The sequence below is a fragment of the Pristis pectinata genome, chromosome 3, assembly GCF_009764475.1.
Source record: "Pristis pectinata isolate sPriPec2 chromosome 3, sPriPec2.1.pri, whole genome shotgun sequence".
NCBI lineage: Eukaryota > Metazoa > Chordata > Chondrichthyes > Rhinopristiformes > Pristidae > Pristis > Pristis pectinata.
The window spans coordinates 94,710,054-95,142,122 of record NC_067407.1 but is presented as its reverse complement, the minus strand read 5'-3'; the positions used below and the strand labels follow the sequence as shown (position 1 = coordinate 95,142,122).

Sequence of the window (432,069 nt, the reverse complement as noted above, 5' to 3'; positions counted from 1 at the left end):
TCCAAATATCCGTTGTGCCTGATTTCAGCAATAAAAAGGAGCGTTGTATTTATCCTGGACGTGTACTGGATCATATAACCTAACAGTTTATTTGCCAGATTGCTATTTTAGGTTATTAGATCTAATGGTGTATAATTTATTGCTTTGCTTGAGATGTTAAACATATCACACATCCAAGATTTAGGGAGCAAGCCCTAGCTTGTTGGGAGCAAGCTTCTTTCTAAGTTCGAAGATGCAAGGTTCAAGCTGTGTTTGAAGATGATCCTAATCACGTTGTTTGTTCTTAATTCTGGATTCCCATACAAAAATGTTCTTGTGTCCTGTTGGCCCTCATCGTATCCACTGTGACAGCCAAATAGGCTGGTGGAAAAATTATTTGTAAAGAAGCTTCTTTTCATTTGTAACACGGCTTATCAGGATTAACTTCTAAAAATATTTCCTCAAATCAAATTGAATGGTGGTGTTTTGCTGAAAGATCCTCTTGTGCTAGCATACCCAAACATTTGTGCTTTAAAGGCCATATTCAGTGCAGTGCACATCAAAATTTTTTTGCAGCAGTTCCATGGATGTGACATACAGGTGTATCGAAGTTGCTGGGCATGCCCGACAATATCAAATGACACACAGAGTAGACTTCGGACACAAGCAGCAGTGGACTAATGAGCCACAGGGCTGATTTTTTTTACCTCAGTGCCATTTTCCTGCACTCATTCCATTTCCTTAAAGATCTATCGATATACTCAACAACTGAGCCTCCAAAACTCTCTCAGGCATTGAGTTCTAAAGATTCTACACTAACTGGAGCCAGACGTTTCTACTCCTGTACTCAAATCTTCTTACAGTAAAGAAATACCTCACTATTTACTGTTTAACTTTCATTGCTTCATGTACGGGGATGTTCCTCCCAATATCAATATCTTTCAAACTCTCACCATTAAAAATCACTCTGCCTCTCTTTTATTTGTCTACAATTGGCTCACTTGTCACAAGAGGAGGAGAGCTGGTTTCAAATTTTCCACATCCTTGCCCCTTTTTTAGCCTGTCTATAACCTCTGAAGCCTCTCTTTATCCTCTTCACCGCCACCCAGCTTTGTATCGTCAGCAAACTTAGGTCTTTTATACTTGATCCCCTCAATAAAAATGATTGTGAACAGATGGGGTGCCAGCATTGATCCCTGCAGCACCACACTAGTTGCAGCCCCACAATCCAAAATTAACCCATTTTTTCCAACTCTTCTTTACGTTAATCAAGCCTCAAACTATAACAGTATATTCTGTCCGTGAACATGCTCCAGTTCTGTTTAATAATCCCATTGGTGGCATCTTAACAAAGGCTTTCTAAAAGTCTAAATTCAGGTGCAGAGTAATTTTTAATGGTGAGCGTTTGAAGGATGTTGATATTGAGGGGAACACCCTTGTACATGAAACAATGAAAGTTAAATTTGGGTGCACAGTGCTGCCTCATAGCTCCAGCGACTCACGTTCAATCTGACCTCCGGTGCTGTTTGTGTGGAGTTTGCACAGTCTCCCTGTTATCCTGCAAGTTTCTTCCAGATTCCTCCCATATCCCAAAGACATAACAGGTTGGTAGGTTAATTGGCCACTGTAAATTCCCCTCATTGTGTTGATGAGTGGTAGAATCTGGGGAGAGATAATGGGAATATGGAAAGAACAAAATGGGTGAGGATTAGTGCAAAAATGGGTTCTTGATGGCCAGCCTGGCCCACAATGGGCTGAAGGGCTGTTGGTTTGCTGTACTTTCTGTGACTCAATGATTCCACATCTGCAAGTTCACCCTTATCTATTCTGCTAATTACAACCTCCAAAAATTCCAACAAATTTTGTCAAATATGATCTCCTTTTAATGAATCCATGTTGAATCTGTCAAGGCCTGGTATTTTTTTTAAATCTCCTGTTATTCCATCTTTAAAAATGGATTACATCATTTCTCAACCACTGATATCATGTGCAAAATCATACAACACAAGGCAGCTGAGAACACAGAAGAGCATTTAACCAAAAGCCCATGGTGTTGTTATTTGAAAAAATATCAGCTCCTCTTGGGCTGTTACTGGAGAATCCAAGGTATCCATCCCTCTCCGGGTAGGTACCCTTTAGTTTAAAAACATCCATCATAGCAATCTTCTTCACAAACCACTCCTCCCTCGCAGTCTATGGTCTATGTCTTCAACCACCACTTGCTCATCTGGCTGACCAACACTTGCCCAAATCCCACAATCAGCAGCCTGAGACCTCTCTGATCAGCAAGTACATCCTTACCCATGATCACTCGCCTGACCCCCACCCCCCGAGAATCACCCTTCCAAACATCCTGGTAATCAGCTGCTCAATCCTCCCAGTGATCTTACACCCAACCATTATGCCTAACACATTTGCTCTGTAATCTCAGTTCTCTAATGGTGGAAGGCCCTATTCCACCACACACTAGATGCTGGGCTTTATGCATAGTAGAATATTAGAACTTGCCTTCAGGATTATTCCCATTCAGGTGGGCCCAGCCAAGACTTGCCACAAGCCAAATGTGGTCTGCAGGCCATAGTGTGGACATACATTCCGTCTGCAACTCTCTGGTAACACACTTCTATCTCCACCAACCATTTCCATCCTCATAGCACTTTCCCAGGCAACTGCAGGAGATGCAGAACCTGATCATTTCCCTCATCATCCAGGGGCACAAACAGTCCTCTCAGGAGCTGAAGCAACTCACTTGTATTTCTTACAGTCTAGAGAATCACATTTGGTGCTCTCTCTAAAATATGGTTTTCTCTACAATGGAAGAACAAATGCTTTGTGGGGCATATTGGTTCCATCTGCAGGGCTAACCCCAAGCTTCCCGTTGCTGGAAGCAGAAGTTTGTCATCCCATTTCTACTTTGACCGATCTGTTTGTAGCTTCCTGCACTGATCCAATGAGGCCCAATGTAAGCTTCAGGACAGCACCTCGTTTTCCATCTAGCTACTTTGCAACTGTTGAGACTCAATATCAAATTCAACATTAATTCACTTTCTCTGTTTGTATCAGAACTGGCCAATTCTGCTGTAGGTTATCCATCTGTAGTATCAATTCAGTTTTTCTCTCTTCACTCACACTGACTGATCTGCTGGGCATTTTCAGTCACTCTGACTTGCATTTCACAGCTTTATTAACTTTCTATCTATATCACTCTCTGTCTAACTGCCCTCATTTTTGTTTCCCTTCACATCGGAGGCCAATAGTGAGCCAATCAAGTCAAAATGGCAGGGCAAAGCCCTCAATCACATTACTCCACCTATTCCCGAGCAACCTGTTCTCTCTGCCATGGTAACTGTGTTCAATTTCTTGGCAGGAAGCATGAATCTTTCATCCTGCAGCAGTTCTTTCTGCTGCGTTTATTCCAACCAGGCCATTGGATCTTAAGCTGGCCACTGGGTGACCAGAAATGATCCCTCCCAACAGCACTCACAACTTCAAAACAGAACAGGAGAAACATCTCAGAAAGTCAGGCAGTATTCTGTGAAGAAAGAAAGAACTAATATTCTCTCCACTGTCTTGCTGAGTATTTCCAGCATTCTTTGTTTTTTCAGATTTTCAGTATCTGCAGTTTTTTTTAAATTTTCAATGGTACAAAACTTGTCAGGAACCCAGCCACAACTGTATAGGTGGCCCACAAAAACATTGCTGAACAGACAATGCCTCTGCTACCTCAGTGATTTGGTTGGAACATTTAAATGCACCAAGTAATTTTTTTCCAGTTTGCTGTACTTCACAAAATGGGATTCCGTATCAAAATTACATGATATCCCCCTCAAAAGTAGAGGTGAGGGTTCCAAATTATATCTTTAGGTATCCAGGTACTTTGTTACTGCCTTTTTCCAGGAATCTAAAAAAAAATGCAAGTGAGACATGTCTGTAAGAATTGAAGGAAGTAAATGGTTAACTCATGATGGGGTGGAATGCTGGTCCAAAATAAACTAGGACCATGCAAATGGGTCAAGTATGAATAAGGTAATGCTAATCTAGGTGTCAGCCTTGGCTCAGTTGGACTCCTCTGACTTTCAAGGCAAAAGACTACGGAGCTTAACTCCACTATACCAACTTGAACACATAATTCGGCTCTTCCAATACTACACTGTAGAAGTTGCTTACTCTCTGTTGAACATAAAAAAATCAATGGCACTATTTGAAAAAAGTCAGCAATATCAGAAGGAGTATCTCTCCCTCTTGCAACATAATTAATATATCATTTCAACTTGTGAGACCCTGTCACCATCAAAACAAGCTGCTACCTTTCTTGCTTTTGGACAAAAATATTTTATGAAGCATTTTGAAACATTGTTTTGAAAGGTGTTAAATAATTCCAAATTTCACCTTTTGTGATCACTGGTTCCACAACAGTAATGTCATGATTAGAGATTGGAGAAATGCATTTAAAAGTAGTTATACTGACAGAGTTCAAAGATTTTTTTCTGATTCTTCTGAAAAGATTCCATCAAAATTTCCACGGCTTTTATAAGTTCTCTTTTCATCCATGTGCCCTTGCAATAGTTGCTAGTATCACTCAGAAGAGATGCTTAATTCAGTCAAGATCATCTGGTGGAAAATATTGACTATCACAGACATAGCCTCTTCGATAATTGCATCAAGTGCTGTTTGCGTTGAATGGAAACAATTTGTATTTGATCTTAGCCAGGGGTGCCAATTAGCCCTTGCTTGGGCTGTTGTCTATTTTTGACCTGAGGTGGTGCTGCCATCTGGTGTGCAAATTCTGATGAAGCAAGAACATCTCACCAGAACAGAAGGCATTTGTAATTGATTCCTGTGGCTTTGTTCTGGGGAAGTAAGTAAAATAGACAAGTCAGCCCCATTACTCATTCTTAACAATAACATTAAAAGAAGCCATTTTAGTTTGTCTCAAAGCAACTATTTTCACTTGAAAAGCCACTATGTGTCAACTGCACTGTTTAGGACCAGGGTGTAGGTCGGATTGACTTTAACAACCGGTGCATTTCATATATCAACCACTCTCAGTGAAAAAAAAACTTAACCTTCAGATCCCCTTTAAAACTCCTTCCTCTTGTTTTTGATACCCCTATCATAGGAAAAAGATTCTATCTACCCTCTTTATACCTCTCATAATCTTGAATACCTCTATCAGGTCACAACTCAGCCTCCTTCACTCCAGGGAAAACAAACCTAGCTTATACAATCTCTCCCCATAACTAAAATTCTCCAATCCAGGCAACGTCCTGGTGAATCTCATCTGCATTTTCTCCAATGCAATCACATCCTTCCTATTGTGTGGCAATCAGAACTGCACACAATACTCTAAATGCGGCCCAAGCAGTGCTTTGTAACGTCGCAACATAACATCTCAACTATGTTCCGACCTGTGAAGGGCAAGCAATGCCATATGCCTTTCTCCACCCCACCACCTACCTGGGTTGCTACTTTCAGGGAACTATGGGCTTGAACCCAAAGATTGCTCTGTTCATCAACATTCCTACCACTTACTGTACAAGTCCTAGCCCTATTCAACTTCTTGAAATGCATCACCTTGCATTTATCAGGATTAAGTTCCATCTGCCAACACTCTGCACAAGTTTCTATCTGATGTACAGTCTGCCCAGCCTGACACAACACCACCACCAAATTTTTGAATCATCCTCAAACTTAAAAACCATGCCTCCTACATGCTTTCTGAAGTTTAGACGACTGGCAGTTGATCTCATTGAAACGTACAAAATTCTCCGATAACTTGACAGGATAGATGTGCATTGCCCATGTCTTTTTGCCCAGTGGAAGATGTTGGTGAATTGCCAAGTTGAACTGCTGCAAGTTTGAATGGTTTTCTCAAAGTATTGTGGAATGAAGAGTTGCACGTTGGGTTCCAACCAGGGGTCAATGAAGAAAAAATAACATACATTCAAGTCATCATGGCGTGTTACTTGGTTGGGATCTTAGTGGCAATAGATTCCCATATGTCTGCTGCCTTGTCCTTCTAAGCAGTGGAAGTCACAGATATAGCAGAGGCTGCAGAAGCACCCCAGCAATTTTTTCTGCAGCGGATCTTTGGACAGTACACACAGCAGCCACTGTATGTTAGAGTGAAGGGGCTTCTCTGTTTAAATTGGCAATGAAATGCCGATCATGACCTGTCTTGGCTTCGACAGTCAAACTTCCTTACCAACTTGGATGGATGTTGCAAAAACATCCATCCAGGTTGGTAAAGAAATTCCACTGAACCCAGAGGCTTTTGCTTTGTAATTAGAGGAGACACATTAGGGAGTAAGGAGGTAAGGCATTTACCACAAAATAACCAACATCTGAGCTTTGAAAATAGACATGACATTTAAGCAGGTGGTCCAGATGATCAAATCTGACCATCCTTTAACCAGATATTTAAGGTAAATTCAGCGGTGGAATGAAGAGTGCACTACCAGTCGTGGAGAAAAATGAACACTCACTTACAACTCAGAGAAGGAGTAACACATCACATTTTTCATGCTGAAGAACAGATCGCACATTCATTCACATTGATTCATTCACATGTCAGATTCCATCTGTAACTCATTCACACCCCATTGTACAACCATTTGCAATTTTATTTTTTGGCATCAACTTGCATTATTTCACATTGATCCATGCCATCCACCAGGAAATTGTCCAATTTCAATGTCTTTCCAAATGCCTTTATGCACCATCTGTCTTTAAAACAACTCAAGACTTTACTAAGAAACATAGATCTTTTCACAATCCTTTACTTCTTGATCTTTCAAGAAGTTAAATCAATTTCTATTTGGAACTATGCAGAAAGAATAACTTTGCAAGATTTTCTCTACAATGCAATATCAAATGTCCTGTTAAGAGTTCAAATACTGATCTCAATTACACTGTTGATACCTAGGCAATGTAACTAAATCCTAATTACTTGAAACAAAAGAAAAAAAGCTTCATGGAATTTATTTCCAAAGCAAACTTTTTTTTAAATGCTCTGCTATTAGTCGAAACGTTTCCAATTACTTTTTTCTACCAGTATAATTTTAATGATACATTTTGGATTTAAACTGCCATTAGACAATTCACAGAAGCAAGTGATAGTACATTTTTTTGTTCACAGAGGCTAAAAGGCCATTTAAGGAAGCAAACTACAACACACTTCCTTGTTGAATTTGTTGAAAATAGCAATGCAGGTTGCGCTTTCAACTTCTGAAAGCTGTCATTTAGCTTTGGAAGCTTGGCGGTTTTGGCGATGGACTAACATCCCTGGACAGAATCACAGAGGCTCTAAAGTCTTATCAAGTCAAATAAATCTTGTAACTTGTGTTTCATCACAATGAGAAGTGGTTTTACTTCACACTAACACCGCAAGATCAACCAAAATTCAATATCCCTGTTCTCACTATGAATTTCAGTCACCACCACACACCTTTCTCGTTCAATTGGATTCAAGTCTGAGATTGATTTCCTTTGGCAAGACTCCATTCTACAGGAACTGAAAGATCTCCAGTCTCCCTTGCAAATAATTATTTCCTCTCCTCTCATTTTCATAATTAAAGTTGAAGGCTTGATCATTAACACCTTTTCTATATCATGAAGCATTTTAAACATGGATATATATTATTTCATTATATAAATCAAATCCTATTAACCCAGCCATACAGAGTATTCGTCTCTGAAGCCTTTCCAAAGTAGGAGTAGTCTCAGAAGATGCACACAATCAAGCATAATATTTTAAATGCACATCCATGAATTAGAGGTTGAAACCAATCACTTTTGTCTAAAATGAATGTGCATCTCAATATAATGGAAACATTTGCTGCTGACAAGATTGAACTACTGCACACATGCAAAATGACTCCTTAAAGCAATTGCCAGGACAAGTAAAGAACAAAGTCATCTGGAGCAAAAGAATAATGAAAAGCAAAATATTACACTTAACAATAAGAACATGCTGAAAATACTTGGTATAACAGACAGCATCTAAAATATGATGAATGCGAGTCCTAGGAAGACTGGTAGCATTTAAGGTAAATAAGTTAACAGATTTAAATAAGATGTATCGTGGTTTTCCTAAGGAAGGGTCAAAATTGTGGAGGTACTGGCCAAAATTTTCCAATTTGTGGATGGAGAAGTGCAAATACCATGTCATTTTTCAAAAAAGTATATAAAATTAATCTTATAAAGGTAACTGTAAGCCAACAAGTGCAACAGGTAGTTTAATGATATTAGCAAATCTTGAAAGATGAACAAATAATTCACCTGCAAGTGTTCTGCATGTTACTCTGTCCTCTTAACTCTATTCCTGATCAGCACTCCACAAACCTCTTTCTCTGCCTCAAATCCCCATTTGTCCAGACACCACGGACATTCAAATCTCACCTTCATAGAGTTGCCCTCCAGCCATCTCACAACTTTATCAGCACAAATGGCAACCCCGGGGATAACTGGCATCTTCTTCTGAGGAGCACTCTCAATGAAGAGGATGAATTCTGTTGGATCAGAAGTGACTGATGAGGCCAAGGTGGGAACCACAGACACGACCTTGGATGGGGCAAGAAGTGCCTGATGGGTGGTGTGCGGGGTGGTGCCCCTCTTTCTGCCTTCCATTTACAGTGCATTTCATTGTGTTCCTGATGCATGGAATCAAGGTTCCCAGTACCATCCTGAATGCTTTTTTCCCCCACTTTGGACTATCACAGACAGGGATTCTCAGGAGTCCGTGAGAATGTTGTCCAGTGTACTCTCAGATATTGGGCATCCTTGGGGAAAGAGGGTGTTGATTGCATTAGAATTGCTCAGAAAGCATTGTTGTCATGGGTGATTTCAACTTTCCTAATATTGATTGACACCTCCTTAGTGTAAAGGGGATAGATGGGGCAGAGTTTGTTAGGTATGTCCAGGAAGGATCCCTGACACAGTATGCGGACAGGCTGACGAGAGGAGAGGCCATACTGCACCTGGTACTATAGGCAACAAGCTTGATCAGGTTTCAGATCTCTTGGTGGGAGAGCGTTTTGGAAATAGTGACCATAACTCCTTGACCCTTACCATAGCCTTGGAGAGGTATAGGAGCAGACAAAATGGGAAAGTATTTAATTGGGGGAGGGGGAATTATGATGCTATTAGGCAGGAACTTGGGAGTGTAAATTGGGAACAGATGTTGAGTGAGCTAGGGCTTTTCTCTTTGGAGAGGAGGAGGAGGATGACAGGTGACTTAACGGAGGTGTACAAGATGATAAGAGGCATAGATCGAGTGGACAGTCAGAGACTTTTTCCCAGGGCAACAATGGCTAACATGAGGGGGCATAATTTTAAGGTGATTGGAGGAAGATACAAGGGGGATGTCAGGGGTAAGTTTTTATACATAGAGAGTGGTGGGTGCGTGGTGCGCACTGCCGGCAGAGGTTGTGGTGGCATATATATTAGGGACATTTAAGAGACTCATGAATGATAGAGAAATGGGGAGCTATGTGGAAGGGAAAGGTTGGATATTAGAGCAGGATAAAATGTTGGGACAACATTGTGGGCCGAAGGGCCTGTACTGTGCTGTAGTGTTCTATGTTCTATGTTTTTGGGGAAGTGCACAACAGAAATGTGGAGGTTGTTTAGGGAGTACTTACATGGGGTTCTGGATAGGTTTGTCCCTTTGAGGCAGGGTAGGGAATGTAGAGTGAAGGAACCATGATTGACAAGAGACGTAGAACATCTTGTCAAGAGGAAGAAAGAAGCTTACCTAAGGTTTAGAAAGCATGGATCAGACAGGGCTCTGGAGAGTTACAAGGTAGCCAGGAGGAAGCTTAAGAATGGACTTAGGAGAACTAGAAGGGGGCATGAGAAGGCCTTGACAAGTAGGATTAAGGAAAACCCCAAGGCGTTCTACACGTATGTGAAGAATAGGAGGACGACTAGAGTGAAAGTAGGACCGATCAGGGATAAAAGAAGAAACATGTGCCTGGAGTCAGAAGAGGTAGGGGAGGTCCTTAATGAACACTTTGCTTCAGTATTCACCAGTGAGAGAGACCTCGATGTTTGTGAGGATGGCGTACAACAGGCTGATATGTTAGGACACGTTGATGTGAGGAAAGAGGATGTGCTGGAACTTTTGAAAAACATTAGGATAGATAAGTCACTGGGGTCGGACAGGATACATCCAAGGTTATTACGGGAAGTGAAGGAAGAGGTTGCTGTGCCTTTGGCAATGATCTTTGCATCCTCACTGGCCACAGGAGTAGTGCCAGCTGATTGGAGGGTGGCAAATGTTGTTCCTTTGTTTAAGAAAGGGAGTAGGGATAACCCTGGGAATTACAGACCAGTGAGTCTTACTTCAGTGGTGGGCAAATTACTGGAGAAGATTCCTAGAGACAGGATTTATGGGCATTTGGAGAAGCATTGGCTAATTAGGGACAGTCAGCATGGATTTGAGAGGGACAGGTGGTGCCTCACAAGCCTGATTGAATTCTTTGAGGATGTGACAAAGCACATTGATGAAGGTCGAGCAGTGGACGTGGGGTACGTGGGTTTCAGTAAGGCATTTGATAAGGTTCCTCATGGAAGGCTCATTCAGAAAGTCATGAGGCATGGATCCAAGGAAACTTGGTTGTGTGGATTAGAAATGGCTCGTCCTAGAAGACAGAGGGTGGTTGTAGATGGAGCGTATTCTGCCTGGAGGTCGGTGACCAGTGGTGTTCCGCAGGGATCTGTTCAGGGACCCCTGCTCTTTGTGATTTTTATAAATGACTTGGATGAGGATGTGGAAGGGTGGGTTAGTAAGTCTGCAGATGACGTGACGGTTGGTGGTGTTGTGGATTGTGTAGAAGGTTGCTGTAGGTTACAACAGGATATTGATAGGATGCAGAGCTGGGCTGACAAGTAGCAGATGAAGTTCAACCTGGAAAAGTGTGAAGTGATACACTACGGAAGATCTAATTTGAAGGCAGAATACAAGGTTAATGGCAGGACTCTTAGCAGTGTGGAGGAACAGAGGGATCTTGGGGTCCACGTCTATAGATCCCTCAAGGATGCCACACAGGTTGACAGGGTTGTTAAGAAGGCGTATGGTGTTTTGGCCTTCATTAGTTGGGGTATTGAGTTCAAGAGCCATGAGGTAATGTTGCAGCTCAACAAAACTCTGGTTAGACCACACTTGAAGTATTGTGTTCAGTTTTGGTCACCTCATTATAGGAAGGATGTGGAAGCTTTAGAGAAGGTCCAGAAGAGATTTACCAGGATGCTGCCTGGATTGGAGAGCATGCCTTATGAGGATAGGTTGAGTGAGCTAGAGCTTTTCTCTTTGGAGAGAAGGAGGATGAGAGGTGACCTGATAGAGGTGTACAAGATGATAAGAGGCATAGATCGAGTGGACAGTCAAAGACTTTTCCCCAGGGCGAAAATGGCTAACATGAGGGAACACTATTTTAAGGTGATTGGAGGAAGATATTGGGGGGGGGGGGGGGTGGGAATGTCAGAGGCAATCTTTTTTTTTAACACACGGAGAGTGGTGGGTGCATGGAACGTACTGTTGGCAGAGGTGGTGGAGGCACATACATTAGGGATATTTAAGAGACTCTTAGATAGCCATATAAATGATAGAAAGATGGAGGGCTATGTGGGAGGGAAGGGTTAGATAGATCTTAGAGCAGGATAAAATGTTGGCAGAACATCATGGGCTGAAGGGTCTGTACTGTGCTGTAATGTTCTATGTACTGTACATCACATACCAGTATTCCATGCATAAATCTTAATAAATTGGCGAACTTTGTCCTCCCCTTACTCTTTTAAGTAACAATGTTTTACACTGCAATTCTATATTTTAAGGCTAAACAGTATTGATGTAAAATACAGCAAAAGTAAATCAAATAACTGTACTCACCATCACACAAAATGCCAAATGTTCAAAGAGAATGTTGCTGCTAATTAGCCTACAACTGCACTGCCCTTACGTATAAACATAAATAAACAAAGCTGTCTTTTCACACTTATTTTGGGAATAAAATTCTTATCCAACATAATAGATAGATGAGGAGAAATGCAGTATTTTCTGGAACACAATTGGAACGAGGCATCACTTGTAAACACACATGAACTGAGTGCAGGCTGATCTGTGTTAAGCTGATGGGAGACAGCGGGTGAACAAAATCTTCACATAACCTGGCGTGCCAAATTCAAATCTCTCTCTTTGAAAAGAGTGTGGAATTTCTTAATCTTCTGACAAATTTTTGCCTGTTGTGCAAGAACTCTGGATGCACAAATAATGGATAAACAAGAGTTTACTGTACTTTTCAAGGCGGCTTTGAGAATATCTTTGAACTATATCCTCTGTTCACCTGGTAATATCTTCCCATGACACAGTTCAGAATAGAGTGTCTGTTTCGAGAATCTGGCGACAGGTATGTGAACAACGAGGCCTGCTAATGGAGGGCATCACTAAATGTAATCATCTGACTCTGCCTGCCTTGACCTCTGACTCCGCCTGCCTCGACCTCTGAATCTGTCAAGCAGTTCAACACCCTCCTCCCCACACCAGGCCAAAAAGTGGTCGGAGCCAAGATCCAACTCTTTCTCTTTAGAGGTACCAGTCTGAACCAGGAGTTGCTGTCCTGGTCCAGTGCTTCATGCCTGAAGAGAACTGCTGGACCAGCTGCAATACCAGGGAGTCTGGGAGAGAACACCACAGTTGGTTTGCTTATCCTTCTGATGGAATTAAAGAATTTTGAAGAGAATGCATTGGTGATGTCTTTCTAATGCCTTATGGTGTCTGCTGCAAGTAATCTAGGTCTCAGAAACAAATGGGAGGGCAGAGATCATTGATGCCCAGTAGAACACAAGTTCTGTGACAGGTTTGAGATCTTAATCTTCATACATCCTTTTCCTCAGTTGGCCGAAGGCTGTGCTGATGCACTAAAGGCAGTGTCATCATTCATCATTAGCATGACCTGAGAATTGGTTAATGTATATTTTTCAGTTGGCAATTTCTAACTGTCGGGGTGCCACAATGGTCTGTGCTTCAGCTTAAGCTATTTTACAGTCTCCATTTATGATAGAGACAGTCAATAGATAAGTGATAGATAAGGAACTAAGTACATTGTGCGTAGGTTTTCCAAGAAGGATGGAGAAGTAAATCCTGAGGAACATGCAAAGAGTTTGGAAAAGGCTAGGGACGGGTTAAGTGAGTGGTCAAGAATGTGGCAAATGGAATACAATGTGGGGAACCATGGATTGATTGATCTTGGAGTAAAATATATAAGCAATGTAATTTTGAAGGCTTTGAGATTGGGAAATGGCTCTGTCAATAAAAATTATCATGCAGGCACAGCTAATAATTAGGAAAGCAAATGCCACACAAGCCTTCACTGCAAAGCAACTAAAGTACAAGAGAAATCTTCAATTACTTTCGAGTTGTGGTGAAACCACACTTGGAGTACTTGAAGCAGGCTTGATCTCCTTACCCAAGGAAGGATATATCTGTCTTGGATGGAATACAAAATGGTTCTGTCAATTGATTCTTAGCAGAGGCATTGTCCTACGAGGAACGATTGATTAGACTGGTACTAAACTTCTTAAGAGCTTTTTTTCCAAACTCAACTTCTCAGAGCTGAGAAAAATAATCTAATTGAAACATACAAGATTCTTCAGGGCTTGACAGGGCGGATGTTGGGAGGATGTTTCAGCTGCCCGAGGAGTTGAGAAGCATGGGTCAATATTTCAGAATAAAGGACTGATTTCATCATTCATATCAGCTGTGATCTATTGGAATTTCTGGCAACACATAAGATGCTGGAGGGACTCAGCAGGTCAGGCAGCATCTATGGAGGGAAATGGATGGTCGATGTTTCGGGTCGAGACCCTTCATCTGGACTGAAAGAAAGGAGATAGCCAGTCTATAAAGGCGGAGGGAAGGGATGCGGCAAGAGTTGGTGGGTGATAGGTGATTCCAGGTGAGGAGGGGTGATAGGCACATGGAGGAGGGGAGAACGAAAGTCATGGAATTTCTATCCCACACATTGTGGAGGGTCAGTCTTTTAAGATATTCATCTAAGAGAAAGATAGATATTGAAATACCCAGGGAGCTGAGTATACCACAGAAAGATGGAATTGAAATACCAGATCAATCTTGAATTTTTTTCAATGGTGGACAAGGCTCAAAAGTGTTTCATACTGACATTTTGTTGTTGCTCTTATGCTTTGGATATTCATCAGGCAAGTAATCTGTCATTTCACAATATTACATTTCACCTTCGGTCTTGCAATCAGACCATTTTCCTTTCAATTTTACCACATCAACTGTAAATGGGTTCTGACCAGGATTTCTTTTTAAACACAAAGAAACTACATTTGTCTTTAAACTGAATATCTAAAATAGCTTATTCGTGTTTAAAAATGACTTAGTGATGGCTACTTAACTTGTTTGAAACTTCTAATTCAAGTAAGAATTGACAACTGCACTACAACTTAACTCTGTCATTAAGGACCCTCACCGCCTGGAAAATGTCCTCTTCATGTTACTACCATCAGGGATGAGGTACAGGAGCCTGAAGACCCACATTCAACATTTCAGGAACAGCTTCTTCCCCTCCGCTATCAGATTTTTGCACAGTCCATGAACACTATCTCGTTATTCCTCTTTAGCACTATTTATTTTTGTAACTTATGGTAATTTTTATGTCTTTATGTTTTGCACTGTACTGCTGCCACAAAACGACACATTTCACGACATACAGTATGTCAGTGATAATAAACCTGATTCTGCACCAATGTCCTCCCAGCTTTAAGCATTTTAATGACAGGCTAAAGTTGGTGATGCTAGCTCAGTGCACATTTTCAAAGTACAAAACGGAAGCTCTGTTGTGACAGTAATGCTGGGCTTACTGACAAAAGACATGTTCCCGATGTTAGATGTCTTATATTGGCTAAATACCATAGAACCATACCATAGAACCATACAGCACAAAACAGGCCCTTCGGCCCACCATGTTGTGCCGTCCATCAAACCACCCTCACACTATCTAACCCTTTCCTCCCGCATATCCCTCTATCCCACATTCCTCCATGTGCCTATCCAACAAACTCTTGAACCTGTCCAATGTATCTGCCTCCACCACCACCCCAGGCAGTGCATTCCATGCACCAACCACTCTCTGGGTGAAAAACCTCCCCCTGACATTTCCCCTGAACCTCCCACCCATAACCTTAAAGCCATGCCCTCTCGTCTTGAGCATTGGTGCCCTGGGAAGGAGGCGCTCGCTGTCTACTCTATTTCTCTCAATATTTTATATACCTCTATCATGTCTCCTCTCATCTTCCTCCTTTCCAGTGAATAAAGCCCTAGCACCTTAAGCCTGTGCTCATATTCCATACGCTCTAATCCAGGCAGCATCCTGGTAAATCTCCTCTGAACCCTCTCCAACGCCTCCACATCCTTCCTATAATGCGGCGACCAAAACTGAACACAGTACTCTAAGTGTGGTCTAACTAGAGTTTTGTAAAGCTGCATCATCACTTCGCGGCTCTTAAACTCAATCCCACGACTTATGAAAGCTAACATCCCATAGGCCTTCTTAACTGCTCTTTCCACCTGTGAGGCAACTTTCAGTGAACCCCTCACTGAACTTGTGCAGTTCGTTGAACTATCAGTGGTCCAGAAGTGAATTAATTTTGAATTTTGCATTTGAATTTTGAGTTGATTGGGTATATTTTAGGGGGCAATATCCATCACTTCAAAGAATGCCTTCAATTAGCAACACGTTAGATTTGTGAATCATATCTTTTCGATAATTTCTGCTCAAGGTCGAAACAAAGTAAAAAGCCAAAGTTGCAGCATTGATTGAACTTAAAGGCAAAGTGGTTAATGGGTTTTCAAATAAAAACCCAAACACCTTGCAGTTCAATAAAAAAATTGAAGCACATCCTAGATCATAGGCACAGTGCAAAATGCACATTGAATTTTTCATTGTTCAATAGAGAACACTTACTCTGCCCCGCAAAGCTGCGTACCTCATGCATTCCCTTGTGGTATAAACTGTAATGGAAGCATTCAGCATGCAGAAATTAGCATGCAAATCAATCCGCCAGTGGAAAGGAACTCAAAATTCAGTTGCAATATTATCTGAATTTCTCCCAACTCTGAAGTGACAAGTGGCAGCTCACTACAAGTTTATAGTGGCTTTTGAATGGATTTGCAAAACAAAATACTGAATTAGCGTGGTTCACTGTGAAAGAAATTGATTTTTAGATCTACTTTACAAAATTCCAGAGAGTTGGCACTTACTTAACACCATTTTGTATAGTTGAACTTGCAGTTTGTCTTGTAAATAACCAATTTAACAGTAGGTTCATTGACAAGTCTATCAAATTTTTTCTGATCTACCATCGTACTTTTCACAGTTCATTGGACAAATTCAATTCCGGCTGCTGTCTGTCAGAAGTTTGTACGTTCTCCCACGTATGGGTTAGAAAGTTGTGGGCATGCTATGTTGGCGCCAGAAGCGTGGCAACACTTGCAGGTTGCCCCCAGAACACTCTACACAAAGATGCATTTCACTGTATGTTGCGATGTAAAGGTGACTAATAAAGATATCTTATCTTATCATAAAATGCAAATATATGTTATTGTTGAAACTCAACTTTGTTCACAGACATGTCTTGCAATTGTGTTTCTGCTATTTCCTTACTCATTATTTTGATTGATTTCCTTTATGGTAAAGCACTTTGTGACACCTCAAGGCTCACCCTCCCCACCATCAAGGACATCTTCAAGAGGCAGTGTCTCAAGAAGGCAGCATCCATCATTAAGGGCCCCCACTATCTGGGACATGCCCTCTTCTTGTTACTACCATCAGGGAGGAGGAACAGGAGCCTGAAGACCCACACTCAACGATTGAGGAACAGCTTCTTGCCTTCCGCCATCAGATTTCTGAATGGTCCCTGAACCCATGACCACTCCCTTCTTATTCCTTATTTTTGCACTATTTATTTTTGCAACTTATAAATTTTTAAGTCTTTGCACTGTACTGCTGCGGCAAAACAACACATTTCATGTCATATGTCAGTGGTAATAAATGTGATTCTGTGTCTCATTTTTGTCAAATCTCTAAGATTAGAACAGAGGACATCATGTACTGAAGTAGAGAGAGTGCTGGGCATAGGCTGTCCACGCTCTGACATGGGAGGAGATCACCAGATGGAGGAAAAGATTCAAGCTGTTCAAAGACTCCTTCACAGAGCCAATTAACTGATCAGCAGTTTTGGGATGCGAGCAGAAAACGGATCACCCAAAGGAAATGCAGGCAGTGACAGGGTGAGTGTGCAAACTTCATGCAGACAGCACCTGATGTCAGGATGGTACACAGATTTCCAGCAGCTCTGCAGCAGCAGGACTAATGCTGTGACACAGTGCCATGATCTTTTTTGAAAGAACAGAAGAACATAAGAAATAGGATGGGTAAGGTGTTTACTTTCATGCCTACTTTTCAATTCAGCAAGATGATGACTGATCTCATCTTTGGCCTCAACTCCATTTTTGTATCTTTCTCCATCACCCTTCATTCGCTGCAGTCCAAAGATCTGTTTCGGCACTTAGTTTACTCACTTCATCGGATCATGCCCCCACAAGTAGTATGCTCGACGTACCACCCCCAGATCATCCACACCCACTGAATGTGTCAGAGGTGCAAGGAGCTTGGTTTCAGCTCCCTGGAGCCTCGCAACATGACCTGAATGGTGGCTGGGTCTTGGGTGACACAGCAGACAGGTAATGAAATGGCAGGAGAAGGCCACTCGGCCTCTCCCACCTGCTCAGGTGTTCAGTATGATCATGGCTGATCTTACACCTCAGTTACTGTGCTGCTCTCATCCCACATTCATCTTTTCACCTTTTATTCAAAAGTCTGTCAATGCCTACCTTGAATATACTCAGTGACTGAACATCCATATCCCTCTTGGTTCGAGAATTCCAAAGATTTGCTACTTCCAGCTGTGAATAATGCTTCTCATCTCACCCCTGAATGGTTAATTCTATTTTGAAAATGCCCATTGGTGCGACACACCCTGTCCAGGGAAAACATCATCACTGCATGTCACCTGTCAATCCCAGGAAGAATATTATGTATTTTGACGAGATCACCTCTCACCTTTTCAAACTTAAAAGACCATGAACCCATTGTACTTCCTCTCTCCATAGGGGACAGTCCCTCCATCCCAGGAATTAATCAAGTGAATCATTGTTGCAACCACCTTTGACAAGTACACATTTCTTTCAATACCAGAACTATACCGGTACATATATTCTTGGTGCAATCTCATCAAGACAACATATAATTGCACTAACATTTCTGTATTGTTGCAAACAAGGCCAGGACACTGTACATTATACCTGCATCTTATCTTTTGTGATACATACAAAAGGACATCCAGGTTCCTTTGAATACCAGCATCTTTCAATCTCTCACCATTTAAAGAATACTCTGTTTCTCTATTTCTTTTAATCAAGTGGATGACTTCACAATTTTCCATGTTACATTCCACGTCCCTAACCATTCACTTAGTCTAACTGCATTCTCTTGAAGCTTCTCTGCATCTTCTTCTTGACTCACACTGACCCACAAATTTTTTTAATCATTAGCAAAGCTGCATATGTAACATTTGATCCTGTCGTTCAAGTCAATGATACTGATTGTTAACAGCTGGGCCCTAGCACCAATCCATACAGCACACCGCCAGTTATGGCCTCTCAACCTGAAGATGACCCAGTCGTTCCTACTCTGCTTTGTCAGTTAACTAATCTTCACTCCACAAATGAGTACTCCAAACCTGTGTGCTCTAATTCAGTGTAACAACCTCTTGTGCAGAACCTGATCAAAGACCTTCTGTCGTCAAATTCACCACATCTGTTGGTTTCATCTGCTAATTGGTACCTCAAAAACTCCAAACAGATTTGCCAAACATGATGTCCTTTTCCTATGTTCATGTTGACTCTGCCCATTCCCAATACTTCCTAAATGCTGTTACCACTTCTTTAATAATAATTTCCTGCAGTGTCATGACTGCTAACGTTATGCTAACTCACCTATCTTTCCCAGTTTTCTCTCCTTCTGCTTTATTAAATTGTGCAGTTAGTTCTGTTACTTCCCAATTTGCTTGAATCATTTTAAGATCTATGGAATTGTGGAAGATGAGAACAGAGCATCCATTATCTTCATGTCACCTCTTTCAAAACTTTAGGATGCAGGTCATCACATCCTGGGAATTGATCAAGAGCAAAAGACTGCTGGAAGAATTCAGTGGGTCACGTCATATCTGTGAAGGCAAAGAGATGGTTGATGTTTCAGGCTGAGACCCTACATCAGATGCTGCTTGACCCACTGAGTTCTTCCAGCGGTTTGTTTTTTTGCTCCAGTTTCCAGCATTTGCAGTATCTTATGTTTCCTGGGAACTTATCAGTTTCACATTGATTTATGTGGGCAGGCACAGTAGTGTAGCAGTTAGTTCAATTCCGGCCGCTGTCTGAGAGGAGTTGGTACGTTCTCCCCGTGTCTGCGTGGGTTTCCTCCGGGTGCTCCTGTTTCCTCCCACATTCCAAAGACGTACGGATTAGGAAGTTGTGGGCGTGCTATGTTGGCACTGGAACACTCTACGCAAAAGATGCATTTCACTGTGTTTCGGTGAACATGTGACTAATAAAGATGTCTTATCTTAATCCTTTAAGGTGCAATTTTTTTTTCCAGCTCACTCTCTCTGGACTTTTTTTTCTACTATTTCTGGGAGATTTTTGTGACTTCCATTAAAACAGGTGAAATAATTATATGATTTCCATTTCTTTTGTCTAAATTTTGCTAAGTTTTTTCATTTTCCTCCTGCATGGAAACTTCTACACAGTTTTTGTTCTTCTCCACATTATTCTCATGTTCCATTTTTCCTTTCCTTACCGGTGTCTTGTTTCTCCTTTGCTAACTCTGCAATTTTCCCAATTCTCAGGTATATTGCTCCTTTAGGCAACATTACAAACCTTTTCCTTTAATTCAATATTATTTAAAACTTACCTTGTTATCACAGTTGCTGGGTTTTAGTGCCAGATAGAGATTTCTGTTTGTCATGTAATACGCACAAATGCATTGAATGTCAGCGTTGCTCGTCTACTGGCAAACTCTATATTATGGATTCCTAATCCATCATAGCCAATACGTGCCTTATAACTTTGCAGTTTGCTTTGTTTGAATTAAAATTTTTAGTCTTAATATAAAACTCCATGTTATGATTACAATTCACAAAGGGTCTTATTGTAACTACAGGATAATTAATTAAACTTTTCTCATTGCCTAATACTAGATATAAAATAGCATAGTTCCTTGTTTTTCCCTCAACATAATGATCTAGAAAACCATCTCATATATAACTCAGTACATTTGTTCTCCCACTATTACTACTAATTTGGTTTGCTCAGTCTCTATGTATATTAAAGACCCACATGAATACAGTACAACTTCCATTACATGCACCACTAATTTCCTAATTTATACTGAGCCCTACATTACCAATGTTTTCTGGAAGCCCATGGTCAACTTCACTAATGTTTTCTGTGTCAATGCAGCTGACAGTTCTTGCAGCTAAATGGCACAAAGCAAAACTGTACATGGGAATATAAATATGTCATTTTGGAAGGTCATGCAGACGTATTAACAACATTATGGGGTGAACTTGTATTAACATATTTAACCTTCTACATGAGATGATTTGGGTGTAGAGGGCATGCTACTGCCCTGACCCCACCCCATATCTAACTTGGATGCATGACAAGTACATCGCCAGTACTCATCATCATCAGTACTCGTACTCCACATTTGCTTCACTGACGTTCAGGGTGAGAACATGCCTTGCAATAGCTCAGAGTCAGTACCAATGCAATTTCTACTTCAAGAATAAGGGCTAGTCAGGTGTATCAGAAATTGCCCTGCAACCGTGGCCCTGATATAAGAACTACAAGCAACAATGAATGGAACTGAGTAAACCTCAGGACTTTCTGCCCTTCTTTTCATTAAACCTGTCAACTCATTTGCTCCCCAAAGGTACATGTAGTTTCTCTTGTACCCATTTATGTTATTGCCACCCATTATTGACTGAGCACGTACTCAGTTGTCTCAGAAGTTCCCAGATTTAAGTCCCACTTCAGCCCAAAAACCCAGGTTGACCCTCCAGTACTGAAGTGACACTGCATGTTTTAAAGCCCCATCTTCCAGATGTTATATACCTTCTCTTCTATAGAAACAGAAATGCTGGAAATGGTCATCAGGTCAGGCAGCATCAGTGGAGAGAGAAACAATATGAACATTTCAGATCAATGACCTTTCATCAAATTGCATTCTCAAGTGGACACAAAAGATCCCATGGCATGATTCTGAAGAGAAGTCAAGTTATCTCTGGTGTCCTGATCAATACTTAATCACAACTTAACATCACAAAAATAGATCTGGTAATCAACATATTGAGTGCCTGTTTGAAGAAAGTTGGCTACAACATGCATCAAAACAGTGACAACACTTCAACACTGCTCTACAATGTCCTCAGGAGCTCTGTATGAATGCAAGGCTTTTTATACATCACTGGATATCATCTTATTCCACGACTCCAGAATATATATTTCCATACTTCTATTGCTTTCTTTCAGAATAGTGTGGTTTAAACGTGTCGCAGATCCAGTCAAACACAAACCACCATTGTTGATGAAGAGGCAGCAGATACTCACACGTCACGTCGTGAGAAGATGACTGGATCAACAGATCATTCAATATACTTGTTATCAATGTGTCGATAAGGCGGATTTGTAAGGAATGCCATTGTGTTCATGGTGTTAACATTATGCAGGCAACGGAAGGGTGCTTCAACATTAAAAGAATGAATTGTTCACATATACAAAATGGAATGATTTCACAGCCCCACAGCTGTTGGCCATGTTTCACACTGCCAGATGTCACAGCAAATTCTGTGCACTAGGAGTGCCTTTGGCAATCCAACAAAATAAATGTAATCCCAGATCTTCATCCAATATTGGCACTCAGAGATTGCAGGTGTAGAGCCCATACTGCCACCAACTCAATTTTGTCATGGCTTTTATAAGTTGTACTGTGTATTCATATTTTTAATTTTTTTCATTTTTAATCTGTTTCCCAGTCCCTGAACTTTCAGCAGTCATTGAACTCGTTAAACTGATGAACTTAAACTTCGATACCTCAAACTTTCCTCTTTACCAAAACAAATTTGAACTTCCTTGCAGTTTAAATCCCAAACAATCAAATATCTGTTTGTAAATCTGCTAATTCAATATCATTAACATTCTCAAAAAGGAAAAACAACCCATAGGTCCTGGAAATTTGAAATAAAAACAGAGAACACTAGAAATGCTCAACAGGCCACACAGCATCCATGGAGAGTGGAACAGAGTCAGTGTTTCAAGTGAATGATCTGCCATTTGAAACATGTTCAAATTTGTTAAAAGTAGAAAGCAAAGAAATGCATAGGCTCTGATCAACATCCTCCATGGTGATAGGATTGTTTCCAGAGAACTGGAAAACTGCTAGCTTTGGAGGATTTCTAGCAATAGATTGCTGTTTAAAATGTAAACGTAAATCAAGTAATTACAGGTAAGTTAGTTTAACTCAATGCCTGGCAAATTATCGGCATTGATAAACCTTCATTTAGTAAAGCACAAATTAACCAAGAACAGCCAGAATGGCTTTATTGAGGGAAGGTTGTGCCTGACCAACAAACCAATTTTTTTATCGTGGTAATCGGGGTGGTTGATGAGGGCAATGCAGTTGATACCTCTGTGGATTTTAGCAATATTTTTGAAAAGGTTCCTTGTCACAGGTTGGTCCAATAAAAAGGCCAGTGGGACCAAAGGGAGAGGAGTAAATTGGATCCAAAACTGGCTCAGTGACAGGAAACAATGGCTAATGGTTGACAGATGTTTATCTGACCTCAAGACCATGACCACAGGGGTCCCACAGGGTTCAGTCCTCGGTCCCTTGCTGCTTGTAGTATATATTAATGATTTGCAATTTACATTAATGAATACTATTTTGAAAGGGGCATCATAATACAAATTATAAGGAAAGCTTTAGCCTGCTCAATTAGCAGACAAATGGCAAAGGGAATTCATTCAGGAAAAGTGCAAGAAAACAAATGAAATACACAATAAAATGGAAGGATACAAAGAGGTGTTTGGTTCAGAAGGGGCTTGCAAAGCAAGTCTGCAAATTCTTATAGGCAGCAGAACATGTCAACATAACAATAGAAAAGGTATTTAGGATGCTTTCTTTGTCATGACATACAAGAGTAAAGAAGTTATGCTTGATCTGTATACCACATCAGTTAGGCCACAGTACGAGTTCTGTACACAGTTTTGATCACCATATTATTGGTAAAATGTGATGAGTGGATACAATGACATATGAAGTTGGCATCATAAATCTCTGGCATTGGACAAGAAATTTGAAACCAAGAGGGAAAATTGGATAGGCTGGGTTGTTCTCCTTGGAAAAGAAGTGATGGGGTAAAGCTGGCAGGTGGGGGTGTTGACGCACTCAGATTTATAAAATTATGAGAGGTTGAAATGGAGTAACCAAAAAGTTAAGTTCACTTTGCGGGGGGCGGGGGGGGGGGTTTGTGGGGGGACAGATGGATGGCGAGGATGCCTGAAAGGATGTCTGAGACAGGAACCCTCATTACATTTGGGGGAAAAGTACCTGAATGAACAATTGAAGAATCACCACCTGCAGGGCAATGGACCTCTTGCTGGAAGGAAGGAATGGGCTGGGGGTTTTTTTCTCAGTAGAATGGACATGGACTGGACGGCATCCTTCTGTATTGCAAACTTCTTCATGATTTTTGGAGCTGTGTGGATTCATTCCTTCATGGAAGATGTTAGAATGAGGGGGCATGTTGGAGTACTCTGCCCTGTGGAAGAACTCTGGATGCCGAGTCATTAATTATTCTGAAGCTTGCGACAGATGTTTTTGGATTTTGGGTGAATCAAGGGTAATGGTGATCAGTCAGATAAAAGGCCAAAGATCACATCAGTCACAATCTTTCTGAGTGATGGAAAAGGCTCGGGGGCTGGAAGCCTACCCCAATTCTACTTGTTAAGTTCAATAAAATTAGCCCTCCTGCAGGTCTAGTAAGTATTATTATTCTATGTCACTCTTTGTACTTTTGCATAACTAATGTAAAACTGATGATACTTTAATCACTATTCCAAAGTTGTCCTTCTCCAAAGGACATTAATGAACCAGCTTGGTTTTCTACAAGAATTATGGTCATTCACTTGTGTCAGCCCAGCAATTATCATGATGCGTTTTAATCTTACAGACTCTGAAAATGAATCTGGCTTTTGGACCGAATAATGTGGTGCTAGTACTCAATGAGTGGTACCAAAGACTAATAATCAAAACCAGTATATTTTCAAAAAATATTTTAGTTCTTCTGTGACAAAAGAAAATTCTAACATTCACAATGCATCTTCTTTGCACTTCTCCACAAAATACTTTCAAGAAAGCACAGAAAGATAGTTAAGCATGACTTACTCTTCCTGAATATATTCAGGTTCTCTATTCTGCCTTTCAAAGTATTCGTCATGAAATTTTGTAAAGCTTAGCCAAAGAATTTCTTCAAAACCATTGTTCAATTTTGCATTAAATCTATCTCAGAGCCTTTTTCTCCCCCAAATGAAGGGCAATTCTGTTGAACTATTCCTCACCTAGTTATTTCCTTACATACAGTAGGTGTCAGTTCTTTTAATTCATTTTGTGGGAAGTGGCCATTTATCCATCCCCAATTGCACCAGAGAAGGTGGCAGTCAGCTGACTTCTTAAACTGCTGCAGTGAAAGTGCTCCCACAGTTGTGTAGCGTGAGTGTTTCCAGGCTTTAGACCCAGTGGCAAAGGACCGCCAACATATTTCCAGGTAAGGATGGTGCATGACCTGGAGAAGAACCCGCTGAAGGTTGTGTTTCCATGCACCATTGACCTTTTTCTTCCTGAGCAGAAGTTGTGGGTTTAGGAAGTCCAGTCCGAGTAGCCTGGTGATAGTGTGCACAGCAGCCTTAATGCATTGATGATGAGGGAATCAATGTTTCAGGATGGTTGATGGAGTACCAGTCGGGCTGCCTGCCTCATGTTGCACAGTAATAAACATGACCTTTGTGGTTAGTGCTACACTTATCCAGATAAGTCGAGAATATTCCATCACACTCCTGACTTGCATCTTGTAGACGGCAAAAAGGCTTTGGGAAGCTGAGAGATGAGTCATCCACAGCAGGATATCAGCTTCTGTAGCCACAGTATCTGTGGCTGCTCCATTTTAATCAACAGTGGCTCCTCAGATGTTGATAGTTGCCAACTTGTCTGTGGTAATGACATTGAATGTCAAAGATATGTGGTTATACTTTCTCTTGTTGGAGATGGTAATTCCTTGTTTGGCACAAATGTTATTTGCTACCATCCTATACCTGAAAATTCTCTAAGTTTTGTTGCACAAAATCATAAACTGCTTCATTTTTGTAAGAAGTTGCAAATGGAATTGAATATGATGCAATCATCAGTGAATATCTGTGAACTTAAGAAGGAAGGAAGAAATTCAGATATCCTGCATCTGACATTTTTTTTTGTTTTGTTTCTTGAACTATTTCTTTATGGAAGCATTCCTCAATCTCATCCTTCTTTCCCTCATATTATTTACCAGTGAGAATTGAGTTTCTCTGTTGGCATTGCAAATACAATTATGCATGACATTTTCTGTAATACATTACAGCTAGTGACTGCAATATTTTATTCAGTGAGTTTTCAATTCATTGCCAATATTTTTGACTTGCATTTCATCTGCTTCTGTTGGTCAGATGAGCCAGTTAACACAGCTGTTTCAACTTAATTTATCATGATAATAATTTATCATGAAAATTCTTAATAATCTACCAGTATTGCCAAGTTGTTGTGCATCCTCTCTGAGGAAAAACCATTGAGAAATTTAAAATGTCCAGAAAACTTAACAGCTGCAGTCAAATATGTTTTGTGTAGGTTTCCATGACCACTGCCAATGAGTTCAGTCAACACTCACAGCTTAGCTGTAACTACCAGTGGGAGAGATATTAATGCATACACAACCAGGTCCAAATATTTGTGAATTGTTCGGTAATGACTAAATTACCATCAATGGAGTTGATGCTTTTACATAGCTAAGGAAAGGTCTAACCAGAGTTCAATACCCACCTTAGGTGACTAGTTGATAAAGTACAAGAAAGATATTTTGATCATAACGTCAGTGGCAACAAATTCAAATGAATAGGCTGTGGTTGGCACTATAGCTGATAAACCAAACCATTATTATCTCCAAGTGAGAAAGTAAATGGGAAATTTACTTGTATTTGGCAAGACTCAGAAGGTGACATTATTGGTGTTTCATAGCATCATACAGCATGGGAACAGGCCCTTCAGCCCAACTTGTCTGTGCCAGTAAAGATGCTTATCTAAGTGAATCCCATTTGCCTACACTTGGCCCACATCCCTCTAAACCTTTACGATCCATATACCTGTCCAAATGTCTTTTAAATGTCATAATTGTACCTGCTGCTACAACCTCCTCTGGCAGCTTGTTCCACTTACCCACTGTCCTCTGTGTGAAAATCTTGCCCCTCAGATCCCCTTTAAATCATATCCATCTCACCTTGAACCTATGCCCCCCAGTTTTAAACTCCCTTACCCTGGGAGGAAAAAGCTTATGACTGTCTACCCTACCTATGCCCCTCATAATTTTATATTTGCTTCAGACTCCTTCCCACCTATCCAATCTCTTCTCAAGCCCTTCAGTCCAAGCCTTTTAATTGTTTCAGCTTAATCACATCCTTCCTAAAGTGCGGTGACCCAAACTGCACACAATACTCCGTGCAATCTCACCAGTGTCTTGTACAGTGGCAACATGATGTCCCAACTCCTATATTCAGTGCCTCAGCTGATGAAGGCAAACATTTCTGCACCCTCTCTTGCTTAATCATGTTCTTGCCATAGTGAGATGATCAGAACCGCACACAATACACTGTACAGCCTAACCACCATCTTGTACAACTAACATGAAGTACCTTGTCCAGATGAAGGGGCTCGACCCAAACTGTCAATTGTTTATTTTCGTCCGTAGATGCTGCCTGACCTGCTGAGCTCCTCCAGCAGTTCATGTGTGTTGCTAGAAATGTCAAATACTGGAGGACATGCATTTAAAGTGAAAGGGGGAAAGTTTAAAGGAGATGTGCAGGGCGGGTGTTTTGTTTTTACACAGAGTGGTAAGTGCCTAGGACAGGCTGTGAGGGGCAATGGCAGAACCAGATATGATGGTGGCATTTGAGAGGCTTTTAGATAGGCACATGGATATGTAGGGAATGGAGGGATATGGACAATTTGCAGACAGAAGTGATTTAGTTTAATTTGCCATCATGTTCAGCAAGGACATCATGGGCTGAGGGGTCTGTTCCTGTGCTCTACTGTTCTATGTTATATCTATCTATATATCTATCTATCTATATATATCTAGTGAATAAATAAAGGACCCAGCACTGATCCTTGTGACACACCACTAGTCACAGGTCTCCAATCCAAAGAGCAACCCTCCTCTGCCTCCTACCACCGCGTTAATTTGGCATCCAATTTGCTATCTCATCCTGGAGCCCATATATTCTAACTTTCTGGAATAGCCTACCATGCAGGACCTTGTCAGAGGCCTTGCTAAAGTCCATGCAAAACTCAATCAAATTTGTGAGGCATGATCTCCCATGAACAAAGCCATGCTGATTATCCCTAATCAGTCCTTGCCCTTCCAAATGCAAATAAACCCTGTCCCTCAGAATCCCCTCCAGTAATTTTCCCACCACTGATGTAAGGCTCACCGGTCTGTAGTTCCCTGGTTTATCCTTGCAGTCTGTCTTTAATAAAGGCACAGCATTAGCTATCCTCCAGCCATCCAGTACCTGATACATGACTAATGTAGACCCAAAAATCTCTGCCAGGACCCCAACAATCACCTTCCTTGCTTCTGACATCTTAGGATACAACTGACTCATTCAGACATTTCAAGCCCCAGGGATTTATCTACCTTGATGTGCTTCAACACTCATGAGGTTTGTCTGCGTCAGCAAAGCTTTGGGTATTTACAGTCAGTGGCCTTGCCTGAAGACGATGAGGGGGAGTTTTCATTTGGAGCATCACATGGGATGAGATATGATTGGGTATTTCAGTTTGTGGGGAAAAGTGATGGTGTCCAGAAGCTGACTCCAACCAGCCAACTACTCTGTTTAGCAGTTCGTACCTAATTCCCTTCAAAGAGAGGGTTTAGAAATTGCAATATGAATATCATTGGATTGTTGCAATATTTCAAAGTACTTTCAGATTTAATGATGTCCAAGTGTTTCCCTAGCTTCCTGAAACTTGTAACTTCAAAACAAGTTGAGAACTTAAACAATCTCACGAAGCTTGTTACAATTATGGCATTTAATACACAGTGCTCACAACTACCTTGGTATCTAGTGCTAGGAAAAGGTAATGAGGCATTAGTTTTTTTTTTGCAGTTTGGACACTGAGACTCGTTCAAAGTGGATGGTGCCTTGGCTGGTTCAGATTAGACCTTAGATGAGGATTAAAGTGAGTAGCAGCAGACGGTGAGTACAGAAGGCAGCAGAGGAGCCAAGCTCACAGGAGATGCAGCCCATCTAACAGTTTGCAGATTGTGGTTCATCTTGCCTAACTCATAGATTGTCAAATCTGATGGCAGCAAGTATCTCCAGCCTCTGAGAAGACCAACCATTTTCTGCTAGGAACCACATATTAACAACAGGCTAGAGAAACAAAGGACTACAGATACCGGAAGAAGGGTACTGACCCGAAACGCTGACCGCCTGCTTTTCTCCACAGATGCTGTCTGGCCTGCTAAGTTCCTCCAGCATTAAGTAATGTTTAATTCCTTAAACATTATTTAAGTAATCAATATATTCAATAATGTTGAATACATTGATTACTTAAACAGCCTGTTGTTAATGAAAAACATTAACAACAGGCTGTTTAAGTAATCAATATGTTCAACATTATTGCGTCATATTCTTTCAGAGCTCTGTTGGAAACCTATCAAAGGTCTTTGCTTTTGAGTTGTGTCAATTTCATCCACGATATCAGACTGAACGTGTCAGATACTCAAAGGTGCAGGGTGATATTTTATGCACACACTTAGCAACCTGCATACCACATCAGCTGGAGTATTTGTCAGCTGCAAGGCCTTCCACTCCATCAGTGTGCATCTGGTGTGCAACGATTCCTGAGGAACTGCTGTGATGCTTTCATCCTGTGGTTATTCCTCAGCTCTTTGGACCTAGCAGATTTAAGATTTCAAAGTGACAAAAAAATGCCTTCTATGAAGCTGATGTGAAGCCCAGGTGTGCACTCATTTTCAGCTGTGCCATGGGGCAAACATGTTCAAGGTGTATATCAGTTCCCTGGGAGTTGTGGAGATGCACTTCATTACCAGACAGCCTGTGATCACAGTGAGCAGCACTCCACGTACCTCTGAGGAGCAGCGTGGATTGGAGCTGCAGAAGGATAAAGTCACTGATCTCACATGATCTGTGGAGAAAAGGGAAAAAGGAAAATTAGATAATCATTATGCAGTACCAGCTTCTCCTATTGCTGCCCAGCATTTCCCTGTAGTTAGTCTCTATCACAGGATCAACACAACAAATTATGCCCAACATCCAGTCTTCACATCCCCACAGCCCCTAACAATTCGCACTCTTGCAAAATAATCTCATAACCAACCAAATGTGGCTGAACATCTCCGACCTGACTCCCAACATTTCATGCAAGAATGATCCTTATATTCATCAACACACAATTCAAAATGCGAGTTGCCACTATCTAAAGACTGGGAAGGAGTAGAAAGTGGTGAAAGTAAAAACTGTGTGTAATTACACTAAATAATGAATACTTATAAACAATATGTTCTTTTCTATATCCATGTACATACACATGGCAAACAATAATATTTTAATTTTACATTGTGGACTACCATGTTTTACACATTACTGGAAGCAACCATCAAAGCAGGGCAGAGTGAAATGTGAGGCAATTATATTTAATTCTAATGGCGGGTAGCTGTGAGGTTCCTATCTTCAACTACCCGAGATACTGAAACACCAGTTACCTTCATTGTCTCCCCCTCTTTAACTGTGAGCTGCATGACCTGTTAAGAAGCATTCTCAGTTCTCTAATCTCCCTTATGCTTATCCTGTCTTCCTCTGGAATAAAAGAAAAGAATATTCGAGCTTGTAACGGTGAATGACTACCAAATGAATGCAGAATTTTCGGTGAGGTGATCTTTCAGAAATAGTTAGGAAGTTGCATAGGAGGGAGGGTAAGTGACAATAGTGGATTGTCAGATGGGAAGTGCAAACAAAAAGAACAATATGTATTTGTGCAAAGTAACTGGGTGTGAATCACAATCTGTAAACTTGAAAAACATGATTATGACCATGGGAGCAGTGTGCACAGCAGGATGGAGTTAACATCCGATTGTCCTCCTTTCCTGACCTATGGGTTCATTAAAATATTTTCTGCAGTAAACCCAGGAACAAGGCACGATGCTCCTATTGCTGACCTCCAAGATCACCTTTGACCTTGCTTCTTTTTAGCAGCAGTACGAGGTTTATTTCATGCAATTGCTGGTGAAGATTATCCAAAGAGAAAAACTAGGGGTCACTGACTCCCCACTGGTGACACTGAAGTAGGACACAGTCTGAGAGCATTTTTGAATTGATGACCCTGTTTAAAAGCTTCCATCTTCAGACTGGCTAGTTAAGTACCTGGATTAAGTTTGTATCCTCCAGGTTCACATCATGCCTGCAACTATACATTCAATACCACACCCAAATTACCAAATAATCGTGAGTTAGGTGGACAAAAACATCACTGACAGAAGCATTGAACAATTGCAAGTTAACCACACAACATTTATTCTGCATCTCCTGCACCCCTCAAAACTGTTGTAGCTAACATCACAGGGTCATGACCCAAAACGCTGACTATCCCTTTGCCTCCACAGATGCTGCCTGGCCTGGTAAGTTCCTCCAGCAGTTTGTTTTCTGCTCCAGAGCCCAGCATCTGCAGTCTCCTACGTTTTCAATATTAGGAAAGCAGCTTTCATGTTATACAAGAGACATGGACGTGGGCATGGGGAGTAATATTTCAGTATTTGTGGTTGATTAAGAAACAATGGCAAAGGGAAAGACTTCAAGAGTGTCCATCCAGACATACAGATGAAATACAGATGAACAGTTAAGGAAGAACCCAAAAAGAAGTAGCATAATTAAATTGAATTATTTCAATGCGGACTGTGAGAGAGGGGCTTGGGGTTGCACAGTAACAAATGCTTGAAATTTATAAATTGTGGCTTTATAAATAGGGCAATGAATTGAAAACAAAATCATGCTAAACCTTGACATATTTTTGTTTCAACCTCAGCTGGAGTACTATGGGACAGTTCTGGGCAGGACAATTTAGAAAATATGTCATGGTATTGGAAAACATACAAGAGGTCAACTGGGATGATCATAAGGATAATGTACTACAGGTTATAGGAAGGGAATAGAGAAATAAGGATTGTTCTCCTAAAAGCACATGTGGTTAACAGAAGTCATAATTCAAAATAATCAGACATTGATAAAGCAGTGACAGGGGTGTTTGGGGAATGCATCAGATTTACAATCCAAACCACTCTTCCTGATGGAGGTGGTCCATGGATTGTGTTTTACACACCATGGTGACAGAGCAAACAGAGAGAAACTATTTCTTTTGGCAGATGGGTTGGTAAGGAGATGTCATAAACTTAGGAATAAATAGCAGAAGCTCAAGAGGGCCAAGGAAAGAGCTTTCTCACAAAGGATTGTTAAGAATCAGATCACTGAGAGGGATGGAAGTGGATTCCAAACAAATATACATAACACTATTGGGAATCTACAAGAAGAGGATAAATTTCAAGGTCATGGAGAAAAAGATGTGTTGGACTAAACTGGGGAGATTTTACAGGCAGCCCCTCCTCTGCTGCTGGAATCTGTGACACGTTTCTCCATTCTCAGTTTCTCAAATTTATGAGCACATAGGACCTCAGTAGGTAATTCAGTCCTTTGTGTCTGTGCCAAATCTAAAATAATTATCAATTCATTTCACACCCTTGCCTTTGCCTGTTTAACTGTTTCAAGAAATTTCACCTTGTTAATTAGGTATCCAATTCCCTTTGAAAGTACCCCATAAATCTTGTTTTTTTTGTTCCACATACCCACCACCCTCTGTGTGAAAAACTTACCTTGCAGGTCCCTTTTAAATTTCTCCCCTCCCACCTTAAGGCTATGCCTTCTAGTGTTAGACTCCCCTAACCTGGGAAAGAGACTGTGACCATTCACCTTATCTGTGCCCCTTATGATTTATATATCTCGACAACATCACCCCTCAGCCTCCTAAACTCCAGGGAAAAAAAGCCCCAGTCTATTCAGTCTCTCTTTATAGCTCACATCCACCAGTCCCTGTAACATCTTTGTGAATCTTTTCTGCACCCTTTCACACTTAATGATATCCTTCTGAAAGCTTGGTAACCAGAACTCCATACAATACTCCAAGTGCGGTCTCACCAATGACTTGTAGAATTGCAATATGACATCCTAACTCTTGTACTCAGTGCCCTGACCAATGAAGACAAGCATGCCAATTGCCCTCGTTACCACTCTGTCTACATTGTTGCAACTTTCAGAGAGCTATGTACATGCACTCCAGTGTCTCTCTGTTCTACAAAACTCTCAAGGGCCCTGCTATTTACTGTCTATCTCCTGCTGTTTAACATAGCAAAATGCAACACTTCACATTTGTCTGAGTTAAATTCTATCTGCCATTCCTTGACCCATTTTCCCAGTTGATCTGGATCCTGCTGCAATCTTAGATAACAGCTTAGTTTGGCCTGATGCACTGTTTTGGGAGATATTTACCAATGATACTTAGGTTGGATGTTGACAGCTTTGTGGCTTCTGTTATGGGCAATGCATGAAGCAATGCACGAAGCAATGCACGTTAGGTTTCCTGCACTTGTGATATTTCCATCATGTAACTTCAGATAATGACTGCTTCTTTCATTTACACAATCTCTGGATTGATGTTTCATTTCCCACTGTGTTCTTTAACCTTGGACTACATTTACTTCTGTCAATTAATCTCTCCTGCCTTCCATCCTTTTTACTTCTTGTTCTCTCCTCCATGATCTTAAAACTCGTTCATCTCGAATTTTCACCAGATATTCAAGGACAAATTACTTAGCAGTCACCAGGCATTGTAAAATTACTGTGGTACCGTAAAGTATTACATGAGTAGTTAATGTTCCTCCATAAAACAAAGTATGTTATTTTGTGCCTCTTCAAGACTTTGCTCAAATTTTACTTCAAATACAAAGTCTACTTTTGGTCCCAATCATGTGGTGGGTGACACTAGGGTTTTGGAACTTATATAGAGGAGAGCCGTTAATTAATTCCGGGGATAATTCACCTTAGTTAACAAACTAGGCTAGAAGAGTTTGGAATGCACACTTTATGGAATCTGGATTTGAGGGATCTAACTCAGATAAATAAGGTGTTGAAGGGAATACATCGAGTTCCAGTTGGCCATGGATCTAAATGTTTGGGCAGCAACACCCCCAACCCACATTTGCCACTGTCCTTTGTACAGTCTCCATATTCAGTCAGAAGGGACCTCCAGAGGACAACTCATTGGCAAAAGTTGTTCTATTGTTAGAGGTCGGTCATGGGCCTTGACCGGGCCATCCATGCAAAAATTGGCACTCTCTGAATTGGGCAAACGGGAATTCTTCCTGCTCACAAGGAAGCTGAACATATTTTGAAAATTGAAGTGGTTAAAATTTAAGCCATTAAAATATGTTAATTTTTCTTCAAAACAAAGCAGTTAAATGCAATTAATCCTCTTAAAAATCTCAAAAAATCCTAAATAAACTAAAACAAATACAAGTGAATTCACTGAAACCTATTTTAGTCCCTTTGCAACTGTTCCTCTGTGTTCCATCGCCAACTCTTATCAAGAGAGACTAACATTTGACTATATTCTTTACCCGATTCAACACCACTCTACCTTCCTTGACTAACAAGGCTACATTGCCTCTTTTCCCTTTCTGCCTGTTCATTTGGAAGATCACGTGACTGGGAATACTGAGCATCCAGTCCTGGTCACCCTGCAACCATGCTAACTCTGCATGTTTTTTTGTTATATACTTTCATTTATATTTTCTGCCCCAGCCTGTCAGACATTGCTGGACAATTTCCCCCTCATTAAACTGTGCCACTACTCTCTCATTTCCACATGATACATTGACTATCCCGTTCTTGTAGCTCTCCCCTTCCTATTTAACTCAAAGCCCTGTCTACAGCCCTATTTATGTGACCCTCCAGGACACAGGAGCCAGCGTGATTCAGATGGAACCTATACCAATGGAACAGCTCTCTCCCAGTCCTGGTACCAGTGTCCCGTGAGTTGGAACTACATTCATTTACTCCTCTAGTCCCATTTACCCTTTGCCAATTTGCATGTGGTGCAGGTAATAATTCAGAGATCATCACCCTTGTGGTTCTGCTTTTCAATTTTGCCCTGAGCTCTCCATAATCCTTCAGCAGAACCTCTTTCCTAGCCCTACCTTAGTTGTTAGTGTCTCCATGGACTGCAAAAACTGGATCCTCCCCTTCCCACTTCAGATTCTTCTCCAGCCCAGAAGAGATGTCCTTAATCCCAGCATCAGGCAGCCAACACTGCCCCTGGACTCTATCTTTGTAGCAGAGAACAGTATCCATTTCCCTAACTATGCTGTTCCCCTGTGACTACTGTGTTTCACTTTCCTTGCCCCCACTTGAATGGCTTCCTGTGCCATGGTGCTATGGACAGTTTGCACATCCTCCCTGCAGTCCCCACCCTCTGCACACAGGGAGCAAAATCTTCATACCTGTTAGACAAGAGTAAGGGTGAGGCTCCTCTGGGACTATCTTCTGGATCCCTCTATCTGCTTCTTCTGCAGTCACACCATTCGCCAATTTAGAGACAGTAAATCTCAGGGCTGTGACTCCTCTGAAATATTGTGCAAGGGTAATTCACCCCCTCCCTGATGTATCGAAGTGTTCGGACTCGTATTACACTTTATCAACCCTGAGTTGAAGTTCCTTGAACAAGCAACACTTGCTGCGGATATGGTCACTGTTAACCACAATGAGGTCCCCACACATTGCAACTTCAACTTGTCGCCTGCCCAGCCATTTGTTCTAATTAATTAGCTGAACTGGTTATTTTATATCAGATTTCACTACTTTAAACGTGCAGAACTTGCTCACACTGATATACCCTGATTTGAAACACTTGACCAGTCGGAACAGATAGAGAGAAAGTAAAAGAAAAATACCTCCCAATACCTGCTATTCCATCACCACACAAAGGCACTGACTCTTAGTCACCAATTTTCACCTTCAGGCTGAAACTTTCTGAGCAGGTTAGTGTGTTGGGTTGCAAAGTGCACAAGGTGGATGTGGGAGGCAAAAATCACTAAGTTCACAGATGACGTAAAGATTGGTGGACTTATTTAGTGTGAAGGGTAGTCTTAGACAACAAGGTGATATCGACATGTTGGTGAAATGGGCTCAGAAATGGCAGATGGAGTTTAATCCAGATAAATGTGAGGTGGTGCATTTTGGGAGTAGTAATGAGGCTAGGTCATACACTATGAATGGTAGGGTCTTGGGAAGTATTGAGGCACAAAGGGACCTTGGTTTACCAGTCCAAAATCCTGGACAGCACAGGTAGATAACCTGGTGAAAAAGGCATATAGGATGCTGGCCTTCAGTAGTCGGGGCATTGAATACGAGGGCAAGGAGGTTCATTTCCAGCTTTGTAAACATTGGTCAGACCTCAGCTGGAGGACTGTGCAGTTCTGGCCACCGCACCATAAGAAAGGCATGATAGCGCTGGAGAAAGTGCAGAGGAGATTCACCGGGATGCTGTTTGGGATGGTGCATTTCAGTTATAAAGGAGAGACTGGAGAGGGTAGGTGTTTTTTTCCCTGGAGAGGAGAAGGATAAGAGGGACACATTTGAGGTATATAAAATTATGAAGGGCATAGATAGGGTAGACTGCAGGAAACTTTTCCCATTATCTGAGGTGCATAAATCTAGAGGACATAGATTTAGGGTAAGAGACAAGAGATTTAGTGGGGATCTGAGGAGGGCATTTTTCACCCAGCGAGTGGCAATTATCTGGAATGCACTGGCAAAGAAAGTGGTGGAAGCAGAGTCACTGACATCATTTAAGTGTCTAGACAAGCACTTAAGTTGGCTAGGCGGTGAAGGCTACAGCCAAGTGCTGGATATTAATACGGATGAGTCCACTGGTTTGCATGGATGTGGTGGACCAAAAGGCCTGTTCCTATGCTGTATGACTCTAAAGGCACCACCATGATTTAGAATAGGCTGGTGATTAGAAATTCATTTTCTGTCCATCAGTGCTCACAAATTCATATATGTGATCTCTGGTCAAAAGCTACAGCAAAACAGCAGTGAGAGGTGATAGATAATGAAAGAAGGAAAAAATATAATACATTAAGTAGGGTAAGGTTTGTTGATTTTACATGCAAGTTCATTGGCACTATACGGGGGACAATGAATCGTATCCATAATACCAAACTTTTCCCACCCAACCAGTTGCCATTACAAACTGGAACTGCACATCAAAGCCAATGGACCAGATAATCACCTGCATTGAGTGGATAATCCACCCAAAATATGGCACACACCTCATTTGACAAGTCACAGTCACAATGACACTTAATGTCTCAAATGAATCTGTGCGGGGATAAAAAAGGAAATAGTTCATGGCGTACAATACTGAACCAGCAGAGTGTGCTACAGTGCAAGAAAGGGACATTGCTTTTTTAAAAAAAATTGAAAGTAACTAGACTAAATACCATTAATAATTGCATCCTCCGAGAAATCCAGCCTGATAAGAGAGGTCAAAATCCACCAGTGATGTTAAGTAAAATGGAAGAGGCCTTCATGTCTTGAGAATAATGAAGATAACATGTGACAGCCCTGGAGACACAGGAAAAGAAACGCAACAGTGTCTTTGAACAGTGTCCCAGGCTCAGATGTGTACAATAGGTCATAAGAGATTCTTAGGAAATTTGAACACTTGCACAAACAGAATTAGAAGATCATTTTTCTACATATGCTTCATTGTCCTTCCATTAAACAGAGACAAAATGCAGAGGGAAAATGGGACCCTCCTTGAAACTGCAGTGTTTTAATCAGGACATGAAAATAATATTTGCAAGCTATGAACAAAGGCCTATTTTAGACACACAAACAATAAATCTTTTGGGGTCTTGTGAAGTCGAAGCTAATGCAATTCCCACTCATACACGACATGAAGATTTATAATGGCAACCACAGTTCTTTTCACTGCATGAAGACGTATAAATTTATATTGCGGAAGGTAGTCATTTGGCTCATTATTCTTGTTTTTTTTTTACTAAAACAAATCACACTACTGCACTCTCTTCTCCCAGTTCTCCATCATGCTACACTTCCAGTATATATTCAGATTTACCTCAAGATATAATGGTATCAGTTGCAACCATTTCCTGTGACCAAGAATTTCATGTACCCAACCTCCTTTGAATGAAAACATGTCTTCTCAATTTATCAGCCAAAATTTTCACTTGACAGCTCTTCATTTCTGATCCCTCAGCCAGAAAGTTCCTCGTCACCAAAAGTTGGAACCTTTCAGAATTTTTAAATCCTCTCAAGTATCAACTTGGCCTTCCCCTTTCTAGTAAGAATACTCTGTCACCCATTATTTCCACATGAAAAGTTGCCCACTCCTGAATATGCACTGATTAGCAGGAACTCTGGGTGGTATTTTTCCCTCACCCTGCTCTCCAACAAGATCAGAGCTTAGTTTTAACCTTCATCTCAGGTGAGCAACTTGGCACAGGCAAGGATCTGCAATGCAATGTCTTCCTGGGGAAATTAGGTGGATCAATGGCTCCAGACACAGGCCTTCTTCATGTGTTATATCCTTGGTCTCAAGTCCTCTTCTGGCCTCAGGTGGAGCTTTGTATCTCATTTATTGATAAAACCACGTCCAAGCAACCCGGTTTCCTGTAATTTCCCTTACAAAATGCTTACCAGTCCGTAAGTCCACGATAACAAAATTTCTTTAAAGTTCAAATCCAATCAATAGTTGAATGCTGCTCCTACATCTAGGTCGTATTTTCCAATCATTTGGACAAGATACAAGAAACACCTCACTATCCAATGGGAAATCCTTAACTCCCATCTAGTTTCCAGCCTTTTCCACACTGGAAGTTTTCATATCTCTCTCGTTTATCCTTACTACTGTGAACAGGGATGAATAATGAGGTCAAATAGCTTCAATTACCATGAGTTTACAAGAGTGTGAAATTATCCATTTAAGGCATTTTACACTATAAAGAGATTAGGTAGATATAGAGGAGGACGAGTTGACTATGGTGGGAAAATGGACAATAATGGTTACAAATGCATAATTAGACACAAGACATTTTAGATAGAAGTACTTCTTCTGCAAAAAATGTACTCAAAATCTGGAACTTGTGGATGCTGGGAGTCCGTGTGAAATTTCGAAGATAAAGATCGAAAAAGTTATTGTTAAGTGAGGGTTCAATAGATATGGAGAAAAGTCTACAAGATGTTAAGTTACTGATCAGATATAATCTTACTGAATAATGAAAAAAGTTTGAAGCACTGAATGGCTTCCTGTTTACATAGTGATTTTTGTTACGTGTGCTCACCTGAAATCCACAGTTCTGTTTAAGGTTGTGCACCAATTTGTCTTGGATTTAACTATAATGCCAAAGATGGCTTTAAAACATCAGATTTTGTGTTACAGCAACCATGTTGCAGAAAGCAGTCTCTTGTTTTCCTTATACTCTAACACTTCCACATTTTGTACATCAGAAGTTAATTGCTTTTGGGGTAAACTTAGTAGCTGACAGGTTTTCCAAAGTTTCTAACGGCAGGTGGATTTTACAGAGAATATTATCTACCTTGACTTCAGTCTATTAAAAAAAAGAAGACAAAGAGGCATCAGTAAATGTGAACATACCTTCCAATCAGAAACATACATCATGATAAATTTTAAAAAATCATTTATTGCACTTCTCTTCTAATACAATGCTATTCCTGTAGAGGTTCATGAACTTGCAACTTATTTTCTTTTCCTTTAACAAAAGCATCTCCATCTGACTGCTGCAAACATATTCCAGATTACATGTTTGATTTTAAAATATTATTTTTTGCCAGTCATATGGATAGGTCATCAAGGCTGCTACGGTCTACACAGTCAGTACCTGACTCCTACACTTTGTAAACAATGATGCACTGTGTTTCTCTCCATGGGCACCAGATTTGAAAGCCTTTTTTACGAGTAGGGAAAATGGTCAAATTCCTCCTTTCTTTCTTGCATTCTTTGCTTGCATCTATTTATGGGTTTTTTTTTTGTTATTGAAGGGAGTCCTTACCTCTGCCATTTACAAGGCCAATTAAATTAAGTGTTCATAAGTCATGATCAGATAAAATCTCTTCTGCATTGCAAGCTTATTATCCCTTTGAATAGCTTAATCTCATTTTTAGTTTTACATGTTACTACATTATGCACATGCTGTAATTTTCAAAATTACATTCAAGCTCATCAGTTCACTCAGGATCAGAACATAATAAATCTTTTACTTCAAGATGTAAAAATAAAGTCAAACTGATTAATGAGGAATTATCTAAAAATGAAATCATATTGTTTCATACATATCGATTGGTTAAATATTAACAATTTGGTCACAAAAAAAATGAGTATGGAAAATCTTTTGCATCTAAGAGAAATATTGATTGAAACGAGCAATCAGAGACCATCACCAGGCTTTAGTGCTTTAGGTTAATTGATATTCTTTTTAAATTGGTAATGAAGTGGATCTATGCACAGCGACAGGTTGATGAAAAATGTTTAACGGGCAATTTATCTAACTGCATTAAGATTGGGTTTCTTGCAGGATGAGGAAGATAGTTTGATTTTTCTTGCAAATACTGTACAAATATGCTGATATAATGTTATGGTGAGACTGTATTATCACAGAATCACCAAATACAAACCTATGAAATTAAAATTAAAATTTCAGATTAATGCAGGTGTGCAGGCAACATTCATCATCAATTTATTTTATTATTATTTTCTGTATAAATGCCCATCTTACGCCGTATGACATTTTAAGTTAATCAGTTTCTCAGCTCAAAGATTAACCAATCATTTTGCAATGTCTTGATCAACCCCCAAGAGCTGCCCCCAACACCTTCCTCCCTCCCAACCCACAGGGAAGGTGTCTGAGAAAATACGAGTTGACGATAAGATCAGGATTACCTTGCAAAAAAAAAGAATATCTTATTGTGAGAATGCCTCTATTTAACATAGAAAAGCACCGTGAGTGCTTTACTGATGGAAAAAATGTAGATGGATCAAAAGAGAAAGTAGTGGGGCAGATGTACACAAGGTTCAAAGGAATGAGTTTTAACAAGGGTCTTAGAAGAAGAAAAAGATGTGGAGTGGCGGTAACAATTCAAAGAAATTAGGGGGATGAAGATCAGGATTTGAAGCCCAATGCTTGGATTGAAGTGTGCACACATCAAAGATCACTGTCAGAGGAAGTGAGATTGGTAGAGGGTTAGAGTAAAGAGGGAGATGTGGATTGGATTTGGATGTTACCAAGAAAGGAGGGGGTGTGACTACAAATGGGCATAAACAAGATGAGAATTTCAAACTTAACACATTAGGGGATAGGCAAGTGCTGAATGGGACATTTTAAAATAGAATATAGGCAAGGATCATGGATGAGCTGAAGTTGACTGAGATTGTAAAGCGGGAGGCCACCAAGGAGAACATGATAATGATATGACAAGTGTGAGAATGAGAGTTACAGCAGCAGATATCTGAATGGTAGGGAGTTGGCGATCAGTCAAGGTCCATCAAAACACAGGGTATGAACAACCTGAAGCATCTTGAGAGTGACAGGAGAGGGTGACAGGATCACAACAAAGATATCACATGTGTTACAGTTGCCAAAGTTGGTGATTCCTTCTTCACAGCATTTAACAGGAAGAACATATGGCTTGAACAATGCTGGATGCTGGTCGAACTGCCTGATAATAGAGGCAGGAAAGAAGTCATGAAAGATAGTGGATGGACAGAACTGGGTGTGGAACGGAACTGACAATTTAAACAAAGGACAGTATTGTAGATCAGGAAGAGGAGGGGATAAGGTCAATTCCTAAGGAGGGACTCTGGGGGTAACATTGCAGTAATTGATAGTCTAGCCAGTGCTCAATGGTTGTAATGGTACAAGGGAAATCTCATTTAGCTGAGTAAAGACAGTATAGTATTGCGTGATGGATCAAATCAAAGTTTGCGAGGAGGTCAAGGTTACTCTATTACAGTCATGGGAATGAAATTAGTCTGCTTTCTCGTGCTTGGATCAGCAGTTGTTGAAAAATATGGACACACATTTGGGAAGTGATTGCAAGCTGAGTTAACTTTGAATCAAATGCGAGGTTGAAGAGGGAACTTTGTAAAGAGAGGAGAAAAGTTTGAGTGCTTCAAGGGTATGAAGGCGAGTGTTTTGAAAGGGAGGAAAACAATGTCCAAGGAGGGAAATCATTTACACTGTCAGCTAATGTGGAGGCCAAGAAAGGCAACTACGTGCTCCACTGTTTCCTGAGATCAGGGTCAAGGAAGCAGAAAGTTAGTCTAACGAACAACTAAGCTGATAGAGAAACTTTGGGGAGGTAGGAGAGAAATTAAATTGGTGCAGTTGTACAAGACATTAGTAAGATTGGACTTGGAGTATTGTGTGTAATTCTGGTCACCCAGCTGTAGAAAGGATGTCATTAGGCTGAAAAAAGTGCAGGTAAGATTCACAAGGATATTAACTGGACTGGAGGGCTTACGTTATGAGTAGAGACTGGATAAGCGGGGGCTTTTTTTGCCTGTAGTAAAGGAGGCTCAGGGGTGACTTTACAGAGACACAAAATCTTGAGAAGCAGAAATAAGGAGAATGGTTACAGTCCTTTTCCCCCGGGTCGGACAGTCTAAAACAAGAGGGCATAGGTTTAAGGTGAGAGGGGAAAGATCTAAAAGGGATTTGAGGGGTATCTTTTTCACCCAGAGGATGGTGGGTATATGGTACAAGCTGCAAGAGGAAGTGGTCGAGACGAGTATGATTGAAATGTTTGAAGGACATTTATATGGGTACATGGATAGGAAAGGTTTAGCGGGATATGGGTAAATGCAGGGAAATGGGACTAGCTCAGGTCGGCACCTTGGTCAGCATGGATGAGTTGGGCTGAAGAGCCCATTTCTGTGTTGTATAACTTTATGACTCTAAAGATGGACACAGAGCACAGCAAAGAAACTGAAGGAAGATGATAAATAGAAATAGAAATAGCAGTTCCAAAATGCAAGCATCTTTCAGTGATGGGACAAATGTAACTATCCCTCTGAGATATATGCAATCCTCTAATTTTGGATTAATGCATACCCGATATTAATTGTTCCATCAGCAGTAAATACCCTTTCAGTTGCCAGAGCTCTAAAATCTGTAATTTCTTCATCACTTCATCTCCCTTTCCTCCTTGAAGACTCTGTGCAAGAACTTATTTCTTTGATGAAGTTTTGATCCCTTCAACATCTTGGTATCAAACTTTGCTTGACAACACTACTGTGGAGATACTTTGGGATATTTCATTACATGAAAGACGCTATGGAAATACAAACCATTGTGCTGCACAGAGTGAACAATGGACAGAGCCAATGTTCAATTACACATCATTGGAAACAGCTTAAAAAAGATGACCATATTAGTTACTTTCATGGTCAAATAAATTATACATTCATAGTTCATATTTCATGCTACATGTATCCACCTTTACTGCAACATTTCAAGTGCACTTATCTCCTTTTTTTAAAGAATAAAATGAGGTAGTCACTCAGGGAAAATGTACTCACCAAACCAAAGTTTTAACATGCATGGAACTTACTACAAGATGTATGCAAGCATGGATGCTAGCTATGCATGAATCACATTTAAAACGTAAATGCTATTCTGGGCCAAATTCTCCCAAACCAAATAAACTCAGCTAAAACAGTTACATAAATAAGATTACAGATGTAAAAGATGCAGACACTGGAAATCTGAAATAAAAAAAGAATGTGGCAGAAATACTTTGCCAGTCAAGCTGTATTCTTCTGAAAGAATTTAAATTTCAAGTCAGAGTTCTGATAAAATATCATCAACCTGAAAAATTAACTCTGCTCAATCTCCCTGCTGAATATTTTAAATTTTAATTTTGTTAATTTAGGGCAGTTTGCAGATACTGTATGCTTTCAATGTTTAGTTCTTCACAGAGAAAAATTGAGTTCATCTTACAGGTGGATGACCTTAAATCAGAATTGTCCAGCTCTGACACAAACTGAAAAAGCCAGTTATATGAAATTATTCAATTCCATATAGAATCCTGATGGCTGTAAAGTTTTCAGCGAGATGAGATGCTGTTCCCTGACTTTGCACTGAGCTCTGTTGAACAATGAAGGTAAAGGACAGAGGCAGATCCAGAGTGGGATGCAGACTTCAGGCAAATGGAATCTCAAGATCACCCTTGCAGATTAAACACAGGTATTTGGCAGAACCAGCACCCATCCAGTGTTTGATGTCTCCACTGTAAAGGAGACCACACCATGTGCATCAATTGCAATACATTAAACTGGAATAAATCCAAGCGAATTGCTGCTTCACCCAGAATAAATATCTAGAACCCTGGATGATGGGAAGGGGAGTTGCGTTGCTTCTCCTGCAGTTCCACGAAAAGGTAAGTGGCAAATCAGGGAACCATGGAAGAAATGGTCCTTCAGAATCCTGAATGGGAAGTGGTAGATCCATCTGGTGGCAACGTCTTATTAATCGTGACATAAATTATGGATACAAATCCATTTAATATGGAGGCTGGTGGGATAGAAGATGGGGACGATGGGAACCTTATTCTTATAGATAGAGGAGAGGGGAGAACATGAGTGCGAGAAGTATACAAGAGCCAACTGAAAGCTCCATTAACTATTGTGAAAGGGACTGTGATCAACTGCTAGGAGGAACTGGTGTGGACAATCTCAGTGTCAAAACAGATGTTTGTACCAATCCCATTTTCCAGCACTTGGCCCTTAGCTTTCTGTGAGCTAATTAAGTGCTCGTATAGATCAGTCTTCAAAGTTGTGAGAGTATCTGCCACCACCATCACCTCAGATTCCAAGTACACTCTGGGTGAAAAAGATTTTCCTCACATCCTTCTAAAGCCTCTTACCCTTCAGCCTAAACAAATGTCATTTGGTTTTATACACCTCTGCTATGGGGAAAGGTCTCTCACCACCTACCCTCTCTTTGCCTCTTACAATTTTGTATACCCCACTCAGCCTTAATGAACCCCACACAGACTACATCAACTGTCCTTGTCAGCACATCAGTTGGTATCTTCATCAACACAGCAACACACTTAAAATTGGTCAGAAAGGATATCCCCCTAGCAAAGCTATGCTGACTAACTTTGATTAATCCCTATTTTTCCAAGTGCAGTTAATCAATCCAGAGGAGCAACCCTGAGCTTTTAGTTGCTTGTCACTTTAATTCTCCATCCCACTCCTATTCTGACACTTTTCTGGCTTCTGGCGCTGTTTTAAGTAGGGCCAATGTAAGCTGAAAGAACAGCACCTTGCTTTCTACCTGGGCACACAGTTGCTTTTGGCATATCATCAAATTCAACAATTATTAACCATCCTTGTATCTGCCCTTGTGTTTGTGTGTGCACTTCTTTGCTCCCCTAACATCCCTGTTATGTTTCTTTCCAATACCTGTAGCTTGGGAGCTGAAAGACTGTTGATTCCATCAAAGACACCAAATGGTCATGGTGGGTGACTTCAAGCAGCTTTGGGTGTTGACGACCCTCATGTTTCTTTCAGTCCAGATGAAGGATCTCAACCTGAAAGGTCGACTGTCAATTTTCCTCCACAGATGCTCAGTTCCTCCAGCGGTTCCTCTTTTGCCCCAGATTCCAGCATATGCAGTCTCTTGCACCTCTCTGACCCCAATGCTGGCGGATTCCTTTCAACCTGGAAATTGGTATTTGCATTCCTGGAGTCCTATGCGACAATAAAGAGGAGCAGGGGCACAAATTTCAATTTGCAGGACCTCCCAAAGCTCAGATGGCAACCTACTGAGCTTCCAAGGCAGCTATGAAAGCTCAGGAGAGGCTCCATAATAATTACATGCATGGATTTATCAATAGAGCTCTGCTCAGATCACAGTGGACAGAATATTGTGGCTAAGACTTGAAGGCTAGACATATCATGCTCTATTCCCACCTCCCATCTTTTGTGGTCAGCAATGAGAAATTTGTAGCACAGTTACCAATTGACCAGATCCTTCACCAGCCTAGTACTATCTACCACCTGTGATACATCACATGAAAACCCCTCCTTGAGCTTAACTGTTTATGTCTGTATGTCTCATGTCTGGGGGAGTGGATGGGGGGGGGGGGGGTGGTTTGGTGAATTTGAGTGATTGTTCACATTTAGGGAGGCTTTCTCCTCTTCCATTAAGCTGAGCACTGGACACTTTCACACTTGGTCAAGAATTACCTTTGGTGCCCAGAGATCACTGGTTGGTGAAGGCACCTGCATTTTGTCATGGAGAGAGTGTTGTGTGAGAGACAGTTTAATGTACAAAGAATAAATCCTGTATCACATCTCCCAGGTTACAACTTACCAAGACCAACAGAAGGCAATGAGTAGATTTGGGCTTCACTGTCAGAGATTTGTTCCCCAATTGTGGGCAATCTTCTCCTACAAGAAAGAAGGGAATATATCAGCCTTTTGAAAATATGTGCATCATGGTTGAGTAGCTAGTCTGAAATAAATAGGATGAGCAGGGAATATGATAACAGTATTCTTACCTTGACAACTCTGGTGGTGGTGGCGTTAAATTTTTCCAGGATTACCCCAAGAGCTAAGCTCCTGGCATTGATCTTCTCAGAATGGCTTTCTACTCAGAGGGAATGAGCAAGATCAGGAAGATATTTAATTGGGGAAGGGCAAATTATGAGGCTATAAGGCTAGAACTTGAGAGTGTAAATTGGGATGACATTTTTGAAGGGAAATGTACTATGGAGATGTGGTCGATGTTCAGGGATCTCTTGCAGGATGTTAGGGATAAATTTGTCCCAGTGAGGCAGAGAAAGAATGGCAGGGTGAAGGAACCATGGGTGACAAGAGAGGTGGAACAACTAGTTAGGAGGAAGAAGACAGCTTACATAAGGTTTAGGAAGCAGGTCTCTTGAGGAATATAGGGTAGCAAGGAAGGAACTTAAGAAGGGGCTGAGGAGAGCAAGAAAGGGACATGAAAAGGCCTTGGTGACTAGGGTTAAGGAAAATCCCAAGGCTTTTTTCACTTATGTGAAGAGTAGAAGGATGACAAGAGTAAAGATAGGACCGATTAGAGAGAAAGGTGGGAAGATGTACCGGTAAGCTGTGGAAATGGGTGAGGTCCTTAATGAATACTTCTCTTCAGTATTCACCAAGGAGGAGAGGGAACTTGATGACACTGAGGACAGTGTTGGTAAGGTTAATCTTCTCGAGCATGTAGATATCAAGAGGGAGGATGTGTTGGAGCTGTTAGAAAATATTAGGACAGATAAATCCCCGGGGCCTGATGGATATTCCCCGGGCTGCTCCACGAGGCAAGGAAGAGATTGCTGAACCATTGGCTAGGATCTTTGAGTCCTCATTGTTCCACAGGAATGGTACTGGAGGATTGGAAGGTGGCAAATGTTGTCCCCTTACTCAAAAAGGAAGTAGGGATTGTCCAGGGAATTATAGACCAGTAAGTTTTACATCTGTGGTGGGCAAGCTGTTGGAAAGGATTCTTAAAGATAGGATCTATGGCATTTAGAGAATCATGGACTGATCAGGGACAGCCAACATGGCTTTGTGAAGGGCAGATCATGTCTCACAAGCCTGATAGGATTCTTTGAGGAGGTGACCAGGACGATTGATGAGGGTAGTGCAGTAGATGTGGTCTACATGGATTTTAGGAAGGCATTTGACAAGGTTCCACATGGTAGGCTTCTTCAGAAGGTCAGAGGGCATGGGATCCAGGGAGGCGTGGCCGTGTGGATTCAGAATTGGCTTGCCTGTAGAAAGCAGAGAGTTGTGGTGGAGGGAGTGCATTCAGATTGGAGGGCTGTGACAAGCAGTATCCCACAAGGATCGGTTCTGGGACCTCTACTTTTTGTGATTTTTATTAATGACTTGGATGAGGGGGTGGAAGGGTGGGTAGGCAAGTTTGCAGATGACACAAAGGTTGGTGGCGTTGTGGATAGTGTGGAGGACTGTCAAAGCTTGCAGAGGGACATTGATAGGATGCAGAGCTGGGCTGAGAAGTGGCAGATGGAGTTCAATCCGGAGAACTGTGAGGTGGTACAATTTGGAAGGGTTAACTCCAAGGCGGAGTACAAAGTTAATGGCAGGATTCTGGGGAGTGTGGAGGAGCAGAGGGATCTGGGAGTTCATATCCACAGATCACTGAAAGTTGCCTCACAGGTGGATAGGGTAGTTAAGAAATCTTATGGGATGTTAGCTTTCATAAGCTGTGGGATCGAGTTTAAGAGTTGCAAGATAATGATGCAGCTCTACAAAACTCTGGTTAGACCACACAGAGTACTGTGTCCAGTTCTGGTTGCCTCATTATATGATGTGGAAGTGTTGGAAAGGGTGCAGAGGAGATTTACCAGGATGCTGCCTGGTTTAGAGAGTATGCATTATGAGGAGAGGCTAAGGGAGCTAGGGTTTTTACTCTTTGGAGAGGAGGAGGATGAGAGGAGACATGACAGAGGTATACAAAATATTAAGAGGAACAGATGGAGTAGAAAGCCAGCGCCTCTTTCCCAGGGCACCAGTGCTCAATACAAGAGGGCATGGCTTTAAGGTAATGGGTGGGAAGTTCAAGGGAGATATCAGAGGGAGGTTTTTTTACCCAGAGTGTGGTTGGGGCATGGAATGCACTGCCTGGGATGATGGTGGTGGCAGGTACATTGGTCAAATTCAAGAGATTAAGAGATAAGCATATGGAGGAATTTAAAATAGAGGGATATGTAGGAGGAAGGGGTTAGATAGTCTTAGGTGAGGTTTAAAGGTCGGCAAAACATGGTGGGCCAAAGGGCCTGTATTGTGCTGTACTGTTCTATGATTCTATGAATGGGGATCTTTGGCCTCTTGTCTACTGATTGCAATGGAGCCTTAATACAACATTACTGAACCTCACTGCCCCCTTAGCTCGTCCTCAATTCACAGGCTTTACCCTGTTCTTGCAGCCAGAATGCATCTACCTTTTAAGAGGTGCTGACAGCCTTCAAGTGGTATCAGTGATATCAGAGGCACCCAGACCCTGCCCATTGATGCAAAGCTACGGGACAGCTTGTGTACCACAGTCTGTATGCTTGAGCATGGAACTTAGGCACTGTCTTGGACAACACTAACAATGCACTTTCTGAAAGCCACAGGAGAAAATCGACAATCGAAGATTTATTGAAGTGTAAACAGATTGCAGGGAGCAATGTTAGTTAGTGTCAGTCACGTTTTATTAGTATTTTGTTTTCACAATTTAATGAATGGAGCAACCACCTAGGAAGGTAATGAATGGCATTTTTAGCATTTGAAACTATTGATTAATTAAATGCTTCCTTGTTTTTATGCAATCACATTTATGGTACATTCTAGCTTTTAAGGATTGCCTCACTGATTTTCCTGATTATGAGTGCCAGCACCTATAACCCTAGTAAATCACAGGAACATTGATGTACAATGTCAAACCATCTGGTATAATTAGCAGGAGATATTCATATCAGTTCCATTGACAAAATGGATGCAATGTAAGAAAATTCACATGTTAGGATACAAGACTGTTTTTGGAACAAATGAAAGATGCTGTTTTGTAAACATCCCATAAATTACACTGAAAAACATTTGATATTTGGTGCAGATTACCACCAATCTGCTACAGATCCTGAAGGTAATATCATTGACATTAACAGAAAGGTCGGCAATGCTTTTTGCAGACAAAAGTCAAAATAAATCAACGATTAGGTTAAGTACGAGTCTTCTATGTGAGCAGTCTTCAGGATCAAAGATAACTTGCTTCCATTCCTACTTTATGGATTTTGATATGACTAACAAGGTCTACATGGGAACTTCAGAATCAAGAGTCCAAATCAGGTCTACAACCCTCTGGTGCCTCTTTTGATCCTGTGCATTGGAGCCTTCAAACCAAGCGATGATGCAACCAGTCAGAATGCTCTCCACCATACACCTATAGAAATTTACCAGAGTCTTTGGTGACATACCAAATCTTCTCAAACTCTCAATGAAGTAGAGCCTCTGACTCTTCCAGATGTGGGCAGGAGATGCCAGATGTGGCAGCTCAGAATCAGAATTATTATCACTGAGTTATATGATGTGAGATTTGTTGTTTTGCAGCAGAAGTACAGTGCAAAGACATAAAATTGCTATAAATTACAAAATAAATAGTGCAAAAAAAAGGAATAACAAGATAGTGTTTATGGGTTCATGGACCATTCAGTCGACTCAGCTCAGTAGATTGTTAGCTGGTAGGCTTCTTCTGCTGCTAATGCAAGTCTTCTGTGGGCTTCTAATTCAAAGGGTTGAGGTTCTCAATGCCAGCCTCAATTGTAATACAAGTCAACAACTGGAGAATTCAAAGGCAACAAAGATGTGACAAATTGATTGCCTTTTCCTTTGGGATATTCCAGCAACACAAAAATAACAGCATCAGAGAAATAGTCAGCTGAATTTGCCCACAGTACCAGATGATAAATGGCTGAAGCAACATGGTAGCACAGCAATTAGTATTGTTGCTTCATTGCTCAGCACTGGTTTCTACCAGTTCCTCCCACATCCCAAATACATGATGGTACTTCAAATGGCTCCTGTAAATTGGACTTCATTGTAAATATATGGCAAAAAGAATCAAAAAGGGAGCTGATGTGAGAGAATTAGTGGAGAAAAGCAGGCAGTCAGCCTTTCGGGTCAGGACCCCCAAAATGTTGACCACCAGCTTTTCTCCATGGATGCTGCCTGGCCTGCTGAGTTCCTCCAGCATCATCATGTTTTTCGTCTAGATTCCTTCGTTTCTCAAGTAAACAAGGTTGCTCTTTTGGGAGGTAGCATGGTACTAATTGATGCATTCTCCATTGGAAACACTGATTTAGCCAATTTGGAAGTTCTGTGATACTATTGGCTCTAACTTCTCAGGGCTAGGTTGTTCAATCAAATAAATGTTACCAAATGGTTCAGCACCATGAGATACACAAAATAAATAAAACAATCAAAAGGTAAGTTGGTCATAGAGAAGAACAAGAGAGGAAGGAGGAAACAAAAAAAATTGAAGCATGCAAATGACAAAATAGAGGTAGTGACAGTCAGAAAATGGAGATAATGTCTAAGACAAGTAATGTAAGGAATCTAGCAGGAACAGACACCTGAATGCAAATAAAACAAGTAGTACGAACATGGGCTTAAGGGAGAAAGAAAAGGAGGAATATGACAGAATGCTCAAAAGCAGACAAAGTTGGTAAAATCGAAAGGATGCAGCCAAGAGGGACGTAGGAGGCAAGGGAGAAGATTGCTGGGGTCCGAGCAGAGATTTCTGCATCTTTGCTAGCCATAGGTGAGTTGCCAGACGACAGGAGGATAGCAGATGTGGTTCCTTCATTCAAGAAGAGCAGCAGGGATAAGCCAGATAATTACAGACTTACAGGATAAATCCAGTGAGTCTTACATCAGTGGTAGGGAATTTACAGGAAAATGTTCTCGGGGACAGAATTGATATCACTTGGGAGGGCAGGGATTGATTGGGGATAGTCAGCATATCGTTGTTCAGAGGAAATTCTGTCTCACTAATTTGAATGAAGATTTTGAAGAGGTAACTTGGTGCATTGATGAGGGTGGATTTGTTCACATGGACTCTGATAAGGCCTTTTACAAAGTCCCACATGGTAGGCTGGTGCAAAAGGTTAGAGCTCATGGGGTCCAGGGAAAGCTGGCATACTGGATCAAAATTTGTTTGGTAGTATACGTTAGAGGGTAATGGTGGAGGGTTGCTTTTTTGATTGGAAGTACGTGACCAGTGGTGCACCACAAGGATCTGTGTTGGGACCCTTGCCATTTATGATATACATTAATGACTGAGATGTGCATGTAGGAGTTATGATAAGTTTACAGATAACACAAAAATTTGTGGCGTTGTAGATAGTGAGGAGGATTGTCTTGGGCTACAGCATAATGTAGATCATCTGGAAGGTTGGGCAGAGAAATGGTAGATGGAATTTAGATAGATAGATATTTATTTATTATTCACACGTACAATCGAAACCCACAGTGAAATGCACCTTTTTGTGTCACTGAGAATGTGCTGGGGGCAGCCCGCAAGTGTCACCACTCTTCCTCCGCCGACATAGTGTGCTCACAGCTCCTAACCTGTACGTCTTTGGAATGTGGGAGGAAACCGGAGCACCCGGAGGAAACCCACTCAGACATGGGTAGAATGTACAAACTCCTTACAGTGGCGGGAATTGAACCTGGGTTGCTGACACTGTAATAGCGTTACGACATGCCGCCAATCCTGACAAGTATGAAGTAACACATTGTTGAAAGTCAAATAAGGGTAGGATAGACACTGAAAACAGTAAGGCCCGAGGGACTGTTGATGAATACAGGATCCTTGGAGGACGTCCATAGATTCCTGAAAGTGGCAGCACCAGTAGAAAGAGTGGTGAAGGCGGCATATGGAATGGTTGCCGACATCAATTATGACATAGAATCTCAGTGCAGGAACATCATGTTACAACTTGATATAACACCAATTAGACCACAGATGAGTACTGTGTGCAGTTCTGGTTACCACACCAAAGAAAAAATGTGACTGCAGAGGAGATTTGCCAGGATGTTGCCCAAATTGGAGCATCTCTATTAAAAGGAGAGATTGATAGACTGGGTTTGTTTTCCCTAAAGCAGAGGAGGCTGAGGGTGGCTGGAGAGAAACATAAAACTGAGGGATAGAGGTTAGGTAGCTCATAAGAATCTTTTTCTCATGGTGGGAGTGCCTAAAACAAAAGGGCATAGATATAAGATGAGAGATAAGAGGTTTAGATAGGATCTGAGGGGAAATGGTTGGAAGCTGGAAAGTGCTGCCCAAGGAGATGGTGGAGGCAGGTACTCTCACAACATTTAAGCAGCACTGAGGCAAGCACTTTAAGGGTGCTGTTAAAAGTTGTAAACTGCTTCTGTGGACCACACCACCGTTCGAAAGAAGAGTTCAAAGAAACATTGACAAAGCCTGATTTGTCAACAATATAATGTACCCACACAGAGTTTACCTTCCATGAAGTAGAACATGCCTGTCTCAGGGAACATGGTAATACAGATGGTATATCCAAAATTGTGATTTGACAAGCATGATACATTGAAATTGCACTGGACACTTTCCACAAAATCACACCGACTCTTCTTAATCACTTTCCAAGCATTAAATTTTCACAAACTTAATAAAGCATTCCAATATCTTCTCTTTAATTGATGTCAGGCTAATTCCCTATAATCCAATTTCTTTGAACAATGGTGCTCCATTTATCTCCTTCCAATGGACTGAGATTGTTCCAGACCCTTGAGGATTTTGAAGGACAGCTACAAATGCATTCATCACCTCTGTAGCTGTCTTGGATGCAAAACTTGATTTTTTTCTGAAACGCACATTGGGCAGGATCTTGCTGAACCACATCAGCTGTACATAATCACTAATACTCATGCACACTTGCATTTATCCTCTGCTCCTAAGAGTCCAGTGGTGAGCTCTGGTGGCTGACTGGGCCGTGGGAATAGAGTGGGGTGCCACCACAAAACATCCTCAGGCAAGCAAAGCTGGGGGCGGAGCTGTGCCAGTTGCGAAACCTGCAAATTATTTTAATAATTCTCAGCGTGTCTGACAATTAAACAAATTAAATGTAAAATTATTGAAAACTTATATTATAAAATAAACACAATTCAAAACCTAAAAGCAAAATGATTTGAAGAAAGTAACTTTACATCTTAAATCTTTAGCTTGTGAATTCCATTTAAATTAATGGGGTTTCACGTGCTTCATCAGATTGAACTGGTGCAGGATCCAAGTGGCAGTATCCTGTGGCAGAGCAAACTGACAGATCCCACTCAGGTGACTTTATTTATCCCTGATTTCTACTTTTCACAGCATAGGAGTCCAATTTAAATGGTTAAAAGCACATGGTCCCAAGTGGACTGCAGGATTTGGCCCACTAATTTCACAAGTGCTTCTTCCCTCCTCATTTAAAATTCCTTAGCTTCAGTACATTTTTAGTTTCTGCTGTTTATCGTTCTATAGAGAAAAGAGATTCACTGCCAGCAAAAACCCTTACAACTTTAAAATTTTTCTAAATTGTCTTGTGGAATTTAAAGAAATCTAACCATCATATTTCAGAAGACATTGGAACTTTGGACACTCAAATGCTTTGGCAAATTAATGAGCTAGACTGCGGTGACGACTGTCTGGCAGTTGCGTTTTAACTGTTGACCAGCTGCAGCCTGTTTGGCAGCATGTTCTGGAATCCATCCCTGCACACAACTGTGCAAAGTGTGGAATGTGATGGAGGTCAGAAACAAGCCTGAGGTGATCTATAACATACTGAGCCGAGGACCTGGATACACTTCCACCCTCAGCAGGCCAGGAGCTAAAACATGTGAAAATAAGTTTTGTTTAACTTCATTTTAGTTAATACTAATAATTAAAGATGGGCCGAATGGCATCCTTCTGTGTTGTCATAAGGTAAATTGATTCATGAAAGTTGAATGTTTTGTGAAATGACTAAACATTTATTGATATCTTTTAATTGATTTTTAATTATCTTTTGCAACTGTTTAGACATGTCAAAGATGTTTAAAAGGTGTAAAAACCTTTAGAAGGCCATCTGGGTATCTAAATTTCCACCATCTGCAGTGCAGCTGCTGCTCAGTCTATTCTGCCTGATGGAATGGACACAGCAGTGAGGGCAGGAGAACACTGGGAGCTGCACAGAATCATGCAGCATGGATAAAAACCATTCAGCCCACCATATCCATGCCAACCAGTGGGCTCTCTTCCATATTAGTCCCATCTGCCAGCACTTGGTCCATAGTGTTCTATCCCAAAGCAATTCCAGTGTTCATCTCGACACTTAAGTGCTGTCAGCGACCCAGCTTCAACCAGGCAGTGCATTCCAGGTACTCGCCACTCTCTGGATGAATATCTCCCTCATGCCCCCTCTGAATCTCTTCCCCCTTATCCTATATCTTTGTCCTCTAGTTTTATCTACTTCCTGCAGTCTACCTTTTCTTATATCCCTCATAATTTTATATACCTCTATCATGTCCCCTCTTAATCTCCTCTGCTCCAGGGAGAAAAGACCTCTTCATAACTGAGCTGCTCCATCCCATGCAACATCTTGGTGAACCTCCTCTGCACCCTCTCCAGTACAATCTCATCCTTCTTCTAGTGTGGTGACCAGGACTGCATGCAGTACTCTGGCTGAAGTCTGAAAGATGTTGGAGCATAACTTTCCCACTTTCCGCACTCAATGCCCAACAATGAAGGCCAGTATCCCATATGCCTTCCTAACCATTATTTCCCTGCATTTCACCTTTAACGATCTACGTTCTCGTACACTGAGGTCCCTCTATTCCTTAATACTCCCCAAAACCCAGTCATTCATGGTATATGTCCCAGCCTCATTAGTACTCCAAAATGCATCACCTCATATTTGTTTGGATTAAACTGCATCATTTCCAGCCCATTTCACCAACATCTCTCTGCAGCCCAAGACCAGCTCCCACATTATTAACAACTCTGCCAATCTTTGTGTCTGTCGTGACCTTACTGATCATGCCTCCCACATCTACATCCAACTCATTCACATATATTACAAACAGCAAGGGCTCCAGCACCAGTCCTTTTGGGACACCAGGCATTCAATCGCAAAAACATCCTCTACCATCACCCTCCATCTCCTATTGACAAGCCAATTTTATAATGGCCACAGGAGGTCAGCACAGGTCATCCTCTATGTAGCAGAATCCATGTCCCCAGCTGGTTCCTGTACCAACAGGCTCAATGTACTTGAATGAACATCAGTTAATACACAAGAGCTGCTAAACACAAAATTCATGTTAAGTACACTTTTAAAGAGCTGTCAAGATAAAAAACTATAAAGGTGCAGTAAATGTTCGATTTTTTCTCAGTGGTGTTGCACCACATTTAAAACTTACATTCAAAATTATTCAAGGAATGCTGATTGATAAGGCATTGAAAAAACTCAACAGGTTCATGCCAGGTCTTTCGTTCTCCAAATAATCCAGCTCAGCTGTTATTTCACAATAACCATGCTGATTTTGTCCTTCAAGTATTTACTCAATTCCCTTTTGAATTTTACAACTGACTTGACTTCCATTACTCTTTCTGGTGGTGTATTGTAGATCATAACTTACTGTTTGCTTTATACTTGTCATTGAGAACTCTAATGTGTAACGTGATAGAAAACCAATCTCTTCTCACTCTTCAGCCCCAATTTCTCACTTCTGGTTTCTGTATTTTGTTTTCAATTTAATTCTTGGAATGTGTTTCTTACCAACTCATGGCACTGAAGGAGGCCAATCAGACCACTGTGTCCTTGGACAAAAAGTGATTTCAGGTTAATTCAACATTCCTGCAGGTTATGGCTTCTCAAGTGTTGATCCAGAAACTTTTTCAAATGAAATGGGTGTTTTACATTCACAACCCTTTCGCCTCAATCATTTGTTGAAAGAGATCATGTTTTCAATCAACTCCCCATTAAATCATCTATCAATTAATTTAAACCTCAGTTAAGACAAAAAGGTCCTTTATATGGACTCTCTTTCGGCCTGTCATAAATTTTGTACATTTCAATTAGATCTCCTCTCAGTTTTCTTGCTCTTAAGAAAAAAATCTCAGCTCAGCCAGTTGCTGCTCCAAACTGTAATTGTCCAGCCTGGAACCTTGTAAATCACCTCTGCATCATTGGGTGGCATGGTAGTGTAGTGGTTAGTGCGACGCTATTACAGAGCCAGCGATCGGGGTTCGATTCCCGTCGCTGTCTGTAAGGAGTTTGTACGTTCTCCCGTGTCTGCATGGGTTTCCTCCAGGTGCTCCGGTTTCCTCCCACATTGCAAAGACGTACAGGTAGGTTAATTGTGTTTAAAATGGGCAGCGTGGACTCGTTGGGCCGGAAGGGCCTGTTACCACGCTGTAAATAAAATTTAATTAAAAAAAAAATTTAAGCCTCTAATGCTATCACAATTTTCCAGACAGCATGTAACTCCAGCTATGCCTTCAGTAATATTTTTACACAGTTCCAGTACGACTTCCTTGCTTAACTGCAGTCTCTGACTTCAGGGATTTATAAATACCCTCTATGCTTCTGACCATAGAGGGCAGGCACAGTGGTGTAGCGGTTAGCATAACAATATTACAGTGCCAGCGACCCAGGTTCAATTCCTGCCGTTGTCTGTAAGGAGTTTGTACGCTCTCTCGATGTCTGCGTGTGTTTCCTCCGGGTGCTCCAGTTTCCTCCCACATTGCAAAGACGTATGGGTTAGGAAGTTGTGGGCATACGATGTTGGTGCCGGAAGCGTGGCGACACTTGTGGGATGCCCCCAGAATATTCTACACAAAAGATGTATTTCACTGTGTGTTTCGATGTACATGTGACTAATAAATAAATACTATCTTATCCTACCATTCATTGTATATTCCTTTGTCTTGTATGACCTTCCCGAAGACATTACATCTCATTACTCTGGACTGAATTCCATTTGCACTTTTGTTCCCATTTAACCTGTCCATTGATATCTTTGTGCAGACTAGAACTTTCTATATCACTTTCAGTCACACTGTCAATTTTGATATCAATCAGCAAACATCTCAATTGCCGTCCCAGCACTTCAGTACAAACCATTAACATGTACCTTAAAAAAAAAGGCCAAGTAGTGATCCATGTAGAACCACATGCAGCTCTCCAGTTACTGAAATTCCCCAATACCATTACCCCTTGTTTTCTGCTCTGATTCAATTTTTAATCCAACTTGCCATTTCCCCTCCCGTGAGCTAATGTTCATGCCTTCCACATCAAATGCTTCATCCCCAGTGACACCCCATGTAACCACCACCCCCCCCCCCAAATATGGTTCAATCAAGTTAGTCAGATATGACTTTCTCTTGATAAATCTATATTGACAGTACACGATTAACCTGCAATGTTCAAAATGCTCATTTTTTTCTGACACTCAGTAATTTCTCCAACAATCTACCCACAAATGATGCTAAGCCAACGATTACTCAGTCTATCCCTTTCTTAATTTTGAAGCAACAGGGCCACATGAGCAACCTTCCAGTTCTCTGCACCATCCTATCACCAAACAGCATTGGAAAATTAAAGACAGAGTCAATGCTATTTTCTCCTGCTCCATGTTGGAGCCTGTGAAACATCCGGCAATTTATTCACTTTTAAAAATGCTTGCCCCCTTGATAAGTCTTCTCTTGTACTTTATGATTTCCAAAATTTCCTCAACGGCAAGCAAAGATAATTCCCTTCTTCCATATAAAGTTGCATTTGGAAAATCACAGGCCTTCTACTGCTTTGTTCAGGCTGCCATTTTGGTCTTGAAAGGGACCTCTTTCCTTTCAAATCTTCTTTCCCTTCACGTTTACAGACTGCCAAATGGTTTTCCTTGATTTTACCTGGTAATGTTTATTCATGCAGTCTTTTTGCCTTCTTAATTTCATTTTAATTTCACCACTGCATCTTTTAGACTCTCCCAAGCTTTCTAAACATAGAAAATTTCATTATTATGATCATGGCTGATCATCCACTTTGGTATTCTGTTCCAACCTTCTCTCTAAATACCTTGATCCTATTAGCATTAGGAACTATATCTACCTCCCACCTGAATACCTTCTATGACTTGGCTTCCAATGACTTCTGTGATAAATTCCTTCGGTTCACCACCTTCTGGCTGAAGAAACTTCTCTTGATCTCAGTTCCAAATGTGACATCTCACATCCCAAGTATAAATCTCCAGCCATCTGCATCTAGTCTTTCCAGTCCTATTAGACTTTTTTTTAAGCATTCCAAGGCCAGTGAATGCAGACCTAATCCAATTTCTCCTCATACGCAAGTTCTGTCATACCAGGAATCAGTTTAGTAAATCTACATGGCAGTCCCTCTGTAACAAGAACATACTTCCTCAGATAAGCAGACCAAAACTGCATTCAAAATTCCAGATGGCATCTCACCAAGCCTATTTAAGTGCACAAGAAATCCTTGCTCCAGTACTCAAAACCTCAGAATGAAGACTTACATTCCATTTGCTTTCCTGGCTGCTTGCTGTATCTGAATACTTGTACACCAGTCGCTAAAAACAAGGACACTAAGTTCTCCTTGCGCCTCCTTTTTCCGATCTATCACAGTTCAGATAATACCTCTTTTTTTTTTTAACCATAGTGGATAACCTTATGAACACATTAGGTGTTATAGTACATCTAGGAAGGAACTAGGAAGGAACTTAAGGGGAGGCTGAGGAGAACAAGAAGGGGACATGAAAAGGCCTTGGCAAGTAGGGTTAAGGAAAATCCCATGGCTTTTTTCACTTATGTGAAGAGCTGAAGGATGACGAGAGTAAAGGTAAGACCGATTAAAGACAAAGGTGGGAGGATGTGCCTGGAAGCTGTGGAAGTGGGTGAGGTTCTCAATGAATACTTCTCTTCAGTATTCACCAAAGAGAGGGGCCTTGATGACGCTGAGGACAGTGTTGGTAAGGGTAATGTTCTAGAGCATGTAGATATCAAGAGAGAGGATGTGTTGGAGCTATTAGAAAGTATTAGGACAGATAAATCCCCGGGGCCTGATGGTATATTCCCCAGGCTGCTCCGCGAGGCGAGGGAGGAGATTGCTGAGTCGTTGGCTAGGATCTTTGAGCCCTCGTTGTCCACGGGAATGGTACCGGAGGATTGGAGGGTGGCAAATGTTGTCCCCTTATTCAAAAAAGGTAGTAGGGATAGTCCAGGGAATTACAGACCCGTGAGCCTTATGTCCGTGGTGGGCAAGCTGTTGGAAAGGATTCTCAGAGATAGGAACTATGAGCATTTAGAGAATCATGGACTGATTAGGGACAGCCAGCATGGCTTTGTGAAGGGAAGATCATGTCTCACAAGCCTGATAGGATTCTTTGAGGAGGTGACCAGGCAGATTGATGATGGTAGTGCAGTAGATGTGGTCTACATGGATTTTAGTAAGGCGTTTGACAAGGTTCCACATTGTAGGCTTCTTCAGAAGGCATGGGATTCAGGGACACTTGGGCAAGTGGATTCAGAATTGGCTTGCCTGTAGAAAGCAGAGGGTTGTGGTGGAGGGGGGTGCATTCAGATTGGAGGGCTGTGACTAACGGTGTCCCACTACTCTACTTTTCATCTGCATCTGGTCTTTCCAGTCCTATTAGACTTTTTTTTAGCATTCCAAGGTCAGTGAATGCAGACCTAATCCAATTTCTCCTCATACGCAAGTTCTGTCATACCAGGAATCAGTCTAGTAAATCTACATGGCAGTCCCTCTGTAACAAGAACGTACTTCCTCAGATAAGCAGACCAAAACTGCATTCAAAATTCCAGATGGCATCTGGGACCTCTACTTTTCGTGATATTTATTAATGACTTGGATGAGGGGGTAGAAGGGTGGATTAGCAAGTTTGCAAACGACACAAAGGTTGGAGGTGTTGTGGATAGAGTGGAGGACTGGAGGAGATTGCAGAGGGATATTGATAGGATGCAGAGCTGGGTTGACAAGTGGCAGATGGAGTTCAATCCGGAGAACTGTGAGGTGGTACACTTCGGAAGGACAACCTCCAAGGCGGAGTACAAAGTTAATGGCAGGATTCTGGGTAGTTTGGACGAGCAGAGGGATCTAGGGGTTCATATCCACAGATCCCTGAAAGTTGCCTCGCAGGTGGATAGGGTAGTTAAGAAAGCTTATGGGATGTTAGCTTTCATAAGTCGTGGGATCGAGTTTAAGAGCTGTGAGGTAATGATGCAACTCTACAAGACTCTGGTTAGACCACACTTGAGTACTGTGTCCAGTTCTGGTCACCTCATTACAGGAAAGATGTGGAAGTGTTGGAAAGGATGCAGAGGAGATTTATCGGGATGCTGCCTGGTTTGGAGAGTATGGATTATGAGGAGAGACTAAGGGAGCTAGGGCTTTACTCTTGGGAGAGGAGGAGGATGAGGGGAGACATGATAGAGGTGTACAAAATATTAAGAGGAATAGATAGAGTAGGCAGCCAGCGCTTCTTTCCCAAGGCACCAATGCTCAATACAAGAGGGCATGGCTTTAAAGTAATGGGTGGGAAGTTCAAGACAGATATCAGAGGGAGGTTCCTCCACTCAGAGACAGGTTGGGGAATGGAATGCGCTGCCTGGGGTAGTGGTGGAGGCAGGTACACTGGTCAAGTTCAAGAAATTATTAGATAAGCATATGGAGGAATTTAGAATAGGGGGATATGTGGGAGGAAGGGGTTAGATAGTCTTAAGCGAGGTTTAAAGGTCGGCACAACATGGTGGTCCGAAGGGCCTGTATTGTGCTGTATTGTTCTATGGTTCTATCTACATGCATTTTCCCACTCACCCAACTTGCTGAAGTCAAAAAGGAGCTCTTTGGATCCTCCTCACAGCTCACAATCCCCATAGCTTCATGTTATCTGCAAACTTGGGTACACTACATTTAATTCCCTCTTCCAGATCATTGATATATATCCTGAATAGCCGAGGCCCAAGCATTGATCCCCAAGGTACCCCACTCGTCACTACCCGCCACCCAGAGACCCATCTTTTCCAACCTGGTTTCCTGTCTGTCAAGCAGTTCTTAATCCATGCCAGTAAATTACTCACAAACCCATGTGCTTTACTTTCTCTTGTGGTACATCAAAAGCTCATTAAAATCCAAATATAAAACATCCACTGGTTTCCCTTTGTCAATTCCAGTACAATGTTAAACACGACTTCCCTTTCATTAGCCCATGTTGATTTTGTCTAATCCTATTACTGCTTTCCAGTGTTCATGTTATTATATCTTTCACAATGATTTTCACCACAACTGATATTGGACTCACTGGACTGTCATCCTGAGACACTAAGAGGCAATACCGACTCAAAATAGAGTCCCTGACCAGCCGTCAGTTATGGCAGGGCTTACATGCCATAACAGGCTACAAGACGAAGTCAGGCTGCTTGGCTAACAACAGCGCATCCCTTCCGGATGAACTTAACGCATTCTATGCGCGTTTTGAACAGAAGGGAAGTGGATTGTCACCATCCACCCTGACAGCCGCCAATGAAGCTGAACCTTTGATCACAGTGGAAGACGTAAGATCAGTCTTCTGGAGAGTGAACATGAGGAAAGCATCTGACCCAGATGGTGTCCCTGGCCGTGTGCTCAGATCTTGTGCTGATCAGCTGGCAGAAGTATTTGCGGACATACTTAACCTCTCCCTGCTTCAAGCTCAGGTTCCCACCTGCTTTAAGAAGACCACCATCATCCCGGTACCGAAGAAAAGCGAGGTAACATGCCTCAATGACTACCGACCAGTGGCTCTGACATCCACCACCATGAAGTGCTTAGAGAGGTTGGTCATGGCACGCATCAACTCCAACCTCCCAGACAACCTGGACCCATTGCAATTCGCCTATCGCCGAAACAGGTCTACAGCAGATGCCATCTCCCTGGTCCTACACTCGGCTCTGGAGCTTCTGGACAGTAAAGACACCTACGTTAGACTATTGTTTATTGACTACAGCTCTGCCTTCAATACTATAATCCCAAGTAAGCTTGTCACCAAACTCTGAGACCTAGGACTCAACACCTCCCTCTGTAACTGGATCCTTGACTTTCTAACAGACCACAATCAGTGAGGATAGGCAGCAATACCTCCGGCACGATTATTCTCAACACTGGTGCCCCACAAGGCTGCGTCCTCAGCCCTCTACTCTACTCCCTATACACTCATGATTGTGTGGCCAGATTCTGCTCTAACTCCATCTACAAGTTTGCAGATGATACCACTGTTGTAGGCCGTATCTCAAACAGCAATGAGTCGGAGTACAGGAAGGAGATAGAGAGCTTAGTGGAATGGTGTCATGACAACAACCTTGCCCTCAATGTCAACAAAAGAGCTGGTCATTCCCTTCAGGAAAGGGGGCGGTGTACTTGCACCTGTCTACGTCGATGGTGCTGAGGTCGAGAGGGTTGAGAGCTTCAAGTTCCTGGGAGTGAACATCACCGACAGCCTGTCCTGGTCAAATCACGTAGAAGCCATGGCCAAGAAAGGTCACCAGCGCCTCTACTTCCTCAGGAGGCTAAAGAAATTTGGTTTGTCCCCTTTGACTTACATCAACTTTTACAGATGCACCATAGAAAGCATCCTATCTGGATGTATCACGGCTTGGTACTGCCACTGCTCTGCCCAGGACCACAAGAAACTGCAGAGAGATGTGGACACAGCCCAGCGCATTACAGACACCAGCCTCCCCTCCTTGGACTCCTTGTCTTTACCTCTCGCTGTCTTGGAGAAGCAGCCAGTATAATCAAAGACCCCACCCACCCAGGTCATTCTCTCTTCTCTCCTCTTCCATCAGGTAGAAGATACAGGAGCCTGAAGGCACATACCACCAGACTTAAGGACAGCTTCTACCCAACTGTGATAAGACTATTGAACAGTTCCCTTATACAGTGAGATGGACTCTGACCTCACGACCTACCTTGTTGTGACCTCGCACCTTATTGCACTGCACTTTCTCTGTAGCTGTGACACTTTACTCTGTACTGTTACTGTTTTTACCTGTACTACATCAATGCACTTTGTACTAACTCAATGTAACTGCACTGTGTAATGAATTGACCTGTACGATCGGTTTGTTAGACAAGCTTTTCACTGTACCTCAGTACAAGTGACAATAATAAACCAACACCAATACCCCATTTCTTTTGTTCTCTCCCTCCTTTTAGGTAATAGGATGAGATTTGTCATGCTCCAGAGTCTAAGGAATTTTGGATGATGATCGGCAATGCATTCACTATTTCCAGGGCCACTTTGTTTTGTTCTCTGGGATGTAGATTATCAGATCCTGGGAAACAGTCAGTCCTTTGCCTCCCTAATTTCTCTCAAATTATTTTTTTTCACTAATACTGAGTTGCTTCAGTTTCCCCCTCTCTTTAAATCTTTGACTCCCTTACCTATCTGGTAGGTTATTGAGATTTCCTTTGTGAAGGCAAAACAAAGTGTGCTGAATTGTTCTGCCATTTCTTTGTTCTCAATTATAACTTACCCCTTTTCTGACAGAAGGGGACCTACACTTGTCTACTTATCTTTTTCTCTTCACATATTTAGAGAAGCTTTTACAATTGGTTGTAATGTGCAGTGGAACCCTATACTCCGACTCCATCTTCCCCACTAAATCAATCTTTTTGTCCTCGTTTGAAGAATTCTAAATGGCTCCCAATGCTCAGGTCTGCTGCTTTTTCTGGCAATTTGATATGCCTCTTCTTTAGATCTAACATGCTCTCCAATTTTTTTTTCCTTAGTCAATATTGAACCTTCTTTCCTAACTTATATTTGTGTCTGATAATTGTGGTAGTTCATGTCTACACTCTAAGTCTTCTCCATTGCCTTTCCACCAATTTATTTAGTGCACTTCCCAATCTATCATAGCCAACTTGCACCTCATACCTTCATAGTTTTCTTTGTTCAGGTTCAGCACTCTAGTTTCAGCTTCATTCTCTATCTCCATGAAGAATGCCATCAAGTTATGATCGCTCTTCTCTAATGACTGTGCATAACAAGATTGTCAATATTCCTTTCTCATTGAACAATATCCAGCCTATGTTGGATTAGGGTCTAAATTGCTATTTAAATTGTTATTTTTCATGTAGTTTAACTTTCTTTATGCTTGCTTATATGTTTGTACAATCATCTGTTTATCTGTAACTTTTCAGTAGATTTTCAGTAATTTGTAGTATAGTTGGTTCTGTACTTCCATAGTTTCTTTGTCTGTAAGGCTGAGATGTCATGGCTGCATAAGTCAAGGCTATCCTTGTTGTTCCTATCAGAGAAGACTCCCTTGTCAAAACAGCTTGAACTCGTTTGCAGGGAGAGCACGAGGACAGGTTCTTTGTCACTTGCTTGCTGTTCTTTGCTGCTACTTACCGTTTCAAGCTGACACTGCTTGACCTGTACCTTGATGAACATTTAATAAAACAGCCGTAACCATAAAATTTGCACCTCATTCTTGATTTTCGAAGAACCTTCTGGACAATATCATCTCCAGATCCAACACCTGTGATAACATTTTCTCTAACAGGTTCCTTTTGGTGTAAAACAAAAATCATGCACACACTGGAGACAACTCACACATTTTGGCTGTTTGGGTAAAAGAAATTTGCCCTTCCAAAATTCACAAATCACTACCCAAAATACTTGATAGATTGGAAAATTCACTATCACAGAATTTATATGGAAATAAATAAACAAATAAACATACCTTTTTTCAACTCAAGCTTCTTGATGCATCCGCAGATGACATGGCTTTGCATAACAGAAAATTGTGATATGGACCATTTTCTGGAAATGCACCCCCCCCCCCCCACCACCCCCAACAACAATGTGGGTGCCATCTGTATAGGATTTTTTGACCAATACAGGTACATTGAAGCCACTGATGATGCAGTTGTACCTCACTGCACATCTCTAATTTCCTGTTTCATTTTATTTCCTACATTACTGATTTGGGGTGGGGTTCAACAAATAACTCCCACCAACAATTTCTACCCCTTGGAGTTTCTTAGTTTCCCACAACTGAACCTAACCATTATCATAACTATTACCTCCTGTTTCTGTTTCTCTCATCATCATTTAGGGCAAGAAGGGTTTTACTTAAAAGGAACAGATTTTCACTTTTAAATGTAATTTCTTTACACTTTTTAACAAAACAATTCCCTTAACATTCTACTGAAATATCCTCAAAGATACTGTTTAAGCATGTGCACTTCCAGACATCTTCATATATAATTCAGTTGGCACAATCTGGACTTATTGAGGAGCAAATTAGCTTCCTACCTGTTCTGGAGGGAAAAACTCACTCTTTTAAAATTCCCGTTGAACAATGTTCTTCACTTGGTCAAGTGCTCAACTCCACTGATACGAAATATAATCATCCCTCACTGAATCCAGCTGCCAAAAGGTACCTATCATCAAATCAAACTCCACACTTCAAAGAAATCTTAGTTTTGAAAGAAAATTAATTTAATTGGAGTTGGTATTGCAATAGAAAATGACAAAGTGAAATCAGGGTACAAATTCAAACCTTGAGTAAATACAATCTTATTTGGCTGAAGTGGTTAAGCAAAAATAGACTGCAAACAACTACTTGAAGGTGAAGCAGATTCAGAGCAGGTGGTGTTCAAGAGAAAGATTCATGGAGTTCAAGGTAAATATGTTCCCACAAAAAAAATCTGCTCCTTCCAAATCTAGAGTCCCATGAATGAAAAGGCGCAAAGAGGTAAGACAGTCAAAACAAACAATGGAACGTTTGTGAGACATTGACAGCTAAGTGCAGCTGAAATCCAAGAAGAGGATAGGAAGTGCAAAAATGAAGTTTAATAGGGAAATTAGGAAAGAAAAAGATAGTATGGGAAAAGGTCAGCACATCTAAGGAAATCTAATATATTGTAAAATTACATCAAGAGCAAGAGGATAAATAAGAAAATGACCTATTTCGAACCTAAAATGCAACTTGCTTGTGGAGGTGGGTAAGATTCTGAATGACTGCTTTACAGCTGTCACAGAAGAGAACAAATATTGATGCTGTTGCAAAGGAGGACGAGTGTGAAACAATGGATGGAACAAATGAGATAAAGAGGAAGTATTGAGGGGTTTAGCATCTTGAGAAGTGAATAAATTATCAGGCCTAGTTGAAATATACCCCAGGCTGTTGGAATATGCAAGGGAAGAAATTGCCAAGCTCTGACCATTACTTTCCACTGCTCCCTCCCTACAGGGGTGGTGCCAGAGGATAGGAGGATCTCTACCAATGTACTATTGTTTAAAAAGGGGAATAAAACAATGAACTACAGGGCGATTAGTTCAATTTCTGTGGTGGGCGAATTATTGGAATCAAAGGGACAGAATAAGCCTTCATTTCTAAAGGCAGAGATGAACCCAGAACAGACTGCATGGATTTGCTCAGGGATGGTCCTATCTGATTAATGACTGGATTTTTTGAGAAGGTGGGGGGATGAAGGAAGCGCTTTTGATACACACAGGCTTTAGCATTGCTCCACACAACATGCTGGTCCTGAAAGTAGAAGCCCATGGGATCCAAGGAGGAGTGGTAAATTGGATCCAAAATTTTCCTCTTTGGAAGAGAGGTGGTTGGGGGGAGACTAAGTTGAGGTGTCTAAGGGTTCTCCACAGAGTAACTGTGGAGAACCCATTTCACTTCGCAGAGGAGCATTAAAAAATACAGAGGGCATAGATTTCAACGGTCCCTGGTTCGAGACATCCCAACCAAGGAAAATATCATGCCGACATCTCTCCTGTCAAGCTCTCTAAGAATGTGGTACATCTCAATGAGAATTCCTGTCATTCCTCCAAATTCTTGAAAGTACAGGCCCAAACTGCTTAAGCTCTCCCCATGCAACAAACTCACCATCAGAAGAATCAATCTCGCGAACCTGTGCTTCATTCCCTCTATTGCAAGTGTAACCATCTTGATGAGCTTGGTCTCGTCTTCTTTTTCCCCAAAGCCTGTGCACTAGCTGGTGTGCAACAATTGCCCCACACTAAAAGAAACTGCACACAAGCAACCTTCACTGCGCAATACAAAGTCCAGAACAAGATCCAACAGTGAGAGACTCGAATGCCATCCACTACACAGATACACTGACACTGGATTAAATGTGGTGGATACACCTTCTTTGGTGGGGGAGGGGAACCACAAACTGCAGAAGAACATCATCTTCACAGCTAGCATGGGCTAGTTTTATATCAAGAATGAGCTACCTTGAATAACTCCCTCTGTGATACTAACCACACTATGGTCATCAGCAGCCAGTCCTAGAAAATTCAGATCAGATCAAAGAGGCTTAAAGTGAGACAAACTCCTGGTCAACTTCAACACCAGGATGGGAAACTCCATAATCCTCTGGCAAGGTATTATCAGGAAGGAAGGAGTAGCAAAGGCCACTGCCAGAAGTGTCCTTCCCTTGACAAAGTGCTTGGTACACAGCTTTGTTATGACAAACACCATTTCATCAGAAGGACAAGCACAAGATAAGATGGGAGCGCACCTGATCCAACATAAACTTACACAGGCTACTTCTTGATTTCTGGATATCCCCAAGTGCTTTATGGCTAATATAAAAAAAACTTTTAATACAGGAAACATAACAGCTAATTTGCCCACAGTGAGTTCCCAGAAATGGCAATAAGTTAATGACCTGAGAAATAACTTTCAGCAATGCTGAGTTGGAATGAAATATTAACCAGGACACCATACAACCACGTATGTCTTGGGTCAAGCTCATGATTAGCCCTGATTTTAAAGCGATATTTGAGGAGTTATGCTAACCCTAGAGATGTATGGAAACATTCCACTTAGCTAATTAAACTAAGTAAAATGAGAACAAATCACTATGTTACTTCTTGGCAGAACTCTTTGCCAGGACTGGCCATTTCACAGACATCTATCACCCTCCAACATATCAATATTACTTAAGACAGCCTTGGCTGGCAGATAAATTCATAGTGTCACAGCCTGGCCCAGTTTCATCCTTTTCCAATGACCTGCATCAAAAACTTGATAATGTATATTGCTTAAACATTGTAAAATGTCCCAAGGAAACATTACCAATAAAAACTGACTATGAACCACTTCAGTTCTGAGGACATCCAGCCAAAAGCTTGGTCAAAGAGGCAAATGATAAGCATTTTGAAAATGGAGTGCAGAAGTTAAGGGAATGAATTCCAGAACGATGTCAGGGTTACTACCAGAGGCATGGCTCTGTAGCCAGAGGTTATGACAACAATATAGGAAAAGAAGATCATCTTGAAGTTTGGTTCTGTTGACAAGTTTGGAATATTTCAGAGGAACAGCTCCCCATTTTAAATGGATTTCTCAAAATATCTATTCTACAGCCTGATTTTAAGGCCAATGATTTTCTTTAGTCTACATTAAATGTGGTGTATGTACACATATTTTTCCCATTCCCTTTATTATATTTAAAGAGAGCAACTAATTAATTTTTAAGCACTGTTAGCTTTTGGCATACACTTAAATCATTCAAGTACAACACCTACCGTATTCTCATTTTTGATGATACTTTCTCTCAGATTTATCCATACCTCACATTCAAGTACACTTTCTTACCTTCCTAAGACTGTATCATAATTAAGATGAGATTTTTCTTTTCTTTAAATTATTCACAGAATGTGGCTGTCCCTGCATCTTTATGTGCATATCTTCTCTTAAAAAAGTGGGGGTGAACCACCTCCTTGAACTGCTGCAATCCATGCAGTGAAGGATCCTTCTTGTTTCCTGAAAGGGCTTAAGTAGGTTCAAGAGCAATTTTACAAATACAATTGTACATAAGTGGAGTAGTAGTCTGTTTCAGAATAAATAATTTTTGGCCTGTCAAATAATTTTCAAGTTCAGTTCAACAAAATAAGTTATGAACAAAACTGCTGAGCAAGCAACCATAAAGCACATTTCAAATATGTATGCACATCAACACAACAGGTTTGCATCTTGGTATTGTTAAAAATTCTCACTTGCAAGTTGATTATCTATTCTCAAGTGCATGGGAAAAAATTCTGCTATTTCAGTGTTCAGACATCTTGCTCTGCTACTGGATCAGAGTTTATTGATGTGTCTCCTAGTTTGTGGTATAGAACAACTTTGGAGTGAAATGAAAGCTTCTTGCCCTCTGGCAAATGAAATAGATTAAAGCATGTTGGTTAAACAAGAGACAATATTGTAATTCCTTGGTATCCAGTATGGCTGGTGTGAAATCTGAGATGTAACATTGTTAAGAACAATATTAAATGATATATTTTGTTTCTGTTAACACCAGATCAGATGTTTTTATTCAATCACTGGATATGTAAACAGCCAAAAAGCTCTGCCCTTCCTTCAAGAGAATACAGCAAACATCATGAACCAACCCACATTAACAGTGAAAGCCACGGTGATAAAAATGAAAAGGCATTTTCTGTTTATTTTTTTGTTAAATGAATGAACTTTATTTTGAATGAACTATGTAGTGGTGTCAGAGGTGATCAGGACTTAAGATATAGATTATATACCTAAAAGACCACATGGTGCCTTCACATGTTAAAATATAATGCCAATTACTGAACAAAGAAGATGAGAAAGTTTGCAGTGTAGTGGTAGAACCTACCTTATGGTCAGTGATTCTATCATTCAGATGGCGGGGGTAGATGCTTTTTGTAGAATGTAGGGCAGATCCTCATCAATTTTTTTTAGCTATATAATCAAATAGAAGTGAAGATACCAACAAGTCACAACTGACCAAATAGTTGGACCCTTCTGCCATTTGGTATGATGCAAAATGAAAGCTTAATATGCAGTGGAATGCACTGTGTGAGAATGATTACAAAGGAAGGAGGGTCTGAGGTAGAAAGGTGGTCATGGCTTTACATTGCTACAATACATTAAAATATCTTTCCTATTCATAAAATTTGCTTGGGCACAGATCATTAAAATTCACACTGAAGAGGAGAAAATTTCTCCTCCCATATTTGCAAGACTTTGGCAGAACTTCAAAAATAAGCTACTTTCTTTAGCGAACATTCAGAGACACATTTGTAAGGCTATTTTCTAAGAGGCTGGTGTTAGAGAGAGTGTAATTTTCTTTAAAACAGTGTAAAATGCACATACGATTTGTGAATGTCTCATCAATATTCTCTCACACCACAAGTAAAAAGTGGTAAAAAGTTCTCCTCCCGAAATGTTGCATGTTTGTACAAATAATGGTACTTTTTTTTGCAGACTCCAACATTTTACATTTCATTATTTTACAATTGCATAGCAAAAGCAAAGAAGAACAGACAATAGTTAAAACTACTTGGGCTAGGTCTCCAGAGTTAAGCTCCTTCAGCAAGGCAGACTTGTGGAATGAATGATTCTCTTCAGGTCTGATTCAGTTTTCCTTTTCTTCACAACTGCTGTTAGTCATTACAAGAAATGGTAATCTCAATGTTTCTGGTGAGTGGGACAAATTGCTGCATCATTATCTGCAGAACGTAGAAAAGTGTGATCAATTTCGGCTCTAAACATGACAACCAAACATGCAGATGCATACAGCACCAAAGCTACCTCTGGCATGTGTGTCTTGTAATATATAACATTTGCTTAAAATGAATGTTCTTAAACGTATAATCATTTGGAATCCACAAATTTTTCAGTACAGAGACGGCATTTAGACCAGGCAACAGCAATCTTTTAAAATGGTTGTGTGGCATAGTAGTTTGTGATTGGGAACTTTTCAAGTACAATCACTCAGATATTTTTAAGGATTGAATTCTAATTTACCACTGTGTAAGCCCCAACATCAAATACACACACATAAAATGGAGCCTTTTCATAAATTATCAGAGACTGAGTCAAACCTGGAGTGTTCCATGGAGCAGCATCCCAGAAATCAAGAATTCAAATCCCACGAGGGCGAGTTATGAAATGCTGTCAATTTGTAAAACAAAAACCCATGTATGTGTAGAACTCATTATCTGATTTGCAAGCCACAGTTCCACGTAATCATGACATTTGCCAAGGCCCCATCTTGAATTCTTTTCCAAACACATCTATCTGTATACGTTTATGTGTTGAGGAACCAATCATTGCCTGTATAAACATCATGGTCAGTTTCCAAACACTGGTGTTAAGTGACTCCCTGCTGTGCAATGCTCTAATAAAGGTGAGTCATCGCTTACACAGTTGCACCTTGTGTTTTCAAAACCAATCACTTTCAATGGAAGTCGTCTGCTAGCTAATATCATTTCTTTTAAGGTATATAAACTTTATAATGTGTGATTATTGTTCTAATGCTGTTGTAATGTGTGAATACTTCCAAAACATTATGGGCCATTATGTTTGTTGTGAGCTATATTGGGTACAAAGAAGATGGACTTAATGGCATCTACCTTTTGTTGTCCATGGGAAGTTCATGCCCGATCTCTCATAGATAATGAGGACTTAATGAAGTTCAAAGTGCGACAATTTTGCACGATCAGGCCTATCAATGACTCTGGTCCCAAACCATATGACTGATACTTCATGCCATTAAACAGATAAAGAGTACACAATAACCAATTATTTAAAATATCTAAAACAATAGTCACCAAGCAATTATTTAAAATATCTAAAACAATATTCCCGTATGCCTACCACCCTTCCAAGTGGTTGAGGATTGCATGTTTGGGAGATGTTGTCAAGGAGACCAAAGCTAGTTGGTGCAATGTGTTTTCCAACTACAGCATGGAGGGAGAGAATGCTCAATGTGGCGAATAGGTGCCGAGTGGAATATCCTAAACATTGGAAGCTTCTCAAGTACTGTTGGAATTGCATGATACTCCTGAGATACCTCATAGGTGGGTGTGGGGGGGTGGTTAAGGAGTGAATGACTTGCCAGAGTCAGTTAAGGTGATCCCCAGAATGTTGATGAGGGATTTTATTTGATGGTCATGTCATTGAGTGGCAGGAGGGCAAGGTGAGACTCTTTCTTATTTGCAGTGGTTATTACCTGGCACTTGTCCAGCTTGAAAGTTCCTTACCACTTAACATTCCATGCCTGAATATAGTCTAGGTCTTGCAACATACATGCATGATTGCTTCACTAAAATAAAACACTATTCAATCAGCGTAAAACTCCTATTCTGACAATTTGATGAAGAGAAGGTAATTGATGAACAGCTGAAGATATTTGGGAGCAGGACACTGCCTTGATGTCCTGGGATTGAGATAATTGGAGTTCAACAACCACAGTTACCTTCCTTGGGCTTGGTAGGCCTGTAGCCAATTACCCTCTTTTAAGGCTACTTATCGTAAATTCAGCCAATGCTACATTGGTGTTTAGGTAGTGACACTCACTTCACCTCTAGAATTTAACTTCTTTGTTCATAGTTAGGTCAGATCTGACAGGTAGAGAGGCTTTGAGGAAGGAGAAGCAGAGTACAGGCTATAAAAGTAGTAAGGTGGATGGGTTAAAGTGCATTTACTTAAATGCGAGAAGCATCAGGAATAAGGGAGATGAACTGAGAGCTTGGATTAGTACATGGGACTATGATACTGTGGCTATTACAGAGACATGGCTGACATCAGGGCAGGAATGGATATTGAATATTCCTGGTTTTCAGTGTTTTAAAAGGGATAGGGAGGGGGGGAGAAGAGGAGAAGGGATGGCGATACTGGTCAGGGACACTGTTACAGCTGCAGAAAGGGTAGATAACGTAGAAGGATCCTCTCTAGAGTCAATATGGGTGGAAGTTAGGAACAAGAAAGGGGCAGTTACCCTCCTGGGAGTATTCTATAGGCCCCCCCGGTAGCAGTAGGGATACTGAGGTGCAGATTGGGAGGCAGTTTTTGGAAAGATGTGAAAATAACAGAGTTATTATAATGGAAGACTTCAACTTTCCAAATATTGATTGGCACCTACTTAGTGCCAAGGGTTTAGAAGGGGCGCAGTTTGTTAGGTGTGTCCAGGACGAATTCCTGACACAGTATGTTGACAGGCCGACTAGAGGGAATGCCATATTAGATCTAGTTTTAGGTAATGAACCGGGACAGGCGACAGATCTATTGGTGGGTGAGCATTTGGGGGACAGTGACCATTACTCCATAACCTTTAGAATTGTCATGGACAGGGATAGGAGCAAAGAGGACAGGAAGATATTTAATTGGGGAAAGGCGAATTATGAGGCTATAAGGCGAGAACTTGGGAGTGTAAATTGGGGTGACATTTTTGAAGGGAAATGTACTATGGAGATGTGGTCGATGTTCAGGGATCTTTTGCAGGATGTTACCGATAAATTTGTCCCGGTGAGGCAGACAAGGAATGGTAGGGTGAAGGAACTGTGGGTGACGAGAGAGGTCGAACAACTAGTTAGGAAGAAGGCAGCAGCATACATAAGGTGCAAGCAGCAAGGATCGGACAGGGCTCGTGAGGAATATAGAGTAGCAAGGAAGGAACTTAAGAAAGGGCTGAGGAAGGCGAGAAGGGGACATGAAAAGGCTTTGGCGAGTAGGGTTAAGGAGAATCCCAAGGCTTTTTTCTCATACGTGAAGAGCAGAAGGATGGCTAGGGTAAAGGTAGGTCCCATTAAAGACAAAGGTGGGAGGATGTGCCTGGAAGCTGTAGAAGTGGGTGAGGTTCTCAATGAATACTTCTCTTCAGTATTCACCAAGAAGAGGGGTCTTGATGATGCTGAGGACAGTGTTGGTGAGGGTAATGTTCTAGAGTATGTAGATATTAAGAGGGAGGATGTGTTGAAGTTGTTAGAAAATATTAGGACAGGTAAGTCACCGGGGCCTGACGGAATATTCCCCAGGCTGCTTCGTGAGGTGAGGGAGGAGATTGCTCAACCGTTGGCTAGGATCTTTGAGTCCTCGTTGTCTACGGGGATGGTACCAGAGGATTGGAGGGTGGCGGATGTTGTCCCCTTATTCAAGAAAAGTAGTAGGGATAGTCCAGGGGATTACAGGCCGGTGAGCCTTACGTCTGTGGTGGGTAAGCTGTTAGAAAGGATTCTAAGAGATAGGATGTATGAGCATTTAGAGAATCATGGACTGATGAGGGACAGCCAGCATGGCTTTGTGAAGGGAAGATTTTGCCTCACAAGCCTGATAGGGTTCTTTGAGGAGGTGACCAGGAAGATTGATGAGGGTAGTGCAGTGGATGTGGTCTACCTGGATTTTAGTAAGGCGCTTGACAAGGTTCCGCATGGTAGGCTTCTTCAGAAGGTCAGAGGCCAAGGGATCCAGGGAGGCTCGGCCGTGTGGATTCAGAATTGGCTTGCCTGTAGAAAGCAGAGGGTTGTGGTGGAGGGAATGCATTCTGATTGGAGGGCTGTGACTAGTGGTGTCCCACAGGGATCGGTTCTGGGACCTCTACTTTTTGTGATATTTATTAACGACTTAGATGAGGGGGTGGAAGGCTGGGTTAGCAAGTTTGCAGATGACACAAAGGTTGGTGGTGTTGTCGATAGTGTGGAGGGCTGTCAAAGCTTGCAGAGGGATACTGATAGGATGCAGAGCTGGGCTGAGAAGTGGCAGATGGAGTTCAATCCGGAGAAGTGTGAGGTCGTACACTTTGGAAGGACAAACTCCAAGGCGAAGTACAAGGTAAATGGCAGGATTCTGGGCAGTGTGGAGGAGCAGAGGGATCTGGGGGTTAATATCCACAGATCACTGAAAGTCGCCTCACAGGTAGATAGGGTAGTTAAGAAAGCTTATGGGATGTTAGCTTTCGTAAGTCGGGGGATCGAGTTTAAGAGCCGCAGAGTGATGATGCAGCTTTACAAAACTCTGGTTAGGCCACACTTGGAGTACTGTGTCCAGTTCTGGTCGCCTCATTATAGGAAGGATGTGGAGGCGTTGGAAAGGGTGCAGAGGAGATTTACCAGGATGCTGCCTGGATTAGAGAGTATGGATTATGAGGAGAGACTAAAGGAGCTAGGGCTGTTCTCATTGGAGCGAAGGAGGATGAGGGGAGACATGATGGAGGTATACAAGATATTGAGAGGAATAGATAGAGTGGACAGCCAGCACCTCTTTCCCAGGGTGCCAATGCTCAGAACAAGAGGACATGGCTTTAAGGTAATGGGTGGGAAGTTCAAGGGAGATGTCAGAGAGAGGTTTTTCACCCAGAGAGTGGTTGGGGCATGGAATGCGCTGCCTGGGGTGGTGGTGGAGTCTGATACATTGGTCAAGTTCAAGAGATTGTTAGATAAGCATATGGAGGAATTTAAGATAGAGGGATATGTGGGAGGAAGGGGTTAGGTAGTCTTAGGTGTGGTTTGAAGGGCGGCACAACATGGTGGGCCGAAGGGCCTGTATTGTGCTGTATTGTTCTATGGTTCAACACTGTTATACAGTCTGAAGCCAAGTGGTCTAAAAGTAACCCACATTGAGCATCAGTGAGCGAATTACACGTCACTTGACAGCACTGGTGACCACAATACTGATGACTGAGTGGAGACTGAAGGCCAGTAATTGACTGGATTAAATTTGGTCACAATCACAAAAAAAGAACCACCTGGGAATGTTTCCACATTGTAGGGGAGATAGGAGTATCATAGCTTCATTGAAATAATTTTGTTGGAGAGGGTCACCTAACTATAGGAAGGATATCAGTAAGATTGAAAGAGTGCAGAGATTTACTAGTATGTTGCCAGGTCTTCAGGAGTTGAGTTACAATGAAAGATTGAACAAGTTAGGACTTTATTCCTTGGAGCGTAGAAGAATGAGGGGAGATTTGATAGAGGTTTACAAAATTATGAGGGGTATAGACAGAGTAAATGCGAGTAGGCTCTTTCCACTTAGATTAGGAGAGATAAGTACGAGAGGACATGGCTTTAGGGTGAAAAGGGGGAACTTCTTCACTCAGACAGTGGTGGGAGTGTGGAACGAGCTGCCATCTGATGTGGTAAATGCAGGCTCACTCAAGTTGAGATACATGGATGGGAGAGGTCTGGAGGGTTATGGATTGGGTGCAGGTCAATGGGACTGGTGGAATAAAGTTTCGGCACAGACTAGAAGGGCCAAATGGCCTGTTTTCTGTGCTGTAGTGTTCTATGGTTCTCTGCAACTTGCTGTGAAGCACAAGTCTTCAGTAATACAAATTGATATGTTGATGGGGTGCAACTCTTTCGGCCTTTGTGCACCCAATGAAGCAAAGTGAAACACTGCAATATAAAGAATGTGGTAGAGGAATAGAGGACAGACCAAAGTGCAAATATGGTGACAAGAGCCATGTTCTGACTGTGATGGTCTAGTCAAAACAAGAGGTAGAATGGTGACTGGGAAGACACTATTTTGATAAGGAATTGAGACCCATCATACTGCAATAGGTAGCCATAGCAAGTATAGTGGGTCCACTCACTTTGATGTAGTTTTGATAGTAGGTTGAGAGGTGGGAGACAGTATTAATATGGGGAAGATTCTTCAATTGGTCAGATAGTTCTCCAGAGAACTAGGAGTAGCTATACATTACTTTATCCATGACCTAGATGAGGGAACAGAGTTGCATAACTACATTGGCAGATAGTATAAAGATAGGAAGCACATCACTGATAAATGAGAGCAGAAGGAAAGCATTAAAGAATCATGTGTCCTATTCCCATATATAAAATATACAGGACCTCCTGTTAACCAGGTTTCAATGAGATCAACTGGAAACAGACAGAATGTAATTACCTCACAAAGATGAAAATAAGTCACAATTGTGATATCCAATTTAAAAACATTTTTCAAAACAATTTATTGTAAGTGGGAACTATGTTATGGAGAAGCTCCACTAGAATTTGTGAAAATTGATATCTTAGGAACAAAACTACACTTGCGTGCAGACTGACCTAACTGGAGAACTGGTGGACTAAAGGTGAAAATGCATTAAAGCAGCTTGAACTTCTAAAGCAGCTTCAAAGAAGCACAACAATGCTGTCTGGCTTGGAAAGGCATTGGTTAATTTTGTAAAGAAACAACATTTTATGTCAGCTGGTGGTAAAGGGAGGAAAGGAGGTAGAGGTGTTGAGGGAGGAAGTTCTTAAGAGTAGGACTTAGGCTGATAATGGCCTTTGACTGATAGTGGCTGAAGATATTCCTATTTAGATTTGAAGTATTTTTCTATGCTTTATTAAGGTAGCCTGTCTACATCTCATTGGTTAAAATCAAAACTTCCTCATAATGTTTCTTGATTTTTGTTCAAATTTTACATCTGACAAAATCTTATTCTCAAGGTCACAGGGAGAAATATTTCAAAATAGAATTTTTAGATTGCTAATTGACAAACCGAGGAACAGTAAACTAAGAGATTAAATGGGAAAAGACATTTCAAATGCCAATGCCATTCTTGATTCATCAGACATCTCTAGTTCCCAGTGCATTATCTTCAAACAGAATGTGGATTACTTCTAAATCACTTTCAAGCTATCAATGTATTTCATAAAACGATTAAACCGGAATTGCAGCAGCTAACACAGAGCACTTTTACACAGAGCTCTGCATAGAATTAAGCAACAGTGAAACTTCAACTTTCAAGAACAAAACCTGCAGAAGCAAAACGGATAACTGGGAATTTGATCAAATTAAATATTAGGGGAAGAAACTGAAAGCAAGACAAACTCAAGTCTGGTTGGCAACTTCCTGCTCAGTAAACAATTCAGCACAATGGGTGAAATTTTGCAGCCTTTAACATTCTGCCTTCTATCTGACAAGGTGTTATGCCACAAATCTTTTCCTCTTAATTATGCTTAGGTATAATACACCTGAAAAAAACAAGTTGAGAAATCTTAAAACTTTGGAAGACTGTGATAAACCCTGGCTTAATAATGGCAGCAACGATGCCTGCATGTTACTTGTGGAATGACAAGTTTCTGCAGCTGCTAAGGACAGATGAATCAATAATCATGATGGAACTTGTGACAGTCGTAAGGTCTTTAGCACAAATTCTATAGTGATTATTGATTCATTTAACATGTACAAGGAAATAAAGTATAAAAATAATATATCTTTTGGGAAATCCATCAGTGTACTTACGGCTGCAACCGGGGAAAGAACTATTGATTTGCTCCATGACATCTGTGAGGTCTGTATTTGTGTCCTGGGGCGGGATCAATAATTCATCTGAAATCGGGAGAATCAGAGATCAGAAAATTCAGAAGACCCACACACAAATTAAAGTACCTACTTCTAATATGAAAGTGAAGAGCATACACCAATTGTACAGACAACTTGTATGATTCCATGAGACATAGGAGCAGAATTAGGCCATTCGTCCCATTGAGTCTGCTCTGCCATTTGATCGTGGCTGATTTATTTTTCCCTCTCAACCCCATTCTCCTACCTTCTCTCCGTAACCTTTGATGCCCTAACTAATCAAGAATCTATCAACCTCTGCTTTAAGTATACCCAATGACTTGGCCTCCACAGCCATCTGTGGCAATGAATTCCACAGAGTCACCACCCTCTGGCTAAAGAAATTCCTCCTCATCTCTATTTTAAAGGGATGTCCTTCTATTCTGAGGCTGTGCCCTCTGGTCCAAGACTCTCCCACTACTGGAAACATCCTCTCCATGTCCACTCCATCCAGGCCTTTCACTATTTGGTAGGTTTCAATAAGATTCCCCCTCATCCTTCTGAACTCGAGTACAGGCCCAGAGCCATCAAACACTCCTATGTTAACCCTTTTATTCCCAGGATCATTCTCGTAAACCTCCTCTGGACCCTCTCCAATGCCAGAACATCCTTCCTTAGATATGGGGCCCAAAACTGCTCACAATACTGCGAATTCCAATTACAAGTAACAATATTTAAAGCCAATAAAATTTGATTGATGAAAGAACATACATATACAGTGCCTTCCATGCCTCATGATGACCCAGATTGTGATTTTCATTTTGTTTTAATTTAGCACAATTGACACCATAGAACAGCTCATCAGAACTAAAGGTCATTTGGTTCACTGAGTGTGTGTGATCTTCTTTGAAGAACAAGCCAGTTAGATCTATATCCCCAGTCATTCTTGCAAACTTTTGCTGCCGAACAGCAGACAATTTTCTCAGAACAAGTTCCCACACAAACAATGAGATAAATGACGGGATGATCTGCTTTGGTGGTGTTGGCTGAAGGATAAATATTGCACTTGAAAAATATTATTTCCTTTCCTGTTGGGCCTTTGATCTTGCCCAATTGTCTCAGCAGACAAATATAACACTTCATCCAGAAGATGTCCACAACTGTGCTGTGTTCTCCTAATCATGTAAAGTCAGAGGCAGTTAGATTATGTGCTTAAATCTTGGTCTGGAGTTTAAATCTACAACCTGCTAACTCAGAACCAAGAATGAAATCATTAAGCCAAGCTAATGTTCTGTGATTTAAACAGAGTAGATATTTAACTCTGTTAAAGATACTTGTTATACATTGCTGTAAATGGAACATTTCATTTTTAAATAGCCTGGGAGTAACGTTTCTGAGCTCAATTATAGAGGTGGGAAAAATTTGTCATGCCAGTACAACCTTCCGGAATTAGTTAGCTGAAAAATCCACATTTCTAAAATAAATTAACTCCTTCCCCCTAAGATTTCTCCATCAATAAGGCCAAATAACATATGCCTTATTTGTCAATCGTGTGCAAATTACGTGTCCCACTTACTAAATCTGGGCAAGGTCACATCCAGCATGTTCAGGCAAGCAAGATGGACTATTACAAGGCAAGATACATATAGTGAGAAGGAATGTGTTTAGGTTTTCAAACTTGTCCTCACTTTTCAAGCTGTTTACTTGAAACTTTTTGTCCCACTCTTCCATCCTTTCCATCCTGCACCTTCTCTGCAATTTAACATTAATTTGCTTTCTCTTTCCCAGTTCTGACAAAAGATCTTCAACCTGAAAAATTAACTCTGTTTCACTTTGCACAAATGCTGCCTGACCTGCTGAGTGTTTCAGGCATTTCCTCAATGTCATCTCAGAAATATGACTCAGATGGGCAGTGTCAAACAATGTATTTTTTTCTATGTAACAAAAATCCCCCACTGATGTTATGGCACAATGGGGTTACAAGTAGATGCAGAAAGGTTGTGGAATATATCAAAGCCTGTAACCTCTTAAATCTCGCATTAAACCATACTGTAGTCTAATTTACCAATATTTTGTTCTTATTTCACTCAGGCAGCATTGTTGAGATTCTCTTGTTTCAATATCTGGTCTAAATAACCTTGATAAACTCATTTCGAAGTGGAAGAACCTACTAATGTGAATGACAGCTAGGATTTAAACCTGGATCTAATGATCTGTGGCAGAGCATGTTAATGAGGTGCACTTAGGAACTGCTCAGCAAGAATCATATAGCTTAGAAGGAGACTGTTTAGGTCATCATGCTTGTGCTAAGTCTTTAAGCAATTTAAATGAGTCACATACATCAGCTATTTCCCCACAACCTTGCAAATTAGTCCTCTTGAAGTACATGTCCAAATGTCTTTAAAAGTCCCTATGGAGGCTGTTTCCATTATCATTTCCAGATCATTTCAATCCTCTGAAAATATTTCCACCTATTCTTCATTTTGATTTTGCTTATTATTTTAAATCAAGAGCCTCTTGTTACTAATCCACTTGGAAGAATCATAAATCCCCATGTGCACTCTCAAAATCCCCTCTAATTTTGGACACCTCTATTAAATCCCACTTAACCATTCCTAATCAAAGGGGAAATATATTAGCTTTTCTTGCCATTCCATGGGACCAGAGGCCCTCATCCCTTGTATTATTCTTGTTAGCCTCCTTTATAACCTCTGCAAGGTTTTGACAATCTTCCAAAAATGTGATGCCCACGAGTGTACATAATGCTCCTCCAAAAGCCAAATCATAAATTCTTGAAGTTCAATAGTGACTTGATTTTCTTTTAAAATTTGTCTACAAAGTCAGGTATACCATGTCCTCTCTTAACACATGATCAAGTTGCCAATCATCTTCAATCCTGATAAACATGGACCTCCAGATACCTCTGCAATTGTAAACACCCCATTCCCTCCCAGCAACCAGATCGCCCAACTCCAAGTAATACCATTTATGCAAGACAGAATCTCTTCCTTTCACATTTATGCCAAGTGGGATTCAGTCACAGTTAATGCCATTCTCTAATTCCCATTAAGATGATGACGGTGATCTACCTTGCAGGGAAGGAACTCTCGTGGAGTAGGAAGCTGAGGATTTCCGACATTTTGACCCAGCATGGGAGAATAGTGATGTATTTCCAAATCAGGACGGAGTGCAATTTGGATGGAAACCTGAAAATGGTTAGCCCCCATGCATCTGCTTCTCCGTTAGTTCCAAGTGCTATTTTTGACAACTGTTATGGGTGAGTGGTTGGGGGAAGGGAATGTTAAGCTTGGTCAATGAGCTGTCAATGAAGTGCACTGCCATTCCAAGATGGTGCTGTGCTTCTTGAGAATTGTTGGAATTGCACTCAGTCAGTTAACTATAGTGTATGTCACACACCTGATTAAGAACATAAGAAAGAGAAACTGGAGTAGGCCATTTAGACCTTGACGCCTGCTGTGCCATTCAGGATGATTGTGGCTGATCTTTTATCTCAGTGCCACTTTCCTGCCCTTGCCCCTTATCCTTTGATTGTTCTAATATCCAAAAGCCTGGCTAGATTATACAAAGCAACTGAGCCTCCAATACCATTTTGCAGAGTGAATTCCAAAGATTTATCACCCTTTGGGTAAAGAAATTTTGAGTCACAGAGAGATACAGCACGGAAATAGACCCTTTGGCACTGACCATCAACCACTCATTTACATTAATCTTACATTGATCCTACTGTTTTCCTTCGCCTCAATTCCTACCAGTTGTATACACACTAGCCAACTAACCTATCAACCCGCATGTCTTTGGGGTGCAGGAGGAAACCAGACCACCCGATGAAATGCCACCTGATCAGAGAGAGAATGTGAAAACTGCACAAAGATAGCACCCAAGGTCAGGATAGAAACCAGGTCTCTGACACTGAGGCAGCAGCTTGACGAGCTGCGTCATTGTGCTGTCCTTTCTTCTCATTGCTGCCCTGAATGGCCAACCCTTAGTTTTGATACCGTGACCCCCCTGCCAACTTGTCAAGTCCCATGCCTTGTAGACTGTGGAGAGGCTCTGAGCTGTCAGGAGGTGAGCCAAGTTAACAACTTCCAAGATTAACCCATCCCACCTGTTTATCACTGTACTGCTACCTTATGTGGCCTGTCATTATGGTGGAATCTATCAGGGACTGTGATAGTGGGGTCAAGCTGTTGCATGACTAGTTTGAGAGACAACTCTCCCAGTTTAGATACCAGTTCCTAAATGCTTGCGAGGAGCATTTCCCAAGGTGAAATGAGCTTGGAGTAACTTTGTTGAACCCCGATTTGATGTCAAAGTTGACACCAGGTATTCTGTCAGGCTTTACTCTTTATTTGTTTATGAGTGTCTTGCGAGAACATTTGAGGTTAGTGAAATATCAATCACACTGTTGCATCTGAATCTGATGCTCAAGTTTATTCTAAATGTTCCATCTGGTTTTATTGCAATTGTAGCAGTTGGTTTCTTTTGAGTCACTTGGTAATTGGTGTAAAATATATTTTAGAGTCAACCATATTGCTGTAAAAAATTGCTGATGCTGGAAATCTGAAATAAAAACAGAAAAAGCTGGAAAAAAACTCAGCTAGTCAGGCAGCACCTGTGGAAAGAGAAACGTTAATATTTTAGGTCAAAAAGCCTTCATCAGAACTGGTGAACAGTCATCAGCCTGAAACTTTAATTATATTATTTATATATTTGAACATTGATATTATGTTGATCCTTCCACTAAAAGAATACATGCTTGCTATCTTTTTTCAACTGCAAATTAACAAGCCAGGCCACAAACAGTTCAGATACAGACAGTGTGACGGGCTCTTACAAAGAATGGTCTTAAATTTATGGATGGTGCAAGATGAAGGCTTGTCACAAGGTGATAAGAATAGTGCCTGCAAATGATGAAGATGCGAATAACACAGTTGAGCTGAAGTTGGGGCGGTAGCAGGTATTAGAGGGGTGAGAGATAAGTATGCAGAATTTCTGAAGGAAGGGACTAAGTGATTATAGCTCTGAGGACCACCACATTAATTTCAAACTCTATACAGTTGCCCCCCCTCCCCCCCCCCCGCCGTTGCAGAGGGGTCGTGTTCCGAGAAAACTGACAAGGCAATCTCTTAAGTGGCCAGCAGCTGCGGTTGAAGATACAAGTGAATGCAGATGCTTATCACCTTCCAGCCTTTTGTTTGAATGGAGACATAAACTTTTAAATTTACCATCAAGTACAGGTAAGATAGTCTCAACAAATCACAGTGGTTGTTTAGGTTTACAACTTGCTGGTCCTATTTCAAACATCTTGAGGGAAAATAAAGTGGAAAACCTTTGGGGGAAAAAAAACTGCTTGACAGCACTACTGTGCTTAAAAAAAAACCTACCACATTATGTAATCATGCGAGTTGAAAAAAAAACAGCCAATATTTGTTGTTTCTTTCACATTTTATTAATTTAATTTTCCCCATATAAATTCTGTAAGAACAAATTTTATTCCATTGCTCAGATTTTTGGAGTAGTGATTTGTGAACTCTGTAAGGGTGAATTTCTGTAACCCAAACAGCTGTAATGCGGGGTTGCCTGTATTTTCTCTGTTATATCAGATTTGTTTTATAATCCCTATAAATGGAACACCAGTATTATATTTTTTATTACTTATATTGGAGTGGAGAATTCTCAAGTTCATTGTTTATGTAGCTGTCAGGTGATTTGCAACTATTAATTGCACCCATATAAACATTAGTAACTTGGCAGTAATGAACCTTTTATGTCTCATTACAAGTGTGAGCAAACTAACACAAGGGCAGCAATTGTGTTGAATAACCCAAGCCTCAACCATCCCTTTGCCTCCACTGATGCTGCTCGAGTTCTTCCAGCAGTTTGTTTTCTGCTACAGACAGAATCTCAGAGCAGACTGGTATTAGAAGGCAGCTGCATCATCATGCTAACACGTCTCCCAGTCTTTCTTGCTTTCAAAATTAATGACTTGAATTCAAGAATATATTGAATAATTTTCAGATATACATATGACATGCAACCTCCAAATACAGAAAACATTTAAAGTACTAGATTTTGAAAGGACAACATCAAACTGGAGAAATGGGCAGACGAAATTGAGTGCAAGAAAGAAGTTTCAGGTGGTGCATTTTGGTCAAAAGAATGAGACAAAGGCACAATATTTAAGGGGCATACTTTTAAAAGGTGAGTGTAAAAAAAATAGATCTGCAGGATTTTATGCTCAAATCTTGATAGATGACAGGAAACATTAAAATGTGATGAAGTACAAATGCTTCATAAGAATGCATAGAGTATAAAAGGAAGTTATGTTCAACTTATCAATAAAAACACCAGTGCAGTCTCAGTTGAAGCATGGTTCCAAGTCTAATTCTGAGCACCACACAATGAAAAGGATGTGAAAGGCTTTGGAAAGGATCAACTAAGAGATTTACTTGAATGGCTCCATGGACAAGGAATTGCAGTCACATGAATAGACTGAATGGCCACCTCCTTCCATTCCATATGTAAATCTGCAGAATTTTTTAAGCATCAGATTTTAGCCAATCAAAAGAAATAATATTGAATGGTCCCACTAATTAATTTGTGGATTTTCTGTCAATACAGAGTCAGTGCTCCAAGTTGCACTCCAGACTGAAATTTTTGATTGGTTTTCAATTTAATCCAATTAACCTTCTTTTCATCAGAACCAAATCCAGGAAAGCACCAAGGAAACAAAATAACTGAGTGCAATACTACAGAACACCTGGAAAGAAAACGCTAAAACAAAGAAAAACTATTTTATTTCAAAAGAGATTAACATTAAGTTGGTTTTTAAGAGCAGTGTAACAGCAGTGTTGGTTAGCTGACCTACAATGATCATTCCCTATGATGGTACAGCTGAGATTAAAAAATTCCACTGTCAGAAATTGTGAGTGTGAGCTCCATTCGACACTCTGCCGCAGTGCAGGTCGGCTACAGCAGAGCATCATTCGTAAACAGAAATACATTTCAACAAAAATTAAATCAGCTTCATAATCCAGGTACCTTGCAATTAGTGGCAAAATGTTTTCAAGGCATGATACATTCAGTTTTGAATATATGCTTAAGAATAGGGCAGATGGCTATAAAAATAAGTGCAACTAGTTAAATACTCTTCAAGAAAATTATGTCGCATGGCTCCTGAAGTACCATATCACAAAGAAATAACAGAGTCAAACATCACAGAAAGAGGCCATTCAGCCTACAACGAGCATGCTGACCATCAAGTACACATCTTTACCAATCCCATTTTCCAGCACTTGGCCGTAGTTTTTCTATACCATGGCAACACAAATGCTCATCTGGATACTATTTTAAATGTGGGGTAGTCTCTGCCTCCACTACCTCCTCAGATATTGTATTCCAGATTCCAACCACCCTCTGGAGGCAGAAAAGCTTCTTCATGAGATCCCCTTTTAGCTTCCCTACCCTTGACCTTAAACCAATTCCCTCTGTTTTCTTCCCCCTTTGCTATGGGGGGGAGTGGTGCTGTGGGGGAGATTCTTCCTACCTACCCAATCTATTCCACTCATAATTCTGTACACCTCATTCAGGCCCCCCTTCAGCCTCCTCTACTCAAAACTAAAGAAACCCAGCTGTCCAGTGTCTCCTCACACTGAAATGCTCCATTACAGGCAACATCCTGGCTAATCTCCCCTGCACCCTCTTAGTGTAATAACATTCTGCCTATTAAGTGGCAATAGTGCTGCAGCAGTGACTCAAGTAATTCAGTCCCAGGATCATTCTTGTGAACCTCCTCTGGACCCTTTCCAGGGCCAGCACATCTTTCCTTAGATACATGGTCCAAAATTACTCTCAATATTTCAAATGCAGTCTGACTAACACCTTATAAAGCCTCAGCAGTACATCCTTGCTTTTATATTCCAGTCGTCTCGAAACAAATGCTAACATTGCATTTGCCTTCCTTACTACCAACCTATACCTCCTACGTTCATGTCAAATATGTATACAGCAAACAGTAAGGTCCTAGCACAGATCCCTGCAATACAACACAAGTCACAGGATTCCAATGGCAAAAATTCCCTCCACCATCTCCCTGCCTCCTTTTACCAAGCCAATTTTGGATCCAATTTGCCAGCTTGCCCTAGATCCCTTGGCATTCTAACCTTTTGGACTAGATTGCTATGCAGGACTTTGTTGAAGGCCTTAATGAAGATCATGAAGAGTATTTCAACCACACTGCCTCCATCAACACACTTTGTTACCCTTCTTTAAAATATTCAATTGAATTGGTCAGAAAGGATGACTCCCCCCCCCCACCACCCCTACATGCTGACTATCTTTGATTAATCCCTGCCTTCTCAAGTGTAGATTAACCTTATCCCTCACAATTATTTCTAATCATTGACAATGGACTCACTGCTTATAATTACTTGATTTATCCCTGCTGCCTTCTTGAACAAAGGTATCACATTTGTTGTCATTAGTAATCAGACACCCATTCTGTGACCAGCAAAGATTTAAAAATCTGTCAGAGTCCTTGACTCCCATTGTAGCCTCATGCATCTCATCATCCCGATACATCTCATCAGGACCAAGTGATGTAACCACCTTTTAGCCTGCAAAGACATGTAATACTTCCTTCTTTTTAGTAGCAACTTCTTCTAGAATTTTACTTTCCCTCTCTCTGAATTCCCCAACTACAATATCCTTCACCTAAGTGAATGCAGTGCTTAAGGGTTGTATAATATGGGATCCAAGTTTAATGGAACAAACGCGGAGCTTTCGTCCATCAGGAAACTGTTGGACAGAAGTGCTAAAGTAGACTAAGGGGCTAAGTGACTCTGTGCAATGCGTTGACAATGGGTTAACTTGTCTGAGTGGTAAGGGGCACTTCTTCGGCATTTCAGCATGTGAATTTATAAAATAATCATCACTAACCTGTCTGTGAGCTGAAGCCCTCGTTAAATGTTTGACTGTTTTCAGCAAGCTGAAAGGATGCAGGTGGAGTAACAGCATTGACTCCATTCAACTTTGATTCTGTTAACGGCTGAAAAAAAAATTAGTCTAAGTTACACAGTAATAACATTACATTGTCTTAAATCTTGGTGAAATATTCAGAGAGGAGAAAATTTTAAGCAAAATTAAAGACTATGGGTTATTTGTTTGTCATAATTCTGATACCATAGCCCTTGTTTGGTACACAGCAGTTTGTGATTATCATGCAACAGAGTGAAGTACTTATACAGAAAGGCCAGCTTCCTTTAGGCCATGGGACAAGTACACTGATATCACTTAAGGTATTGACACCTGTCAGTAATGTTTTCATTATTTGATATATTTTCTGAAGTCCAGTGTCCTACATGGTCCCAACTCCACAAACTTCACTGAGGTGGTTGAGTGGATGAAGTTTTTCAATTCGCTGGAAGAATTGGAAGAGTATTCCCAATTAGCTAAAAGAACTGAAGTAGCATTCACATTTAGCTGCCAAGGTCAGAGCAGTATTTGTGATTGACTAACATATTATGGCAGGCACTTCAAATTAGTTGGTTAGCAATGAGCATCATTCCCAATTAGCTGGTACTGTGGAAATATGTGGACAGGTATTTCCAATTAGATCATAAATTGAGAACACCTTTCCCTATAAGTAAATTCAGTGAAGACTCCCAGTAAGTTGATAGCATTTTTGCATCTTGGTCTAATGGGTTTCAGATTCAAATCCTACTCCAGATGCTGGAACCTAAATATCTATGGAGGTACCTCACCACTACAGCAGGGGACTATCGTACTGTAAGAGATGCCGTCTTTCGTCGAGATGTCACACTGAGCGTCCACCTATTCATTCAGGTGGATGTAAAAGATTTTGTAAGAATATTCTGAAGATGACCTATACAGGTAACATTACAAAAAAAAGACATCACACTCACATTTGTGGGAGCTTACCATGGATTGAGTGACTGTTGTATTTTGCATTTTTGAAAAAAAACTAGATATCAAGAATACTTGATTGGTTGCAATGTTCTGCGGGATAATTTGAGGCCTTGGCAAGTGCTATATAAACCTACAATTAGTTTGCTAATGGAAGCAGAACCAAATATTTTTCAAATGAGTAGGTGGACCCTCAGTTTGACATCTCATAATTATCATTAGAGAAGGTGTCATGTGGGCAGATGGAAGTACAATTTAGCACAGCAACACCACAGCCACGTTCTCCGATCCTGTCATCTCTAACATTTGACTCAAAACTACAGCATGACTGCAAGTGGGAATTTAGATGTATCAATTCATTAGCAAATACTTTTGCCTGAGTCCTGATGGACTGTCTTCCAATTGATTGGGGCGATTATGATAATTTGTCAGATTTTTATTGACATTCAGCTTCAAACTTTCTCAAACATTAGCTTGTGAAAAGAATTCCAAATACAGTGAATGCATACTTTTAATTTAAAATGCTATTATAAAATGTTGAGTGAAGCACATTGAGATAGCTTCAGATGTGGCATGTCAATTTGTGCTGGTTCTTTAAAAACCTTATTTTGTGTTTCAATTATACTTTTGTGTAGAGTCTGTTTCATCGTAGACATCCTACTTCTGATGATCTCAGAACATGCGAAGATATCAAAGAATTTTCTGGATAGTCCAGAGGTAACCAGCTGTTCAAGTATTTTTCCTCAAATTTGCAATTTCACCAATTGTGCCAGCAAATTTCCAACTCCACACTCACTTTCTGTGATAGGAGAATCACCCCCTTGTGTCCAGGCCAAAATCCAGGCCAGGCCAGGCCAGTATTACTAAAAATACAAATTACCTAAGTCACTTTTACATTGCTGTTTGAGGGACCTGCAGTTACACTTTCCACTTGACAACAGAAACAATGTTTCCCAATGATCTTGGTGGTTGTATGGTTCTTTTGAGACGGATGAGAAATGCACTAAATAAATTGCAAGTCTCTCCCTTGGCAACTAGCGACCTTTACCTTTGCATAAAGTCAATTTCAATTGGCTAAAAATCTAAGCACTACCATGGCAAAAATGAGTATGGTTACAACACGAGCATTAGGAAGGAAGTCAGCAAATACAGCACAATTCCGAAGTCCTGCACACTTGGCAATATGTAATCCATTTAATTATGATAAGCATCATTTTTGCAGTAAATTTTAAAATAAATTTTAATGGAATGAATTAAGTTCTGTCACAGACATAATCACTTAATGAATTGTATGATATTTTAGGAAGTAGGTTCAACAACACTTACATTAACAAAAGATCCCCCTGGGTTTCACAAACAAAAAATGGATATCAAACAGCAATGACAATGAATTTCAGGAAAAACTGAGTGTCATAATCACTTTTTTGGGGAAACAAGACTAATTTGACAGATAGATTGAGAATGAGAGGTCAATATGGCTGAAGGCCATGCAGCCAGTAAGGATAGATGATGACTAGAGTGGTAAAGCAGGTCAGAATTAGGGATGTTAAGTGTTGTTAAATGTCCTAAGAAGAGTGTTGCCCAGAGTGAAAGGGTTCACGGGGGTATGTAACTGAGGACAATAGTTTTAAATTTACACTGAATGCATTGACCTGTTATTAGTGTTGGTGAAGTTTGTTTTTGTGAGTCAATGATGAATATGGGCAACCACTTGTTTGCTGCATTTAACTTGGATGCCTTTTATTTTGATTTGTCAATGCTCCCTAAGTCTTAAGCAATTCCACAGCAATTTTTTCTTTGTATTTGTAATACCAGCACTTTGGGATGCTCAAAGCGATCATCGTGAAGAAGATGACCTAGTTATGTGTTATATGTACTTACAAAACTAGTCCCTGTCTATCAGAACCAAAATAAACCTGATTTCTCTCTCTTATGGACTCTTGGTGACTCTTCAAATGTAGTTTGCCTCAGGTCATTGTCAATAGAAAATTCCATGTTTTCACATATGGGAAGAAGGTGCACACAACAATTAAACCACACATGCCACAAAAATAAAATTGACAAATCCCTTAAGGATCACATCACAATAACCAACCCAAATGAGCCTCAAGTGATGCAGAATTGACATTTATATTAAACATTTAAAAAATTAGACACACAATTGTTGAAAATAACATCCCCATCCCAAATTACACTGCCTCAATTTTGTAGATTTATAGTGAAAGTGAGATGGCAGGATTGCACAAGCACACCAAAGTTAATGGTGAGCAAGTCAGGTGATATTCACTGTACTCACTCAGGAATGATAGTTCAGTGAATAAAGGCAGCTAACATCTGCACAACTTACCCAGTCATGGAAACCAATCAACTCATTTAGCAAAGGAAAGAAAAGTAGGAAAAATATCCTCCAGAACCTCAGATGTATTATTGACCAAATAAACACATTGTCAGCTTCAACCAGTTTTGGGTAATGGCTTTGAGACTTCTACAAATAATGAAACATTTTGTTCCGCCACCTCAAATTATTTAAAATCAGCCTTTGCTCCCAGGCTGCTGTTTCCTTTTACAGATTTCTCCTATTTTCAGCTCAGTTTCATGCACCCAAAGTCAACAGCTGGAGATTGAACCTCAATTAATTCAACACCGAGAAAGCACACAGAGCACAGCTTCACCCACTTATTTTCATCAGACCACATGCCTGATTAAACCATACCTCTTCCAATAGATTTCTCAGTCGGCACAACTGTGATTCAGTTGTTTGTTGTGGTCCTCCAAAATCTGCATTCTGGCCTCCAGTCTCCCCTTGTGTTGTCGTAGGAGTTTAGCTTCAGCCAGTAGCTCAGCATCTTGATAGCTATGTTGAGTTGGTGAGAAAGGTGGTGATGGCAGGGGTTTTACACCTCTTAGAACCTGCTGTTGCTTTAACCGTTCATACTCGGATTGTAGATTCCTGTGGTAGCATAAACAATGAGAACTAGTCACATCACAGAGTCATACAGCACAAAAACAGGCCCTTTGGCCCAAGTTTGCAATGACCATCAAGCGTGTATTTACAACAATTCCACTCTTTTCTCCACATTCCCATCAACTCCTCCCCTTCCCCCTGATTCTCCCACTCACCCTGCATACTTGGGACAATTTACTGCAGCCATTTAATCTACCAACATGCCTCTTCCATCATCCAGAATCTTGGACAATTTTTATAGTGCCAGATAAACACATTTTGAATACTTAATCAAAAAAAAAAAGCCTCTGTAACAAAAATGTTTCTCCTCTCCCCAATACTTCAGCAAATCCCAAGACTAAAAAGTTGATTGTTTATCCAGAGACCATGGCCTGTTGTTTTTGACTGTAGTCAGAGTAAACATCTTCAGCATTCACCTTATCAATCCCTTTCGAGATCTTACACTCCACAGTAAGGCTGCCCCTCATTCTCCTAAATGCTGGAGATGAAAGGACACTCCAGTCCCTGTTAAAAACTGCAAGTTTTTAAGTACTGCCAGATGAGAGAGAGCTAATTTTGCTCTATATATAAACTTTCCCATGCCACTTCTGCTTCCATGTACAGTAACTGTGTCAATTAATGACAGCATCTTTTCCCTTGCACTGTATGTAATGCATCAATCTGATCTGAATATCGTATAAACCTGTGTGAGGTACATTAGACTTGACACACGGCTCAAATTCAGCCCAAATTCAAGTGACGAAAAACTTGATTTTTTTTTGTCTGAATCAGAAGTTCAATGACTGTACTAACTGGCAGTCACTCAGACAGCTGCATGGGTGTCTTGGAAAAAAGTACACTAAAGTATGAACAGATGCTGCTGCAAGTTTTGTGTTGAAATGAAAGTCACAAAGCAACAAAACAGGCCCTTTGGCCCACCAAGTCCCTGCCGGGACATCAAGCACCCATCCTACACTAATCCCACTTTATTTTCTATTCCTTCCAGATTCTCTTCAACTCCGCCTGGATTCTACCAATCATCGACAGAGCAGGTGCAATTTAGTGGCCAATTGACATGACAACCTGCATGCTTTGGGATGAAACCAGAGCACGTGAGGAAACCCACCTGGTCATAAAGAGAATAGGCAAACTGCACACATACAGTACTGGAAGTGAGGACTGAACACGGCTGCTGGAGTCCTGAGACAGCATCTTTACTGGCCGCATCACTGTACTGCCACAAACGGTGGCACAGTGTTGAAGCTGTACTCCATCTGCCTTTGCTAGATTTGAAACAGGTTAATTTATGTGCTCATTTAGTTTAGGAATGCATATGGGTACTTGATACCTGAAAATCAGAGTGATGAGCACAGGAATATATCAGGTCAGAATCTGTTCAGATCATCTGCCTTCCTGCTTTGTGAATCCCAAAGGTGATCCAGATTTTGTTTGGCTAGCAATTCCACATGTAACTCAAGGTATTTACTGTCTTGAACTACTGGTGAGTCAGTGACTACCATGTGATTGTGAGAGCCCAAGCAACTCTGTTGGCTCTCACCCAGCTGCACTCAACAATGAATCTAGTATGGAGTCAAAAGTGGAGTGGGAGTTCCCAAAATATGCAGGGGAAAAACTGCTTGTAGATATCTGACAGGTTAAACCTGTCAAAAAATCCTTGAGCCCAGTCATTTCAATGTTGACTTTATGGCTACAAGAAAGGGAAGACAATACGTTTTTGTTAAAATAATTGATCTTGATTATTTAAGTCCTATACAAGATGTTTAAAAAAAATAATTAATAGTACTGCAAACAAATTTAATTTAAAAAAAAAACTTTCAAATATCACATTAGGTTAATTATGTCATTGCTAATAGTTTTTAAAGTGTTTTTAAAATTCATGTACAATTAGAAGCAGCTAAAACATTGACTCATTTGACAGTCAGTAAAGCTGGGGATGTTGCTTTGTCTTCAAAGATTTTCAGAGGCATTCCATGGGAGGGCATGATTTTGGATCATCTGTCTCCCATTTATGGTGTGCAAGGTCTGGCCCCAGGTTAGGCCTTGCTGCTCAGCTGCAGGATGGTCTCATCAAATGGCAGAGCAGGGGTGAAAGGCCAAATGTCCAACTCCCCAACTCCTGTTTCTGGTTATTATGTTCTTAAGTTGCCTGTTTACATGACTAGAGATCTCTGTCACTCTTGTCACATGTTTTGTTTTGTCTTGGTTGGCAAGATTAACTTTCCAGATGTGGACAAGATAAATAGGAAATTTTAAAGCAGTTCACAGCTCCACTCAGTGATTCCAGACCACTATTTCTTTTTACAAGATCGCCATCCATTCTAATAAAACTCCACAGAAGAAAATAAAATGGTTTTAATGAAATTTGGATGTAATGAATACCTGTCACTTTTGAAGTATAGGTTTCTGCAAGCCTAGAGACTTATGAACGTTATCAGGCTGTTTAAACAATTCCTTGGACATTGATTGAAATAGTAATGGTTATTAGTTGGTTTGAACAAACACAACTTTAATCATCTGTACAAATATTGTTGTGGTACTCTTCATCGGTCTCTTGGCAAGGTTCCAAGTGATTGCATAAACACACACACACCATCTTGGGCCCAAGGGTTGAAAACCAATATTGCAATCTTTTCTCAAAGAAAGGGGTGGGACATTATAGAAGGATCGTCTTTTGAGTCAGTGTGGGTGGAAGTCAGAAACAGGAAGGGAGCGATCACTCTATTGGGAGTATTCTGTAGGCCCCCAAGTAGCCATCGGGACACTGAGTAGTTAAGTAGGCAGATTTTGGAAAGGAGCAAAAATAACAGGGGTTGTTGTCATGGGTGTCTTCAACTTCCCTAATATTGCTTGGCACCTCCTTAGTGCAAAAGGTTCAGATGGGGCAGAATTTGTTAGGTGTGTACAGGAAGGATTCCTGACACAGTATGTAGACAGACCGACCTGAGGAGAGGCCATGCTGGATCTGGTATTTGGCAATGAACCTGGTCAGGTGAAAGACAGGCGAGCATTTCAAGTATGGTGACAACTCCCTGACCTTTAGCATAGCCATGGACAAAGATAGGAGCAGATACTATGGGAAAGTATTTAATTGCGGGAGGGCAAATTACGATGGTATTAGGCAAGAACTTGGGAGCGTAAACTGGGTACAGATGTTCTCTGGTAAATGCACTGCAGAAATATGGAGGTTGTTTAGGGACCACTTACATGGGGTTCTAGATAGGTTTGTCCTGCTGAGACAAGGAAAGGATGGTAGGGTGAAGGAACCATGGTTAATAAGACAGGTGGATGGTTTAGTCAAGAGGAAGCATATTTAAAGTTTAGGAAGCAAAAATCAGACAGGGCTCTTGAGAGTTATAAGGTAGCCAGGAAGGAGCTTAATAAGGACTTAGGAGAACTAGAAGAGGACATGAGAAGGCCTTGGCAAGTAGGGTTAAGGAAAACCCTAAGGCATTCAATGCTTATGTTAGGAACAAGAGGATGACTAGGGTGAGGGTAGGAGTGCTCAGGGATAAGGGAGGAAAAATGTGTCTGGAGGTGAAAGAGGTAGGGGAGGTCCTAAATGAATATTTTGCTTCAGTGTTCACCAGGGAGGGACTTAGAAGAATGTGAGGTTAGCGTAGAACAGGCAAATGTGTTGGAGCATGTCGAGGTTAAGAGAGCTACTTCTTTCTTAAAAACAAATTTGTTGGAGCTACTAAAAAGCATTATGATAGATAAGTCCCTGGGGTTGGACAGGATATACCCCAGGTTACTATGGGAAGTGAGGGAAGAGATTGCTGGAGCATTAACAATGATCTTTGAGTCCTCCCTGGCCACAGGAGTGATACAGGAGGATTGGAGGATGGCAAACGTTCCATTATTCAAGAAAGGTGAAGGGGATAATCCTGGGAATTATAGACCAGTGAGTCTTACATCAGTGGTGGCAAACTACAGGAGAGGATTCTTAGGGACAGGATTTATGAGCATTTGGAGAAGTATAGTCTTATTAGGCATCTCTTCAGTCATTCATTAAAGTAGTATTTTTTTTTATTCATTCATAGAATATGAATGTTGCTGGCAAGGCCACCCCATATTCTCCATCCCAATTTGTCACCAGTTCTGAATGGATCACCAAGCCAGTTCAGAGTCAGAGGCATTGGTGGTCTGGAGTCAAGTACAAGTCTGACCAGATAGATTTGACTGACTTGGTAGATTTACTTCACCAAAGGGAAGAAAATGAGATTAAAGAACAAGATGGGCTTTTACAGCAATCTGGTAGCTCCATGGTTACCAATGTTCTTACTACCTATTGATTCCAGTATTCCAGCCAATGCTCATTTATCACAACATCACAAAAGCAGACGTCAGGATCTGAATTGCTCTTGGGCTACTTGTGGAATGCAGTTAGCTGCCACATTACAACAGTGACAACATTTCAATGGAAATTCATCATGGCCATTCAGCCCATAATATCCGTGCCAGATACATACCAAATATTGGTGAGCAAATTCTGAGATTTTGTTTGACAAATGGTTTTGTGATAAATGCAAAATCTGTCTCAGTAATATCATTGCTGACGCTCAGCAAGCATGAAGATTTTACTAAACAAGCTTTACATAATGATGGATTTGATCACATCTGAACATTCATTTTGAATTAAGTTTTGTCACATTGATTGCGCTGCATAAAAAATAATTGGACATGGAGGTATTCAACAAAGATGAATGGAGTAATATTTGAACTTGAGATTGAAAACAAGAGTGCCAAACACTGGAAAATAATGTTATTTGTTTAAAATCTGTTTTGACATAGGCTAATTTTTTCACCCACCATTGCTGGTGGATGTCAAGTCCACTGACTGAGAGTGTTGGATGATTAAACAGGCACTAATAACAACTACTTTCTTCAAGGGCATGAGGGGAGGATGTTTGTGATGTGTCTAGTTCTGGGAAACCGGAATTCCATCAGTTCTTTGCATCACACTGGACAAGTCAGGTCCAGATCTAAATTGGTGCAAATTACCTCAAGAGCCCTGGTGATTACTGAACAATAAGCATAGGTTTCAGCTGACAACGTACACTGGAGGTAAACCGCTTACCAGAATGCTGAAACTTCCTGATTGCAAGTCAGTTGCATTCTCTGTACATTATAGTTAACAATCAGAACTTGGGCTTGCATCAATGAGAAAGTGTTTGTTGCCACTGCTCTGTGTTTAGGCTCAAACTGACATTCACAGGAACCTTTCACTGCTGATAGGATGTGAATATGACAATAAAGCCAGAAAATGTCTTTGTCCCCTCCCAATCACTTTCTTTGAAAATCCCACTTGATTTTTTTTAAAGCAGGATGTTACTCTGATTCTATTTCATTTTATACTGATCTGACCAACTTCACATTGTTTGCAGTATGTATTAATTCCCACAAGATATTTTCAAATAAGCCAAAAGAACACTGCTTTCACCTCTAAGCCTTCCCTGCATTCAGATAAGCAGCCACCAGGCTCCAGTTTTAGATTCCTTATGACACTGGTTGGAAAGGCAAGATAATCACTGGCTACATCATTTGCTGTCAAGTCTGTCCAATTGCAATCATGCAGACCCAGTAGCAGGTTTCATGTTCACAAATAGCTTCCTTTGGCCAAATGCCTTGGTAGAATCATTCATAAAGTCACAACTGAAAGACAGCAACTGCCTCAAGGAAAAGGTTAATGTGTCTGTAGTCTGAAACGCTCACAGCAACAATGAACTACAGACCGAAGTTGCTGATATCAGTGGAGTGCACTTGAGAAAGGAACTATCACAGAGGTTTGAGTGGAGTAGTGTTCTTAATTGGAGGGGAGATAGAAAAGTTGGGTAGAGAGGCATATAGGCTCAGAACAAACAATTTATTTTGGCTGGGGAGAAAGAAATATGGAAACATTTGGTGAGACTGTAAAACCCACACGTAAAGCAATGCAAAATATATTATCATGAACATGCCATATTTAAGTGAAGAAGAAGTGGAAGTACTTTGCTCAAGAAAACACCACCAACATGTATTATGTAGATGCAAAGCTGAAGACAACATCTGTTGTAAAGATATAAAGCCCATTAAAAGTGAAATGAGAACTTTTTTTTTGTAAGTTATTGGAAAAGACAGTACTCTGAATACAATCAAAATGACGCTAAGTATGACCAGCAGAAGTCAAAACATCTGTTGACATATCCTGTTTCACTTCAAAAACATTATGTGGGTACTTTTATTTGCCCAATGTAGCACAATATTTAGTTTAATTCATTTAGGTTCATTACAAATTTCAGTTAATTACTGCAAGAATTAAAATGTGCTGTTTCAAATTTTCAAACAATGCTGCAATTACACTGCCAAATACTTAAATCAGCAATTACGACAGCAACTTAAGAATTTGCACACTTTAAAAACTTTTGCTTTTTCATTGCTGAACTGAACATCTTGCAAACTCTTTGCAGCTTAATATGTCCATTATTTGAAGATAGTTGAACCAAACAACATCATGTAAATGACTCAAAGGTAGAAGATGTGGTGCCAATCAAACAACCAGTTGTGTTCTGTTTGGTGTAAGGCGCTGAGTTTCATTCAGGCAAGTAGCTAGTATTCAATCAGACTGATGACTTTCTGCAGATAGATGGTGGAAAGACTGAGTCGCCAGGAGGCAGTCACTCACGATGGACCTAGCTTATGTGGCCACAATATGTACATAGCTGGTCCAGCTGGGTTTCTGATCATTGGGAAACTCAGTATATTAGTGGTGGCGGCGGGTGGGGGACCCTTGAGTGTCAAGGGGACATCATCAGGAGATTGCATTGTGCAAATAATACCTGGCACTTTTCATACAAAACCTCAATGTCATCCATGTATATGTGCATGAAAGCATAGACTGCTTCATTATCAGAAGACCTGAAAATAAAACAAAACATTTTGCACCCACTGGCAAACACTCCCACTTTGAACCTCATGATAAATACAAGGTCATTGATAAAGCAACTGCAGATGGCTGGACCAAGGCACAGGTTAAGAAACTATTGCAGTGATTTCCTGGATCCAAGATGATAAACCTCAAACAATCATAGGTTTACTTTGCAATAGACACAACTTCAGCTACTGGATAGTTATCCCTTCAAAACGCAAAACACTGGAAATCTGAAATAAAACGAAAAATGCTGGAACTACTCAGCAGGTCAGACAATACTTAATGTTTCAGGCGAATGACCCTGGTAACCACCTGTTTCTCTCTCCACAGTTCACCCTCCAATTCCAATTCATTTCAATTACAAGGGCTTCTTGATACTGAACTTTGTAAAATACTGCTCTTACGTCATGGCAGAAACACTCACCTTACCTCTGCAATTCAGCTCTTTTATTCATATATGAATCAAAGTCTAATGTTGAGTGGTCAAATCCAAAATGAGCATCAACGAGATGGCGATAGGTGACTATGTACCTATTGAGAGCACTCTCAGAGATCCCCTCTAGTAATTTGCTGATGATTGAAAGGAGGCTTGTATGGCAGTTATTTCTGCACTGCACATGTCTGTGCAATATTTGCTGCCTCCAAGCAAGCCCAGTCTTGCATATTCAACTGATTAGTTCTGTGGAACTGCTACCAATATGCTCTTCCTCTCCTTATTAAACTAGGACTAGAATTGATCAACCAGATCAATAGTAGCAGGAGAGAAAATGGATTTAACAAGCCATCACACAGCATAATCAGATCTCCCCACACCACAAATGTCCTGGAGGTCACCATTGATCAGATGTTCTGCTGCGGTTGCAGGTGGTTCACAATGCCTCATGCATGGTAGTTTTGAGATGCAAAAACATTTGAATCTTTTCCCTTCAGCACAGTGACTGTGCCACATAACAGTATTAGCATGATTACAGACTTTATTGATAGAAGGTAGTGGTCACTCCTATCTATACTGTCATGGACAGATGCATCTTCCACATATAGAATGGTAAGGGTGACGACAAGTCATTCTTCCCTCTCATGTTGGTTCTCAGCTGGTGTTGGATTCAGACAGTTCCACTGTGCCAAATCTCACTTGATTGGCATTAGTGTCATTCTGTAACAGTTCATTTCAGTGCAATTTCATTCCCTGAAAGCAAAGCCAATTGATCCTCAGCACAACAGAGTGTATATCCAATGTGAAGACCCAAACAGGTTACAAATTGAAACCTTCATCCACTGATCATTTTGTTTGATCTCAACTTCCAATTCAATCTGCTTTTACCACACAACTTCAGCATTTTTGTAAGAATAAAATCATTCATACCTTGAAAGTTCTTACAGCTGGAAGTGTACTTTTGAAGAAAATTTACATTGCCCTACCCTTATTCGTCATGACTAAATATTGCATGGAAAATGAAATCAGAATTTCAGCCTACCTACCTGCAAAATAGTGAACAATGCCATGGAACTACCTCTGATTGAAATGTACACCACAAAAGGGTAGGGACATGTTCGGCACAGCTTTGTGGGCCGAAGGGCCTGAATTGTGCTGTAATTGTTCTATGTTCTAAATGATGATTCAATTGGCAGTGAAGGTTCTATTCAAGTATTGTCTTATTTTTCCTCCAATTATTTTGATGATAAGCTCTTTATTAAGACAGGACTAATCTTGTGATGAGGAAATTTCTGCAATGGTTTTGCAATTTAAAGGCTGTTCAATAACAGAAAAATGCCACAGCTAACAGTTTATCTGGGATCAATCTCCAATTTGTTCTCCAGTCATTGTTCTTAGCCTAAGAAATTAGCTGGTGTTCTTTTTTTGATTGCTATCCTGCTGTTGGTGGTAAAGGAAATACCTGAATGTCTCCATCTCAGCCAAATGTGTTCAAAACTATTGGATTCATGGGCTACACTGTTGTGTATTGAGAACCTACAGGAACCCCAAATAAAGGATAAAATCCACATTAATTTGCTTATGTTCTAAACTGCTGATTCTAGTTTATCCATTGGGAGAGAAAACCAAGATCAGACCTTTTCAATCTTCCAGTGGCATGAAATTCAAGCAGCTTAAAACAGAATGAAATATATAGTACTAGCTTTTAGATAATGCCCACAACAGAGAACAAACACACTATGGTGCTTCTCAGAGATGAAATTGAAATTTAATTTGGAGCTAAAGTATTAAAGAGGATCAGCCAAGGAGAGGGAGGAATTTCCTGATTCTTCAGAGAGCAGAATGAACAAAGTTTGGGTGAAGGGAAGTGAATGGACAAGATTCAGAATCTTAAGAACAAGGAGTTTGGTGGATGCTGTGGAGGTGGAGTTGCAGAGGTTGATGGGGCTCAGGATAATGGGGTATATCCTGAACACTGCTGACCCAATCTTGAATTTGAATAATAGTCACTTAGAGGATCGTGGAAAAAAAAAGAGTAAGTGAGTGCCTTCATCGGGTTAACATGATTACAAAAAAAATTGCAAGAATAAACAAACTCACCTTTGCTCCTCCTCAAGATCGGCAATGATGCGTTCCAATTCACTCCGTTCCTCTTTCTCTACTGACTTGAGGATCTGAACAGGACTCTGGGGCTGGCTTACAGGTGATTCACTTCCCAGTGTTTGACAGAATTGTTGAATTAGCGCGTGTTCATCATCACTGCACAAAGAACAAATTATGCAGTCTCATTTTACAGTTCTTGTCATGTAAAAATAATTTTAAAATAATCTTTATAATTTCATGCATCTGTCATTGTCCCCTCTCCAACAGGAAATAACAAATATCTTCAGCTTATTGATTCAATTACAATTTAAAAATATTAAATTTTTATTCAGTAACTTAATGGTGTGTTCCTTACCTATTACCAGAAATTAATTAAAATGCACTGCATTTCAAGCTGCTATGTATAAATCACACTTAATGCCACTTTTCCCAGCTCTAATTGTTCAGATTACTTACACACTTCCTGTGGCAGAACTACTGTCGGTGAGCAAGGATCCATTAGTTCTCTCCATCTGTGCCAGCCTGAATAAAAGGTGCCACATTATGTTATTAGATTCCAATAAAATCAGAAGTACACTTCGGTTCCATTATTGCTAATGTCTTAGAAAGCAGTCAAAAAGAGTCCAATGTTTATATATTTGAGAAAGGCTAGACATTGGGGAGTTTGTTATCCAATGAATGTGTTGGAAGCAGTTCCGAGAAGGTTTACTCGACTGATACTTAGAATGAGCAAGATGCCCTTGAGGAAAGATTGGACAGATTTTCCTTGAGACCACTGGAGTCTGGAAGAGGGGGGACGATTGAAAACAACCAGACCCTATGGAGTCTTGACAGCATGATTGTTGGAAGATATTTTCATATGAGAGCAAATCTAGAACTAGGGGATCACTGTTAACAAAAAAAAATATGATGATTTTTTTTTCCCCTCAGAGGGTTGAGAGTCTTTGGAACACACTTCCTTAAAGTGCAGTGGAAGCACAGTCTTTGCAAATTTTTAAGGGTGTGGCAAACAGATTCTTGGAGCAACGGGGTGGAATGTGACTAAGGGTGAACAAGAATGCAGAGTTGAGGTTATCATCAGATCACCCCTGACCTTATTAAATGGTGAAGCAGGCTTAGCAGCCTCCTGCTTGCAATTCATATGTTCATTTATCCACTCGAGTGCATAATGATTCGAAGTGATTCCAAGTTGCATATTACGTCCCAGAGGTCAAGAATTTAGATAAAGCACTTAAGCAACATTATTGTTTTGGCAGTGTCAGAAAGCAGAAATCAGTGGAAATTCTCATACATTATTTATTTACAGCAATGTATCAGCCAATAAGTTGGTCTGATGTTTGGCTCAACAAACCATCAGAAGTCAACTTAGAGGAAACAGGAACTACAACACCCAATAAAAGAGAATGGAGGATAGTTTTATATAGTGAGCATAAAAATCAATCTCTGTCGTTCACAAGAGTGTGATTACTCAGCTTGATAGACAGTGTATTTGTTGAATCATCCACACTTTGAATGACTGGAACATTGTCACTATCTGCAGCAACTGATTAAGTTTTCAGCAAAATTAATACATAAGATATTATGTATTAATGGTAAAATTGCTATCATCTGTTTTTTGTTTGTGTAACTGCAGAACTTAATTTGAAACCAAATCCCACTTGGTTAAAATGAGCACTATGAAACCCCAAAGACTGTACAGTAAGAACCAGTTTCATCCCATAACATCTTAGAAAAACATATTAGAACTGCAATGTAGCAATTGTGAACATTTTTGTTACCTGTTGGCATAGTGTTCTATTCTGGAATGTGTGTCATCTTGGGACAGCCGTGGAGATTGTGTGGGGCTGCAATAATAAAACTTCTGATAATTAATATTCCAGTTTAAGTATCAAAACAAAAATATTGCATCATTATCTTAGCATTGATAAAGCTTGTGGTTGTTACAATCTACTGCAATACAAATGAAATGTGCAGTAAAAATGCAGTGGGAATATTTCCTTTTCAATACTAGTGTAACACTATCTTTAATCAACCATTTTAAGCAGCTTTCTCTATCTTTTGTTTGTGATACAAGACTGAAGTGGAAGAATGTTGCAATTTCATGCTCTGCATGATATAAAGCAAAAAGTGTATGTACGATGCTGATCAGATCAGCTCAATACCTTGCTTCTTAATGATGTAATGCTCGGGTTGAAATATCCCTTTGTATTTAATAATTTATAGCAACAGTTTTATTTTTGACTAATGGAGTAGGGTTGGCAGGGGGCTTGAGAAAGAGCACAGTAAGTTCACATAATAGAAAATGGAATATCTAAGTGCTTTATGATTATTTTCCATTTAAAATGAGCAAATTCTTAAAATAATCATGTCAAACGCATTGACTGGTAGCACAAAAGGGAGATGATAAATTCTCCAGTACGCTCCAAAAGGAAGAAATTCAGTACTTAATGCAACAACAAACTGCTATTCGGTTGAGACGACGCATTTGGCATGCAGGACAGATACATATACTCACTCATATTGCTCGGGCCACATGCTGATGAGTGTGACAGGACTACAAAAGAGAGAAAAAATACAGAACATTGTTTATGTGGCTCAAAGAACGATGAAATATTTTACAACAACGCACAGTAATGAAACAGAAGCATGCTAAGGAAGTTACCGCAATTCAAATAATCATCAATAGCAACACATCTATCATTAATAAGCCTGGCCCTTGGTGCCTTAAGGAAAATATATTCAATCTTGTTGTTAACTAATGTTCTCCCTCTTCCTTAATAGGACACCTATATTTTCCAAATTTTCCATGCGTTTCCCTTGTACTACTCTTGCTATAACTTTCTATCTTCTTCAGAAGAGCATTCATGTCCCTTCCTTTTGTTCTTCAAGGAGGTGTGCTTAGCCCACTGCTCTACTCTCATGACTGTGTGGCTAGGCACAGCTCAAGCGCCATCTATAAATTTGCCGATGACACCACTGTTGTTGGCAGAATCTCAGACGGCAATGAGGTGGTGTACAGGAGTGAGATAGATCGGCTGGTTGAGTGGTGTTGCAATAACAACCTCATACTCAATGTCAGCAAGATCAAGGAACTGATTGTGGACTTCAGGAAGGGGAAATCAGGAGAACACACACCAGTCCTCATTGCATTGCAGGCATGGTAGTGATGCTTTACAGCGCCAGCGACCCAGGTTCAATTCCAGCCACTGTCTGTAAGGAATTTGTACGTTCTCCCCATGTCTGCGTGGGTTTCCTCCCACATTCCAAAGACATACAGGTTAGGAAGTTGTGGGCATGCTATGTTGGCGCCGGAAGCGTGGCGACATTTGCGGGCTGCCCCAGAACACTACACAAAAGATGCATTTCACTTTGTTTCTCGACGTACATGTGTCTAATAAAGAAATCTTATCTTATCTTGAGGGGTCAACGGTGAAAAGGGTGAGCAACTTCAAGTTCCTGGGCATCAACATCTCAGAGGATCTATCTTGGGCCCAACACACTGATGCAATCATGAAGAAGGCACACCAGCAGCTCTATTTCATTATCAGTTTCAGGAGATTTAGTACATCACCAAAGACTCTTGCAAATTTCTACAGATGTACGGTGGAGAGCATTCTGACTGGTTGCATCCCTGCCTGGTACAGAGGCGCCAATGCGCAGGATCAAAAGAGACTGCAGAGGGATGTAGACTCAGCCAGCTCCATCACGGGAACAACCCTCCCTGCCATCAAGGACATCTTCAAAGACAGTGCCTCAAGAAGACGGCCTCCATCATTAAGGACCCTCACCACCTGCGACATGCCCCCTTCGCATTACTACCATTAGGAAGGAGGTATAGGAGCCTGAAGACCCACACTCAACGTTTTAGGAACAGTTTCTTCCCCTCTGCCATCAGATTTCTGAACAGTCCATGGACCCATGAACTCTACCTCGTTATTCCACTTTTGCACTATTTATTTTTGAAACTTAGAGTAATTTTATGTCTTGCACTGTACTGCTTACAACAAATTTCACAACATACGTCAGTGACATTAAACCTGATCTCGATTCTCCTCTTCCGCACAGACCAACAAATGAACTTCAGATCAACCTAGTCCATAAAGCCAAATATGATGAGATGGACTCTGACCTCACGATCTACCTTGTTGTGACCTTGCACCTTATTGCACTGCACTCTCTCTGTAGCTGTGATACTTTACTCTGTACGGTTATTGTTTTTACCTGTACTACATCAATGCGCTCTGTACTACCTCAATGCGCTCTGTACTACCTCAATGCAGTCAGTACTAACCCAGTGTAACTGCACAGCATAATGAATCGATCTGTACGATTGGTATGCAAGACAAGCTTTTCACTGTACCTTGGTACAAGTGACAATAATAAACCAATACCAAACAGCCTCTATCTGCCATTCTCTTTTGAACTACATCAGCTAAATTTAGCTTTTGCGCCTTCCAGTTTGAACCCAGCAACACAGCAGACTGGTGTGTTCTGCATTATCAGCACAGCTTACTTTTCCAAATGTCACCTACCTACTCCTGAAAGTGTCAAACTTGTTGCTCAACATTACTTCCATAGGTGTTCTTCAGAAGCATTGACCACATTGGTGATGAACCAACAGTGCTTGAACCTGGACAACATACCATCCAGACGTTCATTCATGGGACAATCGCAAGTAAACATGGTTACCAAGTTTCCGTGTGCTTTTCTTGAGAGGCCACTGAATACCTTCCATATTGTGAGTTTTTCTCTGTAATCCAGTTACCCGTCAGTAGAACATAAGCTTCTCTGCAGGACTCAGCTTCATTCCATCACTCGCCAAATCAATTTATGATTAAGGGTAAAGTGCTATTAATTTGGAACGTATTTCAGTTTCTGACAATTGACAGTGAAAGTACTTGAACAAGCAGAATCAGCAAATGAACCAGTTGGCCTGTTCACCTCACTTTGCTGCTTCAAAACACTGCAAAAATCACAACAGTGGACCAGCCGAAACAGATAAGGTTATCAATGGCAGAATTCAGTCTCACGGAACCCGAGACTGTGGTACAAAAATAGCTGGCAAAGTTGCTTTTACTGTCTAAAACATTGATAACCTGTCCTTTGCAAATATAATGTCGAACTCAATGACTGTCATTTTAGAAACAAGCATGAAGCAGACCAATGTTTCCATCTCCTGGCTGCCTTACTTTTATATACTGCAATAGACCATATATACACACTCATACATATATAGTTTAAAATATTTCTTTTCCCTTCAAAGGGTGGACAATTGTGCAACATTAATCATTCATCAGCGAAAAGCTACACATATGCAAACCTCACATTGTCAAACTTACATCTCAAGATTCTCGCCTTCTAAGACTGTTTGTACTGGCAGGTAACCCAGTCGGGGATGTTTGGCAAAGTACTTCTTTGATCTGAACTTATTTTTCAGCACCTTAGTGAAATCACGTACGTCTTCGCCTGACGTTGTCTAAAAATGCAAAAGAAATAATGAATTGCCATAATGCAATCTGTTAATTTAGCCATTCATCTTATGCAGACTGTGTGAATGTTTACTGAACTAAGTGTTGTCAGGGAAGTGATAATGTTTGTACCAGAGGATCAGGCCTAACTTTTCTTCATAATACTTCTAAGGTTATGAAAAATGATCATAAGTGCCAGAACGATCACTGGTGGACTACTTAAACTAGTTTCAATAAGTTAATGCAAATGATAGGGAGCAACATATTGAAAATATCCTGACTGGTTGCAGGATCTGGTACGGCAATTTGAATGTGCAGGAACGCAAGAAGCTGAAGAGGGTAGTGGATTCAGCCCAATGCATCACTGGCATATCCTTCCCCACCATTAGTATCAACACAAGGCGCTGCTTCAAGCAACATCCATCACCAAAGATTCCCACCATCCAGGTCATGCCATCTTTTTGTAGCCACCATGGGCAGAAGATACAGAAGCCTGAAGTCCCACACCACCAGGTTCAAGAACAGCTGCTTCCTTTCAACCATTCGGTTCTTGAACCGACCTGCACAACCCTAATAACTACCTCAGTCGAGCAACACTATGACCACTTTGTACTACAATGTAATTTTTTCCTTACTCTGTTCTTTCTTGTACAATTTTGTATGACTTATGTTTATGTTTCTCTTGTGAATGTTGTCTATCTGATGCCATGTACCTGTGATGCTGCTGCGAGTAGGTTTTTCATTGCACTTGTGCATACATGTACTTGTATATATGACAATAAACTCAACTTTGATTACTGCTTTCACTCAAATTTGAGAATTGTTTTAAACTATAAACCATTTTTAAACCAATTGCCATATTCTCCCTTCACTGTTCATTCACCACTTCCCAATTTAGCACAGGATACACAATCTGATCCGAGAGCTCAGTTCAATGCCAGCCTGCACTGAGTTGTTTTGCTACTTCTTCGGCTTTGACAGTTCCTCCTAAGGCAACATCTTGTTTGTATTTAGTCGCACTTGAAGCTAAATGATAGAACAAGGAATTCCTCATAATACTAAGAATGAAGCATCAAACTGGGTCAATATGGGGACAAATGGTTAAAAAGTCAAAATTTAAAGCTCTTTGTCCGAATACACAAAGCATTCAATAAAATATGACTGAATTAATGATCCAAGTAAAGATAAATGGGTGCGATCCAATTGCTATTACAGAAAAATGGCCTTAGCTGGAAATATAACATTCCAGGTTACAATGTGCAACAAGGAGAGGCAGAATGGAAAAGGAGGTGGGGAGCTCTGGCAAGGAAGGTTAATATTACAACAGTGGAGTTAAATTGTCTTGGTGCATGATATCTGGAAGTAGGATGTCAATCAAAGCTCCTTCAGTATATACGCTGTTGGATGGAGCATTAATCAAGAAATATTGGATGCTGTGACAAACGTAATGCGATAATCATGGACAAATTTAATCTTCCTATAGATTGGACAAATCAAATTAGAAAAAGTAATCTAGAGGACGAGTTCATGCAATGCATTCAAGACAATTTTCCTGAAAAGTACTTCATGAACCCAACTGGGAAGCAGGTTATTTTATTATGTAAAGTGCAATGAGACAGGATTATTTCATGACCTCCTTATTGAGGGTCCTCCGGGAAGAATGATTACGAAATGATAAAAAAAAACACACATTTGGTTTGAGAGCAATAAACCTTGGAACTAAACTAACTTCTGAATATCATCAATTATATGGCTGTGAAGGGAGAGTTAGTCAGAGTGAATTGGGAAACTAGATTAAAATGTAGATGAGCAAAGGCAAACTTTTGAAGAAATATTTCATAACTGTCAACAAAGATGTGGAGCATGGAGAAATAAGGGCTCCACAAGACTAAGGATCTATACATGCCTAAATAAAAGGTCACAAATGGCATTAATTTCAAAAAGACTTATAATAATAAACCTGGGGATTAGGATAAGTTTAGAAAACAGGAAAGGTTTCCTAAAAAATTGACAATGAGGGAGAAAATAGGAGAGGAAACTAGCAAGAAATATAAAAAGAGATTCTAAAAATTCTACAAGTATATTAAAAGGAAGAAAGCATCCTCAGTAGTTAGTTGCTCATAATCTGAGAAGGTTGATTTGAAAAGGATGAATAACAAAACAACAGGGGCATGAAATATTTGTTTTGTATCTTCCTCCATAGCAGAGGATAAAAATTAAGAAATCATGAGGAAAAGGGAAGGAAGTAATAAAAAAAAAGTCACCAAAACAATGATAGTAGGCAACCTAATGGGACTGATAATCCAAAGCAAAGTGGCAGTGTGGATTGCAAAAATATGCAGAGATGCTTTGGGAGATTTTGACAGATTAAGTGAATAGGCGAGGAAATGGAAAACAAAATGGAAAAATTTGAAGACGTTTACTTCGATAGAATAATAAACTGAGAGACTGAGAGGTCTTGGTGTTCAGAGGGACCTGGGTATGCTTCTACACAAATCAATGCAAGAATGTGCAGGTACAGCAAGCAATTAGGAAGTCAAACTGTGTTGGCTTTTATTGCAAGAGGATTTGCGTCCAAGACATCTTGCTCCAATTACATAGAGCTGTGGTTAGAAACATCTGGAATTTGTGTAAAGGTCTGGCCTCCTTACCTTAAAGGAGGATATACTCTGAAAGAGAAGTGGAGGAAAGGCTCACCAGATGGGATTCCTGGAAGGGTGGCTTTGTTGTTGGAGGAGAAATTAAACAGACTAGCCCTGAATTCTTGAGCTTAGGAAAACAAGGTGAAACATACTGAATTCGATTTGAAAGGGCAGATTCGTTGATGCTTCTCCTGCTTGGGTGTCAGGAACCAGGAGTCACAACCTCAAAGTAAGGGGACAGGTGAGAAGAACGTTTGCACTCAAAAGGAAGTGAATCTTTGGAATTCTCTATGTAAGAGGGCCATGGAGGCTCCGTTGCTGAGTATACTCATACTCTGTTTTTCGCACAAAATTGAAGGTGGCTAATACATCCATCCCTGGGTGCTCAAAAAAATCCCATCAATCCTATTCCTCCACTTACTTCCCTGTAACCTTTACAGCGTCACGCGCCCATCACCTCCACCCCAATTCTCCTACAACCCACCTACACCAAAGATCATTTGCAATACCCAATTCATCTATCAACCAACCATCACATCTTTGAGATGTGGGAGGAAAGTGGCACAACTGAAGGAAGTCCCCTCAGTCACAGGGAGAACATACCAACTCCCTCCCGATGATACCTGAACTGAGGATTGAACTGGGGTCACTGCAGCTACAATGTATCAACATTATCTGTTTTAACAAGACTGCTTGATATTAGGGAAAATCAAGGGATATGAAAATGGTGCAGGAAAATGTATCAAGTTAAAAGATCGGCCAACATCCAACTCAATGGTGGAGCAGCCATGAGGAGTCAATTGGCTCACTCTTGCTTTTATTTATGATGTTCATATTCTTAAGTTTATAAAGGAAGTGCCTGCAAAGACAGTGAATACATTGACTGTTGATCTTCCAAAGTTGCCTCAAATCATGAAAGGTCCTGACACACTGGAAAACAGCAAGTGTAATGCCACTGTTCAAGGAAGAGAGAGAGAGAGAGAGAGAGAGAGAGAGAGAGAGAGAGAGAGAGAGAGAGAGAGAGAGAGAGAGAAAGCAATGAGCTTAACTAGTCAAGTTCAACATCTGTCATTGGGAAAGTCCTGCATTTTATTTGGAAATGTGGAACAGCAATCTTGGAAAATCATGAAATGATTAAGCAGGGTGAATGTGGTTTTATGGAAGGGAACTAGCTTTTGAAAATTTAGTTGAGGATCTGACTGGCAGGATGGACAATCGGGAACCTGTGAATGTAGTTTTTTTTGATCCCCAAAAGTCTTTTGGTAAGGTTCCAAATAGAAGCTTACTGGACAAGATAAAAGCTAGTGGTTTTGAGGGTAATATAACAGCAGAGATAGCAGATTCATTAAGTGACTGAAATCAGAAAGCAGGAATAAATAGCCTTAACCACTGGGGTGCCACAGGAATTAATGCTGGGGCCTCAGCTATTTACAGCTTATTTTAAATGTCTCAGATGAATGGACCAAGTGCACTGTATTCAGTAGTGCAGATGATAGGTGGGAAGCTGTGGTGAGGAGAACACCCAAGGAAATATACACAAGGCAAGTTAATAATGACAAAATGGTTGATGAAGTATGATATGAAGAAATACAAGGTTATCTATTTTAGTTGAAAGAACAGAAAAGTGGATTATTACTTAAATGGCATGAGACTTTTCAATACTGAAGTTCAGAGTATTGTTGCAGAAGAAACAAAATTAGGATGCAGGAAGACAAACTTGATGATGGCCTTTATTTCATGAAGTAATGGAGCACAAAAAAAAAGGTAAATTTTGCTGTAACTACTTTGGACTTCAGTATAACCACACTTGGAATACTGCACACAGTTTGGTCTCTTTACGCAAGTAAGGCTATGTTTACCTTGGTGGTAGTAGGTTCACTGTGTGGTTTTCAGTAATGAAGTGTTGCTTTTTTTAAGGACAAATTAAGCAAATTGGATCCCTGCTCTCTGGAATTTAGAAGAATGAGAGGTGATCTCATTGAAATATAAAAGTTCCTTCTGTGGAGGAATGCAGATTTGGGAGGCATCTCAGTTAAGCGTGAGATTAAGGAATAAATTCTGTACAACTTTGGTATCCTCCAGTCTCCAAAGATCTCTGGGCTGTTATTAAATAAGTTCATGGACGCGACACGTTTTTAAGACTTGAAGGGAATTGAGAATTGTGAGGCAAGGCGGGAAAGTGGATTTGAGGCCTCGATCAAATCAACGACCATCTTGTTGCATGGCCTCACTTCTGCTCCTATTTCTTAGGCTACAGTTAATTGGACATTAGCAGCATTCATCAAATTTTTATCTGGAATCACAGGGAAGTGTACATGGGGAAACAACAACATCCAGGCACAAACACAACAGCTCGTACATGTAGGATATATGAAGTCACATTAAACCCTTCATTTATACATTTCCAAAACAATGGCTGTTAACTCGAATTCTGCCTTCAGCATAACTCACAGTTCTGGTCATCCACTTTCAGTTATGATAAATGATTCATGGATAATGTATCCTGAAAGTCTATATCAAGTGAGCACGACTTCCACTCAAAGATTCTTTTGTTCACTGGACATGTCCTGCAAAGGTCTAATTATTGTCTGGAGTTCAGAATCTATTTCAAAGATTTTTGAATGTTTTCCTTTTGCTGGGTTGCAGGGTGATGCCAAAGGGCTGGAGTACTGCAAGCATTATCCCTTTGTTTCAAAAAAAATGAATAAAGATAAACCCAGCACGTGCAGGCCAGACAGTTTAACCTCAATGGTTGGAAATTTTAGATACAATAATCCAGGATTAAATTAACAGTCTATTCCACGATGCTTGGAATCTCAGATCAGAAAAAGCCAACCTCATTGTTTTTTTGATAAGAGAGGGCAATAGGATAGTGTAGTTGGTGCACTGTACATGGAATTCCATAAGATTTTTGATAGCTGGTCTGTTAGCACAGCTGAAGCTCATGGAATTAAGGGGAGAATGGCTGCATGGAGAAAGAACTATCTGAAGGATAGAATATAGAGTTGTGTTTTTTTTTAAAGACGGGTGTTCCCCAAGAGTTGGGGCTAGGACCACTGCTGTTCGTAATACACGTCAATGGCTTTGATTTGAATGGACCAGGAGGAATAATGAAACTCTGCAGATGACAAAATTTGGAGGTACAGTTAACAAGTTACTGATAGACTTCAAAAGGCATAGATACACCATGATCTCTCGATCCTTCTCCCAAGAGCCACACGGACAGGGAAAACAAAACAGCGCATTCCAAATAAACGAAGACCTGAACTTCTAGCATTCACTTCCAAGCTATATCAGTCCTTCAATCTCATTGAAACATACTGTACCATCCCCAACAAAATGTGCCAATTTATGATCAACCATGAGACTAACCACTTCAGTGATTTCATGAAGCTGGTAGTACCCACCAGTCAAATCAGTTGCATTCTTGTTCAAAGGTCTGATTATTTCCATCGTGAAATATTTTCAAGCAATTAGACCAAAAATGATTATCCATTTATCTCGAGTCTTGGAGCACTGATACCAGCACTTCAGCTGTAATATCCATGTTGATCAAGTACCCATTTATACTATTCCCATTTACCAGCACTAGGTTAGTGGCCTTCTGTGCCTTGGCGATTCGAGTGCTGATCTTAAACGTTACAAGAGTTCCACATTCCAACCACATACTGAATGAAACACCTGTTTCTCAGATCTTGTTTCAACCTCCTATCCCTTACCTTAAACCTATGCCCTCTAGTTTCAGACTATGGGGAATAGTTTCCTGCTATCTACCCAATCTATACCCCTCAGTTTTGTATGCCTTGATCAGCTCGCCTCCTCTGCTCCAATGTATAAAAAGTCGATCCTCTCTATCCTCAAAACTGAAATGCTCCATTCCAGGGAACATCCTGGTGAGTTTCCTCTGTTACGGACTCAGTGAAAGTCCCTTTAAGATAGAGAGTGTGTGTGTATGTGTGTGTGGGGCGTGCTTACGTCAATAGAAGATAAAGGACGTAATGACGTTGTTGAAGAAGCCAGAAGGAGAGAGAGAGAGAGAAGGGAGAGAGACACCAGCCTGCTTGTTTTCTCTATCGATGGATGAGAAACAATAACTGTGTTTGCCACTGAAATCCATGTATGGAAGTTGGAAGTAATCCGGTGGAGTTCACTTTGTTGCTGACCTGTAGAAGGAAACAGGTATTTGTGTCTGGACGACCACGGTTCGGATGCTTTTCGGGGTGAGGAAGTCACTACCGAGTAAACACTGAAGTGTCGTTTGGGTTCCATCGTGGAACATTTGGATTTCGTATTTACTCTCCCTATGTTCTCTACACCTACGTCTTATCTTCTGACAACGGTGGTTGTTGAAGAAGCCCTTGCTCATGTTTCACCTTATGGCTTGCGGAACTGAACTTTAAGAACCATTCCGGAACTTGGAGTTTGGGACTTTGTCACACACACACACACGACGAGTTTAGTTTTGGGGTTAACGTTCGAGGTTTAACATTTTTGAATTCTAACATACTAACATTTTTACTTTTATTTTACGTATTATCATAAGTAGTGATTAATAAAATAGTTTTTAACACTGAATCATGCTCAGTGTGTTTCTTTTGTTGCTGGTTCGTGACAAAATTGGGGGCTCGTCCGGGATAGTTCCCAAGGTTAACGAGATTCATCCAGGATCCAATCCAAACATTAACGAGTGTCGTCTGGGATCGTTCCCCAGATTGACGAGATTTGTTCGGGATTCAATCCAAAGATTTTTGAGGGAGGTCTGATAAATTCTTTTTAATTGGCTTGTGTGTGTGGAAACCAGCAGCAATGGATATTAAGGCATTTTTGGAGTGACCAACCCAAAAGGGACTGGAGGTGGCGAAAAAGGATGATTTGATAAAGATTGCTACAAGGCTAAACCTTACAGAAGTAAAGCAGTCTATGAGAAAGGCAGATATTCAGAGACTGATAGCTGGCCATTATGTGGAAAAGAAGGTGTTTGAGAAGGAAGTGTTAAAACAGTTTCCTGGCAGTGAAATAGCAATTTCTGAGGCACAGGTGCAGCTGGCAAAGATAGAGGCTGAACGAGAGCAAACCCAATTAAAGATAGAGGCTGAATGAGAACAAAGGAAATTAGCTGAACGAGAGCAAACCCAGTTAAAGATGGAGGCCGAACGAGATAAATTAGAGGCCGAACAAAAGATAACTCAGATGAAGATAGAGGCTGATCTAGCAATGAAGCAGATGGAATTGAAGAGGATGGAGCTGGATAGTGAGGAGAAGGAGAAACAGAGGCAGCATGAGTTACAAATGAAGCGAAAGAGTTTGGAATCTGATTCTGATGATGGTTTTTCAGCCAGCAGGGAGGTTCGATTAGTCCCTCCGTTTGAGGAAGATCAGGTTGATCAGTATTTCCAACATTTTGAAAAGGTTGCTGTGAGTTCAAACTGGCCAAGGAAAGGATGGGCTCTTATGGTACAGAGTGTGATTAAAGGTAAAGCTCAAAAAGCTTATTCTGCTTTGTCTGCTGAGGACGCAGCTGATTATACCAAGGTAAAACAAGCTATTTTGAAGGCCTATGAATTGGTCCCTGAGGCTTATAGACAAAAATTCAGAGATTTGAGGAAATCTGCAGATCAGACTTATATGGAATTTGCCAATGGAAAGAGAATATGTTTTGAACGATGGTACATGGCTAAAAATGTAGATGGGGATTTTGATAAATTGAAAGAATTGATATTAGTGGAGGACTTTAAAAGATGTGTTCCAGCTGAATTAACAACATATTTAAATGAAAAGGCAGTGGAAACTTTACAAGAAACTGCTAGGTTGGCAGATGATTATGCTTTAACCCATAAATCCAAATGGGGACAACCTAAAACCTTTCAAAAGAGTTACAAGGACAATCCAGGTAAACTGGAGATTAAATTGGGAGGTAATCATAAAGGAAAGGATGAAAAGAAGCCAGGGCTGGAGAAACCTGTTGAGCGTACTTGTTGTTACTGTAGGAAACCTGGCCATGTGATATCTAATTGTGCCCTTTTGAAGAAAAGGAAGGAAGCTGTGCCCAATGCTTGCTTTCAGGCAATTAAAAATCAAAAAGGTTTAGGAGATGCTGTTAAAGATCAGTCCTTGCAAGAGGGAAAAGCGGAAAAGTTGGAGGAGGTGAGAAAAGAATTCCGTTCGTATGTATCAGAGGGTTTTGTTTCACTGAATGATGAGTCACCCCAGGTGCCAGTGAAAATTCTTAGAGATACTGGGGCTAGTCAATCTCTCTTGCTGGACAGTGTTTTAAATTTTGGTGAAGAAAGTGACACTGGTGAGGTAAATCTAGTGCGAGGCGTTACAGATGACACCATATCTGTCCCTTTACACAGGGTGATTTTAAAGTCAAAGTTCGTAGAAGGACCAGTCGAGATAGGGATAAGACCTAGGTTGCCAGTGGAAGGAGTTTCTTTGTTATTGGGAAATGACCTTGCAGATGGAGAAATTGTTCCTGTGGTACGGTTAACGACCAAACCAAGGATTGATGAGTCTGAGAATGATCCAGATGTTTACCCATCATGTGCGGTGACTCGAGCTAGAGCTAAAGAATTAGCCAAGACAGACAGTCCGATGCAGTCTGATGTAGTTCCTTGTGACAGTCCTGAACAGGAAGAAAATTATGATGCCTTATCTGAGACTTTTCTGTCTTCACTGGAGGATCAACATCCTTATAGTGAATCTGAATTTAAAGATTTGTCTTTGTCGAGGAAGGATTTTATGGTGGAACAGACAAAGGACCCTGAGTTGACAGAATTGAAAGAAAAAGCACTCTCATGTGAGGAGATTGAAAAAGTGCCAATTGGATATTATGTCAAAAATAGAGTGTTAATGAGGAAATGGAGATCTCCTCATGTTCCTGTTACTGAGGAATGGGAAGTTATTCATCAGGTTGTTGTTCCAAAAGTTTATAGGGATGAGATTTTAAACCTGGCCCATAGTATGCCTTTGGGTGGTCATTTTGGGGTGAATAAAACCGTAGGGAAGATCTTGAAACAATTCTATTGGCCTGGTTTGAGAAAAGATGTGGTGATGTTTTGTCGAACCTGCCACACATGTCAGATGGTAGGTAAACCAAATCAAAAACCCCCTGTGGCTCCGTTGAAACCAATTCCTGCTTTTGGGGAGCCCTTTTCGAAGGTGATTGTGGACTGTGTTGGCCCATTACCAAAGTCTAAGACTGGAAATCAGTATTTGTTAACCATCATGTGTGCCACTTCTAGATTTCCAGAGGCAATACCCCTTAGAAATATTAAGGCCAAGACGGTGTCAAAGGCTCTTGTAAAATTTTTTACCTTGTTTGGTTTGCCAAAAGAAATCCAATCTGATCAAGGTAGTAATTTTATGTCAAAAATTTTTCAACAAATAGTCTATGAGCTGGGAGCAAAGCAGATTGTATCATCTGCATATCACCCAGAATCTCAAGGAGCTCTGGAGAGATTTCATTCTACTCTCAAAAATATGCTGAAGACTTATTGCTTTGAAAACACCAAGGATTGGGACGAAGGTATCCATTTACTTTTGTTTGCCGTTAGAGAATCAATCTAGGAGTCAATAGGATTTAGTCCGTTTGAGCTTGTATTTGGACATAGGGTGAGAGGACCTTTGGAATTGTTAAGAGAGCAATGGGTTAATGAGGAAGTGCACTTGAGTCTTTTGGACTATGTCCAAAAATTTAAAACTTGGTTGGAGAGAGTCTGCCAGCTAGCGAGAGAGAATTTGAAAACCAGCCAGATAAGAATGAAGACATATTTTGATAGACGTGCTCGGCCTAGGACATTCGCAGTGGGGCAAAAGGTGTTGGTATTTTTCCCTAGCCAAAATAATCCCTTGCAATCTCGTTTTTCTGGACCCTATGTTACTGAATCTCGAGTGACTGATTTAACATATATAATCAAAACACCAGATAGACGCAAGAAAACACAACTCTGTCATGTAAATATGCTAAAACCTTATTATGAGAGGGATTCAGTTGTGGCCTTGGTGGATGATGTAAAGGTTGTTTCTAGAATGCCTGATGTTGATGTTGAGGAAGGCCAATTTAGACCAAATATTGTTCCATCGAAACTAAAAAACCAAAATATCATGAAGAACCTTGAAACGAAATTGGACCATTTACAAGTTTCACAAAAACAACAGATGAGAGAATTAATTTTAAAATTTTAAAATCTGTTCCCAGATGTTCCAAACAGAACATCGATAATTACCCATGATGTTGATGTTGGGGATGCAAAACCAATCAAACAACACCCATATCGAATGAATGTGGAAAAAAGTAAACTTGTTGATCAGGAAATAAAGTACATGTTGGAAAATGATATTATTAGACATTCAACTTCAAATTGGAGTTCGCCCTGTGTTATTGTACCTAAACCTGATGGAACTGTCAGATTTTGCACAGATTACAGGAAAGTGAATGCTGTAACGAAGTCAGATGCTTACCCTATTCCTAGGGTGGATGATTGCATAGATAGAGTGGGAAAGGCAAAATTTCTTACAAAGATTGACCTATTAAAAGGGTACTGGTGTGTTCCATTAACAGATAGAGGAAGGGAGATTTCAGCCTTTGTAACCCCTTCTGGATTGTATGAATACAATGTTTTACCATTTGGAATGAAAAATGCTCCGGCAACATTTCAAAGAATGATTAATTCAGTGATTCATGGGTTAAAACATACAGATGCCTACATTGACGACTTAGTGACTGGGAATGATACATGGGAGGATCACATCTCTGCGTTAGAAAGGTTGTTTGAAAGACTGTCCAAGGCTAACCTTACAGTTAATTTGGCTAAAAGTGAATTTGGCCATGCCACTGTGACGTATCTTGGTTATGTTGTAGGTCAAGGCAAGCAAGCTCCTGTTCAGGCAAAAGTTCAAGCAATATCTGAGTTCCCTATTCCCACAGGTACGAGGACTGTTAGAAGATTTTTGGGAATGGTTGGATATTATCGAAAATTAATTAAAAATTTTGCTGATATTGCTCTTCCCCTAACTAATCTTCTGAAGAAGGGAGTAAAGTTTGTTTGGACAGATTCTTGTCAAGAAGCATTTGAGAAGCTGAAAGCCATTTTATGCTACCATCCTGTGCTCAAAACACCTGACTTTGAAAAGCCATTTTCATTAGCAGTAGATGCCAGTGATGAAGCTGCAGGAGCTGTGTTGTTGCAGAAGGGTGACCTTGATGATATTGACCATCCGGTAGCTTACTTTTCAAAGAAATTTAATGAGCATCAAAAGAATTATTCCACCATAGAGAAAGAATTACTGTCGCTTGTTTTAGCCTTGCAACATTTCAGTGTATATGTTTGCACTGCTCAGAAACCATTGACTGTATATACAGATCATAACCCATTGGTGTTTCTGAGCCGAGTCAAAAACAAGAACAGAAGGCTGTTAAACTGGAGTTTAATTTTGCAAGAGTTTGATCTCATGATAACTCACATTAAAGGCAAAGATAATGTGATTGCTGATTGTCTTTCTCGATGGCAAATGGGAAACATGTATCTGTACTAATCTGATAGTCTGTAGTTGTGTAGCATGATAATTATTAAAATTACTAACTGTATGCGCGGTTAAATTTTTCTTGGGAAAAATTTTTTTTAGGTGGGAGGTGTTACGGACTCAGTGAAAGTCCCTTTAAGATAGAGAGTGTGTGTGTATGTGTGTGTGGGGCGTGCTTACGTCAATAGAAGATAAAGGACGTAATGACGTTGTTGAAGAAGCCAGAAGGAGAGAGAGAGAGAAGGGAGAGAGACACCAGCCTGCTTGTTTTCTCTATCGATGGATGAGAAACAATAACTGTGTTTGCCACTGAAATCCATGTATGGAAGTTGGAAGTAATCCGGTGGAGTTCACTTTGTTGCTGACCTGTAGAAGGAAACAGGTATTTGTGTCTGGACGACCACGGTTCGGATGCTTTTCGGGGTGAGGAAGTCACTACCGAGTAAACACTGAAGTGTCGTTTGGGTTCCATCGTGGAACATTTGGATTTCGTATTTACTCTCCCTATGTTCTCTACACCTACGTCTTATCTTCTGACAACGGTGGTTGTTGAAGAAGCCCTTGCTCATGTTTCACCTTATGGCTTGCGGAACTGAACTTTAAGAACCATTCCGGAACTTGGAGTTTGGGACTTTGTCACACACACACACACGACGAGTTTAGTTTTGGGGTTAACGTTCGAGGTTTAACATTTTTGAATTCTAACATACTAACATTTTTACTTTTATTTTACGTATTATCATAAGTAGTGATTAATAAAATAGTTTTTAACACTGAATCATGCTCAGTGTGTTTCTTTTGTTGCTGGTTCGTGACACCTCTGCAACCTTTCCAGTGGAATCACATCCATCGAGAGTGCACGCAGTACTCCACTGTCAAACCAGTGTTATGAAGTTGCATGATAATCTCCCTATTTTCAATCCCCTGGCTAACAAAGGCAAGTGTCCCGTATGCCTTCTTCACGACTTATTTACCTATGGTGTCACCTTCAGAGATGCCTGCATTTGTACTCAGAGGTCCTTCTGTTGCTCAATACTCCCTACAACCTTGCCATTCATTGCATATTCATTATTCAGTGCTCAATTATTCCATAACCCTGGTCTAGAGGTTTGGCATTCTGGCTCAGTGAAGTGAAGTTTGAATATTCTTTCAGCATTCAAGCTTGGGGTGGGTGTCATTTAAATAACTGATCAGACCTCCTGCTGGGGGAGTGGGAGGAGGATAGAACGAATGTTCAATAATCCTGCTGGGAGTGGGGGCACAGAAGAACTCGTCCCTCTTCCTGGTGGGAGAAGGAGGAAGAAGCTTGGAAGAACCAATGAGCTGTTCTGCCTGGGGAGGAGGCACGGAGGAATTAATCGGTACGACTGTGGAAGGACAAGTCAGCGTTTCTGTTTGGGGTGGTTGCATGGACCCAAGGAGAATAGGACAAAATTATTGCTCGGGAGGCATGGGAAAGTCAGTCGGCAAATTTGCTTTCAGGAATGTGCTTGGAGGACAGAGGGTGGCAGAGTTAGAAACAGATCACAACATTTGGTCATTTTCTTTCATAGGTTATTTACTGGTGATGCCCACTTCCCTCTTTACCCTGCATTTCTCTCTGCTTTAGGTATTCATCCAATTTTCCTTTGCAAGAGGCAATAGTCTCTGCCTCCACCTCCCCTCCTTGACTCTGTCTGCACTTCCTGCTGCCTCAGCAAAGCCTCTACTATTATAAAGGTCCCTTCCCACCCCGATCATTCTCTGTTCTTCCCTCTCCCGTTGCGCAGAAGATACAAAAAAACCCACCAGACTCAATGACAGCTTCTATCCCACTGCTATCAGACTCTCGATCTCCCAATCTACCTTGTCGTGGACCTTACATTTTATTTGTCCCTGCACTGTACCTTCTCTGTAACTGCAGCACTATATTCTGCATTCCGTTTTCTTTTTACTACCTCGACGTAATTATGTATGGCATGATCTGTCTGGATGGCATACAGAACAAAATCTTTTCACTGTATCTCAGTGCATTTGACAATAATAAACCAATTCCAACCACCAACAATGGTGATGTATTCCTGCTCCAACCACTTTTTAATATACAAAATTCTCTTAACTCTTCTATTCACTTTCTTGCTGACTCTCTAATACTAATGACCCCAAGCATTATTTTTGGTTCAGGGAGCATGCTGTTCTGGTATCAAGAGTCGAAAACGGCTCTTTGGATAGTAGCTTGCTGGAGTACACGTAACTACTCTACAAGATCAGTGTTTTAGACTGGAATACTGTTCAAACAGAAACATTGTTACTTCCATTAATCTAAAAATTCAAAACAAAGAAAAAGAAAGAAACAAACAATCTCATCAGGTAAAAACTCTGAAGCATGTTCAAGTGCTGCTTAGGGATCAGAAGTCCATCAATAACTTCCCCACTAAGCACAGCAATATCCTCCTGTAAAATGAAAAAACACAAGGCTGATGAATCGGTTTTCAATTGCCAAACTGACCAGCCTCAGAGCAGGGTTCACTGGTATCATTCATTCTCAAGTGATCCAAGGCATATTATTTCTAAAAGGAAAATCAGCCCAATAAATTTAATTATAAAATTTTGGAAGAAGTTTTTCAGGTGGGGTGTGATGTTTGAACACCCTTCCCACCAATGCACTGCTCTTCAACCAGAGGAAGTATTTATTATCTATCCATTTTAATGTGCAAAAAAACACTATTAAATCACTCCTTGCTCATTTAAGCTGTAACCATATTTTGAAGAAATGCATTACTCACAATGCCTCACTTATATTAAAAAGTCAACAAACTGACCTATATTCTGGTGAATTGTCCATTTAATACCTAGAGCTCTTTTTTCATCTACACCACCTGACATCTATACACATTAAACCTTACATCAGTGGTGGGAAAGTTATTGGAAAGGATTCTGAAGGACAGGATTTATTTGCATTTGGAAAGGCAGGGACTGATTAGGGATAAGTCAGCATGACTTTGTGCAGGGGAAATCTTGTCTTATGAATCTGATTGAGTTTTTTGTTTAAAAGAGGTTACCAAGAGGATTGACAAAGGCAGGGCTGTAGATGTTACCTATGTGGACTTTTGTACTGCCTTTAACAAAGTCCCACATGGTAGGCAGGTCCAGAGGTTAGAACACATGGGATTCAGGGTGAGTTAGCAAATTGGATACTAAACTGGTTTGGTGGAAGGAGCTAAGAACTTGGGTGCATAACAGGCTGTTCTAGTGATGACATCAATTTAAAATAATTCTAGAACTCAACAATGTGCGAAACAGGCAATCATCAAACATCTCTTGTGGCAATGCACATATCCACCTATAGTGAAGGAAACACAAGTTTTTTTTTCGCAGTGATTTAGTTGCACATATTGCAGGTAATGACACAAAGTGAATATGCACTCATACCGGGGTACAGTATTCCACCATTGGATAATGCAATTTGTGTCCTTTTGCAGTACGTCCTGAAAAGAAACAACTTTGGCAGATGTCATAGTTGAAGTGCTTGAGGCTCCGATACCTGCAAAGGGAGAACAAATGTCAAACAAATTTTCTGTGAAGTGCAATTCTTCTTTGCAAACTGACTCTCATTAAACCTGCTCTTTCACTCACTTGCATGCTGCTTCAGAACTGCAACTCCTGTTATCTATGATCAGTGCCTTGAAATGAAATATCCAAAACCTGCAGGATTTAGCTCTTCTAACATTGTTAATATCTTTACATTTAATTTGTGCTAACTGCATCCACCTCCTCACCCTCCAAAGTCTCAAAGCTCCAATCTGAGATTCAAAAGCATCTGAAAATCATCTTTTTCCCATGAGACAGTTTAAATGTAAACAACTCCAATTATGTATCTCCATTTGCAGAGATTAGGTTGCTACTCAGCTGCATTGATTTTTGAAAGCTTAATTCTTTCTATGATAACTTTTTCTGGCTTTGGAACTTGCTGAACTAACATTCAAATGTGGATTCTTTCCTTGCAGCACACTACTCTCTACAAGGTTGTACATCTCACCTAAAGCCTACAATTGGGCATTCTTTGCAGATGTTACACTTCGCCTGATGTTTTGCAGTTTCAGCAGCTGCCACTCGGTGTAGAACAGGTAGCCAGACCATGGACTGAGGCTCTAGTCTCATCCACTCTACAAACAGTTTAGCATCAATCTCTGGTTTGTTCTGAGCCTAGAAAAGGAGAAATTCAAGCTGCATTAATAGTTAGTCAAAGTTTATTGTTTCCTCCAAACCAAAACATTAATGGATATTTACTCTTTTTTTGTGGGCAAAATTAATGTAATTCAAATGCCTTAAATACATTGTTTCAGGCAGCTGCGGGTTATGGATAATAGGAGCCTGTCTGCCTCTGAATCAGAAGCTTTTGGGGTCAAGTCCCATTCCAAGTCAAAATCACAAAACCTTGGGAGAGAGCTCTGAAGGAATCCTGTCCTTTTAGTAGACCAGTGTTGAGGGTGAACCAGGCTACCCAAGAGGCAGGAGTAGGGGTGAGCCTCAACATTGGAAGGACAGGAGCGAGGGAGAGCTGGATGATAAAAAAAAATTTGCTTCTAACTGTTACACCTTTGGAGGGGGTGTACTAAGGGAATGATGCACTGAATCAGTATTAACTAACAACGTTAACAAAATTTAACAAAAATTGTAACAAAGATTAAGGCAATGATATGAATGTTGGAAGGTTATACGGAGTGTTATAAATGGCATCAAGGAATGTTCTAGAAAGACTATCATTCATTTTCATAAATATTAAATGACAGTAGACTGAGTGCAATCTCGGAAATCTTGCAAATTTCATTTTTGTCATGTTCTCATTCGATAAAGAGTTTCATCCCAATTTTTTCTAAAATATCATTTACCCATGAACTATACTTTGATCTGATCTATCAGATTTCTTTTACGAATTAATGTCAGACCATGGACAATTTTGTTCTGTGAGCCCTCTTCAAATATGAACTGGAATTTAAAGCAAGCTTACGTATTGGAAACAACTGCGGACGCTTGGTTCTATGTTGCTACCTCCAAACGAAGCTACTTCCCCAAGCTGGCGAGGGATCTGGACTGCATCATGAAGCAAGAGACTCAGGTTTCGCTGGTCACAGAGATCAGTGGGTCCACTTACTTGTTTGAAAAGATCTGTAAAAAATTAACAGCAAGGAAATACAGCTATTGTTAATCTTCAGAGTGGCAGCTAAGAATTCAATAACTCCAATTTTTCTTGATTATCTGTTTTGAAGTATTTCATATTGTGACATACTTCCGTGTAAGTAATGAAGATTCATCTGATGTAAATTTATCTTTTGCTCTTTTATCATCTTCCCTTTCTACATCCTTAGTCCATTTTGAAACAACAACTTACTACTGCATATCATACGCTTCTGAACAGTCCCTTTGCCCTTCTTTGAATTAATGTCAACTTAAACTGCTCATCTTATCTGCATTTTTTTTTCCAAAAGAAAGGAATTTGTTTTAGTCACGTACATAATGTTGTGATGAGGAGCTTTTCATCCAAATGGAAGTTTACGCCATGAATATGGCTTGAAATTATAATACAATTGTTTTCAACCCAGCCTCTTCATCTGTTTCTTCAAGAGATAATTTATAGCAAGCTCAATCATTTACTCGTGCTGTTCAGTGGGATGGCAGCATGTCTCCAGCGATGGCCTTTGTTAGAATGAAGATGGTAACACAAGCAAAAGGAAAGACTTCCACCATATATCAATTATTCAATATACGGATATTGATTATTTCTGAACTACATTCATTCAAAATAAACACAATGCCGTTAATATGGATGGAACAGTGAGAAATAGATGAGGTGTGATTAAGGGCTTTGTCAATGATGGTAGAGGGGAACTAACTCAGGAAATAGGGGAATGGAATGGAGACTTACACGAGGCAGGGTGGAAGGAAGCACAGCTGAGACATTAGTGGGAATCTGTGGTCTTATAATGGATGTCTTTCACAAATCCTACCCAGGAACAAAATGAAAACTAAAATTTTGCACAAGTGTCTTAAAAACACAACTGCCCTAAATTATATATTTGAACCTACTGGTGCTTTCTAACTCAACTATAGAGCAGACAGCATGTACTTAAATTTAAGATTTTTAAATGAATTTGGAAAAATTTTATAAAGCTTTTAAAAGAAAATTGTAGGTAAAAGTGCAAACAACGCCCATTTTTCCATGTTTTTTCTTGTGACAATTATGAATGAAATATTTAATTCTCAGTACTTGACATGCATATAGATTCGCATCTCTTTTAGGAGGCATCACCAAAAACATACAAAAGCTCTTCTCAGGAAGACTACTTATCTTTGCTAACAACACAACTGTTAATTTGCTAAATTGCAAACATCTGATTTAGGGGCAGAATTAAGCCTCAGAGCCCCTTGAGATCACGGTTGATCTGACTGTAACTTCATTTCGACATTCCTGCCTGCAAGTACATATCTACCTCTCCACTGCCTGTTGAAGGAGAGTTCCAATAATGCACAATCCTCAGAGGGAAAAAAAATTACCTCAATTCCACCTGACATGGTTAACCTCTTATTTTTAAATACTAACTCTAAGTTCTTGATTCTCCCACAGGAGGAACCATCCTCTCCACATCTACCCTGTCAAGATATCTCAGAAAAGTGAGAGGCGACTTGAATGAATCATATACAATCTTAAACCCTAGTGGATGCAAGCTGAGCTTATCCAATCTTACTTCACAGGACAACTCATCCATTCCAGTCATCAGTCCAGTAAAACCTTTGCTGAACTGCCTCCAATGCATTTACATCCCCAATAAGGAAACTGGTATTACTGATGTGGTCTCACCATTGCTCCATATAACTGGAGCATAATCTCCCTTCTTTTGCATCCAATTCACCTAGCAACAAACAACATCATTTTTAGCTATCATAATTACTCGCTCTAGCCTTTTGCAACTCATCCACCAAGTCACACAGATCCCTTTACATCTCAGGGCTCCACAACTCTTACCATTTAGATAAGATACATTTTCCCATCAACTTGCACAGTTTCACATTTTTCCACATTACATGCCAGCTACCAGATCTTTGCCTACCCACATAACCAAGATTCACCAGTAAAATTCCTTCACAGTTTATTCCTACCTGTCTTTATGACACCAGCAAATTTAATATACCTTTCATCCCTTCATTAAAATCATTTATATAACTTGTCAGAAGTTGAGGCCCCAGGACTGATCTGCAGCATGCCACTCATTACATCTCGCCAACCAGTCTAAGACCCAATCATGCCTACTCTGTTTCATGTTAACAGCCAATCTTCCAGCCTTGCCAAATGTTACCTCTTACACGACAAACTTTTATTTTCCATAATTACCTCTGACGTAACATTTATTCATAAGCTTTCTGAAAATCTAAGTACACAGATGTATTCCCCTTGATTCACAGTATAAATTACTTCAAAGAACTCAAATAAATTCTCTTTCACAAAATGTTGATTTTGACTCATTACTTTAAATTTTTCTAAGTGCCTTCATTTAACATATTCAACCATAGCCTCTGCGTTTTCCCAATGTCAAATGTTCAGCTAAGTGGCCTGTAGTTTCCTTTTCTTCTTGCTCCCTTTTTGAATGAAGGAATTACATTCTCTTCTTTCCAATCTAATGGAATGATACCCAAATCAAAGGGATTTTGGAATTTAGGAATTATAACTAATGCATCAACTATTTCACTTGTCACTTCTTTAAGCCCCTCAAACACTTCAAAGAAATCACTGCATGGCTTAGATACAAATAAGTGGTAATGGCTTTCATTTAAAAAAAAGGCTTACAATGCAGAGAATTTTAAGTTTTCAAGTGTGAGCAATGGTAAAGCCACACTGATGAACCAGTGAGTAGTCTTCAAATCCATACTGTGTGAGGTAGCACACACGCTTGCATCTGCTTTAAGCAAAACAACACTCAACCCAGTACCTGCAGTGAGTGGTCCAATACTTACACTTATATTTTTCCTCCAGAAGACCCTTGGATAGGCACATCAATCCGATCCTTAAAGATAACACTCTGATTCTTCCACTCCTACCCCTGATAGAAGAGAACAGATTGATTTTTTTTTACTTAGATTTCAGTATAGCAATGGTCCACTCTGCATTGACTTGTTTAGAATTTAACTCTTCAAAAATCAAATACTATTTTACCCATGCAGATTAATTGGAACTACATGTTTGTTCCTCAATTTTCTTCTGTACCTTAACCAGGTGAAGAAAAATTGTATTTTACCTTTCCACCATTGCCAACCTGATTTTGAACCAAAAGCCATGTTTATAAGTTATCAGCTTACATGTGGATTTGTACCACTTTCACGTGTGCGTGATTATGTCTAATGAAAACACTCACACTGGATAGGACCCCTCAAGGATAGAGCTTAGTTTGAGGTCCACCTATTTCTGCTGTTCAAACCATACTCAACCTCCATCAGCAATAGCAATAAGTTGAGCAGGAGTGCCCAGAAGATTTCTTTCAACCAAAGGAACCCACAAGATTTAGCTAGCCATTTACTTTGTTATTAATCGCATGGTGAATGAGATTAAGTCTGAAGAACATCAGTGATAAAATTCAGTTAAAACTCTGAAAACCTAGAAATCTTGGAAATGAACAAATTATTTTGAAAAGCCACAATTTTATTGTGAAAATTATCATAGCGATTCCAAACACAAGACAGTGCTTAATAATTTCAGATTTAATTTCCAAAATAAACTATGTTAAAAACTTGCAAATCACTTTAATAAAGAATATGCAAGAAAACATTCAGCCCAACTAGTCATAACTACCAAAAGAAAGATGAAAACTTCTTTGTGTGAACTAGCCCACTGGTTTTATGACTCACTGCATGGCATCAGTGAAGTACGGCCAGCAACTGAGTACAAATCAGTCACAATTGCTAACTCAATATATCAACTTGTATTTACTGACATTAAGAATAAAATTTTAAAAACACAAATTATTGATACAACCTCAGTACAGTAGAAACTGACAAGATACATCAGTACTAGAATGGTGAAATCACCTTCACAGAAGAGCATTAAGTAATTATTTTATAACACATGTAAACTGACGTTTCCAATACCACAACTGAATCAAGTTATTCCTTCATTCTTCTGTGTCAGCTCATTAATTATTGTGAAAGGTTTATGAAATAACATTAAGCTACTCTGTTAGCTATGGAAACATTTTAATAAAATTGTTCCGTTTACTTGATTAGAACTTTTGAGTTATGTCCTAGTTTGTGAATATCTGGTATCAACATTGAGTCATAGCAAAATATATATTGCAAACAGAAGGTCAGAGGAGATCCAATTCATCCTAAACTGAAGAAAATAAGAAAACAAGTCTGTATTTGTCTCTTTGTCCTCCAAACAAGTACAATAATAAATAAAAAGTTACCTTTATGAACAAAAGCTACGCCAATTTAAAATGCTTCCAAGAAAAGGCAAACCAGAGACCAAGTCCAAGAGAAGATTTTAATTTACTTCAACAATCAAGCTTGTCTATGGTTTGATTTAATTAGATTTGAATTCTTGGATCTGGATAATTAAACTTCTTATTTGGCTACACTAACTCAAGAAACTGGATCAATTTTTGTCAGCAAATGTAATTAATATATATTTTATGAGACAAAGATATATTGCTTTCCAGCTTTCATGCGCATGAGAAACAACCTAAGCATCAATGCAAACATCATTTTAATTTTTCAAAATGCCAGCCATAATCCTAGATACAAAGTCACATAAATAAACATAATTCCTCCAACTTGATTGATTCTTGATCAAATCTAAATCACGCTAGGATATCTATTCATTAATTTTATATCCCTAATTTCATTCCTCATTCTTCTGTTGGTTATCCCAATGTACTTTTCTAATTGGGAAAAGGGGCACAAAGCTAGAATTATTTAACTTTCCTGAACAATCCCTAAGAAGAAGAATACATTGAGAGCAAAAAAAAGAGGTGACCAAAGCAGGAGAGACCTGGAGTGGCCCTAAGAGTCTTTCTGCTTGCACCATTCACAGAATAAACCAGTACCGTTGTGCCAGCTGATGCAAGGATCCGTGACTTTGGTGGATGCTCAGAAGCAGTAGCAGTCAATTAAAGAAGCCTAATCATCCTTAGCCACTTCACCAATGACCCTGTTTTTAATCGCAAGGGCAAAAGTGAATCCATTTGTTGATAATTGCAGAATTCACTTTTGTTTGCTACTCTTCAAATATTGAAGCTGTCCAAGTGCATAGGCAGCAGGAGGCTAAAAATAAATAGTGGGAGGTAATGCCGCAGCTATACAAATTCTTGATTAGATCACATGGAGAAGTGGGCAGCTCCAACTACCACGTCATAGAACAAATGTACGGGTCCAGCAGGGAGCATAGGCTAGATTTACCAGAGGGATATCAAGTCTCCAACAGTTAATTTACCAAAAATCAGGCTTGTATTTCCTGGAATTTTGAAGGTGATAGGGTAATTAAGCAGAGATGAACTGACAGAGTAAACACTGGGAAACTCTTTCCCTTGCTTAAACAATCTAGAACAATGAGGCATTCTTTAAAAATTAGAGCCTTTCAAAATTGGAGTTAAGAATCACTTCTGTGTGCAAAGAGTTAGACAAGTTTGGAATTACCTTCCACATAAGGTAAATTGATGTTGAAGGATGGACAATCCCCATTAATGGCATCGTGGTACAGAAGACCACTGAAGATGAATGAGATGCACCATTCCAGCAGTAAAGGGCAGTGATGCAGGGGAATTGATAATGCTTTCTGCAGTTGTTGGAAGGTAGCCCAGTGCCAGGGTTAAGAACATCCAGGGGGACCAATTATCCTATTTCCAATTCTGAGGTACAGAGGCTTCAAGGTGAAATAGACAAGCTGAATGAGTAGACAAGAATGTGGCAGATGGAACATAAAGTAGAAAACTGTAACGTCATTCACTTTGTTGCACAAAACAGAAAAGCAGAGAACTTTAAAATGGTGAGAACTGGCTAATGTTGATTTTAAGAAGGGACATATATGTGCTTTTACAGAAGTCATTGAAAACCAAATGCAGATGCGGCAGGTGATTAGGAAGAGAAACACTAGCCTTTATTGTCACAGGATTTGAATACAGGTACAAGCAAGTCTCACTGCAATTATATTGGTTCTTACTGAGAAGACAGGTGGAGTTTTGGTCTCCTTGCCTAGGAAGGATGCACTTGCCACAGGGGGAGTTCAACAAAGAATCACTACGCCAATCCTAAGGACGCAAGGTTTGATGTACGAAGAGAAATTGAGCAGACCCAACCTGTATTCTTTAGAGTTTATAAGAATGAGAAATCACCTCATTGAAACTTAAAAAATTCACAAGGCTGAACAGGACAGGTGCAGAGAGGAAATTTCCCTAAGCTGAAGGATCTACAACCAGCAGTCATAGTCTCAGAATAAGTAGTAAATTGTTTAGGACTCAGCCAATGGTGGTGAATCTTTGGAATTCTCTACCCAAAAGAGCTATCAAGGCTCAGTCATTAAGTTCATTCAAAACAGAGATGGATAAACTTCTGAATATGAAGGGAATCAAAGGATAAGGGAATAGTAAAGGAAAACAGTGTTCAGGTAGAAAACTAGCTTGGTCTTGATGAATGGCAGAACAGGGAAGCAAAAAACTAGGTGCCAACCAAAGAGGCTATTTTGCCATAAATGGTCCCTAAGAACATAAGGAATAGGAGAAGAGTAGGTCAGAGATGTACTCAGTCTGCTCCATCATTCAGTATCATGGCTTGTTTTGGCTTCAACTCTACTTTCCTGCCTTTTTGCCATCACCCTCGACTCTCCTGCAGTCCAAAAACATCTATCTGAGCCCTGAATATAATCCATTATTCAGCCTTCACAGCTCCGCAGGTTAGAGAACTCCAAAAATTAACAATCCCTCAGAAGGAATTCTTCCTCGTCTCCATCCAATTCTGAAATTTTGTCCCAAGATCTGAAGTCTTCCATGAAGGGAAACAACATCTCAGCATCTTTGCCATCAAACCCCCTCAGAATTCGTTTCCATAAGATGACTCCTCATTTTTCTAAACTCCCACACCCATCTGGTTCCACCTATCATCTGCTACTCTCTATCCCACACCCCTGCCCCTCAGCCCATACTGCAAAATACTGCAAATCATTACTCTTCCTTCTCAGTTCTGATGCAGGGTCTTGATCTGAAACATCAACTTACACTTATTGCCTCTACAGATGTTGCTTGACCCTCTAAATTCTTCAAGGGTTCTGTCTTTTTGTTCCAGATTCCAGCATCTGCAGTGTCTTTTGTCTTCTTATTTATGTAACTACTCCAGTTATGTTTCTGGTCAATGATAACCACTGTGATGTTGAATTGGAGCAATTTACTGATAGTGATGTGAATGCACGTGAAGGGAGGTGGCTTGGCTCTCTCAACCTGGCAATGTTCTTTGCTGAGAACTTTTATGCAAGTTTTGCTATGTGTAGGGGTTAATTCCTTCCCCTAAAAAAGCTGCTGATGGAATTAACCACTGCACAGTCATCAGCATTCATGCCCTCTCTTGAAGGTCAATAATGAAGCAGCTGAAGATAGTTGGGCCGAGGACAATGTTGAGGAATTCCTTCAGTGGCAGAAATGACTTATTTTTGAAAACCAGTATGCACATATTCTTAAGGTGATTCCAGTTAGAGGTAATTAACCCCCGATTCCCATTTACATCAATTTCACTAAGATTCCTTGATGCCACACTTCATCAAGGTTGCTTTTTATGTCAGTAGCATTCACTCTCATCTCACCTTTGGAATTCAGCTCTTTTGAGTACATTTGGACTAAAGCAGCAATGAAAACTGGAGTCAAGAGACCTTGGCAAAAGTCAGACTGAGCATTGTGAATTGATTATTGGTGTTTAAACACAGGTCAGTAACACAGAAGGCAACACTTGCCATCACTTTGTTGATGATTGAGAGTACACTGAAATGGCAGTAACTGGCTGACAAAGCTGGGCAATTTTCCACATTGCTGGGAAGATGCTTGCGTAGAAGTTGTATTGCAGCATTTTGGCTAGAGGTGTGTCTGGTTCCTGAGTACTTTAGGTCTTCAGCACTACACAACAACTGGAATGTTACTGGTCCCAGTTGCCTTTGCTTTATTAAATGTTCTTGGCTATTTCTTGGTGTAGCAGACCAAACTGAATTGGCTGAACCAGATTCTGTAATGGTGTATAACTTGGGATGATGCCACTTTCACTTTTGGTGAAGGTTTTTACAAATGCATCAAGCTTATTTCTGGTACTCATGAGCTAAGCTGCACCATTGATGAGAATGGGAATGTTCTTAGACTTCATTACTAGATATGGCAAGACTGCAGAGCTTCGATCCTTACAAGAACCTTCAAGGACAAACTGTGTGGAATATGCCTAGATGGTGATTTTTGTGTATTTTGATAGTTAATTTTAAATATGCCTCAACTACTTTGCATTTTATCCCGAATGATATCTTATATAAAATGAATTAGCACCAATTCTATTCAGCTGACAGCCGCCCAATTTACTTAACTGATAAAGCATGTATCAAAAGCCAACATACAGTTTAATTAACTTGAGGTCAACTGAAATTATAAAAGCAATACAGATTAAACAGTACTTACGTATCAAAGACATTAAGCAACCAGTTCAAGCACATGTCAACACAGAGTGGCACATTAACCAAATCCTTGTGATTTTGTTCCAAGCCGTCATAAATGGTTGTTAAACAATTGATCACCTCAGTCACGTTTAGAAGCTGCTCATTTTGTACTAGTTTATGTTGTTCAAAGATGCGATGTGCTGTATTCAGTTCCAAGAGATCCACTGCAAGGATAAAGAAAATTGAACTGAATTAAGGCTTCAGTTTACTTGAGCAATTTGAACAAAATTTACATTTGTATTGTTAATTCAAGAAATAAATACAGTGACTCAGAGAATAATTTGGAAATGACAAACACATCTTCCAAAAACAAGACCTTCAAATCTAACCAGCATGTTCTTAGAGTGGTCTATTTACTGACTTCCACTGAATGAAAGATGGGGAGGGATAGCATTCTGCATCTCGGGCCACTCAATGATGGCGGTGCAAGACTTGGAAACATTTAAGCTGTAATATCTTTACTTTTAACCAACGTGCATTCTTATTGTGTTCAAACCCAATACATCAAGTTATTTCTTCTAGGATTCTCTGTAGCTTTCTTCTCCTTCCTTTTGATCTATATGTTCATCTTAATCTTACATGGGATTTGGAATATTTAGCCTGTACTTAGGTTTCCCAATTAAAAAAAAATCATATTGCTGTTTAATCCTATTTAGAGAACATTCTACAGTGGCTAATAAATAAACTGCTCAGGAAATCTTGATTCAATGTTCGTTCAGCCTCCAGTCAAAGTAATCTTGTTACATTCAGTTGACACATGGAATATCAAGATAACTATCCCAGTGAAGCAGAACCTACATAAAAAATCTTGTGGCAATTTAAATGATGCCCCCCCCCCCCCCACCCAGAGGTGTCACTTTGAATGACACAGAGAAACTTCTATACTGATAAATCATGTATCATTTTGTAAAAGAACAATTTAGGGTAAAATGAATGCCACACAAGAGTCTGGGGTAATGTTAAACACCAGAGGCAGCTTACGCTTTGAAAAAAGCCCACATAATCTTTATAATTCCCACAGTTAGCCACAGATTAATACAATCAAAGGCAGAGGCTCATTTCACTGATGTAATTACAGTCAAGCTCATCATGATCCCTATCTTCCCTATTGCATGAGCAACAAAGCCACTGGCTAGAAAGAATGTATTCAAGCACACTGATCCAAAATACACTTATAATAGACCTCAGAGCAAATGGGAAAAAGCATAACAGGATACATGATCTCTAAATGAAATTCCCAAAATGTGGCTTTACAAATATCCTGGTAATAATTGTTCAAAAGCAAAAAAAAAAGAAAAAAATAATATTGCAGAACAGTAAATGCACTTGGCAAATTTCTTTGGGACATGCAGTGACCGCTGCTATTATAAATGCACTTTTCCGTGAAACAAAGTTAATCATCTAAATTCCATTTAATTTTGACTTTTGTTAAGCTTTGCCTTCTCTCACATACAAGTGATAAATCTTAGATTCTTGTCTCTTCCAGCAAAGCATTTTTTCGACATCATCCCCACTGACTAGTCTCAAGACAAGCTATTCTCTGGCAGCTTCCAAAAAATAATTTTATTATGTAACAGAATCAGAGAATGTCACAAATACCCAGTAGGTCAGACAGCATTTAAGGAAAGAGGAACAGAGACATCATTTCAGGTCAATGACCCTACATCAGAATCAGACAGGTGATAAAACCTGTACGTGTTTAATTTGTTGGGGTGGTGGGGTGGGGGGGGAGGGAAGGGGAAGAACAAGTGAAAGGTCTGTTCCACAGATGTAGCCTGACCTGCTGATTATTTATAGCACTTTGTTTTTATTTCAATTTTCCAGGAACAGCCATTTTTTTCTTCAACCCATATTGCGTATCTTTGAGATAAAAACATCAACTTCATAACATAGCTTTTACATCCATGTCATTTTCTCCCCACTGGTTGTTTACCTTCTTGGCCTATCTCCCCTAATTTCTCAGGAAGCTATTAGTGTATCACCATATCAGAACATTCTTAGAAATGTTGATACTTCAGCCAGATCTTGATAATTTGAGTTCAAGATCCAAATACAAGTTACAAAATAGTGCTTCAATTTTTGTGTCATTTAAATCTCTTGAAAAACTGCCCTGGGAAACTACTTTTAACCGTAAATGAGGCACATTCCTTAAAAAAAAGGGAATTAATCTGCTGGATTTTCAAAGAAATATTTTAATATTGCTGCTCTTTTTGTGTTCTGAACTATACAAATAAGGACTGTCGATAATATACCCCAGACCCTAATAATACTCTGGAATCTACTTACAGCTGGATGAGAGACATGGGCAACTTCCCCACATGTGGATGTACCTCTCTTGATAGTATGATTAGATGTGAGCAATCATTCACAGAAATACACACCACATCCTACTTTCTATATTGTGTTCTGTATCTCCAGAGCTTTGTCTCCAAATCAGTGCATTAGCAGTTCCATCTTGCACTGTCTACTTTATTCATTGTGTAACTCTCAATTGGCCCAACAGTTGCCAAGAGCGCAAATCTAAATTAACATGTATTATATTGGACTACCAGAGCTAATACAAATATCACACCATGATAGCTACCAGGGGAGAGCAAAGCAATAACTCATGTCTAAAATCATCCACATTTGTTCAATTATTTGTTTTGTCTAGAATAATTCACCCCACCATCTCAAAACTACCATGTTTGTTTGATATTTTTAGTAAGAGGTGAAAGATTTATATGATCCAAAGACAGGTTCAGCAGAAATTCAGGAGACTGCCTTAGAGTACAATCACAAACCCCATTACCACCCAACTCCCTGGCAATTGTTTAAAACAGAGAGAGCCTGCAACCTTGATATCGTAGCTGAAGGGATAAGCAAAACTCTGCTCCCCACGTCAACCAAAAAAGCACTATCCCCAATTTAATCCTCTGGTGGTTGTCTGCACTGAGTCCCAGCCAAGCAGCAACTCACGTTTCAAAATTCTGATCCTCATTTTCAAAACCTTCCATTACTATCCCCATCTCTGTCAAAATAACAGCAAGATTAATGGCATTTTCCAATATTACGCTCAAGTAACACAATGAAGTCATTCTTGACCACAAGGGACTGCTTAAGTACCTCAGACAAGGGGCAGGCATGTGGTTAAATGTGAATATTCTCAACTTGTTCATGGAATTGCTTCACCTTTTTCAAGAAAATTCTTCTATTTTAAGAATCTTTAAATTTGCCCAGTAAACTGTACCTCTAAGTTAGGTTGTCATTGCAAAACATAGCCTTATCATGACATGGTACGTGTTAATGGCTGCCAATCAACCTCTCTTCCTTTTGCCATTTTATTCACAATTTAACTTCCTTTACTTACCTTTATTTTACTCTATGTACCTGATTTAACACTCATCCTTTAATTCACATTTTCTCAGCCCTTTCTGTGGTTATCTTCCTATCCATTAATAAAAGATAATCTTTCAGTTTCCCTGTTCACTCAGGTCCCTCTGTAGTGTTTCCCTTATACCACTATCAACGCACATTTTGTTGGTCAAAATTTAATCAAGCTGAAGATGGAAAATCATATCCAGCTAATTGCCCTGTTGCTGCAAATTCTTCCCGATTGTAATGAGTTAAACCTGTAAATAGGCATTCAAAGAACCTGCAAATAAAGATGGACATTATTGGACAAACAAATATAAAGGCAACTCACAACAGAGTGCTTTTTGCAGTCGGCGGATCTTCATAGCAGTCCGGTAAGCAGAAAAACGCACATTATTTAAATCACCTGCATCAAAAAAAATGCTATTGTAAAAATGTTCAAGGATAAACAGAATTGCTTCAATGAGAACACACATCTGCCTTAAGAAATGAATGGCTAAAAGTGAGGAGGCGCTGAAGAATACAAAGCAAGTGAAAGAAAATGAAAATATGCAGCTCCATTTTTAATTATTAAACATGAAATTTGCAGCACATATTTTAGTGGTCCATTTTAAGAGCAGAAGGGATAATAAACTGTATCATTTCCTTTAAATGGTCTGTTGGTGAACATTGGTTTAAAAAAGTGTGGAGAAGGAAGAGAGAAGACCATGGAAAAGATTGCGGGCAGGAGCTGCCGCAGAGAATAGAAGGGAGGGAAACAAGAGATGGAGGCTTAGGGGCAGGGAAGAGGTGGTTTGGGGTCAGGGCAGTGGGCGGGGAGAAGGAGGCAAGTCAAGACATAGGATCACAGGCTTTTATCAGTGAGGAGCACAAATACATGTTGCTTTTTATTAAAAAAGTAACATGTATTTGTGCAGGACATTTAAAGTAGTAAATTATCACAATATGCAGTAAAATAAAAAAAACTTCAAAATGGGGCAAATAACTGGACAGATCAAAAATATAGGTTTAAAATGAACATCTTAGGAGGGAAAAAAACTGAGAAGGAAAGAAAGGAACTGTATGGTTTTGGGCCATGGCAGCTGCAGGATCTGATCATTTAACCAAAAAGCCTGAAATTTAAGAGGCTATTTTCAAGTTACTGAAACGACGTTGACATGTTTTATGCATTCCTTTCACCAGTTTTTGCAAGTTGGAAATTGAAGGGGCAGATCATTATTAACGTCCATTTCAATAAATCAGCAACATTGATTTTCACAGCTATATCACAGTATATATTTCACAGCTATAGAATCCACTAATAATTATGCCACTGTTGTAACCTGCTCATTTGTTGCTTCAAAATATTGCTCTGTGCAGAAGCCTACATTTTTAATAGATGTAAACTCAAATGTTTCAACCCTGCTTGTTTTCACTGCACTTTATTTCACAATAATAGGACATAGAACAGTACAGCACACAAACAGGCCCTTCAGCCCACCACGTCTGTGCCTATCTAAGTGCCTCTGAAATGTTGCTATTGTATCTGCTTCCACCACCTCCCGAGGGCGCATTTCAGGCACCTACCGTTCAGTGTTTAAAATAAAACTTGCTTCGTAAGCCTCCTTTAAACTTTTCCCCTCTCACCTTAAATCTGTGCCCTCCAGTATTTGATATTTTCATCCTGAGAAGAGATCTCTGACTAGCTACCCTATCTATGCCTCCCATAATTTTATACACTTCTATCAGGTTCTATCAGCCCTCAGCCTCTGATGCTCCAAAATAAACAAGTATTTCCAACTTCTCCTTATAGCTAACAATCTCTAATCCAGGCAACATCCTGGTGAAGTTCTTCTGCATCCTCTTCCAAGCCTCCATATCCATCCTGTAAAAGTGGCAACCTGAAATGCACGCAAATGTGGCCGAACTAAAGTTTTACACAGCTGCAACATGACTAGTGAACTTTTATACTCAGTGCCCCAACTGATGAAATACGCCATACACCTTCTTTACCACCCTATCTACTTGTGTTGCCACTTTCAGCGAGCTATGGATATACATCCCAAGATACTTCTGTACATGAATGATCCCAAGGGTCCTGCTATTTACTGCACACTTTCTTCTTACATTTGACCTTCCAAAAGGCAACATCTCACTCTTGTCTGGATTTCTCCATCCATATTTCCAACTTATCTATATCATGCTGTTTCCTTTGACAACCTTCCTCACTATCCAAAACTCTGCCAATAATCAAAGAATATTTACACTGAGTTCACTTACCCAATGAAAGGAAAAGTTCTGTCATTTTTGGGTGATCCCAACAGGTACTCTGAGTCTGGTGGCTAGAAACAGAATACAGAGATCAACTCCAAATCCAAAGCAAGCTCCACAAAATTTCTTGCAGATTTTTTTGTTATCCAAACACCACAATTAAGCCCGAACTGTTTAAGAATAAGATCTGTAAGATTTTTTGTTCATTATCTTCTTGGTGTTTAGTTGGAGGAAATTCTGCTCATCAATAAATAGACGTCTGAAGCTGTCTGACAACTCAGAGATAGTGGTGAATCTCGTCAGTGCACATGGAAGATATTGATGTTATTAATGATCATGTCAGTCTAAAACGTAGCCAAAGATTTGATGATGTGCTTAACAATGACCTGCCTTTTCTGAAAAATAGTCTTGAAGTGCTGCTAGCTGTATTTATCCTTTGCCAAAAGAAGTAATTTGTAATCCAAACCACACTTTCACTTAAGCAGGTAAACTTTGCAATTAACTGATCATTTGTGAAAAATTTCTAAATTAGACACCTCCTAACATTATGGTACCAGGTAGCATACATTTACACACAAACATGGCCATATCTTCCATTTCAGAAATAACAAATATTTTAAAAACTTTGAACTCATCCTGCACACTATTTAGAATTCTACCAAAAACATCAGCTGTATGATCTAAACACAGGGAACAAATAATGTACAATTTGGAGAGAAATATGCAAAAAAAACTGCAACCTACTCAGCAAGATACTGCACATGTCTGCTTAAGTAAAAGCAGAATTGGCAAAATGTCAGAAGAGTACCTAAAACAGGCTAACAAGATGGTCACTGCAACACTATTTCAAGCCAAACAAGGTTTTGTACAATTCCACACCACAACTTTTATTTTTGATATTTGTGGTAGCTTTTGATCCCACTATGCAATACTGGCTTCACATATGACATTCTTAGTTGTTACTTACTTATTTTATAACACAGCCCAACAAAATGAAAATGTGTTAAGACACATTCTTTAATGCTACTCCTGGCACCAAAATAAAACACAAGCCTAGTACCAAGAGGCAAGTCAAATCAGAAGTTCTAATCTCCAAGGGAAGGGACTTCCTCTAATATCAGCCCCTCTGTTCTCAGACATTCCTAACCCGACATGCACACATCAGCAATACAGGTTTTATGGTACCAGGTTTATAATCATTAGAGTTTTCTAATTTAGTACTGCACCAAAGATATATCATTATTATTTTGTAAATATTTTTCTGAACAAACAAGCAGTTTGGCATATTTACCAACTGGATATTCTTATGATCTTTTTTGAGCCCGTGTGATCTCTGCACTCTGATCCTCAGGTCACTGATCAATGCTTTCTTTTTCAGCCATTATGTCATAGACATAAATAATGGCTGAGAAAGACTCCTTAGACTGCACTTTTCAAACCTGAGACCTCTGCCAGCTAGAAGAACAAGGGCAGCAAAGGCATGGGAACACCACCACCTGGAAGTTGCTTTGCAAGCCACATGCCAATCTGAATTGGAAATATAGTGCAGTTCCTTCACCGTTGCTGGGTCAAAATTGTGGAACTCCCTCCCTAACAGCATTGTGGATATACCCATTACTCAAGGACTGCAGTGATTCAGGAAGACACCACACCACCACCTTCTTGAGGGCAACTATGACGGGTAATTAAATGCTGACTCAGCCTGTGAAGTCCACATCCCATGAATGAATATACAAGGTTTTCGTACTGAACATTAGTCCACAAGACAAAGGAGCAGAAGCAGGCCATTCGGCCCATCGAGTTTGCTCTGCCACTTCACCATGAGCTAAACTATTCTCCCATCTAGCCCCAATTCCCGACCTTTTCCCCATATCCCTTGATACCCTCACTAATTAGATACCTATCAATATCCTCCTTAAACACCCCCAATGATCTGTCCTTCACAGCTGTATGTGGCAACGAACTCCATAAATCCACGACCATCTGGCTAAAGAAATTTCTCCTCATCTGTTCTAAATGGGTACCCTCTAATTCTAAGACTGTGCCCTCTTATCCTGGACTCACCCGCCAAGGGAAACAACTTAGCCACATCTACTCTGTCCGGTCCTTTCAACATTCAAAATGTTTCTATGAGGTCCCCTGTCTTTCTTCTGTACCCCAATGACTATAGTCCAAGAGCTGACAAATGCTCGTTGCATGTAAGCCCTTTCACTCCTGGAATCATCCTTGTAAATCTTCTCCGAACCCTCTCCAATAGTCCCAATAATTATAGTGTACAATACTCTTCTGACATATGACAATCATTGAGAAACTTATGCATTCATCTTCCAACCTGCAATAAAGGGCTAGGACGCACTGTTGATTGGCCAGCAACTCTGTAGGAAGCTAGCTGCAGTGTGTAGGCCCATGCATCCAGACTTCTGCACCTGTGCTCTGCGGTGCTGATCCATGGAACTCACTGGAGTCGGATGTGCCACATCTCATTCCATCCCTGGACACCACTGATTCCAGGAGCATTCCTTAACTTGCTGAGCTGTGTGGTCAAACACACTTCCTATCTGGTCCCTCATTGCTGGCACATCTCACACAGCTCCACTGATTTGAATGGGCAACTCACCTTCAGAATAAATGTCAGTAAAGTTTTGAAGTTTTTTTTGTGAGAAACTAATTATTTTAATTATTTCAAAAGCATTCTGGGAAGGACCTTACTTTCAGCAACCTGCGACCTTATTGCCTGCTGCAATTCATGGAATGACCACACACTGGCAGTGCATTGGAAGCTGTGCAGCTGCAAAGTTCAATCTGGTTATGTCACTAGACTGGTGGAAAACCAAAAGATCCACAACACATCCAAAGTGACCTGTCCCATTACTTTTTTCTTCAACTACTTGTGACTGTCGGCTGCCATGTCTGCTGGTATAGTGGAGAAAGCCAGAGCAGAGAGAGAGAGAGGGGAGGCCGCTTCAATACGCCACAGCAGCAATCATCCAAATTAACATATCAATTGCACACATTCAATTCTTCCTGGAGTTTTAACCCTAAATATCTGAAAATTTTCACCATTTCATTTGCATTCACCAAATGATTAATATTTAAAATTAATCAGAAGTTAATTCAACATTGGTTGGTTCCACAAATTTTATTCAATGCTTCTGGAGCACAGTTTTACTTAATAATCCAAAATGGAACTGCTCCATTATTTTTTTTTGAAATTATGGCTTCAAGAGCTATGATAGTACTTCCTCGTTAAGAAAAAGTTGTTAGATAATGTTGACAAAAGCACAATTTTCAAAATTATTCAAGGTGTTGAAGGTTAATGCGGAAAGATTGTTCCCACTGATTGGCAAATCATTACCAAGAGGATACAGTCTGAGGTACATTAACGCAAGGATAAAGTTGAAATTAGATTTTCCTCAGATGGGTGGTACTGAAGAGAACACTGTCTTTTTAAAATCAGTGGCTATAAATGCAGAGATTACAAAATTATTTATAAAGGAATAGGTTAAATACTTCAAAAATGAAAAACCAGAACAGAAAGATGCAGGCACAGCTCATAGTGCTGCTGCCTCAGCTCCAGCAATCCAGGTTCAATTGACTTCCAGTGCTTTCTGTATATAGTTTGCATGCTCTTCCTGTGACAACCATGCTAAAGATGTATGGATTGTTTAATTAATTGATCATTGTAAATTGCCCTTACTGCAACTGAGTGTAGTGGTAGAATCTAGGGGAAGTTGGGACACTACGTCTATGTGGAAGGGATTGAAAATAGATGCAATTCAATTGCATGTCAGTGAACACTCTAACAAACTTCTACAAATATCCTGTTGAAAGCATCCTGACTGGTTGCATCATGGTCTGGTACGACAATTCAAATGCACAGGAATGCAAGAAGCTGCAGAGTAGTGGACTCAGCACAATACATCACAGGTACATCCCTCTCCACCATCAAAAGTATCTACAGGAGGTGCTGCCTCAAGAAGGCAACATTATCAAAGATCCCCACCATCCAGGCCATGCCATCTTCTTATAGCTACCATCGGACAGGAGGTACAGAAGTCTTAAGTCCCATACCAGCAGGTTCAAGAACAGCTACTCCCCTTCAACCATTTGGTTCTTGAACCAACCTGCACAACCCTAATCACTAGTTCAGTATGGCAACACGATGACCATTTTGACCATTTTACACTACAGTGGATTTTTTTTTGTTCTAGTTGTGTTCTTCCTTGTATAATTTTGAATAATTTATGTTAAATTTATGCTTTTCTTGTGAATGTTGTCTCTCTAATGCTATGTGCCTGTGATGCTGCTGCAAATAAATTTTTCATTGTCCCTCTGCATACATGTACTTGTGCATATTACAATAAACTTGACTTTGACAAAAAAAATAGGACAGGCTGAATGACCTCACATTACAATGTATGAAATCCTGAATGAATTCAGAACAAATAATTATCTTTATACCTAGCATGTCAAATCAATACAACTCTTTTGCTTTGAGTTTTATTACAAGTCTAGCCACAAAGATTCCAAAGGGAAGCAATGGGAGAGGAGGGACAGTGAAGCAGAGGTTTAAAATATTGGGACTGAACAAGTCTGACATTGATCCAGAAGGCAGAAATATATATTGCTAATTTACGTACTTGTTTCATCCCTGCAAAAAGGTGGGCAGTGAACACAGAGCATACAGAAATGTCATCCTGCAATTATTGATGTCATAACATTCTAATTACACTTATCTGACTCACTACCCATGAACTTCATCTATGGCAATCACTTGTACCCATGTGGAAAACACATCTCTATCTAGCAAGTTGATTATAACACAAAGAAAACTTACTTGATGTAGTATGGCACCTTATTGTTGTGTGACACAGCTCTCTGCCATGGCAACTGAACAGAAGCTAGAGAAATAAAAAAGATAGATTATAACTCAACTATGACAAAAATATGCATAAACCACTTGCATTGCTCACAACCCATTAAACATACAGCATCAAAAAAAAACATTAATCCCTGCTTTTTGGTGACAATGCACACAGTTCACTTTTCAAATGCACAGTAAATATATTTCATACTTTGACAAATAAGCACATTAATGCTTCAAGTACCATCTACCTGCAACATTATTATACATATTATACATTTTATGTTGTAGATTTCCAGACATCTGACTTACTGGAGAGGAAATGTTGTGATGATGGACCAAAGTCCCGGTATGCTTCTTGCAACTGCTTGATCCGATCCTCAACGGCAACCTGGAATAATAAACAGAGCCAATGTTTATTTATTAATCCCACTGAGACTCACAGTGACAAAGGAATTATCACATAGATTTTCTCAAAAGAGAATGCAGAGTGTTCCTCTAAATCTAGGCTCTGATTAAATTCAACCTTGCCATGCAATTCACAATTCATGTTGACCACACTGCTTTTTGAAATTATGCAGCCATATCCCAGTTTGAACTAAGAAACAAACACAATCAGGATTCTATCCGCACGGGTGACTGCAGGAACCCTCAGAACAAATAGCCACCTGCCTGTTGAGTTTTTTTTCCTCCAAGTCAAGCAACAACTTTCACACCGTTATTTAGGTACTGGGAGCTATCAAACACTGGGAAAGGCTAGTCAGTAGCTCTTGCAAATTCCAAACAGAATTAATTATCTCTCCTCATTGCACAGAAAAAAAAGTATCAGAGCTAACGCTCATGGAAAATAGGCAAAAAGCAATTTATATTTAAGGAACAGGAGTAGATAGGATGACTTTAAAAGGATCTTAAAGACAGAAAGGGAAGTCACTAAGTGAATGTAAGACCACTGACCCAAGAGGAGAGAGTGAAAGTTTAGCCCTCAGTCATGAATAAGCAGTAATGTGAAGTTAGAGGAGCACAAGCCACACTCAGGGATTGGCAGCAGAAGTTTGTCCAGATCAAGTGTTCATAACTGCTGAGTGTGTTTTGAAAGCAAGAATGAGAAACTTGGAAATGAAGAAGCCATCGCACCTTCAAGAGCACAGATATTGACCATTCCTTCAACATTTCTTCTTGATCCACAGAATAGAGTAAGATTGGTTAAGTTCCAGGAATTCCCTCAGTAGCTTCTGATGTGAACGATATTGCAGCACAGATGAACAGAAACATCAGAAGGCTGCAATTTTACTTGCGTCAGGATGTGCCACTTATGTATTCAACTGTGAAACTATACCAGTTGTGAAGCTGAGGCAGAATATCTTTGAACTCAAATTTCCATTTGTAATTGATTGCTGATAATCCAATGTAATGAATTTTCATTAACACATTGAATTCTAGCAAATTAAATAACCAGGGCTGTAGATAAGGCTTTAACCTAAATGATGGGTGGGAGGATTCTGGTGAGGGGAAATGTAACATGTGAAAGACAAGGGACAAGGCATAGTGCAGGGTAGCAAAACAGATAATGATAACCAGAGTATGTCTGAAGAGGCAGTGCATACAAACTTAACAGTATTGTATAATTAGACTCACAGCAAGGGAAAATGATAAAACAGAAACATTGAAGTCTCTTTATCTGAATCCACGCAAGTAGATATATTAATGTCACAAATAAAAATAAATGGGTATCGTCTAATAGCCTTTTAATAGACATGGTTGCACAGTGTCCTGGATTGGGAATTAAATATTCCAGAATACTTTCAGAGACAGATAAAATGGAAGAGTTGCATGGGCACCCTGATGACCAAGGATGATATAAAAACAAAAGAGAGAAAGGACCTTAGCTTGGCAAATAAAGATGAAGAATTAGTTTGGTTGGAGCTGAGAAATGGGCAGAAGACATGGATGATAGTTGTATATAGGCCCCCAAACAATAGTGGACATGGTATGATTAAAAAAGTGGAGGCGCTTATCATGAGGGTATAGCAATCATCACAGAGGATTTAAATCTCTGCATAGACTAGGTAAACCAAATTACCAGCAATAGAGCAGAGGACAAATTCATGGAGTGTAAAGAGATGGTTTTCTCAATCAATATGTTGAGGAACAAACAGAGAAACAGGCTACTTTTGATCTATTAATGTACAATGAGAGAGAGTTGATTAATAATCTTGTGGTTAAGGGCTTTTATAGATCCTAATATGATAGAATTTTACATAAAGACACCAAGTCATTTAAATAATAGTGTATCTAAATCTTAATGTGCATATTCAGCAACCAGTTAGGAACAGCATATTCACTTTTAATGCCACAGTGTTTAAAAACAAGAGTAAGGGCTACAGTTGAAATTTTCCAAACAGATCTGGCTTCCCGACTTAAGGAATGATAAAATGGAGATAGGATTCACCAGATTCATTCCTGGGATTCCAGCAGTCTGAACCTGTACACTTTTCAGTTCAGAAGAGGGAAAGGTGATCTCAGTGAAATGCATGAAATTCTTTCAGGGCTTTGCAGATGCAAAGATGATGCTTATCTTGGCTGGGGTGCCAGGAACCAGGAGTTAGATTCAAAAGTGTGGAGTTAGCCATACAGGACATAAATATGAAGAAACTTCTTCACACGAAGGTTAGTTGTTCTTTGGCTCTACCCAAAAGGGCAGGAAGGCTCAATTATTGACTATAGTCAAGAGAGCTATCAATAGATTTTTAGATATTCAGAGAATCAAGGGATATGTGGTTACTATGACAAAGTGGTGGTGAGGTAAATAACATGATTTTGCTAAATGGTGAATCAGGGAAAATGGCCAAATGGTCTAGCTCCTGCTTCAATAGCACATACTATGTTCTTGCATTCATTTTTAATTTGAGTTATTGTCTGGTGACCTCTCAGCAGCTAAGTCCATTATGTAGTTCAGCTTCAACAGCACCAGCTTTGGATGGGAAGACAATATATGAGTTTACATTGCTGACATGTGATTAATGAGTGGTAGATCTGAGCATCAAGATGTACTATGATCAGAATAGAAAGCAATCGGAAAGCCTGCAAGACTCACTGAACTCTCAGATTCACGAAACCCATCTTGCCTGATTATGGCTATGAAACCAAATGAACCAGCAAACAACTGATACAAAAATATGACAAAACCACATTTGTTTAAAAAATGAAATCTTTTATATACTGGAGATGGTGTTGTAAATTTCCTTTATGTTCGTTTACCAAAGCTGATGATTCATGGTTTGAAGGATGATACCAGCCACTGACAAGTGTGGCCATGCTAAATACCCACACATGAATTGCTTCCAACCAAAAGATCTGAACGGAGACCATGGAGTAAATTACTGAATTTACCTGTGTGGAACATAGGGAAAATCTGGAGACGTTTGTGCCAAATGCCAGACTGAACAAACCAGCTGCACAAGACTGAAATTATTTTTCCAAAATCTGCTTGCATTAAGTCTAAAGAAAATTTCCAAATGCGGCACTGCTGAGGTTAAAATTAAATTTGATTCATCAAAATAAAAGAAACCCATTGGATAATTGGAATTCTTTTTCTTTCTATAAATCAATTAGATATTTTTGGTAATTCTTTGCAGCATGCCTCTGCCAAGGATTTAAATTATCAGAGATAACTCTTCAACACTGAAGTGATCCCAGCAGCCTACCTCCAAATCCTTTCTGATGGATGTGCAAAGAAATCGAGCCATTAAAATTCCAGGTCAATGCTAAACCTATTTAAGTTGATCCACTGAATGTACCTTTCAGCAATATGGTTTGTATAGTCATTTCTGACAGTAATCGAGCTATGGCTCTGTAACTGCCTTTAACTCTGAGATCCAAAACTACAAATCAGCAGAGGACATTAACTTTATTTCGGGTAAAGGACGATACAGTATAAAAAAACTGAATCCCTCATTATGCTGAGGCACTAAATAAAATAACTTGTTCTATAAAACAACTCTTTAATTTATTCCCAGGTTTGGAAACAAATGATTTACTATGAATTGTGGAGCAGTACATCTTTCACTTCCTTGTACGTACAAGCATGCAGATTAAATCTGCAAATCACCTTTTTCGCTCTTACCTGTATCAGTTTCCACCGCATATTTAGGTCATCAAGCTGGTGAGAAATCTTTGGAGATAAAGTGACATCAAGTGGAGATAACTGACCAGCCAGGTCATTAACCATTTTGACTTCTTGCTTCAAAGGAACAATTTCTTCTTTAAAAGCCTAATGGAGATTACACAAGAAAAAAAAGTCTGAGAATTCTCTTAAAGAGTTTAAAAAGATAATTGTTTGCAATCTGCATCTCAGAATGAAATACTAAAATCAAGTTATTTGAGTCATTTGGAGCATTACAAAGCTGATGTAATATTGAGGAAGTGTCAACCCCAAGATATTTTTACATATCTTTTGTTTCATTACACATTTTAATTTCTAATTATAATTACACAGATCCTTGAATTAAATCAATATGCTAACTGGGAAGCAAAATGGAACTAGATGCAACAGAGCTCTAAGTTGTGCAATTTCGAATTTGAGCCTCTGTTCACTTTCTCTCAATATGCACAAGAAACCCATTACCACATTTAAAAGTTGTTAAATTCAAGCTTCTGGAAATTCAAAATCCATTTTTTGGGCTTACATGCAACTGAGAGTGCACATTCTCTTCCCTGGAAGCAAACTGCACTCAGCCAAAATTGATCTGGTTCAGTTGGCGAAGGATTAACCATTTCACAGGTCATCAGATTTTTTTTTGTAAACTTCTGGACATTTTCCCTGCCTTGTTCTGACTACCTGACAGGGAAATGGCTTGCAGCATAAACTGGAAATTGGTGGAACAATTATCATTCCTCAGCATCCACAGTTTTATCTGCTCAAAAGAGCATCAGGGTGGTAGGTTGGTCCTGGTGACAACTCTAAGGCTGTGGATTAACTTGATTCTTCCGATATTAGGTGTGTGATTGTACAGACACCTCAGTCTACCTTCCCTCTGTGGGTGAGAGGAAGGGATGATTTACTCCTAACATGTGGGTTCAAGTTCTGATTAGTTAGAAATCTAAAGGAGTAGATTATTGAGCATCACAATTTACCATAAAGCACAAGTGCACTGTCACCATATTTTGTGCCACAACAATGACACAATTGAATCACCACGAAAAGTGGTGTGAAATTTCAGCATTAGAGGCCTGCCTCTCTGCAACCCATACCAGTGGGCACTGGGTTTAATTACTTAGATAAATATTTTCAAAGTTGGGCTCCAGTTAGGGGCTCATGCAGGTGTTTCAAGATTCCAAGATTTAGAGCTTTTCTAACAACCTGAGACCTGATTTCAACTTGGTTGAGTGATCTACACATTAATGATTTCAATCTGAGAAATGTGCCTTGGTATCTATGCCCTTTACATCTCGGGTATAAACGGCTCATTGAGATTTGGATTAAGGAGCTTCATCCCAGGGACTGCCCATCCAGAGAGTTCTGTGGGAAGTTGTTTTGCTACCTACTGCAAGCCAACAAGTCATGAATCACACCCTGAAAAGCAAATGACTAAATCATGATTATCGCCTGAGGAAGAAGAAATAATGATAGAGAAAATGGTTTTAGTTCTTCCAAAACCAGAGGGCACAGATACAAGACAAGAGGGGAGAGATTTAAAAAAGACCTGAGAAGTAACTTCTTTACACAGAGGGCAGTGAGTACCTGGAATGAGCTGCCAGAGGATGTGGTCGAGGCGGCTACAATTGCAACATTTAAGAGGCATTTGGATAGGTTCATGGAGGGAGGGCCTTGGAGGGTTATGAGACGAATGTGGGCAACTGGGACTAGCAAGGAGGATGCTGTGGTTGGCATGGACAGGTTGGGCTGAAGGGCCAGTTTCCATGCTGTATTATTCTATGACTCTATATGGAAGATCATGTAGGTTTCTCAAATGTCAACTTTTGGTCACTGAACAAAAAGTAGAGCCTCAAGTCACTTTAGCTCAATTACTTAAAAAATTGCAACCAGCAGACCTATTTTGCAAGCCAGATACTGACACTGGCTTTAAAGGAGCAAGGAATTGTCCTCTCTTTTAAAGGTCTCTTGAAAATAATACTTATGACTGGGATCTTCTGAGTTCTCCCAGATCATATTTTTGGGTATGAACGTATTGTGATGCATGAGATATCATAACAATATGAGTGAAGTTAGATAGAAAGTTTAGTCTTGAAAGAAGTTAGAAATGGCAAAACAATATTTCCCAAAGGCTTTTCAACAGGAGAGGGAAAGTAACAGGTAATACAGTACAAACAGAGTTGTGTGCTGCATCATAAGCTGTTGACATTGCTGTGTACATAACTACTCCAAATGTCCAATTGCCCAGAGAATCCAGGACTCAATTCTGCAGCTTATTTGATAATTTAATAAATGTAGCCAGTCATACAATAAGTGCCAAAGACAAGCTCCTGGATTCAGAATTCTTGGGTCCTTTATAAAGACACAATCGACCTTTGCGCAAATCCATCACAAATTCAATCCATTAAAACATAAACATTCAATAAAATGCTGGTGGGCTGTGGATTATTTATATTGTATTAATGAAAAGGCAAATCAGATCACAGCATAGTGCACTTAATAATATAGTGCACTGGACTCAGGGCATAGATCAGATAGGTCCGTGTGTAAATGGTATTTGAATAGAAGACTGCCGTTAAGTACAATCTGAACAGCGAGCCACTGAAAATCTTAATTTCTAAATAATTCATGGGATGAATGAGCTGGACAAAACAGAATAAAGTATAAAGCTATTGCTGGCATCTCATATCTAGGTAGCTATGTGACTAAATTTGAGAACCATTTCTTGCAAGACTTAACAGGTGTCTGACAAAGGCCTCCTCTGAGCCAAGCAAGTTACTTTTAAGGCTGCACAAGTTCTAAATGCCATGCCATGAACAATTAACAGAAGTCAGGCGAGGGATATCAATGACCTTCGTCAGGAGTATAATAAATGGCAAATTTTTTTTGAGATTAATCCAGGCAACAAGACAAACGACTGAGACCATCTGCACACAATTCGAAGAGGGGATTGAGAGAAGCTAGTATGCACATGGGTGAACGTGAAGAAAAGACAGGCATCAGTGGAACAGTTCAGCTAATTGAAGCAGGTGCTGATGCATCGGCAGAACTTGTCACAGTAAAACAGATGACGTACTTATCTATTGCTACACTTGGGTATGTGTAAGCAACCCGCAGCAAATGCTGAGGACTGGTTACATAAGAGAGTATACCATACCCCATCCAGTTGTTGCAGTTTATAATATTACTATGTAACAGAAGCCTTCAAATAAGATGGACTGATGAAAGCAAAACTAAATCAGATTTTATGCACTCATGCTTTCTTCTCAACATATAGCACAAGCCAATTTAACTTTTTGCTCTCATCCCCAAATCCATTTCCATATTTTTGAAATCCAGTCACATACTGCAATGTCTAAATAATGCTCAATGTTACAGACATTCGCTTAATTGAAGCTTCTTGAATGCACGTGTGAAATACAATCACTCATTGGAATTTTCTGTCAATTGAGGAGTAATGTGTCTGTCTTTGAAGTGCAGTCATCCATCTGCAAGGACCATTTGGGCCACTGACCTGCGAGTATTTCCAGCATTTTCTGTTTTTTTCATTATTATTTTGATAATTAATTTAACTTTAATTCAATGTTTTTAATGATTTCTAACCATCTTAATCAACTTTATACACATCAGTTTTAATAGTTTTGAATGTGTCCAAATTTAAAAACTGTTACAAAGTTCACATAAGGGCGGGCTCCATTTCTTGTCTTGGCTTCAGTAAACCTGTCAGGACACCGTGGGGTAATGCATCAAGTCATTACCCGACGCCAAGTCACCAGAGACCTCGCTGCCCAACTCCTGGGTCTGAAGGGCCAGGTCCAGGGAGATGCAGTCTAACCCATGAAATTCAGTGCAAGTGGTCCTTAACTCTGATGGATAGAAGGGCAGTACTAGACAAAAGAGTGCAATAAAATTCTCCACTCTACACCTGAGCAACCATACAGATATTTTAGGTCTGTGCAGAATATTAAAGAGCTGCTTCTGCAATGCCATTCCTGGCATAGATCTGTTTTGACATTTCTCTCTAGTGAAACAAATAATTTGAAAACACCTTGGGCTATCAGTATTTTGAATGATACTTGACTATGCTAGCCTTTAAAGTAATTTCTCTGAAGTGTGAAAGTCTTTTACAAAGGCATTTTCTGAACATTACACAGCTATATAATGTAACCATTGAGAAAAGCTATCATGAATAACAGAATTACAAGAAGACAAAACATCAATGCATTTTCCAGTACATTATTGAGGGATGTAAGTTTTCCATTTAAAGACAAAGCCTCTTCAGAGTGCTGATTAAATCTCACTGTAAAGACAAAATATATGTAAGGATTTGATTGACATATCAAAGACTGGTTCCTGGCCCTGAAAAACGGTAGTTAAAAAGTGAAGAAAGCCTGCCTAAATAAAACAACATACATAGAATTTTTTTTTAAATTGTAATATCAAATTTTAATTTGCAAAAATATTGCAGTTCAATTCACACAATGACATTTCATCTATACATGACCCTTTGTAGCAGCTGGGAAAACAGCAAAACTGATTTTTCTTTCTTGAAAGAACACAAGTAAATTGCTCAAAATGCAGTGCCCAAGTGACTTAAAAAAAAGTTAGTTAAGATTATTAATTACCTTTTATAATGGAATGTCATATTTGCCTAAAAAATGGCTAACATTTGATAATAAAGCTCTGAAGTTCTAGAAAACCTGCATCACCTTATTAAATGAAGGAATTCACCTCAGTGCATCAATTGTGGTTCATTAAGATTGCACTTTTTCTCTGAGTCAGAAGATCGCAAGTCCAAATTCCAGTTCACAGTCTTCAGCCCAAAATTCTCAGCTGAGATTTCAAAGCTATAATGAATCAACACTGCACCATCAGAAATCACATCTGTCCGATCAACTGTTAATCAAGGGCCCTGAATATTCTGTCAGGTGGGAGCAAACAATCCCACCACACTATTTTGAAGAATGGGCAAGTTATCTCTAGTGTCCTGAATATTTATTCACAAATCAACACCACTAAAAATATCACCTGCTCTTTATCTCTGTTCTCTTCCAATTCTGCTCCCATGATCAACTCAAGCTCAATTGCTCCATCTCTTATTGCCATGCTTCAGCTACCAAGGGCCAAAATATCTCTCCCAATATCTAACTGCCCTTCCAGCTTTTTTCTCCTTTAAGGCAGGCATTAAAATCTAACTCTTTGGACAACCTATTGATCACATGGTTATGCAACTCACTGTCAATTTTGCTTGATAACATCCTCTGAAGGACTTTGGGATATTCTGCTACGTTCAAGAGGCTACGAGAATACAACTGACTGTCAAAGCAATATTCAATCAACTGCCAAGCAAACTCAGATCTCAAGATATATTCAAACCAAAGGCTGCTGATATGTAATAATGCTATACTGGTTTGCAAATAAATTGTGCTTTAACTTTAGACAGAGTTGCAGACAATCGTTGGGAATGATAAACATTTATTTATGTGCCTACAATTCTGATAGCAGTGAAACAGCACACTGTGGAACCAACACAAATAACTGAAAAATTCTTTTGAAACAAATCCATCTCTTGATATTGTGAGAACACTACAGAAAGCCTTCATTGATTCCTGCAGCCTTCACGAAACTTATTAGCTTGTATGGACAGCATTTGTCTTGAAATATTCAATAGATTTTGAGAAGAGAGTAGCCCCAGCTCTTTTGGTCACAGAGTTAGAAGCATTTGTTACAGAGAGTCGAGCTTTATTTTGTTGTCTTAAAGCTGAGAAAGGTTTAGGACTGTGAAACAATTGAGGCAGTGGAATGAGTTTTGCATTTCTTCAAAACAGACATGGATCAAATGGCCTCAAGTGCTGTTAACTTGTATAACAGTCCTCAGCTTAAGTAAACAATTAGCATCCAGTCAATGTAACTGAGAGGTGAAGATGGTTATATTGATTAGTATAATGGAAATATCCTATACTATTTAAGGTATACTTTTGCACTTGGTTTTCTCCTATTTTCAGTCATGACACTTGAATTTGCTGACTGTTTCAAGGATTCTCTGCTTTAATTTCAAATTTACAGCAGCAAAGAGCTGCATAGCTTTCTGCAAGTATGGTGATTAGTCAGACCTGAATCACTGGTGATGTGGTCTGAGTGAAGTGTTCAAATCAAGTTGACCTTGGTTTGATGTAAAGACCTGCTTTTCCCAACAGCTGCAACATTTCTGAAATTCAAAGACTGCCACATCTAATCCCAACATTTTCTTCTTTCTCAACATCCTTTATCGCTATTTTCATAATCTATTCTAGTTAACAGACATACCTTAAACAACTTACAGCATAAGAATTCTACATTCTAAACAATTACATAAAGACTTTTGTTTCCGAAACTCCTCTATAATTCAAAGTTTGAAGTAGTAAAAATTTGGAGTTGCATTCCACCTTTAATATCGAAAATGTTCCAAACCACTGATCAGAAGCCTACGAATAAAAACAAGGCATCCAATGATATTTTACCAGTTAATTAGAAGTTCTGTCAAAGAGGTACATTAGAATGAACATTTTAAATGGAAAAAAAAAGAGGTAAAGAGCTGGAGAGGTTTATGCAGAATTCCAGATATAACAACTGTGTAACTGAAGACACTATTAGTACAAGGAATAAAATCAGGGATGCTCAAGAAATTATAATAGGAGAGGTGAGCCCACAAGGGGTTTAAAAACAAGGAGGAAATTTTATTTAAATCAAGGTGCTGCTGAAATAGTTGTCAATTTAAGTCAGCAAGCGGGACATTGAGAGTAAAGGAAAAAGTGGCATAGCTTTGGATTACCTTAAAATTATTCAGGGTAGAATGTAGATGCCACACAGGAAAGCACAAGGACCAATGTGGATTAGAGACACAAGAGACTGTGGATGTGAATGAGGTTTTCAGAATCAGGCGAGTTGAGATTGGGGTGGAGTTAGACAATGTGACAAAGATCTTATTGAAAGGTTGGCTCATGGCCTGAGAGCTCAGCTCAGCATTAAATATGGCACCTTAGTAGTACAAACACTAATTTAGTCTCAGGGGGTTGTCAAGGATGGTGACTGGGGAACGAAGCTTGTGACGTGGACTGAAAATGACAGCTTTGCTATCTCCAATGTTTAATTGAGATAACTTTCTATTCATTGTGCAGTGAATATCCAACAAATAATTTGGCAACTCAGGGACAGCGAAAAGTTTGAGAAATGAGCTAGTGAGGTTGAGTGGATATCATCAGTATACTTATAGAAACATATATATTTTGGATGATGCTATAAAGGTAGATGAGCAATAGATCAAAGATAGTGCATAAGTGTTAACTGAGACCAGTGTACCTGATTCTCTGCTAGAATTAAACCAATAAGAATGGTACCAAGGAAGTGTGGACACATCTGGATAACTGTGAAGAGTTGGTGGCAAAGGATCAAGTGCTCAACCAAATCGAAGGTTGCCATCTGGTTGAAAGGAATTGAAATGTTAAAGTCAGGCATCAGTAAAGGATATACCATTTTGGGGAGAGATGAGGAGAAATTTCTTCACGTAGATGATCATGTAGCTTTAGAATTCCCTACCCCAGAGGGCAGTGGAGGGTCAGTCACAGAGTTCATTCAAAACAGAAATAGATAGATACTTCAAATATTAAGGGAAACAAAGGTGTGAAATTGGCCCAATGATAGAAGATAGCTATGATTTTGAACAATCCTGGAGCAGTCTCAAAAGGACCCAATGGCGATTCCTGACTCTTTTTCTGATGTTCCACATAATATTTAAGCTATGTCACAAAAAGGTGCAAGAGGAAGAGATGGAAAACAATTTATCTGTGTCCTCTTTTCCTTAAACCAGATAACCAGCTTGTCCTTTTGTGTATATAAAAGAAGAACATGGAGATAGTTACATTTCTTTTGGTTTTATTAAGGATAAGCTTATTATAATACTGATTAAGAATACTCGAGGTGGCTGGCAGACATGGGCCAAGCAGGATCCACGGGAGCTCATACTTGTACCTTCTCTGCTTCTAATTTCCATAAATGACAGATAAGAAAACTGTAGCTTGGTTAAACAAGCCACTTACAGAAAGTGGAAGATGCAGAGGCACAGAAACGTTAATAAAGGGATTAAACAGAGTTGTACAGTTAGGGAGAGACACTACAATGAAATTTAGCATAGCAAAATATAAAGTCTTGCATGCAAGAGTAAGAGCTGGATGGAGGATTTAAGTGGCAAAGCAACAAGGAGCTCTCTGTCAAACCCTGTTGACTAAATGAAGGTGCACTACCCAACTCGCATTTGGCTTTTTCCAATGTAAAGGAAACAACAATGTGAACAACGAATGCAGTCAAAATTAGTCTGCAATTTCTGCTCCCTTCACCCACCCCCACTTTCAGTATTCCCAAGTGACCCTTCCCTTCACACCCCCTAATCCCATTCTCCCAACCACTCCCCTTCTCATAGCACTTTCCCATGCAATTGCAGGAAATGCAACAGCTATCCTTTCAGCTCTTCCTTTCCTACCATCCAAAGATCCAAAGAGATCTTTCAGGTGAAGCAGTGATTCACCTGCCCTTCCTCAACACCTCCCCCTGTAACTGGATCCTTGACTTTCTGGCCAACAGACCACAACCAGTGAGGATAGGCAGCAATTTTTCCAACACGATTAATCTCAACACTGGTGCCCCAGAAGGCTGCATCCTCAGCCTTCTACTCTACTCCCAATATACTCATGACTGTGTGGCCAGATTCTGCTCGAACTCCATCTACAAGTTTGCAGATGATACCACCGTTGTAGGTCGTATCTCAAACAGCGACGAGTCGGAGTACAGGAAGGAGATAGGGAGCTTAGTGGAATGGTGTCATGACAACAGCCTTTCCCTCAATGTCAACAAAACAAAAGAGCAGGTCATTAACTTCAGGAAAGGGGGCAGTGTACACGCACCTGTCTACGTCAACAGTGCTGAGGTCGTGAGGGTTGAGAGACTCAAGTTCCTGGGCGTGAACATCACCAATAGCCTGTCCTGGTCAAATCACGTAGATACCATGGCCAAGAAAGCTCACCAGTGCCTCTACTTCCTCAGGAGGCTAAAAAAAAAATGGTATGTCCCCTTTGACACTCACCATGGAAAGCATCCTATCTGGATGCATCACAGCTTGATACGGCAACTGCTCTGCGCAGGACCACAAGAAACTGCAGAGTGTCGTGAAGACAGTCCAGCGCATCACGGAAACCAGCCTCCCCTCCTTGGACTCTATCTTTACCTCTCGCTGCCTTGGCGAAGCAGCCATCATAATCAAATACCCCGCCCACCCAGGTCATTCTCTCTTCTCTCATCTTCCATCAGATAGAAGATACAGCAGCCTGAGAGCACGTACCATCAGGCTTAAGGACAGCTTCTATCCCACTGTGATAAGACTATTGAAATGGTTCCCTCATACGATGAGATGGACTCTGAACTCACGATCTATCTTGTTATGACCTTGCACCGTATTGCACTGCACTTCCTCTGTAGCTGTGACACTTTACCTGTACTATATCAATGCACTCTGTACTACCTCAATGTAACTGCACTTTGTAATGAATTGACCTGTACGATCAGTATGCAAGACAAGTTTTTCACTGCAACTCTGTACAAGTGACAATAATAAACGAATACTGCCAATCGAATGAACTGCATCTAGTGTTCACAATGTGGTATCCTTTACATTGGTGTACCAGAAACAAAATATTTACTCTGAGATACAAAAGCAACTACAAAATCATATTATGTTACGTTAGATATCAGATTCCACGGATAAGAAAACTAATGCAAAGGGACTCACTTTGATGAAGAGCATTTTGATGTACTACTGTCATAATCGACCTTTTTATCTAAATATTTTGTTGAATTCTGACAGTTTTACTTAGGACAAGTAACAAATTTGGCAAAACAACCAAGAACATTGCCCAGCCTACTCGCACCTCAATTTCCTTCTCGATTTGCTTGTTTGACAGATTTGGATCCTTATGTTTATAGAATGAGGTATCCATTCCTAAATGACTTTACCAAAACCTTTGTTGAAATCTATAATATCAGTATTTCCAGTTGAGCATTTCTAACCTTGAGTGCCAATAGAAATTAAAATTGTAGCCACAACAGAAAGTGACAATATAAGGTGACAACATTTAACTCTGTAAAATCTCTTCCATCTTGAACTCTTCCTCCCAGTCAATGAATCTCCTGTTTGAGGGAAGACAGATGCATCCCTCCCTCGAAGTCCAAATCCTCAACCTTCACATTGGCATCTATCGTACCTTAGCTCTTCATTTAGGTTTTGTATAAAAATAAGTTTTATTATTGATTTTTTTTTTAGCAACCTCCAATCTCAAGTCATAATCCAAAGTGATACAATACAGCAACTATTCTAAACAGCACCTTCAGATGTTTTGATAATTCTTGGAATACATGGTAGAAAACACTAGGCATTTTGACAAAAGGGATGAAATTATCCTAATTTCTATTTCCCATCAGTAATACATCATAAATTGCGGAGAAAACAGTGCGGGAACGGGACTAACTGGATAACTCATGGGAAGAGCACATTGTGCCAAATAGACACTTTGTGCTATCTGATTCTTCACTAATAATGATTGCAAGACCAAGGAAAGCAGGTTATCAAGGATAAGAAGATTGTTCAAAAGCTTCAAACAAATCAGTTTTGCCCAAGGTTTTTTAGGCCGAGATTCTAATTTCATGAGATTGTTGAATGTATGAACTTAAATATTTTAGTTTTGCTTTTTCCTCAATTCTCCATACTTTCCATAAGAGGAACAGTGGGGTATGCCTTTTCTACCAGCCAAAAAGACCACAGTTAATTTGTTACCCAATCTCCACTTCCTGTCTTCTTCCCTCACACCTAATTCTCCTGTGCACTCCTGAAGATACTTATATACTGGGGTGTAATCTCCTCCTTAATTGAATGAGGACTGCAAAAAATATTGGAATTCTAATCTCGTGCCAACAGGGATCAACTGATTCAACAGAAACAATGCATGAAATTAAAACTAGACTCAACTTGCGTGGTTGAGCTGGTTAATGTTTTAAGAAGTCAAACTGCAGTGTAGCCTACATGCAAGAATATACATTAGAAATACAACTGTACAAGTTCCAACCCAATTCCGAATTCTATTTACAAAGTATTAATCTTAGCAATAATGGAGCCAATCCATAAATCACCCATGTCACTGAGTTCTGCTGTGACACTAATTAATGCAGTGTGATAATCAGATGTAATGGTCAATTAAGTAGCTCCATTTTATCAAATGTCAACAGCCATACAAATAATAACAATATTTCAGTGTTCTTATTGCTTCCTGTCCATTAGGAGAGTTCTGTTTGGAGAAGCTCATAAATGCAGAATGATCTGAATGTACTTACTGTGGTTTTGTCAATGTGATCTTGTAAAGAATCGATAAGTAGGTCTCCAACAGGTTGCCAGTCATTGCGGACACTTTCTGCTGTTACCACATGGGCCTCAAAGTCATCCATAGCTGTTTGCAGTTCTTGTAGCTTTTCTAGGGCCTTTTCTACCTGCTTCTGCCAGCTGTTTGCATGAACATTCAACTGCTCCCAATTTTCCTTCACTTCTGTTGACTGTTTACGCACCGCTTTAGCAATCCTCTGAGCTTTCTCTTCAGGGGTAGGCTCTAGAATTGTACAGATGCAATTGCTGGTCAACTTTCCACTGCACAGATTCTTTTAACCCATTACCCCCTTTTTAAACTTCATTCCTTCAAAGGTCTTTTGGCACCTTCTAGGAATGAGGATTGGCCACTGGCCTTGTCACACACACAGCCTCATGAATAGCAAGTAGCAGAGGTGGACCTTTAGTTTATTAGTCCTTTGGTGAGGCAGTCTGTTGCAAGGGACGCCAAAAGTCATAGAATACCCAATTGTGATTTCCAAATTAAAAAGGGATTAGAGTGAATAAAACAGTACAATACAATAAATATTTTTAAAAACTCTTCATAACTTCTCTGCACAATAACCACAGTAAAAACATACATCACACACCAACTTTCATCCTTCAGTAGTTATAAGTTCAGAGTAGATGAGGATATTAAATCTTATCATCACTGCAGGGGAGACTTTGATGAGGCTACAGATCCAATTAAGCCAAGGGGAGAGTTCCAAACAAGTCACAAAACCTCTGTTTTATATCATCTATTCAGCTGAAACACAAAGACAATCCCTCACTGTCAAATAATGAGTATTGCTTGCACAGACATAGTCTTCCTAGAGACCAATTGGCCTCATTGTTTACCCAATTATATTTGGCATGTCAACACTTGAAGGTTCAATAATTATTCAAATACCAATAAGAGGAGCAAATAGTACCATCAATATTTCAAAAAAAATCATGCTGCTGACATTTTATTGCACAAAGCACAAGTAATAGAGCTGCTTAGCAGGATCATATACAAGAGGTTATAAAGTTAGTGGCAATTGCATTCACACATATTCATAATGAATTCTTCCAATTTGTTTTAAAGAAACAGCTCTTGTAGATCAATAATAAATTATGGCACTTCAAAGTAAATATAGCCAAAAAAAGTAGATGATCAATTGGAAAAAAAGATGGAATCTTTTAAAAGTATCTATATTAACAATTTGGATGAGAATGGAGTTGGCATGGTCAGTAGGTCTGCAAAATTACACCAAAGCTGGTGGTATACCGGACAATGAGGAAGGTTATATAAAATTACAACAGGATCTAGATCAACTGGTAAAGTGGGCCAAGGAACGGCAGTTGGAATTTAACTCTGACGAGTGTGAGGTGATGCATTTCTGGAAGTTAAACCAGGGTAGGATGTGTACTGTCAATGGCAGGGCCCTAGAGAATGTTCATCGAAAGTGGCGACACAGGTGGACAGGACGGTGAAGAAGGTGTTTGGCATGCTTACCATCAGTCAGGGCATTGAGCACAGGGGTTTGAACGTCATGCTACAGCTGTACAAGATAATGGTGAGGCTGAACTTGGAGTATTGTGTGAAGTTCTGAGCACCTACCTATAGGAAGGATGTCATTGAGATGGAAAGGGTGCAGAAAATATTTGCAAGGATGTTACTAGGACAGGAGGGCTTGAGCTATAAGAAGAGACTGGCTCGGCTGTGGCTTTTCCACCCCCCAACGTAGGAGGCTGAGGGGTGGACCATATAGAGATGTATAAAATCATGAGTGGCATTGATAGGTGAACTGTTAGTCTTTTTCCCAGGGTAGGTAACTCTAAAACTAGAGGGCATAGGTTTAAGGTGAGAGGGGAAAGATTTAAAGGGGACCTGAGGAGCAACTTTTTCCACATCGTGGATGGCTTGTACATGGAATGAATTGCCAGAGGAAGTGGTAGACACGGATACAATTACAAAGCTTAAGAGACATTGAGCTAGGAAAGGTTTAGAGGGTATGGGCCAAATGCAGACAATTGGGACTAGCTCAGTTAAACAACTTGTTCGAGCTAGCTCCATGACTCTATAGGTTTAAGGAGTTTTAAACAGGATCTGAGGGATAAGTTTTTGTTTTACATAGGGAGTGGATGATGTCTGGAACATGCTGCCAGAGATGGTGGTGGAATCAGATATAACTGCTAACTTTAAAAGGCATTTAGACAGATACTTAAATAGGCAAGGCATAGGAGGGTACACTTCTAATAAAGACAAATGTAGTTAGTGTAGATGGGTAAAAAGGTCGGCATGGACGAGGTGGGCCAAAGAGTCTGTTTCTATGCTGTTTGACCCTATGACATGATGAGAGATGAAGTGTTTCTGCAGTGGGAACATGTGTGACTCAATGTGGGATCATGGGGATGCAGAGACTTTCATTTCAAGCTGAAACAATCTAAATATGATTTTAATCAAATGAAAGCTCAAAACATTCGTGCGTAGTCTTATGTTCATGAACAATACAGAAATTTGTGACATACTTCCTGTCAAAAAGGTGCCCTGAATTGGCAAATTCAGACAATTATTACAGGTGGTACACTTTGGAAGGGCAAATTCCAAGGCAGAGTACAAAGTTAATGGCCGGATTCTGGGGAGTGTGGAGGAGCAGAGGGATCTGGGGGTCCATATCCACAGATCCCTGAAAGTTGCCTCATAGGTGGATAGGGTAGTTAAGAAAGCTTATGGGATGTTAGCTTTCATAAGTCGAGGTATCGAGTTTAAGAGCTGCGAGGTAATGATGAAGCTCTATAAAACTCTGGTTAGACCACACTTGGAGTACTGTGTCCAGTTCTGGTCACCTCATTATAGGAAGGATGTGGAAGCGTTGCAAAGGGTGCAGAGGAGATTTACCAGGATGCTGCCTGGTTTAGAGAGTATGCATTATGAGGAGAGACTAAGGGAGCTAGGGTTTTTACTCTTTGGAGAGGAGGATGAGAGGAGACATGATAAAGATATAGTAAATATTAAGAGGAATAGATAGAGTAGACAGCCAGCGCCTCTTTCCCAAGGCACCAATGCTCAATACAAGAGGGCATGGCTTTAAGGTAATGGGTGGGAAGTTCAAGGGAGATATCAGAGGAAGGTTTTTTTACCCAGAGAGTGGTTGGGGCATGGAATGCGCTGCCTGGGGCGGTGGTGGAGGCAGCTACATTGGTCAAATTCAAGAGATTACTAGATAAGCATATGGAGGAATTTAAAAGAGAGGGATATGTGGGAGGAAGGGGTTAGATAGTCTTAGGTGAGGTTTAAAGGTCAGCACAACATTGTGGGCCAAAGGGCCTGTATTGTGCTGTAGTGTTCTATGTTCTATGAGTACTTAAGGCCATTTACAGAAATTATCAGGAAATACATAAAATATCTGATTCAAGTTCAGAAGTACTTCACATTAAATATCTTTGGATTTGTGCAACATTTGGGTTTGATAGGTTTGTATCAGAGCTAAAAAATGATTTGATATATACATTGATGCTTTGTAACGTAATAGATTTTCAAGGGCACTGACAAATGAATGAGTCCAACTGCATTTTATTTTCAGTGTTTGTGACATTCCAACATAACTTTGCAATTGCATGCATTTTTCCATGGAAACATCAATGGCCTTGATTGTTTAACTTGCATTTAAAAACTAATGTACCTAATTTTATCTTAAAATTTTTGAGCAGTGATAGATGGCAAGCCAATGGCAGGAGTCCATCTTTAATACATGATGTTAAACAGGCCTCCTCCTGCTGACTTTGATGGATAGAGAAGATATCAAGACATTGAATGAAGAGGAGCAAAAAATCCCCCTACCCTCTGTCCAACATTTCTCTGTCTATATTGAGCAGAATAACTGATCATTTTCAATTACCATGTGCTAACCCGCTGCCAGGTAACATACAGACTTCAGAAGCATTCAACTGGCATACACTTTGCAATGACTTGAGGATGTGAAAAGTCTATATATAAAGTACAGGCTCCCAGCTATTGTGTTTAATTGTGGTAGTCATGGTTCTTAAACTAATTGATGGGCAGTCATGGTTCTTAAACTAATTGATGACTGTGTTTTAATTGTGGTAGAAGATCATGACTGAAACTGGTAGTGAATAGAGTAGTAGTTAAGGAAATGGATCAATATTTCTTGAATAAATAGGTAAGTTTATACACTTTGACTCATTTCATCACACCTCTTCTCATTCTGTCTTTTACATTCCCTAGTCTTTTCCCCTTTGACCTTTTCCCCCCCTGAACTAGTAACATTTTGGAAATCAATTAATATCAATGATTGGTCTTGCTTCTGGGCTCCATTTCCCACTTTGAACATGCAAACAGCTTCCAAAAAGCACACATTTCTTTGCATGGAAACTACCTTGAGGAATTTTCTTTTAATCCATTCCCCATCACAGAAATTAACTGCCTTAGCACTAAAGACTCAAGTAGCCACTTAACAGATAAAGCTACATTAATTACATTTAAAATCTCAGCAAAATAGTAAAACTGGATGTTCTATTTAACAATTCACAAACATACTGCAGATCAGTCCTGGATCAGTAAACTCATCCTGTAAGGGAAGATTAGTAAGTGAATATAGAGATGACACATGCAAAGCAAACCAGGTCTTGGTCTCTGACATTGAAACTAATTGTGAAAACAGAGTCATCAATTAGTTTAAGAACCATGACTGCCCATCTGCTGCACAGCTTGTAATAAATGTATCATGTATCATTTCTTATGGAACAGTTCCACTTGAGAAATGTCAGGCTGCTAGAGATGATGAGAAACCAGCAATCATAAAGCACTTTTTTGTGTCAAGATGTCCCAAATGCTTTACATTTAATCAATTATATTTTGAAAGTGCAGTTACTGTTACAAATACAACAGCCAATTTACACACAAGTTGTCACAAAGAACAAGGAGAATGATCACCAATTAAACTGGTTTTAGTGAAAGTAGGTGAGGAATAATTTTGGATAGGATATCAGAAGAACCCCTTTTCTCTCCTTTAAATAGTATCATAGGATCTTCAATATCTACTTGAATCAAGAGGACCTTAACATCCCATTTGAAAGTTGACATGTCAAACAATGGAGTGTTCACTCTATATTGAGAAGATAACCTCAAATGGAGATTATCCTTCTAACATTCCAATGCAAATTGAAGGGTTAGGACTTAATTAGAAATTAAGCCCACAAAGTAAAGCAGAATATTAGTTTTATCTTGGATATATCCCACGTCCAGATGTGGTTTTGACTTGATTTCTATAACAAGAATTTAAAGATTTTACAAACTGACCAAAACTGACAGATATCTTATCTTATAATGAAGGATAAGTAAAATATGTGCATTAATATAAATTTTAAATGGGTTACCAAACCCAAAAAGAGAAGAAAATGTTCAGTGAAAGGATTGGTTTAGAAACAGTTTTGAATTAGTTTGACTGATTTTACCCAGGGCAATGACATGGCACTCCAGTTTAGAGAAGGTAAACTATACAATTGGGACTGTTGCGATGGATTGTGCTATATAAGCTGTCAAATGAGAACCCAATTAGATTCAGTTGTAATTCCCTCTTCTCCCAGATTTGAATTGTGGGAACTTTGAGAGGGCTTAAGAATATTTGATGGCACTTATAAAACTATTCCCTGCAAAGAAGGCACATAAATATGCTTCCAAAATATGTTTGATCACATAAATGAATACATTCTTTGTAGACTCAAAAGGTATGAAGTTGAGACCAGCACATTTCAGAAGTCAGAGCTATGTATGAGGGTTAAATGCAAATCAGAATCATAGAAATTTACAGAACAAGGCTATTCAATCCATTATGTCAATGTCACATTTCAACATCCTCTTACCAGAACATTTCAAGATCCTCTCACTAGAAAATTTCAAGTAACTGGGCTCACTTGTAAACAATCACATTCGGAAGACTGTGGCAATACTAACGCAATGCAACATCATCTTTAAGCTGTTTGTTCACCACTATTTTAACAAAATTGCTTGGTGGATCAGAGCTCCTGCAGAACTCTTTACTCTACAACTTGCCATTAATTTACTTTTCATCACCATGACAGGATGAAGGGCCAAGGGAGTTTAAGCAAAATGGTTAACTCTTGATGAGAACTTTTAATTCACTGACCAGTTTTAACATGCAAATGACGCCGTGGTTCCTCAGGCCCCTCTATGGGCTGATCTGCAAGGAATAATCGTGCAGAATCCAGTGCAGTTAAGATTGCGTCTTCCTTATCCAGTAGCTCACGCTTGAGTCCCTGCATGAGAGAATTTCATTAAGTATGAGAATTTCACTTTATTTATATTCAATATACCTAATTTTCTAGCATTACTCAAATATATAATTAAGTCCAAGGATTAGGATATCTTTAATACAGAGTCTAATTATCACAATAACATTAAACTACAAGAGTCACACACATGCAGAAGCATTCTCAACATAAACCGATCTTTTTTTTTTGAGGAGGTAGGTAAGTTGAATGCCAAGAAAGGAGGACATGATCTAATAACTCTTCAAAAGGAAGCTGGCAATTAAGATGTTTTTTGTCCCACTGCCTGGCACTATAAAGCTAAAGGTGGTAGAAGAGATCAAAAAGAATGATGACCACCAATGGCCACATTGAAAATTAAGTCATGTCATAGTGGGGAGGGGTTAAAATAACTCAACACAACTTCATCGCAGGGACCACAGTTAGCTGCTAAAGAATTATGTTTGATCTTTACTATGTGTCCACTGTGCCAATTGTTTAATGCATCTATAAAAAGTTAACAGACAATTGGCATGTAGCATTATAAACAATATGATATTAATTCCAAGAATCCATCTCTGCAGCACTGTGACATACCCACTTGAGCAACGTTGGTACTAAGTTGGCTGCATTAACTGTGTTGTACTTTAATCTGCAATAAATACCATCTCTACATTGACACTAATCAAAATAACCCAATTTTAAACTGTCACATTAGCATCTTAGCTTTGAAAGGAGCTGAAAAATGCAAAGCATGTGATAAACATGACCTGACCATAAGCAGGCATTTAACAGCTGGACTCTGACAGTGCTGCCACATTGCAATAGCATTAATGTGCTTTTAGATGTTCCTTCATTTCTTCAACACTCTATGTCAACTATGTCTCAGTGATCACACACCATTAGCAGAGGGTTCTGATTTCAGCTCCCACTCCTGATGCTTGAGCACCAAATCCAGCTTACCCCACTGTGTTATTTTGAGAGTGATGCACTGCCAGAGGAATTATTTTTCAGGTTAAGCAACCAAGGCTCCTCCTGGCCTCTCAAAAGGAGGTAAAAAGATTCCATGGAACTGATTACAGCAGAGTAGGGAAGCCATCCCTTGTGCCCTGGCTGATATCTTCTCCTTCACCAACATTATCAAAACCATTTAATTAACAGTTTAGTCATTAAGCTCTGCTGTTTTGGGGAGCTTGTGACAGCTGCATTCCCCAAATAACAAAACTAACAATATTCCAGAGGTAATGAATTGACTGAAATGCTTCATGACGTTCCACTGTCAAAGGTGTTGTATAAATTGAAATTATTTTCAACTTTTATAACTACTCAGAATGTATCCTACATGCCCATCCTGGTACTTATGCTTTGCAATATTCTCTTCCTATACCTCTTTGAACAATCTTTTTGGCAAAAACATTCATTCCTTCCTCTTTCACAAATACCCAAGTTCAATCCTGGTTTATGCAATGAAAAGCAGGTGAAATCTTGCTCCTGAAATGTAACCAGCTTTCAGATTCTTTCTGGAACAGAGACCCGATTTCATCAAATGCAACAAGTATACTGTTTTACACAATAATATTTTAACAAAGTTAAGGATTTGTCAGAAAAAATAAAAAAAATTGTGAGAATGAAGTCAGGAAAACCAGTAGCAGTATCAGTTCTTCCAAAAGATTTTTCAGCGGGATTCCGAGATGTCAAGGGCTATGACTTAATGGTGATGGTTAATAGGCAACATGAAGGTGGCTTCAAATCACTGGCTATAGAAGTCCATTTCAAAGGAGAAAAACATTCACCTCCAAAGTGACGCAAGATCACAGCAGAGGCTACAAAATTCAGCATAACTCATGACTCCATTGTCTAATTCTAAGGGAATTGACAACTTGATTATTGTTTCACTAACAAAGGGCAGCACTGACAATCAATTCCACGAGGTGCTCTGTGATCCACTGGTACGTTTTTGGTAACTGTCTAGTTCTGGGATAGTACTACAATTCAAATATCTGGAAAACAATTCTTCACTCAAGTAAATAAGGACCACAAAATCAACAAAAAAAGTTATCTTTTCTTCAATAATATTGTACAAACACATTCAATATAAAGTGATATTTTGAAGCAATTTTTATGCTTACTTGATCTAGTTCATGCTTCAGGTCAATGATGCTTCATCAGAACAACAAAATGTCAGAAAACAAGCATGTTTTAAATTGCAGAGAAGGGAGAGGGCTGGAGAGTACCAAAGGCACATCTATGATAGGGTGGGGAAAAGAATAAAATTGATGACATTGATTGGTGTCAGCTGTAGGAGGAAGATGAAGACGTGTTAATTGCAGCCAAACCATCTGGAGGAGATGGAGGCAGAACGGAGGAGGGGAAAAAACAAACAAGCACTTCACTTAAGTAAATGAAACAAATTACAATAATATAAAAAGAAATTAGTTGCTCTTCATCTTTGCTGCAGCACCAGAACCCACATTTAACTCAATGGGCTTCCAGATTCTTTGCTGGTTTGGACAATGATTCTATTTGTGGTCTTCATAATCAGCACGATTACAAAGCTCTGCTGCTAAACTAGACACACAGCACAGAGGTGGATACAGCACTAGCTATCAATGAGCAACTTCTGCATTTGACTCTGCATAGAAAACCTGGACTTGCTGGGAAATAAGTGAATGGCCAAGACCATAAAGCCTACCCTCAGCTCTATTGGCTTGTTTGATTCATTGGCCTGTATCATTGCCTCAATACTCTTCTCAGTTTTTCTCACTGTAACACTCCACCTCACCTCCAAAAGACATCTTATGAGAGTGGAGCTAATTTTCAGAAGGTGGGAAACTATTCAACCTATGGTGACTACAGTGCAGACCCAAACTTCAGTCGACTCATTTTTGATCAGTCCCTTGTCAATTCTGTGATCCCATCTAAAATACCAAACACGCGAACAATATTTTTCTCTAAGGCCAAAAGGACACATGATTACATTCTAAAATTCATTAATAACATGATTTAAGGTTAGGGCTCCATCACAGAATCTGGCACAGAAATCCCCAAAATCGGTTGTAATTTTTGCATGAAACCTAGAAATTCATCTCTTTAGCAAATATAAATTTTGTTAAGTTTATGGTTCACACACCTAGATCTGTTGAATTATACAAACTAATCAAACTACTTAAATTTCTAAATGGGGAACAAACAATATTTTAGCTTTGGCATAATTTGGTTTGTAATGCAATAAAGGACTTGAGATATACTGTACATAATTTGAAAAAGAGTAACTGAAAAGGAAATATTAAGCTGTAATAAATATTCATTTTTCCTCCATGAAACATTTCTTGTTCATGGCTTTCTTCCTCTCCCATTCTCATTTAGCCTTTCATTTCCCAAACCACCCTACCACCATTGAGATGGCCAAAAAAACATTACAGCACTTAAAGTACTCTACATATTAGGCAGCAGCTGTGGAGAGAGAAAGCAAAGTCAACCTTATATTCTGCAGATGTGAAAACAATGTTTTTGGATTAAGAATGGTGTGTGTGTGTGTGTGTGTGTGTGTGTGTGTGTGTGTGTGTGTGTGTGTGTGTGTGTGTGTGTGAGAGAGAGAGAGAGAGAGAGTGTGTGTGTGTGTGAGAGTGAGAGGTGTGTGTGTGAGAGAGAGTGAGAGTGTGTGTGTGAGAGAGAGTGAGAGTGTGTGTGTGAGAGAGAGTGAGAGTGTGTGTGAGAGAGAGTGAGAGTGTGTGTGTGTGAGAGTGAGTGTGTGTGTGAGAGAGTGAGAGTGTGTGTGTGTGAGAGAGTGAGAGTGTGTGTGTGTGAGAGAGTGAGAGTGTGTGTGTGAGTGAGAGAGTGAGAGAGTGTGTGAGAGAGTGAGAGAGTGTGTGTGAGAGAGAGTGAGTGTGTGTGAGAGAGAGTGAGAGTGTGTGAGAGAGAGTGTGTGTGTGAGGGAGAGTGAGAGTGTGTGTGAGAGAGAGTGAGAGTGTGTGTGAGAGAGTGAGTGTGTGTGTGAGAGAGTGAGTGTGTGTGTGAGAGTGAGAGTGTGTGTGAGAGAGTGAGAGTGTGTGTGAGAGAGTGAGAGTGTGTGTGTGAGAGAGTGAGAGAGTGTGTGTGAGAGAGAGTGAGTGTGTGTGTGTGAGAGAGTGAGAGTGTGTGTGTGAGAGAGTGTGTGTGTGAGGGAGAGTGAGTGTGAGGGAGAGTGAGAGTGTGTGTGAGAGTGAGAGTGTGTGTGAGAGTGAGAGTGTGTGTGTGTGAGAGAGTGAGAGTGTGTGTGTGAGAGAGAGAGTGAGAGTGTGTGTGTGTGAGAGAGAGTGAGAGTGTGTGTGTGTGAGAGAGAGTGAGAGTGTGTGTGAGAGAGAGTGAGAGTGTGTGTGAGAGAGAGTGAGAGTGTGTGTGTGTGAGAGAGAGTGAGTGTGTGTGTGTGAGAGAGTGTGTGTGTGAGGGAGAGTGAGAGTGTGTGTGAGAGAGTGAGAGTGTGTGTGAGAGAGTGAGAGTGTGTGTGTGTGAGAGAGTGAGAGTGTGTGTGTGTGTGAGAGAGTGAGTGTGTGTGTGTGTGAGAGAGTGAGAGTGTGTGTGTGTGAGAGAGTGAGAGTGTGTGTGTGTGTGTGAGAGAGTGAGAGTGTGTGTGTGTGAGAGTGAGTGTGTGTGTGTGAGAGAGAGTGAGAGTGTGTGTGTGAGAGAGTGAGAGTGTGTGTGTGAGAGAGAGTGAGAGTGTGTGAGAGAGAGTGAGTGAGAGAGAGAGAGTGTGTGTGTGTGTGTGAGAGAGAGAGAGGGAGAGGGAGAGGGAGAGAGAGAGAGAGAGCGAGATACTGACAGTATATATATTCACATCCATCTGAGACAGCATGCATGTTTATGAACATAAGAAATAGAAGCAAAAAGGACATTCAGCTCCTCTTGCCTGCTCTGCCATTCAATAAGACAATGCAAGAGCATTAAACCTCAACACCATTTTCCTGCATCAGCTCTGTATTCTTTGATTTCCTTCACATTCAAAAATATATCCACATTGTAAATAATCAGCAACTGAACTTCTACAGGTCTCTTGGATATAAAATTCCATGCATTAACTCCCTGCTGAGTGAGGAAATTTCTTTCTATCTCGGTCTTGAATGGTCAACTTCTAATTTAAGACTATGACCATGGTTCTAAACACCCTAGCCAGTGGAAACATCAACCCCACATCTACGCTCAAATATTTTTAAGAACTGTGTTTCAATGAAATACTTCTTACTTTTCCCAACTTTAGATAGTTTTGGCTCACTCCGCTTTCTCTCTTTAAAGAACAATCCCATTATTCCAATCTGGAGAACCTTTGTTCAACTCCATTTCTTTCAAATATATCCTTCCATAGTTTGAGAGACTACAATATTGCAGGTATATCTCATCAGAACCTAACATTCATTTTATTAAAACATCTTTACTCTTGCACTCAATTCTTTTTGCAATGAAGGTTAACCTACAGTTCCTTTCTAATTGTTCATATGCACGCACATACCTTTGACCACCAACACTTTAAATCTCTCACCATTTTAAAAAATGCTCTGAATTTCTACATCTTCAAACAAAGTGGGTGTCCTCACATTTTTCCATGTTATATTCCATTTGGCATATCCTTGGCCATTCACTTTGTCCATCCATATTCCCATGGCTTTGTTGAATCCTCTTCACAACTCACACCACTAGCCAGTATTTGTATCATTCAGCTTTGAAAGAGGTGAGGACTGCAAAAGAGGCTGTGGTCTTCCTACAACTCATCTCAACTGAAATTCTCAGGATGCCTTCAAATTACTATTTAAGAAAAATCAGCAGGTAAAATGTTGAGATTTGAACAGAGGATCTGGCCAGATTTTTACCAATGACAGGCAGAAGCAACAAGGAAGTTACAACCCCACCCCCCCCTCCGCATAATAAAGTAACTATAAATAAAAATTTTCAAGTTCTAAGTGTGGAGATGGATCACATGCAAGACAGCACAGTCACCCTCTGATGGTATGCGAGGCTTTTATAAAGAAAACCTCCAAAGTTTTAGGATAAGTTTGGATTATAAAGGCAGGCAATATTGCTTGCTGAATTCAAGACCCATCACAATAAGTTTGTAAAACTGAGGAACAAAATGCAAATGCCATTCAATACCAGGTAAACTAATTGAGTGCAATCTTCAAATTTTTTTTGTGAGAAGTTGATCAAAGATCAGAACTTGAGAGGGGGTTTAAAAATCAAATTTCTCTAAGTCAGCAGCACTGAAACATCCACTGTACAGAATGATGTACAATGGATCAGGAAGTTGTAATATATTTGAGATGGGAGAAAACACTGGTGCACCTAGCCTTTCCACTCATTATTTCACTTTCTGCAAGATATAATTGCAAAATGTATATCCTTTAAAATGACGGAATTTAATCATTTTGTTTTGAAAACCTTGAAATTTATTTTTCGCAATTGGGTTGCAAGTTTATTTCCGGTTATACACCACTTGGTTGAATAATTCTGTGTATGGCAAAAAAAAATCAATTTGTTTCCAATTTATATTGCAGCTACATAATCTTTGGGATACAATCACTCAATGCAAACAGAAATCAACTGTTCTCAATTTTGGTGCACGAAGATAGAAAAAGCATTGCAAATATGTTTGACAGACACTATAACACATTTATGACATTACCTCCACGTTGACTGAATTACTTTGGGACCCAAAAACTTCAAGTGGGGTAAAATACTGTTCTAAATCCTAACAATCTTGAAATTTAGTCCAATTACACGCAACTGCTCCTTACCAATTTTGCAATAACTTTTGATATCTGGTGTGTTGATTCAACGTAAACCAATATTTTGTTTATTCTTTCTGCAGTGGTTGACTATCTCCCACTTGCTATACTATTTTTGTATAATGTTTCCATATTCCTATCAATTTTGCCAAACTCATCTGCTGTTCATTTATCTACGATATATTGCAGCTGCCAAATTTTGGCCCATAAACACCACATTGTTCATATCTTTTTGAATTTTTGGATAAAATTCTCATTTTTACTGCTTCTGTTTAGATTTCAATCACTGAGCCCAGATGACAAATCATAACGATTATTACAACAAAAATAAAATCGATCCCCACGCTACAACTTAAGATGTAGATGACAAATTGGAATTTAGCTGCACTTAGATATGATTTGGGGATTAAATAAAATCACAAGAAATGGTGAATGATGTGTGGAAATTTACTTCTGGCTACCAGGGAGATAAATATTTGAAACAACGTTAGATTTTTTAAAAAATTCATTCGTTTTTCAAAATCTGATCATAACTGGCAAGGCCCATACCTAATTGCACTCGAGAAGGTGATGGTGAGCTGCCTTCTTGAACCACTGCAGACCATCTGGTACAGGTGCTCCCATGATGCTTTTGGGTTGGATGTTTTTTGGACCAAGTCATAATAAAGGAGTGATGTTACATTTCCAATTCAGGATGGTGTGTGATGCAGAGGGGAACCTACAAATGATGTTGTTCCCATGCATAGGCTGCATTTGTCCTTCTTGGTGTATAGTTCATGGATTTGGAAGGTCCTGAAGCAGCAACTCAGGTGAGTAACTGCAGTGTGTTTCCTAAATGGTACAAACTGCAGCCATGGTGTGCCAGAGGTAGAGGGGATGAATGTTAGGGGTGGTGGATGAAATGTTTTATTCTTGGTGTCAACTTTTCAGTGTTCTTGCTGCTATGCTCATCCAGGCAAATGGGAAGTATTCCATTTCACTCCTGACTTGTGCCTTGTAGATGGTGGAAAAGCTTTGGAGTGTGAGGAACTGAACCATACACCACACGATACTGAGCCTCTACGTGGCTGGTCAGGTTGGGTTTTTGGTCACAATGTGTACATGGTAATTCAATTCATTGTTAAGGGTAAGTAATTGGACTCTCTTGATGAAGATGGTCATGGCCTGGTATTTTTGTGGTGCCAGTGTTACTTGTGATTTGTCAGCATGACTAAATATTGTTTACATTTTGCTGCATTTGGATTACTTCATTTGCCAAGGAGATAAAATAGAAGTGAACATTATGCAATCAGCAAACATCCCCACTTCAAACAATGATGGAACAAGGTCATTGATGAAGCAGATGGAGATTGTTAGGTCAAGAACACTGTCCCGAGGATTTCTTGCAGTGATGTTTCTGGGGCTACGATGATTGACTTCTGACAACCACCATCCTTTGGGTAGCGTACAACTCCAATCATCACAGACCACAGACAAGATTTTTATTTGGGAAACCTAATGCCACAGTAGGTCAAGTGCTGTCTTGATGACAAGGACAGTTGATCTTTTGAGAACATTTGGACCACGGCTGTAATCCAGATATATCCCAAACTGGGCAGCAATGAGGTTATTGGAGATCATGCTCGACTCACTTTCTAGCGACAACATATGTGAAAATCATAAAGTTACAGCCCATATACAATAACAGAGTCATGCATATATTATCTCCCGTGTTTTTTGACTCAGCTGCCTCAAAGTTCTCATCAATGAATGAAGTATTTTGGAAGAATCATTGCTGCTTTAAGGCAGAAGATGCAACAGGATATTCTTGCACAGCAAGCTCACTCAAAGAGCAACATGTCTACCTGAAGGGACAGACTGGACTTCGGTTTACTGATAATACTACAATGAGGCATCAATTTCACTTCACATCAAATTACCAGATGAATCCACAAAGCTCTGACCCAGTGACAAGAGCAACTAACTAAACTACGACTGATACCATTAGCAATTAGTTATTTTGATCCTTTTCCTGCTTTCTGAACACCTAAAAATGATAGCCTTGTAAATGTTCAGAAGGATGGCTCTTCTCGCATATGTTCACGTCCATAGCTTCCTGAAAGTGGCAACACACGTAGATTGGGTGGGAAAGGTGGTGTACAACATACTTGCCTTTATAGGTCAGGATATTGAGTATAAAAGTTAGCAAGTCATGTTGCAGCACTATAAAACTTTGGTTAGGCCACATTTGGAGTATTGTTTGAAGTTCTGGTAGCTGCATTATAGGAAGTATGGAGAGGCTTTGAAGAGGGTGCAGAAAAGGTTCAGCATGATGTTTGTACATTCTCCCCGGGTCTGTGTGGGTCTCCTCCGGGTGCTCCGGTTCCTCCCACATTCCAAAGACGTACAGGTTAGAAAGTTGTGGGCATGCTATGTTGGCACCGGAAGCGTGGCGACACTTGCAGGCTGCCCCCCAGAACACTACGCAAAAAATGCATTTCACTGTGTGTTTCGATGTACATGTGACTAATAAAAGATCTTATCTTATTAGAGAGTATTAGCTATAAGGAAAGGTTGAACAAACTTGCATTGCTGGAGGCTGAGGGGTGACAGAATAGAGTATATAAAATTACTGGAGGTATAATTACGTGAGATAGGGTGGAAATATCAAATACCAGAGGGCACAGACTTGTGAGGTGGGAGGAGTCAAAAGGAGATTTGCAAGTCAGTTTTTTTTACACAAAGGTGCCTGGAATCTGTTGCCAGGGAAGCTGGTGAAGGTAGTTATGATAGCAAAGTTTAAGAGTCATTTGGAAGACACATGAACAGGCAGGGAATGGAGTGATATAGAACATGTGCAGGCAGATTCGATTGGTTAAAATTGGCAAAGTCAGCACAGACATCATGTGCCAAACGGCCTGTTCCTGTGCTGTATTGTTCCATATTCCACTGGGATTCAATTCCTTCAGTTATTCCCACACCCTGCATAAACAATGAATTCAATATCCACTCATATTTTAATGAGAGGAATCTGGCAAGAACTATTAGTGAGCATATTAAACAAATGCTGGGATTCATCCCAAACATTGGAATGTATTAATTCAAACTCAGTGCAACAGCTAATCTTGGATTCATTACTTGGATGAGTTGCCAGAGTTGCTCACAAGCAATCAGCAGGTAAATGAGCAGTTTTCTTGGATTATGTGCACAAAACTACTCCCAGTGACTTGCATTAGTGAGGCCACTTGGCATGAATCAATGGGAAACTATCCATTCCTTCCCATTCTACCTGGTAATCATGGTTTCATAATATACTGTCATTATTAAGAGCTAAATATTCTTGGGAAAAATGATGGGAAAGATGGCAAAGAGAAATTGATTATATTAATATCTTTAATAAAGTTACTTTTCTTAATAAAATTGTAGAGGTAGAAAATGGTATTTCTGGGTGATTCAGGCAGTGTAAACAGTATAGAAAAGTACCCCATGATTAAACATCTTTAAGCCAAGAACAGGTCTGTCAGGAGAGGTGGGGGAAGAAATCTTACCCAACAGTGGTCCCGCTGCTGCAGTAAAGTCTGAACATCACCTCCAACAGGCATCTGTTTTGTCAGTGTTTCATCTTTGAGATTTAACCACTTGTTTAATTCTTCCAATGACATCAGTAACCTGTTCCATCGTTCTGCATTAGCTTCCAAATGAACCCTGGAACAAAATCAGGAAATGGATGTTGCCAACAATCCACATTGTGCACAATGAAAACATTTATTTTCAGCTCATAAATTAAAAACAATCAATCTTGTTTTTGTTTAAAAAATGCACGATTGCAGCAAAGCATACAACTTGAGAGAGGATATATCAAGTAACAATTAACTGTCCTTTTCTGAACATCACAATTTTCCCTAATTCAGTAAGAACTTACATTTTACATGGATTCTAGCTACTATATTTTGCAATTAAACATTCATACTCAGTATGCTGGGAGACTAGGATATAGAATTTACTTGTTTATTTGGTTTTACAAATTGATAGATATATGTTACTTTAAATCTGTTACTAATCCAAATATCTCAGATCAAATGTGCATTAGAACCAATGAGTGCTTGTTTAATAATAATACAAGACAGCACCAATTTGGGGCACCACCTTAGCATTTTACCTCCAATAAAATTATGTACGTGAGGAGGACTACTGAATAGGCGGGTAATGATTTGGGGTCACAAAGTCTCAGGCTGTTAAGAGCTTGCATTTAGCTTCTGAAAGCCAACCCCATTACTTATGATAAACTTTAAGTAAACTTCTCGTTTCTTCCAGATATATGACTTACTCCTACTTCAAAAGGAGTTAAATTCCAATGACAATTCTTAAACTTTTAAGACAAAATGCAAGAAAATCATCTGATACATGATCTCTCTCAGCTCTAGCCAACATCTTTTCCATTCCCCCATAGCCAGTCATCCTTCCTTCCCGTTCTACCTGTCACCAACCTTCTTTAGAAGTATTAAGTATGCTATCCAACATTATTCTTCCTCCCAAAACTTCTACTGTGTTGAAGTTAGGACTAATTTCACATAGTAATAGCATATCTGCTGAATTTAAACATTGTTTTGCACAATTCACTCTCATCTAACCATTTTCATTCCAAAGAGTTGAAAACTGAAATTCCTTGTGTTCACTCATTTGCTGATTTTGATTTCCTCCTGAAGTATTTTGGCATTTAAAGTTGAAGTTTGTTATCACCTCATTGCTTTGTTTCATTTTATCTTCAGTGCTTTACAAACTGACATCCTTCAGCTTGGATTTAAGACCTTTGTCTAAGTTTTTCAAGAAAAGAATTCATTACAACACCTGTTTCAGTCTACAAACCTGATATTGACAGATTTTGTCTTCAGATCACTCCATCGCTGGTTCATGTCATCAAGTCGTTGCTGGAGCAAGGCAGCTTCCTCTGAATTGCCCAAGACCTTCACCATCTTTTGCCTGTTGCCATCAATATTCTTAAAAATGTCATTGTGAGCATCAATCTCAGCCTGGATATCCTGAGAAAAGGAAAGACAAAACAGTCAGAATACTGATTCTCTAGGGATACCCCTTCACTCTAACAACTGTGCATTATGTCATCTGAGCAATTTGTTTAGGATCCACACACACGGTTGAGTAAATGACCCTGGGCCTTGTTTGTTACCAAAGTGGTAATAATTTTGGCAGTTCATCTCGATTATATTCCTGCTACAACACTTATTTTCATCTTGGCGATACAATGCCTGATGGTGTGCTGTTTTGCAATCATATTAGTATAACAGGATGAAGTATTAAAATTCTCTTTACTTTTCCCCCAGCAATAGTGTACTTCCATCACCCCAGCAGTTCCTAATCTTGATAATGTCTTCAGAAGTGATAAAATTTGGAACTCACTACCAAGGGGAGTAGGTGAAATAAACAGTAACGATGCATTTAAGAAGAGGCTTTTCGTTTGTTTCTTCTACATTAGCGAGACCAAGCATAGACTAGGTGGCTGCTTCTTATCAAACTTAAATGAAAATCATAAGAATGAGAATTCGAGCTTAATTTGTACAAAGATACTATCAGACCATACATTGAGTGGAATGCCCAGTCACACAAAGCACAAGGACAGCTGAAGGAACCACAGCATACCTATGTTGCAGGGTCAGGTTTAGAGGAAACACTGGAGACTTTGGGCTTTTCAGCCGTTCAAGGTAGCAAAAGAAAACAAATTCAGGAGATGAGAAAGCCAATGCAGGCAGTCCCCAGGTTGTGGCAGGGTTCTGTTCCTGTGAACTGTTCGTAACCTGAACAGATCACATCAGAAATGTGGCTACGAACCAAGCTCCCACGCAGTAGATGCCGCCTCCAGCCCCACACAGCCGGCAAATCCACCCTGCCGGTCTCCTAAATGCTCATTTTTATGTATTGGCTGTGCGTAAGTTGGGTGTTCATAGGCTGGGAAGGACCTGCAAAGGGTCCAAAAATGGTACACACTGCAGTCTTCCAGACCTCTGGCATCGAACCTATAGCCAGAGGGAATAGCAATTTTTTTTTGATTTAGCCCCCACTATTTCTTTAAAAGCTTGGGATATCTTTTATCAGGCCCATTTCCACTCATATCTAACATTTCTCCCTGGTCTTCAGCTACCTAATTTATGAAGGCAGCATTCAATTTCATTCAGAATTGTTTGTGGAGTAGCAGCAATTGGAGCCTGCAGAGAACAGGTCTTGGGCCACACCGAGACACTGATCAGTGCCGACCAACATTTGTACCACTGATGTGACAGGTCATAACCATTTAAGCTGAAGCATTACCCCTTGTGTTTAACAACATTACTATCACTAATCTCCTACCATCAACATCCTAGGAACACTTAATTGCATCGGCCTTGTGAAAAAGCACCCTGGCTACATGATGAAATTAAATGTTGGAAATCCTGTGGCAATCATTTATCTTCTGGCTGTCCAAAGGTTTTCGACCATATGGAAGCCACAGGACAGGGGCGTAGTGGAATGCATGTCATCTGCCTGGATGAATACAACTCTAACTCAACAAGCTTGATGACAAACTGGACAAAAAAGCCCACTTGACTGGAACCCAATTTTTTTTTAATGGAAATAGTCACTCCCTTTACCATCAGCAAACTGTGGCTTTCGTGTGTACCACTGACAATATGCATCTAAGACTTCAACACATCTTTCAAATGCAAGATAACACCATCACCTGCAAGTTCCAATGCAAGTCTCACACCATTCTTAGCTGGAAATATTGGTTCTTTGATCATCACTGGACCAAAATCTTGGCATTCCCTATGCTACAACATTAGAGGAGTGTGTTCACCAATTTAGAAATGTGGCTTACTGCCACTTTCTCAAAGGCAATTTGAAATGACAGTAAATGCTGTCAATCAAATTCCCATCCTATGTACAGTTATTTTAGAAAATCATGGTCAGTCTACACATGGGTTCTTTAGAAGATGATTGGTATTGATTCATTCAAATTAGACATTTATTTTGGAAAATAACATTTCGGAATCGGGTATGAGTAATTGGTTACTTGCAGCAAATAAAGCATGCTCAGAAGGAGCAGATTAATTTAGACTTAAGGTTTCCAAAGTTTGTACACAGTGCACCCACCCAATTGTTTCCCTACGCTCTCTTCAAACACAACTGGTTCAGTTTCCCTTGCTCCCTAGAAACTTACTGGGGTTTTGATTCCACAATGTACACTCTTTCCCACAAGAGATACCACTGTCGTGGCATACAATTTAAAATGAGTGTACAGGGGAGACCACATTTAGTCTGGCCCCTATTCAGTCTCATGGTTTCAGGTCAACACAGGGTTTCACACAGGCATGGAAACCTTCTAATTTGCACTTGCCGCTCAGCTGATGAATCAGGACACTTCCAAGTTGAACATGACTTACTGAGGATATCATGACCAAATAATGTACTGTGGGAGGGAGTCTCCAATACCCATCAATTCAGATTCATTTGCAGTGATTGAGATGATATCCCAAGGACACAGCTGTCAGAATGGACAAACTGGAACAACAAACATGAAGAATATGCCTGCTTATCCTCAACAATGGGTCACAGATATATTTGGCTCTGGCAGTGTTAGGAGTGACATTCACACACCTGCAGTGGAAATGAAATCTAGTCTTCACCATGAGTAAGCCCCTCGTGTTCCATCTTAGTTCCAGTGTGCTGGATAGGTTGGATTTAGAATAGATTTAGCAGCTCAAAGCTGGGCATTATGAAGCATTCTAAGTACGTGGGAGCAGCAAACTTGTTATTGCAGCACTACCTGCAATCTAACTGCAAGGCTAATTTCCTCACTTTCTCGTTGCCCTTAAAGCAGAGAAATATCCCTAGTTCAATTTAAGAGTGAAAAAGGGAAACAATTCTTAAATGTGAGGTATCAACCAGGTGAAGCTCCAACAAAAGAAAACATGCATGTTAAATCACAGAAGCAGTTCTGTGATACCCTGTTGTGATTATAAGTGGAAATGCAACAGCTAACACAAAGCTGTGACTCCATGAGTATCCCCATCCTCATTGATGGTAGAGTCCATCACAGAAATATCAAAGTCAATACAGAAGTTTTAACCAGAAGACAAGTGGATTATCCAGCTCAGTCAATTCAATTCACCTTACCATACATTAAAAATGATTCAGTGCATTGGACCTGACAATATCCTGGCTAAGCTGCTGCCAACCTGCAGACAAGCTCATCCTGTAGAGCTACAACAACAGCAACCAAAGGATTCAAAATTCCCCACTCATGTCCTGCCTATAAAGCAGGACAAGATAGTCTAGCCAATTTCTGCCTCATCAGCCTACTCTCAATCATCAGCAGAATGACACTGACAGTGCTATCAAGTGGTTCTTATTCATTATTAAGATAAGATTTCTTTATTAGTCACATGTACATCGAAACACAGTGAAATACATCTTTTTGCGTAGAGTGTTCTGGGGGGCAGCCCACAAGCGTCACCACGCTTCCGGCGCCAACATAGCATGCCCACAAATTCCTAACCTGTACGTCTTTGGAATGTGGGAGGAAACCGGAGCACCCGGAGGAAACCCACACAGACACGGGGAGAACGTACAAAATCCTTACAGACAGTGGCAGGATTTGAACCTGGGTCGCTGGCGCTGTAAAACGTTATGCTAACTGCTACACTATTGCGCAGCTTGGTTTTCGCCAGGCCCACTCGGTTTCAGGCCTCATTGCAGCCTCTATCCACACAGAAAAAAATGCTGTGGTTGAATTTGACTGACTGTTCTTGACGTGAAGATATGTTACATTCAAAGAAGTCGATGGGAAAACTCTGCACTGGCTGGAGTCATAGCTAGCAGAGAAGAAATTAGTTGTGGCAGTTGAAGGCCATTCATTTTGGACTCAGAATATCATTGCACAATTTTCTCAGGAAGGTATCGGAGGCCAGATCACCTTTTCCAATTCCTCCAACGCATCGTCAGAAATTAGAATGTTCGCTGATTCTTGCGCAGCGTTCAATTCCATTCACTGATCTTCAGATAATGAAACAGTATTTGATAAAATTTTCACCACACATGCCAGTTAATGACCATCTCCAACAAAATAGTCTAATCACCTCTTTATAATATTTAACAACATTAACAGGCCAATTTGTGAATGGGAATTAGACGCTGGGAATTAATGCTGCATTGGCATCAATTACTAAATCCCATGAAAGAAATTAAAGTAGGCATGAAACGGAGTGGAAGAATATGAATTTCTTAGACTTTTAATCAACAAAACAAGAGCTAGATCTGTGTTTGTGGTGAAGTATTTCAATTTAAAGACTTAAATTTGAGGATCCAATTTAAAGTTAAGGATGCAATTGAGTTACACAGTGCAGATCATGATTAAGCCAGTGTTGGTTGCAATTATATATACTGTGTTCACGCACCATGCAAATTAACCTGCAACACAACAGGAAATGGCGCAAACATTGCCTCGAGCAATTAAACCCCCTTCCAAACACAGCCCGATTCTTGTACATTTGAACAAACCTTGGTTCTATCAGTTCACGTTCTTGACGTGCACAAATTTCCCAGTTCCTGGTGTTCAAGCATCCATATATTAATCATAGAAAGACACCCAAAATTATTGCAATTACAGGCATATCTACGTCATTCTGCCTCAGAAGTACTCCTCAATCTCAAATACAGCACCTAAACCTCCAACTCTAATACTTTTGTGAATGCCATCAAATAAACAACACTAATTTCATAAAATTAGAAAACAAAATGTTATTCAAAATTTTCCCCAATTATTGCCATATGGAGGAAGTATGTTCAAGTTCAGGAATAAAAGATTCAATTTCTCCAGCTATTGCACAGGAAATGGATGCACAATTGGCACAACCCATTCTGTGGTCCAGTCACAGAATGTTGTGAATAGGAAACTTTTGTTGGCTCAGGATCTGCTTTTTCTAAATTGACTAGGGCAATTAGACCTTGGTAACAGAACCATGAAGGTAATTACAAGCTCTTGGGAGTGAAATCCAGACAATGTGAATCATTCATCCAGTGAATGGCGAAATATTAATTAGTCACAGAATATTTTCAGGACCCCAATAAATTGTCACCCCTGCTGTTAGCAGCTGGCAATTGACAGTCGTAACCAGAACTGGTGCTCTTACAGTTTCCCATCCTGTCAATGGCAAATCCTATCTCCCTTTTCATAACAGCAGCTAATCACAAATGTCCTGAAATAATATTAAATATCACACAAGTATTCACTTGGTACACTTCAAATTAATGATTAAGCCTTCTCCTCTGGCTGCCCACTCCATGAAAAGTCATAAAAGTTTGTAGTTGTTAACACATTATTTTAACTATGGCCTTAACTACTTCATTTTACACTGCAGAACCAGTGAAAGATTAGAACTAACCAAATTCACGAACAAAGGAAGCATTGAACTCTCCACTTCATGGCAATGCTCTCTGCAACCGTGGCAGTCACCCCAAATTACAAAATGCAAATAAACCAAGTTTGTAATCTTTTATAACATTAAAACACATTACAATTCTCTGCAAACTCAAGGGAAATTCACATCTATGTTTCCCCTATGAAGCACTCATTAATTCCCTTGCTGTGCAACAATAACTGTTCTTAACCTACTGAAAGACAAAGGGATTAATAAATTATTAATTTCAGTGTGCAAAGGGTATTCACATGATAAAAATGCAACAACATAAATGAAACCCACTGTATCTTTTTGGAAAATTAAGTAAACATCAGGTCATAATAAGATAAAATAAATTTTTTCTTACTATACCTGTTCAATTTTTCTTAGTAATTCCTGCAAGCTGAAGTTCAGGCCAATCATCCTTAAGTCTCACCTTGACGCAGCCTACATCTTTCTACATAAAGCTGTACCATTACTGCTGCTTTTGCTGCTGTTTTACATCTGCAAACAGAAGTTTCACCTGCTGCTTTCACCTGTCCTAAATCTTCACATACACACTAAATCCATCAGATTGTGATTTACATATTATCAGCTTCACACATCTATCAATTCAAAAGAACTCGCCCAAAGATACCTAGATCCAGGATGCTGAGGAATCTTCTGCAGATTTTAGCCAGCTTCCATTGCATTTTCATTTTCTGAGTTACTTCTCAATCTAAAATTTAGTCTAAAACTTCACTGATCCACTTTTACGTGGCAGCCCAGTTGTTGTTTCTTTAAAGTATTTGTTCATGGGCCCAGCCTTGATCGAAGAACTGATCTCAACCATCGACAGCTTATAAGTCAAAAAAAATTGACGAGTGTTGCATGTGAAATTTTCTGACAGAGTTTCTGTGCAGAGGCAACAGCAGTCCTTCAATCAACTCCATCATAAACATGCATCCAGGAGATTACATCAAACGGGACTTTGGTCCACTGGGATGGGAGGAGAACAGCAAAGTATTTGACCCGAGCCACTGATCCGCAAGTAGGCACATGCTGACGAATCAAGAGCTTGATTTTCCCAGAAGCCTCTGACTTATTCTTTTCTTTGGCAGAAAGGGGAAGGCAGAGTATTCAAAGAACTGTGCCCATTAGTTCAGCTCAGATTGCCCGTCTCCTTCAACTGATTACTGCACTGTCTAGTACGGGACACTATTTTTATTCAGGCACAGCACCAATAGTCTATAGTAACCATCTATTTTCAGCAGCTGTTTATTGTTTTAATCAGGAGCCTGGACCCTTCCCATTCTCTGGAGCCAGATACACTCCCACTTCCTGAGGCCTCATTTTTGGCAGGACTTCAGTGGTGGCAAAATGTGCAAATAGCCAGACCTTGACTTAATAATGGGAAAACACACACAAATAAGGCATACTGCAAAACACCTCTAAGTTTCAAACCTTCTCTGCCCAATCAAAATCTGGCATAATTTTTTTGAGACAATCAAAGATCTTGTACTTTAAATATTTCAACCAATACATTGAGGCATAATTCAGTTAAGAAATTGTGTTATTTATGAATAAATTACTTTACTAGCTAATTTCTGTGCCACTTTTCCCAGATGTATTCAATCTACATTAGTTTCCTGGGACTAAGGACATCTTTCAACTCATGGAATAAGGATATTCGTTTAATTAGAGAAATTCAAACTATGAAAAAAATATCACCTGCATTTAATTGGTTAATGTACATCAACCTTCTGAAGAAATTAAGGTCTGGACCAATATAAAGAGAAGGGATTTTAAAGGAGGCTCTAAAGTTTACAGAAATTGTCATCAATGAGCCTGTGTGGCGAGTTAAAATATAAATTCATCAGCCATGGAATAATTTTAAATGCAAATGTTTAATGACCCAGAAGAACTGAATTGTATTTGCTAAATATGTCACAACAGGTTCAGGGGGAATTCACTACCACACCACACGGATGCTTTGACTTCAACTGACTCTTCCTACCAACATCCTCAGTCCCTGTACTTACATTTTGTCAATGATACATCAATATTTCATCCACGTAAAGGATATTTTTATTTAAATTCCTACAGATTGGAAATTATTCTTGAAGCTTCCTTTGGTCATTACAGGAATCTCTGACACTCAAGTGTTGGAACACGAGATTTTCCTTGCCCTTTTAAGTAATAAATATAAAGCAATTTGAGTTATTCCTGGCAAAATAACAGGGAGATGATTCCATTTGTTTTGCTTACATTATAAAAGTTTACTATTCAACTGGCACAGAATGTACACCAGGGAACAGCAAATTCAAACAACTCCCAAAATAGAAACCCATGGCTCAAGAAAGCAGCAACTGAAAAATACCCCAATAGTTATGCACGAAACAAAGTGCCAACTGCTCAGAAAGGTGCTTGGGCAGCAGCAAAATCTTAAAGTTCATCAAGAATTACATCTTCTGAGCATCAACTTTCTGTGTTTCATGCCATCCTCCTCTCAATAAACCTCAGGCCTTTGATGATGATGTTGCCATCTGCTTGCACAAACATGAATTCAGCTCAAATAACCTCATGAAAAGTTTACTACATGCAATCCAAAAGGGAACTTGTTTAAATAAATCTCGCCACTGACTGTGGATCATCATGTTGCACACCCCACGTTGTTGAGTTTGCTGTTGCAATTGATCTGCCAATAGAATGAAGAACTTCAATTATACAGGTGCCTTTTACCCTCCACTTCCCAAGAATTTTTCAACACTGAAGGACATTTTTAGAAGTTCATTCACTGCTGTAATTTATAGCCCAAATTTCATTTCATCCCACACACATCTAATGAGATACATTTCCAATTAATTATGTCACTTTATGGATAAATCTTTACCAAGATACTAAATATTAAGTCAAGGATTTCTTGGACTGGTGCTATGGAACTCATTATGTCCATTCCAGAGTGCAGCCTCTGCTTAGTTTCTCATCTGATGGACAGCAGCCTTGGTTCAGCTACACTCCTACAGTATTGCACTGAAGTGTCAAAAAAGAACATGCTCGTTTCTTTACAGAACTTTAACACTGACATAGAGGTGACAGCATTGCCCACTGAGCCAAAGCCGATATTAGTGAGGTAACTGAGTTGACACTGCCCAACTGAAATCTCCAGAGGCACAAAATTCAACAGGGAGAGACAGAAAATAAGAATAGGAATTTTGCAGACTGACTGGTCTTCAAGGCTACAGTGTTATGGTTCAGGGGACCATGGGCTGATCATTTCTACAATACGGCATTCTAAGCACTAAGGTTCTATTGTATACAGACAAATCAATCCAAAACCTGAGCACCAAGGATAAATAATCATTAACAGATTTTGAAAAGAGTACCAAAATAACAACACCAGCCTTCTGCTTCATTCGGAAGTTAATGACTTACAAATGCATTAAGCTAAGCATAGGAATGTTCCCGAGTTATATATAACTCAATGATATGAAAGTAACAGCCTTGGGTATTGTTAAATTGCTGAGCGTCTACAGAACAGACATCATTATGGCACAAATGGATTTGTGGAAAACACAGTATTAGCTGACACCCACCAGAGAGCTTCAGGTGGAACCAATAACATGGCTATAAATGTTTGTGAATTTAATAGGAAAAATGCACTGCTTTATTTGACTGCTAATGAAAAGTCATCCTTTCTAATATTCTCTATGCATTCTTTACTTAGTAATTCTCATCCAAAAACTTTGCTGAAGAGATTACAAACTCAATTTAAAAAAAACAAGTGCTTAAGTTGAGCTGCATTCTGGATAAATCTATGAATTATATTCCTCAATAAAATTACTTGCACACACAGCAAATAAAAAGACTCTGGATCATATGATGCTGTCAATATTACTTATAACAAGTGACTTGTGCAAATAACACAAGCAAAGTAATTGCACCACAGTAGATTGCAGATCATTAGTTTCAAAACAGAATCCTGCAAACAAATGCAAAATTTTGTTTTTCTTCCAGTATGAAGATAATGAGTGATCCTGTTAAAAAAAACCAAGACAACATTCCAAAAGCGTAGTTAGCAATGTTAAAGTAAACAAACAACCAAAACATCCCATGTCAATAGGAAACAATTTCCCACGCTCTCAGCAAAGGAAGAAAACTGTAAAAGAATTCATCAGCCTTTGCAGCATGATTTCCCATAAATACTTCACAACTAACAAATTACTTTTGAAGTACCATTCCATAAGCCAACATGGTAGCCAATTTGCATAGAAATGCATCACAACCATTAATGAAATGAGTAAACAATTTATTGGTTTTAAATGATTTTGGTTGAGGGTATGCTGCTGGTCAGGACATGCCAAGGACTTCTTGCCCTTGAAACAGTGTCACTTGATGTTTGCTCAGCCAAAATTAGGTTGAAACTTAGGGAGAGTCAAAGAGTGATACAGCACAGAAACAGGCCCTACAGACCAATCCGTCCACGTCAACCAATTTGTCTAACTAAGCCAGTCCTATTTGTCTGCATTTGGCCATTATCCCACTCAACCCTTCCTATCCACATAACTGTCCAAATGCCTTTTAAATGACCTAACTGTACCCACCCCTACCACTTCCACTAGCAGCTTGTTCCATATACACACCACCCACTGTGTGAAAAAGCTGCCCTTCACGTCCTTTCAAGTCTTTCCCCTCTCATCTTAAACCTATATTCATTTTGGACTCTCCTATCCTGGGGAAAAGACTTTGGCTATTCACCTTATCTATACCCTTCATGATTTTATAAATCTCTGTAAGGTCACCCCTCAGTCTCCTATGTTCCAAGGAAAAATGTCCTGACCTCTCCAGTCTCTCCTCGTAACTGAAGTTCACCAGTCCTAGTAACACCATCGTAGATCTCTTTTGAACCCTCTCCAGTTTAATGACATCTTTCCTATAGCAGGGCAACCAGAACCATATGCAGTACTCCAAATGTGGCCTTACCAAGATCCTGTACAATTGTAACATGACATTCCAAACTTCTATACTCAATATTCTGATCGTTGAAGGCAAGCATACCAGCCGCCTTTTGCACCACCCTGTCCAGCTGTGTCATTACTTTCAAGGAACTGTGGACACGGACCCTGGGTTTCCCTGTTCCTCCAACACTCCCCTACCATTTACTGTGCAAGTCCTGCCCTGTCTTACCAAAATGCAACACCTCACATTACCTGAATTAGACTCCATCTGCCGTTCCTCAGCCCACTGGCCCAGTTGATCAAGATTCCTTTATAATCTTTGATAACCATCTTCAGGGTCTACTAAACCACCAATTTTAGAGTCACCTGCAAACTTACTAACCATGCCACCTACGTTTTAATCCAAATTGTTAATATAAATGACGAACAACAGTGGACCCATTGTACTGATCCAGTGGCACACCACTGGTCAGAGGCATTCAGTCTGAAAAACAATCTTCCACCATAACCCTCTAGCTCCAACCGTCAAGCCAATTTTGTATCTAATGGGTTAGGTCACCCTGGATCCCGTGATCTAAATTTCCAGACAAGCCTACAATGCGATACCTTGTTAGAGACCTTGCTAAAGTCCATGTAGATGACGTCTACCACATTTCCCTCATGTGTCTTCTTGGTCACCTCTTCAAAAAACTCATCCAAATTCATGAGAGACAACTTCCCCTGCATAAAGCCATGCTGACCGTCCCTAATCAGTCCTTGCCTTTCCAAATGCTGGTAGATCCTGTCTCTGAGAATCCCCTCCGAAAACTTATCTACCACTGATGTTCAGCTCACCCAGGCTTTTCCTTGCAGCCTCTCTTAAATATAGGCACAACACTTAGCCACCCTCCAGCATTCTGGCACCTTACTGATTGCTACCCATGATACAAATTTCTTTGCAGGTGGGCCCTGCAATTTCTTCCCTAGTTTCACCTGATCAAGCCCTGGGGATTTATCTACCTTTATGCATTTTAAGACCTCCAGCACTTTCTCTTCTATAATGTCGACTCTCTTCAAGACATCACTGTTAATATCCCCGAGTTGCCCAACATCCATGTCTTTCTCCACAGTAATACAGATGAGTAATATTCATTAAGGATGTCACCCATCTCCTGTAGCTGTACACACAGATGACCTTGTTGATCTTTAAGGGGCTGTATTCTCTCCCAAGTTATTCTTTTGTCCTTAATACACTTGTAGAATCGCTTTGGATTCTCCTTTACCTTATCTGCCAAACCTATATCATGACCCTTTATTGCCCTCCTATTTTCCCCCTTTACTCCTCAAGGGATTCACTTGATCCCAGCTGCCTAGACCTTACCCACATCTAACCAGAAGTACAACACCAAGACCACTACACACTCATTCACGATTGCATACAAGTGTCATGCAGAATAACTTGGCACTAAATTATTTGGTTCCGATTTTTCTTTTTTGCTGGACAGCAATACTCATGAGCTATGCTTCATAATTAAAATCTTTCATACAACTATTTCAATGTTATGTTAATGCATAAATGATTGCCATATGTTAATAAATGTAGGTTTCTGATGAACAAAATTATTATCTTTGTTAATCAATTTCTCTCTAATAATGCCCAGAGGACATTCATAATGCAAATATCTCCATTATCACGGCTAAGGAGATAGCATTGTTATTATGAGAAGATGTAAACGTTCAAGAATATCTGACATTTAGCAAGGACAGGCAAAAAGGAAACTGAAGGATGAGACCAGTGCAGTGGTAAGGAATGATCTTGGCTCAATTTGGATCAAGCTTAGAAATTCCCAAGGACAGAGTATCCAGGTGCCTTTAATCTACGTATACACTGGATAAGACAAATGAGCAGAAATGAGGTGGAAGGCAAATTCATGGAATGTATACAAGATGTTTATTTGGGATAAATATATTGAAGACCAACTTGGGAGAAAGCTATTTTCAATCTTCTTTCCCACAGTACAAAGGAGTTAATTGATAATGTAAAGAAACCATTAGGGAAGAATGACTGGTAGCGTAGCGGTTTGTTTCATGCTATTACAGCGCCAGCGACCCAGGTTCAATTTCCACTGCTGTCTGTAAGGATTTTGTGTGTTCTCCCCATGTCCACGTGGGTATCCTCTGGATGCCTCCCACATTCCAAAGACTTACAGGTTAGGAGCTGTGGGCAAGCTATGTTGGCGCTGGAAGAGTGGCGTCACTCACGGGCTGCCCCCAGCACATTCTCAGTAATGCAAAAAGATGTATTTCACTGTGTTTTGATGTACATGTGACTAATAAATAAATATCATATCTTGCATCTTAATTTTACATTCAATTTGAAAGTGATGTTATTCAATTGAAAAAGTCTTAAAAGGAACTATGAAGCTATATGGGGGAAAGTTACTTAAGGTTGATTGGGAAAATACATAGAAAGACAATGGTTTTATTTTAAGAAATAATGGCTACATTGCAAAAAAACAAATTCCTTGAGGCACAAAAAAACCAAAATGATAGAAGTGATTCGTCCACACCTGACGAGTTAAAGATAGCATGAAGTCAAAGGAAGCTTATAAGAGTTTAAGAATAGTTTCTCTAAACTTTCATCAAGTTAGAGTAATGTGCAAAAGGATTTGCAAATTAATCTCAAACACTATACAGTTCTTCCTATAAACAATAGAGTGAATATTATAAAGACTGCAAACTTCCCAGAGTGCAGGGAAGATATGTTTCACCACATTTTAGATAGCAGCCAAAATATTCTAGATGGTACTTCAAAACTCTGATAACCTGCTATCCAGACTATTCAGAAATCCCAATGATTCAGGATCTGGCTGCAGCGAAAGGAAGGAATGAGGCGGATGGACAGGTGCAGCTACTCAGACTGATGCTTGTTAAAAGGTACTGTTGATTACTGCAACCAGGTGACATTTGCTGCTCTTCATGACCACTTGACAGGGTTCCATGTTCCCTTCCTCCTTATCAAGTTGCATTTAAGCAATGTAAACAAAGCAATGTAAGTAAAGTAATGTAAGCAAAATCTTAACCTTCCCTTTATCGTTGTGTCATCACTGCATTGGCCATGCTAATATTCTCTGTATTCTTCTAATTTCAGTATATGTGCTGATTAGCCATTCAACTCCCAATAAGATTAAAATTCTGGTTCTACTCGCTGGTCAAGTTTTTGAAATATAGTGGAGATTCAGTATAAACCATCAAGTTAAGCTAGATAAAACAGATAGATCAAGAGACTTACACACAAGCACAGTGTTTCTTTGTCCAAGGAAATTCTCTCAAAGGGAAACATTCACAAAACAGGGTATGAGTACAAGTAGTCATCCAAATGTGAATCATGCCACCATACAAGTGGAAAACAGATTGCTTTGGAAACTGAATTTAAAATAGTTCCTATGTGTGTTATTTTTGGTAGCAGCAGGACAATAGAGAAACTCTGTACAAGTTGTTCATGGTACTATTCTGATCTTGCTATGTTCCAGTCCGTACTGAACTCTTTAAAATCATTTGAAAAGGACCTCCGTGTTAAATCACGAACACAAATTTCCTGGTCATCATAGCCATGGCATCCTCTGAAAGAAGCCAAACAAAATCGTGGCCAATTTAGGAAAAGTTCCATCAAGTCCATTCTCATTTGCTGTAGCAATCAAACAATTTCTATAAACATTTTTTTTTACAAATTAAACAATTCTGTCTCTATAAGTAGATTTAGATTTATCTGTAACTGGACTTACATTTAACTGTAAGAAACTTGTCAGGGGGTTTTAGTAATTCAAAATACTGTAGTGACACTATGATCACTATACATTTTTCAAGTTTTTTTTCAGATGTTGGAAAGTAATATTTACATAAAAGAACTTAAGAAATAGGAGCACCAAGCCAACTCCGCCATTCACTAGGGACTCAGATCCACCTGTGCTAGTATTTAATGATCCCTGTATACAAATTCAAAGAATGCAAGATGACTTTAATTAACTTTCCAAAGGAACTTTGTCTAAATGTGACATTTTAAAAACTTTAGTCAACTCAGAGTCAGTATTTCTTCTAACAATCTTCGAGCTCATCTTCAAAATATAGTGCTCCGTTTGTCCTCTACCCACCTTCTGCTTTCTTTCAGAGTCTTCATGTGATAGGGCCTAACACCACCTATTCTGGTGTTGGCTTGGTAACTCATTAGTCTTAATGAGTTATCATTTTCATATAGTTCTGCATGTCAACTTGACTTGATAAAGATAGATAATTATCAACTACCTCAATCTCTTTCCACATTACTTTTTAATGGAATAAAAGCAGAAAATGCTGGAGATATTTAACAGGTTAGGAGCACCTGCAGAATGAGAAACAAAACTAAAATTTCAGGGTTATGACCCTGAATTGGAACTTTTCGGAAAGGTCAAACATAGCGTGCAGATGAATGATAAATGATAGAATATTAGGAAATGTAGAAGAACAAAGATTGGAGTTGTGGATCATGTAGTGGGCCGACAAAGGATACAGCAGAATATCTGTTACAGATATGGGTGGAGAAATAGCAGATGAAGGTTAATCCAAGTAAGTGTGAGGTGTTACACTTTGGGAGGTCAAATGCAAGGGGAAAGTATACAGTTCATGATAGGACCCTGAACGGCATTGATCTACAGAGGGATCTTGGGGTCCAAGTTCATAGCTCACTGAAAGTGGCCACGTAAGTTGATAGTGTGATGAAGGTGGTGTATGACATGCTCGCCTTCATTGGTCAGGGCATTGAGTACAAGATTAAGAAAGTCATGTTGCAGCAAAATAAAACTTTTGTTACACCACACTTGACAGTAGTGAGTGCAATTCTGGTTACCTTATTTCAGGAAGGATGTGGAAGCTTTGAAAAGGGTTCAGAGGAGGTTTACAAGGATGCTGCCTGGATTAGAGAGTATGAGCTCCAAGGAGAGATGAGTCAAACTTGGGTTGTTTTCTCTGGAGCACCAGAGACTGAGGGGAGACCTGACAGAAGTTTATAAGATTATGAGAGGCATAAACAGAATAGACAGTTGGAATCTTTTTCCCGGGGTAGAAATGTCAAGTATTAAAGCACATGCATTTAAGGTGAGAGGACGGAAAAGTTTCAAGGAGATGTGCAGGGCAAGTTTTTTTTTTGTATACAGAGCGGTAGGTGTCTAGAACAGTTGTGGTGGAACCAGATGTGATCATGGTATTTAAAAGGCTGTTAGACACATGAAAATGCAGAGAATGGAAGGATATTGGTCATGTACAGATGGGAGAGAATTAGTTTAATTCAGTACAGTGTTCAGCACAGACATTGTGGGCTGAAGGGCCTGTTCCTGTGCTTGCTGTTCTAGGTTTTATGTAACAGGGGGATCTTCAAATCCCTGAACATGCAGGACACGTTGATGAGATGGTGAAGACGACAAAGGATGCCTACTTTTATTGAGCAAAAGAAAACGAGAGCAGGGAGGTCATACCTGAACTGTATAAAAATGTTAGTCTAGGATACTATTGACACTTCTGGAGTACTACATACAGTTCTAGCATCTTAGCACAAGGAGGACATGAAAGCATTTGAGAGGATGCAGAGCAGAATTTCCAGAATCCAGGGCTGGATAGTAATAGTTATGAGAGAGTAGCTCAGCTTGAGTTGCTTGCACTGAAACAAAAGAGGCAGGTGGGGGGTGGCAGGTGAAGATGGAGCTGTACAAAATTATGAGAAGCATGGGGTAAATGGCAAGGACCTAACTCCCAGAGAAAATAGGTCATTAAATTGGAAGGGGGAAGTTTTAGATCAATTGGTAGGAATATTTGAGTGAAAAAAAATGTTGCTCAATTTCCCTCTGCAATTCACTTCCTGAAAGGGTGGTAGAAACAACAATCCTCGACACATTGGGCAAGTACCCAGATGAACACTTAGAGCCATAACTGGCAGAGCTATAGACCTAGGACTGGAAAGTAGACTTGAAATCCATTTCTGATACCACCAGCATAATGGACTGAATGGCCACTCCTTTGGCTGTAAATTTCTATAATTCAACCATGTCGAATTCTGGTCAGAGATACAAGAAGGGATTTTAAGTCTGCAGGCAGTGTTTAACACAGCCACAAGTCTGGTATCAAATATTGAAGGCCTGCTTTATGGAAAAAAAAGCAGAAGGTGCTTTTATGGATAAGAGAAGCCTTAGAGACCCAAATATTACTTTCAATTAATTTACTGCAATAAAACGAAGATGATAAATGTAGCAAGTGAATGTTATAGTGGGGACACTTTTGGTTCTTGATGCATAAAGTAACAGAGATAGGCTAAATCAACTTCCTCATCAAGAATTTTCTTGTGTCTAAACAACGGTGATTATTCTAGTTAATAATAACCTTTCAAACAATTCTATTTTTAATTTTTCAGGATGACTGTTCAAAATAGATTCTTTAAAAAAAATCTGACATTTTTGAAATCAATCCCATAGCCATCAGAAGCCTACAAATATTTGCACATGGCACTGCACAAACTTGATTGTTTCAGATAGCATTGAAGCAGAACACATGGTGACTGAAATAACATCTCCAAAAGTCTATTACATTAGCACACAAGTCAGAATATTCATTACGAGCTGACTTATAAATGTACACACAAATGTCAGTTTTGGAGAGCAGGCTGATTTTCTCATTACTTGTAATTACTTTGATTCAAACATTTGTGTATACAAAAAAAAATCCACAAATAGACTCGTCAAATAATGCACTTTCAAGGTAAGAAGTTACAAGCCTAAGGAATGCCGCACACAAGAGTGAACAAATTACATTTGAGTACAAATTCTGCTGTGATATTTCATGGATTTCTGCATATCCTGATCTATCTTGACAGCACTGGGTTTTATGCATGCATTTATAAGCACACTCTTAGAACTTTCATAAATCATCAAAATAGCTGGTTGCGCAGCAACTTTCATCTGGCCTTCAATTGTACAAAATAGAAATGTGAACTTAAAAGTATTTTTTTTAGAACCACTCTTTCTGCAAGCACCTAAAAGGGGTTTAATTTAATCTTTGTCAGAAACTGTGCAATTATCAAATTGGGCATGTCATGGCTTATTCAGAAGCTTGAGTGAGAAACAGCACAGCAGGAAAATGGCCATAAATTAGAAGCTGAATGGAAATTCTGAGATAGACAGATTTAAGAATCTTTCATTGGACATGAGTCATTACTAATATCACTAATTTTGAGTCACAGTTCAGAACCGCAATGTGCTAAACTAGTTAACCTTTTATTATTTTTAATTTATACATGAATATCATTGATCTGAGACTCAAGGTTCTGACAGGAATAGAACTGCAATAACAGCACATCTCTGAATAAAAGTAACCCACTTTGAATCATAAGAAATTCAGCTATATGTGCTTTGACATAAAGAAAACATAATTGAAAATATCTACATTGCATGAGCTGATCAGAGTACAAGCACCAACATGACACGACTGTACAACTGGAAAGGCAGTAACATAAATTAAAATCTTCAGTGCTGAGCTGCCCAAGTGACTTGAGGCCACCTGTAGCATTCTGATATTGCCTTACATACTGCAGAATCAAAAATTTTTGTTTCTCTGTTATAGTTTAGAGGTGTGTTTTATGGTAGAAGTAGCAAAGATTCAATTCACTCCGCTTAATTTAAAAAAACACATTTTTGTAAGGAAAAAGAATAAGCTACATCATTGGCAGTCACACAGACATTTATGGCCAGCAATTATGCTCCCTTCAGACCATTATTACAAAGTTCAGAAACTGACTTTGGCACAACAAGGAAGGACTTATTTTGTCATTCTTCCTCTTGATCATGATGCATTCAGTAAGCAGCTTATTTATAAGCACTTGAATCTACGCAACTGTAGATCGCTCCTGCTTCCTCCCAGATAATCCAAAAATGCAAAGGGAGTTACATAACTGGTTTAAAAAGCAAGTAGATCAATACTTCGTTACCTTGCATTAATGGGTTGCATCATGCAACACGTCAAGCAAGTATATATTTTACCTTACAGTTAAACGAAATAATTAGTTTCACAGTTTTGATGTGTTCATCAATTAAAACACTTGAGATGGATCTCAAATCAAACAGCTTGTGACGGCCAGACTAATCAATCCTTCAACTTTACAGCTCAGATTCCCTTCTCAAATGGTCCTTTACACAATCAGATTGATCTTTGAACTGAAATAAAAAATGAAAATGCTGGAAACACTCAGTAGGTCAGGCGGTATCTTTGGCCAGAGAAACAAATCAGATTTCCACCATCTAGTTTTCTTTAATTTTCATGACCTTTGTATTGGACCAAGATGCAATTCTACATCTCCTCACTGTCTGAGATATGATTGACAACATTTAATTTCTAAAACGATTCAAATAATCAAAATATACCAAAGCCAAGCTTGATATTAGCAAAAGTCAAATAGAAGAGCAGCCAATGAAAGCAATTATCTAAACTACAAAATTGCAGAAAGAGTATCCACCAAATAGGATTTACCAAGCTTCTGATATGCCTCTGGACCAACTGATTGCCATTACTCATGCTCTCGAAAGACATAAACATGCATGCTTTAGAACAGAAGTGATAACAGAAGCGATAACAGAAGCAGACATTTTATTGCCTGTGTTGGAGCAGCTCAATTATGAGGAGAGACTGGAGAAGCAAGGTCTGCTCTCCCTGGAGTGAAGGTTAAGAGGAGACATAATTGAGCTATATACAATGATGAGGGGTACAGATAGGGTAGACTGCAGGAATCATTTCCCCACATCAGAAGTAGATAAAGCTTGAGGACAAAGACTTAGGATAAGGAGGAAGAGAGTTAGAGGGGATACGAGGGGGATGTTCTTCATCCAGAGCGTGGCAAGTACCTGGAATGTACTTATTGAGTAGTTGGAAGCTGGGTCACTGATAGTACCTAACAAGTGTCTAAATGAGCAATTGAATCACTTAGGCATAGAAGGCTATGGATCAAGTGCTGGAAGATGGGATCAATGCAGAAGTATGTGCACTGCTCCACCTGCACTATTTGGGCCAAGCAGCACATTTCCATGCTCTATGATTCTATTACTGGTCTCGGTCGAGCAAAGAATGAATACAGTATGTTGCACATGGAAACAAACCTGCTTTTAAAAATTTAGTGCTTACATCAAGAAATCTTTAACTTCAAGTCATATGCATCCTCCACACACCATTTTCAGCTCTGTAGGTTCTGGGAAACCACATAATGTGCACTGGAGTACTGGAGTTAAAGCCACTACACACGTGCCACATGATTTATAAACTTAAAACAAATTATTTAAGATAAATAACCACAATATTTCAGAAGGATGCTGAGTAAGAATGCCAATTATGGAGCATGTGCATCACTGGAGAAAAGCAAATGGTCTTTGTTTCTGACTGGCTGCACTTGGTTAATAAAAGCTAGACATAAATAACAAAGAATCAGAATTGGGTTTACTATCACATGAAATTTGCTGTTTTGCAGCAGCAATACAGTGCAAAGACATTAAATTACTATAAATTACAAGATAAATAAATAGTGCAAAAAAAGGAATAAAGCAATATAGATTGAAAAGGGCCATGACTCCTTTAGCTCATCTGGAAGAACCAATCTACGCAGAGAGTGACGACTAGAATTTAAATAAGTACTATTGCTCAAGGAAGCTTTGAATAGCTGATTAATTGAAATCTGATCAGAAGATTCCACAAAAACAAATGGATGAAATGACCCAAGCCTGCAAGATGGCAGTAGTGTGGGACAATCATCCATTAACTAATTTTGTCTCTTACACAAATAACCGTTGCTGCTTCCTCCATTGCCATGGGTGATATAAGGATTTATGAGCACGTATAGCTGGACCAAGCTAGTCTTAATCTATACACTGCCCATGTCACTACTGTTGATGCCCTGCCAAGTGCAAAGGTAAATAATTATTAACCAAGTGCAGGCAGCAGAAAACAAGTCCCAGACTACACTAATGGTTTTCTGACTGCTTATCCAATCAGACGGCATTTTCATTGTTTCCAAATGTCTGTCAGAGACATTTTGAAACAGTTAAAAGTTTTAAATTAAAATTTATTAAAACATTAATAATAAATTCATGTAAACACCATTTATCTGACATTAACATTGATTACAATGAGAATTTTTTTCACCCAGAGGGTGGCTGCAATGTGGAACCTGAGACAATAGTGGGAGCAGGTACAGATACTGCATTTGAGCATTTGGACAAACAGTTGAATCGCCAAGACATAGCAGGCTACAAACCAAGTGCCAGTAAATCTTTCCCAACTGATTTTAGCTAGTTTGGTCCCAGGAACTGTAGTCAAGTGATGAAATGCTTTCCTCTGCCATATCTTAAGGAATAACATGACTAGTAAGAGCAAAACAAGATTTGATTATCCAATGTTGAATTTATGTGGCATTCAACTGAAGATACTTCTGAGAACTTATCTTTACTTCCCTTGTACCCTGCCAGAAACAGACATAGAACATTTCAAAGGCCGGATGCTGTGCACTACATCTTATAATAACGTGCTGTTCAATGATTTTTGTTTCTAATTGCAGATTAGAACTTGCAGATTCCAACTGATATAGTTCCCTACAAACTGCTGGTTGGTACTGTACCCCTCTTTGACAATCCCTCATTTGCTTCCAGAACATCTCTGTAGATTCTGGTATGGCTTGTGGCCAGTGTTGGATCTGCAGACACTGACACAGGTGAAGCACATGTGCTTTATGGACTAAGCAGGTACACTGTATAGGAAGTGGCATTCTACTTCTCGCCCAAACTCAAGATTCTCAGTATTATCCTCGATTCTCCTCCTCCTTTTTGACTGAACATGCACCAGGATTCCCCACTGGTCAGTGAGGATATTAAATATTTTCCAAGAAGATAAAGAGAACATTCTTGAAGCATTTCCCCTTCTCTTCTGGGAGTAGTGCATTCATACTCAACTTTGTGCATCTCAATAAATTAACTTTTCATTCAATACTTATTTTACTATAGAAACCTAACTAATTTTTTGTCCACTTACTTTGCCAAGTTGAGCTAAAGCCAATGATAGAATGGCATTGGCTACCTTGCTAGGATTAACCAAAAATGCATAGATTCCTGCTGGTGCCCTTTGTTGGAGTCAATATTTCAGAGGCTCCCAACTGGGCCCTCTGTTGGTTCTAAATGCACAGACTTTAATTTAGGCCCTCTGCCAGGATCAAGTAACACGAATGGATTCTTCAACCATGCATAAACTCCCACCCAGGCTCACAACTGGAAAGAATTAACGGTGTATACACTAGGCTTTCTGTTTTTCAAACATTCTACCACATACTTGATTTTTCCACTGGTATCAAAGCAGATACATTAGGGTTGAAGTGGAAAAGTTAAATCATGTTCACAGAAATTAAGTTAAGCTTTGAATTTACCTGTCAATGATCTGAAGGGCAAGGTTTCAAAAGCTAAAAATAGGCATATTGATATCTTTGTATTTGACTTTACCAAAGGTCATATTCCACAATTCATAGAGACATTTTTTTTCATGACACCAGGACCAATTTGCAATATAAAAGACCAATAAATAAAACAATGCAAGAGCATAAGAAACCAAATGCTCAGTTCTCAATTTTTTTTATATATATTTAGGATTGAACGCAAGTTAGCTGTGATCGGGCAGACCTGAACTTGACAAAGGGAAACCTAGCTTCAGTAAACTGCAGTCTAAACTCTGGCCATCGCGCAGATGCTTGCTTTCTCTCAGCCAATACTTGAGATGATCAAAATACAAACATACAGCTGTAGCATTTCCAGAGAAATGTCATATTTGTCCGTCTTTAACAGAATAATTAAAATCAGACATCAGTATTTGATTTTAATTTTAAAATAATCAAAGCAAAAATAAAAGGTTGTTGGCACTGACAATAAACAACCCAATTTTAAGTCAATGATTAAGTCCTGAGCAAAAATAGCTCAATGATTGATTTTGAACTAATGCAAGAAACCAATGTATCAGAGATATAATGGTCACAGAGTTCATCAAACAGAATCACCACACCTGATCTTTATAACCTTAAAAACAACTCAGTATTAGTTGGTCTTCAAAATTCCAAATCTCATTCATTGATAGCTGTGATTGGCCTCTTCAATTTTTAAATATTGTCCTATGTCTTCAAATCCCTTCATGTTTTCCCCTCCAGTCCTGTAACCCTCAGCAATATCTGTACTTTCCAATTCTGGTCCCTTAATCAGCACTGAACTCAATCGCTCCACCACAAATAATTGTACCTTCAGCTTTAAATATCCTATGTTCTTCAATCCTTCTCACAAACTTCACTGCTGTTCTTGAACATGTTCCTTAAAACCCATTTCCCACCTGCCCAAAATGTGGTTCAGAATCCTTTTTTTTTTTGTTGATAGTCCTCTCAAGATAGAAAAACGGAGGGCTATGTGGGAGGGAAGGGTTAGATGGATCTTAGAGCAGGATAAAATGTCGGCACAACATCGTGGGCCAAAGGGCCTGTCCTGCACTGTAATGTTCTATGTAAATGCAATGGGGCATTTTACACATTCAGGGTCATTTCTAAATCGGAGTTACCATTATTGACTAATTAAGGCCCATTTGCAAATATGAAGTGATATTAGTGTCAGAAAGTATTTGAAGGTGCTACACAGAGGCACAATAAAAAAAAATCAAAAACGTAAAAATCAGTAAAGAGACAACTAGCAAAAAGCTTGTAAGAGAGGCTGGATTTAAGGAAAGATAAAGGCAAGACAGGGGATGGAGAATCCAGAACATGACGTACAGACTGCTTTAAACATGGTCACTAATTGTTGGTACAACAGCAAGAGGAATGCACAGGTGGCCAGTGTCAGAGGAATGGAAAGATCAAGATGGGGGTAGTTTGCTGCTGGTAATGGAGAAACAGTTGCAGTTGAGGAAGCTTACAGAGACTAGTCAAGGACGTGAAGGGATTTTAACAATGTATCTAAAAGAGAAGTAGGAGATGATAATTAAAATTAAGGACAGGAGTGAGGCCATTAGCGTGGGGATGAAGAGACACTGGCCAAAGTTATACATGAGAGAGCAAAACATTTAAGCACAGTCACACTGAGCACTGCAAAGGGGAGAGGTATAGAAAGTGAATGGTATCATTACCGGAGCCAAAGGTTTGCAGGGATAATGCATCATGGTCAGTCACATGGTGTTCAACTCCAACTCTGGTTAAGGCAGTTTTGGTGCGGATATCTGACTGTCAAAATTCAAGCATGAAGCCACAGCAGAGAGACATAAATTTAACAGGTAACATATTTGTAAGGAAACTGACAACTTGCATCATAGTAGCATTAATGTCATGACCACGACCTTCAGAGGATTTATCAAACAGGAAACTTGATATCGAGTCACAAAAAGAGATCTCAAGCACACAAGATAGGTTTAAAGGAAAATGTCAGAGAGAGAGAGAGACAGAGGAGGGAATACAGAGCTCAGATACTGACATGTCAGAGCGATTTAGACTGGAGATATGCAAGTAACCAGAATTTAAGAATACATTTTTCTCAATGTTTTGGGACTGAAGGAGTGGCTTGAAATCAAATAGAATTTTCAGATCTGTATTGTTGATCATTGTGAGTCAAGGAACAGAGAGGTGACTGACAAAAGGACCTTGGTCCAGATTAGAAAACAGCCAGCAAAGTTGAGGATCACAATGAGTTTTGAATCAGAAACCAGCAAGGATTATAGTGGCATAGAATTTGCAAAAGGTATGGCTTTCAAGAGTTCGGGGAAAGGAAAAGATATAGAGAGGCTTGTAGTGACAAATATAGATGACTTAAGGTATGGGTATCTGAAAGACTACAACAAGGTGGCAAACAATCTGGTTCAGCCTCCATTGGCAGTGAAGAGGAAAAGGGCATGGAAGTTCACAAGCACAGAATAAACAAGGGAATCTCAACTAGCTCAGAAACTTAATATAGTTAATCAACTCAACCATTTGGAAAACTGAAACCCAATCTACCTCGATATGTAATTGCAAAGATCTCCAGGCAGATCTACTCTGCTTTAAAACACACCACTTAAATGGCAAATATTTTACACCAGGTGCATTTTTATCTTTTATCATTTTAGATGTGTTACTGTATTTGAACGAACAACCACGGATTCCACTGCAATACTCCAAATTCAGTCCACTTTTAAAGACCATCACAACATGCTGAATTTACAACAACTGAATTTACAACAAGTGGTTACTTTTTTCCTTCGACAACATTTTATTTCTACTTTACCAAGTTTGTGTGTCATTGGCCGCTTAGTCTTTTTAAGAATCCTGGGTGCGTTTTATTTATCAGACAGGACTACATTTCTAAATTAATTCAGTGCAAATATAATGTAACAAAACTACACCCTTATCAACGTTGAAATAGCAACAACACAATTTCAGGAATTTTGTTGGTATGAACAACTTAACTTACTGTAAAATTATGTGACCTCTCCCAATTTATTTAAAATTTTTAAATGGAGAAATTTATGCCAGTACAAGTTAAAGGCTGCAATAACATCCAAATTATTACAAATTTCATCAGTGTGACAACTGAAAGCTCAGTGACATTGACCTCTCTCTACAATCTTTAATTATAATGGCTGTAAATTATTTTTTTGGTAATTTGCTTTAGTCCTGGTATTAAAAGGTCTTTACTTGTAGCAACAAAAATGTTGAAATGGTTTGCCAGCTGCCCACACACAATAACATTATGTGTTGTCAATATCTGGATCTTGTTAAGAGAAGGTCAGGCTGCTAGCTTATTTATTTGTGTATGCTTGCCACTGTTTCTCTAGACACCATTCAATCTCACCATGACAGACCGACTGAATGAGGCATTATTAACAATGCCACTAGCTTGACAGCTCCAAACCTGCTACATCTGTTGTCAAATGGACAGGTGAAATGGACTAGAATAACTTCTGCACAGTGATCTTTTCTCAGGCAATTGTCAAAATTCTCGATTCCATATGGACCAAAGATCATTTTGGCAATAGACCTTTAAAGGTCAAGAAGGGAAAAAAAACAATACCTTTAATTTGTTAACTAGCCACTTCACTTAGAGGAAATAAAAAATTCCAAGAAATTACTAGCTTTCAAGGATCTGCAGAAAGTGACAGATGGCTTGCATCCTGTAGATAACACAAAGAAGCAACTTAAGCAAATCATCTAATGGAACAAGGCAGATCTGGCAAAAAAAATCAAAAACTTACTTTGTGGAAAGATCTGCAACTACACGTCTTCCCAAATCTTAAGTACAAAAATAGGGTCTTGCAGGTTAGCTTCATGACACAAACATAAACAGACATGGAACAGGTTGCAACAGCTTGACACTTCAGCAAAAGATCAGTGAAATGATTGAACATTCCATAGACAGTGTTCCTAAAACCAATATTGCTTCAAACACATATAAAGTTAGCCAGCTGTTCATCACTGTCACATCTGGTGCAATACCAAGAAAGCAATTTATGCAGACAAAAATATCCACATTTAGCCTGCTCAGTTCCATCTCTCCTCCCAGCAAAATGTGAGCTCATTCAAGCTCTTCTGTTTAATAGCTCAACTCCGATCATTGTCCTTTTCATCCATGATCGCGTAGTCAACTGGCCTACGTAGGTAATGTCTCAATTTTAAAATTTTATTTCTCCTTTTCAAGTCTTTCCATGCCTTCCCACTCCACCTCTGTTGCCTTCTTCTGCCCTTGAATCTTCCCAATTTTCTCTGCTTTTCCAACTGCAGCATCATCCAGCTGCTCACTTCTTTTGATGCATCACTGAGTCATCCCTGCAACTGTCCATGCCCTAAATTTCCTCCCTCAACCAGTTATCCTCTCCCCTCTTAAAATATTGCAAAAAAAACTTTCCCCTTTGGCCAGAAGTTTGATCACGTGGCCCAACATTCCTTCAGGTGTCAAATACTGTTTGCTAATGCTTCTGGGATTCACTTTACAAACGCAAGTTACTGTTGAAAACGTATCAGAAATCCCAACACCTAAAGAGGTCAAAGGATTGTGATACCCAATACAATGTACAAACTTAAGTTTGTGATTGTGGTGGCATGGAGATTTCCATATCACAGAATGCTTTGGGGCATCTGTATATACCTGCATCGAGATCAGTGTCCCTGAAATCTCAGTCTTGAATAGTCAAATCCTCATCCTGAGACTACCACTCGACTCGTCTCAGCCTATGGAAAACAGTTCCCCGACATCTGCCCTGTAAACATATTTCAGAATTTTCCCATTTGATTAGGTCATCTCTGATCTTCAAACCTAATCTTGCTCCATCTACTCTCATAGGGAAAACCTCTTGCAGTAAAAAATCAACCCACTTAATCTCTGACGTGGTATCTCCAAGGCAAGTATACCCCTTTTAGGCTTAAACCCAAAAATAACACACAATCCTCCAGCTGATGTAGAACCAAAGCCTTGCAAAAGTGTACCAAAATATTCTTATTCTTGTTGTTCATACCCCTTATAATATCAAGGTCAGCATACTGGCTGCTTTCCTCATTACCAGTTGCTGCTCATTTCCTGCTCATCATCCACCAGCACAGCAACATCATTGTGTTAATTGAAATTTACTAGTTTTATGATTTAATGTCCTGTTTTTCTATTCTTGTTACCACTAAGAATAGCCTTACATTTTCCCAATTATTCTCCATCTGCCATTTATTTGATCGGTCACTTTACCTGTCCATCATCTCCTTGCAGCTTTTGGTTTCCCCCCTCGGAGCTCACTTTCCCGTCTAGCTTTGTACCCTCAGAAACTCTTGCACATTACATTCATCTCTTAATCAAAGTCATAAATATATATTATAAACAGCCGAGGCTCCATTATTGATTTCACTAGATCAATAATTGTTAGGCTGTATTCAGGAACTGCTATACAATTTAATAACTTTATTCAATAGGCACAGATATTTCTAGTATGAAGATAAAGACATTGCTAATAATGGGGCTGGTACTCACAGTATATGCATTTTTTGTGGCACAATACAATGGGTATGTATGGATACATCTGATTAGTTATTGTAGTACAGCACAGTACAATGCATCATATGGTATTATATTGTATTAGTGGTAGTGATATAGTGCCTGGTAAAAACAGAATTGTTGAAGAAAGGTGAGCTACCAAATATGTTTGCCTTGAACTACTAAGCTTATCCAAATTTTACTGTGTGATTTCATTGGCCTGGCCTGAATGTACAGTCTAAACATGTTATCAACATGCATTACACTGTTGACACCAAACAGGGAAAAAGAAAGTTCCTATGATATCACAGGAATTTTGAGATTAAACACACTGACAGTCATTCAACCACGTTAAATGGCATGATCAGCCAAACACAGTAGCTTATGAACTGCACATCTTAATTCACTCAGCAATATCAACCAGCCAGTCTTTTGTCATCTCGCCATGTACATTTTAAAAACCAAAAAGGCAACTGTAAGCATTAATAATTGAAACTAATTTTGTCCTTGGTTTGCTTGCACAATATTCACCCCCACCTTTTACTCCCTGGGATGTAGTCTGCTCGGAGCTTTTCCTTCCCCACAAAAACTTATCAATACAAGTCATGCAAAGGCAGCCTCTCTTCCTCATAGAAGATTTACTTTTTTTTTGAGTTAGATATTGAAACAAGATGACAAAGCAGTTGAGAACAGTGCATAAATTGAACCAAACAAAGATACCATAAAGCATGACCTGGTACCCTCATTACAAGGACCTCATTATTAACATGATTATTTTTGAGAGCAGCCAAGTTTAAAATCCAAGCAACATTTTATAGTCAGGAGATACTACGAGGCCTGAACAAATAACAATGCATCAATTGATATACCACTGAACAAAGACATTTCATTCCTTTTGCGTCACACCCTATTTGTCAGTGCCAAGCAGCTCACCATGGCCAAAATTACTTTGCTTCGATATCACTGTCTCAGACGGCCTGGTCTGTGATTAAATTCCAATGAAGTCTAACCTGAATTAATGAAGTTCAAACAAATTCGAACAGATACTGTCCATGTGATCCATAGAAAGGTTTATAACTGTGCCTCTCCAAAGCTCATCACATCGACTCCCTGAGATTTTGTTAGCAATCCAAGTAACTTCAGGAAAGCTAGAGTGAAAGCTGCAGATTTGAAAAGAGGTCTTCATCAAGAAGTACTCTGCACATTTAAGTCAACATAAAGAAGATAAATAAATAGTAAAATCTTTTGCAGCAACACAGTAACACAGCTAATAGAGACACCTCCTCACAGCACTGGTGACCCAGGTTCAATCCTGACCTCGGGTGTTGTCCGTGGAGAGTTTTCATATTCTCCTTGCAGCCACATGAGTTTCCTCAAGGAGCTCTGGTTCTCTCCCATATCCCGAAGATTGCTGGTAGCTTAAACAGCAACTTCAAATTGCCCCTACTGTACCGGTGAGTGGTAGAATATGGCAGAAGTTGATCAGTAGGTGGGAAGACTAAAATATGGGATTAATACAAGATTAGTGTGAATGATAGTCAGCACAACTCATGGGACAGAGGGCCTGCTTCCATGCTGTATCCCTCTATGACTCAACACTGAGGCAGCTGCAACAATGAACATTAAAACCTGACATTCAACAGAGGACATCAAGAAGCCAACCTTTAATAAACCACAATTTCAATAAATTTCTTGTAGTTTTTATATCTTCATTACTCCCAAGATCTCCATCACTGCTCCCAATATCATAACCAGTTTAGTCGACAGATGCACACAGGATAGCAGCCAACATCAGCTTTGCTCATTATCTTAACAACTAGCATTATGCTGGGTGGGTGCCGATAGTAAGATGGGGCATATTTCAGTGTCCAATGATCATGGTTTTCAAAACCATGATTTTCTGGCTATGGAGAAAGCTTCATTAAAGTCCTATATTGCCAGTACAACAATATTGTGTCACAAACTTAAACATCATGGAAAGAGGCCCTTGGTCCCAACATGTCCTTACTAACCAAGTTGCCTACCTGGACTAGTCCCATTTGCCTGTGCTTGACTCATATCCCTCCAAACTTTTCCTGTCCATGTACTTAACCAAATAGGATTGTAATTGTAGCCACTTGCATCACTTCCTCTGGCAGCTTGTTCCACATACCCACCACCCTCTGTGCGAAAATGTTGCCCTTCAGGTCCCCTTTAAATCTTTCCCGTCACCTTAAATCTATGCCCTCTAGTTTTAAATTCCACTACCCTGGCAAAAAGACTGTGACCATTCACCTTATCTAAGTACCTCATGATTTTATGTATCTCTTTCAGGTCACCCCTCAGCTTCCTATGCTCCAGGGAAAAAACCCTAGCCTATCCAGTGTCTCCTTATAACTCGTCCTCCAGTCCCTGAGAGCTTCATGACATTCTTTCTAAAGCCAGGCGACCAGAACTGCACACAATACTCCAAGTGTGATCTCACCAACATCTTGTACAGTTGCAACATGAAGTCCTAACTCTTGATCAGGTTCCCGGGATTCATCCACCTTTATGCACTTTAAGACCACCAGCACCTCCACTTTTGTAATGCAGGTATTTTCTAAGACTTCACTATTCTCTTTCCTTAATTTCCTAACTTCCATGACCTTTTCCGTAATAAGTACAGATCAGACATATTTATTTAAGACCTCACCCATCTGCTGTGGCTCCACCCATAAATAACTACATTGGGGCGGGGGTGGGGGGGGCATGATATAAAGGGGCCCCATTCTCTCCCTTGTTACCCTTTTGCTCTTTATATACTTAGAGAATCTCATTTACCTTATGAACCAAAGCTCCCTCATGTCCTCTGTTTCCCCCTCCTGATCTCCATCTTAATTGTACCCCTCCATCTCTATACTCCTCAATAGGAGGCCCAGTGTTGCTTGAGGTACATACTGCTTGAAAAAACTTCCCTAGATGCACTTAAATTCTGCCCCATCCAACCCCTTTGAACTATTGCAGTCCAAGTCAACATCAGGGAAGTTAAAATCACCTACTACTACAACTCTATTGTTTTTACAGCCATCTGCCATCGCCCTACATATTTGTTCCTCTAATTCCCACTAACTTGGCTGACAAGAGATATTGAGGCTCTGGTCAATAAAAAGGGAGCATACATTGTGTTTAGGAGGTTGGGGACAAGTGAATCCCTGGATGACTATGAAAAGATTAAGAATACTCTTGAGGGAAATCAGGAGAGCAAAGAGAGGGTACAAGATGGATCTGGCAGGTAAAGTTAAGGAGAATCCCAAGAGGTTCTATAGCTCTGTTAAAAGGGTGGCCAGGGAGAGAGTAGGGCTCCTTAGAGATCAACAGGGCCGCCTACATCTTGAGCCACAGGAGATGGATGGGATTTTTAATGAATATTTCTCCTCAGTGTTTACTGAAGAGAAAATCATGTTTGCTCAAGAGATAAGGGGAAACTAGCGGAGATGTCTTGCAGAATAGTCATATTACCAGGGAGGAGGTATTTGCAGCCTTACAGCACATTAAAGTGGATATCCCCAGGACCTGACTGAGTGCATCCTAGGACTTTGTGGGAGGCTGGAGGAAAAATTGTGGAGGCCCTTGCAGATATTTTTGCTTCATCGTTAGCCACTGGTGAAATTCCTAAAAACTGGGTGGCTAATGTTGTTCTGTTGTTTATGAAAGGTAGCAAGGACAAGCTAGGGAACTACAGGACAGTCAGCCTGATATCAGTAAGTGGGGAAGTTACTGGAGGGAATTCTGAGGGACAGGAGCTACCAACATTTGAACAGAGTCAGCATGGCTGTGTGTGTGGAAAGTCATGCTTGACGAACCTTTGAGTTTTTTTTTGAAGGGGTAACCAAAAAGGTAGAGGGTAGGGCAGTGGATGTTGTCTATTTGGACTTTATCAAGGCCTTCAACAAGGTCCTGCATGGCAGGCTGGCCTGAAAGGTTACATCTCATGGAATCCAGGGAGAGCTAGTTAGGTGGATTCAAAATTGGCTCAGAGGTAGGAAGCAGAGATGGTTGAAGGTTGTTTCTCAGAACGGAGGTTGGTGATTAGTGGTGTGCTGCAGGAGTCAGTGTTGGGACCTTTGTTAGTCTTTATTTATGCAAATGATTTGGATGTGAATGCACAAGGCTTGATCAGTAAGTTTGCAGACGACACTAAATTGGAAGGTGTTGTTGATAGTGAAGGAGGTTATCGTAGATTATAGGGGATCTTGATCAGTTAGGGAAGTGGATTGAGGATTGGAAAATGGATTTCAATACAGATAAGTGTGAAGTGAAGCATTTTAGAAAGTCAAACCAGCATAGGACCTATACTATGAATTGTAGGGCACCAAGGACTGAGATAGAACAGAGGGACCTAGGAGTACAAGTGCATAGTTCGTTGAAAGCAGCGTCACAGGTAGAGAGAGTGGTGAAAAAGGCATTTGACCTGCTGGCCTTCATCAGTCAGGGCACCAAGTACAGGATTTGGGACATTATGTTGCAGCTGTACAAGTCGTTAGTGAGGCTGCACTTGGGAGTGCTGTGTACACTTTTGGTCACCCTGTCAAAGGAAAGACGTATTTAAACTGAAAAGAGTGCAGAAAAGATTTATGAGGATGTTGCCAGGACTAGAGTGCCTGAGTTATAGGGAGAGGTTGGCCAAGCTAGGTCTTTATCCCTTGGAATGTAGGAGAATGAGGGGTAATCTTATAGAGGTTTATAAAATCATGACGGACATAATAAGATGAATGGTAGCAGTCTTTTCCCCAGGGAAGGGAGCATAGATTTAGGGTGAGAGGGGAAAGATTTAAAAGGGACCTGAGGGGCAACACTTTCATGGAGAGGGTGGGGAGTACATGGAATGAGCTGCCAGAGGAAGTGGTTGAGGCTTAAAGGAATATGGGCTGAACGCAGGAAATTGGCACTAGCTGGGTGAGCACGATGGTTGGCATGCACTTGTTGGGCCGAAGGATGTATTGCTCTATGACTCTATAACTATTGGGAGTCCTATTGTACAATCCTATTCCCCTGGAATATCCTCTTTAAGCACCGCCTGCCCATCCCTCCACCCTGTAATATCCCAGTCCCATCTATGGCTCAAGTTTCATCTGCCTTATCTGTTTGACCTCCTGCATTAAAATAATAGAATTTAGCCAACCAGACTTTCCTCCCTCCCTGTCCTGCCGACTGAACTTGCTCACTAACTTCAACTTTGCCTCAACTTTCTCATCTGCCATACTATGCTTTGGGTCCCATCTCCCTGCCAGACTGGTTTAAACCCCAAGTAGCACTAGCAAATCCCTCTGACAGGATATTGATCTTCCTCCAGTTCAGATGCAACCTGTCCTTCTTGTACTGCTTACCTCTGCCCCAAAAGAGATCTCAATAGTCCAAGAGCCAGAATCCCTCCCTCCTGCACCAGCTCCTCAGCCAAACATTCATCTGCCCTATCCTCCTAGTCCTATGCTCATGTGCACATGGCACTGGGAGTAATCCAGATTACAAGTCTTGAGGTCTTGCTTTTTAACCTTCTGCCCGAATCCCTATATTCACTCTGCAAGCCCTTATCCCGTGTCGTTGTTACCAATGTGCACACCCCCAACCACCCCCCCAAGAATGTTCTGCAACCACCCAGAAACATCCTTGACCACAGGAGGCAACACACCATCCTGGAGTCTCATTCACAGCCACAGAATCTCCTGTCTGTCCCCCATTACATCACCTATCACTGCAGCTCTCCTCGTCTCCCCCCCCGCCCCCCCCCCCCCCCCACCGCTGTGATTCAGAGTCAGTAGTGATGCCAATAATCTGGTTGCTACTGTCATTTTCTCTCGAGAGGCCAAACAGCATCCAAAGTAATACACTTGATTGAGAGGTGAATAGCCAAGGGAGAATCTGGCTTCCCCTCCTGGCAGTCACCCATCTATCTCACTGAACCTTTGGCATGACTACGTCCCTGAAACTCCTGTCTATAACACTCTCTGCTTCCTATATATCACCAAGACAAACTACTGCTACAATAGATCAATGTGGTCTAATGGGAGCTGCAGTTGGACACACTTAGTGCAGACATGGTCATCAAGGACACTAGACTTCTTCCTGACCTCCCACATCAGCAGCATAGTACTCCATTGACTGCCATCACTGCCCCTTTTAACAAGTCAAAGAAATTGAGAAATTCTATCTTGCCTTACCTTCTTGCTGCTTGCCCGCCTCACCCAAACCTGAGACTCACCGAAGCCCATACTTTGCCCTCAGCAGAGCCCTTCTCAAAATGGCCACTCCAATATGGCTGCTGCACCAGATCTTACCTCCTTTTTATTTGCTGCTCGGCCCCACAGTGACAAGACAAACAGCTCCTCACCTGATACACACTTATTAAAATGGTCTCTGCTGGCCCTCCTCCTTCCTGAGCCTGACAGTAACTAGACTTTCTTTCCTAGTGCTTTCTTTTCAAAATTCTTATCACTTCTAATACAACTGATTGAGAAACTACAAAACCCATTAAGAGTAACTTAAACCTGCAAGAGAAAAAAAATAATCAACCAAGTGTTTGCCATGTTGAGGGAGGAGCTTGCTCAACAACAGACTTATTTCTAATATTGATTTTATATTTTCAATTTTGTTTAATAAGCTTGTCAGAAATAAAGTTAAGAAATAACAAGGCCTTTGCTGCTTATAATATTTATAAATGACTTGGACGAGAATGTAGATCATCTGATTACTAAGTCTGCAGATGTCACGAAAATTGGTGGAATCGCAGAAAGCGAAGATGTCTGTCTTCGGGCATAGATCAGCTGCAAAGTTGGGTGCAGCGGTGCCAGATGGAATTTAATCCAGACAAGTGTGACATACTACACTCTGAGGGGTCAAATTCTGGTGGGGCATATACAGTAAATAGCAGTAACCTTGTGTGCATTGATGTACAGAGGGACCTTGGGGTATATGTCCATAGCTCCCTCAAAGTGGCAATACAGCTGGATGGGCTAGTGTAAGAGAGATTTGGTATACTTTCCTACATAGGCTGAGGCACTTGGTATGACAGTTGAGATGTCATGTTGCAACTGTACACACATTGGTTAGACTGCACAGTATTGTGTTGTTCGGTTGCCACACTACAGGAAGTATGTGGCAGCAATAGAAAGAGTGCAGAAGAGATTCACCAGAACGTTGCCTGAAATGAAGGGGTGTAGTTATAAGGAGAGATTTAATAGGCTGGATTTATTCTCAGTGGAACACAGGAGGTGGAGGAATGACTTTATAGAGGTTTATAAAATTGAGGGGCGTGGATAGGATAGATAGTCAAGTCTTTTCTCAGGATGGTGAGTCAAGAACAAGCGGGCACAGGTTTAAGATGAGTGGACAAATTTAAACAAGGTTCTGAAGACCAAGTTTTTCCAGAGAGTGGACATGGTTACCCTGAATGAGGTGGTAAAGGCAGATATAATTACAATGTTTAAAAGGCATTTGGACAAGCAAGGCATACCTACCTACAGCAGGCAAGTGAAATTAGCGTAGATAGACATCATGGTCAGCATGAACAAAATGAGCCAGACATAACAATTCAGTAAGACAATGCCTGATCTGCAACCGAACTCCACAAACCCAACTTTTCCCCATATCCCTTAATTATTTTGGACGACAAAAACCAAGAATGCCAGATTTGAAGCTAACAATAAACATTAATTAGCATTTGCTTATGGGTATTCCAAACTTCTGCCAAGTTTATGTGTAGAATGAAGCCCTAAATTCAGTGGAGAATGGTTCTATTCTAACTGTTTGACCATGCTTCGCAGTCGGAGATTCTCAACTTGGCAGAAGTAGTTTCTCATTATCCACTCCACCAGTTTGTTGAAATGGCTTTAAAACTTCATCCCTTAATTTTCTCAATATTAGGGACTGCAGCCCTGGTTTGGGTAAGCTCTCCTCAAATTAACTTGTGGAATCCAAATCAACACTGGACTCCCTCTTAAATTATGCCCTTGTAAGTGCTCACAGTACTTCAGGTATCTTCTAATCAAGGCTTTGTGGAGCTGGAACACTACCTCTAATCCTTTGTATTTGAATGATTGAGATATCAGCGCCAAAGCATTTCAATTTGTATTTATTCCCTGTATCTGTTACATCCTTCCAAGTTCCTGCCTGTTATCACTTTGCTGTTTCCTGCTGCTCAGCCAAATTCTAAGTCAATAATTTGCTTTCCATTCCATGAGCTTTCACATTCATTAAATCTTTTAACTGAATTTATCAGATGTTTTTTAAAGTCCACATATATAATAACTCAGTGATGTTCTCATGTCCATTATTTTAGTCACCTCATTAAAACAATTCTCAGTTTCATCAATAATGACTCACGTTTGCAAGCTCTGATCAGGTATACAAAATTTCAAAAGCATTCCATCTCTTTTTTATGAAAGTCTTAAATAATTTACTGTCAACAGATGTCACAGTAAATGGTCTACAATATAATCTGGGTCCAATCCTGACCTTTGCTGCTGTTTGTGTGAAGTTTGCAAATTCTCTGTGACCATGTGGGCTTCCCCTAAGTGCTTCAGTTTCCTCCCACATTACAAGATGTGTTGTTTGGTAGGTTTATTCGTCACCAATAATTAGCCCCAGTAAAGATGGGTGATTGGAAAATCAGTGTGGTATTGATGACCATGAGAGAGAGGGAGTAGGTTACCGAGAACTAAGTGAGGGAATGGGATTGATGTCATTGTTCTGAGAGCTAAAGTGGACTTGATGGGCAAAATGGCCTCTTTCTCTGGTGTAAGCGACCATGAATTTGAATTCTTTTCCCACAGTCCTACCTCGCACGAGGCATGAGACAGTGTGGTCGTAGGGCTCCATTACCAGAAAGCACCGACAGCCTTTGACAGGAGTGAAAGCTGACCTGCAAATTTATCTTATATCAAAGCTGCCAAAGAATTTAACAATTTTTTTTCATATCTCATTGTTAAGTGACTGTTAAGTCCTTAAAATCGGTTTAAATAAGTTAAAAGAAATTTTAACTTGGAATAAACCAATGTTCACTATAAACAAAATTACTTCACAAACATTAAAATATCAGAACACGAATAAAACAGTTTTTTAAAAAAAACCCTACCTTTCCTGTTCTACAGGTTGAAAACACCCATTCAAATGAATCTGAGGTCTTTGACCAGGTCTGATTATGCAGCATCACACTATTGAATCCCAGCAAAACTGGATTCTACTTTTGGAGCACAGTGCCAGACATGGCTGCATCTGCCACTGAATAAATTCCAGCATGAGATCAGGTCCGCATAAATGCGAGACTTACTTTAGTGCAAACATCTAGGCTATTGTGGTGCCCTTGAAACCATTGGCTGCAGCCAGCACGATTTGGCCCATCTTTTCCGGTTTCCAAAGGACCTCTAAATGATCCTGACCACAGTCTTCTTATCCCCTGAACATACCCAAATGATGTTTCAATTGAGGTCCCAAACAAGTTTCTTGTTTTTAAACTCTACCATTTGCTTTGCTTGCTTCTCCCACTTAACTTGACCAGTACTGCTTTATATCTTTTAGCATGCTTTTTCTTGTATTTTCATTTTGTCCCTCACCTATTTACTTGTCCTTGCATATTGTTTTGGCAAATAAAGCCTTGCTCCTTTTGGGTAAAACATGATTCTGCATTACTTTTTTTTACACACACCTTTCATTCTTTTTTTTAATCCATTAACTGATTTTACTGTTTAAAACGGACAATCTTTATCTCATCACATGGAAATCAGCCATAACAATACCTGGAATCTCAACTGCTGTTTCACATTCTCCCCTTTCTTTACTGCAGTAATTTCAATCATTTTATGAGAGCCATTAGATAAATGTTCACAGACCATTAAGCTATTAACTCAATCTGGCTCATTATTCATTACTACATCTATTATATCCTATCCTTTCGTTTCTACAACATATTGTTGCAGAAAAACATACTTGAATATGATCAAAAAATTCACTACTTCTCTGACATTGTCAGTTTCTCCTCATGCATTTGAAGTTAAAATATCCCATTAAAACCATTCTGCCTTTGAACACTCTTACAGCAACTGATGCCAGACCAAATGTGAATATGAAATCATAAATTGGCATATGTATGTACGTTCTCCCTGTGTCTGCATGGGTTTCCTCTCGGTGCTCCGGTTTCCTCCCACATTCCAAAGATGTACGGGTTAGGAAGTTGTGGGCATGCTATGTTGGCGCCAGAAGCGTGGCGACATTTGCAGGCCGCCCCCAGAACACTCCATGCAAAAAAAAGATGCATTTCACAGTATGTCTCGATATACATGTGACTAATAAAGATATCTTATGTTTGTTAGCCAAAGATACAAAGGAATATGGAGCAATGATGGCAGTAAGGAGTCAGGTCATATATCAGACACAACCTCACTGAATGACAGAATGTACTTGAGGCACTCAGTGGCCTAGTCCCGTTCCTAAAATCCTATGTTCTGCTTTCATAGTTACAATCTGGAATCACAAGTGGCAACAGTTGCAGATAGCAACAGCAAGGAGATTAATTAACAAAGAAGCAGCTTGTTAACAACTTTACAAGGACATCCAGGCTAGTAGATTAGGTGGACATGTATTTTATGAGATTTAATGCTGCAAAATGATGCAAAACAAATGTTCAAACTTAAAAGGTAAAAAAAAACATGAAGGCATTTGATTGAATAAACCTTTTGAAGTGGAGTGACAAATGGATGCTGAAAAAGAAACTAATCACAGAAATTTGCCATAGAGAAAGGAGGCCACTTGACTCATCATGTCTATGCTAGCCAAAAAAGCAGTTTTATTGGCTCATCTCTCCTCCCAGCTTCTGTGCAATAGCCTGCAGGTTATAGTTGCTGAAGTGTTCTCCGAGATACATATTAAGTGTGATGAGAATTTCTGGTCCCACTCTTTCAGACTGAATCTACAATATTCCTTGGGTGCAAAATATTTTCCTCAACTCCTCTCTAATCCTTTTAATAAATTTTCATCTATCCCACAAACAAAAATTCCAGTTACTGACCTCACCTGACAGCCCAATCTATGTCTTTTAATTCAGCCTCTCCTTAGTCCTTTTTGCTACACAGAGAACAACCCCATCTACGGCAATCTCTTCTCAAAACTGAAATTCCCCCACCTGCTTCTGTTCATAAAAATCTGCTCTGTACTCCTTACAATATTATCACGTTCTTTCTCTAGTGTGGTGACCAAAATTGTAGAGTGCTCCAGCTCTGACATGACTGGAATCTGGAGCAGATGAAGGGTCTCGAGAACATCGACTGTTTATTTCCCTCCGTAGATGCTGCCTGACCCACTGAGTTGCTCCAGCTTTTTGTGTGTTTCTCATTCACTGATGTTATCTAACAGCAGAAAATTTCCTTCCTCACTAGCAAGCACGCAGCCAATTTTGGTTTCTCATCAAATTTTGGATAACAGCCCCGAGGATTTATAACTGGGACTCGAGTACAAAAGCGAAACTAATGCCAAATCTGTCAACTCATTGGTTAGACCACAGTTAAAACATTGTGCCCAATTTTTTTATGTCCTATTTAGGAAGGATGTCAAGGATATATTGGGAAAGAAACTAAGGCGGAATCAGAGGAAAAGAGGCCTGTGTACAACAGGACTATTTTACATATATTAAATATTCTCCCTTGAATATCTTTAAAAGGAGTTTAAAAAATAAAGATAAACACATAGCATCTAATCGAGTCTCCCAAGAGTCTAAAGTTAAGATTACCACTAAAAGTACAAAATATCCAGAGATGTTATTTGGCAGAATAATTCATAGAAAAGCCAGAAACTAATTCTATAAAAGCATCTGAAAACACATTGTAAAGATGAAGCATCAAAAGGAAATGCAGGGGAAATCAAATTACATTGCCCAAAACTTTGAAGTACAATGAGCTAAAAGATGATTTATTACAATCAAAGTACCTGCAGGAGAAGAGTAAAAAGGGCATTAACTTATACCTGTTTGTGCTGAATCTGACTCGTATCAAAAACAGCACTGTGCAAAACATCCAACCTGCATTGCCAATTATTTCTTTCACCCTGAATGCTACAATTGATCTAAAACCAAGATTCATTCACTTTTCGTTCATGTCTCAGAAAAAATTAGACATTAAACTGATTCTGCATCATTTAAGATTTTAATCTGAAGTTACTTGCCAAAAGAATAAATAAACACAAAAGCATATGTACTGTCTCTAAACACTTTATGCTAAGAGGAAATCCCTAAATATTTAAAATCAGTAAATCTTACAGGCATCTCACATAATTTTCTGCTACTGCCATAAATATTTAACTAAATCATAATGATTAATCTCACATTTTTACGTTGCAAAAACTTGTTCTTTTGGCCTAGATTTACACCTGCAATTTTTCCTCAAGAGAATTTTTAGTTTGCTCCCATCCACACTCGCGCAACTCTGCTGGAATCACTCTTGCTGGAGTCGTAAAGCTATGGTTTTAACAAAGATATCTTTATTAGTCACACATACATCGAAACAGCGAAATGCATCTTTTGCGTAGTGTGTTCTGGGGGCAGCCCGCAAGTGTCGCCACGCTTCCGACGCCAACATAGCATGCCCACAACTTCCTAACCCATACGTCTTTGGAATGTGGGAGGAAACTGGAGCACCCGGAGGAAACCCACACAGGGAGAAAGACAATTCAAGTTCAAAGTAGTACTGATGAAAGTAGTACTCAAGGCTTTTGGGGATTATGTTCAATCAAGAGAAAGGACATCAGTTCTGGGAAAAGATCACCCACAGCAATACATAATTCTCCCAAAACTGTATAGATTTTATATGGAACTCTTGGATTGGAGCCTGCACTCCAACCTTTCATCCAAAGGATTATCAAGACAAATGTCAATATAGTGAATATGTCATTCAGCAGTTTCTCATTCCTTTCTTTGCGAGACACTGCTGTAGTGTCTGCTTGCCATAACTTAAGTGAAATTACCCTTGTTTAGGGTGATTATTTGAAGAGAAAATTATCTTTTCAGCATTACCTTCTCAATCTATTTCTTTGAAAGATTCATGCTGAAGAAGTTTGACAGAACCCTGCAGACATTTTTATTAACAGTAAAATTACTTGCCCAATAAAGAATGAGTCTTTTAGCAATACTTATCAAGTCATCAAGCCTCCATCAACCTGGAGTTGCTGGAGTTGCAGTTTACTATCAACCCACAAGAGTGCTTGATCTCCAAAAAGGTACCATGCATAACCCCAGTGAAACGCAAGTAACACAAGTATAAAAGGCATAAGCTTGTCTGAATAATCAATCTCCTCTGGATGTCTCAACATTCCTGCCAATTTTTTAAGAATAAGAATTGTTTTATACTGATTTGTTTAATTAATTAGATTGCTCTGCAGGCACATGCTGAACCCAGGTTCACAACACCAATCCAACTAAATTAAAAAAGATCCTTGTCATCTTCTTGACCCTGTGGATTCAACAATTGGCAAAGCAATTTAACTTTGTTCCCTTCCCTCTTCTTGATAGCTGGGGTTATCAGTTTCTCAGTTTTCAGAGATTCTAAGTGAAACATAATAATCAAGCTAAATTAACCACACTGCTAGCTGTGGCACACGGTATCACATCATCTCCACTCATGTTACCTTAAACCCTTGATGGTACCAACTTCAGTACTTCTTGCAAGTTAATACAGTCACCATTTTTCTCAAACATCATCTTGAAGGATTGTTTGAAATCATCAACATATTGGTTTGATCATTTCTCTGTGTGCTTGTTTTAAAGCAGTGAGGCATTCCACCCTATAGTTCACAACTAGGAGGTGCACAAGGGCTGGACCCACTCTCCGATTTTTGTACATCTAGAAAGGCCTCTACTTAACAGTCTCACAAATGCATGAAATACCAGTGAGCACCTTATCTAAATGAACAGCCTACTTAGCTGCCCACAGTTTTCTTTTGTTTGGAAACACAGCAAGGTTTAATTCACATACTTGAAAATGTATTCACATCATTTGTTCATATATGAAGACAGCATGTTTTTCCACAAGTGCACTGACAGCATTAACCATAAATAAGCAGCCCCATGTGATTTACTTTAGCTTTACTAAATATTCTGTTGCTTAGTGCAAGAACCCATCCTTTAGCATTGAAAATGGGTTCTTTTCACAGATTTACAGAAACAAACATTTATCATTTGGAGGGATCCAGGATTTTCAAGCTTTGAGTTGTTATAGTCACAAAATGGGACATTACTTCATCAGATTTAAACAAACGTAATTGATTTTGCTAATGCTCTCAGCCACTCCCAAAGAATTTATCCTGTAATCTGAAAGAACATTCCATGCAAACTCAGTGACTTTTTTTCCACAGAATCTGCAAAACAAAATTTCAGCATCCTGCAACCCTCTAAACAGGAAAGCTCAAATGCTGTGTGCTGTTTATAAGAATTCTCTTTATGAATGTCCACAACTCCATGCAATGCTGACAAATCTTTCCCAATGCAATAATTTGCAACAAATACTTTTTCCCTCCTGCACAGAGATCTTGATTTCACATTGAAATTAAAAAGTTTAAGTTCAGAGAGTAAACTGCAACTCAAGTTGAAAATGCAGGAAGCCAAAAGGAGGTCAAGAATGAACTCAAGTTACATTTTTCCATTTGTATTAGTTTGACACGTACCTATTTTCTTAATTTTCCAATCTTGCCTGCTTACATAATGCAGATCAGTTAAGCTGTTTTCGCCCATTACAGTTTAATTATATTGATGTTAATTTGTAGATGGCCGGAGGAAAAAAGTTCTCACCCAGCAAAACATTTAGGGCTGGGAAAAAGTGAAGTACAACATGGAGAAAGTGAGACAATGACAACATCATTCAACCTCACCAACATGAAGCCACCCAAGATCAGCCAAGGCTCAGCCTCAGCGTTGTAATGAGCTCCGTGTGCTTTCATCAGCATGGAGTTAAACTGCTCATTTTTGTTCTGGCATCTTTTTTTGAGCGCTGCTGAAGCTCAGTTCAACATATAAACTGGGTTCAGCCTCCATGGATCATTCAGCTCATAATCTGCTAACACATTTACCTTTAGATATTACAATCCAGAAAACATGTTGACTATCGCTGATGTGTTGACAGGTTCTATATGTCAATATGTACATTGACACATGATGATTGTGACATTTGATGAAAACACTGGACAACACAAAATGCACTGTAAAATTATTCAGGCTTTTAAATGCCAAAAGAAGAAACTTCGTTTGCACTATTGCAGTGAAAAAATTCCAGATCCAATAATGAATAGAGGCATTTGAACCCACTGCAATCTTCCAATACCCCACTTGCTCTGCATTAACACCAAGGAAATATTCATTTTAATGACTAAACTTTTGTCTTTGCTTTCAGTATTCGTGTGCAGCCAAATGAACTAACCAATTATAAATCAAGCTATACACATGCTATTTGACCTAATGCTCATTAGGACATCCTCGGCTTATCAATTTGTTGAGGGGACGGACTGCAAGGCCTGTACTTATTGCAACCATAATTACATGCAGACTTTATCAGGTAATCTTACTAATGATTTCAAATTGAGATAATTGACTGCTTATTGATAATTTATTGCTTCCTAACAAACTTGGATGTATTCTATTTTGTTTTAATTCTGTGCTCTAAATGTATGTGGTTAAAAACCATATCACTTTGCTGCCAAGAATTCTTATTTGCTCAGAGAAAAGGGACCATTAATTTTTACTACCAACATAACCAGTTAGATGATTTTAATATTCAAAAGCTATTTTGTAGAATATAGATCCATTAGGGACTCTCCCACATCCTGATACACACACCTTTCCCACAAAACAAACAGCCATAAAACTGCTCTCTCAGGTGCTGCACTTCAGAAGATCATAGAGTTGCAAATATTTGTTTAGCATGCACAATGGAAGAGTTGTTTTCAATCAGGGTTCTTTCAGTGTTCTGCTTCTGAAGAGCAGCAAACTCAAACCACCACTGAGGGCTGCCAGCTTTGACCGAAAGCCAAATATATGAGAATCATCAGTGGACTTAAAATACAATCAGTTTAGTTTAAAAAGTTTAACTACCCCGATAAAGGAAAAACAGTTTGCTATTGAAATTATTAATGTATAAAACCAAATGCACAGTACCAAATTTCAAGGAAATAATTCTATCCAGGTTGGATAATATTAAATCCCACTCATAGTATTTCAGCATGGGAAAGAGACCAGAAAAAGAACAGGTGTCTCTATTAGTCAGCAGTAATCCATCATCAGCTCCCCTGTAAGAAGCTCTAAACAGTACCGGCTGTATTTAAAAAATACGACCAAACAGACGAAGCATGTACACTACAGTTACTTACGAGCGTGCAGTAAAGAAAACATGCCTTAATGTAGTCTATCCTAGGCATGACAGAATTGCAAGCACAGACAGATCACTGTGACAGCCCACAAAGGCATTTATCAATAATTACATCTAATTAACTAAAGTTATTCTGACTGTCATTGCTCTCGCACTGATCTCAAAACAGCTCACTCAGCACTATGAAGGAATTATATAAAGATGCGACAGACTGTGTCAGTCAGACTCACCTTACACAGCTTCTGATACCGTGGACTGGAAATTGCCATCCTTTGCAAATTCTGCAAGAATACTAAAACTTTTTGCAGAGACGTTCTCACTACAGCCATCATTGCAAGCTTGGCAGAAGGCACTGTAGAATTTACATTATAAAATGGTGCAAAATCATTTTCTTTTGTCAGTGGACTTGATTTGCCAGTTTTGAGCATGCTCACTTTCCATCTTTCAGATCAAGCTTCAAGGAGCTGCACTAGCTTAATATACTCAGAGTAAGGTGAAAGGTTGCTAAAGAATGGAATTAGCCAGTCATGTCCAGAACATCCATCACACACCACAGAAAAATAAAGAATGAAACTCAGTTATGCTTGCTGCAACCTTGGAAACAGAAGAGATTTCTTAAGACAGGCAGAGAGAAATAAAACTTAATTCCTTGGGTTAAACAAATCCAACCTCCAATAATAATTTGGCTCTGCAGCTAATATTTACCATAAACAGGGGGAAGGGGCAAAGAGAGAAAAGAAATGAAATATTTGGCCTCTGAATAAAAATCTAAACCTAGGTTTGATATTGTTGCAGAGCAGTGCAATAAATCTCAGGAAGAATATCTGTTCTTTCTGTACTCGCTTTACAAATCAAAGCAATACATCACAACTCGGCAGTTCCTAAAGCAAATACATACATTTTATTCCCAATTTAAAATGGGTTGTAGCTCTCTAGATATTTTTAGTGATTTCATCCAGTAGTTAATACAAGTAATTAAATCTTCAGATCCCATCATAGCTTACAACCAGAAATAATAATTAATATTTTATTATATGCTTCAAAATAAATACTTAAAATTTCTAGACTAACTTAAATATGATGCTAACTGGAAATGAAAAAAAGATTATGAAAATCTGCAAAAAAAACAAACTTCTGGGGCAGTAACTGTGGAGGGGGGACAAGGAAAATGTTTCAGGGTCAATGACTCTATCAGAACTGGATAAGTGAGAAAATAATTGCATTTTAAGTTGCAGAGAAGAGAAAGATGGGAACAACAAAAGGCATAATAGGGTGGCAACTAAGGTTTTTCAGGTGGCACAATTGCTTTCAATACTAAAAGGATAATGAATGCTTGTTAATCACAGCTGAAGTGTCTGTAGGAGTGTAAATAAAAGTTAAAGAATGAGAGCAGTTGGGGAAAAATTGCTTAAACTATTGCTTAATCATTATTAATTTTATATATATAATTAAAAATTGCTTAATCACAGCAGCTGCTGAAAATCTGAAAAAATAATACTGGAAATACACTGTCGGGTCTGTGGAGACAGAAAAATGACGACCCAGAGCTTCCAATGTCAGTCACTTAAATTCTCCATCCCACTCTGACCTCTCTCTTTGACTCTAACACAGTTCCAGCTTCCTCTATTTATACTCCTCCAGACAAATCAGCCGTGATTAAATGACATTTATTTCCCCCTCAGACAGCACCAAAAGCAAATGTCACCTGGACAACCCTGGTCTCTATCCTATCACAGACAGTCTCTCTGTACTCTTGAGCAACATGCAAAATGCTGGAGGAACTCAGCAGGTCAGGGAGCATTCATGGAGGGAAATGGACAGTCGATGTTTCGGGTCGAGAGCCTCCAGCATTTTGTGTTGCTCCAGATTCCAGCATCTGTAGTCTCTCCTGCCTCCCGTTATGCTCTCCATTCTTTCCCCTCTCTGAAACTCAAACCATGCTTGTTTTCTCACTTTTCCTGATGAAGAGTCATTAACATGAAACATTTTCTCTGTTCCTCTCCACAGATGCTGTCTGACCTAATGAGTATCCCTAGCATTTTGTGTTCATAAAAAATTTGGTCCTAAGTTCTCCATGACATCTCTAATCACATTATGGTATACCCACACTTCAAGGACTGTTGTGGTTCAAGGCAGCAGCTCACTTCCACCTTCTCAAAAGCAATGAAATACTGGCTCAGCATGCAAGTCCCTCATCCCTTGAACGAATGTATAAAAATATGGCCTGTTCAAACATAATAATTACACATAGGATGAGAGCAAACTGTTAAGTTGAAGATGAACTGAAAGCTTCAGTCAGCTTTCTTGTTCCCCCTTCCTTTTTGCCAGAACGTCAACTCTTTGACAGTTCACCAATTCATTCTATTAACCTCGCTCTTGCCCTATTATTCTTCAAATTTTCTATTTTCAAGCAATTCTTTTCTGTAATCTACAGTTGAATCTACTGCGATTCTTCCAAGAAATGCAAATGAGTTTCATAAATATCCTCAAAGAAAATTCTCCTCCACTTATTTTCATCATAAATCTATCTCCTCTGGTATGAACTCAATGGAAAGAGTTTCTCCTTATTTTCTTTTAATTTTGAACAACTGTTAAAAGATCCCTTTAACTTGATCTTCACTACAAAAAGCATCCTCACTTTACCAGCCTCACAATGTAACCAAAATCTTTCTGCATGCCAGGTATCAACTGAAAATATGCTGAAAATACACACTCTCCATAGCCTGCAATGTGCTAGTCTGAAGTTACATGTCCTGAGAATTAACAATCAGCCAACTTGTAAAGAATACGAAATCAGCAATCACATTTGTAACGCCAACTGAGCAGAAAATTGAGAAGTTGAAATCTTTTGTAAACACATTAAAGAAAAACAAATTTAAGTCTCCCCTGAGAAATCAGGCCAAACTTCATTTCAACTTGGAGTATCTTAAAAGTTTCTTTGCATTTGGGATTGGATTGTTGTTCCATGGCTTAAATATACCAACAGAATCCATTAGCTTTGCCAAAATCTAAAATTCAAAGATTGAAAATAGAAAACTGTAAATGTTGGAAATCATAAATAGAAAATGCTGGAAATATTCTGCAGGTCAAGTAACATTTGTCAACGTGAAACCGAGTTAATGTTTCAGGGCGAAGACCCTTCACAAGAACATTTACTCTATTTCTTTTTCCACAAATGCTGCCTCAGTATTTCCAGCATTTTCTGTTTTGCTTTAAAAATACAAAAAGTGTTTTAAACAGCTTTAAACACATTATAAATTATACAGTGTGGCAGAACTGATGAATTCAATTCAAGATTTAGGCTCAGTCATGTCAAAAACAAATCATGCCATTTAGCATAAAAGAATTCCATTTACTGCATATATACCATGAGACAGCATTATTTCTATGATCAGTGATAACACTCCCAGCTGCAGCATATTATTCATTACCTGTGGGATTCTCAAATGCAACTGCACTAAAATGTAATCCTTCAAGTGCAACCTCAATGTCAATACCTTATTTTTTGAAAATGTTCAGCATATTCTGATAAGCATTTTATATTTTCTTACATCTGTCAAAAATAACTAAAATAAAAATGAAACTATTACTAATGGCCACTGATCAGCATTCCCTACACAGAATTAGCCAATAAATGAGAACAGAAGGATCATCTTACAAGAATGGGGCAAGACAGCTGATTGGCTTGCATTCCTTAAACCTAAAGGGATGAATTTCACAAGTGAGCATTCCAAATATCAGATGTGAATTGCCACTGACATGACAAAGCACAAATGCCAGGCTATGACATCTTCTCACAGCTACCATCGGGCAGGAAGTACAGAAGCCTGAAGTTTCACACCACCAGGTTCAAGAACAGCTACTTCCCTCCAACCATTTGTTCCTTGAACCAACCGGCACAACCCTAATCACTAGAGCTTAGCAACACTATGACCATTTTGATCACTTTGCACTAAAATGGAGGCTTTTTTTGTAAAAATTGTGTTTAATTTTTTTTTGTGATTGCTGCTTATGTGATGCTATGTGCCTGTGATGCTGCTGCAAACAAGTTTTTCATTGGACCTTCCAACCTTTGAACCATGGTATGTTGGGCAAGGCTGTCAGCGTGTTGTCGCTGTGCATAAGTGTAGTTGTGCATGTAAAACAATTACCTCGATTTTGACTTTGACTTCGAAATATAGGAATTTCAGCAAGAGGCTGGAGTGTGGTTACAATTAATGATTGTCTTCCCTCTCAGGCACTCCTACACGGTCCAGGTTTGTAAATTCTGAGGAGGATGTTGAAGCAAATGTGCGACCCACAGGCTTTGCCACAGGTGGGGCAGGTGCTTGACAAGGGTGTATGGGTGGGCAGTTTAGGAAGTGGCATGCTCCTTCTGCCATTTGCACTGGGCTTGAGTGTCCTCACAATGGAACTCAAGATTTTCATTCCAATCCAAATGCTCCTTCTCCATTTTCAGTGGTCAAGAGTCCCCAAGAATTTTTGAACTTTTCAAAGCAGCTTTGAGAACATGTTTGATTATTTTCCTTTGTCCAGCTGCCAATCTCTTGCTGTGATGGATCTCAGAAATAGCATGCCCATTTTGAGATCATGTATTGGTATTAGTTTATTATTGTCACTTGTACCGAGGTACAGTGGAAAAACTTGTCTTGCATGCAGTTTGTACAGGTCAATTCATTACACAATGCAGATACATTGAGTTAGTAAAGAGTGCATTGAGGTGTGAACAACATGACATGCGCATCATAGCTGATTCAGCTTAATTAGGGCTTTGATACTTGGACTGTTGGAAGAAGACACTTTAGGTTGCCTAATCTTCCAGTGTATTGAGGATTTTGCTGAAACTCCAATGTTCTGAGGTGCCTGTTGCAGATGGTCCACATCTCAGCAGTGTGCAGGTGGGCAGAGGTGACTGCTGCCTGGTTGGGCAAGAGCTTTTTGCTGGATTTGAGGTCTTGATATTCTAACACTCTTTTTCTCAGCTGGCCAATGGCTATGCTGGCACACTGAAGCCATTGATGAATTTCATCATCAATGTCTGCCTTCACTGAGAAGCGCTTCCCAAAATATTGGAAGTTGTCCATATTTTCAAGGGTCTCATTATCAACATTTTGTTCCATAACAAGGGCAAGTTATCAGAAGACCTTTGCTTTGGCAATGGTAGGTGTAAAGCCTATTCTCTTCTATAAATGAGTCAATGATTTGGAGCTTGGCTTCCAAATATGAGCATTCAAAAGCCTCATCTGCATACAGCAGCTGAACAATTTAAGTTGTGGTATCACTGGTTCTGGAATGGAGGTGACATTGGATGAACACTTTCCCATTTGCTCAGTAGGTTAGCTCCACTCTACCAAGAAGATCGTTGGAGGTGAGATGTAGCATCACTGAGAAAGACTGAGAGAAATCGAGGCAACGACACAGATTAGCTGCTATTATTAAGTCTTCATCATTCACTGTCAACCAACATCCATTTTCTCTTTGCCTCCATCCCAAAGATATTATTTTTGTTCTCTCCATCTCATCTCAACACCTGCCCCCTCCTTCTCTGCAACTTAAAACATTGTTTGTTGAACTTCTCAGTTCTGCAAGGGTTAACCACTGGAAAAGTTAACCGTTTTTTCTCTCTCCACAGACGCTGCTTGTCCAGCCATGTATTTCCAACATCCTTTGTTTATATTTCATTTTCACTGTGTCTCCAAATTGACAGAACTGACACTGCAATTGAGCAAACAGCTCCCCTACCATTGGGAGCAGACATCAGGGAGACCCCTCAGCAGTAACCAGAGTTGAATCTTTTTCTTTCCTTGAAGGCGATCACAATTATGGCACCTGTCAGATTCCCAAGCATTCCCTTTATTGCAAGTCATTATTGCAGGTGACTTCAACCAGGTCAACCTCAAGAGTGTGTTACCAAAGTAATACCACCACGTGTCCTGTCCTACCAGGGGCCCAAACACCCCTGACCATTGCTATACAACCAACAAAGGTGCCTCCGAGCCACCCCTTGCCCTCACTTTGGTAAATCAGACCACCAGGTTGTGCTCTTCCTCCTTACATACAAACAGAAACTGAAGCAGGAGGATCCAGTACAGAAAGTCGTGCAGTGCTGGTCTGAGGAAATAGATCAGCTTCTATGCGACTGCTTTGAGTCAGTGGACTAGTCCATGTTCAAAGACTCAGCTGCCAGCCTAGATAAGTATGTCACCACCATCACAGACTTCATCAGCAAGTGTGTTGAGGACTGTGTATAAAAGAGGAAAATACGAGTGTTCCCAAACCAGAAACCATGGATGAACCAGGAGATCCACTCCTTACTGAAGTCGAAGACTGCTGCATTCCATTCAGGTGACCCTGAAATCTACAAGAAATCGAGATACGACCTCAGTAAAGCTATCAGGAATGCCAAGAGACAATACCGACTCAAAACAGAGTCCCAGACCAGCCGTCAGTTGCGGCAGGGCTTGCATGCTATAACGGGCTACAAAACGAAGTTGGGCTGCATAGTCAACAACAGCACATCCATTCCTGATGAGCTTAACGCATTCTATGTGCGTTTTGAACAGAAGGGGAATGGATTGTCACCACCCACCCTGACAGCCTCCAATGCAACTGAACCTATGGTCACCATCAAGGACGCAAGATCAGTCTTCTGGAGAGTGAACCCGAGGAAAGGATCTGGCCCAGATGATGTCCCTGGCCACGTACTTGGATATTGTGCTGATCAGCTGGCAGGGGTATTTGCAGACATATCTAACCTCTCCCTGCTTCAATCTCAGGTTCCTACCTGTTTTAAGAAGACCACTATCATCCCAGTACCCAAGAAAAACAAGGTAACATGCCTTAATAACTACCGACCAGTGGTTCTGACATCCACCATCATGAAATGCTTCGAGAGGCTGGCCATGGCACACATTAACTCCAGCCTCCCAGACAACCTCGACCCACTGCAATTCGCCTACTGCCAACACAGGTCTACAGTGGACGCCATCTCCCTGACCCTACACTCAGCTCTGGAGCATCTGGACAGTAAAGACTCCTGCATTAGACTGTTGTTTATTGACTACAGCTCTGCCTTCAATGCTATAATTCTAAGCAAACTCATCACCAAACTCCTAGACCTGGGACTCAACACCTCCCTCTGTAACTGAATCCTTGACTTTCTAACCAACAGACCACAATCAGTGAGGATAGGCAGCAATTCCTCCACCATGATTATTCTCAACACTGGTGCCCCACAAGGCTGAGTCCTCAGACCTCTACTCTACTCCCTATACACCCATGACAGCGTGGCCAGATACTGCTCTAACTCCATCTACAAGTTTACAGATGATACCACCGTAGTAGGCCGTATCTCAAATAACGATGAGTCAGAGTACAGGAAGAAGATAGAGAGCTTAGTGACATGGTGTCATGACAACAGCCTTTCCCTTAATGTCAGCAAAACAAAAGAGCTGGTCATTGACTCTAGGAAAGGGGGCGGTGTACATGCACCTGTCTACATCAATGATGCTGTCAAGTTCTGAGGAGTGAACATCACCAACAGCCTGTCCTGGTCCAACTATGTAGACGCCACAGCCAAGAAAGCTCACCAGTGCCTCTACTTTCTCAGGATGCTAAAGAAATTTGGCACGTTCCCTTTGACACTCACCAACTTTTATCGATGCACCATAGAAAGCATCACGGTTTGGTATGGCAACTGCTCTGCCCAGGACCGCAAAAGACTGCAAAGAGTTGTGGACACAGCCCAGCACGTTACAGAAACCAGCCTCCCCTCCTTGGACTGTCTTTACCTCTCACTGTCTTGGTGAAGCAGCCAACATAATCAAAGACCACACCCACCTGGGGCATTCTCTCTTCTCCCCTCTCCCATCAGGCAGAAGATACAGGAGCCTGAGGGCACATACCACCAGGCTGAAGGCAGCTTCTATCCCAATATGAAACGACTATTGAACGGTTCCTTTATACGATGAGATGGACTCTTGTCCTCACAATCTACCTTGTTATGACCTTGCACCTTATTGTCTACCTGCAATGCACTTCCCTGTAGCTGTGACACTTTGCTCTGTATTCTTCTGTTGTTTTTACCCTGTACTACCTCAATGAACTGTGTAATGAATTGATCTGTATGAACGGCATGCAAGACAAGTTTTTCACTGTACCTCGGTACAAGTGACAATAATAAACCAATTCTTTCCACAGATGTGGGGGGGAAGGTTTGTGAATTTGTGACCTTCAGCAGGGATACCATCTGCTCCTGAGGCTGCCTTCTGTCTCAGTTAGCGTCCAATATGACTGACTTTGATTGATCAAAGGTAGCAGTGAGGCTGGACCACTCAGTTTGCTGTAGAACAGAGTCCAGGACATTGACAATGCCCTTGAGTTCTGCTAATTGTTCCTTCCAGATTGTTTCACCATCTGAGAAGAGTTAGCTTTGCAGGATCCTTGAGACTTTATTGCTTTGCATTGGTACCATTGTTTGTTTTGGGGCAAGGAACTAAGGTGCAAATGAGGCAGTGGTCAGTGCATCAGTCCATCATTGGTACCTGTCACACCACAGTTGATGCAGACATTTTGGGGATTTTTTAGACCATGACATAATCAAACACATGCCAGCACCTGAATCAGAGATAGTGCCATAAAGTTGTGTGCTTGACTCCCTGATAAACAGGATGTTGCTCCAAGCATTTTATCAAGAGGACGACTCCAACTGAAACACTTTACTCTCTCCTTACCAATCACACCTTTCCCGAGGATGCAGCCTTTCTGACCCTGGCACTGAAGTCACCCTGTAAGATCAATTTGCTCCTTCTGGGACTTGGGCCAGAGTTTTTTCAAGGTCAGATTAAAAATTGACCTTGGCCACATCTGCGATTTCCAGGGTTGGGCCTCACAGGAACAAGCCATTTGGCCCACTATGTCTGTGCCAACTACAAAGCCAAATTAAACTACTCCCATCTGCCTGCACATGGTCTATATCTCTCCATTCCTTGCCTTATATGCTCATGACTGTAAAGAGCTGGTTTTGCTTTACAATGAGCCAGAGGGTCACAAGAAGTTCACTTACCTTACAGGAGTAATTCACTGAGATGCCAGACCATCTTATTCTTGAAGGCAAAACTCGCCCCATGAAGATGGTGTTCCTCTACCAATCTGTCCTTCAAGAAGGCAATGCAGCCACTGCCTTTCTCTTTGAGCTGGCCCATAAACTGACCATCAAACAATCTGCTGGAGGAACTCAACAGGTCAAGCAGTGTCTGTGGGGATGGGAGGGCGGGCGAAATGTCAATATTTTGGGTCAAAATCCTGTATCAAGACCCTACCCCCCACAGATGCTGCTCAACCTGCTGAGTTCCTCCAGCAGATATTTTGTAGCTTCAGATTCCAGCACCTCAAGACTCTTGTGCCTCCATGTCTCACTCAGGAGACAGTCAATGACAAAGGGTCTGAATGCCTGGGCTAAGATAGTTCAGTTCTGCTGCTGTTGGGACTGTCCACACAGGTGTCTCCCAACTTTATATTGAGCAGTACTACCTGTGTATGACTTAACATGGAATAGCCATTCACAGCAGTTATCACACAGACTTCAATGTGCACAATCCGAATAAAGTGGCAAAGGTGTTCAAGACAACAGGAGACTTGGCTCTACGACATGGATGTTAATACATAGGGTGGACAAACACTTGAGCTCCTGTCAGCAAGTACTCACCCACCAGACCTGGGCACAGATGCCCTTGAACAGTGTCTCCTCCTAGTTTCCCCTACCACAACTCCCCTTAACTACTCTCACCCTTAACCTTCCTGTGCCTGACTCTCTTCTTTATTGACATCCCTGCCCCTTACACCTCCTCTGACCCAGCCTCAGACGATTCCCTCCAACCCTCGGACCTTATCACTTGGACCCCCTCCCTTCCCTCCTTGCACTGTGCACTTCTCTCTCTCTGGTCTGACCCTCTGCTGTCCACCTACTGCATCTCTTCCCTTCCTTGTCCTCGCCCCCTCTTTAGCTCAGAGAAAAATCCCATGTGCCATTGCTGGGTGTCATTTCCTTGGCAATTTTCTTTGGGTGGGGAACAAGACAGCCAGTGTCAATAGCCTCAGATCAGCAGGTCGATGCTGAAGTGGGCCCAGTACACTACTGCTGGCAGTGGGGTGGGGAGGGAATTATAGCCTGGGTGGACACCCCTCCTCTCAGCTCTCTCCCCTTCACTCATTCCACCACATCATCTTGCTTTCTTTCTCAGTAAGACTCGCTCCTGCAATGAGTCAACAATTTGCATTTATATACCTTTTGGAACAACATAAAATACCCCATTGCTAACAGACTTGACAACAAATATTCCTTATGTTCATAACACATGAACTAAAGCTAACTTGGATTCAGCACAGAAGAACAAAAAAAAATTGCAGCCACTACTTGCTCAATGAGTAGGTCTGTTATCTGGGGACAGACTTTAATTTGAACTGCTCCCTTCAAACCCATTAAATACAAAACTCAAGTAGCTTTGCCAAGCTTCTTATGTTGTCCCATATTGCTTGACAATCAAATTGAACTCGTTAAAATGCACTACAACAGCATTTTTGAGGAGCATTGAATGCTTCTCCAAATTAAATTTGCCAAAATTACAAAATATAAATTTTATTCATTCTGTTTCAAATGTTAATATTGTGTTTAGAAGTTAATCAAGATAAAATGCCACAAGGGGCAGGAATCCAACCTTCCATATTCATCCCCTCAGAATGAAAAAATGCAGCTCATGGCCTCAGTCAGTTGAAAACCCAACATCTCAGATCACCTGTAAAAGAGCTGGATCTCACTGGACCCAGCCCATGCCTTGCACATCATACTCCATACCAACCCCATAGACAACTAACATGTGCTGCTGCATGGCTCCTAATACTCTCCTGACATTGCTGCTGTGGCTGGCCCAACCATAAAGCAGAGCAGGCTGCAAGTGGTGACTAGCCCACAGGCAGTGAAAACTGAAGTTCCAACTAGAGATTTCCTTTGACAGGTCATGCCCTCAAAATCCATTTCCATTCCTTTGGTGTCAATGATCAGCATCATGTAAATAAAAAAAGTAGAAAATAATTATACATTGATTAAAATGAAAAGTTGACTTTGTTACAGAAATTAAAACATTACATTTATAAAATTTAAGAAGTGGCTTACTTTCACATCTTGTTACTGAAGTTCAACAACACCATTCAAATGAGCTAGGTAAAGGCAATGGCTCCAGTACTGTTGATCATCCAGGTAAGTATGTTCTGCTCCTCAGTTCAAATCATTATTTGACACCACTGCACTCAATACCAAGTTCAGAAACAGAGCAGGAGGTCAGATGCCCACACACTACAGCTGACTGGCAGTTGTCTCTCCAGTGATCCACTAGTTGACAGCATGACTTGGCCATAAGTTAATCCTTTGACTCTGTGATTCAATGTTCCATTCAGTTTACAATGGCTGGCTTCTATTATGGCCTCAAATGTCAATCAAAAGCTACCAATTATTATATAATCAATACCCACTGACTATTGAGCTAATGACTGACAGTACCAGGCCAAAAGCCAAGTGTAAAAATGATTCATTTCTTTGCAAATTTAATAGAAATACTGACTGTCAGATGAGATGGCTTTGGTGACTGATCTGAAACAGTGCTGAATGCAGCACTGATTTACAAGACTGATTCCCCAGATAAGAGGCTGTCCTTATAAGTAAAGACTAAATAAGACTAACCTATAATCAGATCACTGGAGTTCAGAAGAATGAGAGAAGATCTCTTTGAGATGTACAAGAATTTGAGAGACAGAGTAGGCTACTTAACTTTGCAAGCAATCTTGAATTTTGGACACAGTTTCAGGATAAGGGGCTATGCATTTACATCTTAAATGAGGGGAGATTCCTTTTGACACAGCTTCATGGATCTCTCGCTCAGGGAGATGTGGCTGCTTATTTATTAAGTTCATCAACAGATGTTTAGATACAAAAGAAATCAGAGGATGTGGAGGTTGGGTAGGAGAGTGGACGAGGCCCAGGATTAGAGACAATCTTACTGAATTGGGCAGCTAGCTCAAGGGCAATCATTTTTTTTTATGTACACATAATCCATGGCTCTCAAGAAACCAGATGGAGGTGATGAGAAGACAAAATACTCCCCAGCCTCTATTTACAATGCCCCTCATTCTGCAATTGCTTGATCTACATTAGTTTTGTGCTTATCACATCCAAGAGAGCATTGGAGATGAATAGCTAAAGCATACAAAGGTCAAATTATTAAAATAAGAATCAACCAGCTCAATACACATCAACTCCAAATTAAAATAAAAACAAAAAAGGCTTGAAATACTCAACAGGAAAAGTCAACAACATGAAACATTAACTATTTCCCTCTCCACAAAATGTTGTATGCCCCGAGTACTTTCAGCAGCATCTGCTTTATTTCAGATTTCCCAGCATCTGCCGCATGTTGATTTTTGGCTCCAACAACTGGGATAACTCAAGACTATCAAGGAACACAGATGTATCAATCAATTTCATAAATAATCAAGAAAGTACCCCAGGTATACATGCGCTTGATGATCATCTTTGTCTGAATGTTAAGGCCAAAGCTGCAAGTGTCAATGCATTTTCAGGTACATTACCTGGAGTAATGGTTTCATTCCTGCAGGTAATGTACAATGAAAGGTCAGCTCATTCACGGTGCATTAATTACTTCCTGAATTTGCATGCCTATGGAGCACTCTCTCTCTCAACATGTGAAAGGTTGACAGAACTCTTACTTTGGCAGGAATTACACAAGGGCATCCTCACGTCTTCCACTAAAAGTGAAATAAATTAATTTTGCGTTATAAAAACTTAAACCAAATTTATTAGCTAATTCACATTCAGAGTAAACAGCTGAATAAAATTTACATTTTGTGAATTTATTATTCCTGATAAAATTGCTGCATTTCCAAGCATCCATGCAGCCAGCCATGTGTTGCCCATAATCTGAACATTATACTTGCACAACACAATTAACTTTGGCATGACAAATAATCACGTGCAAAACAGTATTGTTTTGAATGATTCATACCTTTACACTGCTGAGATTCAATCAGTTCTCACACAAAAGCAATAATGCACTGCAAACTAACACTTCATAGCCCTCACTCACGACTCACCACCAGGGGTAGGGCTGCCTGACCACAAAGCCAGCCACCATCTCAGCAACAATAGACTTTGAATGTACTTCTTGAGCTTTTCATCATCTTCCTTTCACAGAGGGTGGCTGGGACATAATGGAAGAAATCCACACGAGAATGGAAGGCGAGTATAGTCAACTGATTGCATGCAATGAACTGCAAATACAAGCCACACTTCCAAAATTTTCCCTAGCCGTACAAGAATAAACTCCTGAGTTCTGGAACCCACCTCTGCTCAAATGTGGTGCATTAATGAAATGCAAGCAAAAGGAATCAGACAAATTCAGAAGAGGTGTGCACACAGAGGCATTACAACAGCATCCAGGGGACAGTGAACCATAACTGCCTTGGTGGGATTCCTGGTGCATTTCTGGATATTTTGAGGCACTGTTGTCCAATAGGACTGGATCTCTGAACACAATCTGAAACCATGATGGACGACTCCCTTCCACGCACAGACAGAGGTTCTACTTTTGCAGTTGTGCAGCAAGTCGATTTGCTATTTTACAAATGGAACCCAACTGTTTGCTGCTATGTATCCAAGCCCTTTCTGAACTCTATTTAGTGGGCAAAAGAAAACAAAGATTAATAAAAGAGATGCATTCACATCTTCGCTTTACAACTCCACTTGGGCAAAGGTTATCTTGACCAACACACTCTGGTATAGTTTAGTCAGTCAGGAACTATTTACCTAAAAAGGATGTCATTCTTGTAGAGTTCGACTTCAGTTTGGGCAGCACAAAACAATGTAAGGCTCCATTGCCAATGAGTTGGAAGAACCTAGAATACCTTTACCAAAACTAGACCAAGCTTCCTTCTTGGACTGCAGGTTAGAATAATGTATTAGAAGGCTCCATATAAACCTCTCTAGAGTTTGCTGTGCATGATTATGGGCAAGCTGCTCAGAAAGCATTCAGTTTATGGTTCCACTTCGACCTGGGGCTGGGCTGACAGGAGTTTGAACCTGTGCTACTCAGCTAGTTGAGTTTACTTTTACAGTAAAAAAGTCTTTCTGGGTCAATATGATCTTTTCTAATACAAAAATAGTAGGTCAGCAAAATTTTAAGTGAAGCACTGGAAAATTAGCTTTAAAATTACTATCCTCAGCAAGGAGGAGAGGGAGAGGGGATTCATGTCCACAACAACCTAGCATTGCTGAGATGCACAGCTGGATTTTGTTTTCCACCAGTGTTCACATCATAATATCATCCCACAGGTGCATGCTGTTCACTTACATTTTTAATGATGGGAGTGCTTTCTGGCATGGCTTCAGTTTTCCAGCTATTCATTTCCTCTTTCCTAAGATCTTTGATTGTTTTGGGTATTTGAGACAGAAGGATACAAGGTAGTGGACAGTGAGCCCTGTGTATCTAAATATTTAACACAGTGAAAATTTATTGTTGCAGTTGTATGCACAATATGGCATGAGGAAGGAAAGAGCAAGAACCTTGCCATGAATCTTTAATATCATTCATACGCAGCATTCTAACAATTCACTGCTGAATATTACAGCCTCCCTCTGTACCATCTTTTGGGATAATGACATTACCTGTATTCACCTAACTCATACCAAGGTTACAGTGGATAAAGAGCAATTGAATTTCTCTAGTTTTTCAAATAAAAATGAAATGCAGCGAATGGTGAAATAAAAGCTATAGTCTGAAATTGAATAAAATGATGACGAGGACAGGAGGGATTAATTGCACAAAGAGCCTTAAGGACATCTTTAATGCCAGTAAATCTCCAACATGGAAGGGCTTTCAGCCTAAGGCAACAGACTAACAACTGCACTGTCATTTTTAAATGGTTAATCAATCTGATTCTCTTTCATTACCTCTTACTTGTTTGTTTTTCAAGTTGAAAGCCCTCATTTAACTGTACAAAAGCAAAACACCCAAGTTGAATATCTGAAGACCGAACTACTGTTGGCCTTGCAAAGATTCTCACATTTAACAGATTAATCTCTGCCACCGAACCCAACTTGCCTTCCTCTATACTTAGAGCATTCCAAAAGAACTATTCGCTCTGTTATAGCCAAGTCAGCTGATAACTCACTACCAATCTGCATCAATGCCCCTGAACATTCTTCCCTTTCCTACTCCCACTTTGAACTCTCAGTCCTTCATCCCCAAGATAGTTCCAAATAGACGCAAGTACACTTGAAAAATATCTCATCTCTTAATTGGATGTTTTACAGCTTTCTTGATTATGAGTAAAATATTTTGAAATCATAATCACTACTATTTCTTCTGGACAGTGGCTATTGGTTATTTTTCAGTTGAAGCCACTTATAAGGCCACTGTGCCAAGAATCTCTGAAATGTTTAAGTACAGGAGGCAGTCCTTCAGCCCATCAAACCCATGCCAGCTCCTTGCAGAGCAATCTATCTAGTCCCATCAATCAGCTCATTTGTTTCTTTATTCATCCCAATAACAATCCATCTTGCTTTGCACTCTCAACCCTTTTATCATTTAACCTTTCCAACGTTCCACTTAATCGCAACATGTCACTTTGATCTTATCTTCCTTTCCCCATCTCTTACCTGTTTAAAACCTACAGCATCTCTAACCTGCTAATTCTAATGAAAAGTCATCAACTGGAAATATTAACTCCATTTCCCTTGCTAATGACACTGCTGTTTAATACACCCAGCAATTCCTGTTATTACTCCCCTATTTCACTTCCAAGTTTCTGATGAAGTTTCAGCTGAAACATTTAAACTCTATAGGCACTGGCTATACTTCAGCAGCAACTGAAGGTCATGATTGGGATACAGGAAGGGGCAGATAGAGATGAGCCAGCCAGTTGTTCCAAAAATCAAGCAACATGACAATCATGCCTATAAACAACAAGTAATGACAAGGGCTGCCCCTAATACTAGCATCTTGACATGGGCACAGACACAATGGGTGCACACAGCTCAAAAGACTATTCAGCCTAATTCACTTATGTTGACACAAGTTCCCAATAAAGACATCTCCTTAGCTTTATTCCTTGCAGTTTCATCACATCTTTTAATAAATGTTTAAATGTTCCCCCACTTTTGCTACCTATTCAGGAATCTGGTTCCACCCATTTCTGGTTTTCTACTTTATTTCTTTCTCACCTTCCACACAAAGTGCCCCCATTCTCCTTCAATTTTTATTTTAAAGGTATTTATGCCCTATAATTATGGATTTACCATCCCTTTTGAAGTATTTATTAAATTTCTTTTCAATATAATCCCTCAATATTAAGACCATTGGTGTTATTTCCGCTTAGACTTCCATGTCTGAAAAAGGCCTCTGTTTCTCTGGACAACACAGTGAAGAAGGCAAACTGCTCACATTTTTAAATATCACGTTTCTAGCAAAGTGAGATCTGGGTCATCACCGAGGACGAGAAGCTGGCATTTCAGAGGGGTCTTGTATTCATCTTTCGGAGACTAGGTGGCATGCTGGGCATCTTCTATTTTCAGTTCCTTTCCCCCCCCCCCCCCCCCAGTGTTCACAGTGATTCTGCTATATTTTGTCCAGCAATTTATGAGCAACATGCCTTTATTGGCTATTTGTTTTCTAATTCCCTTTTCAAAAAGGCTCTCTTCTTTTACTGAAGGTATTCTAGCTGAAAATGTAATGTGATCTAAATGCAAGCTCAGTATCAATCATTTAAACATCATAACATCTTCCTGCAACCTGTATGTAGATTCTCTTAGTCATGACCTATCAGTACTGCAGTAGCCATAAAATTTTATTAACACCGTGTGAAAACTTTACCTCAAGGAAGAAATAACCTTGATTTTATGGAAGCCTAATCTTCCCACCTGCACACATCTATTAATCTCTGCATCACAACCTGCCCATTTACATTTTTATGTTTGGACATATTTAGTTTGCAAAAATATGTAAAGGCTTTGCAAAGTGTGCATCAGGCAATTTCACAGTTGAAAAGTTTAGGTCTTTAAATGGAAAATGTGAATGGTTTTGAGTTGGTTGAAAGATGAAACAGTGGCCTATGCTAACCCAGTTCATTCATTTCCTGAGATAACCAATTAAAACCACCTGGCTCCTCCAGCTGGCCATGGAGGAGAACTACATCTCAACAGGACCAAACTATTACTTGCATTACATTGGAAAGGTATTTTTACAATGACTAGGAACGCATATTCAGTGGATTTCTGCAAGCCAAAAGTATTGCATCTATTGAAAGCTGCCCTTGCCCGTCTCACAACATAACCAGGCTTAAGAAACGTGTATGATCTACCAATACCTAATGTACAGATGCAGTACCCCTTTTTTCCCCAGAAGATGAGCACCACATGCAGGTTACTTGATAAAATCACTTGGACTCTATCACTTCAATTTCTGCAGACTTCCAACTATCCCACTAATCCCAGATCTACAATCACAAATAAACAATCTCATCTGGATTTCCCTTCATACTACACAAACTTGTATCGAGTAATAATGCAACTGTGATATTCAAGTTTCCTCTAACACATACACATTACACAGCTCCAGATTCCACCAACTTAACTGGCAAATGAATCAAAACAGCAGAGTGATCACAAACCTACCTACTGGAATTGTATCTCTCAAAGATTGGTATGATCATCCATATGCAGAGCACACAATCAGAAGCAAAAAACAATCTGCTGGAGAAACTCAAGCAGCACCTGTGGAAGGAAAGGAATTGTTGACATTTCAGGTCGAAATCCTGCATCAGGACTGAGGGTTTCCAGCATTTGCAGATTGTTTGTTGCTCCAGATTCCAGCATCTGCACGCTCATGTCTCCACACACCAATCAGATTTATCTTTGGGACGTTTAATGTGGAAAGCATTTACAGGATGTGTTTAAATTGCTACAGGTGAGATGAACATCCACAGAAGATGCCAGTAGGTGATCCAAGTTAGAACCAAATCTGTGTTAACTTTGCATTAACTCTAAGTTGCCTTAACCGGTACTCACGTGCAATCGATGTTTCAGTCCCTTGACCTCAGCACTATCCTTTGAAGTGTCTTCTTTCTCAGCTGTGTTAGCCAAGTCATCAAGATCACCTTCAATTTCCTGCAGAAACCGTAGGCAGCCTTCCAATTCCTGCAGCAAGTTCTGCAGTTGCTTCAGCTCATTCTCCAGGTACCCAACTCTCTCACTGGCTCTAAGGGAAACAGTATAGAAAACACATTTGGATCCAAGACACCGAAATATAGAATATTGGAACAATTACAAGGCAACAACACATGAAGTGGCAAGAAATAAATTGCACAAATCATCAATGAATTTTAAGAATTACTTATGATTCAAATAGTACCTTTGATTTGTGCCAGAAAATAAAACCATTTCTTCGTATTCATTGGATTTAAATACCTGTTTGAGTTATGACACAAGATTAGCCTATCATATTACATCACTCATCTTTAATGTTTGCTACCATAATCCCCCCTCTGACAGCTTCTGGTCAAGTATGCACACTGTTTTCTTCATTATTGTTGCCTATTATCTCCACTCAGCTGTTTAAGTACAGAGAACTCAGGCATGATGATGTGGAACAACTTGGTGCATTATCCGAAGATAATTAAGTGTCACTCAGCATAGCCAACCTTCTCATACCTTCCACTGGACCATGATCCCACCATTGAAAATCAAATCATTGTCTCCCAGCAACTGGCCTCATTTCCTCAAGAGATCTTCCCTTCACAGCCACTAAATCTGCAGAGCCGATTTCTACCTCCTCTCCAAGATCTACAAGTGCACGTGCCCCACCATTCTTCATCTCCTTGTCCACTAACTTCCCACTTGCATCCATGACACCACTGATACCTGCTGCCAATTTGACAAATTCCAGTTGCTTTGATGTCTAAGCCCTCTATATTCCCATCCCCTTCCATTATTGCTCTATTTCATCTCCTTAAACCCATAACAGCTTCCTCAATTTTACCCAGTCCCTCCATCAGAGGTTTAGCCAGAGGAACTCACATGGGCCCAAGCAATACCCATCTCTTCACTGGATACATAGAACAGTCTTTGTTTCACCCAGGAATCACCCCCTTCCCCCCGCCACCCCACACACTCAATTACATTGGTGCGGCTTCCTGTTATTTAAACAGGACTCATCACCTTTGCTACCAACTTCCACCCTTGTATTGAATAGTGGAGCAGGCATGAGGGGCTGTTTGGCCTATTCCTGCTCCTCTTTTGCCATGCTTCAGCTGTTTCTGACCTCTGTCTCCAACTGCCTAAATTGCTCCAACAATGTCCAAATTAAGCTTGAGGAAGCAACTCTTTGTTTTCCATCTGGGCACATTGCAGTCCTTGGGACATCATATTCAATTAAACAATTTTGGATAAACACTTTGCTTCTTCCCCCCCTTCTCTCTCTCTCTGTGGATATGGCTGCACCTGTTTACTTAAATTTGTTTCTTTGTCTCCAAGTGTTGGTTTTTAAAAGTAATTTGTTTTGAGAACTTTGGTCTCCACCCTATTACGGATATTCCGTAAGTTACCTCCACCCCTTCCCTTCTCTGGACCTTAACTTTTCTTCTCACTTTTCCTGTTCTAATGAAGGGTCCTTGATCCTTCCCACCAGAGGACATCTTCAAGGGGCAGTGCCTCAAGGCAGCAGCATCCATCATTAAGGACCGTCACCACCCAAGACATGCCTTCTTCACATTACTACCATCAGGGAAGAGGTACTGAAGACCCACACTCAATGTTTCAGGAACAGCTTCTTCCCCTCCACCATCAGACTTCTGAACAGTCCATGAACTCTACATCATTATTCCTCTTTTGCACTATTTTATTTATTTTTTGGTAACTTATAGTAATTTTCATGTTTTGCACTGTACTGCTGTCAGTGACGATAAACCTGGTTCTGATCCAAAACATTTACTCTCTCCCAGCTGATGCTGCTTGGCCTACCGAGGGCTTTCAAGATTCTCCTTTTTTATTTTTTTCAATAAATTAACTGTTAGCTTATTATTAACAAACTGGATTCATTACATCAGAGACTGGTGGATTCCTCAGATTAGAATGAATACAAACATGCAGATGAATGGTAATAGAGACCAGAATGCAACAGGAACAAGACAATTGACAGAACAGTAGAACATGGAGTAATGGGTCTGTTCGGGCAATAGACTGCTTGACTCTCAATTTTGTTTTCACAAAACAAAATGATGAACAATAATTATATATGTTGCTGCATATATGTGACATCAGCAAATAAAGATGAAGCGATCAAGCTCTTTATCTGTGTATAGAGGAAAAAGATACAAAAAAACAGAAGAGTAGACCATTCAGCCCTTTGAGCCTGCTCTACCATTCAGTACAATGAATGCTAAATGAGCAACTTTCATGACTTCAGGGCAACCCAAAGAATTGTACACGCTATGATGCACTCTCTGAAGTGCAGCCACTTGTTAGAAACAGTTTTTTGAATCACCCCTCCCACCCACCCAATACAAAAATGTTCCCAGAAATAGCAATATGATAATGATCAATAATTTTTTCCAGTGTTTTAAGGATAAATATTAACCAAGACACCAAGGATTACACCCATACTCTTGTTCAAAAGAGTGCCATTCATTTTCTATATTCATCTGAGAATCTGGACCCTTGGTTTAACATCTCACCCAAACAATATCACCTCCAACAGTGCAGTATTCTTGAGCACCAGGCGACATTTTTACATTCAAGCCTCTGTACAGGGATAAACCCAGCATCTTTTAACTCAGATTAAGACGCTTCCCACTGAGTCACTACAAACACTGACTTGAAATGTTCATTAAAACATCTGATGGTTAAGCAGGTTTTACACACAGGAGTACAATTATTCTGACTGAGCTTGTGAGGAAACAGTGCAAAATAGACATATCTATCCTATTCTGCTTATATGTCTGTTGCCATGTTGGGAGTGGATTCATCTTAAATGGATTATTTTACATACCTGGAGAGAAGTAAACTGCCATCTCCCACTCCCTACGTCTGATCAACACAACCACCCACCCAACCACACCAGATCTCTGCAACATTCAACTCCGGAATTCCTTTTCAAAAAATGTATTACATATATTGGGTTGGAAGTTGTCAGGAAATGCCAATATTTACTCCAAGTGCCAAAAGGATTTTATTAAAATTCATTCAGCTTTTATTGGGATCTGGGCTTTGCTGGCAAGTCTTGCATTTATTGCTCTTCCATAAATCCATTTGTGAAGGTGATAGTGACCTGCGTTCTTCAATCACTGCGGCTCTTCGAGTAAAGATAATCCCACAGTGCTGTTAAACCAAAAGTCCCAGGATGATAAAGGAACAGCAATATATTCTCAGTCAGGATGGCATGCGACTTGTCAGGGAACCTACATATGCGGTGGTGTTCCCATTCACCGGATATCCTTGCCATTCTTTGTGGTGGTGCTCTCTTGTTCGGAAAATGCTGTCAGTGCAGCCTAGGTGAGTAACAACAGACTATTTTGCAGATGATATACACTGCAGCCACTTTGTGTCGCAGGTGGAAGAAATGAACATTTATGGTAGTTGAGAGGATGGCAATAAAGCAGGCTACTTTGTCCTGCAAGATGTTGAAGCTTTAAGGTGTTTGGAGGCAAGTCACTTGCTGCACGATCCCCAGCCTCTATCCTGTTTTTAGTCAATGGTGACCACCCTATCCCCTGGATGTTGATGATGGGGGACTCAGCAATGGTAATGCCAATGGAATATGAAGGGTAGGTGGTCACACTCTCTTGATGAAAATGATCATTGCCTGACACTCCTGTGACATTAAATGTTACTTAATCAGCCCATGCCTGGGTCCTGTGCATGCAAACAAGGACTGCTTCGTTTACTGATGAATTGAGAACGGAAGGGAACATTGTGCATCATCTGATAATATTCCTGACTCTGACCTTGCACATAAGGAATCTTTGATGAAGATGATAAGGCTATGATCATAGAGGAACTCCTGCAGTGATGTCCTGAGGTTGGGACAAATGACTTCTAACAATCACAACAATCTTTCTTTGTGCAATGTACGACTCTAAACATTTGAGCACTTGCCCTTTGATGCTCATGAGCTTCAGTTTTACCAGTGAATTTAAATGAAGAACTGAAATCCCAGGCAACCAATCACCTTGCAGACAGTCCATCCCTCTCGCACTCAGACCCATCCTCATCCTCCTACACTGTTCCAAAGATGCCACAATCTCCAGCAACAGCATCTCATTTTCCCTCGAGGCACACAGCCGCCCTTGAGATTTCACAGTGAATTAACAATTTCACGTCAGCAGTTTTTCTGTTTCTCTCTCCCAGTGCTGCTAGTTAATTCAATTCCAATTTGTACCACTGTTTTTTCCCTTTCATGTGATGATTCCCTTGACAACTTTGACCTTCATACTTTCACAGATAATCCCTCTGACCTTGCCAACCCACTCTGTAAACTGAAACGTGCTTGTTTCTCATGTTTTCTGTCTGAAATGGAAAGCCTGCTTCTCCCTCCACAGATACTGCCTGACCTGTTGAGTATTTCAGGCATTTTCTTCTTTGTTTCTTATTTTCAGCATCTGAAGTCCTTTGCATTTAACTACCAAGGGTTGGCTGATTGCCAAAGTTTTAGTTCAACTGTTCTATGTCAGAGCTTTTTCTGCCCATCTAAGTGGCCACAGACCCTACTGCTCAGCAAGGCCTCACTCTTCATTAACATTAGTGGATCTCATTAGCAAGTGCAAACAGCCATTCTCACTAAATTCAGGGCCATTGTTTAAACTGGGATTTGATTTTTTTTGCACAATTCATCCTTGACATGCTGTTAATGGCAGGACCAGTATTTATTGTCCGAACCTAGTTAAGTGGTTGCTTGTTAGTCCAATTCAGAGGGAAGTTAAGAATCAACAAACTAGCATAGATTGGAACCTCCTATAAATTGCCAGATTGAATAAAGACTGCTGATCCACATTCCTGTAGGGAATACGTGATTTGAATTTACACAACGTGAACTCAGAATGGCCCAGAGTGTTTCACGAATAGTGAAGTACTTTACTGAGTCATCTCTGCTGAAACACAGGTAATGCAGAAGTAATTTGCACATACAAAAAGTTTCCACAAACAGCAATCTGGCGATTAGATTAATTTAGTGATGTTGATTGCAAGTTAAATGCTGGCCAGAAGGTAAGGGGAACTTGAAATATATTAAGAATAAAGGACATCAGTGAACCAGTTTTTTCAGTAATGCCTCTCAGATTCATGAGCACTTTTAGTCATGTTAACCATTTAGTTCCAGATTCAAAATTTCTAAATGCAATTTGAGCTTGGCCCGTACTCCAATCCCATCTTTCTCAATTACTGATGCCAGTAACATAACCACTATGCCATTATACTGTTCTCTATCACACTACACCCTGAAGCAATAAATATCAAGATTGAAGCAAATCCCACAATTCCAGTTGTGCATAAATTCTCAGCCATAGCAGTATTACAGAGTGACTAAAGGTAACCAGGACAAAAGGAAATGGTTGTATCGTTCTGCTCAGCCTGTCAGTAGCTTACAACACAGGCTACCAAAAAAATCATAATTAAGAACCAGGACTAGATAACAACCTATTATGTCAGTCAAGTAAAAGAGGCAAGCTGATAGGGAAAAAGATAGCTCGGTTAAACAGAAATAACAGAGTTTCCCCACACACAAAGTTAACAAGCTTTGCTCCAAATCTCACCTCTGATTAATATTATTCCAGGACATATTGACGCTGTCTGTAATTTCTTTCACCTTCCGAGTATCATCAGCAGCATAATCACGTAGCAATTTGTTTGACAGATCATTGAAAGAAGCCACTGTAAACTGTCCTCCATGTAACTCCTGTAAGAAGTGCTGAAAAACAGATGGAATAGCAAATCATGAGATATAGGTTGTCTCCAAAAAATACAAAACACACTTACGACATCACGATTATTCTCTCTGCACGACTTCACCTATTTCAGAAATATATAGCACTTTCAATTGGAATTTCAACTTTTTCTGGAGCTTATCTACTAGAATCACAACATAAAGCACCAAGTCATTTTTCACAAAGAGGAAAGCAGAGAAAAAAAATCACATTCTCAACAGTAATTCATCCATTCACCTTTTCCTTCTGTGCACACAATAGGAAAACCTAAGTATTTTATATAGATACATGTTCATTTGAAATATTACTTGGGGCTAAGATAGAAACCAAACTTTGATTAATTTAGCACCATATTCAGTTACCCTGAAGTAAGAATCACTCTTCAGTCAGGTGGTACTTGCCAAAGGCTTACCTTCATGTCCACATTAAGTTTGCAACTCAGACTACTGTCATACTCCAGCCATCACTCATGGTAGAGAAGATAAGGGAAAATAAGCACCCACTCTCAAAAGCTAGCTCAACCTGCAGCTTGCTTAAAAGTTAATAGTTGCACACTTTTAGTCACTCCACTCCCAATGCTCAGCATTTTGTCACCAATGTGCTCCTGCCACCACCCCCCACCCACCAACTTTTCATACCTAATATGGATTTCACACATTCACTGCAGATGAAATAAAATGGCTGTGACTAGTTATAATGCCTACACTTTTCCTTTGATATTAGTATCAGAAGAGAACAACAAGAATCGGCACCAACAGTCTACAACAGACATGGTTTCCCCTGAGACAGCTTACATTAAGAGCACAGTCTACTAACTACTTAAAGATCAAAGTCAGAAAGTTACCTTGCTTTCTGCAAGCTGTGGGGCAAGGGGATCTGAAGTAACTTGTAGCAGGGACTGTAGGCGAATCTCACTTTGACCAACCAGTCTTTCAGTTGCCTGCCACTCTTCCTCCCACTGTATGCTATCACTGAGCAGTTTGTCTAGCTGCTGCTGCCGTGCCTCCAGTCTGTGTTGCGTGCTGTCCCATTGGTTTTGGACTCTTACCACTGCACAGAAACATAAACACAAGGTAAACACACAGAAAATCTGTGAGTATTTTCCCCAATAATGTATGTGCAGAATTTAAACTTGAAACATCAGAACAGATTTCTGCAAACACAAAAAACTCTTCAGTACTGATTCAATTCTACAAATATGCACCAAGCTGCTTGAAAGCAGTATTGCTCATTATCCTGGTTCACAACTTTGTTCAAAAGGAAATTTATATCAAACATTCTTGTATCATGAAATCATTTTTCAGTGCTAAGTAAAATAAAAGGAATTTTCTTCAAACATAGGAAAAGCAAATTTAAAAACCTCAGGCAGAGAACATGATAATAATCTGTTCCACACTCATTTGTTACTTCAATTAGCTCACCCAACCAGGCTATGCAAACCACAACCCACCCCACCTCAACCTGGCAGTGTGATCCAGTTCCAAGCTGACAGTTCACTGAAGCAAAATCAAATGGATGTTGCCCAGTAATCAGAAGCAATGCTGTAAAGAATTCATATACTGTTTCTATGTTAACACACTTGAAAGGCTATCTCCCATTTACAAGAAAAAAAAGCAACCAAAGCTGTCAGCAGATTTACATGCATTTGTGGGAGAACCTTACATCGCTCACTGATTGTAGCTCGTTCCTCCAGATCAGCAGTTTTATTCTTCAGGTTCTGAGCAAGAGTGAAGATTGCATCAAGCCGGGGATGCCGTTGCTCCAAGTCATTCTTCGTGGTCTAGTTCCAAAAAGATCCACGTGTGAACTTTAACTTCTAACAAACTAACTGCAAACATCCCTCAGCAATGTGGTTAAGTGTTGGATGTGCTTGTTGGGGGTTAAGTTCAACAATCCCTGAATTGCATTGAAATACAGAAAAACTTTTTTTTTTGCTTTAAAGCCGAGAAAACAGAATCCAAAACTCATGGTTGAACAGATAGATAAAACAAAGTGAACTGCCCCACCCTGTCAACCCACCAGCATCACCCCACCACATCATCCCTGTTTCATCAAACACTCCACCACCCTATTACCACAGAACTTTTCAGAACTTAGAACCTCCACATCCCATGAGAATGTGCCACATAATTTCATACATCTAAACACATCATTGATTACCAAACCTTGCACCACTCAGTGTACTAATGTTCTACCAATAAGGCTGCCCATCTTTCAGATGCTCTGATGCTGAAGTTTGTTTGCAACTGTCTGATATTTTGTTATATAAAAAGTCACAATATACAATTGCCAGCTTTTGTGGCAGTAAGGGGATTTTGTTTCCATACCTTCAGGCGCACAATAGTTTCATTAATCTCCTCTAGATCACCAACAGTAATTATGTTTGACTTGATCATCTGATCAATGAGGGTCAACCAATCGATCAGCTCCATTGCAGACTTATCCAAATCTGCAGGCATCAAGGATTCAGAATCCGGAGAGAAGGCTTCACGCATGACAAGCTGAGTGGATACAGGAGATGGAGGTGTTGCTGATACCAGGGTGACTGTTTGAACAGTTGAGTGAACTACAGAAACACAAAGATGAGACTACTTAGGTCCACCAAATGCATCAGACATTGTAACCTTGAGCACCACTTTGCAAACATATAGATTAAAAGCAGGAGTAGGCCATATGGTCTCCTGAGCCTGTTCCTCCAACAATGAGATGTAAGCTTCACATTCTAGTCTACCTGTAGTAACTTTTCAACCCCAGAGGTATCCATCTACCTCTGCCTTAAAAGTATTACAAGATTTTGCTTCCTCCCAACTATAAGGAAGGGAGCTTCAAGGACGCGTGAACCCTAAACAAAATAATTTCACCACATTTCTCCTAGAAGGATGAGCTCTTATTTGTACATCATGGTGTCTAGATCTAAAACAAGAACATAACATGCTGGAAACATACAGTAGGTCAGGCAAGATCTGTGGAAAGAGAAACAGTGTTAATGCTTCTCATTGAAGACCTTTTTGCCAGAAATGGGAAAGAGAAAAGCAAGTTAATTTTAGACCTCTAATTCTGTCTAGTAGATACAAGCCTAGCCTGTCTCACCTCTTCTCAGAAGGCACACTGATCTTTCAAGTAACGACCAAGCAAACCTTAAATGAACTGCTTGCAATGTATTGACATCCTTCTCAAACTGCCAAAGTTCCTTCCCAATATCTCTCCAACTTCCCACCACTTCCCCTCTTTAAAACACAAATTAAAGCCTACAGCTTTCAAACAAGCTTGTGGTCCTCTATCATAATATTTTTTTAAGTGAACTCAGATCAAGTTTATATTTGATAATAGCTTTGTTGAGTTGTTTGGGTTTTTTTGCGGCATTAAAAGCACGATAGACATGCTTCTTTTTTGCAATTAAGCCATGGAATCTCCTAGAGAGCACAGGAGTCAATTAAACTGATAAATGAAATTGGAGGGAAAAGTGAATATTCTTTACAATTTCCCAGCCTCTGATGTTTCTGACATAAATTCAACCTTCCACTTAAAATTTAGATACTCCTCCACCTCCTCCTTCCTGAATTAAGCTGTTGCCCAAGTTCACCATCCTCTCAAGTCCTTTCCCTTTGCATTCAACTTTGCTCATCTCAAATTGAATCCACATTGCCTTATCCTAAATTTACATCAAAAAATCCAATTTTCTTTCCTTGAAGCTCTTCCATATTTCAAAAACTCCCTTGTAAGCTGTCTCAATTCCTCCTTAAACATCCATGCTACCACTGTTTCTAATTTAACGCCTTGATTGCCTTTTAGAACCATAACCATAGAACCATACAGCACAAAACAGGCCCTTCAGCCCACCATGTTGTGCCGTCCATCAAACCACCCTCACACTACCTAACCCCTTCCTCCTGCATATCCCCCCATCCCACACTCCTCCATATGCCTATCCAACAAGCTCTTGAACCTGTTCAATGTATCTGCCTCCACCACCACCCCAGGCAGTGCACTCCATGCACCAACCACTCTCTGGGTGAAAAACCTCCCCCTGACATCTCCCCTGAACCTCCCACCCATAACCTTAAAGCCATGCCCTCTCGTCTTGAGCATTGGTGCCCTGGGAAGGAGGCGCTGACTGTCTACTCTATCTATTCCTCTCAGTATTTTATATACCTCTATCATGTCTCCTCTCATCCTCCTCCTTTCCAGTGAATAAAGCCCTAGCACCTTAAGCCTCTCCTCATATTCAATACTCTCTAATCCAGGCAGCATCCTGGTAAATCTCCTCTGCACCCTCTCCAACGCCTCCACATCCTTCCTATAATGAGGCGACCAGAACTGAACACAGTTCTCTAAGTGTGGCCTAACTAGAGTTTTGTAAAGCTGCATCATCACCTCGCGGCTCTTAAACTCAATCCCGTGACTTATGAAAGTCAACATCCCATTGGCCTTCTTAACTGCTCTTTCCACCTGTGAGGCAACTTTCAATGAACTGTGAATATGAACCCCCAGATCCCTCTGCTCCTCCACACTGCCAAGTACCTTGCCATTCACCCAGTACTCTGCCCTGGAGTTTGTCCTTCCAAAGTGTACCACCTCGCACTTCTCCGGATTGAACTCCATCTGCCACTTGTCAGCCCAGCTCTGCATCCTATCAATATCCCTCTGTAAGCTCCGACAGCCCTCCACACTATCCACAACATCGCCTATCTTAGTGTCGTCTGCAAACTTACTAACCCAGCCCTCCACCCCCTCATCTAAGTCATCTATAAATATCACAAAAAGTAGAGGTCCCAGAACCCATCCCTGCGGGACACCACTAGTCACTGCCTTCCAATCCGAGGGCACTCCTTCCACCACAACCCTCTGCTTTCTACATGCAAGCCAATTCCCTTTTGAACTCCCTTACTGCCTGAATGCATAGAACTGCACAGGTGGGAGCAAACCTGAGCGACATACTAATTGTCACTTTGTGAGACCGTAAATCCAATGATTCTTTTGAACTTGCATATCAATTCACAACATGCAGGTAACTTGAGGAAACTTTCCATCAAATTGTCCATTCCGTATTCAGAGCTGTTTTCTGTCAGCTATTTGTTTAGTATTGCCACTGTTCTGCTTGACCTTTTATTTCTTTACTGTAACTCATCAGCTGAAGCAGAGCAGAAATTAAGGTTAATAAAGAATAAAAAGTTACTTCAATGTTAGCTGTGTTCAGAAGGATCTCACTGTTCCAGAATGAAAGATTACAACCTTTACATTTGTGATAAAATTCTGAACCACACTTTCTCATTGCTCTCCCCATTCCCCCAGTGTAAAAATACACCACCTGCTGAGTATACTTCTTGTCAAAAAAATATTCAACTCATTTTCATAGCTAATCAGAAACTGTAATCTTGAATTATTCAATTTCTTTCAGCAAAACTGGGGATTTCAATTCAAATCGAATCACAACCTTGATAGACCAACAGAATACCCAATCAAAATGAAAACAATGTAGACTTTCTTCTTTTTCTCTGGGCTACCCCAGTCACTAAACTAACACTAATCTGGTCAATTCACCTCCAACAAACATGGGACAGAATCCAAGGGAAAGATAATGATCTAGAATTTCCAACTAGTTCGTGGTGAATACGAACTTGTTTTTCCAGATCTGCTGAAGTCAACTTCCTGACTGAAGCTCCCTCAGAAAACTTACTACATAGCATACCACTCTGCCCATCGTGTTCATGCTGGTCAAAAAGCTAGCTAGTTCACACGTCATCACTGGGCCATAACCTAGCATGCCACTGCTCTTCAAATACACATCCAAACAGATTTTAGATGTTCGGTAGTTTCTGCCTCGAATCCTTTTGGGCAGCCGTTTCTAGGCCCCTGCTATCTTTCAGGGATAAAAACTTTCATCCCTCCTTTAATCCTTTCACTGAAGCAGAAAATAGGTCCTTCCTATTTACTTTATCTCAGCCCCTCAATTTCCCACACAAGAAATTCAGGATTTCAACATACTGGCCAGCCACTTAACATAAATCTCTTCTTCCCTTATGGTTTGTATTTTCACTTTCTTCCTTAGATTAAACCACATTTTGACATAAAGATGAAAGCAAATCATCATGTGGAAACCAAACAGAATTATGGAGGAATGAGACAGAAACAGATCATTTTTACCATGTGCATTGCAAAATGATATTAGCAATACATTGCTTTAATATATTGAAGGTACCTGATGAAACAAGCGAATTGCTCAACTCAGAAACATTAAGAGCTGCTCCTACCTGTAACCTTTGAGTGTGTCATTTCCTGGCTCCATCCCATAAGAGTTTGTTGACTAAAATCTTTTAATGCAGTGTTTAGAATTCTCCAGTCAACAGAAAGCTGTGCCACCTTACTCTGTGCAGGGCAAGACAAAATATTTTCATTCATTGGGAAGCAATCTGTATCCATTTTGTATTTTTTTCTCTGCTGAAATTTTTACTCTTCAGATTTCCAAAAGTTAAGCATCTCAATGAGAAATGTAAAGTTTTTTTTAAAGAAAATATGTTGCATCATACCATGGGGCATAAGAGACATTTGTCAAGTTGAAATCAGTGTTTCAACTTATTCCCTATTTCCTAAAGTGCAATACCAGCAGATTGAGATGTTCTGATATGCCATTCATCCATTAATGAGGCCACACTTTCTCTGCTCCAGGCCCACTAACAGGCAAAGCTGGAGGTAAAAAACAAACGAATTAGGTCTGAACTTCCCAAGCGAGATTGCCAGGATTCAAAACTGGAATGAACGGAACATGGGGTGCACTATGGATATAACGGAATTAATGACATCTTCATAATATCTTGAAGGTCTAAATTGGTATTGGTATTGGTTTATTATTGTCACTTGTACAGAGGTACAGTGAAAAACTGGTCTTACAAACCGATCTTACAGGTCAATTACATATTACATATTTGCTCACTCAGTGCAGTAAATGAAATCTCTTCACATTGAGAATTACACCTCAGGCAGCCCCAGTCCCAATACTATTTCACTTCTGTTATTTGCTTTCCTGACTCTACCTGTTACACAAAAGAGCTTAGTCAATGTGAATGCAGAATGACAACCAACATTCCCCACCCCCAAAAGAAACCATTTCCCCCACAGAGAGGATGTTATTGGACACAATAAAGACAGACTTGACACAATTAACACCATGGCCTCTCATCCATGTTCCATCTTCCAGCCAACGCAGACAGTTTACCACCTCCCTCTGCCCTGTCCCCAGTCCCCTCTTTCCTGTCCTTTCTCATTCTACTTTTATGCTCTCCAATTCTATTGGTAAATAGCAAGTGAAAATCTACAATTAACGCACAAAAAAAGCCTTTAAGCTCCATTGAAAAATAACATAACAAGTAGGTATACTAACAACGTTGTGAATCCTCTCTGGGCATGTAATGCTTTATTTTTGATTAACAGTGGAAACTCCAACACATTGACTGCAAATGTTAATGTCATGCAGTGCTCAATGCCATTGAGTCACAAAATGGACTGACACTCAAGCACAGTAGGATGAGAGTTTCCAAATACAACTTAAGCTAAGCTCAAAACATACATGCTCAGTGGCACCACATTTTAACTGCAGCATGTCAACTCTTTCAGGGTAGCAGTCAAGTACTTCAACACAACTGGAAGAAAAACATAACTGAAAATTCAGAACAATCAGTATCCCATGAGATTGACTGTGGTTGATCTATGGACCAAGGAGACAAACGTTTGGGAAAATTTCATTTTTACCTTCACAGAAATACAACCTGAATTCTGAGCCTTGAGGAACCTGAGAAAACATGTCTGCTCTCTAAGATTACAGTTTAACAGATATCATTCATTGCTCAATCAGCATCATTACAATGGAGGACCGTTCTATATTGCACAGCTTTTTGTGTAGAGTTAGTAGCCTGCATTTTAGCAGCTATGGTTCCTATACTAGAACAGTAATTATACTTCTAAACTCTGGAATTGAGTGGCTTACTTCCACTCTAGTTCTGCAGGATCTGAGATAGTTGATGAGCTGATGTGGGACCCACAGAACCGACCAAAATGGGGCAGGAGGTACTTAATGTGGTGGGCAGGTAGTTTGAGAGTTAATACGCTTTTCCACTAGAAACTGGGCCTCTGTGCGAATGGACGAGGTGTTCAGTGCCACCCTGAATTCACCTTCCCTATTTTTAAAGGCCTAGACGAGAGATTGCCAAAAGTTGTTGGGGATGTTACACTTAATCAACATTAAATTGATTCCTCCATCCACCTAGTCATCTCTTGGTCCCATAGAGCTTACAACAGCCCATCTGCTTTGGGAGTCTGCATGTCAATCATAGGAGTGATGCGGCGCAGCTCATCGGAACGGAATGAGTGCACGTACATCCCTAATGCTGGGATTTTGGCCTGGGAGGCGGTGGTTTTGGGTCACTTCTCCTGCTTGTGTATTTGGAGGATTCTTCAGAGACAGCACTGGCTATCTCTTAAGTGGCTTGAGGTGCATGCAGTTGATAGCTCATGTCTCAGAGGTGTACAATATTACAGGGATCAGTGATACCTGAGACCATGAGCTTATTGTCAGTTCTGAGGTCTTGATCTTCAAACACTTTTTTTCCAGATGGCCAAAAGCTGTGCTAGTGGACCAAAAGCAAATTTCATCATCAATGTCTGCCTTTGAGAGGTGGCTCCAAAGATATTGTTTGTGTTTTTCAGAGTCACATGAAGGAACTTTACTGTTGAAAGACAGTGTTTTGCTAAAATGATTTTGTTTGGAGGTTGCAATTATATAAATGCCTTACTTTTCCTTTTCCACACGTAAAACAAGATTTTCAAAGCATACTGTGTGCTTACAGAGCACATTATACTCTTATTTGTGACAATTCACTTATGCAGGGCTTGTTACTGGTGTGTATTTAATGATGCATTGAAACTGAAGGGTACCTAACTCCTGACATTATCTGATATGCCCAATCTCCCTTCGAGTTTCTGCAAACAGCTGTACAATTTAGTCTGAAGCAATGATCATCATGTCAGTGCTAAGTGAAAACTCCTGCTCTTTTATTATTATCCCTGCAAACACAGGGCAATTCTGCACTCAAGACCACACACTAGCTCCAGCCAATTCTCCACAGCCAAATCTCATTCCATGAAGTATTTCAGTATCAGAAAAGACCTATCAGCTTATACATTCAAACCAAGATTCCTGCATGCAGTTGAAGGAATGCTTGTGTGACTTCAGTGTTTTATAGAATGATCTGATGTTCAGCCCTTCTCTGTACACAAAGGTTTGTCCCAGGATTTACCTTCTGGAAAGACATCAATGAAAGGCAAGAAAGAAAAAGTAAACCATTCAGACCCACCGTATGGGAGAGCAGCTATTTGTCCTAACAGACAGCACTGGTGGAGGAGAACTAAAGAATCAAATCTGTACAATAGTTTTATCATAAAATTCGCAGCTTATGTTAATCTGTACAAAAAGTCCACAGTGTCAGGACATATCTCAGTCAAAGATCCACTCATTACCTTTTCTTCAGGATGCAAATGGCTTTTCCTGTCCAGCTCTACAGCTTTTGCAAGTGTTGTCTCAACGCCCATTTCATGTTCTCTCACAGCAGCTTCTAACAACTAATAGGAATAGTGAGTAACATTGAAAATATTGATGACAACACACAGGGATATTAAACAAACAATATTCATTCATTATTTTTATTAAGCTATTCCCTAATTAAGATGAACCAGGGTTTTAGATTGTTTTTTCTTACAAAACTACTACCATCGTACTGTCATGGATCTTTTAGGTCAGTACTTCAATCTCAATTTGCTCGCTTTCATCTTCTGAAGCTGTTGCTAAAATGCAACTCAATAGGCAATGGCTCTCTGCTAACTCACCCTCACATCAACCAGGTAGTGGTGGCAGAGCATTCAATAGTTGGCACCATCACATTCTGTTTTTTTGATTTCGCAAAGCATCCACTGATCACTGGCAAACTCAATCACATTGAAAACCTCCACACTGCCATCACAACCCAAACTGCACCGTGGCACCAACCCTCCTGTAAAAGCACCAGTACAGTGACCTAGCCCGTAATCACGGCTGCCAGCCTGCCTGACAAGGGAGACACACCCACCAGCCTGCTCAGTCGGTCCAAATTCCAACCAGTCTCAGACCACAGGTCCAGAACCCAATCTGTACAGCTCATTATATTATAGCTGGCTTCATCTTTAGTGCAGTGCTCCACAACATATTATTTGATAAATACAATCTAAAAATTTAAACCCCAATTTAAAGCAATAGTTGATATTTCATGAATTAAATAGAGCACACAACGTAACGATTAACATTGTTTCTTCAGTTTAAGTTCTAAGTCTGCACTGAATAGATTTTCTTGATGGCAAACTAATTGATAACATAAACATTGGTAGCTGCAGTTCTGTGCTGGGAAAACATGCAATGAATATTCAAAGAATTAATCATGCAAATTACTTTGATGAAGCTTATTAAAAATAAAACTGAACTACTTTTAAGAGTATATAAATTAGTTAGATACATCCAATTTCTGTTGGTTCAAAGGGAGTTGGCTGATAAGCATAAAACACATAGCCATACATATCTTTACTGTAACAAAACGCACAATCAAGTAAAATCGAACACCTGGTCATACAAGGGAATATTAGAGCAAATGATAAAAAGCTCGATTAAAGAACAAGCTTTAAAGAACAGAAAGGAGCCAAGACCAGGGAGACTGAGGAGTTTCTGATGAGAATTCTTGAGCTAAGAATGTTGGCAGCTGAAAGTACAGCCTACAGTGCTGGTGAGATTTTAAAAAATGGGAGAAACAAGCAGCAACTGAAGTACAAATATTCCTGCAAGCTTAGTGATGAGGAGCAGTAGGTCCATGGCAAGATGGGGAGAAAAATTTGCACTTTAAAAATCAAAGTATACTTCATTGTGACAGGTGAACAGAATGGAGTCAGCTTGAGACACAGGCAATAGTGTTTTGGATTACTTCACGCGTTTATTGATTTTAAGATGGATTTGGCTAGGTCTATTTGCAATAGTAAGGCCTATTGATATGAATAAAGGTACAGTGATCAAGTTACTAAACAATTAGCCAAAGTTCTGGACTTGTTATCTGGAGATAGGAGTTCAAATCCCACCATGCCAAGGCAGGCATTTAAATTCAAGTAATTAAATAAATTTGAAGGTTATAACAAAAAAAACCTACTCCCTGATCTTACAAATCAAAACATATAAAAAGCAACAAGCAGAATTGGACGGTGACATGGGAGGTGTGTATCTCCACTTTTAGCCATGTGAAGAACATTGAAGAAGCTCATCTCAGGATCAAACATGACAACAAGTTGCAAACTGTTTAATTCAACTTCAGATAATTGCTAGGAGTGGGACTGACACAAGAGGAAATGAACTTAGTTTTTCTGATGGACATAAACGATGACTTGAGTATTTCAACACTTAATAGGAGGTTGGTTCTCACAAAGTAATTGGACAATAAAGTGTTGATGATACAAAGATACAATTTGTGCTTTTATCACACTGCTTTCAAGTGGCACTAACCTGAAGTTGTTTTGTTCCAGGTGATGGTGATCTTCTGGGATCTAACTGCTGCCTGGTAACTGCTGCCCAATTGGAATGTTTCTCCAAACGTTCTTTGAAGTGATCATAATCTTGAAGTTGAATCTCTATATTTTTCATTTTAACTGGCAATTCTTTGGACACCTGAATGGAAATCAAGACTCTCTATCAAAAACAATATTGTCTACATCCGTAATCATCATGCTTGATACGAGCTTTATGAGATGCTTGGCAGATTGGTAAAACTGAATTAACTGCCTGTGTTATCTGATCCTTTGAGAACCTAATGCCCTCCTGCAGTCAACGTCAGATGGATTAACCCATCTGTCCAGAACCTTTTGTTAGCCCAGATTTATTCGTGGTCAAGTCCTTCTTAAAAAAAAACTTCTGTCATTTACTTGGCAGCATGTAGAGAGGCTTTTTTCAGCTGAGGTGGGTTCCACCAACAGAAATAAGGGAAGCCGTCTGTCATCACTATTCCCATCTTTGTTCACTGCCAGTAGGCAATTATGGATGCTTAATCTTTTATTTATGCATTTAAAAATGCATAGTATGGGGTATAATACAAGTCTGCTCAGTAAATAATTCATGCACAACTGGTCTTTAAATAGGACAAGATTTAAGAGTTTAATAATTGTCATAATTGATGAATGAAACCACTGAGCATCCTCAATTGTTGGAGCTCCCCTTTTACTTAAAATTCTAAACGATTTGAACTTGATGAGCTGGACCCAAAGCCAGCAGAAGAACAACCAGTTTTATCAGCAGCAATAGAACTAGGAATTTTAATAACAGGGTCCTCCTCAGGTTACAGCAGGGTTCCGTTCCTGTAAACTGTTCGTAACCTGGGCAGTTCACAGTTTGGAAATGCGGCTATAAACCCAGCTCCCAGGCAGCAGGGGATTCCTGCAGCCCCACAGAAGCTGGCAAATCCATACCGCCGGTCTCCCAAATGCTCATTCATATGTACGAGCTGACATAAATTGGGTATACATAACCTGGGGAGATTAAGATGTCTGTCAAGAGGCATTCTAATTGAAAAAGGTACTTGCCTTACTCCAATTTGAATTAATATTTCGAAGTTTAGCAGAAAGTTTGTCTCTCTCTTGCAGACTGAGGCCTTTATCAGAAAGCATATCCTGTGCATTACTGTTCATTGCAATCAGGTTATCGCTGCGTACCTCCAAATCTGCTGCATGAATCTGTAAGCAATAGAGAACATAAAAGCCAAGAGCTCCACAACAGAGAACATGAGAGACACAAGAGATTCTGCAGATGCTGGAATGTGGAGCAACACTCACAAAACATTCTGGCTTCTGCCCTCTTCCCTTCCAGTCCTGATGAAGGGTCACGACCTGAAATGTCGGCTGTTTATTTCCCTCCATAGATGCTGCCTGATCTGCTGAGTTCCTCCAGCATTTTGTGTGAGAGAACATAAGAGCCAACTTGCTCCACAATTCAAAGCTCACCTTCTGCATCACCTCCCCAGTCCCTCTCCAAATGTCTTGATTCTCATTTATACAAAGATCTACAGGGTTGCATGTTTTTAATGACCGTTGAGAATGAAATGCCCTTCTATTATGCTCTTGCTACTTGTATCTGATTTATCAGCTCATTTGTGCAGCACTTTCTGCAAGATATTTCAACCACTCAGTTGGGCAGGCTTCACAATCTTGTGCATCGAGAAAACTTTCCTTGTTGCAATACTAAATGGCTAACCACTTATTCTGAGATTGTGATCCCCTAGATCTAAGTGGCCCAGTTAGGGAAAACACATTCCCAGCATCAACACCGTCAAACACAAAATGTTTATAAATGTAAAAAAAATTATAATGACTATTCTATGTGATCACTTACCTTTCTTCTAAATCTCATTTCACAGGGTAATTCTTCGTCCCATGAATCCAACAGATGAACTTCTATTCCCAGATAAGAAGTCCAAAAATATGCATTGCCCTTCTCACATATCATCTTCCCACTTTGTTTTATATTCACAGCAAACTTAGCTACTTTAAACACGGCCCTCTCTCATCTAAGTTACTGATGGAGATGGTAAATAGCCGAGTCCTGAGCACTGATTGTTGTGGTACTCAATCAGATACAGCTTGCCTGTGCGTAAACTACTTGTTTATTCCTCTTCTATCCATCAAGCAATCAATTCAGAATAATGCATCACCTCGAACAGCATAAACTTTCATTTTGTCTGATAACTTGGATAGATCTTGAATGAATGATTTTTTGATAATCCATGTTCTTCCAGATCTACAGGTTTCTCTTTACCTGATCTATTGAATATATTCTCAAAAAACCAAAACAAATTTCTTCTTACAAATCAATGTCAATTCTATCCAATTGTATGATCATTTTTTTAAGTGACTATTGGGTAACAGGTCACTTGACAAATTTCGCTATCTTTGTAATCCTTGAAGCAGGCCTGATGTTATGTGTTGCCTCTCTGTCCTTTTCTGAAACACTATTACATCTGTTACATTCTTATCAGTGGGCCACATTCTAGAAAATAGCACATCAACGATAAAATGTCGTACTATTGCAAAAACTGGCAAATATAGCCTCACCAATGATTAAACCTGCTTCATCAACGCTAAACCAACACCTGTTCAGCACAACCATTTAGAAATACTCTGACACTTAAAAATGAAGCCTTGTGCTGTTCAGTCACAGAATAGAAATATATATTATTTTACTATATATATATTAATATATATATATATTAAAAAAAATATATTAAACTTATGGGTACAGAGTGAATTCTGGCTAACACCACATCAAGAATGTCAGGTTGCTATAGATAATGTAGTTAAGATGAGGGGACTAGAGGGGGAAAACTCATGAAAAATTTTTAAGCCCCAGAAGGTACAGATGTATTGAAAATTGTACGGCCTATCAAATCAATAAGCTAACCAAAAAGGAGATGGCCAGGAGAACTTCAAGACAAAGTACAACCCAAATTAATTTCCCTCGCTCACTAATCTCTCTCTTATGAGCGGGGCAATGAGGGAGGACAACACGTCTTTCTCACCTGGGTAATGCTTTACATATCAAAAAGACAAATTTATGTTCAAGGGTATGAACATCTGATGCTTCAGAAGTGCATCATAATTCAATTAAAATACACAAGCTGTAGCACACTTGCCTTTAGTTCCTTCAAATCATGCTCCCTTGGTGGTGAATGCACAGCCCTTAAAGAGTTCTGCACCTTGTCTACCCACATACTGAATTCATCAAGCTGACTCCTTAAATCAGAATATCGCTGTCCATCTCCTTCTAACCTATAAAACAGAGGAAAACAGTTATCAGCACATACAGCACTGTGAATCTGTGCCATTCTTGTGCCCCTACTATTTACCTGCAGAGTAGAAATTGAAAAACGTTCATTCAGATGACTCCCATGCCGAAGCTCAAATCTAATGTCGTACATTTCCAATTTATGATTTCCACATGCCAATAATACTGGCTACATGATATTTCAATGTAAAGGAATGTATTTTTGTGTCTAAGTGAAATGAATCAAGGCATAAAACAAGGTTTGTACAGCACATTTAGTCCAGCAAAGCTCCAAATTGCTGTGCAGAAGTGATAAAAAAAAATCCAGGGAGTGACAAACATGTTTGAATAGATAAGCTTCATGCAAAGCTACACGCAGACCAATGATCATAACTCATCTGAAGCTTCACTTTGAATGCTCTGTAATTAAGGTTTGACAAAGAGCTTTTCAAGAGAAATGTTAGTCATACTTAAGAATTCATATATACCTTTGACGTCGGTCTCTGACCTCCAGAGAAACTGCCCTCCAACGTTTATTTAATCTATTGAGTTTCTCCTGCAGGAGAGATCCATCTGCCGTTGAAAGATGTCGGATAATATCGGTGCCGGTGGCATTTAGTGTCATGTACACAGTCTGATGACTGTTGAGACCTTCTTCTAACTCCTATCAGGAAAATAACGAGTCAGAATACAGATCTTCCCATCTTATCCAACATAATCACCAATTCATAAAATAAAATTCAATAGATCTCACCAAGCCTCAAATTACTGTTAACCTTAGGATACAGACAAGGAAAACAGTTTCTTAACAGGAAACAATCCACTTAAATTAATTTCCATAACAACAATGGCAACAGTAGAAATGATCTGCCATACATGCCTCACAGATGCCCTGATGGAAATTGTGGTTCATCAGAAAATCTGGAACACCTCAAGAAGAGGCACAGGAGGGCATGTAAAATAATGCATCTCTGCGAAGGATCCTCAAACTATTGGCTGAAAGTAAATCATGAACTGGTTGCATTGTGCAGGTATGTTGTGAAGGTCAAAGAAAAGGGTGATGAACTTAGAGCACGGGTAAGTCCATGGAACTATGACGTGGTGGCCATTACAGAGACTTGGCTGTCACAAGGGCAGGAATGGCTGCTGGATATTCCAGGGTTTAGATGTTTCAAAAGGGACAGGGATGGAGCTAAAAGAGATGGGCGTGTGGGTTTGCTGATTAGGGACAGTGTCACAGCTTTAGAAAGGGAGGATGCCCTGGAGGGATTGTCTACTGAGTCAGTGTGGGGAGAAATCAGAAACAGGAAGAGAGCGATCACCCTACTGGGAGTATTCTACAGACCACCTCCCCCCCCCCCCCCCCCCCCCCCCCCCCAAAATAGCAGCAGAGATGCTGAGGAGCAGATCGTGAGGCAGATTTTGGCGAGGTGCAAAAATAACAGGGTTGTTGTCATGGGTGATTTCAACTTCCCTAATATTGATTGGCACCTCCTTAGTGTAAAGGGGATAGATGGGGCAGAGTTTGTAAGGTGTGTCCAGGAAGGATTTCCGACACAGTATATGGACAGGCCGACGAGAGGAAAGGCCATTCTGGACCTGGTACTAGGCAATGAGCCTGATCAGGTTTCAGATCTCTCGGTGGGAGAGCATTTTGGAAATAGTGACCATAACTCCTTGACCTTTACCATAGCCTTGGAGAGGAATAGGAGCAGACGATATGGGAAAGTACTTAACTGGGGGAGGGGGGATTATGATGCTATTAAGCAAGAACTTGGGAACAAATGTTTTTGGGGAAGTGCACTGTGGAAATGTGAGGTTGTTTAGGGAGTACTTGCATGGACTTCTGGATAGGTTTGTCCCATTGAGGCAGGGTAAGGATGATAGATTGAATGAACCATGGTTGACAAGAGATGTAGAATATCTTGTCAAGAGGAAAAAAGCAGCTTACCTGAGTTTTAGAAAGCATGGTTCAGACAGGGTTCAGGAGAGTTACAAAGTAGCCAGGAGGGAGCTTAAGAATGGACTTAGGAGAGCAAGAAGGGGGCATGAGAAGCAAGTGTTATTAAGGAAAACCCCAAGGCATTCTACACATCTGTGAAGAATAGGAGGATGACTAAAGTAAGGGTAGGACCGATCAGGGATCGGTCATAGAACATAGAATCGATCAGAGGACACATGTGCCTGGAGTCAGAAGAGGTGGGAAGGTCCTTAATGAATACTTTGCTTCAGTATTCACCAGTGAAAGAGACCTTGACGTTTGTGAGGATGGCGTACAACAGGCTGATACGCTAGGGCATGTCAACGTGAGGAAAGAGGATGTGCTGGAACTTTTGAAAAACATTAGGATAGTTAAGTCACCGGGGCCAGACGGGATATATCCAAGGTTATTACAGGAAGCAAGGGAAGAGATTGCTGTGCCTTTGGCAACAATCTTTGCATCCTCACTGGCCACAGGAGTAGTGCCAGATTGGAGGGTGGCAAATGTTCCTTTGTTTAAGAAAGGGAGTAGGGATAACCCTGGCAATTACAGGCCAGTGAGTCTTACTTCAGTGTTGGGCAAATTACTGGAGAAGATTCTTAGAGACAGGATTCATGGGCACTTGGAGAAGCATAGGCTGATTAGGGACAGTCAGCATGGCTTTGTGAGGGGCAGGTGGTGCCTCACGAGCCTGATTGAATTCTTTGAGGATATAACAAAGCACATTGATGAAGGGAGAGCAGTGCATGTGGTGTACATGGATTTTAGTAAGGTATTTGATAAGGTTCCCCATGGAAGGTTCCTTCAAAAAGTCAGGAGGCTTGGGATCCAGGGAAACTTGGCTGTGTGGATTCAGAATTGGCTCACCCATAGATGACAGACGGTGCTGGTAGATGGAGCATATTCTGCCTAGAGGTCGGTGACCAGTGGTGTTCCGCAGATATCTGTTCTGGGACTCCTGCTCTACGATTTTTATAAATAATTTGGATGAGGATGTGGAAGGGTGGGTTAGTAAGTTTGTCGATGACACGAAGGTTGGTGGTGTTGTGGGTAGTGTAGAAGGTTGTTGCAGGTTACAACAGGACATTGATAGGATGCAGAGCTGGGCTGAGAAGTGGCAGATGGAGTTCAACCTGGAAAAGTGTGAAGTGATACACTTTGGAAGATTGAATTTGAAGGCAGAATACAAAGTTAATGGCAGGACTCTTAGCAATGTGGAGGAACAGAGGGATCTTGGGGTCCACGTCCATAGATCTCTCAAGGTTGCCACGCAGGTTGATAAGGTTGTTAAGAAGGCATATGATGCGCCCGCCTTCATTAGTCGGGGTATTGAGTTCAAAAGCTGCGAGGTGATGTTGCAGCTCTATGGAACTCTGGTCAGACCATACTTGGAGTATTGTGTTCAGTTCTGGTCACCTCATTATAGGAAGGATGTGGAAGCTTTAGAGAGGGTGCAGAGGAAATTTACCAGGCTGCTGCCTGGATTGGAGAGCATGTCTTGAGAGGATAGGGCTTTTCTCTTTGGAGAGGAGGATGAGTAGTGACTTGATAGAGGTGTACAAGATGATAAGAGGCATAGATCGAGTGGACAGTCAGAGACTTTTTCCCAGGGCGAAAATGGCTAACACGAGGAGGCATAATTTTAAGGTGATTGGAGGAAGGTATGAGGGGGACGTCAGAGGTAAGTTTTTCCTTCCCCCACACTGAGTAGATGGGTGCGTGAAACGCACTGCCAGCAGAGGTTGTGGGGGGCAGATACATTAGGGACATTTAAGACACTCTTAGATAGCCACATGAATGGTAGAGAAATGGGAGGGAAGGGTTAACATTTGAGGGGGAAGGAATAGATAGATATTAGAGCAGGATAAAATGCTGGCACAACATTGTGGGCCAAAGGGCCTGTACTGTGCTATAGTGTTCTATGTTCTATGAAAAAGGATAGAGCTGGAAATAAATAAAGCCCATTAGATATGGATGACATCTAACGGAAGAGATCAGTCCCAAAAAGCTAAGCATATGGGGGCAAGGGGGGGGGGGGGGGGGGGGGGGGGGAGCTGAGAGGGAAGTTAAACTATGTTGCTTGTGCAATTTAAACAGGAGTCATGTTGAGGCTGCGAATAGAAGGCAGCAGAGATGAAGAAGGGTCAGTGAGAAGTCTTCCAAATGGAACACAAGTAAATAAAGTTAAGGGGCAAGACCTGCAGGGAGGGGAGCATACCACAGGTAGATCGGAGGAGGAAGAGGGCACCCTGCAGGCAGACCAAGGGAGGGACAGACCAAGGAGTATCTGGGGATGTGCAACCAACCCAGAGTTAAAAGTTCACACACCTGATGAGATACATGGAGTTGCAGGCACACATACACTCATTCATTGACAGAAGTACCTGAATGGTGTAACTATTTTTATTTATACTGATCCTATAACATGGTTCCAGGGCACTACAAGCATCAATAAAAAAAAGGTTGACGTTATCCATTTAAAGTGATAAATCGGGAGAATACTTAGCAGTTTTTAATACACATCTTAAAGGAGCAAATTCCAGGATTATTCATCCAAATTTTCCTAAAACAAGCAAGCCTGTGGCAAGCATGCAAAGAACAATCCTTCAGCTCCTCACCACATTCATTCTTTGGACGTGTGAACACAATGAGTAACTGACCACTCACCTGTTGATTATTTTTCACTTTCTCCAAATCCAGGTTGCCATTTTGGCTTCTAGCATGTGGCAGTAACTTCTCAGCTTCCACCACCCATTGATTCAGGTCATTCAAGTCACAGTGAAACTGTCGCCATTCCTCCACAGCCTTGTCAAAACAGCTGTTGAGGAGACAGAATATTCAAATCCCAGCCCTGGAGTTTTGACATATCTAACAGCACTATTTCAGAAACAACAAATAGTTGCTACTGCTTCATAAACTGCAGGATGTGAATCTGATAAACTTGCAGAAACTCTAACATGCAACTGCACTCATTGAAGGCCTGTCAGATAAATCACTTGCATAACAATCAGACCAGAGTGGAATGACCACATATGTTTTTTGGCGTACTAATGTAAAGCTATGGTGCTGTGCAGAAGACACTGGGATGTTACTGGAGGCGAGGCAGGCCACAATTTTAAGTACAGGCTTGGGGTTGAAAGCTGTCCTTGGTCATTTGTACAAACTGCGCAAGGTGGGAGTAGCTGCATGTCACACTGCAGAAACGAAATATGCTTCCATTCACTTCAATGTAAAGGCTAAATGCAAATTCTATCACTCTGCTGCATAAAATCCTAAGGAAAGCAATTTATAGTCCCACATAATGTCAATCAATTGCTTTATAATCAGTGTAATTACTTTACTGATCTAAATCCAAGCTCGTTTTATTCGGTTATTTTTAAATTGCCTTTAGTCAGTTTCAGATTTCATCTAAGTATTCCATTAGGTGCATATGAAATACATTTATCAATTGAGAAATTCTCCAAAGATAAGCACCAATATAATACAGTTTTGACTTCACAATGTCATTCACTTTGATGCAGTGGAAGAAATCAATTATTTCCACTTAGTCCTCAGCTTCCTTTGAGAGGACCAGCACACACACACACACAGTTCAGAGGGAAAGTGATACTTTAAAAGCCACACAAATAATCCCCAGCATTGCTTTCTCAACCACTTAACTCAGTTATGGAGACAAGGTTCTTTTGTTGATACTTGCAGAATAATAAACATTAAAATCTCAAAATCACTGCAGATATTCCTTGATTTACAAATGTTCGCCATAACATCATTGACTTTTTAGAGCACATGTCTGTGTATTACAAATCTATTTTTCACCATAACAAATTGCATTCTATTCGCTGACCATAGGAATGTACTGCACAAGAACAGCCATACTGCAATCCCTACTTATTTTCAATTTTTGAAATTTCACCTAACAAATTTTTCCAGGAACTCATTACTTTTGTACAGCCATTCCTCAATTTACTTCAGAAGCAAAAGTAACAATGACTTAGCAAATGCAATCTTTACTCCCTGAATCAATAAATTCAATATTACAGTAACAAGAGTCCTTGTTTTGCTGAAAACATTAACAGAAGTTAATTTGAAATCTATTCTAATGACAGAAGTAAAAATAACATATTTGTCAAATGTCAGCCACATTTACCATAACTTAAACATTGGCCCATGATTTGGTGGCTAAATATATTTAAAACTTTTCAAGTTCATATTCATAAAATAGGTAACATCTTTCAATTTATATAAAGGTTAAAACGATCTTGCGTTCTGATGAAGAGTTGCAAGATTTGCGCTTACGCATTATCCTCTAAGTTGGTTGCACTGCTTTAGCCCATTTGGTCTGACTATTTGGCATCATTTGCAAGTTTCCAAAAAGGTCTGTTTATTTCATAACCAAAGTTACTTAGAAATAGTTTCATGCAACTGGGATCCTCAACTTATATCAGTGCTTTCAGTTAACTAGCTTTGCAGTCATAGAATCATAGAGTAATACAGCATGGAAGAGGCCCTTTGGCCTATCTCGTCCATACTGACCTTGGTGCCCACCAAGCAAGTCCCATTTGGCCCATGTCCCTCGAAACATGTCCTATTCATGTAGTTATCCAAATGTCTTTCAAATCTTGTTGTTGCACCTGCCTCAACCACTTCCTCTGGCAAATCGTTCCATATACACACTCCCCTCTACGTGAAGAGGTTGCCCCTCATGTCCCTTTTAAATCTTTCACCTCTCACTTTAAACCTATGCCCTGAAGTTTTTAGTTCCCCTTCCCTGGGAAAAAGACAACATTTTGTTGCTGATGCCTGAAAATATCAAGTACCAACATAATTTTCCGACAGTCATGGAGTAAAAATAAGGCTTCAAGTAAATTGTAATAAATGTAAACCTTCCCTTTCAGCAAAAGATTTGAACTGATGTTTTGATGATACTGTGGTTCACCAGCAATTTGCTGCTTGTTAGGATTACGTTCAAGCTCACTCTCAGAAGCTGGATTTGCCCCACACAACTCTGGACCTAGGGCACTGAAAACAATAGGATTTGAATTCGTGTCTCCAGATTATCGCTTCAGGCCTCTGGATCACCAATCCAGTAACGTCAGCACAATGTTCCCAAGTGAAACATATTGAAGTCATTATGATTCCTAATTACATTTTCCATTGCATCTTCTATGCAATACAAGCATTGGGACAATGCAGAAATAACTCTACTGATCTCATGCCAACAGATAATAGCAATTCCTACCTTCTACGATCATTGTACATTCTGTTTACTCTGTCCCATTCGGCATGGAGCTGCGTCAGTGCATCACCAATTTGTATGACCTCAGCTGCAGAAGCTTCAAGAAAGGCATCAGGCTGATTCTCGTGGATGTCCTCAATTTGCTCTCCGAGTTTCTCCAGTGTATCTTTAACATTCTGAGAGAGATACCAGTAATCAGTTAACCTAAATACCACTAAATCATATTCTACCAACGAGGAGATGACATTTTTAAAACCAAACATTTAATGAGAATTGCAAAGATTGGAACCAAATCTAACAAGAACGCAAAATAAAAGTTGGATGGCCTCTGGCTCAGAGCAACACAACACCATCTGCCTGCGACATAATTTTCACAATTGACTGCTCCAGGCACAACAAATCTGACAAACAAGTTCAGAATGTTTGTTTTGTAATTTGGTCTCTGGTAACCTCGTCATCACAGCAGTCAGAGGGACGCATGAGACCCAATTCCCCATTGCAACCAAAATTAATGCAGAGTCAATATGGCAAATCCTTTATTAGTAGCATTTGTGCATCAAAATACCATACTCAATTACATATAGAGCATCAGCTTATGCTTTCAAATCAAAGAAACAAACATGCAAAACCCTCAAGAAATACCAACTGCTGTTCATTTCCATGCCTCTGTAATTCCAATGAGGTATGAAGGCAGAAATAACCACAGTAAATTCAGTCTCATCATACTATCCCTAAGATTTAGCCTGCTTGCACCATTTCATCACCACACCAACATAAAGGCATACAATGAGTTCATCAATATGAACTTCACTCAAACTGCCTTTTACGTCCAACTACATTCATCCTTGTGAAGAAATACCTGGCTTTGCACTTGGCCCAACAAGATCAAGTCATTACAATATGGCAAGCACCAACCAGCAAATATGGATCCTTCCACAACACAATGAAACCAGAATCCATAAACCTACTGGATGTTTTATCAGACATCTTAAAAATTGTTTCCTTGAAAGTGCTGACTTTTTTCACTAGTTCATAAAAAAAATCCCTTGAAAGCCATCATCGTACGTGTTTTCAAGTTACTCATACCTCGCGGCTTCAAATCACCACAGCTTTTTGTTATCATTCACAAAAAACACCAAGGATTTACATTATACAACAGCTGTAGTGTAACCACAGCATGTTCTTTGCTTTATATACCAGTAACTAAACTCTTAAAAACTAGTTTAATCTCTTCAATTTCTGGTGACAGTACCTGGCAGATGGCAGACGGCAGATATCTATGGATACATTTAAGTACACACTTGGAGGCTCTAGTTTCACCAACTCCAAGCTCATTCAAGCAGCTAATACAACCAAATTTTTTATAAATATCTGCCTCTTGTTAATGTGGATCTGTGATCTCACAATCAGTACTGGTTTTCTCAATGACCAGCAACAGATTTGCACATCAGGGTAAAACTACAAGTCATCGGGACCCAGAATTTAACTGCAGAAACACCAGGAGCTGACTCCTATCCAGCTAAAGGCTAACTTTAAGGCCTAACTATATACACGTAGTTTCAAAGATATTCCATATCCATTTCCTACACCGAAATCAAATCCTTAGAACCTGTGATACTTCTATGTCAATTTTATAGTAAAACACAGACGTAGTATTAAGTTTACCACACTTCTGTAACACTTGGCTATTATCTCTATTATCCATAACAACTGTGTAACTGCAACATCTTTTCAAATTTAAAATCACACAAAACTCCATTCCCCTCCCCCCCGCCACTTTCTGCTTTCCATAAGGACCACTCTCTCCATGATTCTGATCTGCTCATCCCTCCCTCCCCGTCCCTTGGTACTTTCCCCAGCAACCGTAGGAGGTACAACACTTTTCCCGACACTACCTCCCCCACCATTATCCAGGGACCTAAATAGGCCTTCCAGGTGAGGCAGAGATTCACATGCACCACTTCCAATCTGGTCTATTGCATTCAGTATCCTCACCGTGGCCTCCTCTACATCAGTGAGACCAAGCGTAGACCAGGCAACCGTTTTTCAAAGCACCTACTATTCTCTCTATAGCGCAAATATAGTTCCGCTGTATAAGAAAGGTGGGAGGCAGCGCAAGGGAAATTACAGACCTATTAGTCTGACATCAGTGGTCGGAAAGTTATTGGAGTCGATCCTCAAGGACAAAGTTATGGAATACCTAGAGGTGCATGACAAGATAGGTCCAAGCCAGCATGGTTTCACGAAGGGAAGATCCTGCCTGACCAACCTACTGGAGTTTTGTGAGGAAATCTCAAGTAGGATGAATAAGGGAGAGACTGTGGATGTTGTGTATTTGGATTTTCAAAAGGCCTTCAACAAGGTGCCGCACAAGAGGCTGCTTAACAAGATGAAAGCCCATGGAATTACAGGAAGGATATTGGAATGGGTGGAGCATTGGCTGATAGACAGAAAGCAAAGGGTGGGAATAAAGGGATCCTGTTCTGGCTGGCTGCCAGTTACCAGTGGTGTTCCACAATGGTCGGTGTTGGGGCTGCTTCTTTTTACACTGTATATCAATGATTTAGATTATGGAGTAAATGGTTTTGTGGCTAAATTTACAGATGACACCAAGATAGGTGGAGGAGTAGGGAGTATTGAAGAAACAGGAAGGTTGCAGAAAGACAAACAGTTTAGGAGTATGGGCAAAGAAATGGCAGATGAGATTCAATGTTGAGAAATGTGCGAATTGTACACTTTGGAAGGAGAAATAAATGGGCAGATTATTATCTAGATGGGGAGAAAATTCAAAGTACAGAAGTGCAAAGGGACTTGGGGGTCCTCATGCAGGATACCCTTAAGGTTAATCACCAGGTTGGATCTGCACTAAGAAAAGCGAATGCTATGTTGGCATTCATTTCGAGAGGTATAACGTATAAAAGGAAGTGTTGATGAGGCTCTATGGGGCACTGGTGAGACCTCATTTGGAATACTGTGTGCAGTTTTGGGCCTCTCATCTTAAGAAGGATGTACTGATGTTGGAGAGGGTTCAGAGAAGATTTACAAGGATGATTCCCAGAATGAAAGGGCTTACATACAATGAGCGATTGTCGGCTCTTGGACTGTACTCATTGGAGTACAGAAGAATGAGAGGGGACCTCATAGAAACATTTCAAATGTTGAAAGGACTGGACAGAGTAGATGTGGCTAAACTGTTTCCCTTGATGGCTGAGTCCAGGGCTAGAGGGCACAGTCTTAGAATTAGAGGGTACCCATTTAGAACAGAAATGAGAAGAAATTTCTTTAGCCAGAGGGTAGTGGATTTATGGAATTCGTTGCCACATACAGCTGTGGAGGCCCGATCATTGGGGGTGCTTAAGGAGGAGATTGATGGGTATCTAATTAGTCAAGGTACCAAGGGATATGGGGAAAAGGCCGGAAATTGGGGCTAGATAGGAATAGTTTAGCTCATGGTGAGGTAGCGGAGCAGACTTGATGGGCCGAATGGCCTACTTCTGCTCCTTTGTCTTGTGATCTTGGGAACAACCAGCTTGACCTCCCAGTTGCATGTCATTTCAACTCCCTTCTCATTTGCACATCAACCTGTTTGTCCTTGGGCTTTCTCCACTGTCAGTGAGGCCAAACACAAATGAGAAGAACAACATGTAATTTTCTGCTTAAGAAGCTTATAACTTAAATGGTGTAAACATTGGCTTTTCAATTTTCAGGCAACTCACATCTCTCATGTTCCTTTCCCACTCCCGCCTGTCCTCCCAGGTTCCTTTCCCCTCTTTTTTCCATCCCTCCCCCCTCATTATCTAGTCTCTTCACCCTTCCCCACCTGGTTTCATTCTGCTCATCACTCTCATACCTATCTACCCGGGTTTCTTCTTTCATCTCCTTAGTTCATCTTCCTATCCTCACCCCAGCCGGTTCCATCTGCCCATCATCATTTCCTTATCTGGTTCCACCTGTGACCTAACCCTATCACCTGCCTCTCCCTTTCCCCTCCCCAGTTTCATCTGCCTAATTTTCTGTTCTCTTTCCTCATCTGTTTTCCACCTATCACCTACTAGCTTCCATCTCATGCCTCCCTCTCATTCTTATGTACTGGATATCCTCCCTCTACACTCTTGGTCCTGATACAGGGTCTCAGCCCAAAATATGGACCATTCCTTTGCCTCCACAGATGCTGCTTGATACACAGTTCTTCAAGCAGTTTGTTTTTGACTCCAGATTCCAGCATCCAGAGTACCTTATGCCTCCAAGCTTCACATGAAATTGGGCTGGGACCAATGTCAAGGAAATCAAATAAGTAAAGCTATAGGTAGTGTTTTTAAGCTAGATATTGGCAGGAGGAGTTCACATGAGTAATTTAGAAAGTCAAAGAGAAAGAATAACGCAATAGTGCAGGGTAATGAAATGGATAATGATGAGTTGAAGATGGGACAGAGTGCATAAACATAAGAATACACCTGCAAACAGAGCAGGAAAACATGCTCTTTATATGACTGCAAACAGCAATTACAGCACAATAGATGAATTAATGGCACAAGTCAAAATAAATGGGTATGGTCTAACTCTCACCACAGAGGCATGGTTGCAAGACAATCAAGGCCGAGACCAAATATTCCAGAGTACTGGATACTTCAGAAGGATAGGCAGAGTGTGTGTGTGTGTGTGTGTGTGTGTGTGTGTGTGTGTGTGTGTGTGTGTGTGTGTATACACACTTTCAGGGAAGGCAGTGTAAAGATTTGTTCATGAAGGATGAGATGAGGATTAGTTGCACAAGATTACCTTCACTTGGAAGATCAAGATGCAGTATCAGTCAAAGTGGAAATGAGTGAAGAATCAACTATAGTAAGAAGCTGGAGACACAAGACTGGAATCTGGAGCATAAAAAAAAGTGCTAGAAGAACTCAGCAGGCCAAACAGCATCAGAGGAGGCAGAGTATAGCTAATGTTTACAGACAGTCGATGGATAAGGAGCCACTCAATGGACAAAACAACCAGTCCCTTGTTGTAGCCACCTTGAAGGACAAAGTATAAACCAAAAAGTACTGCACTTTTAAAAATGAAAAGGTACTAGAGTAAAAGTGTGTCATTTTAATTTTCATATATATCACACAAATCAAATTAGCAAAGGTAGCCTTGAGAACAAATTCATAGACAGTATTTGGGACAGTTCCTTCAGTATGTTGTGGAACCAACGAGGGAGCAGGCTATTTTAGATTGGGTCACTTGAAATGATGTGGGATTAATCACCTCATGAAGGATTCTCTGGGGTACAGTGATCATAACACAATTTCATATTCACTTTGTAAGTTAGAAATTTGGGATTTCAATAAAAACATTTACCAAAATACAAAGGCATAATACAGGGCAGGTATATCCTGATCCTAGTAAATTAAAAAGTGGACAGGTGTATCCTGCTGAGAGTCTATTTTATACCAGGTGTATCCTGCTCTTGGTGCAAAAATAATCCTCAGGTGTATTATCACATGTTAGTGTTCGATAGGCTTAATTACACCACTTGACTCATTCACAGGTCAAGGCCAAAAAATTACTTTTCCAGATTTAACACACCTTAAGGGAATCTTCTTGGCTTGAAAAGTCCTCATATTTTCCATTGTTTAATTCTGGTGCATTCAATAGTAGTTCGACATCAGCCAGAGCCAGCAATGCCTTGTTAATATCCAGAAGATAGTCTGATGGGAAATACTGTGAAGCCATCCCTGAACTTGCTGTACAATGACCAGCAACAACTCTGGCTTCCTGAGGAGAGAGGCAGCAGTGTAAAATTGACTTTACAGTAACAATGGACAACCTTGGTCAGTTTAATGCCTGTGTACAAATTCAGAAAATTTATGACACTTCAGCCCATTGTGTTCATGCCGGAGCTATTCCACTTAATCTGATCTTCCAGTACGAGAACCATAGCTTTACAGGTCACTGATCTTCCCAGTGCACATTCAATATAATGAGTACTTCTGCCTCTACCACTTTTACTGGTAGTGAGTTTGTCTCCTACCACCCGCAGAATCAAAATATCTTTTTCCCCTCATCTTCCCCTAAACCTCCTACAAATACTTAAATCCACAGCCCTTAGTTTTTGATGTCAGTAATTATTCCTTCCTATTTAGCCTCAGTTTCTCATAATTTTATACGCCAATTAAGTCTCATCTCAACTTCACCTGTTCCAAAGAAAACAACTCTAAACTAATCCAATCCCTCCTCATAACTAAATTTTGCCAGTCCTAGTAACAACCAAGTTAATCTCCTCTGCATCTTTATTAATACAATAGCATAAAAGTACTCAAGATGCACTCCATCTGGTTGTGTACACACAGTTTTAGCGTTAGAACCCTTCTCTTATCTTCTTGTATGCCTAGGCTATTTAGAGAAAACATCCAGTATGCCACTTTAACCATCTTATTAACCTGCACTGCTACTTTTAAGAATTTATGGATGTGCTTGCCAAGATCCTTTTATTTCACCACACCTCTCAATATTTACCGTTCATTCCATTGCTTTGAGGCACATCCACAAATGCATTACCTCATTCTTCTCCAGACAAAACTTCATTTGCCACTCTTCTGCATAACTGACCAGATTATCAATATCTTTCTGCAATCTAAAGCTATCCTGCTCACCTGTCAACCACCTGGACAGTTTTTGTACATTTGCAAACTTCCTTCTCAAGTCCCTTGCATTCACATCCAAAGCATAAACACTTGCCTCAATAAACAAGCAACGAAGTACTGAGAGCTCTTTGAAAAACCAATGACAACAGACCTCCAGTCACAAAAACATCCACCAACCATTGCTTCCTGACTCTGAGCAAATTTTGAATCCAATTTACCATTCTCCTTTCAATTACATGGACTTTTAGTTTTTTTTACACCAGACTGCAACATGGAATTTATGAAAAGCTTTTCTTGAAAATCCATGTTTATTGACCCTACTTGACATTCTTTAAAAATGTCAATTCAGTTAGACAGGCATGACCTTCTTTTAACAAATCCTAGCTCAACGTCTTTGATATATTTAACTGTTTCTCTTTCCACATCTGTTGTTTATCCAGCGTTTGCTTCTTTCTCAATGAGTGTTTATACTGTGACTCAGAACTCATCAAACACACCAGCTGGATTGACTACCTCTTGAGTACTTTTCTGCCATTGTATTTAAAAAGATGCAGAGGAGATTAACTAGGTTGTTACCAAACAAACTCAACTTCTATCTTCCTCTTTCTTGAAACAACAATGCAACATTAACAATCCTCCAATCCTTTAGCATCACTCTTATATCCAGAGGGGATTGGGAAATGATATTCAGGGACAATTTCCTCAACAATTTTCTTTATCAGCATGAGCTATTTGCACAGGCCTGGCAATTTACCCACCTTTAAAGATGCTAAGCCCATTAATACTTTCTCTCTTGCAATGTTTAAGCTGTGCAACATTTTGCATGCTTCCTCCTCAATTACAAATTTTGTATCATCTCCCTCTTTTGTGAGGAAAGCTACGAAGTATCCAATAAGAAACTCACCAACATCCTTTACCTCTGCACATGGTTATATTTTTGGTACTTAATATTCCCCAGTTATTTCCTTAGTTATCCTCCTGATTATTCCGTACTCATAAAACATTTTTGGATTTTTAATGATCTTACTTCACAACATTGTACATACATCAGGAGCAAGAAGATAACTAGGGAGAGGGTAGGACCACTCAAGGATAAAAGAGGGAACATGTGCCTGGAGGCGAAGGATGTGGGTGAGGTCCTTAATGAGTACTTTGCATCAGTATTTACCAAGGAGAAGGATGTGGAGGACAGTGAAACCATTGAGGAGCGTGCTAATATGCTTGGGCATTTTGAGATAAAAGAGGAGGTAGTGGTGGGGCTCTTAAAGAGCATTAAGGTGGATACGTCCCCAGGGCCTGATAGGTTATTGCGAGAGGCAAGAAATGAGACTGCTGGGGCCTTGACCAAGATTTTCGTGTCCTCTCTAGCCACAGATGAGGTCCCAGAGGACTAGCAAGTAGCTAATGTTGTTCTCATGTTTAAGAAGGGAAACAGGGATAATCCTGGTAATTATAGACTGGTGAGTCTCACATCAGTGGTACTAAGTAAGGTGTTTGACAAGGTCCCGCATGGGAGGCTCATCCAGAAGATTAAGATGCATGGGATCCACGGTGACTTGACTGGATTCGGAATTGGCTTGCCCATAGAAGACAGAGGGTAGTGGTCAATGGGGCTTATTCTGGCTGGAAAGCCATGACCGATGGTCCTCCGCAGAGATCCGTACTGGGACTTCTGCTGTTTGCAATTTATTTATATATCCTGGATGAAAGTGTAGATGGGTGGGTTAGCGTGTTCACAGACGATATGAAGATTGGCAGCATTGTGGATAATGTAGAAGATTGCCAAAGGATACAGCAGGATATAGGCAGAAAAATGGCAGATGGAGTTTAATCTGGCCAAATGTGAGGTATTGAACTTTGGGAGATCAAATGTAAAAGGGACAGTACACTGTTAATGGCAAGACTCAAAACACTGTTGATGTACAGTGGGTTTTGAGGGTCAGAGTCCATAGCTCCCTGAAAGTGGCTGCACAAGTAGGATGGTAAAGGCAGCATATGGCATGCTTACCTTTATTAGTCGAGGAATTGAGTTCAAGAGTAGGGAAGTTGTGTTGCAGCTTTATAAAACTCTAGTTGGACCGCATTTGGAGTATTGCATTCAATTCTGGTTGCCCCATGAGAGGAAGGATGTGGAGGCTTTGGAGAGGGTGCAGAGGAGGTTTACCAGGATGCTGCCTGGATTAGAGTGCATGTGCTTTGAGAAGAGTGGTTTTCTCTGGAGCAGCAGAGGCTGAGGGGAGACCTGATAGAGGTTTTAAGATAATAAGAGGTATACATATTGTAAACAGCCTGTACCTTTTTCCCAGGGTTGAAATGTTCAATACTAGAGGGCATGGATTTGAGAGGGGAAAATTTAAAGGAGATGTGCAGGCAAGTTTTTTTTTTACACACACACACACACACACACACACACACACACACAGAGTGGTGGGTGCTGGAATGCCAGGGGTGGTAGTGGAGGTAAATACGATAGAGGCGTTTAAGAGGCTCTTAGGTAAGCACATGAATATGCAGAGAATAGAGGGATACAGACCTTGTGTAGGCAGAAGGGATTAGTTTAATTCGGCATTCAATTACGAGTTTAATTAGTTCAGCAAACATTGCGAGCCAAATGGCCTGTTCCTGTGCTGTACTGTACTTTTCTATGTTCTTTTATTTCATGCTGTCTCTTTGCTTTCCTATTTTTCATTTTAATGCCATTCCAACAATACTTATATAACTTTGGCTTTCTGCAATATTAACTTATTGGTATCTGACATAAACTTCCTTTTGTTTTCCTTATCTTAGCAACTACATTTGTCACCCAGAGGTCTCAGAACTTGGGCATCCCGTCTTTACTCCTTTTTGGATGCTTCCAATTGTTTTCAGAATACTGCTTTCACTGTAGCCACTGATAGTTTTGTTTTGCTAAATCACTCTGTCCAGTAAAAAATGGTCTTATACCAATTTCGAAACTTTACCCTAAGTTAACTTTGTTCTTATTCACAACAAAGCTTAACCTAACTGGATTATGATCGCTACCACAAAAAATTCTCTCCATCCACTGCCAATGCGTGGCCTCCAAACCTATTACACTGACAATATCCCAGTGAATATTCAATTTAAATGCCTCCCTCTGACTGTTTCGATGTCTATAGCACATAAGTGTGTCGGTCCCTTTTTTGTTCAGTATTTCAACCCATACAGCTGCACTTGATAATCTTTCCAGCAAATATTTTTTCTGCACAGAGATGATTATTCTGTAGTCTATACTATCACTTTTTGTTAAATAAAACCCTTGATCTCATCAAAAACCCCTGCAAACTAAGATTAAACTACGATACTTGCTCCCTACTGAGATGCAAACGCATTGCTGATACAGGACCTACTATCTACAGAACTGGTACCAATACTCTTGAATCTTCAGCCCTTTTCTTCGTACACTCTCTCTCCAGATCTGCATTCATCTTTTTTGTCTTCTTACTTTTATTTGCCATTAACTGGCAGGTGGCACCAGGAATAATTGGGAGATTGCTACCTTTCAGTTTCTACTTCTACATTTCTTTCTTCACTCTTCAAAATCTGCCTGCAGGACCTCATACATTTTCCTACCAATTTCCTGTGATTGAAATATACCTTGACCCCTGGCTGCTCACCTTCCTCGTATTATAGTTGACTTTTTTTAAGCAAAACAGCGAAATCCCTCTGCTAACTTTGTACAATTGTTAAAATAGATAGCTAAACATCAAAATAATTAAATCATTATTAATATTTTGGATTTTATAAATTATAAACACATAAACTTACAGAGCTCTTTAAATGTACTGGCTGGTAAGTAGAAAATTGGGCCTCAATTTGGTGCCAGCGCTTGTCTACATTGACATTATCCTTTCCTGGAGAGGTACGATACAATCCCAGACTTTGGCCCTTCGCCTTTAAGGCAATAAAGTCCTCCCTTCGTTGCTCCATTTCTTGGATCAGTTCCTGGAATGAAAAATACATTCAGAGACATTATAGCCAGACTACATTTTTTGTTATACCATTACTGATATAACATACAACCTCCCCAGTCTCATTTATGGAAGTTCCTGCCGGGAGCCAACTCCATTTCCCCTCCGCTGACTCTGAAGAGACCTCTTGCAAATTTCCTCCTTCCAATCCAATTTAAATGCATCAGTTATAATCTTCTCACACAACAGTATCTATTTTTTTTTTGATTCAGAGAGGAGCAATCAGCAGTTCCGTGCTTTTTACCCTCTAACTGCTATTAATACAGCTCATTAACACAGGAAATTTGACAAGTCTCCAATGACCCTCAATTTTTCCAGATGCACCATGGAAAACATCCTATCTGGATTCCTCACAGCTTGGTATGCCAACTGCTCTGCCTAAGACCGCAAGAAGCTGCAGGGAGTTGTGAACACTCCCCAAGTCTGTCACGAAAACCAACCTCCCCTCCATGGACTTTGTCTACGCTTCCTGCTGCCTCTGGAATGCAGCCAACGTAATCAAAGACTCCTCCCACCCCGGTCACTCTCTCTTCTCCCCCTTCCATCAGGCTTGAGATACAAGATACAAAAGCTTGAGAACACATACCACCAGGATCAAGGACATCATCTATCCCGCTGTTATAAGACTCTTGAACGGATGTCTTGTATGATAAAGATAAACTCGATCTCCAAATCTACCTCATCATGGCCCTTGCACCTTAATTGTCTACTTACACTGCACTCTCTCTGTAACTGTAACATTATATTCTGCATGTTTTTCCTTTTGTACTACCTCTATGTACTTATGTATGGAATTGTCTGCATGGACAGCATGCATGCAAAAGTTTTCACTGTATCTCAGTACATGTGACAATGATAAACCAATTACCAATCAAGAACAACACTTCTTGAGGAGAAATACTTATATGGGGCATGTGCAGACTAGGGAGTTGGAAATGGGGAGATGAGAGACCTTAAGGACAGGGATTATCACAATGAAAAGAAAAACAAAAGATCCAAATTACAATGAGTTTAATTTAACTACCTTTAATCTTTCATCTTCTGAGCCATATTCCGCTAGTTTCTGCTCAATGTCATCCAGCCATTCCAAGAATTCACTTTCCTCTCTTTTATACTGGGACCACCCAGGTGGATGCTCTTCTAGTTGCTCTTTCCGGATTAATCTTGCTTCCTTACAGCAAAAAAAAAATATTGTCTTCAATTCCAATGAGTTCATTTTACAGTAGTTTGAGACAAATCTGAGTAAGCACATGACGCTGCAACTTGGGGACTGCTTCCAAAGATCAAATTCTACTCACATGTTAGCTAACACAATCTGCTCTGAACAATTCAAACACTTAGAATATTTGAAGATCTAACAACCATAACTATCTTTCACAAAGTCTGTCATACTTTTAATATGATAGAGCAAATTCTTAGTAGTATTAGCTTTTCTCATACCTTAACACAGGCAAATTTTGTCTGCAGAAGGATCAGCTTTCTTTGTAACTGTTTGTGTCTTTCATCATCAATAGTCTGGAGTAGCCTCTCCCCTTTCTGCAGCATCCCTTCCACACTTGCTTTCTCTTCATCCATCTAGAAAGATCGGCTCTTATTTAGAGAGCACAGTATATAGAGATGCCACACACCTTAACATACTCCTGAGTACTTGTTCACAAGATCGGACTGTTAGCCACAAGACCACAAACTGTACCCAGAACCGGAAAGGCTTCTCTGAAATTAGGCCCTTATGTATTCAGTACAAGATCATAATGCATACAATTTAGATTTAAATAGTGCACTTAATGCAGAATGGGCCTGGAAGTGTTTCACACAAGAAATAAGCAGAAGTTGAACCATTGTCAGATGTTTGACAGGATGAAAGTACTTAAGGAGAAAATTTAAGAATTTACAGTGTTCTAAATGATGAGCAGAGCAGAGGTGGAGATGTGTCAAAGGCCAAGGTTAGAAGCATGAAGGCACAAAGAACACTGAATCAGGCAAGGAGATCAAGAGATGCCTTATTAAGCTCAAAGATAGATGGCATTCATGAAAAACTGCATCAAACAATTGATTTTAGAAAACGTTTACATGTAGCCCTAGACATTTTGTTGCATGGAGGAAATTTTTTTTTATATAGGAAATTTTTTTTATATAGAGCGAGTAGTTAGGGCATAAAATGCATTGCCAGAGATAATCATGGAGACTGAATCAACTTCGCATTCGACAAGAAGCTGGATAACTATCTGAAAGGAAAGAATTCCCACAAATGTGGAAAAATAGAAGGGAAATGGGACTGGTTGGATTGCTCTTGCAGAGACATAGTATGGACACAATAGGCCAAATGGCCTTCTTATATGCTATGACCATTCGCTGATCACATAAAAACAAGAACTGAAAGTGCAACAGTGAAACACAATAGCTTGGCAGAACAACACTCAGGTCATTCCAGCTCATGCATCCCAAAAACTATTCAATCCGTTTGTAACTTCCCCCAATTTTCATTCATAATTTACATTAAGATCTTTCCAGTCCTTATCCAACATTAGTATGGAGGGTGGCTGCCAAACATCCTTCAAGTAGAAGACATATAAATATAATACTGGGATAAGTTTTCTCACAAACTAAGCAGAATTCATAGGCACATTGCAGAAGTGAAAAACATTAAGCTAAATCACAATGCCAACTCAATAAACTAAAGCAAGCATCACACCCAAGGGTGTAAACTGTACCAGACAGACTGTTTCCAGACCTACACACCATGGTGAACAAATAGACCAATAGAAGAAGGATGCAGAGAGCAGAGGGGTAAAAGTGGCTCTAACCTCCAACAAATTACTGCAGTTGCTATTGTAGGAAAAACAGGTGAAAAAAAAGTCACATATTCATTTAAATTTTAAAAGTATTCAAATGATATGTCGAGGCTGCAAATTGGATTTGTACCAGGTGAGAGATATATTATATCAAATGCAAATCCCATTAATCACAGTAAGAGAGACATATAGCACAGAATTGGAAACTTCAGCCCACCACGTCCATGCCAACCTTTCTGCCCATCTCGACTAATCCCATCTGCCCACATTTGGGCCATCTCTTCATACCTCGACTATTCAAGAGCCTGTCTAAATGCCTGTTAGACATAGTGATTGTATCCAATTCCACCACCTCCTCTTGACAGCATGTTCCAAATATCAACCGCTGTGTAAAAATGTTCCACGCAAACACTTTAAAACTCCTTTCTCTCACCTTTCAACAAACATAGCCCATTACCTTGAAGACACAGGAGACTGCATTTGCTGCAATCTGAGCAATTCCTGATACAGGGTTTCAATCCAAAACATTGGCAATTCCTTCACCCCCAACAGATGCTGCTTGACCCGCTAAGTTCCTCCAGCAACTTGTTTGTTGCTCTAGCTCATTACCTTGTAAGGGCAATGGTGTAGAGGTGCCTGATGCAATATGCATGAAAGGATGCCAATACTCTCAGCCTTGATGAGGTGGTTCACAAGGTTCATACCAGCTAGAGAGATACTGAGTGGTGTCAGGTCACAAACTCCTGCCCAAACTCTCCCCATCACCAAGTAAATCACTGCAAGGAAGACTGCATACTCCAATGCAAGAAAAATGTGATATTATAACTCTGCCTGTCATGAAGTTTCCAAATGATTTTCTTGAATGGCTCCAGATTGCCTGCTTTCCAGTCCCTCACTCAACTTGCAAATCTTCATCCAAAGCAAGGCTAAGCACATTGGCATCAAGTCCAACTACAAACATTCAGACATCCACAAAAATATTTTCCAACCCAGTACAGCTCAGAGATCCACTGACTCATGAGACCTGGGTTTGATCCTAACCTTGGTACAGTCTGTGTGAAGGTCGCACATTCTCCCTGTAACCGTGTCTTTCCTCCAAGTTCTCCAATTTTCTCCCTCATCCCAAAAATATGCGGAATGACAAATTAATTGGCCGCTATAAATAGTCCCTTGTGTGTAGGTGAGTGGCAGAATATAGGTTGAGGGGGTGGGTAGGGTATTGATGAGAATGTGGGAACAATAGAAATGGGATAATATAATGGTTGTTTAGATGGTGTTTTGTGGCTGCTGCGAGCTTGGTGGGCTGAAGGGCCTATTTCCGTGCTGTCTCTCTCCACTATACTGTGATGCAAGATGATGTTTATAAGAACTAGTGAATTAGTTGTATTTTTCCTTCCCTCATTTAAATGGCAGACGCCACTGGCATCCTGAGTGAGATTAGTTAATTTAGCACCAAGCAGGATTTGCATTATGCTCTTGTCACAATTCATGACCTGCAACAGGCAATGGGCTCGCAACAAGTAGCATTAAGTATTCCATGACAGTTGCTCCAACACCAAAGAGCAATAAATATTCCACCACTGGCTCTGAATGTTATTACGTGAAGCTATTTTTAAATATTCGGTAAGCTGCTCCCAATCATGACAATACAAAATTTGACAATTCACTATATTTTTACCTTTTCATCATCATCATCATCGGGGATTTCCTCACTACACTCCAACTTCCTTTCCAAGTTGTTTATCTTGATTTGTAGCTCAGATTCAAAGTGATCTAGATCAATGCTTGAATGTGCATCAGTCTTCAAACCTGATGGAAACCCATTTTCATGGCTTGCATGTACTTGCATTGCTGCTTCCATCTGCAATTACATAAAATTTAATAGTTCTTTCTGTCCATTTTATGTTAAACTTATTAATTATTGCAAATATGACAAATTATGCTCAGAACTACATTGCAGGTACCAAAATGGCCCAATGTTTGACACTGAACCAAAAAAGGACAGAAGGCCTGAAGCTTGACAAGGATTCAGGGAATATGCCCAAGGAGAAGAGCAAAGCCAAGCGGTGGAAAGGTTTAAAGAAGGCATTACTGATTTTAGAGCACCAGCAGTTCAATGCATTGCTGCTGAAAAACAGAGCAATTAAAAATAGGGATTATTGCCATAATTAGTGGAACACAATTCTCTCATATGATTGCTGGGCTGGATGCAGGCCATCAAGTTCAGGGGCCCTTTCTGCTTTTAGTCCCATTATTCATGAAGTTGAATAAATATATTCTGCAATTAAAAACGGAAAACACTGGAGAAACTCAACACGTCAAGCAGCATCTATGCACAGACAAAAGCAGTTAACATTTCAGTTCAATGGCCTTTCGTCAAAAACAGAATGAATAAACACGTTGAATATATTATTAAATATATTTTAACTAATTTTAGTTTACTCTATTTTCAATCTTTTTATATGTCACATTGAGAGATTTTTCATTTCAAGTGGCAAGACAGCTTCTCTCAATTTCTCATTTAGATCATAACCTGGTACTATGACATCTTTAAACCACAAAAGAAAATGGTTGAACTCAATCCAGGCATGAACTTCACTCAAGCGATGAGAATAAACAAGACCACTGACTTTAATATTAAATAAAGTTATTTACACATTCTTGGTGTTCAGACAATCTGAAAATGCATGTCTTAAATAGAATGTCTATCTGGAATCAAAATATCTTAAATGTTTCAGCCTTACAGCAATTTTTAAAAACTGGGTATGAATTCTGAATCACCTCTTCCAGCCTTCCAATATCTAAAAAGAATAAACACATATCTGGGCTGGTGTAGGCTGCGTCCAATATAATCCTGCCCAATACTTCACCCATTGGTCATGCTTCAGCTTCCTCAGTTCGTATCTTCTGCAAGGTGACTAAAAACTTTAACTATCCACTTCCCTCCACAGATGCTGCCTGACCCGCTGAGTTCCTCCAGCAGTTTGTTTTTTCACCAGATTACAGCATCTGCAGTCTCTTGAATCTGCATCTGACTAAAATCTATTTTTAGCAAGTTAGTTCTCTTCACAGACCCCAAAATGGTTAATCAAATTGTTTATCTTTAAGGACGAGCAGGAGTAAGAAGCTTGGCCCTCAAACACGTCATGCCTTGACCTGCTGAATGTTTCCAGAAACTGTTTTTCATTTCTGCAATCTTGATCAGATGTATCTTTTCAAAAGCAAGTTTCTTCAGGAACCAGATTATTCAATTGGGTGTTGCTCTTCGTCAGGAACTGTTGCTTTCACACCAACTCACCTTGGCTGATTTGATGTGCTGAGAAACTTTCTCCACATTACGATTTAGTTCACTAAGTTTTGGTTCCACCACTTCTCGGCATGAAGGACCATTACTGTTCATGAGTGAAATAGCTTGGTCACGTACATCATCAACTTGCAAACTGATTCCATCCAGTTCAGACTGGAAACACTGCAAAGTAGTTGAATAATTATGTTGTGCTGATCATTGCAAAGGGTCTACCATAAGTGTAAATAATTCACACTGAGCAAAGCATTCACAGAGTGCTCATTTTTCACTGCTGCAGTAAATATACAAGACAACCACCAAATTACATGGAAAAATAATATTCAATTGCATTCATTCCTACACAATGAATATCATACATTTTAATACAAGTTGCGACTAATTAATTATCGGTGTGAACTCTGATCTTTATGACTGGACATTTCGATGAGGCCTGTACAGCACTCTGCTTCCAAGAAATTAAGACTGAAGAATGAGAGTTTTAAGAATAGTGTACGAAATGTAATGGGGAACGATGATTTCCTCAAACTCCTTGATTATTTTAATGAGTTGGAAAGTAACTCCTTGATACTTTGCCTTAAATTGGCTAGTTTTCCTCTTTTGCCAAACAATGTCTTCCCTCAGAAACATCATTGTGTTTAAGGAAAAGCAGTGCAAAATCTAATGTGTCAAGTGAGCATATATTTGATTGATCTTTTCTTCCATTCCCTTTCCATGTGTGGTAGAGAGCATATCGAAAGGCAAAGATCTGGGATGACACATCACATTTCTGTTCCAGTTTTCATTACATGAACAAAACAATATCAACATTCTTTTGGTTGAAAAAGCAATGTTGGCAAAGACATCCGAATAACTCCCTTATTCTACTTCAAAGGGATATCAGAAAATCCTTCAGATCCACCGCAGTAAATTGATAAGACTTCAGATTACCATCTCAGCCAAAAAAGCATCCCCAACATTCCATCATCACTGCACTTAAACATTCATCAAGATTTTGTACTCAAATCCAAAACTAAAACTTAAGTGACCTTTTATGACACAGTGATTGTACCAATTGAAACAAAAAACTCTTCTCTGGGTGCCAAAGCTACACTTAGCAATAAAGTGACTCTGACCCTAGCGTTTTAAGTATGATGTCATACACAATCCAAGTACTTGATCTCAGTCTCTGCTGCATTGGTTATTGTTTTTGACCCCTTTCGAATCTTTATTGAAAAGTACAGAAGTAGACAAGTCTTCATGCAATTGCAGAGGATATTGATGGGCCCACAGAAGATAGTGAGTACAGTTTTGGCATCCTTATTTAACAAGGGATATATTTGCTTCATGGGCAGTTATTATGAGATTCACTTAATTTTTCAGATGAAGATGTTGTCTCATGAGCAAGTTTTGAGGAGGTTTAGCCTTTCCACACTGTTTAGAAAAATAAGGGATAATCTCATTGAAATATATATATTTCCGTGGGAGCTGACAGGGATGGTGCTAAAAAGATACTTTTTCTCATGGGGCATCTTGAAGAAGGCGGCAGAGTTTCAAACAAAAGGGTTGCTCACTCAAGGAAATAAGGAGGAACATCTCTCAAAATGTTCTGTTTTTCCGGAATTCTCTACCTCAAGGTTGTGGAGACTGAATCATTGAATGTATTCGAGATGATTTTTTAATCAAAGAGGAATCAAAGGTCATGGAGAACAGGCAGGAACGTGGAGCTCATCTGCAATCAAATCAGCTTTAAAAATGCAGGCTTGAGGGCAGTATACAACCTATCCCACTACTTTCTAAATTCCTTTTGTCCTAAAGTCTTAAGGATGCAGCAGTTTATTCCTCTTGCCATCTGACTAAATCAAATAATGCAAAATAATGTGTTTTCAAAATATCAAAATTTTCAGTAAGTCATGACCATAAAATTTTGATAATTTAGAATTAGTATTCAGATGGCATGAGAACCAGAATTGAGCCCTCAGCTTTACATTGTTTACATGAAGTATTTGAATGTAAAGACAATGTAGATTACATGAGTCTGCTGATGATATGAAGCTGGATAGTAAACCAAGCTGTGAGGAGGGCACAGAATCTGCTGTGGAGCACAAATTAAACACATGGCCAAGTAAATAACAAAATGGGGTATATTTTGTGGGAAATAAGAGCTAATTAACTTTGCTAGAAAAAAATTGAAAAGCACATTTTTGTTAAAATGGAGAGAAACTAATACATGTATGGAGGTACCTGGGAGCAATGACACAGGAGATGCAAGTACAGCAAGCAATTTGTAAGTTAAATGCTATGTTGGCCTTTGTTGAAAAGAAGTTTAAGTACAAGACTAGTCTCACGAAGATTGCACAGAAGGTTGGTTTCAGTACATCTGGAGGTCTGCATGCAGCTTTGGACCATTTATAAAGGATGAACATACTGGACTTGGTGTAAGTGCGACATAGAATTTACAAGATTGACTTTTGGGATTAGTGGGCTGGCTATGGAGTTTAGAAAAGTACAAGATTCTAAAGAATTGACAAGTCATATATTGAGCAGCTTTTTCCTCAAGGTGAAGATCAAGAAAGTATGGCGTCCAGCTAAATGGCCAGCTGTCAAGGACTGAAATAAAACACAATTTTCTTTTGCAGAGGATTACGCACCTTTGAAGTTTACCTTGAAGTGCTGTGGATGCTCAGTTGCTACTTATATTCAAAGCTGAGGTTGACTGGCACCAAGGCAATATCCATAGTGCAAATAGGCACTTGATGCTTAAAATCATCCATGATCTTACTCAAACATGCAGCTCCTGCTTGTATTGAGGTCTGGTGAAGAACTCAAATGATCAAGAATTGCGTGGAAATTGCTTGTGGTAAAAAAAAAATCAAGGGAGTTGGCCAGGGATGAAAATGTGTCTCCGCTACCCCATATCATCAGAACATTCATACTGCCCTTTTTAAGTCCAGGCAAATCAAATTTTATTTAGCTGCTGAATCCTCTCATTTCTAGTCAACTGGCTACTGAAGGAAAAAACCCTTTTAAATGAAACTACAAGGGTGGACTTCTATCAACCGAATTAAAAAAGGAAGGAAAAAAACAAGGTCCGTTTCTTTGCATGGGTCAGTTTAATAGCAAAAAAATAAACAATAAACAGTGAAATCCAAGAGCTCAGGTGCAGCAAAGATAGACAGTGTCTCATCGGCTTATCTATTTGACTGTCTATTAATTTGGATGCAAGGAATAAACCTACGTGGAAAAATGTTATAAATACCAATTACATTTTGCTTTTCCTCAGCCATTGTATAAAAACTATCTGATGCTCACTTTTCTGGCCAAATAAATCTTATTCCTATGCTTTCCTGAATCATTTTTGATAACCCTATCTCAATAATAGGAGTTGTTTAGTTGGATCAGTATGTCTCTGCTCTTCCTCTTTAAATATCCACTATGACATTTTCTGTGGATACATATCTGGGTCAATTCTTTCAATAGCAAATGCCATTCTCTGCCAAATCTGACATATGTATTTTTTTTTACCTTAAGTATTTCATCCTTTTCAACATCTGTCTTCTTATCAATCTCATCAAGCAGAATTTCCGTTTGATACAGCCAGGTGCTTATGTGTGCAACATTCTGATTGAAATCTTCCATCTGTTGCTGATGATCCTACAGGGAAAGAAATGACAAGAACTGTTCAAGATTGTTGTCTGGAAATTCCTTAAGTGCTTTTACAAAACTACGGTTGAGCATAGAAAGCAAAAAAATGTCAACACTACATGTGCTGCCATCATTGAAGAAACAATTATCATTAGTCACCATGAGGTAAGTTTCCAGTACCATATGACAGCTCACACACATCACCACCCAAGACACAATGAACAAAAGGCCAACATAAAGATATGAGAAATAAAAACACTAAATGCTGGATGCTACTATACATCACCAATGGAGAACTTCGTTACCACACCTTAGCACTGAGCAAAAATATCCTTTGGGAGAAAAATATCTTAAAATCAGAAACTGCCCTAATTTCTGAATAATAACCTCAGGCCACATAATTTGCTCAACATACATATGAGACAATTCAACCTCCTGCAAGAGACAATGTCCTTAAGGCGACATTGCACCAATGATGGCATTATATCATTTTCAATACACAAGTTCAATAATCATTGAAAGCATGAAAGGGGAAATTTAATTACAACATTTTTATGGAGAGCTATCAGAACATGAAATGCATTACCCATAAATAGTTACTCAGGCAGAAATTTTATTTAAAAGAGGGCCAGTGAAACTGGAGGTAGTGCAGCTGTCTCACAGCTCCAGTGACCCAGGTTTGATTCTGACCTCCTGTGCTGTCTCTGTCAAGTCTGCACATTCAGCGTCATCAGAACTGCTTGCTGTACCCAAATGCTTGCTTTGTGTACAAGGAGACCAAGGTCTCACTGCACCACCCCCTTTCCCGATCTATCACCATTCAAAAATAATGTGTCAATCTACTTTTAATAACCAAAGTAGATAAAACTCATGTTTTTCCTTGTTATTTGCATCTGCCCACTCACCCAATGTCCAAATCACTTTGGAGCCTCTTTTCATCCTTTTCGCAGCAAACTTTCCTCTCTAGCTTTGTTTCATCTGTTACAATTAGTTACCTCATCCAAATCACTGACAGATATTGTGAATAGCTGAGGACAAAGCACTGATCTCTGAGGCACCCACGAATCACTGCCTGCCTTCTGGTAAAAGACCCATTTCTTCCAACTCAGTTTCTTATCTGTCAACCAATTCTCAATCCCCATCAGTTTATTAGCCTTAACTTCATGTTCTTCAAATTCTCCATGCTAACCTCTTGGTGGACCTTATTAAAAGCCTTCTACAAGTCCAAATACATAACATTCATTGGTTTGCACTCACCTGTCTGACTAGATACAGCCTCAAAGAACTCCAGTAGATTTGCTAAGCATGTATTCCCTTCCATAAACACATGCTTGTCCAATCTCGTTAATGCTTTTCAAGTGTTATGTTATTACATCTTTTCTAGTAGAATCTAGCATTCTTCCACCACTGTTGTGAGATTTACTGGTCTGCAATTCCCTCCTTCTTTCTCTCCCTCTTTTTTTTTGTAAGTAGTGCCACCCTCTAATCTGTCAGAAGTTTCCAGAACCCAGAACTTTTAGAAGATGACTACCAAAGCATTCATTAATTCCAGGGTCATTTCCTTTACATTCTCTGGACGTAGATCATCAGACCTTGGAAATTTGTCAGCTTTTAACCCCATTAATTTCTCTGGGACCATTTTTCTAATAAAACTTATTTCTTTTAGTTCCTCTTTTCTTTAGACCCTTAATTCCCAAACATATCTGGGATGTTATCGTGACTTCCTTTGTGAAGGCAGAACCAAACTATATTTAACTGTCCTGCCTTTGTTTCCAATTACAATTTTCTGTATCTAAATTTTGGAGACCTACATTTATCCTAAATGTTTTTCTCTTCACATATTTATAGAAACTTCTGCAGTTGGTTTTCATGTTCCCTGCAAGTTTATTCTCATATCCCATCTTCCTCCTCTTAATCAATTATTTTGTCTTCCTTTGCTCAATTCTAAACTGCTCCCAAACCTCAGATCTGTGAGGATTTTTTTGACAATTTAATATGATTTCCCTTTGGATCTAACAAAATTTCCTTTGTAAGCCTTGGTTGAACCATCTTTCCTGATTTAATTTTGTGCCAGAAGGAATGGATAATTATAATTCATGCATACATTTTTTTTATATATATTATCCAATGACTATCCACCAGCAACTCATCAAGTAAACTAACTCATACTTCATGGTAAGATGACAAATTACAGGAACAAAGTAATAAATTGCTTTCTTGAGCTTTCCAAGTTTATCCTACTTATTTCTCACTCTAAATTATCACATTTTCATTTACATGGAGCAGACAGCAACCCATTTTCAGGTTGATGCATTGTGATGAAAAGGACATTCTTATGAGCAGCACAGGAGATATTGCTGCTTACCACATAGCTCCAGTGACTAGGTACTATATGGAATTTGCATATTCTCCTTGTGAGTATGAGTGTTTCTCCCGTGTGCTCAGATTTCCTCCCACACCCAAAACATGGGTTGGCAAGTTAACTGTCTATTGTAAATTGACTCCAGTTTAAGAGGGTTGCAGGAGAATTGGGGGCTGGGAAGGTTGGTAGGCCCGAGAATGAGAAGACTGCAGTGTCATAAGCATAGGGATCAGAATGATAGGAATGCTCTGGGAGCCTGCATGGATTCAATAAGTTGAACAGCCCGCAATGTCATAAAAAATGAGAAACATGATCAATTAGTGTGTTATTCACTGCATTTTTGGCCTATATAAATATTAAGACAACTATGTACACCAGCATAATTTATAGATCAAGGTTAGAATACTGCATACAGTCGTGGGCACTTACAATATAAACATGATGGATTTGGAACACTTAGAATTTACCAGACTATTAGGAATGAAAGCTCCAGCACTGGTGCTTTTCTCACAATGAAGACAAATTTAAGAGGAATTTACCTAAGGTTGAGAGAATAAAATATTACTTCCACTGTTGAATCAGTTGCAATGAGGCACAGACTCTGGATTATCACCAAAAAATGAATGAAGAAGTTAAAAGAATATTTTGTCTGACACATTGTTAGAAAGAAGGATGCCTTAAAACAAAACACCATGTAGGTCAGATGCTATAAACAGCAATTCCATGTGAACCAAGTGAAAGGAAGAATAAAAAAAATGAAAATTAGGAATTGCCAGGGAATGACATTGATATAAGGAACCAGCCTTGGCCACACCTTTCTTTCAATTTCTTTGATTACCTATTACATAGGAAGAATGCATTCATCTTAATTAAAAAGCAACTGGAGAAAATTTAATCAAATGTGCAAAATAATGGATTTGTTACCATCTTTGGGTGCAGAACTGTATATCTCATTGACACGAATACAAGGGACAAATGGCAATGTAATTACTACAAAATATATATTAGAAAAGGAAATTGCACTTCATTTGGCTGAAATTGAACACTAAGCTCTACGCAATTACTACATCACCAGCTACACTTCAAGTTTGTCATTGCTGTTATGTGCTTTGGGATGTCATGAGAGGTGCGACAAGTCTTCTCCTTTCCATAATTGATTACGGTCATTAGTAGTTAGTTCTCATAAGGTTCCAGAGTTTGAAAGTCATCTGTGCCAACCTTCTTCACTGGCAAAGAACCTGATACTTTCAGCCTCTCCCAAGTATCAGTTGAACAGTCAGAGGATGAAACAACAGCTCCACTTTGTGGTGGGTACTGGACTATTGCAAGAAACATGCACCTCAGACTATACACGCCTCAGCTCTGACAAGCTATTGTAAATTGATGCTTGATAACCTGAGAGGGTCTTTAACAACTGGACTCAATGCCTCAGGTAATCATACCTCACTTCCCAAACATCCCAGTATCATAGTGGAATATTGCATTCTTTTTTGTTTGCATTAAGTCGAAACACTACTTACCAATAGTCTGCCACTCCAACTCTGTGCCAGAGTGTGGACCCTGTTCCAACTAGTGTTCAGTGCACAGAGGTTATCCTCCAGAATTCCTTCACTGCCTTCTACCAGACATTGCAGGGCCGCACTACTCTCCGTGATGCTACCTAGTTCACTTTTCTTTCCCTCCAAATCTTTCAGAATTAGCTGTTGAAATAAAAATATATACATTGCTCATTCTTAATTAATTGACTGCTCAAAGCACCCATCTTTAAGAGAAACACCACATCAAGATATGATAAATACTTTTATTGCATTGTAAACTTTAAATCAAACATGACCACACATCCCTACATCCAAGATCACCAATTCAGCCGCATCCTAAACTTCCCATTTCATTCATAAATGACTCTTTTATTATGGATGAATACAAAATGGCCACGTAATGGCACAGTGGTTAAAGCTGCTGCCTCACAACTCCAGAGGCCTTTCTGGGTTCATTTATGACCTCTGCAGAATTTTTACTTTCGCTTCCTATGCATTTTGCTCCAGATTCCTCTTGCATCTGGTGCATTAATTGACCACTGTAAATTATCCTAAAGTGCAGGTTAAATAGTAAAAGGGGAGTTCATGGGCACATGAGAGAGTAAGTTGCAGGAGTACAGGGAAACATCCTTGGGGTTGCTCCCCTGGGAACCAGAATGGACTCATGGGGTTGCTCCCCTGGGAACTGGAATAGACTCAATGGGCCAAAAGGCCTCTTCTGTGTTGCTACAAGTATAAACTAAAATTCTATGCTCTCTTTTAAACTGGTTACTAGGAAACATGCCAAAAGGGAAGATTGTAAATAGATAGGGCTGGATAAAGTAAAAGGTATTTACCTTCAAGAGGAATCTTTCAGTCAAAGATTGAGGATGAATAATAGCTTTACATTTTTGAGAACTATTTAAGGAATTACTTCAACTGCCTTCAATAAAAATTCAAGTGGCTGTTTGAGCTTGATGAAAAACATTTATCATCATGGGATGGGAAGCAGCTCATTCTCGAGTTCTCAACAACAGGGTTCACAATGTCACAATCCTTCTTGCCAAGAATGACATATACCATCAATATCATTGAGATGACCAACGGCCAGAAACTTAACAAGGCCGGCATTGGACTGTAGCAAGGTATGCAATGACCTGGATATCCTGTAGGAAGCGATTCACCTCTTGACTCCCAACAGCCTTTCCACCTTGCAGCACAAACTCAGGAGCTAACAGGAATATTCTTGTCACCTAAATGCAAATAGCTCCAACAGTACTCAAGGAATTCAGTATGAACCAGAACAAGTGACACTCCATCCACTATCCTTAACACATTTACTCTATAATCCTACAAATACAAGGTGCAGTGCATTGCAGCAACACACTAGGGCTTCTTCAACACCACCACCCACACTAATAGACTTGACCATTAGAAGAGACAAGGAGACACATGCTTGGAAATGCCATTATCTGCAGTCTCTTCTCCAAGTCGAACACCACCATTACTTCACTGCTACCTAACAGCATTCCCTACCTAACCAAAACAGATGCCTTCTCATGGTTTAAGGCAGTCCCGCCAACACATTAATCAGGCCAATTAGTAACTGGCAATGAATGCTGGCCTTACCAATGATCCCCACATCCATAAATAAATTGTATGCCACAAAGAAACAGGTATGTCATGGCCATTCAGTCTCTCGTGTCTGTTTCACCATTCAATTAGGTTCCAACTCTCTAAGGAAAAATGTTCCCCAATTTCAGTCAAGAAAATGCAGCCAGCAAATCAACCATAGCCCTTGAATCACTATCTATGCCTCAGGCACAGCTGCCAACAAAGATAACAAATTGATATGGGTAATGCAGTGGATATTGTAAACATGGACTTTAGTAAAACGTTTGGCAAGGTCCCTTACTGTAGGCTGACCCCGAAGATGAAAGTACATGGGATCCATGGAGACTTGGTACATTGGATTCGGAATTGCCTTGGCCATAGAAGACAGAGTAGTGGTGGAGGGTTGTTATCCTTACTAGAGGTCTGTAACCAGTGGTGTTCTGCAAGGGTCTGTGTTGGGACCTCTATTGTTTGTGATATATGCAAATGATTTGAACAAAATTGTCAGTGATCTGATTAGCGAGTTTGCAGACAACACCAAAAATTGGAGGAGCTGTGAATAGTGAGGAAGGTCATTGAAAGGATTCAAGCAGGATCTAGACCAGTTGGAAATGTGGGCAAAGAAATGGCAGATGGAGTTTCATCTGGACCAATTTGAGGTGTTGCACTTTGGGAGGTCAAATGTTAGAGAAAAGTATACAGTAAATGGCAGACCCTGAGGAGCAATAATGTACAGAGGGATCTTCAAGTGCAAATCTGTAGCTCTCTGAAAGTGGCAACACAGTGGTATATGGCATAATTGCCTTCATTGGTCAGGGTGTTGAATACAAAAGTCAGGAAGCCATGTTGCAGTGATATAGATCTTTGGTCAGGCCACATTTGAAGTATTGTGTGCAGTTCTGGTTGCTGCATTCCAGGAAAGCTGTGGGGGCTTTGGAGGGGGTGCAGAAGAGGTTCACCACAACATTGCCTGGATTAGAGAGCATTAGCTACAAGGAAAGGTTGGACAAATTTGGATTGTTTTCCCTGGAGTGTTGAATGCTAAGAGGCGACCTGATAGAAGTATATAAAATTATGAGAGGCAGAAATTGGATAGATATTCTGAAGTCTTTTTCCCTGAGTGGAAATGTCAAATACTGGAAGGCACACGCAGCTTTAAGATGAGAGTGGGGGGAAGCGGTGGAAGTAGATAGGATTGCAATGTTTCAGAGGCAGTTAGACTGACAGATGAACAGGCAGGCAGATGGGATGAGTTAAAATTGGCATCATGGGCAGCACACACATCATGGGCAGCACACACATCATGGGCCAAGGGCCTGTTTCTGTTCTTATTCTGTGAGGCTAATGGAAATGGGGAACAAAATACTCACTTTGATCCATTTGATTTCTGCATCTAAGTTATCAGACATCACTCCTCCAGAAGACTTAAGATTCACTTCACCTTCTGTTGCAGTCAACCACTCCGACAGTGATTTGGTCTCATTCTTCCATTTGCGAGATAATTGCAAGGCCTTTTCTAGGTCCTGCTTCCCTTCAGTGACCTGCAAATCAAGAGCAATGCGTGTGAAAAATGGAGCTGATACCAAATTATTGAAGTGGAATTACCTTAAAGGTGACTTCAATTTCTCATCAGTGCAAAGCCCCCAAATCAGCCTCTTACCTGTTCTGAGAAATTCCCTGTCAAAAAGAGTGATTCCGTGTACAGATTTCTCCTACTCATTCTCCATGAGGCTACTCAACCCAGGCAGCCCCCAGTCACGCACCTCACCCTGGCTGCCCCTGGCCCTCTGCTTTGCCATTTTACTCTGGCTGTCCCCAGCCCCCTTGTAGTCCCGACCCAACACCTCACCCCTGGCTGCCCCCAGCCGACCACCTCGCAGTTCCCCAGCCCTCCACCTTACTTGCCAAACGGTCAGTGGCATTCTGCCTCAGTGTCTGGAGGGTCTTTCCCTTTAAGTTACACGATCTATTGCTTCTTGACAATCTCTAGCCTTCCATTTCCCACTTGTAAACTTCAGCTTTTTAACCTGTGGACACTGCAGACACTGTAGGCTGTGAATTTTAACCATTTTTTGTTCCCGATCTTCATGTCAGCATTCTGAATGCTTGTTCACTCTGAAAAGTTCAATATTTTCATTTTTCTCTCTTTTTTGTTTCGGAACAAAAGTTAAGTGAGTGAGAATGAGGTGAAGTTAATTAGACATAATGATGGTTCTCTCACATCTTGCAAAAGACCTGTGCTGGCTGACCCCATATTGTGAGACTGATTCCTCTGTTACCCCATCTGGGGATAACATCCCTGCCTCCTTCCTGTCAAGCCCCTTAAAAATCTCATGTTTCAATGAGATCACTTCTCTTTTTTCCCCCCCAAACTTGTGTTCAGACTCAATCTGCTTGACTTCTCCGTATAGGTGAAAGCCTCCACCTCAGAATCAATCTGGTGAACTTTTGATGCACTCACTCTACTGCTAGTATTTCATTACCTAGGAAGGGCGACCAGATCTGTACACAATATTCCAGGTGGAGAGCAGGCATGTAGGAACACTAGTTAACTATTTCCTTTCTGAAAGCCAACTCAACATCTGACTGCCATATAAACTTTCCATTCTGGTTCAAGGCTACTTTGAATCATGAAGTAGAGAGCTGGATGGAATGGAAACAATAGCTATGATCTTGGAGGAATTCTTTTCTTATCATTTCAGTTCTATCAAACATGTATTTAAGTACATTGAGGGAATCACACATTTCATACAGCATCGTTGTTCTGAATTCTCAGGGCTTTCTACTTAGATAATAGCGCAATCAGAATTAACAAAGAATAAAACTTGAGTTTATGCACTTACAAACAATGGCTCTAACTGCCATAAAAGTAAATTTAATCTCATGTCCACCATAGCAAGCGACTTGTTAATTTCAATACCCCAGAGTTACTGGAAGAAAGTTGTCAATGACAAGAATATCAACTAAGTAGAATTGCAACCAAACATTCTCATCATGTACATATTATACTGCAAACTTCTCCCATTCCAATGATTAAGAATTAAATTTGAATATCTTGACTCTTCCATTTTCACACTAGTCAAATTGAACATAATTGAACCATCTTGATCATTTTAATCAGTTATTACAATGCATTACTTACCTGAGCACCCAGGTCATTGTACAGGAGCTTCAGGGCTGTCAGCTGCTCATCCATCTGTTTGGGATTGTCTGTCTGCTGTTTCTGAACAATCTGCCTTCCAGTCTTTATCACTGTCTCCACCTCGAGCTTCACCTCACTCAGAGTTTTATACAGTTTCTAGCGAAGAGAGTGCCTTCAGTTAGCCAACATAGCAATGAAACTTACCATTAACACAACAATGAATTACATCCTGAGTATACCTTTGTTAAGTTCACATTGCCCCTTTTTAATTGCCCATACCTAATGCTGGGAATGATGGGAGGAAGGAGAGGAAGAACCCTGTTTGAACTAAATTCAAAACAATCCTCAATTTTATTTTTGTGGTGACATAAAATTTTCCCAAGGTTAATCATTTATACAAATCAAGCTCCACTTTTAACACAAGTTAACAAAATGATTTGGATAAAAATAAAGGTGGGTTGATTAGTAAGACTACAGACGACAAAAAAATTGGCAGAATTTTGGATAGTGAAGAAGATTGTCAAAGGATTCAGAAGGATATAGACCACTTGGCGATATGGGCAGTGAAATGACAGCTGGAGTTTAATCCAGACAAGTGTGAGTTTTGCACTTTGGAAGGTCAAATTTAAGAGGAAAGTATATAGTAAATGGCAGGACTCTGTCGCACTGATGTACAGAGGGATCTTGGGATGCAAGTCCATAACTCCCTGAGAGTGGCAACACATGCAGGTAGGGTGATAAAGAAGGTGAATGGCAGATTTGCCTTCATCAGTCTGGGTGTTGAGTATAAAAGTCAGGAAGCAGCCGCATAAAACTTTGGTCAGGCCACATTGGGAGTATTGTGTGCAGTTCTGATTGCCACATTTCGGGATGGATGTGGAGGCTTTGGAGAGGGTACGGAAGAGATTCACCAAGATATTGCCTGGATAAGAGAGTATTAGTTACAAGGAGAGTTTGGACAAAATTTGATTATTTTCTCTGGAGCATCAAAATCCAAGGGGCAACCTGACAGAAGAATATAAAATTATGAGAAAATTTATGAGAGGCACAGATAGGGTAGATGGACTCTTTTACCCCAGGATAGAAATTTCAAATACCAGAGGGCACAGATTTAAGGTGAGAGGGGAAATTGTAAAGTAAATATATGCAAGGCAAATTTTTTTTGTTACAGGAGAGTGGCAGGTACCTGGGAAGGGGAGGTGGTGGAAGTAAATATGCTAGCAACATTTAGGAGACCTTTAGACAGGCACATGAATAGGCAGGAGATGGAGGGAGAAAAGCCATGTGCACACAGATGAGATGAGTATGAATTGGCATCATGGTTGGCACAGACATCCTGGTCCAAAGGGCCTGTTCTTGTGTTGTTCTATGTGCTCAAGATTCTTTCAAATATAAATAATTTCAGTAAAATTATGTCCTACATGTATATTGATCAATAGGGATCAAAATCCAAATCACAATTAAAATATTCAGTACAACAGTCATTAATCCATATCTGATGTGATGTATACATGCACCTTTGATATACATCCATGCATCTTCCAGACGTACAGACTCAATGATGTGCATGCATACCAAAAAAACATTACATGATACATGCATGATAAACTGAATGCATGTCTGGTATGACATGCATGAACAAATGATCAAATGTGCTTGCCTGCTGTTATACTTGTACCTGCATCTCTGATAGAGCACAGGATTATCTTATGTGAATGCAAGCACCTCCATAACAATCTTCACCTTCTTTCCAATGTGATATATATGAATGTCCTTTGACATTCATTCAACAATGCATTTGCAATGATTATGAGCATGCATCTGTTGTAAGACATGAACATTCAATGAAATTCATACATGCATGTTCTCTCCTAAATAATTGATTCTGAGCAAAAATAATATTAATTTTTATTACAAGTGTCACATCCAGCTACCACTCTCCCAGTTCTACAAAATCCTGATGAGAATCCATTTTGTTGATCTTGCTTTGGTGTGGTAAACATGACAGTGTGTGTGTTTGCATTGTGAAGAATTCATTACAGTCCAGTGCCAAGTTTGTTGTAGAGAGAGAGATATACACAACTGAAACAATGCAAGTAGAATGCAAAGTAATGAGGCAAGTAAACAGTCACAGAGTCCAAGCACTTAGTCACATTTACACCAGAAATCTTTATTTATAGGCCTAGAATTGTTTTGGACACATCAGGATTCCCACTCAGCACTGAAGTCCTGATGCAGTTCACTGTTCTTCCCCTTCCACCAAAACCCCCTCCCCCAAGCCCTCCAAATGAAATCTGACATCAGAGTCAATCTGGATCTCGGGATCATCAGGATCTCATTACAAAGGATCAAGCCAGGTGCAGATCACAAGTTAGTGCTGGAGGGAAGTCTGCACCCATGACATCTGAACCTTCTTCAGGTGGTTTGCTGCTGCCTGTAAATTGTGAGCTAGTAAATCTTTTTTTTTAATAGTCTCATCATTTATAACACCTGCAAAAAGAACCATTTAACAGTTGCAAATGAATAGCAAAGCAAACTGGCTGAGACCTTGAAACCAGTTGTGAGATTAACTTTATTCTTTGCTGTCAAAGCAACTAAAATTTGTAGCTTTCTCACCAGGTAGGTAGGTATGCTGGTCTCCTCTCTCAAGCAAAACAAAATAGAATATCTGAGCAATTGGAGCTTGTTACATTTAGCCATACATTAACTGGATGCACATTTTATTGCAAACCCAGTCTGATTCAAAAGTATCTAATTTCTTGTGAAGCACGTATCAAGCCTCAGAAAGACTCAGTGTGTGGGCAAGCAGAAGCGATTTTCACAGCAGGATTATATGCCGTCAGATAACAGATCAATCTTCTAATGGTGAACAAACTATCTTCTCCCCAACCACCACCAGCTCTTTTCCACTGCTTTCAGATGATCCTTCATTAATATTAGGAGATTAATGAGTATTATATATACCCCTTCATCCCAAATTCCAGAATGTGTTGTCTCACTAGATGCTGAAAAAGGTGTCCGACAGAGTCAAATGGGAATATCTATTCATTACACTTCAAAAATTTAATTTTAGCCCTAAATTTATATCTGCGAACAAACTGATTTATTATACACCTATGGCTTCAATACTTACTAATAATCAAAGATCCCCTTGTTTAGGCTTTCTCAAGGTACTAGACAAGGTTGCCCTTTAAGTCCTTTATTATTTGACATTGCTTTGGAACCCTTGGCTATTGCACTCCGGGATTCTTCAAACATATGTGGTATTACTCATGGACAGAAGATTCATAAGATACCTCTTTACGCAAATGACCTGTTACTTTATATTTCTAATCCAGAGGAATCTATCCCCACAGTACTATCACTACTAGATCAATTCAGTGTTTTTTCTGGCTATAGATTAAATCTTAATAAGAGTGAACTTTTTCCATTAAATATGCAAACCCCAATTTATAGGCAATTACCTTTTAGATTAGTAACTATTTTATGTACTTAGGTGTTAACATTACTAAGAAACATAAGGACTTAAAGTTAATTTACTGCTTTTAATTGACCATGTTAAACAATTATTTACTAACTGGTACCCACTGTCTTTATCATTGGTAGGCCGAATTAATGCGGTTAAGATGAATATTTTACCAAAATTTTTATACTTATTTCAAGCGATTCAAACTTTTGTTCCGAAATCTTTTGTTGACACTATTGATTCTAAAATTCTTTCATATATTTGGCAGAGTAAAAACCCAAGGTTAAGTAATACTTACAAAAACTAAAAAAGGATGGGGGTATGGCCCTCCCTAACTTTAGATTATACTATTGGGCAATTAATATCAGATATTTAATTTTTTGGATACAAGATTCAGATGTAATTCAATGTCCCAAATGGGTACACATTGAGCATCAATCACTACACGGATTTTCATTAGTTTCTATTTTAGGAGCCTCACTCCCTTTTGCACTTACCAAATTAAGTAAGCATATGATCAACCCAATAGTTAAACATACAATACGAATATGGTTTCAATTTCGTAAATTTTTTGGATTGAATAAATTTAACTTGTCAAGTCCTATTCAATCTAATGTTTTTCTTTCAACCATCCAGAGTTGACTCAGCTTTTTATATATGGAAAAGGAAGGGAATAATATGTTTTCGTGATCTATTCATTGATAACTGTTTTTCATCTTTTGAATAATTGTCTAATAAACACAATTTGTCTAAATCACAATTTTTTTATTGATTTGGGTATTCTTTTTTTTCTTTTATATATACAATAAATCTTTTTCTTTTCTTTTATATTATATTCATCTACTGAGAGATCATGAGATCTAAAGATTTTTTTTATATTTTATTATTTTTTTATGATCTATGTCATGATTGTTCTCTTGATCTCTTTGTATTACATGTACAATCATCGATGTTATATATTAATCTGTAATAATTTGGAAACTAATAAAAAGATTGAAAAGAAGATGATCCTTCAAAGTATTCCTTAACTAAGCTCATCACCTAAATTCTCTTCCTTCAGCTTTATCAAAATTGTGCTTCATTTTGTTCCAGCAAAATCATTCAAGTTAAAAGGATTTTTTTTTAATATAAATACAAATTGTTGTTCCTCACAATTTTAGAGATTTTACAGCATTTGAAGCTTCAGACATTTTACTGCTTTTTTTTAAAATAACCTCTGCCAGGTGATTACACAATTATGGAGCAAATAAATACTGTGCATTGATGCACTGTGATTCGCAGGCCTGATTATATTTTTCTGCAACCACTCATAATTAAGGACTTGGCAGGTGAAATCATCTGATCTGGCTCCGTAATATTCCATGACACTTACCATACAATTATCCAATTGTGACTCTATTTCCTCAGGCTCAACTCTTCTCATATCCAGCACATGCAATTCAGCTTTAACACCATCCAAAACACGTTTACAGTCGAGCATTCGCTGCTCAAAATTTGCTGGTTTCTGGAAAAGCTGGAATTTTGTTGACACTTCTCGAAGTTTCCTCTGTCAATTGTATTAAGCAACCAATTAGTTATGACTGGGTATGCTTAATAATATGCTGTTAGTTTATATGTAAATATTTATTGCAATGCAGAAAAAAAAGCACAAAATAATAGCATCAGCAAATTGAGATGTATGCAGATTAAAGTGATAACTTAAAGGTGCCCACAAAAACAAATGCTTTATCAACTAAGGTTAACAAAATAATTATAGTTGTAAGAATATGCTATTCAAAATCACACACATATAATGACAAGGACAAACAAGAATCAAGTGAAAACCCAAAAGTACCGTCTACAGTCCTCAATGCAGCAAAGCCTATAGAAACAGACAGAGGGAGACAGATACACACAAATAAGAAATAGATAGAGGTGTTAGTGGTGAAAACATCAACTTTACATAAACCAGCATTGCAGAAGAAACAAAATTTTAAAATTTCAATCTAAAATCAAAATGTAAATACTGAAAGTCCAAATTAAAAACAGAATATACTAGAGAACTCGCAAAATGTCTTCAACCTGAAATGCTAACTGTGTTTCTCTCTCCACAGATGCTGCCTGACCTGCCAAGCATCCTTGGTATTCTCCATTTGTGTTTCAAAAGTTCAGAACCTCAAAAATTATACTGATCTACAATTTGAATCCATTGACAACCTCCTTTACAACACGTAGAGAGCATGGCCCTGATGATTCAGTGCAGAAAATTAAATACATCAAGACAAAAAACCTCAGCATGTAACATTTGGAAAATAGTTGTGTACAAAATGCACTTTCTAATAGTGCTAGAAAGCATTGTTTTATTACATTGAATATGATACATAAAGCCATTAGATTTTTAAAGAGAATGCTATCCAATTAACAGCTTCATTACTTTTCTTTCTATGTGCCCATCTTTAATATTCAGCAGTATTCCTACACTTTTTAGTTTGTGTGGGGAAGTGAGTAATTCACACACTTCTCTAAAACCATACAGTCATTGGTTCCAAAAAAAAACAGTAAGCAAAGTCCATCAATCTTCATTCAATGGACATGGGTGTCATGGACAAAGGCAATAGTTATTGGTGATCTCTAATTACCCGTGGACTCAATCGCTTGCTGGAATGTTTCAGTGGGCTATTTTGTGTCCATCACATTGCTGCAGTTCTGGAAACACAAAGGCCATATTAAGGACAGATTTCCTTTGCTTAGGAGAATTAATGGACCAGAAGGGTTCTTCCAAAAATCTGGCCACTTCATAGTCATCTTGGCTAACACTAGCTTTTCATTACATATTTATTTAATTAACAACTTAAATTCTCCAGCTGTCTTGCTAAGGAACTTGGGTCTCCAGATTAATCCAGGTCTCTGGATAACTTGTTATACACCATAAAAAAGGTGTCCCTTTAAATCCACTCATACCTGAAGCATATCCAACTGAGTGCCACCTCGAGAATAGGGCCTGTTATCTACTAATGGAAGGCTTCCCACATTACTGGTCTTCAACTCTTCCAAGGTGGTTTCATGGGCTACAATATCTGCCTGAATTTTCTAGTAATAATACAGAAAAGATTAAACATCACACTGTGAACATCTTAATTGAAAGGTCCTGGAGAAATACTTAGTTTGTTAAATTACAAGCTGTTAACCAGCATGCTTTCAAGCTGTGGCAAAGTCAATCAAGGAAGTAGCAGGTAATCACTTTCCTGCTGGTCAATTATACAGTTCTTTGCAACTTAATCACCAAAATGCATATTTACCATGTAAAAGCAAAATTATTAATTTTTCTTTTTAAGGCTGCTCCACTTCCATTTACAACTAAAACATGTTAAATCAATTACATGTCCTTTTTTTTCCTGGAATGCTGAGGAATCATATGGTACAACTGATCATCAGTGAGGAAGATGTTCCTGAGACTTGGAGATGATTGCCTGTGGTTGTTTGGCATGAAAGTGACTTGGTAATTATCAGCTCAAGCCTGCATATATTCACCAAGTCTTGCTATACACGAACACAGACCACTTCATTAACTGAGAATGGAGCGGAATAAAATAATCAGCAACAAACAGTTCTAATTCTGATCTCATGATGGAGGGAAGTTAATGTGTGAGGCATTTAACTTGTATATAAATATATACAAGAGATGAGGTATTTCATAAGAGTGATACCAGCTTCAGACAGCTGGGGTTGCAAGTCCTAATTCCCATGTCAGGGATGTAACAGAACTACAGAGCCACAAGGACAATGCATAAAGACAGCATCAGTTAATTACAAAAGCCGAGGAAAGCTATTTTAGTCATGCAAGTATTCGTCATCTGACAAACACAGGTAATAAGTTTCAATATGCACTAGACTTGCAATTATATAGCACCTTTCACAAATGAAATCATCCCCAAGGGTTCATACAGCCAATCCTTTGTTTTAAACTCTGACAAAAGCACAGCTGACAATTCTCACTCAAGCTCCACAAGCAAGAATGGAATAATGACAAAGTCATCTTTTTAGTAATGGTGAATGAGTGTAACATCTGTAAATCAGAAAAACAGCTCATGCTGGAAATCTGAAGTAAAAATAGCAAATGCTGGAAAGATTCAGCACTCAGACAGCATCTGCACAAAGAGGAAAAGTTAATGTTTCAGGTCAAAGATCATTCATCAATGTTATCTTCTCAAGACAGCTAGGATTTCTCCACTACTCAAAGATATTTTACGCCCGTTTACGAGGGCCTCAGCTTAATGTCTCAACCAAGACAACCTCCCAGTACACCACTTCCTTCGTACTGCACTGTAGTGCTATTCTTGATTTTTGTACTCAATCTCTGGAGTGGGGCTTGATCTTACAACCTTTTGACCAAGCTGAGAGGGCTACCAAGGCTGGAGACTAATCAATACGTTTTATCCTGCAATAATTGAGCAGTATAGAGACTACATTGTAGAGTATTGATGTCCTTCATTCTGATGAGGATAGAATATTTGCAGTTTAATATTATCAAAGACTCCCCCTCCTAGTTTTCATTCATACATTACCCAACAACGTTTAATTAGTTTTCCAATGTATACCAGCATTTTGTCCATACCACTCCCTCTTTCAATCATATCACCATCTCTGATCAGTCACACTACACGCCCAAATCCCACACAGAATGAGCACAGAATGTAAATATTAGCAAGACTCAAGTCCATAATCTGGTTACCTCATCAAACTCTGCTCCCTCGGTAGTGACTGTGTTGTTCTCTCTGCTCACTGTCAGAGGCAGAGCAAACGATTGAATCCCTTCCTAACATTTTTGACCAAAATGAAGATTCAACCACATATGCACAATATAAACCATCCTAACATTTATGTTCTTCCTTGGTAACATTGCATAACCCCACACTTCCCCTTAGCTAACCTGCTGCTCCACACCTTCAGAGAAAACCCTCCTTCAAACGTCAGTTCATTCTATGTTTGAACATTGCAAAACTGCCCAGGCTGGCCTCCCTCATTCTGCCATTTGTAAACAAGTGGTCAATAAAACACCATGCCATGTCCTAACTCAAAGTATATTTTACCACTCACACTGTGCTTGCTGACCTATACCGGTTGCTGTTTAAGAAATGTCTCCATTGTTCTCAAATCACTCTGTGGCCTTGTCCCTCATTACCTCTGTCACCTCACCCAAACCTCCAAGATATTCATGCTCCTCCATTTCCAATTTTAACCACTTCACCATTGGCAGCCATGCCTTAACTTGTCGAGGCTCCAAAACTGCAATTCCAGTCCTAAACCGCTCCAAGTATAAAACTTTAAACAGTATTTTGGCATCTGTCTGAGCATTACCTTATATGCTCAGTACAAATTTTATTTGTTTAGTTGTGAAATGTCTTGGGGCTTTATACTTCCTTCAGGTGCTACATAAATGCAAGTCATCATGTCCTCAGAAGTGCCATAAAGGGTGTTCTGCCAATACTTCACTCATTGTAAACACTGAAAGTAGTACTTCTTTAACCTGAGCTTCTTGTGGCATCTGCAAGGCATCTATGTGATCTGTCAAGTATGAAGTTAATTGCTTGTCCAGTTGTCCAAGTGAATCCTGCAGGTCATGCATTCGCTGTTCGTTTTCTTGAGACATTTGTAAACGCTGCTCAAGAGAGATCTGCTTGCTCACAGCCTTTATAACAAACAAGGACAGAATAGGTCAAATAACAATCTAACATAAGGAATTCTTATTCAACGCTGAATTGAAAGAATCCCTAGGCGGTTGTCTACAACACCAACATGAGGAACTGCAATACAAAGAGAGATGCTTTCAAGCTAAAAGCATCTTTAGCAGATATATATACACAGCTACACCAGGCACAATTAGGATTAATAATTATAGGGCAACGTTGTTGCGTTGGACAGAGAATGAAAGGGCCTCATGAATTCAAGTGAAAAGCATATTTAAGAGAAAATTAAAATCAGTTCCATTCCCAAAGGCAAAAGTTAACTTCTTTCTGAAATGATGAGCATCAGTTGATTTGTGGTGTGGTATAGTCAGCAGAGACCAAAACTGGAATCCAATTTGTCTATAAAAACGAAGGACTGCAGATGCTGGAATTGAGATGAAAAATGCGATGATGCTGGAGGAACTCAGCAGGCCAGGCAGCATCCGTGGAGAAAAGCAGGCGGTCAACATTAAGTCAGGACCCTTCTTCATGACTGACAATAGGAAAAGGGGAAGCCCAATATATAGGAGAGAAAAAGCAGAGCAGTGATAGGTGGACAAAAGAGGGGAGGCGGGGTGAGCACAAGGTGGTGATAAGTAGATGCAGGTAAGAGACAGTGATAGGCAGGTGCAGGGGAGGAGTGGATAGCAGATCCACCAGGAGATGGGTCAAAAGTATGGAGAAACAATAAAGGAGGGGTAGAAAAAAAGGTAGGCTCGGAAAAGGAAAGAAGAGGCATGATTGGGGCGGGGGTGGAGAGAGAAGGGAGGTTGGGATTATTTAAGGTGGGAGAATTCAAATGTTCATGCCGTTAGGCTACAAGGTTCCAAGACGGAAAATGAGGTGCTGTTCCTCCAGCCTGCACTTGGAACTCTCCTGGCAGAAGAGGCGGCTGAGGACTGACATATCTATGATAGTGTGGGAGGAGGAGTTGAAGTGACTGGCAACTGGGAGATGCAGATCGTGGTTTCGGACAGAGCACAGGTGTTCTGCGAAACGGTCACCTAGTCTGCATTTGGTCTCGCCAATGCAGAGGCGGCCACACTTGGAGCAATGAATTCAGTAGATGATATTAAGGGAGGTGCAGGTGAATCCCTGTCTCACCTGAAAGGACTGTTTGGATCCCTGGATGGAGGTGGTGTAGGGGCAGGTATTGCACCTACGGTGGGGGCAGTGGAAAGTTCCCAGGGTGGGAGCAGGATGGCTGGGGGAGTGAACTAGGGAGTCGTGAAGAGTGCGGTCCCTGTGAAAGGCAGAAAGGGGTAGGGAGGGGAAGATATGCTTGGTAGTGGGGTCCTGTTGGAGATGGCGTAAGTGGTGGAGAATGATGTGTTGGATGTCAATGTGAGCTGAATGTACTAATCAGAACCTGACTGATTCATGATTAACCTGGACCACTCCGGTTGCAGACAGACTTCAGCATTAGACATGGCAACATTAGATAATAGATTATTTGTAAATTATCATCACAATTTTGGGACACAACTTCACCTCCCTCCTCAAAGAAACAGTATAAACAATAGATAATCATTTTATGTTAAAAATCTAATTTCCATAATGAAAACCAGAAATAGTCTTCCTTCTGAAGCTGCTGTAATTTGATTATTCTTCAATTTGCTTGAATTTAAGCTTAAAGCAGATCTACGTGGCTAGCAATTTTACAAAATGGTAGCTGAATGAGAAAAAAATGAGAAATTCAGGGCAGAGTACATTGCATCACATAAAGAACATGGAAATAGGTTTGCATGGTCACCGTCACACTGGTTTAATGATTAATTTCATTTTATAGCAATTTCACATTCTGGCAAATGCATACCACATATTTCAGTGCAGGCCCCAAAAAGACATAATCCTATTCATTTGTGATGGTCTGCATATATACACACATGACACTTGTCAGGAGATTAAGCCAGAGTAAAATACTTGCCTCTTTGGGTGCCTGTGAAATTTTATGAACATACAAGCAACAGTATGAAGGATTACCAGCTCAGAACAACTGACCAGCTGAGAATCTCTTACCTGGTGACTCAGCTCTTCATATCGAGCATTGAATACCTCCAGCTTTTCACTTATAAGTTCATCCAAAATTCCACCATCAATCAATGTTTGGCCCAGTTCACGGATCTGTGTTCGGTTATCTGCAGGATGGCGTAGCACAGACTCGAGGGACTGATGGTGGGGAATGAAGTACAGAGGAAAGTAATTTAAGTGCTTGTCCCAGCCAAGTCATGTCAAAAGTCAATGAAATGAAAGCAATGAATAGCTGAAGTCATGGGAACTTTTTCCACCAGAGATAAATCAGCAAACTCTTCCAAAAATACAAAACAGATCTTGACCTTAGTGAATTAGAAAGCCAGCATTTCCAAACAACAACGTACTGTTAACCATAGCATCACCAGCAAATGTAACAGAACTGCAAATGCTCTCGGTGTTGCACTGAATTCAGGGGATAGCATTCTGAAAATGCCACTGTCAAAAGTGGGAAGACTATGTTACAGAAGCTCAACAGGTAAAACAGATGGTTCAAAGCCTTCAAGTGCAGAACAGCACCAATGCTGTGAAAAACACAAGTCATGAGCGTAAATTAGTCTCAAATTTGATATACAAGAATATGATAGAGGTGGAATGGCTTGATTAATTTTAGATGAAATCCCGAGTGTGAAAATATTGGCTTCATAATACCCCAATGCTGAATAATGAATCAAATTACGAAGAAAACTGTAAAATAAAAAAACTAAAAACTGAAACATTTAACAAACATTTAGATCAGCTCAATTTAAACAAACCTATAGGAAACACTAACAATTCCTCAGTCGTGTCTCCTACATTGAAATTGGTGCAGATTATTCCAGTGGAATATATTTTTTTTGAAAAGAGATGGAGAAGTTTGATAAACAGAATTCTGTAAATGTTGTCAACTTGTATTTTTAGCACTTATTCTAGTTCCACAAAAGGTGATTTGCAAAATGAAGCCCATGAAATTAAAACATCAATCACAGCATGAATGGGAAATTGGCTTAAAGCCAAAAAGGAAGTAGTAGTAACCAGTTGTTTATAAGAGTAGAGTTCCCTCATCAGTGCTTTTTTTCAGTATGGTTATAATAATGTGAAATGATTACCAGCAGCAAGGCAAAGACAATGTGGATAACATGGCTCAATTCTAAATAGTGCAGAGGGACGTGGCTGCATATGTGCATAAATCTTTGAAAGTGGCAGAGCATGTTGAGAGCGTGACTGGTTAAGCATGTGAAATCCTGGGATTCATTGAGTTCAAAAGTAAGGAAGTTATATTGAATATATACAAAACACTATTAAGGACACAAGTGAAGTCGTGCACCCATTTCTGTTCATCTTAATTTTCTAAGGGAGTGAAATTGCTAGAAAGTGTGCAGTAAACATTTCTCAGACTGGTTTCAGGGATCTGAGACTTCAGCTATATGGTTAGAGTAGAGAAGCTGGAGTAGTTTTGATCAAGATTTCTCTGCTTGCAGAGGTGTGTAAACAAAGTCAGTGTTTTCAATAGAAATAATCCAGAGAGCTATGAACAAAGAGTAGGGAATGGGTACAAATAAGGAGCTGACAGACTGCATGGTCTCCTCTGGTCTCATAACAATTCTTTGAACCTATGATTCTAAAACCATTGTCGTACATAGCAAAAATAATATAGATCCAATCGACTGGGAGAAATAAAAGTACAGGAGCTGCAGTCAGTCAAATGGCTTAAGCTTGCCCTGCTTGACCATATTATGTGATATACCCAACTCCCAAATCCCTTTCTCCCCATAAATCCACTTTCAATGTTATGATAAATGTACCAAAAGCAGTTTGTATCACAAATCAGTTTTGTAATATTTCATCGCAGCATCTCGAAGACAAGTACACCTTTCCTTAGGAATAGAGGCCAGAACTGCAAACAGTACTCTTGTTATATTCTCAAAATCCCATTCAGCAAGACTTCATTTACTTTTGTGCACCAACTGCCAATAATGAGTAACCTATCATTTACCTTTAAAATTGTTTGCCGTCTGCACATTAACTTTTTGTTTCATGCGCTCACACCAAAATCCTATATACTCAAACCTCTAATTGTTTGTAAAATGTTTTTCTGTTGTACCTACCAAAGTGAAAACCAGAAATTCCCCACATTGTACTGATACTTTTTTGCCCATTTGCTGAACCTTTGCTATATTCTTTTGCAGACTATATTCTCTTCACAGCTCAATTTCTCTGCTAAATTTGTTTCATCAAACTTGATGAGTTTTCACTCTGAATTTCCATGGAAGTAATACATATAAATTGTGACTAGTTCAGGACTCAACCAACCTGAAAATGACTAACCATTTGCTTCTGTTGTTTTCCAATCGTTAACTAATTCTTCACCTAATTTCATGAAATATTTCAGTACATCATCAGACCTATTATAGAACAAGAACTAGTTCACTTCAATGCCACAGTGGAAAACAAAGTGCCTTACCCTGAAGCCATTGTGACATATTTGTCTTAAAACACATTTGCTTTTTTTCAAGCTCCATATTAGAAATGTTAATAAACTCATTACCTCAAGGACCTCATTAACAGCTCTGGTGTTGTCTGAAACATTTTCTGCAGTTTTCAACTTCTCCTCCAGATTATTTAACCAATTGTTTTCCAAGTCCAAGTAATGAAGCAACTCACACCAGCAAGACCATACCTCCTGTAGCCAAGGGGGTAAAGGGAGTCATGGTTAGATAAGGAAAACAAAACATCTGTTCAGCTGGTCCACACAGTTGGGTATCTTGGTATCCTGTCCACCAGGGTGCAGGGTACAGTGAGGTGCTGCAGACAGACAAGGTTAGCCAGGAGCAAGAGGAGAAATCTGGTGAGAATTGAATCTGCTGATGGGAGTTCAGTGAGCTGAATTCTGACACAATTACAATGAAAGTCTCCAAGCACTTGTATCCAGGGAAGGATAATCAGAAATCCATTCTGCCACCAGGAATGTTATTAGTTGAAAGGGACAACTGGAAGAATGGCAAGTGCCAAATGACAGTGGCCCATCCTATCCTAACCACAGGGGTGAAAAAAGAATTCCTGCATTGTTAGTATTATGTTCCACCATGACTGAATTATCACAAAACCATTGCTAAATTACCTCTCAATTACCAGTTTTGAAGTTAAGATCATGGTTCATGAAAACCATTTTAATAACTCTTTCACCAAGCCTTCTGTTCATTCCTCAGTATCTTGATTTTATATTGATAGAATTCTGAAGCATCAACCTTCCAAGAAAAATCTGCAGACACCTGTTTCATTTGTTTCTTCTTAAATAGTAAATCCAAGGTTTAAGAATTTCTCTTTAAGTCCAACTCACTGACATATCTTTGTTCAATGAATCCTTCTAGAAAACAATTTGTGCATTTATCTGTGCAAAAATACAAAGATAAATGAAAATGCAAACCACTAGATAGGAATGGAGCTTATTTCCCCTTTTAAGGTAGAGTTTCCATTGTTGCATTGACCCACTCCAGACATGTCATCTTCACACTGCAATATTGGATTCACTGATTCAATAAGACCTCAAGTGTTGAAATTAACAAAGCACAAAGGAGGTTGGAAATCTTAAAATAGAAAATGTTGTAAACACTCAGAAGGTCAGGCAGCAACTGTGGAAATAGAAAAATAGTTAACATTTCAGATCAGAGTCCTTTCACAAGGACTGGAAACGTGAGAAAACAAAATAGCTTTAATTTGTGGGGAAGGTTGGTGAGGGATAGATCAACAAAGGGAGTATCACTAATGGGGTCAGGGCAGGGTTACTGTGGTGATATGCTTTCATGAATCCACCGAGTTGACGGAGGGGGCGGGCAGAAGGGCAGGGTCAGATGGACTATATGAAAAAGAGTAATGAAATTGAGTTCCATTTGAGTGGAAAGGCAGCACCATATAGTCATCAATGTACTGGATAAGGAGTTAAGGGAGGGACCAGAATAAGACTGAAACAAGACTGTTCCACATATTCCACAAAAAGACAAGCATAGTCTAAGCCTGAGTTTCCATCAGTACTATTTGATTTGGAGAAAGTGAGTAGAATTGAAGAAGTTTTTTTTTAAAGGTACAAACAATTTCAGCCATGTGAATGTGCTGGTGAACCTTAAAGGCCTCAGTTCAAAGTGCAACCTTCAGACCATCCTGGTGTGGAGAGATTGTACAAAAAAAATTTGCCATTTGGGACCTTGACACTGGAAACTGTCATGGGATGGAAAGTGTAAGAGGTGTCATGCATACAATGGGATGCAAATGGGAAGGGACTGGACCAGGGGAGAAAGAGTGGAGTCAAGGTCAAATAAGCTGAGTGGGGCAAGAACAGGCTAAAACAAAGTTGTGCCTACAGCCCTGTTTGTCGATCTGAAGGAAGGGTAGAAGTGGGTTGTGTGAGTTTCAGAGTCTAAGGTTGGAGACCATGAAAGGAAAATCTCAAGTTTTTTTCCCCAGTCTGTGACTGGGAAAAAAAATGGCCTGATGTTAAGTGGTGGGATCATGGTCCAGAAGGCACCTGACAGCTGATGCTTGGCTTCCACAAGGCAATGATCAGGTCGCCAAACTACAAGAGCACCACCCTCGTTGACAGCTTTGATGACAATACCGAAAATGGTCCTTAGTGAACAGAGTGCTGCAAGTTTATAAGTGGGTAAGTTAGAGTGAATAAAGGGAAGTGAAAAAATCCAGACAGTCCATCCTACGTCAGCTGTTATCAATGAATTCTTTACCTTTAAAGTCAAGTATTTTCTTTCAATCCGATCACAGAGCCTCTTGTAACTCTCCAACACGGCATTAAGGTCCCTATTCATCAATTCCTGATCGACAGGCGGCATTTTCTTAAGAATGGTATTTATGTTGTCTTTCAGAATCTTAACTCTCACTTCCTTCTGCAGCACCTCTTCCTTTGCTCGCTGAAAAAAAAGTGCTTAACAATGACTAAGCAAGTTTTGACAGCCACAACTTAAATGTATGTGGGTTGGTGAAAATGGAAATGACCTATTATGAGCATCCTATGTCAGAATCACAAAATTCTGATCCAAAAACTTCTCAACTGGGCACTAATAAACGGAAAATATATCAAACAGATGTAATCAGTGGCTGGGGCTTGACCATATGGTTGGGAAAGGATCAAGAATTGTGCTTTGTGATGGGCTACCTGATTTGCTTGATGCTGATGTAGGTGTCTGACATGACCCAGTCCTTTTATTTATATTCCTTCACAGGATATGGACATAGCTGGCAAGGCCAACATTTATTACACATCCCGAACTGCCCATGAGATTGTCAAGGTCATCTTGAACCTCTGCAGTCATTCTCAAAGGGACTTCCATTGAAGGAAGTTCCAGGAATAAAATCCAATAGTACTTGACCCAGAAGTGTCCCATGCATCTACTGCCCTTCCCTCTATAGGTTATTGAGTTCTGTCAGAGTGACTTTGGAGAATAAGTACAGTACATTCTGTGCATACCCCATGGCACTGCAGCCATGGTGCAGCAGTAGCGGAGGGTGTGAATGTTCAAAATGGTGGATTTGATGCCAATCCAACAGGCAGCTTTGCCCTGACTGGGTTTCAGTTACACTCATCCAGGCAAATGATCATTATTCCATCACACTCTTCTCTTAAGCCTTGTGGATCATAAGAAGTGTTTGGAATACCAGGGATTGAGTTGTTCACTACAGAACACTATCTTTCTGAGCTGTTCTTTCAGCTAGTATCTATATGCTTATCCAGTGAAGGCTCTGGTCAATGGTGTCTTCTAGAAAATATATTGTCAAGGTGCATGTGTTACATTTCCTCTTGCTGAAAAATGTCATTATTTGGCATCTGTGCAACCCTTCACTTTCAAAACTAAAATGCTGGTAACCTAAATGGTTACCATGCTGTAAAAATGCTGCATGTTTTATAATATGCAGCAGATTCAAAAGAGTGCAAAAGTAGTTATTTAAGAGAGAGAGAGTGGAGTTTCAATAGGCATGGAATTTGTCCACATAGGACAGTTATGTTACCCTGTAAATTAAAAATCACTTTATCCCAGTTTAAACCCTCTTGCCAGATCAAAATGATATGCTCCCAAATTCTCTCTAATGATGATGAAACATCAGTTGAAAAGTCCAACAACAATATTTCCACAACCCCCTACTTCTCTTCCTTTTATTAACAACTTTCTGCAGCAATGTGCTGAGGGCAATTATAGGAATGCACTGATGGCCTACCATTATTCTGTGGCATACAGTGGTGCAGCAAGTGGTGTTCACCACACTACCCAGATTATAGTTTTACACCTTCAACTGAAAGTCAATAATGGGGTGGTATACACCCCATTACAGACCACATTTTTTGTTAAATAACTTTCTTATGGGAAATGGACCTCACAAGAAAGTCAGCTTCTACTGCCCATAGCTGATTGGCCTTGAGAAGATGGTGTTGAGTTGCCTCATTGAACATGGCTTCACAGGGTTATTATTTTTAGCAATGCTGTAGCGGTTGCTACCGCGGAATAAAACAAGACTCTACTCGGAGGATTGCCAAACAGAACTGGTTTATTTTCCCGCCTTGTGCGGGCCCTTTAAGGGAGAAAAACTCCCGCCCAAAAAACCGGCAATGACGTAAGTCCTACGTCATCAGGACTTTCCCGCGCGCGGGTTCTCCCCGTCGCTCGGAAAGACGAGGCCCGCCGCCATCTTGGGCCTCGTCGCTCCGACGCCGCGCAACCCGACTGCCGAGCCGGTTCGCCCGACTAGACGGTGAGTCGCCACAATGCCTTGATTTTGAGTCAGTGACAATGGAAGACAGTCAAAATATTTCTAAGTCAAGATGCTACGAGACTGACAGAAACTTGCAGGAACTGTTGTTCCCTTGCATCTGCAGGCTTTGTCCTTTCAGGGAGAAGAGTTTGCAGTCTGGGAATCACTGTCCAAGTTTTTCCAGTCTGGGAGTGAACACTGCAGTCAGAGTGGTGGAGGGAATGAATGTCAGTGATGAAATGCAAAGTTAGCAGGCAGGTACAGCAAGAACTTAGGAAAACAGATTGAATGATGGCCTTCATTGCCAAAGGAATGAAGTAGTTAAGTCTTGCTACAATTGCACAAGGTATTGAGAGATCACACCTGGAGTTCTACATAGTATTAGTTTCCTTATTTGAAAAGAGATGCACTTGCACTGGAGGCAGTACCAAGTATGTTCACCTGATTGACTCCCGGGATGAAGGGGTTGTCTTTTGAGGAAATACTAAGTTAAATGGAGTACGAGAGGTAAGCTTTTGAAAAGGCTCGACAATGCAGATGATAAGATATTTCCCTCCGAGGGGCACAGTTCCTAACAAAAGAGATGAAGGAGATGAGAAGTAATTTCTTTTGAGGGTCAAGGAACATTGGAATTCTCTACCTCAGAGATGTGGGGACTTGATCACTTTATGAATTCAAGACCAAGATCAACAGACTTTTAGTCAACCAGGGAATCAATGGTTGTAGGGAGTTGAGGTGAGGCTAGTATCATATCAGCCACAACCTTACTAAATAATGAGGGGACAAATGGCCTGCTCCTTTCTCTTAGACAAGGTGAAGCATTGAATGAAATTAAGCAGACTGATTAGTTCTCAGTGATTTAAGCTCAAGTCTTGTTGGAGCTGCAATCAATAAAACTGATAGTATTCCTTGACATCTGTCATGAGGTTGTACGTGTGGAAAAATTTTCAGGAAATCAGGTGAATTACTCAGCATGGAATACTCAACCTCTGTCGTGTTGTCACATTCTGTATGCATGCAGTCATATTTCCTTACACTTTAGGAGGCAACCATTCAGCCCATCAAGTCGACATCAGCTCTCCGAGAAATCCCATCAATTTCACTCTCCCATTTATTTCCGTAACCTATTCTCTCCTGCATAACAATCAACCTTCCCAATTCTCCTACCACTCACCTGCACCAGGGATAATTTACAACTGGCAACTAACCTACCAACTTGCACATCTTTGGAATGTGGGAGAAAACCAGAGAACCCAGAGAAACCTACAGGGTCACAAGGATAATGTGACAAGCCACACAGATGGCACCAGAGGTCAAGAGTGAACCCACGGCACTGGAACTGTACTGTTGTGCCACCTTAATCAGAACTTCTTGTCAATGATGATCACAGTTGACAAGAAGTTGATAGTGAGTGATTAGTAGTTGAACCACTGTTGAACGTCAAGAGGATGCGATTAAGACTTGCATGTTGCAGATTATCATTTCATTGTACTTGTGCACTCAGGCTAATCATCAATCCAAGCCTGCATGTTGTCCAGATCTTTCTGGAAGCAGGTACAAGTGATTCTTTTAACTGAGGGCTTGTCAAGACAGTTCAGTCCTCAATCCTAAATGAACCACCTCATTTTTGACCTTATGTTGATGTGGATATTTGCCTGAGAGACACCCACAGCAATGCCCCCATTTTTTACATTATAATCAGTGCCAGAGCAATATATACAGTAGTTCTGAGATTTACTTGCTCACATTTGGCATTATTTTGATCTCTCTGACCAAGATCCCTAATTTAAGGTACATAGTGACCATCGGGATAATTCTTACAGGTAGTTACCAAGGACTGAATTCAGATGGCACAAATCTCATTGGAGTCCTTTTAGAAAGCCAAAAGGACACTTTTAACCTGCTAGCCAGGGTCTCATTTTAACCCGATCCCTGTGAAGGATCATTAATCTACACACTGACGTGTGGTAATATCGCATTACCCTTTCCACCATCACACTATGACTCAACCCTTCCAAATTTGCTTTCCTTTTCCCCTGCTGGTTGCAACTCCACAATCACTCAGCAATATATTGAATTACAGAGAAGAATCCTGACCTCACCAAAAAGGCAAACACACAGTTTCCAAAATTCAAAGTTTAGAATTAGGACGAAGACATTGTGTGTCTGAAATTCTCAGCATTTTATCTGAATTAAATCAGATCTGAAGCAAATGCATTGCAGAAATTTCCCACTGGAATTCTTTTGCACATCTCATTATTTTTGAAGACACATTACCTTAATTTCTTCCAAAGCAATCTCCAATTCCCCAGGTGACTTGTATTCAAAGTCCCTCTCTAAATAATCCTCTTCTGCCTGTGTTGTCCACTCACGCATCTCTACAAGATCTTTCCTTAAGTTTAATGTCTTTGTCTGGCCCTCGGACAATCTCAGCTGTTGAGATATAATCTGCAAAGAGAAATATTAGAAGGTGATTCTGACTTACACAGGGCATGGCTTGTAACAACCAGGAACCAACAAAAAGTGCATTCCAATCATGCCAGGTCAAAGTATGCCAACTTTTAAATTACTGTTTACAAAGACTCAAAATCTGAAATCTGACACTTAACCCAGGAAAGGCTCTTGTACGCAGAAATTAACTGATGTGTTTGACCTTCGACAGATTATGCTTCATATGCATCTGCAAGAGGTTTAAAAATTTCAAAAAAATCATACAAACATTGGAATATAATTCAAAACTTTAAGGCAAATTCCAACAGTCTATACCTCAAGTTCCTCATGCTTCTCCTCCCTGCCCCCCCGTCCCCTCCCCCCCCCCCCCCACCCACCAGGTTGATTATGCAGTTCCAAGTAGCACATTACATTTCTGGATCACTAAAATGGGTTTTGAATCCATAACCTTCAGCCTCCGGGCGAGGGCACTACCCACTGAGTCATAATGAAAACTCCTTTTGCTGGCCATTTGCAAATGAAGTATATCCCAGCAGGTGTAGGGACGTACAGCACAAGGGAGAAGAAACATTGAAAAGAAATTAAAAAGAAATAAAATAGACTAGAATATACAAAATACAAAGCAGGATAGACACTCAGTCTGGACTAGTTCATCTCTGGGTAAATATTCAGCATTTCCAGTGAGAATAAAGGTATTCATAGATTTATGAACATTTGATTTACCCATTTGCACTTTAATGCCATTAACTTTGAAGTATGCATCTTTGATTTCCTGAGCTATTTTTCGCTCCAATGAATAGTGCACCACACTGTGCATAGGAATACATTGTATCAAAATCCCCACTGTGAGTTTCACCAAACCTTTTCAATTTACAAGACGTCATTTCACAAAACATTTCCAGCAACACAATCCCTCTGTAAATAGAGAAATAGCTGTATTCCAAGGCAGATCTCCACCTCGTACATTGTTTCTTCCTCTGACCAAAAGTTTCCGTCATTCACAATTCATGAGATGCTGCAAAACTATAAATTAACACAGCTCAGGAACTTGACTCCATACCTGGTTCTTCACTTTGTTCCATCGTGTCCGACAGTCTGTCATGCGAGTTGCCACAGAATTAGAGATGGCTGTCACTGGCAGCTTTTTCAGTGAGTCCTGAATTTCATTCATTGATGTCAAATTGGACTGAATATTCTGAATTTCATCCACAAACGTCTGTACATGTAAGAAAGAGATCATCACAAAAATAAAAAGCACAATTCAACTCTTCCTTCAAAGTGGGATATTACACCGTAGTACACCAACTCCATGCTTAGCTCCATTACTTCAGACAGTTTACAAACAAAATATACTCATAGGATAAACTGAACTGAGCGTTTGACAAGGTCTCACTTGGTAGGCTCATCCAGAAGATTGAGATGCACGGGATCCACGGTGACCTGGATTCGGAATTGGCTTGCCCATAGAAGAGAAAGGGTAGTGGTCAATGGGACTAATTCTGGCTGGAGGTTCATGACTAGTGGCGTTCCACAGGGATCCGAACTGGGACCTCTGCTGTTTGTGATGTACATAAATGACTTGGATGAAAACATGGATGGGTGGATTAGTAAGTTCACAGACGATACAGAGGTTGGTAGCATTGTGGATAGTGTAGAAGATTGCCAAAGGATACAGCGGAATACAGATGAGTTACAGATATGGGCAGAGAAATAGCAGATGGAGCTTAATCCGGCTAAGTATGAGGTGTTGCACTTTGGGAGATCAAATGTAAAGGGGCAGTACACTGTTAATGGCAAGACTCTTAACAAGTGTTATGTACAGTGGGATCTTAGGGTCCAAGCCCATAGCTCCCTGAAAGTGGCTGCACAAGTAGGGTGGTAAAGGCAGTGTATGGCATACTTGCCTTTATTAGTCAAGGAATTGAGTTCAAGAGTCAGGAAGTTGTGTTGCAGCTTTATAAAACTCTAGTTAGGCCACAGTTAGAGTATTGCATTCAGTTCTGGTCACCCTATTATAAGGAGCATGTGGAGGCTTTGGAGAGGGTGCAGAAGATGTTTACCAGGATGCTGCCTGGATTAGATGGCATGTAGTATGAGGAGAGGCTGGACAAACTTGGGTTATTTTCTCTGGAGTGGCAGAGGCTGTGGGGAGACCTGATAGAAGTTTGTAAAAGTATGAGAAGCACAGATAGAGTAGACAGCCGATATCTTTTCTCCCCCGCCCCCCCCCCCCCCTCCTCCTCAGAGTTGAAATGTATAATACTAGTGGATATACATTTAAGGTGAGAGGAGAAATTCAAAGCAGATATGTGGGGCAAGTTTTTGTTTTAAACACAGAGTGGTGGGTGCCTGGAATGCATTGCCAGGGTTGGAAGTGGAGGTAAATACGATAGAAAGGTTTAAGAGCTTCTTAGATAGACACATGAATATGCAGAGAATGGAGGCATATGGACCTTGTGTAGGCAGAAGGGATTAGTTTTGTCAGGCATGTAATTACTAGTTTAATTAGTTCGGCTCAACATTGTGGGCTGAAGGGTCTGTTCCTGTGCTGTACTGTTCTATGTTCTATCAACTCTACATATTAGGGGTTTGTTGAGTCTGGGTGAATGGATAACAGAATAAAAGGTTGTTACATTTAATTGAAATTAAGTATGAGTAATTACTCATTTTTTAATAAAAGACAGGATGACACATTGATGCAAAGCACAAAGAATGCATGCCAGCGGCTCTACTTCATTAGGAGTTTGAGGAGATTTGCTATGTCACCAAAGGCTATTACAAATTTCTATAGACGTACGGTGGAGAATATCCTGACTGCTTGCACCACAGCCTGCTACGGAGTCTCCAATGCACAGGATCGCAAGAGGCTGAAGAGGGTTATAGACTCAGCCAGCTCCATCACGGACACAACCCTCCCCATCATCGAGGACATCTTCAAGAGGCGGTGCCTCAAGGCAGTGGCACCAGTCATCAAGGACCCTCACCATCCGGGAAATGCCCTCTTCTCATTACTACCATCAGGGAGGTGGGTACAGGAGCCAGAAGACCCAAACTCAATGATTCAGGAACAGCTTCTTCCCCTCTGCCATCAGATTTCTGAACAATCCATTAACCCAACCTCATGAATTCCTTTTTTTTGCACTATTTAGTTTTGTAATTTATACATTTTTGTCTTTGCATTGTACCGCTGCAGCAAAACAACAAATTTTGCGTCATATGTTTGGGCTTCACAAAGTAATAAACTAGGGGAAGTGAAATGGAAGAGGAATCGGCACACAGAACCATTGTGTAACAGAGGCATTTCCTTTCAAAGATTTCAATGGTTTATAACAAGTAGTTTCAGGGCAGAAATCAATCAGTTGAAGGAAAGGTACTACAAGGAACAGATATGTCAGTAAGTTAAAAATGTTTTAAATTTTTTTTTAATTTTATTTACAGCGTGGTAACAGGCCCTTCCGGCCCAACGAGTCCGCACCACCCATTTTTTAAACCCAAATTAACCTACCCGTACATCTTTGGAACGTGGGAGGAAACCGAAGCACCTGGAGGAATCCCACGCAGACATGGGAGAACGTACAAACTCCTTACAGACAGCGACAGGAATCAAACCCCGATCGCTGGCGCTGTAATAGCATCGTGCTAACCACTACGCTACCGTGCCGTACCCACTACGCTACTGTGCTAACCGCTAACAGCAGGTCAGTTCCTGAAGAGTGAAGAGTGGCCAGTGTAGCTGGATTTTCAACAGGAGAGATGGAGCTAATCAAGATCATTTGCAATTCAGCAGCTTCATATCTCTGGTTTGTTGGGGGGTGGGGGCGGGGGTGGAATATTTAATTAAGGATGAAACCTACAGCAATGCAATGTGTTACAGTGGTGTAGCTAGTAAAGCTGCTGCTTCACAGCTTCAGTGAACCAGGTTCCATCAGGATCACTGGTGCTGCGTGTGCCCAAAGCATATTACTCTGTGACTGCATAGGTTTCCTCCAGGTGCTCTAGTTCCCTCTCACATCCCAAATACGTGTGGATTGGAAGGTTAACTGGCCACTGTAAATTACACCTAATATGTAGACGAGTGGTAGGATCTGGGGGAAGATGATAGAAATGTGGGGAAAAATAAAATGGGATTAGTGTACGATTAGTGGGCCTCGATGTTTGGCACAGCTCTGTGAGCCGAAGGGCCAGTTTCAGTGCTGCAGAGCACTAGGAATCTATTACCTGGTGAGAAAATACTGGCCAGCACAAGTTTTAAAAGAGACTATTCTACTCATTAAATCTGAATTCTTTGAGACACAGCAGGAATTCTAGATGGAGAAAATTCTGCATTTATTGTCTTCTCTAAAGTCTTTCAGAAGACTTTCAATGAGAAATCATTGAAGGGCTATGGAAGAAGCAGAGGACAGACTAAAATCTAACTAGAAAGGAGAAAACAAAGGTAAGAGCAATTTTTCCAAAAGAAGTTTCAATAATTAACATGAGGAGAAGACTCAAAAGGGACAGATGGAATTCAGTAACAATTAGATTTGGCATGATGCATTTTGTTAACTTAATTACGCTGTCACTAAGTACTGTGCTGCAGCAAATCAGAAGAATTTGGGAGTTCACGTAACAAGGCACCCCACCTCCCCCCAACCTACCATTCAAAAACTGATGAGTTCCAGATTATATATAAACACAATATAAAACCAAAGAGATACTGGCAAGTCCATACAAAACCTTACTATGAGCCTTTAATTTAACTTGAACTAACTTAAAACCTGAACTTAACAGTGCACAACTAGAATTATGACTGTATGCTTCTGTGTTGGGTTATCACGAACATAAACTGGTTGGGCCAAATGGTCTGTTTTCACATTATATCACAAGTACATTTGCTACAATGCTCTTCTCTCTGTGCCAGATTTTTTCCCACCTTGCACTTTTCCACCTGCTGTTTGAGTCCCACTTGATTGCCAAATGCAACAGTCTCTTTGGACAAGAAGGTGTCAACACAATCCATCCACTTTTCCAGGGCATCTGAATTTTCCTGCATAAAAAGGAAATAAATGGTCTAAATAATTAAAAGCAAACTTCAACCAGGAACAGAGGAGTAATCTAAGGTCTGGAGAATTGCAGGGTTGCTGGGAAGCCTGGACAAGGACAAAGGAAATATAAATATCTTCTCAAGATAACCACCCAAAATGGTATTTTCCCTTATTAGTTTCCCTGATTCCTTCCTCTCCTGAAGATTGAGGGTAATTACTTTCAAGAGCCTTACTGCAAGCACCATTATCCACAAGTAGTATCGATTTGGCAAAGTTTCATCATGCAAACTATTACAAACAAGTCTTGTCAAAACCCAGCCAATAAAACATCACTACTGATCTTCTCTTTCAAGCTCCTAAAACATGCTTAAAGGGCTAGAATTTCCTATATCATATTTCTGTAAATAACACCTACTTTGTTTCACTCTGGCTGTTGTTAATTTTGGCCAAAATCTCCCGAACATCCAAACTGGCATAAAACAAGATAACAGTCAGCATAAATTACTGGAGTCTCAGGAAGTCCTGGAATTTTCACACGTCTTTAAACTCCATTACCTTACTGATTTTAGATAAAAATGTCTGAATTACAATTTATAAACAGCATATTTAAGAAAATGCAACTCAAATTTTTCTTTCATTTTGCAGATTCTTATAATTAGAATAAACAGAGTGATAGAAATGTTTAGATGAATTAAGGAGAAATTTAATTAAAATGCTTTAAGCTAAAAACTCACAAAGGATGAGAAGATGATTTTAAGGCCTTTCACACAAAATAATTTAGACAAATTCTCTGTCAATTCTGAAGTAGCATAAATGGAGGAAAAAGATCTGTGGCCTTTTTAAGTGAAATTGGCACCTGGAAAGCATAACCTGGGAGGGATACAAATAATCATGCATTTATGATCAAAGATGATGAAAGAACACCTATGTACTTCGAACTGTGTGCAATGTCCTTCTTGGTGGCAGAAGTCCTGAGGGGCAGTCAGGGTAGCTTCAATGAGTAACTGCCATGCATTTTGTAGATCGCATGCACTGCAGCCACTGTATGCAAGTATTGCAGGGACACAGTGTGGTAGATGGGATGCCAATCAACTGGGTTGCTTTGTCCCATTTGGTGTCAGGCTTCTTGAGTGTAATTTGATCTGTTCTCATCCAAGAAAGTAGAGGGTACTCCATTGCCTTCCGGACATGCCTTATAAATGCAAAAATACCTTAAGGGTTCCAGGAAATGAGTCAATTTCTCCAGGATATACAATTTCTCTTGCATGATTGTCCATTTTGAGTTTCTGGTCAATGGAGACTCCCAATATGTTGATGGTATGGAATTTGATGATGGTACTTTGACTGAATATTATGCATTGGTGGTTGGACTCTGACTTATTGGAGATGGTCATTGCCTAACAGGTGTAGCAGGAACATTCCTTACCACTTATCAGCACAAGCCAGAACGCTATACAGGTCTTGCTACACGCAAGAATGGACAGCTTCATTTGCTGAGAACTCGTGCATGGAATTCAACATCGTGCAATCGTCAATAAACTTTCTTATTTCAGACCCTATGATGGAAATCACTTATGAAGCAATTGCAGATAGTTGGCCTTGGACACTGCACTGAGGAACTCCTAGGGCTGGCATGATGGACTCTAATAAATCACAACCATTTTCCACTGTGTAAGATAGAACACCAAACTTTTTTTTTTAAAAAGTGAAGAGCATCATATCCCAGATGACAGGACAGTCTAATAACTGCATGTAACTACCAGCAGAGACCTATACTAATCTTGCTGAATTTAAGTTCTTACAATTTCAAAGCAAACAAAGCCACTTTAATTGTGTGAGAAAATATTCACAGTTCAGTGGTATTGTACCAGATTAGTTTTTTTTCCACTATTCAAGATTAAAAGTATACTTAATAAATTAGGTAATGAATCTTAAAAGAAAAATAATTAAAAAAACAAGTGAATAATTCCACACCTAAACTGGATCCACAGAAGTTTAAATATATTCAAGAATAACAACAATGGAAAGTATTATAATTCCCAAAGTTGCACAAACTTTTATTATTCACCAATTAAACTGAACGATATGAGGGAATCTCATTGCTGCAAGCTGCACTAAAAAGATAGCCCACCACACTATTAATTTCTAATTCTCCCAGTATGCAGCATCTCCTCCTGATCCCTTCCAAATTCCACACTATTTCCTCGCACTTTTTCAGAAACTTGTACGAAATAGGGTCTTTCATATAGATCTGAAGAAAAAGACATGACCAGTCTATCACTTGAGAAATGTCATTCCAAAAATGCAGCAAGTCCCTCACTGGATTATGAGGCATCAACCTGAATCACGTGTACTGGAGTCTGATCCAATTCTCACTGAGGACAGTCTGTCAACACCATCAAGCCGGCACTTACTCTCCATTTCTAATCCTATTCCCTCCCTGACTTGGACTCGGAAGCCTATTCTTTGTGCTGTACATCCATCATTTGCGAGTCTCATTCACCTTAAATTGCTGCAGTTTCGATATCACATCCTCCAGCACCTGGCTATCATTCTGAAGCTTAGCTATTAGCTTTTGCCATCGTATTTGAATTGCTTCCAATTCCATGTCATAGGTCTTTTTAGTAGATGTCACCGGCTCTTCTTCCTTCCTTTCCAACCCTGAAGCCAGTCTGTCCATTTCCGGTTGATGGTTTTTCAATTCGTTCTGCAAAGCCTGGATAAGAAAGGGAAAACAAGAGAGCATTGTACAATATTGTCAAAGAATCTTGAAATATTTGAGAAGTTCTCAACACCCTAAATGCATCTTCCAGCTTGCATACTTATCCAGCATTTAAATCTCATTCCCCTAATAGATGCCCGGAATAAAGTATTATATAATTTGGTAAATGTTACATAGCATTTGGCATCTTCACATTTGGGAGCGGCTTGTATCTAAAAGCCACAATGCCTTGCAAATTTCTGTTTATTATTGCCTGCTCCTTACCTCTGTGTTCTTTAATGCTTTCTGAGCTGCTTCCAGATTAACAACTGTACTCCATCCTCGTTTAACTTGAGCTTCAGATTGATCCAGCACTGTTTTTAAGGTCTTTACAGCATCTAGGTTCCGAGGACGTTCCGATCCTTTTAATAAAGATGAAATTACAATAGCCATGCTGTGTAACAGGGCTCCAGCAACGAATAATCCACATTATTGATACACATAACCACAAACAACACTGCTATTCCTATCAATGCATTTATATCTGAAGCACACAACAATTTGCAATGATGATCAAAAAAACCTCTGCTTCATTTCAGCTTCTCTAAACAACACTGAAGTGCACAACACAGTATATAAGCTTTGGTAGAGCTGCACCCGAAGAGCTAGTGCAGTCTGATCTGGCTCATTCTATCACCGGTATACAGTGCTACTTTCCACTTGCAAAATACAGTATCATACTTGAGGGACGCCATTTTACGCTGTTCCATCCGTACAAGATACCCTGAATACTGGTCACTATGTTCATTAAGAAATGAATTGCTTCCTCATAGCACCTTTCAGAGCACTGGACATTGCAAAGCACTCTGCAGTCAAACAAGTTCAATCACCATTCTAATATAAGAAACATAAAAGCCTTTGTGCCTCTTTCAAGTCACCCAATGTGATAATTGCCAGATAACTGTGCAATGCTGATTAAGGGATAAACCTCAAGCAGTCCATCAGGAATAAGCTTATTCCTATCTTCAATATGGTGGCTTGCATTTTACAACTTATTAACACTATTCCCAAAACACAGCACCTCTCAGCGTGCTGTATTCCCTCAGTGGTAGTGGTCTGATGATCTCAGATCTCTCTATCTGATCATACTGTTTAAGATTCATCCAATAACAAAGTATAATCATGGCTGAAACACACAAGATGCTGGAGGAGCTCAGCAAATCAGGCAGCATTCATGGAGGAAAATGGACAGTCAACGTTTTGGATTGAGACCCTTCATCTGGACTCATAATAATGGCTATTTCCTCTCCATGCAGGAAGAATTCAAAATAAGCAATGATGACTGGCTGAGGTGCAAAAGTTCAGAACAAATAAAATTAATCTTAAAGTAAAAGGACAAGTCATCTATCTATGAAATCACTCAGCAAGAGGTTGTAGCGGAAATGCAGAACTGCTGAAAGACTATGGACATTGGGAATTACTTGAATTAAGACCAAGGTTAATAGATTTAAGTAGTGGTATTAGAGGCTACAAGTCAAGTGGAAGTGATGTACATGTAGCTGAACAGTCTATCAACATGTAACGTAACATAACAGACCTATCAAAAACTGAACACTTAAGCTCAACAAAAATGCACCAGTCAATTAAGTATCTTAAGTTTGCTTCGGGATAATCAAATGAAAAGCCCAGTCACCTGATTTCAGTTGTCGTTTGCTCTGTAGTTTCTGGAGAATTGATCGGAATCGATTGTTTGTATTATTAAGGTCTTCCTGGAGGAAGTTCGGAGCTCCAGGTTCACTGCTGAGCACTTCCCCACGAGCCATTAGTTTCTCTAAGCATGGAGCTACATCAAGCAATTGGTTGATTTCATCCTGCAAAGAAAATAAGTACGTGATCCAAGGCTGTAACTCCATCATAAATAGCTTTTCTTGAACAATATAAATTGAGCTAAATTATGCAGTTTCCCATCACCATTACCACCTCCCCCACCCTAATTCACTTGAGCAAATTTTGTTGGTACTTTTATTACAACTGAAGAAAAAACAGCCCAATAGGCAGTTGAACCATTACATAAGCTGAAGCTTATTCCAACAAATCAGAAAATATCAGTTCTGTCCTCATGCAGGGTCACAAACCAAAACGTCAACCATCCCTTTGACTCCACAGATGCTGCTTGACCCATCGAATTCCTCCAGCAGTTTGTTTTTTTGCTCCAGATTCCAGCATCTGCAGTCTCTTTGTTTCCCCAGAAAATATCAGAGCTCATTTTACTCACAAGCCTCAGCATTAGAAATAATTTTTGTTATATCTTATTCAGTTTTTGATGCACAATTTGTCAAAAATAACTGATGCACATTTTATCAGTTGTGCAAAGACGCTCAAACTGCATCAAATCTTTCAAGTAACAGCATTATATTATCTTAACTTCACACTGCATTAAAACACTAAGTGAATGCAATAGGTGCATAACACTAATTCATTATTAGACAATTTTTCCTTTCCTAAGGAGGAACTTGGTCCAATTTGACGAGACACATGACAGGAGAATCCTACATCCATAAAAGTTCCAAACAAAGGACGAGCCTCCAATGTATCCCCACTTTCCCAAATCTAACCACCAACACTTCCACCTCCAGACTGACCCCACACTGATCTCTCTACTTCATATGATCCTATCCTAATCTCCCTGGACAACCCTCTCTCCAAATTTGATCAGTGAAACTATCACACTGCAAGTGTTTCCTTTAAGCATTGTCATTCATATACATGCAATACCAAAATTTGACAGGCAGATAGGAAAAGTTACTTGACACAATTGAATACAGGCCATCCCTGGGTTACGAATACCCAACTTACCCATACATTCAAGAGAGTTCCCATGATCTTATTAAATTCACAAGCCCAATGTACATACATATGTTTGTTCCTATGAATGGCAGAACTAGTTTCCTCTCTCTCCCCATGTAGTTTTTATTCTTTCTTATTAGATTTGTGTTTTGATGCCATTGATTACAAAATTGTGGGAGGTATGGTTACCATCTCGTGATCTTTGTGTATTTTCTGACTTATGGACAGAATCAATTTAAGGATGTCTGTAAAAATGGAACCAGTTTGTTATCCGGAGACAGCCTGTGTCAAAAATTGCTGTACCATTTGTCAGATCACAATCTATGTTTCAATACAATCAACAGAGCAACAATATAAGAGAATCAAGGCAAAACCGATGAAGAGGGAAAGGGAATGAAAAATTTGAGAGAAGGTAGAGCGAGTGATCTCCTCACTGAAACATACAACATACTTCTGGGGCTTGCCAGGATTGATGCAGAGTTGATGTTTCACATAGGTGGGTTATCTTCACCCAGTGGTCACAGTCGCAAACTAAGGAATAGACATTCACGAGATGAGGGGAAAGAAAATTACCCAGAGGGCCGCAAACCTTGGGATTTGGAACTGTGGAAGCTGAGCTGCTGGTTATGTTAAAGACAATTTAATAAATTTTTTGACATGTAGGGAACCAAAGTATACAGGTTTAATACATGAAAATAACTCCAGTGTAAAAGACAAATCGTGATACTATGGAAAGACAAAAGGTAATTTTTTCTTCCCATCAAATTTTGGTATTGCAAGTATACAAATGGCCAGACTGACAGAAAGGAAACACTTTCCTCAAATATTGTTTCCCAGAGTACCAATAATTTTGATTTCTTCTGTTCTTCCCCATTCTTATAAATTAAACCACATGATAAGACTCTGCAGTACAGAAGGCCATTCACCTGACAGGACTCGTTCACTTTACCACTGGCCGCACTCTTCAGCCAGTCTTCTTTGCATTTTATCGTCTTTTCAAGCTCTTGTAACTCTTGATAAATACCGTTTACGTCCTCTTGATATTGGATCTTACGTCTCAGCTTCTCCACTTGTTGGTTATTGTTGTTCCATTCCACTGACACCTTGTCCAGGGCATGGATTACTTCCTCTGTTGACAGCCCTTCTGCAAGTAGTTTACATTGCACAAACATTACTGCGTCAGCAAGACTAATCGCAGACTTAATGCACACCTAAATAAACTTTTCATTTTTGGAGTAAATAACTTTAGAACTCCAGCTTATCAGCTTGTGAATTGGGATATACAGTGGCATGCAAAAGTTTGGGCACCCCTGGTCAAAATTTCTGTTACTGTGAATAGCTAAGTGAGTAAAAGATGACCTGATTTCCAAAAGGCAAAGTTAAAGATAACACATTTCTTTAATATTTTAAGATTACTTTTTTATTTCCATCTTTTACAGTTTCAAAATAACAAAAAAGGAAAAGGGCCCGAAGCAAAAGTTTGGGCACCCTGCATGGCAAGTATCACAGCTTGTAAACGCTTTCTGTAGCCAGCTAAGAGTCTTTTAATTCTTGTTTGAGGGATTTTTGCCCATTCTTCCGTGCAAAAGGCTTCTAGTTCTGAGAGATTCTTAGGCCATCTTGCATGCACTGTTCTTTTGTGGTCTATCCACAGATTTTCGATGACGTTTAGGTCGGGGGACTGTGAGGGCTGTGGCAAAACCTTCAGCTTGTGCCTCTTGAGGTAGTCCATTGTGGATTGTGAGGTGTGTTTAGGATCGTTATCCTGTTGTAGAAGCCATCCTCTTTTCATCTTCAGCATTTTTTTTTATACAGACCTTGTGATGTTTGCTTCCAGAATTTGCTGGTATTTAATTGAATTCATTCTTCCCTCTACCAGTGAGATGTTCCCCGTACCACTGGCTACAACACAAACCCAAAGCACGATCGATCCACCACCGTGCTTAACAGTTGGAGAGGTGTTCTTTTCATGAAATTCTGCACCCTTTTGTCTCCAAACATGCCTTTGCTCATTGCAGCCAAAATGTTCTATCTTAACTTCATCAGTCCATAGGACTTGTTTCCAAAATGCATCAGGCTTGTTTAGATGTTCCTTTGCAACCTTCTGACGCTGAATGTTGTGGTGAGGATGCAGGAAAGTTTGGAGAAAACAGGGTGCAGAATTTCATGAAAAGAACACCTCTCCAACTATTAAGCACGGGGGTGGATCAATCATGCTTTGGGCTTGTGTTGCAGCCAGCGGCATGGGGAACATCTCACTGGTAGAGGGAAGAATGAATTTAATTAAATACCAGCAAATTCTGGAAGCAAACATCACACCGTCTGTAAAAGAGCTGAAGATGAAAAGAGGATGGCTTCTACAATAGGATAATGATCTTAAACACACCTCAAAATGCACAATGGACTACCTCAAGATGTACAGACTGAAGGTTTTGCCATGGTCCTCACAGTCCCCTGACCTAAACATTATCGAAAATCTGTGGATAGACCTCAAAAGAGCAGTGCATGCAATACGGCCCAAGGATCTCACAGAACTAGAAGCCTTTTGCAAGGAAGAATGGGCAAAAAATCCCCCAAACAATTGAAAGACTCTTAGCTGGCTGCAGAAAGCGTTTACAAGCTGTGATACTTGTCAAAGGGGGTGTTTGACAAGTACCTTTTGCTTCAGGCCCTTTTTCTTTTTTGTTATTTTAAAACTGTAAAAGATGGAAATAAAAAAAGTAATCTTGCTTAAAATATTAAAGAAATGTGTCATCTTTAACTTTATGCCTTTTGGAAATCAGGTCATCTTTTATTCGTTTAGCTATTCACAGTAACAGAAATTTTGATCAGGGTGCCCAAACTTTTGCATACCACTGTATATATTTTAAAAATTACATAATTCCAGAAAAGAAATGGGAATCTTACCACTTCGCATCTGTGAATGTACATTGGCACTACACACTAATCACTGTGTCATCCTTAGGAACTACTTTGGTTTGACCCAAGATTGAATTTTATTAGAAACTAATCACCAAATACATAAATGTTAAATGGTTCAAAACTTCCTCTGTTGATTCCATGGCATTCCTGTTTATTTTGCTGCTGAGTGCTCCATCTATAGCATGAAGGCCACAATGCATAAAATCAGAGTGTGCTCCTGCCAGCACTGCAGGATGGCCCTCATTTAAAAACGAATGGCTTCGACACATGCGCCAGACAGTAAGACAACTCCTGATGGTGGATTAAATAGTTACAGATGTCAGAGGAGAGCACTGAATTTTTAAGAAGGGGAAGACATTTTACAATTGCCAACCTAAACTGATGGAAACTGCTTGCTGCTCTAAAAGGACAATCTCCAGTTGCACAAGCACCACCACCAGACAACTGGTGAGGAAAAAAACAATTAATATTATTTTCCTGAGCATTCAAGGATGGATTGTGGGAGCTGCAGTGACATGGGGTTGGCAGTTTAGATACTCAAAAGAGTGATGTTATGGTCACCACAGACATACTTCACATAACCTGAGCACCATTAAAATTTGGAATATTTTTCAGAGTCCTCCAATTCCAGCATCCATGAAATGTGGGCATTGTTGAGTTCAGGCAACAGTAACAGAATTAAATAAACTGATTAGATTAAATTAAATACATATTTTAAGAAAGGAATCTACTGTTTTGCAGCTGAAGTGTGATAATCTACAGAGACCACTGGTTCCATAGCAATGACAAGATTCTGTAAATTGAGCCACTTTGGCTCAAATTTGATGAGCAGGAACCTTGGACACGGCAACATATCATGGTGGGGGGATGTTGCTTGGATATTCTTATTCTCGGAGGGTGTAGCTACAATTGAGACGGATGTGGTGATCCAGAAGGAAGCACCAGAGCAGCCTCTCCTCTTGGAGTTAACCAAAGAAGCAAAATTCCTGCAGTCTGTGTGCATGACAGCAGAAACTGCAGTGTGGATGGGCAAATTGACCACAGTATGATGGCCAAGGGGGCCAATTCAAACTGTAGTGGTAAAGGAAACAGAATAGTTTGAGGATAGATACTGTTATCTAGAGTCACAAGCCCAAGTCCCAAAGGCTGTGTTGCCTGCTAAGGACATCTCCTTGAGGCTGTACAGGAATTTAGAGATGGAGTGGAAAATCTGGATGTCATGGTTCATATGGGAGCCAACAGCACATATAAGATATTGGTGGTGGTTATGCTGAAGGAATAAGTGCAACAAGGATCCAAATTAAAAAGCAGAACTACAAATGTGATAATTCCTATATGTTGACCTGAGTCCATACAATTTCACATGGGTTAAACAAGTTCAGAAAATCAAATTTGTGGCTCTGGTGAGGGAAAATTCAGTTTCAATACTCGGAGTAATGGCACTATTATTGGCTAAAGATGTATTTGTTCAGTTGGGATGAATATCACTTGGTCAGGGCTGGGACCCTGAAGAAACAGGCTCAGTAAATGGGCGAGGACAAAACAGATGACCAATATAGTGGAAAAGTGTGAACTTATTTACTGGTTTAAAAATAAGGCAACATGTTTTTTTTAAATGGGGAGAGATTTAAATGTCTTGGTGTTCAGATGCACCTGGATGTTTCTGCACACAATTATTGAAAGTTAATATGCAGAAACAGCAAGCAATTAGGAAGGTAATTACAAGGGATTCAACATCAAATTCAACAACTCAAAATTTTCAGGTAACTCGCCATTCTGGTTTGTATAACTGCCCAGTTTTGTTGCAAAATTATCTATCTGTAATACTAATGCAATTTTTCCCACTCCACAAACACTGCCTCATATCCTGGTTACTTCCAGTATCACCCTTTTGGTTTTGGGTTTCAGCAACGCCGCTGGCCTGTATTTCACAACTTTGTGTTTCTCGGTTTTCTCCCTGTCTCTCAAATTGCCATTAATCCATAACTGGACATCTCCACAAACTGGACCTGGTGTACAAGTCCACTGATCACTATAGATGGCAGTGCAGATGGGCAAGGAAGTGAAGACAACTTACAGGATGCTGACCTTCATGAGCAGGGCCACAGAAAACAGGAGTGTAGAGTTCATGGTACAACTTTATAAAACTTTGGTTAGGTCACAGGTGGGATATTGCATACAATGTGAGGAGAACATGAATGCACTGGAAAGGGTGCAAAGGAAATTTACCAGAACGTTGCCTGGGATGGAACATTTCAGTTATGAGGAGAGAATGGATAGGCTGGGTTTGTTTTTCTTGCAGCAGAGGCAGCTGAGAGGGAATTTCAAAGAGGTATAGAAAATTATGAGAGCACAGATAGGTTAGATAGTGAGAAACGTTTCCCCGTAACAGGTCTAAAACAAGAGGGCACAGGTTTAAGCTAAGGCATAAAAGGGTTAGAGGGTATCTGAGGAAATTTTTTTTTGAGCCGGAGCTTGGTTGAAATCTGGACCGTACTTCCTGAGAAGATGGATGAGGCAGGTACTCTCACAACATCTAAAATGTATCTGGATGAGCACTTGAACCGCCAGTGCATAGAAGGCCATGGACCAAGTTCTGGTAAATGGGATTCAGATAGATTGATACTCGATGGTAGGCATGGAAATGGTGGGCCAATAGACCTGTTACGGTGCTGTATTACTTCACAAGGTCAGGACGCAGACATCCCCTTCATCTTATCCACTCATTCCCCATCTTCACTGCAACTTAAAGTTAACTTGTTTGCTCTTTTTCCTAATTCTGAAAAGCCTCCAACCTGAAACATTAATTTTCTTTCTACAAATGCTGCCTGATCTGCTGAGCATTTCCAACTTTTTCTGTTTTTATTTCAGATTTCCAGCATTTGCAGCTTTTTGGTTTTCAGTTCCAATTTACTGATTTATGTGAAGAAGTGGCTGCACTCAAACTATAATCCACTTTTTCTGTCAATGACATTAATCTACCAACTGTGCACTTAGAGCACTTTGTTTTTCTTTTCCAGATTTTGGCATCATTAATTTTTGCAATTGCTAATAGCAAGCTCCAAATATCTATTCCTGACTACATTAAAAAATATCAAGGAATAATTATTTATCACATTTTCTTCATTTCAATTCAGTCTGCTTCCAGAAAACAGTAGAGAAAGTAATTGAAATAATTGCAGATGCTGGATGTCTGAAAGCAAAATGGAAAATGCATGATGTTCTGATGAAGGGTCACTGATCTGAAATGTTGACTCCACTCTCTCACTGATGCTGCCTGACCAGCAAAGTGCTTCTGGCACTTTCTGGTTTTGTATCCTAAGAGAAATTCAGTTGCACATTTCAATTAACAATAGAACAAGAATTTGCAGCAAGTTCATCACAATTCATTTTGGTTTTACCTTTCTCCATTGGTTCAAGCAAGGCCTGTCCTGTTTGTCTTATTTCCTTCAATTGTCCCTCACGTTCAGCCTTTTCTTTTTCCAATGTCTGTAAATACACAAAATTAATTCAAATTTCAACGTTATGCTCAGATGCCAATAATTTAGTGAAACAGCATGGCAAGTCTTGCCTATGCATGATATTCAAATCACTTTAATTATTACAAATTTACAATGGTTTCATTAAATATTTAACAGAAGGGCATTAAACTTTAAAAAAAAATGAATATCTGATATTTTTGAAAAATATTTCATTCACAGTTGTCACTTGTTCACTCTATCACTGCTGGTTTCTCAAGATTAACAACTGATTTCCGGGGTGTTCAGCTCAACTTTTATAACGAATCACTTAATGTTCTTAACGCATCTATATTTCTTTTTCAGAAGAATCCATCTCTGCAGCTGCAACCTTACCTTCATCTTTTTCTTCAAGCTGGTGATATCCTTCTTCCTTCTGAAGTCATTGAACATCATGGCTTGAATCTCGTACTTTGATTTGCTAATCCAGTTCAGAAGCTCGCTAGCATCCGCAGTGAACCTAGTGATAAAGTAACATGTTCGTGGAGCCAATAAAACAAGACATCAAACGGAGCTTCTGCAGTGTTATTGAAAGCAAACAATCATTTTGACAGATAGTAAACTCTGCTCACATTAGGGAGAAGAGCACAACTTTAGTAAAGCTCCTGTGGTCCCTTTAATACAGCAGGGTCTTGTTTCCTGTGTTCCCTTTAAACTCACCAGATTATATTTAAAGTTAGTTACATTCAAGATCCATTTCCTTGTTTGGCACTAGGAGTACAGGGTAACCATGAGCCAAATCTCCCTTCTTAAAATTTTGGTATCTCTGTCACGTTATCTCTGTCAAGTTGATCTATCAAGAGAAGAATAACTTGATCTCCAAAAATAAATCTTAGAGCAGCACCAAGGCAAATGGCCCTGTGTGACTGCTCCCAGCTGGACCTTTAAGACAATGGAGGCAGTGGGAAATTGTGTATGTGGCAAAACTCCAGTGACAGATTGCCTATCAAGATTAATATGGTAATTAATATGGTGGACAGTATTAAGCAATTTTTTCCACAGGCATTCTGTATTATCATGTTATTATTTTGCTAAAATTAGATTTTTCTGGAATTTGGCTTTCCAAACACACTAAATTCACTGTCCCTCTTTTTTTTAAAACAATGTTCCATACCTGAATTATTTCAAATGCCTCTCAAACTCAGAAAATATTGAAAAAATACATTAGTCAAAATATGTTGAGTACATACTATTTAACCTGCTCACTAATGTCCAACTTGGGTTTTGTTGGGACCACTTCACTCGAGACCTCATCACAGCCTTCATCCATGCTTGGAACAAGGAGTGAATTCCAGAGGTGGGGTGAAGCAAAACTGACTGGTGACTTGAAAGCAGCATTTGACTAATTACGCCGTCAAGTAACCCTGGTAACAATCCCAGTGAAACTTCCAAAGCTCAGGTCACGCCTCACATACAGAATGATGGTTACGGCTGTTGGAAATCAACCATCCCAGCATCAGACCACCAATACAGGAGGTCGCCAGGGCAGACCTTGACAACATGCAGGCATTGGCTGATAAGTGGCAATTAAGATTCACAAGGACATAAAAAAGAGGATACTATTCAGCACTTCATGCCTGCTCCACCATTCAATAAGATCGTGGCTAATCTCTTACCACTGCAGCTCTTTCCAACAATAACCACAGATATAAGGACTCACTTAATATCCAAGAATCTACTATTCCATGTGTTCAATATATTCAGCCACTGAGCTGCTACAGCCCTCTTGGGTGGAGAATTCCTAAGGTTTATTACTCTCAAGGTGAATAAAATTTCTCAAATTTCTTCACGACACAAGAGGCAGTGATTTGGCGCATTGAGTCAATGCCAGCTCTCAGCATAGCTTTGGGATGTGGGGAAACAATGGAGCATCCAGATAAACTCATGCGGTCACAGGAAGAACTTAAACTCCACACACAGACAGCATTGGAGGTCAGGATCAAATCCGGATCGCGGGAGCTGAGAGATGGCTGTACTACCGTAGAGCCACTGTGCCACCCAATTCCTCCTCGTTTGAGTCCTGAATGGACAACCCCTTCGTTTGACAATATAACACAGGTTCTAGGTAGAGGAAACATTCTATATGTACAAATATGCCACATCCTCATCATTTATTCTACCAAATACAACTTCAAAAAGGTACCAATTTCCATCACTTGCCTCCCTGTGTCATTCAGAGAACTCAGTGAAAAATAAGAGGAAAGCTCTCCTTACTTATTCCTGGATTCCACATCCACATGCAGTTGTCTTTTCTTGGGTGGCGGGGGAGGGGCCAGCTCCTGCTTCTGAACTGTGCGCTCCAAGACTTCCATCCAATTAGCATGGGTTGCTCCTGACTCAGGTAACTGTTCAAGACCAGGATATGGGGTTAGAAATTTTAAAAATTAAATTTACCATGGAATATTTTCTGAGGCACTGTCCATCCACACTTGGAAATTCCTGATTTTAACTAAAGAAATTTCTTTCTTGCTTCCCACTCATATTTTCTCTCCATAATTTAAATCCCTATCTCCTGTTCCTTGAAGTATCTGACAATAGGAACAGCTTTCCTAAATTTACCTACCTAACCCAATCAAAATCTTGTACATTTCTATCAAATCTTCTCTTAAACCTTCTGTGCTCCAGGCAGAACAATCCCATCTTTTCCTGTGCAATCCTTCATTTCTGCAACCATTCCAGTATATCTTTTCTGCAGCCTCAAGGACCTTCATGTTCTTCCTCATTGGATGTTCAGATTTGGATGCAACACTCCAGTTGCGGACTAACCAGCGTTTTGCATGGATTCAATGCAACTTCTCGGCCTTCACACTCTTTGTTTATAAATCCCATGGGCTTCACCAATCACACACTCAATATTCCCTGCAAATTCCCTTCGTTCCTGCACACTGTTTAGAACTGTACAATTTGATCCATCTTGCCCCTTATCCTTTCTATCCAGCTGGAGCACTTCTGGCTTCTCTATTTCATCTCCTAGATGCTTACTCTTTCAGCCTGCCTACATCTTCTTACAATCTTTACCTATTCTTCTGACCTTGGTGCACAATTTCTTGGTGCGTATCATCTTCAAATTTGGAAACGCATATTTAATATCAGCCAAAAAGTGGTCCCAGCATTGTTCCCTGGTAACCTCCAAGAACTATTTACTTCCACTAAAATAAAAACAGAAAATGCTGCAAACACACAGGTCTGGCAGGATCTCTGGATTGAAAAAACAGGATTAACATTTCATCAAAACTGAGAGAAGCTAGAAATCAACTATGCTTTAAATTGCAGAGAAAACAGAAGGGTGCAGAGAACAAAGGAAATGTCTGTGGCACAGCAGAGACAATGATACCAACAATGGTGGTGCTCACTGAAAGAGGGGGAGTGAAGATGTGTTAATCACAGCTGATTTGTCTGGTGGAAAAATAAATACAAGGTGAAGGAAGACCAGACAGAGAGAGAAAGAAAACAATGCTCAAATCGCAAGAGTAAAAGAGCTCATTTTGGAAATCTAAAATTAAAGAATGCTTGAAATACTCAGCAAGACATGCAACGTCTGTGCAGAAACAAAAACTGAATAAATGTTGGCCTTTCAGAACTGGCTCATTAAGATGCAAACTGAATAATTCGTTGCCTGAAATTGCTAAATTCAACGTCAAATCCTGAAGGACAACCTCATCAAGTTGGGCTTTGTTGGAACAACGTAAAAGGACAAAGGCAGAGATCTTACTCCATGCTTATTTTTAAAGCCAATTTTCAATCAATGCTGCAATTGACCCTTTAATTCCAGGGCCTCAATTTTGCTAACCACTTTTTGTGCAGAATTTAACACTTTCTGGAAATCTACATGACATCCACTGTACTTACTTGATAAGCACTCTCCCGGACCTTAGGTAAAATTTCAACCAGCTACTGGATAAATAAGAAGATTCTCAGCTTGTTTCATGATACCTCTGCCTTACCCAATAAAAATTATGAAAGTGATTATGAATGAGAAACATTTGTCCAATATATTCAGGAAATCAAGAGCTCATGGGATAGTGGAAAATATCCTAGCATGGATTGAAGATTAGTTATAGGACAGAAAATAGCAAAAACACTAAGTAATTAAGGACAACGAGTGTGGATTTGTTCAGGAAAGATTGTAATATTTGCTAAGGGTACTGATAAGGGTACAATGTTAGACTAAGTATACATGGATTTTTCAGGAAAATGAAAACCCAAGGGATCCAACGGAAAGTGGCAAGCTGAATTCAAAACTGGGCTGATGGTGGAGAAAGCAAAAGGCAGTCAACACGTGTTTTGATGACCTGAGGACTAAATGCAGCAAGGTTCTTTCAGGGCTCAGGCCTGATCTTGTTTCATATAGTATGTATTAATCACTTGGACCAACGTAGGAACCATCATTGATGCCAAAACTAGCAGTATCATTGATAGAGTGGACGTTGTGAGCTGCAGAAAAATATTAACATGTTAGGTGGAAATTGAAGTAGCATATGTAATTCATTCTGGAGAAGTGCAAGGTAATAGATTACTTAATTGCATGAGAATCAGACAGGAGGTAGAGAGAAACAAAATAAAAATCAGACAGAAGTCAGCCTGGAGCTCACTGCCTAAAAGGGAGAAGAGGCAGGAAGACTCGTCACATTTAGAATCATCTGGATAACCACTTGAGGAGCTGTAGTCCACCAGGCAATGAACTCAGAGCAATAGCTCAATTTTTGGCCAGAACAGACACAATGGACTGAATGGCCTCCTTTAATTGCCATCTATTTTTATGCCTCTAAGAATTTTTCAATCTCCTGATGACTACTGTTACATAAGCAAACTCTACCACAGAAAAACGGTCACATGAATATGTTAAATGACTTTCAATTGGAAAGAAAATAGCGAAAACAATGCAGGAAAAAGTGTTCAAACATAATCTATGTAGTGAGGTGTCAAGCAAGAATGAATACCATTCATTAATCCATGGGGATCTGAATCCCTATATGTCCACAATTAATGAACATATCGTGCACATTTTGGCCTCAAATCTATAACAATTGCAATAAAATTTAACTGTGGGTGTAACTTCATGAGAAAGACCTCAATATTTCAAAATTAGCTTTGAGATGGTCATTGGCTATTAAGAGTAGACAACACATGGCAGCCTCAGTTTATCATTTTTTTTTAAAAACATGACAACTATCATAGGACTGAAAATAAATTATTCTCATAAGATTGAGAGTAAATAATCCTAAACTCTATGAGATGTGAAGCAAGCATGGGCCCAAACTTGGAAGCAATTTCAATTATAAGTACCAGCTTAACCAAAGGACATAAACTGAAGGAGCAAAAGGTTTTAAGCAATTTGATGCTACTCAGCAAAGCCAAACATCAGATCACAATGGAACACACCAAAAACACTGCATGCCAAACAATGCACAGCATAGGTGGCAATGCCGCATCAATCTGAATAATAATTTTGAACATTCATTAAGAGCACAGCTAAAAGGAACAAGATGCCTTAGGTGAAGGTTCCAAGTTATATGCATCAAATTACCAAAAGCAAATTGACTGGACATATTCCATCATACGCCAGAAAACTTTATCTGGCTCAAAGAATTCATTGATCACAACTGTTCAAGATATGTTGAAAAGCCTCAATCTTGTGGCTGAGAGAATGGCTTTTCACTTTAAACAACCCAGTTTGAAACTAATTCAATTATGTCATTCAAGATAAATGAAAAATATAAAAGTACAGTAGAAAGGGAAACTATTCACCAATCTGGCTATGCTGAAGCCTTGTTAAAGCTATCCACCAAGGAAATGTTGCAGCCAACAATGCAGATAAAGTGCTCAATCCCCTGCTGTACTACTTATATGTACATTTTAGCATATGAAACAAATGAGCAACTCAGTTGATTTCTTACCTGTTTGGAGCAATCTTGCAGTTGCTGCACTAGATTGTCCCACCTTTGTGTTAGTTCTCTCAGACTGCCATCAATTTTTTTTGATAAATTACTGTTACTGAGTAATTCTGTTAAATCTCGGCCATCCTCACCCAACTGGTCCAATGTTGGATGCTTCATTTCTAGATCTTCCTTCAAAATCTAACAGAAGATACATTGCAATAAATAATGTTGTCTTTTGGATGAGGTTTCATGAGTTGTAGTTCCAGATGGGAGTGGTGTGCAAAATAGATGTGAAGCATCATATCAATTTCCCTCCAACCATGAGATACAAAAGTGAGTGGGGAGGTGCAGATGGGAAGCCTTTGAATATTTATAGCAGATTGCAAAAGAACAGGATTTCACCATGTAGGGAACTGCCATGTGGATTCTGCATCTTACTACAACAATAATGGTGCAACCAAAATGTCCTTTTCACCTCAAAAATCTTGCATTGCTTTTGTCTGTTACTGTTTCGCTGCCACTTCCAGTCTCTTCACTCCCAGTATGTTGCCTCAGGGGCCATTTTTTATGCAAGATCCTGGAAAGTGACTTCCTGGATTGCAGATTTCAAACCTCATTTAGCTTTCAAATGTTTAGTCTCCTGGCAGACTCAAAAGACAGCAACCTGGAGCTAATGTTGCCCGGTTTAGAGCCACAATGGGAAATTTAACACCACTTCTATTGTCCCAGCAAACAGAACATCAGCTACTCGACTGCAAAATGATTCATTCAAAAACCCACTTACTTCCAGTCTGCGGCTGTTCACTCCAGTCTCACACAAACCCTTGATACTGCTGGTTTGGAGTTCAGTGAAAGCATCTTCCTTCTCAGTGAGCCAGGCTTCAAGCAACATCTGCCAGAAGACAGACAAAATCTTTTGTATATTAACTATTCCCACTCTTCTCCTAAACGCTACATTCATTACCTCAAGCCTAAATTCATGTAATTAGCACACATACAATTGAGCTTTAGTTTTTAAATGTTACACCACTATCAATATATTTGCCTACCTGGTCGTTCGATAGTTGCTGCCACCTTGTGAAAATATTCTGCAGCAATCGCCATCGCTCTTCAGTCCAACGACAAACAGCTGCCCAGCGCTCACCCAGTGACTGTAATAATCAAAAATTAACAAATGCTTTCTAAGGCGAACTCTGCCCACCTCTGCCTCACATTTAACCAGTGAATAGCTGAACCACGTGTACTGAGAATGTTTCAGTTCCTGGAACTGAAATGGAATTTGTGTTGGATCAAATGATAATACCAAGTACAGAAAGCATTTTAGCAGTAAAGGTGCTTTGCACTTGGTCACTGTGAAAATATTTTGTTTTGCATGTGTTATTACATATTAAGATGTGGATAAGAACTTATTCAACTTGGAGCCTGCGTGCAGGTATTTCCATACCTTTTTTTTTAAAAACAAGGGGCAATAAGAGTTAACTAAGAGCTAAAGAGGTAATTTGACTCATAATCCAGGCTGACTGAAGGATGTATGGTTCTGATGGATGAGTTTTTAAAACTGAAATACATTCTGCTTGCTCAGATAATGCAAAATAAATAACAAAGCACCAAGGGGAGGTGATGGTCACAATGTTCTGCTCAATACATTGTTTGCTCATCAACAAAAAAAATAGATTGTAGGCCATCAGCTTCAGTGCTGTTTCTGTGGTTTGGCTGCCATATACCTCTTGGTAATGCATTAGGCAAAAATATTCCCATTCCTATACAGTGGCACCCTTGGTCAAAATTTGTTACTGAGTTTACTACGTTACTGAGTTTGTTACTTGAGTTTAACTCAAGTACAAAGTGATGCATTTTGGGAAGACAAATGAGGATAGGGCTTTCACAGGGAACAAAAGGGCCCTGGGGAGTGTTGTAGAACAGAGGGACCTGGCGATACAAGTACACAGTTCCCTGAAAGTGGTGTCGCAGGTGGACAAGGTGGTGAAGGCAGCTTTTGGCACACTGGCCTTCATCAGTCAGGGTACTGAGTATTGAAGTTGGGATGTTATGTTGCAGTTGCACAAGATGTTGGTGAGGCCACATTTGGAATGTTCTGTTCAGTTTTGGTCACCCTGCTATAGGAAAAATGCCTTTAAGCTGGGAAGAGTGCAGAGGATATTTATGTGGATGTTTTCAAGACTTGAGGGACTGAGTTACATAGAGAGGTTGAGCAGGTTGGGACTTTTTTCACTGGAGTGCAAGAGAATGAGGGGTGATCTTATAGAGATGCATAAAATCATGAGGGGCATAGATAGGGTGAATGTGCAGAGTCTTTTTCCCCAGGGTTGGGAAATTAACAACACTTAAAAAGGTATTTGGATAGGTACATGGATAGCAAAGATTGAGGAATATGGGCCAAACTCAGGCAAATGGGACGAGCTGAGATGGGAATCTTGGTCGGCCTGAACCAGTTGGGCCAAAGGACCTGTTTCAGTGCTGTGTGACTCTAATGAAACAGAATTTTCCCCCTCCCATGTAAAAATCAGGTATTCTGGCCCTTGTTTATCAATATAAAATTATGTAGCATATATTTACATTCTGTTCTTAAATATCATGCAACAAACTCCATCACCTTCATTGCCAGCCAATAAAGCAAGCAACTACACAGTTACCTGTAATTTGTCCTCCAGTGCAGCTGTTGCACTGTCACCACTGTTCTCGTCCACTACCACCACCATGTGTGTCAGAGAGTTCACTTTCACCTGCTCTATCTCCAAGTCACTTTGTAATACCTGAGAAAACAAAATGATAATATACAATCAGATCAAATACATTATAAAACCACCTTCATGCTACGAGAATGGATCTGACCTCAAGTCACAGTCTGGGTTTACACAACAAAACTGGTCTATAGGATCAACAGACAAGTAGTAGACCAAGAGCAATGAGAGGCGCAAATGAGCTTCGTCACCAGCTGATACTCCACAGCACAACCAGTGCACGGCACAGACTCCTGTTGTTCTGCTCCCATTAATCTACTTAAAGACACATTTGCAAATCTTAAACTGAACAAAGACTAATAGACCAATTTGATCTCCTGCATCTATGCCCTGTTCACTGACAGAAACATCCCCAAACATCACTCACAGTGCCCATTATATATACTTGTTAAAGTTTCTTCTCTACAGCAACATCCATCATGTGACATGACCTGCTCTCTACCACAGATTACCAGATCTAGCAGCCCAAACCAAGCACTCCAGTCCATCAGCAACAATAGCACTGCTTACCACCACAAGCTGCAATTTTAGGGCCCAGAACATCCACTCTTTAATCAGCAGCCCATTAATTTAAATCCAATTGAGCAAAGGCTGTGGAAGGATGCTGTATGAAAAGCATCAAACAAACTACAGCTTTCTCATGAATCTGAAGGGTCAGCTCAAACCAAAGGTTTAGCTGAATCAATCTCATCACTGCAGCTGCAAGAGAAGGAGAGAGGTTGGCATTTTACAGTAAAATGGCTTAACACCTTACCCCATAAACATTCAACTTCAGAATGCTCAAAACAGGAGTGTGAAATAATTACTGTTTACCTGGAAGAGGGCAGCAACAACAACGCTCCAGGAAATTATCATGCACGCCTTAAGTGGTTACTTGACTGTTACTCCTACCCCATTCACACTGCCCACCTTTGGAACATAGTGGTTGCAATGTAATTTCATCCTCATTTTAAGAAGTGGGCATAAGGCCCATTGTTATTGCCCATTCTCTCACAAAGCTAACAATACTCCATCCCCAGTGATCCATCAAACAGAAGAGAACAATATTGTCATAGGAACTCCACTATCTCCTTACTCTTTCCACATGACATAATATCCTTACTTGAACATGTAGTCACTGTTGCTCTTCACTGTTTTGTCTAAAATTGACCAGCTAAGATCCTTGAGTCAGCAACACTACAAGAGCTGCATCAGCACCTTCCTATACAGCAGAATAGGTGATAATCATGCTGGCCCTATTCAAAGAGAATTGTTCCTAAGACGAAATAAAAAACAAGATTTTCACATTTTCAAGCTCCAAAAATCTTTAAGCTCCTAACTTGCAGACCGGACCAAATGAATAATCAACAGTAGCCAAAGTAGAACTATGGCATCAGCACTCTGAAAATAATAATCTTTAGCTGAAAAGCAAATTAAACTACACAAGCCTGTGCAAAACGAAACAGAAAAAATACCATTCCAAGTATAAGTTGATTAACTCTACACATTACAATACATGCTCCTGCACAAAGAAGAAGTGGTAACATTTTGGCCAACAGGAAAGACTGCAATGTGCAGGATCTTAATGGAGCAATAACGTGGATAAGAACAATGGAAGATGGCCCGATTGAGAGAGTTATTCAATCTACAATATGCCAACTAATTTATTTAACTGGGTGCCCGAATTTCCATGCATACGTACATGCAGGTTTAAAAAGGCCAAAAGCACTTGCAATTCTTCCACATATCACTAAAATAAGTCTTTGCTTATTTTCAGCTCAGGGTACAGTTGCCAAACAGCACTGCCACAAGCCATCACGCCAACTCTTATAATCTGTGGCTGGGAATTAGAGGGATGCCCAGATGGCTTGGACTTACTTTATGTTCCTCAATCTTTTCTTTGAAGGACTCCAGATCATCTCCTGTGGGCTGTGCTTCCATCTTTTGAATACGTTCTTCTGTCTGAGTCAGCCAATTTGATAGCTGTTGCAGTTGCTGCTGCTGTAATTCCATTAGTACCTCGTGAAGCCTGAGAAAAAATTGAATTTTTAATTGAAATATCAGAAAATGCATGTAGGTGCAAGACCCCTACCTTACTGAAGACAATGCAAGAACGGTAAAGTATTGCACTTAGTATCCTGATATCTCAAAAGTAATGCATGAAGAACTTTAAAACATGCCATACTACAAGTTGTGTTATTTCAAAAATAGACTGCTATATCACAAAATACTGCTTTTCATTTTCTAAATAGGAAATGCAAGCAACAACAGTATTGGCACCTGAGGTGCACGTCAATATTCCTAAAATTAAGTGGTGACATTAATGAGGGAAGGACTTCAACAGAGAGGCAGGAGAATCTGCATTTGTTCTCAGAGGGTTCAAGGAAAAACTTAGAGATGGTCAGTTTCATTAAGGGTTCTGATAAACAGCGTGATCACTGAAATGTTACTTCACAATATGTGACCATTCAATCTGAAGAGTCTAAAGAGCCGACAAAGCAGTAATGGGCCAAACAACAATCATTCTTTGATGCCGCTATAGCTGTAAACACGTATGTGGCTGAAGCATGCCTAGTTATTGCAGTCTGCAAGGATTTAAGTTCATGGATCAGTGAACAATCATCTTCAGGTAATCTATGACCTACAACTAATCACAGATATTTCTGTGCTAGCTTTTATTTCAAGGGGATAGTGCTTCAGATTTTAGAGTCAGTCTAGAATAAATAATGTCACCCTGGTGTTGGGTTCATTCAAGTCAGACACCTGCATGGCCATAGAAAGAGTTGAGCAACATTGTTTCCAAATTAATATTTAAAGTTGACATTTAATTATTAATTTAACAACTGTTTAAAATAATAATAATAATAATAATCTTTAGCTCCAAGGTTAAAGACATTTTATTAAGTCAGTTTACAACTTACTTGGCTTGTCTGTCCATGCTTTCAACTCTCAGCGCTTCCCATCGAGAATTGAGTAAAGTCATCTGCTCTCTAATCTCATCCTCCTCCTCTTCTGTTAGATTGGCCTGTGCAATGAGTTGATTTCCAGCCTGAAGTACATTACCCACATTACTCTGGTGAGCAGTCAACTCCATCATAAATGCCTGGACCAGAAAGGAGGAGAAAGGCAGTTAAATGGGATCTGCATGATCAACATAACCTACCCATTACTGAGCAAATTCCATCCACCAGTCATAGTGTCAAACAGCATGGAAACAGGCCCTTCAACCCAACTCATCCAGGTCGACTGAGTTACCCAGTGAGCTCATCCCACCTCCCTACTTTTGGCCCATAACCCTTTAAACCTGTCCAATCCATGTAATTATCTGGCTGGCTTTTAAATGTTACTAATGTGCTCACCTCAACCACTATTTCTGGCAGCTCATTCCAAATACGCACCACCCTTTGTGCGAAGAATCTGTCCTTAATATCCCTTTTAAATCCCTCGTGTCTCATCTTAAACCTACTCCCTCTTATTTTTAGCACCCCCTCCCTGGGAAAAAGAATGTACTTTCACCTTGCCTATGCCCCTCATGATCTTATATACCTCTATCAGGTCACCTCTCAATCTCCTATGTTCCAGGGAATACAGTCGACACAACCTCTCCTTGTAACTCAGGCCCCCAAGTCCAGGTAACATCCTGGTAAATCTATTCTGCACTCTTTTTAGTTGAATAATGTCTTTCCTATAACAACAGGATGACTAAAACACAATACTCTAAGTGCAGCCTCACCAACATCTTATATGACTGCAACACAACTTCCCAACTCCTATACTCAATGCCCTGACCGATGAAGTCTTGTGTGCCAAATGCCTTCTTCACACCCTGTCAACTTGTGACACTGCACTGTACTGTTGCCACAAAACAACATATTTCACATCATGTAGTCAGTGATAACAAATCTGATTCTAAAGTGCCTAGTTTGCTGAAAACAAAGACAAAATTACTATAAATTACAGAAATAGTGCAAGAAAAAAGGAATAACAAGGTAGTGTTCATGGACTGTTCAGAAATCTGATGGCAGAGGGGAAGAAGCTGTTTCTGAATCATTGAGTGTGGGTCTTCAGGCTCATATACCTCCTCCCTGATGATCAAAAAGAGAAAACGGCATGTCCCAGACAGCTAGGGTCCTTGAAGATGTCCTTGAAAGTGGGAAAGGTTGTGCCCATGATGGAGCTGGCTGAGACTTTAACCCTGTACAGCCTCTTGGAGCCTCCATACCAGACTATGATGCAACCAGTCAGAATGCTCTCCACTGTACATCTGTAGAAATTTGTAAGAGTCTTTGGTGACATACCAAATCTTCTCAAACTCCTAACGAAGTAGAGCCACTGGCGTGCCTTCTTCGTGATTGCATCGATGTGTTGGGCCCAGGATAGACCCTTGCACTCCTTGGTCCCAAATTCAAATGATGGAAGTCATCTCATGTCCATGGATAACTTCAACAAACATTTAACTGTATCTTAATTACATTGTCTTAATTTCATAAATATTGGGCTTTGCATAATTTTCCTTGAAAAGTTTTCAAACTAAATTGAAATTTTTATACTAATTGCTGGGTGGATTGCTTTAGGCAAATACCTATTTTTCATCAAAATCAACAGCAAGTATGGTTGAGTTGGCATTCATCAACAAATATGCCTCAATGATTCAACTACTTCCATTTACAAGCCCTCTGAATCAAGTTGTTCTTCCTCTTACTGAACCAATATTACTCACTTAGCCCTTGTATCTCTTTTCTCCTTTCATCTTGTCTGATTTCCCTGCATATTGGTTTTTTTTCCCCCAATTCTGATGAAAGATCATTATCTTGTGGTGGTGGGGGTGGGGGGGGGGGGTTAGGGGAGAGGTGGAATATGATCTGCAAGATTTAAGTAAAATCTCAGGCATTTTATCTGCAAGTATCAATGATCAATCCATGTAAAATTCCTGCATGACATTTTAACGCTAATATCAACCAAATTTTGAACCATTACAGTATTTATAAGCCTCCATAGATCATGGATCTCCATCGCAGCTTTTACTGTCTTGCTTTCCTTTTCAGGTGAATCCATAGTGATTCAAGTGTTTTAAATTCCACTCAATTACATATGCACATCAACTTGACCATTGAGTTGTTGCATATTCTTCACTACCACAGTGACAAAATATACTTGTGGAGCATAGAATTTACAACAATTATTTTAATAAAATAGCTTTTGCTAAACTAAAAAAATTATAATCTGTAAACTACTGTTATCATAAAATATTTTCTGGAGGTACTATTAAGGTGCTTGTCTTCAGTGTGATGTCCAGAGAGCAGGGAAGGGGATGGAATGGAAGCCTGCATTAACACTTAATATTTCCACATTTACTTCAGCATCTGTGCAACATACACATGTAAAGAAAATAAATTTTTCTCAGGGACAACAATATCATTCACAAAAACCTGGAATCACAACCCAATACATCTCACCCAACCATTAGGTATAATTACCTTGACAGAAAAGTGGAGAGGAGGGTGTGAAAATTAAGAGAAAATAACTTCAACCACATTCATTGCTGATCAACATATGCCAACACCACTTGGAGACATGCCAGAGCTCAAGAACGATTCATTAAACCTACCATCTGCATTTTTCTTTCCCTTTGTCAGGAATTAAGGCATTTTCTACATCAAAAGCTACTTACCAATACCACCTTGATGTCATAAAGAATCCCTGCTTAAAACAAACCTCTCTCAACTTCATGTACTTCAAGCCACATAACAATTCCAGACAACAATTCAAGTTATTTTGTATGATGTTAGGGTTTGCATGCAACAATTAAGCATTCCACTGGATTAGCCTCATTCAGAATTAACTCTTTTTGTCTTCTCAGGCAAAGTAAATTCAACATCAAGTACTGAGAACTTTCAACAAATTCTCTCTCCTGGAATCAGACTTAGATGAGTTGAGTAATGGCAACAGCACGTGAAGATATTCCAATTTTGTTAAAAGGAACTCCTCAAATCTTCATGTCTTCCAAGGAAAAAAATAGCAAGATAATGAATAAAGGGTGTGGTCCTTTAAATATTTTGTTTACTCTTCAATAAAACTTTCCTGCAATAATTTTATACATTTCTAATCATGATGCAGAATGTGTTTATACCTCATGAATGTGAAATTGCTCCTTCACCTCCTCAACATCAGTGGAGATGTCATTTTGCATCTGAAGAGTATCCTCAGCTGACAATAGCCACGTCAAGACCTCCTCCAGAACTGCCTGGTAACTGTCCAAGTCCACTTCCATCTCGGTCACTGTGCTGGGAGTTTCAGCTCCAGAGTTCAATGCCTCTTTTTCTGAGGTCACATCCTAATTAAAAAAAAACAAAATGAATGCTGTTTATACTGGTGGTTGTTCATTTATAAGTTGTGAACTTTCAAACATCTGTACAATTGAACATTTTCAACTGGGTTGGGATCTCAGCTGTAAATTTGGGTCTCCAAGCCTCTTGCCTCTGAGCTGAAAAGGTGTGCATGATAATGCCTTGTAACCCTCAAATAATCCACACACATCTCAAGTCATAGGTATGTCTTGGGTTTTCAATTTCAGTTTTACTGAACCAAGTTGATTGGGCTTCGAGACCCAGACACTTAAATCTCAAAACCCTTACTTGGCCTACAGGTGACTGTTTGGATACCCTCATTCATAACTTTATTTCAAAAAAGGTTCACCAACACCCATCTTCTATGATTAAGTCCCTAGCGCCTTAACCAGATACAATTAGTAACGGATCTAATACAAAACACAAGGGATTCAAAATTAAGAATTTGCTTAAGATTAATAATCCAGCAATTTAAAGACCATAACTCACCTCTATCATTCAAGCATGCCTCAGATTCTTGATTCTCTCTCTCTCTGAGGATCGCATGAATAGGTTTCTTTGTGTAATACCCAAACTGCAGATGGACCTGTGTTCTGCAGTATTCAAATCCTGGCTCAACACCAATCTCATCAGCAACATACCAGCTGAACAAGCCCAATCATGTTGAAGGACCAACTGGTTCAAATATTACAGCTGAGTAATTTTCAGCTCAGACCTCTCACTGCAGTGTATTTTATTAGCTGTGCAATAATAAGTAATCACTTACCAGCTGATGGGACGAAGGACCCTCTGCACATTCAACCTTGTATTGTCTTGGCAGAGTCTCCACTTCACGGATGGCTTCCATGGTGACTTGTTGAGGGAGCACCTCAAATAAAGATGTTACGTACATAATGATGGATTTCTTGTCAGGCAGAGGAACAGCAACATCTGAATTAACAATGAGATCCAAACAAAATTTCCATTACTCCACAGATGCAAAGTCAAACATGCCAGTTTATTTAACTCTGGACATTTATAGGGAACAAATCAACTTTAACCACTGCCACAAACATTTTCACCAGGCTCCTAGAGTCTAATTTAAGAGAGCTACACTAAGTGCACTAACAGTGCAGAAATGACTCATATTTTATTCTTTCACAGTGGGGTGGGGGGGAGGGAGGTTGTGATTGCTGTTGAGGATCTTTCATTTGTGGCTTACTGGGCCATTTCAGAGGGCAGTTAAGAGTCAAGCAACTCTATACAGCTACGCTGCTGCAGATAAACAAGTGGAGCATACTAATGAATCCTATTAAGATCTTCACTCAAGTTTGTCCTGTCAGCTCTCATGCCTGCTACTTTATTATTCTCTGCTCCCCTTCCTCTTTTACCTGCATCTTAAAAATTTATCACCAATTCTTCACAGTTCTGATGAGATGTCATTAACTCAAATGTTGCCTCATCCACAAATCATTCCCATCATTTCCTTTATATGACAACACAACTTATACCAGCATTTTATTCCAGATGTCATTAATTTAATTTAAATCCCAGGTCATTAGTTCATCTCTGGATTGCCAGCTCAATAAACTGACCACTATGCCATCATTTCCCCTCAGACAATTTCTGGATGAGTTTGATTTCTTTATCTAAGCAGCAGATACGGACCAATATTAGAGATTTGAAAGCCCATTATGTACAATAATAGGATGATTCATGAATCAATGCAAATGTATACTTGAACTAGACAGCTGTTGAATTTGGCACTCAAGATAGCACACACCACAGAGCCAGATCATACTGAACCCAGCCTGCCACCCAAGATGGAGTCAAGCAGCTAGTCGCACCGATATTATGTAGGCATCAGACGGTGCTGCTGCTGAAGCCAAGCCCCAAAACACCCTGACAGCCTTCGAGACAATGCAAATCTAGGAGCAAAGGTTTGTCACCTGTCAGAGCCTCAAGACTTCTTTTATTCAGTGACATTTAAAAACTATTAGAAATAATTAAAAGATGTTTTAGAAGCACACTAATGCCCTTTCAACTCAATGTAAACACTTAAGTTATATAATTGACCATCCATTCTTCAGGCCAGGAACAAAGTTAATCTCTGACCAAATGTCAGGTCTGACTGGTACAGGATCAGGCTGATTCCACACAAGTCCTGGACAAGTGGCAAAAGCTGAACACCAGTAGTTCTCTTTAGACATACCAACCATAGCCAGCTCAATTCAACACCTAGTTTAAAAGACAGATTGGTTCAGTATAAAGGTCACTTCTGCTATCAGCATCATCAAATCCTCTTCTGAATATTAATCTCACGAAAGATACAAGGTTGAACTGAAGGTTTTCAGTTCGAACTATAAATTATTAATTAAAATGCACATTCCTAATAATGGCAAAGAACAGATTATGAAGCTGTTTTATAAAAATGATAGCTTTAAATTGGATTGTTCAAAATTCCCTGAGTTTGGAAGAAGAGGACAGTTTCTATGAGGTGGAAAGAAGAATATATTGTACATCATTCTTTATCTCAGTCTCTATCGTGGATGAAGGTCATGACAGATTTACTGAGCAATATCCTCATATAAATTAAACCACTTAGAACTGAAAACAAAGAGCAAACATTTGGAACAATACAAATTCTGAGAATGAGTAAAAACAAAAAATGACTGATGTTTCTATGGAAGCATTTAATAATTTTCAGTGTCATAATGTCTCAATTGCCCTAAACATGACAATGCACTTGGGCAGTTTATTGTGGGAAGTCATGCATTTGAAAGAACGCATTACAAATTATTTTAGATTTTTACAGGAATACATCATCTTGGGTAATTTTTCAAAATCTTTGGATGCATGACTTGAAAACAATCTTGAAGTCACACCAACAGATCACATTTTGTAGTACCGCAACATTTAAATTGTGACTTTAATTATATCCATTTGTAGCTGAATGCAGGCCAAATAATCCAACACTAAAATACAATGGCTTCCCCATCTTCAATTGTAAAACTGAATGCAAAAAAAAAATTGCAGAGCAAAGACTACATTATTTTCACAGCTTAAATGCCATTGACCAACAACACTCCTCCAAAGTACAAGACGTAGTTACATACATTGATTTTACTGCTTTCAATGAATAAGACTGTGTTTAAACACTGGCATCCAGTCCATGCAGAGGAATGTCCCATGGACTGTTTTACAAGGAAGATTCCTTTAGCCAGCACTTTAAATGTATGAGAAATGAAGTACTCAAAACTGCTCACTGCAACCATTCAAAGCCACTTAAATGACTAAAAATAATTCTTGCCAAAGAATGCATCTATTTTTATGCCAAGTTGAACATTAATATCAAAATTTTAAACAAAGGCAGAAACGTTATGCTAAACTGCACTATACTCAGTATCCTAACATCCCATTAAGCTGGGAAGACCAAAGAGAAATCAGATAACAATTTTACTGTGCATGTGCAGCTATAAACTATTTCCAATAACTCAATATTGTCTCTCCTTGTGGCTGGCAAACGTGGCAGATCGCCCACCAGTGTTTTTTTTTGAAGTTTTCTAACCTTACGAAAAATACCTATATTTCTGTGTTCGTTTCGGATGAGGATATATTCAAACCACAAAACATCTTTTCTTGTTTCAGATGTATAATTTCTGTTTTTTCTACACATCATTCAATATTACATCACATTCTTGATCACGTGCTGACTGTGGCCAATCTATTCCAATAACTTCCAATCATGTTGCAGCTGCACAAAAGTTTGGTTAGGCCTCATGTGGAGTATTAAGTGCAATTCTTGTCATCCCATTAAAGGAACGATGTGGAGGCTTTGGAAAAGGTGCAAGTGTTGGTTCCCAGGATGCTGCATGGATTGGAAGGTATGAGCTATAAGGAGAGGTTGGACAAACTTGGATTCTTTTCTCTGGAGTGTTAGGATCTGAGGGAGACCTGATGCAGGTTTATAAAATTATGAGAAGCATAGAGTAGATAGTCACAATCATTTTCATAGGGCAGATACGTCAAATACTAGAGAACATGCATTTAAGGTTGGAGGAGGAAAGCTTAAAAGGAGACGTGCAGAGCAAGTTCTTTTTTTCCCCACTCAAAAAGTGGTAGGTGCCCGGAATGGGCTGGCAGGGGTAGTGGTTGAAGCAGATATGATAGTGGTGTTTAGGAGGCTTTTAGATAGGCACATGAATAAGCAGCAAATGGAGAGATATGGATCACGTGCAGGCAGAGGAGATATCGTTTGATTTGGCATTGTGTTTGGCATAGACACGGTGGGCTTAAGGGCCTGTTCCTGTGCTGTACTGTTCAATGTTCAATAATTCTATTAATCCATTATGAAACGATTCCTGAAAGAGGGTCAACAACCACCTCCAAATCTCACACTCAACTATCCATCTCTTCACTAAAACGGCCAAGTTAGAAAAACAGCAGAATGTGAATAGACCCACTTCTAATGAATCACAATGAGTTTGTTACACTTGTATATTGCACCTGAACCACAAACCAGCAACAAACAACAGCTTACCTTCAGGATCCAGCAGTTTCTCTATCCCTAGATGTTTCTTAGCTATATTGAAAGCATGTTCAAGCCGTCCCACCACAGTCATCTTAGTAACTTTATCCCAACTGAACAGACCTGGTCTGAAAGAGAATGAGTTTTAAAATAATGCTTATAACAAAAATATTGAAACACGGGTGGATAATTTTAAGTTATTTATTAAGCTGAGTAGCACCTCGGCATCAAGGGTCGATTACACCACATTCAGTACATTGGCTATTTTTAATTATAGGTAGTGCATACCCAAGGAATGTTAAAATTGAGGACCACAGACCAGCATCACCAACACCTCCACCCACAGTGCAAGCACACGTACAGACAGCAGCAGTGTTCAAACTGTGACAATCCTGTTCAAAAGGCCTGTGAAAAAATGTATTCCTGATACTGACCGATAAATAATCTGCACATCAATTCTGAAAGCAAAGCTACAGGGAGGTGAATTATAGATAATTTGAGAAATGTAGGTCAAAGGCCAAAGTCAAAAAGGGGAAGCTATTTACTCATCTATTATTTAATTTTCAGATATGGTTCTTATTAGTTTCTCACATCTATATGCAAAAAATTCCACAAAAACTGGACAACATCCTCCTGTTAAGATACAAATAAATATAAATAAAAATAATTAAATTACCGCCAATGTAGTCTGTCTGAATCATTCCCCCATTTATTATATAAAAAACAATTGTGTGGGGCTAATTATTTAGTGCAATTTCCTTTAAATTAATCCATTCTATTTAAACTCACAAAAAGTGCAACTCTCTACATGCCTGCACCAGTTTTATTTTTAAAAAGGAGTAATTCATCAAAGATAGCAGTAAAGAAAACCTTTAACCCAAACAGAAATGTGAGAACTCAGCCAGTCAAGCAGCATCTGTGGAAAGAGAAACCAGATTATGTTTCAGGCCAGCAATGCTTCCAGAGCTAGGGGAATCGTCGAGGGCTTACAGTTTGCAAAATACAGCTTTAATTTAAGACAAAAGACAGATCAGGTGGTAAGGAGCACAAGATTTTCCATGGACTTTTTTTTACAGTGGACTGTAAACACTCCACTCTTCTCTTTGTTCTGAGCAAGGGTCACCAATCTGAAACCTTGACTGGTTTCTTTTACCACAGATGCTGCTTGGCTGACTTGAGTTTTTCCAGCATTTCTGTTTTAGTTTCAGATTCCAGGATCTGCAGGTTAGTTGCTTTGTAAATCTTTAGCTCAAATGGCAATCACCAAATGTAGTAAAAATATCATCTTATTTTTGGTTTCGTGAAACTACCAAAACAAATCTAGACTGATGTTTAAACCAATTCACATGACAAAGACTAGAGCTTCACTGCTCAGTAAAGTTCAAGTTCAAACAGTGATCTACGTTAAATAGAGTACAGCCTGTTAATATTTGGGGCATTTCAGCTGCCTAGGGGTTTGAGAGGGGCAAAACTGGCAAGGCTCTCATTCCTATCCAGCGACCATCATGAGAAATAACTGGTCTGGTACAGCAATTCGAACGCGCAGGAACACAAGAAGCTGCAGAGAGTAATGGGCTCAGCCCAAAACATAACAGGCACATCCATCCCCACTATCGGTAGTATTTACAAGAGGCACTGTCTCAGGAAGGCAACATCTATCATTAAAGATCCCCACCATCCAGGCCATGCCATCTTCTCACAGCTACCATTAGCAAGAGGCAGAGAAGCCTGAAGTCCCACATCACCAAGTTGAAGAACAGCTACTTCCCTTCAACCATTCAGTTCTTGAACCAACTGGCACAACCCTGACACTATGAGCACTTTGATCACTTTGCACTACAATGGACTTTTTTTTTTGTTCTTGTGTTCTTTCTTGTAGAAGTTGTTTATAGTTTGTTTAACTTATGTTCTTCTTGTGAATGCTACTTATATGATGCTATGTGCCTGTGATGCTGCTGCAAGTAAGTTTTTCATTGCACCTGTACATACACGTACTTGTGCATATGAGAATAAACTTGACTTTGAACTGCAGGTTGAGACAGAATCAGTCTCAGGTATGATTCCACCCAGTTACATAATCAGTCAACGTCCACCATAATGACACTTTGTACAATGTTGTTGCAAAGGAGAAAGAAAAAAGAAATGGTCATTCTCTACCTTGTAGTCCATGTAACCAAATAAACAAACATTAGACATTTGGAATTTCTCACACTGCGCTCTCAAAGACCGCACTACAAAGTGAGAAACCGTACCCAAGAACAGATGCCATTTAGCCATGTTAACATGCTCCATGTTTGAACAGAAGACCTAGACCCTACCTACCAGGTACATCATATGGCCTCAAACTACTTTTATGACTGAGGATGTCAGTTTGGCTATGATAATAGTCTGTAAGATCACAAACAAATTTACTAACAGTGAACAGACAAAAAAGACCGTTTAGACAAACAGGCTCTCAGCAATCTCCAAACTTATCTCTCTCAAATGTAAAAAAAACAAATAAAAACTTCATATTGCCCACAGGATTTGACCAGAACCTGCTAAAAAAAAGTATGCCATCCTGCCAACAGCCATACATGGAATTCCAAACAAAAAAGAACTCCATCTCTGAAAAACAGGTCTGTGACTTGGATCTAATTTCAATATCCATAGTAGCTTGACCAGAACAAAGAAAACAAACAATGCTCTCTGCACTCAAATAAAAATGCCAGATACTTAAGACACAGAAAATGTTTGTGTTTCTGCTGAATGCCTTAACCTCTCTGCCTGGAAACAGATTAACCTGCTTCAAACTAACATCTGAGATAAACTGAAATGATTTTTCAGCCAAGGATAACAGTAATAAACATTTGAATATCCAAACATTCCTCAATTATACTCATTGATTTGCATCAGATAGGTTGGATCATTCTTCAACTCAATCTACATGCGCACCAAAAGAAAGTAAAATAAGAAAATTAATAATGTTTCAAATTTGCCATGTAAAGAACAATGAAATATAATTCTAACTAGTATAAGATCAATTGAATTTCACTTTTGAGGCATTACTATTCAAGGCTGCAGCCTGCTGTCAGAATTTATAGGTATCTTTTTACAACCAAAAGGAACTTTGCCAAGGTCTTAAAAGGCATATTTTCAAGCAGTCATCATTTGGTGCCACATAAACCTGAAATGCTCCAGTTCATATGACATGTGGAATTATTGACTGATACTTACTTGTGCCGATGAAGAATAGCATTGAAAGCAAGTCCATCGGCCCAGCTTGTTGTAAAATTGATAACATTGACTTGTTTGTAGGGACGGGTTGATTGGCGAACCCAGCTGAGCAAAATCTTCTCACTGTTTGTCTGCTGTAGATCTGACATTATAGCTTTCATTATATCTTTGACCTAAATGAAATATTTTACAATTAGTCTTGTTAAAGCAATTCACAAAGATGATTCAAGCTAAAGCTATTCACTACCTCTGGCAGAAGACATTCAAGTAAAGAACATCTGCTTGGACTGCTGATTATTACATGCATATTCAATTCCCAGGGATCATCTGTGTGATGGATGTCTTCATTTCAGCAGTAGAACCTGCATTGCATCCCAAAATTCTTTACTCACCTGCCAATGTAGAATGATGCTCCAAATGAGCCCAAGTGTCAGTTTACGATTTCCATCTACAATATCAGTTCCACCTATATTTACCAGCTCCACCTGGCAAAGGAAAGAAAAAAGTTGCATCACGATGAAGTATAATTTAAAATGCAAAAAGGTCTACATCAAACATATTAGTGGGCCAGAATGACAATCCGACTCACTCTAAGATGAGTCATGCAGAGGAAGAAACTCCAACCTTCAAGCTCTTCAACCACATTCTAAAAAATAACCCATGGAACCCAAAAGTAGAGCACCAAGTTGCTGCAGCTTCCCAGATACAGTGGGAATCTGGGTACTCAATCTGTTAAGATAGGCACAGGCTCTAACCTGAGAGAAAGCAGGAAGAAGCTTCAAAAAATATGTAAGTTACCTTTACTTAAATGTATTTAATTGTAAATTCAGAACAAATGCATGATTTTAAATAAATGCTTTCTTAGTTGTATTTTAAATTTGTTATCTAGATTTATACAAGGCATCTTTATTTTGTGATTAGTCATTTATCATTTTGAATATTTTTCAATATTTGTAAATTTTAGAGACAGTCAATGCTTTGACATGTAAGCCATCAGACAATCAGGCTGCTGCCACAGGCAAGGGTCATTGGGGAGGGGCAAGCACGTGCGGTTCACAAGCCACTCGTGCCTGACCGAACAATCCTGCCAGTCTGATGGTGCATGCCACTGGTCGACATCTCTCACGAAAGGCAGCAGTGTTATCCATTTTAGGGTAATCTCAAAGGAGAGCTGTACCTTGGTATTAAACTGCCTTTCAAGAGGAGCGTTACCAGACCTCAACCAATTTTACCAGACAAGTGATTTAGCAAAAGTGGACAGAAAACCTAGCTCAGAACAATATTGGAATTTATCACGGAGATTTAAGGGACTCATGGTAAACATGCTCCCACAACAGATAATAACTTAGATACAGGATAGGTTACAGCAAAGCTAGGTTTATGCAACACATCAGGAGCTGGAAGAGCATAGTAAGTGCAAGAATGAAATCAGAAGGGAAATTAAGCAAGCAAAGAGCAGGTGTTAAATATTAGGAAGTAAAATTCAAGAAAATCAAATCACATTTAATGTAACAAAGTGCAAGAGGACAAGCAAAACAACTGCAGGGCCTATTATGGATCAAAGATATAACCCATATGGGGGTGCAAGATAACAAGGTTCTTTATAAATACTTTTTGATTGTTTCAAAAGAAGGGCATTATGCCAAATGTTTTAGTTAATGTGAACAAATGTGAAATAGTGGATGGGATAAATGCTCTAAATGGAAGTACTAAGGGATTACCTTTGAACCCGGGCAAATTACCAGCTTCAGATAAAATGTATCCCAGGCTGTGGAAAGAGTAAATTATTGTGGCTTTGTCTGCAATTTTTCAATCCCAATTTGGAACAGTCCAACAGTAATCAAAAGGAAGCATTTAAGGTTTGATCAGATGTCTTTCACGAATTCCAAAAATCACAGTCCTTGAACTAATCATCTGAATAATCACCAAAACAACATGACAGTTCAGTTTGCCCTCTGAAATATTGAACCCAAAATTCATTACTCATTTCCTTTTCAAATTATAATTTAAAAACTTCATAAATGTTTTAAACCAACGTTAAGTTACAAAGCTCTCAAACTCTGTCTACAATGTCACTGCAGGAATTAGAGTTTCAAAAAAATATTCTTTTTGGGATGGAATCGGCAGGTGGGAATGGAAAATGCAATATCCAATCAGATGTCCTGAAAAACTCATTGGTAATATGCCTTTCAACCAATACAAAGTGAGGGGAAAAAATGAAGGAGTAGAATTTGGAAATGGAGTGTTAAACAGTTCTTCTTTCACATGTGCATTTAAACATAGGTTCAGAAAATATCTGATACAAGCAAGCAGCATCAAAAATTTGTTACATCAGGCAAAGTGTTTGTGAACATGCATATGATTTTAATTTGCAGACCAAGATCTATCAGGAACAACACAATACCTACAATTGCAAAATATAACCAAGCTCTTAGCCTAACATCAAACTCCAACGTGCATCTTATTATTTTGCTAATATAACTCGGGAGGAGTGGGTTATTTAGTCCCTTGTCTTTTCTACCAATCCATGAAATCATGATTGATTTGCCAACAAATTTTATTTGCTTGCCTTAACCCTTAATATCCTATGGTTAAAAGAAAACATGCAAAATAACTGACTAACGTCAATGCCGCAAACATGAGTTCCAAACTTTTGCCACCTTTACATGTAGAATTATTTCCTAACCCCTCCACAAGCACCTGGCTCTAATATTTCAATGATTACTCCTAGGCCCTAGACTCTGCAGCCAAGGACAAGAATTACACTCACTATGCCTCCTCAGTTTCCATATCTTAGAACTGTTTTAAATAAGTCCTTAATCTTCTAAATGACAGGGACTACAACTCATTTGTTTAATTACTCTTTCCAAATTAACTCTTCACATTTCAGGGCAACACAACCTTCTTCATGTGTAGACTATTCAGTATTCCAGCTGTGAGCAAACCAGAGTTTTGTACAAACTTGATGTCATTTCTACAGCCCAGCATTCCAACAAATTGGAGAAACAAAGGACTGCAGATGTTGGAATCCAGATGAAAAACACAATGAGATGCTAGAGGAACTCAGCAGGCCAGGCAGCATCCGTGAAGGGTCCTGACCCGAAACATTGACCGCCTGCTATTCTCCATGGATGCTGCCTGGCCTGCTGAGTTCCTCCAGCATCATCGTGTTTTTTCATTCCAACAAATAATTTTTATTACTTTCTACATCTGCCCTTAGTAAGTTAATAATCCAGGTCTGTCAGCCCCTGTCCTCAGTTCTCTCTATCTGCCATAAGCTACCTATAAGCTATCTTTTTTTGTTAAACCAACCATCCACATCCCTCTAACTCATTGGCCTTGCCTTTCACCAATATACGAACACATTGGCTCTGATCTCTCACGTATTCATTTTTGAATTCCTCCTACTAGCCACATGTTGACTAACGTGCAAGTAGATGCTCCCAATCCACTTTAAAAGTCCTGTCTTAATACACTGAAATCAGCCTTCCCACATACAGAACCTGAAGTTCCAGTCTATTTTTATCCCCTCCCAAAACAACCTTGAAACTTAGAATTATATTCACTATCTCAGAAATGCTCTCCCACTGCCTCTCCAACCACTTGCCCAGTTATGTTCCCAAAGATTAAGTCCAGTACCAACCCTTCTCTGGAAGATCTGTCTATGCACCAACTCAAAAATCTCTCCTGGATGCACTTTAAAAATTCCACCCCCTCTAAGTCTTTCACACCAAGGTGATTCCAGTTAATAATGGGAAAGATGAAATCCCTGACTGATTCTGACCTTTTTTTAATCTCACTTTTGTTATTTGCCTGCGTATCTGCTCCTCTATTTCCCACTGACTACTTGAAGGTCAGTCATACATTGCCAACCAAGTAATTGCCTGCTTTTTGCTTCAAAGCTCCACCTAGTCTCACTTGAAATAACCTTGAGGGATATCACTATTCCTGACAGAAGGATACCCTTAAATGCCACTTCTATACACTCCACCCTGTCCTGCCTGTAGATTCTATAGCCTGGAATGATGAGCTGCCAGTGCTTCCACCTTTCAGCCACATCTCTGTGATGGAAGCAATATCATAATCCTATGAATTAATCAATACCCTCAGTTCATTTGCCTTTTACACCAGACTCCTTAAGTCAAAATCAACGCAATCCAGACTTGCATTCCAGAGTTTAAATCTCTCCTTGGTAGCAACAGCTGTGTGTGATCTTCTTGTACGTTTTGCTTTCATTTAGTTTCACGTTGTCCTTAATTTTTCAGTAGTCTTTGACATTTTGTTTTAAGTAGACGACTTCAATTTCCAAGATAAACTCATTCTGCATTACATGAACATCTTTTCTTAATAACTCCCATTTGTTTATCTTCTTAGACATGAATGGACTTTCCCAATTTAGTTAAGTTTTATTGAAATCTATAATCAAATGTAGCTGTTTTGCAATTCTTCCTTTTCAAACTGTGCGGTGAACTCAATCAAGGTATGATTACTAGTAGATAATGGTCAGGCACCATTGCACTTTTAAATATGGTTCATTATTTATCAACTCCAACATGACCTGTCCCCTTCTTGATTTTAGGATATACTGCTGCAGAAAATTATCTTGAATACCCATGAAATGTGCTGCATTTCAGACAAGCTAACCTATTTGCCTCAATCTATATGAAAGTAAAAGCCCCTTTGCTATTAAAACACAACCTTTTAAAAAGCTGACAACTGACAAGTTAAAATTTATTCTGTCCCCGTGTCTTGGGCTTTCATCATTGTAAACTATCCTAAGGATTTATGGGCAACACTGGTGCACAGCAGGCAGCTTCAGGAATCTCAACAAGGGGTGACCTGATAAGATACATACAAAATTATGAGGGGCATTGATAGGCTAGATGGTAAATATCTTTCACCTCTGGTGGGGGGGTCTAAGACAGGAGGACACAGGTTTAAAATAAGAGTTAGGAGGCTGAGGGGATCTGAGGAGGATATTTTTTCCCCCACCCAGAGAGTGGTTGGAGTCTGCAATGCACTGCTCGAAGAGATGATGGAGCAGAAACTTTCATAACATTTAAGCAGCATCTAGACAAGTAATTGAACTGCCAAGGTATTGAAGGCTACGTACCTAACACGGATAAATGGGATTAGTGTACACAGGTAAAACAGGCAGCATGGACATGATAAGCCCAAGGGCAGGTTTTTGTGCAATACAACTCCATGACTACTTAAATCAATCTTTCTATTAATTTATTAATTTGCATACATCTAAAATCATTGACATGAATTAATCTTGGTGTCTTCATTTACAATTAATCTAATAAATTGGCCAAAGCACTAACAGTATCCTTTTTAAAATCTTTGGAGCCCACAAATTCCAAACACATGAAACAAATACAACTCAGTGGCTTGGGCTTTAAGCTCTGGATCATCAATTTGAACAGCTCTGGATCAGAGCATATAAAAATTTGATTCCCAGAAACTGCATGTGGACAATGTACCAACATTTTAAAAATGGCAACAATACTAAATCAAACATTAGAGACACGACAGACTTCAGGTGCTGGGATCTGGAGGAACTCAGTTGGTCAAGCAGCATCTGTGGAGGCAAAGGGATAATCGACGTCTCGGGTTAAGACACTGCATCAGGACTGAGAATGTAGAGGGGAGATAGCCAACAAAGAGAGGTGAAAGGTAGGGGTGAGGCATTTTAGAAGAACAGAATTTCATATTTCACCTTGTTAGTTCACAGCCCAATGGTATGAACATTGGACTTTCCAACTTCAAGAACCAACATTCCCTGTGCTCCTTTCTCTCTCCTTGTGATTCCAACCCAGAGTTCCCCCACCCCCCTCCAACAACCCCCGAGTCACCTAGCTTTATTACCCTCCCCCACCAGGTTTCATCTGGTTATCACCCACACACTACGGCTTCTGATTCTCCAGTCCTGTTCCCCAACTGGTTCCATCTGTCCATCACCCCTCCTTTATCTGCTTCCAGTTATCACCTGATTTGGTTACTTATTTATCAGATTCTGTATCTGAAGCCTCACTTCCACATCACCTTCCAGCCTCTGTCCCTACCTCCATCCTCCTGTCCACAACCACCCCCCAACCTGGCTCCATATGCGCCCTTTTTCTCTTCCCTTTATCAATCTCTAACTGCCACCCACTGTCTCCTGACTTCACCCCTTCATTCCCCCAACCCCCCCCATTGGCTGTATCTGCCCATCTCCCTCCTCATCTGGTTCTACCTATCACCTGTCAGCCCCTGCCTCACCCCTCCCTCTCACCTCTTTATACTGGCCATCTCCCCTCTACACTTGCAGTCCTGATGCAGGGTCTCAACTGACGATGTCAACCATCCCTTTGTCTCCACAGATGCTGCTTGACCCACCGAGTTTCTCAACAGTTTTTGATTTGTCAAAGATTAATCCTTTAAAGCAATGACTCACATTATTTTGCTGCAGAACATGCAGAACTCTGTTGACATTGTTGAGAGCATGTACTCTGGTTGTGCCACGTTCTTTGGTCTGTTGGAGGATGAGATATTTTAACAAAGACAAAAAGCAAATTCAAATGGAGACTATGAAACAATTCAACCAAATCACAAATTGGATTAACTTTAGTAACAAAGATCCCAAACTTGCCCCTATTGTATTGGAACTGAGCAACACAAACATTGCTGTTAAAATGTTCAAACTGCAAAACATGCAGCAGTTACTTAACATCCCTCTATGCAGTCAAACCCAGCATAAAGTGCTTTGCAAAGAGACAAAACACAAGCAAGGATCAAAAAACTTCCAATTGCCACACAGCTGTTTCCATAGTTTTGCATTTAAAATCTCCTCACCTCGACAGAAAATGTATAGATTTTCAAGTGATAAGACAACATTCACACACAGGTTTAGAAAACTATTTATTACTGATCACACCAATGAAAATGAAGAGAAAGATACCAAAAAACGTTCCAAATTAGTGTGGAAAAAGCAACCTAAATGGAATTTATGCAGACACATTATAATTAGATGGAGTACACGAAGCTGTAGCCAAACCAAAGTGCAGCAGACTTCAGAGAAGGTCAATAAAGTCCAAGAGAGCTCAAGCAGCATGCACATCAAATCACGAAACACCACCTTGAAAACTGAATCCCTAAGATGATGACTTAAATTCAGAAAATCCGCTCTACAGAGACAAAGTGAAAACAAAAACTAACCTCAAACACAGTTAAAGAGATAGGGTAGAATCTGTGCATGGAACACGGTATCAAAAAGATGGATGATACAGTCAAACTTAAAGCCAAACTTTACTGATCTCTTTTAATCTGCATAAAAGATTTAAGTTGATGCATTGTGAAGTCAAGGAGTGGCTCTGCTTTCAGGAAAAAGGCATTTCAAGAACAGCAAGGACTGGAATAATGAAAGGATGATCCAAAAAACTGCATCATAGGTGAATGATGGGTCTGGCCGCTTATTACAGAATTAATTTTTATTGAAGCCAGTTGAGTGGGGGCTTGACTTGTGATTTAGGGACTTGACTTGTGATTTAGGGACAACGGTAGCCTGCCAAGAATCAATCACCCAGGTCCACACACACACACACACACACACACACAAAGAATAACTTTCTCACAGAGGTACCAAGTGGCCTTCAGCTGACAAGCAATTGACACTCAACAGCAGGCAGCATCTTCAGGAGTGGATGCAAGAGGAATTAAGTGAATGGAGAGGAAAATAACTTAAGCACACAGAGGAAGTGTGGGCAAATGCTGAACCAATTCCCATTTGTGGAAATGTCTGCATCATACAAGCCTTTGAACGAAAAGCAGCCACCCATTTGCCAAACGGGGTTCCAGTTCCACACCAACACACACAGGGATCAAATTAAAGTAATTTATAATCAAGAATTTTATTACTTCTTGATGAACATTATCTGTCACAATGGTGGAAACACACAATCTGGATTCAACACAATTGTTTCTAACTTGTGAGAGAGAAATGTATATTTGGTGAACTATGAACCCGGTGAGTTAGATTATCACGACTGGTGCCACAAAATACCTTTAAACAAATACAAAAAAATTAAATTGCTCAGAAAAAAGTTTCAACCTAAAAACATTCTTCTTCAATCTAAACATTCTCATCCCTTTCAACTTTAATCTAACCGGCAAGAGTCAATGGAAATAACAATCACAGCTGGAGAATTTTTTTTTAAACTGTCTCCAGCTAGCCCTCAGAGATATTAATCTGCAAAACTAGACTGTCTCTATCTAAAACCTTCTGAAGCCTTAAGTATTAGAGTATGAAGTCCTGTGGCCTGATCAAAAAATACGATTAGGCAAGGCATCTCTGTACCTACATATCAGCTAGAGTAAAGATGGTATCATTGTTATACTTATTTTGTATGGTAAATACAGCATGTGTGCAGCTAGTAAAATGAAAATTCCTCACAAACACGTGTCCTGTGAGCCCTTCCAGAAGATCTAAGAGTTTTCTGCCATCTCGGAGGTCATCAAATAAATCCTTGATTGGTAGTTTTCCATTCTGCAGCAGAAACACACAAAATTTAAAAAAATACTCATTTTAAACAACATTCTGCAGAAATGCCCGTCCTCAGAACTTATATCCATCTGCTTCAGATCATCACAGCTTGATCTTGGGAAAGTATGCAAGTTCATTTATGCTTGATTCCCACTGATAGCATATTTTTAAGACCACTGTACAAGCCTTATTCCTAATGCATCTGAGAAACTACGTAACAGAACTGATAAACACAGCTTCTCACTCACCTAAAATTTATCACTGCAACACTATTTTGCCATTACTTATGAAATATCGCAATGAAACTGCTTTTTACAAGCACAACAAGAGTCTTGATACCTGAGCAGGAGTACTGTTGGTGTTAGTTTCCAAATCAGAACTTGGTTTATTTGAACGGGCTTTTGATTCAGCAATTTCTTGTCAGCATACAGTTAATGATTTGCACCAAGAGATTAAAAATTAAGCCCATAATTTATTTCAATGCAATCACACACCTGCCTGCAAAGCAGAACTTGGTTTCACAAATAGCTATCTTAAAGCCATTGTTGATCATAGTGTCATCTCAACAGTTTTACACAGATTCTGTAACCAAGTTAGATGATCAAGTCTAATTTTATTGTCATCTGCTCTTAAGTTCCTCTCTCCATTTTTCCACTTACAGGTTTTACAAAATACAAGAACCTAAGACTCTTCACATAAAATACAAGGAAGAACATAGACATTACCATTGTATTCACATTCTTTTGAGTTTTCACTGTCTGCACCCAACAGCCATTTGAATGCAAGTACCAGATTTGGGACTCAGCCATACATACCAGTGGCTGCCTGGCATGGAGTTAGCAGGTTTCATCAAGAGGACATCCAAACTAGCTTGAGGATATTAGTCCAGTAAAGACAAATCAAGAAAATGAGGTTTGCATTTCTGTAAAATGAAATGCAAGTGTAAACAGCTGCAACACTGCCAGCTGACTAATCAGCAGCAGACAAAGAAAGGGGACTTGGATAAGGTTCTAGTGAGCAACCATCACTTCTGGATTACTCCTCAGATGCACGTCTCTCTTTCTGGAAGGACAAAGTTAAATAATGCTTCCACTGAAAGCCTCAATTCAATAAATAATTATGAAAAACTTTCAAGATATTACACAGTGGACACTCCATAGCAAGAACTTACCCAGATTGCAATCTTTCAATTCTCACCATATTAGTTAAAATTGTGTGCCTCAGTCCATAATGAGTAACTCAATACACTTTCACAAGTGTATCAAAGAAAAAATAGTTACCTCAGAGAGGAATTACATGAAGATTTTAACAAACACTAACCCAGGTCAGAGGAGAAGAAAGGCTCATTTTCAGGTTCTCATTGGTGAATATGATTGCCTCCTGAACACCATGAGCTACATCAGGGCCTGTCTAGTACCTGTACACTAACACTGGTACAGAGTGTTGAATACATCACTGCACCCACCCAAATTATGTGAGTGTGCTGCCCACAACACTATCGTTTTAAAGAATGCAATTTATAGCTCAACTTCACTCAAGACTATATTCAATTCTACTTAATTGGCTGCTTTTATACATTTTGTCGAATTGCATTATACAATTCATTACTTTAAAATGATCAATTTTAAAAATGGCTTTTCTTCAATTACTACATCAAACTCCCAAAATCCTGCTCATCAGTAAAACAAAATGAAGTTGAGTTATAGGTCCTCTTGCCAATATTTTAAGATTGCTAGCCTACTTGTTTCATACCAAGAAAGATTAAGATTTATAAAATCTTTCAAATTCCTTTTAGGACCTCCCATAGCACCATATATTGAATTATTTCTGAAATTTTGTTATTGCAGCATAGGAAACATACCAATAATGCCAAAGATCTGGAAACTACAGATCTGGATTGGACAATGAGCAACACCAGAGTAGCAGTTTAGACCACAAACTCTAGAGTCAGAGTTATAGAATTGTACAGCATGGAACCACACCCTTCTGCTCACTATATCTGTACTGACTGCCACGCCCATCTATACTAATCCCACTTGCCTGCATTAATCCTATATCCCTTTGTGCCCTGCTCATTCAAGTACCTGTACAAATGCCTCTTAAAAGTTATTACTGTTCCTGTCTCTACCACCTCCTCCGGCAGCTCATTTCAGATAAAAACTATTCATTGTGCGAAAAATTTACACCTCAGATCCCTTTTAAACCTTCTCCCTCTCAACTTAAACATATGCCCTTTCATTTTAGACACGCCTATCTTGGGAAACAGACTCTGGCTGTCTACCCAACCTGTAACTCTCCCAATTTTGTACATCTCTATCATGTCACCACTCAGCCTCCTCAGATCCGGGGAAAACAGTCCCAGCTGATTCAGTCTCTCCTTATAACTCGAGCCCTCCATCAATGCATCATCCTCGTGAATCTTTTCTGCACCCTCTCTAACTTAATCCTGTAGCGCGGTGACCAGAACGGCACACAATACTCCAAGGTGTATCCTTATCTTGCCAATTCAATATATTTTTTTTACTTTCTTATACATCCCTCTTGGATTTGATGTGCCTTTGAGTTGAGGAAGTGTTTTTCATTTTAAATTTGTGCCACATAAATTGGCAATACTACATCAGAAAAAAACGTTTCACATTTTCAGTTCTTCAGAACCCAAGAATTCTTTTTAGTGTATTGTCACAAGGCTGGGAAATGCAGCAACCAATCTCAAATAAGAGGGGCAATGAATTGAACAGAATTTGTTTCTGGCTTTCCCATGGAGGAAAGCCACACAGGATAGTGGGCTCTCTCTCAGATCTTTTAACAACGTCAAAGATCCTTCTCATCTACTCAAACAAGAACACAAAGTCTTGGATCAGCAGTTTATTTCAAAGAATGTCCAATAACAATGCAACACTCATCCCAGTACTGTGCAACAATGTCCCTGTGCCAAGGTTTCCTGTACTTCTGAAGGATTTCACTGGCAGTAAAACAATGCGGAACACAATGAAGGGAAAGTTTGTGTTATTTCATCTGGCACCTTGACATCTTTTGTCAATGAATCACTGCTGCCTTCCATTCTTTCACAGATATTCCCTTTTCTTCCCTCCTCTCCTCAGCCTTTCTCTATTTTCTAACCTATTTTATCTCTAACCTTTCCCAGTTCAGATAAAAGGTCATTTGGAAGAAGTGTTAACCTTTGTTTTACTTTCCACAGATGCTCTCTACTATGCTGAGCATGACCAGCATATTTTTTTTATTATTTCAAGCTAAATCAAGGCTTTAGCCCTGGACTAGAAATGGACCTAGAGCCTTCAATGTTAAAACCTCAACCTGTTAACTTTAAATATCCTCACGAGCAATTAGAGCAGCTTTGCTCGAGATGCCCAATACTAATAAATAAACACAACATGGCCTTGTACTTCAATATTGGTTGTGCAAAGGACTCAATTAATACATTGTGTATAATGATTCAAGTTAAGAGTCAATTTGCCTCATAATCTACATTTGCCCAGTTCTAGTGAATAAAGTTGGTTCTTTTCCCTTCCCCCCACCACCCCCCCCCCACTCCGAGTTTGTATTAACATGTGGCTTCTGTTACATAACCAACATTTTTTCCAAGTTCCAGAAACTCAAGTGAAAAAAAAAGTACTTTCACATGGGAATAAATGAGAGGTATTTTAGGAGACATGCTCTAAAATGAACCATATCCAAGCTCTATTCCTGGAAAACTGTTTATCTCAAGACAGAAAAATGCAGTTCCCTTCTATTCCCTTCCCATACAGGTAGTCCTCAGGTTCAGTTCCTGCAAATTGTTCGAAACCCGTATTTTTCCAAGTTATGAGTGAACAAAATCAGTGTGTGGGAGGGGATCACAAACTGCTGTGACGGGAGAGTGAGGCGGCGCAGGGAGAGCAGCCGCCAGCCAGCCTCACTGACTCGTTGTTTTACTTGGATTTTCAGAAGGCCTTTTGACAAGGTGCCACACAAGAGGCTACCAAACAAGATAGGAGCCCATGGTATTACAGGAAAGGTACTAGTATGGATAGAAGATTGGCTGATTGGCAGATGGCAAAGAGTGGGAATAAAGGGGGCCTTTTCTGGTTGGCTGCCGGTGACTAGTGGTGTTCGCAGGGGTCGGTCTTGGGTCCACTACTTTTCACATTGTATGTTAATGATCTAGATGAGGGAATTGACGGCTTTGTGGCCAAGTCTGCGGATGATACAAAGAAAGGTGGAGGGGCAGGTAGTGTTGAGGAAGCAGAGAGTCTGCAGAAGGACTTGGACAGGTTGGAAGAATGGACAAAGTGGCAGATGGAATACAGTGTAGGGAAGTGTATGACCATGCACTTTGATAGAAGGAACAAAAGTGTAGACTATTTTCCAAACAGGGACTAAATTCAGAAATCGGAGCTGCAAAGGGAATTGGGAGTCCTAATGCAGGATTCCCTGCAAGTTAACTTGCAGGTTGAGTCAGTAGTAAGGAAGGCAAATGCAACGTTAGCATTCATTTCGAGAGGACTAGAATATAAAAACAAGGGTGTAATGCTGAGACCTTACAAGGCATTTGGAGTATTGTGAGCAGTTTTAGGCCCCATATCCAAGGAAGGATGTACTGGCATTGGAGAGGGTCCAGAGGAGGTTTATGAGAATGATTCTGGGAATGAAATGGTTAACTTATGCGGAGCGTTTGATGGCTCTGGGCCGAGACTCACTGGAGTTTAGAAAAATGAGGGGGGATCTCACTGAAAGCTATTGAATATTGAAAGGCCTGGATAGAGTGGACACGAAGAGGTAGTTTCCAGTTGTGGGAGAGTCTAGGACCCGAGGGCACAGCCTCAGAATAGAAGGACATCCCTTTAGAACAGAAATGAGGAGGAATTTCTTTAGCCGGAGGGTGGTGAATCTGTGGAATTCACTGCCACAGACGGGCTGTGGAGGCCAAGTCACTGTGTACATTTAAAGCGGAGATTGATAGGTTCCTGATTAGTAAGGGCGTCAAACGTTATGGGGAGAAGGCAGGAGAATGGGGTTGAGAGGGAAAAATAAATCAGTCATGATCGAATGGCAGAGCCGATTTGATGGGCTGAATGGTTTAATTCTGCTCCTATATCTTATGGTCAATGAGCAAGACTGTCTGCTCAGTGTGCCCAGCCATCGACTGCTGTGGCTCAGGGGGTGCGGAGAAAAAGGGACACATTGCCACCCATCAGAAGATGCCTGCAGCAGCTGGCAAATCCACCTCCATCCATCCTGCCAGTCTCCCAAACACCCAGAGAAACACCCTGCCCGACCCCAAAAAAGACCACCTGCAGCAGCCAGCAAATCCATCCTCATACAGACCTCTGAACAACTGGTACAATGGCTCAAATCACTAATTCCTGCCAAAAATATTGCAAGATTCAAAGATCGTTTAAAGATTCATCAGAAAATTTTCCTAAAGTCAAAAACTTCGAAGCCAGTTTGTTTGTATGTACAGGTGTCCATAAGTTGGATATTCATGACGTGGGAAGGGCCTGTACCCTCCCCACAACATTTCCTTCACAGACTGATTCCCAGAGAAGATCCCGTTTCATTAACCATATTCATCTCTAATGAAATTCAGATTATGATGCACCTAGGCATCCTATTACTATTCCCCATGATACCTATAATTTGCACATTTCCAGGAAAGAGATTATACAACAGTAATCTGATGCAAATCACTTTGGATTTCTCACTTTTCCTCTCCCAACAGCCTAACTGTGACTGAAAACATGCACAAGGTGAAACATCGTGTGGTCCTACTCCCTTGCATGGACAGTCATAAATTAGTACACCAGTTTTTAATTGAGTAAATCAGTTTAGTCAGACTGAAAAAAGAGCCTCCCCTCAATGGACTCTGTCTATATTTCTCGCTGCCTCGGTAAAGCAGCCAGGATAATCAAAGACCCCATCCACCTGAGACATTCTCTCTTCTCCACTCTCCCACCAGGCAGAAGAAGCCTGAAAGCATGTACCACCAGGCTCAAGGACAGCTTCTATCCTGCTGTTATAAGACTATTGAATGGTTCCCTAGTAGAACAAGATGGACTCTTGACCTCACAATCTACCTTGTTATGACCTTGCACCTTATTGTCTACTTGCACTACACATTCTCTGTAGCTGTGACACTTTATTCTGGATTCTGTATTGTTTTACCTTGTACTTCCTCAATGCACTGTGTAATGAATTAATCTCTATGAACGGTATGCAAGACAAGTTTTTCACTGTACCTCAGTATAAGTGACAATAATAAACCAATTCCAATTCAAACAACTGCAAAATACTGTTGTAACATTTAAATCAAATTTTACAAATTCCCAAAGAAATCTGAAAGCTGCCAAAGAAATGGAGTTAATAGCTCCATTTCACCATCATTGTACCACAATGCCCTGCATCAAGAGCACAGACAACAAACCATGCAGGCAGCCTGCCAATTCTCTCAATAAGAATTGGACAGGAAGTAGCTATTCCATGGAAAAAGTTATACAAGAGGAAATAAGTGCCAATTCCCAGCACTCCATGCCTCTTAGTAACAACTGCACTAAAAAATGGATCTGTATAGACAAATGTGGATTCTACTCCCAGAAACAGCAGAAAAAAGGTCATACTGTCCTCTTGAAAATCTTCAAGAAACCAAACTACTTCCACACTCCACTCAGAATTCAGATAACATTGCACAGGAAAATGTTTTTCCATGCAATAAACCACACACACCAAGTGATGTTAATATTTCTCACCAGCTCATTCATATAGCTTTACATGCCACAAAATAATTCTCAAGTCTCATGTTTGTCTTAACATCAGGTGGAAATGGTCCAGATAGCAATATTCAGCCTTATAAGATGTATGTTAACATTACCTTTACAAAGCGCACATTAATCCATTTTGTGAATGTTTTCTTCTGTACAGCATCATGCTCATCTGAGAAAAGATTAAAATAGGTTAACAGTCATCAAAACTCATTCAAATGGCATGGAAACTGAAACATACATTAAGCATGTAATACATTGCCAAAATTCTGGTCTTCAAACTTCCATTTTTATTTGCACTTATTTCCTTACCACCTCCCCTCATAACACTGATTCTTGCAAAGATATTTTTTTTTGGTGCTGGCTATCCCACATTCTCTCAAAGAATCCTTTCTTTCTATGCAAGGCAAAAGCAGTGACCATGAATAGTTTAGTACCATCATGAAAGTCAAAGCAGCCTATAACATCCTATCCTCAAGCAACCTTTCCATTATAAATCAATGGGTAACCATGACTCCAAGCAGCTGAAGCCTAGTTGTACAAGAGGGAGGTAAAAGGGGAATAAGATTTCCACAGTGAACCCTAGGGCTCTTAGAAGTTCAAGACTGGTAAATGGGTTCTTTAAAAAAGTAAACATTCAGGTAGAGTCTCAGGAGATCTCAGCCTGATCAAGAGAAGTTACCATGTAAAAATTGATTATTTTCACTAAGCATTTTCAATGTGTTTTGTTTTCAACCTGGTGTAACTAATTTACTCAGACCTGATGAAGAGGTTTCAATCTACAACACCTGTCTCTCTTTCCACAAACGCTGCTTAATCTGCTGAGTACCTTGATTATTTTCTATTTTTATTTCAGTATCTCATCACCTGCAATCCTTTGGTCTTTAATTTAGTCACTCCTTTGGATCAGCAATTCTCTAGTTAATTAAAAATGATTTAGGAAGGTATCAACATAACGACAGCAGGCTGCATCAAAGATGAAAACTGAGAGCAGATCTTTTCCCACCATTGGTGATGGGAAAAGGAGATTTTTTTCCTCAGATCACCATGTAATTAATCATTCCCAACAAAGAGAATCACCAAATCGTGCTGATCAATAAAACTTTCAGATGCAATAATTTCCAGACTATGATTTAAAATGGAATAAATCATGGAAAAGGACCCAGCATAGACAAAATACAATACACTTCAGGCCAGTGATCAAATATGATGGAAGTTTTCCCACAGGTGCTGAATGACTGAGTAATTCCTGTATTTGTTTTATTTCAGATTTCCAGCAACTGCAATATTTTGCTTTTGAGATATGTGAAAAAGGGAACATAAAACAACTCCATAACACACACACTCAATATTTGCAAGGTCCAAGAATCTGTGAAAATGTTCAAAACTATCACACTGTCCAATACATGACTACATACTTATTTGATTACCCTCCTTCAGCTGCATGAATGCAAATTCTGACCATTAGAAGTTGTCCCAAGAGCACAAAGTTAAGATGACACAAGAACTATTACCTCACATCAGTTCAGGTAGGTGACCCTGTTTATGTCAAGAACTCATTCTGTCAAGCCCACAAGGCAGCTGGTGTGGAATAGCTATCCCACATTAAAAGAACTAATGCACAGGAATCTTCCACTTCTTAGAACTAGAATGGAAGTTAAGCTCAACCCTAAGCAACTGCATCAGAAGAAGACGCCAAAGAAATTGCAGACCCAGAATATGGATGTGGCAACCTGTGATTGGACCAAACTTGCTCCATATTCAACTTAATGACAATGTTACCTCAAATCAATAGCAGGAAAGATTTATGCCAGAGGAATGTTTTCCTCCCTTTCCCCCATGACCTGAAACACTGACGCAAGTTATAGTTCAGCACAAAAAAAGATTCCAGGGAAGAATGATCTATTAATAATGCAAGGTCAGAACCAAAAACACAGGTCTTTGGTTTTCTCTACTAGTTAGATTTGTAAAACATTTGCTAACCTGCAATTTCCTGGTGGCAATTAATAAGCACAAAAGCAACTCATTAACCCACCTCTGTGACTGGAATCTTCCATCAAAGCATCAGTAAAAAAAACAAAACTGGCAACATTAGTCTATTCATTTCTATTCATAGTAATAATGAAATTCATTGTAGAATACACCAGAGCAGGGGACGTGGGTCTTTGCAAAGCCAAAATACAAAACACACACACTAAACGACAAACTGTCACAAGAATTAAGAGGCAAATATGAAATGCTGGGACATGGTTCATAGATTTAAGAAAGGTATTTTGGTGCAGAGTATTCCAATGGGCAGAGAGTGGTATGCTATTCCTTATAGCAAAACAGCTTTGTAAATCCAAGACACATACAGGTGACCCTCTCATTATGATCATTTAAGTAAGAGAAATTCACCCTTACAGAATTCATGTCACTACCAAAAAATCTGAGATACAGAATAAAATTTACTCTCACAAAATAATTGAAGTAAATCAACATTTGTTTTCAACTCGCGTTTCTTGACGCATGCTCTTATGACACAGCTTTGCATTGCAGAAAATTGCAATAAGGACTGTTTTCTAGGAACACAACCCCCCCCCCCCCTCCCCATAACGCAGGGGTTGCCTGTACTCCAAAGAATTCACGGTGTTAGAGCAAACACTGACAAATCTAATATTCATGAATTCCAGTACATAAAAGCTGAGCCAGTCCAACATTTCTTCAGAAGACACCCTGGCCTTTCATTGATCTTGCTCCCCAAATGACCAAGACCTTGCTCAGTCAAGCCCATATGATAGCTGAAGTGCATTAGCCATCTCATGCTAAAAGTCACAAACAAGCAGCTACCATTGCTTATATGAAGGATCTGGAGTGGCAGGTCCCTCATGGGCAACCCCAATTGTGAAAGACTTGAACTTCAATCTGCTCCCAACTGAGGAACAAGTTCTGACATTTATACACTGTGACTAACTGAATGATATGATAGGCAAGAGATGATAAAGAAACAAAGTGAGTGCACCAGTTTCTTCAAGGGCAAACCTGAAGATGAGCGGTCAGGAAATCTAGAGGGCAATTCATCACAAATGCAGGACATCCTTGGACAGGAAATTCAACCACACCTCAATACAAAAGTAACATCTCAACAGGGACCTGAAGGCCAAGTTTCAACAAAAAACCAAGACCTAAGGAACGATGGTGGGTGGGAAGTGTGCAGGAAGTCCACACTGTCAAGCCATCAATGGTCCAGCAACTAAAACTTGGCAGAGAGTCACTTCAGTCATATTCACAACCCCTTCTCATTTTAAGAAAGGAGCACATACCAGGAGAGACTGTGCAATCAGGAATGTTTTCAAGAACAGAGACAAATGCAATTGCGCTAACTAAAAAGGGTCATCTTTCTGCCTCTGACAGGGAACATCATCTCCAGGTTTCTCAAGTGCCTCCTTCCACTAACTGAGAAGCTACAACCCAAATGACAGCGTGGATCCTGTCCACCCAGAGACACCATGGACATATTCTTCACTGCACATCAATTTCAAGAGAAGTCTATGGACTAGCATCAACCACTGCACATGGCCTTTTCTAGCCTCACTCGCCAGGTCTGTGGAAAATCTTTTTCAAATTAAATGACAGAACAGACTACCCACAGAAATTTGTGTCCATCTTACACTTGCTCAATATAAGTCATGACCTGAATCAAAGATTCCACAACAGACCCAATCTCAGTGCAGACTGGTGTCAAGTAAAGCTGCACCATTACCCATTACTTTTCTCAGCCTTCCTCACCACAATGTTGCACCTCATTGCCTACAAACTTCCTGTTGGTGTGGAGCTAATTGACATGACAAATATCAACTAATTCAACCAATGTCACCTCCACTCTAGAACCAAGGTCACATCAACCTCAGTTATTGAGCCGCAGAATGCAAACAATGCTTGCATGTACACTTTCAGATGCTGAACTCCAAGTCATCTTCGACTCAATCGCTGAAACATAAGAGACAGCAGGCCTTGCAAATCAAAGGTCCTCTCCTAAGGTCCCCTTGCTGTAAAACATCCCGTGACAATAAAGGTACAAGACAAAACCTTGGAAATTGTAAACTACTACCCATATCCAAGGAACCATCTCTCAACAATGACAGACATGGATGATAAAATTCTTCATCACTTTTGGGGCTTCAGCTCAGGCTCTGGCCAGCAAAAGAAAAGAATGTTTGAAGATCAAGACCTCAAACCTGGCACAAAGCTCAAAGTCCAGTGGACAGCAGAGATTCCTAACTTCTTGTATGCTTCTGAGAAATGGACTAGCTACAGCAGGCACCTTAAAGCACCAGAGAGGAACCATCAACACTGACTCAACAAAATCCTCCAAATGCCCTGGTGAAGCAAGCAAATACATCTCAGGTCAAGAGTCCAGTGTCTGACTGATATGCTACTTCAAGCTCTGTCATGGCAACAGATCACCAGGTGGAGAAAGGAAATGATTGAAGGATGCTTCTCAAAGCCTCGAAAAAGTACAACTTTCTCAAGAACTCGTAGGAATTACTGGCCCATGACTGCTCAAACAGGAAGAGTGTTCAGGACCGCATGAAGGACAGAATCCATTCACTGGGACCACAGAAAAGTCTAGTGTATATGTAGAAGGGAGGCAGAGTGGTGTAGCTAACAGACCTGCTGCCTCACTGTGCCGGAGACCTGGCTTTGATCCTGACCTCAGGTCCTATCTGTGTGGAGTTTGCATGCTCTCTGTGACAAGGTGGCCTTCCTCCAGATGCTCCAGTTTCCTCCCACATCCCGAAGACCTGCGGACTTTTAGATTAATTGTCCACTGTAAATTGCCCCCAGTGTATAGGTGAGTGGTAGAAACTGATAATGTGGGGAGAATAAAAAAATGGAATTAATGTAGGATTGGTGTACATGGGCAGTTAATGGTTGGCACAGGCTCAATGAGCTCAAGGACCTGTTTCCATGCTACATCTTTCTATGACCTAAACTGCCCACAGGTCTGCCTGTGGACCACTTCCTGTCAACATCCTGACCTCATTGGCCGACTCAGAGTCTGCAGAACTGGAAAGGAAATCAACCCCAAACCTGAAGAGCTGCCTCAAAAATTGAAAAGGAAGGAAGTGTGGCATTTATCAATATCCAACAATGGGTTTCAATGCAAAAAGAGGTATTTATGTTTTAACTACCAAGTGCCACTAACAACTCAGCTATTATTTGTTCTGCCTCTTGGCTTTTCAAAGGCCAAAACAGAAGTTAAACTGCTTGCATGCCCAAATACTCTGCTTAATTAAAATTGTCAAAAAGGTCAACTTTTCCAGCCTTAGGTTTTCTGCCCTTTTTATCAGCTGCTGTGCAGGAATTTGGGAAAAAAGGGAGGAATTAGCTTGAGGCTCTTCAGGGAAAGAAGGAGGATGAAAGATCAGAGATTTAATGAATCCAGGAATGTCCACTAGCAGGTTTCAAAGCTCTAGACTTATCTAATATAAATATACCTCGCACTAACAAGATAAAAACACCACACTGAGCTAGGCAGCTCAACAATTCCAAATAGTTGCTGCAAGAAGACACATACAATCTGTTGAGAAACGGCATCATTTCAAATCTAACCACTGGAGCAGTGCCATTAGTTGCAATAAGCTTATGAAAACTATATTGAAACCAATCCTCCACTGTAGCAATAATCACTCCAAAGCAACTTGGCTTGACAGCAACAAAAAATTTCAACAGTTTGTGAACAGATTTCATTAAAGGAGAAAGTTCTCCCTATGCACAGTTGGTTACTTTATGCTGATTCAATCACTGTATTCAACATTTTATATATGCTGAGTAAAATCATAACCAATGCATGAGCAACATAATGATTCTGAAAATGAAATTTTGCAATTTTAATAGTGTATGAACTCTAATTTTTATTACTGTCGATTTTGTTGCCGATGAGTATTTGAAATTGTGAAGTTCAGCAGAGTAAAACATAGATAAATTGGTCTTCTATTTCTAATTAATCCCTTCAACAAACTACTCGCCAGGGGCAAAGGCAACTGAAATTCCTTACTGCTATGGTCACATTAATTTGTTCTTGATTCAGTCTTATTGTGAACATAGATTTGGCTACTTTATTACTGATGTGCCACATTAATCAATTCAATTTACTTTAGTCACCGTTTCTCGTCAATGGAATCTCTGGAGAAACCCTAGAATATCATAAACCTAACTTTATTTGCAAAAATATCTGAACCTCCTCAAAGCAAGCAGCAGAGGAAGATTCTAGTTCTATTTCAGAAAATGTCACTGCAAAAAGTGTAGGGACTCTCGGGCACCAGGTGGCAGTTCAGTAATTAACATCAGTGAGCACAAATTCATGACCAGAACCACAGAGAGAGGAAAATGTGTCTTCATTCTGTGAGATGCTCCCCTGGAGTAAGGATGATTCCACCTCTGCCTGCAGCAGACTGAGAAACTACATATTGTGTGCAGCAAGCAGGTAGCTGCAGCACAACCAAAGCTTTTGGAAGTGCACAGAGCAGGGTGGGGGTAGCAGGCCTTAGACATTAGCTATTGAGTAGTTTTAGTTGGGGGGGGGGGGGAAAGAGGAGTGGGAGAAGGGATTTGGTGCAAGAGTATTTTGAAGGTCAGGAGGAGTAAAAAGTGCTGCAAAAGAGAGGGAGAGGGAAGTGAGCAATGGAAGGGTACAGGAATAGGAGAATGGAGGAAAGCAGTGTTGGCGATGAGGAATTAGGAGAGGGTGGGTGGAAATTAATCTGAGAGTTAGCGATGAAAAATGATGTGCCTCCCAGTGCATATGTATGGAGAGATGTTTGTGTGCATGCAGCAGCAATCTGATCTCTAATTGTCTCAAGTCTCCTTCCCATTGGAACATAAGCTCACTCCATTAAAACCATGCGGTAGCTGCTGTACAGCAGCCACCTCAAATTCATTGAATTCATGAACAGACGTCTTTCAATCCTCAATATGAAGTTTGGGACCTGGAACATCAGCACCTTCTTGTTTATCCCCAACAGAGACGGTCCAGATGTCACTCCACGCTCACAGTTCACAAACAGATGATTTGCTATTAGGCCTTAAAAGAAGGCAGAGGGACAGGAGAAAGCCAGATCAATGACAGCAGCTGTGGGCACACCACTTTCTGAAAGGAATACTGGAAGAGGGAGTGTCATTTTCACAGGGTAGGGAAATAAGCAGTGATGAGAGCGCCCAGAGGATCGACAATGAGCACAGGAAGCAGCTACTGTCAAATCATAGAAATGGCCCACACACACCATGCCATCCAAGGGACAGGGCTGAGCCCCACATCCTCCCAGCCCACCTGATACCAGCCTTCACAGGCAACCTCTTCAAACTATAGGCAATTCATTGCTGGATTTGCACCAGGTTTCCCGCACAGCAAAGTGGGTTCATGTCACGTTCCCAGCACAGCAGCAGGGAGGGCAGGATTTCACACCTGGCTTCTGCCACAGCTAACAGTAACACATCTTTCTACTCATAATGCTGTAATAACCCATTTTAGTGCTCTCATTCCTGGCAAGACATCTTGCATGCTGAGAAAGGTACAAGGCTGTTCCATCAAACTCCTGCCATGTGCTCCCCAAGTTAGAAAGGTTTTGCACAACCAGAATGTGAATCACGTGCTGCAGAATTCCCAAGCCTCTGACTTGTTATGTGGTTGGCCGAGTTGAGTTTGTTCAAATGTGACTCCCAGGACATTGATGAAGAGAGAATAACCAACAGTAAAGCCACTGAAATGTCAAGGGAAGATTGTTAAATTCTGTGAAGGCAGATGAAAGTCATTTACCATTCTAAGGTTGAATGTTGTCTCTCATGCTGCACACAGGCATGGGCTGCTTCATTATATGAGAAGTTGCAAGTGGAATTAAACATTGAGCAAACACTCACACTTCTGAACTTTGGAAAAAGCAATGATTAATGGCTCAGCAGCTAAAGATGGTTGGGTCAAGGACTCGATAAGGATAAACGTCCATTGTGCTGTGTGCCAATTCAGTTGCACTAAATGGGGTAGATTCAGAATAGATTGAGCAGCTTGGAATTATGCAGTCATCAGTTAGTGAGCCAACATCATCAGAATTGAAATGATGGTACTCCACAATTTCTACTTGAATGTCTGACACATCTCTCATTCTGTCTTTGACATCAGTGAGGAGTATGGCCAGTTTAGCAAACTCACCAACTAGCTAATCTCCTATCAATTACAAGTACTTTTTAAGTGAAAACTTCAGTTTACCTCAACAATGTAAACAAACATTTTCAGATTGATTAATAGCTAATTTATTTAGGAAACATTTTTGGATTATCACAAAGGAGCACAACATTTTGAAAGCTTTTACTTTCAACAACTTCTCACATGAAAATGATTGTTTCGCTTAATAAAAAAAACAAAAATATAAGGGAGTAAACAGAAGGATATAAAGATAATTGTGGGGTCCCTTCACAATAAAGCTGTTAAGACACTCTGGATCCACTCCCCAAGGCTAGTCACCAGTGAAGACCCAGCAGTGAAGTCTCAACACCAATTGGAACTACATAACAACAAAAATTTTGTACATCACAGGAATGGTGTGGGGAGTAAAGTCAGGATACAAGCCAGGTCAGCCAGACGGTTATTTGACAATGTTTCCATTGATGTTAGTTGTAGACAAATCTACATCACTGTTAAGAAAAGCCTACCTTCATTCCTGCTGCCAGAAAAGAGCTGCTCCAATCATTGGTCTAGCAATTTAAGGCTCAGTATATTGTCCTTACTTGTGTATCCATCACCAATGCACAGCAGCTAACGCTTGCTGCTGCAGCCAAGAGTTAACACTTGAACAGTCCTGACATGAAGTCCTCAACCAGATTTATTGTTAAGTGAACACAAAGAACAATCACAGCAGTATACTTCAATAAAATTGTAATTGTCCAAATATTGGAGAATGAAGAGACGACAACCACCAAATTCTTGTATTTGAGGGGAAAGAAGGAATAGCATCATAATGTTAAAGCTAAAGAAAAATAAAACGAAGGGAAAAATAAAATGAAGGAAATGAAAAGCACTTTTCCCACCCCATTTCTTTTTCCCTTTTCCTTGGAGCAGACTCGATGGGCCGAATGGCCTGCTTCTGCTCCCTTATCTTGTGATCTTGTGATCTTGTGATCTTGTGAAATGTTTCACGTCTTTTACCTTGTGATGAACTTTTTCCAATATATTTCAATAGGTCTATTGTACCAATCTTCATATTAGCAACACAGTGCATGAGCCTAGTGGCACAAAACTGCCAAAAATAGATTTTCCTATTGGAGGGGAAGGTGGCGGTGGCAGACACAACACATAACCCATAGGCCCATTGGAATTGGAATGGTACTGTACAACAAACAGAAGCCTCTCCTCCCTAACACTCATACCAGGAAGCGATCAAAAAGCTAATGTTTGAGTCCATCCAATAAAGGAAGAAACAGAATTCAATGCTGCACAAATGAACAGTGCCTCCCGTGGGCATTATTATCCATTCTTCAAACTGCAAAGATGTGCCAGTTTTAAAACAGGAAAGTAGCTGTGGCCAAGAGAAACAGAAAGCCCATAAGCCTTTTCACAGTTCACAACAAATTTTTTTGACAAGCATACGAGGTTGCCAAGTAAATATCAGACATCATTTAATGAAGCTGGCCAACTACTTTTGAACACTTTTCTCCCCCCAAGAACTCCACGCAGTAGGTGTGTCACTTAGTACTACTTGGCTTTAGTACTGGAACACCAAAATAATGAATCAGTATGAACTGCATTGTTAAAAGATTGAACACGCTTAATACCATTTGGCCCATCTACCCAATGCTAATAATGTCTCCTCTGCAGGACATAAGCACGTTTCTCTTTTTTGTTTCTCAAGTACTTATCTATTAAACTTTTACGCATGACAGTCTCCTTCTCAGTAGCCATCTGTAGTAAGTTGGACAACATTGTAGAATCCCTCAGTAAAAGGATTTCTCCTGCATACTTGACAATATTTCCTGGTTTCATTTATCTAATTTGCATTCAAAGATGTTACAATTATGACCCATTCTTCATCTGAGCACGATCCCAGCAAGATGCAGGGTCCAATGCTAAACTTCAGTTGAAGGTACTGGATTCTTCCTGAAAATCCAGGTCACCTTCCCATTCCTGAATTAGGTGGCATAGAATCAAGTTTGTTATATGCCAATCAAATATTAAATCACTTGAGCTATTCATGCATGTACCAAATTCAAGCCATTCTTACAGAATGCAAAATGCTCAGTAGCAAAATGTGGCAGGGGGCAGAGTGGTTGACATGGACCAGGTGATTGATGGGGATGTAAGAGAAGAAATGGAAATGGTGTTTGAAGGTCAGTGCAGACACAAAGGGCCTGTTTCCATGCTGAATAACTTATGATTTGTTGCAATAAATCAGAGAGAAGAGGGTGAGTGAATAGGGAAGGGTCGGGGGGGGGGGGGGGGGTGAGGTGAGGGAGATACTGTAGCATGGAGAGATTCAGCGCAGAAGAGATGGGGTGGGTTATGTGATAGAGGGTGTGGGCAAGACTGTGCATTTGTGTGCATGGTTGGAGTGCACGTGAGCATGAAGTCCCCTCCCAAGTCTGGTTTCTAATCGCCCTGGACTTCCTTGCTGTTGGATCAAGACGTGGGTCCATCAAGTCTATCTGAGTCGCTGGTGAGCAACTGCCGCTCTACTTTAAAAGAGTTCACTGAGAGACACGTTTCCCTCTTCAGAACAGGGTGGGAGCAAGTCATCCTTAGCCACATGGGACTGACCGAAGAGAAGACAACAAAAAGGATTTCATGGCATGTGAACTAGTCAGTAAGGTTAGGCAGATGGGAAGATACAATTGGTCTGAAGATCCCAGAGAGAGTGGTAAATGAGTGTTACAAAGAAAAAAAATTAACAACTATAGATGTTGGAAATCAAAAACAGAAATTGCTGTGAAGACTCAGCAGGCCAGGCAACATCCGTACAAAGAGGAAATAATAAAAAGAGTTCAGGTTTCAGACTGAAGATCCTTTGAACTTCAGTCATAGAGCAATACAAGTACATGGTTCCCTGAAATGGTGTTGCAGGTAGACAGGGTGATGAAGGCAGCTTTTGGCACACTGCCCTTCATCAGTTAGGGCACTGATGATGGGAGTTGGGATGTTATGTTGCAGTTGTACAAGACGATGGTGAAGCCGGACTTGGAGTATTGTGTACAATTTTGGTCACCCTGTCTGAAGAAAGATGTAATTAAGCTGGAAAGAGTGCAAAGAATATTTGCAAGAATATTGCAAGGACTTGAGGGCCTGTGTTAAAGGGAGAGGTTGGGCAGGCTGGAACTTTATTCCTCAAAAGAAAGGTGACTGAGGAGTGACCTTGTAGAGATGCATAAAATCATGAGGGACAATGAAAGGGTGAATGCACAGTCTTTTTTCCCTGGGAAAGGAAACCATAAACTAGAGGGCATTGGTCAGAGGGAAAAAGATTTAAAAAGGGACCTGAGGGGCAACTTCTTCACACAGAGGGTGGTGCATATATGGAACAAGCTGCTAAAGAAAGTAGTTGAGGCAGGTACAAAAACAACATTTAAAAGACATTTTATTAAGTACATGGAAAGGAAAGGTTTAGGGGGATAGGGGCCAAAAGAGGGCAAATGGTACTAGCTTAGGTGAGTATCTTGGGCAGCATGGACGAGTTCGGCCAAAGGGCCTGTTTCCGTGCTGTATTATCGTCATTCTATGTGATATACAAGAATTTTACAGTGAATAAACAAAATATATACATGTGGTACAAAACAAATGTCAACAAATACACCACCAACTGCTTTTATATGGAAAAGTACAATGCTACAAATCCTGGAAATCTGAAAGGTTAATGTGCATGACTCTTGGGTTGAAAAGTCATCGACTGAAGTTTACCATTTCTCTCTCCAAGGACCCTGCCTGACCTGGGTAGTTCTGGTATGTTCTGTTATTCTCTCACATTTATGGAGCCTGTCCCTTCCAACCATCTCCTGAGGATACATTCTCCTGATCCAAACACAAATCCAACATAGCTACAAATGCTCTCTCTCCTCATCACATATTGACTGCTCTGTGGTAGCCTGTGGAGTACAATATTGCTCCTGCTGATGACCACCTGAACCTCCAAATGTCCATGCTTTGGTCTGCTGAACCCTTTCTGCTGGAGAATATTTTCAATAAGATGACAAGGGTCCACATGGACTCTGCAGTGTTCCTTCCTACTCATATTCCAAGCTTGTACTTACAATAATCATATTCCCCATGGCAATGCCAGTTACGGATGAACATTATGCCACATGGCAACAGAGATGGGCGACTTCAGAACACGTCTGACTCACCAGAGCCTACAACTACATTGTTTTGTGCAATGTTTATGTTGAATCAACATTAAACACTTACACAATCAATATTAAATGTTGATATAAAAGCATGAGAAAAGAATCAAGATGTGATCAAAATTCAAGAGAATGTCCAGTTTTAATTTAACAATTCATAAGCTCAAAGTGCAAATTTCATGCCACAATGAAATTTTGAATGTATCAAAACATATTCATGCATAGTACTTGAAGCACCGATTATTTTGCAACTGTGTTCACACCCCCACAAAGTGAACACAATGCCTATTATAGCAAAGGCAAAATAAAAACATGTGATTTCTTTTCCTTTACCAACTGGCTCCAAGTGCACAAAAGGGATTGTGGGGCAAAAATCCAATTTTCGCCTGCTTCTACAATGAGCACAATTATATCCAGTACATTGGAACACAACAAAGAAAACAGAGTTTAACAAAAAGTTTAACAGTGAGTATAATTGTACTTCTTAGTTCAAATAGCAGAGGGTAGGCTTTCATAAAATACTGACCATTCTTTACAAAATCTGAATTGTAAATATCCTGTCCCACAGAACTGCATAACAAAGCAGAAACCTTCCCCAGAAACAACAAGTGTGTTTGCTTCAAACTCACAAGCAAAGCACTTCAAAAAGACATTTAAAACTTAATTTAATGGCCCTATGGAATTTTAGGAACACTAAAGAAAATAAAAAGGTACCAAATCAGAATACGCCTTTTCCTTTTTGCTCACATTAACACAAAGGCAGGGAGGGAGGAAGGAAATTCTCCATGCAAATGAACCATGCATTACACATAATTGGACTATCCCAGAAATATACGGCTCCCATCCAACACTGCAATATTTCCAAGTCCCGAGGTGTTGCAAATAAATAGCGTGCCAGTTTCAAGGTTATAAATTAACACTGAAGGTTACTAGCTGTGTTGGAAATCACTGTGGATTAATTTTCAGCAACATTACACCAACACCACAGATCCCTGCATAATGAATGAGAAAGCTACGGATTTATATGCGCTTCTGAATGGAACCTAACAGTCAAAAACAACAATATTCATAGCAGATACCCAAGGCATTTCAGTAGCATTACTCATGTTTTGAGGAAAAGACAGACTTGGAACTCAACCTTAGAACCTTTGCATCAAGATCGGAAGAAAATCCTTTTCAACACCCTTTCCATTCCCCAATCATTCTTCAGATTACAAAATTAGCACTTGCATTAATTTGACAGGCATCACTTCCGATGAACAGGGAAAAGATGATGCATGCATGAAATAGAATTTTAAAACATTCATACTATAAACCTACACATAGTGCATGTCTTCTAATAACAGTCAGCCGTACAGCACAGAAACAGGCCCTTCGGCCCACCTAATTAATGAAGGCAATAGCTTGGTAAAGAAAGGTTTAATTTTTTTCATAATGCTGCACTTAAGATAAGTTCTCAAGATTTTTTTCTGAAGAAATGCTCAACTTTGATCAGGGTAAGCAGAACCATGATGTCACACTCACTCAGGTTCCTGCCAGCCATCCAAGTCCTCTCAAGCTGCTGCAAGAGGTGCTGAGGGGTAGTCGAGCGCCACAATTAACACCGGCACGTACCTCAATCTCTGTTACTGCATCAGGTGTTCAGCAAGGAGAGGAGGGGACTGCTACAGTAACACCAACCAGTCAACTATCCTCCCAACTGTCATTGGCAGTTGTGAACACAAACACAGAACAAGCTTCCACTCAATAAATAGAAATGAAGCAAAAAAAAACACACTAATTATTCCTCATGTTTCCTGATAATCGTCACATTCACTAGCTAATGTCTTCACTGCTTCAAAATCAAAGTCTTGTTTCCAGATTTACACTGCACATGTTCAGCATTGACCTGAAGCAAATATCGGTAATTATAAACAATGAAGTTCACCTTTCGCATCAAATCCTTCAAACCTTATGAAATGGCTGCAATCTTTCCACGGTTTGTATTTCACTTAGAACTGTTCATGTATAGAATTTGGTCGCCAACAATGCCTGGACTTAACTAAGGATTGCATTTTTCTTAAAAACTCTTCCACAACCTCAAGGCAACAGAAATCACTCTGCAGCCTATTAAGTATTTATGAGGAAATCACAAACTGCAGATGCTGGAAATCAAATGTGCTGGAAACACTCAGCAGGTCAAGCAGCACTGATGCAAAGAGAAACAGGGTTAATAAACAAATGTCAACTGTTTCTCTTCCCACAGATGCCATCTGACTTGTTGAATGTTTTCAGCATTTCCTGAAACTAGTTATTGACATGTATTCACTAATCAGAAGTAGGCCCTGAGAGTGTTCCACATAACATACCCCCCTTCTTCACTTACAACTTGGCCACTCAACTTGCCTACCCAATTTGCAACTTGTCTACTCACCTAATCCATTTGTTACATCAGCATTTTGGCTACAAGTTTGATAAATAGGATAACTCTTCCATGATAACAACTTCACACTCCGTACATTCATCTCTCAGCTCTATTCACAGTTAAACAAGCAGAGGAAACGGAAACAGAACATTGCCTGATGCAAGCTGGGAGGTGGAAAATAACACAAACTTCTATGAGAATAGCCACAGACAACAATAACCACAATCTCTACCACAATCAGTACCTAGTTTCTTTGCAGAGAGGTGTGGTAGTGAACGAGTGCTAGAAGCTGCACTAGTGACTCATGTGGTTTAAACATTCTACTTAAGTCACAGGTTGCCCAGTGCTCACTTCTTCATTCATGTCTACATATAAGAGAATTTTTCCACAATGAGATTTTTGTTTCTGTGCACCTTAACAAAAATGCTTTTCATTGCAACAAACTATTCTCTCTTGACCAACTGGTGAACCCTTTCCACCAATTGCAATTGCCGAATTTTGATTTCAAATTTGTGAATATTCTAGTTTGTTGTGGGCCTGCCAGCCAAGTAGCAGCACTGAGCTCTTACTTCAAGATGCCAAACACAAATAATAGGATCAAAATGCACAGAAGGTGACCACTTTTATGCAGGCTCAAAGAACTGGTGAATTAATCTTTTCTCCCTTGTTTTCTCCCTGCAGCCTTGCATTCTTTTCCTTTTCAATTTATATATCCAATTCCTTTACTACAAAATCAGCTTCCACCACAAGCAATGCATTCTTAATCATATGCAAGTAAAGCTATTTCCCCATCCCTCCAAGCTTTTCTCCCCAACTATCTTCTATGTGTATCTTCTGAATACTGACCAGTGCAATTATTTTTCCCCTATACACTTACAGTATTCATGATAATGAACACATGCTTTAACCCACATTTTAACCTTCACTAATCCAAAGAGAACATTCTCTACTTTTCTAATCTTTCCACATATCCCTCATCCCTGGTATTATTTTGGTAATCTCCACTACAAGATCTGAACAACATTCCTATATTGTTGTGGCACAAAACTCCAGCTGAGGTCTGATTACTGTAGTTAAGAAATTTGTTTTCACTTACCTGACCCAAAGGCAGCTCATTCCACATATTGTCAGCACAAGGTTTTTCTTTCAATGCAAGTTTAATATGACTAAAACATTCCATTGATTGTTTTCATTATGAAAGCCATGAATTTGTTATATGCTCAACTTGCTCTGAACACGTACCAAAATGCAACTACCTTTTTCTGCAATGCATTGCCGGTAATGGGTTTAAAGCAGTGTCAATAACATTTTTCAAAATTAACCGGATTTGGACTTCAAAAGGCACATTTCACACTAAATTAAACAAAACAATGGTAGATACCGGAAACCTGAAATAAACAGAAAATACTGAAATTACTTAGCATATCAGGCAGCATCTGTGAATAGAGAAACTGTTAACATTTCAGGTTGGGGACATAGGATTTCACTTTGTGCTAATTCAATGGTACTAATAAAAGTACTGTCCACAATAAGAGAGGTATTTCTAACAATATTGTTATATTCCTGAAATTCCTCATTATAGTCCTATTCAGTACTCCTAGGCTTCCAAAACACTTGATTTGTTTCTGAATTACAATACACTCATAATTCAAGTTTGCATAATGCAAAAAAATAGTAATTCAGTTTAAGCATCCATTTGTTACTTCAATTGTTTAATTCAAGTTATTGGATAAATGATTGGCACAAATCAGCCAAATAGCCTCCTATATGCTGCAAAATTTTGTGATCAACCAAAATTGTTTCTCAGCTAAAGAATACCATGGAAGCTGAGCAATATTGGTGTCACCCAATTGTTTTAAATAATTATAAATATGCTCATTTCTACTGCAGTGTTGAGCAACTGCGAATGATATGGGTGTAGGAGGTGGTATCAAGAAGCTCGTCCCAAACCAATGGGAAACCTTTAGCAACATAAGTGAGAGATTGGTTAAAAGCTGCCACAGTGATGACCAAACACCAGAGACTCAGTTTAGGAGTTCAGACAACTAGCTATACTGTGTTTTGGAATCACGAAACAACCTGTTTTCAACTTAGCTGTAACTATTGCAAGATATTTCAGATTGGTTGCTGCAAATTTCTAAAAATTAAACATCCTGGTTTAAACCATAATCTTGTTCCTACTTTAATCACAATGCAACAAGGTAGCTAAAAACTAACATCAGCATTTAAAAAATTATGAAGTACTGCATGTCTTCTTCATAGCCAGTCCTTTGAGGGTCAAGAATGACTTGATTCCACTCCAATTCTATGGGCTCCAAGGGGATCGTGGGATCAAGAGACTCTGCCACAGGTGAAGCTGGTGGTATTGCATGGGATGGGCAGATGGGAAGCTTGGGAGGTGGTGCACTGAAACCACAAATTACACTTGGCTTGAGAAAGATCTGGTTGAGACCCACATGGAGAATGTGGTCCAAGTATGAAATGTTCGAGGCAAACAGTTCATGCTCCTCTGTATCCAGCTGGCTGATTACCAATAACGAGGTTGCTAAACAATTGAAGTGGACAATGGAAATGAATCTGTGGCAGCCAATAATCCAGCTGCAATGGAATAAAGATGGACAAAATGGCTCAGATCTAGACTAACCTACCAATGTGGTATCATATCATAGGAGAAATCCAGTGCACATTCCTCCTGTGACAGTCTGAACTTCCTCCAAGTGCTCTGGTTTCCTCCTAATATCCCAAAAACACGCAGGCTGGTAGGTTAATTGGCCAATGTGAATTATCCTAAGATCAAGAGGGTTGAGAGCTACAAGTTCCCAGGAGTGAACATCACCAATAGCCTGTCCTGATCCAACGTGGACGACACGGCCAAGAAAGTTCACCAGCGACTCTACTTCCTCAGGAGGCTAAAGAAATTTGGCATGTCCCATTTGACACTCACCAACTTCTATCGATGCACCATAGAAAGCATCCTACAGTGTCATGCAAAAGTTTGGGCACCCCGGTCAAAATTTCTGTTACTGTGAATAGCTAAGCAAGTAAAAGATGACCTGATTTCCAAAAGGCATAAAAGTTGAAGCTAACACATTTCTTTAATATTTTAAGATTACTTTTTTATTTCCATCTTTTACAGTTTCAAAACAACAAAAAAAAAGGGCCTGAAGCAAAAGTTTGGACACCATGCATGGTCAGTACTTAGTAACACCCCCTTTGGCAAGTATCACCCCCTTTGGCAAGTGTCACAGCTTGTAAACCCTTTCTGTAGCCAGCTAAGAGTCTTATAATTCCTGTTTGGGGGATTTTCGCCCATTCTTCCTTGCAAAAGGCTTCTAGTTCTGTGAGATTCTTGGGCTGGTTTGCATGCACTGCTCTTTTGAGGTCTAGCCACAGATTTTCGATGATGTTTAGGTTGGGGGACTGTGAGGGCCATGGCAAAACCTTCAGCTTGTGCATCTTGAGGTAGTCCATTGTGAATTTTGAGGTGTGTTTAGGATTGTTACGGTGTGATGTTTGCTTCCAGAATTTGTTGGTATTTAATTGAATTCATTCTTCCCTCTATCAGAGGAATGTTCCCCATGCCACTGGCTGCAACACAAGCCCAAAGCATGATCAATCCACCCCTGCACTTAACAGTTGGAGAGGTGTTCTTTTCATAAAATTCTAAACCCTTTTTTCTCCAAACATACCTTCGCTCATTGCGGCCAAAAAGTTCTATTTTAACTTCATCAGTCCACAGCACTTGTTTCCAAAGTGCATCAGGCTTGTTTAGATGTTCCTTTGCAAACTTCTGATGCTGAATTTTGTGGTGAGGATGCAAGAAAGGTTTTCTTCTGATGACTCTTCCATGAAGGTCATATTTGTGCAGGTGTCGCTGCACAGTAGAACAGTGCACCACCACTCCAGAGTCTGCTAAATCTTCCTGAAGGTCTTTTGAAGTCAAACAGGGGTTTTGATTTGCCTTTCTAGCAATCCTACGAGCAGTTCTCCGGGAAAGTTTTCTTGGTCTTCCAGACCTCAACCTGACCTCCACTGTTCCTGTTAACTGTTATTTCTTAATTACCTTACGAACTGAGGAAATTGCTACCTGAAAACACTTTGCTATCTTCTTATAGCCTTCTCTTGCTTTGTGGGCATCATTTATTTTAATTTTCAGAGTGCTAGGCAACTGCTTAGAGGAGCCCATGACTGCTGATTGTTGGGACAAGGTTTAAGGAGTCAAGGTATTTTTCAAGCTTTGAAATTTGCATCACCTGGTCTTTCCTAATGATGACTGTGAACAAGCCATAGCCCTGACAAGCTAATGGTCTGAGACCTTGGTAAAAGTTGTGAGAGCTCAAATCTCTTGGGGTGCCCACACTTTTGGATGGTGCTCCTTTTCTTTTTTCACTCTAAAATTGTACAATACAAAAATAGTACAGTAATCTTGCTTAAGATAGTGAAAAGAATGTTTCATCTTTAACTTTATGACTTTTGGTGATTAGTTCATCTTCTACTCACTTAACTATTCACAGTAACAGAAATTTTGACTGGGGTGCCCAAACTTCTGCATGCCACTGAATCTGGATGCATCATGGCTTGGTATGGCAACTGCTCGGCCCAGGACCACAAGAAACTGCAGAGAGTTGTGGACACAGTCCAGCATGTCACAGAAACCAGCTTCCCCTCCATGGACTGTCTATACTTCTTGCTGTCTTGGTGAAGCAGCCAGCATAATCAAAGACCCCACCCACCCGGGTCATTCTCTCTTCTCTTCTCTCCCATCAGGCAGAAGATACAGAAGCCGGAGGGCACATACCACCTCAAGAACAGCTTCGATCCCACGGTGGTAAAACTACTGAACGGTTCCCTTATACGATGTGATGGACTCTTGACCTCACAATCTACCTTGTTTGACCTTGCACCTTATTGTCTATCTGCAATGCACTTCCCTGTAGCTGTGACACTTTACACTGTATTCTTCTGTTGTTTTTACCCTGTACTACCTCAATGCACTGTGTAATGAATTGATCTGTACAAACAATAAGCAAGGCACGTTTTTCACTGTACCTCGGTACAAGTGACGATAATAAACCAAAGACGACAAGTGGTAGTTGACGGAAATGTGAGAAGAATGTGGGGTTGAATTGGTGCAAGAATTGGCATAGACTCGGTAGTCCAAATGTCTTGTTTCTGTGCTGTATCTCTATGCATCTTTCTAACTAAAGGAACAGGAGCAACTTGAGTCTTGGAAACAGGATTCAGCTCCTTACCAAACAGCACAAGGACCAAGGATCACAGAGTCTTTTGGACCAACACTCAAAGAGATATCCTGAGTTTGGGACTCAGAACAAATTAAAGTCATAAGTCTGACCGAGATTGATCACCTCGTGCCTTGACAGCTCACATGACATGCAAGATGCACGTGCTTGTATGTTGTCTATGCAATTAATAGCTTGAATAAAGATAAGTACACCTTTCACCATCTGTCAATGATGTGTCTCTAATACAAGTGCAAACTTGGCACATAAGGAAAAGATTACTGCTACCCAGTAAACCATGAGTCAAAGTTTAAAGTTTTGGTCTTCAAGCACTTTTCTTCAAATAGCCAAAGAGTGTTAGGATTCAGGACGTGAAAATGAATATCATCAATATCTCTTTATTCACAACTGACTTCCAAGACATGGGACCATGTTTTCCAGGGTTTCATTGTGGAGGCATATTATGCATCAGGGATAAGATGACAGTAATACCTTGCCAAGTGGAAATGCAAAACCCTTTCACTCATTCTCTTTAGTAAAAGTCAATGAACACTTAGAGTTCATCCTCCAAATATGCATACACACAAGTGTTGTCCACAGACTGTAGCAAGATAACTGAAAATGTAGTAATCATGGCACTGTAAAGGAGATGACATACATTGAATCAATTCCCATTTTGGTACTGAAAATTAATTATCAGTTGATTATACAACAATGGTACTTTATTAATGAAAAGAGCACAAATTATCCCAACCCACATCTGCTTCATGAATCTAACCCCGTCTTTCTATTAGCATCAGAATAACATCTGTTATAAAATAGAAACAGACAACAATGGGAATACTCAGATCAGGGAGCAGCCTCAGAGAGAAATAACTCATTTCAGAAATAGGAATAAAGATAAGCAGGTTTTATGAAGCAGAGGAAAGGGGAAACATTTAAGAAATTTAATTCTTATACTCTAAAGATGTATATTTCTTTGTGAAAGACCAAGAGAAAGAGATTCCATCTATGGTAGATTATGGAATTTAAGGATGGTATCAAATTTAAACTAAGGTCTGTAATATATGATCAGTCATCAGCAAGATTACGAAACATTTAAAAACCAAAGGATGGCAAGAAAAAGAAAGTAACAGAGAATAAGTGAGCAATAAACATAACAATAGACAGCACTTATGTGGCTTTATGTTGGGGAATGAGAGGAAACATATGAAATATAAAACGTGGGAGAGAACGGAAGGAAAGGTACTGGGACAATTAGCACAACTGAAGGCTGACAATTCCTCTATCTTACTGGGACTTAAAGAAATGCTTGCAGCAATAATGAATGCATTGGTCGCAATCTTTCTAAGTTCCCATCAATTCTGGAAAGGTCCCAATGGATTTCAATTCTGCAAATGCACTAACCTTAAACAAACAGGAAGGCGTAGCAAGAAACTAGAAGTCAGTTTATTAACCTGCTGGAAAAAGCTGGAATCCATCATTAAAATTGCAGCAAGCCTTTTAAAAAAAACTAACATGGGCAATATGGTTTTCTGAAAGGGAACAATGACAATTGTTTATTCAATGAATTCCTTGAAAAGGAAACAAATGGGATAGATAAAGGAGAACTGGTGCATGCTGGAGCAAAAAACTGCAGATGCTGGAAATCAAAAACAAAACAGAAAATGTTGTAAGCACTCAACATCAGTGCAAAGAGAAACAAAACCAATTTGGGTGTAGTGCATTTCCGAAAGGTATTCAATAAGGGACCACATAACAATTAAGTGGAATAGCGTGGTGGTCAAATTAGTCAACTCGCTGCTAGTTCTTAATAACTAATCCCAAAATATTTTGAATCCTTCATTGTAGTTTGGGAATTTAATCCAGAATTGAAAGAATAAACTTGTTTCAGACAAGACAACTACAAAACTGCCTGATTGTCATAGAAGCCCATTCTGTATTAAAGGATGAAAACCTGTCATTCTGAACAAATCTAGCTTCATACAACTCCAGACCAACCAATGATGGTGGTTCCAAACTGCCTTTCATTTCTGTAGAAAAGTGGAATGGACACCAATTGCTAGCATTGCCAGAAACATCCCGGAATGAATAAATTTAAAAGCTGCTGTGAAAATAAGAGCTTATGGCACTGACAGCAATAAAGGAACAGGGATAGTTGACTGGATACACAAGAGACTGCAAATGCAAAAAGCAGACTACTGGTTGAGCAGCATCTGTGGGAGCAGGAAAAGGAAAAGGAATTGATGTTTTGGGTCGAGACCCTGCATCAGGACTGAGATTGGAGAGAGAAGAGAAGGGGAAGATACGAGACAGGGCCCAGGAGGTGATAGGTGGATTGCGGTGTGGGGGGGGGGGGGGAATGAAGGATGAAGGGTAGATGGAGCCAGGTTGGGGAGGAGGAGGAATGGAGTTGGGAGACAGATTATTTGCTAACTAATAGAAATTAGAATCCAAATAAATGGGTGACAAATCAGGTTGGCAAGCTACAACCATCCACCTCGGGAATCAATGTTGCATTCTCAACCACTCAATCTATACTACTGGCATACATGAATGGGTCAAACATAATGCAGCCAAATATGCTTATAATATGAAGATAGGAGGAAGAGCAAGTTGTGAGAAGGGTACTAACAGTCTGCTCAGGGATCCATTCAGATTCAGTGGAAAAAATCTGGCAGATGAAGTATAATGTAGAGAAATGAGAGGTTATCCATTTTGAGGAGAAATGCAGAATCTTGTCTAAATGGAGATACCACAGAATTCTGCTCCAGAGGGATCCGGGCATCCTTTAACATGAAATACAAATACAACATTCAGGTACATCGAATAATTTGGTTCTGAAATGGAATGTTGGCTTCTATTGCAAAGATGAAGTCAATAAGCTTTGCTCCAGCTATGCAGGGCTTTAATGAGATCACACCTGGATTAATGACTGTTGGTCTCAATATAATGAGAATTATACATGTACTGGGGTAATTCAGGCACATTGCTCTCGGTTTGATCACGGGATAAAGAGGTTGTCTTATGTGGAAATGTTAAGCAGGTAGGGCCTACTTTAACTGGAACAAAGAGGAATGAAGTATTATCTACTTGACAATGAAGATTCTGAAGGGGTCTTGTATAGATAAAGGCTGAGAGGATATTTCCCCTTATAGTGGGAGAGAGAACCAGGTCCATGGTTTCTATTCCATTAATAGAAACTCCTGAATAAGGGTTTGTTCAAGAGAAATCTTTCTTCAGAGGGTCTTGAATTTTTGGAATTCTCTATCCCATGAAGCCGTGAAGACTAAGTTATGAAACAGATTCAAGACCAACATATACAGATTTTAGGTCTACAGAGTGACACGTTATGGAAACAGGCAAGAAAATTGACCTGAGATAATATCAGATCAGTGATTACCTTACTGAATAATGGAGCAGGCTTTGCATTATTTTCCTGCACTCACCCCAGATTTCATTCATTTTCAATCTATCAACCTCTATCCTGAATGTACTCAGTAACCAAGCCTTCACATCCTTCATGGGTGAAGAGTTCTAAAGGTTCTCCACCCTCCTGATGAAGCTATTTCCTCTCATCTCAGTCCTGAATAGCCGACTCCCTTTGAATGGGTGAACCCCAGTTCCAGACATCCCAACCACAGAAAGCATCGTGCCTGCATCTACCTGGTTTAAAATCACAAAAAAAATCTTAGATTTCAATGAAATCACCTCTCATCTCTATAACTTCAGAGTGTAGACCCAGTCTGCTTAATCTCTTCCATGGAGTCAACCATCAATCCACATCCCACAAATCTATCTGGACTACCTGCATTCCACCCTGTCTGCAGTAGAGTACCCTTTAGTTACTTTACAAGTGACAACTTAGCAGACTAAAGGGCAGTCCAATGCTGTGGACGAACTGCAGCTCTTGTGGTCTTCTGGTTGTCTGAGAAGGGCCATCTGTAAAGGCTCCTTGACACCTTCAACGTTCATTTTCTTGTGGCAACATTTCCATTGCAACCCAAGTTTTAGCATCAGACTGATGAATATGGGGGCATGGATGGGGGTGGGGGGGATGAGGTCAATCCATCAGTCATCAATGCCTAGCAAGCTGCAGGTAACACAGGTATCCTTGATGTCTCTTGTCTAACAAGTACTAATGCCTGAATCAAGGGCATCATCATGATGTTTTGTGCTTGTTTCTCCAATAAAACAGTGTCAGTTATAACAAGATGCTTCTCCAAGATCTGGAGGAGGACTCAGTTAGAGCTTTACCCATTCTTCGCTTACCAAGCACACCATACCAGAAGATTGCATCTTTTCGACACTAGTACTGAGGTCACCCAGGGGGATCAGTTTTGTCTATTTCTGGGATCTGAGCCAGGGTTTCAAGGTCAGAGCAGGAGCTCCCCTTGATCACATCTGTTGCTTCCAGGATTGCACTAATGACTTAGGGTGCTAATTCCACATTCAAGTCAGGTAAGGGATCATGAAACATTCACAGCCCATAGGAGAGTTACTGAACAGAAGGATTTGTTCATTCTTTACAGCTGTTCATCCCATGAAGAAAGCATTCCACTTCCAGGTGGTGGTGTAATCACATCTTATTCTCTGGGCTATCCATCTGCCAATCACGTCTCACTCAAAGCAGTAATGTCAATGTCAAATCATGCTGCTTTCATACCTCTGGTCTCTTGCTGCTGTGAATGTCCATGGGGGTCCCAAAATTCAATTCTCAAACACTATGTTGAGGAGTGGAAGTTGCCTGTGCATAACTTCTTTTGAAGAGGAAAAGCCACTGCTCACATGGACTTCATAGATCACTGTCTTGATCAGATGGCAATGGGATCCAAAGCTCTTTTAGCCTGCCATTTAGCACCCCCCCCTTCCTTCCATGTGTCAGGCACAGATCCCACCCCCCCCCCCCCGCCTTTTTCTCTAGCCCTCTACTCTTAAGCCTTCACATTTCTTGTCCACACATCTACTGTGCACCTTCTATCTCCCACCTCATGACTTGGCTCCAGCCAAAATGATTCTCTCTTGACTGCAAGTCCCACTTTTTATCCCTCCTTTAACAGTTAGCAACTCTTCTCAAAATTGAGTATTTTGGAATAAAAACAGATAATTTTGCAAACATTCAACAGGTCAGGTCCACTCTTGGTCACATTTCAACAATGTCAACAGTTATTAGCTTTCACCCATTTCTGCTTGAATAATTACCCTATTTTGTGACAAATAATGCATACATTCAGATAAATGTGTCTTTAACAAGCATTGTTTCCCTGCTCCAATTACAAACACTCAGGTTTGCATGCACTTTCAAACAAAAAAATGCTGGAAATACTCAGCAGGTCAGGCTGTATCTTTGGGAAGAGAAACAGAGTTAATGGTTCAGGTCGGAGACTCTTCGTCAGAACTGGGAATGAGGCAAAAGTGGCTTGGCAAGCTGCAGGGATGGTGGGGGGAGACGGGGGGGGGGGGGGGGGGGAGGTAATACCAGGCTGGCCAAAGGGATAAGCTGAAACAAAGTTATCTGGTCAATGAGTGAAAGGGAACAGTCAGAGGGAGATTCATTATTGATTCCAGCAATTTCCCTCGTACTGATGTTGGGCTGACAGATCAACGTGAACCTAATATGCCCCATTTTCTCTCTCCTTCCCTTACTAAACAGTGGGTCACACTTGCTACCTCCAATCTGCAGGAATCATTCCAGAAGTTATGGAATGCATGCACCAGCTCTGTACCTTCTTTTTTGTTATCAATTTCCTGGACCATAGGTTCAAAAATGCTGCCAATGCTCAGGCATCCTGCCATCTCTAGCAATTCTTTGTTTGATGTGATAACTTCATAGACCAATTTTTCCAGGGTTTTAGTGCACTGCAGATTTTATTTTTGTAAATCATCCTTTATTTCTTAAAATAGAGGCCATTTCCTCTCAACAGTCATATCTTTTGATGAAGTTCCCTAACTAACCATAAATAGCTCACCCCTCAAACCTTCAGAGTTTCATAATTTCCTTTGATTAAACTTAAGACCCCAGTTCTGGATTGAATTTCAACCTTCAAGTTTTTAATCTTATGGCCACCCTTCTCTAAAAGGTCCCTTTATAACAAAGTTATTAAATAACCCTTTCAGTGCTGATTACAAGATCTAAAACAGCCTTTTTCCTAGTTGCTTCCTTCACATGTTGATCTAGAAAAGCAGCATGCATAAATTCCATAAATCTAACCTCCATTTTATTGCCACTAATTGGATATGCCTAGTCTACATGTGGATTGAAGTCTCCCATTGCTACAGAATTACCACTGTTACTTATATCTCTAATTTTCTAATTTTTGCCAAGTCCAATATTACCACTATGGGCCTTTAAATAACTTCCATCAATGTTCTCTGCCCTTCACCATTTCTTAGCTCCACCCAATCAGGTTCCAATTTTACATCATGATCTGCTAAATCAAGGACATTTCACAACAGTCCACCGACCTCAGGTATATTCATAATGCTACCCCGCCCTCTAACTTTCTGAACTCTTGATCATACCACTCACAACTCAATACATAAAATAGTCCTTTAAAATAAAAGTTACCGTAAATGATTCCTTCACCTGTGAACTAAACTGCCAGCATTTCAAAAATTCTGCATAAAGTCTGCAAATTGAACAGCGTACCTTCCAAATGGTGAAAAGATAACAGTGGGGGTCCCAGGAAAATATGAGCTTCCTGTGCACAAAGGGACAGCTAAAGAAAATAATTAAATCAAGCAGCAGGGTAGAGTTGTCGCCTCACAGCTCCAGCAATCAGAGTTCACTGCTGACTTCTGATGCTCTGGAGTCTGCATGTTATCCCTGTGACGTGCTCCAGTTTCTCCCTAAATCCCAAAGACCTGGGTTACCTGGCCACTGTAAATTGCCTCAGGTGAATGTAGGGGGAGTTAAGAGGAATGATCAGAACAATACAAGTTAAATTAAAAGCAGATTATTAAAAAATGATGCAATATTCAAAAGTCTTAACAGAAAAACTTCTCAAAGCTCTATACTGGCATCAATAAAAAGATCAAAGATGGAAATATTAAGACATCATAACCAAAAGCCAAGTGAGAATTTGGCTTTAAGGCACATCTTTAGGGAAGAAATGGAGACCTTTAGGAAAAAGCTTAAGAATAGTGTCTAATTAAAGATACAAGGATAAATGGTGAGGCAAGGTGTGGGAAGTCAGATGGTGATGTGGATGCATAAATGAACAAATGCAGCAAATTCAAAGGCAGAGAGATTTAGATACAGAGGGAGGCTACGGTCATGAAGCTATTTACTTGAGGCATTTGTGAATCATAAATCAGTGTGGGTCAGTGAGTACATGGATGATGGATGAATAAGACCTTGTAAAAGAATGCAGCAAAGACTCTTCTTTGATAAACTAAAGTTTGCACAGAATAAAAAATAAGCCAGGATGTGACAAAGCTGAACAGAATCTTGGAACAACAGTGGCAAGTCAATTTAACAAAATTGTTTGCAACAGGGTTAACTGATTTCACTCCTGAATGGCCTAAGCTCTGATTTTAGAATATGCCAGCCAAAGAAAATCATACCCTCTCAATCAGATTACCCCTCAACTTTAAAACGCAAGGATATACAACCAGATTAAATGGGACCTTCTCTTGTATCTCAATCTCATCATCCTATCATTCTGCTGAATGTGCATTTTACCACCTCTTCCCCTCACCCCCACAACCCCAAGAAGAAACATCTTTCCTTGGAAGTAACCCCCCCCCCCCCCCCAAAAACTAAAATACAAGTCCATGGAGACTAACCAAGACTCTCTACAACTGAATCGTAACTTCATTGTTTCCTAGCCTCCTTAAGATGAAGGCCAATATAAATTGTGTCACAGTCATATTCACAAAGTCATTTCCTCTCTAACCACTATTAAACCAGACCGAAAAATATCTGGTAACCAATTTCACACATCCCCTGCAACCACACTCCAATAAATTATGACAGTTAGACTGAACGTCAGCATTTCCAAAAAAATTCAAATTCCTGTTAGTCCAGCAGCTGGAAAACCTCGACACATTCCTCTGTTGAGAGGGTCAGAATACAAATGGAAGGGCTCTATTTTTTTCTGTCCATTTTAATCCATGTCCAGCTCCAGAATTTTTTGTAAAAACATTCAATTTTTATTTGGAAGCAAGAGGAAAAACACATCTTTCTTCAATCATCACACAAGAGGCCAATCACCTCATCAGGTTCATGCCAGCTCTTGGAACATTCCCATTGGTCCCAAATCAAACCCCCCCCCCTCCCCACCCCACCCCCACGGTCACCTGTTCATGGCCATCAACTCCTAACTTCTCCTAGGACTTACCTATACCAGAGTAATTTGGAAATTTAACCTACCAACCAGCACTCTTTGGAACAGAAGAGCAAATCATAGCTGGGAGAAACAAACACAATCACAGGAAGAATGTGCAAACTCCACATAGACAGTATCCAATGTCAGGACTGAACCTGAGTCACTGAAGGTGTGCGGCAGCAGCAGTACTAACTGTTGAGTCATTGTGCTGTGTGCAGTCAATACAATTTTTACATTTTTTCATCTCTCAAATTTGAAGATGACCATGATATCACCAGTTGATAAGGTTTCAGGTGAGCATGAGAAGGGTGACCAGGGCAGTCTGTGCTTTGAATGGTCCATGGTACACTGAACAAAAGCCACTGGTTTGGGTTTAATGATTAACAGGAGAATGATTAATAGGAAAGTGATTAATGATTAACAGCTGCTGCAAGATTTGAAGATACTTCAGCTGGTGCAAAGTAATGCCCTCACCTGGGCTAGCCTTAGCAATGAGGGACTGTGGATAGGCAGCAGTACTGAATTCTTCGCCACTTTGAGCAGTCATGGGCCAGAGGGTCCCAAAAGTCAGTGGGAATGATGAATTTCTTCAAGGATTTGAGCACATGCTGGAACACTCAGTATCTCACTGTGTTGACTGAAGGAGTGCACACCATGGCCTTCCTTACTCTTGGGACCGCCAAGAAACAACTGGTCTTTTTACTGCAGTAGTAACTTGTTAGAAAATGCAACATTAAATTAATTCAAGAAGCTTAAAATTTTGCACTCTTCTCACTCTCAAATAAATGATCTCAAAATGACATCTAGATTGCAAAGCTGACAACAGAACCTCATGAGTCACTTCGCACAGAAACAGGGTCCTTCAGCAGTGCCGGCCACAAGTACATGACCGTACTAACTCCATTTTCCACTTCTCAGCCAATAGTACTTCATTCTCACCTCAATACTAATTAAATGTAAAGCAAGATTTTATGAAGCAAAACATCACATGATCTTTCAGCTGAAACTTCCTTTGTGCTTTAACTTGCTCCAAGTAGGTAAGATGGTTCAGGAAGAGTCAAGGGACTTCAGCATTTCAATGAATGCCACAACTAACATTTTAACAAACAGGCTAAAAACTGAAGTAAATAGTACTGCCAAAAAGGGAGAAGGTGAATACGTAAATCAGATACAGAGAAATAACGAGGGGGAAAGATCAGGGGTTGGAACAGGGATGGAAAGATAAAGTAAGATTTCTCAATGACCCTCAAATGATTAGCCACCTGGTCTGAGAAGCCACAACTTACACTGTTCAATTTCACAGCCAGAGCTGTGCACTGACACCACATCAATAATAACATCTTTACAGAGGTGTCTGACTATCAAGTCTGGTACTTGTCTAGCTTCAAATGTTATGACAAATAATTCAGTAATATTGTTTTGCAAGAAAAAGCATGTCACATATGATTTCTCAGACAGAGAGCAACTCTTTCCCCAAAGCATATGAATACACACAAGGCATTACACAGTCCAATGTGCTAAAAACTGTGTTCAATGCATTCATTTTCAGTTTATCAACAATACAGTCAATTAAAAAAATACAGGCACTAATTGAAGGAGCATTTTTATCATGAGAGCACTTGCTTTTGTTGAAATAACACTGATAGAAGCTAAGCCAAAAAAAATCATAACAGACACAAATGCTGAAGTTAATGTGTGGCTGTTCCTGAACTCTCCAGCAACTTGAGCAGGAAACTTCATCATAGAATTTAAAGAACCATGTCACAACAACACTGCTTACATGCCCAACTTCCTGGGTTTACCATTTTTGCAATGCTGTTTCTCATTCTGAGATGTAGGAAAGATCAAAAGACATACACTAAATGCAATTCCCCAGTTATTTAAACTCTAACAAATGCAATGTGCAACTCCATAAAAATGTACCATCAAACAGAAAGGCATACAAGATGCATTTTTCCCCTCAAGATATCTGTTGCATTTTGCATTCAGAGGACCACAGAATTGCTCCATGATTGAAAAGCAAATATCATTTATTTTCGTAATAAATCCCTTTCAGCTTTTGAAATACTGTATGTAACTCTTGGGGGAAGGGGAAATTAAGGTTTTATTCTCAAGTTTACAGATTGAAGTTCATATGGCTATATCAGCCGACACAATCTTGCTACAGCTCAACAATAATTTCACTTGCCTCTTCTAAAGTTTGCTGGTAGCAGCAGAGCAGCAATATATGTTGATAGTTTCCCCAAACAAACTTGGACTTGAGCAAAAGAAAAAACAAAAAGAAAGGATATTTGGCAACTTTAATGAAATCCCACAAAGAAGTTAATAAAAAAGTAAAATGCTGAACATTAGCATGTAGTTGAGTTACCAGAGTTCGAAATCCAATTAATTCTCTTTGCCAAGTTTGCCAATCTTCACGGAATGACATTTTTTAAGCATACAATGTATGAGCAATGTGTCTTTACTAGTCAAGTATAAAAATTTTCTTATTATTTACAAGAAACAGAATTACATAATTTCATGCTCCTGGCAGTGAGCCCAAACACACCAAAAAAGAATGCAAAAAGCAAACTGCTGGAAGAGCTCAGTGGTTAAAGCAGCATCTGTGAAGGCAAAGGCATGTTCAACATTTTGGGTCCAGACCCAGCATCAGGACAGAGTGTAAAGGGAAGATAGCCAATATATAGAAGGGAGAGGGAGAGGTGAAACAGAGGCTAGTAGGTGACGGGCGTAATCAGATGAGAGGGGGATAAAGGGCAGATGAAACCAGGTTTGGGGGTAGGGCAAGGGTGGTAGATAGGGACAGAAGCTGGTGGGTGATGTCGAACCAGATAACGGAGGGATGATGGGCAGGTGGGAAGGGTGATAGGAAAGCTAAACCAAGGAAGAAGAAAGAAGAAACTGAGGTGGGTAGGTACGAGTGTGATGGGCAGATGGAACCAGGAGAGGGAAGGTGAAGAGTTGAGCTAACAGGGGGAAAGGATAGAAAAGGTGAACAGAGGGAGAGGTCACCTGCATGGACAGGTAGGAGTGGGAAAAAGAGCACAGGGGAGTGTGGGTTACCTGAAATTAGAAAATTTAATGTTCATACCATTGGGTTGCAGGCTACCCAAGTGGAATACGAGGTGTTGTTCTGGTTTGCATTTGGCCTCACCATGGCAATGGAGAAGGCAAAGGACAGACAGGGCAGTGTGGCAATGACAGGGAGAGTTTAAATGACCTGCAACCAGAAGCTCAAGGTGGCTGTTGTGGGCAGAATGTCCTCTACATCGGTAAAGGCAAGTGTAAACTGGGCACTGTTTTGCAGAGCACCTGCTCGCTCTCTCTCTACAACAGCCAGCTTCCGGTTGCAAGCGATTTAAACTCCCCTTCCCACACTGACCTGTCCTCAGCTTTCTCCACTGCTACAGTAAGGCCAAACATAAACTAGAAGACCAATACTTCATATTCCCCTTGGGCAGTTTTCAACCCAATGGTACAAACAATGAAATTTACAATTTCAGGTAACCCACACTGTGTTCCTTTCCCACTGTCTGTCCACCAAGGTTCTCTCTCCTTGTTCACCTTTTCCTTCTGTCCCCTCCCCCACCTGGTTCCATCTGCCTATCACCCTCATACCTATCCACTGGACTTTTCTTCTCCCTTGGTTCATCTTTCCTATTCAGAACTTTGCTTTTGTTCCAGGTTTCAATATTTGCAGTCTCTTGTATCTCCATCGAAAGAATGGTTGGAAAATCAGGCGCTACTCTGCAAAATACTTGGAAACCGGAAACATTTCAGAAAAAAAATTACTTGGAGCTAACTTAAATGAAGGGATGCTCCACTCTTGCAAATATTTCAATTTTGAATAGCAGGAAGAGAACTCAGTGTAGTTTGTGCATCCAGAGAGAACAAGACAAGTAGAAGCCAGCAGCATAAGCAGGGTTCCACTTGGTTGGAACCCCTCCACAGCCAGCAGCAATGTTGAAGTCCCCAAATCCTTTGTGCTTGCGATACGAGTTGAAGACTTAAGAGGGCAATCAACTGTAATTAACCTGACTGAAGACTGCAGAGATTTACCGGCTCTACCCCATCTGGAAACTTGAGCTTTATATATATATATATATATATATATATATATATATATATATATATATATATATATATATAAAGCTGCACAATTACAGACCTCATCTTTGACTTCAAGAACATCTTGCTCATGCCCAACCCTCATGGCAGTATCACAACCAGAATTAATTTACTTTATTTCAAAGCCACTTCATTCAAATTTGAATGCAACAAGTAGTAAAATGTATTCCACTAATATCCAAGTAACATGGAGATTCTCTGACCAGAGAACAGGCTCAGTGCTGTTCCCTGTTAAATGCGAGAAGATGGGGGAGAAAGAGCAAAAGGATCTGCAAAGACTCTGCACATGGGAACTCTAATATATCCCACCACAGCACTTAAGCAGGCAGATACTATACTCAAAGTGAGACTCCCACACCACGATACCACTATACCAGGGAGAAATTGCATGATGGAAGAATTCATCTTCATCACAATTAAAGATTTTAACGATGTCCCTTAATGCCATACAATTCAGAGACTGTAATCCAATTTTGCCTTGTGTCTTGGGCAATGGAAAGAAAAATGGGGCTCTTATCCTCCCTCTCCCAATCCACTAATTATCACTCCAGATGAAGGGTCTCGACCTGCTAAATCAGCTTAAGGTGGGAACCCCAGTTCAATAGCTTCATGAGGCACTTTATCTTAAGGGGAGGGGAGTGAAGAAAACTGATAAAAGTTGAGCAAAATAAAATTGCAAAAGCTAGAAATCTGAAAGAAAAAGTAAACACTAGAAAAATCCAGCAAGTCAGGCAGCATCAGTGCAGACAGAAATAAAGTCAATGTTTCAGGTGAATTGGAAAAATGAGAAAACCAACATGTTTTCAGTTGCAGAGGGGGGAAACGAGTAGAGAGAACAAAAGGAACCTCTGTGCCGGGGTACAGAACAAGGTTGCCCAGGTGACATTACTTCCAGTGCCAGGACTTGAGAGAAAATAAGCAAAAGAACGCTAAGGCGCAGATCATGCCCATTGCTGGAAACGTGAAACAAAAGAGAATGCTGAAAATACCCAGCAGTTCAGGCCGCATCTTTTCAGAGATAAAGACACTTCTATTTACTCCAAAAGGTGACTTTGAATTTCCAGTTACTTCAACTCTCGCATTCTGACTTCTGTCTTTGGCCTCCACTTTCCATCCATGCTGAATGCAAGCTCGAGGAATAGCACCACATCTTCCATCCAGGCAACAAGGCAGCCCTCAGGACTCGATAATAAATTTAACCAGCTTCCCCAGCTCTAAGGTCATCCAATTGCAACATTAGCTCAGTTTTTCTCTCCTCCAGACTCTGTCAGATCTGCTGAGTGCTTCTGGCACTTTCACTTTTTGATACAAAATATGGGATTCTATTTGCATCCACCAGGGTGGATGGGCACCGTGGTCAGCATGGACTCTTTGGGCCGAAGGGCCTGTATGCGTGCTGTATTGCTCTATGACACCTTACATAATCAAAACCAATTTACATCATTGGCATGTTTTGTGTTGCAGAGGCACAAGAGAACAGATGGACAATTGGACACATACAGAAAGAAAGCAATTCTCCAATCAACATTGTAGTCATATAGCAAATTGCTAAAGCAGCCTCTAAACAATAGCTTGACCATTTTGAAATCAATGAATACCATTTAAGCTACTCCAAGTCCCCATGCCTGGAAGGCTCATGGTGACTGGATAAGACGTTCCCAATCTCGCAGAATGAATCCACTTCTATTGGCCAACAAATCACGCTGCAGGACCAACCAATTGATCTGCAGAGCAATAGGTGATCACAACACACTGACATTTGACTCGGCTTTTTAAGATTCTCCAGAGGATTTTTTGGGACAGATTGAGAGGTAATGCAAGGCCACTGCTATTCTGCCACTCAATAAGATCATGAATTACCTGATTATAACTGAACTCTACAGTTCCACCTAGCCCTGGTAACCTCTCAGGCCCGTGCTTAAAATGAACATCTAAATCTTCCTTAAAAATATTCTAATACTCTTTTCACTCCTGAAGCCACACCTTAAAAAAAACTTAGTGCCCTAACTATTACTGCTGTTGCCCCCACACCAATGGCTGCTCTTCAAAGTAATACACAATCTGTTAAGAAGATTGGAAGATGGAGAGAGAGGGGGTAACTACAACTGATCAAGGGCCAAAATCCTGGAAGGTCAACAGCTGCATGACCCATTTCCAGCTTTTTGGTTATTATAGAAGAACTTGTTTATTTTTAAAATGTTGAATGATCTTTTATTCAAGATGTTTAAATTTTTGCATTAAATTTACCTCTTAAAATTCTTCATAGCAAATCCTCAATGCACTCAAAGAGGACGTGAATATATTCAATGAATGACTCCCTGCAGGCAAAATGAATTCCACAGAAGGTGCCTGAAGGGATTAAAATGGTTTCATATGCAAGATTTTCACATTCCACAAGGAAGGAAAAATAGTACTAAGATGCATAGAGTTCCACTCGCTGTCAAAAGCAGCAACAAGTTCATTGCTTACTACAAGGCAGACCTGCCTACACACGTTACATACTACTGACAGCTCACTTACATTCCTTCGATGTCATATCATGAAACACAGTAGAGTTTGCTTTGAAGACAGTATTCACCTGTCACTGGAAAAAAAGACCAAGAATTTTTTGAAAGAATAATGACAAAGCCACTGCACTCTCCACAATGTACTATGTCCTCAGGAAAACTATCCCTCAGGGAATCAAGAGTACAGGTCAACATAAATTCTCCCCTATCTCCTTGTGCTCAATTAATCAAAACAAAAATAGATTTTGCCTAAATTTCAGTGGATGCTTGAACATCTTGTGCACTCTAGGGAAAATACAAGTAAATGTTGATAAGCAATTCTATTCTCACAGCTCATCCCATTGCAGCCCTATCCCTCATTCCAATGTTACTCTAAATTCCCAATAAACATTACTCCATCTCTTCCTTCTCAATGTATTGACAAGGATTTCAAAACTGAAATCCATCCCCACAACCTTTCATTCCTCTGATAATTCACAACTTACAAACTTGAAATTTGGCATCAATTTGATCAATAGTCTTCAACCTCACTGGCATCCTACATGCCATGTCTTGGCTGCTCACCTTTATTTTCTGTTAAAACTGAATGACTGCAAGTGCAACATTTCTTTGTCCTGTTCTTCACAGAAAAAGTTCATTTTTTCCCCCTTTACCAAGAAAGACCTTTAAAGAAGGGCATCCATCACTGTGCTGAATTGATTACCAAAAATGTGCTTCCTTGCAAAAAGGGGTATTTCCAAACATCTGAGAGAGATTTCACCAAGGACTCCTGTAAATTAGTATCAAATGAACTGCAAATTACTACAAAGCTTAGTACAGTTGAATATGTGGTCCTGAGCTTACATTTAGCTTTTGCTTTAATCCTGCATCTAACTCTGACCTTAAGCCTTCTACAATATTCCAATTAATTTCCTCAGGTTCCAACCCAGCACACCACAGCTTATAGAATTCAACAATTATTTCAACAGTTACAGATAATCAACTAATCCACATCAGGAAGGTCCTAAAGCCCTCTGCTTCTTTCAACAACAAAGATCAAACCAGTTCCCCTCCTCCAACACTCTCATCTGCCTGGCTGAACTTGTTCTTACCCTGAACAACTTCCCTTTTGACTCCTCTCACTTTCGACAGATCAAAAGGTGTAGCCTGGCTATGCCTGTCTTTTTGTTGGCTTTGTGAAACATGCTGTTCCAAACTTTCTCCAGTACCATTCCCCAACTCTTTCTCTGAAGCACTGACAATTGCATTGGTGCTACTTCCTGCACCCATAGGAACTCAATTTTATCACCTTCACCACGAACTTCCACTACTTTCAAATTCACGTGGACCACTTCTGACACTTCTCTCCCTTTTCTAGATCTGTCTCCATCTCAAAAGAAAAATTATCCACTAATATTTACTATAAATCCACTGACTCCCACTGCAACTTAGACTACACCTCTTCTCACCCTGTCTCCTGAAAGGATGTCATCACTTTTGCAGTCTCTGCTGCATCTGCTCTCAGGATGAGGCCTTCCATTCCAGGATGTCTGAAATGTCCTCCTTTTTCAGGAATCATGGCTTCCCTTCTGCTGTAGTTGATGGAGCCCACTCTCACATCTCCCATTTCTCATACTTCTGCTCTCACCCCACCTCCCTCCAGACAGAACAGAAATAGAGTTCCCCTCATCCTCTCCTTTCATCCTATGAACCTCCACATCCAGCATATCATCCTTCATCATTTTCGCCAGCTGCAATGAAAAACCTCCACCAGCCAAATCTTCTCCTCCTTACCCTTTTACACCTTCAACAGGGACCACCCCCTCCATGACTCCCTCGTCCACTCATCCCTCACCACCCACCCCTCCCTGGCACTTGGCACTTTCCCCCTGCAGTCACAGAAGGTATGACACTTGTCCTTGCACCTCCTCCCTCACCACCATCCAGGGACCTAAAGAGCCCTTCGAGGTGACGAAGAGATTCATGTGCACCTCCTCCAAACTTGTCTCCTGCATTCGGTGCTCCTGATGTGGCCTTCTCTACATCAGCGAGAACAAGCACAGATTCGGTCAGGTACAAGAGCGAGACAGGACACCTGGTTGAGTGATGCTACAACAACAACAACCTCTCACTCAACATCAGTAAAACTAAATAACTTCAGTTGACTTCAGGAAGGAGAAAGGTGGTGAACATGTGCCAGTCTACATTCGGGGATCAACGGTGGAGAGAGACAGCAGCTTTAAATTCATGGGCATTAACATATCAGATGAGCTGTTCTGGGCCCAGCACATAGACACAATCACTCAGAAGGTGTGCCCACAGCTTTACTTTCTTAGGAGGTTCGGCTTGTCACCAAACACTCCAGGTGAGAGGGGAAAGATAGGTGGGTGGGGTAGAGGGATGAAAGGGAATGATGCAAGAAGTGGAGAGGTGATAAGTGGAAGAAGCAAAGGGCTAGAGGAGGAAGAATCTGGTGGGAGCGGACAGTAGATCATGGAATAAAGGGAAGGAGGTGGGGAAATAGGAGGGAGCCCATGAGGGCAGGGAGAGGAAAGAGAAGGGGTGAGGGGGACACAGAAATGAGGGAAAACAAAAAAAAAGGGGGGGGAGGGGGAGGTTACCAGAAATTAGAGAAATCGATGTTGATGCCATCAGATTAGAGACTACCAAGGTGGAATATGAGGTGTTGTTCCTCCAACCTACAACCAGCCTCAACATTGCGGAAGAGGCAGCTGTGGATAGACACGTCAGTATGGGCACAGAGGGGGAGAAGTGAGAGAGGGCCTCACAGAACTCCCAAAGAGAGGAGGAAAACTTCTTCAGGGTAGGCATACCTCGAAGAGAAATTCACAGCCAACATTTTAGGCCCTACCTTTTTATCCTGGCTTCTGTCCTCTTCCTTTCCAGTCCTGATGAAGGGTCTCAACCTGAAACATCAACTATTTCCCTTCATAGATGCTGCCTGACCTGCTGAGTTCCTCCAGCATTTTGAGTATTGCTCAAGATTCCAGCATCTGCAGAATCTCATGTCTATCAGTCACCTGCCACTGTCTCCGAACTCCACCCCTGCTCCCCTCCCCTACCTGGCGCAACCTGCCCGTTACCTTTCACCCTTCCTCATTATACCGGCCATCTCATCACTCCACTCTCAGTCCTCCACAGCTTCGCCCCAAAACATCAATTCCTTTCCTCCCACAGATGCTTCTCAACCTGCTAAGTTCCTCCAGAAGATTATTTGTGAATCCAATTTCCACCATTTGTTTTCATCTCATCTTCTGAAATTTCAGACTTTCATTCCTCTTCTCCCAGTTACAATCCCTTCCAACACAACTTTAGCTAACACCTTTCACCTAGCACCACCCCAACATATCATTCACTCTCCTCACCTTGCTCCTCCAATCACGTTCCATTTCTCTGCATCTTGCACTCTCCCAGCAGACATTACCTGACCTGATTATTTCTATTCTTTTTCATTTCAAAGATCCAGCAATTGTAATGCTTTGCCTATCATAGTGCTGTTATTTTTTGTTCTCATTCATCTTTTATTTACATTCCATACTAGCAGATCATTTGGAATTAAAAAGCCTTCACCATCCCCTCTCAGCTGGCATCACCAGCACTTATGACGTTGTTTCTTGATCTTCATGCTATTAACAGGCATTCCTCATTTTTTCCCCATTGTTCTCCCTCCTCCTCCCCAGCTCTTTGTAATTTAAACTATGTTTGATTTCTAACTTTTCCCAGTTCTGATGGGAAGTCACTAGCAAGGTCCTAAGTTGAGAGCAACTTCAAAAAAAAAATTGCAGCTGAGTTGTGAACACAAAGTCGCAGAAAAGTAATATATATTTATATTTTCAGTAATTTGCAAACACAAGTATATTAATACCTGGGGAGGGGAAAAGCTTAATCAACATAAACAATAATTATACTTTTAAGAAACATTATGTTATTAAACTCACATCTAAGCACTTAACTTTCATAATTTTCTCCTTTCTCCCTCAAGACGTCTCTCTTGATGCACTGAAAATCATTGCATTAATCCATGGACATGATTTCTTTTGCAGGGACTGCTACAGAAACAAATATCTTAGGTTTGGGATTGGATAGGTGGACAACAAGCACAAGGAGAGTTCAAGAGGAAAGTTTCACCTAGAACAGTTTATTCAATGGCAATCACAGACAATCAACTTGTTATTTTTTTTTGTTTTCAACAGCATTGTACAATAAAAAGTTTGCAACCAAAACAGGTTAATCAAGTGTCATTTATCAGTTTCTACTTGCCTCTTAAACAGCAAAATGTTCTCCAATAGAAAGGTTACAAAGAAATAAAATATCTGAAGTGAGGCCATGGGTTGGCATTCTCCCAAAGCTTCACTCTTGCTCAGTTTTTTTTTAACTCTGAATTTTCTGCAACTCAGGGAACTCCATCATGGACTGGATAGTTATTAAAATGTAAAATTTAGCACTGAAATGTACTGAAATTTTATGAATAATTCTGGATTGATGCCAAAGAAGCAATGAAGAAAAATTTAAATGGCTTTTGCAACAAATGGCTAGGAAGCAAACAGCCCTTAACAGACAGTGAATAGATTGTTAAGATGAGCCGTAGCCTTTTTTTTAATCTGTAGTGTTTATTATCCATCGTTGATAAAATGGTCTTCAACAGATTAGCAGTCAAGTCTCAATGTTTGGTGCAAATATAAAGCAGATTCTCACAGCACTGCATTTGCACTTTTACTGCCATATCTTAAGTCACAAGTAGCGACTAAGAAAATGAAATTGGATAGCACTAACTTTCTGAAAGTGTGTCAATCAAGCCATGCAATCCTTTTGCTTTAAGTGAATCAATTTCAACCACATTTTTAGGCAGAATACATGTTAAATGTTATCTAAGAAGTTAATTTGAATATAAAGCCACATTCACACAATTTGTTTTCAGAAACTTTTTCCACACAGAGGGTGGTGGGTATTTGCTACCAACTACCAGAGGAAGTGGTAGAGGTGGGTACAATCACAATGTTTAAAAGACATTTGGACAGGTAAATTGATGGAAAAAAAATGGATATGAGCCAAACACAGGCAAATGCAACAAGCTCAGATGGACGTATATTGTTCCACAAGGACAAGCTGGGTCAAAGGGCCTGTTTCCATGCTGTATAACTCTATGACCCTCAATTTAAGAGCACACCATACTCCATTATCTCCCAACTTCCTTCACCTATAGTATTTCCAAAACCACCCTCATCCTCTCCCATGCTCCAGGCTAATGGCATTTGAAAGGTCTCTGGAAATAAACAGAATTCACTTCCAAAATCTTAATTTGCTAATGACACCGAAAATTCATTGGTGTATCAAAAACTTTGGGGCAGTTTACAGCTTATAACCCAGCACTCAAAATAACATGATAAAGCTCAAAGGAATAGCTATATAGAATGCAAAATAACTACTTAAGCAAAACTCTCCAATCTTTAATCTTCATGAACTATTTCAGTAGATACCGTAGAGTTTCAGGGGAAAGTTTAATACTATATTCTCATTAATTTACACACATTTCAACTTGCTATTCCAAGTTGTGGGCTCATCCATAAATGGACAACAGGATCAATATGATCCCCTTCTAAACCTTCCAGTCCACAAAATTTGAAAATTATGAATTAAATTTTAAATAAATTTTACTTCAAAAATACTTTATTCATAAAAATATATATACAGGAAATACAACACAATCAACATGCGTCTTGCTTTTTTTCATTGTGCCATACATCAATGCCACTTGTGTTTCCTCTTTAAACAAAACCCCCATGAAGTGCTGGAGAGGCTGGTGCACCAGACCAAGCCTGTGAATGGTGGCAAGAGCGTAGATTATGGTCCTTCCCCACAAGGACTTTGCAGTGGCTGCACCAAACTTCAGTGCATCCCTCAGCAAGTACTCCTGCACCATGTCAGTGAACAGCATTCACTTACAGACAACTTGTTACATTGGAATCAACAAGTTTCAGGCACAACAAAACAGTCTTCCACAAGCTGATGATCTTGCAGCAGCAGTTTACATTTGTCACAGTACGCATCCCTGGAAACAGCCAGGAGATCAGAGTTCCCTCTGTCATGCAGCTGCTTAGGACGAGCAAGCCGATTCCTGATCTTTTTGGTACATGCACAGTACACAAGTAACTGGATAATGGTCTCATCCACACCACAGCCATCTTTGACCACCTCCTCGGGTAGCTAGGATCCAGAGTGTCCTCCCACAGGACCTGAAGTACCTTTCATGCTGATTACTGCCAGATGGACATGTGGTCAAAAGTGTTTTTCTACAGAAACACTTCCACAAGGACAGGTTGTGCAGCAAGGTCCAACTGTATGGAACACAACGTGGCAATGAAGCTCACCCCATCCTTTGCAACACCAAGGAAAGGTACAAGCTAAGCACAGTGACACTGTGTACTTCAGCTCAAGGCTTGATGCAGCTACACAAAAGTGGCCATCACGATGAGGGCTACATTGAGTACATTTCTCCCCAATTTCTCTGGAAACTTGTACATCACAGCCCAATGGAAACACTCATTCTTGGATCTCCAGATGAAAGGGAAGATGGCTCAGGTGATTGACACAGCACAAGAGTAAGGTATGAGCCACACCTGCACCATATATTGTAACAGTGAGTGCACCTTGCATCTGATGACAGTGTTTCCCCACCATCAAGGAGCACCATTCTGACTTCCAACAATTTTTGTTTTCCCTAGGTTGTCTGCTCCAACCAATTCTTGCCACACACCCAAGTTCCTCAGAACCAGATTCCCAGCAGCTTCAGGCAGTCAGGTGGAATGGTGACATGAACAGAGGACCGGTCAGGCCAGTTGCCAAAGAACATGGTCTCACTCTTTGAGGTTTACTCTGACCCCAAAGCCAGATCAAATTTGTTGAAGATACTGAATAGTCATCGTCACCCCTCTTATGCTCACGTCCTTCCTAATGGATTTAGCAAAAGGTTTTGTACAATGCAAACAAGACAGAGGAGAATGGGCAACCTCGCCTTCTTACAGATTTTATAGGGAAGCTTTCCGTTTAAGCAGCTGGCAGATACAATTACCAACCAATACTGTTTAAGACAGGATTGGAATTCCAAGTTCTGTGTACTTGTCATGGGATTTTCAAAGAAAGTCCTCTCCTTAACAGCATCTTGTTTGACTATTGATGAAATAATGTAAAAATCTAACATATCCATTTATGATTTGAGTCTGGAGTACAACATGTACATGTGGCCGTAACTGATATATCCACAGACTGAAAATATTTAATCCAATAAAGCAAGCCAAAGTAAAGAATTATTAGAATTTCCAAAGGAATCGGCTGAAATTGTTTCACCACCAATCTTTAAAAAGCAGCAGGCATATTAAATTTGGACCTCAAGTTTGGAGTCCAAGTGCTTTTCCCATCACAGCAGTACAGTGCAAAAGATACAAATTACCAAGTTATAAAAATAAATAAATCATGCAAAATTAGGAATAACAAGATAGTGTTCATGGGTTTCATTGACCATTTAGAAATCTGATGGCAGAGGGGAAGAAGCTGTTTCTGAATCTTTGAGTGCAGGTCTTCATGTTCCTGTACCTCCTCCCTGATGGTCATAACAAGAGGACATATCCCAGATGGTGAGGGTCCTTGGTGATGGATGCTTCCTTCATGAGACACCGCCTCTTGAAGATGTTCTCGATGGTGGGGAGGTTGTGCCTGTGATTGAACAGGTTGAGCCTACAACGCTCTGCACCCTCTTGCAATACTGTGCATTGGAGTCTCCATACCTAGCTGCGATGCAACCAGTCAGAATGCTTTCTATTGTATATCTGTAGAAATTTGCAAGAATCTTTGGTGACATATCGAATCTCCTCAAACTCCTAACGAAGTACAGATGCTGGCATGACTTCTTAGTGATTGCATCAATGTGTTGGGCCCAGGATAGATCCTCCAAGATGTTGACACCCAGGAACTTGAAGCTGCTCGCCCTTTCCACTGCTGACCCCTTGATGAGGACTGGTCTGTGTTCTCCCGACTTCCCCTTCCTGAAGTCCACAATCAATTCCTTGGTCTTGCTGACACTGAGTGTGAGGCTTTTGTTGCGACACCACTCAACTAGCCGATCTCCTTGTCACTCCTGTACGCCTCCTCATCACCACCACCTGAGATCTTACCAACAATAGTGGCGTCATCTGGGAATTTATAGATGGCATTTGAGCTGTGCTTAACCACAAAGTGTAGGGAGAGCAGAGCAGGGGTCTAAGCACGCATCCTTGAGGTATGCCTTTGTTGACTGTCAGCAAGGAAATGTTATTACCAATCCACACTGACTGTGGTCTCTTGATAAGGAAGTCGAGGATCCAATTGCAAAGGGAGGTACAAAGGCCAAGGTTTTGAAGCTTTGTAAAATTGTTTGTTAACATTTCATCCAAAAGAAAATCTTACACAGCGCAGCACTCCCTCAATAATTCATTGGATTAAGTGCTCAACTCTATACAAGTCATCTTTAACGTAATCACCTAATAATTTAAGTGCAATTTTTCCAAGTTCCCTCTGTCTTCCCACCAGACGTAAATTTCAGCACAAATGCTGAGTTGACTCTGAAGACTCATTTAATAGATGCAGCATCAGTGTGTGATACAAATCCATAAAAACTGCAAAACCCCTTTTGTTAACAATTTTCTTGGTTCACAGATGAACGGACACTACCTGAATACACAGATAAATGCATGAAGTGGCAGGAGGTGAGGGAGAAGCAGAAATCAGAAAACCAGAGCAGAGATCGTTACCATTACATTGACAAAAATCACCTGAAAACGTCCGGAGTCAAGATTTGCTCACACAGGTACTGCTCCAGCTTTTTTTTAATTTAACTCAAACCACAAGACATTGAGAACATGTCTCAACATGTCACCACCAACCTTAACAGGTGTAAAGCCATGTTTGAACAACCGATAGCCCCAAATTTCCCTCCAACAATTCTGCAATAAATAACGTGCGAGATTTTGGGCAAAGCCACATCCAGTTGCAACATGCCATGATCGGACCCTGGTCTGTAGATGCATATTTATTGCAACAGGAAGATCAAGGATTCCCATTCCTAAGCTGCTATTTCTCAACACAAGCTAGAAAAGTACATGTAAATAAAAAGTGAGGTGAGAATCAGACGTTCATGACAACTGCCCCCTCCCTTTCCCACCCTGCACTCAAGTTCAATTTTCAGGTGGACATTTGAAGAAAGGAAATTAGAACCAGGGATCAGAGGGTTTCCAACAGCCAGCAAGGAAAATAAAGAATAACATTTTTAAAACCAGTTTCAGACAACTTGTTATTCAAATTTCACTGCAAATGGATTATTTAAATTCTGAAACAGCATGGCTCAACCCCATGTCATGGCTCAAGGAACATTAGCAACATTTAAAAGCCATCTAAATAAGTACATGGATAGGAGAGGTTTAGAGGGCTATGGGCCAAACGCAGGCAGATGGGACTAGTTCGCTGGGCAACACAGTCGGCATGGACCAGTTGGGCCGAAGGGCCTGTTTCCATGCTGTGTAACTATGACTCTGAGAATTTGATACAGGCTGTCAATACCAAAAAAGGTACTTTCAAAAAAATTAAAAATTTCAGCTAGTCTACTTCAGAATTTTAATGTTTGAAAAAAAAATGAAAGAGGCAGATCAACATCTAATCAAAATAAAAGATTCAAAACTACACAATATAATGCTCTTGCTCTTATAAAATATACAGAGGAAATGCAAGATTTATCAAATTGTTGAGACCACTATGACATACTAGGGTTGCCAAATGAAGAGCTCTGAATTAAGTGCTTTTAACTATAATGACATTAGTGGCTGAAGCTAACATGGTTTGCCATTCCAGAAAGTCAGATGTAAAAACTAATGTAACTGGTCTCAATCATTTCAAATCGTTACAGATGCCCCAGTTAGAGTGAAGGAAAGAACAGAGAGTTATTAGATGCTATAAATTTTACTCAGACATACCTGATCTCCATCTGATAATATCACCAAATTCATTCACAGGACTCATACAGTCAGCACTTCCTCCCCCAACTGCAACCTTGGCCATAATAAATGCTGACACAGCCCAAACCCACTGTTAGGTCAGAAAACTGTGTCAATCTTCAGATGGACCGTTCAAAACTTCTTCACATGTATTGCCTCTGGTTCAACACCTGAACGATAAAGAAAAATAATAAATGTTACACCATAAAAGATGTTAGTTTGGTAAGCTATGGAAATATATAAATAATATTTACAGAATTTACATAGTTATACACTTCATTCATTTGAAGTTATAATCCCTCAATCATACTGACTAGTCAACAAAACTTTTAAAAAATACATGCATTTAAAAAGCACTCACATCCACGTCACTGAGCACCTTAGAAGATAAGTTACTTTTTAAATAGTTGCCACTCTGACACAAACACAAATATAGCCATTTTTTGCACAGCAGACCATAAATGGTAAAGTTAGAAATTCACCATAAGTAACCAGTAGTGGTGTTGGGCTGCAGACAGAAGTTGCTCAAGACATTCTGGGAGGCACAGCGGCGCAGCTGGTGGGACCGCTGCTTCACGGCTCCAGCAACGCACACTTAGTTCTGACTTCCAGTGTTATATATAGTTTGCACATTCTCCCTGTGACTAGCCGGGTTTCCTCCGGGTACTCTGGTTTCCATAAGACCACAAGATATAGGAGCAGAAATTGACCCATCGAGCCTGCTCCCTCATTCAATCAGGGCTGACTTTCTGTTAAGCCCCATTCTCCTGCCTTCTGATGGAAATGTCCTTCAGCCCACCTGTCTGTGCTGCCTATTAGGCACTTATTTGCATTAATTCAATGCCAATCCTTTCCCAACATTCCATCAACTCCCACAGATTCTACCACTTGCATACACACTAGGACCAATTTACCTGTCAGCCTAAGCATCCCTTAACCCCCTTTACTAGTCAAGAACCTATCAACTGCGGCCTTAAATACACCCAATGACTTGGACTCCACCGCTCTGGGGCAACAAATTCCACATATTCACCATCCTATGGCTGAAGAAATACCTCATCTCAGTTTTAAAGGGGCACCCCGTTTATTCTGAGGCTGTGCCTTTGGATCCCAGACTCTCCCACTAATGGAAACATCCTCTCTATCCAAGCCTTTCAGTACTTCCTCCCGAAGATGCTCAGGCTAACAGGTAAATTGATCACTGTAAGTTGCCTCTAGTATGTAAGTGATGGAATCTATGGAAGTTGGTGGGTTGGCATTGAATTAGTATAAATGAGTGCTTAATGGGCAGCACTGACTAGGTGGGCTGAAGGACTTGTATGATTGTTGTATGATTCCAGCACTAAATCTATGACACTGCCATACTTTGAAAAGTTCAACTGATGGTTATGCATGCATCTGAAGAGATAACAGCAACTGTCAATATCTGATTCAAGAATGCTACAAAAGGACAGCAATCCTAAATCCCATTGATGGATGTTGCCACAACAGAAACTCTGCTTTTCTCTCATTCAGATTCAATGTGAAGCAGATGAGAGAATTAACATAACCTCTTTCAAAACAATGGCTGCAAAATCAACCAATAACTATTCTTTTCTTAATATGCTATTTTCATCAGTTTGGCAGTTTTCATTGATGGGTTGGCAGTGGAGAGTTAACAGCTTCAAATTCCTCTGCATTAACAATGTCCTAGACCGAGCACTTCGATGTAATCATGAAGGCACAGAATATTTGGCACATCACCAAATACTCGAACAAACTTCAACAAACTTCAAAGTATCCCTGACGAGTTGCATCATGGCCTGGTAAGGTATGGCAATTCCAAAAGCATCTACATGAGGTGCTGTCTCAAGAAGGTGGCATCTATTTTCAAGGATCCCCACCATTCAGATCATGCCCTCTTCTCGCTGCTACCACCAGGCAGGAGATATAGAAGCCTGAAGTCCCACACCATCAGGTTCTTGAACTGACCTGCACAACACTCATCCAACCTCAGCAACGGAACACTACAGACTATTTCATGCACCAGCATAGACTTGTTTCTAATTGTGTCTTGTTTTGCACAGTCTTCTTTACTGTCTTGTATAATTTATGTTTTATGTTATGTTATGTTGTGATGCTGCTGCAAGTTTTTCATTGTACCTGAACCTCACCGTACTTGTGCATATGACAATAGACTTAGACTCAGCTATGGACTGAGTTACAAATAATCTACAACACAAATGCTGATGCTTACGGTTCAGATGAAGCTTTCCCCAACCATTACTTATACCCAACCTACCCCTCTATATCATAATCCACCTCCTCCATCATGATTACATCAAGTCTCTACCAGAGTTATGAGTCATTATAAATTCTCCCCAAATTCTCACCACTCTGGGTAAAGTAATACCTTAATTTTTATTTAATATGTTAATTGATAACTTATTCTACTCCCCCTCCCTAACCTTCATTTTGGACAACCATACATCGAAAAAAATGAAAGTTTGTCAACCTCCACCCTTTCAGATCCCTTTGTAAGTCTTAAAAATTGCATTGACCTCAAGCTGATCACTCTTCCCAACTGAAGATTACTCAAGCTTTGCAAATGGTTGTATCCCCTCAATTCCAGCAGAATTGCAGCAAATTGCTCATTCTTTTGACAATGCTTCAACCAGCCGTGGTACAGAAACCCAAAAAAAATGCATGATACAACACATAGTCTAACCCAGTTTTGTACTCTATTCTTCTAGAAATAAACCATGAACAATAAATAGTGCAAAACTGAAAACATCAAAACTTGCATTTCAACTTTTATCATTTAAGTATCTGTCATAGCAAATTTCTGCTCCTCAATTTTCTGAAGATAAACAACTCAGTTCCTTATTCTTTGCAACAAAACCAAAGACTTTCAAGATATCAAGCAATTCAACTGCCTGTTCTTCAAGCTCGATTTTGTTTTCTGTATTTGGGTATTATTTTCCACATTATGAGTCACATCCTCCTAGCTGCCTTCTGTCCAAGTTTTGAATTCATACCTCTGCTTTCAAATCGACAATCTACGTCAATGCCAAGCGACAGTAGTCCCTAGACAATCATTACATCCCATTTTTTGGTGGTTGATGAAGCTTCCCTTCATTCATATCATATGTTTTTGCATGGCAATTGCTTTTTTATCCATTGTTATCCAGCGCCCAACTCTAATCACTGCCTTAAATAGTAATGAGCTGATTTAATCAGTGGCAGAAATCAAGATATTTAATGACCACTCTCTCCAACCCTGGTCAGGGCAATGATCCACCAACCATCCTGTTTCTTATCATTAGAGTCCTGTGTGGAAACCAGACAAATTGCAAAATGTCCAGCAGAGAAAACTCAGCCCTTCAGAATATTAGGGTTTTCACAATACATTCAATCTAATTCCCCTTACCCATTAACCTCTCTTTTTATAGCGATTCTCTAATTCCATTTGACACTGTCTGGGCTCTGCAGTACAACAGACACTTCACTGGTGTGCCCAATATGTAAGTACATTAGAATGGCTACCTCTGAAGGTGGTAGGTTGTTATCATTCTTGTATGATCAGAGTCATCTTCAACAAGAGAGAAACAGTTGGGAAACTACAAAGTCAGCCATTAAGCTATCAGTCACTATTGTCAAAGTCTCACTATGCAGACACAATGCAACCGAACAAGATCCTCTGCTTTGGATTAATGCCAGTAGTGTTCTTACATGAAACATTCCCATCTTCACACATGCAGTGAGCAAGGATCATTGATTATTTCAACCCATATTCCTGGCCAACAATCCCAAGGATAGTGAGAAAGTGCTGCACTGGCAGAGATTGCTGTGTTTTGGATGGGATATTAAACCAAGGACCTGTCTCAAGCAAAAAATAAAAGATCCCATGGCACCATTCAAAGATGAACAGGAGAGTTTCTCCTGACATTCTGACCAATACTTAGCAACATCATATGCAATCTTGCTGTTGTACACAAGTTGTTTCCCACACCTCTTACATTACAAGATTAATTATGCTTGCAAAGCATGCCAATGGCTATGAAGGTCATCGGGATGAAGTCAAATTTGAAAATAGTAAGACTGTTTTCCCCTCTAGGTGGAGGTAGACTTCTGGCAGTATCATTCCAACCACTGCATACTGTGGCTTGAAACACTGAGCAAGTTTTATTTCTCCCTACAATAGAGTAATAAGATTTCACGTACAATAATAGGTTAGATCCAGCAGAAAATTATATACGAGTGCTGAAAGCATATCTGGATTTGTGAAATACTTGTGTTGTCAATTTACAATCAGTGGTCATATGGTTACATTAGAAGAATCATGAACAAGTGGGACTTCAGAAATTTTTCTGAAGTTTAGTCACCTTAAAGCAATTTCTTCTTGTGCAATTTTTCTTCAATATGTCTAACAACACCTTTTTTTTATTGGTACAATGATGAGGTCAAGTCCTGGTGGTGGGTCAGCATCTTCAAAATGAGTCCTTAGCCTGCCTTGAAGTCATCTCTTCACACAAACCAACCCTTGAAACTCTGCTCACTCAAATCTACCCATCCACCACCACACCACCCCCAACACACACCACAATATGGCATATGAATAGTTTGTCTGGTTTGAAATTTGAGCCTAAAGATTTGGAATCAATCCTAAATCAGAACACCAACATCTCTTACAGTTAAGGAACTGCAAGATGTTCAAGTTAACAGAGATTTAGCACTCAAGGGTTGATGGCTGCAAGATCACACCCAAAGCTGATGGCAACAAGGACCCTCACTCAAGGCTGCTGTTCAAACTAAGACCACACCATAGCTTTCAAAAGTCAAACACGACTCCTCACAAGACAATTCAAACTTGAGGTCAACATCATGCTCTAAAATATACTCAGCAATGTAAACATTGAAGAAAACCAAAACATAGTGTATAGGATCACTATGGCAGAGGTATTATTTCCCCAAGTACAGCAATAGAGTAAAGAAACTCAACATTGCCTTTCAAAGGTCACTGAATCACTAATAATTCTTCAACCAAGGAGAAAGCTGTGCACCAAGGTCTGAAGTCTGTGTTTGCGTAATAGGAGAAAAATAGTTCAATGGAAGATTGTTTCACAGCTCAACCAGTAACCATGACATGGAACCATCAAAGAAGCATAACTACCACGAGAGCCCAAATACTGCCACTTAAGAGTTCAAATCAGAATAAAATAACGCACAAAAAATGAGAAATAAATGCCACCACTGCAAGGAGACCTTATTACAAGGGGAAAACTTAACAACCAATGTGTGTTCTATTTTCTTTATGATCAATTCTCTGAGGAAGTCAGACAACTTTGGTAGTCCACAAGACTGCACTGGCAAAATGTACATTTTTCCCCCACTATTATATCCTTTCATGTGACACTTTTCCATGCATATCCCATTTCACCATGGTGCTTTCAACACTTCATTTCTTGTATTTGTTGTAATGGTACAACAGGCATTGAGGCAAGAGAATTAAGTTAATAAAATAATAAAGGCATAAAATAAAGCTTGGCTTTAATTACTAAATACTTCCTAATCTTAAGATTACACTCTAAGACTTTGGCACCTTCCTTGCCAAGAAAGAAACAAAATCCAAGCTAGATCTATCACTGGTTATGACCATGCAATAATTGTTCCTAGAAATGCATTGATCTTGAGCAAACACAGAACTAAACATACTGCGTTGCTCCTCTTCAAGTAGCTGTGAACTATCCTCTTCCATCGGGTAGAAGATACAGGAGCCTGAGGGCACATACCACCAGACTTAAGGACAGCTTCTACTCCACTGTGATAAGACTATTGAACGGTTCCCTTATACGATGAGATGGACTATGACCTCATGATCTATCTTGTTGTGACCTTGCACCTTATTGCACTGCACTTTCTCTGTAGCTGTGACACTTTACTCTCTACTGTTATTGTTTTTACCTGTACTACATCAATGCACTCTGTACTAACTCAATGTAACTGCACTGTGTAATGAATTGACCTGTATGATCGGTTTGTAAGACAAGCTTTCCACTGTACCTCGGTACAAGTGACAATAATAAACCAATACCAAATCCAGCTGCCATAATAGTCAAGATCCCCATTAAGCCTCATTCATTAAATACAAGATTCCTGCAAATAGAGAAAAGTGCAAGCCCTTCTATAATGTTAAATCCACTAATGATTTATTGGGCTGCTTGCACTTATTTTATAGTTCACTTCTTAGCTTATCCTGATCTGTTGCCCCACCCCATCAGTTTTCTACTGTCCATTAGATCCTCAGCTAGCCACTGTCCTCCACGTTACGAAACCCTTGTTCTTGAAACTTCACAACTATTTGCTGTTCCTCCTCCACGTGCATCATTGAGGCTAAAGTTTAAACACACAAATTTCAACCCTGGCTCTTTAAAGTTCCAGATCTGGGGACCAAGGCTGCTCCCCAGTTGGTTAGTGTCGATGACTGACAGCACCAATTGAGAGGCAACCAGTGCCCCCCTCCCCCGACAAATTAAAGAGCCAAGACTGGAGAGGAAGTGAAGATCAGGTGGAAATTAGTTATGAGTTTATTAACCATCAACAGGTGACCTCAGCCAGAAACAAAACAATGACAGCATTCACCACAACTTGCTTCAAACATTGCTGTCAAAGTTAGACCATCACTTACATCACACCAGAAAGGAAAATCAGTGCAAAAACAAATTACTTCACAGCACCAGGGACCTGGGTTCAGACCTGACCTTCAGTGTTACATGGAGTTTGCACATTCTCCATGACCGTGGGTTTCGACTGCGGGCTATGCTTTCCTCCTACATCCCAGGGATGCGCTGGTAACTAGCTGCTGTAAATTACCCCTCAGTGGCAACAAGCAAAAAAAAAATCAAAGGAAAGTTGATGGACAAGCAAGATAACAAGTTGCAAGGGTACAGAGAAGTAAGAGATAGGAATGGGACTGATGTGAATGCTCTGTTGGAAGGTGGCATGGACCTGATGGACCAAATGGGTTTCTCTGGGTATTGTACTAAGATATTCACCAGAGGATTACACTGTCAATGTGGTGAGCTTAGGCATCGATACTGCATCACTGATCTCCTCAGCTGAATTAAATAAACACAAGGTGAAATGGTCATACCATGATATGCAATCATTTCCAAAGGGCTACTTTTAACTTTTCAGCTGGTCATTTACAGTGGGACAAATTTTCATGCAAGCTCTTGGGGGTGCCTCATTTCAATGAACGCTATCAGATTAACCAGTGAAGTGTCGACATGCTTTCTGATCATGGATAACTATTACAGCAAAATTATTACATTTATCTACCATCAGAAATTGCCCAACTCCTACATCTACTACATTATTCCATGAACACCATAATCTTAACCAATGGGTCCTCAACCGGACCAATCTCAGTACGCACTGGTGTCAACCATGATTACATCATTGCCCCAACACTTTTCTCACCACAATTCTGCATCTCAACAATAAGCAGCTGCTAGAACACAGCTACAGGACAAATCGTTCAAACTACACCACCTCCACTCCAGAGGCACGCTCAAGCCAAACCAACCTGCACTGCAGAGATGGCCCTTGCACATACGTACATCTGGAGATCAAGCTCCAAATCATTAATATCAGAGAGTTTGCCTCACTTTTAACATCCACAAAAGATCCTCTACCAACCTGCCCCCAATACACAACAGCAGCCCCTGATAATGAAGGCCCTCAAGGAAAAAATGGAAAATGACTACCAACAGCAGCATTTGGTCAACTCCACTGGCCCATCACTAGCTTCTCAAAGCAGGTACTCTGTATGGAGTTCTGTCACAGCAAAAGATTACCAGGTGGATGGTGAAATGATTCAAAAATACACGAGGGCAATTATCAAAAATTACCAAGCAACTGTTCCTTCTAATTCTTTACATTATTCCACAAGTTTAAACAATTTTTTCTTTAAAGTTGCAGGACAATGCTAACTGAAACATTTCACCAACTGTGTAAAATAATCACCAAATCAACAATTAACAACATTCAAAACAAATATGGACATTGTCAAAACTTTGGTAACATTACAAATCAGCAAATTATCCCTGCCCACACACATTCCCACCAACACACCATGTTTCCAAATTAACTTCATTTTTTTGGTTCATGGAAATGCATACCTTCTTAGATGCAACATAAGCAGAGTAATGATCAAATTGTTTTTTTTTGCAAACGCTACTTTTGTGTTTCAGCGACCAAACCCTTATTCCAAAGAGTAAATGAAACTCCAAGATCAGCAATCATAATGCTTTGATCTCTAAGTTCTGGCTGTGTACCCAGACTTCAAGCCAGCAGTACTTCCTCAGGACAGACTGTGTGGAACATTAAAATTCTGCACTGCCTTTATGCTATCGAAGGGCTAGGAATCAACTTTATTAACAGACCAGCGAACAGTGGCAAGTTTTGCACACTTCCATACTTGAGCCAGTTCAGCACATCCCTTCTAACTGCAGAACCACACTAAATATCTATCATAACTAGACATGAAAAAGAATGCCAAATGTCACTATAATGGAGTTAAAATTGAAGACCTGACATTTCACTTTACAAACTGAACGTGTACATATTTTCACTGACCCATTTATTCAATTCAGGGCAAAACTAAACATCAGATGAATAAATGAAAATTTCTTATTCTGGAGATGACCGGCTGTTGGAAGCCCCAGAACCTGACCAAGTGACTGTGCTTTACCCAATTAGTAGCTGCGAACCTCAACAACATATTACAAAGACCAAATCCTTTACTCACTCGACACACCCACACACTCGTCTCCAACAGAAACCACGGAACATCAGGAAACCAGTTTCTTCTCTCCTTCGTCCACTGGCAGAGGTCCAAAAGGGCAGATCAAATGCAAAATGCTGACATTTTCTAACGTAAAACTACATGCATCTTGGATCAATCCAAGAATATTACAAATTTATGAGCTTCAGTTTCATTGTACACACTGACCAGCATCCAGAAAATCCTTACATACACTCACATCGAATGACCTTGAGTCCAGCACAAGCAGTTTCAATCCACCGTTATCTTTGAGACAGCACACATAGAACTTGATAATTCAACACGAGTTCTGTGTACGGAATAAATTTGATCTGAAGTACTTAATTTCTGCCACTAGGTAGCACCTTGAGCACAACAATAACGAACACTGAAGTGATTCATTTTTTTCTATCAACACCACACCCAACCCAGAACGCTCCAGCCTGACATAACACAGAACTGTTTAACTTCACAAACCAGACATTAAGGGGTCTTGAACTTGTTACAAAGACTATGCAGTGCTTTGTAACTATCAGGAGATGGCAATGATGCCAGGTATAATTTTCACCAAACTTTACTTCCCCCACCCACCATCACAGGACAACATTCCAATATCCCCATACAACAGGGCTTGCAGCAAACTGATGAACATCACTGCTCTCTTGTATTCCCTGCTACTGCATGGATAGGCTGACTACATGTGCTTTAAACTACAAGCTTTATTACTTGGCGTATTTGTGTTACTTGCCTACTTTATGACCCATACTGGAGGTTTTCCTCCAGTTACTTACGGCATCTTTGTTAAATACAGCTCAATTTAATTTTCTCAAACAATTTTAATTTAATTTGTTTCCTATCAATATTGTTTTAGTAAAATGAGTGGTCCACTCCCAAGACTGCACCAAAACATTTAAATCTGTGCTTTAAACATCATTAAAATAAACATTTTCTTTCATCAGAATGTGCAAGGGCACATCATAATAATACACAGTAATGAGGAACAACTCAAAGTTGCTTAAGGTTATCTGATAATAGAATTAAGATCTTTAAGGTGTTATTTTGTAATTATCTAAAATGATTAGATAAATTTGTCAAATTCAACACTAAATCTTTGGCTATAGTGCTTTAATCATCATTAAAACAGCACTATACTGGTAGAATAATTAAAAGTGTGCAACCAGTCACTAAACTATAAACATACATAATTCTGAAATTGATCTAGTTCTCCCAAGTCTGCGTGGGTTTCCTCTAGGTACTCCGGTTTCCTCCCACATTCCAAAGATGTACGGGTAGGTTAATTTGGGTTTAAAATGGGTGGCATGGACTCGTTGGGCCAGAAGAGCCTGTTACCATGCTGTAAATAATTTTTTTTTAATTTTTTTAAAAAATTGATCAAGGGTTGTGGACACTGTACAGACTATTAGAATGCAAACCCATACAAAATGACTCATTTATATTAAAAATGAAAATCAAATGAAAAGTTTTCACTTCATGTGAAACTATTTGACACAACATTTTGAACACCTTTCATCTAAAGATAAAAGCTTCAACTGCATACACGTCATATCATAAGCTCAACATGATTTTGTCCTAAATGTGGCCTGGAGTTGTGAAGTGTGTTCTTCAAAACTTCAGTGCAATGAAAAGCAAAACATGCTGACTGCAATTTCTTATAATTTTCAGAAACAAAAACAAATGATTTTATTTTTAAAATCCCTGTCTTGTGAAAAGTTATCATTACTGAGTTGCCAGAAATTAATTCACAAAGGACAAAGTCTTGAATAGGTTGCATTTAATATAAACTTGCAATTATATAAAATGTAAACATGAAAAACAGCCCAAGGCACCTAACAAATAAAAATAACTGGATATTACGTGCAAGTTGGGGATTGTGGCTCAAAGACAGTGAAATGAGTTTCAAGAAGCTAATCACATAATGTAGTTTACAAGAGGACAGTCAAAGGTGGAGCAAGGAGGAGCAGGGAACAGAGATTCAGCAGGGGAAAGCACAATCATGGGCGCATGCAGTGAATCATGACCAGGAGGCTGGCTATAAACTCTGCCACAGATAAAACAAGGGAGGGTCAAGCACAACAAGCTCAATCTGAAACTCTCACAGTACACACAGCTGGATTTTTGGGTTGGGGGAAATGCACCCCTTTCACTTTAAACTCTTTTTTAAAAAGAGTTACTCTCATCCCAATTCGCAGTTCAAAGGATATACTGAGTTTTTCCCCAGGTTAGATTATAGCTCCTTTACATCCATTTCTGCTCACGTCAATAACCTCAATCGGTGGTAATTACAGGGACAAGGGTGACCTCAGCCGTGTTACCTCCTGCGTTATACAACTCAGATCAGGTACGAAAGATAAACCAGCACACGATCGTGGAACAGCAAGGAAACCGACCACTCAGGATCAGCAGCCAACCCCTGATGGCTGTTTCACAGTCCCGAGGAAAGTTGAGACAGAATAATCTTGACACTTCGAAAAGTCTCAGCGTTTTCACCTGCAATTTTAACAAGTCCTCTACTCTCTACTGACAAAATGCAGAAAATAGCGAGATTCAGTGGCAAGTTAACAAAGACACCAATTTAGTTGGCCGCCTCCTGAGAAAAAACTTGCACTTAAACTAGAAAGCAGCCTTTTCCCTTTCTACTTCAGGTCTCAAGCCCAGAAGAATCTATTTTCCATTTATATCAACGCTGCGGTTAAAGGGGGGAAGGAGCTGTGGGGTGAAAGGAGATGGCGAGAGGCCGGGCAACGACCAAAACCTCGGGTTAATCCCGGTGCCTGGTGACTGACTGACCGACGGAGGGAGCACAGAAGGGGCGGCCTCGGAAGCTGCGCGGCTGCGGCCGTTGGAGCGTATGCCGGACTGGGTACAACTCCTTCCCCCCGCCTCTCCCCAACCCCAACCCCAACCGCCCGGCGCCGGTTCCCCGGCAACCGCCCGCACACGTACCTGCCGCTGCACCGCACGGCGTTGGGACAAAGTAACGCGCGGTCTGTGCGCCGGCCGCGGCCCCGCCCCCTCCCCTCCGGCCGCAGGGCCAATCCGCAAACCCCCGCGTCCTTCCGGTGGCCGCGGTTGCCAACATGGCGTCGGACGTCACGTGACCTCGCCCCCTGTCAATCACAGCGCTCACCGGCTGCTGGGGTCAGTCAGCCCCTCACCTCCCAGGTTCGGGTTCGTTCCGCCAGCAAAGAGTAACCAGGAATGTCCTCCAATCCAACAGCCTCCCGGCAAGATGGAGATACAAACTCCTGTAATTTCCAGAGTCACCCAGAAACCCAACCTGGGGGGGGATCCTGCACCCAAGCATCACCCATCAAACCCATCCAGAGGTGATGGATCAGCAAACTAAAATATTGGCTCTGCTTCCATCCACAGATGATGCCTGACCTGCAAAATATTTAGTATATTCTGTTTTTAAGTTTCATAATGTAAATCTTTCATCCCCAAATATCAATCTAAATTAGCCCTATTCAATGCCCTACTGGAATGCACACATGAAAACCTGCAGCTGCAGAGACAAAGAAAATGCTGAAAATCTGAAACAAAAGCAAAAAAAAGCAGGAATTGTGCAAGTCCAAAAAATGTAAGACAGATCAGATTGAGATTCCAGATCTGACTGTGGTAACTAAATCACCAATTCCATCAAGTGTCTGCAGATTCTGACAAGCAGTAAACACGTCTTTTCTCTTTATTGACGCTGTCCCAACATGCTAAATATTTTCATTGATTTTTGTTTCATAGCAACAACTTGCAGTCACATGAAATCCCCCGAAAACAAGGAAAAATTGCTTAGGGTCTTCTGCACCATTTCCATGGTGGCTCAGACACAGTATAGAGACTGGAGTAAGCATGAACCTACAAGCTTATAACTTGGTTGGCCTACTACCAAGCCCCAGGTTTTCAAACTGGGAGGAGTGGGATCTCATGGGATGAGGGTTGGTGAGAATGGTAAAGTTATAAAGGGGTGGATGCAATTATAAAAATGGCTACTTTTTATTCAATGCTTATAAGTAGAATACAGGAGGAAGCCGAAAAAATATTCCCTTTGATGTGGGAAAATATATAATACAGTATATGCATATGTTACTGTTCCCAGTACAGGACAGATTATATTCATTATGTATATTACATGGCACACCAGGTGTCTAATTCCACTCACAAGATGACACTTGGTTATAAATAGCCCAGGATCAAAATCACCTTTTTTTCTGTCCAAAAATATGCCTGATCTGTAATATTTGCAATTTGGGAACTTCTGCACAAAGCCAGAACTGTCACATATCTGATAAAGTAATGTACCATGTTAAATACAAATGGAGCACAATTTTCAGAAAGCTATTCTTTATTGATTAGAAACTTCAATCATTTGAAAGAAACCATTTTCATATTAATTGGAATTTGAAACTGAAGAGTATATACATTGGGGGGGGGGGGGTCTGAATCATTGAGAAGCCTGCTGACAATTATTGTTCAGTGATTCTTCCCACAACATTTAGATGTATCTCAGAACTCAAGCTCACTCCAGGTCCTAGAATAAAAGCTCGTTCTGCAAAGTGTTGTGAAAATGTGGTACACACTGCCTCAGAGGACATGGCTGCTGAGTCAGTTAGAGTGTTTAAGATGAGGGTGAATATTTATTATGGTGACAACCAAATTTTTCTCAATTATGAATTCCTAATGCCCACCAATACAAAGTAACATTCTGTTCCTGGCTTCAGATAGTCACATGCAATGCAAGATAAAATACTGCACAACATACCAAAGCTCTTTTGTCTTCATTGACACTATTATCAAAGTGGGATTAAGTCAACAATCAGAGCCCCTTTTACTAATTTGCAGATGAATTTTGCTATTCAACTGCGCATTTTCTGTTGAGTTTGATTATACGTCCTTGAGGCGGTGTCTCAAGAAGGCAGCATCCACCATGAAGGACCTTCACCACCCGGGACATGCCCTCTTCACATTACTACCATCGGGGAGGAGGTACAGGAGCCTGAAGACCCACACTCAGCATTTCAGGAACAGCTTCTTCCCCTCCGCCATCAGATTTCTGAACAGACCATGAACCCATCATTACTCCTCTTTTGCACTATTTATTTATTTTTGTAACTTATAGTAATTTTTACGTCTTTATGTCTTTGCTCTGTACTGCTGCTGCAAAACAACAAATTTCACGACATATGTTAGCAATAATAAACCTGATTCTGATTCACTTTATGTAATACTGGAAAAACTTGTGACATTACTGTGAACATTGTGCAACATGCCTTTGAACTTCTGTCTGTCCTTACTCCATTAACAATAAGTAGCTCTGCCAAGCACTTCTTCATGTAAACCTTGTAGCACACAGATCATCAGGATACAGCAGAAATGTGCTTTATTTTCACACATATGCTTCAGTTCCCAACACTGTAATTATTTTCCCACTGATCCTTTGTTTCTGAAAACAGAACTTAAACATTTCCTCCCAGCTTTCCTGTGGCTGCAGATAAAAATCTGGTGAGTCACATAGATTTTAGTTTTTTGATTCATTTAATTCTTCAAATTTTCCACTCAGATTGTGTGAAGAGAAACAACAGGCAATAAGAGCAAACAGCCAGCAAGAGTCACTGGTTCAGAGGCCCTAGTGTATAATGAATGAGATAAGGCACAGACTCAAAGAATGATAATATGATGAAGTGAATGACATTGATTTGTGTTTTATGCTGTTGCTTGAGAGAGTAGTGTTGGCTTTGGTCTTCTTAGGCAGTGCCAGGAATTATTTTACTTGAGTCAAAAGAAATGCTTTAGATGAAGATCTCAAAGGCCGGTCAGGTGACACAGTTAAAGTCAGGTTGACTACATACTCAAAGTGGGTCATAGACAGAAGATCTACTTCTGGCATCTGATGAAAGTCATCAACAATATATCAAAGTAGATTCAGATACATTTTAGTAACTTAAGTCAATCAACTGAAATGTGTTTCAACATCGTTGTGAGATTCATGCCCTGGCGTCTCTACAAGCTGCACTTCGGCCATATATATCCATTGTAAATATCTTTGGTATATCTTCACTCCTGCCTGTAGGTCTCCCAGAACAACCATCATTTCTAGGCCTGCATGCCCTTTATCTCAGCCTGTGTTTCTGTTTATCCGTCCACTAGAAAGCACATCAGCATTTTCCAAGCCGATATTGATTCTGTTACATCCATGAAGTGAACCAATGTCAGTCTCGTCTCCCAGGACCACAACCCCAGCACTGAGGCCTCAGCCCACAACCCAATGGTGTGAACGTTGATTTTTCCAATTTCAGGTAACCCATACCCCAGTGTTCCTTCCTACACCTACTGTCCAACTCATTTCTCTCTCCTTTTGTTCACCTTTTCCATTCCCCTCCACCCCCTCCGTTACCTGGATTTGTTACCCTCCCCCACCAAGTTCAATTTGCCCACCATCCTTATCTAGTTCCATTTATCACCTTCCAGCCTGTGTCTCTACCTTTCCCCCTCCACTCCCCTCCCCCAAACTGGCAGCATCTGCCCATATTCTTTCCTTATCCATTTCCACCTATCACCCACCAGCCTGTCAATAAATGCCCCCACCTGGCTCCATCTGCCCATCACTTCCCACCTCACCTAGCTCTACCTATCACCTGCCTGCCCATGTCTCAACCCTCCCTCTCACCTCCTTATACTGGCTGTCTTCCCTCTCGGTCCTGATGCAAACTCTTGACCCAAAATATCAACTATCCCTTTGCCTCCACAGATGCTGCCTGACCTGCTGAGTTCCTCCAGCAGTTTGTTTTTGTTCCATATTCCAGCATCTGCAGTCTCTTGTGTCTCCAGTTCCACTCTGTTGGCTACAGTCTGCAAGACACATTGTTCACGTGCCCAACACCAGACTCCTGAAACAGACTTAAAGAGACAACATTGTGGAAACACTCAGTAGGTCTGGCAGTGTCCATAGAAGAACAGAAGCAGAGTTCAAGTTTCAGATCAAAGAATCTTTGTTCATGAGGAAATGAGTTAGTTTTAAGTTGGTGAGAGGGTGGGCAAGGGATGGATAGGACAAAGGGAAGATCTCTGATTGGGTGAAATCAGAGTCACCAGGGTGACAAACTGTTTACAATGAAATCTGGTTGATGGATTCATTAAAGAGGTTTGGGAGAGAGAAAACAAAGGAATGTGTTAAAACTGTGGAATGCAGATCAGAGCCATTGCAGGGACCTGAAACCAGAGAAGAATGTTGGAAATGTCCAGCAGATCAGGCAACATTCACAGAGAAAAACTGACTTGATGCTTCAGATGGGTCACCCCACAGCAAGACTGACCAGTTCTGATACAATCAAACGAATCAGTCACCTGAAATTGTTGAATTCAGTATTGATTCCCAAAGGCTACAATACGTCCAGGTGAAAGAATAGGTTTGTGTTCCTCAAGCTTACCTTGGGCCTCATTGGGGCAGTACGGATGGCCACAGACAGGTCAGACAGAGTGGAATAGGGATGGAGAATTAGTGACAGGCAGCTGAAAGCTCAGGATCACCTCTGTAGACTTAACAATGACGTGACACAAAGTGATCATCCAATCTGTATTTGGTTTCTCCAATGCAGAGAAGACCACATCATGAGCACTGAATACTATACACTAGTTTGGAAGAACTGCAAGTGAACTGCTGCTTCATCTGAATAGTCTGTGTCCCTGGATGGTGGGAAGAGCGACGTAAAAGAGCTGGAGTCCCAAGAAGGGGAGTGGTTGGTGGCACTGGAAGAGCAGACCAGAGAGTTACGAAGGGAACGATCTCTTCAGCATGATGAAAGAGGAGGGGGAAGGTATCTGGTGGTTCAGTGAGTCTCACTGAAAGTGGTGCAGATTGCAGCAGATAACTTGGAACGCGGAGGGTGATGTGGTGGGAAGTAAGGACCTGTGGCACTCCACCTTTCCTTTGGCTAGAGGAGAAGGCTTGAGAGAAGAGGTGCATAAAACAGAGGAACAATGACCAAGGGCCCTATCAGCTGTATTACAGGGAAGCCACAGTCAAGG

The 432,069-nt window shown here is 40.0% G+C and overlaps 1 protein-coding gene and 1 non-coding gene across 2 annotated transcripts; both read right to left on the bottom strand.

Annotated features, from left to right (window-relative positions):
* Nucleotides 1–68,458: 68,458 nt before the first annotated feature.
* On the bottom strand, nucleotides 68,459–427,123 carry LOC127567749 (dystrophin-like). The gene is given in 79 exon segments (XM_052010734.1): nucleotides 68,459–70,700; nucleotides 78,217–78,303; nucleotides 87,214–87,322; nucleotides 90,914–90,954; nucleotides 90,957–91,150; nucleotides 100,606–100,764; nucleotides 101,065–101,130; nucleotides 102,387–102,452; nucleotides 103,124–103,162; nucleotides 105,948–106,084; nucleotides 121,655–121,766; nucleotides 122,262–122,428; nucleotides 123,234–123,391; nucleotides 126,233–126,318; nucleotides 131,908–132,109; nucleotides 135,631–135,705; nucleotides 137,559–137,620; nucleotides 142,387–142,450; nucleotides 142,726–142,804; nucleotides 146,537–146,683; nucleotides 157,979–158,247; nucleotides 164,159–164,288; nucleotides 174,559–174,715; nucleotides 175,877–176,049; nucleotides 237,914–238,103; nucleotides 243,649–243,803; nucleotides 244,664–244,869; nucleotides 245,482–245,599; nucleotides 246,147–246,385; nucleotides 250,071–250,185; nucleotides 253,330–253,431; nucleotides 255,383–255,544; nucleotides 256,453–256,602; nucleotides 258,555–258,690; nucleotides 259,174–259,349; nucleotides 263,334–263,484; nucleotides 265,906–266,078; nucleotides 271,468–271,656; nucleotides 276,312–276,488; nucleotides 277,539–277,685; nucleotides 277,955–278,089; nucleotides 280,985–281,167; nucleotides 282,605–282,775; nucleotides 286,115–286,243; nucleotides 290,117–290,296; nucleotides 293,098–293,268; nucleotides 294,870–295,025; nucleotides 299,708–299,881; nucleotides 301,276–301,404; nucleotides 303,842–304,003; nucleotides 306,060–306,209; nucleotides 308,599–308,733; nucleotides 310,787–310,969; nucleotides 315,081–315,251; nucleotides 316,315–316,470; nucleotides 320,167–320,280; nucleotides 322,782–322,994; nucleotides 323,265–323,401; nucleotides 324,673–324,850; nucleotides 326,753–326,970; nucleotides 332,150–332,237; nucleotides 332,603–332,726; nucleotides 334,481–334,611; nucleotides 338,164–338,343; nucleotides 338,930–339,037; nucleotides 339,195–339,296; nucleotides 340,800–340,919; nucleotides 342,765–342,915; nucleotides 343,808–343,989; nucleotides 347,017–347,220; nucleotides 348,000–348,163; nucleotides 351,753–351,868; nucleotides 354,957–355,129; nucleotides 355,349–355,441; nucleotides 361,396–361,473; nucleotides 363,391–363,483; nucleotides 370,346–370,407; nucleotides 415,203–415,393; nucleotides 426,994–427,123. Coding segments are annotated over 78 exon segments (10,905 nt in total). The 5' UTR covers nucleotides 415,288–415,393; nucleotides 426,994–427,123; the 3' UTR covers nucleotides 68,459–70,659.
* LOC127568984 (U6 spliceosomal RNA) lies at nucleotides 189,444–189,552 on the bottom strand. The gene has a single exon (XR_007956116.1). It is a non-coding gene; the product is annotated as a U6 spliceosomal RNA (small nuclear RNA).
* Nucleotides 427,124–432,069: the final 4,946 nt, after the last annotated feature.